Consider the following 552,425-nt stretch of genomic DNA (forward strand, 5'->3'; position numbering starts at 1 on the left):
ATTTCAATTGAAATGCAAATGAGTCATTTCTTCATGGTCAAAGTTTAGATTTTTTTTTAGTGTATATGATGTCACATCATTTAAAAATTTCAAATGACATGGCAATATATTCACTATATGACAATATATACATCATTAAATATATAAAATCTAATATGTATCAAGAAACGGACTCCATTTCCTTTAAAATGGAGAGAAAATCTCTATATATCTCTTTTCTTTTCTAGTTAGTTTTCAATGTGATAATTAAGAAATATGATCATTTCCATTAATTGGTTTTTCTCCATTTTATTTGAAATGAAAAAGATTGTAATCCGGTAATTAAAGGGTGTGGTTTTTCTCATTTACCTTTCCAAAATAAGGAGCCCAACAAGAAACCTCTAAATCACAATTTGCTTCAACAATTGTAATAACCGACAACGCTACATGAAGGTGCTCCATAAAAAAATTGCACCCGAGAAAGAATATATAATTAATACATTTACAGTAGATACTAACAACATTGAATCACGTATCTCTATACTCTGCCGACTGGACACTTCTTACAAGCTCCTTCAAATTAGCCAATAGATGGCGTGGTCCTAAACTCCTTACACCAATGAAATTCAAAAGCTGCTCTAAATTCTACAACCAAAAGGAAAAAGAAAAATGTTAGGGTCATCCTGAGCAGTCAAACAAATCAGTAGCAAAACAATAAATACGATTTATGCAGAAACTAAAACTACAGAGAACAAGGCTAACCAGATGCCAAGAATAGTTTTCCCCTCGTGAGATTTTCTTTTTCCCTACAAGCGAAGATTGAGTCCCATAAACCACTAGCTATCTCTTAATGGAGTAAAAGGCGGTCTACTTTTTCCCCCAATCTTCTTATACATGCTGCAGTAATCAACCACAGCGATCTACATCTTTCTTAAATTATCTATAGTGAGGATCTTATCTAAAGTGGCCGACCAAGCAAATAAAGCCACTGTCAAGGGGACCTTGTTCTGCCAAATACACCTCCAAGGAAAAGGAATAACATGGGGTATTAAAACATTATAAAACAATCTTACATCAAACAACCCTTTCTTAGAATGAACCCAATAAAGCTTATCCTCACTACCCCGTCTCAATCTGACGGAATACAACTGATTGAAGAATGAAGTAAAGAAATCCGTCTTCAAGTCATGCGCTACTCTAACGAAATTAATATTCCTCTAAGGAAAGCCTAATATAACTTAACACAATTCGCCACGGAAGCCTCCCGAATGCAGGCAACACCAAACAACTTCGGAAATGCTACTTCAAGGGGTTGACAACACACCACACATCATGCCAAAATCTAATCTTTAAATAATCACCCACCTAAAATCTAGAAAACCTCGAAAATTCCTCCCAACCCCTCCTAATAAATTTCCAAAGACCAATCCCATGTGACCCACGTACTTCATTAGAATACCACCCGCTCCACTAACTACCCAATTTAAGGTCCACCACCACTCTCTACAAATTCTCTTTCTCAAACGCATAGCGTCATAACCACTTCCTTAGAAGAGCCTAGTTGAACATAAGCAAATTTCGGATCCCTCAACCCCCCTTCAAAAATCGAAGAACAATCTTTGAGCCAACTTACCAAGTGAAATTTGAACTCTTCACCCAAACCTCTCCACAAGAAATCTCACAGTAACTTTTCAATGCGCCTAGCAACTCTAGCTGAGAGGGGGAAAAGAAAAAAGAAATAAGTAGGCAGATTAGACAAGGTACTCTTAATCAAGGTTATCCTACCCCCTTTAGATAGATACCACCGCTTTAACCAACCAAACGACACTCAATCTTCTCAACAATACCATCTCAAATAGATTTGGCCCTAAAAGCACTTGATGGAAGACCTAGGTACTTCATAGGCAAAGATGAAACCCTGCAACCCAAAATGCTTGCCAAACCTTCAACATTATTGACATTACCAATAGGGACCAATTTTGACTTAGCCAAGTTAATTTTCAGCCTTGAAATAGCTTCAAAACATAAAAACAAGCACCGCAGATGATGGAGGTGATCTGGATCCAATCTACAGAGAATCAAAGTATCATCCACGAACAAACGATGAGAGATATCGATCCCATCATCATTCGTATGCCCCACATAAAAGCCATATATAAGAACTCCCATCACTGCAGCCGAGATCATCTTACCTAAAGGCTCCATAACAACAAAAAATCAGTAATGGAGACAAAGGATCCCCCTATCTCAGACCACGAGAACTAGCAAAAACACCAGTAGGAGTGTTGCCTCCCAAAACAGAAAAGCGAACCGAAAAGATACAATGAGCTATACAGAAAATGCCAATTAACGTGACCATAAGCTTTTTCTATATCCAATTTGCATAGCACACCTAGTTCCCTTGATCTGATTATGCTATCAATAATCTTCTGATGAAAGTGTTCTGAGACTTGGAAATAATCTTCTCCAATACTAATCTCAACTTGTTAGCTAGAACTTCAGTGATAATTTTGAAGATACCACCCACTAGACTAATTGGAAGAAAAATCCTTGAGATCTACTACCCCTAAAATCTTCTGAATGAAAGCTATGAAAGTAGCATTTAGACTTCTTTCAACCTTGCTTCTAGCATGGAAGTCATGAAAAACCTTCATAATATTCTCTTTTAAACATCTCAGCAAAATTGGAAGAACGCCATAAAATAACCATCAAGGCTCGGGGCCTTATCTATTCATTGCTTTCACTACCTTCAAGACCTCCCCTTCCTCGAACACTCTCTCCAACCAATTGGCCTCCGTCTCTCCTATGGAGTCAAAAGAAAGGCTGTCCAACTTAGGCTGCCATTTGAAATGTTCAGCATACATATTGTTATAAAACTACATAATGTGTTCACTGATCTCAGCCAGATCGGTAGAAACATTACCATCAACTAATAAAGAATCAATGGAATTATTTCTTCTATTAGAGTTGGCCACTCGGTGGAAGAAAATCTACATTTGTCACCCTCTTTTAACCACAAGGCCCAAGATTTCTGCCTCCAACTCACCTCCTCCAATAGAGTTAACCTCTCCAAGTCACTTATAGCTTTAGCCTTACTCTCATTACATAAGGTCCTTTCTTCCTCAACAATTTCAAGACCTCGTAAGTCTTCCAAAAGAAGCTTCTTTTGCCTATCTACATTGCCAAACACCTCCTCATTTCATACTTTTAAATCCACTTTCAAAACCTTATGCTTGTGAGTCAAAATGAAACTTGGAGAGCCTTGAAAGCAATAAGAGGACCACCACTGTCTAACCCTCTCCATGAAACCCTCAATTTTCAATCACATATTCTCGAATTTGAAATACCTTCTGCCTCCGTGAAAGTCTCCACAATCAAGAAGAATATGGGAGTGGTTCAAGCAAAGTCTAGGCAGCCTTCTTTGAGACACCAAGAAACTGGGTTTTCCAAACACGAGAGACGAGAAATCTGTGTCAAGTACCCACTACAGCCTGAGGAAATGGCTACGATGGTCATGAGTCTCTACAGCCAGCTCTCCATGGCCATGGAAGGCTTTTTTTTCTTAATGTTTTTAAGTCAAGTGCATAATTGTATTTTTCACATATTTAATACGGGGTATAATGGACATTTTACGTTAGGTGCAGGTCACGTGATACATTTTACGTCCAAGTTAATAGAAAATGCTAACAAAAGAAGCAAAGTGAAAGTGTCTAGTAGTTTGAGAGGGTCGATATTGTAACTTTTTAAAGTTTGGCGGACATTGCAAATAGGTTGGTAGCTGGGGGAAGAGGGGAGAGTGTAAATGTAGTTTTCCCATTATAAAATAATAATAATAAATAAATAAAAAGAGATTTTGGGAAAAGTTCCATTCGTTATTACATTGCAAAGTCCAAACAACCTAATTTTACTAAATGTGCTATGAGTAATAGAGCCCAAAGATGACATATTGAAGGAAGCACACCTTATTCAACAAGAATACAGCATAAGCAGCTCTCGTTATGTCTTGACCTTCTAAAAACAGAGGAAACTCCACGTGCTTCATACTTGTTAAAAGCTCTGTACTTGATGATGGATCTGATGATGTGGGCTCTATTGAAGGTGCATAGTCAATAATAAATGAATGAGAATCACCCAAGCGCAAAGGGTAACGCAGCGGAACTTTTAAGTAGGAAGCTATAAGAGAAACAGCCTGCAAGAAAATCAGGATAATAAAGTACATTTCAATATATTGGTTCAGTAACCAGGCTTCAACAAGTTGAGAAAAAGGCTGCTGCCTAAAATGCACTCACATGTTATAACATAATGAAAAAATATTAGTTGCTTTTAGGATAAATTAAAGTGAATTATCAATATACTAAATCCAAACCAAATGGATGCAGAGATTCATCAGATACAGAAGAGTGGATTGTAGATGATCCAATATTGTACTAGGTGATAATGTTAAGTTAATGTCAAGCAAAGAGAAAGAACAGACATGTGCGACATATCCCAGGGCAGTTGCAGATCTCTGAACCTCCCTCTTATCACTGAAAAAACTCATCTTCTTAAAAGGAAGCATAGTCAAGTGCAGACCTAAGATTGTTAAGGATCCTTGATTAACAGGTTTTGATCCAGCAGAACTCCCTGGTAGTACAAACAGAAAAAAAAATTAAGAACGAAACCAGAATCTAGAACAAAAATTCAGAGAGGCAACAAACATTATGACAAAGTTGCAAGGCATAACAGATAAACTAAGTCACCTGTTCACATGACATCCTAAACATGAAATAAATATTGAAGCATACAAATCAGAATGCATATCCAGTCAACTAAAAGTACAGAATTTATAATGGATACACAGGCATTTACAAGATATCACTGCAAAACTATCAAAAGTATAAATGAGAAAGGAATCGACGCCTCTTTGAGGACTGTGAGTCCAATGTGCTTTGTTTAAAATCCTTTTTTTTTTTAATATCTCTCTTGGATTTGGCTGTAATCTATGTTCCTAATTTATCCTCTTCGAAGATTTTAGATATTGTTAACTTTTTAGATTTCAGACACCTTTATGGTAGTTATTTCTCTCATATACTTTTTGTGTACAAGGGCTTTGCCTTTTCTTTTTAATAAATTATTATTCATTAAAAAAAAAAGAAGAAGAAGAAGAAGAAGAAGTATAAATGAGATGTAGAAAAACAAATAATATTTAAGGGGCTGAAAATTCCTAAAGCAGATCAGATAATGAAACGCAAACCAAGCCTTGATGTCCGGGGTTCACTGAGCACTTGGATGAGCCGTACAAACAATCCAAATTATTTCCAGTCAGACCTATATCAATTAAATTCGAAATGAAGTTGGCTTTATCTTGAATAGATAATCATTAATAACGCAAAGCGCAATCAAGTACACAAGGAGTATACAAGAAAGGCATCTAAGAAGAAGAAGAAATAGTTAGTTATACAAGTCCAGTTTTAACCCATTTTGAGGAACTCCTGAAAAAGGATAAACAAACCTTTTTAAAAGAACATATAAGCTTAAAAAAATGAGTTACAGAGCCCACAGAAATGCTAACTTTTCATCGATATAACAACGTACATGTATATTGAGATACAATTATGTAGTCAATATACAATTATAACAAAGTTTTTTATAAGCTTTACATAAAAATTTATCCAAAATTTTTTTTTATCAAAAACAAGCTTTATATTAAAGACTTTAGCCCATGGAAGAAAAACTTATAAGATAAGCTGTTAAAAGTGAGAGCTAAAAATCTAGAATTATCTATATCATCTCCAATAGATCAGGAACGTGAACAAATCCCAGCATGTAACAATTTTGTCGACACGGAATGAGTTGAAGTAATCTTGAGACATTAGTTTCTTTGGCTATCTAAGCTCTTGCTTTCATAAAGTTCATTTCATGCAATGTGAATGAAATACAATTAGTTGCAAGTTTCAAAAACACTAGACCATACCTGATTTATTACTGCTAGGAAACAACTCAAGTTCCTGTTCCTGTGCAGGTCCAACCGAGATCTTTACAGGATAGAGCAATGAAACTTGAGATATCATATATTGTTGCCTCATTCTTAGCCTCTTCTGCAAATTTCTGAGACTAACATAACCCTTCTCTCCAGCAAGTAACCTATTTGATTCCTGCAATATAACCATGATCAGCGTTTCTCGTACACCAATGCAAATTTAAAATACCAGTAACTATTCACCCACAGGGAAAAATACTGATAGCAAAAAAAAAATAGATTTGCAATGATAGTAATCTTTGTAACAGATAAAAGTAAATTAATAATTAAAGAACAAATGTACAAGATTTAGAACAAAAAAAAAATGAATAATCTAATATTGGGGTCATATATTGAATTAAAACCACTTATTTGTTCATGAAAAAAAAAATAATAATAAAAAAAAAAAAAAAACAGATGAAGCAAATTGTGTAGTGCATACCTAGTGCAACCTGAAAAAGATCTAATATATATTTACAAGAGCAGAAATAACAAACAGCAACTTTGGCAATGCAGACATCCCATGCAGAATAAAAACCTAAAAGAAGAGTGCCTAAAAAGATAGCAGTTAAACAATAAAAGGGTATCATATGTAAAACAACAATCATAGTGCACTTTACTAAAAGTACAGCAAATTATCTATTGCATAATACACATGTATTGGAACCAAGCCAGGTCTCTCAGACTGCAAACCTCAAGCTTCAAGAAACCAATATTAATAAGACAAAGAATGGCACTACTAACACATTTTTAACCAAACGGATTTTCAGATGTGAGCCCCACCAGGCCACCACTAACACATTTTTCAAAACAAACTACAAAACTCTTCTCAAAACCCAAAACACTTCTAAAACAATAAAACACAAAACATATTTCAAAAAATAACATAATATTCTACTTTTTAAAGGCTGCAGATTGTCCGTGTGCAATTTTTTTTTTTTTTTTTTTTTTCAGATGTAGGGGTTGCTAATTACACGTATGAAAAATATAGTTTAAAAAAAAAGATCGGGTTGGTGTGTGGCTGCTTGACAATTCTGGTGGGCGCCCATATCACCACCACGGTGGCGGTGCTGCCACCGTTGTGCAACCCTTTTTTATTTTATTTTTACTTTTTAATTATTCTTCTATTTTATAAAAATATTTCTCATTTTTTAATTTATTTTTACAAAACACTCTTCAAAACGTTATCAAACCAACTATCAACTTTTCTCAAATGTGTCCCCACCAAATCACTTCTCAATCTTTACCTTTTTCAAAACCCAAAACACTTCTCAAAACGTTACCAAACAGGCCCTTAATTTCCAATTCTAGTAGTTTCAAAATCATGATATCAGGTGTCCATGCTGTTTTATAACAGGAACCAAGGGTCATTTCAGGAGGTCACTTTACATTTTGGCACAAACTTTGAACGCAGAGAGATGTTTTCCCTCACTATCCCACATGTTAATATTTCTCCGATTTCTTAGCAGATTTAGTCAGCCTATACACATTGTTTACCAAGAATTTATTTCAAGCTCATTTTCAAGACACTGTTGATCAGTAAATACAAAAAACTGCAGTGTTCACTACTTTATGTGACTTAAAACTACAAAATTTCCAGCTCTTCTTCTAATCTAAATGAAAATCCAATTAATATTTAGTATCTTAACAAGTACGAATAAAAATTACCTGTAATCGCTTCCTTGCTACAGAAAGAGCTGTACCAGCTAGCAGTAGCGACCTAACTTCATCGCTAAGCTGCTCCTCTTGCTTTTTAGCATCCTCCTTTGCAAGCTTAGAACACACTGACATGCTTTCCATCACCTTCTTTTTAGCCTCCAATTTCTCACGCATCTCGTCAAGCTCATTCAATCGATTCAATGACTCAGCATTAACCTGCCCATAACGTTGTGGCCCGCTAATCCGCGGGCTAATCAATTAAGGCCCATGAAAACCAAAAAGATTGGATGGATTTAAACCTTTTTCCAATGTTCTGGCCTGCTAATTTGAAGGCTATAAAGTCATAGTTCATGTAAGGTGTCAAATACAAACTTGATGGCTTGTATATTTTCTTTGCTGCAATAAATTACTAAGAAACAGTGGGGGAAAAATACTGAACAACTCATTATATGATCTTCACATATTATTCAGCTCAGTTAAGTCATCTTTCCCACTTCTCTAAAACGAAAGAATAGAAGCAAACAAAGGTGAGGCAAAAGCTATTCCGAAATTTGACAAAGGTTAGTTGTTCAAATTAAGAGACAGAATAACCAAATGGAGCATACAACACGAACCATAATGCTTTGCTCCATTTCCAAGAAAAGGAGGAAAAACAAGATTCAATTAAGATTCTAAATCCAGTGCATGTAAAAATACAGGAAAGGGACCCACGCAAGCAAAGTCTTTGTTTCAAATGAATCTGATTCAACTACCAGTCTCAGTTGAAAAGAGCTTTTCCTCCTTTTTATTTAGGCAGAAAACAAAACAACAGACAAATACAATGATAATTTCTTCAATGTTCTTTTACTACGATGAATCAGCATCCAATTTCAGGGTGCAACAATCTAATGAAGCATATGATTTTTTCTTCCCTGAGCTTCAAAGCAACCAAATGAAGCATGAGATTCAAAACTTCAAAATATACAACCATTTTTTTTTATTGAGGGATCTATGGGATGCAACATGGAAAATGTATTCAAGATCTTCCTCAATAGAAATATTCCTTTAATAAGCACAATTTTTTGTTTAAAATACAAGGTGCGCCAGCCAAGTACACAGGGAGTGCACAATAGAAACTCAGAAACTTTAGAAAATAAGTAATCGAAAATCAGTAAAAGCGAAAAGCGCAATTCAAGTACATATGAAGTATACAATTGAAACACCTAGCTAGAAGGCACGTTAACATAAATTTAAAGATACTCACTCCATTTACCTTTCCCTTCCTCTACTGCATTTTCCCAGCATACCATAATCAAATGCTACCAATTTATAATCTGTGGAACCCTAATAACAAGTTGTCACATTGTTTGAGACTCCGTATATTTCAAACTTTAAAACCACCACTAAATAGACCCTCGTAGAAGTAGTGTGCTGCATATAACGCAATATCTTGAATGTTCAATTACCCCCAAGAAACGAATCAAAACCCCTAATCCCTTTGCATCCACTAAAACCCTACCTGAACAAGGGCCTCGAGCCTTTGCTGGAGACTTTGTTTCTTTTCTTTAGCTCCTGTCAGCGCAGCAGAGAGGCTCCACAACCTCGCAAGCTCTTCCTCGAAGTCTTCCCACTCGATCACCTTCGGGTTCTCCGGATCGCTTTTCTTCGGCTCCGAATGGAGAGCACGGTCTTGTTCCATCAATAATTGGAGAGGAAAAGGTGGTATCAGAGCTCAAGAAGTGGTCAGGGAGGGTCGGCCTCATCGTCCTCAAGTGACCGGTTAGGGTTTTGAGATCAGAGAACCATTGCTTGGCTTTGATTTTATCCGAAAATGTTATTTATTTATTTTCTCGGAAAATTTGTGTGGGATCCTTTGGAGAAAGCGAGGAAGAAGAAACAGATTGACCGTTTGGTGGGTAAACGCTAAAGAGACAATGACAGGTGGTCGTTGGTCTTGAGGGCATTGATGTCATTATCAGCCCTGAAAAGCGGGCTCGTTTAACAAACAGAGCCTGTAAATGTGTTTGGTAAATGGTAAGCAGGTTTCGAAAATTGTTTTGGGAGTCTCGGCTTAAATTATAAATTATTTTTTATAGTATAAAAAATTTATAAATGATTCTTGTGGTAAATTATAATTACAAATCATTTTCTGAATTCATTTTTCGTCCACCAAATTAACAGAGCCCATTAATTTGATAGACGAAAAACAAGTTGACATGTCGATTTTTTATTTGGTATGACATAGCAAACTAACAGATTCTGTTAATTTGGTGGACGGCAAACGCATTTAGGGAGTCATTCGTAATTATAGTTTATCACAAGAATTTTCTATAAATTTTTTGTACCATAGAGAATGCTTCGTAATTTAGGTCAGCTTCAAAGACCATCGGTGCAATTATCCTAATAGTTTATGAAAATTAATAACATGCTCAATTGCCTTCAGATAATTGTTCTAAAAATAGTTTCTATTTATAACAAATAAAATTTGTATATAATATTTTTTTTTCATTAATTGGGTAATTTATAAAATTGACTTAAACACTATTTAGCACAACTCAGGAAGCCAATAAACACATGCATATAATCTCCACGTACGTTTATAACATGCCAATAATAAGTACAATTTTTCTTTTTCTTTTTTGAAGAGAATAATAAGTACAATTACTTAAGTGCAAATTAGGCTCTAAATAAAGTATATTCCAAACCATAAACCACAAGCATAAAAAATTCCAAAAACAAACGTTTAAAAAAGCAGACATAAAAAAAAAAAAAATAAGGATTCAATGCCACCTAAATATACAACTTTTCACCACCTTGCCTATGTGAAAAGGTGGTCCCCCACTATTTTTTGAGTTTTTTTATTTTTTAAAAATAAATTAAAGTGGGGGACCACCTTGCCACATAGACAAGGTGGTGAAAAGTTGTATATTTAGGTGGTAGTGAATCACTACTCTAAAAAAAATGGTGGATATGGGTTTTAAATTAAAATGAATAATTTTTTTTTTAAAATTATTATTTTAATAAAATAGAGAAAAAGTTTAGACTGTTGGAGGCATGAGTTGAAAAGTGATTATCCAAATTAAAGAAAATGAGTTTTGATTATCTATTTTGCATGATATATATAAATCGAGTAATGCTAGATATCATCCTCTTGTCTTTTCTTTATCCTTTTAAAATTGATGTGATTCTTAAAATTACTATTGGATCAAAATTTAATAGTAATTTATTATAAATTTAATGATAATTTTAAGAGCCACATCAATTTTAAAAAAATAAAAAGAGGACAAGGAGATGATACTCATATAAATCATTGTAAAATGCTCTAAAACAAATCTATAGCCGCCACTAAATCGCAACCCTTGGTAGGCTCCCATAATCCAGTTTCCAAACACGCACTTAGGATAGGCGCTTTTAGCTGCCCTGCCTAACAAGGAACGCATACGACTGCCCTGCCCAACAAGGAACCCAAACAAATCGTGTAGGAGGGAGAGAGAGAGAGAGAGAGAGAGAGAGAGAGAGAGAGGTTTTGATAATAAAGGACTTCCAGGCCGTGAGAGATAGAGAGAGAGTGAGAGAGAGGCTATTGGATTGATCAATGGCGGGCGTATCACTCAAGTGCGGGGACTGTGGGGCCCTGCTGAGGTCTGTAGAGGAAGCCCAGGAGCACGCCGAGCTGACCTCCCACGACAAGTTCTCCGAGTCCACCGAGGCTGTCCTCAACCTCGTCTGCTCTACATGCGGCAAACCTTGCCGATCCAAAACAGTACTTTACAGTCCTATTCCTACTCTCGATTGTTGTACCCTGTGGAATTTCAATTATTTTGCCTCTATTCTTGAATTCGATTTCTGGGGTTTTGTTTCGGGGGCTTGGATTTGCAATGCAATTTGAACTTCGCTTTTATTCAGTGGAATCGAAACGTGATCTTGTGATTCCCAGTGCAACCAAGTCTCGGGTTGGCCACTTGGAAAACGAGGGCAGGAGAAAGGAATTGATTTGTTCTGATAGTAAAATCTTTTGATTATTTGGATTTTAGGGAGTGGGTAAAGTGTCGCTTAGCTGATCCGCTTACATTCAAACTGGGACATGATTTGTGTGATTCTGATAGCAAATTTTGAAATTTTTTAAATTCTTCTGAAATTGGTTTTGTTACACAATGCTAGGTTCTGTTGAAGTGGGAAAAAAGTTTAAATTTTTGAAGTGTTGGCTTAATTTGCGATTTGATTGCTGATGGATTCTTAGCTTAATATGCAAAAGAACATTAAAGAATAAGATTTTTACACTTGGTGTGTGTTTCTTTTCCTCGGTTTTCTTGGCTAACAAACAGATCAGTGATATGTTAAGATTTTGGTTTTGTTTGTGTGTGAAGGAAAGTGATTTGCACACGAAAAGAACTGGGCATACTGATTTTGCTGATAAGACTTCGGAGGCTGCAAAACCAATTAGTTTGGAGGCTCCAAAGGCAGTTGCCGAGTCGGAACAGGCTACCGATGCAAGTACTAGCCAACCTGAAGGTACTATTTCAGTTCACTGTTTTTCATATTTTGTCACCGAGTTTGATTCAAATGTGGAGATTAATTTATTTAGGTACTTTATTTGATTTGCTTCGATGTTTACTGGTAAGCATACTACAGGTATGGTGATTGCTTGGGTACTGGTTGGCTATATGTCTTTGTATAGTTATTTTCTGGTTAGATTGTATGGTTGGCTAGTACTTGCATCGGTAGCCTGTTCCGACTCGGCAACTGCCTTTGTGAAATCCTAGGGGGTTGGCTCAAGTGGTAAGGGTCTTGGTCTTTGTAGTAGTCCCATGAGGTCTAAGGTTTGAATCCCCTAAGGTGCAAACAATTCATTGGGGCCAGCTTGCTGGCGAAGCCGGAGTATTACCTGATCCGTATGGAGAAGGCGCTTTACACGGGCCCGAGGTTTACCTGACAAAAATGGGTACACGAAGTGGCCCTGCATTAGAAGGGTTCTTCGTCATAAATAAAAAATAAAATAAAATGTTTGGTGCCTTGGTGGTTCATCATTATTTGTCGATTGAATGATTACCTGATATTTTTTATGTTCTCCTTCTAGAAATGGTTGTTCCAGAAGTTGACAAAAAATTGCTTGAGGAACTTGAAGCAATGGGTTTTCCAGTGGCACGAGCGACCCGTGCGCTGCATTATAGTGGTAGGTCTATTGTAAAATCCGTACAGATACTAACAGTTATATCCTTCTGCTTCAATTATATGTTTTGCTATAACTTTTTATTGATTAATGTTGAGGCTGCTATACGTATATTTGATTTGGCTTGTGGATGTTGTTGTAGGCCAAAAACATTATGGATAATGACGAATTAAAGATTTATCATGTAGATCAGTTTATTTGTCTTTTCTTATATGGAACTAACTATAGGAATTTAATTTGTCTCTTTGGTTGGATATTGTTGGAGGGCTTTTAAAACTAAAAGAATTTTTTTTTTTATTTCGTAAGTAATCGAGATATCATTAAAAGCGTAAGGCATTCCCAGTAAAACTGAAAGCTTTCTAAAAGGATAAAGTGTTGTAATATAGACTACTTCATGATTTATACATTATTTTGCTAGGAAATACTTTTCTGTTCCACCAGTCACCTAGTAAATGGTAACTTGAATTTATTAGTTGGTTATTGGCCCCAAGCCATGAGTACATTGGGTGTTTGGAAGTATCTTTGGGATTGCAATTAGTCCCTACCTATATAATTTAGGTGTCAACTTTTCCTAGAGGTGCTGTTTCACTTAGCCTGGAGATGGAAACTCTTTGGAAATGTTTGCTTCTCTTGTATACTTTTCGTTTATGCGAACTTTTCTTCTTCTTCAATAAATTGTTATTCATAAAATAAATAAATAAATAAATAACTTTTCCTTTCTAATTAGTTTTCTGTTTCCCAAGTTTTTTTTTTTAATCTTTTACCACTGGTAGGCATTTAGATGATTGTGGGTTTGTCTGCCTCTTAATTTGGCCTTTTTATATGGATTCATTCGCAGTTCTCTGGTTATTTGAATCTTTTGGTTTTCTCTTCTTCAGGTAATGCTAGTATCGAGGCTGCCATAAATTGGGTTGTAGAACATGAGAATGACTCAGACATAGATCAAATGCCCTTGGTATCTAGTCTTTTTTCTTTGTTCTTTTTTCTTTTTTTGTCTTTTAGAGACCGATATTACTTAACTTGTCAATGAGAGAAAAGGAAACTTAAAGATTACTTCATGATGATTTAACTGTCTTACTGGCTTATGTGCATCCAGGTACCTATCAATACAAAAGTTGAGGCTCCAAAACCTTCACTTACACCAGAAGAACTGAAAGCCAAACAACAAGAGCTAAGGTATATAGTAGTTTATCCATTATTCACGTTTTTCATATTTCAGAATATCTAGTATCATGTTTCAGAATATTTTTTTTGTTGCTATTGTCAACATATCCTATATATGCAATGCATACATACATATTATGTTTCTATTATAACATCTTTGGTCAGGACTTATGATGCACCTTTGAGAAATGTTAAATACCAACTACTTATTCTAATTTTCAGTAATCATTAATTGGATGCTAATTGTTCTTTTTCAATAAATCTCAAGGGAGAAAGCTCGCAAGAAGAAAGAAGAGGAAGAGAAGAGAATGGAAAGAGAGAGGGAAAAGGTAGTTCTAAATGTTCTCTATTACTTCTCTCTTATCTTATGTTTAGTTGCACTCCAGAAGTAACTATATCCTGCTAGATAGGTACATGCGTTTGTCTGTGTATGGTTATTTCCACTCTCTACCATGTATCTTTTTGTTGAACTTATGATAGTCAATATCCAAAATGATATTTTAACCTGTGCGTGCAAGTTTGCATGCATGTTCATAATGATCCAATCCAATATGGTTTTTCAGTTATGCTGAAAAAAGTCCCATAATACTCTAACTGGAGTATTGGTAATGCGAGCTTTACATTGATAATTTAATAAGTTGAAAGAATATATAATTTTAGGTCATTTTGGTGAGATCTTACTCCATCAGATGGACTTTGTTACTCCTAAGCTAACTGCCATTTTATCTGCAAACTTATTGCTGATGGTTCAAGTTTTGTTGACTTAAATATCTTTTATTTTTCCACTGAGATTTTCTTTCTGTATCGAAGTACACTTCAAGGAAAATAGTAAATGTTTAATGACATAGTCATCTAGATCATTATATGTTGAAACTCTTTTGGTGAGTTAATTTATGTTGTGAAATTTTGACATAGTCGTGTAGATCATAATATGTTGAAACACTTTTGGCGAGTTAATTTATGTTGTGAGATTGTCTAGAAGCCTTCCCTGTAGTGTGGTAGTACTGCTACTGAACTACATGACAGTCTTAAATTTTGACCTCTATGATTCCATCTGCTGTATTCTGGCAACAGTTTTTATCTTTTATATCTTTTTTTTTTTTTTTTGCCAGGAGAGAATTCGAGTGGGCAAGGAACTCTTAGAAGCAAAGAGAATTGAGGAAGACAATGAAAGAAAACGGTTTGTCTTCATCTAGTAATTTTTCTGTCATGTCTTGTATTTGTGCTCCAACGTACAATTGTATGGCAGAAAATGCTCTTTTTCCTCATTAGATTCAATTTCCAATAGAATGAAATATCTGTTATGCTCACGCAGGATATTGGCCTTACGAAAAGCAGAGAAAGATGAGGAGAAAAGAGCTAGGGAAAAAATTCGGCAGAAATTGGAAGAAGACAAAGTATACATATTTCCAGTCACTTTTTTAATATATAAGTTAGTAATCTTATACTGTCTTTTGGCAAGGGATTCATTATCTAATAATTATTCTCATGTACATGTCTAAATGCTCTTATGCATCGCGGCATTTCCTACTTAAGAACTTAGCATTTTGCAACCGGCATGTGAAATTTCCTTTCTTCTCTTGACTGATTGCTTTAGTTAAGTCTTCTTGATGAATGATCTTTGTGAAAACAAATGTATATCCAAAAATGGCAATATGTAAAATTAGGTTCAAATCAATTCATCCCAGGTCCTCTAGGGGTAGGCCCTTAGGGCAATCAAAAATCAAAAAGCTGCTTGTCAATAGGATCAAACCTTTTTCCATTTTATTTAAGTGAGATTTGTCTTCTTTTTTTTTTTTAATGCTTATCATGCATATTTTTTATCCATTTAACCAAAGCAGTGTCAAGTCACACTGAAATAATTTGCTCAATACCTGTATCTGATTTCCAAAGATGAAGTTATTATTCTATCATCATATCCAATCCATATTTATATCTAGATTAGTTGTTAAAGGTGGAGCTTGTTCTGTGGAGTTTATATATATATATATATATATATATATTTCTTTCTCCAGCTGCTAAAGTTCTGTTATGGTTGGCAATTATTGTAAAACAACCAGTCTAAGATTCTAAAATTTATAATTAAAACTTTATATCATTCCCTATTGGTTGACCATAGCAATGTCCAGATTTAATGAGGATTGAGTAAGCACTATTTAATGTGTTTCCAAAATTGATATACCTCACTGGCACCCTCGAGAAGGGGCTACAGTTTCTCTAACCATGAACTGATGTGGGTATAGTAGGTCAAAGATAGCAAGATTATTGTTATGATATAGACAATTATTGTCATCTGTTATATGAATGAAAAAATGAATAAGGTCAAAGATAGCAAGATATTGTTATGTTATGGTGGATGTCCAATGTCATCTTTCATGAATGAAAAATGTGAGGAATATGAACTGTGAATTGGGTGTCCCCAAGTAGGTAGCTGTGGACATTTCATTGGGAGCACAACAGGTTGTTGAGAACAGTGAATGCTTCAGCGTGATAATAGAGCTATGTCTTCAGTCACTTTGTATTCATTTTCCTTATCACTCCTATGTATTAGGATGCTTGGAAGTCTGTAATAGTTTGGTTCCTCGCTGATGGCTTTGTGCATGTCGGTGAAGGGGTGTGAATTTGTAGATCTTGGATTCCTGAAGGACCTTCATTGTCTAAGATGTTGGTGTTTTTGGATCAAAAGAAATATTAAGCCCCTTCTGTCAGGAAATTAATGCTCTCAGGTTATGAATGCAGTGAGTGACTTTGTGGTGTGTGTATGGACTTCACATGGGCGACCACTAAGTGGATTTCTATTGTGTTCGAATTTTACCTTTCATTGAAATGTATTTTCCTTTCTCAAGGCAAAATAAGACCTCTCAGAATGAATCAGTGTCCTTTTCAATAAATTGCTTCTCATTGGTTGTTACATGATTTCTTGCTGTTTTTGAGTAAATTGTTTGTCTTCACAGGCAGAAAGAAGGCGGAAGCTTGGATTGGCACCAGAAGATCCTTCAAGTGTAAAACCTTCTTCACCTGTTGTGGAGGAGAAAAAGGTATCGGCTTGTTTGAATAAAAGTTGGCATTTTGCATGTCATTCAAAATTTGCCAGAGATTTTTGTGAAACTCTTAATTTATATATTGTGCTATTCAATTCCCAGAGCTCGTTGCCGGTTAGGCCTGCCACAAAAACAGAGCAAATGAGAGAGTGTTTGCGCACTCTTAAGCAAATTCACAAGGTAAATACATGTGATTCTTTGACATTGACATTACTTGTTCTATTTTTATGAACCATGTACAGGTCTTCAACTGGACCACAAGCACATCAGGGTCGGTTTGGTAAAATTTTGAAAAGTGTTTTGGACTTTGGGTTTTGAACAAGGTAAAAATTGATAATTGATTTAGTGGAGTCCCACAAACAAAAATTTGTTTGGTAAAATTTTGAAAAATAACAAATTGAAGTGTTTAAAAAAAGTTTTTTTAAAAAAGGTGGTGGCCACCAAAATTTCATGGCGGCAACCGTGGGGCCATCAGAAGTTCATGGTAGCCACCTTGGGGGTGCCGGACGTTCTTGGCGGCCATCATAAAGCTGCCTGACGTTTCTGGTGGTCACCGTGGGGCGGCTGGAAGTTCATGGAGGCCACCGCAAAGCGGTCGGAAGTTCCTAGCGGTCACCGCGAGGCTGTCGGAAGTTAATGGCAGCCATCGCAAGGCCGCTTGACGTTCATGGCAGCCATTGTGGGACCTCCAGACATCTATGGTAATAATTTTTTGAAAAGTGTTTTGTGTTTTATTATTTTAGAAGTATTTTATGAAAAGTGTTTTGTGGTTTGTTTTGAAAAGTGTGTTAGTGGTGGGGTCCACATTTGAAAATCTGTTTGGATAGCTGATATTTGATATTTGAGAAAAAAATTGACCATTTGAGAAGCGTAAACAGTTTTTAAAAAGTTTTTCAAACAGACCCTCGAGTTCTTTCCCGAACTGAGGATTTTGTTATTTCAATTGTGTAATGGTATTCAATGTTTGTTACTTATAGAAAAAAAAAAAATGGTATTCAATGTTTGTTCAAGAATTTATTAGTAGTTTTTAGTATAACTTAGATTTTTTTCCCCAAGCTTCTTAGCCCTTAACTAGGCCATAGTGTAGGTAGAATTGTTTAACTTCTATAAACATAAACTTGGTGCCAAGATTGCTGCTTTGTGTTATCTTCCTGTTTGAGGTGAATAACAATATAGATATTGAAAAGAAAGCAAGTTTTCATCATCTAACTTAATCTGTAGACAGAAACAAGATGAAATAAAGATCCAACTATTCATGGGGATTAGTTATTAACCTTGTGCATCTCTTCTTTCAAGAATCTAAATTGTAACGAATCAACCCTAGGTTCCCAGCTGGATGGAATTCACTGTTTGCGAAAGAGAGAGGATTTATGATATGCCTAAAGATAATTGATTTTTGTGAGCTTACTGATATTGAAGGACGTGGCTGCTCTATCGAATTTACACTATGCACTTCTGCATGACAGCTTGAGATTTTTTTTTTGGTTTCATGATATAACTTGAGCAGCGAATTTGGAGGAACCAACAATTGGTGATGACCTTTTTATAAATATTGCATTTGAAAAGTCACTTATATTCTACTTTCGACTTTAAATATTGGAGTATGGCATGAGTATCATGCCAGAATCTGCATTATGTTTGAACTCGACTTGCTTACTTCACCTAGTTATGAGTATCCATGTGACTTATAATTCGCCTAATCAAGGGGCACGTGTTGATTCTAATCTTTGTGTAGAGACAGAAATTTATTGTCATATGTGTCTCTTTAGTGATGCTTCTTTTTTAATGGTGTGGTACGTATTTATTCAATGTAATGTTGAAAATGAGTATCTTGATTGCATCTCTTGAGAAATAATACAAGAATGCAAAAGGTTGGTACTTCGATATAAACAATTTTGTGTTCCACATTTTTCACCATTTAACTGAAATGAATCAATTGTTTTTCCCATTTTTGTGAACATATTCTGCTCTTGAAATAGTTTATTATAGGTGTCATACCTATTAGGCAGATTGCATCTTATGCGGTTGTCTTAACAAAGCTTGCTTCGTGTGGGAGTAGGATGATGATGCCAAAGTGAAGAGAGCATTCCAGACTCTTCTAACTTTCGCAGGAAATGTTGTCAAGAATCCTGATGAGGAGAAGTACAGAAAAATTAGACTCAGTAACCAATCTTTTCAAGTAAGTAATATTTTGCAGGACAGATCATGTTAAAGCCTCATATTTTATGATACACGGGGTCGAGTCTTATGCCAATTGAACCCTAATTTATTATTGGTTTACACATTTGAGGTTGTTAGTAGGAAATTTCAAAAAATAAAACAAATTTGGCCTATTTAGATATTCTAGATGCAGAATGGCCCATGTGATTCAGAAAAACATTGAATGGTTGGATTATCCCAATCTCCTGGGTACAGTATTCTTCTGTATGACCAGTCAACTTTTATGCACACGTACTTTGATCCTCAAAATGGGTTTTTACATTTGATTACTCGACATAGTGAACCCTCATCCCTCTTTAGTTTGTTTATTTGCTTTTCTCTCCTTGCTATTGTGTCATCATAAATCATTACATTTTTAACAGGAAAGAGTTGGCGCATTGAGAGGGGGCATTGAGTTTCTTGAGCTGTGCGGGTTTGAGAAAATTGAAGGGGGCGAGTTCTTGTTTCTAGCCAGGGACAAGGTTGACATGGCCGTGCTACATTCAGCCGGGGCCGAGCTGGACTCTGCAATAAGAAATCCCTTTTTTGGTGTTCTTTGAGTTGTGATATAGATTCGTCAGTTGTAAACCTATAAGATTGCGGTGGGCATGTAGGAATTAAAATCTGAATGAAATTGTGAACATCTTCACTGATAATTCATGCAAGCCACTTAGAACAATGGCATTGCGGCGGTCAACCCGTGCAGTGGACCATCTTTTCTTTTCTTTTTCTTTTCTTGGAGTGTTCTTAGAAGCATCAAGGATTTTAACTTCAATTATTCTATAAAAGTTCCTCATAAGGAGGATACAAGTTGTCAACTTTTGACAGCCCCGCCTTGGCCGCCAAGACCATCTGATAGTCTTGCCGTGGCAACTATGGTGAATGCTAAGGTTAATCCTGATCAGTGATCAACGTAGCCCATGAGCCCACTTTTTTATTTTGTTATTTCTTGCTTTAGGTTTACGTAGAGCAAATCTTTTCTTTTCAAAGGAAAAAGGGCAGAAGATTCGTACACGTGCCTTGAGCTCCCGAGTAGACAGAACGACAGAACAACTGAACAAGTACAGATACAGGCATCAAGGTGCCCCCAACTTCTGATCTGGAAAATGAATCTTCTGAGCACACGGACCTCAAAAAATCCTGTGGACAAGGACTACAATCCCAAGGTTCTACGGGCCCATGGTGTTTCCACCATGTGGCCAGGACGACTCTGTGGCTTTACATCATTGGAACCACTGTGAGCAATGGGAAATGCTGGTGTTCCCACCAGCATCCCTGAGCAATAACTACCTGATTACTCTTTTTCCATTTAAAGGAAAAAGGATAAGAAGTGACCGTTCTTTATTATTATTATTAATTTATTGAGAATTTCATTTTGGATTCATGGAATAATCGATTAAACTTCGTTTCATATCTTTTCAATTTTAGAGATGGTACACACTTTTTAAGTGCAAACTTTATGACGTGTTAAAATGAATTGCTATTAAATTATAGGCGGATTATTATTGAGTTAATCACGACTTGCATTATCACATTAAGGAATGTGTACTTGAGAGAGTGGAGTGAAAGTATGTAGTATGTCTATTTAAATTTTCAGTTTCCAATCTCACTATACAATTCATTCCATGTTCAAAGCACATCTTGGGGTGTCTTGTCGGTGCAATACCAGATACAAGTGGCTTGTTTGGTAATTTATTTATTTATTTACTTTTTGATTGTGATGTGATATAAATGTGAAAGTTGTTTTGAGTATTTTGTGTGTTGAGTTGTTTGTTAAATACTTCTGTTTTTTTGCTAATAGCAAAAACCTATCCTAAAGAGTGCTACCAAGTGGCCGTTCGACCATCAAATAGCCACCCACCCACTTTTTCCTTTCTTTATTCTTTATTTGTTGTTACGATCCGGATCGTTCATTTCTGTAGATAAGGTCATGAAGGTGGTTCGGCCGCCCTATAGGGCCACCCCCTCGAACTGGATTAAGAGTGGTTTAGCCACCCCAAACCATTTATTACAATATATCAAACAGTAGCCCTAAACTCTCTTTTTCAAAAATAAAAAATAAAAGTTATTGTTACGATATATATATAAAATAATGATAATATAACTAATTTTACCCAATGAATACCATTGTCTCCTTTTGTTTACACCATTAAAACTTTGGTACTCTGACAAATAAATCTAAATATAATATATTTGGGAGTTAGAAAGAGTTGCTTGGACAAACACTTCAATAAGAATTCCCTTTCTTGCAACCGTGGCTTTCTGAGGTAATATGTGACCTCTATGTGATAATGCGACACTCTTAAGTAGTGATTTAACAGTAATTATTAATTTAACTATTTTATGTCTTTTAGGTATTTTAGTTGGGTTTTAATATAAGGTTTTAATTTTATTCAATTGGGGTAGAGTTTGTTTTGCTTTAGCATTATAAAAGGGCTGTAATTCTCACGTTTAATAGAATGACACATTATTGAGACTTGACAGCTTGGAACTTTGTTTTTGGGCTCATACTCTATTGCTCTGTTTCTTTCTTTCTTTCTCATCTTCTACTTCCCCATTTATTTGTTCTTTTCTTTCTCTACTTCTCTTTGCTTGATCTAAGGTTAACATCAAATGAGATTTTAAAACATCTTATAAGCCTATCAAACCCTAATTCTATTTCGAATAATATTATTAAATAGACTGTTGTACAACTGAGATGATATGACTGTGAAAATTAAATGTTAATAAAACTTATAGGAAAAGTCTTAAAAATCAGCCTTTTGGACTAAAAATTATATTTTTTTTTTGTATATATTTATTTTATTATATATAATTGTGTACACGAATGTTGCCTCGCGTAAAAATATATATAGCATAAGAACAAAATTTCCTTTAAATTAAATTGAAAGTTTTTTTTTTTAATATAATTTATTAAATTGATATACATGTTATATGCATTCTAAAATATATCAATTTAGTACATTAAATTAAAAATAATTTTTCCTAACTCAATATTTTTGTCCACACCATTAAATCGGTTAAGTAGGTGACCACTAAATGGGTGAGTCCAACCGCACAGTCGAGTGGGACCCTCGCAGATCAAAGAGGAAATCAAAAGCCACGCCCGCTGACAAGCCCTAGAATCCGCTACCAGATTCTCAGAAATGGTGAAGAAGCGCGTGCCCGAGTGGCTCAACAGCTCGCTCTGGACGTCCGCGCCATCCCCCGACGACGACGACGATCGCCTCCAGCGCAACTCCACCAGACCCACGACCACGACCACCACCATATCCTCTGCCCCCGCCGTGGACCCCGGGCCCCCTCCCTCGTTCGCCGGAGCTGAGCCTCCTAAGCCACCAGAAACCAAAGGCTACCCCACCAACGACAGCGCTAGCAACGATCGCGCTCACAATGGCTCATCCGAAGACGCCGGCCCCTCCGCCGAGGACATCTCTCGCCAGGCCCAGCTCCTCGCCGAGGTTAGCCCTTTTCCCTCACTCTCTGTGAAATATATTCATGTGTTTGTATGTATTAATTGATTTGATTTGAATTATTTCGTTTTTGTTTATGGAAATGTAGATATCGAAGAAAGTGATAAACATGCGGGACCTGCGGAGAATTGCGTCGCAGGGGATACCGGATGGCGCTGGGATTCGTTCCACGGTGTGGAAGGTGTGTATTTCGTGTTTGATCTTTCATTTGCTTTGCCTTTTGGATTTTTATTTTTTATTTTTCTAGTTCTTTGTTTGGCTGCTGAGAAAGCCCGAGAAAAATGAAAATGTTACATCAAGTGAGCTCAGTTGGTGGAATTGGCTCGCTTGGTTGAGTAGTGCAGCGGATTTTCGTTATTTCTGGTCATAAGAAAGGAAAATTAGGATTTGGAGTTTGCACTTGATACTTTAGCAAATAATTGGACCGTGTAAATGCATTGTTTAGGGCACTTGGTTTTAGTAGCTTGAAAGTTGAAAGTATTGAGGTTTTGACTTGAAGGCTTGTTGGTTGTTGCAGCTCTTACTGGGTTATCTGCCGCCGGATCGTGGGCTATGGTCGTCCGAATTGGCTAAGAAGAGGTCACAGTACAAGCAATTTAAAGAGGAGCTTTTGATGAATCCTGTAAGTCATAGTCCAGATTTTGAGTTTTTTTGAGGCCTCTATTTCTAATTTCATGAAGTGTTGCTTTGTTGGGATGACATGGAATAGCTTAACCGTAATAGAAGAATTGAAGAAAATGCAACATGCCCTTTTTTCCGCACTGAAGATGGGCCTTCTGCTTCTTAAGTAATCTTTTTTAAACTCTCCCACAAATTTAGTAGCATTGAGAGCCAAGCGTTACCAGCCATTTTTATGTCCTGTTGTTTGGATCCTTTAATTAGCAAGGCCTTGAAGTCTCTTATATTCCTTCAATTAATTGATGCTTTCTTAGTCATTGGAGTGATTTAGGTGTCTTTATCCCCCTCAACTTTGAAATACTGAACCTTTTTCTCTTCTAGACTATTTCTCAAAAGATTCTTTTTTGATTGCATTGGGGAGTAGGATCTTTGTTCATGTGCTTTTTCTTGCTAGCGACTGCAAATGTGATAAATAAATAAACTTAGTATACTTCTTACTTGTAGAAATAAAATAAAAGAAAAATATTCATATTCTTCCTCTTGATTAAGGTAGCGTTAACAAAAGGCTTACAAACACGGGGCCTTAACAACTTTCCTTTCGTTTCTTCTTTCTAAAACCTAAATGTCAAGTGACCCTATTAATTTTTTACTGCATTTTTTTTTTCTCTCGATGTCTGATATGGCATGTCTTATTGTCAATAGCTTATCCTGCTTGACATATGTTATAATAAGTCGGATGTTAATGAAAAGAAATGGAATAGGAAAAACTTAATGTACTATGATTTTGTGTTGCATCCATTTTGAACTTTTTAGGCTGCGAAAGTTTTGGTTTTCTGAATGTTTTTGTGGCTAGTCAGTCGGAAATCACATGGAGGTTGGATAAATCTAGTAGTTGTGACAAAGACGAATCAAAAAGTGAAAGCAAGGGCTTGCTCTCAAGATCAGAAATAACCCATGGGGAGCATCCTTTGAGTCTTGGGAAGACCAGCATATGGAATCAGTTCTTCCAGGTATCATATCAAGTGAACTCCTTGAATATGGGTCGAAATTCCCATTTCTGAAACCTCAGAATTTTCTATACTATACACACTAAACTTGTGACAATTTGCAAAAAAAAATTTATTGTGCCGTACCTTTGGAAATTAACTATTTTGGTTCCTTTTGGATCTCTCTCTCTCTCTGTTTGTGTGTGTGTGTGTGCCCACACAATCTTTGCTTTGTCAAGGAAGATCTCAAATGTCTGCATACGTTTTTTTGATAAGTGTGTGCATACTTTGCTATGATGCTCAATTTTCCTTGTGAGATCCAATGCACCACCTTTTTTGGAAGGGTCTTGGCATTCGAACAGTTATATTCATCAGACCTCCCATCTGATGAACTTTGAAAATGGGTAAATGGTTTTGGGACCATAACTGGTGATTATGATTTTCTTTCCATATAGTATCTTTGTCATTTTGAGATATTTTTGGTTGACTGCATGGTAAGAGCATGTGTTCACATATTCCAGAATGATCAATGGGCTCTATCTCAAGTGGCATGTCCTCCCTGTAAGAACAGGATGGAGTGTAAAGTACTGGGTTCAATACCCACTCTGTGTAGCCTCCAGTACAAAACAAGCACTCACAATCCAGAATGAATCTTGGCTATTAAAATTGTCACTGCAACACTGTCTTCTTGTTCTCCACAAAATATGCTTTTATTTGCAAATCCCAGCGCCTTGTGCTACTGAGAAGTAATAAAATGGAATTAGTAGTTGTTTGCTGCATTGTTGTAGAATGTGTAATCATAAATATGGATTATATAGGACACAGAGATCATAGAGCAGATTGACCGAGATGTGAAGCGCACCCATCCAGATATGCACTTTTTCTCTGGGGATTCACCATTTGCACAATCTAATCAGGTGTTCCCTTTGTTTTTTTTTGTTTTGAAATTTAATGCATGCACAGGCTTTTGACTTTATTTATCACAAGCCACTTTGCTGACCTATGTGTGCCTCAATGTTTTCAGGAGGCTTTAAGGAACATATTAATTGTTTTTGCAAAGTTAAATCCGGGTATAAGATATGTTCAGGGGATGAATGAACTTTTGGCTCCTCTATTCTATGTATTCAGAAATGACCCTGATGAGGAATATGCGGTAAGTACATGTCAATTTATTTATTTTAATTTTTTTGGGGGACATGTATCTGTTTTTTTTCTTTTCTTTTTAAAGTATCTCATTTGTGTTTGAACTTTAATATCCTTTTTAGCCTGTCAAACTGATTTTAAGTTATGAATTTAGCACTCAGCATTAGTAGCTGGATGCTAGGGTACTGTGGGACTTTTATTGTTTCACTGTTATTTTCTTGGGATTGCAGACCGTACCAGTAGGACCACACTAGGTACTTAATTGCTGAATTCTATTGACCATTTAATAAATGTTTATAATTATTTTGGTTCCTCTAGATATATGCTTTCCTGGTGCATGGTGTCATACTATTGCTCTTTTATTCTGTAGTTCATACATTGTTGCAGTATTCCCTGATTAGGCTAAATATGTTGATTATGATCGTTGCTTTTCAATGAAAAGCATATTCCAAAACAAAATTAGCATTTTTGTAAAAGTTTTGCTTGTTTATGGCTTAGCTACTTTCTGCTATGGTAATAAGATGGGTAATAACCTTCAGTCAGCTATATGAATCTTATTTTGCCTTGTAGGTATATCTAGGCCCATGGTTTTAAACATTGACCAAATCCCTTCCTTGCTCTGTTTCCAGATTTATGTAATTGTCTTAAGTTTTAGGTATTTTGCTCTCTTTGTCAGCTGCTTGTGTACTTGGGCAAATTGGCAATGCTCTTTTGCTCTTTCCGTGGATTTCATTTTAGGTATCGAGGAAAAAAAAAATGCAGTGTCATTGAACATTTCATGGCCTAGAAGAAAATTTCTAGAGAAGATCTTGTTATTTAAACTAAACACCAGTTTGTCTTTCCTTATTATTATTGTTATTATGGTTTTATTTAGTATTGATTGTAAATTTATTCTTTGTTTCTTTTCTCCCATTTTAGCTGTATTAGGTTACAGATTTGGTTATTATTCATTAAAAAAAAAAAAAAGATTTGGTGCTTCTGTTGTAAACGCAATGTACTAGTACACACCCTTTTGGTGCTTCTGTTGTAAACGCAATGTACTAGTGCACACCCTTTTGGTGCTCTTTCAATATATATATATGGTTCAGTAGGGATATAGGTTTTAGAGAAGAAACAGAATCAGTATTTTTTTCTTGTTAGTCCATTGTAAGGGTCATTTTTGGGCCATTGGCTTTAGATGGGGTGAGCATCCCACTATCTCTTAAAACCTCTAGTGAGGGTGGGATTTGGTCAAATCTCTATAGGACGATGGGCAGAGACTTTACCATAAATGTAGGCACCTTTGAAATCAAAGTCAGATTTGTTTGTGTCTCAATGTTGGTTGAAATGCTCGTTGCTGACAAGAAACCATAGTGATGAAGATGGTGCATAACAGTGACGGAAATTTTATAAGTAAAATTTGTTGTCATCCATTGTTATCATGTTTCTTGTATATGCCTTTTGGTTTCATTTTGCTTATTATTTCCTAATCTATAAGTTATGCAGGCCTCTGCTGAAGCAGACACATTCTTTTGTTTTGTTGAGATATTGGGTGGATTCCGTGATCACTTCTGTCAGCAACTTGATAATAGCGTAGTGGGAATCCGTTCCACAATTACAAAGTTGTCACAACTTCTTAAGGAACATGATGAGGAGTTGTGGCGTCATCTTGAGGTCACAACCAAAGTAAGATGTGTTTCTAATATATAAGTGTTCTTGCTTTGCAATTGCTCTTATGTATTTTTATCTCTTGGATAATTGGATGGCTCTTGATTTAGGCATCAGACTCAAAGTTGCTACCTTCTACTTATCAAAAAAAGAAAAAAGAAAAAAAAAAGAGAAAAAGTTGGCTACCTTCTAGCTTAAGCATATCTATTGATCAGATAATGGACTATTCTGACTACAGTGCTATAGTATATTCATATTGGAGAAGAAAAAAAAAAAAACTAAAACTAAAAGTCATTACTGGTGAGATTCTCTTTTGACTTTTTATACATTTTTTTTTTTGTGTGCGCGCGCGCCAATGGTTTGATAGTTTTGCTCAATGCATAGTTGTAAAAGGCTTTTTTGAGGTTTGTTCATCAAGCGTAAAGGGCTTGAAAATAGGCAGCAGTCTAATGCAGCATAATCCCATGAGCCAAAAACATAGTCAAAATGGCACCTTTTATGCCTCAATTCAGTAGGCATGCACCCACCACAACTTAATGTGTGAGTTTCTTAAATGCTTGAATTTATATAAGTGATGACATCAAGTGATTAATTATGTTGCTTTAGTCCCGCCACCCATATTACAATATCAATGTATTATACAATAATGCTCAGATTTTTTTATTTTTTATTTTGTTTAATTATGCATTTTTCCTCCTATAATACACTATAGAACTTAGATATATTTGGTTGTTTAACCTTGCTCATCAACGTGAGCATTCATTGATACTTATAGAAGATTACAAGAGTTTAAGATAAACATAACTTCCTAGGATATGGAGAGAGGATCAACATGGGTAGTAACCAATGTAACAAAGGGATCATATTCGGATCCAAGGCCCTTTAGAAGAAACGAGACACTCTCAAAGTCATTGAGGGGTTGACCGGCGGCTGCAAGTGTGTCACTAAGATTCTTGATTGTTTGGAAATACTTGGTGATAGAATTATTTCCCTTATTGACCGTGGCTAGTTGAAAGTAGATTTGCACAACTCTAGCACGAGCTTGAGAAGCAAACATAGTGATCAAGGTAGTCCATAGAGCCGAAGATGTAGCACAACCAATGGTGTGAACCACATAAGGTACGGTGAGGGTAGAGATGAGGACACTAAGGATCATCTGATCCCTTTGACTCCATGCAAGAAATTCAGGATTGACAATAGTTGCTGGAGCTCCAACAGCAGTAGCAGGATTTGGGATTGTTTGAGCAAGAGGTTGTGACGAGCCATGAAGAAAATCGTATGAGTCTTGGCTTTTGATAAAGGCGAGGATTTGGGTTCTCCAGGCCATGAAATTGCCTGTGGAGAGTTTGATGTTGAGGTTGTGGTTCATGTTGGGTTGAGTAAAGATAACCTTCGGAGGCGGTGGGTTAGGTGGGGGATTTTGAGTAGCAGTGGAAGCAACCGAAGCTGCAGAGGCAGTGGATTTGGAATCAGAATGGGCCATAGATCAAGACGTTTGTCTATGATATGGCTCTGAGACCATGATAGAACTTAGATATATTTGGCTGTTTAACCTTGCTCATTAACGTGTGCTTTCATTGATACTTATAGAAGATTACAAGAGTTTAAGATAAACATAACTTCCTAGGACAAACACGATTGCTTCCTATACAATAGAACTATAACTCTTCTTAACATTATCCTTTATCTTATCTAACATAGAGTTTGAACTCTAAGATAACACAGCCTTATCTACTTAGTGCTAGAACTTTGGATAGGAGTAGGTTTCCCATCATTAGAATCTTGGACGTATTGCACTGCACAAGACTCACGGTTACACTGTGAGTCATGTGCGTTAGGTTCGTTAATAATACATGGCAGAATATTTGCATATGATCTTTAAATGTTCTTTTATTTATTTCCTTCCCACTGCTTTAATTTTCTATTTATAGGTTTCAAGTACAAAGAGTTAAAAAAAAAAATGCAAAAACAAAATCGATTTGCATGGTTTAAGATGCCATGTTTTAACATTTTCACTTGTAAAAACATGGATTTATGCCTTTGGTGTTACCCACTTTTCTTGGTCTCTTTAGTGATGTTCTTTTACTTGTCAAAAGAAAAGGAAGACTAGTAAGCATAACATTTCAGATTCTTTTTAATTTTTAATTTTAATTTTATTTTTGTAAGTAATTGTCCCCAATGAGGGAGGAATGAGAGATTTAAACTAGTGACCTTCGCTTCTTCCTGACCGACTGAGCTACCCCTTGGGGTTAATATTTCAGATTCAAACGCAGACTGTCTCATCAGACTTTTAAAATATATTTTTTCATTGTTTTAAATGAAGAAGAGTTGAGAAATTGGTCCAAGAATAGTTACACTTTGAAGCTGGTGGATTAAGTTGTCACGTTGAAAATTGCAAACTGTGTTTCTTCTATTTGTGATGTGGGAAATATGATTTGTGCTCTTGCGATTCGGGTGTAACTATTGTGATGTGAGCTTTTCTGTTCTTGTCGTGGTCAACCACCCTGATTTTTTTTTTTTTTTTCTTTTTCATTTTTTTTCCTGTTTTTATCTATTTTAACTAATTTATTTGTTTATTCATTCTATGACAAGGAATATCCCTTAAGGCCAAGTCTTGTTATGAGCGCCGTTCTTTCTTTGATTGTCATAATTTGTGAAACGTTTATGAAATAATTGTTAAATTTAGGTTATTAAACAATTTTCTATTAAAATGCCTTAATGTTTTGCATTAAATGGCAGGTCAATCCCCAATTTTACGCATTTAGGTGGATTACTCTCCTCTTGACTCAGGAATTCAATTTTGCCGACAGCCTTCACATTTGGGACACACTTCTAAGCGACCCTGAAGGTCCTCAGGTAGGTTTACATTCATTCTGGCATTATTCTATTTTAGATGTCATTTACTTTGATATTCTTTGGTTGTAATATATGAAAAGCTTTCCTAGCCCAAAAGGAGAGAGAGATGGTTTTAGTTAACCCAATCACGAATCATCCATCTTTTTTTATTTTTTGTAAGTAATAATTTTATTGAAAAGAAAAACCGGCACAACCCTTGTACACAAAATGTATACAAGAGAGAACCACATTAAATGTGTCTAAAATCTAAAAAAGTTTACAAGGTCTAAAAGATTGAAAAGGAGGTAGAAGATTTGTAGACTACAACACAATCTAAGAGGGGTCTCAAAAAAGTGGATTTTAAAGAAAGCATAGGGGTCTCGTAATCCTCAAAGTGGTAACGATTTCTTTTCTCTCCAAATGTTCCACAATAAGAACAAAGGAACAACTCTCCAGATAGCCTCTTTGGAATGCCCACTCCCTTCATTCTTCCAACAATGTAGCAACTCTAGGAAATTTCCAGGCATAGCCCACAAAACTCTGAATAAGCCCGAGAGCCTTGTACCAAAGATCACTGGCAGTGAATGAGTTGGCGATTCATTGCCTCTTCATTCTTTTTGCAAAGGCAATACCAATTAATAAGAATAAAACCCTGCCTTCCTAGATTGTCAACCATGAAGATTCTACCCAAAGCTGCTGTCCATATAAAGAAAGCTATAAAAGGCGAAGCCTTGACCTTTCAAATACTTTTTCCAAGGAAAAGGGCAAGTCTTTCCAGCCTTTAATATTTATAATAGTTCTTCACTTCAAAACCGTGACCACCAGCTGAAGTCCACAACATCCTTTTTGCCTCCCCAGGACGAGTTCTTGAAGAGTATATCTAAAGATTCCAGCTCCCAATCCTGAATTGCCCTCATAAAACTGGGTTTCCAATGGGAAGAATTGCTCGAGGAAACCAAGTAATCCGATACTATGGCATGATGGCATCTTAGTCATAGGCTATCAAAAAAAGATTTGGGAATATAATCTTGAGAGAAGCTTCTCCACACCACACATCATGCCAAAAGCAAAGGTGGGAACCATCCCCAACCCTAAAGGAGACAAAGTTGAAGAAATTTCCCCAACCATTCATGATATTCCTCCAAAGACTCACACCGTAGGGCCCTCGAGTGTCCTCTGAGCACCAACCACCACTTTGGACCCCTTATTTTCCATCAATAACCTTTCTCCAAAGAGAAATCTTCTCTTGCACGTATTGTCAAGCATCTATCTTTCCCTTGATAAAACAGGGGATCAAAGTAGGGCACAATGTAAGAATATTATTTAGCCATATCACAGATGATTTAGCAATCAAACTTTGTGAAGTGCTTGGTGTTGGTATCTTGTGATCCACTTGATAAAAGCCGTTTTTAGCTTTGGGTCCATGTAAGTGCTATTGGATGATGTATCTTACCATTAACTGAGAAACAGTTACGAAAGTATGAAAATGGCATTGGTTAGATGTGGATGGCCATCTAATACTGAAGGCAACAATACTAAAATATAAGTCATTCCATCTATAATATGTATATATTCCAATCATTTTGGATAAGTTTGTAGTCGGACAGTTCCCCCTGCCCCTCTTTCTGTAGTCTGGACTGTTAAATGCTACATTAGATTCCCATTTCATCTGCAAATTATGTTGGAATACAAAATCGTTGTGTACCATGGTTTTGTTTTTTGGGGCTTCTGGGGAGATGTGTTAAGAGGGTATCTGTTTCCTGTTTAAGAAAAGATGGTTAAAGAGTACTTTTAAGATCTCTAAGTTTGAGGAAGGCAGAAAATTTAACAATCACAATGTTTGCAGGAAACCCTTCTTCGAATATGCTGTGCTATGCTGATCCTCGTTCGGAGACGCCTTCTTGCAGGTGATTTCACTTCAAATCTCAAACTGCTCCAAAATTATCCTCCAACAAACATCAGTCATTTGCTCTATGTTGCCAACAAGTTGTGTGTACAATCCTTGGGCTAATTTTGTAAGCCACTCTTTTCCTCCTCTTTTTGGTGTTTCAAAATTTAATGTCTATAAATGACTGGATGTAAATGTTGCTTGTAGTAATAACTGACAGGCAGGGAGAATATCCTTAATTTTATTTTTTTCCTGAAATTTACTGCTACATTGACCTAACAGGCATGTGTAATTTTCCATTTCCCAACACCCCCCCGTTTCTCTTCTCCTTTCCCCAAATTCTGGATAGATGAGGTGATCAACTAAGAAGAGCGAATGTTATGTAATATTTACTCGTGCATATTCTTTTATATGGTGTCAGTAATTGATCGAGGATTTTGTCAGTTGATTTTCTAGTTTGCTTTTCGGTGTAGCATGTCAGAAAACGGTACGGTGTGTTTTTTTCCTTCTACTTTCTTAGGTTTAGGCATCTAATTAAGTCATCCTCCCCTTTTGTATTGGATTCGGCTCCACCTTAGCATTGCTCGAGTCTTCTTCCAAGTAAGAACATGACAATGGACTGGTGATAACTGATATGCTTATCACACCGTAGAGTGTGAACAGGTGGGGCCCAATAGGCGTGTATTATTACCACGTCACATCGTGTTTCACATTGGAACGCGAGTCACATGCGATAAACACGTACATATATGTTAATGAGGATATATGAAAGAGGAATGCTATTTAGTGGACTATTGCCATACAACTAAGATGACGTGACAGCAGAAATTAGCTTTTATTATTCTTGTGCTTTTATTTATTTATTTACTTTATGTTATTTGAGTATGAGAATAGGGATGGTCCACGTTGATCTAATTTAAATTTTCACTGAATTGATAGATTACTCTTATTTTACAAAATTAAATCTAGTTTGAGGTTGAAAGAGGAAATCATTGAGCACTCATTGTGGTTTATCTACATTTCTATTTAAAGTAGGTTACTAAAACTTACTTTTTCTACTTTAGTTAAGCACTTTTTAAAATTTGCATCCAACCACTTATCTAAATTTCTTTTCTATTTTGTTAAAATAATCTTTTTAAAACTTTTTTATTTCGGCATTTTTTTTACCATCGCCAGCCCAATATCATCGAAAAATAGGACGATTTTCTTAATAAGATGAAATCTCCGTCTCAAGTAAGACAGAAAAATCACCAACCTAGCATAACCAATGGCTTTCCACCATCGCCAATGATTTCCTTATCCAACGATTTCGTGGTGGTCCAAAAACAACAAATTGGAATTCCAAAGACATAGGAGTCACAAATTGTAAATCTTTGGTCTATGGGAAAGGCACATGGCAATGGAGAGCTTCATAAGAGAAATCCTCTCCAAATCAATAAAACATAGTAGCAAATACTCGGAAACCACCCTTTATACCACCACTACCACAATCCCGCCAGATTTATCCCCTAGCTTTGGCGGTCCATAAATGGCTCTCCAACGTCCTCAAACTTGCCAATCCCACACGCACCCCAGACCCTATTTCGAATCCAATTGCCCTTACTCTGCCACCTTCTCGCCGGCCTATCAACCACAAGCCCCGCTTTCAGATTGACCCCCCCTTCTTCTCACTCATTTGGAATCCCCATCCCCCTCTCTTGTTGAACCTTCAAGAGCTCAACGCCATTGCAGGACACCAATTTCCTCTTCCTATTGAAAAGCCTAAATGAGTCTACACACTTAAAAAAAAAAATGAGAGAAAGGAGAGAAATAATAAAAAGAAGAGTAATGTTATTTTATAGTATATTTTACAACTGCTATACAACTTACTAATGTGACAGTGAAAATCAGCTATTTGAGAAGCTCTTATAAAAAATAATAAAATAAAATAAGGGCTAATGCTCACTATCACGTTATTACATTTGTATGACAATTATATAGCATTCTACTAAATAGTAGAATGCTTTATAAAAAAAAAAAAAAATATAGCATTCTACTAAATAACATTACTAAAAAAAATTGTGGATTAAGCTAGAGTGTCACACCATATAGCCATTTTGCATGTGGTGTGACATTATAGTTCAATGCATTTTGCATGTGCTTTTACATTAGCTGATGGAGGTGTTATCTATTATTATTATTTTAATTTACTTTTGATTAGCTATTTTGGCTATTAAAATACCAAATGGCTAAGCCAATGGGGATGATGCTCTAAGTTAAAAACTATGCGATTTCTTAAAAGTAAATGATGGAAGTCTTGTGCCGGCTTACTAGCATCAACCTTGCCTATGAATTAGATAATAGATATGATATCAAATACTAGCTCCAAAATAATTTTTGCCAGCTTTCTGGAAAGAATGGCGAGCTTGGGTAGACTTTAAAAGAATGGAAATTAAATACAATAAAAATGGTAAAATAAATGATGTTGTAATAATCCCTCAGGTTGTTAAGGGTAGAAAAGGAAAGTAAATTTTAGCGTTTGTAATTTGAAAATAAAGAAAAAGAGCGTTGTATTTCTGGAAGGGGAAGAGACGAGCCAATTATAATTGTATTGAGCAGTGTCATATGGAGCAATGTAGTAATCAGACTGGGAGCCATTTGAACAAGTAAATTTGGGGCAGAAGAAAGATAAGGTGTGCTGGGTTTTGACAGATAGAGTTGATAATTTTTTATACAACTCGCGAACTCGACATCAAATTAGCCTATTAGAATTTAATAAAATAAAATTCAGATCAATGTGCTTATCCCACGGGTGACTTGCATAACCCATATATATATGTATACCATTAAAAAATTAAAATACTAAAGTCTAAGATAAAAAAAAATAATAATAAATAAATAAATAATAAATAAATAAATAAATAAATACCTTCGGTCTCATCCCTAATTGTAAAGATATAACTTTGATAGTGTAATTTATTTTCATGTTCAATAATTGAGTATTATTCTGCCAATATTTTTTTATAAAATAGCATTTTTATACTCAATAATGCAAATTTTGTTAGTTAGAAGGGTTAAACAGGTAGGGTCGGGTGGTTGACCCAGTACGACCTGTTTAATAAATGGGTTACGTGAGTTAGGTTAGGTCACACTCGCTTATTTAAATGGAGTATGTCAAAAGTGAAAGAATTGGCCTATTTAATTAAATGAGTCGAATTCAAATTAATCTATATAGTCTTATAATCATGCCTGAACAGAACTCGAACGCGAATTACCATCACTTTGTTACGTAGGATAAAAGAAATATAAGATGCGTTGGGTTTGGCTAGCCACGTGAGTCACGTGACAATGAAGAAGAGTTGCTGAATGCGTGTGAATAACCTAAGCATGGGTTGGGCTGGAAGCCCATTTCATTGTATTCATCGACAGGCCGTTAGTTAATAGTTGAAATCCATTTTTGTAATTGAAAGCCCAATAGCCCAACTCAGGAGTTAGTGCTGGTATAATTGAGCAAATAAGCCCTATAATAATGAGAAGAGCATATGAAAGAAGTTGTTAGGAGGTTGTAAACCAAGTCTGGGAGGTGTTTGGCTACTCTGAAATCCGGCAAGAAAATTCTCTTTCTCAATCCTATTCATTGAGTAATGCTATCACTAGGACTCATGCCTCCCTTTATCCCCTAAAGGCGAAGTAGGTTTTAAAATTACCATCAAATCAAAGATTTAATAATGATGTATTCCAAATCTAATTGTAATTTTAATGTCAAACTTATATATTTGTGTCAAAAGTTCATTTCACCTTGGTACCAATATCAGAGCATTCTTCGAAATATAGGTGGAGATTTACAATCTCTAATAAGACCTTTCGAATTGTGGTATGAATTTGGGATTTCAAACACATTGCTTTTGTTATTAATGTACTTTGGCATTAAATTTCTAGTAATAATTTATACTAGAATCTTCACATATATATATATAAAATAAAGAAACAAAATACCCTTTTCCTACCGCAACAGATATCTTGTTAAATTAAGATCCTTGATACACTGTTTTTCCCTTGTGGGCATAAATTAAATATAATTATGCAGGGTAAGTCAGCCAGATATCATACAAATCAGTATAAAATTTTAGTTGGCAAATCAAAACAAAATTTTGACTCACTCGAATTCACATGTGCTCCAGCCAACACAGGAATAGAGAACCTGCCTTGTTTATCCGTATATGTATTACTGTGGATCTAAACCACCAGGAAACATGAACCCCAGCACCAACCACACATCTCTAAGATGATGCCAGCAAGAATAACTGAAAAAACAATCAACTTAAATGATCAGATCAAAGGGACGCCAGCTGAAATTGTAATCATTACCACCTACACTTTTGTTACAGATTGCAAAAGACAGAAATAAGAGTGAAGAAGAAGATGAAGAATCAAGGAAATGAAAAAGAAAAAGCATGGTAAGCTACATCGATACAATTTCTGGGCTGTGAGACTTGTCATGGACTACAAAGAAAAGAAACAAACAAAATGCAAACTAAAAATTAAGCATCAGAACTGAAATAATACAGTACAGAAAACCTGTCAAAACCCTGAAAGCCAAGGTTAAAAAATAAAAAAGTGGTGTGCGCGCAAGAGAGAGAGAGAGAGAGAGAGAGAGAGGGATTATATATGCATCAGGATGCAGAAAGGAGTAAAAAGATGCCAACACCAGAATATGACCATATGTACATGATGTGTTTGATCAACAGTTGATTTAAGGGAAAGAAAAAAAATCAGGTGACAGCAGATAAAAGTGGCACATATAACCATGATGAGAAAATTAACAATTTTGTGTAACTGAAAATATTCCAACAAGGGTAGACTGTACCGATCTTGAGAACAATAAACAAAATAAGTTTTGAGCAACCCGTCAAAAGGAATGATAATAGAAGCAGTCATTCTTCTTAACATGGACAATTTTTTTTTTTAATCTGACCCGATCTGTCCCTCCCAACATTCTCTATATCACATAATTTTAATTTTCTATTTTCCTTTCTCTTCTCTTTTTACTTTTCTCTCTAGTAGGAGTATTGAAATATCTAAACCATGATTAATTGTTTCTTTTTCTTATCAACTTCATAGTTTGCTTTAGAAACCCTTCACATGAAAAAATGAATCTACACTGCATAAATCTATCCCATTGACACTTTGTACAACACCTCTTATGATTGATAAAAGTTTGCAAACTGTATACAAATCTTAAGACATCCTTTTCTTAAAGTTCCTCAATAATCTCTTTTATTTCTCTCTCCCATTCTTAATTCATCTTTTAAGGCCTATAATATCAACAAAAGTTATGAAGCATATTCACAAGTCTGCAAGTTTAGCATTCAAGAACGCTAGCTGAATCACTCTGGAGCTACACAAAAAAGGCATTTCTCAGATATAAAGATTACCGGTGAATATGGTTGAGGAAACCCATTCCTTTTCAATATGGTGAATGGGGGTTCATTTCTGAGTTAGAATAACCAACAGCTAGAAGTGTGAATCAAATTTCTATCTTTCTGCTCCAGATACGGTCAAATTTGATGTGGTCAATGATTTCAAGTCATCGGTCTCTTCGCTCTCTTCGCTCTCTAAGCGGCTGCTCAGAATTTGCAGAACATCATCTGGTGGACATTTGTCAGCAGGATTCTGTGGTGAAGTTTGGCAGAAACATTCAGGCCAAGAATTTGTATAGAAAGACTCTGGTGAGACCCGCTTGTGGGGTCCACCAAAGTTTGTTTTGAGCATGGCTTGCCTAACAGCTTCATCAAAACCTGCTGTCCGCCCATTCTCCCGATCAATGAAGATAGGAGCAAGAGCCTTCCTGTCAGGTCTGATTGTAGTTCGGAAGCCATAGTAAAGACGGTGTCCAAGGAGATTGTTTGCAAAGTTGCTTGGGCCATCATATGTCGGCATAAAAATGTCAGAGAGGAGACAAACCATGTAATCAACAGCAGACCCCAACAGTCCCCTAGTGTTCTCAGCTAGCTCATCTGTATGTTCCACAGAACTATGGTTCTCAAGTTGAGGGAAACGCGTCCGAAATGGTTTCATGAATCGATCCCCACCAAAAAGTTCACCAGCTGCCAGGTATATTCTGGTAGAATTATCAAACCCCATTGCACGTAGAATAAGACCAACCTGTAGTAACAAGAGACATCATAATATTAATACATGGACAGTCATTGGTGTATTATGAAAATTAATTAGGAAAATATCACAAGACACCAAACTGAGGTTATAGTCAGTCCTGGACTAATCAATGTATCAATCTTCTTAACCTTGACGAGCTTTGTACTGGAAGTTTAAGAAAAATTATTTTTCCAGCAACTGATGAGGATAATAACAAGAAAGAAGATCACCTCTTCTGGAGTTAACGGGCATTTCCCAATGGCCCTCCTTTCATCATAATTGAGTACTTTCGGTGCAAAATTGTCCTTCCGATACTTCTTCAATATCATTTTCTCCGCAGGGTTAAATATATCTAGGCACCTACATATGACACCCAATGTTAGAGGTCAAGAGTATTCTCTTGCAAATATTGGTAAAATCCGAATTCATTTACTGCCGAATACAGATTTATTCAAATCCCTAATCCGCAATGGTGAAGCACACCAAAGGAAAATCTTGAAAGAGAGGAGTTTTATCCAGCAAATGTACCAGAGGATAACCATCAAATTATGTATAAAAGGGGGGTCCACCAAACTGTACCCCAGAAAAGTCTTAACAAATAGACACTCCGTTTCAACATTTCTAGAAGGTTCAAGTTCAACATCTTTTTATGGTACGCCTACATCCCCCACTAATCCAGCATTTTATTTTTATCCAAATTCCAACACTTAAAAGGTCCAGAAAGTATTTAATTGCAACCAAAGCTCAAATCACTTAAGTTAAAAGCTTTAGCAAATGATGAAGTAGGACAAGCAGTGAGTCTCTTTGGATTTGCTTGCTATTGCTATATGGATAGACATCACCCACCCCAAATATTAAGAAAGAAAAAGAATACAAAGTAAGACTGTTATAGGAAGATTAAAAAATTATAGTCGGATGTGACAAAAAAAAGTAATAGCAATGACAACCATAAAAAAAAGGTCACATAATTCTTACGGAAATAAGTAATAAAAGACCCACAACAGTATGACTATATCTTTTACATGACACCCCATAATTCTTCAATATCTCTTACTTTAGCTTCCACATATTTACTTTAACCCCCATCAGTAACACTGCAATACAGTTTCAGGTCTCTATCTCAGATCTAGGATGGAAAGTCATTTGCCGAGCCAGGCTCACAGCCAACAAGCCAAGCATGAGGTTCTCAAGTTCAGCTTGTAGGTTTTTTTTTTTTTCCCATATTCAATAAAGGGAAAGGGTTACAAGGGGGGATATTTCAGCTTGTAGCTTGAGAGTAGCTCAAGCTCACTCATTGAGTTGTTGACCAAGCTTTGACCGAACCACTCGTGGACAACTTGGCTCAATTACACCCCTATTTCTCATCAAGATAACATAAAACTATTATACATAGATAGGATAGTTGACATAGCCCCATAAATAAATGATAAATTCTTATACAAATCTTAGTGGTTGAGGAATAGAATGTACCAATTAGTGGTTTTTTCCTCAAAAAAATTATATTTCACCCTTACCATAAAAACTGTTGTCTCCTAAGCAAATAAAATATGCAAACACGGTCCTTACAATAGGCAGTTAAATCAACCATTTATTTTTTATTTTTTATAAGAATTAAATCAATCATTTATCCTTAATAAATGATCCTTAATCATTTGTAGAGTTGTGTGCCTTTGTGTGCTTGGGTGGGTTTGTGGGTCGTTCCTCGGGCTTTCGGTTTTTGCTTGGATTCTTTTGAGGGGTGTTTCTCTTGGGTTTTTCTCGGGTTCTTGGGTTTTTTTTCTTTGGGTTTAGGGGGTCCTATTGGGGGTTTTTGGGGTTGGTTTGGGTGCTTTTTAGGGGCTTTTATTGTATTACAGGGGTTACTAATGGGGGTTTCTATTGTATTGTGGAGGTCACTATTATGCTTGTTAGGGGTTTTCTGGTGGGTTCCTTGTGGGTTTTCTTGGGTTTTTTTTGTGGGGGGTTTCTATTGTATTGTGGAGGTTACTATTATGCTTGTTAGGGGTTTTCTTGTGGGTTCCTTGTGGGTTTTCTTGGGTTTTTTATGTGGGCTAGCTGGGTTGCTTCTGTGTATACTTCATGTGTACTTAGGGGCGTCTTATGCTTTTTTTAATGAAATTCTCTTACTTATATAAAAAAAAAAAAAGTATGTGATCCTAAACCCCTTGCATACGCACAGCCTGACAGTCATATATAAGTCTATCCAAACAACATAGAAAATCAGGATACATACCCAGCAAATGCCAGCATATCCATCTCGAAACGAAGATGTATAGACATGAAGTGACCTTGTGAGCGGAGCTTATCAACTATCGATTGACTTAACTTCATAATATGTGGTTTGAATCTTAGAGCATGATAATTAACTCTACACCTCAATCTTTGGTACTCAGCGTTGTCAATTTCTTCAGCCAAACGGTGTGAAAAGGGAGTGAGATAAATTGCACCATGTTGCTTCATCTTCTCTAGAGCATCTGTGGTATACCAACTGATAGGAGCATCTCTAGGCGGACGAATCTTAGTCAAGTGAAGGAAAAAAATGGGAAAAAATAGTTAACATTTCAAGTATCATTGAAGAATTTCAAATGAATTCTGCTCGTGGATGTGAAGAAAATGCTGAAGTTCTACCTGAAAGGCTTTAATCTTCTTCATTTTCCCATTTTTGCGAATTTCTGGTATACGTTCAACAATCCGTACATCAAACCTCAATGTATTGATAAAATGTTCAACATCGTAGATACCATAGAAACCACTGCATGGATGAAAAATACTATGAGTTATTAAATCTCATGAGATACACCAACTACATCAGAATGAGAAAACACGCTTTGACAAAAGGCTAAATAAGGGATCAAGTACTCGCATGACAGAAGTTCTTTCTAGTTGGCTTGGTACCATCGCAAACAAAAAGAAATACAAGAGCAAATTGCTGTAGATTATACAATGATCTTTATCTGACTGCATTCAAGCAAATGTAGCATTCATGATAAGGGTAAAAATAGATACCTCTCATCGTGCCAAAAGGAGTTTGCGTCCAACTCAGGCAGCACTAAGGTAGCATTCATGATTCGTGCAGCAAGAACTGCATTACAAATCTAAAGCATCCAAAAGAGCATATATCAATTTGCATAAAACACCTCCATCATATAAAGCAGTACCCTAATATTGATGCTGACTTTATTTAGCACAATCAAATGTATTCTTAAAATTCCAGGTAGGTAATAAAAATTGAGCATCCTCATTTATCATGTAAAATCTTTTTGTTCACTTCTTCCTTTCCTTTTTTTTTTTCCCTTGTTGTTTTAAACCATAATAATAGAGCTATTATGGAAGATACATATTTATTTGGCTTCCCCCCACGAGAAAATTTGAAGGATCCAAGAATTAAAAGGTGCAATGAAGAGAAAAGGATGCAAACCGCACTACGTTGCTGGTTCAGACCACCATTACAGCGTACACGCAGATAGCCATTACTCTCACTTGGAGCTGGAGGAGCTGCCACAATGCACAAGAGCAAACCAAAATTTCAAAATCAGAAGTCTCTTAAAACCTAAAGAAGTTTAGCACAAAATTCAGAAGTTTGTCATCATAGGAGAGCATTCTTTGAGAAAATGAAAAGGTACGTACGAGGCCAATCAGATCGTGGAGCAGAGGATGGCTTCCAACCACCAGAATCAGCACTTCTCCAAAGTTCATCTAACTTGATCTGCTTGAAACAGGAATAAATGAATGATCACATTTTTGAATGAGTTATAATAATGATCAACTGCTACAAGAGGAAGAGTGTGAAGAGACATCCAGCATGTGCAAACATGTGTTTATCTATGTGTTCAGAGAAAGTAACATCACAATACCCAAATTCTCATGGACCCACATGCTTGGCATGAAACTCAAGTGATATAACTCTTCCTCATAGAAATGCTCTCCAATGCTACAACCATCTGTCGATGAACCTCAGAGGTGTACAAACCGATACACCAGTCAAAAATTATTAGATTACTAGTGAGTGGTACTCTGAGTTTTGAACCCAAGACTTCACCTCCCATCCTATTCTTACAGAAAAAGAGGAAGTATCATTTGAACTCAAACTAATTAGCCCTAACAACCGTAATCATTTCATGATTGATGTAAGCTTAAGCATTTTTTTTCTTCATATTATAACAAGGATTGTGGATTTTTTGTTTTATCATAAGGCAAAATCAGCTGGTTCTTCGTTCAGTTAGAATCTTTTCAAGTAACACTAAAAAAGAAGAGGAGAAGAACAATTTTCTAACAGAAGTTTTAGAGTAAACTCATACACCGAACTTCTTTTCTTTTTTTTTTCTTTTCTCAGTTTGGTCTAGCTTATTATGCTCAACAAACTTTACTCTTTAGAAAATTCTAGGAAATCAAGCACCAGCAGCTTATCTAGGGAATTTTAAGGAGTTCTTTCAAATGTTAAGAAGATATAGTTGACATAACAAATCTCAGTACCATATATAACCTTTTTTTTATTTCCATTGAAAAAATAAAGGAATGATTTCTTAAAGCAATCGAATTTTATTAAAACCAAATGGTGCACCCAAGTACGCAAGGAACATATACAAGAGAAACACCTAACCGAAAAAAGAAAAAGAATCAAAAACTCACGGAAACTAGAAATATGGAAACTATCATAAGCAGCCATCCAATGGAAAATGGAGTTAAAGAAAAAGGCATTTAACTCTAACACTGTCTTTTCTCTATCTTCAAAGCATCGATCGTTTCTTTCTCTCCAAATGCACCACATCAAGCATTGCGGAGTCATCTTCTAGAGAGCTTCACTCAGCAGGCTACCAAACTGCCCTCTCCAAGATGTGAAAAGATCTCTCACTCGACGAGGTATGACCCAAGCTAAGTCAAACAATCCGAAAATTGAGTTACATAAAGCACTAGCTAACTAGCAATGGAGTAAAAGATGGTCGACGGTTTCTCCACTCTTCTTACACAAACAACACCAATCAATCACAATGATATGTTACTTAAGTTGTCCAAAGTGAAGATCTTACCTAAAGTGGCCGTCCAAGAGAAGAAAGCCACTCTCAATGGGGCCTTACTCTGCCAAATGCACCTCCAAGGGAAATGGGTGCTATCAAGGGGGATTAAGACATTATAGAACAAGCTAACCTCAAACCGCCTTCTCTTGGAGGGGATCCAATAAAGCTTGTCTACACCATTGTCTCAAACTAATGGCGTACAACTTATCAAAGAACGAAGTAAAGAATTCCAACTCCCAATCATGCGTTGATCTAACAAAATTAATGTTTCATTGATGAGAGCCATTAGAGAAATGAAGATTATCTGCCACAAAAGCATCCCTAAGGCAAGCAATGCTAAACAGTTCCAGAAACGCTCCCTTAAGGGGCAACACCCCACACAAAATGTCATGCCAAAATCTAATTTTAGAGTCATCTCCCACCTCAAATTTGGTATGACTAGAAAACTCCCTCCAACTCCTAATATTTTTCCACACTCACCTCTTACGGCCCACGACCCTCATTTGAATACCACCCGCCCCACGAGCTATCATATTTTGAATCCACTACGACTCTCCACAAGGATTTTCTCTCATGCACATAGCGCCAAAGCCATTCCCCAAAAGAGCGTGATCAAATCAAGTTTTGGACCCCCAAACCTCCCTCACCAATCGGAGAGCAAACTTTGGACCAACTTACTAGGTGATTTGAAGCATAATTAAGAACAATTTGGGATGACCAAATGATCTAACCTGATGCTTATAGTAGACATGGTGTTGCATTAAACAAATGGAACGCAAACTCGTGACTGCTAATTTATGAGAAGAACAAAAGAAAGTAGATGAGGATATATAAAGAAGATAAGGATTGGGATTTTGGAGAAAAAATACAAAGATATTAGGAGTAGAGAAGATAGGGGATGAAGAAGAGAGGGGAGAGTCAAAGAAATTAGAAGAACAACCGCCAGCAGGAGAGAGTGAGCACAAGCTTTACCAACAAGAGCATTACAGTAATTTTTAAATACACGTGTAATTTTTCATGAACCCTTATAAGAAAATTGACCAATCATCACCCATAGCACAACACAAATCCTAGGGTCAATTTTAAGAAATCCTGAAGACTTTTTATTGCCACTACTTGTAGTATTAGCGCCTGATTTTTTGAACAGTTCCATAAATGTAATCCCATACTCTATGAACAAATAATTATAAGCCACCGAATTTTGATGTGTCATCCAGATGCACCCTAATGCTTCCACAAGCTACATGTTATTTAAAAAATAAAATCTGACTTCGAATGACAGCAAGAATGGTGGAATTGTTTCTAAAATTTTAGATATTGTAGCCGATTTCACTCTTATCAACCCACTAATTCAGATTAACAACTTCTCAAGCTAATAAACGATAAAGATCCTATCAATCAGTTCACCTTGCAATTATTCAAAAAAAAAAAAAAAAACAACAACAACAACAATGAAAAACCAACCTCAAGCTAACGAAGCCATCAAGTTAGACAATGATTCGTTTCTCAAGGAATTCAAATAACAAGGTATCTGGCATCCAGAATTCCAACTCCGTTCATTTCCCACATTTTCTCCGCAACCAAAGAGCAAAAAAAAAAAAAAAAAAAATCACAACCAAATCCAAAACGCTATAAGACCTCAGCCCAGACGAACCTCTGAGCGATAGCCGGATCCAGTATTTCTGGTGCCCGTGGACGAAAGCATCAGCGAAATGGTACAGATCATGAGAACCGCCACAGCGATCGACAACCTCCCCACCATTCCCTTCAAGCCTCCCGCTCCGCCTAGCTTCGCGTGCTGGCGATGATGCCCTAGCCTGAAACAACGATTTAATCGATTACTAAGCTCTGTTTGTTTCGATGGAAAAAACAAATTCTGGAAATGTATTGGAGAGAGTGAAGAGTAACGAACCTTCTCATTATTGTGAATGGATTTGGAAAGTGGTTTTCAAGATTCAGCTTCCTCTGTCTTCAACTGCTGCTACTTCTATTATTATCAGTGACTGAAGATAGAGAGAGAGAGAGAGAGAGAAGTGACTGGATGAATTTGACGTTCGGATTGGCGGTGGGTCATGGGTCGGACTGGTCCAGCAACCCATTTTTCATATAATTGGATTTGGATCCTTCAGTATTTTAAGAAATATGATACATATTACACCTTTTTATTTATGGTCAATACTATATTATATATATATATGTTGTAATGTTATTTAAATTTTTTAAATGAAATTACATTATTTACACCATTAAATATATATAAATAAACCAAAATCGTAATTATAAAATACTTCCTTCCATTTCAAGTCCTAATCCAAAAAATCCTTGTTTCGAAGCTCTGGTGTTGGTGAGAAGAAAAACGAAGGGAGAGCACAAACCGAAGGATTTGTTTCGCCCGAGGGGAGGGAGGGAGGCTTCACGCCTTCCCTTCTGGGTGCTGGTGTTTCCCTTAGCCTTTAGGGCTAGGGTAGTTTTTTGTTCCCCTTGGTTTGTTTCCGGGGGTGGATGGCCACGCACCACTCTCTCGGCTTCCACTACCACGTCGGATGGCGGTTCTCGGAGGATCGGGTGTTTTCTTGCTGGCAGCTCCTCCCTCCCCTCACCGAATCTCTATTTAGGTGGTGTTTTTTCTGTTGTTTTGTTTTTGGTTTTCTTAGTTGCAGTTTTTCCGGCCACCTTCGTTTGTGGGGGTGTTGTTTTGTCGAATGCTGTGTTCTTTAGTTAAATCTGAAAGCTGCCTGTTAGATGCTTAGATTTTATTGGAGTTTTTTTTCGCTTTATAGCGTAAATTAGCCATCTTTTTTAGTAGTTGTGCTTATTTGGTTAAGGTGGCTTCCAATGTTGGTTCTTGTAATCTTTGGGTGTTTTTTTGGTAGTTTGCTCCCAAATTAGAAATTAGTTCTGATTTTATGTTTAGGAAGTCATGGTATTCCTTAACAATGTAATTGGACCTTTAGGTCTTTGGCTTATTTTAACGAAAGCAGTACTCTTTCTTCAAAAAAAAAAAAAAAAAAAGGAGGTCAAAATCCAAAAAGTACAGACCATTTGAATTAGATATTTTGCTTTAACTTTTTTGAATATTCTAATTTTTATTTTTTGTTCACCTTCGTTAAAAGAAATTGAGAAAAGGACACATACTTTCCTTAAATTACCATCCAATTATGAATACCCTTCATAAAATTATATAAAAACAAAATAAAATAAAATAAAAATTATTTTTAAATAAATAAAAGAAAAAAAATAAAAAGAAACCAAGGTTTGCATTTTTTTTTTTTAGATTTTGTTTTATATAATTTTTAGTTTGGCCACCCCCTTGGATTTTTATTTTTCTCTTTTTTTTTTCAATCTTTAAAAAAATATTGTTTTTTTTTTTAGTTTTAGTTTTAGTTTTTTTTTTTTTTTTTTTCAAATTTATAAGAATATATTTGTCTTATTGAAACTTTGTTGGGGTTATTAACTTTGTTAGGATTATTTTTGTCTTTATATTGGCTTTAGAGAGATATTGACATTTGTTTGTAGTTTAAGGGGAGACATTAACACAATTGGTAATTTGGAGTCATATTGACAATAAAGTAGTAATTTGAGGAGAATATTTGTACTTTTTTTTTTTTTTTAAAAAAAAAAAAATGTTGGTTGCTTAAAACAAAAGAAAGAAGAAGAGGAGGAAGACATCCAGGGGCAGAACCAGGATTTTTGGCGAAGAGGGAAGAATTTTTTTTTTTTATTGGGAAGACAGATTTGCATAAATACAAAAGCATGTAGATATTTAAAATCTTTATATATTTGTGTTTGTGCATATTGATATTAAATAAAAGCATTAAAATCTTACATTTAATCTCATGGCATCACAAACACACGGTGGTATAAACAACTAGTAAAATAGTTTATTTTAAAAAAATAAAAATAAACATAATCTATCTATAGAGTCAAATAAAAACGATACTTATGATCGTGGACTCTTTCTCCTAATAATCCCTTAAAACTCTAAATAACAATGCTATGAGTCGAGCCAAACAATGGTGAAATCATAAATGATTAAACCATTTAACTTGTGATGCCAAAACAAATATCGTGAACCCAAATGACTGCAGAATAACCACTCAAAAAATTGATTGTCAGTTAGAAGTCACTTAGAATAACCACTCAAAGAACCCAAACCATTTAACTTTTTATTTCGCATTTTCAGAGTTCTAAGCCAAATTGAGTTTCTAATTAGAAGCCAACTAGAATATGGAAGGAAATTAAATGAATGAGGTATTTTAGATTTTTTGTGTTAAAAGACGGTGCAAAACTAAAAAAAAAAAAAAAGTTAAAAAGTGGACACAAATATTATTTTGGAGTACAAAATTATTTTTTGTTGGTATTTAAGAGGTATATACGAGTTATGTAATCCTATCTATAAAAGGGGTCGGGGAATAATCCTATTCCAAGTCGAATTGGAGTAGCAATCTTAATTTGAATCCAATAAGAATTATTTGAATAATTTGGTCAACAGTCTAACTCCTAAACCAAATCAAACTCTAAAAACCTAGTTTAAGTGAAAGTAATAAACATACCTTTTTTGCTTATAAATAGCCTATACTCAAAGTATAAACAACAGACAAAAATATTTTAATAGCATATTTTTCTCTCCGGCATTGGAAATTACAGTAAATACAGTAGCCCATGGATGATGCGGCATTGGTGGTATTGAGAGATGTTATGTGCACACTTGTCTGAAGCCTAAGTCTAGAGAGTTCGATGCTGTTCTACGTGGGACAAGTAGAGTTGATATAACTCATCATGGGACACGTGTTGGGATTGCATGGGAACAGCTAGGTGAAGTTAAAGACAGCTGGGTGTTATCTTAATTAGAGTGCACGTGTGTTTCTTTAGTTACTGTTGTTTATGTTGTGTTTGTGTCCCTGTTTCTGTTATTGTGGAGTCTGTTATTTCCCTAAATGGATGCTGCCATTTGTCCTCTTCTCCTAAAGATGTGGATCATGGGTACAGCAGGTATTGTAGTGTTGTTAGTGGAGTTAGTGGGTTAGTATGTGCGCAACAATAGGCAGTGCCGCAGTGGTGGTTAATGCGCAGCAGTTATCTAGGTAGTGGGTGTTTTCAGTTGCGTTCTAGCTTGTATTTATATCTGTTTATCATATTGAATAGATCATCGGAAAATTACCAAGTTAAAGCAGGAGGTGTGACCCCTCGAAGTGTCAATCTATCATTTTCTTTTATCTTTTACTTACCTTGCAAAACAGGCTCATAGCAAGAGAAGCTATTGAGGGTGTGAACAGGGTGAAAGACCGTTTCGAACATGACGGGGCTGTTTACAAGCGCTTCTTGGATCTTATGAACATGGTTCGAGAGGGCCGGAAGGACATGAACCAAGTTTATGAAGAGGTGGCTTTTCTCTTCGCCGATCACCAAGACTTGCTCCACTGGTTCTTTAGTTTTGTAGAGGAGTCTGAAGACGATTCTTCTGCCAAGCCCAACGGTAAAAATATGCCGACTGTTAACCTTTCTTTTCTTTTCTTTTTTTATTTACTGAGATTTCACTCGTAAAATTGTTTAATTTTACAGTCATAGCCGCACATAACCCAAAAGAACCCGAGGACGTTGACCCGTAGATTGCGGATAGAGGCCGAGTATCTTGGGGCCCAAGTTCGACTTTTGCGGAGGATCACTCAGTTTTGGGCTTGAGAGTTGTGATGCCTTTCTGATTATTTATAGAATAATGTAAATGTGGTTTTTTATGTAAATAAAACTTACATATGTTATTTTAGTCTTTAGTTAAGATATATATATATATGTGAAATAAGGTATTTATTTATGGCGGGACATTACACATTGGGTCATATATATACATGGCATGGAAGAATGGAACACTTCTGACTCCCAGTGGCGGAGCCAGGAATCTATTTAGAAGGGGCGAAATTAAAATAATAAAATATGATGATAAATAATTTTTTTTCGTTCTTTTTATATACTATATTTTTATTATTCATGGTTTTTAATTTTAGTTTTGAGTTTGGTTTTCTTAGTTCAATATTAACTTAAATTTGAGGGTAACTTCCAGTTTTTAATGGTGTTGTCGTCACTGGGCTAAGCTGTCTTGAATATATATATATATATATATATATATATATATATATATGTATGAGCAAGTACATGAAAATGAATATTTTGATTTAATTTGTAGGGGCAGAATAGAATTTGAGTTAAAAAATTACATGATTTTTATTTTTTATTTTTTTTTAGACATTTAGGGGGCGGGCTTTATCTCCGCCACTGCATCCAACCAAATCAATATTTGTGGGATTTCTTGAATGAAGGTTCTTTCCTTAACATACATGGTTTTTTTTTTTTTTTAAAAAAAAAAAATTATTTATTTTTGTATAGGTTGCAAATGAGCTTGACGACAGATGGACAAACGACTGGTTTTTACAGAAGACGTCTAAAAGAAGAATATATAGATTGATTTGTGAGATTTGTACCAATATTCTTTGCTATATTAGTTGAAAGGATTTTACAATTTTACTGGATTGATATATTCTTCACAAGTTGAGTAGCATTTTTTTATTTTTTATTTTTCTAGTTAAAAAGGATAGGAGGGGTGATCAACTGTGTAGCTACTTTACGTGGACGTGACCATATAAGCACATATCCGATGAGAACTAATAACAGAAGGAGCCTAAATGATGGGGAGCTTAGACAATAGGAAACCGCATCTGCATTCATTCAAGTTCGCGGTTGAGTCATTGAGTCATAGCCTAATCCAGTAGGACATAAGTGGGATCCAAGGCATTGTGTATCATTTAGTTGTTACATTTATGAGCAAGTTGACTCATTTTAGGGTCAAGATTATATTATGAGAAATGCTTGGTTTAATGGTTATATGTTGTCACATCATTTAAAATTTTTAAATGATATAACATTATGTATACACACTTTTAATGCAACAAGAAAAGATTTTAAATTAGATATTTTACTTTGACTTCACAAAAACTTTCTTTTTTTCTTTTAGATTTAATGGTTTCATGTGCACCAATAGACGATTTTTATTTTTTTTCATTGGGTCTTTTTTTTAAGAGTAATGATTGAATACCACCCAAAAATACAACTTTTCACCACCTTACCTATGTGGCAAGGTGGTCCCCTACCTTAATTTATTTTTAATAGATGACTTGACACTTGTTGGCGTGGCAACTGATCGACAAATTATTAATTTTGATGGTAAAATGACATGATGACCTATTTAAAATCTGAACAAAATCTAAAGCCTTTATTCTTGAAATTGAAACCACTAAATCAAGTTAAATATGATTTTTTCCAAAAATCTTTGCATTGCTTTAAAAATTAAAAAAGAAAAAGAAAAAAGATCATCTGTTTTCCAAGACGCGCAAGTAAAGAAAAAAAAGAAACCGCGTTTTGGGTAGACCCGACTCTATTGGGTCCATTTTGTCAGATCTATAAATAGAAGCCTCGGTCGTCTGCTGTCCTCTACCCTTGTCGGTGAACGTAAACAGTGTCTGTCATGGAAAGAGCAGGGTTGAGCGAAGCCATCCGCTTCATAAACGAGGTGCGCATCCGCTTCCACCATGAGGAAGGTGTCTACAAGTGCTTCTTGGATGTCGTCAATATGCATCGAAAGGGGTTTGTGGACCTGAACTACGTTCGTGTTAAGGTCGGTGCTCTTTTTGAGGACCATCCGGATTTGCTTGATCGGTTCTTGAGCTTTGCGTCGGATTCCAATAATGGGAAGAAGGAGAAGGAGAACAAGTCTCTTGCCTCTATGGTCGAGGTGCTGGAGAAACATGGCTTAAAGGGTGCGTACGACCGAGGGCGGTTCTTGTTCAAGAACATCGCCGGCGTTTTGGGTCGATCTGAATACGTCGAGTTCTTGACCCACTGTCGCCGTTACGGTTCTGGAGAGATTGATAGGGGTGACCTGAACCGTCTGGTTGCCGGTGTTCTTGGCGGCCTACCAGGGCTTTTGGACGAGTTTTATGCTTTCTTGGAAGGTGACAAGTCACTGGGTCTGGGTACAACTACAAAGAAGAGAAAAAGGTCGGAAGATTACTTATCCGACAAGCCAAAGTTCTCAAATTGTCGACGAGGCCGGACACCAAATCTTCAAGATGATTATGAAGATAAAAGATACGAGATTGATATGTTGTTGGCGTCGATGACTTCGGCAACGGAGGCTGCGGAGAAGCTGTTGAATGAGATTAATGGAGCTAATCCAGAGAATCCAATCCGTATTGGAGAGTGTTTGAGTGCTATGAATTTGAGATGCATTGAGAAAATATATGGCGACCGAGGGAGTGAGATTGTTCACGTCCTACGTGAGAGTCCAAGAGATGCCTTGCCTGTAATTGTACCTCGGCTACAGCAAAAGCTAGAGGAAGTGAAGGGGTGGGCAACGTCGTTTTCATTCAAGAACTATATATGCTCAAGAAATTGATCAAGTTGTAGAAATTAATTAGTATTGTATCTTTTTTTTTTATTGTATCTGGCTAGCTAACGGCCATGTTATGTATCTCTTTATATATATATATATATATATATTTTTTATGAATATTGGTTTCTGGTGAGCTGTGACTGTGAATATGATCAATCTGCTTCCTCTTATGTCATGCTATTGCTAACCAATTTAATGTAAAAATCAAAACATCGATCTGCCAAGTCTAAGAAGATAGCTGAAGAACACGGAAAAAAAATATAAGAATCAAATATATGCTATTACAATTTTTTTTTTTTTTTTTTGGGGTAAGTAGCTAGGTTATTACATATTCATGTATGCTAACGGCAAGCTAAGCCTAACAATTAACCATGGTCAAAGACAATCAAGCTGGTAACTGGAGCTTCTCATTGTTCTTCCAGCTGCAAGACATTAAGAAGGGATCACCATTTTATGTTATAAATAGCATATATATATGTTTGAAAAGCTTTAGCAGGATTAAAACATTTACCTCTGAAAGTAATAGTAGAAAAAATCAGCATAGAGCAGTGTCTGGATAAGCCCTGATATCCAAGCTGCAAGAGTTCTCAGAACCAGACAAGAAAAAGAAAGGAAAAGGTCAGAATAGCGTAGAGAAGTTGACAACCAGGTGCAACGAAATTCCCAAAGAATGCATGTGTTCATGCATCGCATACACTAAGGCACACACATGTACTTCCACAAGACATGTACACACACGAAAAGAGAGAGAGAGAGAGAGAGAGACATACTTATCCATTGGACATAGTCATCCTCAGTAATGTAGCGATAAATCCAGTTCAATATGTACAATGCTCGATACGCGCTGCAGTAAGGTAAGCAAACTTGATTAAAACACATTTCAGGTTTCAACCATCGAATGGCAGCAGTTTAGACAAGGGGCAAAAATTTCCTACAAACTGGTTTGTATAATCCACATATAAAATTGACAAGTATCCTTTCCCAAGTGAGAAGCACATGTTGTTTTAATAGCATGAACTTCTCACATGTTTTTTTAATAGTATTAATAAAAATACATGTTTCTCACATATTTAAACGACACATGTTACTCTTATATATGGGTTGTATAAAATTTTATGCAAACCTGTTTGTAGGAAATTTTTGTCCTTCGACAAGAACATATAGAAATATCATGTGATGTCAGCTAAATGGCAATTCAAAAAGGCTTGAGTTACTGCAAGTCATTCCTGCAAGTTTCAGTCATCTTTTCCACACACAGCATGTTTTTTTACCTTTACCGGTTAGTACTTGCTCCTGGGCCCCCGGCCAAGAGGAAGCCCGGAAAGTAGGTAAAAACATGAAAAAACACATCACAGTCCGATTATCTGATTTGAGTCTACACATCATTCCTGGGTACATATCATATTAATGCATATACATGCAAGAAATACAAATACAGTTTTCAATTGATCAGATCACATAAATATCTGTATTTAATTGAATATATTGTCTAAAATCTAAATGACCTTGTCAAACAAGTCAGTATTTCGCTGACCACAGCGGAAAGCTAAAATCCAAGCAGATAGATCCAAGCAATGAGAATAGAAAGGAATCAACAAGGATGAATTTTACAACAGTTATGAGGTATCTGGTTACTCCAATTATCTCCACAAGTTCTGTTAAGCATGAGCTTAGAAGGATAGACATAAAAGTCCAGCTTGTAAAATGATTGCTTCTCTTTTCCTATTTTCAAAGGACCAGATACGTAGTACATATATTGAAATGTTCTATGGGTTGAATTAAGTTTTTAACACATTACAAGGAATATATCACCTACTGATGTATTGGTATCTTAAAATAAAACGTTTTTCTTACACTAATCCAGTGCTAAAACCAATCATTCTTCTCGCCAAATTGGTATAACTTTAAAACAAGAAAGAACATTTGGAAAAGGAAGATTCATAAGAAATAGAAGATCTGGAAGATTGCTACAAATTTACCATAAGGTCTATTATCCATAAATTCAAGGTTTTATTTTTATTTTTACATGCCAGAGCAATATTTTGTAACGAAAACACCTTCCGAAAAATTTCATGCGTCAAGGAATCTTACTTTTACAAGGTAATTTGACTTACCTACCCAATTTGGGCCTTACCAGGAATAGGCTTAGAATAGATATGTTAAGTGTGTATATTGTAGCAGATAATCCTATATGGGAGTTCAACTTAGGGTTGTTAAAAAGGCACCAGATTTTGGAGTTAAAAGAGATTATAAGATAAGTTGCTCAGTTTTCCGCCCACCCCTACTTTATCCTCTTTCTTTCTCACTTAACCCTGACTGTTGGATTGATATCTTCTATCTTCCTCGCTCCTTTTAATCTTATCTTATTTCTCTCTTTAAAGTAGTTCTAGCCTCATTCAGGTTACATCACCCGTCTACCCGCTTTCTTTTGCCATGCTAATCACAAAGCAGTTCATATTCAACTCATAAATACCAGATTTAAGAGCAGCTGTAAAAACATATTTATAATCACTTCAACTGAAGGAACTGAAAAGGAGAAGAAGATCAAAGAAACAGAAAGTCAAAGAAAGTTTTCATACATTGATGGCCTGCTAACAATACTAAAAGTTAAGCAAGAGTAAGGAACAATAGTATATCAAGGTTGAATGCCATTATAAAACTATAAAACTCTAAAATCACTATCCGTCAACAGACTGACAATCCCAGGCACCCAAAACAAGGCCTACTTCCTTTATATATTGTTCCTCACTATGCCCTCCCCTTAAGAATGTACTTAGGGGGTTTGGGCAAACCATAAAACCAGGCTAGCCATAAATAGTATATTAGGTTTCAAATCTTTTGTTTTTGTCAAATTTTATACATTATAGAACTGTTTTGTAATTTCCCACTTCTGTATTTGTAATTATTATATACATGTTGCCATAAAAAAACTAAAACAGAACAAAGAATGGTTTTGACAACTTGGACATTAACAAAAACTAGTTCAAAATCGACTAGTTTTTATTTAGAAAATATATATCAGGTTTTGATCAGTATTATGGTTTGCCACAGAACCCCTTTAAGAATTCCCTATGGTTTCTCCTTTAAAAGTGCCCAATGTCCCTATCCACATGAATAATCTAAACTTACAGATATCTTCAAAAGTGTTTCAAGTATTCCATAAAGTTAACTTTGCATTCTTCATTTAACAAAAAGTTTTTAAATTATACTCAACCCAAAGTAAAGTTTTTAGATTTTCTACTATTACTAGATCTGTGCAAAAAACCACCCGACCTGCACTAGTTAGCATGACCCAAACAGTTTTATGAGTATGGCGGTTTCAATGAGGTTCCAAAATACATATTACCCGATGGGTCAATTTGGTGTTCGGTTCTATAATTCCTAACCAATTTGACACTGACCCAAACCGATAAAGTACATACATATGTACACACACACACACATGAAATTGACGTGGCAATTTTTCAGTGGGCTGGGCAGATTCATAGTTACATATGAACCAGCACACATGTGATATACAACCCAAATAAACCTAGCCACCAGCGTAATTTGATTGGCAAAAATAATGCAAGAAACTATTTTGCAAGACATGATGAACCAAACACAATCACGCACCAAAGAGAAGAAACAAAAGAAAGAGAAAATATATTCAAATGCAATTCCAAAAAAAAAATCTAATTTACTATGAAGCCTATAGACAGAAAAAGCAAGAAAGACCAATGCAAGCATAATATACCATAGACCACACACAAATTTCCAAGTTTTATGGCGACAAGACATCCATGTACAATGATGCAAAGAGAAACAGGTGAAACTAAACAACAATTTAACTATGATGGGAACACAAAACTTAGGATTCCAAGTAACGGTATCCAATTAGTTTCTTGGTAATTGCATAAATCAGTAAAAAAAAAAAAAAAGATTAAGAAAATAATAAATTAATTGAGAATAGCAGATATTCTCCAGTCAAGTAATCAATAACATTTTCTCCTCTGAAACAATAAGATGGAAGTTGAAAATAACATATTACCCAAGGAGGAAAACATATTGTCCAGTCAGGTTGTCAATATTTCTTGTCCTTTGCAACAATACCAGCTGGGGCACTATAGCAACAGCCTCCAAATATAGCGAAAAAGTCCATATTACCTGCTCAATTACATTTATTGTAAGCACATAGGATATCTAAAATATGGTGAAAAGTACCCCTATCATTTTCTCAATCTAGAAGTTAAATAGAAACATCAATATTGTACATAGTTTCTAATGAGATGGGCACAAATATCAGATTCTAGATTCAAGACCTTGTAAACTTTGTAATTGAGATACCTCTTTAAAGGTGAATTTCTCATGTATAAGTAATGCCAAAAGCAAGCAAGGCAACACAAGGAAAACATGCCGAAAAGTGTCTTGGTCCTTATCATAAGATCTGCGTACTATTTTGTGGCGCCTTATATACCAAACAATCGAGAAAGAGCTCCCCAAGAATATTAACTTCATTATGGTATTATACAGCGAGATGAAATGGGTAAATATATCCAAATAGCGAGCAGCAAAAACAAGAGCATAGAGTTCTTGTGTCTTCAAGGAAATGCCTGCAAAAAATGCAGCTTGTCAAAATTCATTCATAGACTACTACCTTTCTAAGAGAAAGTATAACCTGTGATAGACATCAACCGAAGAACACCTAGTAATAACACTAGACGACATATAAATCATAGCATGCACAGCCAAATAAGATTGAAATTGAAGTGAAGACCAGAGGATGTAAGATTCAACTAATTATCTACATATAGACAACTTTACATACACTATTTCTCATAAACACGTATATTGGCGAGCAAATACTATGAAAAATATTGTTCTTTGATGGATGCCATATACCTAAGATGTCAAGACCCCTTAAAAAAACAAATTAAGAAAGTAAACAGGAAAGAAATGAGAAAAAGATTTTAATTAGAAGATGTTGCATGTGATGCATGCACGAGCATTTCGGTAAACATATAAGGCTTAAAAATGTAAGAAAAACTGGAGAAAGAAATCCTAAGTTATGATTTCCTTATTTTGACATGATAGATATCTCAACTAGAGAGTCAAGGTACAAAATCTTCACCTGGAAAATTGACAAATATAAGGAAGGCTTATATTTGTAAGCACATAGCCATTTGTCAGTCACGTTGACCTTCCTCTTACCCATAAAATCCAGCCTGAACTGATTCATTTATATTATCCTTGGTTCTAACATAACCAAAACATCTCATTCATAAAAACAAGAAACAAAAAAAGCAAAAACCAAATAATCTCAACAGACATTCTGCCATCATGTCCTCAAATTTGTGCTACCACCGGCATCAGCAAAACCCCTTAATTTGGTTTGATCATTTGACTGTTCTGCAACTCAGCCAAAGCTTAAAGCACTTCTAATAAGGCAAGGCACCAGTGCACTTAATCCTACCATATAGTAGAAATTTTATTTATTTAAATAATTAACTAATTAATTTGGCATGATCATTTCTAATCTTTCCAATCATCTCCTGTAAAAACCATCCTCTAAGTGTGTTACTTTAGAGTTAATTTAGTCACATGATTGTGGCATTTCCATACCATCAAGTGTTGTTCGCATAATCACTTCATTATTGAATTTTTCCCTCCAATTTATCCCACCAATTTGATATATGTTTATGAATTACATGACAACTCAAAAACACCTCTTGATTTCACCCAATACCTCTTGATTTTGCAACCAACCACCAATTAGATCCCCTTACCCCTTGGCCCATTGCCCTATTGATTAATAATCCAAGATGAAACATTGTAGACCTCATCTGCCTGTCCCAATTCACATAAGCCACCGACTTTTTACCACTCAGTATAAAATAAATTGCATTATTTAAGACACAAAAAAGTACATTTTACTCTGTCTTAATCCTATTCATGCTGAACCTCACTTCTAAAGCTTCTCTGTTAATCATAACGTTGCATTAATATAGTCACGTTTCTTGTTCTAACTTATAAAGTAGCTCTTTTTAGTCCACTCAACTATAGCTATTTTTTCAGGCAAAAACCTTCAACAATGGATACCCTCTTGGATATGCCGAGTGAAATCCATATTTGGTGATTAGAGATAAAGTACTGACCTGTTAACTTAGTCATTTTTTATATCGGACTTGTATCTCTCTAATCCAATTGTTCTCTAAACTAGTAACTACTCCATTGAGCGTGTTTGGTCATGAAAATATATATAGAAGTTTTTACATTGTTCGAAACCACCATTAAACATGCATTCGTGAACACCCATTTCCATCAAATGACAGCATCTACTTCTCATGTACCCGAAAACAAAATCAGTCAAAATTCAGCAAACCCATCAAACAGAATCAACTAACCTACACCACCTCCCCCCCCCCCCCCCCCCCCCCAAAAAAAAAAAAAAAAAGAAAAGAAAAAAAGAAAAAGAAAGAAAGAATCATCTAAGACGCAATAGCTTGTAATGAAACAATTCTAAATCTACAGAATTCCACAGATGACAATATGTTACAGTGCCATAATTTCAATTACCTCCAATCTCCTATCTTATACTTAAAATTGCCATAACAACACAACCTCAAGATCTCTTAGTTGCTGAGAAAATGTGGCAAATCATAGGAAATCAAAACTCATAGTTCAGATATTCGGCCATTCGAACCCGAGGAAACAAGTCAACCCAGCTCAACTGAGCCCAGTCCAACTATTTGGCTCAGTTGAAATGAACAAATTCCTCCCGCAGAGAAACTAAAACAACATAAAATATTTTGCATTCAACTCAAATTTCCCTTCCATTTTCTCCATTTTTTCCTCAGCTACCAAACACCGAACATAACTTAGAAAGCCTAACTCGCGGTTATACATAACACACATATGCATATATACATTTATATACAAATGTAGAGATTAACATCAACCATAATTGGAACAGAAACTGGATATAGAGCGAGAGAGATTAGGAACCAGCGCAGGATTTGATGGTGTGGATCTTGAGGAGCAAAACGACGACGCTGACCAAATGGGTCATGTCCCCAGCTAATCTGAATAAATTCATCTTTCTCTTTTCCCTCCCTCTCTCTTCTTTGCTTTTCCTTTGTTCCTTTTGCTAAATTATATATATGTGTGCGTTTGGATCAAGGGAAAAATGCGCTATCTCGGAAAATTTTGTACGGAACTTTCTCAGATCTCTGATTGATCCAGCAACGTACAGAGAGAAGAGAGACTTTTTTCGCTCGAGTTTATTTTATTTATTTCTTTTCTTTTCTTTTTCGTTTGCTCAGTTTTATGTTCCCAGTAACGTGGGAGAGTTGCGATTGCGTATCCTTCCGCATTATATTGGTCGAGATTTGAAATTTTGAATTATATGACTAATTAATTAATTAATTAATTAATTGTATGATTTAATTAGTTACGTGTACAAACTTTTTCTTCATTTTTTTGTTGAGGTTGAAATTTTCTTTATTTACAAGTTAATTATAATGAAATATTAGGATTGTGATCAAATTATGGAGATTTAATTACCATACTAATTGGCATTTACTCTAAATCTTGTAAATAGAGACCTCTGTATTGTAGACAAATAAGTTAATGAGTACAATGTAGCCATTAAGTCTAATTCGCAGTGGTAGACGTGACTATTTAATACTGAATCACTCGTAAATTCTGTGTGTCTCTTCTCTCTAATGCTTCCTCTATTATTCCGTTTTTTTTTTCTTGCCTTTTAGACTTCTACACAAATCTGAACAGAAAAAAAAATATAAAGAAATTCTTAAAAAAAAAAAAATTAAAATGCTAAATTAGATGTAGATGATTTGGAAAAGTATGCAATTAAAAAAGAAAAATTTTAAAAGTGATTTTTTTAACTAAAATAAAGAATAAATTTGTTGAGCCGGATGTGAATACTCTAATATGTTTGAAAGTGCAGTTAATTTTTGCTTATTAATATATTAGAGTTTCGTTTGTTAATTTTTTTGTTAAAACATTAATCAAAAATCAAAATACTCTTACACAAAAGTAAAATATTTTTTTTATTTATGTCACATCAAAATATTTTTTAAACAAAATAAAAAATAAGAAAACAAAGTCTATAAGTTTTTGTTATTTGACCTGAAACGATCAAACATAGAGGGTGTGAATTATAGACTAATTCAATTGAATTTCACAAAATTATGGTAATTATTGGATACGAAGATTATGGTCGATAACTACACATTTATTAAATAAGGAGTAGTGGGAGTTTTTTTTTTTTTTTTTTTTTTTTTTTTTTTTTTTTTTTTAACATGTCTATACAAGCTGAGAGGGAGGGGGATTCAAATTAATAATTTCTACTTCATGAGTCATAGTCCACAATCGATTGAACTACCTCTTTGAGACAAAGTAGTGAGAATTATTGTGGGAGAAGATTGATAAAATAAGGATATGAATATCATTAGATATATTATATATATGCATGGTTTATTTCATAAAAATAAATGTCATTTGACGATGACATGATGCATGAACCATGATCAATCTTAAAACATGACTGATTTTTGTCAATTTTATATTGGATTTCTTACACCTTTATATATATATATATATAGTTTTCAGATATGCATGCCTGCATGGCCATTGCTTACATAAATGTTTTTTTTGAATAAAATTTCGGACTTCATTGACTTGAAGAAATTGAGTAGAAAACTCTACGTATCCAGAGTATGGGACTCTGACAATACAATATTTTAGATACCCTCAAGATTACAATCTACCCAAACCTGATCCGTCCATTGTTTAACCGCCTCCTTAGCAAGACTGTGTGCCGCATATATAATTAACCTCCTTTTTAGTATGACATACTTGCCAACGACTACAATTAGTAAGTACCCTTTTGCATCCTTGACTATTTGTTCATATATATTCCAATTGGGTTCAACTTTATTTAAAGTATTTACCACCTGCAAATAATCTCCTCCTACTACAATTGGTAAGTACTCGATCCCCACATGCCTATGATTTGTCGACCAGAACAATGGGTTGACAAATGAAAACACAAAACATCGTCAAACTAGAGGAGAGAGGTGCCACAGGCTTCAGCCAACACCTTGCTTGCCTTTGAACACTTCCTCTCCAACCTATATATGCGGTGCTTACGCCGCCACCGTCAACGTCTCCTCTGCCGTTGCCATCACTACCCAGCATCTGGTGAGGTATGATGGTTCTAATGCTTTACCTTGTTGCTTTTTTACCTTCCTTAAGGGATCTTTATGCTTCTTTTGAGTACTTCATTTTGACGCAGCACTAGTATATCATCATGTTACTCATATCAAATTATATTGAGAAACTGATCGGTCAATGATCATGTACCTGATATTATATTGAGAATTGGCCAGTATATGGCCATATCTCCGAAAACACCTCTTATTAAGTAGTCGATCAAACCATAATGAACAACCAAAACAAGACTATGAGCTTCGTAACAAGTTATCAAGTAATTGATTGTCCAATACAAAACGAGTGAGACCATCGCTCACATAAATAAAATCCATTAACATAATTCTCTAAATTCTAATACCCCACTCACGATAGTCAACTTTCATCTAGAGCTACTGAAAAACTCTAACTTCCAAATATATAGTATAAATGCATGCACTTATAACATCATAGGGATAGATTAAATAATTTAAATTAAAACTTGGTACATTTCTTATATCACTTTATGTAGGGCTAGCAATCCGGATTAGCGTCTCGGGTTCAGGTAGATTCACTTGACCCCCCAAATTGTTAAGGGTTAATCCGAACACCACTTGTTTAAAGATAACATGATTATAATGTTAATCCACTTGACCTTTCAACTATAGTTATAGATTTTTCTTCTCTCTTCTCTTCACTCCAAAACAAAAAGGTCTTGGCTAGGATGTCATTATCCTGACATATGTATACTACATGTAATTTTGCAATTTCACCATTAACTCAACAATATATTCACGTGTTAATAAATTATTGGCTTTAACATAACAATCAGCCGACGTGTCATTCTTCACCGTTTAAAACCTAACGGTAGATATATACGAGGGAGTTATTTGATAACGATACACATGTTAAGAAGCGATTTGATCAAATTCAAAAACTCTAAAGAGCAATTTGATACAAGATTAAACCCAAAGACCTCTACATTACTTTTTCCCTATATTTGTTTTGATTTACATTAATCAATGGCATTCATAATTTTAGAATGTCTACTCCCATACTATTAAAAAGCTCAAAAGATATTTATGCATGCATATCCTGAGGGGAGAGGCAAACACTTAATATGAACGAGAATGGAGAAGAAGTGAATACGATTTGAATTATTTTTTCAACCTTTCACATCTCAACTACATATAATAACAAAAATGTCTACATCGTTATAATAATAATCATGATTAACACCAAACGAGGAGTCGAGCGTTAAATGATTAGTGAATCCTTGTCTCTCTTTTGATTTCAATTTTTTTTAACAAAAGATAATTGTTTGGGTGTCGTTTTATTTTTAATTATTTCTTGAGTTTATATTTGGGCAATTGGGCGTCTTTTACACCCAATTCTAATTTTTTCAACCCCCACTCAAAATAAATTACTATTATTATTATTTTTTTTTTATAAAAAAAAAAAAGCAATAAAAAAAAACAGGGTTGGCAAAACAATACAAAAATTAATAAAATTTTGAAATTTTTTTTTTCATTTTTAGTTTTACTTCTTTAAAATAATTCAATTTAAGTTATATTCCCAACCATCTTTTTCCAATTTTGTTTCATATTTTCAATAACTTATAATATAAGGTTTTGATAAATAAAAAAAAAAAAAAATTTGTTTTTTGTCTTTTTAGTTAACAAAGCCAAATCCTTTCAAACGAATTGTAAATGCTCATACTTACAAAAAATAAAAAAATAAAAAAAAATTGTAAATGCTAATAAAATATTTAAAATTACTTTTATTTTTATATCACATAACACTTTTTTAAAAAATAAAAATAAAAAACACATTCTAAATTTAGAGTATTAACATTTTTGAACCACACCACGAACAAGGTTTTATCTATATACTCATGAGTCATGAAGCTGCGCACATAAACCAAAACCATGAAGATTATCGAGATTCAAAAGCGTAAGCGGCCGCCGGTCGCCGGCCATACGCCAGCTGTACCTGCAGCAGTAGCACGCCCTAAAGACACAAGAAAAGAGGCTAACCGGCAGTAACTGCTTCACCGTTACAAAACAAGTCCAACACCTTAGCCAAATCTGCCATAATGCGTGTCACAGTTAACCGAACTTCTCCCCATTCCCTCGTACTTTTCTCCCCCTTCTCTCTCTCTCTCTCTCTCTCTCTCTCTCTCTCGTGCGTGTGTACTGTGTAGTCTGTGTACATATATTGTAATCCTGAAAAACCAATTTGTCATCTCCATTGCCTTTTCTCTTTGTTTTTCTTTTTTTGGCTATGCTCTCGCGCTCCCCCCCCCCCCCCCTCTCTTTCTCCCTCAATCACTGATTTCAAATACCAACCCTAAAAATCATCTCTGGGTTGTTGTTTATGCATGCAGATAGAACCTACAAATGGGTTTGGTCTCAGTCTCTGCAGTTGAACTTCTTTTGCTGTTTTCACTGAGCTTCATATATGTTCATGGCGGTGCTATTCGAACGACACTTGATGGACCCTTCCAGCCCGTCACGGTCCCTCTTGACAAAAGGTTCCGCGGGAACGCCGTAGATTTGCCGGATACAGATCGGCGAGTGCAAAGGATCGTCGAAGGTTTTGAACCTGAGCAAATCTCTGTGTCTCTCTCTGCAACGTATGACTCTGTATGGATATCTTGGATCACAGGTCTCTTTAACATTAGAGTTGTTTAGTACTTTCTTCAGCTTTTACTTAACAATAGCTGTGTGTAGTTATCCCAAAATGGAAAAGTACACATATTTATGGAAACAAAGTAAATATGTAATTTTGTAAGTACAATGTTTTTTGCTTTGTTCATTAATTGTATTTGTAAATTAAGGTCTTCCACTGCTTTTTATTGGCATAAAGTTTATGTTAATATATTTGGACCGAATTTCGCAGGTGAATTCCAAATTGGGGACAACATAACTCCATTAGATCCTGAAACTGTAGAAAGCGTTGTTCAATATGGAATGTATGGATTTCCAATAAGTGATGAAGCAACTGGTTATTCTCTTGTTTACAATCAACTTTATCCTTTTGAAGGCCTTCAAAACTACACTTCTGGAATTATTCACCACGTTTGCCTCACAGGTATAACTAGTCATGTAATTAGTGCATACTTCGGTAGATTCAAGTACTCATCTCAAATGACTGACTCTATCAATATACTCATGAGGCCATGAGGGTTTTGTCTTCTATTCACAATGGATGCTTCCTCTGCTCAGTAGTTTATTCTTATTTTGCATATTTATGAGCTGCAGACATAGCAATGATTGATTAATGTAACCATTATGGATCATTCATAAGATTGCCCTATGAAACAGTTCTTTTAAAATTTCACTAGCTCTAAGTTGCCAGTCTATTAAGGCGAATGTCTAAACAGTCTCAAAGTACTCCTAAAGCATCATGACATAACATGCTGTTGATCATGATTGACAATGGCTAAAATGAAGTTCTTTGACTTTCATCTCGAGTTCTTTGACCATGTAAAACCACTATGTTATTAGTTAGAAAGTAAGAGCTCAAGAGTAGCAATTTTCAACGTTTGACTATTAGTATTCTGAGACTCCTAACAAGTCTGCAATTGAGTTGAGATTGTATTTAAAGTGTGTATAAACTTAGGCTAGTAGGGTCACACTCAAGGCCTTTGTACTCTGCAAATTCCGTATTGGAAGCTCAATTCAGATATCTATGCCTATGAATATATCCCCCAAAGTAACAAAGTGGATTATTTATTGGTTTTAATTTCTTCTTATGTCATGTTTCCTCAACAAAATTAATTCATCAATATCTGCTTGGGGACATGTTATTCACCAGAGACAAGAAGTTATGGAAAAGTTAAAAGCTTCTATCAACGCATCCTTGATTGTTGGTCAGTTTTATCCTATTATTGTTATGGCGTAAATACTATCGCTAATAATGATTTTTCATATTTGTATCCATATAAAGTAAGAAGAGATAGAGATTATTATCTACATAAAGGATATAGATGTAAAGAAGCACCTGCAGCGTTCAAATTTTTTTCTATTGGATTTCAGCTATGGAACCACTGGTGTGACTGATTGATTGGTGCCAAATGTGTAATCTATTTAGAACTTTTTTTTTTTTGTTTACCACATAAGGTCTTGGATATTCACTTAAGATTATAAATGATCTTGTTCAATGTATGGTGCAAGCTTTGGTAGCATGTATTCCAACCGATATGCATAGCAAACAAATACATAAACCATAACCTTAGAACAGTTTTTTACTTCATTTCTTTCTTAAATAACTAGGTTAAGTGTCAAGTATAGCTTAGCAGGATATGGGTGGTCCTCTATAAGAATAAGCAGTTTTAAGTTATTCTTACCTCAATTTTGTTGCCCGCCTTTTTGTTTTTGTGTCTTTGCATCTTTATGACCTTTTGTGAGCTTGAACCTGCCAAATTTTGAATTTCTTTATTAATGTCACAACTCTATTATGTCTTTCCACAGGGTTGGAACCTGACACACTATATCAGTATCAATGCGGAGATCCTTCTATACCAGCAATGAGTGATGTATACTATTTCAGGACTATGCCAGTTTCTGGACCCGAGAGTTACCCTAGCAGAATAGCAGTGGTGGGGGACCTTGGTCTGACATACAATACCACATCAACAGTTGGCCACTTGATGAGTAACCATCCTGATCTTGTTCTGCTGGTTGGGGATGTTAGTTATGCTAACTTGTATCTCACAAATGGAACTGGGTCTGATTGCTACTCTTGTTCATTTTCGGATACTCCAATTCATGAAACTTATCAGCCACGTTGGGATTATTGGGGAAGGTGAAACTCTAACTTCTATTTTTTTTACTGAAAATTATTCTATCATATTTGCTCTTCCAGTTAGGCTATGAAATGGCAAGCACTTATAGAAATGTTTATATAGGAACTGGACTGGCAATAATGCGACTGGCAATAAAACTGGTTGAATCATTAGTGCACTTCTGAAGTCATTGTAGTAACAAAATAGATACTAAGAACTTAGATTCACTAGTATCTGGTCTAGGGTATGGAGGGAAGCTCTGTAATTAGTTTCGGATTGTTAATTAATGCATGATGACCCTCAGGTTACATGTCATGTGAGACATGCCAACATCAACTATCCTCTATATTCTTTTACTAATAAATGTTTGATTAGTTCCTGAATAAAATAGACCACCAAAAAAACAATTATTTCAAGTAAAATGAAGGTTAATTGATCGGGAATTGCTCTCTCTCTCTCTTCCAATCTTTGATTTTGATTGGACCAAACAAAAAAGACCGGCAGTTTTGTTATTTTAGCTCATGGAATTATTATGGGATTTTTGTTGGCAGGTACATGCAGCCTCTTGTGTCTAACGTTCCAATTATGGTGGTAGAAGGGAACCATGAAATTGAACAGCAGGCTGAAAATCAGACTTTTGTTGCTTACAGTTCAAGATTTGCATTCCCATCAGAAGAGAGTGGATCATCATCCACATTCTACTATTCTTTTAATGCAGGTGGGATACATTTTATCATGCTTGGCGCCTACATTTCATATGACAAATCAGGTGAACTCAAGTTTCAATCTCTTTCCCACTCTCATTCGTTTTTGCTAGCAATTTCCCATTTTCATTCTAAACAAAACTAAAGGACTTTCTTTCATTGCCTGACCTTCTCATTTATTGTGTACATGATTAATTTTATGCATTTGGTCATATAACCAGTAACTTTAGAGAGTGATGCTGCCATTTCTTATGTGTGTGTGTGTGTGCGCGTGTGTGTGCGTGTGAGAGAGAGAGAGAGAGAGAGAGAGAGAGAGAGAGAGCATATTCCATGGTTAGAAATTACATGGTGAGTTCTCCAAGTTTTTCAATTTCAGGGGATCAATACGAGTGGTTGGAGAGGGACCTGGCTTTTGTTGACAGAGAAGTGACTCCGTGGTTGATAGCTGCATGGCACCCACCTTGGTACAGCACCTACAAGGCACATTACAGAGAAGCAGAGTGTATGAGGGTAGCGATGGAAGACTTACTGTATAAGTATGGTGTTGACATAGTCTTCAATGGACATGTAAGTATGACTTCCAGAATAATCTCTATTCTGATACCTCATTTTGGTGCCACATAGGTACGTCTCATCAGCACAAAATTCTAAATATGTTAGAAGTTATTCTGTTTCCAAATACTTAAGAGATATTAATATAACCTTCTGTCTTCTTTGAAATTGTGTAAGAAAGAAGTGCTGAGCTGCAGATAAACAGGCTTAGTTTTGATATTTAAGTGTTCAAGATAACAATGTGTTAAATATAATGACTTCAGGGTGAACATAACATAAATACCGTAAAGGCAAAGCTTCTCTTCAAACTGAAGTAGTTCTATACAGAACTTCCTCTTAAATATTTTTTTGATAAGTAATAAGCCAATCGCAAATATAATTACAGCATTGCCAATATCTAAGACCAATGTCCTTGCTATAAGACAAAAGCTTGAAAAAAGAAAAGAAAATGTCATATGGCAAAGGGATGAAGTTCAAATATAATAATAATAATAATAATGTTGTTCATATGAATAACTTGAAGGCAGATTTATAAATGGTTCTCTATTGTGTTTCTGCTTTCCTATACATGCTGCTTTAACAGTCAAGCTGCTTACAGCAAACCTGTGCAATTATTTGAATCCATATAGTCAACCGTATGTATAAGTGCTGTTGTTCATTTGGAAACCATCAACAGGTTCATGCCTATGAGAGGTCAAACCGAGTATATAACTACACTCTGGATCCCTGTGGTGCCGTCTATATCACAGTTGGTGATGGTGGTAATCGGGAGAAGATGGCAATTACACATGCTGATGAAGCTGGCAACTGCCCGGAACCATCTACAACACCAGATGAATTTATGGGTGGGTTCTGTGCTTTCAATTTCACGTCAGGCCCAGCAGCTGGTAAGTTCTGTTGGGACAGGCAGCCAGACTATAGTGCTTATAGAGAAAGTAGCTTCGGCCATGGGATTCTAGAGGTACTCTCTCTCTCTCTCTGGCAAACAGAATTTTGACAACACCCTAGACTTGATCTTTCACAGACTCCAGTTATATTTCGACACGAATGATTCACTAAAAGCCTTGCTTTGACAACTGCACTGGATCTGAAATATGAACAAAATAATGAAAGATTCTTTAAAAATAAATTTCCACATGTGAGTTTTGAGTATACCTGTTACAAATTGTTTTCATGTTTAGTACTTTTCTGGAAAACTATAAGATACAGATTTATTTCAACGACACATTTTGCAAGCTGAGTCAATTCTTATAGTGCCAATTCCAATAATTATTCCACTCCTAAAATCAGTCGTATCTAATAACAACGTGGAAGACAAATGCAAAACCCTTATAAGATTGTTCCGAGGTATCCAAAATCTATGGTCTTGAAAAGAAGCCTTCAGTTGCAATGCTGAACCATATAAAATACCCGGAGGCATTGATTGGTAGACTTCAGAGGGAAAATGCTCATATATATTTATATTTTTGGGTGGAAATCAATTTTGTCAATCTTCTTGAATTCTAGAACCTAATGGTATTTCTATGTGGTTTGCAGGTGAAAAATGAGACTCATGCTTTGTGGACTTGGCACCGCAATCAGGATATGTACAACAATGCTGGAGATGAGATATACATTGTAAGGCAGCCTGATAGGTGCCCAGTTGAATCCGAGGTATGTGATCACTTTGGTGAACATGCACATAGAGCACCTTAATTGGAAATAACATCATCTTGACCTCAACAATCAATTCTATTAAAATATGCACCTTCAATATCAATTAGTTTTAGTCAAAGATCTACTTAGAACCCTAGTGAGACAATAAAGATGACTTCAAAGGGTTTTTTGATATGTTTTTAGCTCAGAAGGTCTTATTTGATAGAAGGTTTGCTCACATTTTCTAAATATATAAATCAAATATGTTCTGAAAGCGATCTTAATGCCAATTTTTGTTAATTATTAAGAAAACGACCAACTAAACACAGGGATTTTATCTTTTCAAGACAACTTCTTCTTCTTCTTCTTCACGGCATCTAAAAGAGCCATCAAAGAAAGCCACTTACAAGACACTCATTGCTCTACTACATTTTATATTTAAAGAGTGGCACGACAAACCTTTTATCCCTTGTCTTTTACCTTTTTTTTTTCCTTCAGGTGTAACTTTTGTTTTTACATCCATCAATCAAATAACTTGACCTGAATGCATTTCTTTTATTCCTTTTCTTCTTCTTCTTCTTCTTCTTCTTCTTCTCTTAAAGATCCCCAAGTGATAAAAGCCCCATACATTAAGCCCCAAAGAAGTACGAAGCATGGAGATAACTTTGGACTACTTGGTGGAACAGAGCAAGGAGCTCCGAAGGTGCATTTGGTTACCAATATTAAATGTACAATAAAAGGAATACAAAAGTATGATAAAATATTTTTTGGTCTACCATTCTTTAAAAGAGAAAGTAATATCATTGAAACATGCAGACCAGTATACATATACAAAAGTTGTTCTAATTTCTTTACGTCTACTTGTCATAATAGTTTTACAAGTTATTTAGAATTTGAATGTGAACTGTAATTAGTGTTTAAGCAATCATTTGCTATGGTACTTAACTGTGATTGGCAAGAGCTCAATAACAATAAGAAAAGATTGCTTGCAAAAACTGCCTGTTTATCTGTTTTCCTACTTAATAAGTAATTCATGATTAAATGATGTTTAGCACCTTAAAAGTACTTGTTTTTGGTTCTTTCTTTCCTCATTTTTATATACTAAAAAAAAAAAAAAAAAAAAAAAAAACAGTAAATGTGGTTCTTATATAGCATTCTCAAGCTTCAAACTAATCTTTAAAGAGAAAGTAAAACATCATTGAAATATACAAACCAGTATTTATAGAAAAGTTCCTTGGAAAAAGAAAAAACATATGCTCTGATTTCCTTAAACCTGTCTTTCTTCATGGTTTTGAAACTAGAACTTTGAATGATGGAACTGTAAATGATGTTTAAGCAATAATTTGCCATGATAACTGTTGGATGTGACTTGAACATCAAGTCAAAGGGGCCCACAAGTTCTCTTTTCCAAGCTGGAGAATGTGTTAACCGACTTGAAGACACTAAAAAAAGGGCATAGTTTGAGGACTTTTTTGGAGAGCTTTTTGCTTTTTTAGCAGAAAAAAAAAAAAAAAAAAAAAAAACTGTATAAGTTGTTTTAACAAATAATTTTAAACACAAAATATTTGAAATAATTTTTATGTCACATCATAATACATTTTCTTAAAAAAAAAAAAAAATGCTCTCTAAAAAATTCTATCAAACGAGTTTTGACCTTTTATTAATAGCTTAGAGAAAGAAATTTAAAAAGAGTTTGGGAGCTGCGTGAAAATGCTTTTTGGAGATAGCGTTTGGATCCTCTCCAATTCAAATGAACCGGAGGGGATCCAACTAGTGTTATTTGAAAGACATAATTGTGCATAAAAATGTGAAATGACAATTTTGCCCCTCAAATAAAACTAATTGAATCCAATGAACTAGAAAGGATCATTGTCCGTAGAGATAAAGGCCACACACGGTGAAACTTGGGTCGTCATTTGTCCCAGCAAAAGATAAATTGTACATCTATAAAGTTCGTTCTGACAATCCGACAAGAGCGCAAGGGCACCATTTTAAACTCATAAAAAAACCAATGATCTTTTCTTTCTGGCCATCTGATATGTTATGAGGATGAGTAGCACAAAGTTTTGATATGATCATACTCTTTCTCAAAATCAGACCAATTAAATTGAAGTATTGAATTGAATTTGTGAGACTTACAAGCTTTGGACCATAATAGATGACTAGCTATAACACTAACTTGGATTCAAATGAGTTTTCTCTTAAGCAGCCAATCTAAAGCTCGTTAACAGCCTTTTCAATGAGTAGAGAAAACAGTTTAAAAGATCAAATGGGTAGTGAACAAACAAGGCCCAACTTCTAACAAAACTGTGTAAGCCTCTTCTCTCCACCCTGAGACCTACATTGGTTGAAAGGCAAGTGTGAGAACAATCAGAAAGGAGAGAGGCAGTAACATTGTGGGGATCATGGACTCTGAAAATGCCTCGGAATTGTCCGGGAATGGCGGGGTCATTCCAGGAATCTGTCCGGCAGTACCGCCATTGCCAATGCCATTGCCATTGCCAATCCCATTGCCATTGCCTGCTGTTGTTGATGTTGTTGGCACATTTGGATTATTTGGAGTTTGTGTTGTTGGTGTTGTAGTCCCTCCAGCCGTGCTGAAATCATTTTAGCAATTAATCCTTATACATTGCAAAAAGTATGTAAGTCATACAGATTCAATAATTGATTTAAAAAAGAGAAATGAAAAGAATATGTATAAGTAATGTAAAAACACGGGAAAAGAAGAGGAAGACATTAGAGTGATTCTTTGGCGTGACAACCCAACAGCATCTTCAAAGGTCTCATCATTAATTAGTATTATTTTTCGTTTTTTTCTTTATTTTTCTCTTCTTCTTACAGAGATGAACATGAACAAGAATGATTAGGAATAATCTAGGATAATGAAAGCATTTTGTACTAACCCCATGTGAATGATTAAATAGTATACCCACAAATAACTCTTGCTTATAAGATTAGATCAACTAAATGTCATTGGGAGGATAAATTAGGCACTATAGCAAGGCAAAAGAGCCCTAACAACAAAATGTTGAACATTACCACACCTACCTCATGTGTCCTCACCCAAATCATGGTCGGTCCGCTTAGACCGGTCAAGATTTTTGGTTGAGAAATGATTCATATCTTCTTCTTGTACTTTTCTCATCCTCTCATTTTTTAAAATTATCATTAGATTTGTGGGGTTCATGCGAGTCCTTCATATGAGTTCTACAGATCTAATAGTAATTTTTAAAAGTGAAAAGATAGAAGTACAAAGGGTCACCCACTCCAAGTTCCCACAAACATCTTTGGAGCATATACTGTTAAAATAATATCACAACAATTTGAACCCGGAAAACACTCTTTGGTAGGAGTAAGTAGAGTTCAAGAAAAGAGGCTCTTCCCCCCTCTTTCCTACTATTTCAAGGTGGCTTTATAAAGTTGGGTGGCATTAGTATTACTCAGGGTTCTGGCCGTTGGATGTAACTGGGACCAGGAGGCCCATCCAACGGTGTAAAACTAAGGTGAAAGTACAATCTCCCGTGAGGTAAAGACCCAGTACAACCAAAGTGAGAAGCCCAAGATTTAGAAAAGAGTGAGAGAGAGAGAGAGAGAGAGAGAGACAGGAGAATCAGAAAAGGGACGTGACAACACTTGACCTGAATTTTCGAATTTTGAAGGGTGCTTTGTCTACATTACCGAAATTACCCCCCCTCCCCCACAAAACCCTTCTTTCACAATTTTAAATTTTTTCTAAATTTAATTCTAAAAATTTAATTTTGTTTGATTTAACTAATCACTAAGAGCATTTATTTAAAATAAAGAAACATTCAGAGACAATAAAAGTTAATTTTCAAAGTTTTTTTTTTTTTTTTTTTTTAAAGAGTTTCCATAACCTAACCCACCCAAGGGCCAACCAAGGCTGTGGGCTTTTGGGGGTATTATCGGGTTATGCACATTTGGTTATGGAGGTTAAATTTGACCAATCAGATTAACGTACAGATAGATGAAATGAAAACCCCCCCATGCATAAAGACAACTGTAAGAGGAAGTGTCCAACTCATATAATCACTTCCCAGCTCCTGGAAATCAAAATCACTCACCAAAAAAGGTGTATCTCTCGCTATCCATACACTATCTTAATACTTATTCTAATCCTTGCCTTTTCTCCCCCCACCCAAAAAAAAAAGAAAAAAAAAAGAATAGAAAAGATGACCCTTTTGCGTGAAGATGAAGAAACGATTTCATAAAAATTTAAAAAAATAAAAAGAAAGAAAAGGAAATGGTTAAGGGCACATACCTTAAGGAAGAAGGATAGACACAAGATCCATAACCTACGTACAGTACCCAAAACACAAGAACCAAAAGGAATAAATAGATTACACATAATAAGCAAAGCAACCGGCCACCAAACAGCTGAGAAAGAAAAAAAACATACTAGGATCAGTTTGGGCAATGGTGGCAGTGCCGGAAAAGTCGCAGCTGCCGGGGGCCATGGCCTTGCGCTGGAAGAAGCTGTTGAAGGCGTAGGAGGCGTGGGCTTGGATGGTGTTGGGGAGGTAGCAGAGGCCATTGGAGAGAATGGGGGTGCAATCTGCGCCCATCCCGCATGCGTAGTCCAGACCCGTTTGCAAGGCTTGGTCGCTCGCGTCACTCCTTACCACGCACCAGTATGCACCTTCCACGCCCACGTTAATACTATTGATCACCAAGATGCTCATCAGCGTCGTGGCCACCGACGACACCCAAGAGACTGCCTTCTGTGCTCCTGCCATGGAAGACTAAGTTATAGGCCAGGCGGTGACTGATTTAGTGAGATGGCCGGCTTACCTTAGTTGGTAAAGCAGAAGAGAGAGAGAGAGAGAGAGAGAGAGCCGTCCAGAGAATATCAGAGGGAGAGGGAGAGAGAGAGAGAGAGAGAGTTCTTTTCCCTTTATTTCTTGTTCGCTTTTTCGTTTCTTTTGCTGTATTTATGTTTTGCCGAGATGAATATTTTGGCGTAGTAATTATGCTAAACGGATCGGGATTGCCACTTTTTCATATTCATTTTTGAGAAATGATAAATTCTTATTTATTTTTTTTTAAAAAAAATTGGTTATAAAAAATGATGTACCACAATCCCATTAGAAGGTGATACATTTTTCAAAATAATAGATCACATGAAATTGTAACACATCATTTGAAAACTAAATTTTGGAAAAACAATTTTGAGATGTGTAGTATTGCTCTTCATTTTTATATTTTGTTAAGTGGCTTTTAAAATTGTATTTAGATTAAAATTTAATAAAAATTTATCTCAAATTTAATAGTAATTTTAAAAGCCACTTAAAAGAGTGTTGAAATTGGTATGAAAAAGTTAAGAGTGTATATAACATTACTCTTTTGACATTTGAGAACATAAAATATATTATTAGTTGCCTCTCCAAGTTATTTTCAAAATGAGAAATTTTATTTTTCTTTCTTCTGTTTAACTCTATCCATATATTTTTTTAAAATCTACCATTGAATCCGCATGACTCATGTGTAATTTAAAAAAGAGTTAGAATAAGAGATGAAAAAAAGTTGGAAGAATAGCAAGTTTCTTTCATAATTGTCAAACGTCTCTCAAACAGGATCTCATTAGCTTCTTTCAAATCTTGAATTTCACCTTAATTTTATGGAAAATAAAAATGTAAAACTAGTATGGTGGTTGCATCCATTAGCAATAAGCTTTTTGGAGAATAAAGTGGTTTTTTTTTTTTTTTTTAAAAAAATAATAATAATTAAAAAGTGTTTTAAAACTCTTTATAATAAGCATAAGTACTCCTCACCTCAAATTTTCATTTGTCATTTTGATAGAAATCACTAAGAATAATCATACTAATCATAGGTGGTTCAGCCACCCAAAATAAAAAGGTCGGGTGGACTCGTGGCCAGAGCCACCCCCACCCCATTGAGTCATTGACTAGTGTGTGCTCTTAATTTTGTGAAAAAATGAAAAATAAATTGACTAGTATAACCTGATATTTCAGCCAATTAGACTTTATATGATATCAACGAAATTCAAATTTTCTTTTACTTTACCATTAACTCTTAGGAATTTTCCAAACAAGAGGGAGCAAATATTAGCAGTCTATTGTTACTCTTTTAGCGAGTAAAGTTTCTAAATGTTTATTTGCGTTATTTATCCATTGCTGCTATTTTGAGCCTGCAGAGTACTTCACTGGTTGGTTGTAGATTTGTAGTCCATCTTTCCTTTGTCACAGCTTGGTGTTTATAGCAAAATAGGCTTGTTTGGGTGTGAATGCTGGTGTAATCCAACCTCAGTGGAGAATGGCGATTGTGTTTTGGATGTGCTCTTTTCAGATTTTGCTGATACAGACGCCATTTGAGGATAATCACATTCTTAAACATTCATCCAAGATCATAGCAGTCAAATCTCTTAAAAAAATAAGCAGGGACAAGAGAGGAAGAGTATGTACATCTTATGATCTTTGGCTGAAGGAATTCTCATCAACCAATAATAGAATAATCTGAATAAGTACTTCAACTGAGCATTCTACAGGAAAACATTGGCAATTCATGCAGCCAATCCCCCACCAAAAGAATGGGACCAAAATTTCTGATGAAATAATGTGACATGTCAAAAAAATGGGTATCAAGATATAAGAAGATCAATTGATGTTGTAAACTCACCTGCTATATCTCTCTCTCTCTCTCTCTCTCTCTCTCCTCATTAGGGGTATTGAAGCTACCCCGAACCGTAATCTGAGAAACGTAATATGTATGGGAAGTAGATCTACCTCAAATCTTTTCATAGAATAAGATGTAGGCCTCGCACTGAAGAACTTCGTCTAGGGAAGCCGAACGGACATAGGCATCACTGACATGATACCATACAGAAACATCACTTTCTTTCTCAGCCTTTCCTTTGCTCTTCTCGCCCCCTCTCACATATGCAACATAGTGGCCCCCTCTCATGGTCCCCGAATGCACTACTACCCCAACTAGGCGGTAATGATACTTCTCCTTGTCTATGCACCTGTAAATGCTCAGGAAAGAACATAGTTGAGTTCTTCATACAGTACAAAACTATTAATAAAGAAAGAACAAAACATGTGAAAAATTTATTCAGGGGCCAAAAGTTTGTCATTTAACAAGTGTATTTGAGATGTAATTACAATCACAATTGCTCAAAACCAATAAGAGTAGCCATTAGGAAGCTGCTCCATTAAAAAAAGAAGCCTAAATTGTGTCCTACAGGAAAAATGAACCCCAACTTCTCTATGACAAATTCAGTATATTTCTGACTTGTAAGTCACAACAAATAAATCCACAAGCAAAGCACTCCTTCATGAATAAAATATCAGCTGCATATTCTGTGTACAACATTTTTGTACTATAAGTGACCACCTAGGCAACTGGCAAGGCTCAGTCACACGTGTTCAACAACTATGATTAGGATGTTCAAACATGTTAAAACGAGTTCAGAAGGAGAAAATGCATGATTTTTTTCATTAAAAAGGGCAATCTGGTGACCATACCAATCTCAAATTATAGCAGAGCGCTTGTTTGACCTAAGAATGACAATTTTTTAGGATCATGATGCCTTCACATATCAATACAAAATGGCCCATGACAATGTATTATCCACAAAGATGTTGCCACTCTTTGCGGTTTTGGTTCCACTAAAAAAGAAACAAAAACAAGCAAAAATAAGAAAGAGGATTCTCAACAGTAAAACCTAATAACATTTTGTGCATTAAGTAGTAAAACAAAAAACCTTCACAATCTAAATCTTAATGTTTAGTGCTGAACACAATTAAGGCATCAAACACCAACAAGAGTGTATACAAATGAGAAGGAAAAAAAAAAGGAATAAAACAAGGGAATAGAATACACATGAACAGCAAAGATGGTGAAAGAAACAGTTTATTACACATCATGTGAATCAAAAACTTACAAAATGCTAATGAGCTAGTAATCACATTACTAGCATACTGCACAACATACTCAACAAATATCCAACTAATTATAAATTATTGTTTAAAACGTCCAACCAAAAAGCTTATGCTACGAGTTACCAATGAATAAGCTCCAAATCATCTTAGTAAGGTTTCATTTGTAAAAGTTTAAGTACATGTAGCATTTTTCTTTGGAAAGGTCTAACTAGCACATCCAACCAATATGAGACTTGTTTCCTTGATACCCACTCTCATGTGCTGGCCCAAGAAAACAGAAGAAATCCTGTAGTACCAAAGAGGCTCGGCCAGCCCAACAGTACCAGAAGAATTCCAAAAAAGAAAAAAAAAAAGCCAACCAGCCAAACAGAACTAGAAACAAATGCAATGAGCCAAGCACGTGGAGCCCAAGAACAAATAAACTGTGATCTAATACCATATTAAAACATCCAATGCAAAAGGTTAAGCTATTTGGTGGAAATGCCAAGTAGCACATAAATTATAACCAACCCTGCACAAAACCAATGTAAGACTTCTTTCTTTAAATCAGGGGAAAAAAAAACCCTTTATTGGTGTACTTGCAGCATGAGATGGCAAGTCCTTCAGATTAAAACTTGAAATTTCCTTTAGGATGACTTTAAGTGGACTCTCACTAATTTTGGGATGCTACTTTCCAAAAAAAAAAAAAATAGCGTTCATGTTATTTGAATTTTTAAACGAGCTAGCTTATTCATCATAAAAATAAAAATAAAAATAAAAATAAAAAAAAAAATCTAAACTAACTAGCTCAATAAAATCAAAATCACAACAATTGTTTGGCGGGATTCAAGCTATAAATACTTTTTTTTTTTTGGGGGGGGGAGGGGGGGGGGGGGTCATAGGTGTTCTTTCTTGATTTCAATAAACGAAGGCTCACGCCAAGCCAAAGAGCAAGCGAAGCAGCAAACGAAGACCCCCAAAAAGTACAGCAAGTTACAGCCCCCTAGGAAGAGTTACGGCCACTCAAATGGAGGCTTGGCTTGAAAGGTTTCTTTCCTCAGAGAAATAAGCGCCACTTATTAATATTATTAGTCAAAGTAAAGGTGCGCAGGTTTGGAACCCGTTTTCAGAGCTGGCGGCAAAGCCCTTACGTCATAGGAGTAGCGGCATACTGTACTACATCCGTAACCTATAGCATCATAAGTAGAGCTAGCAGCAGATTCTTTAGAACTCGTACCTTCGTTATGGATTAACTAGCACGAGTAGTGGCTTTAGTAGCTTATCCAGGGTACCTCCAGTAGTGGAGATGGCAAAGCATCATTGGTAGCATCAGTACCGGCATAGCCTCTTTTTTTTACAATAAAGAAAGCATGGGAACCAATAAAAATTAAAAAAAAAAAAAAAAAAAACTAAGGAACTGAAGCATATCTGGGATAATTCTCTTTTCCTTCAAGAAACATGTGGAAAAGCTATTCCACTTAAGTCATTGTTCAAAGTATGCCATTTTCTAGAACTCTTGAGAGAAGGTACACCTTTTCCTCAACAATGGGTTGTGCTGTTCCAATTGTCTAGCAGTTTCGGTTGATATTTTTAGTACCTACCAAAAATCATTACTTTTCCCTGAAAAACTTTTTTTGTCAAAATTTTTCCTCGAAACATTTTAGATCCAAACAAACATTCTAAAGGTCACTTATTACTCCCTCAAATGGTTCATTATATCTTACAATTTATGTTGTGGATATTACTCAAGATACAACATATTCTGAGCAAGGCTGCTAACTTTTCAATTTTCAAATTTTGCCAGGATAATAATTAGCAATTCTAGCAAATAAGAACCTAACAGGCTAGCTACACGTTTTCATTTCTTTTGTTCAATTATGTTAAATAAAATTTAAAAACCATGAAAAATGCCATTCTCAGCCTTTCAACGTGATGGAAAGTATTAGATTTTGAAGTACATTTCCGTTTGGTGACAGTTTGACCACTTTTGTCTGGCAGGAAAAGTCTTAATTTGGGTTATTGAAAAAGAAAATTGTTTAACTCAACGAAGCTCTGGCCCCTGAAAAAAGTTTAAGTCCACAAAGTCTCATACTGACTTCTAAATTTTGAATGATGTTGAGTACATCATAATTTTTTATTTAATAAGTATTATCAATTGAAAAAAAATGTTATATTCAGCAAAAATAAGATTTTCTATATTAAAATAACTATCTTGTAATAAACATTAAACAAAAGGAAGGATTAAATAAATAGTCAAGACTTAACGAGATGGTAGTCATATCCACCAGAAAAGTTCTACAATGCACAGCAAGGTTGTAATTACAAAGGAAGGACTTGACATGGCATTCTTATCAAAGAAGATAAGCACCAATTATTTGAGATACATTAAACAAAATTACCTATAATTCAAATACAATGAACATGTTGGTACCAAACTTTTGCAGAAAAGATTCTCTGCCAGCCAAATAAAGCCACATATATTTGATGAAGTTACATTATGCCACTAACGTTAACTAACTGGGTCAGACAGGTAATGTTTCAGTTCCCCACATCCCCAAACCTACCCCTTTTCCTGAATAGGGAGTTCATGATCTCAATCTCACAACTCAATGTGAACCATTTATGAAAAGTTCCTTTCACATCTACACGGGTAGAAGTGATGTGACACAAACAATATTATGGAGTATATTAGATTTAAAAACAATAACATGATCCTTCTCACTAGGAAAAGGACTTTGAATGAGGACAAATTTCTTGTTTGCAGATATTCCTGTAACTTTGTGATCCACTGCAATAATTATATGTACACCACAAGCATAAACCGTGTTACCAAGTAACTCTGCCAACTCATCAAGCTACTAAAATCAATATTTTGGTGCTTTAATTGGCGCGCACACACACCATTGCATCCAATATTATATTAAACAATGAAGATATATGCATCAAGAAAATAAAGCATCTAATCCACACGGAAAAGAGAATTAGTGGCAACAACAACAGATCTTGATTGAGATAGTAGTTCTTTTACAAATGCATGATAATGCAGCTTTAGAGAAGAGGCTTTCCGAATCAATAAAAACAAAAGACAATGTGATGTCAAAAGGCAATACAACTATGGAATTTCAATAATTCAAAATGCATTGAATATAGTTTGGAAAGTACCTGGGATCCATATATGACCTAAGATCAATGGTTTCTCTGAAACTGACATGGCCGTTCAATTTGCTTAACCGACCACGAGCATCTTGGCTGAATCTTTTAAGATGGATGGTAAGAATAGGTGGGGCCTTATAAATGAGGACCCTTTTGGTTGCATCCCTTTTCACCTTCACGCTTTTGGAATCTATCTCCTCGTCCTCACTTACCTCTGGTTCAGGGCCTCCGGCAAACAATTGGGAATCATTCTGCTGGACTTTACCAGTGGTGTATTGCATACTACCTAGCTCATGAACACTACAGGAATCAACGGCTTGACAACTGAAGCTTTCTTGTCTGCATGTTTTATAGCAACCCGAAGAATGTGATTGCTCTGGAAGTGCATCTTTTATCTCACCATTTCCTTCTTTCCATTGAGAAACAACTGGATTCAGCTCACCTGTTTGACCATTTTCAATTTTTGGGCAATCCATTTTTCTTTTGTGTGAAACCAAGCTTTCAACAGTAGCATTAGGAGAAGCATCACTTCCAGTATCGCCATTATTCAGGTTTCCAACTTCAGCAGGGGGGGAGAAGTTCTTATCTAAGTGTAGTTGCTCATTTTGGATTTGTCTCTCATCTCCATTCATCAAAATCGCTGAAGCAGTATTCACCGGCTTCTTTGCTCTCAACATCTGGTGTCGTAGAATTTTTGAACAATTCTCACAATGCCAAGCATTTTCATTAGAAAGAATCTCTGGTTTTATGAAATGAGCTAAACAACTCTCAACGGTTACTGGAGAATCAGTATTATCTACTTCATCTGGATCTGACTCACTGCTATTTCCCACCACAACACCAGTTTCTGCAACCTCGTTACCTAAAGAGGGCCTTGTGGTCGGCTCTGCAGCAATCTCAGGCTCATTGAACATGTCACCAAAGCCATCAAAGTCCAATTCATCTTGTCCACATCCCATAACAGATGAGGAGGCCTCAGCCTCTCCTTTTATTATCTCTCCCGCAGTGGAACTTTCGTCTTTATAAGGAAGCAACAGAACTTCATTACCTTGAACCTGTAACGGTTGCTCATCTTCCCAATAATTCACAGACGTATCTGGTTTTGGATTTGGCTCTTCATTGAGTGGAGAAATCAGACTGCTAGACTCAGAGCTTGCCTGTACTGGTACGCCATTCATATATATATCCTTGTTTTCTGGATCTTGAGTCACTGAAATATCATTGCTTTGTGAAGTCCAATCATTTTCATCTGATACAGTCCCCGGTTCAACGTAATCCAACCATGTAAGATTTTCCAATAATGGTGATGTTTGCTCTACATCATTCTCAAAGACTCGCTCATTTTCAAACGCTTGGACAGCTAAGAGATTCTGTGAATCTGAGGCCCCTTCACCAGCCACAGTAATTAGGGAACCTAACGGTGCAGAATCACGTGAAGAAGCCATCACTTTTTCTGCAACAGGCTCAATGGACCGTGTCTGGCAGGAAATATCATTGCTGGCTGATGGGGTTGAAACACTTTGGGCTGTTAACAAATCTGCATCTTTATTAAGTTTCGGCCGAGTTTTTCCACCTTTCTTGGGCGGCAGTTTAGTTTTCTTTGCTCGAGAGACAGGTTGGACCTTTCTGGGTCGAGGATTTTTAGTTGGAACTGGCAGGGAGAGATCTAAAAAAGGTTCATACACTGTTGAAGAGTGCTCACATTCAACACAACAAACAGTACTAGATATTTGGCCCCCAAATACAGCATCCACGAAAGAACCCGAATTTGAAGAAATCCCATCACTCTTTGAAGAATTATTCTCTTTTCTGGTGCCCAACTCTTCAGTAGACAAACCATCAAGTAAGCAACGGAGAAATTCATGACTGTCATGCTGCTGATATCCCCTAAATTGGGGAGCCTTGGAACAGACACAACCAAAAAATGATCTAGGATTTATCACATTTTTAAGTCCTGCCTCCGGCTTGGTTTCAATAAAGAGCTTCTTTAAAGCAACAGTAAGAGGTCCAACAGAAGCATCCAACTTGAAAAAGTAATCCCTCAACCTACCCATCGCTAGAAGATTCTGCATGATTGAATTGAAGAAGCAAGTATTTCCAAGATTAACCAAGCCTCTCACTGCATAACTGCCTCCTCCATCCGAATCAATTAGTACACTGCTTCCTGCTTTAATTTCACTTGTAATACTGCCACTCCCGAACCAAATATCCTCAACATCCACTGAGGACTCTTCTGATGATCGCCCTTTTATCAACTTCACAATATCTGATAAGATGTCTTTATGTTCATCATTCTCGTCCATCTTCTCAACAGGAATGAGTGTATTGCAAGGGAAGCACCAACATAGCTGAGGTTTCTCAATATGAATTACCAAACGGTGACGTGTCTGCCTTACATGCCGAACCGTGTGACTTTGAGCGCCCGTTGGGAGTCCAACCCCTCCACAGGCATAATGCCCACATTCCAAACAAACCCAGATGGCTCTCGAGTCAGATTTCGGATCAACTGCAGCCCCACCTTTCTTCTTCCCATGTTTACCTTTTCCCTTACTCCCCTTCCCTTCCACCCCACAATCTTCACAGGTAATAGGTTCTGAAGACCCGATTTTAGCTGACAAAATACTAAAATCAACACCCTTTTCAAGATGAACACAAGGTTTTCTCTCTTTTACTACTGAAACTACATCACCAACAGTCTCAAGACTTGGGTTGGATTGTAGGGGAACTTTTTTTTGGGAATGGGTTGTAACCCGTTTCTCCTTTGGGGGAGCTCGGCTCTTCTTGACTTTCTTCCCCATTAATTCCTGAAACCAATCCAATACTACCAATAAAACCCACCAGAATAAAACCAACAATCAAAGCAGCAAGCACAAACAATTAACAAAAACCCAAGGAACAAGAATCCAACCTAATATTACCGCTCACACGTACAGGTATGGGCCTAGCAAAGCAAAGAAAAAAGTACCCATCCATATATTGCTCATATCAAAAAAAAAAAAAAAAAATTACACGATTTTTATCATTGGAGCAACCATAAAAGCAAAATCAATAAGAGTCAAACATAAAGAACAAAAACCCAAACCTCACTATCTGCCAAAGCATAAATAGAAAACTAAAAGAACCCATTAACGATACGGATACATAAAGCAAAGCCTAGACGATTATTTGGATTGAAAAGTGTGAATAAGAGCTTCAGAGCAATCGTATTAGGTGAAGCAAAAGCATAAATTTGGGCAAAAATTAAGTACTTGAAATTTCAAAAAAAAAAAAAAAAAAAAAAAAAAAAAAAAAATTAGATATTAGTTTTACCTCAAAATCTGGAGGAAAAGGACCAAATATTGCTTGGAGAGCGTTCCAAGGGAGTCAGCCCTGGGCAGCCTTACATGGGCGAGAAAAGGAAGATTGATTTTTGAAGATTAGGATCCAACAATGTTAGAGTCTTAGACAGACTCAAAGACTGGTGTGCGCACTTAAAGGGGTTTGGCGCACCTTCAGCTACTCGTCCGACACAGACAAATGTGAATATGTGAAAACAGTGGCAACTGGTATCTGATAATAAGGGAGAGTGTGCTCAATCCCTCCCTTGGAACGTTCAGTAATAAGGGAAATGATATTTAATTTGTAAACATTTTTTTATTATTTGTACATACCTTTTATATAGATTAAGATTTTTTATAATTATTTACTCGAATTTAAGAGAATTTGAACAAGTAAGTGTGAGAGATCATTTATAAGACCTATTTGACCAAATAAAAATTGAGCTGCTTAACCACTCATCAGATCAGGTAGGTCCCATAAGTGATCTCTCACCATTTTTTGATTAATTATATATGAGACTCTTTATTATTGATTATTTTAATTCTGTTTTCGAAGTTTTGAAAAAAATTCACTTATGTCTTTTACCTTCTCTTAGAATTTGGATCCTCTCCATTTGAAAATAGAGAGGATTCTCTCGATTTAGGGTAAAAGTGAGGATGTAGTTGTCTTTTCATATTTTATGAAAATGTAAAAAGACAATTATGTCCTCATTGTTGCACTAAACGGATAGAATCTCCTCCTTCTTATGGTTATTACGCCATCAACAAATTGTTCGTTTAATTCAATTTTTTTTCTTCTTAAAATATTAAAAAAAAAACAAAAAAAAAAAATATGAAAAGGCGACCGGAGTGATTATTTTACTTAAGTGTGATTATAATAACACATACCGATTGAGAACCAATAACAGGAGCTAGATGATGAGAAACCGCATGCAATCATAAATCGATGAGGCCCAAAGTGTGGAACCCAATGGTGCAATCATATAGTACAATTTTTTATTTTACATATTCTTATACTATTGATAGATTACAATATGCTACACGAAAATCTTATAAAATAAAAAAAAACAAAAATTACATATATTTTTGACATAAATAATTTAATTAGAATGAATGAGAAAAAATTCCCCCAAGTAGAAAAACTAGCTTGTCCTTTTGGTGGAGCCTAATGAAGTTAAACTTTTCAGTAAAATGACCCGAAACAAATATAAAATGTATAATTAATAACCAATTATAATTGCCCAAAGCGTTGCTGCCCGCCCATAAGATCTATGGCCCATGGGCTGTAAAACAAAACAAAATAAGAAAATTAAAGGAAAAAGAGAGTAATCCACCCGCAACAAGGAAATAAACGCTCTTTCTTTGAGACTAGTACTTCAACGTAAAACCGACTCCGACGCCGACGCCGACGCCGACTCCTGCAGGGATTGCAGGATTTCTTATACCTATTATATATATTCACCTTCGACTGAGTTCAGAGAGCAACTCCAAGCTTTGCATACTACTCTTCCTAAACTGCAGTCTGCGTCATCATCTTCTTTTTCTTCTAGGAAAAAGACAGGGAGTTCCGCCAAAGAAAGACAAAAACGGAGAAAAAAATCAATCTTGCAAAGGATATCTGATTTGACAGATTCTCCAATGAAATCTGATCTCCTCCCACATCGATCAACTTTTCAGGCCCAACGCTCCCAGGTTGAAAAAGCCCTTACCTATCCTTCTCCCACGTGAACTTTACGGCCTCTACGCTCGCGGGGAGACAATTGACAAATCACACGGCAGCTATCCTTCTATCACATGAACTCTACGGCATCAACCCTCGCATGGAGCGAAAGAAATGGCCAAGATAATTCTGAAGATAGCAACGGATCACAGCATAACACACCCGTGAAGAAGCAGTGTTTTTAGGTCCGTTTGGATCTGTGATATTTAAAAAAAATGATTTTTAAAAACACAGATAGTGTTTGACAAAATCGCAGTTTAACCTTTAAAATCGTAAATTAATCTTTAAAATTTTACGCTTTTAAAAAAGCATCATCTTATCAAAAAAACAGAAAACAGATTTTCTGTATTTTCGAATCGTAATTTTTAAAAACATAATTCTCAAACGATTTATATTCTGTAATTTGATTTAAAATCAAACTTATTATCTACGAAATCAGAATTCCAAACACTTCCTCCCAACCTACCTTTTTTTTTTTTTTTCGCATGAGTTCTTCCATCGCCACAATCGTACGGAGAAAAGTATCCCACAAGGCCACAACAATCTCATGAATCAATGACACAAAAGAGCGCCCATGATAGTTCTGAAGGGAGCAACGCATCACAGCACAAAGTCAACCGCGAAGAAGCGGAAGCTCTTTTTCTTTTTCTTTTTCTTTTTGTTTTTGTTTCGATTTTGATATTGTTCTGTTTTGCTCTTCTTTTGCTTCATTTATTTATTTATTTTTATTATTATTTTTTTATGAATCAGAAAATCTTTTGAGTTCGAACGTACTTCCAAAACGACCATCTTTCTAATCGAACCATTCAGTATGTCTGTTAATGGGCCGATTCTGAATCAATTGGGTAGCGACGGAATATCGATCGATCTTTCTACGTACTTTTTTTAGTTTTTCTCTCAACTCTAATATTCTAGTTGTATACTTGTATTTAAGTCTTGACTAAATAATTGGATATTCAGAGTACAAAATAAAAATTAGTGTTTACTTTCACTCGATGATATCTATCTCTTAGCAAGTTAGCATTGTCCCTTTATGTTGATTAATATATTTCTCACCTTGAAAAATTACATTAAGCTTAATAATTTTTTGTTAAAAAAAAAAAAGAAAAGCCCGGTAAGATCGTGTCCATTCAAAGATAAATTTTTTAAAATTACTTTTAGACTACTTATAGGACCCACTTGACCAAATAAAAATTAAGTTGTCCAACCATTTATCCAGTCAGATGAGTCTTATAAGTGACTTCTCACAATCACTTGTCCGAATCCTATCAAATTCGAACAAATAATTATAGATGATTCTTATCTGTATAAATATGTACAAAGTGTGTACAAATAACACATGTTCAGATGTCCAATAAAAAAGGCCCCCCCAAAAAAAATTGTTATAAGTTTTCAAACTTAATCATACATATGATTTTTGTCTAAATATGATTTTGTTCCATTAATTATATATGAGACTCTTGATTATTGATTATTTCAATTCTGTTTTGGAAGTTTTGAAAAAAAATCATTGATGTCTTTTACCTTCTCTTATGGTTATTATGCCATCAACAAATTGTTCACATAATTGGATTTTTTTTCTTAAAATAAAAAAATAATTAAAAAAAAAGTATGAGAGGGCGACCAAAATGATTATTCTATCTGAGCGTGACCATAGTAGCGCCTATCTATTAAAAACCAATAACAAAAGCTAAACGATGAGAAATCGCAAACAATCATAAATCAATGAAGCTCAAAGTGTGGAACCCAATGGTGCGATCATATAATAGTTTTTTTTTTTTTTTTCACATATTCTTATACTATTCACGTATTACAATATGTTACATTAAAATCTTATAAAATAAAATTAAAAAAGAAAAAGGAAATTACATATATTTTTGACATATATAATTTAATTAGAATGAATCAGAAAAAATTCCTCCCGTAGAAAAACTAGCTTGTCCTTTTGGTGGAGTCTAAGTGCATGTCATATGTTTTCACTTTCCCTCACTGTTGTTTCTATTTTTTGGATCCTTCCAACTAATTATATGGTAAATAAATATTGTACCTTCATCTTTTTATTTTTATTTTTATTATTTATAATTCAATAATAATTTTAAAATTCACATAACATATGAGAAGACATAGGAAATACTTTAGTCCTCCTAGCAAGGGCGGAGGTAAAAGGGGATTGGGGGCTGTTTTCTCCAAAAATAAATAAATAAATAAATAAAAATCTAAACTCTTTTTTAGTTGGATATAAATTATAATTGGGTGTTCCTTAGTTTTTTTCTTGCCAAGAAAAAAAAGCGGTAGAATGATTTAAATAAATTTCTTTATTCAAAACGACAGCCTAATTGTCGTGTTGAGAGCTATCCACAGACGGCCAAAAAGAAAAAGAGAGTAATAATTGGACGAGGCGAATAAAAGAAAGAATCCCAAGACTCTCTCTCTCCGCACCCATTGACTCCTCCGACCTCTATTTCTCCATTCCTCTGCTCACCGCCACCATCACCGCCACAACATCCTCTCGAAGCTCAGAGCTGATCTGTCGCCACCATGACTCATATCCTTTTTTCTTTTTTCAGATCTCAACGCTTTTCTACGCTTCTTTTACTTTGTTAATTCTTTGTATGTAATTGTTTGAATACTTTGGGGTTTCTTTGCTTTGTTTTGTTCTGGTTTGGTTTGGTTTGGTTTTCCTTGACTCGGATCTTCACGCGGAAACCAGAGGGAGAAGGATCGCGAGCGCGCTCAGTCTCGCACCGGCAAGGGTTCCAAAACCAAAGAAGACGGCTTGACCCCTGAACAGCGCCGCGAGAGGTCCAAACCTTTTGTTGATTCTCAATTTGTTTGTTCAAATTCTAAGTTTGGTTTTGGTTTGTGTGGGCAGGGATGCGAAGGCTCTGCAAGAGAAGACGGCGAAGAAGGCTGCGCAGGCGTCGGGAGGAGGAGGGAATACCTCCGGTGGAGGTAAAAGCGAAAACAAGAAATAGAATTTAGTGTTTCGATGGGGTTAATTTGTGAGTTTGTGGTGATTGTTCTCTGGGTAAGTGTTTATGTGGATGAATCTTCTGTGGTTTCATGCCTATGAATTGTTATTGATGCTTTGAGAGACATGATTGTTGTGCGTTGTTTAAGGAATTTATTGTTGTTATGTACTTCGATTGGTAATGTGAGAATTACAAATAAGTTTAAATTTGTGTTGATTTTTCCTAGTTATACGTTTGTTTCAATTTTCTTCTTGTCTGGTTGTGTGTAGTGTGTAGAGTTGGTGAATGTATTATTGCATTTGAATTGTAAAGAGCATGGTATACAATTTTTTGGGGGGTTGACCTAATTATTGAGGTTCTTTTTCCCTTTTCTATTAATCTAAACTATTTTTGAAGGGATGCTATTTTTTGAGAAACATTACTTCTTGGGGGTTTTTTAATGTTACTGTTTTAGGTGCCTTATTTCATAGGGGTCTTAGTTACCCTTTTGAGCCAGCCCCAACCTAGAGAAAGAGGGAGAGAGAGAAAGCAGTACTCTTGTGAGGAGGGCGGTTGCATAGCAAGTTCATCAAATGACAATCTGGATTTTAGTCAACTCTTTCTTCATTTTGCCCCATTTGTGTAGACAAAGCTTACCAAATATAACATGATACCCATCCAACCTTTATAACAAACTGAAATCTGGCAAGAAGAGTTAGAAACTTACAAATAATATAGACTATGTATCTTATTGGTTTGAGAAAACTCATTTGTCTAACTGGCATTAAATAGTGTTGCATGTATGAGTCAAACAGTTTTTTTTTAGGAAGCATTAAATTTATTTAAACTTATTTTTTGAAGTGAATTCATATTGAACTTGTTTCAAAGACAGAGCATTGTTTGTTAAAATGGCAAGGGCCCCATCAATCTTTTTTTCTTTTGGATGAATAAGGGGCCCTATCAATCTTGCCGGCTGGCCTCCTCCTATCATAGGCGATCCTTAAAGACGTTTGTTTGGCAAAAACTTTTAGAGGGTGATTTTTGCCTTTTGGTTATGGTGTAACATAACGATTAACGTAGTTTTGAATGTTTTGTGTTTTAAGTTGTTTGATAATGTTTTTGATTTTTTGCCCTAAAAAGCGTTGTCAAGCCGAAAAACTGTTTGGCTAGGCGTCTCAAATCCTGCTTTGAGACCTTATGCTTATGGTGGCAAAAATTGAAGCATGTCTAGCCCTTTTTAGTATAACTGCCAACTGCCCACTACATCATGTCAAAGATGACCTTCGGTTGGTGAGGTTAGAGCTGATCTCCATTTATACAAAGCATAAATACATTAAATGATGTATCAGATGATAGCTTCTTGGTTGCCCTAAGCCTAGTCTATTAACATTTTATCGGTCAATTAAAATACTTGTAAATGCTATGATAACTTGTTTAATACGGAAAATTCTCTTGCTATGGCAGTAACCTAATCTAGGGTGCTCCCCCACCCCCCGAAAAAGAAAAAAGACACGTTCTACGGTGGGGACAACTAAGCCATACTTCAGCCCTAATGTCAATGGGAGTTAACAGTTAACCTAGTGAATTCTGGTTTGCAAATGTTCCTTGGATCCAGGATTTGAGTATCTACCTAGAGAATGCCGGGGTCCCCTACTCATATCACTGTTAGAGTTTTTCAAGAACCCCGTTTTCCTTGGAAACATATTTCCTACAAATGAAACTCTTACAAACGAGTTTTTAAAAGTAATTTGTGTCTTTTAAACTATTAAAAAAGCATGTGAGAAACACATTTAAAAAACTATGTGCTTTTTACATGCTAAGGACATATGTTACTTTCCTTTGTGTTCCTTGCTCCATCTAATTAACAGCTCTCTCTCTCTCTCTCTCTCTCTCTCTCTCTCTTCCCCCTTTAATGCGCCTCTTGTCCTAAATATCTTTAGACTTTGAGTCTTCTCCAAACTCACTCAGCTATGGTACTCTTGCCTCTTCCCATAAATAATTTGTCTAGCATCAGTACAGAATCTAAATTATTTCTGTTTACATTATCATTTTTTACTCATTTTCTCTACGACAGGTAATTTTTTTTTTAATCTTTTGTTGCATAACTTATGGACTTAATAATTCTAATAATATATGTATTTTGCATTTAGTCATGTAGTAAAGGAGTGGTCGTGTGGCCACTGCCTGCCTCTATTCTATTAGGCACAGCCTTCCCTTTGCTTCAGTTTTTTTTTTTTAAAATCACCATTTAAACAGTGCGTTTTTATACATGACAATGACAAATTAGTCACGGAAAAATGACTAAGAGGTATGTGCTAGTCATCTGTAATATTTTCTATACTAACGGCTAATTCTAATACATGGGTTAACTCGAAATATTTTGGTATTTTTTTTAAACAAATACATAGAAGGGAAAGGGAAGAAAAAACTAAATGAGAGAATCTTTCTCACTGTTGATCCCAAGAGAAAAGAAAAAAGAGAGGAATTAGGAATGCTTCCAAATACTAAGTTCGAAACGGTCCACTTGGCAGTGTTGCGTGCACGATAATTGGCCTTCCTAGAAATATTAGATGCAGTCTATTTAGGCATAAAATGCAGAAGATAATGTGTCAACAATAACAGAAGAAAAGTTCCACTCAGTAAAACATTTGGCATTGTTAATAGCCAATATAGAAGTCAAAGAATCCCTTTCCAACATGAGAGAAGAATAGCCCTCCAGTGAAGCAAGTTGAACAGCCAGAAGAGCTGCGGTTGCTTCACCCAAATTCACGATGGTAGTTTGTGGGATAAAGTATTATTGATTAGAAGTAGGGAGACTTTAGGCACAATATAGGCATCAAGAACCAAATAGTGTTGTCCAAGTAGAACTGTTCTTTTGACCAGTGCAACACCACTGTAGGCATTCTGCTACCTCCTTCACTACATTGCCACTAATTAACAGTTACCACATCCACCTCTTGAACAGTTCCATCCTACCACATCTAGCCTTCCAACATATTATTGTCATCTACCGCCACCCACCAATGAAAACTGTGTTAGAACAGTGACAACCGCCAAATGTCTGGTTGAGGAGACCTGCATTGCAAGGAAGGTACGAAAGTTAGAGAGGTACGCCAGTGATGTAAACGGAATCACCTAAGTCAACAAGAAAAAAGTGAAGATGATAAACCGAGTGTAGGCAAAGGGAATAAAAGTGAGTGTACCTACTTGCTGTCTCTGTCTCTTCTAAATATGGTAGATGGACTATGGGCGCCAAGTTGACATCTACCAAAGGCAAGAACCCAGTATGAGAAGTTAGGTATGAAAAGCGTGAAATAATTATGGAATGTAATAAATTGTCAAATGTCCAGCAATTGATTTTCCCCCTTCATAGAATCCCTCAATTATGAGTTTTCCTACAAAATCAACCCTAAGTTGGCAAGATAATAAAGGGCGGATCACATTGCCTTAGAGCACTCTCAATGGATTATCTGTTTGCAATTTTAAGCTAGAATAGATAACAAAAGTGCTAAAAAGAGACTCCATCAGTTTATGTATTCCAACTCTATAATAGATTTTTCTTAATTCCATAAATAGTCCAACTCTACGAGTAGAGTTATACTATTCACTAATCTTTTTTTTTTCTTTTTTTTTTTTTATTATTCTTTTGTATAATAAATAATGCTCCATGTATTGAAATATTGCCACTTTTTGCGGATTTTAGAGACGAGCAACAGCATGACTTATACAATATAAGAGTAGGAAGAAATTGAAAAAAAAAAATCAAGAGGATTAGGCCAGGCTGACATTTGCTGCCAATGACAAGGATCTAATTTTCGGTTGAAACCCTAATGACGTTCAAGATCGAGCAATTAAAAAACTATAGACTTACTCAAGATTAACTCTATTTTAATTAAATATGTCAAACTTAAGTTGTGACATATATTACTTTTCTCTCGATCATCTCTTTCCAAATTTAATTACTATCATATGATCTTTACTTACTTTACCCTAATTCCTACCATGCATGCATCTGACGTAAAATGGTTTTTGGTAAACAATTTGGGATTTGTGTTACCTATCTACTTCCATCATTTGATAATCGGTTTGAACATGCAAATTGGCATTTAATATATGATTAGATAATATATTTTTTAAACTAATAATATATATTCCAATACATCAAACAATCTTATATTAATTGCTTAATCTGTTGCTTTTTTTTTTTTTTTAATCTATTAGCGCAAAAAGACACAAAAAAGAGGGACCTAAACATTATACATAGATGTACATGTACATTATACATGATACACGCTCACACGTATATACATAAACAAATAGAAAGAAAAATGATTAATTTATACAAGTCTTATATTGACTTAATCAAGAAAATATTAGTGGATTTAAAATTAAAGTATTGACTTAGCTACAATATTGTATAATTTCGTTGATTCATTTACAACAATGGGGCGTAAGGTGAGTAATGTTTTAAATTCTTTAAAGGGTCAAGAAACTCAAAGCCACTATTCTTGAACAACTTGGAGTCAAATAATTGTGCCACGTGTACGTACACCACACAATCTAATACTTGACACGTCAATATCTAACATATTAATTAAGTACACTAAACTACAATTTACAATTATATGTTTATGTTAAAAAAAAAAAAGGAAGAAAAAAAATTGGCCATCGATATAGGATTGAGATATTTTTTTGCACAACAATACTAATGTGTCCAGTATTTTTTTTTAAAAAAAATAAATAAATAAAATTGAGAATGCTGAACACATCAGCATTGTTGTGTAGCTAGCATATCTCTATGAGATTATATAGAAATCCTATTTGATTTAGATTTCGAACATGTTTTGATTTATATATGCTTATATACTATATTTAAAGATGTATATAGTTGAGTGTATCTTAAGAAAGAAGAATATGACTTAGATGGAGTAAATTAGTTATTTATTCTAAATTCCTCAATATGATTTGATTTGTATTTATTTATTTTTTTATTTATTTGATTTGGACATTAATAACACTTTACTTATGAATATTAGGATACCAAAGAAATCAATTTTTTTTTTTAATAAAAAAAATATAGATCAAACTTTCATTTAACAAAATTGAGGGAATTAACTAAAGCAAATTGCTATAAGAAAATAAAGCATGTTACTCTAAAGTTACAATGTCACAGATACACAAATGAATTTCTTCTATCTAAACAATACACGTGACTTGATTTTATTGTAGCCTTGGCTAACCCATGCGTAGCAAAATTTGCCTCTCTTTGTATAACCAATCTGCCAAATCCGAAGCCCATTTAAAACACCTTTAGCATCCTCCACAATTTGACCATACCAACTCCAATTTTTTCCATTGTTCTTAATCTCATGTACTATTTGCAATGGATCACCTTCCAAAATAATATTTTGTAGGGTTAAATCATGACTAAACTCTGTTGCACTCAAGACAGCTATCGCTTCTGCTATCATAGGTTCAAATACAAAATAGGCAATATGACTTCTAACAGCAATCGTATAACCCATATGATCTCGAACAATGACACCAATGCCTAGACGAGTGTCGGTGGAATCAATAACCACATCTCAATTTACCCTGTATAGGCATGGCGGCAAGTTTTTCCATAGTAGATGTCCTTTCTCAATACTTTGGTTCGTAGTTGCTATTAATTTAATTTGCATATGCTATTCTATACTCATTCCATTTGATTTTATATATATATATATAAAGATGAATTCCTGACTCCGTCGTTGCTGATGTTTCTTGATTGAGAGCTTCTCTTTCGATAATCAATATATAAAAAGCTGATAGTTATTTATCAAATAAAAAAAAGGGTTAATAGTTGCTTCAAAGATAATGAAACAAGAATTCTTCTAAAAAATAAATAAATAAATATGCATTGGAGTCTAGCAGCTTGCATGACATTATCAATATATTTATGCTGAATTATAGGGAAATAAATCAAGACACTTGAAGAACGTGTAGTTTATTATATATATGTATGTATTATAGGTACTTAATTAGTGTCTTCCTTTGAGAAGTATAACAATTTCTAATTTGTTAAATTTGTTGAGGGAATCGTAACATGTTACAACAGATCGATATGCACAAAGATCATCACATGCATGGGAAATATATGTAGAATTTTTTTTTTTTTTTTTTTTTTTTCTAATTGAATAAGAAAAAAGGTTATAAGGGAGGATCGATCCAAAAAGAATAAGAAGTGGATGATCCTATAAATGAAAAAGATGTGAGTTTCCCAACAACGGACCCAAAACAAATCAAAACAGTACTGAAATAATTACAAAATGTAGAAAATAGGTCAAACATATACACGTATCTGTATACATTTTTTTTTTTTTTTTGACATGTCCACATAAGAGGGGGGAGAGGTTATTCAAACTAGTGACATCCGCTTCATGAAGCGTGGTCCCCAGCCGATTGATTTCAAGGAAGGAAAGAGAGAATAATATTATACAATTCTTGGGAGATAGTGGTCCAAGTGATTCTTCAATTGACGTGCCATCCACGCCTAAATTTTTAGTTTAATAAACACAAACAACCTCATAACCCTCAATATTTCTTTCCCCTTACGCCAACCATTTTTTTGTGCCATGCACTTGCTACCTAGGGTTACTTTTGGCCCTGCCCTAGCTAGCCACATGCAATTTAACCCATAGCGGTTAAAGCCAACAGTTTTTCTAAGAGAATAATAAAACAATTAAATTTATATAACATATCTTGTAAGCTTAAGCATAGTATTAAATCCAGCAGAGGTCTTGAATTGATTCACACTTGTTAAAAAGGAAGTTTGAACCCACACGTTAGGGGCCGAGAGTGGTAAAATATTAATTAAATGATTAAATTCATCATTTCTCATCGGTTTAAGCGTTTAAGATGAGTAATTAATGCTGCATATCACATAAACACTTGTTAATGAGAAGTTTGAGCCCACGCATGAGGAACCAAAAATATTAAAATATTAATTAAATAATTAAATTCATCATTTCTTATAAGTTTCAGCAGTTGAAAATTGATCGAGATGAGTAATTAATACTTCATACCATTTAAACACCCCACAAATATTTTACAAAACATCCCACAAATATCCAGCGTTTGGATATGTATATTTTTTTTTTAACAAGGGCTACTAAACCCTATCATGTCAATTTTGTGAGGTGTTTGTGTGATACGTAGTATTATTATTATTATTATTATTATATAAGCGTTGATTTAATACAAATAATTAAAGATAAAAATAAATAAAAAAACATGGTAGGATGGGGTTGTTAGCTAGCCTGATGTATTGAAAGAAGAGTTTGTCAATGGGGGACATGGTTAAGTAAACTAAATTATGCAGATCGAGACTTTCACGTGGCTAACTGGTAATTAATTAAGGGCAATGCATGAACTTGAGCACATGATCAAACGCCCAAGAACCCACACAAACAAAACCTTACAGCTAATCACAATTGTTTTTGATACAGATGTGCGGTTGAGGCTCATAATTCTTATCATCATCAATAGCAGAAAGAATCCAAAACCACAATCATTTTGACACGTGGAAATTCCACCAAACTTGTGTCTCTTCTAGGGTTCTAGAGAAGAAAAAGTTGGCTATGGTACGTAGATCAGGTACCACTTATTCCAAAGAGATAAATTTATTCATTTTAATTAATACTTTAACACTCTTTCTTACGTGTGAACTCTAACTTTCTTTTATATAGTAGATGATGAGGTTCAACACATTGAATATTTCATTAAAACAGAAGGTGAATGATTAAGACAGGGTTTGAATTCAGAACCTCTGCTCTGATATCGAGTTAAATCACCATTTATCCTAAAATCTTAAGCTCATAGGAATGAATAAATTTAATTATTTAACCAATACTTTAACACTCCATCTTACGTGCGAGCTCTAACTTTCCTTTAGTAGAAGACGAGGCTCAACAGGTAGAATATTTGATTGAAACGGGAGGTGAATGATGGAGACATAGTTTGAATTCAAGACCTCGATCTGCTCTAATACCAAGTTAAATTATCACTTATCTAAAAAATTTAAACTCATAAAAAAGAATAAATTTAATTATTTTAATCAACACTATAACAGATTCGTGCGCCCACAATTTTTCTCCGTCTTTTAAGCTAGCTTGTCTTCTATACCCATGATTAAACTAATCAGTAATCAAATGGTGATGATAAATGTAACAGCATTGACAGTCATGCTTAGTTAAAATAAGCATAAAGTGATCGAAGTCAGGTCTTAATCATTCAAGCATATATATATACGACGAATTGGTGGGGGTCATGATGGTATAGTCGGGAGAAGATAGGCAACTACAGCTTAGTTTCCAGGATAAGGTTTTCTAATCTTTTTCTTCAAAGCTTTGCTGGTTGTCTACGTATCATTTTGAGTATGTTTACAGCCACCCAGCTATATATGGAGGGGAAAAAACAAATACTGAATGATTTTATATATATATATATATATATATATGGTAATATTATTATCTTACAAGGTATCACCATATTATGGCCCAAAAGAAAAAAATTCTAGATTTCCTTGTTTTTAGTTTTATAAAAGACATAAATCAGTGTTTATGTAAAACTATATTACTTTTAAAATGGGTACTGTACAAACAAGAATATATATAATCTACCTTTAATATGTTTCTTGTAATGCTTATACAAACAATGTCAATGGTAGGTGTGAAAATTCATGATTTTATTGAAGTATAGGTATAAGACTATATAGGTTAACCATAATCCGACCCATTTAATTAAACGGGTCAAACCCCTCAACCTTAACTCTTTAATTTTGTATTGGGTTCGTGATGGGTTTACAAGTCATGTCAAAAATTTCTTGTCATTATATCATGTGTCAGGTTTGGGTCGTGTCAAAGTATAAGTATAAGACTATATAAGTTAAGCCTAACCCGACTCATTTAATTAAACATATCAGACTTCTAAACCGTAGCCCTTCAATTTCGTTTCGGGTTCGCGGGTCGTGTCAAAAATTACTAGCCTTAGTCGATGGTGATGATGACGATGTGGGCTTATATATGGATAGGTACAATTACAATTTGAAAAAAAAAAAAAAAAAAAAAAAGATTCTCTTTTTTTGGTAGACAAGTGAGACTAGATCATGCATTGAGCTAGAAAGCAGCTACGGAAGAGTAAGTGGTTTAAAAAAAAGAGAGAATCATTTGTACAAGGAGGATTCCACTTTGCTGCAGTTGTTTTCATCTTTTACACTCTTTCTTTGAGTTTTTCTTATCTAACAACTTTATGCCTTCATCATTTTACTTAGAATATGATGTATGTCTGTGGGCTGTAATGACTGGAACAGAGAGGAAAGACAAAAGGGTTGGCATGAAGGGATGAACTTCCTGTTTAAAAAGGTCTGGAAGCCCTACAAACGTGCATGAATGGGAATAATAAAAGTAAAAGGGAAGGTATTTAGTCAAATGCAGTGGTAGTTGCACCTATTGCTTTGTGTTTTTATCTGTCTGCTAATTAAACTCCTAATTAGTAGTTATTGTTTATACATTGGTATTTGGTGATGCCAATATACTTTAACCAAAAGGCTTTGGGGGTAGTTGTGGAGGTTAGGAAGCGAACATCTTAGAAACTGTTGACAAAAGACAATCCTCTCTTTCACTCTCTCTCATACATCAGACCCCACACACACACACACACATATATATAATATTGATTATAAAAAGATTATTATAAGGGAGACTAGATCTGTTCATTATGCCAGTTGTTTTCATTGTATATATAATTATGAAAATGTTTTTGTCTTCTTATTATTATTCACCTTTAATACGAAATTAACTGTTTTTGAGTTGGCAGCCCTAGCCATGTGAACAGAACGCATAGTTGCAGAGAGACAGAAGAAAGCATAACACAGCTACAAGACAGAGTGATCTTTATCTTATTTCTGGCATCTGAAAAATACTTATCTTAAAGGTTGAGAAAGCGTGGAGTGGGGAAGAGAATTGAAACAAGGCATGTCATAAATGCATCAGAATCATTCAGGGGATCAGAGACTCCATGCATGAATTGTTATGCAGTAATTGGCGAAGTCAGTTCCACATGTCTAATCCATCTTTTTCATGAATAAAGAGTAGTAGTGATGCTTTTAATTCTGTTTTGTTTTATCGTTTGGAGGCCCAAAACACTGGAAGGAATAAAGAACTTTGTTTGATAAGAGGGAAAAGATAGAAAGAAAGAAGAAAGAAAGCAAAAGCAGGATTGAAGAACTTGGCTTCATGTCTCTGCCCTGCATACTAATAATCAGCTAAACATGCATTACACTGGTATAGCCTAGCCAGGGAAGGCCATGTGCCTGGTTTATAAAATAACAATGACTTGCACTACTGGAAGAGCCTCATGCCTTAGAATAATTCTAGCTGCCAAAAAGTGAAATAAAGAGCTCTCGGGAATCTCTCCCCCCCCCTTCTCTCATATAATATTTAGCAGATTGTTATACGACTGACATGCAACTGAAATGAAGTAACATTAAAAATCAACATTTGTTTCAGTAGGGGCTCGTAAAAAAATTCATTGTCACGCTATCTCAGTTGTAGACAATCGTATAGCAGTCTATTAAATAACATTTCTCTTTAGTTTTTCTTCTTCTAGAATGGTTGCTCCAAGTGGCATCGACCAAAAGAGGTAGCTTAAGAAGGCTGCAAACAAGCACCCACCTGGCACCTAGAAGGAAAATTCTAATCATTTGCGGCTCAAAATGGGAGGAGGGAGATGGCCCATAGAAGGTCCCGCTACCTTTTCTTGATTGAATTGATGTGGTGCTCAAGTGTCTCCTAGCCCTTGCCAAAAGAGCAACCAAGAAACGCCAAATAAGCTATACCTTTGTTGGAACCGTGGCCAATTGTTTAATGCAACATCCAGAAAAGACAGCCATGATTTCCTCATACATAAAGGAACATAACAATTTATTAATATTTGATTTTAAGGCCTGTTCATAAATAAGGTTGATTATATCAATAATAAATTAATCTCTGTTTCATTTACAGTAATATGGGTTTTATTCAGGTTCAATCATGAGGCAACCCACCTCAGTTTTGGTGATTATTTTCCTCAAGCAATGACAACGACGCTTAGAGATGACTAAAGTTTAATTTATTAAAGGCTAGCTCTAGTCTTCAATATATATATCAAGTTCAATCAGGAAAGTAAAAAAGAGAGAATATTATAACATGTGGGTGTTTGGGAAAATCACATGATGATCATTAAGAAACAAATTAACCTAGACAAACAATGTCGTGAAATTAAAGTTTTGAGGCTCCTGCAGTCAGCGTCATGGATGAATATTCACCCATCCCATAAGCCCTAGATGAGAGGTAAAGCAAGGGGGGGAGCCTGAGTTGTCAGGTTCTGATTGGTTGACTACAAAACTCGAGAATGGCAAGCACGAACAAGCAGATCTGGCTCAGAGAGATATATAGCTTCACTTTATCAACATCATTAAAGTAGTTTCCTTTAATTTTCTAATGAGAATTAGCAGATTCCCGTCCATGAGGTGTGCATGAGGATAAATATAAGAAGCATAGTGCCTTCACTTTACGTCATTTCTATACATCTCTTTTTCTGTATTTTCTTCTTTCAATTCCATCAGAACTATTTACCTGGAAGATCAGTTCCCTAAGATGAAAAACTTCATGCAAAAAGAGTACTTGCCTTCTTATATTCAAGGAAGGTCAAATCTCTTTGGTGATCCAATCATGTTAGGCGCTCTGGCTCATCAGACTGCTTGTCAAGATCATCCTGGTAGACGTGATATGATCAAATCATCATCAGCAGCAGCAGCATCACCTGATAGGCTGTTTTCCTGTACAGATTCTACTTCTTCCACTACACAGGATGTTATCATCCATAAACACCACCATACACGTCCATTTGCTTCACCATCAGGTGCCAAAGAAAGCTTCATTCCTGTAAATTTTTTGGATACGTTTCCAAAACTAACCAAAGCTCAAGTTTCTGATCAACCCTCTTCTCCATCTTCATTATCAGCCATATCCAAATTCCCAAATTTAACTTTGTTTCTCCAGGAACCTACCATGTTAGATCCATCTACACCAATTGCTGACTCCCCTACAGACAAATGTCAATCCATGGCATCGTCATCATCATCGCCATCATTCTCTTCATTTCCCATATCCCAAATCGGCCAAATTCAGTCCCATAGGGGCAATGATCAATGGCTCAAAATCGATCAAAATATGACAAGCTACTCCTCTAAAGGCCTTATAAATGACTCATGGCTCAGCACCACCAAGACTCAGCCCATGAAGTACACCGCAAGAAGAACGCAAAATCAGGTACAGAAGATGAATAATATTTCATCCGTTTCATCACAAGTAAAGCTTTTCAGAGGGGTGAGGCAAAGGCACTGGGGGAAATGGGTTGCTGAGATAAGGTTACCAAGAAACAGGACAAGAGTTTGGTTAGGGACTTTCGACACGGCGGAACAGGCTGCCATGGCATACGACACGGCGGCTTACATGCTACGTGGGGAATACGCACAACTGAATTTCCCAGATCGAAAGCATCAGCTGAAGGCCAATTCTTTGAACGGGGCCACAGCAGCCCTTCTCGAAGCAAAGTTACGGGCGATATCACATTCGCAGGGCGTTTCCGGTCACAAGAACCCCGCCGAGCCGCCGCCAACATCGCCAAAGAACTGCTTAGCTGATCAGAATAGAAAAAGAAAAGACTGGCAGATTGAGTTGGAGAGCAAAGTCGGATCAGAGGCGATTGAGAACAAGAAAAGCCAGGAGGTATTATCAGATGCGGATGCTGTTCAGTTAAGTAGGATGCCCTCCTTGGACATGGACATGATCTGGGATGCTCTTTTAGTCTCAGAGTCATGACCATCAGCCCCCCATGGTTTCTCTTCATGTGGTATTTATGTTTTTACTCAACCATTTTTCTTTCAGTAGGAAGAGCCATAGTTTCATATTTTCCCGTTACTGGTCATACTACAGGATCCATGCAATCTTTTGCCATGATGATATTTGGTTTGAGGATGTTCTTCATGCGGGTTTTTCATTTTTCTTCTGTAATTTTGTTTCTGGTAGTTTGTTAGTTTCAAGTACTATTTTGTTCTGTTAAGGGAGAAGTTTTGAACTTCGGACTTCGATTGATATTCCAAATGAGAAAAGAACGTGGGAGGGGGATTGATGAGCCCTTTTACAAGGATCAAACGTAAAGGTTGAAGAAAAATGCTACGTGTACTTTTAGTTGCTAATCTTTAATTCAATTGGACAGGTTAATCTATATATCTTGCATTAATTGTGATTTTCACTATCACATCAGGAAATAAGCACTTGAAAGTACATGTAACATTTATCAAAAAAGTAATCGGCTTGCATGCAAATTCTACAATTAGACTCAAATTTGCAATGAACGGTGTAATTTATGCATACAACATTTCAGGATTAAGATCCTCTCCATTTCAAGTATTTACCGTGGATATTTGTTTTATTGTATCTAAAAATAATATGACAACATATTTACTATGCGACAACATATACATTAATAAATTTGTGAAATCTACCTTAATCACAAAATATAATCTCAATTTCACTAATCATGATCATGATAATATGCACTTCTATATATATATAATCAGGACACTGTGCAAAGCGTCCCCTCTACACGGGTCAGATAAAGTTCGAGTTTTCACTCGCGGTTGTAGCTCCAAAGAATTGTTTGCACTCAAAGGAAGGTCAAAACTTAAACCTAATGCGAAGCCAAGTGACTTGTCACTAGATCGATTGTCACTAGATCGAGCCAACCCCTTAGGGTTTGCACTTCTATATTATATGCTATAGCAACCAGAAGTGGTTTGCCAGTTCTAAGATCTGGCCCACTCAATTGACAGGACTTATAAAAAATTAGAATTCATTACATAGTGTATCAATGTCTTGCTTCGCTTAGACAACAAAAGAAAACAAAAATAGAAAAATCGTTTTCGACCACCTCATCTTATTTAACAATATGATAATAATAATAATAATAATAACAAAACCAAAGAAATGTACTAAGATCGGATCTAAACTCATACCGTAAGACTGACATGCTTCTCTAATCGTCAGCACCATGCAGTGAAAAAGAATGCACTATGAATCTTTTATTCACCAATCTTTCAGCAATTTTTTTTATGAATAATGAAGATAAAATGTATTTTTGGTCCATGTAGCTTGAATTTTTGACAAATAGTTCTTCGGGTTTTAAAAAGTGATAAACCAAGTCCCTACGATTAGAAAAAAAAAAATATATAAAATTAGTCTCTACCGTTAAAAAAAAAATTGACAGAAATTCGCTATTTTGCCAAAAAAATATATAATTAACCTTTTCTCTTGGTTGCTCTCAATCACAATCTAGTATATAAGCCAAAGAGATATATAGTTACAGTTTTATCTTATCTTAACTAGCCATATCAATTTTGTTTTCATTGCTGTGGACCCAAGTCTCAGATTCAATGAGTCATGTGTTCTTGATCATGAGGTTACCAAAAGGTAAAATGGTAGATCATTGAAACTTTGAATATTGTCCTCTGCCAACCAAAAAGTAGCACTTGAATCAGAGATGGCAACTGAATTATCAACTATCGATTTTTTATTGTAAATTATTCGTGCCACTATAATTGGTGCCGATGTAACATATTAACAGATTCCGTTAACTTTCTTTTTCTTGCTTACATTAAAGAATGATTAATCACTTTTTAAGATCCAAAGAAAACCAAAAGTGTATTTATCCCTAAATAATAAGCACAATGACTCACCAATCTCAATGTAAAGTCAACCATCCACTCCATAAAAATAAGTACCAAAATGCAGTGGTATATGTCGACAGTTGAATCTAGTTCAATTAGGAAAAAGACTGCCCTGCTAATTTGTAGACTCAGCCTCTCAATCCAGGCAACATTGCAGATATGTCTCACCTAATTCCAGGGCCCTTTCGAGTTACTAACGATCAACACAGTAACCATAATCTAGTTTGGGAACATATCAACACAACCCAAAACATTAACTCAAGAAATGCATCAAAATTTTCATGTTGGCCAAGACCCCTCTATCTGACTATCTCTATCCCAGTGAAACAAGTAATACAATTTGCAACAGCACGCCGAATTAGAAAATTGGTAGGGAAAGAGGCACGAGTAAGAATTAGTAAACCGTATCTAAATGCAACTATGCATAAGAAAATGCTAGAATGGATAGATTCAACCCTACGTTGTGTAGAAAAATGATTTCTTCATACCTAAAGTCACCCCTAATTCGCGTGGAAAGATTTTAATGCTCCTCAGTAGATACTAGTTCTTTCATTGCCCCGGCTATGGTGTCGCCTAAGATATCTTCCGCAATTTTCTCAACCTTGTCATCTCCAACATCATCTTCCATGTGCAACACATTGCTGGACTCAGCACCTACAATTGGTTTATGGAACTTGTTTTTCCTTTTTTTCCTTTCTGGGATGCATCCATATCTGAATCCTTCTCTGCAGTCTTATCATCCTCGATTTTTTTTCTTTTTCTGTCTTCTGGAGATGCATCCATATCTGAATCCTTCTCTGCAGTCTTATCATCTTCGAAATCACTTTTACCAGAACTCTCATTGTCAGGTGTCTGAGGAGAGTCCCCTCCCTCATTTTCTTCAATGTTTGCAACTGCATCCACCAAATTTGCACCTTGTTCAGGAAGCCGCTGTTGTAGTGGCACTGCATCACTGATGACTTGACCAGTCCTTAATCTCTCCCTGTAATCCTCCATCTCTATTTTGTACCTTTCTTTATCTTTAAGAGCTTTCTCCTGATAAACCTGAAACAGCAGATTAATGCATTCTTTAAAATAATACTCTTAGAAGCGGATTTAAAATAAAAGAATGTATGACTAGTTGAAAGTCATTAGAAATGAAGATAAACCATAGTCTTACTGCTCTTTCAGGCTCTTTCAACTTGTTCCACAGCTCACCAATCATTCTACTGATCTCTCTGTCCTTCCCTGGATGCAGGGGTTTCAGTCGTGCATGCTGCTCAGCAAAGAAGAAATTATATCCACTTCTGTTAGGTTTTGGATGAGCTGGATCCCTCTTTTTCATCTCAGATTTCTTCCTGCGGCGGCGACGATGGATACCAGGTACATAAGAGGCATTGACATTTTTGCTGGCAAAGACACTATAGTTCTGTGGCACTTGCTGTACTGCATCCTGTGGAGTCAGATAAAGTACACCTTTTAGCTCCTCTGAACCTATTGTGACAGTAACAAGGTATCCACTTTCGAATTTCCCATCAATGACCCCTACTACATTAACAGGAGACCCTGAATATGATGGTGACCGTACTGCAAACACCAGAGAAAAGGAGCTTTATTATGTTAAAGATGTAATTTCGTCAACCAAAAAAATCTTGGCAATAGAAAAAGCCATCAAAAAATATAATTGAAAATCTTCACACAAAAATAAGCAGTTAATAATATGAATACCCCAATAACCTACTTGTTGAGAACAATCACCAAATATCCCATTTCATTTGTAGATAAGACATGAAACAATAACATAAATGAAGAGAATATCCTAGAAAACAAAGACGACACAAGTTATTCTTATAACAGGCTAGAGGGTAATAGCTGCCATGACACTAGGAGACTCCTTTATATCTTACAATCTCAGCAATAACAGACCATAACTTAATGACAGCAATTAATTCCTTCGGCAGACACTCCAGAAAAGTTTCCTGCAGGGAGGGAAAGGGGAGAAGAAGAAAAGGACAAGCATATCCAATTGTCTAGCTACTTACTTCCAAAGCATTTGAGACATTGCTAAAATAAAAATAAAAATAAAAATAAAAATAAAAATAAAAAGCGCAAAGGTGCAACCCAAATACACAAAATGTATACAAGAGAAATATACCTGACCAGAAAAAGAAAAAAGAACAAGAAAATCGGGAACATTGCTAAAAAAAACTGTTCATTATAAGTTGTGGAACATATATTTCTTCCAGTGACTAGATGTTGACAGAATGATTTTTGGTTTAAACAACCATAAGTATGAAAATTATTCATCGAGGATATGCAACACATGACAGAAAGCAGATGCAACCAAAACAAAAACATTTTTTTCCAGAAGCCACAGTAGATTCAGTTGGAAGAAGAAGAATATTCTGGAACAAGGACAAAAGAATATTGTTTTATTCCACTATGATCCTTGATTCGTTTACATGGGTTTAAATAGAAATAATTACAAACTATTATGGAAAGGTACTTATTGCAGATTACAATTAAAAATAAAATCAGGTAATCAAATCATGGAGAATTAATAATATGGCCTACATCCTGTAAAGAGAATAACTGGAAATCTCCACTTAAGAAAATGGACAGTCCAAATTGAAGAGCAGTTTATTTAGGGCAGATTGCAGATTGAAACTTCCACCTACTGTACGTGCCTCAAAACTTTGTAATCTCTAGCAGTTAAAGAACACTTTTAGCACAGCATATGACTCTCTCTCTGTTTGGTTCATTCTGTTTTATATTTTCTCATCTAGGTATCTTCTACTAGAATTCAAATCTATCAATTTGCATTTTATCAAAGAAAATCAATTTGCTAATATCCTAGATTCTTTCTGGTTCTTGAAGGGTGCTTCAAAATCCCTCTTTTTTTTTTTCTTTTTTTAAATCAATTTCTCATCTTGTTATTCCTCAAAGCTTCATCATATGATTATTGTCATTCAAAGTTGTTCCTTTACATTAATATATCATTGACTTCCTTCAATAAAATGCAAAAGGAAATTTTAGGAAGTGATGCAATATTTAGAGAAAAAAGTTCATCAACGCCAGTTTTGGAGAAGATCCAGATGAAATTTTTTGAAATTGATGAGACTTTTGAGATCGATTTGAGTTCTAGTAGAAGATAGACAGATGAGAAAATCTAATATTTATTCAGAATCTAAAAGTAAAACAAAATAACTCGACCGAGAGAGAGGCAATGGTGTGATGTTAGTGTTCTTTTACTGCCAGAGATTACAAAGTTTTGAGGCATGTACGGTAGGTGGAAGTTTCAATCTGCCTTAAATAAACTGCTCTTCAATATGGACTGTCCATTTTCTTAATGGAGATGTCCAATTATTCTCTTTACAGGATGTAAGCCAGATCTGAGAATTAATACAACATATTGTAGGCTTCTATCTTCAACACTCTCCTTCAAGTGCGAGCCCAAACTCTCTCTTAACAAGTGAGGCCCAACACATACAATATTTAATTGAAATAGGAGATAAATGACGTAAATAAAGTTTGAACTCAGAACTTTCTCTGATACAAGTTGGAAAAAGAAAAGTTTGGGTTTAAATAGAAAAGAATTACAAACTATCATTGAAAGGTAATTATAGCAAATTACAATTAGAATTAAATAGAAAAAAAAAAATCAGACAATAAATCATGGAGAATTAAATTAACACAGAAAATTGTTAAGTTTCCATCTTCAACAGATTCAATAGTTAGAAATTTGTAGCTTATGACTCATTCTTATTCTACAACAATGAAAGCACCTTTTCACTCTGATTCAAGTAGTGTAAACACTATAAATATTTCACCCAAAGCCATAAAGATCTCAGTACCATCTAAAAGATATATATATAAAAAAATAAAAAAGGACAATTCCTGCCAAGAAAGATAAAGCTCTCATTCTCCAGAAAGGAATAGAGAAAAAAAAAAAAAAAAAAGTAAAAAGACACCAGGATTTGGTAATGGCAAAGAATTCATAACTGATACTAAAGAAGCATAGAGAAATTTATCCTCTATTTTTCCTCCCAAAAAACTTTAGGAATTGAAAAGAAGAAAAGGCAGAGACCTCTAGGCAATTCTGCAGTCTTCATCCTTTGTTGCTTGAGCACAGCTGCTTGGGTTTCTAGTGTAGGCTGCAAAGATTCTGTTCTTTGAGCGGGCACTGGAGTTGTGGATGGGCTCATCAAAGAATCTGCCAAAGACTGTCGTATTATAAAACTGAATCCAGTAATGTTTATTCAAATGAGGGCTGATTGTTTTATGCACACACCAGAAGACACGGGGATCCGGGCCTTAAAATAGTATATTTGTTCATAGTGGTGAAGCAATGATACATAGTACTTCCGCAGTACAAAAGAAGCATTTGTAGCTGTGGAAGGGAAGTTGAAAATAGCAGTCACTTCTTTCCATCTTCTCTCCCTAAGAATCTGCAAACTCCATTTTGTCAGTTAAGTAACTATATGTCTAACACATCCCCAGTGAATATTAAGAAAATAATTGTCACTTGTAACTATGTAACAACCTTCATATAGATGATAAATATCTGTATGATACAAAATAACTCCAAGTAATATGACACCCCATTTAATTCCAAAAAGAACAGGGAGAACACAAGAAAAACAATTATGAATAATTACTTATAAACTCTAAACTGCAAATCTCAATTGTTATCTACTAGAGCTAGACTCCAGTAACATTATAGAGCCATAGGGGTTAGATTCGAGAAGTTAAATAATATGACTATTATCAAGTAACAAAAGAGTAGGAAAGCAATTAATCAGCACAACCAAACCCAGCATAAGAGATGAAAATTCTCAAGAATAGCTTCTGACAAGTCTACACGCCAATCGATGGAGACCTCTTTCAGAAACCTAAAAAAAATGTCTTTGCCTTTATAATTACCCAAATATAACTATGTATGACATTACTCACTAGTCATTTATATTGCAATTCCAGCACAACTCTTCACTGTGGCAGTGCTTAGGAGGACACCATTTTACATGGTTAACCAATGCGATGGGAGACTCAATTGTCTGGTTATACTTAGGTTGATACATTTACTAGTCTATGATTTATCTATTGTATGCTGGAAGTTTCTTGAGTTAGATTGCTGGAAGTGTATATATACATATCATACTCAATCTCACATCAACCTCACCCTTTTTAACCATCGTTTAAAAAAATGAAAGGAACAAAAAACATGCAATATAAAGTCCTTGACTTAAGAGAGTGAGGGTAGCTTAAAGTCAAGGAAGAATCAAACACAAATTTTCATTTGCTGAAAAACCATTTTCAGAGGTAGCGTAGTGCAAGAACATATCACAGAAAAGTTCAGGTAAAAAAAACCACCAAAACTCGTTAATCACTTGTGACTGGAAGTGTTCTGACAATGCATCTTTAGACATTTTAATAGTACTAAAATTTCAAACAAACTGTACATGCCCGAATCCAAAATATGCATCACATACAAAATGACATTGGAACTTTCAGACAACCAATTCACCTGTGGAATGGTTCAAATCAAACTAATTGCAAAAGAAACTCAACTACTTAGCCGTCAACACTTTCATATTACCTTTTCAATGCCCCCACGAGAAGTTACCTCCACAAAAAGTCGATGCAAGTCTAGCTCTTTACCTCCAATGATGGGAATCCTACAATAAAAATGTACAAAGAAAACAATAGAATATCAACAGTAGAACAGAAAACCTCATAAAATATAAGCTAGGTCAAAGAGAAGAAAGTGAAGATACATGCTCGTTATAGATAGTATGAAGCATGTGGTAATAGCACAAGACAATAATAACACACAAGATAGCGTTTATATTCAAAACATCCATTGAAGAAACTTTGTAGTTGGTGGTCACATCACGTACACATATAGGGTACAAGAAAGCTAAGTAACAAAAGACAAGCAGCTCCCAGCATTTTGACATGCCAACACCTACAGAAACAGATACGTGTCAGTCTCACCTAACGCAAAGGAAGAGTGGAAGACAAACGCTTCAACCTATTGAAGCAAAAGCTATAGATCATTTTTGAGCCAGTTTAATAACATTTTAAGCTTTTTGTGCAATTCACAACTAATAAAACCCACCACCCATGTTGGGGCAACACACCATGCAAGACTGCTTGCGTCTTTTCTCCCTAAACACAAACCATTACAAAATTATTTTCTTTGAGATTTTCACTTGGAATTAAAAAAACAAACAAACAAACAAACCCACCACCACCAAAACACCAAATTAGTTGCGACATTAACGAGAGAATCACCTAGACATTGACAAAAATGGATTACTTACTGATTGCCATACATTTAAGCAAGCAGAGGAAATGGAGGAATTGGATCACTTAATGCAAAAAAGAAACCATGGGACATTTCAATGAAGCATATTGCAGCTAGATGGTCCTTAAGATGATGTCTGTACAACAGGAATTAATGTCATTAAATGGCATTTTACCAACACCGTTTTGAAAACCAGATTCTTCTAAATGGAAGTCATTAGGTCATAATCAATTCCTGCCAGGAGGGTGGGAGATCTAGGCAGGATCTATAAACTTAATGGTTCATTATGTCTATTATGATACATTTAAGGAAGAGTTTTATGAGCGTAAACACCTAGTACCATAGAATGACTTTAGAAACCCCAAGCCCCTTTGCTTGTCTACAAAGTTTACTATGAAAACTTTTTTTTGATAAGTAAAGTTTACTATGAAAACTTTAGAATCTTCATTTGTTCAGTCAAAGCTTTTGTGATTTATTGTGTACAACAATACATTTAGCCTTTATAGCATGAATCAAGTTCTATCAAAAGCATGCTACACCTAGAAACCACACCAGAAAACAAGATATAATGACACTTGGCAGCAGAGGTCTGAGTTAATTGCACCTAAATAATAATATAAGTGGTTATTAACCATCACATTCTTAAACCAATTCATTTCAAAGAGCAATACCACAGATAAATATGTGTTCCTCTGTGAGTTTGATAAAGTTATTTAATGAGAACTTAAAAAGGACAGTTGTCCACACATTCAAGTTTAGAGAAATGGATGCATGATACCCACTACAGAAAAATGTCCAACTTAGATGAAGTAATGCATAAAACAAGAAAACCAACCAAAGGTCTTCATGCTTTGTTGCAACCCAAATCAACCGCAAAAAGTATTCCATAAACAAATAAAAAATAAAAAAAAAAGGTACACCAACTAACCAAATTAAAAGGAATAAGTATCACTAGATTCGAATGACTACTAAAGTATTAATGCTGGTTTAGTTAACATCAAAAGTAACTTAAGAGAAAACAAAACAATCTCAAAATTAAACTTCATAGAAAATTTAGTTAGGTAAATTTAAGCGGTTTGCAGTCAGCTTGTGACAGCCAACTCCAGGACAATTTGTATCTTTTAGTCACAGCTTAACCCTGTCCCATTTAGGTACCATGAAAGAAAAAACTCCTAAACCATGATGTCCAAGATATGCTAGTAGTTCTATAACTAATTTATGGCAATTAATATCACTAGATAAAAAAATTTAAAATCTCTTTTTTTTTTTCGTTCACTGGCTAGCAAAATCTTTCACAAATTCCCATCAGTCAAATGCCAAAAGATTCTAACTGCTATCTTAAAGGTAAGCAAGAATAAGTTCATGATCAGAAACTCATATTATAAGTATAGCCCTGAAACGAAATAATGAAAACTTGACAAAACATCAAAACATTTGTATTAAAAAAACAATTCCTCTATCTTCCAAGGAATAATTTGCTCAAAAGAAGACGGAGCAAGACCATAAACAACTACTAGCAACGAAAAATACAGGAAATAGACACGAGCAATAGTATATTGCCATACTATTCATAAAAAAAATTTAAAAAAAAAAAAAAAAAAAAATTGCCATACTCAAAAACAATAGTACAGAGCTAAAGAAATAAAAAAACATCGCATAAAAATTTGAGATGATAAAGCCAACTACACTACAATCCTAAAGTTACAAAAATCACTACTTTGGTTCATTGTATTTCTGCTTCTACAATAAATCATGGCTTGATAATATGTTTGTGTCAAGGCATAAGGTTGAGGGAGGGAGGGAGGGGAAGAGAAAGAAAGCTTACATGAACTTAGTCTCCAAAGAAGTGTGGAGCTTCTCCAAAGTAGCCATGAACAGATTAGGACTGTCTACAACATCTTCATATTTTGCAAGAGGTGGAGGGTAAGTATGATAATTAGAGGATGCTTCTTTTATGGGCAATGGACTCTTACTGGCACCAGAAGCTGATGCCATTGGCAATTCGGCCCCACGACCCCAACCTTACTCCGTCCTTCCCTGTTTAACCATCAAACCACTGTACCTCGATCTTCACTGCATAACAAAAACTAATACAGGTGAAGGGAAAAACAGAGAAAAAGATATATATAAAATAAAAAAAATAAATAAAAAGAAGAAGAAGAAGAAGGAAAACTTTCAGGTAGAACTAACAGCATGCAAAAGGCAGAAAAAAAAAATCAGAAGAAACCCATCAAGGATATAGCCAACGCTCTACTTTTCATGCAGAATCTGGCGAAATGAGAAAAGCTAAAAAAAAAAAAAGTGAAAAGAAAAAGACAAGCCCATGAGGATAAGGCAGTGGAAGAATATTATGACAAAAAAAAATAAAAAATAAAAACCATTTAAATCACCATGCAGATTGCAACTGAGAGCTGAAAGTCTGAAACAACAAGGCAGACCATCTTGATGAGAAGCGCAACAACCTCAGCTGATAAAATAACTCCCAGTACCGAGGGAAAGATTCAAAGCCCAAGAAAAGCCAATGGTACAGCATAGCTGTCATAGCCATGAATTCCTCCTGAGTACCAAGGATGTAACAGAAAGAATCCATCACAGCTCAATTGCTGCCTTTATAACCAGAGGCTAAAAAGAAGACACCCTTTTAGGCTATATGCCGCTATGTTAATAAAGACCCAAATATAAAAAAGTCCTTTCTCTGTCTCTCCCTCTCTGAGCCAGAGTTTACAGGCCTATACAGGCTATGACCTTGCCTGACATTCGAAAGATATTACGATATCTAATATGTACTTAACAGTTGTACATATATATATATATATAATTAATTAAATATCAAAGTCCAACACTCTTCTTCCTCTCTCCCTATTATCTGACACTATTTCAGGCTAAAAAGATTCGGAAGATACCCATTACCCATGAGTTGGGGTTTGTGGGTCGCAGTGCCCATCAATCAAAAAGTCCTCCTTCAGCACCCACCTTTTGTCCAAAGGGACCCCCATCCTGAATTTTCAAATCGGCACTGTCTTCCCTCTTTCATGGAAGCCAAAGATTACCCACAAAAGGAATTTATGGAACAATGCACTGTTCTATATTTCATATGTGCAAATGGCATAAAAATATAAGAATATAACAAACAAACCCAGATGAAGAAAATGACAGACAACAACAGTATTTACATTAAAATGAAACACATTAAGGAACTTACCAACAGTGAGAGATTTGAGCATGCAAAATCAAATACATTAAGGAAGAAGCTTAAGGTTAAAACTCTCTATTATAATAAAAGGTTAAGAGTTATTATATATATATATATATATATTATTATGTTTTTTTTTTTTTTTTTTTGGGTGGTAGCAAAAGGAGGAGAAGAAAAAGTAACCCTAATTATACAGAGCTACTTGGGAAAAGACCAGTTTGACCCAACTAAGTTGTGGTACAAGCCTAGATGCTGAAGGATAGTTCTGGACTTTTTGAGTGCCCAAATCAAAGACACCCCATAAAAGGAAACCATAATAATAATTAATATATATTTATGATTACAGGTGTATAGTAATGGAAGTGGGTGAAAAGGTAACGTGTGTATTAGTAAAACGTGCCCAATTGACTTTCCCATCTGAAACGGAAAACAATCTCAATTCTCAAGGACTAACCACAAGGGATAAGAACCAAAAATAACCGAATTTATCTCAGGTGTGGTAAATAAACAAATAATAGGAGATTTTCTAAATCTTTTTTTTTTTTTTTAACTGTTTATAATTTGTTTTTATTAAAATTTTTAAATAAAATCTGAACCATTGAAAAAACTTACCGTTTTAATTTTTTTTTTTTTTTTTACGGCACGTAAAAAATAAGGAGAGCGGGTGGTGAGCTATGGGTGCCGTAACAGTAGCTCCTGGGGAGTTGAATGGAGGCCAATCAACACTTCAAAATTATTCCCACCCTCCCAAACGTTCCTTATTTTAGGATCCCTAATGGCTGATATACACATTTTAGAGTCAATTCTGAATGAATATAAGCAGTATGTGGTCATTTTAGGTTCTATTTGTGGCAACAGACTGCACTTTTTAAGGATTGAACACACACTTTTTAGATATAATTTTGTCATGAGTTTGGAAGGTGGCCCATGTTGTGGGTTATTCGGGTCAATTCAGATTTTATATTTACATTTAATTTTTTTTTCTTTGAAAAAAAAAATGTTAATGATGAAAAAAAAAAAATGTGCCTTTTTGAATTATATTGGTGAGATCTTTGTTCGCCCCATAATAATATTGTGAAATCTTTGAAAGATTTATTGAATAGATTACGACATAGTAATAAAGTAATGAATGCATAGAATACTGAACAAGTTTTCAATAATCGACTACGTGTGAAAACTTTTATTAATGTTGGTTTTTTAGTGACTTGCATTTTAAGGATGTGCTTTTATATGTTATGATAAAACCACTTATTCAAAAAATATTAGGTAATTCTTTTGAGATGATTACAATTTTAGCATCATGTAATAATAAAATTGCAAAGCTTATTTTGGAAAATGCTCAAAAATCGTGAAGTATATACTTTACATACAACCCAAAATGAGATTTTGCATGTTCTTGCAAGTAAGGTTCGAGATAAAATTTGTGAAGATATTAAGGATTCTAAATTTTGTATTATTATTGATTAGGCACGAGATGAGTTGAAGAGAACAAATGGATGTTGTTTTTAGATTTGTTAACAAATATGATTTTATACAATAACGTTTCTTTGATCTTGTCCATTTTAAAGATACATGGGCATTGACTCTAAAAAATGAAATATCTACTATCCTTTTTCATCATTATTTTGATATTCAAAATATTCGTAATCAATGATACGGTGGTACTAGCAAGATGCAAAGTGAATGGAAATAATTGTAGGCGTTATTTCTTAATGGTTATCCTTGTGCACACTATGTTGCTCATTGATCACAATTAACACTGGTTGTTGCATCTAGAGATGTAATTTATATTAATGAATTCTTCTCAATTTTATTTTATTTTTTCATTATCAATGTAGTCGGTGCTTCATGTAAATATCATGATGAATTACAAATTGCTCAAACATCATAAATTGCACATATGCTAACTATTGACAAACTTGAAACTGAAAAATAAGCTAACCAAATTGGCACTTTAAAACAAGCTGGTTGGGGTTCTTATTTTTATTCTATTTGTAGCCTAGTAAAGATGTCTGGCACTACTTGTTTAGTGCTTGCAGGGGCGGAGCCAGCCCCCCCAAGTTGGGGGGGCCAAATTGAAAAAATAAAATTTGGGGGGGCCAAAATTTGAAAAAATAATAAATTTTGGGGTAAAATTTTAATTTTTTTTAAATTTTTTTTTTTTTGGGGGAGAACCTTGAGGCTTGGGGGGGCCTGGGTGCTTGAAAATATTATAAAAGAATGATCCACTTACTCTCAATGCGTGGATGCTAATATTGCTTATAAAATTGTTACATCATTCCAATTCATATTTATTTTAGATATAATGGAAAAAATCACGAGTATTCCTAATGTTACTTGTCAAGCTTTGCAACAAAAATCTCAAGATATCTTAAATGCTATACATTTAATTTCTACTATAAAAGCACTCATCCAAAAGTTGAGAAATAATGGTCAAAATGATTTGCTTGAGAATGTTCTATCTTTTCCAAGCAATTTAAAATTGACATTATAGATTCAAGTGCTTGTTATATTGAATGTCAATGTCATTATCAACATGATCATATTACAATGAAGCTTCATATCATTTTGACTTATTTAATATTAAAAATGTATCACATACTTTTAATTGCAAGAGCTCGATAATATGTTTGGTGATAGTACAATGAAACTTTTGACACTTAACTTTGAATCCAAACAATGACGGATTAATGGGGGAGTTGGTAATAGGCCATGGCCCTCCCTCAATTCCTATAAACCAAGAAAACAAATATATATATAAGGTAAAAAAAATAAAAATTAGCCTACTGACCCCTACTAACAAAACTTTTTGGCCCCTAGCCATAAGAGTTTCTGACTATGTCCTTGGATCTAAATGATGCTTATAAATCATTTAAATTAATGATATATGTAGTCTTGTAAATAAGTATTATCCTCTTGATTCTTTTTAAGAATGGGAAAATTAATTTGAGATTTCAGTTGAAGCATTTTGAACTTGATGTGCTCAATCATCCGAAATTATAAAATTTGTCTTTCATTGCAAAATTATGTCAATGATCGATAGAGACAGAAAAATCAAAGTCATACCATCTTATTGATAGATTGATTAGTTTTGTTAACTCTTCGAATGCCTACAATGACTAAAGAACGAGCATTTTCAGTTATGAAAGTTGTTAAAACAATACTTCACAACAAAATGGAGGACGATTTTCTTGCATATAATTTAATTGTCTATATTGAATTAAAAATTGTTGAGAACTTCAATTTATATTCAATACTTCTGGTTTTCCAAAAGAGCATATGCTACAATTTTAGACACTTTATCTTTGTATTTTTGTTTAATTTTGTATTAGTACCTACATTACGCTATCGATATATCAATCTTAACACATTTATAAAGTTTGAGTATACTTTTTATGATACACATAATGTGGTATAAAATACTTTATTTCTATTTTGTACATAATTTTTATCAATTGGTTATTGTTACTCATTTTATTTGGCTATGTTCACCCCAAAAAAAAGAAAAAGAAACAGCACGTTACAAATTACAATGCCTAGGAAGGGCAAACATAGCAATTGAGTCAAAGCCAAACTCAAATATATCAAACTGCTCAAGTGATCCATTAACTTCATGCACTCTATAAGAACAGGTTTGACAAATCCTACACCAACTTGATCGAAGATTCTCAACAGGAACAAATTCAACCAGGTAATATACGGCTGCCATAAAAATTGATGTATATCAGATTACTCCATATGTTCACCCCCTGGCAGATTCATCCAAGGATGCATATCTTAGTGACAGGAATAAAACAATTACCAACAGAAACTGGTGACGACACTTCATCTTTATTGCAACTATTATCCAAACAGGGAAACCAAAACTCGTGAGAAAGAACAGCTTGTAATAAAGGAAATTACAGTAACCAGAATTCTATTCTGAACTGGCACCTTAAGAGATTAGAAAGTGGTCAAAATTGGGTTACTACACCTACACGAGGGAAAACTTTATATAGATCGTATCCACCTATCACCATGATCCTGTTATCCGTGGAAAATTATCCAGCAGGCAGCTTCATACACGCCTATGATAGAAACAACATCAATTACATGCTTTTTGAAGGGTTTGATCATTAATCTTTGAATAATGATTCAATGCCACCCAAATATACAACTTTTTATCACCTTGCTTATGTGGCAAGGTGGTCCCCCACTACTTTTTGATTATTTTTTATTTTTTAAAAATAAATTAAGGTGGGGGATCACCTTGCCACATAGACAAGGTGGTGAAAAGTTGTATATTTATGTGGTAGTGAATCATTACTCTTAATCTTTTCACAAAAAAGGAACCAACATCACAGTTTAGATAGCTGCAGAATTTTCCGTGTCAAGTGAAATGTATGCAGACAACTAATAAGATGGAGCGCAAGTATCCAAAAACACCAAGGAAGCTATATATATTAAGTTTATTTCTTATTTTTCTGTAGCTTAAGGTTTAGTTAGAGAAAACCTTAATGAACTTTAAGTTATTTCATTTTACCACCTTGAACTCTAGTGTTGTATGGTTAACCCCCTAAAGTTCCAAAAAAACAACACTTTCCCGGGCAAGCAACCGCTAGGAAAATTGATGAAAATAAACTGATATGTAGGCAAAAGGGGTAGAAACGACCTTAACAGAGAAGTCACTAAAATAGTCAATTGAGATGCATACAACTATTTTCATTTGTTTTAAAAGTGGTAAGTTGAGATAGGAGGTAAGCTGCCAGTCTGCCCCTCCTACAGAAGCATATATATATATATATATATATTGATAAGTAAATGCAATTCAATTCAGAGGAGCGCAACCCCTTATATACGGGAAGATATATATATATATATATATATATATATATTTTACATAAGTGACTTAAAAGGCATATTTTATAAACTGAGAGAGAGAGAGAGAGAGTAACGGGGATCTCGGGATCTCTGTAAATATCCCTTCTTCTTTTTTTGGGGGGTGGGGAGGAATGGAGCTTGGGTTTCCAAAATGCAGCTATTCATAACCTGAATATAGGTGTGAGATACCTTACAAAAGTCCTTCAACGTACTCCTAATGATGCACTGCGCCAGCATCTTTTCTTTGACATAACCTGAATACAGATAAGCTTTAGGTATCAGCAGCAATTATTCATGGAGCAATCACTTATTAAATGCTTCTTGTGGAACTCCAGAAATTCTTTAAAGAATAAAAAGTCCAATTGACGACGAAAGGAGTTGCTCTAAGAAATTTAACATCAACAAATGATTTTAAAGAATATGTAAGGAAAGATATGGCATTGAAGTTTAGACAATGGCTGAACCAGAATCTAATGAAGAACAATTTAAAGGAAAATGCGGCATTGTATTCTTGTGGCTGTTAATCCAAGTTATACACACATAAATCTCACAAGGATTGCCCATAGCCACACGAAATCCAAAATTTCACATTCAACTATTGTGCCCTCCCCTGCTGCCGGTGTCCAAAAAAAAAAGTCCCCTCTCGGCATACCGTTTACTGGAGATCGCATAGCAGTCAACACATATTTTGACCTAGAAGAAATCTTAGTCGAAAGTTACCTACTGAAGCTACGGTTAATATGTCAAAATACACCAGTCAACTGAGATCGTCACCAGCTGGCTAATAAGCTGAAACTCTAAGGAGACTTGATGCTGCAATCTCCCGAATGAGCTACAGCTGAGTATTGACCCTAGACGCTGTATATTAATGATTCGAGAAAGTATAAGATCCTAAATCCACCGGCAGAAGAATCTGATGTCAAGGGGATGCATATGTATTGCTGCTTCAAGTATATAATAAGTACGTAACAATTAATTTTTAACACCATACCTTAGAGGATGGAGGAGGCAGAGAGGCCTGACGTACCGCTTTTCCAGGCTCTGTTAACTGTCGAATCTCTTGAAGCTGACTTGCTATATCCTGTAGAAGTTGCAACTGAACTTTTTCCCTTTCATTATTCCCCAAAGAGAAGTTGAGCTTCTCTCTTTCTTCTTGCACAATCCTTAGTCTTTCTTGGAGCCACTCAACTTCGTTATCAATTTTTAACCTTTCATTATCAATTGGAGACATTGAATTTCTACGTAAATCAATTGCAGACATCGACTTTTGCCGCATATCAGAAACCGAAGCTTTGCTGCGTGACGGAACCTTTGGAGGCAGTCCACTATTTATATCTGGCCTGCTTCTGTTGAAGTCTAGCTCAGTCTCTGCCGTGCTTGGGCTTGGATTATCACCTTTTCTACAAAGGTTTAAGGAAGCATTCCTTGAAAGTTGTTCACTCTTCTTTACACTCTCTTCCCTAGAGATACGAGACTCGTCATCAATGACATGGACATCATGAACATAAAGCTCTGTATCACCAAATGACCTATGTGTAACTTTGTCTTCCTGATTTGTATCTCCACACATCTCCACATGATCGAGATTATGTGCAATATCAATCTTATCTTCATCACAAGATTCAATCATCTTTGTTGCCAACCTTTGGGATAGACTCATATTATCACTTTGCTCCTGTCCTCCCCCAACTGGTTTAATGCTTCCCACAAGCAAATTAAATCCTTGCGGAGTACTTGACGGAGTTAATTGTGAGCATGCCTCTATTGTATGCAATTCTCTCTGTTGAGTAACTGGATTCTCATCCATGGATACCATTCCCTTCTCTCGAAACTCATCACAACTTAAAGAATTAGGCTGCTTGTCAAGGCTTGGATGCCTACGAATGTCTCCTTTCTTAGAAAAATTGGCATCTTCATCCAATTCTGGATATGGCAGTTCTTTCCCAAAAGCAAGAATACGGTTCTGCAAATCGAGAGATGGGACCTCAAAGTCTCTAGAACTACTTGTGTTTTCCAACCTTTCCTTCTCGCACAAGGATTTGCTAATCTGCTGCAGCGTTAGCATCGGACCTTCACTTGAATAAAACAAAGAAGAAAATCCCAGTTCCTGTGTGTCTTCCATATCAGCATCTAATTGATCATTTCCAAACATTATTTGCCTGTAAGCTTCAACTTCATTCTCTAAAAAGTGCTTTTCCCTTTCTCTCCTCAGTAAGATCTCTTTGAGAATGTTCATTTCCTCGGCATCATATGCAGATTTTTCTTCTATCATCCTCTGGTATTGCTTAGCTTCCATTTCAATCAATGCCTTCTCCTCTTGTAGTCGCAATATCATAGCCATGGCCTCATCTGCAGCACTAGCAGCAGCACATCTCTCTTTCTCAAGTTCAAGGTACAGAGCAGCACGAGCAGCGTGCTCTTCTTCAAGTGCTTGTTCCAAGACTCTGACTGTATGTGTCTTATTACTATCAAAGCCTAGCTCCCTTTGCGTGTTGTAGCCGGACTCTTCAACATGTAGTGCCTCCTCCACAAATTTATCTTCATCAACAGATTCATTCAATTTGGGGCCACATGAAACTCTCTCCTTCCAAGAAATGTCCGCAGGTGCTTCCCAGCCATCTAAAATCAAATAGTTATCCACATCAGAAGCAGCATCAGCATGCATGGTGTAGAATAAAAGTATACGAATATGCAAGCATGCGCCATGCAGGAGTCTTCTGTTTCAAAACATTACTTTTGAAGTGCTTAAGGCTTATGCCTGGAAAAAGTTAAAATAGGCTCATTGAAAATATCAGCATGCATGGAGTAAAAATAGGCTCATTCAAAATACGCATTGCTAAACCATATGACTATTAGAATCTAGTATTCTTTTCTAAAAGCATAGCCGCATAGGTGACTATCACATGCACTTTTGATTCAAGACACAGCTTTAAAACTAAAACTAAAAGAAAATGAGAAAAATGGAGGTTCAAACTAGGACTGAAACATTGAAGTGCTATAACAAAATGGACTGAAAACTGAGCTCAAAAGAGAAGTAACACTCACAGAAAAGGCCATCACCTCCAGAATTAACAGGAACCGAGCTGCCTTCTTCAGTAATCTCAGTCCCTATCCTACAAACACTGGAAGGAGTCAAACAACCATCTCTTACATCCAAGCATAAAGGATCATATGATGAAACTGTAGAAGACTTCCCATAATCAACAGCCCTCCGTTTGTGACGCTGCCGAAGACCAAGCCTCTTCCTCTGTCCTGCAGCCCTCTTACCCTTAAGATCAAACCATCCTTGTTTCACGGTTGGCGAGTTCGCCATACCGAACTCAGAACCAGCTTCGTAGCTTTCCACCAAACTTGTCCCAACAAAACCCTGTGCCTTCTCCATATACGAGCTACTCGACGCTTCACCTTCCGTCTCAACATGCCTGTTCTTACCATTTTTCTCATCCACCCACCCCAGATTAAATTGGCAATTTGGTTCATCAGCCCATATCAAATCGAAAGGGAACGTGCTCTTCACCGACAAATGAACCGAAGAGGTTTTCCCCCGCGGGCAATCCACTAACGCTCTTTGCAAGCAGTGACTACCTCCGGAGCTCCCAAAAAGTCGCTTGCAAGGACTCGGCAGACACAATCCAAACAAACCCAGAAACTTCGAGGCGAAATAAGCAAGAGTTGATGCACAAAGCAATAGATACGCTATCCCAAGATCAAGAAATGCACCCACTAGCTCGCTAAATGTCCATGAATGGATTGCTACGCACGTCATTTCCTCCGAAAGCAGTGTCATTTTCCCAGAAAAAAGTTTCTCACCGCACGTAATCCATCAAACGAATGCATGAATCCTCCTCTATTCAATCGGGGCAGAAAATATCTGAAAGTCCAAACAAAAACAGAGAAAGCAGTAACATATCAAACTCACCATTTTTATTTTCCATAAAACCAGGACTAGAAAAACAACAACAAATTTGAGCCTTTCTTTTGCTTTCAATATTTTTCTCAGGAACCGAACAAGGATTCGTACAAACGCAAAGAACGGTAATAATAACAACAATAATAACGATTATGATTCATGAGATGAGAAATTAACAGTAAAACCCACTTGGAAATGGAAGTTTTGGAAGATTTGATCCAAACCTGACGATTGTGAGACTGCTTCTGTTAAGCGATGAGAATGTTCAAGCCTCAAGGTGTTGGTTAAGTTCCCGAGGGTGATACGACGCCGTTGGTGGCCCACCGACTTGGTCCAGTCAAGATTCGTGAATCGTGAGACCTTTTTTTTCTCCTTGGCCCATTGTTTATGGATCTTAAAAACGCCAAACATCCTTTAGATTTCATTCCATCGCATCGTCCAAATGATTTACGAAAATTACAAAAAATTCAGGCTCCTGTTTCCTACATTTATATTAAGTATTAAGATTATTATTATTATTATTGTTATTATTTTGGTCTTATTTTTAGTCTTTTCGGCCTTCTTTAGATATTTATAATGCCTATTTTTAACGATTTTAAAATTAATTTAAGCTAATTTTTAGTATTTTAGACTTGTTTTAATTTTTAAAAAATATATTGATTTTATGTTATTAAGAAAATTACAAATATATACATACTAACAGAACTTATCAAGTATAATTTAACGTGATTCTAGCCCGTCCTACCTCTATTGCAGCCGCCTCAATACCCTTCTACCATACTCACACATTGGAGGATCATGCTTAGAGAAAAATATATAGGACTGATCAACCTTCATAAAATCCACAAAAATTCAAATTGGAAAAAAAAAAAATTGAAAATTTAAATCGTACAACTTCTGGTAGTTGTAGGAGTTAGAAATTTAGAATTCTCTTCCTGGCTGTGAAACGACGACGAATGAGACAAGTAAATTTTAAAATCATTTTATTACACGTGCTGGTAAAGAAAAAGGCCAGCGTTTAGAAGTTAGAAGTGTCCAAGCCCACGTTGATTTCGTAAGTTTAGGCCCATGTTGGTTTTCTAATATTTTTTAAATATTGATTTAATTTTTTATTGTAAATAACACGTGTCACAATCTGACTGGTATTCATGTGGCAAATTAACAAACCCTGTCAACTTTTATAATGACTTTCCTCTCCGATGTGGGACAACAACGCACACACGCACACTTTTTTGTTTCTTTTTTCTTTTGATAACAGGGGAAACGGGAAATGGGATGAAGTCACAACACATCGAAAGAATTTTGAAAGGAAAGTAGAGTGAGACGGCCTTATAAGCTCCTTTCTCTCTTTAAGAGATAGACCCTTTTGAAGAGATGTGTTGGATCAAGCCTGTAAGACTGTCTGCGTCTACCTCTTCCTCTTAAAATTCCTCCGATGTATTGTGCCTTAATCTCATTTCCCTTTTTCCCTATTATAAAATTAATTAAAAAAAAAAAACTTTTATAAAGATCGAGACCTTTTGCTTGTTTGTCTTTTTTTTATTATTATTTTTTATTATTTTTGCTTAGCCCAAAGAGTGTTTAATCACTTTTCAAATCTCAATAAACTATTTGTAAAAAAAATAAAATCACAAATAGGGGTGTACAATCGATTGTGCTTGCGGTTATTTTCTCATAACTACAATTGCAACTGGAGTACCTAGTTATTCCCATTTAAATAACTGCAACTGATACTGGGTTGAAAACCGGTTATCGATTATCCAGTTATTAACCAATTTTTTAAAACCTTATAATTGGTAACAGCAATCGGGGTACCTAATTATTCAGTTATCTTATTGCGGTTATTTTCGGTTTTTCGATTACTCGGTTAGCACCCCTTGTCCATAAGGATTAATTTACATTTTTTTTTTTTTAAAAAAAAAAAAGAAAAAAAAAAAAAGAAGAGAAAGATGGGTTTTATACTTTTAGTAGTAGCACAAAATTCTCATTTATACATATGCGTCCGGTAGCAGAGCGTGGTTCCACGCTCTTCGAAGCAGCGTGTAATTTTGCTCCTTCCGTGAACAATTTTGATTAAAGCAGCGTGTAATTCTAGAATCTTTTGGTTCCTGCTTTTTGGCGGTCCGTTTTATACACGGTAAGGGTTGAAAAAAAAATTATGCTTTTTGGCGGTCCGTCCGTTTTATATATGGTAAGAGTTGAAAAATTATGCTTTTTGGCGGTCCGTTTTATATATGGTAAGGGTTGAAAAATTATGCTTTTTGGCGGTCTTTTATATGCGGGAGTTGAAAATTTGAAATAAAATAATAAAATGGCTCTATTAATTAATGCTCTACTGTTGCCCTGACCTTCACAGCCACAGGTAAACCCCATTTATTGCCTTGTTTTATTTCCCACCCTCGTTTTCAAGAAAATGAAACAAAGACCGCTCCAAGTCAATCCATACAAAAAAACACCAAGAAATTTCAAACAGCTTTTGGCACTGTTTGCCTGTTTAATAAATAAGTTAAAAAATAATAATTTCAACTCAGTTTGGGAAGAAAAACTTTGTTTGCATTTGTTTTTATTTCTTTTTTTTTTTAAAAAAATAAAAAAATGCATTTGTTTTTATTTAATGGGTGATAGGTACGTGTCCTGAATTCAATTGACTTGGCATTTTCAAATTTGGTATGGAAAAGGAAAGGGTTAAATTATAGTTGGGCCTAAGACTTGGTTAAATGATAAATACGCTGACTTTTAGTATTTTCTCAATGGGTGGATAAATATTTTATTAGATTCCCCTTTGGATTTTATATGTCTTTCCAACGTTGAACCCACAAGACGATTCAATCCAAGTTGATAACTACTTGTGAGTCTTTAACCACTAGCACTACCCATCCATAATTGAGCTCAAGGAATCAAGGAATCGGATGGTTAAGCGGATATGGATCTCTAACAATTAAGCGGATCTGGATATGAATAAGTGAGATTTATTGAACATTTTGACGACTATTGCAGCAACCATTTGAATTTATAGAAACCGAGTTTTCAATAATAGTGCTAAATGCAGATCAAAATCCAACCGTGATCAATCTCAATTCTAATAATAAGTTTAAAAGCTATGTCAACTTTAAGAGAATAAAAAAATGGCCTCTAACAAAAATGACAAATTAAGAACTAGTTCTATATATATATATATATATAGCCGCACAATTCTCAAAGAAAAACGGGGTGTTTGGTAACAAACGCCTCATTTCTCTCCTTTATTTTCACTTTTATAAAAAACAATCAACTTCAAAATATTTTAATTTTTTTTAAACTTTTTATATCACATCAATAATATTTTTTTTTTTTTTAGTTTTCAAATAAAAAAATTTACTATGATACAAATTTTTTTTTCACTTTTCCATAAAAAAAAAATTATACTTTATATTACATCAATTACTTATTATTACTACTCAAACAAAATTTAACTCAACAACCTCTACTGAACGTCCCCATAAACAAAAAATCTCGAAGAAAAATATTCGGGGAAAGAAAATGGAATCAAAAACTTATCGGGCTTGTTTGGCAAATGGTTGTAATTGTGAAATATTTATTTGAATAGTAATAAAAAGTGATTGATGTGATATGAAGTATAAAAAAATTTGAAATTGTTTTATAAAAAAAGTGAAAAAGTTTTGTTTTATAGTGAATTTTTTTATTCAGATAATAATAAAAAATTATTGATGTGATATAAAAAGTGAAAAAAAGAAAAAAAGAAAAAAAAAAGAGAATGTTTTTTATTTGACTTTTTTGAGAGAATTGAAAAATATAGAGGGGGAGTAGGAATTAAAGTTTGACTTCAGAACAAGAGAGGTACTATTTTATTTTTTTTAATAACATGTAATTTTTTTTTTTTACCAAATTTAATAAACACAATAAAATAAAATAAAAACCTGTCATCCTATATACGGTTGACCCAATTTTGTGGGTTAGTAAACACCCCCAAAAATGCATGACCAACCACCTTTGATTCCCATTGATCTATATATTAATAAATTTTTCTTTAAAAAAAAATGATATAATTAAGAAATTGACGTCCCAACTTGTAATATAGTAGCAACTAGTATATTTAGGTTTGGTACAAGTGCAATTGTTGGGGATATGGTTGGTGTTAAACCAAAAAAAAAAAAAAAAAAGTTGTAAGAAAATGACCTTCTTTTCATCTTTTTGAAACTAAATTTGCATTTCCTTTTCAACGTTTTGGTGGATCCAATCTCTTAGCAGTACAACCACTAGGGGATCTGTCCATTTCTTTTAATTAATTAATTAATTTTACGCGGTATCAAAATAAATTTAGAGGTTATTAAGAGATATATATATGTCAAAAAAATAATAATTTACTTTCTGCTGTCAAATTTCACCCTAAGACTTAACAGATTCAGTTAGCGTGGCACTGACTTAAATGGTACACATATCACAATTTTATTGGCTCTGACATGTCACACTATCGGAATATTTTAAGTCAGTGGCCGGAGGGAATTTTATTGTAGGGATTAAATTGTTTTTTTTTTTTTTTTTTTTTTGGGTATACTTGCAAATTTTTGCTAAAATCTTGGGAGCCTAAAGTCTTCACCTAAAAGGATTAATACAGGCTTGAAATTAAAACAAGTGTTATAGTCGGCCGGATATGATCAGCCTCCAAAACCAACCAGATCATGACTTTCTGACGTTTGGTATTGTTAATCAGGCAGTTGGGACCATTTTATTTTATTTTTTTTCATTTATTTGGTGTTAATATATATTATCATGATCATCATCATCCTCATATTACAAGCTAGCAGACTGAGACTTGGTGATAGTTTAAGGAAAAAACACTGGAATTTATTCATTGAATAGCAGCATAGGAAAGGAATATATGTTAATTAATCTGTATTATATTGATAATGCATGCAGTTGATCACAGCCAAATCTCCCAAAAAAAAAAAAAAATATGCTTAATTGCAACAGAAGTCAAAAGGTAATTTTGGAGACTTGTTAGGAGTGCCGGCAACGGCAAGATACCTCTGATGCTTACCTACACCGAGTACCTCTTCCACTTGCATGGAATAATTAGACAGGTATTAATGTACAGTGATTTTGGTTGGGTGTGGCATTCGGTTAATGTACGTCCTCTAGCGAGGTACGTTTCTTGCTAGGTGTCACTCACTGGTATAATTAATATAGTTTTAATTAGCAGGATATATATATATATTAATGGCACCGATTCTAAATTCCTTGCCTCTTAAAATTGAATGTATTAAGGGCGTTGTCTGATTCCTTATCGGGAATATAAGTATATACAGTTAGGATGAGGACACGATGGTGATCACCTGCAACGTGTCTAGCTTTCTTCATTCTCTGAATGTACAGTTGGGTGGCCGATCTACCCTGCCGTCCACAGGGCTTGACTATCACGTGGAAAGGTTTTGGCTCCGCCCTCCATCACCTTATTATAATAGCTTAAAGGCTAGTCTGTTTGGCAACACAAAAGAATATTGATTCTTTGATACTATTTTTTAAAAATAAATCATATTTTATTTAATGTTTTAAAGTTTATCTCACAAAAATCAAATTTTAAAATTCATGAAGTAAATTAGAATTGAATTCTTACTCAAAAAATCGGAACACCCCCAAACAAAAATCCGACCCAGCTAGCTGCAATCTTTCTTTGGAATAGGGTCTAACTTCTTTATCATTAAGGTCATCTATCTCCATCCATCATCACTTACTAAAAATTCTGTCACACGTGCATTCCCTATCATTACCTTTTTTTGGGGATAATTAATGACGACTAATTTTGATCACGCTAATTAATCACATGAGAATTAAAGTCTGTTAACACACCAACCAAAAAAAAAAAAAAAAAAACTAGGTTAATTAGGGAATTTGAACCTTAATTGATTTAAACTTACTCAAAAGTTGATGTTTTCTCATGTCATGACAACAAGTTTAAGTGAATATATACAAATTAATATGGTCCAACAACCCCCTTGAAGAGACAACACGTACATTACCTTAAAGGATCCACCTTAATTACAAGTAATGACGACAGAAGAAAGAAGATATAGAATGAACAAACTATATCTCATCAAATGGATTATATCATAAGTCAAAGCTAATTAATACAATTAATGGCACTATAGTATTAAGAACCGAGAGTTGGGCCACCAATGTGTAGTGGTAGAACATAACGCTCTTCAGGTAGTGCAAGTTTTGGAAGAAAAAAAAAAAGATCGAAATTTAAGTAAGTATGACTATCTGGTTAAGAGATACCTCCAACAATGGAAGGTCAATCATACCAAGCGTTTCGCTAATAGAGACGTGCACCGTCTTGCGAATGAAGCATTTTTTCTTAAGGAGGAACGGGTTGTTATCGAGGATATTCTCATTTGCATTATTGATGCTATTTATGTTGGCGTTGTACTTAATTTGTTCTAATAATATTAGGGTTCGGCCACTTCTTTTTTTCTTTTTTTTTTTGAAAAAAAAAAGGAAAAAAAAGTAGGGGAGCTAGCTAGTCATGTGATGACTAATTTTCGGATATATATATATATATTAATCGAAAATTTAAATTTCATTTAGATGTCGAAATGTGGCAAGTGTTGCCACAATAAATGGGAGCGTCCATCTTTGCTCCAACCCAAGGATCTTTTCTGAAAACAACAGAAGTAGGCCACCCAACCAAACTGCCATGCACCACATGCATCATTCAATAAAATAAAATTTTCCTTTTTTTGAAAAAAATTTCAACTTTTTCCTTCAATTGTTTATTTCATTTTGTCCCACATTGAGAATTTTTATAACAACTTTTAGCACTTTATAAGGGATTGTCTTTCATTAAGTCGGTTTTTGAGTAGAGAAATGCTCGTGGTGTCACTGGCCATGTGTTATTTTTTTTTATTTTTTGTGAAATTTGATGCAAATTTTTTTTTTTTAACATTAATAAATGTTTTTCCAACAGTTAATAACTGTTGTTTCGGTGGTCAAAAGCTGCTCTTATAATTCTATTTAAAATGATAATTTTAGAAATTCTAATTACTATTTCTCTTTCTCGTTTTTATTCTCTTATGCTATCACACATTTTTGTTCAAGATAATATTTTAAATTTATAATTTGCACACTATATTCTGCCAATATAAGGTAGGAACAAAGAGTAAAACCTAATTTTAATATGAATCAAGCCTAATTTTATTATTTTTTTTTTAAAAAAAAAAAAATCAAAATTAAGAGACCATGACCCTCCCCTACTCCCTACTCCTTATTTGTGTCCGTATTGACAGCTAAGAAGTTATTTTCAGTCCAAATAAAAGGAAAAAGACCAATCTCAATCAAAGGGTCCCATTGTCCGCATCCCAACTGTGCCCTTGACATTTTTCGGCCACGATGCCTGTGGGTTTGGTTAACACCTTCAGATTTGTCATTTAATATAAATATATATACACATATATTTCAATCGCTTTTGATTTGATTGAAATTTTTTTTTTTTTTTTTTTTTTTAATTTTTGATTTGATTGACATTTTAATGAGCCACTAGAGACACATTCGAGTCGATGATCCAATAGGATGGACACCTTTTTGTACAAATTCTTTGCCTTTCACAGTAAGTAATATATATCCCATGTCTCGGTGCACTTATTCAAACTCTCTCTCTATTAAAATGTCCATCACTTTCCAAATCAGCCGCGGGAGTGGCGCTGTTATACTAAAAGAAAGATTCTTTTTTTTTTTTTTTTAAATTAATATAATTTTTAAAATTATTATTAGATGTGTTATATAGATTAACGATAATTTTAAAAGTCACATTAGTTTTAAGATGAATAAAAAAAACACCTGTCCTATATTATACATAGAGCAGGTGCAATGTGGTTTATAAGGATAATCATGAGTGCTAGATCCTACATTACCTAGTTATTATGTGAAACTGGATTTCATAAGAGATTCTAAGAAAGCTCCAAATTGACTAGTCCTTTTGAGGTGATAGCGCAGATGTGGCTAGTGTTTTTCCTTAGATCGTTACAATATGAATTCTCGTTATAGCATTACTCATGCTCTTCATGACGAGTAATGCAAGTTCTCTAAAGTGTCATATCTATGACATACATTCACATGATAAAGTCCAAAGGACAACATTTGTTCTTATTTATTTAAGTGGTGTTTACAATATAACAAGCTCTTATTTGTATTAGAATCAGATACTACAAATAGATTTTAACTACAACTAGGTAATAGTCTTCAATTGTGATTAGGTGATAAATTTCACCCGTAACTATGCCACAGTCTTGAATTGTGACTAGTCTTTTACCATGGTTTGGAGTATTGAACTTTTGATATAATCCATTTGATGACAAATGACAAAGATGTTAATGACTTCCTGTCTTGTAGTCCCACATACATAATGGTTGTTGCCACTCGGCTGCAGCAATCCGACAGGCTAAGATAGTAAGATTCACAAAGGGACAGACTAGACATGGTGGCGAAACCTACATCCGACCTAAAACCGCTCTCTTTTTTGACAATCTCTTCCTAAACTCACGCTACCTCATTAAACGGCACATAATTTTGTCACAACCTAGTCCATATTTTGTTTTCTCCAATTTTTATAAATACTGACCTCACCTCACCAACTCTAATGCTAAATCACTTCATGTTAATTAATGTATTTGTAAACTATAAATTTATTTATACGGAAAACTTAACTTTAAAATGTGGAATTCTAATCTTCTGCTATTTCTTTCGTTTACTCCTTATTATTCAAAGTTTTTATATATAAGAATGACATATATCATTTAAACATGTGAGAAATACTTATTTTTTTTTATTAATGCTATTAAAAAAGCATGTGAGAAGCACATCCTATTAAAACATGTGATTCTCACATGCCAAATGACATATGTTAATATTATATGTGAATTGTATGAAATTTTGTCTATTATTCCCCCCAAAAGTTCATAAAATACATTTATGCGCTTAAATAAAAAAAAAAAAATCAGGAAAAAAAGAAGTTAAAAAAGGTAAAATAATAAGAAAAGAGACAGCCTATGGTCCTGACTCCTGTCGTGGGTTTTTGTTTTGTACTCTCTTGTTTTTATTAAAAAAAAGAAAAGAAAAGATGTTTTAGTCATTTTTGCTTCATCTGTTTGGATTTTTTTATTTATTTTTATTTTTTAATCCTACCAGATGGGGTAAATGAATGAAAGGGGTTGATAAATTAAAAACTCCATATTACAGTTTTTAATTTTTAATTTTTTAAATTAAAAATCATATGAAAGTTCAGGAGTAAATTAATAAAGTTCCCCTTTATTTTCAAAATACCCAACCAAAAGTCTTTCACTAATTTTTGAGTTACAATTTTGAAACACTCACACATACAAAAACGTGCACTAGTTTGAATATAACATACGTCAGAGCATTTTCAACGAGCTCTCTAAATTTTAACTAAAAAATATATTTTTTGTTATTTTATCTGACTACTTTTCACAAGTATTAAATATTAAACTTTTCAAATATTTCTCTAATTTAACTAAATATTATTATTATATATATATATATAGAGAGAGAGAGAGAGAGAGAGAGAGGGGGGGAGACAGAGAGAGAATTAAAAGCGAGCGTGTGTTGGAGGCGCCTAGCCTGCAAGATGAGGCATTCCTGATGTGAAAACAGTAGTGGGAATTGTTTTGTATATATATCTTCTAGAAGCAGAAATGGGATGAAGAATTGTATACAACAGAGACAGAAGAGTTCTCCCCTCCTTATGACATCATAAAAGGAGGCGGGTGTTCTAATCTCGGCGCTCATCATCATATCCCCATGCCATACAATTCAACCTCAAAGCCGCGTTGATAAAAAGCGCATCACATCTTCGGATTATACACGTAAAACATTTGTCCAAACCTTCCTTCCTTCAATCCTTCCATTCATGTCCAGCTCCTAATGCCATCCAACCCATCTTCTACCATGCAGCTCAACCACCTCTGCCTCATTTTACCCACCGACTTCGACGAAATCAAGCAGCCGGCGGATCACGAATTACCCGCGAAGGAGGTCAAGAAACGCCCATATCGTGACTGCAGCAGTCACATTCTTGCTTCCCTCCGTGGCTTGCTATGCAGGGTTTATGACTCCAAGTGGTTAACTTTCTGTCACCATGAGAGGCAGAGGAAGCAACGGTCTGCTGCTGGAGTGTTTCACGACACCGAGGGGATACAGCTTTCCGACAAGGTTGGCGGAGATAATCCGAGGATCTTTGGCTTTGCCGAGCTGTATATTGGGTCTAATGGGTTTAGCGAGGATGAAGTGCTCGGCAGTGGAGGCTTTGGCAAAGTGTATAGAGCGGTTCTGCCGAGTGATGGAACTTTGGTTGCTGTGAAGTGCTTGGCAGAGAGAGGGGAGCGGTTTGAGAAGACTTTTGTGGCGGAGTTGGTGGCGGTGGCTAACCTCCGCCACCGGAACCTTGTCCGGTTGAGAGGTTGGTGCGTTCACGAAGACCAGCTGTTTTTGGTTTATGACTACATGCCCAACCGGAGCCTTGACCGCATACTTTTCAGAAGACCGGAGAACATGGGGTCGGCGCCTCCTCTGAGTTGGGAGCGTCGGAGGAATATTGTCGGAGGTCTGGCAGCTGCTCTTTTCTATCTTCACGAACAGTTGGAAACTCAGATCATTCACCGGGACGTGAAGACAAGCAACGTGATGCTTGACTCCCATTATAACGCCCGGCTCGGTGATTTTGGCTTGGCAAGGTGGTTAGAACATGAACTGGAGTTCCAAACCAGCAGAGCGTCATTCCAAAATCACCAGTTTCGATTGGCGGAGACAACCAGAATTGGTGGCACAATTGGATACTTGCCCCCCGAGAGCTTCCAAAAACGAAGTGTGGCCACCGCAAAATCTGACGTTTTCAGCTTCGGGATTGTTGCTTTGGAGGTGGTGTCGGGTCGGCGGGCAGTCGATCTCACATACCCGGATGATCAGATAATTTTGCTGGACTGGATCCGGAGGCTATCTGATGAAGGAAAGCTTCTTCAAGCAGGGGATAATCGGTTACCGGATGGGTCTTACAGGCTTTCGGATATGGAGCGGCTGATTCAGCTTGGCCTTCTGTGTACACTCCACAGCCCGGAATCACGGCCAAACATGAAATGGGTTGTAGAAGCACTTTCAGGCAGCATTTCCGGCACACTGCCAGCTCTCCCATCATTCCGGTCCCACCCCCTATACATCTCTTTATCCTCCGCAACAAACACGAGCACAAGCAACGCCACGACAGACAGCAGTAGCACAACTGCCACATCAGCCGCGTCGAACTATGTGACAGCCACCGGAGAAACCATATATGCGACTGCTGAATGTGGAAACTCAAACAGCAATCTCAATTCTTCCGACAGCATTCGCCGAGCAGCAACCTTTCACTTGGTGGAAACCCCACGAGAAATATCCTACAAGGAAATCATTTCTGCTACAAACAATTTCTCAGAGTCTCAAAGGGCAGCAGAGCTGGACTTCGGAACCGCCTACCACGGCGTCCTTGACAACCGTCACCATATCCTGGTGAAGCGGCTTGGGATGAAGACATGCCCTGCTCTGCGAGCAAGATTCTCAAATGAACTCCAGAATCTGGGAAGGCTCCGCCACCGGAATTTGGTACAGCTCCGTGGATGGTGCACCGAGCAAGGGGAGATGCTTGTTGTCTACGATTACTCAACAAATCGCCTTCTAAGTAACCAGCTTTTCCATCGTGTTAATAGAACCCACCATTCTGTCTTGCTATGGCGTCACAGATACAACATAATCAGATCGCTTGCGTCAGCCATTCATTATCTTCACGAGGAATGGGATGAACAAGTTATCCACAGAAACATCACCTCTTCTGCGGTTATTCTTGATTCAGACATGAACCCGAGGCTCGGTAGTTTTGCCCTGGCCGAATTTCTGACCCGAAATGAACATGGGCATCATGTTGTCACTAACACAAGCAAATCAGTTCGTGGGATATTTGGTTATATGTCGCCGGAGTACATGGAATCCGGTGAAGCAACCCCCGCGGCTGACATATATAGCTTTGGTGTTGTGGTGCTTGAGGTGGTTAGTGGAGAGATGGCGGTTGACTTCCGCTGGCCACAGGCTATATTGGTGAACAGGGTCCGTGAATTTCTGGCATGGAGAAGACCGTTGGAAGAACTGGCTGATACAAGGTTGAATGGGGAGTACAATCACAAAGAACTGATGAGACTCGTGAAACTAGGAATTGCATGCACAGGCTCCAACCCACTGTTAAGGCCAAGCATGAGGCAAATTGCAAGTATTCTTGATGGGAATGATGAATGCTTTGTGGATGAAGGCCGAACGGAGAGCAGAGAAGAATGGAAAGAAAGAAATGCATCTTCTTTGTCATTGATTAAGAGGATTCAAGCTCTAGGAATACAATGATAGTCACCCCCAATGTAACATTACAGAGCGAGAGATTGTATAAACTGGGTTCTGATGAGCTTGGCTTATAGCCAAGGAAGTCTGTGTTTTTGTATTCCGAAACTTTTCTAGTTAAGCTTTTTGTAGACTGTTTCAGCTAGATTTTGTGTATACCAGAAGAGAAGCATGTCTTCCTATCTTTTATGATAATATAGTGCACTCCAGTCTCCAGGTATATCCAAATGACTGCCCTATCCATTGCCAAGAACCATTTATACAAAAGCTTTTCCAATAAAATTTGGAGAATATGGAAACGAACAGATTCAAACATCATCGTGATACATAAGATGGCTCAGAATTCAAACATTTGAAAAGAAATCATAAATGACAAAAGCTAGAGACAAAGCCTTTACAAATTCAAGATAGTTGGTGTATACAAATGTATCAATGTGAAGTCTTCACATCCTGTTCATTTATACCTGCCCTCTATTTGTTTAAGTTTCTGTCCCAGGTATTTCTTCATCTGTCTCGATCCCAACCCAGTTGATGAAAGCAAAGAGGAACTCCCTGAAACTGACCTTCCCATTCCTGTCCCAGTCCATTTCTTCTGCATTCATTCAAAAATATAATACATCAATAAATAAACCAATATGATATAAAATTGAGAGGAGGAATAAAAAACTTCAGCAAGAAAAGACGTAGCCAGGTCTGATTAGAAATGCTAAAACGAGCGGAGCAAAGGGCTTTAGAGGGAAAAGGGGGGTTGTGGCAAGTTTTAATTTGAAGTAGGGAGTAAAGAAACCAAAACAAAAGCCAGAGTACAGCTAGTGAAGCAAAATTCATACTGAATCGGGTCCTGGTGATGTGAGAAGGGGATTTCTCCCAAGGAGAAGCCTCATTCAATGCCTTGACCACGTCTTTCTTATTCAGCCTTCCATCTCCATTTTTATCCAGAAAAAAGAATACTTCAATTATGGTGTCAAAAGTCGCTTCAAGCTGTGGCGAGCCTAACCTTGATGTCTGAAACAAAATCCAAACCATTTGTATATGTATATATTTGATTAGTCCAATATTCGCTACACATGTTTAACTCTGAGATAAATTGAAGAATTAATAAAAAGTTTATCGTAAATACAGTATGAGAGGAAGAAGGCTCCTTCAGGAGATAGATGAGACAAAGAAGAACAATGAACTCGTTGAATTGTATCCCTTCACTGCCATCAATGTCACATGAATGGAAAAGATCCTCAACCTCCTCCTCTGTCAGATGGAGTTGCAGTTTTTGTAAGCATTTCTTTAGTTCCTCTCGGTCAATGGTTCCATTAGAGTCCTCATCTATGAGTGAGAGAGAGAAATAACCACTTTTAAGTAAACTTTCTTGATAACAAATTCGAATTGGGAAAAGCTTAGGGAAAGGGGAATCAACCCAGTCTAAGACTTACCATATTGTTCAAACACAGCTCTTATCTTTTTCAATCCCTCCTTGAACTGAGGGAACTTCATAATTATGCTGTCAAGTGACTTGAAATTGTGATGTCCCGATGAAACTCTCTTGGCCTCAGCCATTTTCCTTTCAAGCTTAGCATCCAACCTCTTATACTTGTTTGGTGAACCACAAGGGCAAAGCATGCTTCCCACTTTGATGGACAAAGACTTCAGAGAAGGGCAACCGTGAGATGTGCCTTTAAATGAAACACAATGAGGAATCAATTTAAGCTCAAAATATATGATGAAACCCAGAACACGTCTTGTACATCTTACATCTGATCAATTGCTTCACCAGTTACATTTTAAGATAATCATTGCATTATATGACCATATAACATTTAAAAAATACATTCGAGAGAGGACAAGAATCAAAATGCTGACAGGTTATTCAAGCTGCCTTAATTATCTCAGCAGCATAGTATGGCAACACAGGGAAGAATATTTTGACACATTAATGAATTTTCACAATTTGGAAACAAGTTTCTATCTCACCTTATCCATGCACTACTAAACATGCCTTTTGATATTACTTTCTATTTATCTGACCAAATTGCGATTAAAAAAAAAAATCTTTATTTCTAGCATAGGTTTTCTTTTGGATTTCAGAAAGAACATGGGAAAGTAAAGGAAAGTGTAATATTGCATAGGAAAGAGTTTTCTTTCTTATTATTTTAAGGGCAAACAGGAAAGGACATAGGGTGGTGATGTTTTGGCAGCAAAGCTAACAATGTCATAGTGGAGGTGGTGATAGTAAAGCCTTTGGAGCTGGTAATAATTGTGTAGCAGCAGCAGTATTGATTCTGATGCAAGTTGTGACACTAAAGACGTGGTGCTTATGACATACACTGAAGCAACAATCATACTTTAAGAGATACATATGGTTGAGCTGTGGCAATTTTAGTCTTAATGGTAGCAGCAGTCACAATGCACATGATGTGATAGTGGAGTGTACTAGTGCTGGTAGCAAAGAGATGTTTGCTATTGTGCCGATGGTCTTGGTAGAGCCTCAATTGCCAAATTTAACCTCGTGCTGATAGCACTTTGTATACATGAAACTGCCCTAGTTTCAGCTTCCAACACTTGGACTCAAGCGCTTTCAACACTAACTCACTATCCTTCACATTTTGATAGGAACCCAAAGGTTTCTATCGGTTGAAAATAAAATAAATAAATGGAAAAATGAATAAATCAACTGCTTCAAGGGAATCGGACCTCCAATTGATCACTTCGAGGGATCAACCTCTAAATGTTGCGTAAAGCAATTGATGTTTTCTACATATTTTTATAAAGAGGATTGCAGCATATTCTAGGAAAATAATTATTTCAAAATCACCTACTAATTGGCGCGATGATTTAGTAAAGCTCATTGATCCTTAATTCTACAGAAAGTGACATTTGTGGGAGTATACTCTTGCTGAATCTGCTGAAGAAATATGGCTTGATCTTAGGGAGCGTTTCGCCCAAACAAATGCCCAAAATCTATCAACTCAAATGGTCAATCTCATCTTTGAAACAAGGAAGAGTCATCTGTTTCTACCTACTTTACAAAAATGAAGGCACTATGGGATGAATTGAATTCACTTAGTAATAAAGCCTTGCACTTGCGGTCTTGGTAAAGCAAATACCACGCAGCAGCAACAGGATTGCTAATGGAATTCCTCCAAAGGGCTCCATAAACGATATTCAGCCCTTCGTAGTCAGATTTTGCTAATGGATCCTTTTCCGAATGCTACAAAAATTTATGCCTTGGTTCGCCAAGAGGAGAAGCAGCAAGAAATACAGTGTCTCCTTCCATCACTGCAACAGAAGCCACAGCCCTCTCAGTCAATCTAGCTCCTTCTAATACTGTCAACCGTGCTAATATTAGCACCAATAATGATAGGGATTCTCGCTCCAATCTCCAAGCTAAAAGGTCAAACAATAACAACCAACGCAGTAGTGATCGAAGGCCCAACAAACCCTATCACATTCCTACAAACATCGAGAACAAGTTTCTCTATTAGAGGCAGCCCAGAGAAGAGCTTCTGACTTCTCTGCCAATGGCAGCTCTTCAGGATTGTCATAACTTGGAACAGGTTCTGGTATGGATTGGAGATACAGGGGAAGACATAAGCCGTTCGAGCATGTCTTCAGTTAGAGGGATGAAAAAGCTGATGGTTAATGGTAATTTTAGATGGATAGGTTTACTAATCTCATTTAAAAATTACGGTTGATGTGCCAAAAGTTACATGCATAGCATGTGATTAACTCCAATAAGATGTAACAGAAACTATAATTGAAGGATTTATTTGTCACTACCTACTGAACAAATAAATTGTTCAAATTTAAAATGTAAGAACCAAACTGACACTCAAATTTCAGACTAAGCATAATATTTATAAGAATCACAATATCTTTTAGGAAAATATGACAATCAGATTATTCCTTTTCCAAAACTGCTGGTCACACGATGCCAACGAAGAAAGAACCAAAAGTTACAGTAAAAATGGATCAAATTTATAAGGTTTTAGGGAGAAAAAAAAACAATTCAAACTGAATCAGCTTAATAACTAACAAGAACATATTTAGAACCCCCAACTAAAAACTTGAAAGAAATATAATCACACTTCGTCTGACATACTATACAAAAGGAAAACGAAAAGATAAATAAATGAATAAGCTAAATTAACAACTTAAAGAACGTTACAATAACCCTGAACTATATATGCGACCACCTTCACAAACAAAACCCAAAAAACCAAACCCATAAATTTTCTAGCAATGCCCAGTCTAGATCACAAGAAAACAGCTCACAGATTGAAGAGCACAGGATGAAAATTTGGAAAATAATACCCCCAAAAAAAAAAAAAAAAGACTCACCCGGAGAAACCTTCATGGTGTGAAAGAAGAAGCAGCTTGGTGTTGCAAGAGACGAAAAGGGTCGCAAAGAAAGAACAAAATGAGCCAAAAAAGAGAAGTACCCAGGAAGCAAAAGAGAAAAGGGAAAGGTAATTAATCATATAAAGAAGAGAAGCAAAACGGGGGTTCCTATAAAGTAAGTGGAGATGCCATCATTGCTTTGGAGAAGATGCAGCTCCAACCCAAATGTGCCTTCCTTTTCATCTAATATCTACTCCTTTTTAGATTTTTTACCATTCCATTCTTCTAACTTCGACGTGACTTTGATTCCACTGAAAATCATGAGTGTAAACAGGTAAATGGATAAGAGCATAAACACGCATAACAAAAAAATGATTGACAACAATTATTAAACTACGTAAAATTATTTATAATTTATTATTATTATTATTATTATTTCGCAATCATATTTTTCATTTTAAAATAAATTATAACACCGGTTTGTCATATTTGAAAACTTTGCAATGTCGGTTATTTGTTTAAATTTTTTGTTAAATTTTAATTAAAGATGTCAAAATTTTTAAAATAACCTTTTAAAAAGAAAGGAAAAAAAAAAACTTGCCAATCCATTTTTTTTTTAATGGAAAGCATATAATAATATTTTTCATATCATGTTATTGTTTATATGGAAGGAAAAGATGTTAGAGGTCTCAGATTTTTTTTTTTTTTTTGAAGGTCAAGTTTAGAATTTTGTGGAAATTAAAAATTGAGGTTTAAAATGAAAAAAAAAAAAAAAAATCTAAAAAAACACATAGGTCTGGAATATTTTTTCTACTATTTAATCTTGTCCTTTAAAAGTTTTTACTTCATATTTATTAATTTGTGAAATGGGAGGTGGGAATTGAAAGGTACGTTGGAAAGATAATATTTGAATGACATATTTTTCTCTCTTTTTTTTTTTTTTTTTTTTTTTTTTTTTTTTTTTTTGGGGGGGGGGGGGGGGGGGTGGGGTTCAAAATGGAAAATGACTAATTGGTCCGATGGGAAATTGCTTTATTCGGCTTCATAGGCCCGTACCTCATGGCCTGGTTCTTTCTCTCTAGGCTGTTTATCTTCGCTGGGCTTCTAATGCTCTACTTGTCCAACTTGTGTATGTGGATAATGCTATATGCAAAAGAATAATGATTCAATTCCACCCAAATATACAACTTTTCACCACCTTGTCTACGTGGCAAGGTGGTCCCCCACTACTTTTTTAGTTTTTTTATTTTTTAAAAATAAATTAAGGTGGGGGACCACCTTGCCACATAGACAAGGTGGTGAAAAGTTGTATATTTAGGTAGTAGTGAATCATTACTCTATGCAAAAACTCCTATTTTTATCGTATCCTCTCGTATTAACTTGACTTTTAAAATCTTATCCAATAATGATTCAACTCGAAATCTAAAAAACAGTCAATTTTTTTTTTTTTTTTTTAAAAAAAAGCCTGGAATTGGAAAAGGTTGCACAAAGAAATAAACACTAAGAAAAGAGTAATACTAAAAGCTATATTTTTATATCATAAGTATTTCACAATGCTAACGTAGTAATTTCAACTAACTATTAGATCGGTCCTCGTTAAAATTGGGATGACGTGAAAATAAACATCATCACTTGTAAAATAATAATAATAATAAAATATATCGAGAGATGATGTTCATCATGATGCCATCTCAATTGTATAGTAACCTTAGCATCACGCAAAAAAATGAAAAATAAAAAAAAATATAGAAAAATATGGCATATATCATTTCTCCTAGAAAAACAGGTTTCCACAATTGAAAATTCATAGGGGGAGAGCAACACTAGTCAACTTTAAACCACATTCCTTCAAGTTGCTTATAGTTTTCTTTGTAGACAGATTAATTAGATGGTATCAATCCTTTTGTAAAATTTGCTATGTGTCCTGCTAGTCTACTTAGTTGAAGAAAAGATAAAAAAAACACGCACACACAAAAAGGTATTCTGCTTCTCATCACCTTTGTGACACAATCAATGCCGTCAATTGCAAACCAATTTGCTAGTGACGCAGGTGAAAAAGGGTACTTCCCAACTCTAAAATAAAGGCATTTCCCACATTTAAAAGATCTACCTCAAGAATATACAGACCACTGAAGATATAGTTGACTAAAAGGCTGGAACATGTAGATCTACTGGACAAAGAAGAAAAGAAAAAGGTTTCCATTTCAATAAGGAAATGTCCTACAATTCATCCAATATTAGTCATCATCCATTCTATATCCTGCCGCATGTTACCCTCCAAGGGCAATGAGTCTCCATTACCAAACAAGGGCCTTGATCTCTTCTTCAAAGCAGCAGCCTGCAAACCCATTGCCATTGGAGAAACTGGGCTTCCAGTTGATGTCAAGCAGCTTTCCACAGAGCAGTCGCCAATGCGAGTTGGCAGATTTGAAGTGCTATTGTTCTCTAAAGCTGCAGCAATTTCGGGCAAGTAGGGCATTTTCACGGTCTCTAGGGAAGCCAATCCTTGACAGTCATTGGAAACCTTGATTGCCAGTTCAGAGAGCTCTTCCCTAGCAGCTTCAAGCCCAGCAGATTCAGCAGCCTGGTCATTCAGAGCTTTGCAAGCCTTCTCAAGTATTGACTGCAGGTATTTGCCTTGCGCTTCAATCCGAAGTTGTAGATGACGCTGCACCTGCTTTGAAGAAAACCATTAAGTAATACTTTGTTAAAAATATTTAGGCCATGGCCATCAAGGTGAGAGCGCTTAAGTGGAAAAATATGCCACATCATACTATATCATTACGCCAGCCTGTAGGTTTTTCAAGGAGACTGGTTTGGTGGTTCATGGGAAAAAGGTCAATTACTAATAACTGACATGTGACCCCAAAAGCAGTTATGTCAATGGGGACTCCTTATTTGGTCGGTATATCCCCAAGAAGAAATAGTAAACCATAGGATACGTGCCTCTCATTCTTAGAGAATATCATGGACCACTCTGCACGTGTGTAGGCCACAGATGCGGACTTGCCTATAAATACCCTTAGCCTATGCAGAAGGGGTGGTTTTTGCGCCCATTTACATGGGCACTCTCATATGCACACAAGATGGACCTCCACCCTTCTCTCCTTTTCTCACATCTCCACTGACCACACCCCCCTTGTCATCTATGGCATGGCTTTCCCAGATTTTTCATGCACAACCATGCTTCTTAAAAATCCTAATTTAGCAGTCCAACCAACCTGCACATCCCCATTCTTCTTGATTGTGGTGACTTTTAGAGGGCTAGAAGTTATTTTAAATTTGAAAACACGTGGCTGAAACAAATGGTTTCGTGAGGAAGGTGAGGCATTGGTGATCTTCCTATTGTTTTCATGGCTGTCCTAGCTTCATTTTGGCCCAAAAACTAAAAGCTCTTAAAGATGACTTAAAAATGTGGAATGATACGGAGTTTGTTAACGTGAAAAAGAATTAAAGGGCTATTCTTGATGGTTTAAAAGGGCTAGATGGAATTGAAGAACAAAGACTGCTTTCTAGTGAGGAGAAAGTGAGGAAGGATGAGACTAGAGATGAACTGGGGAAGACAATTCTTTTGGAGGAGGTGAGCTAGAAGCAAAAGTCAGGCGTGTTGTGGTTTAGAGAGGGGGATAAAAATACCAAATTCTTCCATTGGGTGGCTAACTCTAATAGAAAATGTAATTCGTTAGAGAATTTGGTTATCAATGGTGACATCCCTTCTAATCCGATTGAGATTAAGAAGCATATAGTCCAATTTTTCACTCTGCTCTTTAATGAGAACGAAATTTGGCGCCAAATTTGGATGGTCTTCCTTTCCACTCTCTTAGTGAGGAGGAGGCTATTTGGGTGAAGTGAGTTTTCGAGGAAGGGGAGGTATTCGAAGGGGTAAAAGAGTTGAATAGGGATAAGGTGCCAGGTCCAAATGGTTTTTTTTTGCGGTTTTCTTCCAATCTTGCAGGGATGCTATCAAAGAAGATGTTATGAAGGTGTTTCTTGGGTTCCATGAACGTGGCAAATTCGTCAAAAGTTTGAATGTGACCCTCATTTCCCTTATTCCTAAGAAAGTGGGAGTTGTTGAGATTAGAGACTTTCAACCTATTAGCTTGGTTAGTGGCATTTATAAGATTATTGCGAAGGTTTTGGCTAATAGATTGAAATTTGTTATGGAGCATATCATTTTGAAGACTCAAAATGCTTTTATCAGAGGTTGTTAGATTTTAGATTATGTTCTTATTGCCAATGAACGCATAGATAATTGTCTCAAATCGGGGGAGCCAGGAGTGTTATGTAAATTGGACTTAGAAAAGGCTTATGACCATGTCAACTGTGATCTTTTGCTCTACATGTTAAGGAGATGTGGATTTGGGGAGAAATAACAGAGTTGAATTGAGCATTGCATTTTCATAGTTCCGTTTTCTATTCTAATTAATAGTACTCCCAGTGGCTTTTTTAGTAGCTCTCATGGTTTGAGACATGGTGCTCCTCTATCCCCTTTACTTTTTGTAATTGTTACGGAAGCTTTAAGTAAAATGATGGCCGTCTTTGTGACTGGGGGTTTTATTTTTGACTTTTCCATGGGGGCTAGGAATGACGATACACTAGTTCTCTCATCTTTTGCAGATGATACCATTATTTTCTATGGGGTTGCTAGGGATAATCTTCGTTATCTGAGATGTGTTCTCCTTTGCTTTATAGTTGTTTCAGGGTTGAAGATTAACTTGGCTAAATCTGAGTTGGTTCCTGTTGGTTGTGTGTCGAATGTGAATGTCTTGACTTGGAATCTGGTTTGTAGGGTTTCATCTATGCCGTTAAAATACTTGGGCCTCCCTTAGGATGCTCCTTTCAAGGCTAGATTTATTTCGGAAACAATTATTGAGAAGATGGAGAGAAGATTAGCAAGGTGGAAAAGACTATCTTTCAAAGGGCGGTCGATTAAGTTGATCAAGAGCACACTTTCCAACTTGCCTACATATTTCATTTCCCTCTTCCCTATCCTGATCAGGATTGATAATAGGATAGAAAAATTGCAAGGGGATTTCTTATGAGGTGGCTTGAGAAACGAGCTCAAGTTCCATCTTGTTAGTTGGAAGTAGGTCTGTACTCCCCTTAGTCTTGGAGGTTTGGTGATTAGGAGCTTAACCACTTTCAATCAAACTCTATTGGGAAAGTGGCTTTGGAGATATGTTGTGGAGAGAAAGATTCTCTGGCGTCAGATCGTAGATAAAAAAATATGGAAGTTTGGGGAGCGAATGGTGCTCTAAAGTTGTTTCTAATCCTTATGGAGTAAATCTTTGGAAACATATTAGGAGGGGCTGAGATACTTTCTCTAGGTTTGTTACTATCCGGGTGGGTGATGGCTCTCGGACCTGGTTTTGGCATGACACTTGGTGTGAGGATTGCCCTCTAAAGGAATCCTTTATGGAGCTTTTTTGCATTGCAAGGGATAGGGATGCTCTGGTGTAGGATCATATGCTTCCTTTCTCAATGCTCTATATTTTGCTAGGAGAAGTCGGGGAGATGAAGACAAATGTTGTTGGGTTCCTTCCAAAAAACAATTTTTTGAGGTTAGAACATTTTACAAAGTTCTCCTCTACAACATTGACTACCCTTTCCCTTGGAAGAGTATCTAGAGACCCAAGGCTCCCTTGAGGGTGGCTTTGTTCACGTGAACAACTTCTTTAGGAAAAAATTTCCCTATGGATAATATCTGCAAGCTGTAACACCCTACTCCCACATTGGGAAGATGAATAGCCCACATAGTGGGTAGATTATAAAGATATTCATCGGTACTAAGTCCCACATTGGTTCCTTATTAGGTGAGATCATGCTTTATAAATGAGTTTAGAGAAGCTCCAAATTAACTAGTTTTTTTGGAGTGATAGTACAAAAGTAACTAGCACTTTCCCTTGATCGTTACAAATGGTATCAGAACAACTTAGTAACGTTATATGATACTTGAATACTGCATGATGTTGCCCTGACGTGGACGTCAAGGATTTAAGGGGAAGAGATTGTAACACTCCAACCTCACATTGGGAAGATGAATAACCCACATAAAGTGAGTACATTATAAAGGTATCCATTAGTGCTGAGTTCCACATTGGTTCCTTACTAGGCAAGACTGGGCATTATAAGCTATTTTAAAGGACTCCAAATTGACTAATCTTTTTGGAGTGAAAGCGTAGATGTGGTTAGCGCTTTCTCTGGGTTGTTACACAAGCAGCACACATTGTGATAAATTGATGTTGTATGTGCCAAAAAAGTGGAGAAACTCTCCATCATCTCCTTTTCTTCATTGTGATATTGTGAGAGACTTGTGGAATTTGGTATTTAGAATGTTTGGAGTATAGTGGGTAATGCCGAGGCAGGTGGTGGAGCTCCTAGCGTGTTGGAAAAGAAGGTTTAGTCAGAATAATCTTAATGTTGTTTGGAATGTAATCCCTTTTTGTTTAATGTTGTGCATTTGGAGAGAAAGGAATGCTCAAAATTTCGAGGATTGCAAGAAGATGATCTCAGATCTACAGCTTTGTTTCCTTAAAAAATCCCTCTTTGAATGGATCTCTGTTAATGCCCTTTTTGACGCCTCTAACTTTGCAGCCTTTTGTGCTCTTTTCCCTTGGTTCATGATCTTGTTGGGTATTCCTTCTTGTATACTTGAGTTGTGCCCCTTGCGTTTTTAATAAATTTGCTTTACTTATTTTTATTTTTTTTTTTAAAAAAAAACAAACAAACTTATAAAAGGAAATCCAAAAACTGTATTTCAGGTTAAGGTTGCATTTAGCTTAGCTTACAATAAGACTTATGCAAATGTCTGCAATTATAGTGTAATTATCCAAGATAAAGTAAAAGCAATTATGTTAAATCCTTGGAGTTTGAGAAAATTCTCAGAAGTGATTTGTTGTTTTTTGACTTCATTACATTTATGGCTCATGCATGTCGGTAGGTAAATTATTGAATGCATGCCCAAACTGGTTTATGCTAACCTAAAAACATAGTAAGCTGCATTTTAGTAGCCAACCAGACACAAGAAAGAAACTAACCTCCAGCTGCTCATGCAGTCTTCGTTGGACTTCCATTTGTAATCGCAATGCCTCAGTAACTTGGTAACCACTGTTTGAAAGATGAAAATGAAGCATGAAGACATGGATTTACAAGTTCTTACCAACAAAAAAATAAAGAAAAGAAAAGAAATGAGGGGGATTAACAAGTTCTCGAAGAGACAAAGGAAAAGATTATTTACTCATTCATATCCTGTGTCATCATTCTTGATGATGGCGACGAAGACGAACCAGTATCCTGACTTTCCGCAATGCAGGAAGCTGCAATCCCAAATGCAGACCATTAATCAATAAAAAACTCAAATGCTGCTACTTGTCACCAATATCATCGGCCATTTCCACCATCTGATGTGGTAAATACTAACTTGCTTCCATATTACAACAAAGCACTATTATAATAGTTGAGCACATCAAATCAGTGAAAAGGCTGACCAATTTACAGTTGAGAAGAACTACTTTTTCAAGAATTTTTCTTGGCACATGCATCCTGTTTTGACCTTAAACACATGCATAATAAAAATTAAAATTAAAAAATTAAGTAACTGAAGAAGACAAATGCCGAAAGAAAAAGAAGTATTCCATAGTTATCTTAAAACTCCTGAAAAGGACCTTTTATTTCTCTGCCAAAAATAAAAATGGAACCTTCTATTTAAAAACCCTAGTCCTGCACCTGCTGAATAGAGTAGTTTCTTCAAACAAAATTAGTGATAAAAACATGCCCAAAAATTATACCCTGGGTGTTCTGAAAGTTTCTTCCATAGGCTCTTTTCGTTGGATGTTCTCATAAAATTTCTGGTATTTTCCTTCTATTATATAAGGATCATGAAGACATTCAAAAATCTCCTTATAACATTGGGAATGGGTAGGGGATGGGTGGCATACTTATAAGAGAACATGCAAAATAATAATAAAATAAAATAAAAAATGTAATGAAGATTTAAGGTAAATACCATCCTTTGAGTTTTCAATTGAGTCCTTGAAAGATTGCTTTCCCAAGCGATATTTCTGCAAGAATAGGGCATCACAGACAGGAAAAGCAATGAATATACCACACCAAATTACCACATGTTATGGGGCAGGAAAAGACCAGGAGTTGATTGCAAACGAGATACAAAATGAGTTTAAAATCATGTGCTCAAACTTTTGGTATCCCCTAAGTCTGTGTGTGTGTGTGTGTCCCCCCTCACTCTCTCTCTCTTTCAGATTATCTTGCCAATAAAAAAGGCATACACAAGTGGACAATCAGGCTCAATTAGAAGAGGGTACAATAACAACAAACCTGAAGATGTGATTTCAAGTGATAAAGGGTGAGCCCTTTTACTCCCATTGTTCTCATAATAGTCTTAGGTGTTGCTTCTGCAATGCACATCAACATGGCACCAGAGAGTTCAAACAACAGTTTATCAAGAATTCCAAAATCTTATAGAAGAAACTAGCTGTCAAATGGCATATAGTTATTGGCCAAACAAAAGCAGATGTGCAGAGCTAGGTGCAATACAAATCAACACGGGTCCAAATTGAGCAACGAAACCATAAGCCTGAAAAAATGTTCATAAACTGAGTTCTATTAGTGATTGACCAGTAGCATTTCTAGGTGATCCTGATTGACGATTGGAGTAGAAGATAATGTCCCACTTCCCAAATTAGGGCATATGGAAGCTTAAATTTTACTTTTCAACATAACACGAGGACAGCCTCAGTCAAGCCGTGTAGCACAACTGATCAACATTTAAAAGGTAACAATAACATACTTCCTGACAGCAACAGTTAGTCATAAATCACTGAGTTACCAATATACTACACTTAGAAGGACACAAGAAACTTGCAGTCAACCAACACATTTCTGTTGAATTTAAAGAGCCAGACTAGAAAACAAACTCAGGAATAGAATTAGGATACTGCCACACATTCTAACTTCCATGATTTGATATGGCTCCATCAATCCTGGAAGCTAGGATATGGTGAAAGTTTCCGGCCACAATCAGGAATAGAGAAAATCTAGCAGTCTGTAAACCCCAGCTAGCTTAAGACCATCCATAGTATCTGAAGTAGTTAACAACCAGTTTACCCATTCAAGTGAAATTAGAAACATATTATGTTCTTGTGGCGCATTCAGCATAAAATATTGCAACCTTGCAGTCTGCATTGAAAGTGGCCGCACCACATCAAACATGTTCACATCTTAGAACCTGGTAATGCTACCTTTATAGTTTTGCATTCTTGCAAAATTTATCCTTTTTTTTCTTCCCACATCCATACTAATGCTCTCCTCTCACCTACAATTTGGCCAGGTTCTTTTGTTGTCCTTTGTTCACGGTTGGGAAACTATGTTAATCTTAGAGTAAATCCTAATTTCTGTTTCTTTTATATGTAGCGGCGTATTAATGTTCTTAATTTATTAATGACAAGAACCAATAACAAAAAATATTATGTAAAAAAATTATGCTGTCATCAAAATTATACAACATAAATCGCATTATCACGTTGCAGTCTCGGGACACTAAGATTTGCACATCAATCTCTGCACTACCATTGACCCACATATTAGTATAGACTTTATAACAATCATAGAATATTCTTTCGAGCACAAAAAAATAAAAAATAAAAAAATACTATTGTTGCTTTAGTTTGTCTTAAAGCTAAACTATGTAGACCATTATTATTGAACTAAATGGTTCCAAAACAGATCGGTTTGACCGTACTTCTTGTTGAAGTATCCGAGAAACTTGCAATGGAGTGCATTAAAACCAAGGATGAAAAGCCGTTGGGGAAAAAAAAAAACCCGAACATGAACTAGGCCAAAACTCATGAAGTACAATCCCTAAACAACCAAACCCATAATGACCAAATCGATAACAAATATAACAATGATGACGGACAATGTAGTCAAACTTGAAAACAAGAGAAAATGGTAGCAATAACATATCTTGCTTGCCAATGAAGAAACTCACACTCCTATAATCACTTAAACTTCAGCACAGCCAAAAACTACATCAATACCATAATAACCAACTACTATACCGTTATCCAAAAGCACAAAATCGAAATAATAAATATATAGAAAAATATCCTAATCCAACAAAAAAATCAAACGCATTTAAGCACCAATATTGTAGAAAGAAGAACGAAACCCAACAACCAAAGCACAATCAAGAACCACAAAACTCAACATTTTAATCTTAGAAACCATGAAAGCCAAAAAATCTGAATAAGAAACAAAACCAACCAAGACTAAGAATAGTAATAGTGTTAGACAAGTAGTAGCAGTATTAGTTTACGCACTGTCAGGGCCACCGAGCTGGGTCACAGCGTCCACGAACCTCTCGTGGAGCTCGGTGGTCCACCGGAGGCGGGGCTTCGGATCCGAGGTGAGGACCAAGCAAGCGTCGCCGGGTAGGTTCGTACCGTCCAGGGCTCCCTGGAACTCGCCGTGCCCGACGTCGAGCGGGAGCGAGTGAATGGCCGAGTACATTCCCGAAGGCCTCACTGGAAAACACCCAGAAGTTTATTTCCCGAGAAAGTGAGGGAAAAAAAAAAAAAAAAAGTGGAGTAAGCAGCAATAAAGAAAGTGGAAAGATCCGGTTGGGGAGAAAACGGGTACCTGGGTTCGGGGCTCGGAGCCCCGAATCAGTTAGAGAAGAAAGGAGGAAGATATAGATAACTGTGTTGTCTGAGAGACAGGGAATATATATTGAGTGAATAAGGCATGCAGAGAGGCTGGACAGCGATGTCCTGTTCTGTCCCTGTCTCTTCTTCTCTCTCTCTCTCTCTCTCTCTCTTTGTCTGAAGGAGTGTGTGTGACTACTGTACCAGAGGCTTTGTAAAAAGAGGGCAATCAATGTAGCACCATGTTATCTGGTTGGCATTTCTTCATTTTGTGTTATTGAAATATTTAGGGCACGTTTGGGACCATTATTTCTTAAAAATATATAGAAGTATTATTAGGAATATAAGAAGAAGTTAAAATGAAATGATTTTTTTTTTTTTAATTTTTTGAAGGTTGTGTTTTTTTGCAAGAATGTTGAGCAATGGCATTGATGATAAAATATGTTAAGGGTAAGTTCTAGATATACTTAAAGGATTCTTAGAACCCCTATATGACCCATACCTGAATTAGGAGTTGAAAGGTGTGTTTGACATTGCGATTTCGTAAATAAAAAATAGAGTTTTAAACTAAATCGTAGAAAATGAGTAATTTGTAATTTATGTTTTTTAAAAAATTGCGTTTTGAAAAACACAGAAAATTTGTTTTTTCAAATTGCATATAAGATTGTATTTTTTTTGAAAACGCACAATTTTAAAGGCTAAACTGCGATTTTTCGTACTTTTTTAAATTGCAAATCCTAACCCAACTTGAACATTTAATTGAGAATACCCTATTTTTTAAGAGTTAATCCTAACCTATTTTAATATGCGGTGCTTCTCACATACTATTTAAATTATATATATATACTTTTAACATATTTAAAAAATACATAACAATTTCATAGACCGAGTAATAAGAAGTTTTTTCAACTCAATTCAAAAGAAAATTTTGTCCTCACTTGTATAATACAAAATTGGTCCCGTGCTTTTGGTGTGTATCAAGAAAAAATAGTCGGTTAACGAAAGTAAACAGAATGATTGATTTTACACTAATCAAAAGCATAATGACTAATTTGATCACTTTTGAAAACCCTAATTTGATACACACCAAAAGCACATAGACTAATTTTATAATCAACCCTAATTTTTTTTTTTCCACCCTAAAAAATGACCCAAGGTAATAATTGGGTGGGTGGGTGGGTGGGGGTGGATGATGCAGACAAAGCCGGTCCAAAGGGAGGAGAAGGCCAACAAGACAAAGGGCGGCCAGTCTGGACCCCTCCACATACTTGTACCAGTGGTTGCCATTCATTGGAAGGGAAACTCATGCAGACACTGGAAAACAAGCTGACAATGAACTTTCAGACAAAAATGTCTTCCAAATTTCCAATTATGGTGATAGCAGGGAGGTTCCTCAGTCTTGTTGACAAGACCACCTCTTTCCACTTTGAATGCCAAAAAAAATAAGAAAAAAAACTCTAACTGTTGCAGAATCACACCAATCAATGGAGCCTTTAGTAAGCTTTTTGCATTTATTGCAGAGAAAAGTAAGAAAAATTTCATGCATCTGACAAAATTAATGTCAAAAGGTCACAGTGAGTTAAATGAAGTTCTAAAGCTAAATGGGGTTGTACCTAAACAGAGATTGTTAACAAATTGTTTTGCCTGTAAATTAGAAAACAAATTTTGGATACTTATTACCTATTTGACTATGTATGTGAGGTACCTTTTCTAGCACAATGAAGGGTTAAGTGGTCCATATCATTAGAATAATCAGGAATAATAAGAAAATAAGTTGTTATTTTTGCTGTGATGACAGACAAGACACGTAATTCAAATGCAGATCATAATTAATTAACAAAACTATTCACTTGAGACATGATTGAGATGATTGAGATGCAAGTAATTGGCCACCTTACCTATCACCATCATCAGCTTGGGTTTGAATAGTCGATTGATTATTTTGTTTCATATTAGACTCCATACATATTTAACACAACTTTTTAATTGAATACATTTCTATCTTCATACATATTTAACAACATATATATATGTTTAATGACCACCTGTACTTGATCTTTGGTCAATTATTGCTATTCCAAACTAGTTGAAAGAAACATTTGGGTTGCTGCAATATGAAACAAAGCTGTCAAAAGTGGATTATGCAGATTAAACAATTTTGGATGAGGTCTCTAGATTGGCATTGTCAATGGGTCAATTAGTAACATCAATCTCCATAAAAATACTACCATATTCAACAATAATTAATCCATTTCAATTATCAACAGTCATTCCATTTGTCCAGCAAAAATATCAAAAATAATAAAATTTCCAAAACATATAAGGGTGAAGGGTCCCCTCCACCTACCGCTGAAAGGAGCTGTGTTGCTCTCAATTAGAATAAGACACTAGTTAATGGAGGTTGCTCTCTCTTCACCTTCAAGAAAAAGCAGTATTAGATGCATGTGAGCTGATAGAGGGAGAGGACCTGTGTTATGGTCAAGTCAACCGATGAAAGGCCATGAATACCTTTGAGCCCACGCCACCACAGTAGACTTCATCCATATCTTTGTCTTCAACCTGGGCCACCCAGAAACTGCCAGCATACCTTTGAGCCAAACTCAACAAAACCATCTTCCACCAATTATTAAACAGACAGTGGGGACAATAGTTGACTTCCGATAATTTGGAGTTGAAAATCCATACTCTTATTTTGCATCTGTTTATTCTCTCTTCTTTCTTTCTTTTCCATCGAAACATTACTTTATGCTACACTGCCCTGGGACCAGACTTGTGTTCCGATTTTTCGTCTCTTTTTTCTTTGATGTTAATGATTGATGGGACTTCTTCCTTTACCTCTTTAAGGCTGCTTCAACATCACTCATCTTTAAATGCATTGATAGATTATATAACATTCTTAGTTAAATCTTTTCTTGTATCAAAGATGTCCATTGGTAAGTAAACAAAGGCAATAGGTAAAAGTGAATTAAGGATCCTAAAATGTAGCTTCCTTCTTTTCATTACGAGGTTACAGCTAGTTGAAGGCAGCATATTGTTGGAGCAAGTTGCTCGTATTATTTTAGGCATAGAGAGTAATACGAGATCCTTGTATAGATGCCAATTGTCGGCTAGAGTTTTGGGGTTTTTCAAAATAAGTCCGTACAAGTAGGGTTTTCTTATAAGTATGTTATGTTGTAACCCTAAATCATATAGTGAAATATAACCACACACTCATGTGGACGTAAGTACATTGCCGAATAACGTAAATCAACGTCTCAATTTTCTCTCTCTTTTTTTGATTCCGTATTATTCATCATTGTTGTGCGCGGTAACAACACATATGATCATCTTCACATATCAATTTGCATCTAAAGGCGTATTGATGCCACGCGACAAAACATTCACCATGCAGCAACATCTATATCGTTAAAATTTATAAAATATAATCTGGGACAATGACAGGATCCTGTGCCTTGAAAGACATGATTTTATGTTCCTTTTAACAAAAGAGAGCCATTTTATGTTAAAAATAACAGCATATAGATGTATCACATGGCGCTGTCCGTGGTTACCACCCTCCATTTGCATGCCAACTGCTCCAAGTGACTAATAAAATGTCAAGATTCTGAAAAAGGGGAAGGAAACAGATACTTTAGTTTAGGCAATAATGGAAGCTAGCTCCAGACATGCTAAATAGCCAAATATAATTAGTATAAATGTATGATGAAATGGACATTTTTGGACAGACTCTTAGCTTGCTTTATTACTATAACCTTCTTCTTTTTCGAATTTCTTCTGGTATATATCACAAGCAAGTAGTATATATCATACACTAGTCATTTACATCACTACCATAATCAATTAGTTTTTAAGTAACGATAACAATGAATACACATGCCAATCTCGGAGAACAGTGAAGCTTCATAGGTTATTTTTGTCCAGGTGCAAATAGTTCGTATTTTCACATTCATATTTGGTTCACTGAGTTTCTCTCCGAGACGGTGCTAAAATTGTTACGCCTTTTGTGCGGGTCGAAACTTACCCGACAAAGAATTTTACTACCATAAGACCGTTAACAAATAAACCTCAATTCCAAGAAATTATGTGATGCAGGACAAAAGAGAATTTGGAGAAAAATAATAGAGAAAAATGGGGGAAAAAAAGAGGGATTAAGTCACACAATCCAAAGATCTAAAAAGAGAAGAAGATAAATTTGACGGAATCACACCTCTACAAATGAGAAAAAGAAGAGTAGTCACACCTCAAACAAAAACTGTTTATTTCTCAAATTATAATTCACCAGCATTTTCTTTCTCACCCAGCAGTGAAGCATGCTATTAGAGCGATCGATAACAGCGATACCCACGATATCCACAGTTTAAATGCTCCACAAACACTCAGAAAACCGAGATAGAAAGAGCTTTAGTTCATTTTCACTCACACACTCAGAAAATCATCACGAATTTTCATTAAAAAAAAAAAAAACTGTATTAATTTTTGGCTATACACTATATATAAATTTGGAAGTATTAGTAGGATTTGTCCACTGAGGTTCAGTTATAGGCTTATAGCAAGTGGATCCTAATTAAATACAACTTAAGAAAATTGTCAAGTTACTAATATCCAAAATTGCAAAAAAAAAAAAAAAAAAAAAAAAAATGATGAACTTTTGGCACCAGTTATACATTTTGTCTCTGTGGACCGAGAAGAAAGGGGACTTAGAGGGAAAATGATTGTAATATGAGAAATGCATGGAGGTCAACATCTTTCAAATATACAACATGGATTTGGGTAACTCAACGTAAGTTTTTATATCTTTCATTGCTCTCCCGCCGTGATCCAATGAGAATGGAGAAGAGGCTCGTGGGATTGGCCTTAATTGTTATTTGAACAAGTAAAAGTAATTATAAGTATTTTGTGTTTTTTGTTGTTTGTTAATATTTTTTATTTTTAAAAAAGAAAACAAAAAGAAGAAGAGGAAAAAATGTTATCAAACAAGTCAACAATTAATATTTTAAGCTGTGATTGGGGAACAAATCCCTCAATTTCTTCTTATTTTTTTTTTAATTTTATTTTTAGATAAATTTCTCAGTTTCAACTATCTATATTTTAGAAAATCTACAACTTATGAAGCAATTTGTTTGTCGCACATGTTTTACACGTGGTAGGTGCACCTTTATTTGACTGGCCGATGTATTGAGCAATCTCACTTAATAGTTTTCCAAATTCATCGACTGAAGCAGGAATAAAAAGATGGGCTTAGCTTTCTTGACAAGCAATGTCATATTGCCATTACATCATTTTCTAATGTCATATTGCTCTCTTTTTTTTTTTACTTTTTTTTTTTTTTTTTTTTTTTTTAATTTTTTTTTTTATAAATAAAATTAAACAAAAGAAATTCCGTATATCTCCCGGTGTGAGTTTCTATTTATGAGTTCTACTATAATATATCTTCTCTACTTTTTTTTTTTTATTAAATAATATATATTTTCTATTGGGGGTCATAATGGTTTTTCAAAATTTTCAAATTCAATCATATGTAATGTAATAATTGAGGCTTTATACATTTTGTGTGTGTGTGTTTTTTAAAGATTTCATTAATTGAACTTTTTTTTTAATAAAAATTAAATTTAACTCTTGACTTAAGATATTGCTTATTAATTCACTTGAAAATCTATTACAATTTTTTATTTTTATAATTAGTATAAATTGATATTTCTCTTTCTCTATTATTGATTCTATCAATTAATTAGTGTAAAATTTCCTAATTTCAACTAGTTCCAAATCTCCATCTCCTTTGAGCGAAAATTAATAGAGAGTAAAGATTATTATTATTATTATTATTATTTTTCTATTTAGTTTATAAATTACTAGCAAAAGGTTCAGAATTGATATTGAGTTCAAAATCTTCCCAATAATAACAATAATAATAATTAAAAAATAACAACAAAAATAGCAAGGAAAAAATTAAAAATAAAAACCCTGGCAAAGGGGTTTAAGCCTTTAAGGCTCGCTTGTCTTCAACAGAACACAGAACCCACCTGATAACAGAGCTCAAGAAATGTTCTCTCGCGCTTTCACCACCAAGAGGCTTCCTCTTCTCTTCTTCACTCCCAAAGGTATACTCTCTTTCTCTCTCTCTCTCTAACATTCATTTCTCTGCAGTGATTCCATCTGAACTTTCACTTCCTCCTCTTTTTGAAGCCCTGTTCTCCACGCACATTGTGGGCGAAAAACCGATCCTCGTAAGCCATTGTCTCTGTTTCTACCATTTTCTCTATCTTTCCATTCATGTTCTGCGAATTCAAATGATGGGTTTCTCGGAAAATTGCTCTTCTATTGGGCAGGTTCGGGATTTCATACATTCTGCGCTTTACGACCCAAAACATGGCTACTTCTCTCAAAGATCGGGGTCAGTTGGCGTGCTCGAGAAAAGCATTAAGTTCAATCAGCTCGAAGGTGCTTCTAGGATTTCTGATTTCACAATTGGATGCATTTTGTTAGAATCTTTTATTTATTTATTTTTTTGTGGTGTGTACATTGTGATCTGGTGTTGTGGAATTCATGCGTAATTCAAGAAAAAATGATTGAATGGATTATCTATAAGCTTTTCTGCGATTGGTTTTATGTAATTAATGCTTAATAACTAATAAACAATGTTGGAATGGATTGATTTTCAATGTAATGGATATTGAAGAGAACCCATTTATAGAATTAGAGTGGAGTTGATTAAATGGAGGAGTCTTTTGGACTGTTTGTAAATGCCAAATGTCTTTTTTTAGTTAATGTTTGAAGGTGTCCGAGAGGGTAATAAAGTTAGTTATGCTGTATGGTAGAGGATGCCTGTAGTTAAGCAATGAGATATTGGAGAATCTAGTGTAGTTGAATTTAGGATCTTGAGGTGGATGTGTGGCAGTATTGTGGAAGTCTAAATGTTTGTGGGAAGCTTAAAAAAGCACAAAAGGACAATATCGGGGAAATTTCTCTACGATCGATACTCTTTTGCTAGGAAGGTCAGAATAGGGGCTACTCAGGAATGGTGCAATTCAAATTGGAGCGTTACAGTCGGGAAAAGTCGAAGGGCAAACAATTTGAATCTTGGTGATGCACCAGTGACAGCTTTGAAGGATTTTGAATTATCTAGCTTCTGCGAGATATTCATAGCTGTAGCCTCTGTGACTCTGCCATATATTACTTATCAGCTGAATGCACTTAAAGTATGCACCTTTTTTTTTTTTTTTTTTTTTTTTTTTTTTTTTTAATGGATTTACAAAATATTTCACGCTTTTACTCAAGATACTCTTCTCCAATCCAATATTGAACAGAAATGCTAGGCTGTTGGCAGTGCTTGAAGTCGACATTGACCTAATACACTGAACATTTTGCATATTTTAGGTAGGAAAGTTTATATGAAATACCTGGATGATATATACAAGCGGAGTGGCATAGCATGGTTTACTCCTGTGGAGCTTTTTAAGGTACTCTCTCTCTCTCTCTCTCTCTCTCTCTCTCTCTCTCTGTGACGGCATAAAGAAATTCAATCCCGTATAAATAAAAAAATTAGGTTCTAAATTTCTTATAATTTTCATTTAGCTAAGGATAATCTTGTTATTTTCTAACACTATTTCTGAGTAATTTTCCAAACAAAAGTTGGTGTCAACCTTTTGCCTATCCCTTCTCTATATTCTTCGACTAGTTAGTTTCTTTGCTGTTCAACAATATTTGTTGTGAGGTGGTAGATTTTTTTTTTTGGATGAATTATAAGGTGGTAGAAAAATACACAGGAAATACCAAAATGGTCATGGTCTAGAACCTAGTAGTCTTGTATTTTTTTTGCTGTTTCTTTGTCCTGTTATAACTATTTGGTCACACCTTTACAATTTTCTGACAGGATCACTAAATGGAAAGTTAGTGCGGTTCTTTATAAAACACTAAATATGAGAGATATTATGTAACGACTTAAGAAAAATGCTAGTCGCATATGCTCTATCACTCCAAAAGTACTAGTCAATTTGAAGCTACATAAAATCACTTATAAAGTTCAATCTCACCTAGTAAGGAATTAATGTGAGACTTAACACCGATGAGTGCCTTTATAATTTACTCATTCTATGTGGGCAATTCATCTTCTTAATGCGGGATTGGGTGTTACAATCTCTCTTCCTTAAATCTCCGACATCCTCGTCAGAGGTACGTCATGCAGTGCTCCAATACCACATGGCATTACTAGGTTGTTCTGTTACCATTTATAACAACCTAGGGAAAATGCTTATCACATCTGTACTATCACTTCAAAAAGACTAGTTAATTTGGAACTCTCTAGAATTACTTATAAAACTCAGTTTTATCTAGTAGGAAACCAATGTGGGACTTAACATCCACGAGTGCCTTTGTAATTTATCCACCTTATGTGGGCTATTTCTCTTCTCAATGTGAAACTGAGGTGCTATATATTAAGTTTTTGGGCCAGTGAGGAGAGTCTAGGAAACGAACATTATTCACCTAGAGACTGATGTCAATAGGGAAAAATGAATGGTGTCTTTACATGTCAATCTAATTAATCATGGTTTTAGAAGTGAGATAGTATTTTCTGCTTATAAAGGATAATGTTGGAGTCTCCAGGAATCTGTTTAGGATCATGCATATGTGCCAGTTGAATAGGAAAAATATTCAAGTCTTACAAATAACACTACATTATTATTTCTAATTAGTTATTTCATGTAAACTCTACAATTTTACTCGATGATTCAGAGGATCTAACTGATTTTGTACGGCATATTGATCCATATTCTTGCTTGTATTCGTTGGAGTTACCTTGCATGATCTGTAATAAATCATGCTTATTGGTGTTAGAATGGCTGTTCTGGCTAAATTTCAAACAAGAAAAACAGAATCAGTATGAAGCCATGATTTAAAAGCTTGGAACTTAGACATGGAATTTTATATTTATATTCTTAAATTTAGAGCGTGTTTGTTTCGGGTAAAATGTTTTTTCCATTTTTTAATTTTTGATGCGGTAAAAAACATTGGTCAACAGAAAATGATTTTCTGGTTAATAGCAAATTTGCCACTGCAGGGAAATATTTTTTGGATCTTGTCTCCCCCCCTCTCCTATACCCTACCCTCCTCTCCTCAAACCGTTGCACCATCCAACCTGTAGAGGAACCCAACAATCCCCTCCCCCTAGCACCAACCCTTTATGCCTCTCACTCGCTATCCTCCCCCCCATCTTGGTGCAATTTCTCTCTGTCTCGTCTGGCATCTCACCTACCTTATCTCAACCCTTCTCTCTATGCTGACCATTAACTTCATAGAGGATTCCAGCCGCCCCATTCCCCTGACATCACTCTCCTCCACCTGTCGTCTAGCATCCCCTACCCATCTACCCACCTACCCATTCCCACCCCTCATGATTGCTCCCTTCCCTCCTGTGTTGCAGCCCTCAACAACTCCTCCCTTCCCCCTCCAAAAAAAAAGAAGAAAAAACTACCTTCCCCTCGTTGCAATCCTCCTTTCCTATCTAGTGGTTTTTGTGAAGTGTGCCTTTTTCTTTTCTTTTTTTTTGTATTGTTAGTGGTGATATTTGGCATTGTTCGACAATTTTGAGTGATTTCTAGTTATGATAGAAATATATTTTTCTTACCAACCAAACAACTGAAAACATTTTCTATATTATTTTTTGGATAATAACCAAACAATAGAAAATCAATGATTATCCCCGAAAATATTTTCGATCAAAAGTAGAAATCATTTTACGTCGAAACAAAATGCAGCCGCAGTGCAATCAGGGGATTAAAGTGGAACATGATTACATGATTGGCATTTTATTTATTTTCTATACTCGTAGTGGTCACTGTTGAATGAAATCTTTCACTGTGCTTTAAATTTGTCAAATCAAGCTCTGTCCATGTGAGTGATTCGGAATTCTTTTTGTTTCATATGCCTTTTAGGTATATATATTTGGTTTCTACTTTTAGTTTTTTATGAAACTTTCTTTTTTGCAGCCTTGGTATGCACATGGAATTGCTGAAGCCATAATGCGAACTACTAATCTTTCAGTTCCATTAAAAGTAAGCTCCCTCCAGTTTTCATAACCTCCTGCCGCATAGATCACCTCAGATCTTGCACATATTGTTACATTATATTCTTATTGCTTATGTATTTAAGTTGATCTGAACTTCCATATCTATTTCAAAATTCATATTTTGAAATCATTCTATGATATTTGGAAGCTTTATTTCTTGATCACGTATTTGTACAATAACATGGATCTGATTATGCCTAACCAAAATCTTAAGAAAAGTGATCAGTGCATGGGTGTTAAATGGTGCCTCCACAGGAAGATATTTTATGTTCTTTAATAAATGCCATGTGTAAATAAACAGCTTGTTTCTACAGGCCAGAAGTTTTCACCTAACTGCAGCACTTGCTCAATATTTTGTCGAATATGGTTCCCCCCATGACGGGCATGCTAGGTGAATCAATGTCTTCACTGCTGCCTAGCAACACTAGCAATAGATGTAAGCTAATATGTTTGCTGCTTAGGGGTTATGTCATAGATGCATAGGTTTAGAGCCTTATATTTAGAAATGAAGCGATCAGTTTTAGTCACTATTTTATACTTTGGTGACAATATCAGATATCAAAAAAAATTTAAAAAGCTTTAAATTGCTAGGACATATATCATCTCGTTTCTCCAAATAATACTTTTTGCATGTTTGTGAACCTATTGCAGTTGGAAGCATGACAAGAGAAAAATTTACTTCAATTTCTGTCGAAGTCTAAGTTTCTTAGAGGGAAATAAAGGCAAAAAAAGCAAACCTTAGAGTCCTTGAAGGAATGAAAAATGCAAATGTTCTATTATTAAAAGTCAATTGTCTTACAATGATGTGATGATCTTCTTTTAACAAGAAGACCAAACCCTAAAACCCTTGGAACAATAAATCATGACCCTTAATTTAGATTAGTCCTAACTGTATATAATCAAAAAAAACCAAAAAGGCTACTTATCAAAAAAAAAAAAAAAAACCAAAAAGGCTCAAATACCTTTAAATAACCTAAAATGCTTCAGACTGCTACCATATTATAAACAGTATTTGTGCTACAGTACTGTGACAATAATCAGCTACAGTATTATGAACATTAATCACGATCCATGTCTTTTATTATTTTTTTAACTTGCCATCCTGCATCTGAACCATTTAGTTATTAGTTACCATAAAAGAAAAATGTGAACCACTTAGTTATTAGTCAATAATGTGTATCCTGTTTAAACTTCTCTCCGTTTCTGTGAATCACGTTTCATACAAGATTTTGGATTTATCTTTATAATCTTTAACTAAAATATTTCTTCAGTTGGAAATTACCATGCCATTAACTGATCCCTCCCATTTTTCTTTGTTTGTGTATTTATCTTCTTGTTTGATACATTAAATCTAAAAGTTGATTTTGCTGTTTTATAATGTGCACTCAGATATATGAAATTGGTGGTGGATCAGGAACTTGTGCGAAGGGTATAATGGATTACATAATGTTGAATGGACCTGCTAGAGTTTACAACAACATGACTTACATGTATGTGCATTGACCATACCTCTATTTACCATAATATAAGTTAGATATTCATATGCTAGCCCCATTTTATTCATGCTACCCTCATGATACATGAATCCACATGGTTTCTCCAAACAATAGTTTCTGTCTCATTATATTTGAGATACTAGTGTATTATGTAATTCAATCTTAGGCCAGATTTAATGCTTAGGTAAACATCTTTTGCATGAATAGGAATTATAACCTTTTTTGAAACCATTTATCAAAAAAGGTTATTGCCTTTTTCTACCAGTCTTTGAACCCCCCCTCCCCAAGTTAAGATCTGAACTTAGGCCTACCATAGCCTCAGCCCACCATTCCCTCAGCCCACCATTCCCTCAGCCCACCATTCATATTTTTTGATAGGTAATCAAAGAAATATATAAATAAAAAAGTGTAAGGCGTTCCTAAGTATACAAGAAGTATACAAAGAAAACCAAATACGAGTAAGCAAAAAGACAAAAGAAAAAACCCGCAAAACCCTACAAACAGCCGAGACACCAAGACCCATAGTCCAAACCCTAAACCCGCCAAAAGCACCCTCGACTACATTACATCAATAGTTCTTGATTTTTCTGATTGATTTTTCTCCAAAATCAAGAGAATTTGGGTGTTTCAAGTCTAAAATATGCACATGTAAGTAATGTACGCTATTTTCTATTCATTTTAAGACCAACATATAATGGATTGGCCAAATTCCATTGAAATGGTAGCTTGAGGAGGCTAATGATAGTTTAGGGTAATCTGGACATTTTAAGTCAAAAAAAAAAAAACACAAGAGGGGTGGTCAAACCACGGGTGGCCATCCCAGGTACTTGGGGGTGGATTGACCACCCTTTAATCACATGGGGTGGCCGAGCCACCACCAAAAGTGTTGGGGTGGCCGGTCCACCCCCTAGGGGTGACTTGGCCACCCCGAATTATTACTTGGGGGTGGCTGAACCACCCATTTTTGCCCCCCCCCTCTCTTTTTGTAACTTGAAGGTTTTTAAAGTAAATTTAGCTCATAAACTGAAGGTATTTTTGTCATTTCACGTTAAAAATTGGAACATGTGTCGTGCTCGTTTTTCCGTCTAATTTAACTAGCTCAGCTAATGGAAAGGATTTTTTGTACCAACGATTGGGAGTTGGCGCGGGTTGATATGATGGTAGTTCATGGGGCAATGTGTAAATGAGTGGTAGTTGAGGGGGGTTAAGTGTAGTTAACCCCCCCACCCGCACCCCCCCCCCCCCCCCCCCCCCCCCCCGCCCCCCCCACCCCCTTCTTTTTTTTTAATATATTGGTCCTTATCATTCTTGAGTGTTTTGAATTCACCTAAATAAGCCAGTGGTAAACCTGCCTCCATAAATTTCTATTTATGTTTGTCTTGTACTCTTGTTCTAAGATCTATAATCAGTAGTGACTGCAATCACATATGTAACTGCAGCTCAGTGGAAATCAGTCCTTCATTGGCTGAGATACAAAGAGAAACTGTTGGAGAAGTTCGTAGTCACTTGTCAAAGTTTAGAGTAGAATGCCGTGATGCTGCTGACAGGAGTGGATGGGGTAAGTTGTCTTTACATGTTCTTCCTTACTTCAGATGCTTCTGATAGGACTGAGTTTGCGCAATTTGTATACTTAAAACTTCACAGAAGTGATAAGCATTCTTCTATCATTATCAAAATAAGTAGTACATTTGCCTTAAACTTTTCTATTTCTCACATTAACATCTGTGTTAGATTACATATATATTTTAAGCTTGGTCACTCCACCTCAAAGACTGTCATAGATTGTCTTATTACTTATCCTACTTGAAATGTTTCTATAATTTTTATTTCAATAGAGCAGATTAACTGCTGTGAGTCATTGTGCTCCTTGTAGATTTGTGCACTTATGGATGCACTTCTCAAATATTCTGTCAAAAAAACAATCAGAATACAACAGTTCAAGATGCACACACATCCAGAGGGTTCCAAAGGCATACAGCCACACCTCTTAGCAGCAGAGACATGAACAAACTAGACAGAAGCACACTGCTGCCTAAGCAAACAAGTAACAAAATCATCAACCAAACACAATCCCCCTCTCTGAGCAGTTTACTGCTCCAATTGCACAATTAGCAGTTATTCTATATGCTTCGCATGCATACTTTTCTTCAAAATGTGCATCTCTCACATATCTATCATAAAGTTAGAAATTAAAGCTAGTTTCTGTTTATTAACAGGAGATGTGGAGCAACAACCATGTTGGGTAATAATGCTTGAGGTATGTTTGATCTTTGATTTGTTTCAGTTTCATCTTAGTGACAAAATGTTGCTACTGGAGTTAATAGATTAAATTTTGCAAAGTATCCAAAGTTGAATGAAATTCATTGGTTGCTGCCAATTATTGTTGTTTACTCACATGTTTCATGTTTCTGACGTATTGATGCATGTGAAACATGTGATTGCTTTTAAAGAGTTGAAGCAATATCATGAGGGACATTTGAACACTTGAGTTTTCTTCACATACTTGACATTGGTAATGGAGCTATAGAGTAAATTGGCCAAGAATTTAATGTTGACCAACACACTGCACCTACTAAATATTAGTTTTTTACGAATATTTTGCATGTTTCAACTATAACAATCTCAACTTCAATATTGCCAAGCCAATAACCTGTGACCCATCCTCTTTGCCACGTGCCAACAATCCACCATAATATGTGAGAGACCTCTTGCGTAAGTTCCCATGCAAGAACAGCACCACACACTCTACCTCGAGACCTTGTTGAAACAACCATCTCTAATTGTCACTAAAGAGATCATGCTCAACCACGATTTCCGTTTCGTAGATCCAAAACTGCAAATTATTTATTTTGGATCCCAATTAAGAATGACAATTTACTAGTAATAGTCACTCTATTTTCACATGCTTTTCAGTTATATTTTGTAGAACCATGTGCTTTACCATGGTTGGGCATATTTAAGAAAACATGAGAAAATATATTGGAAAGCACAGGCCAATAGTCTAACATGTAGAAATTAGGTTCGTTGCTGCCCTTTGCTAATTTCATTTGGATTTATTACGTATAAATTTCAAGAATTTTAAATAGCCTACGTAGGAATTGTAGACCAGCAACCCCTACAAGTTGCACAACCCTCTGTCATATGAGCTAGTAGGCCAAGTAAATCACTATCTGATTTTTTAAGCTTTTTTATTCTATCTTATGAACATTTATTTTGGAAATAAATGGCACCCACTCGCCTTTTTTGGTGCTTATGGAAGGAAAGAAATAACCGGAGCTTTGAGGATGTAAAGAAGACATTTGAGGAGCTTTTATCCTCATTTTATCACACTTTGTATCTTTGGATTACGACTTATGTGTTCCCTTTATCTTTTAGCTGTCTTGATTTTCTTACTCGTTTCTCTAGCTAGGCGTTTCCTTTTGTATACTCCCAATGTACTAAGGGCCGCCTCACTCTTTTAATGGGATTGGCTTTTACTTATCAAAAGAATTTATTTTGGAAATAATTAAACATTGTAATTCAAAAAAATGTGCACTTTACTTCAATGAAGCTTTGCACCTAAGAACTATGAGGCCTTCACGCTTAAGTGCACTTTGAGCTTTTAACAACATTGAGATGAACATCTTTACTATCCCACAGCAAGGTGTTTAGTTTTTTATTTTTTTCTAAGCAAGATGTTTAGTTGGTTGAAGAAAAGTTGAATTAGTGTCATTAAGGACATCTAAACTAAACACCTAATTTTCTTGATGTTACTTTATTGCCTCATTCTTGAAATTGTTTGTCATAAGAGTCTGTGTGTATATATGCATGTGCAAACATGGACATGCAGATGCACAAGGGGGGTGGATAGGGGTTCCGGCGTGCGGCTTATCCTGCTTTTTGCATATTATATGGGTGGACATTGTAGATCAGATTTGTCCCAAAAGGCAAATTTATTAATTTATTTTTTACAGGTGCTTGATAATCTTCCACATGATCTTCTCTATTCAGAAAATCAAGTTTCTCCTTGGATGGAAGTATGGGTTGAGAAGCAACGTGATAGGTACAAAGTATGCAGGCACCCAGAGATATCTCTAAATTCTTTCTTGCAACTTGTATATTTGTGTTTCACACATAATGAAATGGTATTGAATTGCTTCATTATCTTTCAAGCTGAAACTCAGCATAGAAAGAGGTTGAGTGGGATTTCTCAATTGAGGATTCATGGTGAAATAGTTTTCTAGTCTTAACGTAACTCCTTAATGTAATATGTGCATACAAATGCACGAACTATTGTCAGTCTTACCCTCTTGTACATTTTTAATAAGATATCGGCCTTTATCCTTTTATATAGACTCACGATGCTATTACCATCAGATAGAAAAGGAGGGTCCTTTCATTGAACATCTTACTTTCTGATAATTTCATTTTTCCATTCTGACTCGCAAGATACTCTCTCTTCAAAAGCTAAGCACATCTTTTGTGGCAATTCATGGAGGTATCACATTTTTATAAGCATTTTACATATTTAAATACTTTCGATGATTGTGAATATTTAATTTTACAATAGTTGGAAGCTGGTTAAGATTTTGAGGGTTTGTAACTCCACCGCAGCCTTCTAGTTTATTAATGACAGCTAATGAAGGGTTTCGAACTTCAGTGATAAAATCTCTGTGCAACTATGACCACAAAGGTCAAGAGCATGGTGCGTTGTGGCTTGCCATGTCATCTATTCAACTACTAGGGAAATTACAATTGTTTTGTTGACTCAACTTATCTTTTCATCCACAAAAGCAAGGATTAGGATCGGTATAAATTGTTTCTGCTTATGTTTTATTCTGGAAGGGGCATTTGAGAATTATGTTTGCCTTATGCCTGGAAGTTCTGCATGTCTTCATGTTTCGCCAGCTGTGGGATACCCTGAGTTAAATCCACACTGATCCAAGTTTCTTCTTTTAATAGGGAAACACTCTCTGAGTTGTATAAGCCATTACAAGACTCCCTAATTAAGCGGTGCGTTGAGATTATTGACTTGGACAAAAATCATAGCAGTCAAAGTAGTGCAATAAAAATGGCAAGAAGCATTTGGTCTAAAGTTTCTCCCAAACCTCGAAGGTGTTGGCTACCAACCGGTTGCTTGGTAAGAAAAATGTTTGGTAGGTCTCTTTTTCTTCAATATTTTCTACTTCTAACAGAAATACTACTTCCATAATTGCAGAAACTGCTAGAGGTATTGCATGAGGTGCTACCGAAGATGTCTTTGATTGCTTCAGACTTTAGTTACCTACCTGATGTGAGGATACCGGGCGAAAGAGCTCCATTGGTTTCAACCAAGGCATGTTCTTTTTCTTATTGGAATTATTATCGAGGCCCATGCCAAATTAATGCGGCTCATTTTGAAACATAATTGGGTTTCACAGAATCTGTTTAGATATGCAGCAAATTGAAGGCTTTGCGTATTTTATCTGCCCAAATTACATATGTCAACGTGTAACTTACCCATATTGCTCTTCCATATTTAAAGAAAGAAGAGAGAGGGTTTTTTTTTTTTTTTTTTCTTGGGGTTGAGGGGGTGAGAAAAAAGGTTCTCTATTCATATCAGCACTTACAACCATAATTGTTATTAAGTGAGTGTTCAAAAATAGGAGTCCCTATTTGTATCGATGAAAAAGGATACTCAGTAAGCTTCCTTTCCTCGTTCTTGAACTTATCACTTCTACTGTAAACCTTGTGGCAAACAACTACTTCATTCCACATCTTCAAACCACAAGCTGCATAATTTTGTTAACTGAAACGACTTGACTAACATTTATACATGGTGACTACATTGTTAAGTAATCAAGGATAATCCATTGATCAAAAAAACGAATAGTAATGAAGGATAATTGAGCAACTACTGAGTCATTCTTCTTTCCAAAAAATATTTTCCATAGTTCAACTGGTTTGTGGGACATCCAAATTAAGAACTAAGAAGTCTGTTGGAGTTATCATTACCTGATCCTAAAGAGTAGAAAAGTAACTGTTGGAAATTCCAAATTTTATATTCTTGTTGTCATCATAGGTTATTTATTTTAGTTTTTCGAAGATGCAAGACACAATAGCATACCAAATACATGAATACCAGCCAACAATTTTAGTTTGACCTGGTTTACCTCCCGATCTGCAGAAAGATGGAAGAAGCTTGGACTATTGCAGTTATCTGGATGCAAAGGTGTGGTAAATCTTTTTTCTTTTTTCTTTTTTTCATTATTTTTATAATTATGTATTATCATATGAAATGCCATTGATTACCTCAAATAAACTGCCAATGATGAGTGCCTATTTTTTTCCTTTAACTAAGTGAACTTCTGTAATTATGAATGAGAAGTCAGAGAAGCTATATGTGAAAAGTTGAACTACCAGCTTGACCTTGAGGGGGGGGAGGTGTGAGCACATCCTACTGAGCAATCTTACCAATTAAACACTTTTCACACGCAGTTCAATAAAAATTCCTAAGTGCCAATTGCCTAACTACAATATGCGAAAATATCCAAGATCAGTTATAACACGTGTGAGTAATATGCACGACAAATAAATGATAAACTATTGCAAGAGTAATATGTCAACACTATAATATGGCTTACTATAATCAACATGTATTGAAAATATTCATCACGCATGGCACAAGAGAAGTTTTTTATGAGAAAAACCCAAAACCATGGAAAATGATATCACTATTTGGGGAAAAACGTGTACAAGACTTACTGAACTTGCATATAGACTTATTCAGTGACTCAAACTCCACAAGACTCACGTTGTACTATTCACACTTGTTCACTGACCAAAATTCCATGATCCTCTTTCTTCATTCATTGATATCACGGGTTAACCCTTCTATACGTTCTCCATGTATGCCGACTCCTTAGCATCCTTGACAGAATCCTTCTATCATTACTTGTCATAGTGTAGAAGCGGTCTCCACATGTGGTTTTAGGTACTAAGATGATTTCTAGAGACGCACCACTCAAGAGAAAGAACTTAAATCTCTAACTCTAAGCACACTGGTTTTGCATCCTCTCTCTCTCTCTCTCTCTCAAGCTTTCTTAATATTTTTCAACAAATACTGAGTTTCTCTTTTTTCTCTCAAGAAGACTCATAATTTTCTCTCTAATATGCTCTTCATTACTCTCTTGATGTTAGAGTAACTACCTAGCTCGCAAGGAGAAGAAGGTATTTATAGAGCCTTAAGAAAAATTCCTAAAAATTGCATGGAATATTTTAGAAAAGCTGTGTGGCATTCGATGGAACATGATGAGTTCGAATGGCATAGTTATAAAACAGGATTTATAGATTTGGCATTCAAACAATTACGGAACGTGTTTCGAACATAACAAATTTGATATTTGTTTTAATTTCTAGCTCGAACAGGCTTCGAACACGATTTGAATGGTATTAAATTATCAATTATCCCAAAAACTTTAGCTTACGGAAAATAGTGAATTTAATTATTTTTAGTTAATATTCTAACTAGTATAATCTGTTTGACAAAATTTTAGCACCAGAGAGCGAGTCGAGTAAAAAAGGCATGATCTCGAGGCAAGAGGAAGTGGAAGCACGGGGAAAATTTAATTATTTATAGTTAATATTCTAACAAATGGTATAATCTGTTTGACAAAATTTTAGCACCATGTTCAAACTTGATTCTGTCCAATCTGTTCGGGCTCGCACGATCTTTCCCTCTTTCAGGATTCCATAGAATCTTTTGATTCGTATTTTTTCATGAATCAAATGATCTATCAAACATTTTTCAAATGATACTCTCGTGTTGTGAGTTTTTTATATCTACATTATAATAGGATTTGACTGCATTTCTAGTGAGGCATTCTGTTTCTCAGCTTGAGGCCACCATTTAAGTGATAATGTTACTGTTCAAAATCCAACGAACAGTTTGTGAAAATTTAAGCCTAATTGTTTCAAAACTTTAACCATTCATTATTCAACTCACGTCACTTTAAAGTTAAAGCTCTAGGTTTCTAAGTTACTTATGATCCTAAATAATTTTTTGATGAATACTGACCATCCTAAATAATTGAGATCAATTTGTAAGCTCATGACGGTGTCTTCATGAGGAAATGCGATAATTCTTCAATTCATGTATGACACAAGTCACTGGACTTAGACTTAGACAACACAGTTCCTGATGTGATAATTCTTCAATTCAATGGAATATGCCAACACAACTTATAGACATGACAACGTGGATAATATTGCCACTTAATAATTAATGTGCAAATAAAGCTGGAGAACTATAATCATTTGAACATCGACTAATGTTGCTTTTATGGTTAAGGGTCCAGTGCTTACAAACGTAATTATAAACTGCTTAATAAAAATACAAGCTGCTAATTAGTGAGTTTTCTGCTTCTTCTTCTTATTCTTTTGAGGTCACTCCTGCTAAATTATCTGCTATCTTTCTTATTACCCTCATTTCGAATTTTAAGAAAATCCAATTAATTAGGATTATGAGTAAAATCTTCCTGTGATACTAATATCAAATGTCCATATTGATCTGGACTGCCACAGGATGGTCCACCAAGGATCACCCACTATAGTCAAGGGTTGGGGTCGGAGGATCTGAATACCCACCACCTGCATAGCCCTTTTCTGATTCCCATCACTTCTCAAATTTCTTCCTACCAAATTAGTACCATCATTGTAAACCTACACGAAAGAGAGAACTTCGCATCCTATAGTTGAAAATCTACACCTAACATCATACATCCAAAGCTCCATAAAGATTCCTTGAACTGAAAATCTTGGCTTCATCAAATGGTTTACCATTAGAAAAATGGTAATCTGATGGTCCATTTCATGCGTGTGGTCGTTTCTATTGCAGGGTGATGCTGACATATTTTTCCCCACCGACTTTTGGCTTTTGGAATGTATGGACCATTACTGTTCTGGATGGTTGAAATTGCACAAAGATCAATCATCCAAGCAAGGGAGGAAGAGGCGTACTATTACAGTAAGTTGGTTCTCTTAAATTCCAGCGTTTCTATTTCTCACATCCATAAGATAAAAACTCAGGACTCGGTAGCACTAAATTTTGTTCTGTTTGGCTTGCTTGTGTTCATGAATACATGGAAAACAATGCCCTTTTCTCAACATTGGAAAGTTCATATGGTGCTATGATTGGCATTGTTTAGGAATTCTGGCAGTCACTGATGCCTAGAATACCAATCTTCCTAGAAAAAAGTTGCATCCATATCTATCTTTTTGTTTGTTTGTTTCTTTCTTTTTTTGCTAAATGTATTAGGAGTTCAGTTACTGTTTATTTTGATTGAAAATGAAATCATGGGGAATGGAATTTCTTAGCCCTAATTGGAGAGGGTCTGTATAATGTGTAATGTTGGGTGCCAATATCGATTAAAAATATATGGCATAATATGAGATGAAAGATTTGTGCGTTGACCAATATGTTTAGGGAGACATCCCTGAAATGGGGTTAATGATGTCAACCACTTCATTTTACTTTTCAAGTTATCCCATAATTGTTAGCAAATATATATTAGTCTAACCAAACTGCAGAAAGGAAACAGTTGCATTTATTTTCTGGAAATTTCCTTCTAGATCTGCTCTTATGATAAAATCAGCCTCAGTGCTTATCTAGCTGACAGTTTTCTTCAGTATCTGCTCCTGTATATGTAATAAGTTTTAAAATTTCAGTTAATTTCATTATTTTGCCCAATTATTTTTTCAATTGGTGTAGCTTGATACGTCTTCATTCATGGAAGAGTTTGGCGTGCCATCAAAGACAAGAACGAAGGGTGGATACAACCCACTTCTCGATGACTTTAAGAATACAAAGTTTTATCTTAGCGTCCCAACACATAACACTAAATAGACGGCTGGCATGCGTCATAACAAATTCCTGATATCTGGCAACCGCACCGCTATTTCCATGGATGCTTTCTGGTTGAGAATATCTGGCCGTGCTTAGGCTTTGAAGAGAGGGATGAGAGTTCTGTTGGCATCCAAGAATTGATTTGATGGAGTACTCTTTGAAGAGAAGGGCACTTGCGATGCATGCACTAGATGAGAAGCAAGATATGCAGAGGTGGGCTTGCGCATAAAATGGAGGGCTCTGATGGCTATACCCTTTCAAACTATGCTATCAAGGCTACCAACATTTTCAGCATTTCAACATTTCTTCAACCTTGTCAATTCATAAAAAGCATACTTTCTCAACAGGTGTTTCATGGCAATTTATGCAATCTATGCAATTATATGTTACATGCTACAGAAATATGAGTTAAGGCGCACAAATTATGGCCGTCCATTACTCAAAATACACTAATAAACACGTTACGTTAGTCAGTTTGAAATGAATGATAAATGATTAAATGTATGGAATTTATCATTACTTTCTCTCTCTTCTTTCTTTTTTTATTTTTTATTATGATGAGAAACCCCTCCAAGGCAGGACCAATTCGTGTATCCACCTCTGTCAAGTAAACCTTGGACACGTGGCTAGCTCCTATTCTACACAGATCAAGTAATACTTCGGACGAGCTAGTTCCAAGTAATTGTTTGCATTTAAGGGGATTCGAACCTTAGACTTCATGGAACTATCACAAAGATCAAAACCCTTACCACTTGAGCCAACCCGTTTGGAGTTAAAATAGTAGAGCATTTCTCATTCGCAAATCATCAAATACGTACATTTGGCAACTTGTATATTTGCTAAAGTTTTTCCTGACAACCATTCGGAAGGGAGAAGGAAAACAATCTTTATGGGTAACATGGTATAAACTGAATCACTTCCATTAATTATAGATTATGTATCAACAATTTCTCAGCAATTCGGACCTGTGTTTGACATAATTGAAACAGTCGTGCTAAAAAATAAGCATTCACAAATTAATACATGGAACCATGAAAAAGAAGAGGAAATCGCAACAAAAACTGTGGGCACAAATGTAAGCAAAATCAATTTAAAAGGGCCGGTCATTAAGCCATCCTTCATTGTCAACGTAACTAATGCTTGTAAACTGATTCAAATCAGCTTGGCTCAGCTTATTCGACCAACCCACGCGTTGGGAAGCGTCCTCCTCCCCCGGTCCGTAGCAGCCATCCTCCGCATACGTTAATTGTTGCCTGAACGTAAAGCATACAACTCGATCAGTTTGTAAGAAATTTACGTCCCATGCTAATAGAGTAGAGAGTAAGTTAGGGTTGAGAGATGGTTCTTACTCCAAGCCAACAAAGTTCCAGGCATCCCATCCCTTAGGGTTTACAATGTGTGAAAAATTAGAGTTGTAGAATATGACCCTGGAATAGCCTCTCCATGGCCTTCCCAAGTAGGTCGAACCAGAACCATGCACAGTGCAGCCTTTGAACACAAACCCGTTTGAATCATATGGACCGACTCTTCCCTGAGCTGTGATGTAACCCAAGAGACCTGGCTCTAAAGCTTTTCCAAAATATGCTATGGAACAGTTCTGCATATAAAAAGAACTCACTATCATTTTTATTTAATGGATAACATACAAACAAATTTAGAGCATAATTAACCCAAAATCCTATTTTAAATTGCTTTCAAATGTTGTATAATTAAACATATATAAGAGTAATGCTACATTTCACACTCGTTTATCACATTCATGTCATACCGACTGGCGTAATGGACGTGTTTTAAGTGTCTTACACTTTTGTATTTTTAAGTAGTTGACATTGTAAGCCACTTAAAACATATCACGTTAGCCGCTATAAAATGAATGTGATTGAAAAATGAGCGCGAAGAATAACATTACTCTAAACATAATGCACATGATGTGAAAAAAAAAAAAAAAAATTTCACCTGCCAAGAAATTAATAACAAAGTTATGCATGCTCATGATCATAATTTACATGTTAATAAATAAATACACAAAATTAAAATAAATGATATTTATATATATATATATATATATACCTCAAAAATGGACTGTCCAGCGCCGAAGATAAAATCAATAGCACCCTGCATGGTGCATTTGTTGTAGTAATGTCGCCCTTGAACATCCCACAAAGTGTCTTGCAACCCATAAAACCCACATCGATAGAATGCAGATTTATCGCCGCTAATCATGGCTGCCACCGCCGGTGCTCGGGGGTTATTATTAATTGGATTGTTGTATGTATTCTGTTTAATTAGGTTAATTATGATACAAGGAAAAGTAACAATGTCATTTTTGTAATAAAAGGAAAAGTAATGGCACGTATTAGCATATGATTGGCAATTTGTGATACGACTCGCAAAGTACGTACTTAATACAAACCCAATATGAAATTAGCGGGTTAGGGTTTGTTTGTCAGTTTAAGGCTGACTTATTTAGTTTTATACATATGTTTCAACATAACCTGAACCTGATACGCGACATTTAGGGCTAGTAATTTTTTATACGACCCATGTTCGACTCCTCCTCCCGTAACCAATCCATATTCTTTAGAAATTTAACATTTGTTTTTTGTAAATCTTTATTTTATCTTTTATTATTCGATCATAAAATCGACATAAACACAACACAAACATAACGAGTTAGGTTTTTAAGGGTATAACCCATTTAAATTTTAATTAAATTGGTCGAAATATAGTCTTATATCTTTAAACGACTCAAACTCAACACGCGAACATGTACGAATTGACACCCCTACACGAGCACAAAGTTCTTTTATTGTGTAAGGTAACAGGAAAAACATAATTTGAAAATGAGCTAATTGTGAAGACTTGGACCTCCATAATTAGCTAGGTTTACATGTATATATACATGATATAAAAACATTAATTAAATATCTTACACATGTTTGCATGCATATATCGATCTCATCCCCATGTAAAGGTACATGTTTGCATGCATATATCGATCTCATCCCCATGTAAAGGTACATGTTTGTGAAAAAGAAAAAAGAAAAATCGTTTTTTTCAATATTGTAAACAAACCTTAATTATATTAATTAAGACTGAAAAGGATTAATAATTTCTTACCCTAAAGCTTATGCTTTTGGCAACGAAATTATCTGCTTGAGAGGCGAAAGTAGGGCTCTGTGCAACGTTGTCATGATCATCCCATTCAATCCATGTCTTTTTCTTTCCCTCTCCTTTTAGGATGATATATTGCTTATCATAAGGGATCATCACCTTTTCTCTACATCCACAACATAATCTTTTTCAGCAGAAAAAAAAAATAAAATACAACTTACAATATTTTTGTTTAATTATATATATATATATAAAGCACATATTATTTAGGTTGTGATATAAGAGATTGAGAGTGTGTTTGGTATTGTGATTTTGTAGACTAAAAGTAGGATTTTAAATAAATAAATCACATAGAAGGTATTATTTGGGAGTGCTTTTTTTTAAAAAAGAATACAATTTGAAAACATAAAAAAAAAAAAAAAAAACTGCGTTTTCAAATTATAGGCAATGTGGTGCGTTTTAAAAAATGCACAATTTTAAAAGTTAAACTACGATTTTAAAAGCCGAATAACGCTTTTACCAAACGCTTAACTGCATTTTTAAAAATCATATTTTTAAATGGCATGTTTTAAAATCATAAACCCAAACGGAGCCTTAAACATGAACAGCTAGCAACAGAAAAGTGAAACAAAAATAATACCTATAGGTGCCGGCCTTGACCCTAATACAAATCCAATACTTGTTGTTGGAAGGAACGGCATTTATAGCCGATTGAACGGTGGAGAAATTGCCATGGCCAGACTGATCGACGGTGAACGTTTGATAAGGTAACTTCTTACTGCCGACTTGTCTGTAATATTGACCATTTACTAGGCCTAACTCAAAACCCACCATGAGACTAATACATGCACACAAATGGTAGTACCATCGCAGAGACGCCATTTTTTTTTTTTTTATCTGCAGTAGTACTGTACGTAGAAACAACTGTGGAAGGTAAAAGATGTTTGATTTTTTATATGATGGAGAAAGAAAACAAACCCTAAAAGGATGAGATCACTAGTATGGAAGGTTTTTAAGATCCTGGCATGGCTAGCTGAATTCTCTACTTAAAGGGAGGAAGATGGCCGGATTTTAGAGGGAAAGTCAGATGTCTGAATATGGAATAGTGTTCAATAAGAGTTAAATAAACGATTCTGGACAAGATTTTCTTCCTTTTTTTTTTTTTTCTTTAATTTCTCTTTTTGGGTACGTAGGTTAATTTCTATTCTATTATTGTTTTATTTTTCAAGTTTCAGATTCTCTTCCTTGACTCCCTCTCGATCTTTCTAAGCCCACAAAATTCCAAAAAGGAATGTTCTCTTCATTGCTCTAACATATTCTTTCCATCTTATGCAAATTATATTTACTGTTCTCCATAAGAGAGTAAGGGCTCGTTTGGGTGCGTGATTTTTTTTTTTTTTTTTTTTTAATTCAAAATTACGAATACCGAGAAAACTTGTTTTTTGAAATTATGTTTGGATTGTTTAGAGAACCTGAAACAAAATTAGAAAAAGTTTAATAAAATCTCAGTAGAATTTAAATTCTAAAAAATAACTGGCCCAAACATGTTTTTAAAAAATAATAAAATATAATAAAAAAAAATTGTTACCCAAACATGCTCTAATAATTTCCTGGTGAAATTGTTTTTGAGAAAGGTAAAAAAAGAAAAAAGAAAACGTAAGTGTTTTAAGCTAAAGGAATTAAAGGTAGTAATTTTCAGAAAATCATTTAAGGAAAGTGTCACAGAGATGGATTATAACAAGCTGTCGAAGTTGATGAGTCTTAAGCATTGAAGAATTTAGAAGATTGTCGATTATGTTAAGGTTAATTCATGTGAGATTCAGCTGGGTCTTACGTGGGATTCACATATTTATGCTCTAGGGTTGTTATAATTAAGATCCATAATTTAGTTGCAAATTAAGTGATTTAAATGCCTGGGTAGATCTCTTAATCAAATTGTAAAATTGGTTGTAAAATTCAGTTTGTCAATGATTTTGTAATAAAAATTATAGTATTTCAAGCATTTTTCTGTCAATTATGTGATGCATTTCATTAGGCTTGAGAGTACGTCCCATCTCGATTTGATCATAACTTCAAGTATCCTCTACTTTCCATTCTAGTGCAGAGATTCCGATCGAGCGTTCTGACAAAACTAGTTCTTTAAAATATATGCATTCGAGAGTAATGTTGAAAAATTACATTTTTATCCTACAATGTTAACTTTATAGTCCTACCCAACACAGCCTTGGATAAGTAATTGTTAAATAAAAAATAAAAATTAAAGATTAATCGAGACCGATACGTCAACATTATGAAATAATTATATTATAAAAATATCGTTTCCTAGCCTTACACGTACATAGCGTCAATAGAAATATTCTATTGCCGGCATGCATGTACGTATAGTTGACTAATTTATGAGTTTTTTCATTAGAGTTGACTATCAATATATAACGTTGCATGGAAACTGACCCTTCGAAACAATGATAAAATGGACTCCTTGCTGAAGTTTAAGAACTATTTTTTTTTTCTTTGTAATATATGTTGTTGGATCGGACCTTCGACTATCTTATCTGAAAATTCATTGGTGTCTAGTGAGAGAAGCCAAAGCCTTTCATGGTATTCGAAACCGCACATAGTAAAGTATATTTGAAGAGCCGTCCACGTGAGCAGAGCGGCACTGTTACATCCCAACAATTCCTCCCTCAACATGGTAGTATGATACTCCCGCGACTCGAATTCATGACCCTGACTCCGATACTATTTGTTGGATCAGTTATTTGACCATCTCATCTGAAAACCATTTGGTATGTAGTAAGGGAAGCCAAAAAATTTTATAACATTCAAAATTGCACCCCACTAAAATATTGGTAGAGCCATCTACATGAGCAAAGCCGTACGGTTGCATCCCAATTTATGTTTCATGGTACAAATCAAAGGCATTTGAAGGATGTTTCATGGTACAAATCGGATATTATTAAATTTGCTTTTGCTCCGGCGTTCCATGGCCTGCAGCGAAGAATCAAAGCTAAGAGTTGACCCAAAAAAAACAAGTGAGGATTATAGTAATTATGTGCATACGGTTTGAGTCACTTTTATTTTATTTCGGTTGAATTATATAAAGGTTAGGAAAATATTCCTGTATAATGTTCGAAACAAACGTAAATTGATTTTCGTCGTAAAATATTTTTGGTAAAATTATTTTCAGAATTTTTTCTTAAAATATTTTTCGGCGTTTGGTTTGCACAAAAAAATTAAGAAATGTGAAAATCATAGTCTGGCAACTGCAGTCGGAATCCGACAACGTCTAGTCGCTATTGCCGGATTCCGGCGAGCAGGTTTGGCCGAATCCGGTCAAAATTGCCGAATTCCGGTCGAACTCCTCCGGATCCCTGCCATTTTGGCCAGATCCAGCCGAATCTGGCCAGAGCCGACCGAATTTCAGCCATGTTGGCAAGATCCGGCCGGATAAATGGCCGGATCCTGGCCATTTTGGCCAGATCCAGCTGGCTTCTGACTATGGCTGGAATCTGGTCTGTCGGCTCTGGCAACAGTGACCAGATGTCGTTGGATTCGGGCATCAGCAGGATTCCGGTGGCTGGATGTTGCCGGATTCCAGCGCCGGCTGGATTCTGACGAAAGACTATTATCGAATTCTAATAATTGGATATCAAACGTGCATGCAAGGGCGAATAGTTTAATTTCGGAAAACGATTTATAAAAATTAAAGAAACTTTTACAGTCAAATTGAAAATGATTTTTGTTGACCATTATTTTTGCCCCTGTCAAATACCGTAAAATGCCGAAATTATTTTAAGCCGAAACAAACAAATTATAAGTATAACCACACCATTTCTGTGCTATTTTCTTGTATAATCACTTCGCCGTGTGTTGGCTTAAAAATAATAAAATAAAAAATAAATAAAATGTGCTTCTAAAATATCTAATTCTATGACAGTTTTAACGGAATATAAAAATAATAAGTTTGTAGAGATAAGTTCTCCCATAAGATAACATTTTTAAAGAAGACTAGTTTTTTATTAAAGCAAACCTTTTTAATTAAATTGTAATATTCTATGTTTCTTGCATGCTAATCTCATTTTTCCAGCTAGTTAATAAGATTGTAATATTCTGTTTCTCGTATGCGAATCTCATTCTTCAATATAGTTAATAAGATTGTGATATTCTATGTCGTCTAATGAGGGTGAAGAGATAATACTTCTGTAGAGATCTTGTGTCAATTACTAATAACATTTTCTGTTGACACTTTATAAGTTATTCCCTTTTTTGAAATTTTCTTTTAAATTTAGAGAAAATTTTAAAAAAGTCATAAAAAGTTGCCTACAACAGATATTCTATATTTTCTTTAAACCTTAAAAATGCTACATTGCAACCCAAATCCCAATACTTATTAAAAAAAAAAAAAAAAACTATACACCATCATCCTTCTTCTTCACGCAATGTCAGCAAAACTTGTTCCTCTTCTACACAACGTTTACGAGAGAGAGAGAGGAGACTGAAGAGAGAGAAAGAATGACATTGAAAGAGAATAAAGAGCATTTTGTTCAAGCCGAGCGAGAGAGACTGAAGCATGGTGGTTGAGCCACCGTTGTCGTGCAGTTGGTAGCGGCTGGAGTAGCAAATCTCGGCCCTCTGCCGGTGTGAATCTCGGCCCTCTTCCAGTGTGCTCTACTCGTGCGTTTGGTTAGTTTCTCGGTGTCCAAAATTGCTCTTTTATACCGGTTCTGAAGCAAAAGAATTTTTGGAGAAAAACAAATGGACTACAAGGAAAGGAAGAAGAAATACCTTGATTTGTTGTTTTAGTTTGGTTCTGCAACCAACACAAACCGATTGAAGGTGGGAAATGAAGAAGTTCACGAGAGAGAATCAAAGGAAAGAGAGAGAATGCGTCCTTGAAGAGAGAGAGAGAGAGAGAGCAATGTTTAATAAATTAAATAAACAAAATAAAATAAAGAAAAAGTAAAAAATAAATGGTATAAATATATATATTTTTTAAAAAACTATTGTTAAGTGTACTAAGATATAAAAGCAAAAAAATAATTTGGTTTTATAAATTTAGAAAAATTCATTAGATAGCGGCCGATAATACTCTAACAAAGACAAATTGTATGGCAAATCAAGATTTTCTCTCATATGACTCATACCTTCAAACAAATCATAAATTTTTTGATTTGAAATGCACTTCCCATATGATACATTAAAATTTCGGATTCTCTTTGATTCTTTAGTATCATTTGCTTTGTCAAACAAAATATTTAACTTTGTGCCCAATAGTCTATTTCTTCTACACATGCAATGACTACTAAAGAATAAACCATTTTCTCTTAGAAGAATTTTTCGTCATGTGGCTTTTATGTACCGATCTGATAAGTAATTTTTCTCCATCTATATTTACCCTATTTAATGATAAAAACGGTAATAGAAGGTCATTGAAAAAACCAAAATCATGTTACAAGCTTCAAATCATGGCATCCAGGCATCACTCAAAAGAAGAGATAATTGATAACACAAAAACATAGCTAATTTCGAAATCCCAATTTCCATGCCAATGTATCCCATGACATCTACTTGAAAGGCTAATGGAAAAGTAATTTAAAAGCAATCCAACTCTCAGATTCTTCATTTAAAAAAACTTGTCTCAACGGATCAATATTTGATGGGGGCAATAATCTCTAGCTGTGGGCCAAGCTTCTCCTCAGCAGCTTTCTCAGCTTTGACCCTCAGTTTTGTCAATTGCTTCTTTCTCTCGTAAGCAACCTGAGCCCTCTCCTTTCTCTTCCTCTCAAGCTCCTGCAGAGGTAAATGGGGTGAAAATGTTAGCAAAGCATTCACAAGCAAAAATAGTTGATCACAGGACAACAATAGCATTAATAATGAAATCCTGAAAATGATACTAAGCAACTGACTTCTTGATTTTCAGGTAACAGAGTTTCAGATAGAGTAAATTATTTAATGAAATATGAAAAGGCCACTGCAAGCCACATTAAGATAAAAACAAAATTTAACTTGACTGAATTATATCTGCATATGATATGGCTTTTATTTTGTTAAATATGATATCTGCATTATCAAAAATATAATTCCAATACTAGAGAGATCAGATTTATACCGAAAGCAACCAGATTTTAAGTTAACAGGAAGAACAATTGTTTATCTGATTGCCGCATGATATCACAAAGATTACTAGTCAAAACACCTACCATGGAAGTGTATTCTCAATAGAAGGTGATAGCAACTAGGTAACAGAACCAAGAGATGGAATTTCAGCAAATACCTCTGTATCAGTAGCTAAACAATTCTTCCATTTTTCACCATTTAATGGTACTATACATATTGAAAATGTACATGCCATAAGGGGACTTGTAACTATCAAGGTTGAGCCGTGAGTTAAAAAAAATGAGAACTTGGCTTTGAAAAACAAATGTAAACTTATAATTTTCAAGGTGGAGTATGAGGCCTAAGAAAGATAAGTTGGAATTTGGAGGCAGAAGTATTATGGTTCCACCGCTAAATGCTTAGACTATACAGAAACACCAGCTGAGGCAGGTCAAAATTCAAGCAAGTACAAGACAAGACTAACATTATACAGATATTTCTATGAATAATAATTTTATTCAAATAAATGGGTAAAGCCCTCATACACGAAAGTATTCAAGAGAGACATACCCTAAAGGCGTCTACAATCTATACAATCTAAAAAATTTACAAGATCTCAAATATTCGGAGCTGAGGAACATAAACTACAGCCCAATCCAAGAGCTGAAACATTATACACATTCCCCTAGTATCTAGAGAAAACCAACAAAAATTACGTAAAGAGAGAATGACACAAAGTAGCTCGCGAATTGTCACCTTGATAGTTTCATAGTGGTTCCACCCGACCTCTGATGAAAGCTTGCCCAACAAGCAGTACTTGTGTCCTGCTTGAAGCCTCAAAACCCTGAATTTCCCAAAACCCAGAAACAGCAATCATATATATTTGAAAACAATTAACTAACTAATAAAGTTTAAAACAAAACACAAAACTCAAAACTCAAGTGAAAAAGAAAAAGAAAACTCACTTGAGAGCATCAGGAATGACCATGCGCTTAATCTTGTCGTAGGGAGGTGGAACCCCCTCATACGCCTTGAATCGAGCAAGTGCTGCGGCCCCACGCTTAGTCTTGTGCGGAATCATCCTACAAACATCAAACAAAGTTTACATTTATCACACGTACACCAAAAGGAAAGTGTAAAAGACCCAGTTTTCCTAAACCGCAAATCTCTTACAAAAGCACCAAATGGGTTTCAGAGTTAGGTTATGTATAACCAATGAAACAATTAACCAAAACCCAGATCAAAAAATATCTTATAAATGTAACAAATGGGTTTCAGAATTTGGTAACAAACGAAACAACCAACAAAAACCTAAGATCAAAACTTTCAACAAAACACGAGCACAAAAATAAACCCAATATACAGAGAGCAACGCACCCACGAATGGTTCGCCAGAGGATCTTTGAAGGGGCGCGGAAGTGGATGGGGCCATGGGAGGGCTTGGTGTTCATGCGCTTGCGAAGGAACCTCATGTACTTCATCTTCTGGCGGACCAAACCGCCGGAGATGGCGATCTCCTCGCACCGCACCACCACCACCTTCTGCCCGTTCAGCAGCTCCTTCGCAATGATCGACGCCAAGCGACCCAGCATGTGGTGCCGCGCGTCCACCACCACGCGCTTCGCGCAGATCCCTGATCCCGACACCATCTCTGTCTTTCTCTCTTTCTCTGTGAAGCGGCCGGCTGGGGAAATTGGGTGTGGGAAATGAGGGTTCGAGACAGAGGCGCTAGGGTTTTGAGGACTTATATATGTTGGCTGAGGGTATGATTGGGTGGTTTTGGGTATATGTGTTTGTGTGGTTGGATGAGACTTAGGGAAAATCGGACGGCTGGAATGGTAGAATGGTTTGGATAATTAATAAAGACGGGGGCAGAAGAATTGGAGGTTTATTGGGCCAATATTAGGTCATGCCTTTTTGGCGGTGGAACCATTGTCCCAACAGACTTTTTATAATGGACCTTAATGGCCCAAGCCCATATTGAGTAAGCTCACAATATCGTAAGGGGTAAGGGCTAAGCCTAATTTAAAAGACTAATTTTATTTAATAAACGGCTATACGACTATTATACAATTTGATGATGTGACAGTAAAATATTAATTCTTGAATAACTCAATTTAAATATCATTTTAGGGATCAAACTAGGACTTCCTAATTGAAAGATATCACCCTTGACCAAATAGTTTTATTATATTCCATTCTTTAATTAGGAACAAATTAAGAGAAGAATTTGTGTTACATGCATTTATATTTGGATTTGGGGATATTAAATTTCAATTGGGGTAAACTAATTCAACAAATAAAGTCAATTTATTGTCATTCTACAAAAGATTTAAGATTAAATCTCACCTGCATCAAAGAAGGGAGGTGTATAATTATCATAAATTAATCAAGTTTTGATACACAAAAAAATTACATAATTTTTCTTTCTCTCTTGTTCCTTAAATCTCCCAGGTGACTGGATTCTCTTGTTGACACTACCATCTATGTAATTATATAATATAGTCATCAGCTCTTTGGATACAAATTAAAGTAAGAATCAAACATGTCCAGGTTGAAGTAAACCATCTCAATTGAGTACATGATTAACTATCTTATGATTTATACCAGTACCCCAAACGTTGAAAAAAGATAATTGCAGTATTTTTGGACATATATACCAAAACGGTACTTTGATGTAGAGCAACTTGTGAATAACTTTATGGAGAAACTTGAGAGGGAAATTTCAGTCGATTGAAAGGATATAACATGCAGCTAAGTACTAATTTTTGAGAGCTTCGATCAAAGTGATGAGGTCTTTTAGTACATATTCTCGTTTGATCGAGAATGCAATGTTTTCTTTGATCGATCGAAATTAATGTTTCATAAGTCAAACTTGCGGTAAGAGCAGTTCTGCACTCTTCTTTTTGTTAGGGTTGTGACCCTACTCCTATTTAAGCTCAATAAGGATGGTTTGGCCGACCATACTTTGTATTATTCATTTTTCTCAATAAGAAAAAATTAGGGAGTATTTTTTTTTTTTTTTTTCTGTTTTTTTGCAATTACTTTTTTTTTTTTACTTTTTTTTTAGTATTTGTGGAAGGATTATGAGTTATTGTGTTTGTAGATTCAGTTTCTCAGTACATCACGCTACATCATACTAAATCTCAGGGTCCAATAGGGTTCACCTTCGATGTCCAGCTTCTTTCCACCTAAAACTTCTTAAATATTGCAAGACGCACAAAAATATAATCTAGCTTATTATAGACACGATAGCCTGTTAGAGCACTAGCAGCAGATTCCCAACAATTTTTTCTAATTTAGGAAAAATTTAGGGAATCAAACCATCTTTTTTTTCCCTATACAAAAATACTCCACAACAGCTTCCCTTTACCTTTCCCTATATCATTAAAATAATATTTTTGGCCTTTTACTTTTTTTTTTACTTTATTCCTTAAGCTGCCGCATCTTTTTACCTCTTCTTCTTTGAAGCCATTGATGCCATTTCTTTTCTTTTTCTTCCGGTTCTCTCACCTCTGTCTTCTTCTCCCTCTCATCTGTCTCTCTCTTTTCTTTTCTTTTTCCATAAAATCTCTTCTTCTCTCTCTCTCTCTCTCTCTCTCTCTCCATCTTCTTTCTCGCTCTTGTCTGCATCTTCTTTTTTACTCAATCGCTCTCCTGTTCTTTGTTTCTTCGTTTTTTCTTTTGTTCACTCATCTGTTTTTGATTGAGAATGAGAGAGGACAGAGAACAAGAGAGAGACAAAGGCGTGAAGGGAAGAGCGTCGTTGTCCATCTCTGTCCATCTCCACCGACGGCATCAGAAGCTTCAAGGAGGAGGAAGGGGATTTTGTGGGAGTTGAGGTGGGTGGCGGCGGCAAGACCCGCAAGGAGAGAGGTTGAAGATGACTGAATGAGTGAGGAGAGAGAGAGCTGTTTTTTTTTAGGTTGAGAATGCGTAGAGAGAGGAGAGAGACAAACGTTTTTTGCCATTAAAATAAGCTGTTGGGAAGCTACAGTGCTTCCCAAGGATGACCCTCTAAAATAGGGTAATTGCTGTGACTTGATTTTTTGTATTTTTTTTTCAAATTTTTCCTATTTTAGGGAATAGAATTACTTATAGGACATCTGCTACTAGTACTCTTATTGTCAAGGTTTATATATTGAAAAGTACTACACAGTTTCACTCTCACACTCTTAAGTGCACATGCACTCTTTAACGTGGCACTCAAAATCACCATTAGATCCAGTATTCAATTGTGAATCTGTGATCCATTTAAAATCTGATGGTGATTTTTAATTCTACGTTAGAGAGTATTCACTTAAGAATGTGAAAATGAAGGTACGTGTATATCATATACTAGAGGTAACTTAATGGAGGCTATGTCACGTCTTGAGCAAACTGAAAGGCAAGTTAAATTTGGTCGGGAGGAGGGCAAGCCCCCTCCCCCTTCCGGTCTTGAAATTTTTTCTTAAAATATTTATATAAGCTTAAATTGATAAATAAAGAAATATTAAATTTTAAAAAATTAATCATTAGTCTAAAAAAACTAGGTAAACTTTGTTTAAATAAATGCAGCCTATTTTAGTTTACCTGTAACATGGAACCTGCTTAATTATGAGCATGCTCTACATTTGCAAAAGAATGGTGTCAGCTTGTAAACGCAAGGACGCTCCCATATATGTGGGTGAAAAACCATTACCGATTTCAATAAAAGAACCAATATATATATATATATATATATATATATATATATATATATATATATATACATCTTACTTTACACTGAATTTTAACCAAGATTATGTTATAAGTTAAGAAAACACTAGCTTTAATTATTGGAATAATATTGTAGATCATGTCAAAATATATCAACTAAATTAACCACAAATCGATTATTCTGTCCCCAAGGGATAGCTCAATCAGCTGGGGACTACGCTTCATGAAGCGGAAGTCACTAGCAAGTTCGAATTCTCCCTCCCCCCTCTTATATGGACATGTCAAAAAAAAAAAAAATGATTTTTCTGAGTTTATAACTATTCAATTTGGACATGCAACCACTTCTGACTTCTGAAAGTATTTTGCATGTTCTCTCATTTCAAATTAATTAAGCAATTACTATAGAACTTAAAAACGATTGAATATAATTGTCTATCAGCCTTGTTGGGTTGTCTCTAAAAAGGAAACATATACCTGTTCAGATCGATAGGTGGGATGCAATTCGAGTTAGATTACTAGCTACAAGTAAATTGGTGGAATCTAATTTGGTATCCTATATATATATATATATATATATATATATATATATATATATATATATGGTTGTTCCTAATTAAGTATGCATTAATTTGTGATGTGGTTAATTGGTTATGAAAGAAAGTTTAACAAGAGGGGAGAGACTTTTGAAATGGGGTTTTAAAGGGGATGTAATGTGTCACACCCCTCACCTTAGGGAGTGGGCCTAGTTTGTATATGGGTTCTTAGTGTTGGGCTTTGTTGTGTGGGCCGATGATTTTAGGCCTAGTTAGCTTAAATAAAAATTGGATCGAAGCCTTAAAAGAATACCACAATGACTAATGACATTTCCTAATTTTAGTGTTTTAGTCTATGGCATATTTTAAACCCTAGTGACATGCATAATTTAATGGTTTGATATATGGCATATAGGATAATATGACTTAAAATCCTATGATTTTCACTCAACATAGAGACATGTTACATGCACATCACTTGTACATTTTTTGTACATTACTTTTTTAAATCAACCATTGAATCTGTATGACTCACATGTGAATCCTTGTAGGTCCTACAAATCCAATGATTGATTTAGAAAAGTGATGTACAAAGGATGTGCAAAAATCATTTCTCTTTTTTAAGTATTAGACTTCAAGATAAAACTTACTATCAACCACCTAGAATTGAGAAAAAGAAACTTTGCATTGTTTTAACCCTTAGTTTATGAAACTTTACATGCTATTGACCACCTAGATTTTGTAAAAATAACTTTACACTATATTATCTCTTAGATTTCAAGACAAGCTTATACCAACCTTTAACCATTGGATTTCAAAGTATGGAACAACCCCATAACCCTTTAGTTTGAAACGCAAGTCTATGGATTGATGACATAGCTACTTTTATGGGGTTGATCTTACACCCCATTTTTTTTTATTTGTCACCCCTCCCCAATCGCACACGGCAGCCCCCATTCTCCCCCTCATTCTCCCATTTTTTTTCATCTCCTCTCAACTCCCTTCAAGTCCTCACTCAACCAATCCAAGTACCCATGCCTCCATGAACTCAAAACACTTGTTACCACCTACTATTCCATAATATACCACACTACTTGGTATGTGGAGAGCTTCGTCAAGTCCACATCTTCTACAAAATCACATCATTGTAAGCAACCCATCATTTCTTTCTTTCAAAATCTTCATTATATGATATGCTTAAAATGTTTTATAGAAGTTATTTAGATGATGCAAAACTCATTTGAACACATGAGAGAATGATTTTGTTGTTGTTACTAAATAGGAAAATAATTTCATGTAGCATTAAACCCATGGATATTCATGAGATTATGTATTAATTACCTATTCCATGGAAAACATGTATATTATGCTTAAACCTATATGTGGTTTTTTTTACAAAGTATTGAAATAAATCCATGTGAGCCATAAAAGTATGACTTTGATGCTTTTATTAAATGACCATATGTTTTGTTAGGTTGCCAAAAGCAAGTGTTTAGAAACCCAACCATTTTCTTATAAAAACTTGTGAAATCATTTAGTAACCAAAATGCATGATTTTGTAAGATGAGAGTTTATAACCAAAAGAAAAAAAAAGAAAAAGAAAAAAAGAAATCTCTTAAGTGTATGTTTGCAAAATATGCTTATATCTTTGTAGAAAATACATTTTTCTTAAAAAGTGAAAACTCCGCAATGACCATTTAATAATGTTATTCATGGAAATGACCTAGGATCTCATACCATAAGTCCATAGTTGTATATTGATGTGAAAAATGATTTTAAAAATGAGCAAAGAGTATGGATTTTAGTAAACTTCTATTACAAAATAAAAAGAAAAATCTTATAGTATAGTTCTTTTGAATGATAAAATATTTATAAACATTAACACTTAAAGTGATGTTAAAACTATTTTATGAAAATACGTTATTTCTCATATATGGCTTCAAGAAAGGCTTTGAGTTAAATCTGAAAAAAAAAATTTAATGATATGTTTAAGTGGGTGTTTGATCCAAAATTTATTAAGTGAGTAGTCTTATATGTGTTTTGGGCCAATGGGCCAAGTGACTAAGTGTAAAACTCTAGTTAGGCCTATTTAATGAGTTATGGGTCTTAGTTGGTTAACCTATTTAGAAGAAGGTCCAAATGAGCCATTTCTGATCCATACCCCCCATTAAAACAATTTTGAGACTTTTGGAGAATAACTAAATCATTTTTTTAAAAAAAATAAAAAATAAAAATGATATTGCAATATTAACTCTATTTTGGTTTCTTTATTCAAAAGTATGAAAATATTAACAAAATAAGTTAGAATAGAATATGATACTTTTCAAAAAAATAAAGAAAAATGAGGGAAGAAATTATCGGATTTATTCCTTACCTTATTTCTTAGAAGAAAACCTTTTTAATAATGGGGTAAATATCAGAAATGTCAGGTAAATTAGGATTTAGGACCGACTTCTAGTATGGATTTGTGTGCCTAGCATAGGGCTAACTTAGGTGAACCTTATTGTTCAGATTTTAGCAATTGTCGCGTACCTTTTAGTGCAGTATCGAGGTAAGTGGTACTCCTTACTCCTTCCAAATGCATTTCAATTCCAAAGATTATCAATTTCGTATTATACATGTTAGGATGGATTACTTTTGAAAGTTTAATTAACCTGCAAAGTAATGTTTCATTTTTACCTTAATATTTTAATGACATGTGCTCATTATGACATTTATCTTAATTTGTCAGTGCTTTATCTTCCTTTTTTAAATGTCATCATATGATTTAAAAGTCTATTTCATCAGAATGATTTATAACTAAGTTATCACTTAAGAGTAGGTAAAAATGCTTAGTATCAAAATAATGATTTCAAATGAGGAAAGCTTATATTTTAGTAATTTTTCCCAAATGAATAAAATTTTCCAATAAGTTAATCAAATGACCAGGGTACCCCCAGCTATAGGTGTTACCAGATCCTCGAAGGTTGGATCGCACAATCCCATGCGTACAGAGTGTAATAGTATGCGAGGTCATAAATGACAAGTGAAAAGATAAGTTTTTACTCGTTCAAGAATCATGTATTTACATCAAGCTTGATGAAAGAATTTGATTTATGAACTAAACATATGTTTTGTTTAGTAAAACTAAGAAAAATGTTTTAAGAGCAAAAAATGGAGTTTAATTAACTCGAATAATTATTTTATGTTATATGCTTAAGTATCAACTTCATATTTTAATGTTACTTTATTTCATAAGGTCACAACCTCAACCATTTTAACTCGGTTGGAAATATTACTTACTGAGCCTTTCGCTCGCCCTTACTTTATTTGCATTTTCAGGTCTCATGACGATTGTTATAGGTAGGGGTGTAAACGAGCCGATCCTGAGCAGGTATTGCCTGTCCGGGATCAGCTCGTTTAAGTAACTGTAAAGCTCGAGCACGACACGAGCTGAAAAATCCTGTGCGAGACCGGCTCGCATAGGAAAATATATTGTTCGAGCTCAAGCTCGAGCTCGGCCCATTTCACAATTCAAAATTATTGACTTCAGCATAAAAAAATAATAATTAAATCACGAAAGTTCAAATAATGTGCAAATTGCACGTGTTAGGATAAAAAAAATAAATTTAAGGAAAAACAACTTTTGTTTGTAATTTAATTTTTATTTATATATTAGTGATTGATAACAATTTTATAAAAATGACGTCGTATGGAGAATAGGAAAACTGAAATTCATAAAATAAAAATTCTATTATTCTGAAAATATTGACGAATTATAAAAGAAGATAATTAATATATATATATATATATATATATATATATATATATATATATATATATATATATATATATATATATGAAAAATTCAAACTAGACAATACCACTAATGAATTATGAATATATATCTATTATCTAATATGTTGTGAAAGTATGCATTTGGCACAGATGGCAAAAGCTTGTGAAGCAATAAAAATAACAAGCTCAATTGATCTTGACTCTTGAGGGTAGGTGCTACCATGGTATGTTGGTAACGCCCATAATGGCGGAGCCGGGAATTCATGCTTGAGGAGATTGAAATGAAACATAAATTTTTCAAGATCTTTTATAAATTATAATTATAAGATTACAATACTTATATGTGATGTGGATTTAGTCAATACTTACATACTTAATAAATAAATATAGATAGATATAAATCATATTAATTATAATGATGTTTTCATATAATCTAAGCACTATCATATGATCTCGATTAAAAAAGTATTATCATTCAATTTTTGGCATTTAAAAAAATAAATTAATAGTCAATATAAAAATTAACTTATATTAAGTTGAAACATTAACAATGTTTTACAATGATAATTATTATATTATCATATGGTCATATATATATATATATATATATATAATACTTTTTTTTTTTAAAGTCGATTGATAATACTAATTAGATCATATTTAACGGTTACATAACACAATGTTAAATCATATGATCTAAATTATACTGATAATTCATAACTTGTGAATTGTGATTATAATTAATATGTAAGTAATTCCAATTCTAATAACTTAATTTGGGATTTTATGAATCACATTATTATTATATATGAATAATATGATTAAGTTTCATAAGTGTCATTATATCATATTAATAATGTGAATTCATACTTACCGTAATTTACATATGTAATCTATATACATAGTCATTGCATCTAAATATTACTAATAATTATTAAATACTTAAAATCATAAATCATATTCATTAAGTGTATGAGTGTATCTAACTAAGTATCTAAATACGAAACCATTAAATTAGTATAAATTTGCATACTACATCATATATGACACTATTTAGCTATAATTATATATGTTACTAATATGTATATATATATATTTATGATTATGAATTATGAATCATATCATATCACTTGATTTATGAAATTATCTATGAATCTATAATAAATAATTAAGTATGATCATTATAAATTTATGAGTCATAAATCATAATTATAAAATTTATCATAATTCATAACTACCTACTAATAATATTAATATTATATGATTATATGATCTAAGTATTATCATATGATTCATATGATAGTATATTTAAAATATTAACATGATATAACAATCCGTATGTAATGATTATTAAATATTTAATGATAATACTCATAACATATAATAAAGTGATTGCATATTTTATATTTACATGTCATATGGTAGTATGGTACAATGTTATATTATTATATGATCATATAGTCCTATAAATTATAATCCTATTATATTACATGAATAATTTGATTAAGTATCTAGATTGTCATTATATCATATGACTAACAATTAATTATTGATATTATTCACTTTTACTATTTTATATACATATGACCAATTAATAAATATTGACTAATAACTTTTATTATTTGTTACTTAATTTATGCTTACATAATACACATAGTATATTATTCATTAATATATATATATATATATATACACGAGTCAAGCCTTAAATAACGAGTCGATCCTTATATGAGCGGGTTCACGAACTTTAGTCGAGTCGAGCCGAGTTTACACGAGTTTGTATCGTTTAATAATCGAGTTTGATTTTTGTGTTCACGAGTAGCTCATTTAATAATCAATTCGAGTACGAATCGAGTTTATTTAAGCCGATCTTGAGTAAGCTTACGAGTAGCTCAGCTCGTTTACACTCCTAGTTATAAGTGGCTGGGATGCTTAGGTTTTCTGGGGGGATTAATTAACTCAAGTAATTATTTTATGTTATATGCTTAAGTATCAAGTTCATATTTTAATGTTACTTTATTTCATAAGGTCACAACCTCAACCGTTTTAACTCGGTTGTGAATATTACTTATTGAGCCTTTTGCTCGCCCCTGACTTTATTTGCATTTTCAAGTCTCATGACGATTGTTATAGGTGGTTGGGATGCTTAGGTTTTTTGGGGGGATTATGACATTCATTTAAGTTACTTTTGTTGCATCGATGTGATATTGTCAAAGTGTGTCTCAGGCACATTTAAAAAAAGAAAAAGAAAAGAAGGATGTATGTATTGTTTTCTCAAGGTATGCATTATAGTGGTCACAAGTGCTCTAGATTCTAAATAGGTAATCTTTACACCTCTGAGGGCCGGGCTTGAAGTTAACAAACCGGGTCCCTCAGGCCTGGGTCGTTACATAATGTGTTTATTTTATAGAAGTTGCATTGAAGGTACATAGCACGTAGAATATGGAAGGAAGTGCTTAATAGTAGATCCTTATGCGGAATGTGATGATATTATCAATCGCCAATCGGGGATTAAAAGCTTTGAAGAGTACTAAGAAGTTGAGGGTTGTTTGTGTAAACTCAATTGGAGTGCGACAGTGTACCATAGTTGGAGGCAGAAAAATGAATTAAAACATGGGAATTGAACGAGCTCAAAACAGAAGAGAAAATTCTGCAATATATTATTTGGAAAGTTAGAGCTTGAGTTATGGTTAAAGGTGTATTTAAAAAGACACAAGGAAATTTAGATCTCTGATTGAGTTGGACTGTTGGAGGCTGCCAATGAATCTGCTTTGTTGCAGTACTAGAAATGCTGCTGCATTAATATAGATATTGCGTAGGGATATGCTTGGTGCTTTGTAGAGTTTGATTGTTAATTGATGAATTGGCTTTCTGGTATACATGATGGTGGTAGTTGCTTTGGTTGCTAGCTATTGCATGTGTTAGTTGTTGATCTAGTGAAATTGCTGAAGTATGTTGTAAGTGTTTGTTTTTTAATAAAATACCCATTCATCCAAAAAAAAAAAAAAAAAATCTTTAACACACTCAATATACAAATCAAACAAAAGAATGTTGAACTCTAATGCTTTTCAAATGAAATTCATTCCACGTTTAGCAAGTAATTTTTTTGTTTTTTTTTTAATTGCCCTTGCATATACGTCAATGTCAGCAAAATTATCATCAATTAATGTCCCTTTTGTAACAAATATACTAGCTATTTCAAAAGCACTTGATGTGGACTGTTCATGCAAGCTATTTGACCAATGGTAAGAAGAGTGAGACCATTTTCATTTTTGAGTTTGACGCTGCAAGAGCAAGCAGCTGGTTTTCTCTGGCTCTGAGAAACCCAAATCCCTCCCACATGGGTCAGCCCCCGACATGAACGAGGTCAACTAGGCAAGCACGATTGAACACGTACAGAAGAGAGAATGCCTAGCTAGGGGACCCTTTGAAGCATGGCATCATCTGATTGCATGCAGCCTAATACTACAAAATTTGTCATTTCTGACAAGTCAACGACCCATGGTGGGCAAGATGCAGGTACAAGGCCTCGTTGACCTTCCACATATACATTCAAATCATTTAATTCACACAAACACCATGCCAGAAATTGTCTGCACAGCTCCTTCACTGGAACCCTTCCCCACAAATTAATATCACACACAAACCAAGAGAGATTGAGATAGAGGGTGCATGTGGGATCGAAGTTACATCTAAACTATAGAAAAAAGGACAACACCAAAGCCTTATCATTGAAGTAAATCAATATCTCTTCTCAAGAAGCTTAAATGTTAAGAATGGGGATATTGGGTTGAATCTTTATACCTAATTCATGCATATATGGTTGCATATATATAATATTGGCTCAGAATCCACATGTAGATTCACATGCGATAGATTATTATATATATGTCTCCTTTGATGACTTAAATTAAATACTGAGAAGAACCGATTTGTGATCAAGATCTATTGAGTACGTATTAATTCCTTCAAGGAGAAGGAAAAAAAGGGCAATCCATAAAAGAAAACATTATACATGCATGAGTCGTGATTGGTGCACAATAAGGTGACCCACCACATGGGTCCCACCCTATGTGTTTTATGTTGTGCAAAAATCTTTTCCCATAAATGCATAGAGATATCCTTGAGTATATATATATACTTTATCATGACATATCTTTATGTCGTGGAGAATGTGTGATAGTAAACAAAGTTTATAAAAATCATGGACTTACATTATCTTAAAAAAAAAATATTGTCTATGAAACTCAAGATTATTAATTATTTACCAAAATATTTGATAATATTCTAAGGAATAGATCGAGAGAGAGAGATCTGAGTAATTAATTAATATTCATCACCAAGACTAGAGGAGTACAAATTAATTTTGTTTTTAGAGTAAAAATAGAGAATATTCTAAAAGAAAGAGGCCACTGAATCACTGATCATCAAATCCATATAGCTATATACAGTTAACCACGTGTATGAGGGTCATACGCGTTGCTAATTGCTGGCCACGTGCAGTTAGCCGCGTGGGTCTCACGTGGTTAATCTGGATGTTACTAAATGTGCAGTTAGTAAAGTGTATTTTATACACATGGCTAAATGTATTTTTCTTTTCTTTTCTTTTCTTTTTTTAAAAAAAAATGGAATTTTTTTTTTTTTTTTTTGCTACGTATTCTTAACACACGTCGCCAAAATCAGTATTTTTGCTTAAAAAAAAAGTTTTTTTGTTTTTGTTTTTGTTTTTTTCCTTCCTAATATTGTATACGATATACGTATATGTACGTATATCTCACTGGATCCGGAGAAAGGACCGGTGTATCCAGCGAGATCCGCTCTGGATCTTCGTCCAACTCGTCGTCGACGATGTCGTCGAGATCCAGCGAGAAAACCCACGCCACCGATCGACGAAAATACCCACTCCAAAAATACCCAGTTGGCCAAGAATGAGCAAAAAACACCAACAGACACCAACTACTCCGGCGACTAACAAAAGGACCCAAAAAAAAAGTAACAAAAATACCAAAAATCACCATCAAAAGGACCCATAAATGACCGGCCTCTTCTCCATCATCGACGACTTTTCTTCTTCTCCGGGTGTTGGCGATCGAGTCGTGTGTCTGGGTGGGGGTGAGTCGTCGTCTGCTGAGAAAAAAATACAAACAAAGTGAGAAATTTTTTTGATGAAAAATGGGGAGAGACGAGAGAGCTGGGAAAAAGAAGAAAATCGGGAGAGTTGAAAAAAAAAAAAAGAAGGAAAAGAGGAGAGATGAGAGAGAGAGAGAGATTTCTAAAAAAAAAAGAAAAAAAAAATTGAGAAGCCAGGCAATCGCCTTGGCTTTTAAAAAGAAATGAAAAAAATAATTAAAAAATTAAAATCAAAGATAAACTTAAAACAGAGGCGCGACCCTTCCCCCCAAAACATGCAAATGGCAACGTGGTCATAAAGCATGTTACTAAAATTTGAAATTTTAAAAATATTTTAATTCCTAAAAAAAATTAAAAAATATGAATATTTTAGCCACGTGTCTTACTATACACGTGGCTAATTGGCAATGTGGAAATTATACACGTTGCTAAATGGCCACGTGGATTTGTACACGTGGCTGTATGGGTACGTGTAGAAATCCACGTGGTCATTTGGCCACGTGTACACGTGCCTATTTGGACACGTGTATTAATTACACGCGGCCATTTGGCCACCTGTAATTAATACACGTGGCTAAATGTTTTCTCACTGCATTTAGCCACGTGTTCGTTATGACACATGGCTATTTGGCCACGTGGCTACAGTAACGGCTACTGTAGACACGTGGCGAATACCACATTTTTTTGTAGTGTAGCTTGCTAGGCATGCATTGAAGATAGAAAGGAGCTCATCCTTCTTTAGCTAGATTACATCACATGGCGCTGTTTGAGGGATAAAACTGAATATCAGTTGAACCGAGCTCGCGATATCTTCAGCTGTGAACCTCGATTCACTAGCAACCTGCGCGCATGTACGCCATGCATTTATATAGCACAATTAAAGTTTAACCAAAAAATATTGTAGTTTTTGACATAAAATTGCTCTATAAAAGTTATATACCTTGACATTGAACGAATAGAGAACAGTTTGTACGATGGTGGTGATGTTGGTGTGAAGGATTTTAAGCTACAAATCTTCAAGCGCTGCGATGGTTTTGATGAGCTGGCCTGGTCTTCTTCTAGAAAGAATTTTGATCATGGCGTCAAACCCTAGAAGCTTCACCTCCACATCAGCCAAACAAGACTTGTTCTCAGCTATCTCCTCTTGGAGTTCGATCTCAAAGTCCACAAGCATGAACTGATCATTTGGAATAGGTATAGGAGGAAAGCATGGTGGCTGTGGCTGAGACGCCTGAGGCTATTGGATTGCAAGAGACGAATCAGCCTGTCTTGGACCTTCTCCAAAGATTCTTCTCCGCTTCTGTGATTCTAAGCATTGCAGAAGTTGCTCCAATTCCCTCACAAACTCAATGGCTCCCCCAATAATAGAAGCTTGATCCCCCTGAGAAAGAAAAATAGTATTTCTTTCATAATCTTTCTCATGATTAGAATATAAATACAATGATTCATTTCTAGCTATCAGTTTAAACTTTTGAGATAAGTGACAATTAAATATATACTCTTTGCACGTATGAACCGGGCATGAGGGATCTCAAGACACGAAGATGTTCATTCATTTGCTTCCTTCTGTTCCTTTCAACCGCAATCAGGGGCGGAGGGGGGGGGGGGGGGGGTCGAGAGGGGGCCAATTCCCCCCTTCAACGCCCAATATTTTTTTTAATCCCCGGTAAAAGTTCTCCAGATGTCTTGTTTGCCCACCCTCAGCCACTTCATCAAGGGCATCGACATTATGAGCAAATTTTTTTCCAGAGGAAGACGACGCCGTCATGCGAGAGTCTCTGTATTTTTCTTGTTTTACAGTTACTGAGTTTCAGACATTTAGGTTAAAAGAAGAAGGAAGACGACAACGACTTCTTCTCAAGTCTTTTAGATTTTTTACTAAAACGTTGCGTTTAGATTTAATGCCAACATCACGTAAATAATCCAAAACGCGTCATGTAAGTGGAAACAGCGCTTCCGCATAGGAAAATAGGAATGATTTAGACCGTGTTTCTAAAACTGGGATTTGGTATTATTGTGAGCCTCATCAAAATTACTAACTATAAGCCCATTCACATTTCACGCCAATGTTTTTTTTTAGATACATGAGAACCAATTACAACAGGAAATAAAAAACAGAGCAGGGCCTGGGCAACCCAAAAATAAAACTAAGAATGAAAGTACGCGGGGGCAATGCTTCCAAAGATGCAAGTCCATTAGCTCGAGGCAGGGATGCCACAAAGCTAGGGTCACCAATAAAGATGATTTGGCAAGTGTATTGATTCACTAGAACCCAAACACAAAAACAGGGGTACACAAGGGGAGAGGAGCAAAACAACAAAGCCCAGAAATACATAAAAAGAAAACACAAACAACAGCTTCTGAAGAAAGGTGGGAGTCGTTCCTGGAGATGCGTGAGAACCACGCGCCACCCAAGGGCGGCCTCTCAACAACAAGGGGAGCCAGAATCTTTTGGAGCTGCCGGGGGCTAAAGCAGAAGGTGGAGGAGGAGGCAGGCAAAAGCTCCACGCGCCGGATGTTAAGAGGAGCGTTCGGGCGCGTGGGAAGCACGCGCCGACCTCCAGGCGACGATGGAGGTGGAGAAGACCACCGGCGGACTCCTGAGACTCTGGTGAACCTGTTGCCGAGGAGCATGTCTTGAAAAAGAGGATGGAGGTGAGAAGATCCAAGTCCAAAAAACCAAACGCACAAAACCTTAAAACATGGTGGGAGATGGGGGATAGGTCGAATAAACACTGCTGGTTAGAGGAAAGCAAGTAGAAAACTGGAAAAGGAGAAGATAAAACCGGTGCAAAGCGGGCACGGGAATAGATCAACCGGGGCATAGCCGGTTTGGGTTGCTGAGAGAAAACTCTCGGATTTATTAGTTTATGGGGAAGAAGGGCGAGTGGGTGGATGGGGAGAAGGTGATGATGGTGAAGGGGCGGGGAGGGAAGCTTCCCTCCCATGGAGAAAACAACTGCACAAGGGAAGTCAGTCGTGCGAAATATCGCCTTAGAGAGAAGTGAGAGCTTCTCTCTCTAAAAATCGCTCCTTTATCTTTTTTTCATCTTCTATTCACGCCAATGTTGTTTTTATCATCAACTGAACCAATTTTTTTTATTTTTTTTATTTTTTATTTTTTATTTTTTTTTCTGATTTTTGACCAATAACAAAAGCAAAAGAATTGGTGTTGAACCGTCGGTGTCAAATAACAAAGGCTCTCCCAAAGAAAAGCTATAGGAGTAAAACGGTATCAGTTGTTAATGGTGCTTAGGTATTAACAACAATAAATCGTAAGTTACATTTATATATTTTAAACAATAATTATTTTTTTTTTGAATTATTTATTTATTTTGATAGCCACAATTTTTAATTTTTTTAATTAATTTTGTTCAATTTTTTGTTTTTTTTTTTTTAAAAAAAAAAAAAAAAAAAATTTGCCCCCTCTAAACCAAAATCCTGGCTCCGCCACTGACCGCAATGTGAGTCATCCGTTGGCTCTCCACTTCCTCGCTTGTCTTAATACTTGATAAATGGGCTAGTTATAAAAGCTGTAATTCCATCCCTACTTGTCATCACTGTGACATTAGTGGTCATATCCGCCCTAGCTAATTGCTTCCAGATTCGTTCTCAAAGACCTTGGGATAGATCGCATGTACCTAGGGAAGGTGAACTAGGTTTTGAGAACCAAGTCAAGAACTTAAGTGATTAAGTTAAGCTTATTAGTGAGAAGCTAGAAAACTTCACTCCTAATGAAAAAAGATCTGTCTTGGCTAATAATAAGAAGAAAACTTCCAAACAAGTCTGGGTTAAGAAGGAGGATAATCTGTGTCTGGTTGCTCATATTGCCTCAAAAATTCTTGATACTTGTTTGTGGTATTTGGATAGTGACTGCTCTAAACACATGACATGTGATAAGACTCTACTAAAAGAAGTTCAGATGGGTAAAGGAGGAAGAATCACCTATGGAGATAGAAATCAATCCAAGGTTATTGGAAAAGGGATTATCGATATTTCATGACTTGGAGCATCTCAGGAAGCTTTGTATGTGGAATGGCTCAAAGCAAATCTTCTTAGCATCAGCCAATTCTGTGACAATGATTTGGTGGTTCAATTCTCCAAAAAGGAATGTAATATCTTTGACAGCAGTGGCGAGTGGCTTATGGAGGGAGATAGAACTACTGACAACTGTTATGGTCTTCCTAGTCTTACTTCTGATCCTCAAATTATTTGCAATAAGCCAACCATAGATGTTAGTGAACTGTGGCATCAAAGATTGGGGTATTTGAATTTCACAGATATGTTGAAGATTGCTAGCAAAGACATTGTCAAAGATCTGTCTAAAATGAAGAAGAATGGAGAAAGAGTTTGTGGTCCTTGCCGCTAGGGAAGTAAACTCGAGCAGCCCATAAGAAGACCTCAGGTATTCTTACTTCCAGAAATTTAGAATTGCTGCATATGGATCTTATGGGCCCCACTAGAACTGCTAGTCTAGGTGGGAGAAAGTATATATTAGTGGTAGTCGATGATTTTTCTCGATATACTTGGGCTATTCCTCTTCAGGAAAAATATGATGCTTTTGATGCAGCCCAACATTTATTCAAGAAAATTCAAATTGAGCAAAACTGCCAAATTATGAGGATCTGCAGCGATCATGGAAGGGAATTTGAGAATGTCAAATTTGAAGAATTATGCCTTTCATATGGAATTAAGCAGGAATTTTCTTCTCCTACAATCCCTCAGCAGAATTGAGTTGTAGAAAGAAAGAACATGGTGATTCAAGAGGTGGCTCGTGTAATGATCCATTCAAAAAAACTGGCTCAACATTTTTGGGGTGAAGCTGTCAATACTGCCTGCCATATTATCAACAGAGTCTACCTGAGGGTTGAAACAAACAAGACTCCCTATGAAATTTAGTGAGGTAAGAAGCCAACAGTTAAGTACTTCAAAACTTTTGGAAGTAGATGTTATATTCTTCGTGGTAGGGAGAACCTTGGAAAATTTGATCCCAAAAGTAATGAAGGCATATTCTTGGGGTACTCCACAAATAGTCGTGCTTACAGAGTTTTCAATAAAAGAACAGAGACTGTAATGGAATCAATTAATGTTATAATTGAGGAAGAACAAGTTGAGGCACTGAGCGAGGGGGAGGAAAATCAACCCATTTCTGCTAAACTGCCTATTCCTTCAACTGACGTTATTAAGACTTCTCCAGATATGTCTCCAGCTGAATCTCTTCTTATTTCTGAAGCTTCTGATATTGCTGCCGGTGCTTCTGAAGATGAGGATAATCCCACAAATCTTCCTAAGCGGTCATGGGTGAAGCTCAATCATCCCCCCAGCAGCTCATTAGGTCTATTGAAGAAGGGCGTCAGCTAAGAAACAGAGTTATCCAGCCGTCAAATGAAGTAGCTAATTAAGTTTCCTACAGCTGCTACCTTGCACAGACAGAGCCCAAGAAAATTGATGAAGCCCTGCATCTCGGCCATGCATGATGAGCTCCATCAGTTTACCAGAAATGATGTATCGACTCTGGTTCCACGACCTGTTGATCATAATATCATTGGGACCAAGTGAATTTTCAAGAATAAATCAGATGAGCACGGTACATTGGTCAAGAATAAAGCACGACTTGTTGCCCATGGGTACACTCAAATTGAGGGAATAGACTTTGATGAAACCTTTGCTCCGGTTGCTAGGTTAGAATCCATTAGAATTCTTATCTCCATCCCTTGCCATCTTGGATTCAAGCTTTATCAGATGGATGTAAAGAGTGCATTTTTGAACGGCATCCTACAAGAAGAAGTTTATGTAGAACAACCGAAAGGATTTCAAGATCCTCATCATCCCCATTATGTCTACAAGATAAAGAAAGCCCTTTATGGGCTTAAGCAGGCTCCTCGTGCTTGGTATGAGCGTCTCACTACATACCTTTTGGCCAAGGGGTTTACAAGGGGACAGGCTGATCAGACCTTGTTCATCAGAAATCAAAGTACACACAAGCTCATTGCTCAAATCTATGTTGATGACATTATATTTGAAACTACTCTAGATTCCCTAGCCCATGAATTTTCTGAGGAGATGAAGCAGGAATTTGAGATGAGCATGATTGGTGAGTTGAACTACTTTCTTGATCCTCAAGTCAAACAAACTTCTGTAGTCATTTTCATCTCTCAATCCAAGTATGCTAAGGATCTGGTTAAACGTTTCGATCTAGATGAGAAGAGTCATGCTCGGTGTAATGCCCCAGATTTTTATTAGACACAATATTTTTTTTATAATAATAATAATAATAATAAAATAACTTATTAAGTAAGTTAAGTAACTAAAGCAACAAGTTGGAAAAAAAAAAAAAAAAAAAAAAAAACTTATAACTTGCACAGCAAGTTATTTTCTTCTTTTATTATTTTCTTCTTCTCTCTCTTTTCTTCGTCTTCTTCCTTCTTCGTTTCTTTTCCTTTCTTCTTTTTCCCGAGAGACACAGGGAGAGACGAGAGAGTGAGGGATCGAGGGAAAGAGAGAGAGATCGATAGATAGAGAGCAAAGATTGAGAGGGAGACAGAGAGAGGAGGCCGAGAGATCGAGAGAGAGGTGGAGAAGAAGGGATCCGGTGGATCCGTGAGCTGGAGGACACGATTTTTGGCGAGGCAGAGTGATTTCTGGCGGAACCCAGACTCAATTTCCGGCAAAAAATCTGTGCGTTGAAACCCATCAAACCCATGAGACCCGTGACCCATGAGCTGAACCCGACGATTCCTGGTGAAACCGTGACTGTGAGACCCGAGAACCCGTTGAACCCGATCCTCCATTTACGAACTCCGGCGAACCAGAGACGACTCGGCGGCCTGTGATGTGATTTCCGGTCGAGCCAGTGGCGTTTTTCAGTGGGTCGTCGGAGGGAACAGATTCCGGTGGACCCAGAGCTAACTTCCGGTAGCTTTTTCGGCCAGTTGAGCTAGGAGATGTTTATGGTGATTGAGGGCGGTTTTTCGGCGGTTTTTGGGGTGACTTTTTCCGATGAATTTTTGTGGAAATCCTTGTGGTGAGTGAATCTTATATTAAAGTTTAATTTAATTGATTATTGATTTGGGTTAGGTTTTTGATGAATTCGGTTTTGTAGAGTGATTTTCTGGGTGTCCGGCTGGGTTGTGTGATGGTGGTTACGGTTGCTGTGATAGGGTGTTTTGGATGGGTGCTTTGATTGGCCAGTTGCTGTGATGTTGTAGTTTGGGTCCTTGTTAATTGATCATGTATGTGTGTGATTTTGGGTAGAACCCGTGTTCCCCTATTGGCTGAATACTGCCTTGATGTTGCAGGTGATTTTGGGAATGGTCTTGTGGTGGATTTTTAATGAGTTCGGTTTAATATTAGTTGGTTTGAGTTATGGAATTTTGGACTATGGATTTGATGATTTAAGAAAGTTCATTTTTGGGGATTTCTGTGAATAAGCCAAATGATTTCTTGCTTCTTTTATGTTGAAATTACTAACTATTGAGGATTTAGTTCACTAAGGTAGTGGTGTTGGTTAGATTACTCTGAATTTCAAGTGGGTGATGATGTTGGTTTATATTTTATTATTAGAGATTGAATTTAATTGTGTTGGATTGTTGTTTGGGTTTGTGTGGTAGAGGTTAATGCTAATTGAAACTGGTAGAATGGTTTGGTTAGTCTCTTGTAGTGACCATGTATGGAGAGAGTGGTTTTAATGGGTGTTCTTGATGGGATTCAAATCTGGATTTTGGATTGATAATTGTTGATGTTGGATTTTTGATTAAGTCCCCGTAGTGTTATTTTAATGACATTGGAGTTGGTTTTAGGCCTTTGATGCTTATGGGTGCCTAGGCCCTTGATTGGAGTTGATTCGGAGAATCCCTTCTATATGATAGCCAAATGGAGTTTATGTGGTGTTGTTGAGATTTTGATTAGGCTCTATGGAGGTTGGATCGAATGGGTATCCGGTTAGAGGATTTTGGTGGTTTTTGGATTTGTAAATTTGGAGATATTATGACAGTGTTGAATTATCGGAATGTTTACCTAACTAGAAATGAAGTTAGGGAATGGGTAAATAAAGTAAATGAAAGCATATAGGAAATGGATGGAATACATAAAAATTATAATATGTTAAATAAGGTTAAAGTCCTAAAGCTAAACTCCTTGAATGGTTAGTAAATGATAAAGATTAAGTATTAAATATAATGGTTAAATGTGAATGCCTTAGATTGGTAAATTGTTCAAATAACCTTAAGACAAGAAAAATAAAATAGTGGTATTATGGGTATACCTAAATAGACTCTAAAGTCAAATAGTATTGGAACTTTACAATTTATGTGCCTATATGCGTATTGTGAAATATATAAGTGTGTTATGAGATTAGGTTTAGCTTAATAAACATTCTATACATAGATGTCTATACATATATATGTACATGGGCCAAATACACTTAGTTAGCTTAAATGAATAAACAACTATAAGACTTATAGTTAATAACAATAACAAATAAACTAATGAATATGGTAAATACATCTTGGTATTAATAATCAAAGATATCATTAGAACCCAAACCTAAATGATAACCTAATAATGGTTTAGGATACTTAACTAGACTTAGAAGCGGCTAATGAGACGTGTGAGCATGTGGGTAGTCTATGGGTCATAGAGTATAGAGTTCCATAGTGTTGTCTAACGTTATAAGTATTTGCAGGGTCGCGTCATAATTGGAGACTTAAATGGGTTCTTCAACGTAGAGTTGGAGTCGTGAGTCCAATGCAGCCAGGTGATATTTTACTCACTGAGAAACTGTTATTTTTATATATTATAGGATTGCAAAATATATATGTTGTTTTATAAATCTGAACAAACTGTATGTTGAATATATCTATTTTGCTTGATTTGAGTACTTTGGAGTATGTTCAAATATATCAATGATAGTTTCAGAATCTAGTATTGTGTGTTGCATGATTTGGATGAAGTATTGAATTGTTTAGCAAAATATGATTTATCAGCATGATACAGTAATGCAATATTTATTGGTCAAGCACAAAGCATAGAGCATAAAGTATACAGTAACCCAGTAGTAACCCAGCAGCAGCCCAGTAACAGCTCAGTTCAGCAGTTTAACAGCAGCACATCAGCATGCGTAGCATATATAGCATGATTTAAATTGTGTGATGTTTTCATGATATAGAATATTGTAGTTCTTATACTAGACGTATTAATATGCCTAAGAGTTTCAATGGCAAAGAACTTATGTATACTTCTATTGTCTAGCTGCATAATTTAAGAACATTGAGCTTTGAGGTGCAAGGGTATTGTCATTATTCAGTATGAGTAATACAGTGTCCTGAAAGTAGGTAGATGGATTGTCGTGGCACATCAGTAAGAAGTGCTTGGATATCAGAGTTTTGTTTTAGTAATCGTATGGACAACTATGTGCCATAGACATGAAGTTGTAATGCTCTAGGATTCGATGTTAACCATATTCAAAACATGATAGTAAGCTCGTACTAAAAAGCGAGATGGCATGTTTTAAGTTTGGTGTACTTGGATGTGACGCTATTGGTTGCAATATCAGTGTAACTTGGGAGTAGGTAGGTGGATTGTCGTGGTACATCAGTAAGAAGTGCTTGGATATCAAAGTTTTAAAATAGTAACCGCATGGACAACTGTGTGCCATAGACATGAAGTTGTAATGCCCTGAGGCACGGTGATATCACAGTTAATAACGTTAGTTCTCTGTGCATTTGAGCTACCAACATAAAAGTATTATTGTAGATGGGTGCGTACGTAGTTGCTTTCAAGCCAATGGAACTTCTACGTATGGGTTCAACTACATAGTATGTTTTAAATGTATTTTGATAGTCGGTGTTTGCTATATCAGCTATGGGGGTTTTCAAACAAAATTTTATAAATTGATAGCTGTTATAGTGTACGCGTGACTAAAAAGAAAAGTTGGTTCATTGCGAAAACTCGGTTAGCTCAATATCACTGAGGTCTCGGTATTATGTACTGAGACGGTGAACTCACTCTTTCACCTATACGGATGTGGCAAACCCCCACAACAGTATAGATGATGTTCCCCTGGCTGCAGGTACTCCGGTCGTAGTGATGGTTTTATAGTTGTGCATGTGGGATATTATGGTCAAAGCTCGCCACGACGGTCGTAATTAAGGGACCATGGGCGTCCTCTATTTTATAAGTTTTGCTGATGGCTTGTGACGCCTGTGTCACTTGTTATTGTATAAAGCCATTTCTGTTATGTATTTATATTGATGAAAGACTTAAACGCATAGATGTTAAATGGCTCTTGTTGTTATTGATTTATGATAGATGTTTAAGATGTGATTTCCGCTATTAGGTTTATGTTTTCCGTTGCATATAGGGGTGTAAAATGAGCTCGGCCGCTCGTGAACTCAGTTCGGCTAAACTCAATTCGGTCTCGGTTTGAATAATAAATTAGCCGTTCGTGAACACAATAATATGTTCGAATATTAAACGAGACATATTCGTATAAACTCGGCTCGACTCGGATAAGCTTGTATAAACTCGTATAACTTCATTTTTATGATTTTTTCTTAGTATTATTTTAATTTTGTAATAAGAACATCTTAAGTAAAAATGTATCATCTTCCTAATATGATAGATATAGCTTGAATTATTGTTATGAGTTTAATTTTATAGATTTGTGTGTACATAAGTGTGTTTGTGAGTATGTGTGGTTATATGTGTTTGTGTGCACACATGTAATTTGTGTATGTGCATAATAAATTTATATACATACATATAAACTCGAGATTATATTATTTAAGATTCAAGTTAATTTATTTAATGAACTCAGATAATAAAATTTTAACAAGACTTAATTAATTAATTATTAGTATGGATTTATGAAAATATAAACAATCATGATATATACTTTATATAAGAAATGAATAAGTTAATTGAGCAGCTCGTGATAAGATCGAATTCGACTCGTGTTCGAAATAAAATTAAACGAGCCAAGCTTGAACACAATATTTTGTTCGATGATAAGTTCAAGCTCGACTCGTGTTCGAAATAAAATTAAATGAGCCGAGCTTGAACATTCAATACTCGATTCGACTCGGCTCGAATACAGCCCTAGCTGCATAGTAGGTAGATGTTGTACTCTGATTTACCAAGTACATATTATGAGGTATGTACCCTATGTTGGCATTGCGACACATCTTCATGCCACTGTGAGGATCCATTTGCATTTTAAGAGATTAATGTTTATGAGATGTTTTGTATTAAAAAAAAAAAAAATGGGTCGTCACAATTGTTGAAGGATACTTTGATGCAGACTGTGCTGGAAATGCCGATGATAGGAAAAGCACCTCGGGAGGATGCTTCTATGTGGGAAACAATCTTGTAGCTTGGATGAGTAGGAAACAAGCCTCGATTTCTCTCTCCATTGCTGAGGTTGAGCATATTGCTGCGGGAAGCTGTTGTACCCAATTGTTGTGGATGAAGAAGCTGTTATGTGACTATGGATTCACTCAGGATACCATGATTATCAACTGTGATAATACTAGTGCTATAAATATTTCCAAGAATCCTGTTCAACACTCTCGGACCAAACACATTGACATCAGACATCACTTCCTGCGTGATCTTGTGGAATCCAAGATAGTTTATCTCTCTTTCATTCCCACTGATAACCAATTGGCTGACATTCTTACCAAACCTCTAGATGGTAGCAGGTTTGAGTCCCTTTGAAAAGCCATTGGTGTGTGTGACATGTCATAGACATGTTTTTCCATGCTAGGATTAGGCTTCCTTGTGTTTCTTAAGTCTTATCCTCTGATAGCATGATGTTGATAGTAATAATAATAATAAAAATAAAATAAAGATTGGGGAGTTCTGTAGCAGAGTGGTTCTTTTTAAAGTTTGTCAACTATCTAATGTATCTTACTCTATTTTATTGGTTCATTGTGCTTTGATGTATTATACTTACATGTGGTTGAGAACATAAGTCTGACATATGTAAAGTTTTCCTGCTCATTTTCTTTATGATTGATAGTTGCTTTTCTCATGTGATGATATTGTGCATTATCCAAGGCTTCTCTAAGGTGCATTCTTTCTTCTCTGACTTCTTGGTTCTGGAAATTCTAATGAGAGAGATGTTTTTGACAAAATGGTTAAAATGACCAATATGCTAGTTGAACCTAGAGCCTAAAAATTCTAGCATTCTTTTTAGGCTGCAGCACCAACAAAAACCAAGCAGTTATTCTTCTGAATTATGTGTTATATGCGTATATTCACTGCTTCTATGCTGAATTAGCTTTATATCTTGTCTTTCATGGTGCAAGTAAAAATTTTACCTTGTCCTTCATGGTACAAGTAAAAACATTTAGGTGCTGCATCTTAGAGGAAGTGTATCAGATGAGGAGGGTTAGGCCCTAGTAAATAATGAGGTTTGACTTTTGACTGACCTTTCATTGATTTTCTCTATTGTCTAGAAAATCTGGTTCCTTTAAGCTATATGAGTGAATTTCAAAACCTTTTTGAGAAAGTCTTCACACACTCACACGCATTACATGAGTTAAGCAAGATATTTTAATTATTATGTTTATAGGAAAAAAAATTTGCCTATCCAATGCTTGTATATCGACTCTATGTCTGTGTAATTATGATTTGCAGTTTGGCAGATTTCTCAGAATTGGATACATGCGTGTGATGCTCTACTTGTGAAGGAACTAACCTTGTAGCTTTTCTCTCTCTTTTGAGCAAGATGTTTTCATGTTTAACGGGTTCTTTGGTCTTTAGAACTATTGTTGGATATTTTATTACTCTGTTTACCCTTGTCCTTCTATGACATCTAGGGGGAGTAATTGTTGCGTGGCATTTCTTATTACTCTGTTTTACCCTTTGTCCTTTTGTGACAAAAAGGGGAAGTAATTTTTTATTTGGACCGAGATTGTATTTTTAACCAGTCAAGTGATTTTTGTCCCAGAATGGCCAAAGGGGAAGTTTGTTAGTTTGTGATTTGCTACATTATGTTGGACAAAAGCACTTCTATATAATGATGCTTTTTATACAGGGATGTTGTTTTATTCGGAGTCTACACTTCAGTTTTGTTCTTCAAAGAAGACTATGTGCGGAATTCAAGGCAGTTAGTATAGTTCCCTTGCAACCGTCCGGACGCTTATATGTCCAAGCATCATCCATCTAGACGACAAGAACTTTCCGTCCGGACCTTCCTTTGTGTCGAGAAGCTTTGAACTGCTCCAGCCTGCATCCGTTCGGATGACTCAACAACACGTCTGGACGCTGTCCAGTGTTCGATCAACTATGTAATTTCTTTTCAAAATACAGATATGGGAAGATAGCTGCAACCGTCCGGATGATGTGTGTTCCCGTCCGGACGCGCTCATTCATAAGGCAAGTTGTGCATTCAAAATCCAGATGTCTAGACGTTAGTCTTCATGGTCCGACGCTCAAGCTTCATATATGAAAATTGCGTGCATCAGATCAACCATCCGGACGACAGATGTTATGGTTCGGGTGCGCCAAGCCTTGATATGGAAATTGCTTGCAGCTAAAGTGTGACTGTCCGGACGTTAGAAAAACACCGTCCGGACGCGGCTTAATTCAAGAAAGAATTTCAGTGAAATTTAGAAAGTCGATTGCACAGTTGTCCATCTGGACGCCTTATGTCTATCGTTCGGACGGCACCTAGGTATTTCAAGTCAGACCCTCATTTGAACCTGTAGCCTATAAATAGAGACCTCTAGGCTTGAGAATTGTAAGAATTCGGTATTGAATTCCATAGAGCTTAGAGAGTTTATTGTGAGGATTATTGTGCTAAAGTGTTATCTCTGAAGCTGTTGCCAAGTGTTGTTGTTGTGCTGAACTAAAGTCTATCTTAGGGGTTGACCCTAAGATAAAGGATTCCATTAAAGACTCCTTCAAGTAGGAGACTTGGTTGGCAAGCGTTTGTGTTGGGTTACACGTCAGAGTTTAAGGTACTTCCATTGCATAAGAGTATGTGAGTGCTACTGCTTTGTAACTAGCTTTGTCTTCTGAATAGTGAATTTCCTAGGTTTGGCTGCCCCGGAGTGATTTTTCTCTTAATTGAGTTTTCACTTCGTTAACAAAATATCTGTCTCTTTATTTTCCGCATTGTGATATTTTGTTGCACACTTTTGCACATACTTGTTAAAATTAGAAATCCTTTAATTTTCAACATCCACGAGAGTCTCACAATTAGTAGGAAAAACACCTGAATAGGGGGTCCAAGACATTTATCCAGTGGTCGCAGTATCTTTGAACATAATGTCTAATAAACGAAGGTTCTCTAAACCTTTTTCCCAGAATTTTGAAGCATCGGGACTTCTTTCTGGTTGTAGGGATAACGATAGAGACTTACACAAGTAGGTATACCTTCAAGGGATTTATGCATAAAGAAAATTGAACATCCTACACAAGTAAATAAATAACTCAAGTTAATGATGATTGTAGAGTAAATTCCCTCTTCGTCTTTTGGTATATATAATTGAAGAGTCTATTTGTTATTTTGGTAATGTGAAATGGAAGCTTAATTAAGCTCAAAAATCATAAAACTGATTATGGATAAACTGGAAATGGAAGGTGCAAGGGATTTACGCATAAAGAAAATGAATATATTTAATCGAGAGAGGAATTATTTACTTCCATAGAACATTTAACTAGCAGAGAAATTCTACATGATAATAAACTTCCCAAGAAATGAGTAAAATACAAAAATGGGCTCCAAAGCACTTTCCCTGAGATTGAACTGACAAACAAATATCAAAATGCTACTTTCTCCATCGCTTCCACCAACAGATTAAGGCCCTCAAGCTCTGGTGTATTATTATTCCTGGCACAAATATGGACCAGCATGACTTAAAAAATATTAAGCCAAGGAAATAATTAAACAAAAAATTGTACTCAAATCAGTCAAAATTTTACACGATATCACCTCAAGAAGAACAAAGCTTCCCACACAAATGGTCGTCGCAAACGAATCAGACATACGAAGAAGCAGAACCCGCATGCTCCTTCTCTCCTCTATGTCATACCAAAAGAGACACTCGTCATACTGCTCCATCAGAACCTTCTTTCCATCTTTGGAGCACACCAAAGGCTTACAGTACTCAAGAGGCCAAGACACTGCATCTAGAATAATGGTGTAAAGCCGAGTCCAAGTGTTGTCTACCCCGTACTCCTTGATCACCCAAACATCTTTCAGTGTAACATAGACATTCGTACAAATACATATACATCCTCTCAAGACCACAAAACCGACCACTGAATCTTCATCCAATTGAACTAGGATCGTATACTCCCTGAACTTCTTGGTGGCTAGATCGAAAGCCAAAAGGGCGGATGAGGTGATCGGGAGCCCACTCAGAGTAACCAACCAATGGAAAGCACCGTTTAAGGAAGCCGAGCTCGAATAAGGACGGGACTCTTTAGGCCATTCCTCTTCAACCCTCGTCCAAGAATGCGTACTCAGACTATATACCTTGACTTCAAAGGCCCTTATCTCATCAAAATTTCTATAGAACTGCACAACCCTAATCACTTTGTAGTAGTCATTAATTAGGTCGTACCTGAAGGCCATAGCAGCCAAGAAAGGCATAGAGTTGATGAAACCAGCAGAGTTTTCCATCAGCAAAGACGACAACTTCTTGTACCATCTGATTAATGGGTTCCAAATTACAATACTGATAATAGCTTAAAAGTGCATATTTTATCTATTAAAATAAGCATTATCATACTATGTTTTATCATAATTCTTGCATTTTATATTTAATTGGGGAATATTGTTTAATTATTAAAGTTGAGCTTAAATTGGTATTAATGCAATGAATTGTTATTTTGTAGAAGACTAAAAGAAGAAAAACGCGTGGAGGACCAAGGAAATAAAGAATAAATTCGTGAGGTCCACGTAGAAGAAAACAAGACATGGAAAATAAGAAAAGAATCTCTTTCCATAACAAGGCAATTGATTTTCTTTCCTTACCCGGCAGATTTATGGGGACCTAACTCACACATATTTCTTACCATGAAAGAATCAGCACCTAATCAGCTCTTTCCATGCATAACTCGCCAACACATGTATGGAGACAATGGAAAAGTCATGCGCTGCATTAATTGTCGAGATACGTGATTTGTTTTCTATGAAGAGCCAAACTTGCAATAATTCTTAAACAAGGAAAGAATCAAGAAAGCATGTGTGTGGCATCGAAAGACTTAGCAAATTAGTCTCTATATATCATGCTTTGCTTGTGCTAAAATGGGGGAGAAGCCGAGGAGAAGCCAGAGGAGAAACAGAGAAGGGGGCAGTTATGGAGGCTCTCGACCGGTTTTGTTGTTTGTTATTTTTTATTTTTATAAACATAAGTGGTTAAATCTCTAGCTAAGGCTAGGGGTGAAGCCTAGTATTTTTATTATGTATTCTTGAGACTATATTATTTGTTCTTCATAGATTAATGATTAAATTTGGGGATGATTTTTATTTGATAGTAATTTAATGAAACAAGTTTATTTTGATCTATTATGATTTTTGTTTATATCAAATGCTTACTTTGTTTGATTTGATATGATTCGAAAATATATTGAATGCTTAATTTATTGTGTCATGTTTATGAAATCAAATTTTCAATCAACCCATGTTTGATCTATTTTATATTATGTCTCAAGGATATGTAATAAATTGCTAGGTGGATCCCTGAAGCCTTAGTGTTTTCTTTTAATTTTTCTTTTTATTAATTTAGTTTAGTTTATTTTATTTTAGTTTATCATCTATCAATTGCTCCACTTTTTAGTGGAAAAATCCATTCAATTTACTTTTTTGCACAATTATAGGAATTTTACTTGGTATCTACCATTCCCTGTGGATCGACCTCGTACTTACCGAGAATTTATTACTTGCGAAAACCTACACTTGGGTTTGCACCCTTTGTGGTCCAACAAGTTTTTGGCGCCGTTGCCGGGGAATGTGTTTCAGAAACTAAGTTTAATTTCTGTTATTATTTTTTATTTTTTATTTTTTATTTTTCTTTTAGTTTTGAAATGCAAGATTGGTGGAGCAATCCTTTTTCAGGTGTGTACCCAAGATCATTGTGCAATCCATACTCACAAACGTATAATCACAATTGGCAAAATCACCCAAATTTCAGTTGAAATAATCATTCATTTTTCAATGAGCCCCAAGGATTTCATTATCATCATCCTTTTGTGCCACCACATCAAAATACATTGGAGGATACATTCCAAAATTTTCTTCAAGTCAACAACCAAATCCTTCAAACCAATATCAAGGATGATGCATTGCAAACCAATAACTTGGAGGAAACATTACAAGCCTTCATGAAAGAGCAAGCCCAAATCAACCAAGACAACAAGCGAGATCTTCAGGAGTTGAAAAACTCACTCAATAGAATTGAGTCTTATTTGAAGAATGAGATTGAGAATGAAATTTTTTTTGACTCAATGACTCAATATGGGGACAATGAAATTGAAAATCCTCAAATGGACGATGATGATATGTTGGGTGATGTTGAGGAAGATGCAAATGTCCATGAACTGAAGTTGGTTGAAACGCTTGAGCAAGATCATTTTGATATATCTTGTCTTTATGAGCCTTTAGAATCTTGCTTGACTAACTCTTGTGATTTGAATTTTTGATAGGATTGTACACTTGGATTGGAGGTGAACACCTGGAAGCCGTTTGAACTGCCACCTCATGAGTTCAACCCATTGCCATCAAATGATATTGTGCAAAAAGATAACTTAGAATCCTTGCCAGCAGCACGCAAGTATGCGCATTTAAAATTCAAGGATGACTTTCCCCTGGTAAGTTCATCCAAACTTGATGCTTTGCAAGGAGGTAAGTCATTTAATGTTTTGAATGATTATAAAAGCATGATGGGTTGGAACATTGCTGATAAGAAAAAAATGAAATAGAGAATCATATTTTTTATTTTTATTTTTTCAATTTATGTTTGTGTCGTAGTTTGGGTTTTCTTTGTTTTTGTTTTGTTTTTCTAATTTTTGCAGGTATAAGTTTAATTTGTTTCATCACTTCAAGGTACTCTTCTTAATCTATACTTCTGTGCTTTATTTTGTTACATTTGAGACAATGTAAGTTTTAGGTTGGGGGGAGGAGTTTGATGCTTGATGTTTGTCGTTGTTTTGTTTACTATATATATATATATAAAAAAAAAAAAAAAAACAAAAAAAAAATGATATTTTCAAAACAAAAAAAAAAGGTTTTTTTTTTTTGGTGTCTTGTGTGTTTTATTTTATTTTATTTTTTGTGTCTCAATTTTGTTTAGTAAAAAAAAAAAAAAAAAGTTGTGCTATGATGTTGATTGAGCATGACTACATCATAACTGTGGTTTGTATGTCATTGGTTTGTTTAACATGTTGAACACTGCATGTCATTAAAAATCTGAATCTTTGTACTCACATGTTGGATTAGAGAGACTTCACTTGTTTGAATTATTTATCACAAGCACATTAGCATTGGTTCTGTGAGGTATAAGATTTGAATTGAGGAATGTGTATCTTAAGATTTGTAGGATGAATTGTTGATGAAACCTTGGCTTAAATTCAAAAAAAAATAAAAAAAATAAGAATATCATCAGTTTGAGTCTCATTGAGTAACCAGATCTCTTGCCTCACTAAGCATTGAGTATTCGCATAAAAAGATGAGAAATTCATGTTGATTGATTGTATGGCTAGTTTGACTTCGTAGCTTTTTTTACTTGAGTAATTAAGCCCTCAGGGATGTTTCTACATCTAGTACCCTAAAACCATCTGGTTTGGGAGTCACTGGCCCAACACTCGTTACATAAGTCAATTAGAAAGCTTAAGGGGGTCAACCATTGCACAGCTGACAAAAAAAAAAAAAAAAAAAAAAAAAAAAAAAAAGATTTAAGCCTTGTTTGTTTTTATCGGATATAATTCCTACAAATTTTGGGATACAGAAACTTTGAGAAAAATTGAAACCTCATGAGTCTATGTTAATTTCACTTTGCACTTAGTAAAGCATGTGTTGTCTCAATTTTTCAGCTGTGAGTTGAATGATTTTTGATGACCTGATGATGTGATTGTGATGTTCACCTTATTAAACTTACTCATGATGTCTAAACCATGTGTTTGTACGGAAGTCTTTGTTTGTCAACAACATAGTGCTTTAAAATGTTTGTAGGTATCATTCCTGACAAACCCTTACGAGACTGCACTCGTCCACTAGGGAGTCCTAAGGGTTTAAAAAGCTTGTTCCATACGCTAAATGCAATCGTACATCCCACGAAAGAAGGATTTATCTTGTTATTTTTTTATTTTGTTTTTCATTGCTAAGGGACTAGAATTAAGCCGGTTGGGGGGGGGGGGTGTGATAATAGCTTAAAAGTGCATATTTTATCTATTAAAATAAGCATTATCATACTATGTTTTATCATAATTCTTGCATTTTATATTTAATTGGGGAATATTGTTTAATTATTAAAGTTGAGCTTAAATTGGTATTAATGCAATGAATTGTTATTTTGTAGAAGACTAAAAGAAGAAAAACGCGTGGAGGACCAAGGAAATAAAGAATAAATTCGTGAGGTCCACGTAGAAGAAAACAAGACATGGAAAATAAGAAAAACATCTCTTTCCATAACAAGGCAATTGATTTTCTTTCCTTACCCGGCAGATTTATGGGGACCTAACTCACACATATTTCTTACCATGAAAGAATCAGCACCTAATCAGCTCTTTCCATGCATAACTCGCCAACACATGTATGGAGACAATGGAAAAGTCATGCGTTGCATTAATTGTCGAGATACGTGATTTGTTTTCTATGAAGAGCCAAACTTGCAATAATTCTTAAACAAGGAAAGAATCAAGAAAGCATGTGTGTGGCATCGAAAGACTTAGCAAATTAGTCTATATATATCATGCTTTGCTTGTGCTAAAAGGGGGGAGAAGCCGAGGAGAAGCCAGAGGAGCCAGAGGAGAAACAGAGAAGGGGGCAGTTATGGAGGCTCTCGACCGGTTTTGTTATTTGTTATTTTTTATTTTTATAAACATAAGTGGTTAAATCTCTAGCTAAGGCTAAGGGTGAAGCCTAGTATTTTTATTATGTATTCTTGAGACTATATTATTTGTTCTTCATAGATTAATGATTAAATTTGGGGATGATTTTTATTTGATAGTAATTTAATGAAACAAGTTTATTTTGATTTATTATGATTTTTGTTTATATCAAATGCTTACTTTGTTTGATTTGATATGATTCGAAAATATATTGAATGCTTAATTTATTGTGTCATGTTTATGAAATTAAATTCTCAATCAACCCATGTTTGATCTATTTTATATTATGTCTCAAGGATATGTAATAAATTGCTAGGTGGATCCCTGAAGCCTTAGTGTTTTCTTTTAATTTTTCTTTTTATTAATTTAGTTTAGTTTATTTTATTTTAGTTTATCATCTATCAATTGCTCCACTTTTTAGTGGAAAAATCCATTCAATTTACTTTTTTGCACAATTATAAGAATTTTACTTGGTATCTACCATTCCCTGTGGATCGACCTCGTACTTACCGAGAATTTATTACTTGCGAAAACTTACGCTTGGGTTTGCACCCTTTGTGGTCCAACAAATACCTCTCCCATAGTTGTGGTGGCAAACAAGTCGTTGCAGTAGTCCAAGATAATGTTGTACTTTTTTCGATAGCTCAGTGGCTGGTGGATATTCACGAGGGTTCCGTCAAATCAGTCGTCATTGTTAAATCGCACTATGAAGCAATCCAGCGATGGATCTACGTCGCACTCCTTGAAGATGAGGATGCGTTCTCTGTTGGCTGCGATGGAGAGTTGGAGATGCATGAATGTTGGCAAAATGAGTAGTTTCGTCATTTTGACTGATTTGAAAAGTGTCTTATTTGGTTGTTGTTTGTATCAAATATCAAATGTTTTTGTTAATATGATGAGTGATGCTATATTAACATTCATTTTGTCTTATATGAAACATTTTAGAGATCAAAAGTTACATATGGTGCATGTGACTATTTGTTGAAACCTCTTTGAATTGAAAAGCTCAAAAACATATGTCAACATGTAATCTGCCAAAGAAATTTGACTCCAATGGGCAAAGTGTTTGAATATGAGTGTTGGCAAGAATATAAAAATAAAAAATAATGAGAAATAATATTTTTTTAAAAAAAAAAAAGTAGAGAAGAAAATATAGTATATGCTCAAGTTTGTATTGAAAAAGTAGTAGATAAAGCAAGAATTGCACTAAGAGCAGATTGAATTTAGGAAACCTTAATATTTGACATGCTCTTAGCAAGTTGAAATTTTGATAAACCTTGTTTCTCATTAAGCCACAAAGGTGGAAATGCCCTCTTGGTTTCCTCCAATATCTTTCCATTTTTCTCATTTATGCTTTCAAATTTTGTAAACATCAAAGCATTAAGTAATAAAAAAGTATCGAGTCCTTTTAATGTCAAGTCGATCACACTTCGCTTATGCAATGAGACTCCAATGTTCACTTAATTAGCATGATAACATTTTGTATGGACTATGAGGGTGAAAAAAAAAAAAAAAAAAAGCATGCTAACATGCTTTTTGATAACATTTTGTATGAAGGTCATATAATAATTATGACTAACACATCATGCAAATGATATGAAGGGGAGATCGAAGTTAAAAAAGGAAAAGTGAGAATGAAGAAATTATCAATTTTTGGAACATATCTTGTAACACTCCGGTCTCATTTTGAGAAGATGAGTAGCCTACATAGATTGAGTGATTTATAAAAAAACTTATGAGTGCTAAGTCTTACATTGCTTAGTTATTAAATGAAACTGGGGTTTATAATGAATTATATGAAAACTCCAAACTGACTAGTTATTTTGAAGTAATAGCACAGATATGACTAGCATTTTTCTCTAGGTCGTTACAAATAGTATTAGAGTCACCTAAAAACGCCATGACATGCGGTATTGGAACGTTGCATGATGTGGCTTTGACGAGGACATCAGGAGTTTAAGAGGGGGAGTTTGTAATACCCCGGTCCCATATTGGGAAGATGAGTAGCCCACATAGAGTGTGTGGTTTCTAAAGATAGTCATGAGTGTTAAGTCTCACATTGTCTAGTTACTAGGTAAAACTGTGCTTTATAAGAAATTCTAGGGAAACTCCACATTGATTAGTCCTTTTAGGGTGATAGCGCAGATGTGGCTAGCATTTTTTCCTAGGTCGTTAGATATCTAGTATTAAGGAAATGCTAAAGAAAGAAATTCTGACTTCTTGCGCTTGTTTATCTCCCAAAATTTTTGTAAGACAAAGATGCTTCGTCTTTAGCTCTTCACCAAACGAAAATGCATCACTTCATCTGATGATTCTCTATATCAACTAATTAAACCACAAATCAATTTGGAATAATATTGTAGATCATGTCAAAATATGTCAACTAATTAAACCACAAATCAATTTTCCTGAGTTTATAACTATTCAATTTGGACACCCACTTCTGACTTCTGAAAGTATTTTGCATGTTCTCTCATTTCAAATTAATTAAGCAACTATAGATCTTAAAAACAATTTAATATAATTGTCTATCAGCCTTGTTGGGTTGTCTCTAAAAATGAAACATATATATACCTGTTCAGACAGGTGGGATGCAATTCGAGTTAGATTACTACAAGCAAATTGGTGGAATCTAATTTGGTATCCTATGGCTGTTCCTAATTAAGTATGCATTAATTTGTGATGTGGTTAATTGGTTATGAAAGAAAGTTTAACAAGATCAGGGGAGAGACTTTTGAAATGGGGTTTTAAAGGGGATGTAATGTGTTTATTTTGTAGAAGTTGCATTGAAGGTATAAAGCACTTAGAATATGGAAATAAGTGCTTAATAGTAGATCCTTAATTATGCGGAATGTGATGATATTATCAATCGCCAATAGCGGATTAAAAGCTTTGAAGAGTGTTAAATGTATCTCACATCGCCAAAAGATATGGACTTTTGCAAAGAGTACTAAGAAGTTGAAGGTTGGTTGTGTCAACTCAATTGGAGTGCGACAGTAGTGTACCATATTTGGAGGCAAAAAAATGAATTAAAACATGGGAATTGAACCAGCTCAAAACAAAAGAGAAAATCTTGCAAAATATTATTTGGAAAGTTAGAGCTCGAGTTATGGTTAAATTAATTAAGGTGGATTTAAAAAGACACAAGGAAATTTAGATCTCTGATTGAGTTGGAGGCTACCAATGAATCTGCTTTGTTGCAGTAGAAATGCTGCTGCATTAATATAGATGCTTGTGTAGGGATATGCTTGGTGCTTTGTAGAGTTTGATTTTTAATTGATGAATGACTTTCTGGTATATATGGTGATGCTAGTTATTTTGGTTGCAAGCTTATTAATTGCATGTGTTAGTTTTTTTTTTTTTTTTTTTTTTTTTTTTGATGAATATCTAGCGAAATTGCTGAAGTATATATATATGTTGTGAGTGTTTGTTTTTTTATAAAATACCCATTCATCTAAACAAAAAAAAATCTTTAACATACTCAATATACAAATAAAACAAAACTCTAATGCTTTTCAAATGAAATTCATTCCACGTTTAGAAAGTTTTTTTTATTTTTTTGAATTGCCCGTGCATATATGTCAGCAAGGAAAAATTATCATCAAATATCGTCGCTTTTGTAACAAATATACTATTTCAAAAGCACTTGATGTGGACTGTTCATGCAAGCTATTTGACCAATGGTAAGAAGAGTCAGATCGACCATTTTCAATTTTGAGTTTGATGCTGAAAGAGCAAGCAGGTTTTCTCTGGCTCTGAGAAACCCAAATCCCTCCCCCATGGGCCAGCCCCCGACGTGAACTAGGTCAACTAGGCAAGCTAGCATGATTGAACACGAACAGAAGAGAGAATGGCAGGGTTTGTAAATTTGTAATTTAGTAATGAATGAACACTGGCCTTCTCAAATCCAAATGACTAGCTAGGGGACCCTTTGAAGCATGGCATCATCTGATTTCAGGCAGCCTAATACTACCAAATTTGTCATTCCTGACAAGTCAACGACCCGCGGTGGGCAAGATGAAGGTACAAGGCCTCGTTGACCTTCCACATATACCTTCAAATCATTTAATTCACACAAACACCATGCCAGAAATTGTCTCCACAGCTCCTTCACTGGAACCCTTCCCCACAAAATATCACACACAAACCAAGAGAGATTGAGATAGAGGGTGCATGTGGGATCGAAGTTACATCTAAACTATTGAAAAAACGACAACACCCAGTGACGAAACTAGGAATCTGTCTTAGTAGGGGCGGACTTAAAATAATAAAATATAATGATAAATAATTTTTTTTTATTCTTTTTATATACTATATTTTTATAATATATAAAAGTATGGTAATTACAATTCAAAATATAAATTATAAATAATATATGTATTACAAAAAATGTATATCAAACTTCATAAATATATGTCAAATTGATATATCAGTTAACATGTAGACACTAATACAAAAAATAAAAATAAAAAACAAAATACAAAATTAACTTTAAAAAAAAAAAGGAAAAAAACATGTGGTTGTGGCCACGTTGACAAGTCACGTTGCAACTTGCAATGACTAAAATTCTGAAAAGTATCTATAAAAAAAAGAAAAAAAAAAGTAGAAGGCTTACGGTGCAAGAGATTGTCCAGAAAGAAGCGGAGATGCTGGAGGCCAAATAACAAGATTTGTGTTTTTTTAAAAGATTTGTGTTCTTAGCTTCCGATGGTTGGTTTTTCTATGTAGGAGTTCTAAAGTTTTTTCAAGATTGAGAGATAAATGTAATTTTTTTTTTTTTTTTTTTTGTGTTTTTTCACAAAATTATTCCGTTCCTCTTTTTAAGCATTTAGTGTTTGTTTTTTTTTTTTTTTTGATAAACTCTTTTTTGACGGTTGGTTTTTCCATGTAATTTTTTTTTTCTTCTATTATGAGCAGGGGCAGGCATCAGCATCAGCATTTTTTTTTTCTTCTTTTTAATGTAATTTTTTTTTTCTTTTTACAGATATCTAAAAAAAAAAAAAAAAAAAAAAAAAAACCTTTAGACATTTAGGGGGGGCGAGAGCCCCTGCTCGCCCCCCTTTGTCTCCGCCGTTGACAACACCTAAGCCTTATCATTGAAGTAAATCAATATCTCTTCTCAAGAAGCTTAAATGTTAAGAATGGGGATATTGGGTTGAATCTTTATATCTAATTCATGCATATATGGTTGCATATATATAATATTGGTTCAAAATCCACATGTAAATTCACATGCTATAAATTATTATCTATGTCTCCTTTGATGACTTAAATTAAATACCGAGAAGAACCGATTTGTGATCAAGATCTATTGAGTACGGATTAATTCCTTCGAGGAGAAGGAAAAAACGACAATTCATAAAAGAAAACATTATACATGTATGAGTTGTAATTGGTGCACAACAAGGTGATCCACCACATGGGCCTCATCACATATGTCTTGTGTTGTGCAAAAATCTTTTCTCATACATGCATAGAGATACACTTGAGTATATATACTTTATCATGACATAACTTTATGTCGTGGAGAATGTGTGATAGTAAACAAAGTTTATAAAAATCATGCACTTATATTATCTTAAAAAAAAAAAAAAAAAAAAAAAAAAAAAATTGTCTATGAAACTAATGATTATTAATTATTTAGCAAAATATTTGTTAATATTCCAAGGCATAGATCGAGAGAGAGAGATCTGAGTAATTAATATTCATCACCAAGACTAGAGGAGTACAAATTAATTTTGTTTTTAGAGTAAAAATAGAGAATATTCCAAAAGAAAGAGGCCACTGATCATCAAATCCATATAGCTAGCTAGGCATGCATTGAAGATAGAAAGGAGCTAGCTCATCTTTCTTTAGCTAGATTACGTCACATGGCGCTGTTTGATGGATAAAACTGAATATCTGTTGAACCGAGCTCGCGATATCTTCAGCTGTGAACCTCGATTCACTAGCAACCTGCGCGCAAGTATGCCATGCATAGATATATCACAAAGTTTAACCAAAAAATATCGTAATTTTTTACATAAAATTGCTCTATAAAAGTTATATACCTTGACATTGAACGAATAGAGAACAGTTTGTTCAATGGTGGTGATGTTGGTGTGAAGGATATTAAGCTGCAAATCTTCAAGCGCTGCGATGGTTTTGACGAGCTGGCCTGGTCTTCTTCTAGAAAGAATTTTGATCATGGCGTCAAACCCTAGAAGCTTCACCTCCACATCAGCCAAGCAGGACTTGTTCTCAGCTGTCTCCTCTCGGAGTCCGATCTCAAAGTCCACAAGCTTGAACTGATCATTTGGAAGAGGTATAGGAGGAAAGCATGGTGGCTGTGGCTGAGGCGCCTGAGGCTGTTGGATTGCAAGAGATGAATCAGCCTGTCTTGGACCTTCTCCAAAGATTCTTCGCCGCTTCTGTGATTCTAAGCATTGCAGAAGTTGCTCCAATTCCCTCACAAACTCAATGGCTCCCCCAATAATAGAAGCTTGATCCCCCTGAGAAAGAAAAATAGTATTTCTTTCATAATCTTTCTCACTGTTAGACTATAAATACAATGATTTGTTTCTAGCTATCAGTTTAAATTTTTGAGATAAGTGGCAATTAAATATATACCCTTTGCACGTATGAACCGGGCATGAGGGATCTCAAGACGCGAAGATGTTCATTCATTTGCTTCCTTCTGTTCCTTTCAACCGCAATGTGAGTCATCCGCTGGCTCTCCACTTCCTCGCTCGTCTTAATACTTCTTGGTCTTTTTCTCTTGGTTTTGGCTTCGGGTGTAGGGTTCTTGTGGAGATGATCTTCACCCAGAAATCTAAGTTGCACCGAAGTATCATCAGAAATGTCCCGGGCAGCTTCCTCATCCTCTCTAAACCCACTTTCTTCTCCCAATAATCTTGCTTCATCTTCCACACCCACCACCCCTTTGAACCTGATATCTTCATCACATGCTCCATGCTGTGGGACCATCAGAGACGTATGATCCTCCAACTTGTCATTCAAGACCGGGAACTTAAGAAAGTAAACCGGGTCAATCCCAGATTCTTCTTCCGAAATCTTGGATTGGTTCAGTGCCAATTTGGGCCCAAAGTCGGCAAACTGCATCACATCAGCGAAGCTCAATTTATCAAAAGAACCCGAACCGCAAAATCCGGAAGCTATTTGCTGTTGTTGCTGTTGCTGTTGATGACTCAACAAGTAATCGACCATCCCGTTGTTGTTGTTGTTGTTATCTCCTGAAGTTTCACCAATCCGTGGCTTCATGAATTGTTGATGATCTGGAGGGTAATCCAGGCCAGAAAAACTTGGCGGCAGTAAAGGTGCCTGCAAGAATCCGGTCTTAGAGCAAAACAACATGGTCGGTCGATCTTGTAATAAAAAGATTTATCAACAAAGACAAACAACCAGTGGTAGTACCGAGTAGTTTTCTTCTTTCTCCATTGTTATGTGTTTGTATATACATATATATGATAACTTGAATCGGAAACTGTAATTAAGCGAGGTCAATGCATGCAAGGACAAAAACCCTAGTGAATTCCGACAGCTCGGGTCCCTCCACCTGCAAAAGTGAGTGATGGAAGTTGATGAATTTACAGCCAGTAATTTACATTAATTAACAGGAAATAGTTTTTTGAAATAAAAAAGGATCGATGGCAAAAACATCAGCTAGCTCTAACAACGTTCTAGGGTTACAACAAGTACAATTTAGAAATTGCTCCACCGACCTGAGTGGAGAGAGACTAAGCTAGCAATATATTACACAAATTAAACAGTGAAAATGAAATTTGAAGAATCGATCGATATATATATAATGTGGTGAATTATGTGCATGTTTATCTATATGTAAGGTGCATGGGCCAGCAGGTTAGCCCGTGAGAGAGAGAGAGAGATAGAGAGAGAGAGAGGGAGAGAGAGAGGAGCCTGCGGATTAAATCTCGCCTCACAGTTTCACCTCGCTGTCACCTCTTCTTTAATTTATGTGTGTCACAGGCGTCCAACAACGCTCGTCGATCCGCCACTCACATGACCCTTATTATTAATAAGGGGTGAAGCCGTGTAGATTTGATTATTTGAACTTTCAACTTTTGATCATCTTGTGCATGATTTAATGATTTATATCCCTTTTCTCTTTCCCCCCCTTTTTTTTTTTTTTTTTTTTTTTTTTTTTTTTGGTTCCTTTTGCAAGTCAAATAAAGGAACATTCATTGATCTTTTACTGTTGGTCTTGTCCATGAGGGTTTATTATTGGATTTTTTTTTTGGTTTAGAATATTTTCAGAGATGATAAAATAAAGGTATAGATAAATGTTTTAGAATAATGTTAGAAAATGATAGGGATTAATAGTATCTACCATTCCTTGTGGATCGACTTCGTACTTTCAAAAAATTTATTAGGAGTGATGGTTCTTAGGCTCCATTTCGAAAAACTTTTTATTTTGAGAATTGGGCCTTTGGGCCTATGGGACCTAATTGGGATCTTGAGAGTGGGCTTGGGTGGTTAAGTTCGAGTTAGAAAAATAGATCTTTGAAAAATTGAAAATTGGGCTTAAAAAGGGTATTTTCTCAATTTTGGGTTAAAAATATAATTTCCTAACTTTATGGAAATAATTTTTGAAATTTAAAAAATTAAAAATGAGCTCCTAGAAACTAGGGGTGTACAAACGGTTATAACCGGCGGTTATTGGCTAAAACCTCTAACCGCCTAGGCGGAGACGGTTATTTTTATAACCGACGGTTAGCGGTTGTTAAGTAAATAACCAGCAGTTATATAACCGCTTTTCAATTTGGGTTTTGGACCAAATTTGGGCCGGTTTTAGTGCAGGTTTTAAATCTAAAATCCAAAATAGTAATAAATCCAAATCCAATACAAATACAAATCTAAAACATAACAAATCCAAAACCCAAACATTACAAATCTAAATATATATATCCAAAACATTAAAAATTCAAAATTATATTTTAATATATATATAAGCGGTTAGCGGTTATTAATTGCTTTTCCCAAACCCTATAACCTCTAACCGCCTCCGCCTAAACGGTTAGCGGTTATGCGGTTATACAGTTAGCGGTTATAATAAGTGGTTAGCAGTTTTAAAGCGATTATAACCTCTCTGTTTGTACACTCCTACTAAAAACTGTTAGTTTTTGGACCGGGAATTTTTTTTAACTGGTCAAGTGATTTTTGTCCTAGAATGGCCAAATGGGAAGTTTGTTAGTTTTTTATTGGCTGCATTCTGTTGATAAAATCACTATTATGTAATGTTGCTGCTTTCACAAGAGATGCCGTATATTTCAGAGTTTTCAGCTATTCAGAGTTTATTTCTCTGATATGGAAAGAGCCTTATTATGATAAGTTCCAGTGTCACAAGCTGCAAGAAGGCTATATCAGTGTTCAAAGAAGACTCTGTGCAGAATTCAAGACAGAGAAGTTGAATCCCTTGCATCCATCTAGACGTCCCTGTCAACTATCCGGACGCTCTTCAGTCAAGCAACACACGTCCGAACGACATGGTTATTCCATCCGGACCCCCATCAGTGTCTAGAAGTTTTGAACTATTCAAAGGTTGCATCCGTCCAGACGTAATGGCAAATTGTCTGGCGGCTCTTCAAGGTTCCAGAAGAATCCTATGTTCAAGTGCATCCGTCCGAACGAAATGGCAATACCATCTGGACGCCAGTCAGTGTTCAACAAGTAAAAAGATTTTTTTCGTAGACACATATATGGAAAGACAACTGCAACCGTCCGGATGATGTAGTGTTCTCGTCCGAACGCTATCCTTGATAAGGCATGTAGTGCAAAAGACTTTCAACTGTCCGGACGTCAAACTCCACTGTCCGGACTCTCAGGCTTTAATATGAAAATTGCGTGCAACAGAAGTGCAACCGTCTAGACGCTAGGGCAACACCGTCCAAACACTGTCTTATTCAGGAAAGAATATCAGCGTTTTTTGGAAAGCCAGTTGCACAGCTAACTGTCCAGACGGCCTCAGCTTACGTCCAAATGCCACCTAGCGAAAATCGAATCAGAGTCGATTTAGGTCTTCTGTAGCCTTTAAATAAAGGCTTCTAGGCACGTATTATTGATAGAATTCGGTATTGAATTCTCTATAGCTTAGAGAGGGTGTTTAGGGAGATATTTAAGATCTGCTAACACTCTTGCTGTTGCCAGTGTGTGATTTGATCAACTATGAAATTTATCTTAGGGAGGAGCCCTAAGGTAAAGGATTCCATTGAAGACCCCTTGAGGTAGGAGACCTGGTTGGGAAGCGTTCGTGTTGGGTTACACGTCAGAGTTTAAGGTACGACCACTACATCAAGGGTATATGAGTGTTACTGCTTTGTAATTAGCTTTGTCCTTTGAATAGTGGATATCCTGGGTTTAGCTGCCCCGGAGTGGTTTTTCTCTTAATTGAGTTTTCACTTCGTCAACAAAATATTTATCTCTTTTAAATTCCGCATTTAATATTTTGTTGCACACCATTCACAAACACACAGTTAATTAAAATTCATTTTATTTTTTAGAAACCTTAGTCAAATTGATGCAGCGTGGTGCACTAGGTCACAAAATTAACACACACAAATTCACAACTCCACCCAAAACCAATAACACAATCAAGGGTTTAAGAGAAAATAGATATAAAACTACCCTCAAGAGTGTTTCTCATTGAAAACTGAAATTTATATATATAAGCTAACATAAATTGGGGCTAATTAAGGCAGTTCTTATTGAGTTTAATAGAAAAACAACTGCCGAATCGGGTTCAAATGGATAAAAGTGTCATTCAAATGGAACCTTGCAATGAAAGTCCCAGTTTGATAGAGCTTCAACCGACTAGCGACCAAACGTCTCGGGTTGTTGTAAGATGCAACACTTGTTCGACCGGGTATCGACTGTCTTTTGATTGAAACTCGTTTTGACCCAATAAACGTTAGAATTGAAAAGTCTTCATGGAATATGAATTTGTAACTCTTTGAATAAGCTTTAGTTTCTAACACCAAAAAGATTGTCTTGATCCGATATTGGAATATCAAGATATGGCTAATTTAATAGGACTGGCCTGCTCGTAAATAATATATTTCTTCAACATGTGCAATGACTAAGAATAAACCATTCTTTCTGAATTCTTCTTCTTCTTTTCTTTGTTGTTCTTTTTTTTTTTTTTTTCCTAATTGAATAAGAGAAAGGGTTACAAAGGAGGATCTGTCCCACTTCTGATCCGAACGGAAGAGAAAGTGGTTAATCCAAATAATGAAAAAGGAGTGGGCTCCCCAACATTAGACCCAAACCAAACTAAAACAGCGTGGAGATAAGAACAAAAAGTAGAAAATGAGACAAATAAATGACTCGGTCCTTTCAAGGGGCCGCTCAAGGCGGTTATAAAAGTGAAAGGAAAACAGATCAAAACAAGCCCAACTGCATCCCCACTTGAGACTTGCAAAAACCTCCAAAAAATGACTAGAACAATAACAACACTGTTAAAGTCTAGAAATAGGATTGCAGTAAAGAGAGTAATCAACACACATTCAAATACAGTACTTCCCATAAAAAGAAACAAAAACCCAAATAACATTAAAAAATAATAATAATAATAATAATAAAATAACATATATTACTATTTATATGTTATAAGTAGATATCATTTAATCAAGTTCTTAAAAGTTATCCATTGATGATCAAGGAGCTAGCTAGTAAGAATCGTGCAGTAAAAGTTTCTCTAATAAACGTATGATATTAGGTCAAAGACATGACTAAGACTATTTAATATCAAGTTGAAAGAAGTGGTAAAAGTTCACATGATACAAGTGATCGATCTTTCGCCTACAATTTTGGAGATGGGGTTAGGGAGATTTACATGTTAATTATCTTCTAATCATGCATGAACGAGATGCAAATACTAAGCGAAGAAAGTGAACATTATGTGCGTGTTAGACAGGGATCGTGTCGAGATATGAATATAAAATTATATAGGTCAATTTTATTTCGATTCATTTAATTAAACAGTTTAAACCTTTCAATTTTGACCCGTTAATTTTGTATTGAGTTTCAAAATTAAAAACGACCGACATAAAGGCTATGCGAGTCTGATAAGAAATGTTGCATTCATGGTATTAATCACTATTACAAATACCCTAGCCATGACGTTTTCTATTAGTGCTGTCTTTATCCACACTCATGCCATCTCTATTTGATAAGTATTTCTATCGATCTCGGGATTGTTTTCTCGAGCAGGCCTTCTAGCCCATTTTGGCGGCCGTCGGAACAAATTAAAGATGGTGGCATTTGTCACGGGTACATATATTGTGTCAAAATTCTCAATAAATATATATTAGACACCCCTCAGATAGGATTTAAACGAATGGGTGAAATTGAAAAGAAATATATATATATAATAAAAATAAAAATAAAATTGAAAAATGAATACACTAAATTGAAAGCTTTTGAAGTTTAAGAGAGTAATTGCAAATGTGATAAAAGTCTAGGGGGTGATTGAGAGTTTTTTAATGTCTCTTAAATGATTTGGCAATTTTTAAGGAGTAATGCATATACCATACTAATATCTCACTTTTATCTTATTATATTAGCGTTGCAATATAGTGCATTAACCTTTTGATCAATTATTGTTAATAAAAAAATAAAAACTTCATTTGCAAAATGATATTTCATTACTTTTGCAATCGTACTCTCAAACTTTACAAAGTTGCAATGTCGGGACGTCGCTATCTTTGAAAACTTTGCAATGCCATTCCTACTTTAGGGATTATGGTTAAATCAGATAGTATGCAAGTGAAATGTTCATTATACCCCTCTAAAACTAATAAAAATACAAAACTACCATGAATTAAAAAATAAAATAAAAAATCCATGGTTGGCCTCAGTCGTGGGTTTGGTGGCCTTGGCTGTTGTTCATGGGTGACCGACTCCAAGAACAGAAGATTGTATTAATTGGCTATAAGAGATGTGAATCCGCCTATCAAACAAATTACTTAAGTGTTCGAGTTTATTTATGGCATGAAACACTCGAAGCATGGGCTTAGTTTATTGATCCCTTTCACAAATCCCACCTTAATTAATACATTTTATTTTTCTTTACCGACAAAAATCCCCCTGATCGAAAAAAAAATAAAAAATAAAATCTAATAAATTTTTCGAGCATGAATTTTTCTGGTCAAAGTGTATTTTGTTTTTACTATGAATTATTTTCCCGATAAAGACATTTTCTGTGGCGATGAAAGGTTTATAAACATATGTTGTAAGAATAGCAGTACTATGGGCTTAGTCTAACTATATGTTGAAACCACAAGGGTACTTATCATGATAAATATAGCTAATGTGAACTATTTTTCTTCAACAAATTAGGTTTAGAATATGCAAATTGCATTTTGTGCTACAATAAATAACAATAGCACACTAGATGAATAAGCTTCTTCTTCAACGTAACACCCTCCCCTCCTTCTTCAATGCATTTTGTTGATATCGCTGGCAATTGTCCGACTGCCATTTATGTTGTTTCTCATACCTATGCGATTGATGATTCTGCTCCAACGATGGTACAGTACACTGAGAAGCCCCACTTTTGTTAGTCTTGCTGATACATTTTGTCTTCTGGGTTTGGTGGGAAAGACTCGGAAAATTGAGTCCCAACATTCAAAATTGAAACTTTGCTCTTTGAACTCTGTTTTGTTGCTCTGTTTCTCATTAGGTCTCTTCGAAGTTGTTGATTCAAAATGACATGGGCCAAGATAAGTTTTCAAGTTCTGGCCGTAAATGGCAACCCAATTTGCCTTTAAAGTGTTGGACATCCTGCTTTAGTATATATATATAAATTAAAAAAATATAAAATATTTTTTAAAACCATATATATGTGGGCCTTCATATATGTTGGACACATGGTAATACTTGTACCATATTGTGTAATTATCTTGAATTCGGTCTCGACTAATTGTCGACATGTAGATTCCATTTATTTTGATTTAAAATGTTTTCAACTAAAGATGTTTTTTGAATTTTTTTCCAGATTTTTCAATGTCTAGTTATTACTTTGAAAATATTCACTTGAAAACATTTTTCTTTGAAAATAATTGGAGCAGTACAATTTTCGGTGTGTGTCATTATTGGTCCACGCGAGACATTATAGAACCAGAACCAAAACAAGGACAATCTTGCTGAGATGAAACTTTTTGGACCTCCAACATCCGACCCAAAACAAAAGAGAGTAAAAAAAATGAAATATCATGTTTACCCTCTCCTTGGCATTTCCACGCTTCTCCAAATGTAGGACTTGCCTTAAGCCAACAAAACTTGAGTCCAACTTTCCCATTTCTTTCACTGCCGAAGCTCCGATCAGATGGAGCAACAATCTTGGTGCCTATTGCAGCGGTACTGTGGAGACTGTCGCAAGCTCCTAGAGTTCCTCTTGTCCTCTGGTTTGATCACCGAGCTCCGAACCCTAGCGGCCCCATCGACGCTCTCTCCGACATCGAATTGGATAAACTCAGCGTTGATTACGTCCTCCACTGCAAAAAATACAGTCAATGCTGGAATTCAATCTTCTGCTCTTTTTTTATATTTTTTTAAAAAAACTTTGGTACTCGATCCGGATAATACGGTACCACCCAGTTACCAGAGCCAGTTGCTAATTCCTAATAACTGGGGACACTAGATCCAATTCTCGGTTTTAACCAATAACTGAGAACCGGCTCCGGGTTTACACCCTTAATAATATACCAAAGAAATTTGACTCCAATGAGCATAACGTTTGAATATGAGTGTTGAAAAGAATATTATAATTAAAAAATAATAATAATAATATTTAATAAAAAATAGAGAAGAAAATATAAAATATGCTAAAGTTTGTATTGAAAAAGTAGTAGATAAAGTAGAATTGCAATAAGAGCATATTGAAATTTAGACAATCCTTAATGTTTGACATGCTCTTAGCAAGTTGAAATTTAGATAAACCTTGATATTGTTTCTCATTAAGCCACATAGGTGGAAATGCCCTCTTGGTTTCCTCCAATATCTTATTATTTTTCTCATTTATGCTTTCAAATTTTGTAAACATCAAAGCATTTAGTAATAAAAAAGTATCGATTCCTTTTAATATAAGTCCATCACACTCAGCTTGTGCAATGAGACTCCAATGTTCACTTAATTAGCATGATAACATTTTGCATGAACTATGAAGGTTTAAAAGAAAAAAAGTATGTTAACATGCTTTTTGATAACATTGTGTGTGAAGGGCACACAATAATTATGACTGACACATCCTGCAAATGACATGAAGGGAAGAAGTTAAAAAAAGGAAAAGTGAGAATGAAGAAATTATCAATTTTTGTAACATACCTGGTAACATTCCGATCTCATATTAAGAAAATGAATAGTCTACATAAAATTAGTGGTTTACAAAGTGCTAAGTCTTACAATGTTTAGTTACTAAATGAAACTGGGATTTATAATGGATTCTAGCAAAGCTCCAAATTGACTAGTCCTTTTGAAGTGATAGCACAGAAGTGGCTAGTGTTTTTCTTTAGGTCATTATAAATTGTATTAAAGCCACATAGTAACACCAAGCCATGTGATACTGGAGCGTTGCATGATGTAGCCATGACAAGGACATCAGAAGTTTAAAAGGAGGAGTTTGTAATACCCTGGTCCCATATTGAGAAGATGGGTAGCTCACATAGAATGTGTGGTTTATAAAGATAGTCATGAATCGTTACATATCTAATATTAAGGAAATGCTAAAGAAAGAAATTCTGACTTCTTGCGCTTGTTTATCACCCGAAATTTTTGTAAGATGAAGATGCTTCGTCTTTAGCTTTTCACCAAATGAAAATGCATCACTTCATCTGATGATTCTCTTCGTCTTCGTGAGGATGAACCATTTTCGTTAGATGAAGGTGAAGATTTCTGTGTCTCTAGCCATTTCCAAATATTGTGATTTACTTCGACTCTAACTTTTCAAAGGTGGCAGCGACTTAAAAATCACCTATATCATAGGTGATGTTACTGGTTTTTTCGACTATTTTGACTCTTGACAAGGTGATCGAAAGCCAGAAATGGCCTTTCCGACTTTGCCTGAGTCGGTGCACAGCCCTATCGTGATCGCATTGGTGTTGTCGTGTTGACATATGTGGGGTTCTTTTATGTGACGCCCACAAAATTATTCAACTAAAGGATAATTCATGCTCTGTTTGTTTCGATGTAGAATGATTTTCGTCGTGAAATGGTTTCAGGAAAGTTATTTTTCTGAAAAATATTTTTCTCCGAAAGCATTTTTCGGTGTTTGGTGCGTACAGAAAATCACAAATATTTTTTATATTTTTATTCAATCATATTAACCTATAAAAATCAATTTTTATTCAAAACATATCAATATTAATGTAAAATAATATAAAAATTACCGGTGACGAGATTCCATCACTGACCGATAGGATTTTAGCCACTTTTATCGGATTCCAGCTACTATAGCCAAAATCCGAGATAAAGGCCGGAATTCGGACAGTTTCGTCGGAATCTGGGTTTGCCGGATTCCAGCGAAAGTGGCCGGATTCAAGAAAAAATGATCAGTATCTGGCCAAAACTGCCGAAATCCGGCACAGAACCGCTGGACTCCGGCCAGTCGGTAGGGATCCAGCCGTTCTGGCCAGATCCGTTCGGTCAACCAAACGGAATCCGGCCTGGATATTCTGGCAAGATTCAGCCAGCCGGCCGGGATCCGGCCTTTCTAGCCAGATCCGGCCAGCCGACCGGAATCCAGCCATTCTGGCCGGAATATGACTAGTTTGGTTGCCGGATTCCGGTGACATTGACAGGATGTTGACGAATTTCGGTACCGGCAAGATTTCAGTGATGGTCGACTACTTGAACGTGAAGGTCAACTGTGTCGTTTAAAAGGGGTTGAATGCATCTAGCGTCTTCGGAAAATGATTTACGCTTTTAAAAAGCGTAAATAATTTTCCGGTTGACTATTATTTTCGCCCCTACCAAATACCGGAAAATGCCGAAATCATTTTTCAGAAATCATTTTACGCCGAAACAAACAGAGCATTAGTGTATTACTACTATACCTTATTGTAAATTAAGCAAAACAAATTTAGATACATTTAAAAAAAGAGTTAGAGACATATTTGGTACATGTGATTTAAAAACTTTCTTTTTTGGTACCTTAGTTTTATTTCGCTTCACATATGATACCTAAGTTTTGAAAAAATACTGACTTAGTACCTCCATCTATTTTTCCATCCAAATTTTAACGGACTGCCACATGTCAACCAATGAGGGTCGACACATGGTACAATATAAAAATAAATAAAAAGTAAAATATTTAAAAATCAATTAAAATATAAAACTTAAAAAAATAAAAATATTAAAAACTTTTTAAAAATTTATATATATATAAAATGTATAAAAACAATATATTTGCTGAAATTACTGTCGAAAACTAAATGCCTATAGACTATCACATAAAATGATAAACTAAATCTAACATAAGTATGATGATGTTATTTATTATCAGATCGAAAAACTTATTTGCTCCGCATATCTAACAATACAAATTTTTTTTTAATTTTGAACACTATAAATAAGATAATTCTTCATGCCTGAATCGCCTGATCACCAAGACATCTAATCTAATAATGGCAAATTCAACAAACTATTACCGTAATAGAGAATTATTGAGTACTAAAACTTTTATTAATTACACCACATTGACCCTGACAATATATATATATATATATATATATATGGATGAAAGACATCCAAGAAGCCCAAAAAAAAAAACACACATTGGAGGAAAAGGATGGGAGGACAAGCACAGGTTCCATTTACTGCTATCCAAGTTGCAACAACAACATGAAAAAGAGAAGACAAATTGGCGTTGTTTAATTGCAGGGCAAACTAAGTACAAATTGTCAACACAATCCAAAGCTTTTTTTATGCTGATTTGGTGTAAAAGCGGATGCCAACAGCCAAACCCAAGATTGCTAGGGGAACAAGAAACTGGAGGAGCTTGACGATGAATTCAGATGTCTTGTCCTGATTGTAGTGAGGCTGCTTTGGAGCCTTGTATGTGCTCTTCTTGGGGATCGTTGAGCTATCAATTTCTCCAACATAGAACTGGTCCATCATTTCTCTGGCACTATCACTATGACCCACGTCCTCAAAATCATCAGTTGCATCCTTCCCTAAAAAAATAATTCATATGATAAATACAAGAAGCAATTAGAGAGTCTTGTTGAGAAAAGAGATCAGCTGAAGTTCTACCCGTTCCTGACAGCAAAACCTCATCACCACCAGGATGGTCTTCCAAGAATTTGGTCACATCATACACCTATTACCAAGAAAGTAAGAAGTCAAAGATGAAGTAAAATGAGATGGAAGTTGAGCTACTAAATTAAGGGATAAATTTTCATCTGTTTTCCTATGGGAAGTTGGAAAATATGGCCTGCAATACCTGAAAGTTTTATTAGTCATACTTCCATAAATTCCCATGTTTGGTAAAGGCATCAGAACAAGTACTGAAAATCTTGGAACTGTTCATGCTTCCACTACAAAATCCTTTTCCTGATAAGGACGCATTTCTAAACAAAAGATTGAAAAAGAGAATAACTTCTATAGGACCTGACATAAACCAAATCTTTTGTGCCCTCCAATAGGGAGTCAACTCCACTGCCGAAGCCTCATTGAAGAAAATCACAAAAAAATAATAAATAAATAATGGGGGCAGGAACTAAGCATCCGGAACAAACAGTGTGGTAGAACTTCCATTTAATTTTGGCGTTCTAAGCTGATGTGGCTTACTACAATTGGAGGGCACAAAGGATCTGGTTTATACCAGGTCCCTATAGAAGTTATTCTCATTGAAAAATGCAAGACAGTAGCAAGGAGATTAAGGTTGTCTTATCTGCAGCAACTTTGTTTCATAACGTATGTTCAATGAGCACTAGCTGGAAGTTTCTACAGTCAAGTAGGAAGCAAAATAGCCAAGATCTTTTGGTTTGCAAACATAGCTGAACAAAGGATCCAGGCAACTAGTATATAAAATAAATCAACTAAAACACAGAAAAAATCAATGGTCAAATCTCTATTAGGTAGGCAGACAATTATAATTAACAAAACTCATCTACATCTTCATACCACTCATGATGTGTGCACGTGTGGGTGTTTTGGTTCTCTTGACTAGAAACAGTAATTTAATGCTTAATTTTGTGACTTTATTTTTTAACTATTCATTAGAACATTCTTTTAATAATAAAGTGAACCGAGGACATCATGAGCCCAATTGAAGTTGCATATGTTAATCACATGTCTCCAGTCTTACTTTGTTCTTCAGAAACTATGGGTTCTTTTGACAACTTTTTTGGGGGCGCTTTTTACTTTTGGGTAGTTGTGACGTGACATAAAAGTAAAAATAGTTTTGAAGCTTTATATTTTGAATTGGTTGTTAATGCTTTTGCTTTTTTGCTAAAAATTAAAAGCTACCTATAATGCGTTGCCAAACAAGCCCTATAAATTTTCGCAGGGCCAATATATTCACAATAACTTTCTTTATCAATGGTATTAAGAGCTTTCCTTGACTCGCTTTTTCTTCTTCTTCTTCTTCTTCTTCTTCTTTTTCTTCTTCTTTTGTTTGGACAAGGAGGCGTTCAAAAGTGCCAAAGAGCTCTATAAAACTGCATATATTTGTAACTAGACCCAATGATAATTAGGTCACACCATAGGTGACTCATTAGTAGATCAAAAAAAGCTAAGCCATTTCATCTACGGGTGGCAATTTGTATTCACATGTCAGGTTTGGATTGTGTCGAGCTATGGGTATAAGACTATATATGTCAACCTTAACCCGACCCATTTAATTAAACGGGTCAGACCCATCAATCCTAATCCACTAATTTTGTATTGGGAATGTCTCGCGTTCACAGTTCGTGTCAAAATTGTTAGTCTTTATGTCGCAAGTCAGGTTGAGACATGGGTATCAGATTATATAGGCAATCCTAATCCAGCCCATTTAATTAAGCAGATGAGACCCCTCAACCCTAACCCACTAATTTTGTATTCGGCTCATGCCGAGTTAGAAGGTAGTGTCAAAAATTAACCCTAATTTCATCTACCACTTAATATAGACAAACAAAAAACTTGTTGAAAGAAAATGGAGAAAATATTGAATCTTATTGTCTAGAAATCATATTAATGTGGTGACATTCTCACTTAATAAATTCCTTAGAATGGGTCTTATGCAGGACGAAAGCTTTGACACTAAGTCTAACGTAGAGAGCAGAACAGGAATGGTTTTACAGAACTTTGGACAGTACCTAAATAATGTAGCACTGTGAACAATATTGTGATTAGCAGCAGTATGAACAGTGTTTTGATTGTTAGTGAGCATTTGCAAGCCTTCTAATGGATGCTTGGTTAGGGTTTTAAAAGTTGGGTCTATATGGAAAAAATATACTTTGGATATGAAACAGCTAGAAAATTCAAAGAAAAATAAATTGGAGCAAGGGGAGTCAAACTTAAGCATCGCACTTGGGGTTCCTTCCTTACCATCACACCTTACACAATCCTCAAGAGCAATGGTTCTGAAATTCTCATTAATGTCTTCTTTCAATAAAAACCATTACATCCAAATCCAATATATATGCCTCGTGTATCAAACACAAATAGGACTTATAACTTCTAATAAGACACTCTATGAGCTTTAACTACTAGGGACCAACCAAATAACTAATAGAACTTCCAAATAAAATCCCAAAAACAAAATAAAGCCAAAAATAAGGTTTAATGGACCAAAGGTACAACCCATGTCCAAAAAGAATAAATATTACAGAAATACCACTAACTCCTAAAATTAAATAAAACTAAATTAAAAGAAAACCTCTCCTTGTTGCCTAAGACACTCCCTTAGTTGGAGTTATACTTGTCCTCAGGACCTCAAGTTTTGAAATGCATTATAACTTAAGCATCGCACTTAGGATTCCTCAGCATCACTCAAGAGCAATTGTTGCTCAAAATTATCATAACACCCATGCCATCCACATTTTTTTTTATAATTAATCGAAATATCAGTAAAAGCGTAAAGCGCCCAATGTACACAAGAAGTATACAAGAAAACCACCTAGGTAGAAGGGGCAAAAAGAACAAAAAAATCAAGATAATTCATCACTAAAGGAGAAACATAAGCAGCTGTCCAAATATACAATGCGTTTAAAAAAAAAAATTAGATTCCAACTCATCTAAAGTCCTCTTGTGGTCCTCAAAACACTTACCATTCATTTCTCTCCAAAGACACCACAAAAAACACAAAGGCACATCTTCCAAACGGAAGCACTCCAAGGGCTATTGGCGGTCCACCAACAAGCAAACATTACATCCACATTTATAGGCATCAAATGCCTAACCTTAATATGATTTCGACTCCTAATAAAACTTAGACTCTATGGGCTTTGATTAAATAACTCTAAAATGATCAACTCTCATAAAAAAGTGCCTTATTACCGCCAACTGTTTAGAGGTCAGCTTCAAACAAAATATATGCTTGGACGCAAATTAAATATCTAATCCAGAAGCTACGAACCGTGTACCATACCCGAAAAACAAACAAAATCCAAGCACCAAACTGCCACACACACACACACACACAGAGAACCGCAGGTACAACCGTACAACATTACAAGCTAACAACCCATGGAGAAAGTTAATCAAATATTGACAAAAATGTAAGCAATTGAAAATCATAGCAGTGGAAACAGAGCCAATCAGATCTGAAGATCGTAAAGAGCAAATCAACACGAATATATATATATAATAAACAAAAATAATAATAATAATTTGATGATACCCATCTGATAAACCAAAAGATTGAACCAAAATTGCAAATTTGACAGTACCCATCAGTTCAAAACATGCAAAACAAGTGCGATTTCAAGATAGACAAAACCCTCGGTAAACATATCAGGTAAAGAAGCTTACTTTGCCATTGATAATAAGCCAACAGTCCTCGCGCGTGTTGTGTTCAGAGACTTGAGACAAATTGAAGACTTTCTTATCATCACCCATTTGCTTTTGTCAATCCTTGCTTTAGACTGAAGCTCGAGGAAGAGAGTGACGGGGAAATCCAACGATCGATGTGCTTAATATCTGTGGGCTTCCGACCTGGGAAGCTGTGCAAAGTCAAACAATTAAGAGCCGAAGAGGTTACGGCGTGCCATGGTGGGTGGGCAATTGATTATAATTGGTAGTAGGTAGGTGTGTGACAGGTGGTGCCTTTTGTGGGCTGTGGGGGGGCCGTGGGCTACATTCAAGGCTGCGAGAATTGGGTGGTGAATTGTTGAGGAGTAATGCATGCCACGTTAGTTTTTCTTTTTAGTATTATTTATGAAAGAAAATTCGGTTATTGTTATTGGGTATTTATTTAAATCGGTGATCATAATCGGAGTAATCGGTTTTTTTCTTTTTTTTTTTTTCTTCTTTTTTTTAATTTTATTTTTTTATATAGTGCTACATGTCAACCTTAGCGGTTGACAAGTGACGAGCCGTTAAAATTTGGACAAAAAATCTAATAGAGGTATCAAATAAATTTTTAACCCTAATTTTAAGTTATGCTAGCTCAATTATTGATCGACGGTCCACATGAGAATATTATACATTTTTGGGAGGTAGTTTAGTTACACGGTGAAAAAATAAACAATCAATGATTGTCAGATCCAGTGCAGAAGTTGAATTTAGAGTCATGGCCCATTGGGCATGTGAAATATTATGGTTGAAGATACTATTAAAATAGCTTGGGTTTGATCCCAATAATTCTATGAGACTATATGATGACAATAAAGCAGCAATTAATGTTGCTCACAATCAGTCCAACGTGATAAAACCAAGCATGTTGAAATTGATTGAAACTTTATTAAAGAAAAACTCATAGCATGTATCGTTTGCCCATCGTATGTGAAGACACGAGAACAACTTGTAGATATCTTGACAAAAAGAGCATCTAGTACTAGTAGTGTTGAAATGGCAACTCACTGTGGATAAATCTTCTCACTTTTATCTTCCACGATCAGGTTTCTCTCTCCTTCTTATCCCCGTTTTTCTACTTCCATTGCCGCACAACTCACTCTCGATCCCTCCCTCTCTTGTCATGACACAACATGGGGGACAGCTTCTGTTGAAACAAAGAAGCTCTCTCTCTCTCTCTCTCTCGGTTTTGTGTTGAAGAAGGGGTGTCTCCTCCCTTTAATAAAAAGATTGTCTAAATTTTTGGGGTTAAATATTTTTTTAGCACTTGTGGTTTAACATGAAATCAAATAGGCTCATTGGTTTCAAAAAATATTGCAGATGGTATGTGTGGACATGTGATAAACATAGTTGATACTTTTGTTCAATAATTTAATGATGTGTCATGTCAAGTCCATTAACAATATGACCAGTGTCCTGTTTATTTTTTTAATAAGAAAAAAAAATATGGGGTAGTTGAGCCACCCTCTATGGCCGACAGGGGTGGCTCAACCATCCTCAAATTGCCAATTAGGGGTGGTCGAAACAATATGTACAATGCATATGAAATGAGAGTGTGGAGTCTCCTTGGTGAAGTCCTTGATTGGACTTTAAAAAACCATAGGTATTGTTGGGAATTGGGCCGGTCACTAAGGCCCAACTCGTTATTTCTATGATCGATCAAAGCCCACTATTGGATTTTGCATTCAAGAGCCAATCGGGCTCACATTTCACTCTGATCGCAGAAGTCTTGATCGCCCAGTAATTAATGTCAACGCAATATTTGGGGTGCTATCAGTGGCTTGCAGTAGGGGTGTACACACGGAGTGGTTATAACTGCTTTTAAACCGCTAACCGCTTTCCCATATATATCTATATATATTCAAATATATTAAAAAAAACTGGGAGAGGCTGGCATCATTTTGGTATTTTAAATACCAAAATGACATTGTTTGGTCATAAAAGAAGATGTTTAATAAACATATGAAGTTTCTAGGGTTTCATACTTAAGTTTAATTTCTCATTCAAAAATTATTAAAGTCTCCAAATTTGAGGGGTACATGGATCTGCTCTCAAGTGCCTCATTCAATACCTCGATAAGCGCAAGTGTCTATATAAACCACATTCAGCTAAGGTAAGAGAACTTTTGGCACAATTCTCTAAGTTTGGTCATTTTTCTCTTGTTCTCATCATTATTCGTCTTTGAGCGATAACTGATTTAAGCATCGGAGTTATCCCCCACCCGCATATCCTAACAAGCTCTTTTGCCTAACCTTTTTCTATTTTGCTAGAGCAACTACGTCACCAACTGAAAAACTATTAGAACAAATACAATGAAGGATGAAAAAAGATAACACATACATACATTAATTGGTTAATCCAATAAACCCAATTAACATTAAAGCCTACAAATGATGAAGGTCCATTCCGACTACAGAAAGCTTTATTCATATCAAGCTTGAAAACAATGAGACCATTATTGCCCCTTTTTTCTTCACCACATGAAACAATTCAGGAGTCATTCTTGTATAGTGCAACTAATGAAGAATGTTGATTATATATATATATATATATATATATAAGTGGAGAACAGAGCTTAACTGGCAATATTTTGGGGAGAATAATGCTACTCTTCACAATATTAAAGTTTTACATTAGCTTCAAATCAATTGACGTGTATTGTTTTAAATGGTTGACACTTTTTTTTTTTTTTTTTTAAATGAATGATATAAAAAACACTTAAAATACGGCGCAACAATTAGTATAAAGATGTTGAAAAACAATATAACACATAGAGTAATATTATTATTTTGGAGAACGTGTTGGTACACGTGAATTGGGTTTCAAAATAACAAAAATAAGCTCATCCGAAAAATACCATAAAAACAAAAGAAAAGAAAAATAAGCTCTCAAATTCTGAATATACCAGTCTTGCAAGGTTCGTCCACAGATGGTGAGTTAGGGCCTAAGATCAGGCCCAAAGGCGTAGTCAATGGACAATATGTAAATATTCTTGTATTGCCCCTTGTTGGTCCCGAGGGAAGTAGGAGGCTAGGTTAGCCGAAAGATGGTTATCGGTTCAACTCCAGGGATGAATCGAAAAATAAATATTTATTAAGTGCTCCATTTGTTTGGGCGTAAAATATTTTTTTTTTTTGTATTTTTCTGTGTTTGGTGCAACTGAAAATAATGGTTAACGGAAATCATTTTTAGTTTGACCCAAAAAACGTATGTAATTTTTAGAAAACAATTTACGGTTAATTTTCTGAATTTAAACTCTTTATTCTTACACGCATGTTTGTGGGAATCCGTCATCGCTGGGCATTAGAGTTTTTTGGTAGCCTAATTCTGTTGTCGAAGGTCCTCGGATTTTGGGATTTGGTTGCCAGAATCCTGTAGCACTAGCTGGATTTTGGCGAAAATTGGCCGAAATCTGACAATTGTCGTCGGATTCCTTCCAAATTTGTCAAAAATCGGCAATATTGTGCCAGATTTGGGCAAAAATGACAAAAATTTGACCAGTTGGTGCCGAAATTCGGCAGCCCAAATTATGGGGAATCTTGTCGGAATCCGGCTGGACGATGACATAATCTGACAAGTGCTGCAGAATTATAGCTACTATCGTCGAAATCTCATCACTAGTGATTTTTTGCCTCTGATAATTTTTTTTACGAGTTAAATACCAAAAAAATATTTCCCAAAAGTTTATAGTTTCGTTGAAAACATTTTACCAAATATATATATATATATATATATATATATATATATATATATATATATATATATATATATATATATATATATATTTTCAAAACATTTATTCGTTGAAACTATTTTACGGTTGAAAACATTTTAACAAGCATAAATGACAACTTGTTGGGTAAGCAATGACCAAAATGTAGCAAAAAGTATAAAACTCGATACATAAAGCAACCTGGTTATTCCCTTCTCTCTCATTACACAAACTCAGACCCTCACATACTCTCGATCCACTGCGAGCGGTTAGGGTTTGGGATCCATCTTTTTCTCCAAGATATATTCTAAGCGATTGCGTTACGGCGATTATGGCGGCAACAATGGTGAGTTCGGCGGGTGGGCTACTGGCGATGCTGAACGAGACGCATCCCTCGCTCAAGCTCCACGCGCTCTCCAACCTCAACAATCTGGTCGACAACTTTTGGCCCGAGATCTCCACCAGCGTTCCCGTGATGTACTTTCTCTCTCTCGCTCTCTGAAAAGTTTCTGCTATTGCTTGATTTTTCTTTGATTAGGGTTTCGGTTCTGGCTGCTCTTGATCTGTTTGTTTCTTGAGATACCCAGAGAGAAACATATATGCAGTGATGCCCTAATTTGATTGAATTTTGTGTTTTTAATGTCGTTCTGATTTCTCATTGCGGAAGAGAAAAAAGAAAAGCACAAGTTTAAATCTATTTCTAAGAAATCATTAGCTTTTTTAGCAGCCCAACCCTTGCTTTAATTCTTGTTTACTGGTTCGCTGTAAATGAGGATATTTTTCTTCTTCTAGCTGTAAAACTAGGGTTTTTTTTTTTTTTTTACTAAGGGAAATAATTGTTTCTTAGTGATGTAAGGGACATTTCTGGTTTTTGTTGTAATAGGTTGTCTAATGGGGGATTAGGGAATAGGAGGAGACTCTCTTCTGAACATCAATGTAAGGGATATTCTAATGGTTGGAGCTAAATGGGAAAGGGCATTCCTGGCTATATCATGCTACATGTGCAGTAACTAGTTTGCTACTTTACTGGCCAATGTATAGCGATTGTTTAGGTATGTAGCCACAAATAACTTTTTCAGTTAATAGTAATTGAAGCAGTGATGCCTAAATGTTTCAGGTTTGATTGGATGTTTATGTCGATCTCACAAAGTTTTAAGGTTCCAATTAGGTAAATAGTATCACTCTGAGATGTTAAAAAGATAAATTTATGGTTCTGTGATAGTTGTTAACTTCAAAGCAGTTGCAGTAGCTACAGTATGCCAGTTCCCTGATGAGAAAGTTGTGTTAGGTGTTTCCTCTAATACTCCTCTCAATGATAAGCATGGGTTCTTATTCTTATTAAGCATTTTGAAGCATCGATATTTCACACTACCTGCCAAGCTTGAGCTGCCTTATTCGTCGTGTCCAAATGCAAATTAGAATTATTTGCACTAGTGGGCTAAGAGAAGAAGAAATGAAGAAAAGAAATACAAACAATTGATCAATTTGTGTACTCTGGTTCCAGTAGTAATAACAATGGTCCTCTGCTCTGTAATATCCCTTTATTCTAATTCCTCTGAAATTATTTTGGAGTATAAGACAGCATCTTTAAATTAAATCAGTAACTTAATTGCATTGATGAATGCCATATAAAGTTCTAGTGAAATAATATTAATGGACAAAAAGTACAAATATCTTCATATTTTGGGGACAATGCAATTAAATGCTTGGATCATGATCTTGATCATTCCACTTGTTTGATGGATATAATCTTATGGATATTCTTTTAAGCAATTACACTGTCCATCCTTCTCCTCAGGCTTGTGGTATGTTTGGTTGAAGTTTTAACAAGTGATTACTGGTTCATGAGTTTTCATTTTGATATTGATGAATTCTTTTGATTTCATATTGGGAATATTGTGGTATGTTTGGTTGAAGTTTTAACAAGTGATTACTGGTTCATGAGTTTTCATTTTGATATTGATGAATTCTTTTGATTTCATATTGGGAATATTGTGGTATGTTTGGTTGAAGTTTTAACAAGTGATTACTGGTTCATGAGTTTTCATTTTGATATTGATGAATTCTTTTGATTTCATATTGGGAATATTGTTACTTCTAGAGCTTGGCGGTTTTTGTTATCATTGGTTGTCCAATGGGGTATTAGAGCATAGGATGAGTCTTTTTAGGAACTGTAATGTCCCAAAATGGACTAGGAAATTGCTGGTGTTATGGTACATGTGCAACAATTGACATGTGCTAATCTTTCCACCCATGTGTATTGCTGGGTAACAAACTTTGTCAATCAATGGTAGTGGAAGCAGTTATACTTTAACTCTTTCAGGTTTGATTAGTTTTTTCCATCAATCTCACAAAGTTGAGGGTCTGATTTAGTTTGTAATATCACTCCCGGATGTTAAAAAGATGAATGTATGGTTCTGTATTAGTTGTTAAACTTGAAGGCAGTTGTAGTGTCAGTTTTGCTACTATATGCCGATTGAGTTGTGATTGGTCATCGGATATAATTTATCATTTCCCTAACAACAAGTTGTAGTAGGTATCTCCTGTAAAGACTCATTGTATCTAAAAGCATGAGTCTGAAATATGATAAAGCATCTTGAAGCTTGGATTATGCGCTGGCTGCCAATCTTATGTAGCCTTATTCCTCTGCTATGTACACTTTTTTTTTTTTTTGGATAAGTCCTTATTCCTCTGCCATGTACACTAATGGAGCGAAGAAAGAAGTTACAAAAAAAGAAGAAGAAGAAGTTGAGATGGGCTGGGATTTATCAGTATGCGAAGTGTGGCTGCAATGGATAACAATGTGCTCTCCTCTGTAATGCACTTCATTTTAATTCTCCCCGAAACTATTTTGGATTCTAACTCAGCATCATTAAATGAAATCAGTAATTTAAACTGCATTGAAGTGTTTAGATAAATTGCCTGCAATAAGTGAAATGTTAGTAATGGACAAAAAGTCCACGTGATCAAATCCTTAAACTTTTGATAGATATTATCTTTCTGCTATTCTTTTAAGCAATTACAGTGTTACCCCTTCCCCTTGGTTTGTGGTGTGACTTATTCGACCGTTTAACAAGTGTAACAAGCTCATAAAGCTTTCATTTTGATATTACTTGGCAACTTCTGATTTGATACTGGGCATCAGATTTTATAGCTTGATGGTTGTATTGATTTTCTTCTGAAATGATAGTTTATGGTACATTGTAATGCAGAGAAAGTTTATATGAAGATGAAGAGTTTGATCAACATCAGAGACAACTTGCTGCGCTGCTTGTGTCAAAGGTGGAAAACTTCTTTTGGTCATACCTTCCACCCCCCACCCCCCCCCCCCCCCCCCCCCCCACTGGTGTTGCTCTCTTTGCTTCAAACCAGCTGATGTTGTTGCTTTTGCAAAATCTATTTGTTCTTCTAAAATGATATCCTTTGAGTCCAAATATATTGGGTTGGAAAAAGTAGAAAGGAACATTGCAAATGTGTAGAGTGTTTCAAACTCTGGCTGTATTTTTTTTTTTGACTTACTAGTTGCTAATCAGAACATTATTAATTTTGCTATTAGGCTAATCTAATAGATAGATTTTGGACGTTTCTCATGTTATCTATTGAACATCTACATTTCTTTTTTCTGCTTTTACTGCTTGAATATCTAACTTTTACTATTGTACATGGATTTTTTTTTCCCTCAGGTCTTTTATTATTTGAGTGAGCTTAACGATGCACTATCGTATGCACTTGGGGCCGGTTCTTTATTTGATGTGTCAGAAGATTCTGATTACGTTCATACCCTTCTTGGTAAGAGAGTGACCATTGGAAACTAAAAATATCAATTTAGTTTAATTGTTGATAGTAACATTCAATGTCATTTGCCTTCAATATCTTGAGAGGTGGAAGCAATATTATGTAAGTTTGAGGTATTTAATAAACATAATATGCTTATATGTAATATTTATTTTTGCTCCTATTGACAGCTAAAGCTATAGATGAATATGCCAGTCTTAAGACCAAGGCAGCAGAATCAAATGATGAAGCAGTAAAGGTGGACCCTAGATTGGAGGCGATTGTGGAGAGAATGCTGGATAAGTATGTAAACCTCTACCTTTTTCCCCTTTTAATTAAAGTAGATCCCCAGGTCTTTGAGTGATTTACAATTTTCTTATTTAGGTGTATTGCTGATGGAAAATACGCACAAGCTATGGGTATTGCAATTGAATGCCGAAGATTGGATAAACTTGAGGAAGCAATCACAAGGAGTGATAATGTTCATGGGACTTTATCTTATTGCATTAATGTCTCTCATTCCTTTGTTAATCTTAGAGAATATCGGCGTGAGGTAAGTAGATTATTGTGTTAGCTCACTGGATATTTATAGCTGGTATTTCTGCACTAGCTGTTGAACCTCCCTATTAGATCTCAGCTCAAGGGGATGAGTGACATACATCAATCCTTGTTTGGTGATTCCTACAGGTACTTCGTCTCCTCGTTCAAGTGTATCAGAAGCTGCCTTCCCCTGATTATTTAAGTATTTGCCAATGCCTCATGTTCTTGGACGAGCCTGAAGCCGTTGCCAGTATATTGGAAAAGCTTTTACGCTCTGAAAACAAGGATGAAGCTCTTTTGGCATTTCAAATAGCCTTTGATCTAATAGAAAATGAGCACCAAGCATTTCTCTTAAACGTGAGAGATCGCCTTTCAACTCCCAAGACTCAACCCTCAGGACAAGTGCCATCCGTCGAACCGGATTCTGCTCAAAATGAAAATTCTACGGCTCCAGAGGATGTTCAAATGACAGACGGGAGTTCTGCTTCTGATGTGAATGTGCGTGAAACCGATCCGAGTGAAGTAATATATGCTGAGAGGTTGACCAAAATCAAGGGAATTTTGTCAGGAGAGACATCAATACAGTTGACTCTACAATTCTTGTATAGTCATAATAAGTAAGGCAGTTGCTTTCTGTCTTTTAATTTTTCTTAGTTTGTAAATATCGTTTCTGTCTCTTAGAAAGATATAGTGATTAGGTCCTTACTCAGATGACTTCTGTTTGGATACACAGATCGGATCTTCTTATCCTTAAGACAATAAAGCAGTCTGTTGAGATGAGAAATAGTGTCTGTCATAGTGCAACGATTTATTCTAATGCAATTATGCATGCGGGAACAACCGTGGATACGTTCCTCAGGGAGAATCTAGTGAGTCAAATTTATCTTTTTGTCTTGCAATTTTAGTTCTGTGATGCTATTTATATATATATATATATATATATATATATATATATATATATATATATATATATTTATTTATTTTATGTAGACGTATGCTCACGGTCTTTTGAAATTGTCAGGACTGGTTGAGCAGAGCCACGAATTGGGCAAAGTTTAGTGCAACTGCAGGTCTTGGTGTTATTCACAGGGGCCACTTACAACAGGGGAGGTCACTGATGGCACCTTACTTGCCTCAGGGTGGGGCTGGTGGTGGCGGCAGTCCATACTCAGAAGGTGGAGCTCTCTATGCTCTGGGTCTTATTCATGCCAACCATGGCGAGGGCATCAAACAATTCCTTCGTGATAGCCTGCGTAGCACTAATGTGGAGGTGCTTATTTTAAAACAGTGGTATCATTTTCTCAGAGGATTTTTTAATTGTCAAAAGAGGTTTATATTGGGATATTTGGGTGCAGGTTATCCAGCATGGTGCATGCTTAGGTCTGGGTTTGTCAGCTCTAGGAACTGCTGATGAGGAGATTTATGATGACATTAAAAATGTCCTCTACACTGACAGTGCTGTTGCTGGTGAAGCTGCCGGCATCAGTATGGGTTTACTCATGGTTGGAACTGCAAGTGAGAAGGCAAGTGAGATGCTTGCTTATGCACACGAGACACAACATGAGAAGATCATAAGGTAATGTTTGATTTGGTGATCTGGTCGTAGGACTTAGGCTTATCTGTGCATGTTTTCACTTATGTTTATATGGTTATCGTATGTTGCAGGGGGTTGGCATTGGGAATAGCCCTTACAGTGTATGGAAGAGAAGAAGAAGCGGACACACTTATTGAGCAGATGACTCGTGATCAGGATCCTATACTACGTTATGGTGGTATGTATGCATTGGCGCTGGCCTATAGGGGAACAGCAAACAACAAAGCCATTCGACAGCTGCTCCACTTTGCTGTATCAGATGTGAGTGATGATGTTAGGAGGACTGCTGTTCTTGCACTTGGGTTTGTTCTCTACTCTGAGCCGGAGCAGGTTGGTGCTCTTTCTTCCATTTCTATGCTGCCTGATCTTTAATTTACTTTTGCCACTCCCAATGCAACATGATGCATGGTTCTTCCTCTTCTTCTTTGCAAAGCTCTCCTAACCTTTTTTTTTTTTGGTTTCATTTTCTTGTTTTTAGTTTTACATTTTTCATGGGTTATTATTTAGTGTATAAGTTCTCTTGATCAATTGCTATGGATCTCACTACACTGTTTTAACTGCAGACTCCTCGAATTGTCTCTCTGCTGTCCGAGTCTTATAACCCTCATGTACGATACGGTGCGGCTCTTGCAGTGGGCATTTCCTGTGCTGGTACTGGACTGAGTGAGGCCATATCTTTGCTAGAGCCTTTGACATCAGATGTTGTTGATTTTGTTCGTCAAGGCGCCCTCATTGCAATGGCTATGGTTATGGTCCAGATTAGTGAAGCAAGTGATTCTCGTGTTGGAACATTCAGGTATTCCATTATCATTTTTTGTGGTTTTCTCAAACTTTTAGTTCATTGTTATGTTTCTCATGTTTCTTTAATTCTAGGCGACAATTGGAGAAAATAATTCTTGATAAGCATGAAGATACCATGAGCAAGATGGGTGCAATCTTAGCCTCTGGAATTCTTGATGCTGGTGGAAGGAATGTGACCATTAGATTGCTTTCTAAGACAAAACATGATAAAATCACTGCAGTAGTTGGTTTGGCAGTTTTCAGCCAGTTTTGGTATTGGTATCCCCTCATTTACTTTATAAGCTTAGCGTTTTCGCCCACTGCATTTATTGGACTGAACTATGACTTGAAAGTTCCGAGGTTTGAGTTTGTATCACACGCAAAACCATCACTTTTCGAATATCCTAAGCCAACTACTGTGCCAACAACTACCTCGACTGTAAAACTTCCAACTGCGGTTCTATCAACCTCAGCAAAGGCCAAAGCTAGGGCTAAGAAAGAAGCCGATCAGAAAGCTAATGCTGAAAAGTTAGCTGGAGCAGAGTCTTCATCTGTTGGTCCAAATGGTGGGAAGGGAAAATCATCTAGCGAGAAGGATAGGGACTCTATGCAGGTAATTAACCCACTGCTTCATGACAACTATTTTTTTACCAATTATTGTGTTTACTTGAGAGATTGTCGAAATACGAATTGTCTGATGAACTGAAAGCTTTGGTCTTAGAAGTGAAAACCTTCCTTGGACCTTTTCTATACAATGTTTAGTTTTGTGACATATGGGCCATTGGTGGTTATTGATGTTCCATGATTAATGCCAAGTTTGTCGTTATACGTGGGTTAAAATTGTTTCATTTTGATTCCAGAAAGTTAAAAAATTTTAAATTAATAAATTTCATTCCGATGCACTCTATAGTTGCTTGAGATGAAGAGATCAATTGATCCTAGTGCAAAAACAGAAGCAAATGATATTTGGCTCTATTCAATTACTTGCAAAAATCAGTTAGTTTTTGGCATCTCATAGTTGTTTTTACGCACCTTCTTCCATATGGCAGGTTGATAGCCAACCAGAGAAGAAATCAGAGCCTGAGCCTTCCTTTGAAATTCTGATAAACCCTGCCAGGGTGGTTCCTGCTCAGGAGAAATTTATCAAGTTTCTGGAAGATAGCAGATACGTGCCAGTGAAGTTGGCACCATCTGGTTTTGTTCTTCTAAGAGACTTAAAGCCTACTGAGCCGGAGGTACTCTCCCTCACTGACACGCCGGCAACTGCAGCATCACCCGCCGGTGGAGCACCAACAGGACAGCAGGGTTCTTCTGCATCAGCCATGGCAGTTGATGAGGAACCTCAGCCTCCTCAGCCTTTTGAATACACCTCATGATTCAGGTTTTGATTATTGCTTCATGTGAGGGTGTTTGAGTTTTATTTCATGGTGGTCCTTGAGAAAGCTCTGGTGTATTATTAACAAGAAATAGAATCTTTTCAGTTTGCCTTTTTTCGTAATTAGCATTTCTTATATTCACAGTTTAAACCAAATCTGTATGATTTAGCGTTCACTATGTTGAATGAAGAACTCTCTTAGTTTTTGTTTCAAGTCAACAAGTCATTGATACCTTGACTCTTTTGTTCAAGCATGAATTTTATGACAAGTACCAATGATGAGCTTTAGCTCAAATGGCATTTTCTCCCTTTGTAGCAATGATGAGCTTTTTAGCCCACATGTTGGGCACATGTATAATTCACAAGAACCCAAATGATTTTAGATTACGCCTTGGTTATGTACACCATAATGAATTTGGACACTACGAGACCTCATTATTTGCAAAAGACGAAAGGTTGTTGAGATTTTAATTACCGAGTCTTTGATTTTATAGTCATCAAAGACTTTAAATCTTACTATCAGTCCTTTTTCGTTATGTAATTTGGGAGGTCAAAGTTTTAAAGTTTTTCTCCATCAAATATGTGGTTTTTTTTAAAAGAATATTGATGAGGGGAAAAGGCTGTACGGAAGGGTTCTTATCATTCTTGATCCGAATAGGAGACGAGTTAGAAATGCTTTTAAATATGAGGTGAGAAGCGGTCGATCTAGCTTAATTATGGACGGAAAAATTTCAGTCAACAAACTGATGCAGTTTTTGAATGACCAGAATCACATTAAAAGCATCCCCTTCTAAGGTAAGAGAACAAACACCACAAGAGGTTGCAGATTGAATGGCCAAAAGGGCAGCATGAGCTTCACCGATGGCGACAATCCAAACTGAAATTAAATGTCCTTCGCACTGGAAAAATCAGTAATTGAAGGCCAAGGTAAAAGCTTCTGCATAAATTTTTTGCAAAAGAAGACCACCAAAATAGGAGCAAGAGTTTCTTGAGGCCCTTTGCAAAAAGGGCATGGGCCGCATGGCTAGGCACATGGGTCATGTTGTTAATTTTTTTTTTTTTTTTTTTTTTTGACATGTCCACACAAGAGGGAGGGAGGGGGGATTCGAACTAGTGACCTCCGCTTTACGAGACGTGGTCCCAACCGATTGAGCTACCTCCTTAGGGACGGGTCATGTTGTTAATACTAATAAGACTAAGTCACTAAAATATCTGGCCACGAAGACAATCTTGTCGCTATTAATGACTATTAGCGACGAGGAAATAAGTCGTCTCTAAAAGTTTATGGCGGGAATTCTTCTTACATGTTTGCTCGTGTATCTAGCGTGTTCCATGATTTTTGTCTTCTTTGCTTTTGAATTTATGGGATTTTTTTTTTTTTTTTTTTGAGGTTGTTTGATTTGGGGAACATATATATTGCTGGGACATGGTTTTAGTATGAAAGAGTGGTTTACACATTAAAGAATCAATTAGCTTCTAGTTTTTTTATGTTCAATTGCACATTGGTTTCTATTGCATAGGATGTTTGCCATCAAGATGTTTGTACTCGACTCATTGTGTTTTATTTATGAAAGCCCATCAAGGATTTAGTTTGCTTTTTCATTATGAATTCTTTTTTTTTTTTTTTTAGGATGAGTCAATGCCTTTATAAACCAAACACAACAGAATACGTCACTCCAATAAACACTGGATACACCTTACAAACAAGAGAACAAACTCTCTATACATCAAACTAGCGACCAAACAAAATACTGCACAGCCAAAACCCACAGAACAACTAAAACCAAAACCAAAACAACATTTTTACAAACACCACTGCTGTGATAGGCTACCCGAGAGATTCTTCAGCTTCCTACTAGACAAGACCCGAGTTCTAACATCCCCATTACAAAAGAATTACATTATGAATTCTTTTGTAATGGCCCAACCCGTTAGGGCTAAGTTTGTCAACTTGTTTTCACAAAAACACAAAGCATTATACGGTTTACTAGAGCAATTGACTAAATGCTGAATTAAACGCATGTTAAGAAAGAAGTGTCAAATTATAATTTTAGTAAATACGAAAACATGTGGTCTAAACTAACTAGTCGCTAGAGATGATACATAAAAGATAAGTTATGTGCAAGCCTACTAATTTAAAATAAACATGCATTTCATGAGTTGGTCTTTAATGCTCCTTTTTTTTTTTTACATGTCCACAAAAGAGGGGGGAAGGGGATTCGAACTAGTGACCTCCGCTTCATGAGGCGTGGTCTCCAGTCGATTGAACTACCCCTTAGAAACACGGTTGAGCTACCCATTGCATTTCATGTGGTCTCTAATGCTCTCTTACGTCTCCATCCCGGGCTCCTAATCCATGATGCTCAAAGCCTGAAAATAAAATATAGTAAAGGTAAACGAGAAAGGCTTAGTAAGAAAATCTCCAACTGTAAAATCGGTTGAGTTAAATTCATTTTTATTAAAAAAAACACTTTATTCTTTAAAATCGCATGAACTCATAAATACTACTTAGATGATTTTCCGTACAACCTAAACGCCGGAAAATATTTTACTTATGCATCAAATAAATGAAATGACCATTTTAATATTTTTAGCAATTAGAATGACCAGGCACATGTTGGCTGTGTGTGTTGATAGTGTTGCTAGCTAATAGCTGAGGGCAGGGGTGAGACTTCCTTATAGTCCATGGATAGTTTCAAGCCTTCAAATTCGAGGAAGAATCATTTCTAAGTCAAGAAACTTCAAAAACATTGTGTGTGTGTAAGAAGCATGCATGGTTGAATGAACACCATGCCTTTGCAGATCGAGAGGGAACTGACTTCATCATAATCTATAGAACTTCATTGAACATAAGCTTTGGACATCAAGCGAAAAGAGAAATACCAAAACCATTTCTCTTACCTTTCTTATTTTGGCCGAAGCTCAATGCCATGGACCACAAGGCCAGACTTACAGGGATCACATGCAGTATCCATCAAGCACATCTCCACCACGCTATCAACTTGGTCAGTGAAGAATTCTCCAATCTCAATCTCCATCCACATGTCCTCTCTCATGCTTGGAAGCCGTCCATCATATCCTTCTGGTGTATCTGGTAGCAAATGAGCATTGGTAGCATTCCTTTCATTCTCATATCTAATGGACAACTTAACTGGGTGGTGAAGATTATAGTTACGATCTGCAATAGCGTATGTAAAGTAGGCTCCATATTTTGTGTTTGGGGACAAGATTTGAGTCTCAATTCTACCTCGTATTCGAAGCCAATGCCCTAATCCAAGACGAGCCACCTCCGAGAATCTGCACGTTTCATACAACCAAGAATATTACTGCTCTGTACAAAAAGGATAGACAAGCTAGCATGCACAAACACGCAAACAGAGCAGTAGATAGAGAGACCTGGACTGGGCTAAAACTGGCATCTCAGCTGAAGAAATCCACTCCCAGAATGACGTGATTCTCCGTCCAATATTGATTATAGATAACTCCCTCGCTCCCAGCATGTAACACTTTTTCCCACTCAATTTATCAATTGCGAAGCTCTGTTCAATCACCATTCCAATTATTCAACAAACCAACAAAAAAAGGAGAGTAGGGATAGGAAAAGAGAGAATAGCTGACAAAAAAAAGTCACAAGTACATCACAAACACTCTCGGTTCAATAAAATTGAGACAATTTTAATAAAAATCAAACACATGAAGAACCATATTTCTTTTTGAGTGAGTGGCTATAAGAGAAGAGAAATTGCGAAAGATTCAAACCAATGACCACAGGTTCATGAGACATGACCCCAACCACATGCCCTGCCATTGGATTTCATACGAACAACATTCAAGCATTTATTAAACTAGTGAGTTGTTGACTTTTGCTCACCCTGTTACCGTTGCCGATGAGGATGGGAGTATCGCATAGATGGAAATAAAGATCTTTCTTGGATAAGATATTCAAGGATGCTGATGACGATGGTCCCGGAGAAACCGATTCAGAAATGATCTGCTGATAATCCTGTGGCAGAAGCCTCTCCCACACGAGATCCGAACCTGCGGCTGATCTGAAGATCGGGGAGACTAGTGAAGCCCTGCAAGCATCGCGAGGGGATGTGAAGGAAATTATGGTGGCGATGCACTCTTCCGGCAGTACAGCACCGGTAGTAACATCCATTTCTTTTCCTCTTTTTTTTCTTCCTGTTTGTGTATGAAAGATTGTGCTGGGTTTCCGTCGGTCAATGCACTTTTCATTTTATGTATATATATATATATATATATATATATATATATATATTTAACTAATTACTGAATTTATTTCCCTACATGTAAATCCTTTGTATCTAATAGTTGATTTTAAAAAAAAGATCGTTAAAGTTGTATCAGAGTTATGCATAAGTTGTAAACGTATCATATCTCGTCCGAAAACTTTTCATATTTCCAGCCGTGTGCTCGGTTTTTTTATGCTTTTTTTTCTTCCTAATTAAAGTGGGAAAAAATGTTGTGATTTGGTTAGGTGCTGTAAAAAAATTACAGTATACATGTTGGTTTTATCAATGATCCAAAATTAAATTTGAACCATCGAGTGAAATTACAGGACACATCTTATAATTTTTTAAAATCTAAGGTTCTTTTCCACTTTTGATCCGAATAGAAAAGAGAGTAGGACACCTCAAAAAAAGAATGGGTTTCCAACAATAATAGATCCAAAGCAAAAATTACAGTGCAAAAAATGAAACCAAATAATAAGAAATTGACTAAAAAAGGAGTTTTCCCCCTTTTTGACCCCGTCCCGCACCCTTGCGGATTCACAATTTCACACCCATAACCTGCTGAAAATCACTGGTATCTGTGCGGTGCGGTACGGGGCGGATTGTGCGGGTATCCCCGCACATTGCAACTCATCATCCCTTTCTCTCCCAGTAGGGCTGTATTCGAGCCGAGTCGAATCGAGTATTGAATGTTCAAGCTCGGCTCATTTAATTTTATTTCGAACACGAGTCGAATTCGAATTTATCATCGAACGAAATATTCTGTTCAAGCTTGGCTCGTTTAATTTTATTTCGAATACGAGTCGAGCTCGATCTTATCACGAGCTGCTCAATTAACTTATTCATTTCTTATATAAAGTAAATATCATGATTGTTTATATTTTCATAAATCCATATTAATCATTAATTAATCAAGTCTTATTAAAATTTTATCATCTGAGTTCATTAAATAAATTAACTTGAATCTTAAATAATATAATCTCGAGTTTATATGTATGTATATAAATTTATTATGCACATACACAAATTACATGTGTGCACACAAACACATATAACCACACATACTCACAAACACACTTATGTACACACAAATCTATAAAATTAAACTCACAACAATAATTCAAGCTATATCTATCATATTTGGATGATGATTCATTTTTACTTAAGATGTTCTTATTACAAAATTAAAATAATACTAAGAAAAAATTGTAAAAATGAAATTATACGAGTTTATACAAGCTTATCCGAGTCTATCCGAATCGAGCCGAGTTTATACGAGTATGTCTCGTTTAATATTCGAATATATTATTGTGTTCACGAACGGCTCATTTATTATTCAAGCCGAGACCGAATCGAGTTTAACCGAACCGAATCGAGCCGAGCTGACGAGTGGCCGAGCTCATCTTACACCCCTATCTCCCAGCATTGATTACGCCAAAGCTCAATGTTTCAGAAATTCAACAAAGAAAAATTGTATAAACTACAAGTACACAAACAAAAAACCAGCCGAAAAAATAAAACCAAAACCTCATAATACCCACTCGGTGAAAGTGGAAAAATCAAATAGAAAACCAACCCAATATTATATTCCCCTTAACCCACTTTCAATTCGGCCAGATAGAGAAACCCAAACAAACCAAAACAATCCATATATACAAAAACTCATACCCAATCAGATAGCAACCTCAAAGAACTCTAAAACATCAACCCAATAACGCAGAGGTTTTGTGCGTGCAAGTTTAGCTCTTCCACATATAAAGTTTTAACCGTCGTATCTCGGTTGGGTGCGGCTGAATGGCTAGGTGTTTGGGTTTTCAATTTCAATGAAGAGTGAAGAGTGAAGAGGAATGAAGAATCTGGAAGATTTGGGGAGGGAGAAGAGTGAAGAGAAAATTTTAGAGTGCGGCGAATGGGTTAAATGTAGGGTTTTTTAATGTTTGTGTTTTATTTCAGCGGGGAAGGGCGGGTACCCGGAGTTTTTGAAAACTCCAACCCGCAACTGGCCCCGCCCCGCCATGCACGGATATATTATTTTTGGACATGTATCTGCATACAATCAACTAAAAATTGGGATTTTAGGGGCGGGACGGTGCTGGTGGGCGGGTTTTTGCTCACCTCTACTCTTGCTTATGTCGTACGTCTTTGGTATGTCTTCGGATGCTCACCTCAACTAAAAACCGGGATTTTAGGGACGGGGCAGTGCGGGTGGGAGGGTTTTTGCTCACCTCTACTCTTGGTTATGTCGTATGTCTTCGGTAAGCCTTCTCAAATCACCTTAACTAGCCGCCATTTTTCTTGATTTTCGTGCCAAAAATCTATAGGGCAGTGTCTTCATTTGATGCATTCCCTTTTAATTTCTATTAACCCCAATTGATATGGTTGTTTTGGGGTTTATTGTTGTTGGGTTGCTCAACCTTTTTGTTATTGATCTTGCCTGTAGTTAGTTAGGTTTTTTTTTTTTTTTTTTTTTTTTTTTTTTTTTTTTTTTTTTTTTTTTTTCTATGTGTTTACATATATATAATTTTTTTAAAAAAAAGACAGAGCTAACACAGTAATAATTATAACTTGGTGCTTTTGTCCCATATGGGAGAAATGCGAAAGACTAGTGTAAGATGATAGATATAAACCACCCAACCATTTAGAAAGCAAATCACGCAGCCATGCAGTGAGCACAGAGCGAACTATTCTTTCGCCTTTTACTAAAGAATACCGTGTGCTCGCCGCAAATAGTGGCATACGCCAATTTTTGGAGGGGTCTCTTCTGAAGTGGAAGCCCCTGAAATTAAATGTTGAATTATTTATGACTATTTGTGGGGTTTTAAATACCCTCAATGCAAAGTTGGTTGGGAAGACTAGAGGCAATAGTGCGAATGAAATGCAGTGGATTGAAGTTCTTCTATCCACACATTAAGGTGTATATGAAGGAGCAAATCTTGAGAAACGCAATCTTCTTTTAGTCCCCAAAGAATTGTTGGCTATCAAGAATCATGCACACTAAAAAGTTCATGCATGAATGAATAGTGAGAGAACGGTTGAAGAGAGTTAATGTCCATTTATGATGAAAATCATGGATCCAAAAGAGATTGTCTTTCATTATGAAACTGTACCAAAAAGTGAAAGACTAATATCATGAATAGAAGTAACACGTGCTCTATAAACTTCAAGAAGACTATAAACATCAGCATTTATATGAAAGGACATGTCTATTTATGCATAGGAGCGAGCGCTTGGGAGTCTGGGACCAGGCGTTGTCCCACACTGCTTGAAATGTGAATAGTAGCGGACAGAGCTGCTACTACAAATACGGAATTTCAGTGGGTTACGGAGCCGTGCGGTGAGGACATGCCGTGTGCTCGCCGCAAACAGCCGCATATATACGCCTATTTTTGGAGGGGTATCTCCCCCCTAAATGGGAGTTTTCATATCGAAAAGATTTTAACTAATTAAGAGTTTGCCAAAGGGTTCAAAGTAATTAAAAATAACGTGAATGTTAGAAAGTGCAGCAGGTTGGTTTTGTATGGGGATTGAGGTGGGAGACTGCAACACAGAAACTCAAGAGATTGCCCTCTTAGATTTTGATACTTAAATATTTCCACCAACTTTGGCAGTCTGATCGATCGGTGGCAGTGCCACCAGATGGGACATGAGTAGGATACGAGAAGCTTTTCTGATGTCCATTTATGTCACTAATACAAGTTCCTAAGCCAAAAAAAAAAAAAGAGTGTTAATTAATGGCTTGATCGAGGTCACAGCCCACGAAGGATAAATGCCCTTTTCCTTGCCACTTTTTCTTAGAGCGAGCAATGCTCAACCTTGTTGTGGGGAAAAAGCGAAGAGATCGAGCAAGTTTGGCACGTTAAGTCATCACTTGTCCTAACAATTTAAGTTATCGACACGTAGAATATTTAACTGAAATAAAGGTGAATTGTGCCGTCAGGGTTCATTGATCCTAAAAGTTTAAGCTAATAGAAATATATAAATTTAATAAATACTTTTAACAAAGTGTCCGAAAGCAATGAAGGAGAAAGTTCGGGCAATGCTTCCCTCATCTAACCATTACTTCCTACCTCTAGCAATTAATTCTATGGTAAGAACAGTTGAAAGAATATGCCCCACTGTCCACCCAACATTAGAGCAAACTTTGAAATCAATTATTTACCTGTAGCTGTTCTTGTAAGTGAAGTTGAAAGGACAGGATATGATGGCTCTGAAGAGAAATTGATGACCGAGACTCTAGCGGTAGATTCCAATATTAATTGAAGAAGACAAAGGTACATGCTTCACAGCTATTACCATTATACTTAACCACATCAAATTTTACTTTCAGTCAGCTTTAGTATAGAGCATTTTTACCTTCTACACGAAATTTAAATGGACATGAAGCAGCCACCAATTATATAAATATAGTTTCTTATTTGTTTCTCAAATGCAGTCCTTGATGATAATTTCTTGTACCCCGCATAATTCAAATGAACTAGAATTAAAACCAAAATCTGTTCTAAAGATATTAAAGCTGCACCAAATTCAAATAAACTAAAATCAAAACCAAATTAATCCCATCCTAAAAATGACAGCCAAAATGAAAACGCCTACATGGAGAAGGGGGAAAAATGACTCTAGACCATAATATTGGTAGCCTCACTATGCTTCTTCTTCTTCTTCTGGATAATAGTACCTATTATGCAACCAAAGATTATCAGCAACAACTGCATTGTTATCCTGGTTACGGTGCCAAGTATAGTAGGCATGAGTCCGATTTTTAATCTCGAGAATCGCATGCCCGAAGCTTGCTTCCCGAAATACAGAATAACTTGGTGGTGGCTCAGTAAAACTGCAGAAAACAAAAGTGATGCAGTAATGAGTAGGAAGACATTGGTACTACCCAATTTTAGTTTAGTGGGTGATAGAAATTATTTAAGGTAAAATCAATGAGTCACCTCTTAGCAAGGCCTTCAATGTTACCACCATCACCAATAGTAATGTATACTGGTGCAGAAGGGTCCTTCACTGGAGCGCTCAGTCCATCTGTTATGTTGTATTTAATGTTCGATATTCTCTCCTGTAAAAATTGAAAACGATTTAGGAAAATTAAGTTAATGATTTATTAGAATTTTAACAAAATGTTGTAAGCTAGAGTGAATGAGAACAAAAAGCTTACTGTTCGTTCATAGGCATGAACATGACCAGCAAAAACAACATCCACTTTGTTTTTAACAAACCAGGATTCAAACTGCACTCTCATGCTTTCTCCTTCCATGTAGTGGTAGTTGTTACTGTTATACCATGGTGAGTGAACAAGAACAATAAGCCACGGCGTCTCAGCTCGGTTAACCTTGGAGAACTCATTTTCGAGCCATGCGTATTGAGGAGTGTATGTACCTATATAGAACAGGAAACACCAAACTATCGTCAGGCCCGCTCTGTTTCTAACATTATTTACTCCTTAGTATGAGATGTTGAAAGGAAATTTTCATACCATATGCTGAGTAAGAAGACAACACAATGATGTATGCAGATGCACGCTTAATGGAATACCAGAGTGGGGATGTACTCTGTGATGCCTTGTAGGGTACGTGGTACCTATTCAAATATGGCTTGAAAGGAACATCTTCTTCCTGAAATTACACGAAAATCATGAACATGTTAATGCCATCAAGGAAGTCAAGGTAATCTAAATGACAATATCATTGTGACAACTAATTATTTATTCCAAAAGGAAGAACAAATGTGGGAGATTTCTTATTAATTACAATCTCTGGAGCAAAATCAATTTCATGATTGCCAGCAGTCCAAACCCATGATTGATATGCAGCACTCTTCTCAATGAAGCGGCCAAATGTATCCCATCTCACATTGTCATGGTACGGATGATCATCTGCATAAGAAAGATCACCCACATACAACACAGCCTGCCCTTTCGGGTTAGACACATAATGCTGAAGCGTCTGATAAGAATCATGTGTTTGTCCCAAATCACCTGAAGATCGGAGTCATATTGCATCATATATTTTGCTTGGTTCCAAAATTATATATATATAGCACTTCAATATTTAAACAATTTAGTGTATACCATTAGAAACAATATATATATAGACTAAAAAATTAAAGTGTCCCCACCTTCTACTGTCCAAGATCCTGGAGACCATTAGGACCACATAATATCAAAATATGATATTAATTTGTTTGTTATTTTTTAGTAGTGTGGGGATTAATCAACAATAACTGATCTGTTGGTCCCGTATATGCATATATTTATAAATCAATACTTTAGTTCTGATGCAAATTGTTGGTACAGACCTATAATGCCAAATGTGTATGGAACGTTTGGCCCTACTTTGGGAGGAGTTGTGAAGGAAAATCGCCGGGTTACATTGCCAGTCCCAAGCTCATAAAAGTACTGAGTGTCAAACTACAAACAAAAAACAATCATGTTGATCAGTTTGGTTCAAGGATTTGATATATGCTTCAATAATATATATATATATATATATATATATATATATATATATCCCATGCTTAATTAACCTTAAGATTTTTAATGGTGGCATGATGTAGGTTGCCAGAACAATAATTATAGAATTTATAAGTTGTGATCGAGGAATGAGCCTTGCGCTTCTTTTTGTGTTTGGATTCTGCCGCCCAATAAACCACATAGTCAGGGTGTCGTAGTAACGGTGTAACCCACGAAACAATAACGGCTCGACCAACAAGATCCCCTTGTGTTATATGAACCTGCACATACGTATATATATAGCAAATATTAACAAACAAGTGGCACAATGGCAAATATTTAACATGAAACCCCATATCCTTAAGGCTTATCCTCTAGTATATGACTTTTTGCTTGGTGCCATTATAAATATTTATGGGTCTTAAATTGAAAAGATTGTAAGATCCCAAGTGCAAATCAATAATATTTTGCAGGCCAAGTAGAAGCTTTTCCCTACCCAGTTTGTCGATTCAATTCAAATTGGACTCCGCAGTAAAATAGTAAAGAGAAATGCTAGAATTCCCAAAAAAAAAAATTTAAAAATTTTGTTTCCAAATAATGTGTCACAATCTCATGAAATTGTGACGTATTTCTCAAAATGATAGATCACATGAGATTGTGACACATCATTTGGGAATCAAATTTTGAAAAAATTTTTTGAGATGTGTAGCATTTCCCAATAGTAAAACCCAGTGGAAATTAAGTAAGAAACATTACATAACAAACAAATTCTAATGAATCTCAATTTGCTTTCAAATGACTGTAAGTGTACCAACATTGCTTACTCATATAAAATTTTTTAAAATATATATATATATATATATATATATATATATATATTAACAGACAGCAAAAATAAAAACCAAACAGTATATAAAGCATGCATATTGAGATTAACACAAGAAGTTTATGGGAAGGGTTTAAACCTGTTCGGGTGCATTGTATCCTGGTGGAGGAGGAAAAGCTTCTAACGGCATATCTACAGATGCATAAGGTTTTCTTACATAACTACTTGTAATACCTCCATTGCAGACGCCAATGATGTTGATCAGCAAAGCAAACAAGACTGGTACCAAGAATAATTCCATGGCAGACAGCAATTAATATTGTAGAAACTGTGGTTTGTGCAGTGGAGGAGTATGCAGATACTGTACAAATATAATAAGCTGAGTTTAGTACTCGAGTTTAAACCTCTGGATGGGGTGGAGAATTCATGTCCAATTAAATTTGAATTTCAAAAGTCAGTTTTTAATTTAAATTAGATTTTTAGAATAACTTAGTTAAGATCGACCATTTAGATTTTTTTTAGATAATCCTCTCAGATTCGTATTTAATAATTTTAATTTGAAACCACAAGCGCAACAGCAGCATAAGCTTAATTATTGGAATTTGAATTAATTTCACGTAAATAATGCAGAATTCATGTATTGTTTGTCAAAAGAGATTATCACGTTTTGCATAAGTAGATTATCACTAATTATCACGTTTTGAAGATGAATAAAACGTGCATGATAAATGAATTGTTTAAATTATATTTTATGACCTTAATTATTCATAAATTTACCTATTCAAATCTTGAATTGAATAAATTTTTTTTAGGATAAATGAATAGTTTAAATTATATTCACTGGTGCAATATTATAGGAACTTATATGAGTCAGCAACGGAGGTTAAAATTTAGACCAAACCTTGATCTTGTTTCTTAAGCCACAAATTGGGTTCCTCCAATATCTTAATTACCATTTTTCTCATTTTTCTGCTTTCAGATTTTCTAAACATATATATATAAAGCATATATTATGTAATAAAACAACATGTTGAGTCCTTTTAATATCAATTTAATTACATGTCAAAATATATATATATATCAATTTAATTAGTCACTTCACTGGTGCAATGAGACTTCAACGTTCACTTAATTAACGTGTTAACATGCTTTTTGATAACATTTTGTATAAAGGTCACATAATAATTATATTCAGGGGCGGAGTTAGGATTTGAGATTTGGTGGGGTCAAATTGAAAAATAAATAAAAAAAAAAAAAAATACTCACTAGGTGACTCCGCCCTGATTACATTGAACTTGAACCTATCACCAAACCAGGTTACATGTTCAAGCTTGGTTCATTATTTTTCGAACAAATTTGAGTATATTTACAAATTACTTGATTAACTTTTATTCTTTTCTCATATATGATAAATATATTATTATGCGTTGTCTTAAATCCATGCTAATTATTAATTACGCAATTATAATTCAGATTATATCGTCCGAACTAATGAGATAAACTAATTTTGTCTATACATGCACTTGTGACATTTAATTTCATCTATATTGTATTTGTTACAAATCACATATAAATTTTTATGACCAAATGAATAGTTTAAATTATATTTTATGACCTTATTTATATATTTACCTATTTAAATCTTGAATTGATCAAAGTACATTTTCTAGTTTATATATATATATACACACCAAAAGTATATTAAAAAATCATAGTCATAATGATTCATTATAACTATTGCATTAAGAAGATAATTCTCTCTCGTCTTTTTAAATGCTTAAAATGTTATCATTACAAACTAAAGCTAATATTATAAAAATAACAATAAAAATGAAGGTATACAATATTATAGGAACTTATACGAGTCTAACTCATTTAATAAACAAGCCTAAATTTATGTTCAAAATTTATTATTTAACAAATTGACTACTGTAACAACATATAATGCCATGGCGTTTACAAAATTAACCAAAATGGAGAAAATAGTAAATATTAGAGGAAATCCTTAAATATAAAATTTTGGTAAGGAAAAGGTTATCTAACTTCCTCAACCCCCGGCTCAAGAAGTTTTCTTCATGTTTCTATTGACCACCTCAAAAACTTTCACCGTCTTACAAATAATCTTAGCATATTAGTTCTTTGAGTGACGATATTCTTCACATGCACCCATTTATTACAACAATTTCACACCGACTGATGTGGGCCGGGTATGATGCAATACAAAAGCATTGCAGCGGCACCTTCCATCTTGCCCGGCCTCATAAGAAATCCCAAAGGTATGATGCAATACAAAGTGTGAAATTATCTTTTGAGTATACAGACCGTATATGTTTTTTTTCCACCAGACACTTCACTAGGATATATATCCCAAAGACAAAATTGAGAGAAATGATACTATACATCTTGAGACCATTTTTTGGCCTTGTCATACTATTTTGTTTGTTTGTCTCTCTAGAAATAGAAAAAGCATCATATAATTGTCATCAATCATCATCAAGGGACTGCAAAATGTAATATCTAGGACCACCCATGCACCTGAATAGCAGCAATAAAGCAGACGTAATGTTTACTGATAATATATACACTACTGTTGTGACTGCCAGGCCTTACCCAATGCTTCCTTCTGCTTGAGATGCTTAAAAGGCGCCCCCCCAAGAGACAGTGGCTGCTTTTAGGACCTCTACAGATGTGGACACAAATGTCCACATGATGACACTCATCCAACCTCTCTCTCACAACGGTTAAGCCTGCAAAATCATGGGCGGAAAGGGGGTGGACCAATGCCACCGACTACCTACCACCACAAGTATTTTACTTGAGAAAGGACAATAATTAAAACAAGATTTTTATTTTTATTTTTTTTTACCCTCAATTGGATTGGATGAATATTAGAAGCTCCATTTACCCAGATGTGAAGCCGTGGTTTTTTACGAGCAGTAATATTACAGCATGTGAGAGTGGGAGTGGGAGTGGGAGTGGGAGACAGTTTCTTTGTTGGAGTCCAACATTGGTGAGCAAACAATGAAAGCCCCCTTTGAAAATCCGATAGATTTGAAAAACTAGAAAGCTTTTATTGGAAATTGAAGATTCCCTCAGTTTCATCCAATCCCATTTAAGCAACACCCACCACCACTACAACTCCCATCATTTTCCCATCACAACACAAAGACATTGGCTACGAACTAGATTGCCTCAAGACTACACAAAAAGAGAATCATTAACTACCATTAGTTCAACAAGATTACACCAAATCAGCACTACTAGCTCTGAATTTTTTTTTTTTCTTTTTTCCTTCTATAATCTCTAAGAAAACCTTTATTTTCTTCACAATCTCCACCTTTCTCTTACCAGCTATACCCATCCAACATTTTAACCCGCACAAACTTGCAAGTATCCATAACAGAGGAAAGTTGCAGAAAAATTATGATGGTGCACTACGGACAATGATATATATATATATATATATATATAGAGAGAGAGAGAGAGAGAGAGAGAGAGAGAGAGAAGATTCTTCCAATACGTCACTACCAATAATGCTTATCCCACTACTACTACTACTAGCATCACCACCCACCAAGGCAGCAAGCCACCAACCATTCTCACGAGAGGTTAAAGAAACCAACAAGAATTTTACCGATGTTGCTTCAGAGAAAAGTGGGGGAAAGTATGACACAAAGCTGATGAAAGACGTGCGTTGCCTCACGTGTAGACAAAGAGCCCAAAGATTAACCGTGCAGAGCATAGTAGAGAGAGAGAGAGAGAGAGAGAGGGGGGGGGGGGGGGGGAGAAAGCAACGAGACAAAACATGAAGAGAGGGAAACGGGTCATGTTTATTCCACAGTTTTTCAAAGTTCCATCAGTACAAGTATTGACAAAGAAGGTGGGGGGAGGAAAATACAGTACCAAAAAAGAAAAAGAAAACCTAAGTAAATTTCTGTACCACATAGACTGACCTAGTTGGATGAACTACCCTACTTCCTACAAGTACAACCCTCTTTCCCTCCCCCTCTTCAGATGATCTGTTAGACAAAGGACTTTGATATGTATTTGTTGTGTAACTCGCTCGTCATAACCTCTGTTATGTTACAGACCATTAGTCTACACACGACTTGACAGTCCTACTTCTTTCTTTACAAGTGAATTAAGGGTGATGGAAAACAGAAATAATACCATCACCATTCCAACTAAAGCTAAGTCCTGCTACTTCAAAATTCCTAAGCTCAAGATCAACCGAGAATGTGCAGGAATATAAGTCCAGATGGAACAGTAAGATCTAAGGATCCAATTTCTCCCATTCATAGCGCCCTGGGAGCGGCTTGTCATTCACAGGATCAAAGTTGTACCTGCCGATAAACCCGAATCAGCAAAATTATATCAGCTTTGTGGGATGTTAATACATCTTTCAACTGGAATTTTACAAGCAACAGCAACATAGAATTGTTTAAAACCAAGGAAGGGAAACCATATATCATACTTCTCAATGAATTGTCTTTGCTGATCTTCTTCAGCAGCAGCAAAGAACTCATCCATTTCCTGTGCTGTTGGTATATGCCTACGCATTGTGTTCTGCGTTCTGCGGTTAGTCTCAGTTGAGCAGGTAGGCCTGGTAGAAGAACCGGGGGTTCTTATGGTGTCTGGATCCCTAATCAAACTACACGGTGTGGATTCGCGGGTGCTCCTGTCAAAACAGAAAATTTCTATTAGAAACATAATAAGGCTACCACCAACATACACCTTGCAAAATTAGGACGGCAGAACAATATAATAAGCTATGCAAGTTTTGTATCATAAATTTTGGCCCCAATAGCTGATCTTGACAATATTAGGTTTATGCAGAAAAAATCAATATGACCAGAATATACCGTGAAGAACAGGATATGCAGATAAGCTATTATTGTAAAGACTTGCAATTGTAAATCTTTTTTTATCTTCCACTGCACCATTTATGAAAGATATAGCCCACATGCTTTTCCCCAACTTTAACAAGACCCCACCAATCATATAGCAACAGAAAGCACTGAAGCAAACATCAAGACCAGAAACTTTTTTCTTTTTCCATCATGACATGATGCAATCACCAAAACTCCAGCAAAAAGGCTCTGAAACTTTGCGGAGGAATCTATGGCAGCTAAATTCTTTTCATTTATTATTATTATTTTTTTTGAGCTTTTATCCCATGATAATTATAAATAGGTCTTTCCCCTGGAATTTAAAAAAATAAAGGGTTTTAATTTCCAAAGGAATATGACTTGTTTTTCTCCAAAGGAGAATGAACAACATAAATTCTTCATCTAATTTTTTCTTCATTTATTGTCTCTCTTCTTTGCCAAGCAGTTCCAGACAGGATTCAAATTCTAATTCACACATGTCAAGCAGAAAAAGACCACACATACTAAAAAAAAATATATATATTTTTCCCTCACCCTCCAGCAAATTTTTCTTCAAAGAAGACAACTGCACACAATAATGGCAGTGTTATATTAGTGCAGAGGCATCTACTGAGGGAAAAGCAACAAGAAGCTTTTGTTTCTACCCATTAAAATAATGCAATGGGATCAATCTCTTGTGAACATCAAAATGACGAAACAGTGTATAGGACATACTTCATTTTGAAGCCCATGTGTCAGTACCATCCAAGTTCTAGAAACAAGTAAAAACATTAATGAAAAGCACAATACAGCCTATAAACAATCAAATAAGAACAGACAAAACAGTCGCACTGATTCTTCTCCAACCCGAATAAAAGTTAAGAAATGGATTTGTTGAGTGCGTTTTTCAAGTCCAATAACCCTAAAGCAAATGTGATTCTTACAGGTGAAAGGTAGAAGAGAAGAAATAAACGGCAAAGCCGCTCATTACAAGTTCCGCCAGAAAGAAAACATGAAACAAGGAGGAAAGAAAAATTCCCAATAGGTGAAAGTGCATCTAGCCTGGATTACTGGATTAACAAAATAGTTCAGGTTTTCTTGGTTTCCTAACAGTCTCAATTTCTTTCCTTTCTAACAACCAAGGAGGATGAAAGAAAACAAAAAAGGAAACTGCGGTGACAAAGACATTTACATATAATTTTTTTTCTTTTCCTTTATTTTCTTTCTAATCAAACAAACAGGCCATGAAAGAAAACGCAAGGAGGGGGGGGGGGGGTCCGGGTTTAAGCAAAAGATTGAACCATCGAAACCGATTTTGTATACACCTAGAAATTTCCTATGTTTGGAGGCTAAGAAACCTAGGGAATCAAAGTAACACGAAAATTCAAATTTTGCATCTTCAGAGTAAAAAGATTGAACCATCGAAACCAATTTTGTATACACCTAGAAATTTCCTATGTTTGGAGGCTAAGAAACCTAGGGAATCAAAGTAACACGAAAATTCAAATTTTGCATCTTCTATTACTCTGATTCCCCCCCCCCCCCCCCCCCCAAAATGAAAATTATGCACACAATGGCTGCAGCCAAGTCAACAGCAATTCCCTTCTCTTCAAAACAAAACATTCAAAACTCCAAAATTTCAAGTCCCAATAACTTCAACTCCATTTTCCAAGCAACCAAACTTGGGTTTTCAAAATCCCAATTTGCATGTTTTGAAAATTCGCATATTCAAATTTCTTCCGTTTTCCCTCATTTTCTCATCAACCAAGCAGAGGTGAAAAAGTAAAAACCCCTCAAAATAAGTGTTTTCAAACCAAATTCATAATTTGAAACAAGAAAATGAGCGAAACCCAGAAAACCCCTCTCCACTCGAGACCATAAGAGTAAAAAGAAAAAGAAAAGAAAACCCCATGATACTAAATCCCAATTTCTTCCATTTTCCCTCCTTTTTCTCAGCAACCTTAAACTAAAAACCAAAAAGCCCCAAAATAAGAGGTTCCAAGTGAAAATTAAAAAGAATCCCCCCAAAAACGGAAAAGCACAAAAAAAAAAAAAAAACCCACCTCTCTCTACCTTCAAACTCCAAAACATTCTCTCCAAACGAAGCTTCCTCAACCGCTAAATCGTTGTTGCCACTCTTTTCCTTCTCTTTAAGGTCCTCCTCTTTCTCAACCTCTTCGGCCTCCTGGTCGACGACCTTGGGCCCATGGGAGCCCACTCGCAGGCTCGACCCCGCCCTAGGGTTGGAACCGGCCTGCTTATGGCGCTTGGCCCCGGAGTCCTGGCTCGAAAGAGCGACCGGGGGCTTCTCAAGCCGGCGGCTCCGAAGCTGCAGGTAGGAGCCGGAGGCGGCTGCCGGAGAAGAAGGGGCCGGAGACTTCTGGAGGGCTAGGGTTCGCGCGCGCGTGCGGACCCCGAGGGACGACTGGGACACCTCCATGACGGCGAGCTCGCCTGTCGCTTTGGCCTTGCGAATGTACTTCCCCATCTCTCTCTCTCTCTCTTTTTTGTGCCTGCTTCGAACCCCAAAGCGGGTGGAGCTAAAGCTCAACAATAAGCTCAGCTTTCATAGAGAAATAAAGAGAGAAAGAAATGGGGGGAGGGGGGTATTTGTAGTGCCTGCCTCAACAAGGCAAACAATTAAGGTAGGGTTGGGGGTGGGGGAAGTAAGGGCCACTGTACTTTCAATTTCTCATGCTATTTTTCTTTTCTTTTCTTTTTTTTCTTCCCCCCCCACTTTTTCTTTTTTTTTTCTTTTTTTTTTTTTTTTAATTTATTTGTCCGTTTGTTTGACAATTGACATTTGATACTACTGCTTCACTTCGATTTCTATTTCTCGTTGTCATCTCGATATTTTCCTCTTTTTTTTTTTTTTCTTTTTTTGGGTTCTTCAAACCATTTATTTATTTTATCCCCTTCAGCAATTAAAAAAAAAATGATTCCTCTCCTATTAAATTAATCTAGATTCTTCGCTTTTTTGTAATCAAGATTCGTTTTAAATTGTCCAAGCCAAGACAATCTGCGGCAGTGCGAGTAAGGTTATGGTTTGAAGGTATCACAATTCTCTCGATCTATTTATTCAAACTTTTATAAATTTGACCCGCTAATTAAGATAGATCACTTATAAAATTTATTTGATCAAATAAAAATTAAACTGTCCAACTACTTATCTGATTAAGTAGTTCTCATAAGTAGTTTCTCAATTACTTGTTCGAATTCTCTCAAATCCGAACATATAATTTAAGAGGGTTCTGATTCAGTTTGAAGTCCTTTTTATATAATTTTTTTTTGTCTTTTTAAAATTAATGTGGTTTTAAAGTCATTATTAGATCTATATTATTAGATTATGAATGCTACAATTCTATCCGATGTGTAATGAACTAAAAGAGCTTTCTTATCCATTATTTTAATATAAAATAATTTTCCTTTAATCTCTCAACTTTTTGCCTTTTATTAAGGATTGTGTTGAAATTTTGTGAAAAAATGTAAGTGTAGGTACAAATTTATATTTGTGAATAAAGAATATTTAATTAATATAAAGAAAGATAATAGAAGTTATTGTGAAGTGTATTTGGATAGGGAAACAAAAATTAGATTTGTTTCCTAAACTTAAAGAAAATCAAAAGAAAACTGTTGTGAATGTTCTTAAGTAGCAGTTTAAGAGACGAGGTTGCAAGACTCACGTTCTCCGAACAAGTAAGTTTCACATCCTAAGTAGATCGGGGCAAGTGAGTTTCACAACCCCTCTCTTAAATTGTCTGAAGTTCTACAAAATTCGAACAGACTAATGACAATGAATCTTCATCCAATAATAAAACCCCTTCAATAAAGGTATCAAACACTAAAAAAGAATTGATTTATGATTATCTATCTGAGTCTAAATCAATTCTTGTGTTTCTGAGTCTAACATTTTTCTTGTGTTTTTACCTATGGTTTGAAAAGATTGTGGAAGCAATTAGTTTAGCACTTAGGCATAGTATTAAGGGCTATTCAATACTCTGGATTTAATCCAAAAAAAAAAAAAAAAAAAAAAAAACTCTTTCGGATAACTTTAAAGTGAGGCATATTTAATGGTTTTTTTTTTTTTTTTAAATGTTAAAAAATAAGAAAGAGAGACAAACTATAAAGGATTTTGAATCGTTTGTGGGACACATAACGAATTAAGTCCTTAATTTTTTTTTTTTTTTCACACGTAAGAATTTATATAAACTTCCATTACTTTACTACCTGTACCAACAAGGAATAAGTTGTCTCAATTTCAAATAATATGAAAATCAGTTATTTTATAATCAAAATTTAATAATGTTATATTTAACAATATTGATAATGACATCTGATTGATGGACAATGATTCTCTCCATTTCAAATTAAATGCACGGTATCAATTTTATAGTCACAATTTAAAGTCAATGCGTCTAATCAGTGTATGTAAAGTTAATATTGGCACAAATTTAAATCTTGATCATAAATTAAATATTATCCATTTCAAAAAAGAAAAAAAAAAAAAGAAAAGAAAATATGAGTCATTTTATGTTATAACCAATTGTTATATGTTATACTCTTCACACCGGCTCACATTACATGTTTTAAGTGGCTTTCTTAAAAATAAAATAAGTTTCACTTAAAACATTTCACATCAAACGATGTAAAATGTGTGTAAAAAAATGGCACTACTTAAAATTTAAATAATATGACATTATTTACACTGTTAGATACGACAACATTAAATTTTGATTATAAAATGATTCATGTCGAGGATTATCATCCTACCAATAATGTTAGTGTAGATTTTTTTTTTTTTTTCCAATTAAAAAGGCGGGAATGGGCTACCAGTGTAATTACTTCTTTTGAGCGTGACCATCAAGATTCTCATATTCTGTGGAATGTTCGATTTGAGTCATAGTTACTACCTTAGAAGGCAAGTCCATCACCACAGCCCTACTAAAGTACAAGTTGGTAAAGCTACTTCTTAGTTGCATCTAGTTCGCGGACAAGCGGGTTTGAACCCGAAGAAAGTAAGTTTAGATTTGACTTTAATTGAATGAAGATATAGAGATCATTTGTGATTCGAAATTAATGGAAAGGGTTGCCGGAGCATATAGCATTTGTTAATTAGGTTTAGAAATTAATGACTCAATGGGCGGTGAGATTGTAAAGTCTCCATCGCCTCTATATGAGATAACCCTTTCCTACTTAAAAAATCATTATTGAAGGGCAAGAAAAGAAGGGTAAAAAAAATACACATGATGGAATAATGAATTTCAAATTTATTAGCACTTAGCTAAGCAAATGCTTAAAAGAAAATGTTCCATTGGCTTTAACTATGTATGGTTATGTAGGTTGACAATATCATACGGCAGAGTTTAAAGCAAATTTGAGATTGATTGCCAAGGCATTAGCAAATAGACGGGAGAAAATATTGCCTATAGTATTATTTTCAAGAATTAAAGTACTTTTATCCCGTGGATATTGATTACATATAATATCAAGATTGGCTTTCCAAAGTGGTGGGTGAAATTAATCATGGCTTGTGTCATATTAGTCAATTATTGTGTACTCATCAATGGCCAACCTTAGGGAAAAATTACTCCATTAAGAAGACTCATGCAAAGTGACCCTTTATCCCCTGCCTATTTATTTTGTGTACGGAAGGTTTGAGCTTACTCATTCGAAAGTCAAAGGAAAATAGATAGATCATAGGAGTCCCAATCACGAGAGGTGGAACCAAACTGAGTCACCTATTTTTTGTGGATGATAGCTTATTGTTCTGTAAAGCAAGTGCATTGGAATGAAATATGATTCAGGAGTTGTCGAAAAGTGTACGAAAAAAGCGTTGGGACAAAAGCTTAATATGGAGAAGACGTCTATTTTTTTAGAGTGGGAACACCATAAGGGAGGTTAGGGACTACATTCTTTCTTTGGCAGCAATACAGTCAACTACGAGTTATGAAAAATATTTGAGGCTGCTGGTTGTGGTTAGAAAATCCAAAACCTAAACTTTTAAGAGCATAAAGGAATGGATTTGGAGTTGTATTAATGAGTGGAAAGAGAAATTGTTATCACAAGCGGGAAAATAAATCATTTTCAAAGCGGTAATCCAAGTTATTCTAACATATAGTATGAGTATGTTCCATATGCCAAAAGTTGTGTAAATAAATTAATTTGACGATGCTCCGATTATGGTGGGAACATATGGATAATGAGTCAAAATTTGTTTGGATGAGCTGGGCTAAATTGGGACGTTCCAAATTTAATGGTGGTTTGGGGTTCAGATAATTGAAATGTTTTAATAAAAGTCTCATCACATAACAAGGGTGACAATTGTTCCAAAAGCCAAATACATTGGTGGCATAGATTTTTAAGGAGAAATATTTCCCATGTGAGAATTTTTTGGAGTCTCAATTGGAACACAGGCCATCCTTAGCATCCTATGCCCGGAGAAATATATGGAATGCTAAAGACCTCTTAAAGGCAGGGCTTGTATGGAGAGTGGGGAATGGATTTAGCATTAAAATTTGGAATGACAAATGGCTCATAAATCCGTGCAATCCCCAATTAGGAGGTTGGACAGGGATACAAGAGTTAAGGATTTAATTGACGATGATACTAGGTGGTGGAACGTGCCTCTTGTAAAGGAAATTTTTAAGGAAGATGAGGCTGAAAGGATATGTAGTATGTCAATCAACTCCAGTAGAAAGATTGATCAATCAATTTGGATTAATACGTCAATGGGGGATTTTCGGTGAAAAGCACATACCATACGAAAAAAAACATATTCATGCAGGCATCAGGTGAAAGTTTAATTGCCTCCTTGTATAGCAATGTGTGGAAGAGATTCTAGAATCTAAATGTCCCGATGGTAGTGAAAGTGTTTCTTTGGAAGGCAGGCAATAACTTGTTGCCAACAAAAGAAGAGAAGTGCTTCACTTGCTAATTTTTTTTTTCCTCAAAAGTTAATTCTCAAATAATGTGTCAATCATTGATGAAATCTACTATTTTGAAAGTTGTGTCATTATCTCATAAGATGGTGACAAATCATTTTGGAACTACTTTTGAGAATAAAAAAATTGAAAAGTAGAGCATTTTCCACCAAAGAAATTTATTCAAAACAATAATTACTATAGGTCCTTTGTGCCTAATTTGTGGGGTGGAGGTTGAGAATACATGTCATATTTTGTGGCAATGCCCATCATCAAATGATGTGTGGGTGAATTGTACAAGAAAAATTCAAAAAGGTTCCAGCATAGGGGATAATTTTTTACAAATAGCGAGTTATTGGAAAAGCTTGAGAATGAAGAGTTTGAATTAATGGCTACAATAGCCAGAAGAATTTGGCTTTACAGAAGTATAGTGGTTTTTGGAGGAGATCTAACCTACCCCACCCAAATTATAAGAAGTGTGAAGGAATCAGTGGAGGAATTTTATAAAGCGAAACAAAATGCCAAAAATATTGTGGAGTATAACCTAGACCCATTAGTACCAAAATGAATGGTTCTTCCTCGTAGAGTGATCGAAATTAATTGGAATGCATCGATTGAGAAAACAAGAAAGAAGATGGGTGTGGGCGTAATTGCTAGAGGCAATGAAGGAAAGGTCTTGGCAACTATGTACTCATCCAAACTATATATAATTGACGTCATTGTAGATGATGCTTTTTCGGCATGGAAGGATGTGGAGGTTTGATAGAGATTTGGGAATACAAAATATTATACTAGAGGTTAATGTACTGAAGATAGTACATGTAATACAAAAGGAAGACCAATCTTGAAGTCGGTATGAAAATCTATTGACGATTCGAAGACGATGTTGCATAGTCTCCAATCATGGTATGTCAAGCACGTCAAAAGGAAAGCGAATATGGTAGCCCATCACTTGTTAAAGGCGGTGCTCCAACAATCTTCATAACAACTATGATTGGAATAATACCTTATTTTTATTCATTTATTCGTGATATTATAATTTCAGAGAGTATTACAGTTTGATGAATTTAATGAAATCCTGAAATTTCTACTAATAATAATAATAAAAAAAAAATACAAATGGAGATATTATAATATGTGAGATATAATTAGATATGTAGCCCAATTAACCTCTCTCTTTTTTTTCTTTTTCTTTTTTTTCTTTTTCTTTTTTTCCTTCTAATCAAAGTAAGAAAGGGGAAGCCCAATCAACCATTATTGCAAAGCATGTACGACTCTTCCTTTTTATAATATTGTGAGGGCTAAGGGGCTCTGCGCATCTGCCAGAGACCTCCACACGTAAATTCCTCTACTAAAAATATGGTGCTTTTTCTAACAAATGCGGCGCAAGTACAATTAGTTGAAATCATCTTAATGAGCTTAATTCTCATACCTTTAACATTAACTTGGAACTTCTTAGGATTTTTAGGCTAACAAACAATCGTTTAGTTTGGCTTTAAAACTTCATCATATCTTGTCTTCAAGCGACAAAATTTGATAAAAAACTGTTAAATTGATATAATGTTTTTAAAACCCGTGATTTTCACTTATATTTTTAAAATGTATGTGAGAATATTTATACGTAATTTGTTAATTATACATAGGCGATAATGATAATGATAGTATATTGTACCTGAATCGGTGACTATTTTTTCTAAGTATTACTTTAAGCTTTAAGTTTTGTGACTTAATCTCCCTCTAAAAGTTATTTTTGATATAATTAATACAAAAATCCTAATTGTCAAAACTCTTGTGCCACGGTTATTGGCAATATCATGAGATTATCGCCACAATTACTGCTTTGTTATTTTAGGTCTTGCTTGGTAAAATTATTCTTAGGATGCTCCGCTTTTAAAAAAGCAAAAAATATTGGCTTGTGATTCCGTAAATCAAAGGCGCTTCAACTTGTTTGACTCATTTTCAACTTGTTGTAATTATTTTTCGTACTGTTTTCAATTTGTATTTGTATTTGTATTTTTTTTTTTTTTTTTTTTAAGGAAAGTAAACACTTTCATTAATCATGAAGAAGGGGGTACATAATAACCACCAAATATGCGTACATAAGACACCACCATAAAAGGTGTACATAAGACACCACCAAAAAAGGTGTGCACCCAACATGAGCTAAAACAAGACTCAGACTAATACAGACAAATTGTTACAAATAAAACCTAACCAACCAAAATGATGTCTCTGCGTTGGCATAAAAACTTTACTTGATCTGGGAGTAGGTCACATATTTTGGGCTAAAAGCAATGACCAAATTAATAACCACAAAACAACCTGCCAACTGGAAAAAAAAAAAAAAAGAAAAAAAAAAAGAGAAGATAACCCACACAGAACTACCCTCTAGAGAAAACTGCCACCAATGGCGGCACGTGTGGCTCATGCGCTGCCCCAAAAGAGCCCCACAGCAGACATTCACCAACATCCCCCAATTGCCACCAGCCACAGCAAAAAGAAACGGAGCATGGTCATCACGCACAGCCCCAGGTGAAAAACACGTTAGCGCCGAGCACAGGACCTCAGCACCACCGTAACAAGCGACTCTTGAATTAGAAGACGGAGGCGAAAAAGGCTGGAGGGTGCATGTCAAGCAGAAGACGGTGGAAAAACACAAGTCTGGCCTAAAAAATTGTGAAAAATGAAGACTTGGCCAAATCCACCGTCAAGACGGCCACTCCCCTTCAACACCTCACGGGCAAGCTTTCTTGTCAGAAAAACAAAAAACTAAAACCTCCATAACCCAAAAGGACTAGGAGGAACACACCCAGAACCAGATTTACACTAGAGGGACAAAAACTTCACAACCCTAAAGAATGAGAGACTCAAACCTCCACAAGGAAAGCCCTAGGGAGGAACAAACGCCCCCTTAGCCCAAAGAGACTAAGGGGAGAAAGCAGAGGTTGCTTCATTTTTTGTTTTTAGAATCACCTGCTCTTTCTTTTCGAATAAGAAAAAAAAAAAAAAAAAAAAAAAATAAGCTCTTCAACTTTTCATTAATTTCGTGAAGCAACTTGTGTTGCTTTTGAAAAGTAGACCAAGGATTGCTTGTTTAAACGACTGAGTTTCTCATAATATTTAGGTTAGAAGTTGCAACTCTCCCAAACTAGCCCTATATTCCTAAGTTACATTTTAAAGGGATTTATGTGAAAACATGTATGTTTTGAAAAATTATGGGAATAAAAATGAAAAGTTTTGAATTATGTGACTGGATAGAGATTTGTTAGAGCCCATTTAAGAAAATGGTGAAATCAATTATAAAATAGATTATCACGACCAATAGTTTCATTTGTATCATTGAACACACATATATAGATAATCAGCACCTATAGTTGATATGTAAAATGGACAAATTTTTCTTCTAAATTAGATTAGAGAAAATTATTTTAACCTAATTTTAGAACATATGATTCTCACACGCTATAAAAACACGTGTGTCACTTTAATAGATTGGAGTAAAACTTTCTCCTACATAATTTATCACAACATCTGAATTTATTTAAACTATTCATGACATATAATAAAATTTGATTAAATTATATACTAGAGCCATCAATTATAAATGAATTTTGCATATTTGAATGACTAAATAAGACCTGTCATGTTAGAAGAGATGCAAACTCTGTTGTCCATGGACTAACCATAATAGCAGTTAAATAAGTCATTAATAAGATTTGGATATCTATAACGGAGTACTCTATGAACTATTTTTTTTGTTATCTTTTTATCCTCTAAATTTAATGTCGCTTTTAAAATTACTATTGGATCAAAATTTAATGGTGATCCAACCCAAAGCCACACTAACTTTAAAAAAAAAAAAAAAAAGACTAAAAAATGGTTCATAGCATTACTCGTAACTTAGTGCAACATGTTCGATCTTTATGATCTTGAATGAACAACTATTTTATCGGATAAAAAAAAGGCCTGTTAAATTTATCTGGGATGAAAAACTAACAAACCCTTATTACAAATTATTCATAAATCTAATAAAGTTTGATAAATTACATATCAAAATCGTTATTTTTAAATATAAAAAAATTTCACATATTTGATCTACTGAAACAGGACCTATTTAGTAGAAAGATTCGACCAATGATTTACATATTATCATAATAATAAAATAAAAAAAAAATCTAGAAAACCTAAATTAAAGAGATTTACTTAAATCTTACCCCTTTCTTCAAATTAATTGCGATTGATTAATTAAACATTTTAAATTCTGCAAGTACAGAATACCACGAAAAAGAAAACAAATCAGAAAAACCTTTATCTGGCGATATGAATAGAAGCCCGAGATTTTTACGAGTTGATTAAGACGGCCAAGTCATTGGATACCTTCTTTCAGTGGCCAGGTGGAAAGCGCATTTCAATTTCTTTTCCATTTCCAATTTCTTTTGTTGGTTAAGATAAGGCCTGGTCATCCCTACTGCCGTTCTCTGGGAACTGATCCCACGCGCCTAATGCATTTCGCACATCGCCCTTATTTTTGGCAAATACATGGGAAATGATCGAAAATAGTGTGTTTGGTAATAAGGTTGAATCATGATTTTTTTTTATTCTTTTTTACATTTTTCAAAAATAAATTATATTTTTTTTAATTTTTTTAATTTTTTTTAAAAAATTTTATCTCACAAAGTTAAACCTTGAAATTCGCATAATGAGTTAAAATTAAATTTAGATTTCAGAAAGTTCAATTTCCAAACAGACTGGGATTCCGATATCTGCAGTTGCTTGTTCGAATTGCTTGACAAAGAAGTCAAGTGCAGGTTCGTTTATTTTGATAGGCCTCGCGTCTAACTTCTTTTTATGAGACTGTTTAAATTATCATTTATAATTCGAGTAATTAATTACGAGAGATCTCTAATCCACCTTTAAGGAGGTTCAAAGGCACTAAAAAAACTAATCATAAAATGATGTTTAGAGCACTGGCAATAGTTTTTTTTATAATCTATTTTCTTTTTTAAATGCGAAGAAAATTTAAAATAATTCACAAAAGGTCACATGCAGCAGCTTTCTTATATATTATTTTAACACAAAATATTTCTTTTATTTATTTCTTGTTGCTTTTCATTAGGGATCGTTTGAATCTTGTAAAAAAGATGTGAAGGTAGGTAAGGAATTTGTATTTTGTAAAGAAATAATATTTTAATGGTATAGAAAAATATAAGAGAAATTACTGTAAAGTGTATTTAAATAGGAAAGTAAAAAATAATTTTATTTCTTAAATTTAAAAAGAAAAACAAATTGTTGTGCTCACCTAGGCTTTCTGCCATCTTGCATGTTTGGTAAAATAAAAGCATGTAGAAATTGTTAGACCTTTTACCTTTTATGGTCAGAATTTAAAGCGGATACATCTAATGGTGTAGATGATTTTAGATTACATAAACTTTTAAAAGACATATCGATGTTGACTTAATATAGCCGTTAGATGTACAAACTTTAAATCTTGACTTTTCATTTAAAACCATTAGATGCACTAATTTTAAATCTACACCTTTCATTTAAAATTGGTAAGGTCCGATTCTATTCCTATTTGGAGAGTGTAACGTGCTTTCTTTCAAAAAGGAGCGTGGGGTTTCCTTTCTCTTTGTGTGACTTGAAATACCATGCATGGTGGCCGTCCATCAAATTGGAAAGTCATTGAATTTGGGTGGATCGGATCAGATCAGATCAGATCAGATCAGATCGAAGAACCCCATCAGCATCTGATCAAAGACATGGCCGCCGGCCAGCCAGTCTTAAATTGGGTAAAACCTCTCGAGCGTGAAAAGTGAAAACAAAGGCAGAGACCTTCAAACGGGTTGGTCACTGGTCTCACTAATTTCTAGCCTTTTTCCTTTCCTTTTTATTTTTTTTTTTAAAAAAAAACTTTACAGAAGGCATTTTTTTTTTTCTTTTCTTTTTCTTTGTGTAAAAGAGATATCACAAAAAATTTCTCTTTATCCTAAACGGACTAACTTTTTATTGTTTATTTAAAGAAATATTTGTCCTCTACTAAAAGGACTACTTTTTATTAAAAAAAAAAAAAAAGGACTACGTTTTATCTTAGAGTGGGAGGCTGTGTTTGGTTAGCTAGGTTAAAAAGACAAAAGAAAGCAGTAAATTCCCCTATAAAAGAGAAGTCTATAGACTATAGCAAATTATCCCAAACCACTAGCTAAGAATTTAACAAGTTTTAACGCCTAACAACAAATTATAGTACTAAATTCACATTATCACATAGCTTTTGGCTCAATAAAGGAGTTACTAGCCGAAAACGACAGGGTTTTGATCTCAAAAGTCAAAATTTAAAAAGTATGTCGATTGTTTTAATTATAAGTTACTTCTAACACCACTTTAAATTCTAGTGAGGTAAGTATCCACAGGAGATATGATGGACACAATAAATTAAATTAAATTATTTATAAAAATAAATAAATAAACTGAGTTATCGAATGTCATGTCTCAACCTGTGGAGATGGTAAGAACTAAGATGGTGTAATGGGATGATGTCGTTGGCAGTTTGCACTTGTCTGAGCAACCCATGAAGAACACACAGAGATATCTTCAGCCCATGCATTTGGATGGACTCACAAAAGTCAAGTGTGTCGTTTAATTCGTACAATTTACGTCTAATCACTTAAGTTGATAGAAAATATAACATTTTCATTTACGTGTGGGTTCAAACTTATCCTTAATATGTAAAGTTTAAACACATAAAATATTTAATTCAAATAGGATGTGAATAACATAGATTTGATTCGAATTTATGACATTTAACTTTGATATCATGTTAAATCATCACCTATTTCAAAAGCTTAACCTGATAGAAGATGATGAATTTAATCATTTAATCTATATTCTAACAATTTACACAATAATACTTGGCTCAAGTGTTAGGAGTTCCTATTTTAATCCAAATGCTGCCAAAGAAAAATCGATATATGTTCTCTTTATATTTTTAATTCAGATTATATATAATTATACAGATTTATAAGTATATATAGTGAATATGTTTTCGCGTCATTTAAAAATGTTAAATATCGCGACTTGATTTACATTATTAGATAAAACAAAATAAAATTTTGACAATGAAATAAATTCTTTTCATTTTACTTGAAATGGAAGATAAAAAATGATACCTTATTATAATAGACTCATTCTTTTAAATATTTTTAGTACTTTTTTTAGCTTGCCTAAAAAAAAACTTATTAGGTAAACTACATAAACCTCCTTTAACTATCAATGATATATTTGAAGGACATTATAAAAATTGAAACATTATAAGACACATTACAAAAAAGAATAGTAATTGAAACTTAAAAGAGGGTAAATATAATGTAGTTTTTTCACAATACTTTGTTGAAAAATAAAAAATAAAGAATAAAATTGGCAAATGCAAACTGACAAGTGGGATTTTTTTATTTTTATTTTTTTCTGGACAGCTGACAAGTGGAAGTTAGTGGGTTTTGGGGGGTGAAAAGTTGAAGATGGACATTGAGAATACAATTGATCAGGGCTTTGTCTGATTGAACAATTTGTCACAGGAATTTTACCTTCTTAAGTACTGTATCCAGCTTTTCCCAAGAAAGCCTTCTAATTGCTGCCTGCATTTTAGGGTTACAGTACGTATCATTCTTAATTTTAATAATATTGCCCTGTTTCATCATTCAGAAATCCAAGGACCAGATTTTAAAGGGTCTGTCTTTCTTTTATGGTTTTAAAATAATTTTTTTTTCCTATTTTTAAACTCATAAACATATCAGATAGTACAAAAACAATTTTTAAGATTATATTTTATTTATTATTATTATTATTATTATTTTAAAAAAAAGACTTGAATCTTTATTAGTGATATATAAATAATTGCCCCAGCAGAAAACAAATCAAATCACTCTCAACATTTTCACCACATACAAACTATACACCCACGTTGCTGCCAGTAAATCACACCTTCAAGGCTACTATACTAGACAACGAGCATCTCCTATAAAAAGGCCTCACTATTTTCGAGGTTCAAGGATCGCAATCTCTTTTCTTTAAACCTTTTGCTTAGGTTTTTTTTTTAATTAACTTTTACCAATTTAAACATCGAAAAATATCCGATCTTTTTTGTAACTATTTTTTCTATTTTGCAGGTAAATTTACTTCAACATTTATAATTGTAAACCTTAATAATTCTTTAAAATTGTAGAGGACCTCAATCTTATCCTCTCTTATTGTTTGTGAGGCAAATGAGCCGCTCTTTGTCTATTTAGCTTTTCCCAATGACTCATATCTATGTTTTTGTTAAAATGAGATAAATTGACACCGTTTGATAAACAATTCTACTCTACTCTACTCTCCTCTCTTTTTTTTCTTTCACTTTTTATATCACATCAATCATTTTTTTTATTACTATTCAAATAAAAAAAGACGTTACAAAACAAAACATTTTTATTTTTTCATACAAAAAATTACAAATTTATTTCACTTTAAATCACATCATTCAGATTTTATTATAACTATTCACAAAAAGTACGTTACTCCTAATTAAAAAGATGTTTACCAAATTAACCTAGCCATCATTGTTAAGAAATCTTGACAAATCTTGTACAGTTATCTGAATATCTGAATGAGGATTTTCCCACCAACCCCGTTTGCAGACTGAGCTCTCATTTTCTTGGTAATTCTGTACACCATGGCCCTTCCCGTAATGCCTTTTCGACCATAAGAAAGTTCTCTACCCAGCATTCGCAGATTGGGAGAGAGAGAGAGAGAGAGAGAGAGAGAGAGAAGGAGATTGGGGCAGAGTCAACTCAAATATCCAGTCAAATAAATTCACTTTAGTTTTATGTGTTAGCTGTTTAATTAGATGCAAAAACAGATTTATTTTGACGAGTATGTTAGCCAAATTCTCTCAAGAGTTTGCAAACTTCTTAAGTTTTAAACCAGTTTAGGTATTAAAAATAACATTTTGCATAATGAGTAATGCTACACACACTCTCACTTTTTTACACTCACTTCCACACTCTTTTACATGACTTTTAAAACTACAATTAGAATAGGGATAGATCTTTATTGAAATTTAATTCAAATATAATTTTAAAAACTACTTAAAAGAGTTTGAAAATGAGTGTGAAAAAATAAAAGTGTGTGTAGCATTACTCACTTTATACAATAGTCAAAATCTTGACGCTGCAAAATACAAGTACCATAGTTAATAATACGTACATATGTGATCGATATATGTACTATGTAGCATGTCAATTTTATAAAATAAAGATTGAAAAACTAGCTAGGTGTGTTTAATAACCTAATTTTAGAAAGTGTTTTTTGTGTTTTAGTTGAAAATGTGTTTTAATGAAACATAAAGGGGAAAAACGTTATGAATATTTTGCGAGTGTTTTAAAAGTCGGTCTGTGTACTAAGAGGTAAGTAATATCCCTTACCCCTTCTATGTTTATGTTTTATTATATGCTTTTATGTTATAATTTACTCATGTTATAATGTTTAAGATTATCACGTGTGATGTTTAATACCATCCAAATTTTATGAAAGATAAATGTTATGATGTCCTCATGAACGTACACGTGGTACTTGTATGATTTCAAAGAAAGAAAAATTTATTTCAAGGAAGAGAGAACCTCTCTAGTGTTGCCATCATATTTTAAGAAAAAGAGTTAAAAGAAAATTAAGAAAAAACTGATGTGAACCCCGTCAAGAATAACGAGACCCAACAATGAAAGGGAGCCCAAGATCGTTCTATGGACAGATTTGAATGGAAGACCTCGACCCGTTGTTTATGACAAACAAGAACCTCAGTATAAGGAAGACGCCACAAACGGTGGTGGAAACTCCGTTTGATAAGTCGAAATGAACGCCACGGGAAATCCCAATAAATTCGCGTAGTTTTTCAAAGAACCAAAGAGAATAAACCTCACAAGTTTTATGAATAATCAATGTCTGCATTTTCCATTGCTTATGCACCTATTTAAAGGGCTGAACATTACAAGAGAAAAAAACCCTAACATAGAAAGCCTAATTAAAGCCGAAAAATAGGTAAAGAAAGAAATCCTTACCTTCCTAAAACACACAAGACATGTAAGGCAATAAAGGCTGGACGCCCACCCTCCTAATCAAAGTTAAAATAAATCCCTACTTGCCTAAAAAAAAGAGTTGGAATAGGAAAGAAGAGCTGGACGCCTAGAGTCATATAGAAGGAAACAAAAGACAACATAAAAGGAAAGAAAGTGGCGCCTAAAATAGCCATGCAATCCGATCCTTCTAAAATAGACCCAAAATATTTCTTGTCAATTCTTAGCCTTGACCGGATCCTTCTAGAACTTGAATCAAGGTGACGATTCTTTGTTGCCCACGTGGATCATGCTCAATGGGCCTCCACGAATTTGCTTGAGCCCATAACTCTTGGATGAGTCCGTTGAGTACATCCTTGAACTTCTTTGCTCGTGCTCTCGTAACCAGCCCAATTGGTACTTAAACGAGATCCTTTGAAGCGGTGCCTTGATCTCCATCATTCCCCTCCTCTTAAAAAGGATTTGCCCTCAAATCATCACCTACATCAAAATGACTCAAATTAGTAACATTAAAAGTGGCACTTACATTGTACTCACAAGATAAATCTAGCTTGTATGCGTTGTCATTGATACGCTCGAGGACTTGGAAAGGACCATCTCCTCTTGGGAGCAATTTGGAACGTCTTTTCGCTGAGAATCTTTCTTTTCTCATATGCAGCCAAACCCAATCTCTGAGTTCAAAAACCAGGTTGCGACGCCCCTTGTTGGCTTGTGTGGCATATTGTTCCGTTCTTCGCTCAATGTTGAGTCTTGCTTTCTCATGAATCTGCTTCACAAAGTCAGCTTTCTTTTTGCCATCTAAATTAACGTGCTCCGTCAAAGGTAAATGAGATAAATCCAATGGAGTTAAAGGATTAAACCCATACACAATTTCAAATGGCGAAAATTTGGTAGCAAAATGAACAGCTCTATTATATGCAAACTCAACATGTGGTAAACATTCTTCCCATGTTTTGATGTTCTTTCTAATGATTGCCCTCAATAGAGTAGACAAAGTCCTATTTACTACTTCAGTTTGACCATCAGTTTGTGGATAACAAGTAGTGGAAAACAATAGCTTAGTACCTAGCTTACACCACAAAGTCTTCCAAAAATAGCTCAAGAACTTAGCATCTCTATCCGAAACAATTGTCCTAGGCATGCCATGTAATCTCACAATCTCTCTAAAGAACAAATCAGCAACATGCGAAGCGCCATCCGTTTTGTGACATGAAATAAAATGTGCCATTTTAGAAAATCTATCCACGACCACAAAAATTGAATTTCTTCCACGTTTAGTCCTAGGCAATCCTAACACAAAATCCATTGAAATATCAACCAAAGGCTCACTAGGGATTGGTAAAGGAGTATACAAACCGTTGGGCATGGCACATCTACCACAAATCCGTTCGACATCTCATTTCATGTGAGGCCAATAGAAGTGTTCCTGCAAAAGAGCTAAAGTCTTTGCAACTCCAAAATGTCCCATTAATCCCCCACCATGTGATTCTTGCACTAATAACTCCCTCATAGAACAGTTAGGCACGCATAGCTTATTTTCTCGAAATAAGAATCCATACCAGAGGCGATTTCCTCACAAGCTCTATATTCCTCACAAAATTCGTGGTCTTCAGCATATAATTCTTTAATGTGTTCAAAACCAAGCAATTTTGCATAAAGTGTGGAGAGTAAGGCATACCTGCTAGAAAGTGCATCGGCGACTACATTCTCCTTACCTTGCTTGTACCGAATGACAGAATGACGTATGGAAACGTCTCTATGAACTCCACCCATCGTGCATGCCTTTTGTTTAGCTTGTGTTGGCCCTTCAAGTGTTTCAAGGACTCATGATCGGTGTGAATCACAAACTCCTTAGGCCATAGATAGTGCTGCCACGTCTCTAAAGCCCGAACCAATGCATCCAACTCCTTGTCATAAGTTGGGTAGTTTAAGGCTGCCCCGCTGAGTTTCTCGCTGAAGTAAGTAATTGGTCGTCCTTCTTGCATAAGAATAGTGCCTATACCAATACCTGAAGCATCACATTCAATTTCAAACATTTTAGAAAAGTTAGGTAAAGACAACAAAGGTGCGTTAGTCAGTTTTTCTTTGATTAATTGAAATGCTTTCTTTTGTTCTTCTCCCCATTGAAATCCAACGTTCTTCTTGATCACTTCGGTAAGCGGTGCGGCTAAGCTACTGAAGTCCTTCACGAACCGCCGGTAGAAACTAGCAAGTCCATGAAAACTACGAACATTACCTACACTTGTGGGGCTCGGCCAATCTTGGATTGCACGTGCCTTCTCTTCATCAACCTGTATACCTTGTGCACTAACAACAAATTTCAAAAATACAAGCTTATCGGTGTAAAAAGTGCACTTCTTTAAATTAGCAAACAACCTTTCTTTCCTTAGCACATCTTAAACGAATTTCAAATGTACTACATGATCGTCTATGTTTTTGCTATAAATGAGTATATCATCAAAATAGACAACAACAAATCTGCCTATAAATGCACGCAAAACATGTTAATAAGTCTCATAAAGGTGCTCGGAGCATTAGTCAAACCAAAATGCATAACTAACCATTCATACAAACCATATTTTGTTTTAAAGGCAGTTTTCCATTCATCTCCTTCTTTTATCCTAATTTGATGATAACCACTTTTTAAATCAATCTCAGAAAATATGCAAGAACCATGCAGCTCATCTAACATATCATCTAAGCGTGGGATAGGATGACGATACTTTACTGTTATGTTGTTGATGGCTCGGCAATCAACGCACATTCTCCACGTCCCATCCTTCTTAGGTACAAGTAAGACCGGAACCGCACATGGGCTCATGCTCTCCCTCACGTGCCATTTCTCCAACAATTCACTTACCTGCCGTTGAAGCTCCTTTGTCTCATCAGGATTGCTCCTATAAGCTGGTCGGTTTGGGATGGTTGCACCGGGAACAAAATCAATTTGATGTTCAATCCCTCGGATTGGAGGTAACCCATATGGTGTTTCCTCGGGGAAGACATCATCGTACTCCTGCAAAAGACAAACAATAGAACTATGCAAAGCAACGTCAAGTTCGTTAGTGTGTAAAAGTGCCTCTTTGTATAAAAGTACAATCATCGGCTGTTTTGAAAACATTGCTTGCTTGATCTCACTCACTTTTGCATAGAAATTCTTTTGTTTTCTCTCTGATTTTCTCTCAAGGGCCAAACTTTGATTTTCTTTTTCTCTCTCATTTTTCTCGGCCTCTCTCTGATTTTCACTCTTTTTCTTTTGCTCACTCTCTTTCTTTTGATCATTCTCCTTTTGTAATCTCACTTGATCCTCGTATACTTGCTGCGATATCAATGGTACAAGAGTGATTGATCGTTGATTAAGTACAAAAGAGTACTTGTTCGTAAAGCCATCATGCTTCACTTGCCTATCGAACGGCCATGGATGCCCTAGCAATAAGTGTTCCACCTGCATCGGTACTACATCACACAACACTTCATCTTCGTATTTACCGATTCGAAATGAAACTAAGACTTGCTTGTTCACCCTTATCTCACCACTATCATTTAGCCATTGTAACTTGTATGGTCTAGGGTGCTTTACCATTGGCAATCCCAATTTCTCCACCATAATTGTGCTTGCAACATTAGTACAACTTCCACCATCAATAATCACACTACATACCTTGTCTTTAACGTAGCACCTAGTGTGATAGATGTTCTCCTGCTGTACTTCATCAACTCCTTTTGCTTGCAAGCTCAATGCTCTCTTCGCCACCAATGTCAATGCGTCAGGGACTAAATACTCCTCCTCGGAAACATCCTCCAATGGCGGCATGTCGTCGGTGTCGAAATCTTCATCATCGGTCATAATTTCACCATTGGCTTGCAACACCATGACTTGCTTGTTTGAGCATTGACTTGTTATGTGGCCCTTGTCTTGACATCTAAAACATTTAATATCACAATTCCTAGAGGTAGAGGCTTCGGTTTTACCTTGAGGAACGTGGCTGGTGGTCGCGGACTTGGGCTCGGGTTTGGGTGTTTGTGACTTGTCCAGCGGCTTGGCATGACTCGATTTCCAAGAGGTAGAACTAGAGTTATGGCCTGCACGTGTCCCACTCTCTCTCTTGAGTTGTTGTTAAACTTTGATAGCCATATGCACCATATCTTCCAATTCCACATAATGATGCATCTCTACCTTATCATGGATCTCCCGGTTTAAGCCAAGTAAAAATCTAGCCATTGTAGCCTCTCGATTCTCCTTTACATTAGCGCGGATCATAACAATCTCCATCTCCTTGTAGTAATCCTCTACGCGTTGACTCCCTTGTCTAAGACCTTGTAGCTTTTTGTACAACTCTCGCTAGTAGTAACTTGGAACGAACCGCTTTATCATCACTACTTTCATCTCCTCCCATGTGTCTATTGGGCGTTCTCTATTCCGCCTCCTGTTTATCACAAGTTGATCCCACCAAGTAATAGCATATTCAAAAAATTCAATCACGGCTAATTTTACCTTCTTTGTCACAGAGTAGTTGTGGCAATCAAACACGAACTCCATCTTCTTCTCCCACTCAAGATATGCCTCAGGATCAGATCTACCTTGAAAGGACAAAATCTTCATCTTAATACCACCCAAGTTGTTATCTTCGCGATTCCTAGCTTCTCTAAATCTTCCTCAAGGTCTCCTATTGTTAACAATGGAATCCCAATCTTCTTCTTCATCAAAACGAGACCCATAACGCTCTTCATCCTCCTCCCTTGGTGGAACTCTTTCCCTTCTACGCAAATTATGACTGTTTTGTGGTTGCTCCTCATGTCTATTCTCTATCTGATCTATCCGTTCGTGAACCTGCTCCATCTCCATCTTCATCACACGCCTCATCTCACTCATCATGGCCTCCATAAACACTTTCGGATCAGCCAATTTTGTATCATCTTCGGCAATGCTCTTACCACTATCGTGAGACATGATTGCTGCAAAACAAAGGTTAGAAAAAAAAAAGAACCTCACGAATCACTCCCTTGCGTGTTTACACTCAAGAATGTGGATCACTCTCCACTCGTGTTTCACTCAAAAGAATATGGCTTTTACCCTCTGATGTTCTCACCACTTTTGCTTTTTTCCACTCGATAATTCTCTTTCAGTTCTTTTGAAACTAAACAAACAACTCAAAATTTCCAGCAACAATTTACCCAGAACTAATCAAGGAATCTCAGATTTGAACACAAGGAATATGGAAATTTTCAAATTAGAATTAGAAGGAATAAGGCAGTTTGGAATTTTGGAAGCACAGAATAGTGAATTTTTTATTTTTATTTTTTTTTCGGACTCCTTTCTGTCTTCTTCTTCGAGTCTCTCTCTCTCTCTCTCTCTCTCTCTCTCTCTCTCTCTTTTGATGATCAGCAACTAGCTTTTGAGAATAATGAAATAAAATTTCGAAATAACTAAGAGATGTGAGACCAGACCAATAGTTTAGACATCTCTCTCTCTCTCTTTTTTGATGATCAGCAACTAGCTTTTGAGAATAATGAAATAAAATTTCGAAATAACTAAGAGATGTGAGACCAGACCAATAGTTTAGACATCAACAAGATAAACAAAGATTGAACAAATAGGGTAAAGGAAATTCGGCTAAGAAGAGATAAATGATGTGGACGGCTAAAGAAGAAACACAAGAATGAAAGATGTTAAATGATAGGCAAACCTGAACTAGAAACCGTGCTCTGATACCAAATGATGTGAACCCCGTCAAGAATAACGAGACCCAACAACGAAAGGGAACCCAAGATCGTTCTATTGACAGATTCGAATGGAAGACCTCGACCCGTTTTTTATGACAAACAAGAACCTCGGTATAAGGAAGACGCCACAAACGGTGGTGGAAACTCCGTTTGATAAGTCGAGATGAACGCCACGAGAAATCCCGATAAGTTCGCGTAGTTCTTCAAAGAACTAAAGAGAATAAACCTTACAAGTTTTATGAATAATCAATGTCTGCGTTTTCCATTGCTTATGCACCTATTTAAAGGGCTGAACATTACAAGAGGAAAAAACCCTAATATAGAAAACCTAATTAAAGCCGAAAAATGGGTAAGGAAAGAAATCTTTACCTTCCTAAAACACACAAGACATATAAGGCAATAAAGGCTGGACGCCCACCCTCCTAATCAAAGCTAAAATAAATCCCTACTTGCCTAAAAAAAAGAGCTGGAATAGGAAAGAAGAGTTGGACGCCTAGAGTCATATAGAAGGAAACAAAAGACAACATAAAAGGAAAGAAAATGGCGCCTAGAATAGCCATGCAATCCGATCCTTCTAGAATAGACCCAAAATATTTATTGCCAATTCTTAGCCTTGACCGGATCCTTCTATAACTTGAATCAAGGTGACGATTCTTTGTTGCCCACGTGGATAGGGAAACAAATCCTCTTGTTTGTTCTCCTGGTGGGGTTCAGATCCTCGTGTTGTCCATGCGCCTAGGGAAACAAATGGTGCAACTCATGCTCTTGCAAAACAGACAGTTTTCATAAGGTGAAATCAAGTTTGGGTAGAGGATATTCCTACTTTTATTCTTCCTATTGTTCTTAGGGAGCAAGTTCTCCCTATACCCTAATTTGGGTCAGTTTCTATCAATGAAGATGGTGTCCTGATTTGTTCAAAAAAGAGAGAAAAAGAATACAATACCCATCCTTAATTGGCAAAAAAAAGTTTGCTAGACGCGGATATGGCATGCACCGAAGGTAAGAGATTAATATAGGAAGTTGACTTACATACGGAGGACATGAAATTAATATGGAAAGTAGTATACCCTTAATAAATTACTTTTCCTTGGTAGAGTGTCCCAACGATACCTTTCTTTGCTAAATTTAGATCGGCAAAATAGTAAAAGATGGATCACATTGCCTTATATAGTCACAAGAAATATGATACACGTGTTTACAACTTGTATATAATTTTTGTATAATTCTAACAATTTTTTTTTCAAACTAATCATTTGATCTCTTTTCCTACATATGGGTCTTATATATTCAATGGTTTATTTTTTTTTTTTAATTTTTTTTTTTTGAAATTATACAAGAGTTGTATAGAAGTTGTAAACGTATCGTATCTCATAATCACAATAGTTTGGCTATATGCATGGAAATGAAGGAATTTGGTGTGCCGCACTTATATAGTGTTCTATGAGACCCTCTCGGTTTTGAGACGTCGGGGAAGCAAATCTGTGGGCTTTCTCTCTAGCCTTTGCGGCCCGGCGAGTTACAACGAAGTGGCCTTTGAATGGTGAGATTCCATGGGCCATTGGTGAGGCCCAAATGGGTCCTCAGCATATTGGACACTCTAATTAGAATTACGATAATGCTAATATAGTATGCATCAAATAGTGGGAATGTGCTTGAGAGGAGAAAGAAAAAAAAAAAAATCCTTAGCCATTTGAAGTTCTCCCGCTAAAGCTTTGCGCCTCTCGAGCCACGAGCCATCATAGCACGTCAGCTTCGTTGAAAGACCAGAATATTTTGCACTTGATCACAATGAACCAGTGGGTCCTCTAAATTTGGTCACACCGTAATTCTAGACGGAATCTAATAGGCCTCTACAAAACCTATAGACTGAGCTATTGAAAACCTACCACTTCATTGTCACAATTAAATTAAGAGCACTATGACTTAAAAAGTAATTAGTATCCTCTTAAATTATTAATTCGAATTTGAGAGACTTCAAATAGATAATTAAAAATGACTATTTATAAGATCTATTTAACCGTATAACTAATTAAATAACTTAATTTTAATTTATTTGGCCGGATAAACTCCCTGAATAATATCTCACAATCATATAATCGATTTTTTTCAAACACATACAATAATTTGAGTACAATTGTAATAATGGCGATGACAAAGAAAGAGGTGGGGGAGAAGGCACAAAGTGACGCAAGGGAGTGGATAATCCATCCATGAGAGGAGGATATTTTGGAAGTATATATATCCAAGTTCCCCCGCCCGCATTTATAACCTCGTTTTCACCGCTAAGATATACGGCCGTACAAAATCAAATTGATCGTTTTGGGTTTGTTTTTTTTTCTGAAAAGATCCTGCAACCTGTCCCTACAATTCAACATTTTCTCGAGTTGAGACCCCAAAACAGGAGCGTGGCTGTTACTGCAGTCGTTGGAAGCCAAAATTATATATGTAATGAAGTGGACTATGATTATGATTAATTAAGACACTTTTTGACTGTTATTATAAAACCAAAAAAACTCTGTAATTATTGCCCTTTTGTAATCACTATTACTTTCATCACACTCATCGCTATTTTATATATATATATATATATATATATATATATATATATATATATATATATATATATATATATATTTTTTTTTTTAAAATTATAATCTTTTAATGGTTCCTTGTTTCGGAAGCTACTAAATTCAACTCAATTTTATTTATTTTATTTGAATTCTTGTTTGGGTAAACCCAAAAAATTTCAATTATTTTTTCTCAACTTAATTCAATTTACTTTAGCTAAATTTGTGTTTAAAAATGAATTGACGCGCGAAAAACCTAGGAGAAGAAAATTCATGTATTATATTCAATTTAACTCACATTCTCAATTTTGTTTTTGTTCTTTTAAAGCATTTTAAACATAATTTTAAAACTTTTTTTTTTTATTTCTTTATGTATTCACAATTTTGAAAAAAATAAAAAAGAATACAAAAAAATTACATATTCAAACGAGCTAAAGCATCAAACTCTTCTTCTAAATTGGATTGATTAGTTAGTTTTTATCATTGTTAAATAAAGGATAAAATTTTAAACCATTAGGTCTAAAATTTAAATTAAGTTGTAATATTTTAAAAATTATTCTTGTGGAAATAGGTGGTTATGTAGAATTAATAGGTGTAACTTTTCTGGCGATTATTTAATTTGAATAGAAACAAATAGTGGGGCAGGGCGTACGCACACGTGATGTGTTTGTTTGTATAGCCTCGCTAATCCCAATTATTTCAACGAGATGCGTAATGACATATGTCATCAACCGTGCAATGATGCCTATGAAAACAACTTTGGTTTTGGTGCGTCAAAAAACAGCCAAAAACCGTCGAGAGAAACATGTGCTTTTTCCCTTCATATAAGTTTCGTAACTTTCGGTGCAGCTCAACTCAATATTTTATATTTTATATAGAAAAATGTGTATGGGATTATTATTATTATTATTAAAATAATAATTCTTTGATTTATTAAAAAATTAAAATCTCTCTTTTTTTTTTTGTTAAAAAAAAAAAAAAAAAAAAAGGAAAACCCCTTGCCACCGTGAAAACACGTTGGAGGAATACAAAGATCCAAGAAAATACATTGAAAATTCAAAAGCAACAAAATGAAGTCTCCCACAGTCGCCCCAGGTTGACCGGTATACCAAAGGGTTGGAAATGAGGCAAAGCCCGACCCATCCAAAATACTGTCGCTTACGGGCCAAAAAGAGGGCCACCGTGACAGGTGGTTTTGCTGCGAAAGCCTAGTAGATGGCAATTTCGTCAACAGGGTGGCATTGGTGAAGGAGGCATGTGGGAAAGAAAGAAACAGATCTGAGCTTTTAAATATTAATAATAAAAAAGATTCAGAGAGGAGAGGAGGAGGAGAAACTTGTCCTCTTTTTTCAAATTCAGCATACTTTTTACGATCAAGATTTTTGGCAGCCAAATCACCAATGGAAAATTACATTCCCTTTATTACATAAAGAAACGTAACTAATGAAACTGAAACTCAAAAAGAGGGGAAAAAAAAAAAAAAAAAAGTGTGGATTTTTCTTTGCTTTTCTTTCCTTTCCAATTCAGACTTATTTCCAAATCTTAACAGATTTGTCATGACTGGCAGAAGCAACCATCCCTGATACTGGTGACTGTGCCAAAGCTGATATCACACACTCATGAGCGGGAATTGTCATACACTTATTCACCGCCATGTTCCAAAGCTCCAAAGACTGCAAGCAATTAAACTTTGATAACATTAGCAACATTTGATGGAAATCAACTCCGTCTAGGTTGTTTGACAATTTTAGCTTCATAGAATTGCCAGCTTTCCCATGTACAATAGCTTTTAGATATGCCAAGTTAGCAAAGATGGTTTGGTTGTCTTGTATTATATGGCACACAGGCATAAAACCATCACACAGTCACCAAGGAAAATGCATCTATTGTGATGCTAGCCCTAGGTGTTCTTTTTTGGCGAGTGAAGTGCCACGTCAATTTATCAAGGAAAATCCAATCAATGTCCTTCGAGGATCACCAAAAGAAATCTAAAAAGAAGAACAGCAGAAAGTTGTAGAATGTTTGGTTACATTTAGGTTGCATTTTGGATATCCCTTGAAGAAGAAACCATTCAATTGTGATTTATGTACATTTGGAACAACATAATTTATATTTTGCGTTTCAAAGGGAAGATTTCCAGGGTACGGAGTGGTTTGCTTCTTTTCAATTTTTTATTTATTTTTTCTTCCTAGAACTTGGGGAAAAAGCAAGAAAAAATCAAAAGTAGATAATACTGAGACATGACAATAACAAAGCAAATGTCACCTGGTAGCCTCCAATGACCAAGAGAGAGGAGTAGCTTGGATGGAAAACACAAGAATGGAAGGTGTTTCCACTGGAACTGAGCTCGTGAGTACACTCTCCGGTGGCTACTGACCACACTCTGACAGACTCTTGACTGACAGATGCCAAATAATCTCCACTCGTGTCCCAACAAACAGAGTGCACTTGTGATGAGTGCCCCTGAAGTTCAAAAAGACCACAGTTTATTTGTAACTGCAGATTAGAATGTGGTGTAATAAAATTCAAAAGTGATTTAATTAATCAGGTGAAAGAAGATTTCTAATGGATTCCTTCAACTTTTTCTGCATTTGACAATAGTATCATACCAGTAATGAGAGTGTCTGCCTATCAGTCTCAACATCAAAGATGGACACAATATTCTCTGCTGCTGCAGCCAAAAGTAATCCAATTCTGGGCTGAAATCTCACCTGTGCTGAACCTCCCTGGTCATTACAGAACTGAGGTTCAGAAGACCAACAAACCAAATCCAACAAAGCTTGAAAAATTTAAACAAAAGAACAAATAAAAAGAAAGTTCCAAACACTAGCCTTGGAAACACGGGTGCAAGAATACTGATTAATACTCCAGTAACGAATCTCACTGTTAGCATCACAAGAGCAGAAAACTTCATTCTTCTTAGGGTGGAAATCGAGGGAAATTACATTTGAGGTGTGCCCTGTATATGTTTGTAAGCTGTTATAGCTTGGCTGCAAGAACAAACTATATTAAGTGCCCATGATATGTATACCAACATTGACATTGACACTTAAATGCCACAAGGTAAAATAGGCAGATATTAATTCACATCATAGGGTCAATTAATTTATTCCAACTGTGTTGAGGTTTCTAGCACACAAGAAATGGTGCAATGGTCTTGAAATGAGTTTACCATAAAATACGTGGCAAATAGAGGCTCTAAACATAAAGTCAACCATCTTGTGAAATGAATATGCAAAAAAATCACCCTCAAAAACTAAAGACAGAACGAAAAATTTCAAGGATACGTGAATTCATTCCCTCACTGTATAATGTGCTCAGTCCAAACTAAGTTAAGTGGGGAAGAGAAAAAATACAATTTCCCTTTGTACACCACCGATTACTTAATATCCTCCGACACATGTACGGGCAAAAGATGCAAAATCTGAGAACATCAGAAACCAGTGCTTGATCATAAGCTCAGTTGATCTATGTACTTTACAATGCAAAAGTCTAAAAGACTAAAACTATCATTACTATAAATAGCATTTGCTACAATTGAAGTTATTTACTTATGAGGACAATGAAAATGCATGTCATGAACAAGATTTATCATGGGCAAAAGATACAAAATCTGAGAACGTCAGAAACCAGTGCTTGATCATAAGAAGCTCAGTTGATCTATGTACTTTACAATGCAAAATTCTAAAAGACTAAAACTATCATTACTATAAGTAGCATTTGCTACAATTGAATTTATTTACTTATGAGGACAATAAAAATGCATGTCCTGAACAAGATTTATCATTAAATAAATGAATATAAGCAAAATGATGTTTTATTTTTGTAAAATTCAATTTCCATGAGGTAGCAACAAATCGTAAAAGATAATAGTAGAAACAATGGGGCAGTCGGTTGTTTTTTATTTTCTTTGATTAAGTAATTATTCATAAGAGACTGAAAAAAATGGGTGCAACCCCGGCACACGGGGACATATACAAGAGAAACACTAAGAAGACAAAAAATAAAACCTAGCATTTGAAATTTAGTACATGTAACAACTTAATCAAAGAAGAAAAAAGTGCAGCAACCAGTTGCAGGCATCATACTTAATATTATTATGATGATAAGATTTGGAGAGGCAACCAAAATTTTGTCTTGGGAACTACTAACTGATTTTGACATTCTCAAACAAGCGTTACATAAGAAAGTATTGGGCTGTAGAATTTACTTTTGCAGCATCCCAGATTCGCACAGATGTATCAAATGAAGATGTTGCCAGCTGAGTTGAATTTGGTCTGAAGCGAACATCAGTAATTATCAGAGTGTGCTCCTCCGGTGTGCTCTCAGTATGTAGAGTCTCCATGTTCCAAAGAACAACCTACTAACATGAAAAATGATAAGCATTCGCATCTGTCTGGGGGAGGGGAGGACTGTAACCATATAAAATCTTATAGTTGCTTTTGCACATTAAAATGAAAGATATCTTGCGTGCTCAAAACAATTACAAAAGCCAGTGACAAGCTAAAAACTAACAAACAAATATACGTGCCCATAGGCCAAAAAAAATAATAAAATATTAGTTAATAAATTTCGGAGGTGGTCACTAAAACCTAAAAAGCAAGATAACAGGGTGATTATGTCAAATCAAATGATATCCAGTCAGAACTTCACAAAAGTAATACTTGTAAAATTATTGAAAGACTACAAGTTCTGGAAAAAGAGGCTTCTGCTTCAGGAACATCTCTCAACGGCTTCTACCATCAGTAGAGATGTTTTCAGATACAAAATAAAATTTCATTTTGGTTAACTTCTATAATACAAGGTAGATGCAGGTTGTTGAGATTAATATATAAGAAAAAAAAAGAAAAAGGTTTTAATCAACTTCACGCCAGGTCTCAAGGCACATCAAAACAAACACTTGGTATTGCACCCTATCTTACCAGGATGATGCAGGCGTGGCCTCAAATATTCTAATTAATAATAATACTATTTAGCTTTTCATATATCAATCTTTCTGGGCACCTTTACAAGTGTCTTTACCTTCAAGAGTAAAACTCATCCATACAAAACAAAACTCTGAATCATATCCAATTTACACAGAAATTGCTTATTCACTTTCTAGTGTGCACTGGTTGGCGTATAAATACATGTAACCATGATGAAAAAGGGAGAGAAAATCTTAAATCGTATAAAAATCCTTATAAACAACTTATCATGTCTCCGACAGCAAATTGCAAATGAGAGAAAATTGCAAAACATTTGTTTAATTAAATTAAAAAGCATGAAGACAAAAAAAGGGTAATAGATGACTCAGTCTTTCCTTTCCAGTTTTACCAATTTAAGATTTTTTTCATAGGGTAAAATATTTTGATTATCTTGTGAATCATTTTTTTCTTTTCTCTAACAGTTTATTCCGGATTTTTTTTTTCTTTATAAAAACACTAAGAGGTTATACTATTAGTTGACTTCAAATTTTGGTTTCAAAGATGTGAACAAAGAAATTTTGTTTATTGATACATTTTCTTTGTAGTTCATGAGAATTTCAATTATGGGGTAAAGTATATTAATTTGTAAGGGGAATGTTGAGCTGCATTATTTTGACTTCAGCATGAACTTTCTTTGGCAATGTTCAGCAATGTGGTTTGCACAAGCATAACATATTCCCAAATGCTAGGACTCTATAAAACCAAAGCATGACCTAAAGAAAACAAATATATTCCAAAAAGGGAATGGGATTCATAGAATCATATGGTTCTTTTCCTTTTTTGGGTTAACATTAAGCAACATATGTGCAACACGGCTAGTATTATGAAAAACAGAAGTAGGATAAAAACTAACTTGGAAATTATTGAATATTAAGCTGGACTACCTTCAACAAAAGATGCAATTCGCAATAAAATAATCTCATTATATTTCAGATAGTTCAAATTGTTTTAAGAAAACAAAAACAAAAACATACTATTTATGAAAACAAAAACATTTTAGTGTGAGGTCAAATTTATTCTGCTGCCTATGGAAGGAGTTCATGTAGGTGGGATAAGGATTGGTCTTACGGGCAGTCGTTAGCAATCAAAAACGAAAAGAAACGGACTGACATACTTCCAGTTTACTTCTATCAGTTTCGGTGATTGCTCAATTTATTTCACCAACGCCTTTAACATGAAGGACTAGTGACATGTAAATGTTTGAGAGAATCACCTAGGGAGTCCACCAAGAATAGTCAATATACATATTTGGACACCACTCTATCCCAAAAACTTAAGCTAATGGGCTTGGGTCCATTTAGGTAATTAACTACTCACTTTCTTTAAATTTTCTTAATGTGGGACACAACATTGACACGTGCACTCTCAACAGTAAAACATGAAATACAAAAAAAAATAAAAATCTATTGATGTAACCTTGGAGATAAATATGTAAACATGGCACTGTAACTCAGAAGATAACATTTTTGGCAAATAAATTAATGTTGTCAAGGCAACTATGTAAGTAAGAACAGGACACAAGCCTAGCCTCAACTTATAAGCTAAAAGGCACTTTACAAGGGCTCTTTCCCAGGCCAGATGATATGGAGTAAACCGATCTTTTGGGGTTGTTCGACTTAGAAAGTCAAATTTTAGCAAAAGAAGAAAAAAAAGGGGCATGTAAAGATACAACTAACTCTTCCGAGTACATCCACATCCAATGTGAGCTGATTACCAATATAATCATTCCAGCTTCAAACAAAAGGTCCAAAAACCAATAACTCATGTAGAGACAGCATCATGAAATGGTCCAAAATTGATAAACACTGCTGCAAGAGGAACTTATTATCTAATGGGTCATGTTTAATATATAGCTGTACAAAATTGAGTTTTGAATCAACAATTTCCCTTTATACATCTGATAAAATGCAGGTTTTGCTGTTTGGGTTCCAGTCTTTGATGCGTGCCTTCAACATTTTGCTTTTAAATGCTCTTCACTTATATGGTATTAGAAATAAATCTCTTGCATCAAGACGTGGAATGTAATAAGCATAAATTGGACGCAACGAGCATTTCCAAAAATTATTGTGTTAGTACAAGTTGCATCTTCCATATAGCAGCCAGCTACTTCAACCAGGGAAGTTGACTAGAGCCACTGACACAAGAGAGAGAACTGTGATAAAGTTGACTAGAGCCTGTAATCTGATAGGACAGGAACTGCAAACTCTAAACTACTTACCAAAGCGTGGGAAGGGGTGTTTGCATTTCACCTTTTGCTAGATGTGTTACACAATATTCATAACTCAAGATATTAGAAAGAGATGACAACAAGGTTTCACTGAGTCAAAAGACCAACCAAAATTCACAATGGGGTCTTCCTCCTAAACCCATAAATTTCTCATGAACTAAAGTACAACAATGAGAACTAGGATTAAAAGTGTTCCCCAAAACATATCACAATAAAATCTTATCATGCCTTGTGAACATAGATATATGTAGGATGATTGCATCACCAAGTACGTCTGAGGAAGCCAGTTATGATAAGCTAAGGTGAGAAAAGACAGTGACGAACACAAGGGGCTAGAAAAATTCTTTTGCTAAGTCGACATTAAATCAGAACACTGGACAAAAGCCCTTTAAAATTTCATTGGTAGCATAGATGTTTCAATTGATCTGCAAGTACTAAAGTAAAAGCTTGTAATAAAAACGCCAGCATTTATATAAACAATGATTAATATAGTACGTTTAAAACATAGCCTAGCCTGCTACAATGCATTATACCTTCTTGTCATGCCCAGCACTGGCCAATAACTTGCCATCTGAAGAGAAATGACAAGAGACAACTTTGCTATTGCTTTTACGAATGGAACTAACTTCACTGAAGGAAAAACCTGACATGGAGAGTACACAATGTTGGTTGCTTTCAATCTGAACAATCATCACTTCCAAAACCATGAGATCATCGATTACCTTTTGAAGTTTCTGCAGCATGTTCAGAAGGATTCCGTTTCAATGCACCAAACAAATCCCTTCCATCTCCATCATCATTTGACAGAAAAGATTCAACATTATCTTCTAAAGAGCCAACATCTCCAAAATGTTCCATGTCTTCCTGCAATTAGAGATGAAGTCATGAAGCAGGCCTTTAAAGAGTGACTTATCAAGCATTATTTTTAGCTGAACTCAGACAGGATACTTCACAACATAATATAACTAAATGACTGCAACGTATACCCATGCAAGCCTAGAACCTTAAGCAAGGATCTTCAACCATCCTTGTCAGACACATGATTGATGTGAGCAACATGTATAGTGGTTATATTGGACACACTGGCTATGCAGTGCATTCTGGAAGCTAAATTTTCCTTTTTGGAACGAAGTATTCCACACTCTAAAATGTGCAATACAAACCATAGATCCTAAAAGAATTAAAGGCTTATTAATAGTATATGAAACACTTAAACAGGGTGCAAGATCCCACCACAATATTGGCCCATCAAAATCAAATAATTTGAACCATCATAATTGGGGAATATCACTGGCATCTATCATTCATACACAATCTTCAACTAGCCAACACATTATGTAAATTTAGATGGTTAAATTATCCACCCAATCTAGAAATTGATATCTAAGATCCCTAAAGGGTAGCTCAATCAGATGGGGACCACGCCTCATGAAGCGGAGGTTATTTGTTCGAATCTCTCCCCCCCCCCTTGGAGACAAAATTACTTAAAAAAGAAATGATATCTAAGGTGGAACAGATTAGTTTAACTTGCAAGAAACATGCAGACATACAGGTTTTTGTGGAAGTCTAAGTAAGAAGATTTCAAACTTCCCATCAGGTTTGTAGGTTATGCAGGTTACAATTTCTAAAAAGTTCATATACCAGCTGGTTTGTGGATGATGCAAGACCACCTGCTCCATCTGTACCATACATCATTAAACCTTTTGAGATGCTCCCAACATTCTGCAGATTACTTGCCATAGCAAGTCCATCACCAGGAGTATGAGTAGAAGGAGTTGATGGCTGAGAGTTTGGTGAAGGACCAATGGTATTTCCTGTGCCAGTACTGTTAGCAGCTCCAGAAGATGAAGGCCCTTTCCTTTTTCGATTATTCTATTACATAATAAACAACAAATCACCAACTTGCAAGAAATGACTGAAGAAATCATCAAGAACTGATTGCACCACTAGTTCATATAAATTTTTGAAGATAACAACAGTTAGAGGTAGCAGCAAAACATGTAACTTCCTTAGTCAAGTAATGGATTCCATAAAAATTTTAGTTTTATTGGTGAGAGGAATATATAACTCTTCATAGCATTATGTCAAACGAAGTGAGCACAACCTGTTGCACTTGCTGTGGATGCAGAGGATCCTGTTGTTGTTGAGAAGAACATTGTTGCATCTGCATGTTTATCTGCTTAGAACATGCCAAAGGCTCAGAGAAATGTCACTAGAGAGCTCATTGAGTACTCTTAAACAACAATAAAACAGTGGAAAATTAATAAACATTTGGGAAATGCAATTGATGGATATCCTCAAATAGGCCAATCCTAACAGTCAAAACAGAGAGATGAAAACAAATACATACCAAGGATACCCTAAGCAATTTCCGCAAACTAGGAATCTTAGCCATTTGAACACTTATATAGGCAGCAAGAAGCCAGTTTTATTTAATTTAGTCTTAACTTTAGAAGTCAAGGGTATTTTTTTATAGTTTTTATATTTCTAAATGAATTCCACCTTTCGTCTATTAGGTTTTATTATGTTTTTAGGACTTTATCTGTTGGTTCTATTAATTATTTAGATTGGACTTAGTTATATATGTCCATAGAATCTAAGTCTTATTAGGAGTCCAAGTTTTTTTAGGGTTAGGTTAGTTTTTATATAAACAATGATGTAATGTTTTTAATTGAATGGAGAACCAGTTTTATGAAAATTTTGCAGCAAATACTCTTAAGGTTTGTGTGATGCAATATTTTTCTGAGGAATCATACTGAACAAACCGTAAGAGAGATGCTTAGGAAAACTAGGTGTGATTCCAACAAACCCATATCTGAATTGTGTTATTAACTTTCCTTAAAATCCTATTCGTAAAAACCCAAAATCACCCATACCTTAAAAAGATGGCAAACGATCACAAACAGCCAGACTGCTGTTCGTGACTGTTCACTGGGCAATAAAACCGCTCCTGTCACTTTCTACATCAGATTTAGCGTACAATATTTTGTCTTACATCAATATTAGTATCATAGCCCTTTGTCATGCATCAACGCTTCACATCCATGTCAGGCACAGCTCTCATAGGAATTAAAAATTAAAATACTATGATTCTTTTATGTATTTCTCTATCCTTCTCGTTGGCGAGGGCAATGAGAGAGAGAGACTTAAACAACACATCCAGTTTTTTACACAGAGATAAAGATTAATAATTCTTCAAGCTAATGCATTTGGGTCAAATGGCACTTCCATCGTCAAAAGAATGGGGTAGGAAAGGTCATGAGTTAAAAGTCCCATGAAGGGTGTGACTTACTAGTAAAAGAAAAATAATGGAACCTTATTGTAGGCTGTTTTATATTCAGTGCTACAAGACAAATGAACTAGAGAAAAAATTTAGTATTGACATGGGAAGAATTCAGTATGACACGGAGCTCAAAGAACCATAGAAGAGCAAAATCAAAGGAGTTCTCAGAAAACTGGTCTAATTTCAAGGCCGGGGCATATTTACCAACCTCAAGCCTTGATTTGGTGGGATGATTATTATACAGGTCCTATGTGAGAGTTAAATTATAACATTTACCTGCTGAAAATTACAGGTCGCTAAAATTGTTGTGAGCACAGTTCACAAGAGTGGTGAAATTCTTATTCTTATTTACATGTGGGGTCCAATTACTGAAGGTTTGGGTTCTTTATTTATCTTCGATATAGTAATAATATGTGGTCCAGATTATTTTATTACAAGGGTCAAATTGAGTGTTAAAATGATCAAGTCATCGAGAAGCAAATGTAAGTTTTGTAATGACCTCTATATCCTTAATAAGATGTTCAGAATTCTGAAGCTGGCTTTGGGTTTTCTCTGAAACCCTAGAAACTGCGATGCTTTCTTTCACAAGGACTAATTCCTAGGAACGGACTTGTGAGATGCTAGTACTCTGCTTTTCAGCATACTTTCTAATGCTCTGTGATTTCCAGCAAATGCGCCAGATCTGAAAACCCTAATTTGCCTAACCAAATTCACCTTTTCCTAATTTTCTTGGAAACCCTAACCCTGGTTTTCCTCAAACCTAGATTTTCCCCTTGACCCTAGTGAAAGACCAATGATTGATATGGAATGACCAATTTCACAAACAGCAATGACTATTTCAGCAGACAGTGAAAGACCAATGCTTGTCCAACTGAGCCCAATACAAAACACACCCAGTCCTTTTTTAATTAACAAGGTCCAAGTCACTCCAATGATGAGTAAGAATCTCCATATATCTCAAGAACTGTTCAACATCAGATTGAGATAAATTAGATTGGAACAAAGCAAGAACTCTTAATCATCCGAGAAAGGATATGCAGACATCTAGCATTTCTACATCATGTGTCATGAAGACTAATATACTCTGACAAGTGTTGGAAAGAAAAACTTACCTTCAAAGAAGTTGATTGCATTGGAGAACCTATGGATCCATCATTTGCAATTGGTTGACCATCTTTTGCATTCAAAGTGCCCCTAGATAATCCTCTAAATCTTTGAGGATCTGTTTCTCCATACATAGGTGAACTACCAAGATTGCCTTGTGCTTGCACCTGTGCTAAGAGTTGTTGCTGAGGCAAAAGTTGAAACTGATTTGCATTCTGAAGGAAGGGCTTTTGAGCTTGTGCACCTAAACCTGGTCGAATTTGGTCAATGCCCTGAAGATTTTGGCAAATGCCTCAGTAAGAACTTGGTACCATTAAGATATTTTATATGAATCTCTTGGAGACGCAGTAGAGGGTACAACTTACTGTTAAGGGCCACCCCTTCAATGGAAGACCACCAACTCCAGGGTTCAATCCTTGTAAAAGAAAAGATAGCAAAAAATTAAAAAAAAAAAATAGAAAAATCACGACTTACGTAAGATGGAGCCATAATTGTTCAGATATCATTTCTCATGGTAATCCAATTTGATAAATACAGAACCACATTTGTCTACAAGCAGAGTTATCCATCCAGCAGGTAAGCACACAGTTTCTAAGGGTGCAAACCGGCCAAGGTAACCCAACTTCTAGCTACTCCAGCTCACCTTGCTGAGATATTACTGTTAGTGAACCATCCATTCCAAAAGCTTAAGCTGTTGGGAAGTGGGATAACAATGCATATCATGCACACACTAACACTAACACTTTTCATCAATTGCCCAGAATTGGACGTGAACCCCAAAACACAAATGGAGCCAGAGATAACACCAAAACTGAAACTGAAATAAATGGGTTCCAGATTTGAACACAAGATCTGTTAGACAAACCTGGCTTTGATACCATGTTGGTGAACCATCCATCCCAAAAGACTTTTGCAGTTAGGAAGTGGGCCAACAATGCATATCATTCACACAATAACACTAACAATTACTAACTTATAAAAAGGAAAAGGAAAAGGAAAATAATAATCATAAAAAAAAAAAATAAAAAAAAAAAATCAACTAAAACTTCCAAGCATAGCAAGGCTGATGATGCGGGACAATGAACAGAAATTTAGAATAGATGAGAAAGAGAAGAAAAGTAGAAGAGAGAAGAAGCTGAGGAAAAGAAGCGGGAGAAGGAAGAAAATTCAGGAGGAAGAAGACAACAAAACGGTCAATCAAAATATTCTTTTTTGATAAGTAAAACAGTCAATCAAAATATTATTCATCAAAAGCATTAATTACCACAGTACGAAGTTATGCTTAAATAGCCTAGGAATTAAACCCTAACCCTAGTGATACCTGGGCAATAGCCCATTTAATAACATAAAGCCCAAAATCAGAAAAATAACATAACTAGTCTGAAAAATAAATGACAACAAATAAAAGGCAAAAAATAACAAAAGCACCTATAATAATATCTCTATGCTCTCAAGGTCAGGCCATCCTCCGATATCAAGGTCCAAACACATGTAATTAATGGCCTCTATTTGATGTCCCCATCAATTGAGCTTCATTGAAGCTTCATTATCAAGGCTTAAACTTCTCATGAAGGCATTTGATAAAACTCAAGAGTAGCTTGAGCTTGCCAAACTTATTCAAGCTCCTGGCTCATAGTTAGAAGTATTTTTAACTTTCTATTGTTTTAGTATAAGAACAGATTACAAGCCCACGTGTTGGGCAAACCCAATAAGGGCAACTAAAGGTGTGTATCAAACTTGGAGGGCTGGGCAGAAACTATTCTAAATGTGTAGTGCTCCTTTTCCCTCACTGACCTTTCAGCATGGTGTCTTGTAATAGAGATCATTGTTTCTATCTTCTTTATTTGGGGAAAATACATTTCATTCTAAGCAATACACCGGGATAGGGTTCAAAAAATGGGGGATCTTTGCCACTATTTATACGAATTGAACCAAAAAAAAGAAGAAGGAAGATTTGTGGGAATGCTTCCAAAGGATTTGTGGGAAGTGGCCCATTTGGCGACTAGATGTCCACGATGATTTGCTTTTCTGCCAACTTTCCATGCTTCCTAGCGTGAGAAAGCCTTAAGAGAAAGATTGATATCTCTGATTATCGAAGCAATGTGACACTTGGAGCCCTCTAACTACCATCCCGTTACAAATAACACCCTCTGTTAGTATTTGGTGTTAAAATGGATGGAAAATCTCTCAGGTGCGCAACATGCGACTCTTTTTGCATTTAACTTCCCAAAATACCCTTAAAATTATTTTTTTTTAAAAAAACTTAAAAAATAAAAAATAAAAATAAAGGGTGGCCAAACCACCCCCATAGCCTATGAGGGTGATTCGGCCACCCCCTTTTGTGTTTTAAGGGTGGTCAAACCACACCCACTGCCAAGGGGGCGGCTACCGCTTTTGCATTTTGGGTTGGCCGAACCACTCCTCATGGTTGCCACCCCTTGTTTTTGTTGAAATATTTTTAAGGGCATTTTGGGAAGTACAATTAAAAAATAGTCATGTGTGGTGCACATGAGGGACTTTCTATCTATTTTAATGCCAATCCTTAATGAAGGATCTATTTGTAATGGGATGGTAGTTGGAAGGGGTCAAATGTCATTTTTTAAAGTTTGGTGGTCTAAGTGCCAAATGGGTGGTGATCTTTGCGGATAAAGTGTATTTTCCCATTTTTATTTTATTTTTTTTTGACTTGAGGCGAAATCAACAAACGGATTTAAATAAAACAACATGACAACCAAGAAAACATATGGCACAAGAGAAAATATGAGCAGAAATTGAAAAGCTTAATGTAAACCATCTGAAAAGTCTTCTTCAAACTTTTATTTGCATAAAAGCCTATAATTTGTGTAATAGATATGAATTACAAGAGGAGAAAAACGCAGGAAATGGAAAATAGGAAACCAATCACAAGAATAGGAGAAGGGAGGGGTAAGGAAAGAAGTAGGTTGTATGGTTTTGAGGCACTAGAGGAGAGAGACGAAAGAAGACATTGCAGAAGAAGAAATTAAAGAATAGAGTCAAGCACAAAAGCTATGGATTGGAACAATTCAATTTGCCAAAAAAGCAAGGTTTGTAGAACAAAGTCAAGCACACCGGCAAGAAATTGAAGGCATTGAGGAGCAAAGTAGATCAAATGTTAAACTTCTTTGATGGGCTTAGGATTTTTTTTTTTTTTTTTTTTATTATTATATTGTTATGAAGAATTTAGAAGGTTAATGAATGATTTATCAGGATTGGTAAAAGTCCAAAAGAGGTTTATAATAAAGACGAATCAGAATTTGCACAAGTACACAACAATTCCACTACATTAGGAATATGAACAGCCCACATAGAGTGGGGCTATTATAAAGGTATTCAGGGGTGGTAAGTCCCACATTTGTTCTTTACTATGTGAGACTGAACTTTATAAATGATTCTAAGAAACTCCAATTACAACTTGACTAGTTCTTTTAGAGTGATAGCGTAGATGTTACTAGTGCTTTCCCTAGGTCATTACATTTGAAATGAATATGAAAGTAGTGATGCAACATGAAATGGAAAAATGAACCTAAGGATAGCAAACTTAAGGCCTTCCCCTCCTCCCCCAACCCCTCCTTTCTTTTTTTCTTTCTTTTTGGTAGAACAATCTTGAATGTTTATTCCCTCATACAGAGATAATCATACCTGCATTTCCCATTCCAGGTTTTGACTGCATGATTCCCTGCGCATACATTGGAGAAGGATCCATGGGCAAGGATCTCTGGTTAGCAGACATGTTAACTTCGCCTTTGATATCCTAAAGCCACCAAAAGAATCAATAAGTCAACCAAATTACATAAGCAAAAGAAATGAGTAAAACAGAGCAGAAAATGTAGCATCATGTTGTCCAAGTAATTACAGTGGTCTGTTGAGTCCGTGCCTGGATTTGCTGCAACGCTGCAGACACACTTCCAGAGTTTCCTTGGACCAACTGACTGTCTCAGAAAGATAACCAATAGATATGAAACTAGCCACACATAAAATATTAGATGGAACCAGTTAAATAAAATATACAGGTAAATCTACCCAGGATGATTAGCTGTTGATTTCAGAAGGGCCATCCTAGCATCAAGAAGTGGTTGGGATGTTTCTGAATCCATTGAATTACTACGCTTCATGCGTTCCTCGTACATTTTGGCTGCCAATGCACTAGCAGTAGACTGCCCGAGCATGCCTTCAGAATTGACGGAATTCACGGGACCACCAACAGAAGGATGATTAGGATCCCTTCGTTGCAACTGAGCTTGACGGATTAGTTGAAACTGCTGCATTTGCAGTTGCTGTTGCTCTTTTGCTTTATTATGCTGTGCCTGCACATCATTACCATACGAGGGAGCAGGAAAAAAAAACATCAAGGAGATCAGCATCAGATTCAGAACCAAGCTAGTGGTTAGACATGGGCATTAAATTTAAAAAGCCACCTCAATGTAAGCTGCAGCTGTCTCAGAATGTTTCTCGTTTGTCCTAGCAATAAAAATGTCCCAGAAAACAGACCACCATTCAAAAAGAAACCCCCCAGGAGCATCAATTGCTGCATATTCAAGCCAAAATTCATATAAACTGCTAATCCAAAATTGAAATTTTAGTAAAACAATTTTGAACTCAACCCAAATGAGGATCATGAAATTGAATTTTTTTCCGAATTCATTCAGGTCAAATCTAACTTAAAGAAACTGAATTTTGTACTTTAGAATTATAATACACGAAACATAAAAGGATATACTAATACTTCATCAACTGTCTATTACCTACAGGGTCCGCTGCAACCTTCCCTTCAGTCATGAAGGATTTTGCCGTGGCATGCAATTTTTTCTTCACCAAGTAATCATATATATAAACATCAAGCCTAGCAATATTAAGCCAAAATGAAAAAGTTAAAAGAACCCATTAAAAGTTATAAGAAAAGTTATACCATCAACATAAACAACAAGTAACAGAGCAGTAAGCAATTGATCATACATTTTATCCGCTTCCCAATTGCTCTGCGACATTGTTTCCGGTCCAAAACAAGCCTAAACTGCCCAGAACCAAAAGATCCCAATTCAATGCCGCAATTCTCAGACCAACAATAAAAATTCCACTAAAATTATGCATGTTGAAAAGCCAAACAAAGAGAAAAGTTAGATTGAGAGTGAATTGACGTGTACCAACCTCAAAGTTAACGGAGAAATAGATCAAAGCCTACATTACCAATCTTGGGCTTCGTGCAGTGACGATCACCATTGATCAAAGACTCATATCCGAATTTCGACAAAAATCAACGAAAAAGTTCAACTAATTACTTATAATTCTCGAAGAAAATTTTGAAAATTAACAAAATTGAAATAACTGAATTGTGTGGCTGTGTTTCTAAAATTGGTAATTCATGAATAAAAATAAATGAACTGAAAGATATGAAACACTAGGGTTGGTGATCAGAGCAGAGGGCTGTGGAGTTTGAACTTGGAATAGTTCAAAGTTTAACAGAGGAAAGAGAGTCTCAACGGAGTATGAAGCTGAGGTTCGGGGGTAGTACAGGAAGAGACTGGAGAGGGATTTTATATTGTGGTGATTGGACTTTGAAGGCCTCATGGGGACGTGCATGGTATGATGGACGGCAGAGAAGGAGTGGGGTCCAATGACTGGCTCCGATTTTGCCACATCAGATAGGGCCTACAATACTGCTGGGCCAATCATGTGGTTATGTTGTATCTAGTATTTGAGCTCGGTTGCTCTTTTAAGCCTCTTTAGGTGTTTGTGGTCTTGATCGTGGGTTGGACCGCCCGCCCGGTTCGGAAAAGGCCGTGGTGATTTACATGGGCTTGGGCTTGCATTTTGACGCGAGATTGATCGTGAAGGAAACTAATGATTATAAAATAAATAAACAAATCACCTTAGAAAATCTAACTTCGTATACCATATAAGTTTTTTTTTTGTTCTTTTATTCAAATATGGGGAACGGAAAAGGCAAAATTACAACAATTAAAGAAAAAACAGAAAATAAGTGGATAACCCAGTTACCCAAACAACAACCCGAAACAAATAGAAATTAATGCTAAAAACAAGTAACAAAGTAATTAACCGGCGAGAATGAGACAAATAAATGACCTAGCCTATTAAGAGAACAAGAGCGGCCACAAAGGGTTATTAGCAAAGTCAAAGCAAAGGTTGTGAGACCACACTCGATAACCCTGAAACCACAATGACCAACACCAGGGCCAGCTAGCTCGATATATTTTGGTGCTTAAGGCGAGAATTTTAAACGATGCCTTTTTTCGTGGGCCTCACTCTTAGTGATGGTTGTTTTTGTAGAGTTATGACTTGTATTTCAACAAGTCTTTTTCTGTGGGCCCCACTTTTTTCATTGGCTTCCTTGTAGTCTACATCCTTTTAGTTGAGTCTCCTAATGCACTATTTTTTTGTTGGTATTAATTATTGTGTTCTTAGGCCTCTAACTATTTATTTTTCTATTGAAGTTAAAGAGTTTCCAAAGAAGAGATCATGTTTCTTTTATTTTTTAAAAATCATTTCATATTATGATTGTGCCTTTTTGTTTTCTTTTCAAACTAATCTATCTTTGGGGGCCTTATTTCATTAAGAAAAAACCGTTTCAGCATATGATTAAGCCTTTTTTTTTTTTTCTTTTTTCAAACAAATCCATTTTTGGGGCCTTATTCCATTGAGAAAAAACCATTTCAACTTATGATTAAGCCTTTTTTCTTTTTCCTTTTTCAAACAAACTTGTCTTTGGGGCCTTATTCCATTGGAAAAAACCATTACAAATTATGATTAAGCTTTTCTGAGCCTTAAATTAAAAAAATTAAAAAAAAAAAAAAAAAAAAAAATTGGGCCCAATTTTTTTTTTTTTTCTCGGGAACCTTATTAGATCGAGGGCCCTAGGCGAGTGCCCAACTCGCCTAGCCATGGAGCCGGGCCTGACCAACATAAACCCTTGTAAGGAGCACATCAAACGAACTAGCACCGAAGGAGTTTGGATCAGAGTCGAAAGACAGTCTCTACCAAACAAAACATCATCACAAGAGCTGGGGACTACAACAAAATTAAAGCCCAAACAAGACAAACCAAAACAAGAATATAGAGAAAAAAACACAAAACAACAAAAAGTCCCAAAACAAAGTGAGACTAAGGATGGCACCGCAGAGGCGAACCTATATGGGGGGCCAGGGGGGGCCCTGCCCCCCCAACCCCCAAAATTTTCCCAAAAAAAAAAAATTCTAAAATTAAATTAAATTTTACCCTTAATTTTGTTTTTTTTTTTAGTTTTGCCCCCCAAATTTTTTCTTTCTTACAATTTGGCCCCCCATATTTAGGGTGCGTTTGGGATTGCGATTTCGTAGACAAAAAGTGCGATTTTAAATCAAATCGCAGAACATAGATTGTTTGGGAACTGCGTTTTTAAAAATTGCGATTTGAAAACGCAGAAAATCTGCTTTTTCAAATCGCAGATAAGATGGTGCTTTTTTGAAAACGCAGAATTTTAAAGGTAAATTCGCGATTTTAAAGGTCAAACTGCGATTTTGTCAAACGCTTAACTGCATTTTTAAAAATCACTTTTTTCAAATCACACATTTTAAAATCGTTATTTTAAATCGCACTTTTTGAAATCGCAAACTTAAACGGACCCTTACAAGGCCAGGTCCGCCACTGTTGGACGGCATGTGAGATTCGTGCACGAGCGTGTGGGCATGTGGACGTCACATGGAGGAGCGACGGCTAACGACATGGAAGAGCGACAGCTGACGACAAGAAGCTAGAAAGACATTAAAGACAATGGACGAACGGGTGGTGGGCCAGAGCTAACAGATGAGAATACGTAGATCGAGCTTTGAAAAAAAAAAAAACTGATATAAGAACCAAGCCAGTTCCTACGAGTACTACGGTGGAGGAGGTGAGCGGTGAGGTGGCTAAGGCAGCTAGCCCGACGAAGAAGGCAAGACGCTGCAGCAGAGGGTGGAGGAGCAACCAAAAAAGGAAAAAAAGTAAAGCAAAGAACCAAAAGAAAGGAAGAATAGGGAAGGCAGAGCAGCCGCACAAGGCAGCAAATAAAGTACCTCACTATGGAGGGAAAAAAATACTCAAACCCTAATTAAGGTTGAGAGCTTCGTACACCATACAACTTGATTTGAAGTCGAGTTTGTGTATAATTTAGTCTTCATATCATTGCCATTCTCACATCTTTTCTTCAAGCATTTGGGAAAAGTTTTCATATTTTCCTGAAAACGAAATAAAAAAAATTAAGAAGAAATGGCTAAAATTTCACAATATGTTCATGATATGTGATGTACCTGAGTAGGTGAAAGAGAAAAAAAAAAAAAATATATATATATATATATATAAGTTGCTATGTGGTGTACCTGAGCAGAATTTGTTCTGATCCACAACGTCCCAGCATTATTGGCGCCTCTCTTTTTCTTTTCTTTTTTTCCAATGAATTTTTACTTATTCAATTATGGATGGATGAAAGAAATAAATACACATAGAAGGTGGTTTACTTAACCTGCGCATGTGAAATTTGAATATTTTGATAAATTCGGTACATCTCTATTACATTTTTTTTTTTCAAATTGACCATTAATAAATGAGCTTTATAGATTTAATGATTAATTTAAGAAGAACAAAATATGTACAGAAATGTACAGAAACTATAAAAATACCATTTCTAAATTTCAAAAGGTGTGAATAGTTTCAGCGCGCCCAACTGAAAAATTAAGAAAATATATATATATATATATAATTGTCTTATCCTAGAAAAAGAAGAAGTTATTAAGTGCATAAGCACATGCATAAGATCAAGTAACGTTTGCATGCACAAATTAGAACGATTATCTTGTTTTTACGTACGCTTCCTTGCTATCAAACTTCGGTGTTTCTCCAACTCTCCATCTGCTTGTTCATTTATAATAGCCACATGCAGAAATTGTTAGGGTGTTCAAGCCAAAAAGAAAAGTGTTTGGAAACTGTTTGGACAAATGGATAATACAGAGAGACATGAATTTTTATAAGGTGTCGCCGGCGGCACATTATATTGTCTGATTGATAGCTGCATTAATGGTATCAGAGAGCCCCATTAATGAGATCGCAATAGTTTGGAAATTTTCCACAGTTTTCAGCTTATCTCCGGTATTCGCCAATCTGCAACAGGTTTGACTCATTTTAATTTTTAAAAAAACTGAAAAGATGAAGCTGGAAAGCTCAACAAAGGACCCTCACTAGTCAAAACAGTTCCTTCATTCCTGAGCGTGTTGGAGAAGAGGGCAGTTGGAAAAATAAATAACCCGCCCAGTGACAGATGAGTCTCATTTACTCATCCGTGCGTGACAGTTGGGCGATTGTAAGCGTCTTTTGTTAGCGTAATAATTAACTTCTTATAACGCTATATGTATATATATATATTATATACGACACTCATTCGTTGCACCCCTTCACAGTGAGCTAGAACTGCTTTCTTTGAACTAACAATGAGGGCTGTTTCATGTTGTCTTGTGGTTGCTTTTTTGTACGCTTTTCTTGTTAGTGGTTTGGTGCTGGCTGATGTCGGAGGGGTTGAGGATGACAAACATTTCTTTCACCCCCCGCATTTGTATAAGGGGGGAGGACCGGGAGGTCTTGGTCATGGGATTTATAATAAGGGGTTTGGACATGGAAGGTTCGGTGGAGGCGGTGGGCTTGGTGGTGGGGGTGGTCTAGGTGGAGGTGCAGGAGGTGGCTTAGGTGGCGGTGGTGGCCTAGGTGGAGGTGCAGGAGGTGGCTTAGGTGGCGGTGGTGGCCTAGGTGGAGGTGCAGGAGGTGGCTTAGGTGGCGGTGGTGGCCTAGGTGGAGGTGCAGGAGGTGGCTTAGGTGGCGGTGGTGGCCTTGGTGGTGGTGCTGGTGGAGGCATTGGTGGAGGAGCTGGTGGTGGTGGGGGTCTAGGTGGCGGAGGTGGACTCGGTGGTGGTGGTGGAGCTGGAGCAGGTGGTGGGTTTGGTGCTGGTGGTGGTGCTGGTGGAGGCATTGGTGGAGGCGCTGGTGGTGGTGGGGGTCTAGGTGGCGGAGGTGGACTCGGTGGTGCTGGTGGTGCTGGTGGAGGCATTGGTGGAGGCGCTGGTGGTGGTGGGGGTCTAGGTGGCGGAGGTGGACTCGGTGGTGGTGGTGGAGCTGGAGCAGGTGGTGGGTTTGGTGCTGGTGGTGGTGCTGGTGGAGGTGGCGGCCTTGGTGGTGGAGCTGGTGGAGGAGGTGGGCTTGGTGGAGGGGGCGGAGGAGGCTTAGGTGGCGGAGCTGGTGGTGGTGCAGGTGCCGGTGGAGGCCTTGGTGGAGGTGCTGGCGGTGGAGGTGGCTTCGGCGGTGGGGGAGGTGCTGGCGGTGGTGCAGGAGGAGGATTTGGAGCAGGTGGAGGTGTTGGTGGTGGACTTGGTGCTGGTGGAGGTGGAGGCGGTGGATTTGGTGGAGGTGGTGGCTTTGGTGCTGGCGGTGGAGCTGGATTTGGTGGTGGGCACTAGAGTGGTTGGACGAGATTCTGCAGAAACTACAGATATTCAAGATATATATATGTTGTTCTTTGTTTATGTGCTACAGCCAACAGCCTAGCTACAAGCCTACAAGGCTACAACTAATATGTTTGTTCATAAATAGGTGTTGGCCATGCATTCTTTCGTCTATTTTGGTTTTTAGTGAAAGTAAGCAATATATGTTAGATCAAAACGTTGGATATTAAGTTGCTTATAGTCATAGATATAGCTAGTTGGTTCATGTGGCAAGCATATATATAAAATATCTGTAATGGCTCTCTAGTCTCTACCGGCCATCATGAATAAAATCATTCCACGTCTGGTTTTCTTGTGTCAACTGCTCATGGTTCTGTTTTCTTTTTCTACTAAAATAATTTTGTAATATTTGTAATCTCATTAATGCGAATGGCTTCTAAAACTAATAGTAATGATATAAGTCCCCTTTTTTCTTTTTGCGAGTAAATGTTATGCACGTACTAAACTACTGTCTACTGATATAGTAAATCACGAGAAACTTTACCGTCTCCCATCCTCATTTTTTTGTTTTAAAAAATAAAAAATAAAATATAGATGACACTTTTTTTTCTTTTTTCTTTTTTGATTTTATGTTAAAAGAGAGAGATCGGGGAACGGTTTCTCGCCCCATGTTTCAGCTCCCGTAAACCACTTTACCTAGCATCTAATTTTATCATCCAAAAACAAGAAAAAAGTGAAAAAAAATAAACCTACGTACAACAGCAGGGGAAAACATTAAATTGAAAAATTAAAAGCTGGCGAACCAACCAGTGCACATGCTGCCATGCTGGAAAGTCAGCGAAGTACTTCGTTTTAGTAAAAGCTGGTTCCACCGTACCAGTGAGTGAATAACTCTCACATTTATTACACGTGTTTTGAGTAAGTTCTTGCGTTGACTACTAAATAGCTAAGTCGGTTTCAACAGTACATTTCTGGTTTAACGTTGGTTCAATTCTAGCTAGTTCAAGTCTATCTGCCGGTAGTGGGTTTCAAATCCTTTGGTGTTACCCCAGTTAAGTGTACGTGGATTGAAAGAAACGAAAGGGTTTTCCGGAAAATGTTGGTCTTGTTAATGTTAGCACATATAAACCGAGCAAGGCATCAGATTACACAAATTATGCAATCCCTAATTCTTTGCAATCAATCTCCACCAATCAGGCAGCAACTCATATGGCAAGACACGTACAGCTGTGCCACAACGGTAACATAGTCGTGTTCTTCAAGTAAATTGTGTGCCTCAAGACTCTACTTGTATAGAACAATCTCACGCATCATGGGATTGCATATATGTATGTCTGTAACTTTCCTTTTATGTTGTTAGTTGTCTTGTACTCAAAGTGTATATAAGGACACATGTATGGCAATATGTATTATTGAATACAATAAGCATTTCATTCTCAAATTGTTTTATGGTATCAAAACTTGTTGGATCACTCCTTTGATCTTAACCTGTTTTCCATGGCATCCTCTTCCAACACCTCCACTACCAACACCTCACCCACTGCCAATACCTTTGTTTTACCTAGCCTCACCCCACAGATTTCTAAACTAGAAGGCCCAAATTATCTAAGTTGGGTACAGCAATTCCTACCATTTTTGAAGAGTCATGATCTCTTGGGCATTGTTGATGGCACTGAGCCATGCCCTGCTGAGTTCCTAATCGATGACACAGGGAAGCCAACAACAATGGTGAACCGTCAATACTCTGTTTGGCAAAAGAAGGACCAATACCTTCTTAGTTGGTTCAACACCACTATGTCTGAAAGCGTGTTGTCCTCTGTTTATGGACTAAACACTGCAAGACAAGTTTGGACCTCTCTCTCTACTCGATTTGCTTCTCAATCCAGATCTTGAGTAGCTTATTTGAAGAGACAATTGTAGTCTCTCAACCAAGGAACACGTTCCTGTTCTGAGTTCCTTAGCCAGGCCAAGTCCTGGGTTGATCAACTCACAGCTGCTGGAAAACCTATTGAAGAAGATGACCTTATCTCTTACATATTGGGTGGACTCAATTTTGCTTTCACGCCATTCATCACCTCATTCAATCTCTCAACCCGTGACACCACCATGTCATTTGAAGACTTCCAAGCAGAACTACTCAACTATGAAGTTCTACTTGGAAATCATCAACAGGCACCACCATCATCTGAATCAGGAAACTTTGCTCTTTACACTCAAAAACCAAAGCCAACACACTCCAACTATCACAAGGGAAAATTTGGAGGGCATCAAAAATTTCATTCTCAGCCTAATTAGAGGCGCACAAATGGTAATTTTTCTTCCAAACAGTTCTTCAATAGTGTTGCAAATTATGTTTCTCACAATAGGGCCCCAGGCCAAACCTGTATAAAATCTAGAGATTAAGCACTGGATTGCTTTCACAGAATAAATTCCTCATACCAAGGGAGACATCCACCTTCACACTTGACAGCGATGGCAGCTAGAGCACAACTCCCTGACGTTGAATAGTCCAATGAACATCCTTGGTATGCTGACAGTGGAGCAAACAATCATGTTACTGCTGCTCTAGAAAATCTGCAACTACAAGAACCCTTTAAAGGTGAACAAGAGGTTGCCATAGGCAATGGTTAAGGTTTGCCAATACCCCATACAAGCTCTTATCTTCTCTATAACTCTCAATTTCCTTTTAAATTGAAACATATTCTGCATTGCCCCACAGCAACAGCCAACATGTTATCTATACAAAAATTTTGTGTGGATAACAAATGCTGGTTTATACTCACTGACTCCCATTATTTTGTGAAGGACAACCTCACAAGGCAGACTCTTTTGCAAGGGCCCAATAGGGATGGACTATATCCAATCTACCTTTCCAAGTCAGTTAATAAAACTAGAAAAGTTGTCGCCTTCCTTGGAGTCATAGCAACTTCTGTCATTTGGCATCGTCGATTAGGTCATCTAGCACCTCATATTCTCAATAAGCTCAGGCAGTCAGCACAACTCCCCATTACTGGCTCTCTTGCACATGATTCCCTCTGTGAACCGTGTCAAGTAGCCAAGTCTAAATGTCTTCCTTTTTTTGAATCAAATAATATAACTGCTGCCCATTTAGAAATAATACATTTTGACTTGTGGAGTTCACATGTTGTTTCTAATAATGGATACCGATATTATGTTCTCTTTATTAACAATTTTTCACGATTCTCTTGGATTTATCCACTGCACCATAAATTTGAAACCTTTGCATGTTTTGTTAAGTTCAAATGCCTAGTTGAAAATCTCCTCTCTAAAAAGATTAAGGCATTCCAATTCGATGGGAGAGGAGAATTCACTTCCAACCAATTCAAGGAATTCCTAAGCACCAATGACATTATTCATCGCATCTCCTGTCCCTACACAACCTAACAAAATGGATTGGCCGAACGAAAACACCGGTACATAGTTGAGACTGGACTTACTTTGCTAGCTCAATCCAAGCTCTCTCTCAGGCACTGGGTTGATGCCTTAACACTGCAATATACCTTTTCAATAGGCTGCCTACTCTAGTATTGAAACATCAATCTCCCTATGTCAAACTCCTACAGAAAAATTCAGACTACTCCTTGCTTAAAATCTTTAGATGTACTTGTTATCCTCTTTTTCGACCATACAGCAACCATAAATTAATGTACAGCTCCAAAAAGTGTCTCTTTTTAGGCTATTGCTCGTATTATCAAGAATATCAATGTTATGACCCTATCTCCAAGAAAACCATCATCAGTCATCATGTCATCTTTGATGAAAATACATTTTCCAGGTGAAGATTGGATTTCCTCCTTATCCAGGTCTGTTGCAAGTGATTCTGCTCATCCTAAGGTAAGTTCTTCTCCTGCTCTTGCATCCAGTTTAGTTCCTTTGTCTACTGATCCCTCATCTGATTCCATTCAAACTAGCCAAGCTCCTACCACACCCCTGCCTTCTCAGGATGTTCCTACTGCACTTGAACAGCTTGCTCCTATTCCCACTACTGATCTGCTGCATAACACTCCACTGGCCGACCAAAATTCCTGTCCTCCTAGCTCCCATTCAGCTCTCGAGCAGCCCCTCACCAATTCTGATGTGCCTCTCTTGGATCCTGCCTCTACTGCTTACATCTCATCCTTACAACCTACTGTGTCTTCACCCGTGTCAAGTGAGACTGAACCTTTGTCACCTTCCACTAACCACTCCACTCATCCTATAATCACTCGCTCACAAGATGGTACCAGGCAACCTAAGACTTTCTCTCCCAACAAGCTTTTCTCTTTCACTAAACACCCTTTCATGGCTCTTCACTCTCATCTCAGTTTCACCACACTACCTCTATCTCCCTCACGGTTCTCTAAAAGCAGTAACTTCTCCTCACTGGCAGCAAGCAATGCAAGAAGAATTCACTGCTCTCCAAGCCAACTAGACCTAGTCCCTTTGCCTGCGCCCTATTCACAAAAATGTTATCACCAATAAATGGGTTTTTAAAGCGAAACAAAAGGATGATGGTTCTCTTGATAAATTCAAAGCTCGCTTGGTGGCACGGGGTTTTCAACAACAATATGTGATTGATTATAGTGACACTTTCAGTTCGGTAGTAAAATCTTCTACCATACGAGCCATTCTCGCTCTTGCTATCCATTTTCAGTGGCCTACAAGACAACTAGATGTCTCTAATGCTTTCCTTCATGGCACATTAGAAGAAGAGGTCTTTATGGAGCAACCTCAAGGCTTCGTTGATAGCAAATTTCCTCAGTATGTTTGCAGGCTCCATAAATCCATATATGGTCTCAAACAAGCCCCAAGAGCCTAGTTTCACAAGCTGGCTAGTACACTCCTGAGCCTTCGCTTCATTGAGTCCAAAGTCGACTATTCTCTATTTATTTTTCATGACTCCAATGTTCATATTTTTCTCCTGGTTTATGTGGATGATATTATAGTAACTAGCAATTATCTCCCTGCTATTACTAATCTCATTACTCGGTTGCAGCAGTCTTTTGCTATGAAAGACCTTGGACCCTTGCATTACTTTCTTGGTATTCATTTGCAGCACCTACCTCATGGTATTCACTTGTCTCAATCCAAGTACATCTCGAATGTGCTTGCTTGTGCTAAGATGTCTAATGCCAAGCCTGCCAAGACACCTCGATCTTCCAGCCGGCTCTAAATTGTCTCAACATGATGGAGATCCTCTTGTCAATGCCTCTTAATATAGACACTTGGTTGACGCTTTATAGTACTGCACTTTGACTTGACCTGACATTTCCTTTGCTGTGAATCAGTTATGTCAATTCATGCACTCTCCAACTACTACCCATTGGACAGCAGCCAAACGGGTTCTCAGATATCTCAAGGGCTCCATCAACCATGGCCTCTCTTTTGGTAGGGGATCCATTCACTTGCATGCCTATAGTAACTTTGATTGGGCGGGCAATCCAGATGACTGGCGCAGCACAACCGGTTATGCTATTTTTCTTGGTCCCTATTTGATTAGCTGTAGTGCCAAGAAGCAGTCCATTGTTTCCAAATCCAGCACCGAGGCTGAGTATAGGTCTTTAGCACTGGCCACTGTTGAATTATTTTGGCTCCACATGCTCTTTCAAGAGCTTCATCTTTATCTTCCTCATCCTCCGACCCTTTGGTGTGATAATTTGGGTGCCTTATCTTTGGCTTATAATCCGGTGTACCACGCTCGCACTAAGCACATTGAAGTGGACTATCACTTCATTCGGGAGAAAGTGGTTAACAAGGATATCAGCACTCGGTACATCTCCACTCTTGATCAGATTGCGAACCTCTTCACTAAAGGGCTTACCACTTCTCGGTTTTTGTTTCTACGTGACAAGCTACACTTGTGTTCCCCACCCGTTAGCTTGCGGGAGGATGTTGGCACATATGAACCGAGCAAGGCATCAGATTGCATAGATTCTGCAATCCTTGATTCTTTGCAATCAATCTCCACCAATTAGGCAGCAACTCAAATGGCAAGACACAGCTGTGCCACAACGGTAACATAGTTGTGCTCCCCAAGTAAATCGTGTGCCTCAAGACTCTACTTGTATAGAACAATCCCACGCAACATGGGATTGCATATCTGCAACTTTCCTTTTATGTTGTTAGTTGTCTTGTACTCAAAGTGTATATAAGAACACCTGTACGGCAGTATGTATTATCGAATACAATAAGCATTTCATTCTCAAATTGTTTTAGTTAAGCAGTAGTGGAAAAAATTGAGGCTGTCTGTTTCAAGTTTTATAAGCTGGCTATTCTCTCGCAAGTGGCTAGAGCTTTTTTAAGGAAATAGAATATATTGTTTTCAGTTAGGAGCATGTGTTTATCACTTATGGCAGCAAAGGAATGCTTTATTGCACAACAGCAATTCGAAAACTAAGCGGCAAATGTCAAGCAGATTAAATGAGAAGTGCGATCTTAGATTCTTGCTATGGATTCTTTTAAAAGCCTTGAGAAATATTTAGTGCTTGTAATTCCATGGAACTTGCATAAGTTGTTGTAAAAGGTGTTGTAGTTACTATTTTTGTTGCAGTAGTGTACGTGTTAGGGGGAGTTTTTTCTGCTTCTTGTGTTGCAGTTGTATTTTTTGTTGTTCCCTTTTGAGATGAATTTGAGTTAGTTTTCACCGACGAGTGTAGATTGTTGTTGACCTTTTATAAAGTTTTTTGATTCATCTAAAAAACTAATTTTGAATGCAAATACAAAATTAGTGAGTTAGGTTGAAGAGTATAATTCGTTTAATAAAATTAGTAAAATTAGAATTAATGTAAATAATTTTAGGGATAATTACACTTAACCCCCCTGATTTATCTACGGTGTGGCGATTTACCATCCAATGTACCAAAATTGGTACATAACCCCCCCGAACTTACCAACGTGTGGCAAAATCAACCTTCCGTCCAATCGACCGTTCGTTTGGATGGACAATCGGTCACGTGTAAGTCACGTGACCGTTTAAGACAGAGACCCTCCCCAAGTCATGTGACTTGCACGTGACTGACTTTGCGTCCAAACGAACGGTCGATTGGACGGAAGGTTGATTTTGCCACACGTTGGCAATTTCGGGGGGGTCATGTACCAATTTTGGTACATTGGGGGGTAAATCGCCACACCGTGGATAAATCAGGGGGGTTAAGTGTAATTATCCCATAATTTTATATATATTTATGTCTCGACATGACATGAATATAACACGCAAACATGAATTTACACCCCCAAATACAATGAATGTCCACCACAATTTCTTTAAATTCCATTATGAAGAATGAAGATCGAAGATGGCCACCATTAGTTTCTTCACTCTCTAGTCTCGAAGATTGAATCCCAAACTATACGTTCTTGATTAAAGGGACACTAATTGAGGTAGGTTCTCTTTTAATTAATTTGTGTCCTTACTTTTATGCCCTCCTTATTGCCATGACCCTCCTTGTATAAATTATAGCAGACTCTGTCGAGTCGTGACCTTTTCGGCCCGTCTTTTGGATTAATGCATGACTCATTACCTTCCATGTTTCTCACTGATGAGGTGTCATGGCCTATCAAGGCTCAACCACAAGTGCAAATGCCAATTATTTTTACAATCGAATTGTCATAACGAAATGCGTGCAATGCTAACAAACTTTAGTTTCAGGAAGACCATAATATTGATCCATACGTTTGTGATCAAAACTGATAACAAACTTTAGGTTCAGGAAGACCATATCTGATCCATATGTTTGGGATCAAAATTGACAAAAAGGTAATGCATCGGCATATATATGTTGCTAAGCCCAAAAGCAGAGATTCATCATATATACAAAAAAATAGCAAGCAAAAGTACGATCAGCATTCAGCAGTACTACCACTAGATGGTTCACTTTATTGCTTGTGAGAAGACTTCTGATGCAATAAAAGTGATACAATTGTATGTATTTTCGTGAGGTCTAATGTCTTCATGGATTGCCGGCCAATGTCCATAGTTTCTGATCAGGACATTTGGTTCCTTTTCCATTTTTTGAGATACTTGTGAATATTGTCCAACACCAAACTTGACTTTAGTAGTGCCTATCATGCATGCATACTCAAACCTGATGGGAAAATGGAGGGGTGGTGATCAATTGATCTTTGAGAGGTTTGCTTAAATTGCTTAGGACTTAGAAGTTTGGTGGGTGATCATTTCAAGTCAAGTCATGAGATTAGAAGCTCTTTCAAACTGAGTTCGTCTGCAACCAATCTACAAATCAAAGCACCAGTTTTAGTCCATTCTTTATTAATGTTTATAGAACTAATCCTTGTGCACCATTGAATTTAGCACATGCTCCTTATTTGAAGAGGTGAATGCTAAGGCTAATTAAAGATCTTATTACTCAGATTGAGAAAGTTTATAAATAAGGTTATATATTGTTGAGAACTTGCAAGATTATGTGGCCAAATACAAGGCAATTGTTGACAAAAAGCTGAGTTCTACGGATTTTGAAGAAGCTAGGAAATTTTGTGTAGGTTGGATTGACTAAGGATCGGTTTCCTATGAGGGAGTATAGTAAGCTTCCTGCAAGGAAGATTGGTCTAATGGATAGTGTTGAGAAGATTAATCCTAATACATATAATTAAGTTGAAGCTTCAATTCCAAGACATTTTGATATATCTGAAACAAAATGTGAGGAAATATATATTCTGTATGTGATAATCATTACTGGTCACGGCAATAGCCTTATATACAAGTATATACAGTGTACACTAACATAGAAAATAAACACAGAATGCTTGACTTGATTTTCCTTTCCTTCTTTACGTAAGTGCTTGGCTGGCTAATGTTGGATATTCTGCAGCATGACTATTGGAGAGAAATCAACAATATTTCCTTATCAGAGTGGATCACATCTTGCTCATCATGTCTTGCCCTTTATGCGCATATATCACCAATCTGGCATTATGCTCTTGTTATGGCAATAGCATGATTTGTGGAGATTTGTGGAAATTTGTCTCTATTTGAATTTGGGCTACACTCTATAGCAGGGGCAGGAGAGTCATCTCGGGTGGGATCCTTACCAGATGGAATGTGTATTCTAACAACATCATGGGTTTACTGGATCATATCGGAAAACTAAACAAACACAAGATTCAAAACTCTTCTCAAAACCAAGAAGAACTAAGAAATTCAGGGAAAATAAGAAAAACTCAACCCTAGTTATATATATATATATATATTAAAGTTGATGAAAATACAACATAAATTGCGGCCTAAGGTGTCCTTATTTAGTTTATATAGAAAAATAAGTCGTAACTCGATCTACTGAAAGACAAAAGAAAACCGATTTGCCGAAATTAATCTTAATCGAACAAGGCTATGACCTCCTCAGTCGAATTAACGGGATTCGACTGAGACATCGTCTGACCGCCTCGAATTTTTGTATGTTGCAACATCTCGTTCGAACGAGACATATGTATAGTATTCGGTTGAACGTTGCCAATCATCTGACTCTCCGACCAAGGCTCTCGAAAATCCTTCCTAAAGCTCACCTAAACATGCTCATTCGAATGAGTTTGGGATCTTGTTTGAACGGGAATGTCTACCTTCATTTTTATTTTTATTTCAAATATTCGAATGTAACTTGGTCTAGGTCACGCTTGGTCAATACTAACTTTTGAATATAAAAAATGAACTTGCTACTTGATGGAAAAGTCACAATGGTGCTGCCTAAAATTTATGTTTCTCCCACTTCAACTAAAATCACTTTGACTCAACAGATGCATGCTTGGAATTGGCAAAAACACTAATTATGTAACAACTAACAATCAGACGAGATTATCATCTTAGCCATCTTATATGAATTGACACAAATGCTAGCTTCAACGATAACAGGCGAAAACGGTTATGATTATCAAATCATATCTCGTGACTTTTTTGGGTGTCAGATTTCTTGGGCTACGTGCTGTACAACACATGCAGAAAGCCATGGCCTACTAAAATTTTACTGAAGAATGAACCAAAGTTGGTCATGTTTTGTACCAGAATCACAGATCTAACAGCTAGCATGCGCAACCATCCGTACTAGTTGGGCATGCATCTTTAAGCACCTTCCCCTCAAACTTTACCTCAAAGTACTAGATTCCACTCAAAAAAATAAAATTAGCTAGCCTTAATTAAAAGGAAGACACTACTGGGATTACTCCCTTGCATCAGCCAACAGAAGAAAAGGAGCTAGCTAGCTAGCTAGCTAGCTAGTTAGGTAAGGTTGCTTCCTTTTCAGGGATTTTCGAACAGAGCCTTCGGATAGGCTACTATTTATGTACATGGCAAGCTTTCAATCATCATTAAAGACAACGAAGAAGATTTCGCAACCCGACAAATATATCATATACTCATTTCTGCATATATGCTAAATTATTATTTTATACCGGCCGGAAACCCTTGAAAGGCATGCAATTTCTATACAGATCGATCTCTGTCAGGTAGATTGTAGACTAGAAATTCATGCCTTGCACCCTTCTCATGCAGCATGGGTCAGTTGAATCTCGGGCTTTATCCGAGACACTTGCTCCAAAAGATAGTTTATACTCAATGAGTTTCGAACCTCAGACCAGGAGGAACACTCAAAGTCTTATATGTTTCTACAAACTGAGACAATCCCATAGAGTTTATGCTAATTATTTTGATAGAGGTCTTTCATATCACATGCATTAATAATTAGCACCATGTCATCTAGCTAGCTAGGCATGTAACATCCGATCCATTGCTAAGATGCCAAAAGAAACAAGAAAATAGCTCAGAAAAGAAAAAGAAAATCAGAGTATGCTTACTGTACATTATTCCAGATTGAAGAAGGAAAAGATGAGATGAAAAGGAAAAACACATTTTGATTCCACGGAATGATATGTAGGTGACCATGGTGCATGCATGGTGATGCCGATTGCTTTCTATGACGGTTTGTTTTTCTGATCGGTTCATGCATCTTGCTTACTTGTTCGATATGGGATTGGGACCACTAGGAACTTCATGAGCGGCAGCTTCATATTGTCGATTCCTAGAACTATTACTTCGTTCTGGATGCAATTCCATGGCGGATTGTTGTGTTGAAGGAGGATATTGCAGAAGCAGTCGTCTGGCCGAGGAGGAGTAGTCATGAGCTTTGGATATCTTTGAAAGGTCTGTGTAAGGACGGAGATCAAAGAGAGTAACAAGCAAGAGAAGCACAATAAATAGGAATAGAACTAATGATTTTGTTGAGCCTTCACAAAGTGCCTTGCTAGCTGTTGCCATTGATCTAGGACCAGTAACCACCCCCCAATAAGCCACAGGAAATCAATATCCATGAAACAGTTGCAGCACCAAGTATAAGAAGGAAAGAAGATCTAACAAAGAGTTAAAAAGTTATATGTATTATAGTGGATGGAAATGAAGAAATTTGAAGTTAAAGCCACACTTTGTATGGAGCACGCTATCAACTTATATAATAGAGGAGATTGGATCAAAATATCGTTATTGCCCCTCTTCTTCTTAGTAAAATTTCACCCATGATCCTTATGTAACACTTGCTATATATTCCGTTGAATTTGGGAATCGATCTACAATAACTCTTACGTACAATGCTCTAAATGTATTCGGTTGTAAAGCGTACAAATTTTGTCTAGACGTCCAAATGTCCAAATTAGGGGTATCAATTTGTGTTAGGTTTAGATCACGTTAAGGTATGTGTAAAAAATTATATAGAGCAACTTTAATCCGACCAATTTAATTAAATAAGTTAGATCTTTCAACCTTATAAACTTACTAATTTAGTGTTGGATTTGTATCCAATTTACAAGTCATGTAAAAAATTAACAGCCCTTATGTCACAGTGAGTCGAGTTCAGGTTGTATTGAGGCATATGTATAAGATTATATAGGTCAACTCTAGCCCAACCCATTTAATTGAACGGGTCAGACCCCTTAACCATAACTCATTAATTTCGTATTGAGTTCGTGTAAAAAATTATCAGTTCTAGTCCAAAATAAGTTTTCTTTCAACGACGTGCAGAAAATTCAAGAATGTGATCTACTAGTGATGACAAAAAATACTTTATTTAATTGCTTAATTAGATAAAACCTGAAAGGTACAATCTTCATATATATCCAAACCAAATCTACCAACATAAAACTTATACATATCAAAGAATTACATATAGTCAAACGACATGACTAGCATTCATTTAATTGATTATAAAGATTTACGACATAATGGGTCAAGCTAGTTTGGAGATTTTTTTTTTTTTTTTTTTTTTTTTCAATCCAACTAGGAGAATTTATTTATTTATGGGGTAATTACATTTTTCCCCTATGAACTACCAAAAAATGCGCAATGCCCCCATGAACTACCAACTCGACCAAAATAGAGCATTCAACTACCAAAGACAACCATTTTTCCCCATTCCGTCAGTCAAAGAGGTTAAAACAAACGGTCAACGGGTCATGTGCCGTTTTATATGGGGGCATGTTGGAAGATGATGGTAGTTCATGGGGGAAAAGAGGAAGATGGTAGTAGTTCATAGGGGGGAAAAGAGGAAGAAAATAAGGGTAAAACGGCGTGTGACTGACGGAAGGGGGGAAAATGGTTATCTTTGGTAGTTGAATGCTCTATTTTGGTCGAGTTGGTAGTTCATGGGGGCATCGCGCATTTTTTGGTAGTTCATGGGGAAAAAGGTAATTACCCCTTTATTTATTATCCTTTAATTTTGAAGTTTTCCACCCCAAAGCATGGATTGTGCATTAATTGCCCAGCACTAACTAAAGTTGAGCTCAAAGTAATAAGGTTAGTATGGTCATATATATTGTTAAAGGCAAAACAACCATTCAACATGGGTTGCCTGGTCATGTAGGGTATAGGAATCCAGAAAATGTAAAGCGCGCAGCTAGTGGTTGAATGATATAAGGAGAAGGCCACTTTTTTCTTGCTTGGCTGCTTGCGCAAGAAATTTCCCTTTTTTTGACTTGAAGAGGCCTTGAAAATTACAGTTGGCGCGGTGTCTGCAAAGCCTTTAATTTTATCAAAATTAAATTAAAGAACACAGAGAAAGCGAAGCATCATGTTCCCAATCACTGCTCTCCGTGCTTGTGAAAATCTAGGGCTTTGTCTCCATGATCTTGTGCAATGGGTCCCCACATACTTTAAAACCTGCTCTACATGCATGACACTGTAAGAGATTTTTAATTTTTGGTAACAAAAGAACTATTATGTTTCTTTACTCCTTTCTTTTTTCTTTTTTCTTTTTTTTTTTTGCCTAATATGTATTCTGTATATGTATGCTTCTCATGTCAAATTTTTTATGAAGAAAAGCTCAATCTCACTCCTTGTTAGAATATTATATATAAATCAAATGATTAAATTCATTATTTTCTATTCGTTTAAATTTTTTAAATAAGTATAAATTTAACATGTTATCATAACAAAGATCCTTAATTCGAATTTTGTCTCCACATTCACCTTCAATTTCAATCAAATATTTAACATGTTAGGACTTACTTTTTGAGGAAGAGTTTAAACTCACGTACTCATGATGCAGAGTGTTAGAATATAAATTAAATGACTAAATTCACAAATTTTTATCAACTTAAGCTCTTGCAATTAATTAGTTGAGGTATCTTCACCAAGCCTGTGCATTTTTGCAGAAATTTAACTGTAAAGTGTCTTTAACTAGATCTCCCTTGATTCTTAAGTGAAATGCTTCAATAGAAAATCATTATATAAACAATAGCGATGCGATGGTTTTTTTTTAAAAATTATTACAATCAATATATATTACATTCCAAAAAGATAGTTTCACATTAGATGGGTAGATTGCCCAATATTAAACAGGTAGATCATAAAGACACTCGCTCGATCGCGCGAGTGTTAAATCCAAACATTTGTTCCTTTGAAAGTTAGTTAATTTCTACAATGGACGAGTGGTTGCTCAAATTAAGTAGGTGGATTAATCTAAGGTATTAATAAATGCTAAGTTTCACGTTGATTCATTGTGACATTACACACACACACACACACACACACACACACACATATATATATATATATATATGATCATCAATTAAAGTTGTTAAAGCTGGTGTAACATTCTGTATTAACTTATTAGGAGTTAACTTAAATTACAATACTTAATATATATTTTGTTGGTTAAAACTCATTACGGATAAAAACCTAAAATCATCACTACCTAATAAAAATGGGTAGAGATTTTCAACAATTTTGTTGCTCGAATTGCTAGTAATTCGAACAATATGGGGCCTACCTGTTTAAATAAATTTTGGACTACTCATCCACTTGTTTGAGCATGCATGTGAGCCTCATACTGATTCTCTTATTTACTGTTCAAATTGTTAATAATCCAAACAACTAAATAATTACTCTCGAGATTCGGATCCAATAAAAACATGAATTACAACTACTAGATTCTCCTTTAAGTAGTAGCTTTAACTTTGATGGTAAGTTATGCCTCTTTTTTAACTAAAGTTAGTTTATAATTGACTCCAGCAAAAGTTTATGTTGGTGCAAACCTTTTTTTTTTTTGAGTTTTTAAGTGTCAAATGACTTGGCTCTACCTAAAATCACAAGAATGTTTGAGCAAAAAACAAATATTAAAAAAATCACGAAAACGAGATCTCCTAATTAACTAGTCTTTTCCATGATGTTCCTCATAATTTGGTTTCTTAATAATTGATTGGGCAGCATCCTAGAATGCCTAACATCCATGCATGCTTGGTATATATATATTGAAGAATAATTGATCCAAGAAATGCTTACGGGAAGTTGTCTTGTACTTGTGCGCAACATGCTTAATTATAAGAATAGTACTAAGCCCTATTAACGTACAAGATGGACTTGATGCTCTCTTGCAAACGTTTCTTTGTTGTTCGACAAAAAGCTAGCAGAGATGAATTTTGCGGAAAGAAGAAGTTGAAAAGATATATATATATATATATATTTATGTTCAAATTCCGCTTTCAAATCCCATCTTATATATTTTTATGCAACTGATATCATCAGAATTACTTTCCAGAAAAAAGACACAGAATTACATGCAATTATATACACCCCAATATTATTGTGAACATTTTTACATTTTTTTTTTCCATTCAGTTGCAATTGACTTGCTTGTTTCAGATCAGTATCCTGGGTCGCTGGGAGCTATGGTGAATGGAGGAAAAAAGATCTGAGATTGTTTTTTTAAACTGGCTACCTCGTGATATTAATCAATTCGTTGTTCTCTTTTCCTTCTTTCCTCCGTCATCTCCGCATGCAGTCAAGCAGGTTCAATTAATATATGTAGATCGAGATCGAGCTGTTGTTTAGCAGATCTATCATTGAATTAAAGAACAAAGAAGTAATATATATTGTGCTTAATTGTTGCTCACAATTCCATAACATATCTTTTCTACTCCCCACGCGCCACAGTTAAGCGTCATTAAAGGTGAGTGTGATATTTGCGGTCGATCGATGCCTTCTGATAATTGCTTCTGTGGTTGATAATAACCTAATGAATAAACCTTGTCAAATATTATATAAATTAAATATTTCATGCTTTTTTGTTTGTGGGCGAGAGTGACGTGCCAGGGTGACCCTTTTTGAAATAGAAAAAGGATGAATGTGTGCATGAGAAAAAGCATTTCCACCCACGTAAAGCTTTCACAGTCTTTTTGTCTTCTCTTCTTCCAGTTCCAGTTCCCATTTGGAGGTGTCAGGGTGAAGCTAAAGGACCCCTTCTTTCTTTTTTTTCTTTCTTTTTTTTTTTGTAATTATTATTATTATTATTATTTTATTTTTAATTTCCTCCTCTTAGGGCTAACAATTTTTGGCAATTTTTGTGTGACATTAAGGTTAGCTTCCGTGTGATCGGGCTTGCCTTGAAGGCTGGCTCTTGTCCGCGGTCTCAATCTGTTCTAGCTTTCTTTCAATGCAAGTTGAGTAATCTGAAATCGATGTTCTTATAATTAGCTGCCCGTGGAAGATTTTTATAAGTGGGTTCGAACCAATGTTTGGCTTTAGTAAGATTATCAATCACAAGAGAATTTGATTACAATTATCATAATATGAAAATAATTATAACAATTTTTAACACAATCCATAAACTCGACATGAATTAATTAATTAGTAGATTACGGTTGAGGGGTTTCATCCGTTTAATTATGACTGACCTATATAGTTAGTCTAGCTTATACCCATGCCTCAACATAACTTGGACCTGACACGTACGCGCGATATTAATGATTGACAATTTTTAACATGACCCGCAAACCCAACACGAACTCGGCACCAGATTAGCAGGTTAAAGTTGATAAGTTTGGTCCATTTAATTAAATAGTCAAGTTAAAATTAATATGTATAATCTTACACTCATACCTCAACACAACTTAAACGCAACACGTCCGCGAACATAAATTGTACAGAATGTGAAAACAACATTTCTTATAAAAGCTTCAACTTCTTGAAAACAAAGGGAATGACAGTTGATGGCAGGTCATGATCGATCAATTAAGTAGCACATATATATATACTAGTCCCCAGAACCTATGTATTGTCATTGTTAAGCCACATAATGACAAAGTACTATGATTTCTTGAAGTTAACCCATAATTATTTTTCGTGTAACTATATTATTTAGCCAAGATTAAATAAGGTTTAGTCACGTACGTGTTGTCTGGGCCACTACATAAAAGTCAATTAGGGATAAGTGGATAAAAAGATGCAAGGAATATCATAAATGTTTGGCTGCTTTTTGCATAATTTGCCTTACTATAGCTAGCTAGTAGCTACCTCTAATGTCCTTTAGGCTAAATCTACAATATTCTAGCACGCAGGACTTTGATCAGTCAATGTGTAAAAGCAAGGAGAAAAAGGAAGAAGAAAACAAACCCCCTCGAAAGGCAAAGGCAAACAAGTCATTTCATGCAGATCGCATGCATAATTCATGGCTCACATTATTGGTGAAATATATCTCACACGCTTACATTTAATCTTATGTAACAGATCTATATGCTAGAAATTAAATGCTTGTCAGTACTTCTCAGCCTGCTTACGTCTGTAATGCATAAGACATGCATCATAGTGGTTGCTAACATTTACATGCGGTGACTGGATGGGTTGGGTGCAAAAAGGACGCAAAATGTCCAATTCAAACATCGATTAACCGTGATTGACACACCTGAAGAAATATTAATCCTTGCTTAATGATGATAATTCCTTGTCGCCCATCAACTATTGAATTGTTATGTAGCTGGTAATTCTAAATGCAATTTAGACTAATAATATTGGATTTAATTATTCAATAGAATTAGGAAAATATACACACAACGTACTCTCCAAATTTATACACTTTTTTGATATTTATATCTCTAAATTTTAAAAATATGATACTCAACCTTTCTAACTACGGCTCCTTCAATATTTTCCGTCAAAATTAAACTTGAAGAAAAGTTAAAGGGGTAGCCAAAAATGGAAAGGGGTGGCCGAACCACCCTCTCATGTGTGGAGGATGACGGATGGTTCGGCCACACCCTTCAATTTTTATTTTTTTTTGAATGCTTAGGAGCATTTTGGAGAATTTAAGTAAAAAAATCACATTTAGCGCATGCATGTGACGCATTTTTCATTCAATTTGATGAAAAATGTTAACGGAGGGTGTTAAATATATGTAACTGAGTAATAAAAGGGGATCGAGTGTTATATTTTAAAGTTTGAAGATATAAACACTAAATATGTGTAAATTTGAGGGACTAATTAAGTACATTTTATAATGTTTCCCATTATTAATTAATGCTCCGTTTATTTCAGCGTAAAATGATTTCGGCATTTTACGGTGTTTGGTAGGAGCGAAAATAATTGTCAACGAAAATCGTTTTCAGTTTGACCGTAAAAGCTTATTTAATTTTCGGAAAACGATTTACGATTTTTAAAACCGTAAATCGTTTTCTGAAATTAAACTTTTCGTTCTTACACGCACGTTTGATATCCGATCGTCAAAATTTAGCAATTGTCGATCGTCGGAATCCAATCGGCGCCAGAGTCCGACAACATCCGATTGTCGGCCACCAGATTCCGGCCAGAATATTGCCGGATTCCAGCAAAGCCAGTCGGGTCTGGCCAAAATGGCAGGAATCCGGCCGGATCTGGCCAAAACAGTTGGGATCTAGCCAGATTTGGACGGATCCGGCCACTGATCAGGTCGAATCTGGCCAAAACGGCCGGGATCCGGCCGGATATGACCGGATCCTGCCATTGATCGGGCCGGATCTGGCCAAAACGGCCGGGATCTAATCGGATATGACCTGATCCGGAAGATTCCGGCCGTTTTGGCCAATCTTTGATTTTTGTATTTTGTAATTTTTTCGTGCGAGCTAAATACCAAAAAATATTTTCAAGAAAATCATTTTTTCTGAAAATGATTTCGTCGAAATTATTTTACGACGAAAATAATTTTACGTCGAAACAAACGGAGCATTAGTCTAAATCATACTCACCAAGCCAATTTGGGTTCCTTAGCTAGCTAGTACTGCACCATATTCTAGCTAAAACCACTTGAATATTAATTGGGCAGCTCATGTAGTAGAGACCATTACAAGAAAGTTTTGGAATTGGAATATATATAGATATAGACAGACTCGCTGAGGTAAGAAGAAGTTAATTTCTCGTTGAAAGGACATAAATTATATGCAAACACGGCAGGGCAAAAAGATAGACACAGTGGATTTTCACAAGTTTATTTTTGCTTTTCCGATCTTTCAAGTATTATCGTTAACTTTTAATTGGATAATGCTTGTCAATTAATACGACTAATTTGCTGCATGTCTTTTTTTTTTTATTTCTTTTCTTTCTTTTTTCTTTTTTATTTTTTTTATGTTTTTGAGGATGACGCGTATGCTATCTATGCATGATTTCATTTTGTCTAACTAATGTTATAAGTCACTATTTTGTTACTTTTGTGTCATTCTAAAAATGATATGACTTTTAAAATTACCATTGATCTTGTGATTGATCACTCTGAATTTTGATCAAGTAGTGATTTTGAAAATTACATCATTTTTATAGGAACTTATAGAATTACTCTTTTTCTTAGGGATATTTTCTTTGTGGTTATTAGAGTTAGCCTAAAATTTGCGAAAAATCATGCATTAATTTGAGAAAAGAGTCATTTTATCAAATTAATAAAGGCAGGTTTGGTTTTTCTCTTGAATTTGATCAATTGCTTCCTTTTTTATTTGGTACAGCATACTAACAAATTTATATTTTCAAATGAATGAAAATAAAATTGAGAAAAGTTTGAGCCATCATTATAAATAAATAATATGCAGCTATTGTTAGGGAATACATGAAATACCATCTTTAAAACTTAAAGATATTATATGTAGTATACTTGTACATTTTCCTTTCTTGGTCTAGGATAGTCACCGTTACCAAAGAGATATAATACATTTACAACTTTTATACAATTTCAACAACTTTTTTTAAAAACATCAATTGGATATGTATGACCCACATGTAGAAAAACAGATCTAATAGTTAATTTTTTAAAAAATATATTGTTAGGGTTGTATCGAGAGTTGTATAACAATTATTTATCCGTTACCAAATTGCCCCCTGTGATTAGATCCTCTACAACTTCATAATTATTAAACTTATAACACGTATTTTTTTTTTTTGAGTAAAAATCATCAAACTTTCAATAAAAATCAAGAAAGTGTGTAGCTTGTTCTTTAATGACTATATATTTTTTGAATAATCTATCCACACTTGCTCATGAGATTGATGGATAATATTGTCGTCGCTTTAATTTGCTAAATAGTGAGCTGCTTTGTTAGTCTCTCTTTTCGCATTTCCCATATAAAATAGCCGAAAATTGTTCATAATAGTTTTTCTTTCTCCATCAGTTGCCACTTGCCCGTATCTACTCCAACATCTTCATTCCCGTAGTTGAAATCATGTTATACCACTCAAAAAGATGATAACAAAAATCTTGCTTTAATTGAAGGCATAAGTTTTTACACGAGAAGTATGTGACATAATATCATAATCAATTAATCATTGGTATCCAAAATCTTTTAATTGAACGCTCGAAATTGATCAATTTTTTCATGGATTTTGTTAAAGAACCTAAAAGATTCTCATCACCTAGTGGTGAATGCTTACATAATACACTAGTATTATTATTGTTACTAAGGTTATAATCGAGATAAGCTCATCAGCTGAATATTAAAAGTTTAAACTTAATTCATTTAATCTTGAGTTCGTCATTATTGTATTAAATTACATATTCAAGTTTGGTTTATTTAGTTTACTTTTAATAAAATTTGAACTTGTTCATAAGCTGCTTTAGTAATTTATTTATTCATCATAAAAAAATTATTATCACTGTTAATACATTTTTGTAACCTCATGCTAATTATTGTTTACCGTCAATTATTATGCTTTGGTTCAATGGACTAGCTACAGTATCACAAACACCAACCCATTCGAATTTCGTTAATCGTTACACAACCAAGGAGGCCCAAATTCAATGGGCTGAAAATCGAGTTTTTGGATACCCACTGCCCACTCTATTAATTTCAATACCCAAAAACAAAAAAGAAAAGCTAAAACAAACGACGTCGATTCGTATGTAAACGACATCGCTTGCTCGCCCCAGGCCGTAACGAAACTTCCTCCTCTTCGTCCCTTCCAGAACCACCAGAACATACTCTTGAGTCTCTCTCTCTCTCTCTCTCTGCAATGGATTTTCACACTCGCGTCATTTTCTACCTGTTTTTCCTCTCCTCTCTTCTCTGCTTGCAAGTTAGGGTTTGTAGTCTCTCTCTCTCTCTCTCTCTAATATACACATAAATATATGTATGTATATTTACAAGGTATGGCTGTGGATCTGATAATTCTATGGTTCTCTATGGTGGTTTTGATCCAGGCTGAAGATGCTGGTTCTGTTTTCTTCATCGACAGCTCAACTCGTCAATTTCTTCGCACTAGATCATCTAACGATGTCGTTGCGGTAATTCCTTGTTATTAATTTTTTAATCTCTTTATTCTCCCCTAATTCGTTGATTGGTTCATGTGGACCAATATTTGTTGTTGTTTTTGGACATTGTGTTGAAATTTTAGTTTTATCAATTGCTCCTTGTTCGGTTGCTGAGATGCTGTAGAAATTGGTAATAAGAAATGTCAATTTGAATCTTACTTTCAAGAATTTGAACTGCTAGTGTATCGCAGGCTCTGGAAGTTTATTAAGTGTTAATTTTGGTATATCTCGGGGTTTAGGTACCAGTGAAAAGAATTAGACATGGAATTTAGAATCAAACTGGGATAGTCAAATTTGAACTTAGTTTTATTTGAGCAGTGTCCATGGGATAATATTTAGGCATCAATGTCGTTCCAGTTAACTTGTGGTGATAGATTCATTATTTATAATTGTTTTGCTATTGAGAAACAATTTTATTTGCAAGCACAGTTGAATACAGTAATTTTTTACTTTAATCTGAAAAGACTCTGGGTTTTTGGCAGGGATACAACTTAAAGATATGAAAAATTATCGATTAAGTTTTGAATTGCAAGAAAAAGTAGTCTGTCACCTTGTTGCTAATAAAATATACTTTTCATAATAATAATTGAATTCTATGGATGCTGGAAAATATCGTGTTCTTATTATATGAATTAGTCACACTCAGTAGGTAGAATGCGTAGTTGGGGAAGATTTAGACAAGGGCTGTTTATGCTCCTACGGTCCTACATTTAAACATGTCGAGGCCCCTCTATATGATCTTCTCACCATCTATGCCCATTTTTCACTTTCACAGCCTGACTCAATGTTGCTCTCGGAAGTCGGAGCTGCCGTATCGGTCTTGCTTGGTCTTGCACCACCTCCAACACTTTCAGCCTCTGGTTCATCTAAGGTTATTGAATAACATTTAGCTGATGCAAGATAGAATTCTTGAGTTCCTCCGTGTCTTTGGTCTTGGACGGTTCAGCTCATATCAGTGTTTGTCTTTTGCAGTTAAATGAGGTCCTCATGCCTAATCCATTTGATAGGCCTCGTGCTGTTTTTATGCTAGAAGTCCGAGGAACAGGTCTCTGCACTTGATTTCGAAATGCATTTTGGACAACTGTAACTCTCAGTTTATTATTATGTTATTATAATTTTGTTTGCCTAGTTTTTAGATGAATGTTTTTATATGTGCAGACCCTAAGCTTGTGGTCAACTCAGATAACGCCATGTTCAGCACTGCTTTTAAGAGAAAGGTTACTTTTGGCTCAGAGAAAGCTGCCAACATTCAACTTCCAGGTACCTGAACTTTTGTGGACATTTATGATTGGCGAAGTTATTGTAAGAATATGACAATTTTTTGTATTTGTATCATTTTTTTCATAAGCTGATCACATATCAATTCTATGAGTTGACACAGATGAAAATGAAGTCTCCGTGTTTTCTCTGGATGAACCCTTCACAGATTATACCAACAAAGAAATTGGTGTATTTGTGAGTCATGACTGATCTTATCTTCTTTCTATATTCCATTTTATGCTGTTCATCTCTTTCATTCTGCTGTTTCATTTGGTTTCATATCTGAAAACTTAGGTTTCTCTTTTACTTTCTGTTTAGGCTTCTTGGATGGGTGGATCTTACGTTGCTAATTCCCTGGAGCCATTAGATGGAGAGTTAACCATCCCGTTGGCAGATGGTTCCATTGTGAATCTTCATATGTCAAAGGTTCACTCAGGATTTTATAATTTTTGTTCTGTTCTTTTTTGCATGTGCAGTAATTTTATGATTGATAGATGTGTATAGGAAGCAATTTTCTTTAATAACTAAATTTCTGCTAATTATTGGGAAAAATAAATTCCATTTGTTTTCAGAAAGCAGACAGGGAGTTTACTGCAAATCTTCTCTCTCTCATTCACAATTTTAGAAGGGCAGTAGAGTTGCATGAAGATTTGGTGCAAAGTACTCCAGCTGAGTTGATAACAGGCTGTTTTGATGGCATTAAGGTGGCATATCCTACACCCCCTCTCCAACCCCTCTTTTTGTTTTAAATGTTAAATAGATGTTATGTTATGCCATCTAAATTTCTGCCGATAAAGTGTTCTTTTATTCTATATATTAGTTGTTATATGAATTCGAGTAACAAGAACACAACATAAATATAATTGTCAACATGGATATAAGTTTGGAGACTTGGACACAGGTGTGAGAGGCCTATCATTTCAGTGCTTGAGAAGCATCTTTTAAGCGTGATGATATCTCATAGAAAAATATGTTTCATGTACTCATTTGTCAAAAAAAAAAAAGAATGCTGACAACGCTTTAGAATATATTTAGACACAGAATATGTATGTATCCTTTATACTTACATATTCATGTTTCTCTCTTTCTTGCAAAGGGGGGCAATTTGGGTTCATGGGTTGGTTCGTATCGTGTTGAGCCACAGGTATACGGCTATATAGGTCAACCCGAAGTCGACACATTTAATAAAATGGGTCAAACCCCTCAACCTTGACAAAACCTATTTAAATAAACGATTGACACGACACGACCTGCATAACCCGTTTAATAAATAGATCGTGTTGGGTTGACTTGAATGCGACCAATTTCAATCCATTTCAAGCTGTTTAATATAAATGGGTTAAATTGACCCAAATACTTGGTATGACTTGATTAACATAGTTTCATATCTTATAAGCATAAATTATATCAATTATACACCTTCATTACTGAATTTATGACAATCAATTAATAATCGATATCTAATTATCCATAATAATAATTAGATAATAATAATAATTAATAATTAGATAATTAATAAATTATCCATAACCGTAATTAATAAACATAACCCACCTTCTCAGCACGATATTCATTTAAAATAATATTATAGTCCAATAAAGTTCATCTACATAAACAATCACATAGCAACAAAGAAAATAATGTTACATTCCAACAAATAACATGATAAAACCTCATCACTAAGCATCAACGTTTACTAACAGAATAGGAAGTAGATGGAGTTGAAGTGTAATTTAAATTTATATGGGTTATGTGGGTCAATTGCTAGTTAAGCGGGTTGACCCAAAATTAACCCTTTATTAATCATGTCGACCTAGTTTGACCCGAATTTTATTGCACTAAACACTAACCCGCTAATTTCATGTTGTGTTTATGTCGGGTTCGCGGGTTGTCTTAAAAATTGCCAGCTAGTTTTGCTATTATTAATTGGTTTTAGATTCGTTATTTTTTTTATTTCACTTCTGAACAGGCTTTGGAAGAGCGATATGGATCTGATGGTTTTCCTAAGCACGGAATGGGTCTATTACTTGCTACATTGTCCAAGATGTTTGATTCATTCCAAGAAGCATACAAAGGTCAATTATCTTGGTTATTTGAAATTATTAGTTAATCTTAAACTTTAGCTTTCTGACCTTCCCATGCCAAGATGATTTATTAGTTAATTGTGGTGGTGCCAATTTAATTTATTAAGACTCCCAATTCACCTGATATGCTTCACATACTGTGACAGTGCTAGGCTTTCTTGTTCTGTTTTTACTATAACCTTGGTGTTTTATTGATATGGATGAGTGGGGTTGGAAACTAACATGTGTATGCAAACACAAATTTCATATAAGCTAATCTCTTTTGAAGTAACTATTCCTGTTTCTTTGGAAGATTGTAGCCAATATTTTCTGGGAAACTATCTGCAATCTTTTAGGTTTTGATTAGTGATATCCTCTTTGTAATTCAAATTGGTTGATTTTTTTATTTTTATTTTTTTCCGTTTATCATTTACATCAGTGGCACTAAATAACATGGCAGGTCAAATGGTTGGAGTTGTCTTCTTTTATGGTTCACCCCCCGCACAGTCAGGAAAAGTGTTGAATACAATTTTTACTTCTCAGCCATCAGCGCGCTGGTTGGTGGAAAAAGAAGCCTCCTACAATGTGACTGTTCTACAAGTGGTGTTGGTTAGACGGACGATTGCCTGGCTCACCGGAATTATTCTTCTCATTTCAACTCTCTTGGGGGTAAGAATTGATATTAGTAACGGCCCAGCATCATGTTTTATGGAAGTTAATTTGAAAATCAATGCTGGTTAAAACTTAAAAGCACTCTGCGTGTATGCATGCACATGCATGTGCATGGACATATATTTCTAGAAACCCAGATGTCTTAATCTTTATATATCTTCTGGTTTTTGGTTAAGTTATTCTTTATGTTTCTAATTTTGAGGGAACGAGAAAAAAAAAAAAAAAACCTGTTTACTAATGAAATTGTTAGTTTCATTTTAAATGAACATCTTATTGATCATCTGGTTGTAAAGAAAGCCAGTCTTGCATTTGAAAATTAGCTTATCAAATTTAATATTAATTGACACAATGCTACAAAGTAGACTGTAGAGTCTGCAGTATACATTGTATCAATGCCTGATTTGCTCACAGCACGTTCTCTATGAAATTGGTAAGAAGATATGACTAGCAATTGGGTTTCCAAATGCAGCAGGACCTTGATTAAGATTTTCTATTCTTCAGGAGGATCAATGCTTTGTTTCTGTTTGATTCAGATTTTCTGTTTGAAATTTCAATTAGCTGAAATCAACCAAACACATTTTAACTTGGCTATAGAAGTAACTTAATACAATTTCAAGTCCAGAATCTCATGAAAGCAGACTTTAACAAGCATTTACCTAACAAAAATAAAGCTCCTTTCATTAATTTCAATTCTAACGGTAGAACAAACTATTAAAATAAAACCTCTAGTGATTTATTTGGTGTCACTTTTCCTTTTCTCTTTCAACCATCCATGTTGTTTTTGCTTCTTTAGATTTCAAATCCCATGCAGTTTCTCTTTTGTTTATTTATACCCGTGATCTTGTGTTCTTTTAAGGCAAACCATTTGAACAAGGTGAGTTTTACACAATTAGTTCACAGTAGTTTGAATTATACTACCTGTAGTGTTAGCCATCACTTTTGTCTAGGAAATGGGCAAACTTGTGGATAAAGGGAATCAATATAGAAATTTTACTTGAAACATTTTAGACATTGACAACTATGAAAGCTTTTGGTGAGATTTGAGACTTAAAAAACTTAGGTTGTGTTTGTTTCGATGTAAAATGTTTCCTGTCAGAAAATATATTTAGTAGAAAACTTTCTCTTTTTCTAAAAAACAACACTAATTTTTTCGTTGTTTGGTTGAAACCGTGAAGATGGCCCTGAATTTTCTTTTACTGTTTGGTTCACACCGAATATCATTACCTATTACTGAATGTAAAACAACCGCTGCATCCCGCTATCAAAAACTCCTAAAAGATATTATAGTTTTTACCCACTGCCACATCCCTTGACCAAAAAATTCTACAAAACACTACAATTTCCAGAAACTCAATTACGATATCCAACAAATCCAACTCAAATCACCAAATTTATCTAATTCAAGCCAATAACACTTGTTGAACCTGACCAGCAACCCAAACAGCGAAAGCGAGTGCAAGGGCTAGCAAGTCTTGGTCCTTGCAAACAATGTGGCATGGTGGGGGCATTGTGTAGGCATTGGATATATTGTTATTGCTCTTGGCCAAAGTGTATTGCACAACCCTCGGCTGTAGCATTTCATTTGCGGCAACACAAGCTTCGTGTAGACCTCAGCCGGAGAATTTAGGCCATGGTTTGGTGGTGTGATGCTCGTGGAGGTGGGGCAACCATGGGCGGCTGTGGTGCTGTTTGTGTGGGGAAAATGTTTTATGTGGAAGCAAACACAGCCTTGTAGTAAGATTCAAAAGAAATTCATGATCATCAAAAAGATTCAAAAGAAATTCATGGGTAGATTCTAGATGATTATCTATTGGTTGCTAATCTAGTATGGTTTGATAACTTTTATGGTTCATGTGAAATTTGTTTTTAACTTCAATGCTGGAATAGGAGTATTATAGTAGATAGTTAGACAATACGACGGATTACATGTTTTAAACTCGAATGGTGTTAAGTAGATGGCATTTATAATTGATTGACAAGATCATCATTTCATCTTTTCTTGTTTTGTCTTTGTTGTCTGCAGGTACACTTCCTTGTCAACATGCCCCTCACAAGGGACACCCTTCTGTATTCTAATGTCAAGCTCGACTGAGCCTGAAAAGGAGCTTCTTAGTTGACATTTGAACTGCCAGGTTAGACCAGTTCTCCATTGAACCTATCTTACATGGGCATTTTGTGGATGCTTCATTATCTCTGCCCATGGGCCATGTAGTTTATGCATACAGTTCCTTAGTTGTTCTGTGGTATTGAACAGGTTGCTCTAGCTAATAAGATGTTCTCTTTGTTTAAGCATCAGTGGCTAGATCCATGAGAATTCGGTTTGTAGAAATTCTATTGTTTAATGGACAGCGGGTTCTTTTATGTAAAGCATGGTGCAGGCACCATATGGTGGGAGGAAGACTGCTGAGAATTTTAAGGTGATTCCGTGATGATATGCATTTGGTATATACGAGGATGCAGCGTTGATATTTACTTTTGGCGGGTTAACTTCGGGACCATACTGTGTTATTTTCTGAAATTCTGAATACTTATAGTGCAAGTTTGATTCTTATTTCTCCTTAATGATAAGTGTTATCTTCCTTACATGCTCGCATGTGTATGTTGTGCATATATGCTTGTGCAAGCGTATAAACCTCTTTTAGAAAGTTATGGCCTCCCATCTGATTAACTTCTAATTTAATCACTTTTCGAATTTGGCTGCCAAATGTAGGGGTTGATAGGAAGGCTTTTTTTTCTTTCTTTCTGCTTTTTTTTATTTTTTTATTTTTTTATTTTATTTTATTTTTTTTAAGTAATTCGACACCCATATTTTATGGACAACACTAAACGTTTTCTCTAGTAATGTTTTTTATTTTATTTTTGGTGAACGTTTCAATAATTATGTTACAATAGAAAGCGATCAATCTCTCTCTTTCTCAACTACGGCCCTCTGCAGCTTAAGATCACACAATCCACATTTTGAAGGAGAAGAATTACCACTTGATAACTAGTTAAAAGTTATCTTGGACTGGGGGTGGAACTACGCTGTGGTTTTTCCTCTCTTTTTTTATTTTCCTTAGTTTTAACCACCAAACCTAAAATTTTATTTCTGCCAGACTTAGATTATGTTATAAATGAGAGATAATTAGTAAAAGCTGCTTCTTCTTTCTTTCTTTCTTTCTTTCTTCTTCTTCTTCTTCTTCTTCTTGCATATGATATAATTAATCAAGCTTTGGCCTGAAAAGCTCAAAAACTTGCATGACCACACAACATAAGCAAGAAGAGTAGTGATTCACTACCACCTAAATATATAACTTTTCACCACCTTGTCTATGTGGCAAGGTGGTCCCCCACTTTAATTTATTTTAAAAAAATAAAAAAACTCAAAAAGTTGTGGGGGACCACCTTGCCACATAGGCAAGGTGGTGAAAAGTTGTATATTTAGGTGGCATTGAATCATTATTCTAAGCAAGAATGGATCAACCTCATTGAACAGGGCGAAATCGGGATTGCTTATTTGAGGATAAAAGTATGAATAAAGGGTCATGCCTAGTTTTTAAACCTAATATATGTATAAATTTTTTTAACTGCTCCGTTTGTTTCGGCGTAAAATGATTTTTGAAAAATGATTTTGGCATTTTTCGGTGTTTGGTTTAGGGTTAGGGTTTTATGCTTAATAAATTTCGGAAAACGATTTACGCTTTTTAAAAGCGTAAATCGTTTTCCGAAGACGCCAGACGCGGTCGATCTATTTTAAACGACACAGTCGACCTTCACGTTCAAGCAGCCGACCACCATCGAAATATTGTCGGTATCGGAATCTGGCCACCTTCGCCGGAATCCGGTCAGTTCGGATTCCGGCGACCAATCTGGCCAAACCGGCCGGATCTGGCCAGACAGGCCGGCCAGAGAGCCGGAATCTGGCCACTTTCACTAGAATACGGCTATCACAGATTCCGACGAAACTGTCCGCATTCCGCCCTTTATCTCGAATTCTGGCTATATTAGCCGGAATCAGGTAAAAATGGTCAGAATCTTGTCGGTCAGTGACTGAATCTCGTCATCGATGATTTTTATATTATTTTATATTAATATTTTATATGCTTTGAATAAAAATTAATTTTTATAGGTTAAAATGATTGAATGAAAATAAGAAAAATATTTGTGATTTTCTGTACGCGCCAAATGTTGGACCACAAAGGGTGCAAACCCAAGTGTAGGTTTTCGCAAGTAATAAATCACGGTAAGTCCGAGGTCGATCCACAAGGAATGATTAGACACGAGAGAATAATTCTTACTATTTTGCAGAAAAGAAAAATAAATAATAAAAAAAAAATAGGAATTTTTGCTTTTGGTTTCCACTAGAAAGTGGAGCAGAGGAATATAATTTAAATTAAAAAGTAAACTATAAAACTAAAATAAATAAATTTGATTTTGAAAATAATATTGGAAAAGATTAGGGTTTCAAGGATCCACCTAGTATTTTATTATATATTCATGAGACATAAAAAAAAAATATAAAATAGATTAAACATGGGTTAATTGAGAATTTGATTTCAAAAACATGAAACAATAAATTAAGTATTTCATATATTTTCGAATCATATCAAATCAAACAACGTAAGCATTTGATATAAACAAAAATCATAAGGAATCAAAATAAACTTGTCCCATTAAATTACTCTCAAATAAAAATCATCCCCAAGATTTAATCATTCATCTATGAAGAACAAACAACATGGTCTCAAGAACACATAATAAAAATACTAGGCTTCACCTCTAACCCTAGCTAGAGGTTTAGCCACTCATGTTTATGAAAATAAATTCCATAATCAAAGTACTAAACATAAATTAAAAACAAAGAAAATAAAAATTCAAACTCTGCGCCGCTATGCTCTTCTGTGCTCCTTTGCTCTTCTCTTCTTTCTCTTTCTTTTGCTAGAGCAAAACATGGTATTTATAGAGCTTGCTAGGTTTTTTTTCGGTGCTTCTAATCTAGAAAGAATTTGAATTTCTTGCGTTAATTGCACCGCAACCTAAGTGTGGAAAGGAAATAATATCTTTGATACTGCATTCTCTTTTGGAAAGAAATCCATCTTCTATTCGGTTCTCCAAGTATGGAAGGAGATGCGCGCCATTTAAAAAAATAAAAATATGCATGTGTCTCTTGTTATGGAATGAATAGGTGCTGCCAAGTATGACATTCATTCTTTCTTTCCATCTTTTATTTCTTTGATTTCCTTTCTTCTTTTCCTTCTTTTATTTATCGTCTTTTCTTTTGGTCTTCTACAAAATAACAATTCATTGCATTAATACCAATTTAAGCTCAACTTTAATAATTAAACAATATTCCACAATAATGCTTATTTTAATAGAAAAAATATGTACTTTTAAGCAATTATCACACCCCCCAATCAGCTTATTGCTAGTCTCTAGCAATTCAAGCAAGTTCACACGCATTACAAGCAGAGACTCAAGAAAAGAGATTTTTTTTTTTCAATTAACACAAAAAAAAAAAAAAACAGTCCAAATTCATAATACTGACAACGATCAAAGAATTTTCAGATGCTTTCATAACTCAATGTGAGTGGAATTTTCAGCCAACATAAACACACTCTCAATTTCAGATTTGCATGACCTTGAAATTCTATCAAAATAATTATGTTTTGATTCAAGCCTTACCGGTGTTAACACTCAACAATTGAAATCACTCTGAATTAGGTGTAACACTCTCAAATATATGTGAGTGGAATAAGGTAAGCAAAAATCAAATATCTCACATATAGATCATATGAAAACCGCTTAATCAAGAAAGAACAAGTAGTCTCATGAAAGGCTGCTGAAAATAATTTATACCACACTCATTGGTTAGTCATGAAAATTTCTGAACCATGCATTCCTTGAGATCAAATAAAGACTTTCATTAGGACGTAATGTAGGGTTAAGAGAAGGGAAATAACTAACAAAAAGGTAATGGTAAAAGTGAGAAATGTTTTCAAGAATAATTGGAACTTCATCATCTTCTAACATTTCAATCAATTTCTTTTTCCATATTTTCCTCCAATAAGCACTATTCCTTCTTCGAAATATACCTTCTATCCTTGAACATCAACCCCAATTTTTTTTTCTTTTTTCTTTTTCTTTTTTTTTTTATCCTTTTTTTTTTTTTTTTGAATCACACGCCACCTCATTAGAATAAGTTAATTGACCACATTCTTGGAACATTTTGGAAAGGGGTTTAAGAAAGAAAGGCTAATCATAAGGCTCAATGGGGTAACTAGCGACAATATATCAAGAAAAGAAATTTTAGGCTCAAAATATAAAAAGATGGCCTAATCTCATCTCTCAAGGATTTGCATAATTCTTCAATATTCATGAGTTCTCAAATTCAAGTGTAACATAAAAAATCAATTTTTAGCATTCAGCCAAGAGAGAGAACAATGAGACTAACTACGGAATAATATTTGCGCATCCAAAAGAAATAAGATTCCATGAAAATTTACCCTCTCCACAAAATGATTGGCCCAAAACTCACAAGGGTTAAAAATCTCCACATTTTTTATCCTCAAGAATTTCTAAGTCACTTCTATCCTTAACTAAGAGACGTGTTTATGGGGCTGAGTGCATGTGCAATGAATTGAGCATGAAAACAATGAAATTCTTTAGCAGGAGTAGCATAATGAAACTTGAACAAAAATTTATGCTGAAGACACAAGATTTTTTTTTTTTTTAAACAAAATTGAGACTAAAAAGAAAACTCGCAAGACACCAAACAGAAAAACACAACTTTTTTTTTTTTTTTTTTTTTGAGAAAATATATAAAAAAAAAAAAAATTGGTCTTTTTTTTTTGAAATATAAAAAAATATAAAATAAACAAAACAACACAAGAACAACGACAATAATCAAGCATCAAGCTCCTCCCCCCAACCTAAAACTTACATTGTCTCTAATGTAACAAATTAAAATAAAGAAGTAGAGATTAGGAAGAGTACCTTGAAGTGATGAAAATAAACCAAACTTATTGCCTGCAAAAATTAGAAAAACAAAACACACAAAACAAAACAAAGACAACCTAAACTACGACACAGACATTTCGATTATAATGACAAAATTGAGTTCATGTGTTTAGTAGATCTCGATAAACAAGATCCTCAAAATCACTAGACTCATCTATCGGCTCCAAATCTTCATAAAATGGTTTCAAATATTTTTCTTTAGAAACATTACCATTTTTTAAGTTTTCAATTTTGGGTGCTTTGACACTTGATGGATGAGTTTTAATGGGTGCATGCAAGTCCTCAAAACATGAGTTACATCCATTAGTGTCCATCACTAGATCAACATCTAGAATAACATGAGCTTTTTCCAATTCTATATCATCACTCATGGGATTTAGTAAACATGCCTCTATAGGATCAGAAAACATTGAGTGAGAAAACTTATCTTCTACCAAGGTTTGGATCATGTCCACCTCATGAATCTCCTCGTCATCATCAATGACAGGTTGCTTACAATTGTTGAAGATGTTCAACTCAACGGTCATATTTCCAAATGTAAGCTTCATGATTCCATTCCTGCAATTAATCAAAGCGTTAGAAGTAGCCAGAAATGGTCGTCCCAAGATGATAGGAACGTCAATGCTAGAATGTGAAATAGGCTTTGTATCTAAAACAATAAAATCTACAGGAAAGTAAAATTTATCCACTTGCACCAAAACATCCTCTACTACCCCTCTTGGTATAACAACAGATCGGTCGGCAAGTTGAAGAACAACTTTGGTCGGTTTTAACTCCCCAAGGCCCAACTGCTCATAAACTGTGTAGGGTAGTAGATTTACACCTGCTCCTAAATCCATTAATGCTTTATCAATCTTAGAATTGCCAATGATGCATGGGATAGTTGGTGATCCAGGATCTTTCTGCTTCAAAGGAATTTTCTGCTGAATTATAGCACTTACCTGCTCTGTTAAAAATGCTTTCTTGTGAACAAAAAGCTTTCGCTTAACCGTGCAAAGATCTTTCAAAAATTTTGCATATGAAGGAATTTGTTTGATGGCATCCAACAAAGGAATGTTTATTTTCACTTGCTTGAACACTTCCAAAATATCTTGATTTTCTGTTCCCTTTTTAGGTGCAAGCAACCTTTGAGGAAATGGGGCAACAGGCTCATACACTTTCTCCATAACATCTCCACCCTCACTAGGCTTGTCATCTTCCTTGGTTTCTAAATCTCCCTTAGGTGGTGAAACTTTTGTTGGGACCTCTTTATTAACCACCTTTCCACTCCTAAGGATAGTGACAGACTTGGCATGTTCCACTTGAGTATTGCTGACTTCATTTACCCCAGCTCGAGTCCTTGGGTTAGGTTCAGGTTGGGCTGGAAACTTTCCTTTCTCTCTCACATTCAACTGAGACTCAATTCTGCCAACTGCGTTTTTCAACTCTTGAATATCTTGCCTGGTATCTTGGTTGATCTGAGATTGGCTTTGTATAAAGGCTTGCAATGTTTCCTCCAAGGTCTGCTTATGTGGTAGCACATAAGGAACATGAGAAGAAGATCCTTGAAATTCATTTGCAGATTGACCATTTCTCCAACTAAAATTCGGGTGATTCCGCCAGTTAGGATTATATGTCTCAGAATAGGGTGAACTGAATGGTCTTTGATATGCATTGGCCGCATTGGCCTGTTCATGCAACACCTCTTTGAAAGCAGGTATTGTGGGACAATCCTTGGTCAAATGCACATTAGCCTCACAAATCTCGCAACTAATCTCAATTGGTTTGTGACTCTTAGTCACACCCACCTTGCTTAGCTCTATAGCCTCCACCTTCCTTGTCAATGTAGCAATACGAGCACTCATATCCTCATCTGCTTTAACGTGGTATAAACCTCCCCTAGAATTGGGTTCAGGTGTTACCTTATCACTCCCTTCTGTGGTGTCCCAGACTTGAGCATTTTCGGCCAAGAGATCAAAATAATCCCAAGCTTCATCGGGTGCTTTGTTCATAAACTCATCATTACACATCATCTCCACAAATTGCCTCATGTTGGAAGTCAAACCATCATAAAAAAAACTTATCACCCGCCATGTTTCGTACCCATGATGTGGGCATGAGAGTAAAAGTTCTTTAAACCGTTCCCAGCATTGAAAAAATGTTTCATTTTCTTTCATGATAAAATTCATGATGCTCCTTCCCAAGGTATTGGTCTTATGAGTTGGGAAAAACTTTTTCAAAAATTCCCTGGTCATCTCTTGCCATGTCCCTATTGTTCTGGGCCTTAGGGTGTGTAGCCAATACCTGGCTTTTTCTGTCAAAGAAAATGGAAACAATGTCAGTTTAACAACATCATCAAGATTACTAAGATGCATAGCACAAACCATATCAAATTCCTTGAGATGCATGTAAGGATTTTCAGAATCAAGCCCACAAAACTTAGGCAGCAATTGGACAACCCCAGGTTTAATGTCAAAATTTCTTGTATTGGCGGGGACTGCCACGCAGGAAGGGGTACTTGACCTAGTGGGTTGCAAATAGTCTCTAAGGCTTCTAACAGGTTGGTCAGCTTGGTTTTCAAATTCATCTTCATGGTTACTCCCTTCATCATCAGCCATATCTATAGAGTCGTTAATAAACTCTTGCTCATAATTATGCAACTCTATAGGGAAAATATCAATTTCTACCTTACTAAGCCTTTTTGTGTAATCGCGTTGCCAAACGCTCATACACAGAAAATTAATTCAATACGCTACAAAGTAGAACAATATCACCTGGAGAATTTATGATGACTTCGCACTTTTCCAAAAATAAATTTCCCTTGAATTTCTCAGTTGTAATGATTAGAAAGTTGGTACCTATAAAAAAAAAAAAAAAAAAAAAAAAAAAAAAAAAATAAAATTAAAAATAATAATAATTAAACTCAGTGTCTTAAATGCACTCCCCGACAACGGCGCCAAAAACTTGTTGGATCACAAAGGGTGCAAACCCAAGTGTAGGTTTTCGCAAGTAATAAATCACGGTAAGTCCGAGGTCGATCCACAAGGAATGATTAGACACGAGAGAATAATTCTTACTATTTTGCAGAAAAGAAAAATAAATAATAATAAAAAAATAGGAATTTTTGCTTTTGGTTTCTACTAGAAAGTGGAGCAAAGGAATATAATTTAAATTAAAAAGTAAACTATAAAACTAAAATAAATAAATTTGATTTTGAAAATAATATTGGAAAAGACTAGGGTTTCAAGGATCCACCTAGTATTTTATTATATATTCATGAGACATAAAAAAAAAAAAAAAAAAATACATTAAACATGGGTTAATTGAGAATTTGATTTCAAAAACATGAAACAATAAATTAAGTATTTCATATATTTTCGAATCATATCAAATCAAACAACGTAAGCATTTGATATAAACAAAAATCATAAGGAATCAAAATAAACTTGTCCCATTAAATTACTCTCAAATAAAAATCATCCCCAAGATTTAATCATTCATCTATGAAGAACAAACAACATGGTCTCAAGAACACATAATAAAAATACTAGGCTTCACCTCTAACCCTAGCTAGAGGTTTAGCCACTCATGTTTATGAAAATAAATTCCATAATCAAAGTACTAAACATAAATTAAAAACAAAGAAAATAAAAATTCAAACTCTGCGCCGCTATGCTCTTCTGTGCTCCTTTGCTCTTCTCTTCTTTCTCTTTCTTTTGCTAGAGCAAAACATGGTATTTATAGAGCTTGCTAGGTTTTTTTTCGGTGCTTCTAATCTAGAAAGAATTTGAATTTCTTGCGTTAATTGCACCGCAACCTAAGTGTGGAAAGGAAATAATATCTTTGATACTGCATTCTCTTTTGGAAAGAAATCCATCTTCTATTCGGTTCTCCAAGTATGGAAGGAGATGCGCGCCATTTAAAAAAATAAAAATATGCATGTGTCTCTTGTTATGGAATGAATAGGTGCTGTCAAGTATGACATTCATTCTTTCTTTCCATCTTTTATTTCTTTGATTTCCTTTCTTCTTTTCCTTCTTTTATTTATCGTCTTTTCTTTTGGTCTTCTACAAAATAACAATTCATTGCATTAATACCAATTTAAGCTCAACTTTAATAATTAAACAATATTCCACAATTAAATGTAAAATGCAAGAATTAGAATAAAACATAATATGATAATGCTTATTTTAATAGAAAAAATATGTACTTTTAAGCAATTATCACCAAACACCGAAAAATGCTTTCGGCGAAAAATATTTTCCAGAAAAATGACTTTCCTGAAACCATTTTACGTCGAAACAAACGGAGCATTAATAAAAAAATAAAGACAAAATTTGAAAACCGGGGGCCATGGCCCCCTAGCCAACACTAACATTAAATCGAAAATATCCCAAGAGTTAAATAAAAATTTAACAACATTTGATTCATCATTTTTCATTGTAAAATGAGTTGGACCTACTTTAGACTTTTCAACCTCAATTTATCCAATTCACAAAGATAGGTTTTCTTAAGTGTAATTCTAAATTCTCATCCTATCTTCGTCTCACTGATGTGGCAGTGTTCATGAGTTCTTAATTATTAATTTTTTTTTTTTAATAAAAACTGATCCAAAGAGTGATAGACACTGTTACATCAACCTGGTGAAATGAGATGTGATGAGAGTTGAGTACCTTGAGTATATATTATATAGCATTATTCTTTTTTATTTTTTAAAAAGTAGAGGAATGGGCTTTTTAATCCGACCCCGACCCGACCCCACCCGATTTGCCAGGTCGTTGTCTTCAGATTAGGTTCCCGCGAACTGGTACCAAACGTGTGGTTCAAACCCCAATCAAAATACACAATAGAGTAAATGCTATCGTCTTCTCTTCTCACTAGTCATTACCGCTACTACTCCTACTTGTAGTTATTCTTCACACTCTCTCTCGCTCTCTCCCATTTCCATGTCTTCCTCTCTCCCTCTCCCTCCGAACCTCCCTCTTCACGGCAAACCCTACTCTCTTCCGCACTACTCTCTCTTATTCCCAATTTCCAAAATATCCCCACGCTCCCTCTTCAAATCCCACATTTGCCACTCCACGAGCCCCTCCAATTCCGACCGCGAAGAGGTCCGATGGCTCCGCGAGGAACAGCGCTGGCTCCGTGAAGAGCAGCGCTGGCTCCGCGAAGAGCAGCGCTGGGCCCGCGAGCGCGACGCCCTCCTCCGCGAAATCTCCGACCTCAATCTCAGACTTCAAGCCATAGAGCACCAGAACTCGATACAAGGGGCTTCGGTGTCCGAAACCATCGCGAATATCGCCAGATTGCTGCAGGTGCTGAAGGAGAGGGGTCTGATTGCGGAGAGCGGGTCGAGTGCGAGCCCGTTGGTGTTATTAGAGAAGGAGAAGGAGAAGGAGAAGAAGAAGGAGAAGGAGGTGGTGGTGGTGGAGGAGAAGGTGATTAGGGTTTCGGAGGAGGGAGAGAAGAAGAGGAGAAAGACGCTGAGGAAGGGATCGGAAGGAGACGAGGTTCGAGCGATGCAGGTCTGCTCGCAATCACTACTACTATGAAATTACAAGGCGAGTTCTTGTGTTTTGTGTTATGTTTTGGTATATAAAATATGTTTATGCTATTTGGTTGTTTGATTTCGATTCAATTGTGTTATGGCGACAAATCTTGAGGAATGCTACACACGCTCCCATACTCTCCCGTGAAAAACACCATTGGATTCAAAATTCAATAGTGAATCATCCAAAATCTAATGCTGTTTTTCACAGCCACATCAAGAAGTGAGCACTTTGGAGTGTAGGAGTGGGAGCGTGTATATTATTTCACACAAATCTTTACTAGGAAGCTTCGAGAAAATAACATATCTATAAGTATTATTTACATGGTGAATAATTTGTGTTCGATTGTGCCGTTGAATATATAACACTTCATTGTCTGCAATGTAATGTACAACTAAATGGTCTTATTAAGTATACTATAATTTGTACGTATATGAGAAGGGTTATTAACTTGATGGTCAGAATACAAAAATTGTTGAATTTGTTTGGATATTACATTGTTTTTGTTTTCTAGGCAAGTCTGGTTTACCACCTAAGCCAAGGCCTTGGTTTGTACAGAATTGGCACATAGGAAAATATTCTTTTGGACATATCGATATGCTAGGCATCTTTAATTAAAGTGTTGTTCCGCGTTGACGCGTTGTTATTGTTCTTGTTGACAAATACCAGAACATTGTGAGCTAATGGAAGGTACCAGTGATGTGTAATATGCTTGTGTGGAAAGATGGGAGTATCCTAAAATGAGGAACCTTGGGTACTTGGTGTACTAACTGGCGGCAGATATATACAGTTGATGCTACTACAGTAGTTTCTTTTGGAACTAGAAAATAAGATCCAATATATTGTTAAGAAAAATGCCAAAATAAGAAATGGATAAATCGTGGAGCAATCCCTTTTTAGGTGTTCAATTGCACTTCCAAATTATACAATCTGCTTAATGTTAGGAATGAAGATGAAATGGGTGAATGCAATGTATGTGACATCCACAGCTATAATCCCAAGAAGAGAAGTGCTTTCAAGGGCCTAAAAAAGTAAGCTGGACCTCATATAGATGTTTAACGAAAACAATTTGGTTTATATTAAAAAATGATTATTCCTCAAATGAATTCTAAAGATGTTGCCTTTTTCTAAAATTTAGAGAACTAGGAATTAGGGGTTGTTTTAGTAATACTGTAGATGTAATAAATAATGTAATGTATCAACATCCAGCTATACTGGTTCTGATGATAAGAACTAGGTCTCTAGTGAGGAAGGAAATACAGAAAGCAGGAAATGTACTGAAATGCTTAGAAGATATCGTTGTGTGTCAAAAAAAAAGAAAAAAGAAAGAAGAAGATATCGTTGTGAAACCCTTGAACGGGAACATTTACTAATGTGGAATTTTCGTGACTCTTGAAGCCTAAAATTTGCTGAGAATCTTGGCATTGACACAAGATGAAATTGAGGATCATCAACAATTCCATGGAATTAATTTAGGGCTTTTTCTTGTAGATGAAATAATGTATGTTACTTATCACTTCTGAAAAAATCTGGAATGTTTGATGTATAATGATAAAACTTGATGGTTAGGGTTAGTTTAAACATCAACCTTCTTAGGTTAGTTTAAACATCAACCTTCTTATCACGACATATATATTAATTTTTTATTTACTCAAAGCTTTTGTTTGATACGGTTCTTTTGCATTAAAAAATCCTTCATATTTCTCAAGCATCTTATCTTAGCAGTATACCCATGTGCAGTACATTCTTCAATATTTCTGTATAAATGTGTGTTTCAAATCTGTGGGTGTACAGTCCATGAAAAGTCCAACTTTCTTACAGGGTTTTATGCAGTTCTTCTAGCTCTGTGTTTGCCCCCATGCTATCACAACTCAAAAGTGTGTTACTAACGTAGGAGGAGCATATCTTGTATTTTGACTTGTTCTAACATATGAGTACGACAGGAAGCATTGCAAAAATTGGGGTTTTACTCAGGTGAGGAAGACATGGAATATTCCAGTTTCACAAGTGGGACTGAGCGTGCCGTGAGGACCTGGCAAGTAAGTTGCAAGATTTACTTATATGTTTTGATAAATAGTAAATCAATCTCATTGAAAGCGTAAAGCGCCCCCTAAGTAGAAAGAAAAAAAAACAATCAAGAAAGACATCAAAGCTACAAATTTTACTTAATGTAATTCAGGTAGATGAAACGTTTGTAGAATCATCAAGGATAAAATAATCTTCGCCTAATAGAATGTCCGATATGTAATGATCCAAGGGACGAGGCACAAACACACACTGGAATCAATCTTGCCTACTCATCCACTGGTCACCGCCGAGCCGCTCAGGCAGGCTTTGCGCCAAATGTCTCAGCCTCTTGTTTCGCGCAACGCCAACAGATCTCGATCAGTGAATCCAGCACCGCCTTCCCCTTCAATCATCTCCATCAGCCCACACCGCCGCCACACCAACTCACCTGTACCTCTGCTGATCTCTGTAGCGCCATCAACCCCATCGGGAACCACCTCCTCTTCGCGTCGTTGCTGTTGTCGTCAATCATCAAGAACTGTAGCTCAACCCCACGTTAGTAGTTGACACCCTTTGCGTGAACTTCGAGTTCCTCAGAGTGCTAGAGAGCTCGCACAACCTTTGTTGAGTTCACGTTGCCTAGATACCCACGCTACCGTTTGCCTCCTTGCCCCTTTTTACTGCTTCCTTTGGCCTTTGTCCACATGGATGCCACTAGTTTCTTACGTGAGTGGATATAGGGACAGCAATGCACTGCTTGTCAGTTATTCTCCTAGCTGCATTGTTTGAATAGAAAAGAGGCTAGTTAGACCTTTTTCAAGACTTGAGAGGTTGGGCTTGGACCCAAAATTTTCTGAGCATATATTTTCAACATTTCAGCATTTCAAAACTCGAGGCCGAGGTTTCTCTAACAAGGGGAGAATGATGCAAGGGAGAGACTCAAATTTTATTTTAATTTAGTCTTATCTAATTTTAGAGATCAATTCCTTTTTATTTTTTATTTTTTTCTTTTGGTAATACTGGTCCATGTTGTTTTATTTAGTTCGTATTAGTTAATTAGGTTATTAGTATTTAGTTTTGTATTTTATTTAATTTTCAAGAATCAAGGGTGTTTATGTAATTCAATAAACAGGCTTTGCCCAAAGGTAATTAGATTAGGGTCTTGTTGTTAGTTTCTCCAATGGAAACAAACATTAATGGAATAAAAAATATGTGAAATTGATTCTCGTTTCTCTCTTTCTCTCCACTTAGCTTATTCTTACTTTCTCCCCCCCCCCCCCTCCTCTCTTTCCCTACTTTCACAGTGTGATTTTTTTTTTTTTAATTATTTTATTATTATTATTGTTGGTTCCACATCATGTAAACAATTTAATGTTTCCTTTCGTATGTTTTCCTTCAACTCCAGCTCATAGTTTTGATAGAACGTGATATTGCTTCACAGGCTGCACAAGGCGCCCCTGAAGATGGGATAATGACTGCAGAGCTGCTTGAAATATTATATATGGAGCATCAAATTGTTGGTGCTGGTTCAAACGTAGATGCCGATCAGAAGGGTAGTACCGCGACTGTTTCACCAAAGGTATGTTGACATCTCTATTTGCTGCAATATTTTTAATTTTATCATTGTGCTTATGTTAAGGAATTACGTCAGCTGAATTCTCACTAGATTTCTGCATTTGGCCCTAATGCCTTTCAGAAAATTACATAGCTATTCTAGTGGCCACATACTGGCACATGGATGATATTCTAACACCAATAAAAGAATGCATATTTGAACTGTTTGGATGATTCTAGCAGCACGCTGGTGGAAACAAAATCTACAATTTTTTGAGATTTCAAAAGGTGATTGACATTGAAGATGGCATCAGACTGCAACTGCCTTACAACTACCTTTAAATTTGTGTCTCTGCTGGCGATTGATATAAAGAATTGTTGCTTCTCGGTTTTTAGCATTGGATGGCTTAATAATGATCAATGATTGAAACCAAACGGAAGGGCATATTGCTCTGAATTTGGCATAAGGGCCCAGAATGAGTAAAAATAAATGCCCGACCTTGAAGTGGAGTCTTCCTGATCACCCCTCCCCACACAAAAAAAGAAACGAAAAAAAAAACCAGAAAAATGTCTTTTGTGTGACTCATCATGCATATAGAAAACCTGATAATTAAATCGAAGCTTAAGGAGCACGCTCCATGTGACCATGTCCATGTGCTTTTTATCCTAGCTTTATGCAGGAATGATTTGATTGGTAGTTTTGCAATGTTGATCACATGTGCTTCCCCAAAAGCACAAATTATAGCCTAACATATAACAGACATGCATAACTCCGCAGTTGTGGCCAATTATGACTTCATGGAGTGTTAGGACTACACTTTTATAGTTCAGATTTATCAGTTCTCTTTTCTTTTTTTTATATTTTTTGGATATTTTTATGGTGATTGTAGTATGTTGAGCAGATTAGTGACAGGGAGGGTTACATCTTTTGTTTATTAACCCAATCAACTCTCTTATTGCCTAATAAATTATCAATTTTTTTTTTTCTTTTAAACTACATCACTTAAACTTATCTTGTGTTCAAAGACCTGATTAATATTGTATCAATAGGGAATCAAAGTATATATTGTGAATCTTTGAATTCTGTTTGTAGTTAAGGACTGTTGTTTTCTAGGAAGGTGCAAATGGAGCTGCAGTTGCTTCTATAAAAGAAATTTCAGAGGTTCAGCAGAAAGTTGTTAAAGAAGGTGTTTCAAAAGTAGAGGTGTACCAACACCGAGTTTTTCTCCTAGGAGAGAACCGGTGGGAAGAACCCTCTAGAGTTGGAAATAGCAAGGCAAAAGATGCTACAACAAAGTGCCTTACCTGTCGTGGAGAGGGCCGCTTAATGTGTGCAGGTACATGATTATCATGCCCAGTTTAAGCTCAATATTTAATAGAATAATCTTAGTCTTTTGAGAAAAATATATTTTTGATAGTGGAAAATTCTCCGAGGGTGCTCCTTGACCAACCATAGATGCCAAATTAATAGCAGAGTTCTAGTGTTTATTGGTTTTACCTAGTGCAGTTTATTTTGGTCAAATATGATACTTTACAACTACTATAATGAGCACTAGTGGATCACTTACGCTGATTATATGTTAGACTAAGGGGCAATTTTGTAATCTGAATGTTTGAAATGATCAAAGGTCGTCAGATAGTCTTCAAATTTTAGAGACACTGATCTAGGGATTCAAATCATCTCCACATTTATGTGTGGTTGATTGAATTAGTATCTTCAAAGGCCAGTATTCTGTGGTCTGTGTGACAAGTTTTATTTGGGTAAGGACAGAAGTATCTGGAAGACCGAAACCAGTGTCTATGATGGGATGGAGATTAGTACCCAACCATACTCCTCACTATGCCAGGACAAGATTGAAATTGGAGTTATTACCTTGGATTTGTTATTTACTTACGGATTCATGTCGCTTCATTAGACATGTTTAAAATAAGGGAATTAGATGGTGCTTGTTCCAGCTGTTCACAGATCATATTAAATTAAACAGTGACGAGGTCTTAGAAGCAAGAAATCCAGTGTATACATTTACTTTGTATCATGCATGCATGGATCAAAAACATAACTAAAAACCTAAGAACTACATATGAGGCAATAAGAAAAATTTGAAAATATTGGAAGCAGTTGTTATATTTTTCCCAAACCTTTCTAGGGGCTGAAGTTCACAGCCAAATTGGCTTCTTTTAAAAAAAAAACCTTTTTTATGTACTAAGAGACATATATATCAATCATGAAGGAATATGATTTTTGTCACCAATGGGATGCGTATGGAATCACGGTTTTGGAGCTGTGGCTTGTCTTCTATGAGAATTTTTGCAACTGGGATTTAAGATTTTATGACTTTGACGAAATGGACGGACTTATAGGTCGGTACACTGTTAATCATATGTATAGCATAAACTGTCGATTAACCATCTGGATCATGCTTTTTCTATTTCCTGGAATTCTTATGAAAAATGTTTTTCTATTTCCTGGAATGACTTCTTATGAAAAATGTGGATTGATGTGATGACTCAATCGTAATATAATGAGGTTTGAGAGGTCTGAAACGACCAGAGTACATGTCAAACTTACTTGAAGAGAACAATCTGAAAGTACATATAAATGTCATTAGAGCTATTTGCGAAGTGTGCCCCTCCTCACATGACTAGAGTTTCAAATTTTAACTCCCAAGGTTATAATGACCAGCTTCCATTTATCTCCACCATTGGCTGACTTAGATTTGTCTGTTGCAGAATGTGATGGAACAGGCGAGCCAAACATCGAGGAACAGGTAAGAGGATTGTTGATATCCTTAATATGTTTTTCCCCTTTTTTCTTCAGTTTGATATTTTCTAGCATGATTGAAGATCTAAATCTTATGATCAAACTCCGTGATGCAGTTTTTGGAATGGGTAGATGAGGGAGCGAATTGCCCATATTGCGAGGGCCTTGGTTATACAATTTGCGATGTATGTGAGGGGAAACAATGATCTAGTCTGGTCTACACATTTCCTCTTCTGTTTTTGTATGTTATAGAGCATGTATCATAACATCATGATTTTTTAAATACGATATGACTTGCCATATCTTTTCTTCTGATAAATACCATAGAACTTGCGAGATTGAAATGGAGGAGGATCGTGTAATAAGTACTTAACATCAGTCATGAGATTCTGTTTACACATACTACTTCAAGTGGCAAACTATGATGACTAACCATCATATATGGGCATGTGAATCAACTTTTATTGGATGTTGGCTAGAACAGGGAAGAGGTTCGGGGGGGTGTCGGTCTTGTTAAGGTGTTGTGCACAGGAAAAGGAGGGGGGGAGTAATTAATGGGGGCAACCGAGAGGAATATTGGGGTAGTGATGAGAGAATGGAGTAACTGTAGACATGTTGAAGGTGGAAACCTAGAGAGGCAGCAGAGAGGAGATGTTGAGAATGTGGAGAAGCCAAACCCAGGGCACAAAACCTCCTTCATCCATTCTTTGGCCTCCCCGGCTAGGTGATTCAACTGCCTTTTTTTTTTCTTTACTTGTTCCAGAATGGCCAAACGAGAGAGAGAAGATCAAGGTAGCTCGCACCTTCGTAGTAAACGTGTTAGTATTAGGTTATAATAAACCTCCCCTTACTCGTCCGCTTATCACAAAGGTTAAAAATTATCTTTGCAATAATTTCATAGGACTTTTGGTAGTATGCCATTTCTTTTTCTTTGAATTTCCTAGTGGTTCCGTACACTTATTTTTTTAAAAAAAAAAAATAAAAAAAAAAAAAACGTGAAAAAAGAAAATGACAAATCAACCAAGAAACAGTAAACCACCAAGAATCCGAAAAGAATGATATTATCATCCCTAGTTGGCATATCTATAAAAAGTACGGCCTCAAACCAACGGCCTGAGGAAATAGTATCTCATCCATATCAGAAGATATAGGGTTGTCGATCCCAATTTAATTATGACAATCTAAGAACATATATTATCGTTTTCTGCACCAACTATCTGAATTAACAGCACCATATTCTGCAAGCAAAAATGCACTGCCATATCATGACATTCGATGAACCTTTTTTTTTTTGCTGGGGGAGGGGGGGAGACAGAAAACTGAACGTACCCTTCTCAAACATCTGATAACGAATTCTGTGGTTTTGGTGAAATATGAAACCATTACCTACTACGATGAAAATTCCTCTTTTAACTGCATATTATCACTCCTTTTCCTTTCTCCCCGATCTTCGTATCTTTACAGATTAGTCTTCTTTGGTTTGCTAGCACCAGCAATACGCCTAGACACTGACCGCATTGTAACAAATTCCTCTGCCGCAGAAGGATGTATTCCCACCTGTAGGAAAAAAGTCAAAACCTTTTTTGAAATTGTGAAGAGAAGGAAAAAACAAAAGGTCCTTCTAGATGAAGTTATGGAAATAAACTCTCAGGTGAGTAGGACACAAGGAAACACAATTTTCATGATTTTCAAAGAGGAGAAGAAAAAAAATTATTAGAAAAGTCGACCATAAAGTGAAAAGATAAGATTCATTCTGGTCTAAACACTAACTGATTACAAACTGGAGTGCAGTTTGTTCGTCCCAATTATTTTTTGTGAGTAGTTTGGTCATCCCAATTATCACTTGTCTTACATAAGACAAAAGATCCTCACAAATATCTTCTCTTTCTCATATCTACCAATAACTTCTAACACAACAGATTCAACGTGTAGAAGGGAAATAAGAGCAATCAGGCTTCTTTGCTAGAAAATTGGCAAATCACACTTGACTGAGAATTCTGCCATGGTTTAGGGTAATAGATAGGAGAGCCATGATGAAGCACCCCCATAGAGCTATTTCATGCTCTCATTAGGATCTACTTGTGAAACCTACATCTTTGCCTCATCCCATGATATATTACACAAACAGCTCACACATCCTTTGCCAGCATGCGCACATATTAGCTGGTACAGGTCAAACCACCTTATGGCTTGTGGCCTTTTAAGTGGTTTGTTGAGAGGCACACAATGTCTATATTATTCCCTTGTTATCAGTTGAAGTCCGACCAGTATCCTCTGGCCGGGAAAAAAGAAAAAAAGAAAAGGCCAGCTCAAATGCTGATTTCCAAAGCTGTTGAGAGAAACGGTAAAATACTGGAGCACACAAGTTGTGTAATAAGCTCATCAAGCTTTGAAATGAGAAAAATGGGGACTGGGGGTTCAGCTTACCGTGCTGTCAAATTGTGCCTTGGTTGCACCACACTTCACTGCAACAGCAATGCCCTGCAAAGGACATCCCAAAACAATATCAGGAATTAAATGCAGAAATAAACAAAAGAAATAGAAGAGGAAATAAGAGGAAAAGGGTGAACTCTATAGGCAACTTGAGCACTGTGAGCTCAAGATAAACAAGATCTCAACTAAACATCTGAATATTAACTCTATTCTTGAGGAAGTGACACCCCTTTTTCTCAGGGCTAAAACATGCAAGTTAACTCACTGTGTCCCAAAAATGGAGCTCATTATTAAGTTAAACCTACATCTCTGTATATAATCTTCTCCTTTTAATGAATTTATTACTTCAAAAAAAATATATAGAAGGCCCTCTACAATCTCCATCCATATAACAGATCCCCTTCCCTACTCTCTTCATTTGCAACGTAAAAAGTAAATGTCACTGATCAAGACAATCTCTTGTACGTATAAAGCACATTTGGCCAGAGCTGTTTGCTATTAATGGTTTTTAAGGATTTAAAGGACCAAGTAAAGATTCATATAGCTGTCTGAACATAAATTGGAGGTGTGAAGAGATGATCGATGGAAGCTTCGTTTTCATGTTCTGATATTAACTACCATGTAAGACAGAATCCAAACTGCAGATAAACTTCAATAGTTTCTAAAAACATGGTGTTATTTACAAAGTAAAATATTTAAAGAAACTAAAATTATTTTGGATAATTGGGGGACTAGACATTTCTAGAAATTTCCAGGTGTGAAAAAATAATAGTTAGCTTCATCTATCATTTATCCATTTTGTAGCCTTGTACAAATTCTAGAATAATACTATTTCACACAAGGGTGAAAAAGCAAGACCAGAACTGTATCTAGCGTATTTGACCGCAACTGCAGGTTCATAAACATCTTAAGATTTCAAGAAACAATATTCTCTATGGCTACCATTGTTGATGATGATTCTAGTTTTATGGACAACTTTAACTCCATTCGGTACAGCAACAAGTGCCTTGAGTGCTAGGTGAATCCAATTGGCCGGATTTAATTTCCAGGGTATTCACAGATATTCCCTTGTGGTTTAATGTGTTACAAAAAATCGTGTAGAAAGACCAATAACAGGAATGGTCACTCCATGTCAATGCATGTACCTAGTAAATAAACAAATAAATTTGAAAGTGCAGTAGAATTTCATATCTAAACTATCAATGAAACTGAGTAGCAAACACAGCATACCTGCATAATCTCAGGTGAATCTGGCCCGCACATGGATGCTCCAAGAACTTTATCTGTCTCAGCATCAACAACAAGCTTCATAATCGTCTTTTCTTGTCGTCTATAACATCAAAAAGAAGAAAACTACCAGGTAAAATTTCCCAGGAGATGAATCCTTTAAACATCAAACACCATAAGCGATACAAGTTTTCCAAATGAGAAATGCTAGATACTATAATTCTATCAAATATTCATTGAACAATGCTGACTTGCACTCCCAACTAACCATTAGATCTTTTTATTATTATTATTTAACAAGGATTGATCCAAGGGTTAGTTGGAAGTGCCACATCAGGATTGTTGGATGAATGTTGGATAGTATTATGGTATCTAGCATTACTCTTTCCAAATATTACATGTTACCCAAACAATCACCAGCCCAAGCTAAAAATTAATTGAAAAACCTCCATGGTCCAGATTAACTAGAACACAGTATCCAATCAAGATGCTGTATGATGTATATAGATATATGCACAACAGTTAACGACCGGCAATTACTTATCCAAAATTCTATAAGTAAATACAAACTATATGTCTTCTATTATAAATATGAGGATGACTCTATCATGGCTCATGAATATACCTCAACCGGCCCTTTATCACATATGGCATCTCCTTTTATGAAATTAGTATAATCCTCATACCGAGGGAAATTGATCTAATTTATTTAGCTCCAGCAGAAGAATTTAATGAGTTATGTAGAGAGGCAAGATGATAAGATAACAAAGTGCTCTAATCTTAATTATTTCTATTTTAGGGGCAAGCAGATGATTTAAACTCATAATATAATTGGGCAATTATAGCACAAACTCAACAAATTAAAAGGGCTTGCCCTGGAAAAAAATATATATATAATATATTATACTATATAATATTAAAAGTGCTTGGCCCCAGCATATACTTCCACTCAAGAAGGTTCTTAATCTCTAATTCTATCGCATATTGAGATTCTCATCAGTTCCACAGAGGAAAGGGCAATCTGCTTCTTCATTAGATTGTAAATTTATGCAGTAAAAAACCTCAAATCATACCCAGAGATAGTGTTCTTCATTGGGTTGAAGGTTGATGTGAATACCAAAATATCACCATTTGCTTGCTCAATTGCCTGCTCTTCACTAAGGCCCACTACAGAAAGAGATGGTATGCTGCATATTGGGAAGACAAGTGCAAATTTAACATTCACAAAAAAAATCCAAATGGTAGATAAGATATTCTACTTCTGTTGCACAACTAAAATACAAGTGTAAACATCATATGGTAAAAGTTATACGATAATAATTAACGACAATGAGACTTGGATTACATGTTAGGTATGGTATACAACACAGACAAACTCTGGACAACTGCATTGCAACATAATAATGAGTGTCCATATTAGTTCAAACAGTAAAAAACAACTCTTTCTTAACCACTTCTTCCTAACGGCCTTCTGACACTTTAAACAAAGTCTAAACAGGATGTGGCTTTAAAAAGAAAAGAAAAAAAGTAATAAACATGCTGTGGCTTTAAAAAAAAAAAAAAAAAAACCTGCAGATGGAGATTGAGTTAATGATATAGAATGAGGAACTAATTTAACGTCAAATAAACGGAAATTATGAATACAAAAATGTGGAATAGAGATTAAAACTTGGCTAGTGCTGAAGCAGAGAGATTGAATCCAACCTACTAAAGCCAGGTTCCACTCTAACCCATCCCAACTTTCTTCATCTATAAAATATTACGGTGCCACTACAAGCAAAATTTCTTCAAAGTGCAATTTTTAACAAGTAACATGTGCCAGATAATTCAAGTGATTGTAAGGCGAGAGGAAAAGAAAAACTAAATAAACCGAAACATCCAAGGTTAGCCCATGATTTCAATCTAAAGGAGAAAAACTCGGATTTTTCTCTAATGGAACAAGTCACTCTGATAAAAGCCCCATGGAGTAAACTCATTTGGGAAAGAACACAACCGCCAAGGATGACAACTTACGAACCTACGAATAACAATTTCTTTCTAATACGAACCGAACTTATTAATAATAATAACCAATTTTAAGCATATTTAACAAGTTCCAGAAGATTCATGGCACCTGAACACAGCACAGGGTACATCTTTGTGGTCTGGTTTGCTAGGTTGCCCACCAAAAACAGTTTTCTGCAGATGGTACAAAATCATGAGTACAAGAGCAGCACTGATGTCACTTACTAGAATTACAAAAACATAGCAAACTTAACAAGGTAAATGAAAAAGGTCTAAACAAAATACATACTGCAAAACATGTTCCCTCCATTAAGGCCACAGGGGTAAGATTCATTCGGTTCGTAACATCACCCACAGCCCATATGCTAGGTATATTGGTGCGGGAGTACTCATCTACCTGCAAGAGAAATGGAGGCAGGGACCTCAGAGGCATGAGCACATCTCATGGTGATTACAATCTTTTTATATGAATGCTGTGTAATTTTGTCATTCCATCAATAGAGTGCATTTTAATATAGCAATAGATCAACAAAGAAAAGGATCAATGAGGCTAGATAACATCCCTATAAGTAACAAACCCAACTTTATATCTTTTTATATGCAAAAATACTTTTCTTTTCTTTTTTAACCAAAAAATAGATGAGCATAGGAGCCCAAAAGCCCATCTGCTGGCTGGATACCACCACAACTGGTGCCAGTTTTGGCCCCCAAAGAGTTTGCAGCTTCCATCAAAGGATTTTATCAGTGCCAATTCATAACATACCCCTTCTACGTATATGCCAAATACCAAATACAATATAAACCATCCAATCTTTATGTATGGATTTAATATCGTGCAGAAATCTTTACCCTTTACATAATCAAAGAGGGTGTCAACATAATCAAAGCGGGTGTCAGATGCCTTTGCACATATAAATAAAGCTATCATCACATAGATACGTATATAGATTAAGAAATCCAGTTGGCATAACTAATGCTAAAAATCAATCCCCAGTCAGAAGTAGAAACATGTTACAAAGTTTTCAATGATAACAAGCAAGAGAAGCAAATGGGAAAGGTAGTGACCTTAACAGCTCCTGTCTGATCAAGTTCCACACCCACAGCTTCCAAATTCAATCTCTTTGTATTAGGAGCCCGACCTGTAACCAATGAGCAGTCACTAAGAAGGCAATCTTTGTAAGTATAAAAAAAAAATACAAGAAAAAAAATTTAAAAGGAAACTGTTACATAATGTAGCCACGTAGTAATTTTATGTAACTTTGAAAGCTAATGACATTTAAACCTCTGCAAGTTTCTAACCACGTATAAGATAATAAAGTCAACCCAAACAACCAGTAATCTTTTTTAAAAGATATGTATTTCTAAAACCTCCTATTTTATTTTGATGGAGTCTAGAACTCGTGTCGCTTTACTTCCAACCCTTGTATACACATTTGTGCCTAGCCACCTGTAGGAAGGCGCAGAATCTTGTAGAATCAGGAAGGTTTCACCCCAGCGGATTTGGAGACAGTAGCACCAACCACTCTTTCGGCAACCAAAGTCTAAATTCAATTTGAAAAAATCCAAGAAAAAGTAATTTTGATAATCATGTTCATCAAAAGGATTTTAATGCAAGTAAATACAATCAACAAAGAATAACGATTCTCATAATACATTGAGACTTTCTTACTCTATGCTCCATAACAAACCATAAACTTGCACTTGAACTTTGTACAACATTGCATACAACTTGCACATTTGCCCCAATGGTTAATCATAGTTAATAAGCCAAATCTTGCTTCAGACGACAAAAGACAGTCTATGCCCCAGAATACCAGCAAAGGAATTTTTCAATTAGGAGAAACAATGGCAATTTAGAAATTAAAACTCAATGCAAGCAACATGACATTAATCTTTTGTGCAAAATAAAAAACAGAGCGAAGATATCTGAACTCATTAATTTGAAGTTCCTTATAAACTAAACAGGGTTTGTAATTACCAGTGGCAAACATTACAACATCTGCAATCAACTCTTCGCCATGATCTGTGATAACTTTTATGCCATCCCCTGTTTTAATTATCTAGAATTACAGAAATTATTATTAGCACAAGGTTGAATGTGAATCAAAAAAATACATCTATAATCCACCAATGGTGGATCCACGTGATCCTTATAGCAGTTATATTACCTCTGATAAACTTGTCCTTGGGTGCAAATTAACTCCCCTGCCTTCGAGATTTCTTGCAACCACTGCCCTCATTTCATCATCAAAACCTCTGCCAAAGAATTTAGACACAGTTGCATTAGAAACAGAGCAGCAGTAAAGAGTAGAAAGTGATGGTGATAGAAAATTCCTGGACAAGGCTCCTACTTAGCGATAAGTGATGAAATGGAAAAGGCTAATAGAAACTCACTATTCATCAAATAAAACAGCTAACTGATGTAAAATGCCTAACTATTGTAAAGAGGCAAGGTAAAAATGACGAATTTAGACCTATTTATCTTTTCAGGTCAGGGGGTATATCAGGAAGCAATTGACAGGAAAGCCAAGCGGAAGGCTTCCTTTGCCAAAACCAAAACCTCATACTGCGATCAAAAGCTAAAGAACGACTTGAGAATCCCCACAATCAGACAAAATGGATATTTTTACTACGTATACTCCTATTATAGGCTAGAGCCTGCCTATCCACCTTCAGAAAATTATGCCTACCTCTTTGGCTGCATTAGTAAAAGGTCTGGACAGAGTTTTATGTACCTAAGTGACTATAATTACTGGTCGAAAAACATTAAAATTTTTTGGAAAAGCAATAACAGTTTTTTTATAAACTTTTACTATATCTAAAGATTTATTCCAAGAAGACTTGACCGGACATTAATTGGGATGATAAGATTTTATGATTTTGCAACCCATCACATGTATTCAAGCGGAAGATTACTATACATCAGAAAAACCATGATGTTTGAAATCATTCCATAATTTGCCTCTAAAGTTATTATGGTTTTCATAAGAAAGAACGACATAAATTAACAGCCTTGGCTCTCAAAGTTGAACAGAGTAAAATTGTTACAACCTTAAAGGAAGTTCCTTCCTGAAACATAGATCCACAGCCACACCCATCCCATTCCATATTGAAGCGAATTCAACAGCTATGTACCTGATAGCATAAGAGGATCATCATTTGATAATATTGATCATGCTATGGTGCTGAAAAGTAATAAAGAAAACAGATTAAGAGATAGAGGCACACCCTCCCCCAAGTATCACAACACGCTTAGGTAACTCCTCCAAACTCAATGCCTCATCAGAGGTTATAGCCAACTCCTGCAATATAAAAAGGAAAAGAAAGGGGGGGAAGGCAAAACAAAAAGCACGTGAACAACAATAATATTAGACCTCACGAAGAATATTAAATACTGAATTTCAAGTAGTTTATCCATCAAGTTTAAAGCAAAAGTTGCGAATGAAGGATGACCAAACATTTCATAGATCAACCCCATAAATCCAACTAGGAAAACTAAGGTACAAGACTCAGGAAGTCCAGGAAAAGGTAAATAAACAACACAGTGCAGTTAAAAGGGTAAATTGCATGATAAAACAATAAAACTAGAGCTTCAAGGAAAAGTAAAGTTGGATAGAAGGTTGAAAATATCAGTTCAAGAGAACCTTTTGCACCTTCTCCGAACTGATCACAATTAAGCCCCTATTATTTCATAATAGTTTCCATGTCATCCAGACTAGAGCCGGCTCGATAGATTTTGAGGCCTAAGGCGACAAATTTAGGTGGGCCCTTTTTATATTGAAATATTTAATTATAAAATTTTAATTTTAAATTATTCTTCTAGCTTTTTCCCTTAATTTTTTTCAAACCAAATGCAGAATTCATCTCTGCTACAAGACATTTAATTTCAACATATGACATATTTTGTGTTGAGCTACATATAGTTCTTTTTATGTAAAATATAATTTGCACAAAACTAAATTTACTTTATTCTAAAAATTATTTTAATAAACGAACTTAGACGACATGTTGCTTTTAAGTTCAGATGAAATTATGAGTTTAGTTACTGCTTTCGGGGTACCATTAATGTGACTTTCCATTTTTCTCTTTATTTTCCCCTAAAGTTTCAATATCTTGGGATTCAATTCTTTGTAATTATTTTTATCATAATGTGGACCTTAATTAAAGAGCATTAACTTACTTTCTTATCATAATTGAGGCTTTAAAAGTTTTTTTTGAAACTTCACAAAACTCACATGAACTTCCACCCCTTTTGAAACTACCTCCCTAAAGTTTAAAAACTCTAAATTTCAACCCTCAAACTTTGAATTTGTTGCAATGTCCCTCCTCTGTTAGGATTTTCTGTTAAATCCTAACAGATGCCTGGAAAATGAAAAAAATACCCTTATTAGTTATTTTGTGTTTTTTTTTTATTATTATTTAATTAAAAAATAGATAAAATTAGGCTGACCCATGGGTCACCAAACCCACGGTGGGTCATAGCGTGACCTGACCCAGTGGCCCGCATTGGGTCACAATGTGACCCACAGCAGAGTCTAGTGGTAGCCCAAGTTGGGCCACCAAGTGACTCAATCGTGGGTCTCATTTTTTTTTTTTTAATTTTTATTTTGAAATAAAGGGTAAATTGGAAATTTTATAAAAGTTCTAGGGACATAAAGGTCATTTCACCCTTTAGTCGTTTGATTTAAAGCCAAACCCTAACGGAGAGGGGACATTGCATCGAATTCAAAGTTTGAGGGTTGAAATTGAGAGTTTTTGAACTTTAGGGGGGTAGTTTCAAAACGAGTGGAAGTTCATGGGGGTTTTGTGAAGTTTCCCCAGTTTTTTTTTATAGAAAGAAACTTAATTACACTATTATTATTTGGGGCCTTAAGCGATTGCCTAATTCACCTAGGCAGTCAGCCGGCCCTAGTTCAAACCAATTAAAAACTGCTCCTAACAATTTTGTACACGTGTTCGACACATGATTAGTAAAAATGTTTGCAATTTGGAAGCTACCCAATCTGCCGAAAACCATACATTTAGGGGTATTATACTTGAACTTCATAGTTAGACAAAACTAAATGGGTGCTACCCTGCAGTAATTTGCTAATTCAAAATAGATCAGATAACCAGTTTTTAAAATAATTCCTTTTGTTAAAAATTTGTAAAATATGGAACTGGTTCTTAGTTTGTTGTTTTTACATTCTAAATAGGGTAGATATATAACCATAAAAGCTAAAACGTGATTACTGTGTAGTTCATACAAAATTATTATAAACCAAAACCAGTTAAAAATTGAACTAGTTCTCATTATAGATTGGTTCAGAAACAACTGAACCAGTCCAAGGTTTGCCAAACACCCAAAAGGCCTTCTACATATTGAAAAATGGGCAAACAAATTCATTTCAGTTGCAATAATTTGTAATGACATCATAAAGCAAGTTTCAAATTCCTGAGTTAGATAACGGGGTAACTGGTTCAGCCATCGATACGATATGACATTAACAGAAGTTAAATAGATTGAATGGGAAAGTATTATGCTTCTTAGAGGCAGATGCATCCAACCACAAACTCCACTCCATATGTAGCATATCTCAATTCACAGTCAACAGAGACAAAATCTTCCATAACATTTCAAATAGACTAATATACAGAACATGTAAAAGCATACTAAACTTATAAGTCTCGCTGCATTGTGTCACAAAGTACCAATTATGTTTACGACATCAAATCAATTTGAAACCATTATAGAACAAAACCAGAAAATCTACCTGGCCAGGGATATCGGGACGTTGAGCCCTGCTGCCAGTTGCAATCAATATGTGTTTAGCAGTATAGCTCAATTTAGTGCCATCTAGTTGCGTCACCTCAACTTCATTGGGACCAACAATCTTTCCCTCTCCTTCATAACTTTTAACCCCAGCATTCGTCAATAACCGCTTGTAAATTCCATTTAATCTGACTATTTCTTCTGTCTGCAAGTGTAAAAGAGAAGAAAAACATATAATAAAAATAGCATGGGTATAAACAATTAAATGCTACCATATTTCAAACTTCAACATGACTTAATCTAAAAATTGAGGCTCCATTTGTTTCAACGTAAAATGTTTTCAGGGAAACCATTTTTCAAGAAAATGTTTTCCGCTTTTTCCACCGTTTTGCACGTACGAAAAATTACAAATATTTTTTTATATTTTCATTCAATCATATCAACCTATAAAAACCATTTTTTATTCGCAACATAAAAATAATAATATAAAATAAATTATCCTATAAATTTTAGCTCCAATTGTGGTCCAACAATTTGAGAATGAGAAGCTCAAATCAGAAAATTATTTACGGTTTTAAAAAAATGAAAACATTTACGAAAATTAAATAAGCTTTTTCAGTCAAACCGAAAAATATTTTCGGTTTGACTATTATTTTTTGTTGCACTAAACACCGGAAACTACGAAAAATATTTTCCAGAAATCATTTTACACCAAAACAAACAGAGCCTGAACCATAGGAAAGAATATCAAATAAGGTAAACAGAAAATGTGTCTAGATGCCCAAGAAGAAAACAAATTTCATCCGAGTAAATTCTTCCTTTTTTTTTTCTTTTTTTTTTTTAATCGAAATATCATTAAAAAGCGAAAAGCACAACTCGGGTACACAGGGAGTATACAAGAAAAACACCTAACTAGAATAAGAAAAAACATGAAAATTCTGAAAACTAAGCACCAAGGGAGCTACAAGCGTAGTTGTCCAAGTAGAAAGAGTAAAAATGAAAAATGATTCAAGTTCCGCCAAAGTCCTTGCCCGATCCTCAAAACTTTTGTCATTTCTTTCCTTCTAAAGACACTAGAAGAGGCAAGAGGGCAGTATCTTCCACACAACAGCACTCAGAGTTCTACCACCAGTCCACCAACAAGTAATGGTCTGTTTGGTTTGAATTTTATTCAATATTCTAATCGGGTTTTATTCAAAAACCCGAAAACCCACATCCAACCCAAATAAAAATCCGGATTTAAATATTCAAATATTCAAATGCCATGATTATTTGTCATTAATTTATTAAAAATAAATAAACTTAATTTTTAAAAAAAAAAATCACAAAAAAAAAACATAAAAGGGAAGGGGTGGTGTACAGCCACCCCTAGCCTCTGGGGAGGCTTTGGCCACCCCCAGAGGTGGCAGGGGGTGGCCAGACCCAGCTACCTTTTCCTTTTTTGTTTTTTTTTTTTTTTTTTTTTTTGAATTTTAAAACAAATAAGTTTATTTATTTATTTTTTTAATAAATTTAACACCAATCAATACACAACTTTTCATACAATCCAATCACTTCCTATCATTAAAAAACATTTTTTTTCCAATCTCAAAAATTCAACACCCAAACACAAATTCAAAAAGAATCTGAATTCTATTCAACATCCAAACACGTTTTCATTGCCTCGAAATCCGCAAACAGATTATGAATATTATTCTTATTCAAAAAATTCAACACCCAAATGGACCATAAACAAGTCGGCTACTCTACTAGGCATCAACCAAGACATCCCAAAACGACTAAAAAATGCATTCCATAAGAAGCAAGCGACCTCACAATGGACCTTGCACATACAACATTTATCGACCACAATGACATGTCGCTTCTTTAGATTGTCCATAGTAAGAATCTTCCCTAGGGCCGCCGACCAAGTAAAAGATGCCGCTCTCAAAGGAACCATAATCCGCCAAATACTCTTCCAAGTTCTAAGGGAAAGGAGTGCCATCGTTACAAGCAAAGGACACTATAGAAGGAGCTAACAACGAAGTAAATTATTCCTATTAAAGGATATGTATCCTTTAACGACTCTTTGTTTTCTATAAGTAAAAATTTACTAAGTATACCAGGGGATACCTACATACACAGGCTATGTACTTGGTAAACCCTAAAGCAAATTGTATCTACTTTTTTTATATCTTATTAGAAAGTGCAAAGGAGCGCAAAAAATAAGTCTCCCACTTAGGGGGTAGAAAAAGAACACAAATCTCAAAATTCTAGAAAATTAGAAAGCAAATTGTATTTACAGCACACCTCTATAACTGATTGGAGAAGTTCTTGATTTATAGCTCCTTTTATATCATTAAATCTCCATGTGCATTCAGCATTTAAGAAGTTCCACAAAACAGATCTAATTAAATAAAATATTTTCTAGGGCAAAGCTTATTCTCACTCCCCATGAGGTTCAGACTTCAGATCAAATATTTAAACCTGAAAGAAACATTATACTTCAACAAAACACTAGACTACTCCCTTAAAATCAATCAACAGAATATTTGGTTCGCCATCTATAGTCAGATATCCCTCAAGAAATAACTCTTACATATTTGCCAATATTGGGTTAAATTAAGGAAGAGGAAAAAGAGAAGTCAAAGCAAAGGGAATCAATCAAAGCGAATGGCATGGATCAATACAAATTATATTTTTCCCTTCTACATTGAGACTACAATAACATGGATCAATACAAATTATATTTTTCCCTTCTACATTGAGACTACAATAACAGCACGTCTAAATAATCAAGGTTCAAGCTGGTGAATTGAGAAGGTTAAGATCTCAACAAAAGTTTAAAAAGAAAATATTGCAGCTTGAGTTTGTATCAAGCAATCAGGCAAAAGCGTAGTTTAAATTGTATAATCAAAGAAGTAGGCCACTTAGCAGTCTTTCATACATCGATGCTGGTCCATCAACTGGCTGAATCTGACATTTTTGTACACTAATTAGTTCTAAAACTACTTGTCGTAGGAAGCTTACCCAATTCAATTTCTTCGATTTTTTTGATAATAAGGTTATAATACCACATCAAAATTTCATGCTCTAGCAATTACCTTTGCTCACTGTAACTACTTTTTTGATGGATGCAGTTACCGTTAGTTTTATTAGGTTTTTCTCTCAAATTTGTCTCTAAAGGTAACATGAGAAACATGAAAACTGCAATAACCATGGATTCATTTAAATGTGAATGAAATCATATCACAAGATAAAAAGTAAAAATATACCTTCTTATGCAAAAGTTTCTTCCAGTTGAAGTCAATTTTCTCATTCAGTTCCCACCCATAATTCCTCGCGTCCTACAAAACAAAACATTACATTAATCAAACCATTTAAAGTTGAATTATAAATTAAATAAAATTGTGAATAACAATATACTAAAACAGAAAAACTCAGTATGTCACCCTAAACATGGGACAATTTTTTTTTTTTAAGTTCTAAAACACAAGAAACAACAATGTGCCAAACATACTGCATTTTAGAAAAGCCTCAAGTTGTTCTATTTCTCCATTAGTTCAATAACATTGAATTTTCCATTACATCACAGATCACCATAGGAACATCAGATATTCGAAAACTGATTCTGGCGGTCAAATGTTTGCATGTTTTATAATGACCAGTGATAATAAAACGAATTTCAAGAAAAAGGTTGAACCTGAGCCATGTCGACGGCAAAAGTGATAAATCAATTGTCTAGATGCAGTAAGATGATGGCAAAGAAGACTCATAGAAGAACACATGATTTCAACAGTCTTTACTACTACATTCTTGAAATATATCCCATACCAATGATATAAGATCATATTCTCACCTCAAGTTCACCTCGAAAAGATGCTCCATACACCAAAATCTTTTTGGGAACACAACCACGAATGACGCACCTAGAAAACCAAAAGATGAGAGGCATCATGTCTGTAAACATTTTTGCTTCAGAAGTGTCATTTTTAGCAAGAACCTTGCTAATCTAATATAAAAGGAAAGAAGAAAGTCCAGAAGTAACTATTTTTATATTTATACGCTACCTCATAACCAGAAGCAGTATTATGACTTTCAGCGAAAGGTCTAATCATTCAATTCTAACAAAATTATTCAAACTTCACTGTATTTATGTTGATGTGCTAGAAACAATCAGCAGAAACTAAGTAGTCTATCAAGGGTTTTCTCAACATAAATCATCACTCTAAGCAAAAGTTATTCCTAAATCAAAAAACCAATGATTCGTAAGTCATTTGAACAATATGAATCAAGAATTGAAACTCGGTACTCTGAACTGCAAAACATCAACCTTTTTGGTAAGATATCTGCAACTTCCATACATTACTCTAATTGTTTTTCCCTAAATATAAGTACCACCTTTACAATCAAAATGAACATCCAAATCAACCATTCCACCATCAAATAGATGCAGTGTAGAAAAGCTGATTTCTCATTTAGCTCAACTCAAATCAATCACTAGTACAAGGAAGAAGATTAACAAACAGCTCAGCCTTTCAAATAAAATATTGATTTTTATTATTTAGAAATATGGAAATAAAAAGCACATGCAGCCACTAATACTTGCAATATGTTGACCGTAAAAAATAACCAAGAAACATCATCTCATGACCTGGTAAACCTCTCAGCATACAGTGAAGGCTGAGGAAGCAAACAAAAATTGTTCCAACATCAATTGTAGCCAGCAACATCTTATAGATCATGATGCTAGTAAATTATAAATTAGAGTAACATTTTATCAAGCCCACCTCCTCAATCTTTTTAACCAACTTCATGGAGAAAATAAAAGCTAAATAACCACAACGGTGCAAACATCTCACTAATCCAGCATCCCTCTTACTAAAATACCTAGAATCAATGAAAAGTTCGTTATGATGTTTCCCATGGGAGCAGCAGATAAGTTGCTTCCCCAAAATCCAACTGATGCTATATTCCAATGTCATGTACCATGCTATGTTTTAATAGCTCAGCCATTGAAGACAAAAGTTAAACAATATAGTCAAATAAAATATATTATAAAATTAATGACAAAGCAGTTTAAGCAAGGCCAATATCACAACTAAAATGGGAAAAATAAAAACTCAGGAACTGTGATATGTAGGTTATGACAAGTCAAGCTGGAAAAATGGCTAGAGCAACCAATGAAAAGGGCACCAAATTAAGACTTTCTATTAACTCACGTTCCACCAATTCCTCCAATAACTTCTGAGCTGATTGGATGAAATGGAAGCTCACAAATCCCAACCTGGCAACAGGATTAACAAAAGTAATTAGTCGTCATTTAGTGATCAAACGCCTCCATCAGAAAAGGGGATAAATGTGACAATCAAGGGGAAAGCAAGCAAAAATTCAGATACAGCTAAAAGTCAATATCACAAGAATTCAAAATAATCAGATACATTAGCAACACCTAAGTAAGTATCAAAAGACAAACAAATCTTTGAAAACCAAATTAGCACTGGTACTTTTAGATCTCACAAAATAAACCAATCAACTAATGTAACAACAAACATTTGAATCTATCCCTAACCATTTATCAAATTATGCAGTAAAATCAATGAAAAAAACGCTTCCTGAAAAACCATATAATAAGATATATTAGTAAAAATTATCAAAAGCCCATGAAAAACAATAATCTCTGTATCACCTCTATTTCAACATTCTGGGGCTATACCTTGGCTCCATAATTAGCAGAAAATCTTGAAGCACGAACACCGCCGCTTCCAGCTCCAATGACAAACAAGTCAAAATCATAGTGGCCTTCCTCCGCATTAGGCTGGCTCAGCTCCCCATCAATAAGCATCTTTCTCGCCATCTTTATGTAAAAATCCTAACTGAATCTACAGCAATCACAAAACCAATGTTTATTTAGCACATAAAAGAAAAGGGCATAACACTCTGTTTGGCTGCCGGGAAATTCAATAGAGGGGAAAACAGAAGAGACTTTGAATCTGACGCGTTTTGTCGTTTTGGTTCACAAAAATCAGAAAGCACCTCAACTAAAGCAAAAATCAGTTGAGCGAAATTAAATTTAGTTTTTCTTTCCGGGATCAAAGTAATCAAAAAAGTGAAAGATTAAAATCCTCCAATTTTTTGTCCTACCGACCAAACGGATCATTTCCAGAAAAAAAATAAAAAATAAAAAATAAAATAAAGACATAGAGAAAGAGCAGATAATCTGCATAAAACTACTAATGAAATCAGCATTCCACTGCAAACTAAATTAAACAACTAAACTTCATGCGTGATCAAATTTACTCTGTTTGGTTGCCAAGAAGGAAAATCAAATCAAATCACATAGAAAATGGCAACTCCGCCATATAAAACTCTCTTCTGCTTCCCCAAAACGAAAACGAAAAGCACCTCAACCGAGCGAAAGAAAAGCATGTAGACCTCCAAAATTTACCTGTACGTGAAGATGGAGTTGGCGAAGCAATAGAAGCAGCTCTTAGGGTTTTAAACAAACAAGATGTCTATAATATCTATATATGATAAGGAAAGAGGCTCGTCCAAAGAATATAAAAACAATTGCTATCAGATCACGGAAAGAGGAGAGAAGAGAAGAGAAGAGAAGGGTTTGAACGGAGGATGAGGATGCGAAGTTTGAGCTTTGCTTGTAATTTTCTAAGCAGTGGTAAATTCAAAGATCGAATATCACGACGTTTAGTTAGAGGCTGACACTGGTGGGACTGACGCACAGTTATTGGCTTCTGGTTTTCAATTTTATTTTTTAGTCCTTCGTTTTTTTTTTTAAGAAATAGCTCAAGTGCATCTGATGTTAGTTATATAACTTATATTGTCCTTCTTTCGTATATCGTATTTTTGCTTTTTGGTCCTTTGTGTTCGGAAGAATTGCAACAGTTGGCGCTTGGCACTTGGCAGTTGCTAAAAGATGACCAAGGAGCCGCTGGTCTTTACAAGGATGGGAAGTCAACGACATGGACCGAATCAAGGATTGGGGTGCAGCACGTCCACGTGTACCCTCAAGTCCGCGCAATTTGTTTTGTACTTTTTTTTTTTCCTAATTAATTTGTTTTGTATTTTTTTTTTTATATAGATAATTTATTTTTAAGATTTGATTCTTGCACTACACCATCACAATAATGCTCCGTTTGTTTCGGCGTAAAATGATTTCTGGAAAATGATTTCGGTATTTTCCGGTGTTTGGTAGGGGCGAAAATAATAGTCAACCGGAAAATGATTTCTGTTTGACAAAAAATGCTTAGTAAATTTCGGAAAATGATTTACGCTTTTTAAAAGCGTAAATCATTTTCCGAAGACGTCTGACGCGGTCGATTTATTTTAAACAACGCAGTCGACCTTCACGTTTAAGCAACCGACCACCATCGAAATCTTGCCGATATCGGATTCCGACAACATCTGGTTAATGTCGTCGGAATCCGGCGACGGAATCCGGCCACCTTCCCCGGAATCCGGTTAGCCCAGATTCCGGCAACCAATCTAGCCGGAATCCGGCCAGATTGGCCGGATTCCGGCGATCTGGCCGGATCCCAGCCGGCTCTGGCCAGTTCTCGGCCGGATCTGGCCAGATCCGACGGGATGGCCGGAATTCGGCCGTTTGTGCCGGAATCCAGCCACTTCGCCGGAATCCGGCCATCCCAGATTCCGACGAAACTGTCCGGATTCCGACCATTATCTTGAATTCTGACTGTATTAACCGAAATCAAGTAAAAATGGTCAGAATCTTGTCGGTCAGTGACGAAATCTCGTCATCGATGATTTTTATATTATTTTATATTTATATTTATTTGTTTTGAATAAAAATTAATTTTTATAGGTTAATATGTTTGAATGAAAATATAAAAAATATTTGTAATTTTCTGTACGCGCCAAACACCGAAAAATGCTTTCGACGAAAAATATTTTCCAGAAAAATGACTTCCCTGAAACCATTTTACGACGGAAACCATTTTACGTCGAAACAAACGGAGCATAAGTGCACAATAACTCCTCACATGAGGTGAGCCCCAATATGTGGAGTCTACCTTCATATGAGGGGTTGTTGTGCACTTGTTGTGTTGGTGTTGTAAATCTAACATTTTTCTTTGTGTTGTACTGAATCTTTGCTATTCTTCTACGTGTTTTTTTGTCTTGTTTTTGTTTTCATTTTTCGATTATTTTCTTTTTATCTTCTCCTTTGTGAAAAATGGGTTCCATTTTTATTTTATTTTTTTACCAATACTAACTTTCTTTCCATGATTCATTACAGTAATTTTAAATAAGGCAAAATTAAAGTTCCCTAAGAATTTTCTTAATATTATTAACCATTCTCTTCTTGCTATGTATTAAAAGTGGTAGCGTGAATAAGACAGATATTATGTAGAAGCTTTCATTATCATGGACAATATCAAAAGTTCATGAATATTTTGTCTTTTTGTTTTTGAGATATATAGTAGCCACAAACATCCTAAAATCAGAACCATTGCTCTTTTTTATATTTATTTTTATCATTTTAAGTGACTGTTGAATTTTTGTTGTTCTCAAAATATTTTTTTCTAAATGAACCAATTAAAAGAAAAATATTGTTTATAATACTTATATTTTGGGTCAATATTTCAAGATTAATTAGAATCCCTTTACAATTGGGAATTCCTGGAATTCTTTATGCCCCTACGGCAAAAAAGTTCAATGGTCAAATAGAGAGAGCCAGAAAAAACACTTTTTTAGTGTTGAAACGCCGTATGTTATATCATAGTTTTTCAAACACGTCACTATTTTTAAGTGAATGGTCAAAAATTAAATAGTAGTGGAATGATAGCTAGGGCAATAGGAAAGCATAAAACCTCCTCCTCCTCCTTCTTCTTCTTCTTCTTCTTCAAGGAATAATCTTTCATTAGTAGAAAGAATGGTACATAACATCACTACCATATAGGTGTTCTGTACACCACCATCAACGGGAGCGGAGCCAGGATTTGTGATTTGGAGGGGTCAAATTGAAAAAATAAAATTTGGGGACCAAAACTAGATAAATAAATAAAAAATTAGGGGTAAAATTTGTAATTTTTTTTTTTCAAGAATTTTTTTTTTTTTGGGAAACCCCTCCCAAGGCCAAGGGTAGCTCCGCCCCTGACCATCAAGGTGTGTACCCCACCTGAGCCTAAAATTAATACTCAGAACATAACAAACATGATGTTACAAATAAAACCTAGCCAAACAGAATGATATCTCTGTATTGACATAAAACTTTCCTTGAACAGGGAGTCTGTCACACATTTTAGCTAAAAGCAATGACTAGGTTAATAAGCACAAAGCAAACTGTCAAACAACACAGGAAAACTCAATACAAAAACTGTATTTCAGGAGATTCGCCACCCGAGGGGGCGCGTGTGCCAGAAGACTCCCTACAGCCGCCGTTCACCATAATCCTTCGATGGCCACCAGACACAGCCAACAAACGGTTCGTGGCCATCATGTGCTGCCCAAAACATAAAACCACCCAGGCACGCACAGAGTCTCTGCACGGCCGTGAGAAGCGATTGCCGCACCAGAAAACGACGGCGAACAAGGTTGGAGGACGCATGTCCAACAGAAGACGACGGAAAAACAGATCTGGCCTCCAAGAAAACAACGGTTGAAGCTCGGCCAAGAACTCCGCCGTCGACACGTACAGGACAGCAACTCCCCTCCGGCACCTTCTCCAACGAGCTTACCTGTCAAAATAAACTAATTAAAAAATAGAAAAATAAGCCTCCATAGTCCAAAAGGACTAAGAGGAGAACACCCACAACCGGATTTACACTCGGGGGACAAAAACTCCACAACCGTAGTGGTTGGGAGACTAACCTTCACTAAAAAATCCAGGAAGGACCAAAAAACACTTTAGCCTAAAAAGGCTAAGGGGAATGATGAAGCTAGGGAGGGGGAGGCACCCCCGGCAGAACAGATACCTTGAAAGAAAGCCCTAGAGGGATTTTAGGATTCAAGAAAGCATAAAACTAGCTTCTTTTATTATTATTTTTTAAAAAAGAAAAAAAGATGTGTTTGGTCTTGTTGCATTTTTTATGCATCTCTTACGCATCTTTTTTGAAAATCATTAGTCTCTCATAGGGTGCTTTGAAAGTCTATAACTTACGAATTAACTGTTTAAATTGAAATCAAGTAGTCCGAATTAATGGTAAATTTTCAAAAATTCATAAATTTTTTAAAAAAGATGTGTAATCAAATTTTTACATCGAGTGCAATTGAATTCAGTACTGGAAACAAACTCCTATAGAATAGTGCTAGCTAGAGATACAATAATCATGAAGATGGTGATTTTGGTGGGGTACGTTTCATATACGCATGAGTTTGACTTGAATATTTTGGAGAGTGCGAGCGGGGGAAAACAAGCCTGTGTCGGTGGTTGTAACAAGTTATTGGACTCTTTTTTTTTTTTTTTTTTTTTTTTTTTAAACTAGCTATACGTCATGGGAAGTTGTAAGAATCAATTAAGTGGTGAATAATATAAGGAGAAGATGACGGTCAGAGAAATTTAAAGGTACGGTAGAGAAAAGACCGATAGGTGGGTAGAGACGTCACAAAATATGAAATTCATTACATGGATCGATCACTTTAATTATTAATTAGCAACAAATGGTTAATTAGATCTTAATTAACAGAGACCAAGAAGCTAGAAAACCCCACGATGATAATTCTTGTTTCGATTAGACTTTATGATCTTGGAGATCTGAGTAAGCCCCAATAGAATCTTAACCCCTAAATATTCTATAAATCGGCCATAAGTTTGGACTGCTTCATTTCAATTTAAACAGTTAATTTGTAAGCTATAGACTTTGAAAGCGTCCTCTAATGATTTTCAAAAAAAAGATGTGTAAGAGATGCATAAAAGATTTTGAGAAACCAAACTTTTTTCTTTTTCTGTTTTATTTTTTAATATATATATATATATATTTGCGAAAGTTGAGGTGGCAATTGAATTTGAGTCTAATATTACAAGTTGACCATATAACAACAAAACTTACTTTTAATAAACTACAATGGTCATTGTCATGGATTCTGATTCTAGTAATTTGTTTTCTGAATTATAAATTTCTAAAGATTCTAATCTTTTTACCAATTGGTATAGGCGATTTGAAGAGAGGAATTATGGATGAAAAAATATTTTGCCTAAAAAGACAAATAATTTTACGAGAGAGAGAGAGATGTTTATGATCGACTAAAAATGGTTTTGGTTCACCAAATTTTCTTGAAACAAATGGAGCCCTGGTTACTATTCTATGGAAAATAAAGAAGTGTTTGGTGTCATTGTATTACATATTTTTTTTTTATAAATGTATTATTAAATCTATTGAATCTACGTGTAATTTCATATATTTAATAGTAAATTTACACATTTTTTTATATAAATATGAATACAAAATACAAAAAAATGAAATTAAACATTTCTCTATTTTATATTAATTATGATTATCATCCAATACAAAATACGTGTCAAATATCTCCTCAATTTCTTAACTTGGGCTTTGGGTGACATATAACATACGTGTCAAATTTTATGTCCTAGCAAGGTGTTTCTTTGTTTGCTTGTCGTGTACAAATTGTTATCCTTTTCATTCTTTCGTTTTCTTGATCAGCTCCTCACGAAATTTTATAATATAATTCTTCAAATTGCATTGTAAAATTGTTTGAGCACGTGATTCTATAAATATATTTTTATATTTATTGTTGGAATTATTAACAATAAAAAAATTAAAAATTAAAAATTAAAAATTAAAAATTAAAAATAAAAAATTATTAAGATGTGATCCCTCAGCCTAAAACAAAGTCACACACTTCCCTCCCGGTCCATCTCACTTATACTTTATGTTTGAAATTTTGGATTCAATGATTCCACATTTTTAATGCAAACCAAACAAAATAACGAAATTCTTTTCAAGGATGTAAATCAAACATTATATATATATATATATATATATATTCAGCTAGAAACGTTTTAAACCAAAAACTATAATTCAAGTTAAAACAAAGGAATTTCTTCTTGTTTTTTAGTTTCTTAATGTTTTAGTCTTTGTTTCTGTTGTACTTAAAAAATAAAAAAATAAAAAAAAATGTTATAGGAATGCATTTAACTTATTTTCCGTCCAAATTCACTAATGTACGAAGACTATATAGAGTATCATGTACAACACATCCTAGAAGGAATAAAAGAAATGACCAAAAGTGAACAAATATCTGTGCCGCGCTGTCGCCTATACAGCTATACTTTTAACTTTCCACTGTTATATTCGATCATATGAGATATGACCAGATATTATTACGTCACGAACTAACTTTAATTTTAAGATGAAAGATGCATATGCTGAAAAAGGTTATATTCCTCTATGTTTTATACTTCTAATTGTTTAGAAAGAGTTTTGTCTTTTATGTGGAGCCGAAGCTTTATGTTAATATATTTTTGACACAAAAATGTATTGAATTCAAACTTAAAATTTATCTTTCATTTTAATTAAAATATTTCACATATTGTATGACCTCACACAATTTCAATTAACTAACCATTTATATAACCTCACATATTAATTATATAGGACAATCTCAAGTATAGCAATTAAAAATATCAGATTTTTTTGCTTACGAACATGCTATAACATACAACATTTTCTTTCTAATATGTCACATGTATCGTGCAAAAGATTATCCTATATACTTGGTATATAAACGTGAAAAATGAATGGAGGGTTGTGAAGTTGATCTTTCTCTCTATCTCTGCAAAAATATCTCCCCTCTCAGATTTCAGTAAGCTCTTCCCTGCTCTCCTCATCAAAACCCTCATGTTTTTTCTCTTCATCACTCACTTTCTCTCTTTTCTTTTCTTTTTTTTTTTTTTTTTTTTTTCCTTCTTCCCATTTAGTTTTTCTAATCTTTTGTTTAGGTTATCAGAGGTTAGATTTTGAAAACCCATAACTTTCACTACTCGCGCGCAGGGGCGGAGCTAGGGGGGCGAGTGCCCCCCCCCTCAACCTACAAAAAATTTTCACTGCAGACTTTTTTGTTTCAGTTTCAGAGTTATAAGAAATAACACTCCTCATGAAGAAGAAGACTCAAACGGTGCGTTTAAGCTTTAGTATTTTAGTGGTTCTTAAACGCGCAGTTTCATTAATACTAACTCGTGAAGAGAAAAATGACACACTTTGTTTTTAAAAAGTCAATCACACTCTGTCTCTTCACTGGCTTGTGGGTCCGCTCAATTTAAAATGTTCAAAGTTTTTTTTGCCCGAGACATTTTTTACTTTTCTTTTTTTGTCTTATGCGTTTTTTTTTTTAATTTTTTTTTTTTATTTGTATTAAGGTTTGAAGTTTCAACAAGTTATTCAACTTTAACTCTATTGGAGTTAACTCAAAAAAAAAAAAAAAAAAAAAAAAAAAGCTTATTGGAGTAAAATTAACAAATTTTTGAAAAGGTAATAATTATGGTAATTAATATATATAAATAGTTTTTTTCTTAAAAAAAAAAAAAAATACATGATTTGAGAACTAATTAATATTTTTATTATGCTTATAGCTTATTCGTGAAAATATAAATTACATTTAAACAATAATTAATTAAATTATTTATAAATTTTGTTAGTTATATTTTTTAATATTTGAAATTTTTTTTTTTTTTAAAAAAACTCCTTTAATCTTGCCCCCTGAGTTGATATTCTAGCTCTGCCACTACTAGTCGCGCGCACCTCGTCCTCCATTGCCGATTGCCGCTCAACCATCCATTGGCCAGTCTGGCCCCCTTCCTCAAGTGTGTATCCCATGCGCCCTTGTTGCACGCGTGGTGTCTTTTCCACCACTTTACAACTACCTTTGAATATTTCTAACTCCCTCGTAAGCTAGTTAAGAGTTAACTTAAGACGGAATAACGGATTTCTTTTGTTGATACTTACAAGGTCCACCATAGGCTACACAACCAGCTTCGTTGATAGCTGTTAGATTATGTTAGAACATATTATATTATGTGTACAAATGTATTGTACCACATGGATTATTGACGTGTATCTTTGTGATTACTAGCCTATATATATAGGCCCCTCATGTACAATATAATATGCGATTCAATAGATAACTTTTCTCTCAACATAGTACTAGAGCATAGGTTTTGAATCACCTTTATTTTTATTTTTATTTTTTTTCGGCCTCTTCCCAGCAATTTTCTGGCGCCGCCTTTGCTTCAGCCATACCTCATCACTCTGTCTTCCTCGATTATTCTTCTTCCAGTCATTGTTTCGAGCTGGTGCATATACCTCTCAAAACCTTGGGAGACGACCGTGGAGCCACCGAGAACAGACCGATTGGAGTCTTTATGCTCCCCCACGAGCCATCTGAAGATTTTGCCGCCTGACACTTCGATCGTCCTGCCACCAGCCACTACAACCGTTCGATCGCTCTGATTGCTGTCCAGATTGATAAATCAGCCGCATATCTGCTCAAAGCCACCAAGAACGTCCCAATCCAATGGCGGACACGCCTCCATGCACCGGTAGAAGCTTTCTGCCTCCTGGTTCACGCGTTGCCTCTAGCCACGCATGTATCACACGCACCATTCTCCTTCTGCTATGCCACGTCAGCCTTAGTGCCACGTCAGCACCTGTTGATCGTTGACTTTGACCACTGTATTAGTTGACTAGGTGTTTCCTACTTATTTTTTCGTTCTGATTTCATTTTTCTGGTCTATTTCTGCATTTGACATCTCCAAATGGCACAAAACGAGATTCTTACTCATATTCATGCTATATTGGATGGCACCAACCATACTGTTTGGTCTCAATCTATGCAGAGTTTTCTCAAAGGCCGCAAGCTCTGTTTTTATGTGACTGGGGATATCCCAAGCTAACTAAAGTTACTGTCGAAACTGATGACGCTTTCTGCACTTGTCTTATTGATTGGGACAACAAACATCATCAGATTCTTACATGGTTTCGTAACACCATCATTCTTTCTATTGCGGCATTACTTGGCAGTTTTGATGATGCTCAGGGTGCTTGGGATATGCTTGCTTCTCGCTACTCCTCTATATATTGATGGTTCTCGGGAGTACCAGCTTATTCTTGATCTTTGTCGCCTGAAACAAGAACCAAATCAAACTATTACTGACTTTTTTACTCGCATGCAATTCATGTGTGACAATACATACGCACACATAATATAATATATTCTAACATAATCTAACAATAGCATTTCTGATTATCTTCTGTGTCTTTAAGGATCTCATTTGAAACTGTGATTTGATCACTGTCAAGATATGATTTTCTTTTTGATATTTGTATTTTGGATTCCGTAACTATCTGTTGTTGTACTTATTCTTACTCATTTATAGAATAAAATAGAGAAAAAAAAGATAGATGGTTGTGGATACTCACATACGTGAAATTAACGAGAATCATATATATTTTGACGGACTTTTGGACAGCCCAGAAAATAGAAATGATTAATTATTTCCTTATCATTGCTAGTTATCAGGCCCAATTTCGTTGGCATTTCGCAGAAAAGAGAAGCGCAAGGAGAAAAGGCCGAAAAGGGAAAGTGAGAAAATGGCCGGCCATAGAATAATCCCTTTCTCTCACGACTCTTTTTCTCTTCGTTTATTTTCTGTTTCTTTCATCATCAACTTTAGTTGTTGTAATTCAACGTCGATTGCTCCACTGGACCTGTTACTTGGAAAATGAAATAAAGATAATGTCCAAAAATAGTGTGGGATGGTGAGGACCACCTTAAAAAATCGACAGATCATCAATAAAATGTAAAAGAAAAAAGAAAAGAGAAGGTACGATCACGATAGTCTATAATTATTTATTTAAATTTTTAAAAATCTGAACAAATGATTGTAAAATATTATTTATAATATTATGAGACTTATCTACTGGATAAAATAATTATTTATTTAAAATATTTTAATTTCGAACAAATAATTTAAAACTATTCTAATCCACGTTGAAGTACGGAAAAAGCGAGAGATGGCCTTGAGGCCCTTCAGGCTCAAAGCTGCACTAAAAGCACTAAGACAAGACCTACCCCAAACCCACCCCAGCATCTACCACTGGCACCAGACCTATGGGCTAGAAAAATATTTCTTTCTAAATATTCCACATATATTTTTTATGTCTACGTACTAAGAAACCACAAATGGAAAGACATGATACTTTCAAGAATAGGCCCCGTAAAGATACCCACGTGGCTGCGAAGGGATAGGTGCACCAGAGAAGCACAATATGTTGGAAATATAAAGACGTGGAATTATAGAAAATTGAAGAAAGTAAAAAAAAATAAAAAATTGTATAGAAACAATACTGGACAATAAGGTGAATATAAATCTGTCTCTTAGATAAATATTGCATCCTATTTAAATAATAAGTTTTGCAAAAGGGAATACAATAATTTTGTTCTCGGGATACAATACTGCCCAAATGTAGTATGCAGATCGCAATATCTGAACACTACTCTGAATTCAAAAATTCTGTAACAGTAGAAAAGATGAAAAAGAATAGAAGAAAAAAGATTTTGAAACTATGCTGGAGAATATAGTTTTTATCTAAAACTCAGAATCAGTTTACTGTAGTTTTAATATAGTTTCTAACTGTTGTAAACAAAGTTACTGGCTGTTGAAAAAACAGTTAGAAAATATAGTTTCTGACAGTTTAGAAAAACAGTTAAATATTCAAAAATATTACTGTTAGAAAAATAGTTGTACACATAAAAAAAAAATACATACGTAATTAATAATCTCGTATGTGATGATGCGAACGTGCTAAGTGCGTCTAAAGCATCAAAACGACACGTGATGTGAATTTTAATTGTACTCGCAAGTGCACGAATCGTTTACAATAAAAGGTTTTGCAAGTGCGAGGTCGATCCCACAGGGAATTGTGTTTTTGAAGAACAATTTTGTTTCTAAACTAATTGAATCTTAACCTAGTTCCAAAAAAAGTTTGATTTTAATAAATAAAAGAAAGAAAAAACATAAATAAAATAAAACAAAAGAAAAGATACTAAGGTTTTGGAATCCACACCCACCAAATCATAGCAACATATTATCATGTTCATCAATACACATCCGAAGTTCTCACCATACAAATCTTATGTATGCTTTACTATGCTTCAAAAAATCATTAAATCATTCAATGAATCCGTTCTTTGCACAAATCACAAAAGATATCCGGTTTTAACCAAATCATCAAATGTATCCGTAGAACGAAACACAATGAATATCCAATGTTTTGATAAATAAAAACCCAAGCAATCAATTATGTGAAATTATCTCAAATCATCAAATGTATCCTTGAATCACAAAAGATATCCAAGAATCATTCCACACATTGAAAAGAAGTAAAACATAGGAAAAATTAAACCAAATAAAATCGGACAGTATAAACTTACATGAAAATATTGTTGCTCTTCAATAGTGAGGCTTCATCCTCAACCTTAGTTGAAAAACTAGCTACACATGACTATTGAAAATAAAACCTAAACTAAAGAAAAGCTAAACTAAAAAGAAAAGAATATTTTGGTCCCTAGCTTCTCTCCTTTTTTCTTGAGCCTTAGAGGTCTATTTATAGGGAGAAAACAAATCCTAGAAGCCCTAGAATTCCTAGAAAAATCGGAGGTTAGTCTCTTAGTTTGAGTAGGAAACTCAAAACTTAATCCAAGAAGGAAAAGGACTCTAAATCCGTCCAGATTTGCGGCCTTTTATTGCGGGACACTTTTGGCATAGCAGACGTCCGAATTAGGAAAATCATATTTCACAATTATTTGTATAAAATTGAGTTAGCTTTCCAACGCCACTTGATTCACCTTAATCGGATATTTGAGTTGAAAGTTATGGTCAAAATATTATGACGTGCAGAATCTGAATTCTAATCCGATTTTGACTCCGATTAGAGAAATTCCGATTTAGTCATTTCCTTGATTTGGTTGAACATACCCACATCCTCTAGGTCTTCTCAAAGTGTGATTTCTTTCACCTTAAAGCTATTGTTTTCTCTCAATGACCTGCAAAATACTAAAATACCAAAACTAACAAAAAACATTAGAAAATAACAAAACTAAAGGTTTAGTAAATGCAAATTAAGGGGTCTACATATGCAATATTTGACACTCATCAACACGCGTGCGTGCGACGACCAGTGCAAAACGCAACTAGCACAACTAGCACATGTATACTCAAAATCTTCTCTAATATAAGAGCTTAATAAATGCTTATAAAGCACAAAAAATCTCGTGTGTGACAATGCGAACGTGCTAAGTGCTAAATGTGTCTAAAACGTCAAAGCGACACGAGTGCGACGACCAGTGTGAAACGCAACTAGCATATGTATACTCAAAATCTTCTCTAATATAATAGCTTGATAAATGCTTATAAAGCACAAAAAATACTCATAAACTTTTCAATGTGGGACAAAGAGTAACAAAAAGAAATAGAGGCGGAAAATTTAAAAATTCAATTTCCATATATTTAAATTAGAGATAATTTTCATGAAATAATTTTCAACACCATATCAGCTCCCATACTTGAGTCAAACTCCAAATCCAACTCTATCGAGGGATTTCAAGAAGAACCATGTTGAAACTGGAGAGAGGGTGCCATACTCCGCCAAGCACAGTAACACGTGGCATTTAATATCACCTGAGCCATGCCCGTCATCCAAAAGGAGTACTAGGAGCATGCCTTACCAGAACTGGTGGCCAAATCAAATGTTATGGGCAAGTCACGTACGACTCAATCAGAAGATGACACCTGGCAAGGCCATGCAGAGAAAAGGGGAGCTCCAGATCAATATATCTCTTGGTGGAAAATGCTAAAATTACAACAATTAAGTGCACTACAAGTATACAACTCCAAGGCACATTGGTGTAGGACTCACACATATGAACCCCCTCAATGTGCATTGAAGTTGTGCACTTGTAGTGCATGTATCATTGCCCATCTCTTAATAATAGATAAATCATTCTTTCTAATTCTAGAGTTCCTTGCCTATTGTGTGGGCTCACTCGACTGACTTAGGCTTCGGAGGCATCCTCCTGGCGAGCCTTCGTGCTAACTCTTCTCTTATTGCAGGAATTTCACGTGTTCTTCGTCTTGGACTTCGCAGGCGGGCAGATTTCAGCATCACCAACTTTGAAACTCCCAAGTCTTAACTAAGTTCAACTACACTCCAGACAACTTGCCCATCTTAAGTCTTAACCATCTCAATCTACCATTATGCAATTCAGCTTTTGTTGTAAACTCTTAGAGCATGACCATCAGCTTGTGTAAAATTTTATTTAAAATAACTAATGAAAACTCACTTTTGTTATTTAGCTAACCACTTTTCAACACCTTCCTCCACCGGCTTATCTAAACTTCTCCTCTACTTTATTAAAATAATCGATTTTAATTTTAATCAAATCTTTACCAAAAACACCAAATAAAACCGATCACCCTGCCAAAAACAACACACTGCACCTAGAAACTTCTACTTGAAGAATCTGTTCAAAGCCACAAATAGGGGTGGGCAAATTATCCGCCTACCGCCTACCGACCGCTTACCGAACCGAACCGAACCGACATCGACCGCCTACTGACTTTAACCGACTAATTTCGGTTCGGTAGTCGGTATAAAATTTTATTCCGAAAGCTGGATCGGCAGCCGAACCGAACCGAACCGCCTTTTAAGCGGCAACCAAACCGAACCGAACCGAATTCTATTCCGACCGATTAACCGAACCGACATAAAACGAAACGACGTCGTTTTAGTAAGAATGAAACGTATGATCATTTTTTTTCCTTTAAAAAAATCAAAACGACGTCGTTTCATTACCCATTTTAATCGAATGTTAACCGATTTAACCGACTTAACCGACCGCCTATTAACCGCCTTACCGACTTAACCGACCGCCTATTAACCGCTTAACCGACTTAACCGAAATAAATTCACCAACTACATTCCGACAAAAGTCGGTTAACCGACCGAATTAACCGACTTAACCGCCTACCGAACCGACACCCACCCCTAGCCACAAAATTCACTGAACAGGACCAGGACCCAGAACATTCGAGCCCCGAACCAAAACCACACCAACCGGAACAACATTTGAGCTGCCACCAATCCGAGCTGTCAAACCAGAATCGCACCAACCGGAACCAGAACCACCCCACAGAGTCGCCGAACCGGACCCACCGAAACAGAACCCAGAGTATGCCGACAGCCCAGGACCACCGAACAGCACCGAGATCAACCGAACCAGAACCACCGAACAAGTCTCTCCGCCGGTACTGGGCTGAGAAAATCAAAACCCCAACCCCAAACCCATCCTCTACCTTGCCCAGATATAGGTTCCCAGTGAAAGCAACGCTATATGAGAGAGAGAAAGACACGGAGAAGGAAAAGGAAAAAAAAGAAGAAGGAGAAAAGTATGAGAGAGAGAGAGAGAGAGAGAGAGAGAGAGAGAGAGAGAGAGAGAGAGAGAGAGAGAGAGAGAGACGCGGAGAAAGAAAGAACAATAAAATAAGCTTTAGATCCGTGAGCAGTGCAACACCACGTTCACAAATGAATGGCAACTCCATTCTAGCGTTGGTTTAGAGAAGCCGATGGAGTGTGTTTTTTCTGTTTTGCTTATCTAAATTAGCCAAAAGTGAGAAATACATGATCCGATGTGAGTGCTCTTACCATACACAGTTTTCTGTTAGTTTTGTATATTGACTACAGTGATTACAAAATAAAACAATATCAAAACCATTATGACTAGTAGATCACATGTAAAAAGCCTCCTATGATCTTAAAGCCAACTAGTTCTACATTGCTCCGCCGTTTCTCTCCCACCATGAGTACATAACCAAAATAAACAAACGGAACTTTGGATGATTACTGGATCCATCCATCAACAAGTATCACAAACAGTCTATGCAAGTGTGGTCTGTAAAACAAATCAAAGGGAAAACTCGAATTGTTTACATATCAAATAATAATCAGCAGAGAAAAAAGATAAAAGAAAAGGCTTATAATATTATGCTATTATGTTAATATACATGTAAAAACAAAATTGTTTGATTTCCTAAAATGGGATTATTCCCTTTTCTTTTTTTGTCAATGAAAAGGTTAATTAGAAGCAACGGGCCAAACAACACTAGTACTTGGCAGGGGACAAAAACACTCAGTTCTTTCACTCATGGGCGAATCAGAGGAGGAAACTGAACTCCATCAGTAGTGTTACTGATGCTGAAGGTCGGGTCTGGAGGAGGAGAAAGGAGGTAAGTAAAATATTTGTTGATTTCTATTCTCACTTATTTTCCTCCCAATGCCCTGTTGGAATTGAAGAATGCCTTAACTATCTAGAATGTCGAGTTTCTGATGATATGAATCAGATTCTCCTTCGGCCCTTTACAGGGGATGAGGTTAAGAATGCTCTTTTTCAAATGCACCCCCTTAAATCCCCGGGTTCGGATGGCTTTTCAGCCGGTTTCTTTCAAAATTCTTGGGGATTGGTTGGCCCGGATATCACTAGGGCAGTTCTGGAGGTTCTTAATGGGAGGCTGGTTGAAACCGAGATAAATGCAACTTATATTTGTCTTATCCCTAAGGTGAACTCTCCTTCAAGGGTGAATGAGTTCAGGCCGATTAGTTTATGTAACGTGTTATACAAAATTATCTCTAAAATGTTGGCGAACCGTCTTAAGCAGGTGCTACCTCATATCATCTCCCCGGAAGAAAGTGCTTTTATTTCTAGGAGACTTATCACAGACAATATTCTAGTGGCTTTCGAAACTCTTCACACCATGGACACTTGGTTAAAGGGTAAGGAAGGTTTTATGGCTATGAAACTCGATATGAGTAAAGCCTACGACAGGATTGAATGGGATTTTGTGGAGGGTGTGCTTCGTAAGATTGGATTTGCGAACCGGTGGATCTCCCTCCTCATGTCTTGCATCCGGACTGTTACTTACTCAATTCTTATAAATGGGCAGCCACATGGCCTTATAACTCCCTCTCGAGGCCTTCGCCAAGGAGATCCTCTCTCTCCCTACCTCTTTATTCTATGTGCGGAAGTTCTAAGCTCATTGCTGCAGCACTCTTCTAAGGAAGGTCTCATTTCAGGTGTCCCTCTTTCCCGTGGGGGAACCAGAATTCATCACCTCTTCTTTGCCGATGATAGCCTTCTCTTCTCTTGGGCAAACCTTAAGGAGTGGTCTCATATCCAAACCATTCTTGGTATATACGAGGCAGCCTCGGGGCAGCAGGTCAACAGGGAGAAAACTGCTATCTTTTTTAGTCGAAATACCCGAGAGGTTGACCGACAATCGATCCTTCAAGGCATGGATGTTTGTCCTACTACTCAATATGAGAAATATCTTGGTCTTCCAGCCCCTATTGGAAGATCCAGAATTTCTACTTTTAATGGTATAAAGGAGAGGATATGGAAGCGCATTAATGGTTGGAAGGAGAAGTTCCTGTCTCATGCCGGAAAGGAAATTCTGCTCAAATCCGTCATTCAGGCTATTCCTACATACACCATGAGTATTTTTCGGCTCCCCAAAAAGCTGTGTCGGGATATAAACACAATGATGGGGAAATTCTGGTGGGGGCACCAAGGGAATGATTCGAAAATAGCCTGGATGTCTTGGAGTGGTTTAGGGAGAAACAAACTGAGTGGGGGTCTAGGTTATCGGGACCTAACAAGCTTCAATAATGCTCTTCTCGCGAAGCAGGGGTGGAGACTAACCAAGTTCCCTGGATCCTTAGTTGAAAAAAATTTTCAGGAAAAATATTATCCTTCTGGGGATTTTTTGGGCTCTCTCCTGGGTTCTAGGCCTTCTTATGCTTGGAGAAGTATTTGGGAAGCAAAACCGTTATTAAAAGAAGGCCTTTTGTGGAAGATTGGGGATGGTTCAAATATTAAAATCAGAGAAGACAAATGGATTCCTTCAACTCAAACCCACATGATCCAAGTAAATATTCAGAATATTAGTCCAGAAGCGAGAGTAAGTGATTTGATCAATTTTGAGACCAACTGGTGGAACATACCTCTGCTGGAGCAAATCTTCCCTGCAGAAACGGTGGAGCAGATTTGCAATATCCTGATCAGTCCCTGGCTGATGAAGGACAGGTTGGTTTGGGCAGGAACAAAGAACGGGTTGTTCTCGGTCCGGAGCGCATACAATCTTGATCTGGAGCTTTTGGATCGGCAGAAGGGCTGTACCTCGGTCACTCCCAGCACCAGGTCAAGCTGGAAGCTGATTTGGCAATTGAAGATCCCTAGGACTGTTCAATTGTTTCTCTGGCGGGCTTGCAATGACATTCTTCCCACTAAAGGAAAACTTTGGAAGAGAAAAATTGTCGAGAACCCTATCTGTCCGCTGTGTGGCATTGAGTTTGAATCCAGCACCCATGCTATTTGGCTCTGTGAAGCGGCTAAAGCGGTGTGGTCTGTTTGTTCGGCCCGTATCCAAAAATGTGCCACGGGAGACTCTGATTTTTTTACTTTGTTCGGGCTTTTATACGCTAGACTGTCTCTTGAGGATCTGGAATTTTTTGCTATGGTTGCTCAGCGGGTCTGGTTTAGGCGGAACAGGTATGTTTTTGACGGAGTTTTCACTCCCCACGGGTGCTTGATAAAAGGGGCTTCAGAGGCCCTTTCGGATTTTAGGGAAGCTTCTGGCCTTCTGTCGATGAACACTCAATTTCAGCCTCCCTCTCTACCTATCCAGCGGAGAAAACCTCCTCAAGGTTTTTCCAAGTTGAATTGGGATGCTGCTCTGGACAAGAAACAGAGATTGATAGGGGTGGGAGTTGTGGCCCGAGACTTTGAAGGGAAGGTTATCGCAGCTATGTGTTCCTCCCAACGGTATATTTCGGACTCTTCTATGGCGGAGGCCTTTGGTGCTCGTCTTTGTACTGAATTTGGCTTGTTTCTGGGGCTTCGGTCTGTGATTCTAGAGGGAGACGCGTTGGAGGTCGTCTAAGAGCTTAATCGGGTTAATGAAGATGCAGGTCACCTCGGCAATTTGATAGGCAAAATTCGTGTCCTCTTAAGAAGATTTGATTGCTGGTCTTTTATTCATGTTAAACGTGAAGGGAACAAGGTTGCCCACACCTTAGCCAAATATGCGATTTCTCTCCCTCAAAACCGTGTGTGGTTAGACTCTTTCCCCACCTGTGTGTCGGGGTTTGTTTCGTCTGAGTCTGATGTGTATTCTTCTTCTGCTTAATACAAGCCAGCTTAAAAAAAGAAAAAAGAAAAAGCGTATAGCATAAGTTACTTAAAAAAAAAAAAAAAAAAAAAAAAAAAAAAGAACTCTCCGTACGCCTACGTTTTGAGGCCGTCTCTGTGTAGGCAAAAAGGTAGATCCCTAGGCTTGGGCTTGTGCTTGCGGGCTTTGAATGGCTTTTATAACAGGAATTCTACACGCCGCTGAATTTGTATAGAAGTTGAACGTCTTACGAGCTCTCGGTGATGATAATTAATGATTTCTTCGAAGACCTCGTGACCATGGTCGCTTCCATGCCCATCTCCCTCTTCCGACAGTCACAACTTCGGAATTATTCACGCAGCTGGTGGTGAACCTAGAAATTTATCTTTGGGAGAGTCGGGTTTTTTTTTTTTTTGTTATCTTTATGTTCTATATTTTTACTATACACAAAAAATATAATAAACACAATCTAAAATAAAAATGAAATATTTTATAACATAATACGAATTAAAACAACTACAAAGGAATTAAGAATAACTAAATACTACTAAAAATGTTACCTAGTATTCCCTCTATGTGAAGCTCCATCAAAATCAAAAAAAAAAAGATGAACTAAAGAGTAACATGTGCAGAGACGACCATCAGACCTTCAATCATATTTTAATTTTTCAATTTTTTTACAAAACATATATTCAAATCGGACAAACTAGCTAGTTTATGGTGCAACAATTTAATAACTCAAATAATTTTAAAACAAAAAGAAACAACTATAATAATAATAAATCTTATAATATAACTAATAGAAGAACCTATACATAAAAAATTAAGACAACTACAATTTGGAAGTCACTAAAAAAAATAAAAAAAAAAATTCATGAGAAAAAACTTTAATAATAATAATAATAAATAAACAAATAAATAAATAAGGATGCAATTTGAAAGAGGTTCATACTTTTCAATTTGGAACCTTTTTTTTTTTTTTTTTTTTTTTTTTTTTCAATTTGTAATCTATTATAACCTACAATACTTTTTATTCTAAAAAGAGCCTGACACTACAAGTCTACATACCTACCTTACGTGGTTAATAAAAAAAATCCAATAAGGAACCACTTGTGGAGGCATGGATAAATTATTGAACAAATTTTCTTATAAAATAATTTTTCTAAAAACCAATTATAGGGGCCACGACCCCTGCTGACCTTAACGTGGCTCTGCCATTGCATACGTCCCCTGCACATCGCCATACAACAAAGTTTCAAATCCATCATTGAATTTGTAGGACTCAATGTGGGTCCCATAAATCCAATGGTGGATTTGAAAATGAGATGTGTAAGATATATATTTATATCATTTCTCATTTTGTTGAGATCTCAATTTTGAGGAGCTCTTGTTGAGATGTCAGTGGGGCGTGGATAAATTACTTAACAAATTTTCTTATATTTTTTTTTTTTTTTTAAAAAAAACCAATCCCAAGGGCCACGGCCTTTGCTGGCCTTAACGTGGCTCCGCCACTGCACGCAGCAATGGCTCTCTACCTTAACGCGTGGCTTATTATTGGGCAAAATACAATTAGCACCATAAATTAAGTAAAAACTCGCGTTTAACTCTTAACTATCATTTGCCATACTTGATCTGATCTCTTCCACCAACTTCCTCAAGTAGGCAACAATTTAATTTCTTTTAGCATATTCCTTATTCCACAATTCATTTGTCTTTCACTTCCATTCAAAATACCCAACCTCCTCCAAAATCCTTCTGCCCAGTATCTCTTATTAATTCCAACATGACCTTTGTTAGGAATAATTCCACTTGGTTCGGCCCACGTTGGGAGCTATGAGCCTTTCAGCCCACATTACCTCATGTAGAAATATGGGCCCGAGGTCCACCAGATATGAGCCAACAAGGATGCATCCAGGAGTCCAGGGAAGATATTGTCTCGGGACTAACACAACTGACCAGGAATTTGTTTATGCGATTTCGAATATTTCGAAATCGCGCTCCGTGCCTAAAAATATGGGATTGGCATTAATCCCGGATTTGTCTCCGTGAATCTCGCATTGAGACCATTAAGGGAAGAGTCTCGGTTTGGAAGGTGGGCAATTCCAAGTTGAGATCAGATTCTGGCGGCGCTCCTAGGTCAAGGGAGAAGAAAGAGACAAAACCCTAAGGCGATGAAGGTACTTGTCACTCATCCTATAAATAGGCTGAAACCTCAGTGATGTGGTCTTTTGTTTACCAAAATATATCAATAATAAATAACCACTCGCAATAGGACGAATCCTTGTAGGATAAGGCTATAGAGAGAGTGTCGAACCTCAAGGACTACAGGGGTATTGCTATCAAGTTTATGAAGATTAAAAATAACTAATGAAAAGATTGTTGAATTTGTAATTAACTAAAGTGCATAAAATAAACGTAAAAGAGAATTGAAATATAAGAGAGAGAAAAAGAGTAGAGTATTGACTTCACCGCTATCCGCACATCAATGGTTAATCATATTTAATTAGAAAAATTCATTCTATGCATGCTATAAATAAACAAGAAATTACCATATTAAAGCATAAGTATAATCCATCTTCGGTTGGCACGGACCGTCCACCTAACCACTAAGATGCGGTACGACCCGTCTTCCCTAGGCATGGATTAGCTACGTCTTTAATAGGATACATACAATCAATGAAAAAGTATAACCCATCTTCGGTTGGCACGAATCGTCTACCTAAATTACACTAAACTAGGGTGTAGTACGATTCGTCTTCCCTAGGCATGGCCTATCTAATCCTCTTGATCATATGTCAATTAAACCCGTTGTATAATCATCATTCTCATAATCACAAAAAATAAGAATGATTTGAGTTCAATAAAGGTAAAAAGCTTTCTAAGACAAGAGAAGAATTCTACCAATATTGATTATGAATTGAAGAACAATTGCATTAAAAGATGAAGAACAATATCAAATTGTAGCAATTCTCATAATTATACAACCAACATGCATAAACTAAAATTCTCTAAATTAAAATACAATCAAACCATTGTGCTTGGATAGGGCTGCATCAATACCCTACAAAGGTTTTTAGCCGCTCATGAAGTTGCTGCAATGGCCTCTTGCCATGATTACTTCTCTTCAACTCTTCAAGCCTTCAATAAGTTTTTCTCTGAATTTTCTCTAGGTAGCAGTGTGTCTTTTCTCAATGTTTTGAGGCCTAGAAGCTCTTGTTATTCCAGAAAAATCGTCTCTTGAGTCTTCTTGTCCAAGTAGGAGATTGAAACTTCAATCCAAGTAGAAAAAGGATTCCAAATTCGGCCAGAATTGTGGTCCTTTATTTCGAGGCGATTTTGATATAGTAAACGTCCGAATTTGGGAAATCCTATTTCTAACATATTTGTTGAATTTTTTATTAGCTTTCCAACGCCACCAATTTTATTACAATCCGATATCTGACGCAAAAGTTATGATTCAAACACTGAGACATATGCAGAATCCAAATTTGAATCCAATCCGATTTTTGACTCTTAGTAGAGAAATTCCGATTTAATCTTTCACTTGATTTGATTAAACTTAACCACATCATATAGGTATCCTATATGATTGGTTAAGCTTAAACATATCTTCTAGGTCTTCTCAAAGTGTACTTTAAACCCAAAATTAATGGAATTAATTGCATCTTTATTTAAAACCTGAAAACAATAAAACAACACAAAATCAAACAAATAACAATGCTAAGGAATTAACATATATAAGTTAAGGGCTTGAATGTGTAACATTCAACGCTTATCACTCAGGTATGAAAACAAGACTGATATTATTATATTTGTGCATACTTTATACTCAGACATTGACTTAACCATCGGAGGGATGAACTCCGGCCAACCCCAGGCATATTCTCTTGACTTTGCAGGTGTTGTAGTGATCAGAAGACGAAATCACCGACAAAGAGCGAGTTGTCACAGCCATACTGGAAACTATGCCAACAACCTTCATATTGAAACTTTTCTCAAATGCCTTAAACATTATGGGTTTAGGGTTCCTTAAAACTGAAAACTTCCTTGTACCTTCTCACGAAATCTCCAACATCTTCCAAAAGTTCACAGATATAAACATAGTCTATGAATGCAACTCTAAGGTCATAAAATATGATTCAAAGATCTTTGCGAAATGTACACCAGCACATAGCCTTCAGTAAAGCAAAATATAAAATACAATCAGACTCAAATAGTAATTCATATGAATCATATATACAAGATGCCAAAACATACAAGAAGAAATTTTGAATTTAAGAGAGTTGAAACAGATTCATCTTTAAATAGGCAGGAACCCATTTGAGCAACTTAGCTAAAAATGGTCACATGTAAGTACTTAAGAGACAATACATTAATTCCATCAAAAAAAAAAAAAAAACGATACTTTAATCTTCTCTCAAAATTCTTACACCTTGATTTTCATAGAAACAGGAAAGTACTTGTTGCAATAAGGAGCTTTAACATGGGCAAATGAGAGTATAATCGGCGGAATTCCCCACAAAGAATCACTGCATATAAGGCCGGATGCCACGGCAAATACCAAGTCATCAGCTGATTGCTTGTTCTTCATCCGCCATACGATAAGAATCAAGCTCCCAACGCACATGTCAATCGTGAAAAATCCACCAAGATAAAACGAAATAGTCAAGTACATTGCTCTTGGAACAAACCTATAGATCCTATGCTTTGTTTCATAAGACTTCAACAGCTCCTTGAGTATATTTATGACGATGGCAGCACAAAAAAATATTAAAGCAAGTTTGAGGCAATTTTTGGGAAGGGAATTGATACCCTCACCTCCAAGAAATGCAATCCCGTGGTATAGGAAGGTGTCAGGCGCAGGATAGGAACCATCCGGGTCGCCAACAGAGTACGTTGTGTAGAACAACCAAAATATTAAAGGCAACACGACACAACCCATTGTTGTACCAACAATTTGATTAACATACATAGACAAAGTAAATGTCAAAGTTAAATATCCGGTCTTAAAGTCCTGCATGATATCAGAAGCCTTAGAAAAAATGTTCATCTTGACACCACAAGAAGCAAGACCAGCAATAACTCCTCCATTTTCAAGGCCAATCCAACAATTGAATATTAGGATAGCAACTTTGCCATAATTGGAGGCAAGAGACCAATCGCTAAGACCACACACATAGGCATTGCAAAAAAGCCAAAATTGGTGCAATGCAATAAGCCAAAATTGGTACCATTTCAGTTGGGGAAAGATGAAGGGGACTCAAATAGTGGATATGAGTGCGAGGAGAAATTAACCAAGCAAAACTATACAAAGGGGAATTTGGCCACTGATAGTAACTGTAGGAGTTTAATGCATTTGTTTGAAGCTCCTGTGTAATTAAACAGCATGAATGCTAATGTTGGTCCCATAGTCAGTAGGGAGCAAGAGTTGTTTTCTTTTTCTTCTTAGGGGGAATTGTTTCTTAGCTAGTGATTTTTTTGTTTTTTTTTTTCAATTGTTGTGTGAGAAAGGGGCTATGTGGAGCATCCCTTAATGGGATCAAGATTGATGTCTATTTTTGGTGCATGGGCTTGCTAGCAAGTAAGATGTACGAGACTGCAAAAGAAATTGTGACTAATCTTATTCACTTGATAGAAAAATATGGTCATGTTCTTAATGGTGCAAGGGCGTATTACACTAACAAAATGTAACTTTTATTTTATTTTCTATTTCTGTTGTTTTATTGTATTTTATGTCCTGCTGTATTTCACATTGTTGATTCCTAATTATCTTCCTCATTCTGAAAATATGGCATTTTTTGACTTAAATTAAATATTGTGGTAATTGTCATTGGCTTGTGCTCTTTTACATAATTTAAGTATCATTTCCCTTTTTGCTTTCCAGTTTCCTTGTTATATGTTCTTATGGAGTAAAATATGTTAAGCGAAAATAAAAATTATTTCTTTGTAGTTCAATTTCTTAATAGGCAACAAGCTTGATGCATGTTGAGTTTCATTTCACATAGGCTTTATTAGGTAAATAGTGGTGCAATCAGATTGTTAATAATGAGGACTTGATGTCTAAAAGCTTACAACGCCATATATATGTTGCAGGCTATAAGGTCATAAGCCTTATAAATTTTTGCAGGCCATTAATATAAAGTCAAAATCTTAAATTTAAACTGTTTTTGCTATCTGTTCATGATATATAAAACGAATAGTCTACATCTTGTCTTGAATTGAAAGATACGAGGATGCATATACATTTTCATTCTTTTAAATTGGGCATTAAAGCTTTCAGCATGTGTATAACACTTTATGGCTTAATCACCTGATTCTCAAGTTTTCTTTTTTGTTTTTCTCCCTCAACAATTTTGTTTTATAAATCTCACTTATGTAAATATCTTTCATCTCCTTGGCTTGCTACAATAGGAGCCATCCCTAGTAGATAGCTTGTAGTGCCACCTAATAATTATATGGCAAATATTTATGCATTTACAAAAGATTTATATAGTTTCATTCATTAAAAAAAAAAAAAAGATTTATATAGTTAGTTTTGAAACTATTAAAAAGTTATAATAATCCAAAAAAAATCAAGACTTGGTTCATAAAATTCCGAAGATATGTTCAAGATGCAACAGAGAAAACAATAACACCCTAGCTAACCAAAATTGTCCTACCACACCAACTAGGATATTTTTCAACCATATTATTCCAATCAGGTCAGGTATTTCACTATATAAACTTTTTCTTTTTAAACTCAGTCTCAGACCAAAGCCCCATTGAAGAGACGCTACCTCCCCGTCGTCTCCAAAAGTCCTGTGTTTTAAGTTTTGTATTGAAAAAGACCGTGCATGTATTTTGTTTTGTAAATGGGCTTAAGCGTATTTATGGGCTCAATTTGTTAGTTGTGAAAACAACCCACCAAACACACAATTAAGATGGAGAACGAAGGTCCAAAGCTCCTTGACAGGACACTCCCTATAAGGCCTGTTAAAACTTGGTGCTTTCTGAGCCCATCCTATATTCATATTATGTTAATGCTTTTTTTTTTTTTTTTTTTTTTTTTTTTTTTTTTTTTTTTTTTTTTTTAACAAGAGTATTACAAGAATTGGCTTAATCTGATATTTCCCTCTATATGCTCGAAGATCCTAGACTGTGTTATCAACAATTTGATTGTAGCTCCTTGCCCTCGCCGAGATTGTGGGTTTGCTGACATTCTAGGGCGACGAACTATGGGGTTTTATTCAGAAAAATACAAGGATAGTAGAAAGGGCGGCAGTTGCGGAGGTCTTGTCAGTCATGGAAAGAGTTTTGTCGATGCTTTAAAGAAGAATCCAAAATAGTATAATTAATTTGGTGCTAACCATTTCTCATTAATTTTGACGAGCTCTTGTTGTGATCTCAGTGGAGCATGGATCAATTACTTAACAAATTTTCTTATAAAATAATTTTTTTAAAAACCAATTGCAGGGGCCACGGCTCCTGCTGGCCTTAACGTGGCTTCGCCATAGTGAAAAAACAATAAGAACGAAATGGAAATTTTTTGTGTGGGACAATAATAGAACATTTAAAGGATTTGGAGGAGGAATTAGAAAGGTCTTCAGTAGCCTCGTGCACTAGCTGCGATCAATGCACAATGCTGAAGCATTCTGTGGGGACCTCATAATTAATGTATTTATTAGAATGCCAGACTTTGCGGTATCATTCACTGCTCACCCAATTATTATGAAGAACGACAATTTCAACAAAGGTATAAAGAGTGACATTGTTCATTTCAGGTACATGGTGGCGAAGTTGATAAACGACCATCTGAAGAAAAGTGGGTTTGAGACTGGGTTTATTGAACTACCAATCGATTTTAATCTATTTTTTTCCCCTAATTTTTTTTTCTCTGCTTGTTAAAGATGGTAGTTTCTTGCAGATCTTTCATCTCACCTTTTTTAATGGAGAAGATCGAATGAAATTTATTAACTCGGTTACAGAATATTAGGGGTGGGCAAATTATCCGCCTACCGCCTACCGACCGCTTACCGAACCGTACCGAACCGAACCAAACCGCCATCGACCACCTACAGACTTTTCCAACTAATTTTCGGTTCGGTAGTCGGTATAAAATTTTGTTTCGAAAGTCGGTTTGGTGACAGAACCGAACCGAACCGCCTTTTAAGAGGTAACCAAACCGAACCAAACCACATTTTAAGCAGTAACCGAATCGAACTGAACCGCCTTTTATTCCGACCGACATAAAACAAAACGACGTCGTTTTAGTAAGAATGAAACGTTTGATCTTTTTTTTCTTTTTTTTTTTTTTTCCTTTAAAAAAATCAAAACGACGTCGTTTCATTACCCATGTTAACCAACTTAACTGACCGCCTATTAACCGCATTACTGACTTAACCGACCGCTTATTAACCGCTTTACCAACCGCATAGTAACCGTTTATCTGACTTAACCGAAATAAATTTACCGACTGCATTCTGACAAAAGTCGGTTAACCGACCGAATTAATTGACTTAACCGCCTACCGAACCGATGCCCACCCCTACAGACAACGGCGGAGACAAAGGGGGGCGAGCAGGGCTCTCGCCCCCCCTAAATGTCTAAAGTTTTTTTTATTTTTTTTTTATTTTTTTATTTTTTTTATAGATATCTGAAAAAAGAAAAAAAAAATTACATTAAAAAGAAGAAAAAAAAAATACTGATGCTGATGCCCGCCCCTGCTCATAATAGAAGAAAAAAAAAATTACATGGAAAAACCAACCGTCAAAAAAGAATTTATCAAAAAAAAAAAAACCACTAAATGCTCAAAAAGAGGAACGGAACAATTTTGTGAAAAAACACAAAAAAATAAAAAAAAAATAAAAAAAATAAAAAAATAATTACATTTATCTCTCCATCTTGAAAAAACTTTAAAACTCCTACATAGAAAAACCAACCATCGGAAGCTAAGAACACAAATCTTTTAAAAAAAACACAAATCTTGTTATTTGGCCTCTAGCATCTCCGCTTCTTTCTGGACAATCTCTCGCACCGAAAGCCTTCCACTTTTTCTTTTTCTTTTTTTCTATTACTGAGCTAAGAGTGTGATTGTGTGAGACAATGGTTGTTGAGTTGTTCTCTTTCTTCTTTTACTTTTCAGTTTTCAGGATAATAATGAAACCGTTGCTTTTCAGAATTCTCTTCTTCTTTTTTTTCTTTTTTTTTATAGATACTTTTCAAAATTTTAGTCATTGCAAGTTGCAACGTGACTTGTCAACGTGACCACAACCACATGTTTTTTTCCTTTTTTTTATAAAGTTAATTTTGTATTTTGTTTTTTATTTTTATTTTTTGTATTAGTGTCTACATGTTAACTGATATATCAATTTGACATATATTTATGAAGTTTGATAGATACATTTTTTGTGATACATATATTATTTATAATTTATATTTTGAATTGTAATTACCATACTTTTATATATTATAAAAATATAGTATATAAAAAGAATAAAAAAAAAATATTTATCATTATATTTTATTATTTTAATTCCGCCCCTACTAAAACAGATTCCTAGCTCCGCTACTGCCTACAGAATATCGAAAGATTAATATAACGTACTTGGATCACGAACTGGACCTTGGCAATACAACACATGAGCTAGACAACATAAAAAATTGGACCAAGAAGATTCGAAGTGGCACTTTACGTGACATACTAAAAAAGTCCCCGAGGTTTGATCGGACTACGGAAGGAAACAAATATTACAATGAGATACCAAATTATATAAGGAATGCATATGCACATTGTAAAGACCACGACAAGGTATGTAATTTTAACCTTTTCAATTGATATAATTCAACAAAATAGGTTAATACAGTTTTTTTTTTCCTTTTCTATTTATTAACAAAACCATTTACAAGAGTATTTCAAGAATTTGCTTAATATGATATTTCCTTCTAGGATCCTAGACTGTGTTATCAACAATTTGATTGTAGCTCATCGCCCTCATCGAGATTGTGGGTTTGCTAACATTCTAGAGCGACAAAGTGTGGGTAAAAATTCAGAAAAATACAAGGATAGTAGCAAGGGCATAATTGCAGAGCTCTTGTCAGCCATGGAAAGAGTTTTGCCGATGCTTTGAAGAAGAATCCAAAATAGTATAATTAACTTGGTGCTTATCATCTCGCATTAATTTTGATGAGCTCTTATTGAGATCTCAGTGTGGGCGTGAATCAATTAGTTAATAAATTTTTTTATAAAAATAATTTTTTGAAAATCAATTGCAGGGGCCATGGCATCTGCTGGCCTTAACGTGGCTCCGCCATTGTGATGAAACAACAAGAACAAAATGATTTTATTTTATTTTATTTATTTATTTATTTTTTGTGTGTGGGATAGTAATAGGACATTTAAAGGATTTGGAGAAGGAACCAGAAAGGTCTTCCGTAGCCTTGCGCACTAGCTGCGATCAATGCATAATGCTGAAGCATTATGTGGGGACCACATAATTAGGGTCTTTATTAGAATACCAAACTTGGCGGTATCATTCACTGCTCACCCAATTATTATGAAGAACGACAAAGTCAACAAAGGTAGAAAGAGTGACATGGTTCATTCTAAGTACATGATGGCGAAGTTAATAAACAACCATCTGAAGAAAAGTGGGTCTGAGACTGAGTTTCTTGAACTACCAATCGATTTTAATCTCTTTCTTTTTGCCCTAGTTTTTTTTTCTCTGCCCATTAAAGATGGTAGTTTCCTGCAGTTCTTTCATCCCATCTTTTTTAATGGAGAAGACCGAATGAAATTTATTAACTTGGTTACAAAATATCGAAAGATTAATATAACGTACTTTGATCACAAACTGGACTTTGGCAATACAACACATGAGCTAGACGACATAAAAAATTGGACCAAGAAGATCCCAAGTGGCTCTTTACGTGACATACTAAAAAAGTCCCGAGGTTTGATCGGACTAGGGAAGGAAACAAATATTACAATGAGATACCAAATTACATGTATATACACATTGCAAAGACCATGACAAATTATGTAATTTTAACCTTTTCAATTGATATAATTCAACAAATTATGTTAATGCAGTTTTTTTTTTTCTTCTATTTATTAACAAGATTTACAAGAGTATTACGAGAATTGGCTTAATTGGTATTTCCCTCTATATGCTCGAGGATCCTAGGCTGTGTTATCAACAATTTGATTGTAGATCCTCGCCCTCGTTCTCGCCAAGATTGAGGGTTTGTTGACATTCTAGAGCGACAAACTGTGTGTTTTTATCCAAAAAAAATACAAAAATAGTAGAAATGGCGGTAGTTGCGAAGCTCTTGTCAGCCATGGAAAGAGTTTTATCGATGCTTTGAAGAAGAATCCAAAATAGTATAATTAACTTTGTGCTTATCATCTCTTATTAATTTTGACGAGCTCTTGTTGAGATCTCAATGGGGGAGTGGATAAATTACTTAACAAATTTTCTTATAAAGTAATTTTTTTTTTTAAAAAAAAAAATTGGCGGCATCATTCACTGCTCACCCAATTATTATGAAGAACGACAATGTCAACAAAGGCAGAAAGAGTGACATGGTTCATTCCAAGTACATGATGGCAAAGTTAATAAATAACCATCTGAAGAAAAGTGGGTCTGAGACTGAGTTTATTGAACTACCAATCGATTTTAATCTCTTTCTTTTTTTCCCTAGTTTTTTTTTCTCTGCCCATTAAAGATGGTAGTTCCTGCAGTTCTTTCATCCCATCTTTTTTAATGGAGAAGACCGAATGAAATTTATTAACTTGGTTACGGAATATCGAAAGATTAATATAACGTACTTTGATCACGAACTGGACTTTGGCAATACAACACATGAACTAGACGACATAAAAAATTGGACCAAGAAGATCCCAAGTGGCTTTTTACGTGACATACTAAAAAAGTCCTCGAGGTTTGATCGGACTAGGGAAGGAAACAAATATTACAATGAGATACCAAATTACATGTATATACACATTGCAAAGACCATGGCAAATTATGTAATTTTAACCTTTTCAATTGATATAATTCAACAAATTATGTTAATGCAGTTTTTTTTCTTCTTCTATTTATTAACAAGATTTACCAGAGTATTACGAGAATTGGCTTAATCTGGTATTTCCCTCTATATGCTCGAGGATCCTAGGCTGTGTTATCAACAATGTGATTGTAGCTCCTCGCCCTCGTTCTCGCCAAGATTGAGGGTTTGTTGACATTCTAGAGTGACAAATTGTGTGTTTTTATCTAAAAAAATACAAAAATAGTAGAAATGGCGGTAGTTGCGAAGCTCTTGTCAGCCATGGAAAGAGTTTTATCGATGCTTTGAAGAAGAATCCAAAATAGTATAATTAACTTTGTGCTTATCATCTCTTATTAATTTTGACGAGCTCTTGTTGAGATCTCAATGGGGGAGTGGATAAATTACTTAACAAATTTTCTTATAAAGTAATTTTTTTTTTTTAAAAAAAAAAAACCTGGCCCCTGCTGACCTTAATGTGGCTCTACCATTGTTTCCAATTCCAGATCATGAGTTATTATATGCAATCAATGAGATTATGATCTAAAGTCAACATGTGAAGAACTTGCATGCATGAAGTAAAAACTAGTTTGAAAAACATACTGTTAAATGCTACTCCAGCTGACGCAACAAGACATGTTTGGATGATAATGTTCTCTTGCCTAGTAAAAGACTGCTTCAACAAACCATACCTATACAGTATTGCTGTATAGCCCTTCAGAACACCAAATCCCAATAAAGCTCCCAAAATGTTTATGGACATTGAGGGTAGCAGCTCAGGAGTTAGGCTAAGCTTGCACACAATAAAATTAAATAAAATGCTCAAAACAAAGCTAGTCACCAAAGACCTTATGGTTAAATGTTTCTTCCATGGCAGTACCTCTGTATCCTTAAACAGGCTATCCAACGTGACTTTATCGTCAATATCGCTCTCTTCCCTAGAGTTTCGCCCTCTACATCATTAACGTCTCCCTTGTTTATTTCTATTATCTGATCACCAACGTGACCAACGTCTCCTTCTAGTTCTTCTATCTCACCGAGTCACCAACGTGACCAACATCTCTTTCTTCTACTTCTACTATCTCACCAATGTCACCAACGTCTCCTTCTTCTACTTCTACTTCTACTTCTACTATCTCACTACCATCTCCATCGTTTATTTCTACGATGTCTTCACTAGAGTTGTTCTTTGCTTCATTATCATCCTCGCTAACCCGATCTTCTCTCACACTTCGCCGGCTGCTACTTCATCAACAACCTGATCTCCTCTCACTTCGCCAGCTACTTCATGATCATCAACCAGATATCCTCTCTCTTTAGTACTAGCTACTTCAACGTCTCATCTCTCTTCACTACTACCTCAACGTCTCCTCTCTCTTCAATAGCTATTTCATGATCATCAACTTCAACGTCTCATCTTTCTTCACTAGCTACTTCTACGTCTTCTCTCTCTTAACTAGATACTTCATGATCATCAACTTCAACGTCTCCTCTATCTTCACTAGCTACCTCAACGTCTCATCTCTCTTCACTAGCTACCTCAACGTCTCATTTCTTTTCACTAGCTATTTCAACGTCTCCTCTCTCTTCACTAGCTACTTCATGATCATCAACTTCAACATCTCATTCTTCTACTTCTACTATCTCACCACCGTCTCCATTGTTTATTTCTACGATGTCTTCACTATAGTTGCTCTTTGCTTCATTATCATCCTTGTCAGCCTGATCGTTTCTCACTTCGTCGGCTGTACTTCATCAACAACCTAATCTCCTCTCACTTTGATGGTTGCTACTTCATCAACAACCTGATCTCCTCTCACTTCGCCAGTTACTTCATGATCATCAACCGAATCTCCTCTCTTTTCAGTACTAGCTACTTCAACATCTCATCACTCTTCACTAGCTACCTCAACGTCTCCTCTCTCTTCAATAGCTACTTAATGATCATCAACTTCAACGTCTTTCCTCTCTTCACTAGCTACCTTGAAGTCTCCTCTTTCTTCACTAGCTACTTCATGATCATCAACTTCAACGTCTCCTTCTTCTACTTTTACTGTCTCACCACCGTCTCCGTTGTTTATTTCTACGATGTCTTCACTAGAGTTGCTCTCTACTTCATTAACGTCTTTGTCAACCTAATCTTCTCTCACTTCACCGGTTGCTATTTCATAAACAACCTGATCTCCTCTCTCACTTCGCTAACTACTTCATGATCATCAACGAGATCTCATATCTCTTTAGTACTAGCTACTTCAACGTCTCATCTCTCTTCGCTAGCTACCTCAACGTCTCCTCTCTCTTTAATAGCTACTTAATGATTATCAACTTCAATGTCTCCTCTCTCTTCACTACCTACTTCATGATCATCAACTTCAACGTCTCCTCTATCTTCACTAGCTACCCCAACGTCTCCTCTCTCTTCACTAGCTACTTCATGATCATCAACTTCAACCTCTCATCTCTCTTCACTAGCTACCTCAACGTCTCCTCTCTCTTCACTAGCTACTTCAACGTCTCCTTCTTTTACTTCTACTATCTCACCACCGTCTCCATCGCTTATTTCTACGATGACTTCACTAGAGTTGCTCTTTGCTTCATTATCATCCTCGCCAACCTGATATTCTCTCACTTTGCCAGCTGCTACTTCATCAACAATTTGATCTCCTCTCACTTCGCTGGTTGCTACTTCATCAACAACCTGATCTCTTCTCACCTCGCTAGCTACTTCATGATCATCAACCAGATCTCCTCTCTCTTCAGTATTAGCTACTTCAACGTCTCCTCTCTCTTCACTAGACACCTCAACATCTCCTCTCTCTTAAATAGCAACTTCATGATCATCAACTTCAACGTCTCCTCTTTCTTCACTAGTCACTTCAATGTGTTCTTACTCTTCACTAGCTACTTCATGATCAACTTCAATGTCTCCTTTCTTTTCACTAGCTACCTCAACGTCTCCGCTCTCTTCACTAGCTACTTTATGATCATCAACTTCAACCTCTCACCTCTCTTCACTAGCTACCTCAACGTCTCCTCTCTCTTCACAAGCTACTTCAACGTCTCCTTTCTCTTCACTAACTAGCTCAATGTTTCTTCTCTCTTCACTAGCTATCTCAACGTCTCGTCTCTCTTCACTAGCTACTTCATGATCATCAACACCCTCACTTATTTGACTCTCTTCACTAGAGCTTCTATCTCCTTCATATCTTTCTTCATCAACGTTTCCTCTCTCTTCACTAGAGTTTCTCTCAACCTTATCAACAACCTCCCTTATTTCTCTCTCTCTATGCTACTCTCCATTTCTCTTTGTGGTTTTCTGGCCAAGTAGGAATAAATAGTTCCCTCGAACAGAGTATATATAAGGGCATAAAAAATTTATGGTTTTAAGACTCGTTGCTTCGTGGGCTGGGCTAGCTTTCAGCCGAATTCCACCACCTATGCCCCATCTTTTGCAATTGTTCCGATCTGGTGCACTCTGCGACTGCTGATGGGTTCGGGTTTCGGACACCGCGTCAGTTTACTGGCCTCTTCTGTATGCTAGGCCACTCTCGTTATGGAAGACCTTTCGCATTTTGGGCCTTATTACTGGGTCCAATCTTCTTAACACTGATATATTGAGTTGACCTTTTTCTGGGCTGTTGGCCCAAATTGACTACTCCTAGTTCAGGTCACCCCGGGCAGGTCCCAAATTGATTTGCCTTATAGCTGATCAAATCCTAGTTGGATTTTATTTGTTCTAGCTTTTGTCTATTCTATGCCTTGGCGTTTTGCTTTCTTGCTGTGTTGTGACGACCAAAAAAAAAAAAAAAAAAAGAAGGAAAAAGAAAAAAGAAAAGAGCCTTATACTGTTCTGAAACAATAACTATTTTGGTACTTATTTAAATCCTATGCGATCTTTGATTTTGTTGAGCACGGATATATTATTATAAGGTTATGGTATGTTTTGTGATTGATATAAAGATTGAAATTTTATGATGTCATTGACTCATTATAAAGTAGTAACTATCAAAATGACTTAGAAATGACCATAGTATTCCAAGTCATGATGATGATCACATTAAAAAAAAAAAAAGGAGTATAAAACTTTGTAAAATATTTTGGCAAATATATGGTAATTAGATGTTATTGAAATTGTGAATATCAAAGTGACATAGGAGTAGCCACATGCCCACAACATCCCAAGCCATGCTGATATTTACGTAGAGAAATATTTATTAAACTTTATAAAGAATTTTAGCATCGATATGATAATTAAATGTTATTGAAGTTGTGGCTTTCATAATATTTTTAGGAGCAGCCACAACATTCTAATTTTATAATGGAAATCATATAAAAATTATTTACATTAATATCATAAAAATAATTAATAAATATGTTGTAGTTAATTCATAAATTTAATGAATTGGCCCCACAAGGAGGTTATTATTATTATTATTATTTTTTAATACTCACTTGACCTGTCCAATTGCTGCCTATGCTTGTAGATCACCAGTCGAAATTTGGGTTTGTGTTATTAACCGTTGTGGAATGAGGATTTTCTCTCGGGACTCGTAAATTCTTACTTAATTTAAATCAAATTAATAATAACTTAATCAACATTAATTTTTTTTTTTAATAAAATATTAATTCAAAAATATATTTTCTAAAATGACAACATAATCTGAAGTTTCTCAAAATCAGGATTTTCCCAAGGATATCCCACTTGGGGCCTGTTTCTATCTGAAGTTTCACAACAGTTCGTTTTTCTAATCTTTAATTTCCTGTTTCGACACGCAAGGAGAGTCACTTTTTAAGACGACTCTGATTTATTGACAACATTATTTTATGGAAGCCTGATGGAATCAGAATTTCTCAACCTTTTATATGCACCGCAGGTGTCCACGACCCAAATCCCACCCCTTCAATTAAGAGTTTTTTTTTTGCCACGCTTTGGAACCAACATTTGACCATTTACAAATCTGCTGGAGGAGCCCGCAAAATAAATAAATTCATTTTTTGTCATCTTAATTAACGTGCTATAAAAGTCGAACTCTACAATTTATCATCATTTCAATTAAAATATTCTAGTGGTAATTTGACAAAGACTTATGCATTTTGAATATGAAAAAGGAAAAAAAAAAAAAAAAAAAAATCTGAAACTTACAAGTACAAACCGTTTGTTAACCCCTTTTAAGAGGATCTGTGCGTGTTTGGTAACCATCATTTTCTTTTATTTTTTTATTTTTACTTTTTTTAAAAAATCAACTTTAAAACATTATAATTTTTTTTTTATCTTTGTATCACATCAACAATTTTTATTATTATTCAAATAAAAATAAACGGATTACAATACAATTTTATTTTTTATTTATTTATTTTTTTTTTTTATAAAAATTCTTTCTATTTTGTATCTCATCGTCACTTTTGACTACTACTAAAAAAAAAAAAAAAAAAAAAAAATTTCAACTCCAAAATATTTACCGAACACAACCCCGACATCATCACATTTTTTTACTTCAAAAAAATAAGAAGATCGAAGAAGACGTAGACAGTATCGGAACATTTTCCTTTATTTGACTTTGCCGGGCACGTCCGTTTCTTGGCCTACAAGTAGAAGAATAAGACAAATTTGGGGTGTTTCCTTGATGTGATTTCTAACTAAAATGTGTACGTCCATTCGTCCAATACCTTTTTACACTGAATTGTCATGAAAGTTACTAAATTAATGAAGAGTTGAAATTCAATTTCCAGGCTCTATCTTGAAAATTGATAGTGAAATCTATTTTTTGGACTTGACACTTGAGTGTATATTTATTTCCTTTATCAATTGACTATCGGCTTTATCCGGAGAGTAAGTTGCAAAGGGAAGAAGCAAACGTGTACAAAGATGAACAATTCTCAGTGCCAGATTCTTTCTTATCCTCTAACCAACTAAAAATGATAATAAATATTTGAGAAACCTTTAAACAGTGTATGCTTACAGTATGCTCTTCCAGAAGCTCTTCCCTGATCAGTTGATACATTCAACGTTTAAGCTTTTGTAAACTATTTAATTGAAACAGGAGAAATGATTAATGATAGAAGATGGGTTTATTTGTAGTGGGAGGAAAGGCCGGAGGAGGAAAAAATTCCAAATAAATCACGCTTAGACTAGCGGGGCGGGGCGAGGCAGTAGCCTTCGGCTGATTTCAATGGTGACGTTCGGCGGAGGAGAGGCAGGCGTAGGTGGCTCTATGGTTTCCGTTGAGACTTGAGAGGGATTTATGGTGTTGAATGAGCAAGACAAACCGTGTGAGTTTAATTTGTTTCATGTCTATTGTATTTTGTGGTTTTTGATGACTTATCCGCTTATAATTGGTTCTGATATTATGTTAAATCATTACATATCAAAAAAGTTTAAGAAATTAAAAAAATATTAATTTAATTTATATTCTAATAACATCGTATAATATCCCTCATTAAATATAATATTTTACATATATTCACACTGCGCTCTACATTCCTAAATAAATCAGTGAAAATACCATATATGTATATATATATTGACTTGGTTTGATTTTGAACCGGTAGTTTTTATTTTTAATTTCGAACCACTAGTTTAATTACAAGACACGTGACATATTTGGAACCATATATTAAAACAAATAGAACAAAATTTAATTGAAAGCGAGCCGCCAGAAATGTATGCACGGATGCACCGTATGTTTGGGATGGGTGGCTGTTAAGCAAGAGGCGACCAAGTGGTCCTTTTAATGCCCCTACAGCAGTTATTAGTAAGGAAAATGATAGAATTATAATAATTGCATTACAAGTTCGCAACTTCAAAGTATATTGGGATGGGTCTACATGTGTGAACTCCAACCCTATGTGCTATAGAGTTGTGCACTTGTAATGCATATATTATTTCCCTATCAGTAAACAGCGGCTGAATTCAAGCCACAACCATAACACAAACCATCCTCCACCTTCAAATACCGTACAGTTTGAGGTAAACATCTCAATTTTTGACACGATACGCAAATTTGATATGAACTAAATATAAAATTAAAGGGTTAGGGTTGATAAGTTTAACCTGTTTAATTAAATGGGTTGGATTAGAGTTAAACCTATATAGTCTTATACCTATGTTTCGACACGATCCGAACCAACACGCGACATAATAACTGGCAATTTTTGACATAACCCGCCAACCTGACATGAATCTAATACAAAAGAGAGTTAAGGTCGAAGAATTTGATCCATTTAATTAAATGAGTTAGATTATAATTAATTTATATAATCTTATATTCATACCTCAATACTACTAATGTCGACACCCTAACACAAATGGTGGGCAATGAATTTGTAAAATGATCATGAGTCAAAATGTAAGACGTTGTTGTTTGTTTATATCCTAGTGTCGATTCCCTTTGATACTAAACGACGAAGCTTCTGCCACTGAAATTTTGATGTCAAAAGCTGATTGTCTTGCACTGTGTTAGAAACTACGCGCGTGGTGCCAAAATACAATTGGATGATCAATGGGAACACACATTCTCGTGGCAGGAATGTCATTCGTGGGTTGCGTACTCTAATGCTTTTTGTACACTTCGAAGCATCCTACAAAACGAAGTGTTGCCATTTCTGAATTAATTTCATAATTTGTTGACTCCAACCAAATATATTATTTTGCAAAATGATGCTTACATGAATTATAATATTAATAAGGTTTATCTTTCTTTTTCTTTTTCTTTTTAATTATATTATTGCAGTTTATTGCCATCAACGGGCAAGATGTGATCAAGATATGCATTATTATTATTTATATCCAACTCAGTGAAGACGGAAGAGGAGAGGACATTTTCGATATCATATTTTTATTACTGGAAGTAGATCAGAAATGTCATTTATCATTGCTTGCCCCAAATAACGTCTAATTATTAAATCTAAAGAACATTGAAGAGTCAAGATTCCTGTTAGACGAAACGCGGAATGGGTTGAGGACGTATGTATGGCTGCAGCTCTTGGAGGTTGGACTTCAAACTTGAAAATTGCAATGGCTTGAGAATTTCGGAGGGCGTGAAAGAATGGCGGAGGGTCCAGTGAGCTTTCTGCTTGAAAAGATTGCTAGCTTTGTTGAAAATGAGATGATGCTCCTGTGGGGCGTTCGGGAAGAAGTTCTGTACCTGAGAGGAGAACTAGAGCGCATGAGGGCCTTCCTGAAGATAGCGGATGCAATGGAAGAAAGCGACGAGGAGATCAAAGTGTGGGTGAAGCAAGTGCGAGAGATTGCTCATGAAACTGAAGACGCTCTTGATGAATTCACAATTCTTCAAGCACATGATCATGCGGACGGACTCTACGGCTCTCTCCACAGATTTTCTTGTTGTATTAAGAACATAAAATCTCGTTGTCGTATTGTCTCCGAGCTACAAGGCATCAACTCCAGAATCAAAAACATTCTCGGGGTTCACAAGACGCTGCTTCACAAACTTAGCGGAGCTCAACAAGGCTTGGGCTCCAAGAATGCAGGAAACACGTGGCAGGACGCGCTTCTTTTTGAAAAGACTGATTTGGTGGGGATCGATGAGCCCAAGCAGCAGCAGGTGGGGTGGCTGGTGAAGGGCGGTTCTGGGCGCGAAGTAGTTTCTGTCGCTGCAATGGGAGGAATGGGGAAAACCACCTTGGCAAAGCAAGTGTACGATGATCCAGAAGTGAAGAAACATTTCAAAATACGCGCGTGGGTCACCGTCTCTCAATCTTTCAAGATAGAAGAACTCCTCAAAGACATGATTCGGCAAATCTTCGGCGTAGTCAGCAGACCAGTTCCGGAAGGATTGGACAGCATGAACAACGACAGGCTGAGAAGAGTAATCAAGGACTTGCTTCAGAAAAGGAGGTACTTGATTGTTTTGGATGATGTTTGGCACTTGCGTGTATGGGATGCTGTCAAATACGCCTTGCCTAACAATCGTTGCGGCAGCAGAGTGATGCTCACTACACGCAACGCCGACGTAGCCTCCACCTCCGGTGTGGAATCCATCGGTAGGGTCTATAAATTGAATCCCCTGCCTCCGGAGGAGTCTTGGGATCTTTTCTGCCGGAAGACTTTTCAAGGGGATGCATGCCCTGCTTATTTGGAGGAAATATGCAGAAATATTTTGAGAAAATGTGAGGGACTTCCCCTGGCGATTGTGGCAATCAGCGGTGTTTTGGCGACAAAAGACAAGCGTAGGATTGACGAGTGGGATAAGGTTTGCCGCAGTCTTGGTGCGGAAATCGACGGCAACGACAAACTCAAGGATTTGAAGAAAGTACTTTTGCTCAGTTTCAACGATTTGCCGTACTACCTGAAATCTTGTTTCTTGTACCTCAGCATCTTTCCAGAAGATTATCAGATTGAGCAAATGAGAGTGATTCGATTACTGATAGCGGGGAGGTTTGTTGAAGATAAAGAAGGGGAAACGCCGGAAGAAGTTGCGAAGGACTACCTCGACGAACTCCTGAACAGGGGCCTACTGCAAGTGGCGGCCACAACGAGCGATGGAAGGGTGAAGATGTACCACATCCATGACCTGCTGCGAGAGATTATCGTGACAAAGTCAAGAGAGCAGAACTTCACTACAATCGCTAAAGATCAGAACGGGGTGTGGCCCGACAAGGTCCGACACCTGTCGATACATAACACAACGCGAAATGTTCAGCAAAACAGGTGTGTTTCTCAACTTCGCTCTCTGTTCTTGTTTGGGGTGGTAGAAAAGCTACACATTGGAAAATTGTTTTCTGGCGCTTTTAGGCTGCTACATGTGTTCGATTTGCAGAACTCACGTATACACAGGTTCCCAGTTGATATTGTGAACCTGTACCATCTGAAATATCTAAGCTTTAGGGGAACCAAAATTAGACGCATTCCAAGCTTTATAGGGAAGCTTCAGAATCTAGAAACTTTGGATCTTAAACATACCCGTGTCACTGAACTGCCTGTTGAGATCTTGAAGCTCACACGACTGCGCCATCTTCTTGTATATCATTACAAGCTTGAATCCTACGAATATTTTCACTCGAGATATGGTTTTAAGATCCAAGGAAATATAGGAAGTTTGCAATCCCTGCAAAAGCTCTGTTTCATAGAGGCGAACCAAGGCGGCGGGACTATAATGACAGAGCTTGGGAAACTGTTTCAACTAAGGAGGTTAGGCATTGTGAAGCTGAGAAAAGAAGACGGCAAGTCTCTGTGTTTATCCCTCAAAAAGCTGACCAACCTTCGTGCTATGTCGTTGACATCAATAGAGGAGGAAGAGATACTTGATTTGGAACACCTTTCTTCTCCACCTCCATTGCTTCAGCGGCTGTACTTGAGAGGGCGTTTCGAGAAGTTGCCTCACTGGATTCCATCACTCCATGGCCTTGTCAGATTGTATTTGAAGTGGAGTAGATTAAAGGAAGACCCACTTGTGCTCCTCCAAAATCTGCCCAATCTTGTGCATCTTGAATTGCTTCAGGTTTTTCAGGGAGACACGCTGTATTTCAGGACCGGGGGGTTTCAGAAGCTGAAGGTTTTAGGCCTCGATGAATTCAGTGAGCTTACATGCGTGCAAGTGGAAAAGGGAGCAATGCCCTGTGTTGAAAAGCTGATTATCCAGCGGTGTAACTTGCTTAAGAAGGTGCCATTTGGGATTGAACATCTATCCAAGTTGAAAGTGCTAGAATTTTTCGACATGCCCGAAGAATTAATCAAGACGCTTCGTCCCGAGGAAAAAGGGTGCGACTATGGGAAAGTTGCTCACATCCCAGAAGTCTATTCTACCTACTGGAGAGAGGGATGGGAGGTCAATTCTCTGGAGAGTCTCAATGAGGGAGAGAATTCCCCCAGGCGCAGTACTATCATTTTGAAGAGTCATGATCTTCAAACGCGTTGGAAATGATATATTCAGAGATATGGGGCATGCTTGTACAAAGCAGTGATGATGATGATGATGATGATGGTGTTGGAGTTCTGTAGTGCTTGAAGCTGGCTCGTGTGTTGGAGGGTGTAAATATGCAAGTGACTGTAACAGTTCTTATAGTTGGAAGAAAGATTTATCTGGACTTCAAGCGGCTTATTAATGCTTGGGGCTTCAGAGGTAACTTGTGGTTCACAATGTGTATGATGCTCAGAGCATCCAGGTTGTGAATATGTGGAGGATGAAAGATTGTAAATACTGTAAATGATTGTAAAAAAGAAAACACATTGTAATTAAATAAGCACGGGGTATAGTCCTCACTCCGGTAAAGATGTAAATTACTGTCAATACTCCAACAGTTGTGGTGAACCACAAATTGTAAACATGTAAAGATTGTAAATACTCATTATCAGTGTACAGGGATAACCTCTAGTTGTCTATATAATTGGGGCATTCTTGTACAAAGTCAGGTTGCTCTGTGGAATTAATATTTAATATTTGTTCACTTGTTCATGTATGCTATTGAATGTGGATCGTATTTGGCTATTGCTTGATATGCATTTATATATATATATATATATAGGGATGTAATCGAGCCGAGTCGAGTCGAGTTTGAAGATTTCAAGACTGGCTCGTTTATGAGTCGAGCCTAAATAGTCGAGCTCGAATTCGAGCCGAGCTATAAATTACATGTTTAAGCTCGGCTCATTTAAAACTCGGGCGAGTTCGAGCTCAAGCTCGAGTTCGTTGAAAATGACATTCGAGCCGAGCCGGGTTACTGGACAAGCTCGGCTCAACTATTAAATTTTTCAATGAGTGATCAAAGCAAAATTCAAGCCCAAGTTTATGAATAACCTCTATGCATTTATTAATAACATAAATATATAATATGTAAGTATATAAAGCATATTATAAAATATATTACATAACTATAGTTTATAAGTAACAAAGTAATAATATGTTATTATATATAACTACAGAGTATAAACAATGGTATATGTATAATGTGAACAAATAGTAAGTCTAACATATTCTATATACCTAAGTAACTATAATATAAGTATAATATATAACTATTGTTAACCATGTGTGATGTGATATATGTGTTTATATATATATGCTAACTATTTAATATTGTTATATTGTTATATACTAACTATTAATAACTTAATATGTTAATTTAACATACTAAATATTGTTATCAAAGTATTATAATTAATATGTAATACTATATATATTATACTATATTTACTATTTACTAATATATATGTAAGATATGAACGAGCTAACGAGTCGAACTAACGAGTCGGGCGAGCGATCCGGTCGAGCTTTAAACGAGTTGAGCTCGCAAGCCCCTATCGAGTTTTGTCGAGCGAGTCGGGTATGTATCACTTACTAATCGAGCGGGTTTCAACAGTAACGATCGAGTTTCTACAGTATCGAGCTCGAGTTCGGATCGGGTTAAACCGAGCGGGTATCCAGCGGGCTATCGAACGGACTGACTTATTTACATCCCTATATATATATATATATATATATTTTGGCTACCAAGCTGACTAGAAAAGCAGGTAAAGACAAGAGAGTACTGCACCAATTAATTTAATCTACCCAAATGTTTTGAATAACACTGGATAATCACTCAGCTTACTAAACTTGAATGATACTGATCTCCACAAGACTACAATCATAAACACACGACTCAATTGTAAATGTTTTGTAGACACTGCTTAATAACTATCAATTTGAGTGTTAAAACCATAAATATATTATCTAATCACACTGACAACTGTACAGAGGAGCCCTAAAGAAGATAATGATGAACAAAATGACAATCAATTTCGATATGTTTGGTCCGTCCATGAAAGACATCACGTATTCCATAATAACTATCGCAGCCAAAGAGAGCCGAGAGAATATTGTCCCTAAGGGCTAACTCAATCGGTTGGGGACCACACCTCATGAAGCGGAGATCACTAGTTCGAATCCTTCATTCCCTCTTGTGTGGACATGTCAAAAAAAAAAATTGTGTACATGTTATGGGTCTGCCATGCTTACCTCTAGCCATGGACAGGGAGTGGTTGGAAAGGTTGAAAGGTCAGGGAATGTGAGTCAGCTGATGACTTAGCGTATGGACTATTCTCAAACGTTCTAGAAGAATAATTAGTTATTTGTTCATTTACTCTTTTATCCCTAGATTCCATTTTCTATTTTAGAAGGTTGTTAGAAGAGAGAGAGAATGGATGACACCTTGCTGGATTGATTCCAGCAGGAGCATCTATAAATAGAGTGCTACTGTAAGAGGAAAGAGCAGACTTGAATTGAGAAGTGTAATCGCAAGTGTACCTTGAGAGCCAGGGCCTCTCTTAAGAGCCCGTCAGTAAAATTCCTCTGTTTATTTCCAATTTTCCTTGCATTTCTACCAGTTATTATTCCTTCCGATAAAAACCCACCACAGTACATGTACGCCTGCTCATTTTTCCATATGATTCAATGCCCTCAACTAACAGATCCACAAAATGGTAGCTGAAGGGGGTAAAATGCCACAAAATGATAGTTTAGGAAAGTAAATGTGAAAGAGGTGCCAGCTTATGGAGGATAAGGCTATATTTCCCAAACAAAAGAGAAAACAAATACCAAAACGGGTGATAGGAAACATTGTATGATTGGCTAGCACTACAAGCCTACAACTCTGCGACCTTATATACTCCGAGTATATCGAGTAACTTTTCCTTGTCAACAATCATGCGGCCGGAGCACCCCAAGTCAATCATATAATCAACAGTTTAAGGATCTGGCATTGCTACTATTGTTTTCTCTAACTCCACTACGATGGCACCACTTGCAATATGCTAGGTGAAGAAAGGATCATTAAAGAGATTAACAGATAAATTTGCATTTCACAAACCATTCACATAACATTTGCAGATGCTGAAAGCACGCAATCCTTTTTCTTTCTTTATTTTTTTTTTCAGTAAATCTAACTACATTTTCAGCAGCACCGTCTAATTTTCTACATTTTGGGTCATGTTCTTTGTCAAAAAATGGATTTCGGACTCCCTAAAACTGGCTTTGTTCTCTGTATATCTTTCCGGAGACTTCACAAGTCCAAGAACTTGGAATGATATTAAGGACATCTTACTCTCCAGAGGGCGCATAATATGTGGCCACATTGTTTAAACCATAAGATTGGATTAACTTGATATACATTTAGTACAGTTCCAAACATCTGTAAACAACACGTTACTGTAGAAATAAAATGAAAATGTGTAAAGAATAATCTCTTAAAATCACTTGAATGACTAGAGGAGCTTTGGGAAGATCACTTGAGCTGCCAAAGAAATGTGGATCAGCCAAAAAGCCATTGCCATCCCTTCCTAAGAAGCCATATAATTATAATGTATTAGTTGCTGACAAGATATCAAAAAATTTTGTTGCCCGCAGCCACAGTGCCCCCCATTACATGGTTAATTATCAAACACAAAGCTTTAGATTGTTCGGAATGTAAACAGGCTTGTAATGAACATTGTTAGGGAAATATTTGTCCCCACCTTGGAGTGGGGCCTGGTTTGCCCCACAAGGGGGATTTCGGACCCCGGAAAGGATTAGTCCCTGGAAGTGAACCTTGGTCGCAGGAAGCCTTCAATATTTATGAGACCAGTCAAATCAAGTCAGAGAAGATATCAGACGTCCCCATTGGGCCTTGTGCTTGACAGGGGCAAAATGGACATATAGCATGCAGGGATATAAAAGGGAGTAAAAAAATTATTTGGGCAGAATCTATTATTATTCTCTCTCTCTTTCACTCCTCTTCATACAAACACTTGACTGACTTGATCGTCGGAGGAGGCTCCGCCGGCCAACCCCCGGCGGGTCTTTCTTGTTTTGCAGGCCAAGGCGCGGGCGAAGGGGACGTCTCTGATGGTGCCACGCCACCTAACCAAAAAGATCATCAACAATTGGCGCCGTCTGTGGGAACGACGTGGTCGCTCCTACCAAAACAAAAATCCAGAACGGTGACTGGTAACCGGAAACACCCTTCGTCAAGAAAGGGAGAGCTGATGGAGTAGATTTGGGGTTTATGTCTGACAGATCTGGACGCAAATGTTATGGACCCGAACCTACAAGCAACAGATTTGATGATATTAACGATGCTTCTGAAGGAACTCATCCCAGTATGGCTTTCTGTTGGCAGTCGTATCTGTGTGTGGACAAGATAAGTTCTCTGCTCTTCTTCCACGGTCTGAATTAGTCACAACTCTGTATCTTCGTTCTAGAAATTTTCAAATTCAAAATGATATTTTGATAATCTTGATGGAAGAAGATAATTTCTTGATAGTCAATCTCGGATCACAAAGGGTGAATGAGGATTCCCATAATTTGCAGAAAGCTTACTAAATGCAATTTGTGTTTTTACACGTGTGAAAGGGACAACTTTTAACATTTAGCATATTTGTAAAAAGCAAAAGGCTAAGGATGGGCCACGTTTCAGATCAAGAGAAGGTCTTAAGGAGCATAAGCCTTTGCTTTATTGATTATTGTGTAAAGTCATGCTTCTCTGACAATACCATTAATTGTGCTTGGAAACTAATGAGGATGAAATTCTTGTATTACCCTTGCTGTCACTTGATTTCATGGGTTCTCTCTTCAGTATTACTGAGGTTATACTCAAATCTTTATGGACTCAGAAAGTCCCCTCGGAAGGTTTATGCTTTTGCGCAGGACTATGTGTCACGTAACTCAGGATGAGCTCATCGCCTTGTCGGCCAATGTCTTCGCAAGCATGCAATTATATGGATCTGTGATAGTCGTCCCATATATTTATAAATTTTGGAGAAAGGAGGAAATTTCTTGTGAAAGAGATGAATAGTGCTTTTTTTAATCTGCTTGAGCCATACACCCAATGGAGTTGAAGATCAGTTTTACGCGTGCCAGCGTAGAAGAAAGATTATGGAGAAGAATAGGTCTTGTTTTATTGGTTTTTGTGGGAAATGATGTCTTTCTGGCAACATCATTTGTTAAAACTGAAAGGAGATGGGCTACGAAGCAATGTTTCTCCCCGGACATGATTCTGTAGCTAGTTGCTAACTTGTAAAGGTTTGAGTTTTTTTTTTTAAAAAAAGGTTTTTAAAAAAAGAAGAAGGGAAAGAGGTCCCGAAACAGTACTACCAGATCAATGCTATTGGTTGAACTTTGAGGATGGAAGGAAATCAAAGTTGGCGGGGACACCATCACACGTGTGCGCAAGTCATGTCAGAGCGACGGTAGTTCCTGGATACGAAGAGGAAAAGAATACTGATAAGTCTTGAATTGTTTGATTCAAGACCCCTTTATTTGCATTTGTTAGAGCTAGTTCGTATTGTATATATAACGTTTTGTCGTAGTTTTTGTGTTTTATCTTATTTTCAGGTCTTAGTTGAAATCTAATTCAAAACACTTGAATTAGACCTGAAAATACATCAAGATTACTTTAAGTCATTTTCCTGCAAGTTGAAGAATTGTCCAAGGCAATTCGATCGATCTACTATTTGTACAGCCAATAATTCGATCGATCGACTTTTCGATCGATCGACATATTTTAGATCGATCGACTTCGCATCTTCCAGAAAATCAGATATTTCCAGATCTTTGCATTCTTTATGCAATTCAAATCATAAGTTGGATTTTGTGGACAGAAATGGACGCCGACCAGCTCTGTTTGTGCGGCTAGGATTAATCCTTGATGGTCTTTTGTGAATCCAATTCTCTATATATATGAGATTAGGGTTTTAGGTTAGAACATGCATCTTTTGGGGTTTATTCGGATTTGCTCAGGTGTATCACTTCAATTTCTTGTATTTTCATTCACTTAGATGCTACTCTCTGGACCGAAATCCAGAGAGTTTGTTTCCTTGTTGTTTTTCCTTTGTTCTTCATATTCTAGTTAGTTTTCTTCTTCCTCTTTTGTAATCCGAATTTCTTTAAGTTTAATATAGTTGATTTCAATTCATTTCTCCTTTTTTCCTTTACTGTTTTCATTCATTTCCATGCCTAGATTAGTTTAAATTCATGTCTAGCTAATTTAGTTCTTAGGGTTTGATCCAAGTCCTATCCAAAACCATGTAGTGTTCTTGATGTTCTTGGGATTTTCTTTAGATGTTTGATGATTGCTAAGGGCTAGAGAATATCAAAACTCATGCTAAAAGGTTTTGATATCAATATTCCAATCCAATTATTCATGAAAAATAGATTAACTTGTCTATGAGTTTTTCTTGAAGTCTTGAGTAAAACCAACATTCTTGGAAACAAGAATGATGTCTTTTGCAATGAAGCTATTTGACATGATGTATGATTTCTCATTAGAGTCACCTTATAGGGTATGCTAGGGAACACCAATCATTTCATCCCTTTGGTAGTCTAATGGTTTTTCAATTGTAGTTTAACTTTATGTGGAATGATTTGGTGTGAAACTAGATATCTTATCATTGTGGCCTAATTAGGGTTTTCATGTATTGTGTATACTCATTAGGATGTGTTATAGAGTAGTAAGTTAGGGAACATTAGTCACTCCACACCTTTGGTAGAGTAGTTGTTTTTCAATTCTAGTTTAGTCTTTATGTGGAGTAGATTAATGTAAATCTAGGTGCTTTATGATTACGTCTTAACTAAGGTATTTTCGTGTTGAGGTCGTCGTAATGGTTGACGCCCATTACGCGCTCATATCAAGCATGTTGGGAAGGTCCATATAGACTTTAAGCATCGCATTGGTGGAGGATTGGATAGGATCAACACCCTAAGTTTTCTCTTAAATTAATTTCATTTCCGTTTTCATTTCTTTCACCTTGTCGTTGTAGCTTCAATTCTACAACCCTTTACTTTTATTTTTGTTTTTAAGTTAAGTTAAATATGCTCCTTAGATATTCCATTATGCAAAACAACCAATAATCATTGTGGTTCGATCACCCTTACTATAGTACAATCGATACGTACTATTGCGAGTGGTAAAACATATATAAATTTAAAATCCACGTGTAGCCGGTTAGTCCCGAGCTATACCAATTTTTTGGCGCCGTTGCCAGGGATTAACGGTTGTTTATGGGATATTTAGGATTGTATTTAGTTTGATTTAGTACATAGTGTTAATTCTGTCCATAAGCTGTTTTTGGTTCTGTATAAAAACTGTTTTTAGTGTTTTTTGGGTTTTACTTCGGTTCTGTCTGTTTGCTGCAGAATTCTGTTTCTGCAGAAATATAGATCGATCGACTTTTTGGACCTGTAATTTCGATCGATCGACTTTCGATCGATCGACATAAAATTAGATCGATCGAATTTTCCTGCAGTAGCACTCCAGCTGCTACTGCACTGCCTCACTGCAGACCGGTTAGTTTTTCTTCCTTTTTCATTTCATTTCTTTTCTGTACCTTGTATATATAGATTAAATTTTGTTGGTGCATGTTTGGTCGTCGTTCATGGTCATTGCCTATTTTTCCATACGACCCAAACTTAGAGCGGATTTCTAGACGAAGTAGATCCAAACGGAACTCACGTCTAAGAGCCCATTCTAATTCACCAATGTCTGAAGAACCAAAGCCTGTGCTGTTGAGGGACCACTATGTTCCCTCAACATACACACCTACTTCAAGCCTTCAGTTGCCGGACATTACAGCAGCTCATTTTGAAATTAAGTCCGGATTCATTCAAATGCTTCCTTTATTTTACGGACTTAGTACTGAGGATCCTTATAAGCATTTAGATGACTTTATTGAAATCTGCTCCACCATTAGGTTGCAGAATTTTACAGAGGATGCTTTAAGGATGCGTTTATTTCCGTTCTCCCTTAAGGATAAAGCTAAGTATTGGTTAAATTCCCTAGAGACTAATTCCATTACTTCTTGGGCTCAGATGCAACTCGAGTTCCTTAAGAAGTACTTTACCATAGGGAAGACCAACCAAATACGAAAAGCCATAGCTGGTTTTTCTCAAGTAGAGGGAGAACCTTTTCATGAAACTTGGGAGAGGATGAAGGACCTTTTACGAAAGTGTCCACATCATGCTGTTCCCAAGTGGCAGCTTGTACAGTGCTTCTATGATGGCTTAACTGAGCCACATAGACAGATGGTAGATGCCTCATGTGGGGGTACTTTTATGTTGAAGAGTGAGGATGATGCATGGACACTTTTTGAAAACTTGTCTGAAAATTCTTTACACCATTCATCATCCGGTCGTAGGACAAACACTAAGAGCCAAACTCTTTATGAGGTGTCCTAACCTTTGGACTTGAATGCCAAAGTGGATGCCTTATCTAGAAAGTTAGATCAATTGTTAGCATCTGGTTTTGTTCCTGCGACTGCATCTCATATACACACACCACATGATGCAAAGAGAGAGAGAGCACTATACGGTTGTCCGATGGAGGTAAATGAGACTCAGCGAATATCATTCTGATCACCCCTGCTTTGTTTTCGTTGTATTCCGATGAGCGCTCCGGCAGAGTCCATGTCTGAGGACACTCGAGAGGCACGCGTCAAGAAGTATGGCTGAAGTCCCCAAACTCGTGGAGGTGTCTACAGACCCCGGTGAGTGGACTACCCGTAAAAAAAAAAAAAAAAAAACTTTTGTGGAAGGTGGCCCATGCAGAGGAGAGTTGGATTTGAAGATGCAAAAGGTGCGTCAACAAAGTACGACCGGAGGTCCGACTTAACTCACAGAGGATGCCGAGCTCATTGACTCCGTCCTCGACGTCGTCCGCAAGGAGGCCGAGAATTGTGACTGCATGCAGGGTTTCCGGGTCGGCCACTCCCTGGGCGGTAGCACTGGCTATGGGATGGGGACCCTTCTCATTTCCGAGATCAGGTCCGAGAACATTGCCGAGGACCTGTTTGAGATGTGTTACGCAGCTTCGACTAGTTGATGAGTGCCCGGACTTCCGATCTAGTCGCTCCTCAACAGTCGAGGTGGGGACAAATTACGAAGGAAGTCCTCGGAAGTTCTTATTGCTATGTGCTTCTTCTGAAAAACGGGGATGATTATGGGGCCACAGGTCACCTCGGACACATTCTGTAGCGGGGGGGTGACCTACCAAAGTTCGGGCTTAAAGATCCAAATGGATGAGGGGCTATGTACGCTCTCCAGAGGCCGGAAGAGCTGAGATGAGTCCATTTCTCTCTTTTTATTCCATTTTATTAAATTCTGGATATTAAATACTGATGGCAGGGATACATGAATATATATATAAGTTTCGGAGTGTCAGACCTGGGAAGGTCTCTCCGACGGAAGACAAAGACTAATAATTAATTAACTATTTTGCCCCTAGGAGGCGTAATTTATGAGATCTTTGATAATCTCACGATTTCAAGAGTAAATGCTAGATATACACGTTTGTATTTGCTGACTCTTGACAAGTATTGGAGCTCATAATACAGAGACGGGAATTGATCCCATCTTGATAGTCTCCCATTGGATTTATTGATCTTTTTCCGTAGCATTGTAGCATTTTTGCAGGAGCTTTGTTTTTATTGCACAAACAAATAAAGCGAAAAGGAAAGCTCTCGAAGTTACATTCCGAGAGCACTGTTTGGGAGCGAGAACTGGATCAATTTCCGATGATATTTCTGAATTAGTTAACAGGCGAGGAGTAATAACCTCGGTAAAAAATCAGGAGAGGAGTAATAACCTCGGTAAAAAATCAGGAGATGAGTAATAACTTCGGTAAAAAATCATGAGAGGAGTAATAACCCCGGTAAAAAATCAGGCGAGGAGTAATAACCTCGGTAAAAAATCAGGAGAGGAGTGATAACCTCGTTAAAAAATCAGGAACCCGCCCTTAACAGGGGATAACCGGGGGAATCAAGGTGGTGACCTCGTTAAAAAACAAGGGATCCGAGGATAGGACCTCGTAAAAAACAAAGGCTGAGGACGTGACCTCGTTAAAAAACAAGGGATCCGAGGATAGGACCTCGTAAAAAACAATGGCCGAGGACGTGACCTCGTTAAAAAACAAGGGATCCGAGGATAGGACCTCGTAAAAAACAATGGCCGAGGACGTGACCTCGTTAAAAAACAAGGGATCCGAGGATAGGACCTCGTAAAAAACAACGGCCGAGGACGTGACCTCATTAAAAAACAAGGAAGAAGACGAGGATAAGGCCTCGTGAGAATCAAGACACCGGACAAGGACACCCTTCCTGGATGAGGACAGGGGGGTAATGTAGGACTCGAGGCCCTAGCAACATCGGCATTTGGCCTTTTAGATGCTTAGCAGTTCTCCTCCGTCCAGGCCATTGATTCATTTTCAGGGGCTCACGTTGCTATGTGACTTGGTCAGCTCTGTATTCCCAGAACAAATCACTCAAGTCAGTTCTACTCGGACCAAAGTGATTTTGGGGGGGGGGGGGGGGGTAGGAGACTGGAGGATTGATTATTGAATATTGGCTGGGTACACTTCCGGGGTAAATCACGACAGAGCTGAAAAGGAAATCGTGACAGATAGAAATTTTCTTTTTCATTGAATTTGCAATGAGATTACATTACGGGGAGTAAACCCCTACAACAAATCAAGATGAGGAGTATAACCTCAATAAAAAACAAGGAGAGGAGATAACCCAATAAAATAAAAAGTCCGATTCCGGACAGGGACCCCTCCCCTTGGATTTGGACAGGGGAGTGGGAAGGAAACCTTAAGAGAAAAAGTCTGATTTTGGACAGGGACCCCTCCCTTTGGATTTATACAGGGAGGTGGAAAGGGGACCTGTATGGGAAATGTCTGACCTCGGACAAAGACACCCCTCCTGCTTGAGGACAGGGGGGTGATAACGAGCTCGGATGCTTAGCAATTCTCCCCCATCCGAGCTGTTGATCTATTTGATTATTGAATATTTGCTGGGTACATTCTCGGGGGAACAGAATTATCTTCCGGGGTTGACCGTCGTCCCCCGTCCATGCAGAACTGAGAAAGAAATTGTGACCGATGACGACCTGGGTTGCCAGGTCTATATTCATATATGCATAAAAGAAGGAATGCCTCCCGAGGACCAACTTCTTTAAGTTAGGGAGAATACTCGTAGAGTTCTTTCTTGAATAGAAGACTCTTCTTTCGGATAAGGAGACGAGAAAAACGTTGACGTCTGGCATATCGCCTATATAAAGTTGAAAAGGGAGCAGTCCGAGACTGTCTTCCTCTGGAGAATGGAGGGTAGTGTCGGGTCGGGATAGTGAATCCCTCTTGAATAAAAAGGTAATCCCGGACACCACCTCCCTGCCTAACAATATGAATCCCATCCACGAACTGTGAAGAAACCTTTTATTGGATAAGGCCGAAATGCCTACATCCCGGCCACGGATAACATTGAAATGATTGCTAGGAACGCCAGAGAAGCTGATCTACTGAGTGCCGTAGATTAGCAATAACGGATTCGGCTTGGGAAGTTACAATCCCCCATCTTCAAGATCATTTGTTGCTTGAGAACCCTTGAGAACGGGGAGTGAACCCCTCTAACAAATCGGGCTAGGGGAATGTCCCCCCGTAGCGGACTTTGCTCCCAGGATACTATTGGCATTCGGACTTCCATTGTAGGATAACGTAAAAAATGAATGGGATGTTTCATGGACTGTTCCTCCCTAGATAAGGGGATCCTTCTCGGATAAGGAAACTGAAAAATTCTTCCCGGATAAAACAGCCCCTGTTGAATAAGGGAATGAGTCGAGCATCGGCTCTTTGTAGATTGGATCCATAAAGTTGGAGAGGAAGTAGCGAGTAAAGCTCATCTTGGGATAGAGTGGAGACTTACCTCAGATGAGGAGACCGATGTAGCCCCTGGAAAGCGTGTGATGAGATAGAGGTAGCCATGATGGCTGACCTCCTTCAAGCAAAGGACTATGCCTATGGATCTGGATGATTACCCCCTCTCTTGGAGGGAAGGGTAACCCTGATAATTATCTTCTCTTTGGATGGAGAGGGGGTAGCTCAAAGACAACCTCGGACGCCACTCCCCTCCGGATATGGGGTTAAAAGGAAAATCTGCATGAACTTTGCTAGTTTGAGCAGGCGGGCTCCCAATTATGAATCGATGCACCCTTTTTGGGTTCAGGGTCACTGACATAGAGGTCATAACTTGAAAAGACAACTGACCGAAGCCTACACAATTGATTAGACCCACCGGAAGAATTATCCAGTGGTAGAAAAATCCGACAGGACAACATTGGGGCCCGGCTGTGTTGATATGCTTGCAAGCTTGTGGCATAAATTTGAGAAAAATGGAGAAACCAAGCCGAGAATGATAAAAATGCTTGTAGCATCTATAAGGCCAAGGAGGGCTGTAATAATGATTGAGGAACGATTATTAAAACATAAGTCCGACGACAGGGATTGAGGGATCAAGCCCCGGCTGGTGAATGTGAACAAGGAAGCACCCCCTAAGGGAAGTCATTCCCGGAATCTCGACCTTTACTGTGCTGCTATTTCTCGTCACAGTGCCAAGCAAATGCTTGAAAGTTGGGGGGTGCTACGATCCCGGAACCACCATCTACATTCGAAACACTTCTTGGACAAGTAGAAGGGTTGATGGGCTGAGCCTGTAATTTAGGTAAGGGACCCCTGCACCGCGCTCCAGACCAACGATAGCATTCCAACTCTCCAATGGCAGGCTACGGTCAATCTACACCATCATGGTCGGGGACAATTCCGCTTGATTACGCGGATTGTCCGGCATCAGCCTAAAATTAATTTTCCAGAAGCTATCTGCGCTCGAGGCTATGTCAAGTACAGGAAATTTTCGGTGTAACAACCTAGAAGTCGAGTAGAGAAATCGGGACGGGTACCTCTTCTTTGAAGGGATGGAAAGGACCATTGTGCCCCCAATAGTCCCCAGACTTCAGGCCTATCGGTTAACAGGCATCTATCAACCATAGGAAATTGACGGTCCGGCAGTAAGTTCCCTACTATTGAAAGCAAGGAGTATGTTAAGATGCCATCGGACTCATTGTCCGGGGAAGCATAATACTAATGCTTGGCATGATGTTGTGCGGGCTTAATTTTATGATTTATGAAACATCTGTTTCGGTGGTAATCCGAGGAGATTACCAGAGATTAATTTAAGATTCACGTCGTAAAGGCATAACTTTCGTCAAAGGAGAAGATTTTATTAGATTTACTCAAAGTACACACGTACATGAAAACGAAGAGAACAGGCAACCCCGAAAGAATGCTATGGAGGGTATTCACTTGATTATAAATAATCCTAACACTGCGAGGAGGAATTGCCTGAAAATCTTGAAGGGATCATCCGCGCAAACTCCAAGCACGGCTTGAACAGTTGGGCTCCCACGAGCTGTTGGGGCAAAATTTAGATGCTGCACAGTTCCTGTGGGCTGGACAAGAATAGCTTGGCGTAAAGCCGGGGGTCGCACACCCTTGTGTGTCTAAAGCCGGAGATCACACATCCAATAGAACCGCCGCGAGGAGCGAATACTCCAGGGCCATCCATGATGAATTTGTGAATATGCTCGGTCGTGAGGACCATGCCGGGAATGAGGAATATCGCGAGAAGATCTGGAGAATTCAAAAAGAATGACAGGGAAAATCTGATCTCCGTGAAAGAAATAAAAAGAAAGGAAGATCTACTCAAATGGGCAATCTGAAGGCCAATGACATTCCAGCGAAGGAAAGTGCGAATATATAGAAAAACAATAATGATCACTGCATGCACGATTTACGGGGTGTTAGGTGCACCTAACCGATGGTGAATTTATGATGGAAATAAATTCCTGATTGCTTGCCATAAATGGCTTGGAGCCGCATGGAACGGCGGTCAAAGAAATACTAAAGTTTCCACGGAGTCCGAAGAGGGCGTTACGCAGAATGGATGAAGAATGATCGGCAGAATCAATTGAATTCTAGAGGTTCCGATAGGTAAATTCTCCTTACCTTTATGATAAAGATAGGAGAATTGGGGTGTAATTGTTAGGGAAATATTTGTCCCCACCTTGGAGTGGGGCCTGGTTTGCCCCACAAGGGGGATTTCAGACCCCGGAAAGGATTAGTCCCTGGAAGTGAACCTTGGTCGCAGGAAGCCTTCAATATTTATGAGACCAGTCAAATCAAGTCAGAGAAGATATCAGACGTCCCCATTGGGCCTTGTGCTTGATAGTGGCAAAATGGACATATAGCATGCAGGGATATAAAAGGGAGTACAAAAATTATTTGGGCAGAATCTATTATTATTCTCTCTCTCTTTCTCTCCTCTTCATACAAACACTTGACTGACTTGATTGTCGGAGGAGGCTCCGCCGGCCAACCCCCGGCGGGTCTTTCTTGTTTTGCAGGCCAAGGCGCGAGCGAAGGGGACGTCTCTGATGGTGCCACGCCACCGAACCAAAAAGATCATCAACAAACATGATATTTGTGGAAGAGCAGTGTGACCTAGAACGCACGATAGTCATGGGCAGGATGCTAGCCGCCGCCCCGATACACTCGAGTCAGAGAGCAGAAAACCGAATGTACCTCCAAATGTTACTACTTTTATCTTCACTGATAACTCTGCCTTCAACATCCGAATTTACATACCTAAATTTCAGTATTCACTATTCTGACTATAACAACAAAAACAGATACTGGCTCTTGAAAAGAATAGTAACAGAATTTTTTTCAAAATACCAAAGGAACACTTACCTATTCACTTTATAATATATATATATATATTAAAAAAAAAAAAGATTAAAAAAGATGAAAAGGAAGACCTATGCATATCATCTAAGTGGGTTGGCTACAGACTAGTACCGAGTTACCCACCCAGCCTTTATTGCCATTTTCTAAAAGGAATACTCCCCCAAAACTCACCGAGTGTTTTCACTTGTCAAATGGTTTCGAGGAAGCAAAGAAATTAATTAAAGAATAGTTTTTTACAATGATGATGGAACTTACGTGCCATAATCAGCAAGTACAGTTAAACACAGAATTCCCAAGGCACTTTGCTTTCTTTGCAATCTTTCCGACGCCTGTTTCATTGTGAGATGATCTCGCACTACCAGGAGAAATATGGATTTTGTCCATTATATTGATCTTAGGGGCCTCAGGAATCGCCTTTAGCAATGATAGTACATACTGCATACCCCAAATTGAGAGTGGCCTCATATAAATAAGATATCGGAAGTGCCCATCAATCGTCCATCCCTCTGGAGTCTGAAACCAATATCTGTACTTGGTTGAAAAGGAAGATGTCAAAATTAAAGTAACGCACAACAAACAATATTGTAAATGTTACACCCTGTTTAATAAAACATAGTTCTTGCCTTTCCTTTTCAGTAAGCGACCATAGTTATAGTAGATCACATCATCATACTAACAATGACCAATGAAAATGTTTGTATGTTTAAACAGGGTTTTAAACAAGTCATCAATTCATATTACAAATGGTGAATGCATCATGGAACTTACGCATATTCTTCTTCCGACCAGCCCGCAGTAAAAATTCCTTCCGCAGTTGTAAACGCATGCTCCTCCATTCCAGATAGGATCATTGTAGCTGCCACGGCATAGGTGACACCACTACATATTTCACGTGACTGCACGCAAGACTCATCCACCTTACCACTGGGATGCATCCCATTTACAGCACCCATTCTGCCTCCTTTAACTTTCATTACATTGAAACCATAGATTTTCTGGAGAGAACTTCTAATTTTGGAATCATCAAAAAGTGAAGGCAAGCCTGCGGATGCTGTATACCATTGCCCAGCCAGTTGATTTGCTTGTATGGATTTACTATTGCTACTTGACCCACTGTCAAAGTTAAAATAAGAGCCATTCCATAATTTTGCCTCAAATGACGGTTTGGCCTTCAAAACTTTGCTTTTGCACCTTTCAGCAAAACTTTGGTCCCCAAGTTCAAGGGACATTGCAACTGCAGCTTGGAGTGCGGCAACCCACAAGCATCCGCAGTAAGCACTCACACCATGAACCGTCCAAGCATCATATGTTTGATCTGGGAACCCATCATATATTCTCATTGAGACCATCATTGTCCCTATCAAATTGATCCATGTATTCCATGGCAGCACGAACAGCAGGCCAAACATTAACTCCAAATGACATATCTCTTGTCGCAGCAAAGTCTCTATACACCTGAAGGACAAACTCTGGATTCAGATCTTTCCATTTGCTTGTATCATGAATATTATATGCATTCATTTCATTCCATGGGTCATGTGTTCCAAGATCCTGAGGAGCAGCTCCTCTAACCTTCCAAATTCCCGAATTTCCCTCTGCCAGAAACTTTACTTTTCTTCCATCCTCAGATAAGACAGCCTTCGCAAAATCATGTTGAATATTGAGTTCAATCTTAGGAAACAGCTCAAGAAGTGCAAATGAAGCATAGAAGTGCACATCATATGTGCACCACATGATGTATTCCACTCCTTCCAAGTAAAGAAACCTTCCAACATCATCATTTTCATTTTCTGGGTCCGGCAATGTGAGGAGATGCAAAGAGCGGTTGGAGTGCCCCTTCTTCAGAGGTACCATGGGTTCATCTTTGCAAGAACAATTTGTAAGCACTGCTTCATCTTTGTCTTTTAATCCAGCACTGTTTGTGGTATGCTTGAAAACTGAGTCTTGTCTGCCATCTAGCTTGGCTTCAGTTACTTTGACATCTGTATTTTCCACTTCTACTAATTGATTCTGATCATTTCTCATGTCTGAAGTTGACGACGGAGAATCTGCACAAAAAGATCAAAGCAGTCTTAATGTTATTTCTGACCTTAATGACTAAAGTGTAGCGACAAGCAAATGATATTGCCGGTATTATCCTTCTTAGGAAACCAATTTTTGCTTGTAAAATATCACGATGTTAAAGAATAAAATATGTTAGTTTGTTGGCTATATTTTGTTGACAAAATCACTATCATATTAGGGTACTGCTGAAACAGGAACGCTGTAATTATTCAGAGTCTTCAAAATATTTAGAGATTATTTTCCCAACATGGAAAGCCTTAATATGATAAGTTTCAGTGTCATCAGCTTCAGAAAGGCAATTTTCAAGTTGTCCAGAAGATTTTGCGCGTGGTATAGCTCAGCAAAGGCAGTTTCCTTTGTGACCGTCCGAACGGCCAGAGGAAGCGTCCGGACATCCACCAGTGTTCAAAGATAGGGCTAGCAATTTTGACACGACTCGATAATCCGACCCGTTTAAATTAGATAAACGGGTCGGTGGCGGGTCACCCGCAGATGACCCGCCAGACACGATTAAGTCCCTTTTTTTTTTTTTTTCTTAAATAAAATTAAAAAAAGGGGAGAAATATAGAAATTGGGAAATGGGATTCAGGGAATCAGGGATTGGGAATTACCGAATTGAAAAGTAAAGTGAAAAAAAACACAAGTTTACACAATATTTCAAACTTCAAAAATCAAAACTGAAAGTCTGAAAAGTGAAAACCTAACTTTTTTCCCCAAAATTTCCCTTTTTCCTTCAGCTGCCACCTCCCGCCCTTCTCTTCTTCTTCAGCTCCCCGCCGCGCTGCCGCCAACCGTCGTCCCTTCTTCTTCCTCCCGCATCTCCCGCTAGAGTCGGCTGGAGTCTGGACCGCTGGACGCCTTGACCCACTCGAGTGCCGACTGCCGAAGTGCCGACTGCCGACTGCCAAGGCTCTCCACTCTCCAGCCTCTCCCCGACTCCCCGTCACTCTGCCGCTCTCTCTGTCTCAGTCTCTCCAACGCTCTCCACAGTCCACTCTCCAGCCTCTCCCCGTCTCTCGACTCTCTCTGCTGCTCTCCACTCTCCAGCCAGGACCAGCCTCTCCCCGTCTCTCTGCCGCTCTCTCTCTCTCTCGGTGTCTCCTTCTTCCGCCGAATTGCCATGTAGCATCCGGTATGTTAAGAGTAAATAGTTGATTAACTTGATTTCCATTTTTAATTTTTTTACAGCATTTTGACATGAAATGATGAAATGGTTTGATTATTTGATTATTTGTAAATATTAATCTCTCTTGTATTTTACTGATTTTATGAGCCCAAGATTGCATGAACTGCCATGAAAGGTACTCTACCAGTGGAAACAACTCCATTACAATATACGGGTCAAACGGGTCGTGTTGACCCGATTCGACCCATTATGCTAAACGGGTTTCACGGGTCGTGTCAGGTGACCCGTGAAATTGTCGTGTCGTGTCTGGAGCCCCGACCCGTTAACGTAAACGGGTCGTGTTCGTGTCTAGGCTAAACGGGTCGCGGGTCGTGTCGGGTGACCCGTTTTGCCAGCCCTATTCAAAGAAGTGTCCGAACACTTCAGCAAACACCAATCATAGAGAACACATGTTCGCACATATGTCCGGACAGCCTAGCGGACATCAACTCCACAAAGCACCTGTTTGCACAGGTGTCCGAACAACAAACTGAAGGCTGTGAACAGTGAAGACGGCATGCAACAGTTCGGATGCTAGGGCTATGCCGTTCAGATACAATGACTGAAGATTAATGAAGAAACGCGTGAGATCGTGTGAAAAGAAGTCGGTTGCTACTTGCCATCCGGACGTCCATCGTCTTGGTCCGGACGCCGCCCAGAGAATTCCAAATCAGAATTGTATTATGTCTTCTACAGCCAATATATAGGGGTCCTGTAATAACCCATTTTTTTTTAAAAAAAAAAAATACAAATGAGTTATTACAGTGGCACGACAATTTGTCGCTCAGCCAACATATGGTACACGTTCTATAACATGTACCTGATATTTAGAGTCACATCTAAGTAGCAGATAACACAATATAATATCAACGGAAAACACATCTATAAACATAACTATGAATTATACAAAAAGAGCCATTAGCATGTCTATCTGTTTAAGGCTTCTACATAGCTACTAAATACATACCAAAAGACTGACTCATAATTACAAGTGTCACAGGCAACACGGGCCATGAACAAAGACTACAAAAGATGGACAACCAATGGTCCAACCGTTACAACTGTCGCGTCGAGCTTCAGTCGCAATATCCCAAGTACTGTGCTATGGGGTCATCATCTACATCTGCTGAACCTGTAGCCAAAGCATTAATGTCTGCACAGTTGTGGGGTTAACCACATCCGCATAGGTGAAATTATAAGTTCATCACCTCAATACAAAATACCGAGGCCTCAGTGGTATAGGACTCACTAAGTTTTAACAAAAAACCAGCATTTTTACTTAGTCTCTCTTGTATACTTCCCATGTATAAGGGTTGTGCCCCTTAGTGCTTTTCAATAAATTGCTATTACTTATCAAAAAAAAATTTACTTAGTCTCTTGTTTACAATAACAGTTACTATTTTAGTCATGAAAACCTATCCTTTGAAATCACATCGTAGCAGATCGAATAAACACAGGCATAACATAACAATATTAATCTTATTCCAACATACTCTTATACAAATTCACACATCAACTCAAATCACATCATACATCGCCACACAACGCATGCTTTTATTCTGTTTCCTTTTAATCTGTATTTTACTTCTGAATCTAAGAGTATCAACTCACTGGTGCCAGGAGCATCAACTCTGGACTTAAAGTTTCTATAGCTAAGAGCGTCTACTCTAGTCTTACACCCTTTTCCACCCATAGGACATCCATCCGCCGAGATCGTTATACTAGTGCTAGGAGCATCAACTCTGGACTTATTGTTTTGTAGCTAGAAGCATCAACCCTAGACTTACACATAGAATGCAGGAACGTCAACTCACTATGCCAGATACATCAACATTGGACTTACTATTTCTGTAGCTAGGAGCATCAACTCTAGACTTACACATATTCCACCCGTAAAGCATCAACCCCAGGGATCGTTTCCCACGCCAAGAGCATCAACCCTATGACCCTACAACTCACTGTGCCAGATGCATCAACACTGGACTTATTGTTTCTGTAGCTAGGAGCATCAACTCTAGACTTACACATGTTCGACCCGTAAAGCATCAACCCACAAGGATCGTTTCGCACGCCAAGAGCATCGACCCTATGGTTATACTGACTTTACCCGTAAGGCATCCACCCGCAGGGCTCACTACTCAACTAAGAGCATCCACCCTAAGGTTATACTGTTTCTAAAGCCAGTAGTATCAACTCTGGACTTACATATTTCCCACCCATAGGACATCCATCCATCGGGTTCGTCTACCGTTCGTGTTCTCATTATGCTAGTGCATCCATACAATGTACATGTTATCATACATGCAGAATTTCATGTTCAAACAACATCATGTTCTTTCTAAAATATCATAAAACCCAACTCAATACAATGTTCTTCAAAACATTACCCAATCATCACTTCATAATCATATCTCATCCAACAACACATATTATATCTCAATCAACAAATTCATAACTATATCACAATCAACAGTTCTTGATCTTATTATTCTCACATTTCATATTCGTGCTCATTCACTGTCTCATATTCACTTTACAAGTCACATATCCATCTCACAACTCAATCATTTCATTTCATCATTCCTTCACAATCAACATATCATATTCGCATCACAATCATCATCATATGCGAATCAACAGAAATAACAATAGCTCAATTGTAGATTCATTATATAAAACTCCTTAAGTTTTCAGTGAGTAAAATATTCATCTTGGCTGCGCGGATATTAGGCTCAACTTATGAATTCCTAGACAATGCATTGCAATGTATCTCTGAAATCAACACATCGTACACATTTAAGCATCTTCTAACACTAGACTCACATTTAACTCTTAAATTGCTAAAGAGCTAGACTCATGGAAAACCCATATAATTTCTAGGGTTTACTTTTATTATCCATTAATTAATTAGACCAATACATAGAATGCTCATAGATTTTTAATTAAAAACCTCTATTTTATACAACTCCTTAACATTAGGACATAACCCCATAATACCCATTTTCTATGGAACCCATAGATAACCTAGGATTAATTAACACTTTAAATGCAATTAATCCACTAATTAGTAATCTAGGGCTCAAACACTTAAAAGCCCAAAATTTAACACAACCCAACAAATTTAGGGGTTATGCCTATACTTGAACAATTAACACAATTGAAGTTTTAATCCTTTAATCCAAAAACCCATGGCTTAAATAGTGTATAGGAATTCACTATACACAAAAGCCTCAAGCTAATTTTAACAATTTAGTCTAACACCCAAAATGACAAACCTAAGTGAAATCCTACCCAAACAATCTGATTTATATGCTATTTTAACAATGAGTTCATGAAAACACAAAGGAAATGCTAGAAATTTACCATGCAAACACCTATGGCCGGATTCCCCTCTTTTTCTTCTCTTCCTCTTTCATTTTTTTTTTCTTCTTCTTCTTCTTCTTCTCTTCTCTTTTTCTTCCTTTCCTCGGCAGCTCTCTCCCTTGCTTTCCAGCTCTCTCTCTCTCTCTCTCTCTCTCTCTCTCTCTCTCTCTCTCTCTCTCTCTCTCTCTCTCTCTCTCTCTCTCTGTGAGTTGGTGACAAAAAGAAGGAAAGAAGAAAGAAAGAAAAGGAAAGGTATCACATGTGTTATAGGGAAAAGGAGAAAGGGATAAGGAAACGGAAAAGAAAGATAGAAAAGAAAAGGGAGAAGGTTGGGGTGTCGTGAGGTGGGGGAGAAAATGGGAAAAGGGGGAGAAAATGGGGTTGACCGGTTTGCCCCAATATTTTATTTTATTTTATTTTTTATTTTCATTTGTTTGCTTTTTTCTTTTATCCATCAAATAATAAAATAAAAATAAGGGATAATATATACCCTTGATCAATCCTAACCCGCCATGTGGCATTGGTTAAGTTTACATTTTATTTTAAACCTCACACTATTCTAATTTTCATTTGTCAATTGTTATTTAACCCACTATTAATACTTATTTCTTAATTGGATTACTTTACCTTAAATCCATTTATATTTCGATGATATAAATATTATCACTTAGAATCTATTATTAGTCCAATCTTATTTAATAAAAATAATTTATTAATGCTAAACTTTCTATTTATTTTCTTGGCTTTTAGACTCTAGGCATGTATTCTAAAGGAATTCAGTGTAGAATTCTGAATGTGCTAAGAGATGGTGTTTAGGCAAAGATTGTGAGATTAGCTAGCTCTCTTAGAGTTTTATTTGTGTGATTTGATTAACCCATTGGAGTCTAGTTTAGGGAGGAGTCATAAGCTAAAGGAGTCCATTGAAGACCCCTTCAAATAGGAGGTCTGGTTGGGAAACGTTCACGTATAGGTACGTGTCAGAGTTAGAGGTACGACTACTGCATTAGGGAATGTGAGTATAATTGCCTTGTAACTAGCTTTGTCTTCTACATAGTTGATATACTGAATTTGGCTGCTCCATAGTGGTTTTTCTCTTTATAAGAGTTTCCACTTTGTCAACAAAATATTTGTCTTCTTTAAATTAAGATTCGCTTTATATTTTTCAACATAGAAGAGTACCAATCCAAACTATTCCGCCAGCAACCAAGAAGTACAGCTCATTAAATAATGTAAACTTGTACCTGAAAATATTGGACGTAGAATTATGTATCTACCGTGAATTACTCGAAAAGAAATCCATTTGCAAAATGATACTTTAAAATTGTATAAAAGGCTATTATACAATATATATATATATATATATATATATATATATAAAATAAAGGAATCACTCAGAGCAATGCGTAACATTAAGACAAGTGGCGTCTTAAAATGCTTACAAGTGTTCATTTTAAGTTAAACGATGGGTTTAAGTTTCTCTTAAGTTAAAACAGTGCGATCAGTTATTTTTTCCTACATAAATAACTAAAACGTTTAAAAGCAAAGGCTATAACATATCCTTTACAAAATCACTCTATGTACAATGACAGTTTCATCTCAAAAAACTGTTTTCTGCCCCTTTGCATCTTCGCATCTGATCTACCAAAAGGTACTCTATCTCTCCCCAAATGACAACATTTTAATGTCGTTTTGTCTGATTGAACGTTCACCTTGAAATAGAATATTTGCTTTTTGTATTGTTTGAAGTCTAATGTAAGAAAACTTTGAAATGTTACGTGTGTTTTGCATTATTTGAATTCTGACCCAATGAAGAAAAAAAATAGGCAATAGGTAGAAGAAGAACCGAATTGTTATGAATTCGCTAAAAATTTTGTTTCGGTAACAAAGATAATAAAAACAAAACATCATTTGCAAGAACACAGCAAAACACAAATTAAGAAAAATATACCTATGATCCCCACAATCTACAGACAGAGAGGACAACGATAAATGATTCTCACTTGCTTAGCGAAATTGAGGGACCATGAGAGGAGAAATAGGATGGCCATCTCTCTGCTTTTGAGATACAACCATTGCTCTCTCTTTCTTCTTCCCGTCTTCAGATCTTCTTTTCCTTTCTCTTCCTATTCTTTCTCTCGCACGTTCTATTTTTATCTTTGTCTTTGCTTTTGTATTTTTTATTTTTTTTATTTAGTTTGACTTCCTGTCAAAAGAATAATCTAGATGATCTATAAAAGAGGCTATTAAAGAGCCCATTAAGTCTATGGTGTTAATTAAAAAAGATTAAGAGGATAAGTAAAATTTCCCATAAAATATTGGCGTGGGACCAACCTTTCTAGAATGTAATGTGCGTTAATTTTGGGTTACTCCTGTTAAGTAATAAATAATATTATGTTTTCCATGGCTATGTTTTGTCGTACTCTTGTGAGTAAAGGTAATATTGGGGAATATAAAAGTTAAAATCGTGGGAAGATGGATATATCATATATATATATAGTAAAAATATCTCATCTTTAAGAGTACATTTTCTAGATTATTCTTCTACTTGAACATGCTATTGGTAGTCGTCACATTTTTAAATTTCGTTTAGCTTCTATTTCCTCCCTCTCCTGTACTTAATTTTTGGTCAAATCACCATATTATGTATAATGACTTTTGAATTAATATTTAAAAGTACTAAATATAGGTGATCTCTCCAATTTTCTCTCAAAATAGTTTGCAAGATACGTTAAGCTCATCCTATTATCCCTCTTCAAATTCAAGTAAGTTCCCTCAATTTGTTTTGTAGCATTACTTTGACTTACTTTGTAAATAAATTGCAATACACAAGGAGGTATGTTCCCAATATATATTTATTGCTACATCAATATTGTAATTCATAAATTGACTTGCTCTTAAGTACTAAATAATATTATATGTTCTACTTGAGTTTTATGAAGTAAATGATATTCTGTAAAAAAAAATGTGACTTAATTTTTTTCCCTACAAAATTTCACAATAGGGATAAAATGGAAAACACAAGACTCGCATGACATAAAAGACAGATGCTTTTGCACGAAAAAAGAAAACGGGGACGTATGAATAATTACAATAGCATTTAAACAGTAGATTCAACTTGTGAAAGTACGAGAGAGGATGGAACCATCAATAGCTCAAAAAATGAAGATATTCTAAGTAAATTACTTAACTATAATTATTTATTAAAAGAATATTAAAAAACTATTCATAAAACTAAACTAAACTAATTAAAAAACTACTTTCTTCTTTTCCCTATTTCATACAGGAAAATTAACTGAACCTTGGAATTTCGGCCCACCTTCGTACGTATGCAAATATTGTGGTGCAATAGTATGGTATGAAGAGAGAACAATTAAATCTAGAAGGCCTGCTAATCCTAAATTTAGCCTATGCTGTATGGATGGCGAAGTGCAGTTGCATTTGCTTAATAAACCACTTGCTACTCTTCAAGAATTGCTAAATCCAACTGGCGACCAGCGTTCAAAAAATTTTTAAGGCACAAATTAGAAGTTATAATGCCATGTTTGCTATGACATCAATGGGTGGAAAATGGATCATAGAATTAATGATGGAAGAGGTCCTTATATTTTCAAACTTAATGGTCAAAACCAGCATAGAATTGGAACACTACTCCCAACCGATGGTCTAAGTCCCAATTTTGCACAATTATTCTTCTATGATACTGAAAATGAAGTTTCAAATAGAATTAATGTCTTGAACCAATCGAACAATAGCCATGATTCATCTATTGTTGATGCACTGGTCAGAATGCTAGATGAATCAAATCTATTGATCAAGAACTTTTGTATGGCTAGAGATCGTTTTAGTGGAGGTAATACCCACCACTTAAGATTACGTCTTATTGGCTCACGATCAACTGATGGAAGAGTGCAAAATCTACCTACATGTTTCGAAATAGCTGCAATTGTCGTTGGTGATATTGGTCTTGATAATACACATCGTGATGTCATTGTGGATTATAAAGAATGTGGATTACAAAGGATAAATGAACTGCATCCATCATACATGGCATTGCAGTATCCTTTTTTATTTCCATATGGTGAGGATGGATATAGGCTTGGTATTTTACGTAGAAGTGTTGATGGTACTAGATCTAATACAAACAATTGTGTTACAATGAAGGAATATTACACATATCGATTGCAAACAAGACAAGATGAGGGACATGCATTAATATATAGCGGCCGCTTATTTTAACAATTTGTTGTTGACTCATACACATGTATTGAAGCGATTCGACTTATGTGGCTAAGACGTAACCAAAGTGCATTGAGGATTGAATTGTATTCTAGATTGAGGGATGCAATTATGAGGGGAGACACAACCCCTGAATCAGTTGGAAAAAGAATTGTTCAGCCTTCGAGATTCACTGGAAGTCTAAGATATATGATTGAGAATTATCAAGACGCAATGGCGATTTGTCAATTAGCAGGTTATCCTGATTTATTTATTACTTTCACATGTAATGCGAAATGGCCAGAAATTGAAATCTTCCTCTCAATGAATCATGATCAAAGACTTGAAGATTGGCTAGATATACTTGGAAGAGTTTTCAAGATCAAACTTGATCAACTATTACATAACCTTAAACATGACCAACACTTTGGAAGAACAGTTGTTGGTATTCTAAACTAGTTACTTTTTTTATTTATCTTTCACATATTAATTTTTATACACAATATAATTAAGTTTCTATTCTATTTATAGTTCTTCACACAATTGAATACCAAAAGAGAGGATTGCCTCATGTTCATATATTGCTTTTCTTACATCCTGAGAACAAACATCCAACACCAGCAGAAATCAATAGGATAATCTTAGCAGAAATTCCAGATTTGCAAAAAGATCCTTAAGCTTATGATGTTGTCAAACAATTTATGGTTCATGGTCCTTGTGGTTCAATAAATCAAAAATCAAGTTGTATGATCGGCAACAAATGCATCAAGCATTTTCCAAAGAGATTTTGCTCTGAAACTACAATTGATGATGATCGCTTTCCAGTATATAAAAGAAGGAAAAACGGAAGATTCATTGAAAAGAATGGTGTCAAAGTAGACTTATAGTTCCTCACAATATTGACTTATTGGTGAAGCATTAATCACATATAAATGTAGAGTGGTGCAATCGTTCAAGGTCTATCAAGTATTTATTTAAATATATAAATAAAGGACCTGATCGTGCAACGTTGATGCTTGAAGAGAATTTACATGTCGAGGGTTCTTCTAGAATACAACATGTGATAGATACTGATGAAATAAAAACATATTTAGATTGCAGATATATGTCGACGATAGAAGCATGTTGGAGGATCTTCTAATTTGAAATTAATTATCGAGAACCTCCAATTGAGAGACTTAATTTCCATCTTGAAAATGAGCAACCTGTCATGTTTGATTATTCTGATAATTTAGACAACGTTTTGAATCAGCCAAATATTAGAAAAACTAAATTTACAAAATGGAAAAAGCGAATGCTTTGTATGAAGAAGCAAGAGAATTGACTAATTCTGATTTCCCTTCCAAATGGGTTTGGCATAATTAAGAGAATGAATGGAAATTGAGGAAGAAAATAAGATGTGTAGGGAGAATTTTTTATGCTTATCCTGGAAGTGGCGAACGATTTTATTTGTGAATGTTACTAAATATTGTCAAAGGTCCTCGATCTTTTGAGGAAATAAGAACTACAAGTGGTATATTGTACTCAACTTTCAAGTCAGCATGCTACGCTCTTGGTTTGCTTGATGATGACAAAGAATGGCATAAGTGTTTAAACCAAGCATCGCATTGGGCTTCAGGGAAGCAACTCCGTGAACTTTTTGTCACAATGTTGATTTTTTGTGAGGTTGCTGATTCTATTAAATTATGGATGTTGAATTGGAATTTGTTTTCTGAATATATATTGCATCGAGAACAAAGAATTCTACAATATGAGGACCTACATCTCACAGAATCGCAATTACAAAACTATGCACTATGTGACATTGAAAGATTACTGAACAAAAATGGAAGGTCACTTAGAGAATTTGAGACAATGCCATATCAAGACATGTTACTATTCAGAGAAGGTAACAATAGACTACTGCAAGAAGAATCCGACTATAATAGGATTTTTTTGGCAGAGAAGCAGATAAAACTTAGGGGTAATTACATTTTCCCCCCATTAACTACCAGTCATTGTCAACATGCCCCCATGAACTGACACCTCGACCAAAAGAGAGCATCCAACTACTAACTTTACACACTTTGCCCCCTTCCGTCAAGGAATTCCGTTAACTTGGATGGAATATTCCATTTTTGGGCGTTAATTTTGGTTTAAAGACCAAAATGCCCTCCAACAGTAATTAATAAAAAAAAATATTAAAATTAATATGTTTAAAAAAGTTGAGGGCATTTATGTCTTTTTACGAATTAAACTGACGGAAGGGGGAAAAGTGTATAAAGTTGGTAGTTGGATGCTCTCTTTTGGTCGATGTGTCAGTTCATGGGGGCATGTTGACAATGGCTGGTAGTTGATGGGGGAAAAAGGTAATTACCCCTAAAACTTATTAGTGGTCTAAATTGTGAACAAATAAATATATATGATGCAATAATTAGATCTGTTGCAGAAAATAAATGTGGTTTTTTCTTCGTTTATGGACATGGTAGAACTGGAAAGACTTATCCATGAAGAATCTTGATATGTCAATTGCGGTCCGAAGGAAAGATAATCATTGCAGTTGCATCGTCTGGAATTGCAGCACTTTTGTTACTTGGCGAAAGACCTGCTCATTCAAGATTTCAGATACCAATTAATGTAATAGACAACTCAACTTGCAGGATCAAGCAAGGTTCACATCTTGCAGAACTGGTGACAAGAACAAGTCTTATAATTTGGGATGAAGCTCCTATGGCTCATCGAAATTGCTTTGAAGCTTTAGATCGTTCACTAAGAGATATTTTATGCTTCAGCGATCCACAAAGTGGAGAAAAATCCTTTGGAGGAAAGACAGTAGTCCTTGGTGGTGATTTTCGACAAATACTACCAGTTGTAGCTAAAGGAAGAAAAGAATAAATAGTTGATGCATCAATTAACATATCTTTGTTATGGAAGAAATGTACAATTTTTACTTTGACAAAGAATATGAGGCTTCAGCAAAATCAAGGTGGTAGTGCTACAAAAGAATTTGCACAGTAAATTTTGAAAATAGGTGATGGAGAATTAAACGATAATGAAAGTGAATCGTTCATTGATATACCATTTGATTTGATAATTCAACATAAGACTCATCCTGTTAATGACATCGTGAATGATATCTACCCTGAGTTGCAATCTAAATACACTGATGCTAAGTATTTAGAAGACAGAGCGATTTTAGCTCCAACAAATGATGATGTACAAGAGATAAATGACTACATAATTGATCTTATTAACGTTGATGAAGAAACGTATCTCGGTGCAGATTCAATATGTAAAGCTGCGAGCAACAACCAGGACCAAGATATTATGTACCCAATAGAATTTTTGAATTCATTGAAGTTCACAGGTATTCCTAACCACAACCTCAGATTCAAAGTTGGAATCCCTATAATGCTACTTCAAAATTTAAATCAAAGTGCTGGACTTTGCAATGGTACAAGACTTTTAGTCACTCAATTGTCAAAATGATTCTTAGAAGGAAAAATCATCTCAGGAACTCATGTTGGAGATAAAGTATTCATTCCACGAATAATACTATCTCCTTCCAATTCCAAATTGCCTTTTGTTCTAAAAAGAAGACAATTTCCAGTATATGTTTACTTTGCTATGACAATAAATAAAAGTCAAGGACAGTCGTTGCAACGTGTAGGCCTTTTCCTATCTAAACCTGTCTTCAGCCATTGCCAATTGTATGTACCTATCTCCAGAGTTACAAGTAGAAATGGCCTTAGAATATTCATTGTAGATACACATGATGGTGATAAATTCAAAACCAAAAATATAGTATGTAAGGAAATCTTCAACAACTTACCTAGAGGTAATATTTAGCATACACATTAATGTTTTTAAAGAATATATTATGATACTTACAAATAGAATTAAATCCTACTAATTTCTATTGTTTTTTCAGGTGTTATTGAATCATAACAAGATAAATTACACATCTCTTGGTCAAATTTCACCCGACAATGACACATGGAGCATAAAAGTTAAAATTATAAGGATGTGGGATGCAGTAAACATAACACAAGGCAATGACTTGATCAGTCTAGATATGATCATGGCCGATGAAAATGTAAGTTCACATTAATTTTAGAGTTACTTTATTTAGCATATAACTTGATTAGATGACCATGTAAATCATCAATTGGATATGTAGTTCTAAATTTTGGCATTTCCCTTTTTATAGGGAACGGTAATATATTCAAGTATTAGGAATAAATTTGCACGACGTTTTAGGCCTTTTTTCAACGAAGGATGCATTTATTAGAGAAAGAATTTTATAGTGGAAGAATACAGAGCACAATACTGTCTAGTGCATCACCAATTTAAAAAAAAATTATGTTAACGACTTCAGTCTCTAAAATCCATGAAATAAACCATTCCATATCTCAATATGGGTTTGAACTTGCTGACTACAAGACGATAACGAGCCGTAGCAATGACTATACTTATTTGACAGGTATCAATCCTTACTTTACATTTATTACCAAATTTAGTTTAAAAATTTCGCCGTAACTAATACAAAACGAAAAATCAATACTATCTTCATTGATATCTCTTTCATTGATATGCAGATGTGATTGGTAGATTGGAATCGGTTGGAGTAATTCACGAAGTAAAGTCAAAAGGACGTCCAACCAAAATACGCACAATCCATCTTCTATTGGAAGAGTAAGAAAATACTTGAATTCCAAGTTAAAGACAATGAGCTACTGAACCCATAAAACAAAACTTTATATCACATAAAAATAAAATAAGGTGAAAGTATAGAAAATTATTTCTAACTTAGTTATGTACTATGTCAGAAACAAAGTCTTGCAGATAACTTTGTGGGGGTCTAAAGCACATCAAATAGATGAGGATTTTAATAAGAATACTACAAGACCAGCTATTTCAATTGTAACTTCGACTGTTGTGAGAACTTACAGAGGTAACTATTTATCTTAGTATGTTTAATAAAAATAAAATGTCTTTCCACTAATAATGTTAATGAATTTCTCTTTAAACATTTTGTAGGTTAGTACAGCTTATCATCAACAAGTGTAACAAGAATGTACATCAATCTTGATATTCCAGAAGTTGATACAGTTCTTGACAAGTAAGAACACTCCATTATATATATATTTTTAAAAATTTCCATTTTTAATAAAAACCAACATTTATTAATGAATAGGTTGAACAACATCACGATAATAGAAGTGAATCAGATGAAGATTGAACAATCACCAATAATACCAAATAGAGAACTTGCCTTGCATAACAGGAAGACAGTTGTAGAGATAAAACAAATGGAAGGGAACTCAGAAGCGAAGGTATAATAAATTATAACTATTAATGCATTTATAAAATATCATGAATACAATATCAATTGTTTAATTTTTTATTAAAAAAAAATTACAAGAAATATTATACACATGTTTATGCAAAGTTGAAAGAATAAACAACAAGTATGACTGGTATTATATTGGTTGTATAACATGCAAGACGAAGGTTAAGTTTAAAGAAGAAAATTTTTTGTGTGAACGTTGTCAAGCGGAACCGAAATTCAGCATACCAAGGTAAAACAACAAATGATATTTAATTCACACACATATATGTATAAATATATAAAAATTTCTCTTCCTAACAATTTTGGAAATGAAAGGAGGTTTAGGATACAAATTGAAGTATCAGATACAACAGATTCAACAAGATTCATTATCTAGGCAAAACTGCAAAGGAACTTGTAAATTTACAAGATGAGGTAACAAATCTGGAATTTTTTAGAGTACTATAACAAAATAAAGTCAACAATTCAATAAAAAAAATATATCATATTCTAATCTCTTTTAATAATATGCTATGTTTATGCAGAATTTGAAAGACAAAATCGTGCCAAGAGAAATGAAAACAATCGTTTCCAGAGAATTTGTCTTCCAATTGAAACTTAATGAATATAATTTGAAAAAAGGCTAGGAAAAATATATTGTTTCTGGAATCTTTGAAGCGCAAGTTACAGAAGAAGCTAACATCCAAAAGGTAACAATGCATTATATGTTGAATCCTGGAAATCTACACAATATTTACCTACATAATTATATGCAACTTCTAATGAAACTCGATCTCTTATTATAGGAAACTCCAACTGTAAAGCTTAGAGGGTCTAGCTCCAAACAAGAAAATGAATACGACGTTGTTAGCCAAACAACAGAAAACAAACAAGTGTTCAGTCAAGATTCTTCATCGCATTCTTCCCTACCTACAAAAGACAGAGTCGGATGATGATGACATACCTCTCAAGGTTCTTTACAAACAATTGAAAGCTACAAAAAAGAAGACATTGAGGAATACAAAGCCTCACAAACAAATTATCATTGATTGATTTGGTCCAACAATGTTTTAAAATGAACTCATGATTATCTTTTTATTTGTAATTTGTAATCTACAATATTTATAATATTGACAATATAATATTTGGCTTCATGTTTGGTAGTTTATAAATTGTTAATTATTCATTATTTTATAATGGTGAGTATGTGATTTTCAGACTTTCATTCTTATTAGTTATGATAATGTGTCAGTAAAAATTAGTTCTTTTTTTTTTTTTTTTAAATGTTGATCCAATAGCTAATATTTATTACCACATCATTTGGATTGTATAATATTATATATCAGTTTATTAAATAGTATTATTCGTTAACAATTTAATGGCATTAAGACAGGTGGGCACACACATGGATCATCTTGCGTGGTAGATATGTGGAACTAGCTTTTATTCAAGTAAGTTTGTCCTTTATTGGTTTATTATTATTATTATTATTATTTGAATAATAATAGGATTCGAATATCTCAAGCTTTTATTAGTTACTTTTTTCTTTCTTCCATGATGAGGATAATTCTTTTGTTCACTTTTTATTAACTTCATACTTTCTTTTTTCAAATTGACGAAGGGAAGGGGTTAAGAGAGGGGAGAACTCAATAATTCCTGTTGAATAAGTCTTTTGTTTCCTCTTTTATATGCTCAATTTGAATAATATTGAAATGGAGTGGTGATCAGCGGATGGATTATGTACGTTATAATGGGAAGAGTCAAAAACATCAATGTGAACTAATTATAATGGGAAAAAGATCGATAGAATAGCCCATTAAGACACTCTTTTAGTCTTTTTCTTCTACTTACCTTTTTCCATGCTTTTTTCCCAAGGACCCATAATTCCAATTTGGCCGGACAAGCCTCATGATGTAAGACGTTATTGTTTAATTTGTTTATATCTTAGTGTCCCCTTAGATTACCTTAAGGACGAAGCTTCTGCCATTGAAATTCTGATGTCGAAAGCTGATTGTCTTGCTCCGTGATAGAAACCACGCGCGTGGTGCCAAAATACAATTGGTTGATCAATGGGAACACATTCTCGTTGCAGGAATATCATTCATGAATTATAATATTAATATGGTTTCTCTTTCTTTTTCTTTTTCTTTTTTACTTAGATTATTGCGGTTTATTGCCAGCAACGGGCATGATGTCAAGACATTATTGTTAGTTAATTTATCATTGCTTGCCCCAAATAAAGTCTAATTATTAAATCTAAAGAACATTGAAGAGTCAAGATTCCTCTTTGACGAAACGCGGATTGGGTTGGGGACGTATGTATAGCCGCAGCTCTTGGAGACTTTCGAAGGGCGTGAAAGAATGGCGGAGGGTGCAGTGAGGTTTCTGCTTGAAAAGATTGCTCGCTTTGTTGAAAATGAGATGATGCTCCTGAGGGGCGATCGGGAAGAAGTTCTCTACCTGAGAGGAGAGCTAGAGCGCATGAAGGCCTTCCTGAAGATAGCGGATGCAATGGAAGAAAGCGACGAGGAGATCAAAGTGTGGGTGAAGCAAGTGCGAGAGATTGCTCATGAAACTGAAGACGCTCTTGACGAATTCACAATTCTTCAAGCACATGATCATGCGGACGGACTCTACAGCTCTCTCCACAGAGTTTCTTGTTGTATTAAGAACGTAAAATCTCGTTTTCGTATTGTTTCCGAGCTACAAGGCATCAACTCCAGAATCAAAAACATTCGCGGGGATCACAAGAGGCTGCTTCACAAACTTAGCGGAGCTCAACAAGGCTCGGGCTCCAAGAATGCAGGAAACACGTGGCAGGACGCGCTTCTTTTTGAAAAGACTGATTTAGTGGGGATCGATGAGCCCACGCAGCAGCTGGTGGGGTGGCTGGTGAAGGGCGGTTCTGGGCGCGAAGTAGTTTCTGTCGCTGCAATGGGAGGAATGGGGAAAACCACCTTGGCAAAGCAAGTGTACGATGATCCAGAAGTGAAGAAACATTTCAAAATACGCGCTTGGGTCACTGTCTCTCAATCTTTCAAGATAGAAGAACTCCTCAAAGACATGATTCGGCAAATCTTCGGCGTAGTCAGCAGACCAGTTCCGGAAGGATTGGACAGCATGAACAACGACCGGCTGAGAAGAGTAATCAAGGACTTGCTTCAGAAAAGGAGGTACTTGATTGTTTTGGATGATGTTTGGCACTTGCGTGTATGGGGTGCTGTCAAATACGCCTTGCCTAACAATCGTTGCGGCAGCAGAGTGATGCTCACTACACGCAATGCCGACGTAGCCTCCACCTCCGGCGTGGAACCCATTGGTAAGGTCTATAACTTGAATCCCCTGCCTCTGGAAGAGTCTTGGGATCTTTTCTGCCGGAAGACTTTTCAAGGGGATGCATGCCCTGCTTATTTGGAGGAAATATGCAGAAATATTTTGAGAAAATGCGAGGGACTTCCCCTTGCGATTGTGGCAATCAGCGGTGTTTTGGCGACAAAAGACAAGCGTAGGATTGACGAGTGGGAAAAGGTTTGCCGCAGTCTTGGTGCGGAAATCGACGGCAACGACAAACTCAAGGATTTGAAGAAAGTACTTTCGCTCAGTTTCAACGATTTGCCGTTCTACCTGAAATCTTGTCTCTTGTACCTCAGCATCTTTCCAGAAGATTATCAGATTGAGCAAATGAGAGTGATTCGATTACTGATAGCGGAGGGGTTTGTTGAAGCCAAAGAAGGGGAAACGCTGGAAGAAGTTGCGAAGGACTACCTCGACGAACTCCTGAACAGAGGCCTACTGCAAGTGGCGGCCACAACGAGCGATGGAAGGGTGAAGATGTACCACGTCCATGACCTGCTGCGAGAGATTATCGTGACAAAGTCAAGAGAGCAGAACTTCACTACAATCGCTAAAGATCAGAACGGGGTGTGGCCCGACAAGGTCCGACGCCTGTCGATACATAACACAACGCAAAATGTTCGGCAAAACAGGTGTGTTTCTCAACTACGCTCTCTGTTCTTGTTTGGGGTGGTAGAAAAGCTACACATTGGAAAATTGTTTTTTGGCGCTTTTAGGCTGCTACATGTGTTCGATTTGCAGTACTCACGTATACACAGGTTCCCAGTTGATATTGTGAACCTGTACTATCTGAAATATCTAAGCTTTAGGGGAACCAAAATTAGAAGCATTCCAAGCTTTATAGGGAAGCTTCAGAATCTAGAAACTTTGGATCTTAAACATACCCGTGTCACTGAACTGCCTGTGGAGATCTTGAAGCTCACACGACTGCGCCATCTTCTTGTATATCATTACAAACTTGAATCCTACGAATATTTTCACTCGAGATATGGTTTTAAGATCCAAGGAAATATAGGAAGTTTGCAATCCCTGCAAAAGCTCTGTTTCATAGAGGCGAACCAAGGCGGCGGGACTATAATGACAGAGCTGGGGAAACTGTTTCAACTAAGGAGGTTAGGCATTGTGAAGCTGAGAAAAGAAGACGGCAAGTCTCTGTGTTTATCCCTCGAAAAGCTGACCAACCTTCGTGCTATGTCATTGACATCAATAGAGGAGGAAGAGATACTTGATTTGGAACACCTTTCTTCTCCCCCTCCATTGCTTCAGCGGCTGTACTTGAGAGGGCGTTTCGAGAAGTTACCTCACTGGATTTCATCACTCCATGGCCTTGCCAGATTGTATTTGAAGTGGAGTAGATTAAAGGAAGACCCACTTGTGCTCCTCCAAAATCTGCCCAATCTTGTGCATCTTGAATTGCTCCAGGTTTTTCAGGGAGACACGCTGTATTTCAGGACCGGGGGGTTTCAGAAGCTGAAGGTTTTAGGCCTCGATGAATTCAGTGAGCTTACATGCGTGCAAGTGGAAAAGGGAGCAATGACCTGTGTTGAAAAGCTGATTATCCAGCGGTGTAACTTGCTGAAGAAGGTGCCATTTGGGATTGAACATCTATCCAAGTTGAAAGTGCTAGAATTTTTCGACATGCCCGAAGAATTAATCAAGACGCTTTGTCCTGACGAAAAAGGGTGCGACTATTGGAAAGTTGCTCACATCCCAGAAGTCTATTCTACCTACTGGAAAGAGGGATGGGAGGTCAATTCTCTGGAGAGTCTCAATGAGGGAGAGAATTCCTCCAGGCGCAGTACTATCATTTTGAAGAGTCATGATCTTCAAACGCGTTGGAAATGATACATTCAGAGATATGGGGCATGCCTGTACAAAGCAGTGATGATGATGATGATGGTGTTGGGAGTTCTGTAGTGATTGAAGCTGGCTCGTGTGTTGGAGGGCGTAAATATGCAAGTGACCGTAACAGTTCTTATAGTTGGATGAAAGATTTAACTGGACTTCAAGCGGCTTATTAATGCTTGGGGCTTCAGAGGTAACTTGTGGTTCACAATGTGTATGATGCTCAAAGCATCCAGGTTGTGAATATGTGTGGAGGATGAGAGATTGTAAATACTGTAAATGATTGTAAAAAAGAAAACACATTGTAATTAAATAAGCATGGGGATACTCCTCACTCCTGTAAATATGTAAATTACTGTTAATACTCCAACAGTTGTGGTGAACCACAAATTGTAAACATGTAAAGATTGTAAATACTCATTATCAGTGTGCAAGGATAACCTTTGGTTGTCTATATAATTGGGGCATTCTTGTACAAAGTCAGGTTGCTCTGTGGAATAAATATTTAATATTTGTTTCTTCTTCATGTGTGCTATTGAATGTGGAATTTGGCTATTGCTTGATATATATATATATATATATATATATATATATATATATATACCAAGCTGACTATAAAAGAGGTAAAGACGAGAGTACTGCACCAATTAATTTAATCTATCCCACGGTTTTGAATAACACTGGATAATCAATCAACTTATTAAACTGAATGAGACTAATCTCTACAAGACTACAATCATAAACACGCGACTCAATTGTAAATGCTTTGTAGACACTGCCTAATAACTATCAATTTGAGTGTTGAAACCATGAATATATTATCTAATCACACTGACAACTCTACAGAGGAGCCCTAAAGAAGATAATGATGAAAGAAATGGCAATCAATTTCGATATGTTTGGTCTGTCCATGAAAGATATCACGTATTTTGTAATAACTATCACAGCCAAAGAGAACCAAGAGATGGTGTTAGCAAGAGCACAATATTTGTTGTCTTAATTCAAGACATTTTCATCATTTCACATAAAAAAAATTATGTACGTGCATGTCTGCTCATTTTTCCATATGATTTAATGCCCTCAACTAACAGATCCACAAAATGATAGTGTAGGAAAGTAAATGTGAAAGAGGTGCCCGCTTATGGAGGATTAGGCTATATTTCCTAAACAAAAGAAAAAACAAATACCAAAACGGGTGATAGGCAACAGTGTATGATTGGCTAGCACTACAAGTCTACCACTCTGCGACCTTAATTATATACTCCGAGTATATCGAGTAACTTTTCCTTGTCAACAATCATGCGGCCGGAGCACCCCGTGTCAACTGTCAATCATATAATCAACAATTTAAGGATCCGGCACAAACCATTAAACAGACTAACAAATAAATTTGCATTTCACAAACCATTCACATAACGTTTACAGATGCTGAAAGCACGCAATCCTTTTTCTTTCTTTATTTTTCAGTAAATCTAACTACATTTTCAGCAGCACCGTCTAATTTTCTACATTTTGGGTCATGTTCTTTGTCAAAAAATGGATTTCGTACTCCCTAAAACTGGCTTTGTTCTCTGTATATCTTTCCGGAGACTTCACAAGTCCAAGAACTTGGAATGATATTAAGGACCGCATAATATGTGGCCACATTGTTTAAACCATAAGATTGGATTAACTTGATATACATTTAGTACAGTTCCAAACATCTGTAAACAACACGTTACTGTAGAAATAAAATGAAAATGTGTAAAGAATAATCTCTTAAAATCACTTGAATGACTAGAGGAGCTTTGGGAAGATCACTTGAGCTGCCAAAGAAATGTGGATCAGCCAAAAAGCCATTGCCATCCCTTCCTAAGAAGCCACATAATTATAATGTATCAGTTGCTGACAAGATATCAAAAAATTTTGTTGCCCGCAGCCACAGTGCCCCCCATTACATGGTTAATTATCAGACACAAAGCTTTAGATTGTTCGGAATGTAAACAGGCTTGTAATGAACATGATATTTGTGGAAGAGCAGTGTGACCTAGAACGCATGTTAGTCATGGGAAGGATGCTAGCCGCCGCCCCGATACACTCGAGTCAGAGAGCAGAAAACTGAATGTACCTCCAAATGTTACTACTTTTATCGTCACTGATAACTCTGCCTTCAACATCCGAATTTACATACCTAAATTTCAGTATTCACTATTCTGACTATAACAACAAAAACAGATACTGGCTCTTGAAAAGAATAGTAACAGAATTTTTTTCAAAATACCAAAGGAACACTTACCTATTCACTTTATAAAAAAAAAATATATATATATATATATATATATATTAAAAAAAATATTAAAAAAGATGAAAAGGAAGACCTATGCATATCATCTAAGTGGGTTGGCTACCGAGTTACCCACCCAGCCTTTATTGCCATTTTCTAAAAGGAATACTCCCCCAAAACTCACCGAGTGTTTTCACTTGTCAAATGGTTTCGAGGAAGCAAAGAAATTAATTAAAGAACAGTTTTTTACAATGATGATGGAACTTACGTGCCATAATCAGCAAGTACAGTTAAACACAGAATTCCCAAGGCACTTTGCTTTCTTTGCAATCTTTCTAACGCCTGTTTCATTGTGAGATGATCTCGCACTACCAGGAGAAATATGGATTCTGTCCATTATATTGATCTTTGGGGCCTCAAGAATCGCCTTTGGCAGTGATAGTGCATACTGCATACCCCAAATTGAGAGTGGCCTCATATAAATAAGAGATCGGAAGTGCCCATCAATCGTCCATCCCTCTGGAGTCTGAAACCAGTATCTGTACTTGGTAGAAAAGGAAGATGTCAAAATTAAAGTAACGCACAACAAACAATATTGTAAATGTTACACCCTGTTTAATAAAACATAGTTATTGCCTTTCCTTTTCAGTAAGCGACCATAGTTATAGTAGATCACATCATCATACTAACAATGACCAATGAAAATGTTTCTATGTTTAATCAGGGTTTTAAACAAGTCATCAATTCACATTACAAATGGTGAATACATCGTGGAACTTACCCATATCCTTCTTCCGACCAGCCCGCAGTAAAAATTCCTTCCGCAGTTGTAAACGCCTGCTCCTCCATTCCAGCTAGGATCATTGTAGCTGCCACAGCATAGGTGACACCACTCCATATTTCACGTGACTGCATGCAAGTCTCATCCACCTTACCACTGGGATGCATCCCATTTACAGCACCCATTCTGCCTCCTTTAACTTTCATTACATTGAAATCATAGATTTTCTGGAGAGAACTTCTGATTTTGGAATCATCAAAAAGTGAAGGCAAGCCTGCGGATGCTGTATACCATTGCCCAGCCAGTTGATCTGCTTGTATGGATTTACTATTGCTACTTGACCCACTGTCATAGTTAAAATAAGAGCCATTCCATAATTTTGCCTCAAATGACGGTTTGGCCTTCAAAAATTTGCTTTTGCACCTTTCAGCGAAACTCTGGTCCCCAAGTTCAAGGGCCATTGCAGCTGCAGCTTGGAGTGCGGCAACCCACAAGCATCCACAGTAAGCACTCACACCATGAACCGTCCAAGTATCATATGTTTGATCTGGGAACCCATCATTCTCAATGAGACCATCATTGTCACTATCAAATTGTTCCATGTATTCCATGGCAGCACGAACAGCAGGCCAAACATCAACTCCAAATGACATATCTCTTGTCGCAGCAAAGTCTCTATACACTTGAAGTACGAACTTTGGATTCAGATCTTTCCATTTGCTTGTATCATGAATATTATATGCATTCATTTCATTCCATGGGTCATGTGTTCCCAGATCATGAGGAACAGCTCCTCTAACCTTCCGAATTCCCGAATTTCCCTCTGCCAGAAACTTTACTTTTCTTCCATCCTCAGATAAGACAGCCTTCGCAAAATCACGCTGAATATTGAGTTCAATCTTAGGAAACAGCTCAAGAAGTGCAAATGAAGCATAGAAGTGCACATCATATGTGCACCACATGATGTATTCCACTCCTTCCAAGTAAAGAAACCTTCCAACATCATCATTTTCATTTTCTGGGTCCGGCAATGTGAGGGGATGCAAAGAGCGGTTGGAGTGCCCCTTCTTCAGAGGTACCATGGGTTCATCTTTGCAAGAAAAATTTGTAAACACTGCTTCATCTTTTTCTTTTAATCCAGCACTGGTTGTGGTATGCTTGAAAACTGAGTCTTGTCTGCCATCATCCACCTTGGCTTCAGTTACATTGACATCTGTATTTTCCACTTCTACTAATTGATTCTGATCATTTCTCATGTCTGAAGTCGACGATGGAGAATCTGCACAAAAAGATCAAGCAGTCTTAATGTTATTTCTGACCTTAATGATATTGCCCGTATTATCCTTCTTAGGAAACCAATTTTTGCTTGTAAAATATCAAGATGTTAAAGAATAACATAGAAGAGTACCAATCCAAACTGTTCCGCCAGCAACCAAGAAGTACAGCTCATTAAATAATGTGAACTTGTACCTGCAAATATTGGACGTAGAATTACGTATCTACCATGAATGACTCGAAAAGAATCCAGAACAAATAGCATTTGTGCCAAAGGCACCAATAGTTACTCTAGCAAATCATTAAGTTATAAGATTAAGTAAGCCATGAAAGCGCGCAATGGTACTGATGTGTTTTTAGACCAATATCTGGTATGTGAACAGATGTGGAGTGTTTATTGAGGACAAGCTTGACATCAAGGGTGCTATAGAGCTCGTCTGTGCCATTAAGGGGTTCCTCATCGGTTTTGGAATATACTTAAAAATTTAAGGCATAAAACTCATACATAAGGCCAGCCTTTCAGTATGTACAGTCTACATATGAACTCCGCAAAATTTTGAAAGGGCTTCTCTGGAATAGTTTTTCTAAGCCCTTTCACAAATTTAAGACACCAAGTGAAATGTTTGATACAAATAATATCAGTTTGACGAAGTGTTACCATTCTGGTAGCCTTTCATCTTTCAGGATAGGCCCTTGCCAATTCTCTATTTCATCTTCCCACCGCTTATAATCTGTTCAAGATTTCAAAATAATAACTGTTATAACATGCAGAGCACAGTAATTTGGAACTTCTAATTTTCTAAAGCATACAGCCCTAGTGAAGCTTATAACAAAAACAGAGAGTACAAACTACAAAATTCCAGAAGCTTAGAATTAAAAAAATACAGCACATAATGGCCTAATAAATGGGACACCGGCCTCTATAGAACATAAAACAGATCTAAACCAAAAGAAACATACTAGTTAGTGCATCATGCACCAAGTCCAGGGAGGCACTTTCAGATGTGCCATAAAATTTTGTGTACCTCCTGCAACCAAAAGAAAAATAAATAAATAAATAAAACAGAAGAAGATGAAGCTTAAGAAACAATCGTCATGACCTATATTGTCACATAATAGGCAATGACACAATTTCCAATCACTACACAAAGTGTGAGGTAGTAAAGAAATCGCAATCTATCAAGAATTTGCAACATGCTTGTAAATTTTATATTCTGAAGCCAAAACTGAAAGCATCTATTCCAAAACCTTTTTGTTCAAAATATTCCAAAAATTCGAAAAGCAACTTCTCAAGCTACTGAAAAAAATATTGCAACATAGTCAAGTATGCAAATTTAGATTTTAGCGAAGGGTTTCAAGTGTAACTTACTAAACTCTCAAACATGCACACTTGGACAAGGAAAAGGAAAGCATAAATCTACCTATTATATAAGCTGCCCTTCGAAAATTTTACTTTTGGAGATGACCATGCAAGGGCAAATGCAACGGTGCACTTCCCATGAGGTTCCACCCATGTGGAGGCTGAAACAGCAGCACAAACTGTCTCTCCAGGTGATGAGGGGATGCTTCGTCCGGAACTGAAGTTCTCTCGGTCAAACTGCCCATCCTAGAGACACAGACAAGAGTTAAGAGTCCAAAGCCACATTGTCAATACTTGATTTGCGATAAAGCTGTGACTTATTCAAACTCAGAAGCTCTATTGCATAAAATTCACAATTAATTGAATATGGCCACACATCCGGTTCAATGCTCTATACAGCCCAAGTGACTAAACTATAGGTGACCACCTATGCAAAAGAAGGCACAAAACCGGTAGCAACCTAGGAAAAAAAATACAAGGAATAATTACCTCGACCATTCTACCCCACATATCCTTTGCTGTAACACAGCTTCCTTCAGACAGCCCAAAACATGGAAGAACAGTCACATTTACATTCTGAGTTTCACATGCAGCTATTGCGAAAGTAACAGGAGGATTCCCTTTTGCAGTCCTGCAAGATTGGCATAATCCCAAGAAACAATTAAAATCTTGTCATGGAGTTAAGAACTTCATTTAACGGGAAAAGAAAAGGAGAGACTAGTTGGTTGTGAATGACGGGAAAGAAACTAATTTCCAAATCTCCCACCTGATAATAAGGTTTCTCTTCAGGTTTACCGCATAAGCAGAAAGAAATTTTAAAAAATAAACATTAAGAAATTATGTCTACAGACATTATACAAAATGCAATGTTTGTTCAGTAAGAACTTCAGCAAATAAAGAGAAACTAAGATCATTAAGAATATGCAAAAAAGTATTATTAAAGAAAAACAAAAACAAACAAAACAAAAGAACAACCTACTTGTGCCATTCCCAACTAAAAAAGGGTAGGAAATTGCCAGAGAAATTGTCAAAAATCCTTTTTACATTTACATCACAGTCAACAATACTGAGAACCAGATTTAAGGCATGTTTTAGTTTCACCTTGCTTTTTCCACTTTTTTTTTTTTTTTTTCTTTACTCTCTTCTAATTGGAACTTACAGCTCACGGCCCAAAAATTATATATCTTGCTTTGCAGTTTTGTTTGTCCCAAAATTAGCCAAAGCATTTTAATTCTTTTAACTTTCAACTTTCTTACATAACCAGAAGTTTAAGCGGTCAATGCATTAGTTGCTTTTCCTGTGCATAGTTGAAGGACACTTTACAGAATGTAGTATAGTAGTAAGTAGAAGTCATACAAATAAATAGAGATTTAAACTGTATTACATGAAACATTGCTGGAGGCTTACACCTTCCAACATGTTGATTGGCAACAATGATATGTAAAATAAAATAATAATTTACAAGAATCCATATTTTATCCAGGCAGCCAGTATTATAAAAATAGCCAAATGTGTCAAAAAAAAAAATGCATGTTCAAAGTGCCTTAACCAGCTTGAGAAATAAGGTTTAGATGGTAAAAATTAGTGTCAAAGGTAGTTAAATGAAGAGATATGCCTTGAATTCATAATCACTTAAAAGATGCAAACAGAATTTTAGGTTTCAACCATTTTGTGACTTGCTTCAAAGCGAGTATCTAGAACACCAAAGTGGCATAATACATTAAGCCACAATCTCATCAGGTGTGTACCATGAATAAAGCATAATAAAGGGAAGATGCCCAGTGGTATTCCTATAGAGGCCTTTATATTATCTAATTACGCTACCACATTCTATTCTTACTGATTTCAGTATTTTTTTTCCCTGATATTTCAAATATAAAGACCATGGCTGCAAACCTCATTTTATTTTTGTGTTAAGCAAATAAATCATTTTTCTCTTCATTGGGTGTTGGTAAATTAGGGGCAGTATGAACTCTAAGTTCTTGCTTAGAAGAAGAAAAAAAAAAGCTACGTTCTTCTGACAAACTTGTATATGAATATTCAGGCAGGATCCAGTAAGTACTCCAACTTTAACATGCTGGGCCTTCATTGTAACATATCAGAGGAAGGCATCAAAACCTTTTTAGCATCTTGTCAGTGAGTTACATAAATGATCTTTATCCTAATTTAAGTGGGGCCCTAAACTGCTCTAAGGTCTCAATGTTTACATATTGTCTTTCTTACCTTCAGGTTTTTTTTTTTTTTTTTTTTAGGGTCTTTTAAATACCTTGGCTTCACTTTTATCTATTAAAACACTAAAATGACCAAGAGAAATCTGCAAACCAACCGTCATATATAGCAATTAAGGTTTTATGACTTGCTTGTGATGAAGAAGTACACCAGAGACTCCATCTTCGCCTCTATCAAAGGAAAGAAAAGAAAGTTAAAACATATAGATAAATATGGAGGGCCACAAATAGGAAACACTGAAAATGTATTAGATGTACTTACAAAAATGGTTCATTCACATGATCTCCTGACAAATGCGAGAATCCACCAATTGAATTCTGCAAAAAAGGAAACAAAAATGACTGAATATCCAAGAACCCATGTTTCAATTGCTTGGAATAAGGGTAATACAAATCCGATGGCAAGATGTCATCTTACCGCCCATGTAAAGAGAAGGCTGACTTTAGCTCTTTCCCGACCAGTGTTAACCAACTACAAAGAAAAAAGCAACATTCTCAAAAACCAGTTAACCAAAAATCATTTAAGACTTACTTATTAGAAAATATATAATTGAAATATCCCTCAAAAAATAAGAAATAAAGGTCATCAGACTACAGAACGTTGTTGGCTTTTATCCATTGTTTGCCAAGTGACAGGATTAAATTACAACTCTTATGATAAGAGCTCTAATGCCCACAGCATACAACTTTCTTTATCAGTCAGTTACACATGCACCAAATACGTCTGGAACCAATTACTTCACCTTCCCTCTTGTTCTTATTGGGTTGAAGACACGTTTGAGCTAGAGATCATCAGTGTACATATAGCAACATGCTGAACTCTAAAAAGCAACTTCGAGTTTAAAATATTGACACACACATTGAGTTTTCGTACTTGAGAACATAAAGAACCAGGCTTGAATTAGGGGTTCTATGGTTGAGGCAGTATGAACCATTTCAAATGAGATTCAACCCTGGAAAAACACATCTAATAAAAGTGCATTTCCACATAATCAACCACATTATAACATGGATACTGTTTTCAAGTCAACGAATGAAAATAAATAATCAAATGGATTCATCCATAAGATTTCAATTGAAATGGATCGGCTCTAAGGATATGGATGATCAAATTAATTAAGGAAAATAAATCCTATATAGTTGGTAGTAAAATTTCTTTATCAGCAGAGCATACTAGTTGACAATGCTAAATATTGTTTTGATGTGACAAATGGCAGTACTGAATTTTAAACAAGTGACAAAGTTCATATGAGATACATCTCTTGCTAGATGTCAATAAGCATGCTTTCTGATGCATGAACACACATCAGTTAAACTATCAAACCTCCAACCACCTACACAATTAAATGCTAGAAGTTAGTAATTGATGTCTCTTTCTGACATTGGTCTTCAGAGAGCTAGGATCCATGTCACTCAACTCTATCTGACATGAAAAGTTGAACATACCGTGTAAACAAAAACTGCAGTAGGAAGACTGCTATCTCTGTAATTATGTGGAATGAATGGTGATATTTGTCGACAAGATATTTTCAGTTCTGGGTCCGGTTCACCTAAAAGAATAGAAGTATGTTAACTAAAACAAGAATCCACGATTAGAAGATGTGTATATAGAGCAAACAGAAACAATAAAGTGGAATGATACCATCATATATGGTCCATGCCCTAGGAAACAGAGCATGGTATGTAGAATGCTGACCATTCAGATTCCATCCCCATGATGATATACCCTGATCACCAGCTTTCCTGCCAGAGCATGAAACCAAAGTTACGGTAACAATCTGTACCATATCTACTTCCTACTTTTAAACCTCAAACTCAGAAAACACTACTGAATGGATTCATCTATTCTTCCCTCCGTTTTTCCCCACTGACTAATCCAATAAATAACCACAAAACAGTCATCCTCAGTCATAAACTAGAAGAAAGAATCTTCCAGAATTGTTCTAGTAGAGGTATAAACTCTTAATGGCATCAACATTAGAATGCAAGGACCATATTACTGAGCATCGAAATCAACTGATGCCCACTTAACATATATCTCTGTGGAAAAACCATCAAAAATATATTTCACTCTCCTGGTCAAGACAGGGTACCAAGACTGCCCTTTAATGCCAAAAAGAGCACCCGGATTCCCTATTTGACATTATAATTAGAAGGGAAGATTCTAACTTTCTGTTTTCGGCAAGAATTATATGTCACATTATCTCCAACCCATGACTCCAGAATCAAATTTCCTTAGGAATGGACACAATCACCCACAAACCAAGCACAGGAATTCAACCCAAGGGAGTCAAACCTCAGACATTCAATTTACAAGCATGATTTTAAAGTATAGTTTCAGGTGTCGTAGAAGCATGTAAAATTACAGATAATATTTACATAAATTATGACCAAAAAAGTTGCAATAACATCTAAATACCTTGTTGAAGACAAAGATGATAAGAACACATAATTTCTTTCATAAAGTGTTTAAACTTTAAAACATTGTTTCTTACCCCAGCCCTTCATGTTGGCCTGGAGCCAAAACTGTTGAAATTTTTTTGTTTCCACCATCTCTTGATATAAAAATCTGCAATTCCTCAAGAACAAAGAAGGATTCAAAAGTAAATCCATGGTTACAAATTCATGTGTTTCCAGTTTATACAATAGGACAGTAACCTTTTGCTTCTTAAGATAACATGTAAATAGTAATTAACACCCAGATATTCTCCATAAGTTATGCAGAACAACTCAATGAGAGAGGGGGAAAAAAAAAAAGCTTCTCCTCTTTATGTAGCTGCGTGCATTGTTGTAGATGTAACACGAATGGTGCAACAATCAACAAAATTAATCAAATGGAGTAACACAGCCCTAGCATAAGAGAGGAAACAGATGACAGACAAAGCAAGAAATCAGCTGACACTTGGGGCTTATCAAGTGTGTTTAGAGCTCTTCCACTTCTTTTTTCCAACAGAGGTCCATCTTCAGAACATTAACATTACAGAGGGTGTGAGTTGGGAAATCTTTTAGAACTTCTGATGGGTATACAAGGGTCAGAAGATTGGTATTTCTTATTCAGCAACTATCTTGATTACCTATTTCCAAATTCATTGCTGTTTCATACAATTAAAAGGCATCCCCAAAATTCTTAAAATGTCACCACTTCCAGCAATCAGAGAAGTTATAGTCTCTTTTGTATATTTCTTGTCTACAAGGGTTGCGCCCCTTCTACGCTTTTAATGAAATGCATTACTTCTTAAAAAAAAAACAGTCAAACAACGTTTTTTTTTGGCGCACACTTAGTATCTTCTTGTCACATGTAAACTCAAAAACTTGTTTCTCAATTCCTCATATCATCTACCTCTACATTATATCTTAATATTTCAAATTTGTTAAGTAAAACTCTTTAGTTTCACATTCAGTCAAGTCCAATGCTAACGATTAATTCTTGGATTTCAAGCAACAATAAAACTTCCCAAACCCTCCAACTATTAATTTTTAACATTTTTCACATTGATTTGTATGTTTCTGAAAAATATTCAACCAACTTTGATATATTTATAATATTTTGGAAACATCTTTGAGGAAGGTTAACTTCCAATAACTTCTAATTGCCATCACTACTACTTTCTATAAACCAAATTCAGAATGCCATATTTGAGGAATCAAATTAATACTTATTACCTTTTTATTATCTGAATTAAAGACTTTCTTTCAACCTCTAAACTTACCCCAGTAAATCCGGACAAAAAGAAACTTAGCACCCATATTTTTACAAAATCACTTAAATTAATAATATGCTTGGTATTACAATAGCTAAACAACATCAATTAACTACCTATTTTCAGTTATATACTCATCTGGAGAGTTTACGGCACAATTTTTCTCTTAGATTGCATACCAAACTCTCCCATAAAACCATGGTTTATAACAATAGGCAAGTTGCAAGACACAAGAATTTCGAAAGAGGAAAGAGCACATATATGTCTTGAAAACAGAAAGCACATAGCAAATAGAAGATAAGGTTTAGGGCAGAGCTTTACAGAGAACTGATTGGCCATGACAGGTGAAGCTTCACATATACCAGGAATAATTTGCCATTGCCGAAATTCACCTCTAAAACCTCTAGATATGCTGCCGCTTCTGTAATACGTATAGAGGTAGATCCTCTCAGATTGATAAAAAGTATTACAAACAAGGAAATGAAGCATTTTACTTGATACACTACATACCCCATTCCTCCAAGTGGAACCCCTTGAGATGCTGATGGCTTGCAACTTTCTCGAGTGAACGGATCAATAGGTGCTTTCTGCACAGATAATGTCAAATGCTATTCAGGTTCATGGAGCTAAGTTCCAATGTTAATTAATGTAAAAACAGGTCTTAATAAGTTCATCAAACTTTCAAATATTAAGAAGGTCAAATAAACACCACCTGTGAGAGAACGTAAAATTATGACCTCTACATTAAGGAAACCAAAAAACTTACCCTTCCTTGAGAAGCCTCTTCCCTAACATATGACCACAACCGTATACCAAGTCGAACCTTGAAAGTCAAAAATCAAAAACCAGTCAGCAGGAGGTAAGTAGGACATGAAATTGAAAAAAGAATAAACAACTAAATAAACCAACAAAAGCTAAATAAATAAAGAAGAAGCTATATACAAGATGATATATGGCACTCATCTGTTTTCTCAATAAATCATCTAATGTGAAAGAGAACAATCTCTTACCATCTTTATTGCTTCCACAAACGTGACACTAAACTCTTTGAGAAGATTAGCATGGCTGCTTAATTTCCTTCTCCAGGCTTGTTCTGGAGGGCCAGCACTATCAAAATCAAACTACAGAGAGTATCAAGGAAAACAAAAACTAGTTAGCGTAGAATATTAAAACTGGGTATCCTAACCAAAACAATCAACTTTTATGTAAATGCCAATGTACAAGCTATGAAGTGCATCGCTACCATTCACAGTGACTAGCAATTCTTTATAGTGGATATTTGTTACTTATCCAGCAAGCAGAATTGTGGTACAAACCTGAATTGTATTTTTTTTTCCCTTTTTTATTTTTGTTATATTTGAATTACCAAATATAGTTTTCAAAGTTTTGTGAATTTTTTGTTTCATTTCTTACATTTTCACGGAAATCAAACAGAGTCCAATGAATATTACAATATATATTAAAAAAGAAATAGACAAGCAAAATAGAAGCTTACCAACTGCAGAGTGTTCCTGCTGATATACTCCTCGGGCGGCCATGAATTCTTTCTACAGTGGAACAAATTCCCGCTGACCATGTCGGCTAATCCTCTATTACACACACACTACACAACACAAAAATCTACACAAATCCAAACCAAAAAATATAAACGTCAAAGCATCACACAAAATCCACCCAACATTTCCCAAAACTCGTCCAAAAATCCCTCCCCAAACCACAACACTAAATACCGAAAATTCCTTCAGCTCCAAATAACCACCACCAAAGCGTGCAAGGAAAAACCACGCAACCTTGCTCAGCCTCTCAATATCAAAGATCTTAAATTCGAATCCTTCACTCAATTACGCGATCCGAAACTCCAATTTGATCCGATCCGAAAACACCGAATTTGATTCCACCGAAACGCTAAAATAGGACTGGATTTCTCGGATTTTGGGACACAATTAAAGAACGTTGATATTAGCAGCTATTTAGAGAGTGTGTGACTGACTTTGAATTGATTGGTGCGACAGCGTGATATACAAAACCGCTGGCGTGGCGTGGCAAACACAGGATCCGCCGCCTGTACCTTTAAGCGTCTGCAACTCCGCCTCTGAGATCGCCAGGTGGCGCCACTCACTCTCTCCCTCTCTAAAAGAATAGCTTTCTCTGTCTAAATATTTTGCCGTGTTTGTTTCTTGCTTTTCAGAGAAAGAGAGAGAGAGAGAGAGAGAGAGAGAGAGAGAGAGAGTGGATGAAAAGGTTGGAGTTGTATACTAGCCGGTAGTCTATATCAGATGGGTTAACCTTTCGTGAGGTTTGATTTTGAACGATGCGTGCAGATTAACTGTTGGTGTTGTATACGTGATGAGGAGACTTTGTTTCTTCAAGTTATGATTTCTTAATCATGTAGGCCGGTGGCGTTCTGTGCGTTCCGGGGACCTCTTTTTTTTTTTTTTTTTTTTTTGTGAATTGGGGGACCTCTTAATTTAAGCCGAAGGATTTGCTTTTGTTTTTCTTTCGAATTTTTACCCTGTCGTTGCATTTTAGTTGAAACTAAATTATGTGTGGTGTCTGAATTATGTTGAAAGATTTTATTGAGTGTCTGAATTTTGGATAAGTCGTTAAAAAGATAAGGGACCTCTATTTATTGATGGTCATGACGAAATTGGAAATATTTGGGCTGGTTATTTATTAGGAAAAAAATTCAATAACCACGTTAGCAATAGGAAAAATTATTGGATTAGGTATAAAAATAAATAAATTTATATTGAGTAGCTTAAATTACAAATAATTCATTGCGGTATAAAAAATAATTTAGACGTATTCGGAATAGGCCAAAATAACAATTTAATCCATACAGTCAAATTCCGTCAAAACACTTGACAATTCCGTTAATATGCCACGTCAACTCCAATAGAAAGATGGCACGTGTCATTCTTAATAAAAAATAAATAAATATATAAAACCTAAAATTAAAAAATGATTTTTTTGAAAAAAAAAAAAAAAAAAAGAAAAGAAAAGAAAAGAAAAGAGTGTCATTTTGGGAGGGGGTAATTTTGCATTTAAATTTTTAATGAGAAAGAAAGAGAGTGAAATTAAATCTTCACCGTTGAAAATATTAAATGAAATCTTATCTAATTTTTTTACAGCACCTAAGCTAAATTCAAAATCATTAAACTTATATATGGAGCATGGGTTTGTATGAAACCAGTCCTTCTACAAAAATTGTTCTAAAGTTCTATCCAATTTCTTTTATTTTTTATGAAATTATTATAAAATTATATTGTTAGCCTTAAATAATAATAATAATAATAATAACTCTACCAAATTTTTAGAGTAATGCTATATACTACAATTATCCTATAATGCTGACGTATAGTCTCAACTAATCTTTGAATTTTTTGTTAATAATGGCTGATCTAAAAATTGGATGAGATGATCACAGTCAACATTATAAGATAATTATAGAATAAAAATATGATATATAAAATTACTCAATTTTTTTTTTTTTAAATAAAAAGCATCCTCCATTTGTGAGGGGAGGCCTCCCCTTCCCAAGGGGTGGCAGCTACCCCTCATATTTGGCGAGGGGCAGTCCTTTTTTTATTTTAAAATTTGGGGTAAAATTATAATTTTGCAAGAGTTTCATTAAGAAAAATATACAGATTTGGACAGGATGATTAATTTGATTGAAAAACAAAAAACTTATCACAAGGAGCTAGCTTTGAGAGAATTTGTGTATCCTAAAGATATATTTGATACAAGCCTAAACCCCAACTATCAGTTCAGTAAATTTTGGGAATTTTTGTGGTAAATCAATAAAATAGTTTAAAAACCTTGCCGGATTGGTATTATCTTAAGATAATTAGTATATGACTTTTTTAAGTCAAGGAAAATAATGTTTAATTCAAACCAAAAGAATATATGAAATAATTATACAATTTCAAGAGACGTCAATAATTAATTATAAGGCACCGGTTGGACTGTGACTGTTCGTATGCGGTGTGCTTTGGGTGGGGAGGTGTATAAATGGAACCCAACGACCCTAAACCCTTGCCTGCATGTTGTGGTCCATGCCTTTAACGGCCACTTTGTTTGACCAGTTTGAACTTTTTTTTCTTCGAGTTGAAAAATCTCCCCAAAATCTTGGCATGACGAGGGCTCTTTTGATTTTCTATTTTCGGGTGTTTCTTACGACTGAAATTTTTGGTTAAATCAAAAATATTTTTAGTTGTTCAAGAAAATCTCCTTTTAAATCGAGTAAAATGATTTTTTTTTTTTTAATCTATTTTTGTAAACTATTTTCTGAATTTAAGTTTATCCTTCTTGATCCGTCACCGTAGCATCTCACGTAAGTAATTTCTATTGATGAATTTAACAAAAATGAGATAGCGGACAATGTAGTATAGATTTTCAACGTCTTTCCTTGTGTCGGACCGATGAAAGTCTTTTTTATTTAAATCGTTGGTAAATAAGATGAAATTTATTGTCGCGCTAAAATAATAATCACAAAATATTCAGTTAAATACTCACAAACGTTTTCTTTTTCAACTATTAACTTAATTAAACCAAAAAAAGAAAAAAGATGATACAATAAAAATGATTCCCATTTTAAATTTAAGAAAAACTTCATTTAATACTTTTAAACTTCCATTACTTTTTTAATTTCTCTCCAAAAATTCAAAAACTTTTAATTTAGTAAATCGAACTTTTAATTTTTTGCAATCTCACATTTCTCGTTAAGATTTGAGGTTAAATCATGTGGTCAAAGGGTAAAATAACCCTTATACCTTTGTAAACTTTATAAAATTATCTTTAAATTATAATTAATTTTATTTTTTTTATTTAAAAAAAAATTCCATCCATCCCTTTTAGAATTGAACGAAAAATTCTAACAGAAAAATGAGATTGTAATTTTTTAAAAATTTGATATACTAAATTAAAATATTTTTAATTTTAAAGATAAATTATAAAAGTGATAAAAATTTAAGAGTTTAAATAAAGTTTTCTCTTGAATTTATAATAGGTTTTTCATGTCTATACCTCGAGGTGTTTCCTTTTCATTTTCGTAGAAAGTTGATGTGCTTATTCATTTCTAGAATTTAGGAGCGGCCTAGGAGACACCTGATCTCAACCATGCACGTGGGATCCAAATTCAAGGTTGATGATTTAAAGGTGGAAATAATTTTGATGCGAATAGTAGTGGTGCTGAGGACTGTACCAATTTACCGACCAAAAACAATTGTGGGCGGTTGTGGGGCATAAAGGCTTTATGCCGTATGCAGTACGTACAGTGAATAGGCTATTTTCTTTAATAAATTAATCCGCACATGGCTCCAACTCGACGGCGCTTGGGGCTATTCCACGGCCATCCAGCTTGGACCCCATTAGGGATCGCCACCGACTCATGGAGCAATGACAGCCAATGAGCCAATTAGCACGAGCCGTTGACTACAGAACAAACCAGTACTTGATACCCGCTCCACCTTGGAGCTATATTTTTCATCACAAAAGTTCTGATTTTGCATATATTTTTTCAAACATCTCTCTACTTATAAAATTTCAAAGAATAAAAAATGGTATTATTATTATTATTGAAATGACATATATTTAACATCAGAATCCCCTATCACATTATAGTGAAATGGAGATGATTCTTTAAGCCCGTTTGGCAATTCTTCTCTTTCTCTTTTTCTTTATTTCACTTTTTTTTAAAAAATATCAAATTTAAAATATTCTTAATTGTTTTCACTCTTTATATTATATCAATAATTTTTTATTACTATTTAAATAAAAAAAACTCACTATAATATAATTTTCTTTCTATTTTTTCATATAAATTCTTTATACTCTATATCACATCAATAATTTTTTACAACTACTAAAACAAAAAAAATTATCCCCCCTACTTTAGGGAGGGAGTTACCAAACGGGGCTAGTTCCCTTTAATTGTGCATTATATTGGAGGATATTAAATATTCGGCACCCCTATAAAATTCCTCATTTCTAATACTGAAAATGCTTTGTAAATCACTTCTAGTTTGTAATACGGGTTTCTAGCTAGTTTTAATGGTAGCTCTTTTTTTCTTTTTTCTTTTATCTTTTTTTAAAGGAAAGTTAAACTTACATCAGTAAAACCAACATTACAACATCAAACACCATAAAGGTGAACATATTCAATCACCCTAAAGGTGTACATTCAATACGAGTCTAAATGACTCATACAAATACAGACAATTGCCACTAAAAAACCCAATCAATAGAATAGTATCTTTGCGTTGACATACATCTTTACTTTAATAGGGAGTCGGTCACACGTTCTGGGCGAAAGCCAATAACTAGATTAATACACGCACAAAGCAAACTGTCAAAGAAAAACACAAACAAAAACAAAAACAACACAGGAAAGTCTCAAAAGAGAAGCTGCCTTCCGGGAGAGCTGCCGCTAGAAGATGCCCTTCATCACTCAAACACCAAAAGCCTCCGATCACCGCCAAACACAGCAAAACAACCAGTTTGTAGCCATCACGCACAGCCCAACACAGAAAAACCACCCAAGCGCGTGATGACCACGCACCGACCACCGAAAGACCGCACGGCCTTGAAAAGCAACTGAAGCACCAGAGACTGACGGCAAATAAGACTGAAGGGTGCGTGTCCAACAGAAGACGACAGAAACTCATAGATCTAGCCTCCAAAAATATGACAATGAAAAAACTCAGCTACGATCTCTGCCGTCAACACGCCATGAACAACCACTCCCCTTCGGCACCTTCACCAGTTAACTCACCTACCACCACAAACTAAAAATAAGAAATATAAAACAACCTCCACCGGATCCACATCGGAGAGACAAAATTTCCACGACCCTAGTGGTTAGCAGACTCTAACCTTCACAAAAAACCATCTTAACTTAAAAAACTAAGAGGAACAACAACAAAACCCCCCCGCACCATTTACTCTCTCACTCTATGGAAAAAGGAGTAGCTGTTTTAATAGCTTCTTTTTTTCATCTTCTTTTTTTTTTTTTTTGAAATGTCCACATAAGAGAGGGAGGGGGGATTCGAACTAGTAGCCTCCGCTTCATGAGACGTGGTCCCCAGTCGATTGAGCTACCCCTTAGAGACGTTGTTTTAATAGCTTCTTAAACGTGGATGGTTACTTACATAATAATAATAATAATAATAATAATAATAATAAATAATGTGAATAGTTAAACAGTTAATTTCTTTTTGTTAATACTTATATGTGTATAGGCCGGTCCTTGTATTGGAGACAGGATTTACTAACAATGAGCAACAATTGGCTTAGTATATACTATATTTTTATTTCATTTCATTTTGTTAATGTAATAATGTTAATCAACTTTTGAATTATTTTTCTTTTAATGATAATTGATTGAAGGTCGAAGATGAAACAATGATTAGATAAAAATGTAATTTTTAACATTTTTCTTTGTGATTGGCTTGGTTAATAAGTTCTTATTACACATGATATAACCTTTCAACAATGCTACATTGTTTATCAATTTTCTATTAGTTCAATATTTGTTAAGTTTACCATTGGATTACATGACCTTCAAGTGCTGATGATGCTCGTCAAATAATATGATAATCAGAGTAAGAATTGTCTCATTGGAAAAAATTAAAAATTAAAAAAAAAAAAAAAATTACTTTAGATTGGATAGAAAATAACATCCGAATCATATCATCATGTATACACATGTACATATAATGGCTTCAAAAGCTTACTTTGCTGGACCTAGAGAGAGAACTAAAAAAAAAAAAATACTCTCTTTGCTCCGTCTATTTTTTCCTCTTTGAGAAAAGACTTTTTTGAGTGTGAAAATGGAGGAGGGAAGCATTTCTGCTTCCCTCCTCCCCAATAGGCTGCGGTAGTTTTTGTTTATAAATAATCTTCCTTCTCTCCTTAGGGGTCGTCGGCAACTAAAGAGGTGAATGGTTGTTTTTTTGTCTCGTCCTGGTCAGTGATGGAGATGTGGTTTTTTCATTTGGTAGGGTGTAAAGGCGGATGTTTTCTCTCGATTCGTGGTGCATGGGTGTTTGATTTCTAAGAGGAGTTCGTGATAAACCGTTGCTGTTTTGAATTGCCACGCTAGTGACGAAATCGCACTGGTCCAAATTTTTGGTTTCTTCTATGGATATTCCGACCTGACGATGTTGATTTCGAATAGGAGGCTTCGTTCTGTCACTGCTGGTTTGGATGGCCACGCTGGAGATGAAATCTCTCGATCCGATTTTTTCATGGTTGTTTGCAGAAGTGCCGGTCTTAGGATTTTCACTAGAAGGATGGTTTAAGGCAAAAGGGGATCGACAGTTTTGGTGTTTTTGATTCTCCGTTTTCGGCGATGTTGTAACGATGATTCGGGCGTTTTTTTTTCGGGTGTGGTTTTAGGGGTAATCAGGGCGATCTTCTATGAGCGGTTTTCGGATCTTCTGGAGTCTGCAAACTGTCGAGCAAATTGGGGAAGTGGGGGAAATGGTTCGGCTTGTGCATTTGTAGTTTTTTTTCTTTTTCTTTGTTTGTGTTTGGTTGTTGTTAATGCAGCTGCTATTATGTTTGTTTAAGATCAAAACCTGGTCTGCAAAAGCCCTCTCCTAGATCTTGCAGAGGTTTATGTTAACATAGAGGTTTCTTTCTGTTTGTCTAGGTTTTTGAGCAGCTGTATTTTATAATAGCCTTCGTCTATTTGGCCTGGGTGGAGTAGGCTTGGCAATTCGGGTTGTAGTGTCAACCCATCAGGTTGGCGTGTCAATCCATTTATCTAATTTGGTAAAAAAATATGTCATTAACGCGTTATAAATATGTCATAAATGTGTCATAAACAGGTTGACGGGTCATAAACGAGTCATTAACGGGTTATAGCCTAAACTCAAACCCTATATATTCGTGTCGTGTTCGTGTCAGATTCGTAGGTCGTGTCAAAATTGCCAAGCCTAGGGTGGAGGAAACTCTCACAGTAGTGTCTCTAACTTGGTGTATTAAGGATTCATTATAACCCTGCACATTTGACCTGTTGGTCTCTTTCAATATATTGAAAGAAATTTCTAAAAAAATAAAAAAGCTTACTTTGCTTTATTCTTTAATTTGTATGATATAGATTCCAGTTTTAACTTTTATGCATATTGGCCATTTAAATTTTTTTACAAGAAAACATCAACCAAATTATTATCTAGATTCTAAGACTGTAATTTAATTTTTAATCATCCACGAATTTTCAATATCTCTCAGCCATGACCAAAAATATTGGTTTGGTAGTTACTTGTGTGCTTCTAATAAAACATGAGCATAAATTCCTTCCAAGTGGTTTGCAAAAATTTATACAACTCAACCTTTAAAGAGTGATATATTTTTTTAAACATGTCATTAAAAGATCATACATATTAGGAACACGTCATTTTTTAATTATAAGAAATATATATCTACAACTCAATTTATAAGAAATTTTTGTTGCACGAAAAACAATTAATTATATTTTATTTTATTTTTAATTTTTGAAACAAAATATCAAATTGATTTTTTATTTATTTATTTTTAACGTGTTTCTTGATTAGCAACATTTTTTTCAATCACTCGTTCCGCAATTCTCTCGATGAAACTCACGCGCCGTCACGGCTGCTGGCTCCCACTGCTCCTCCTCCTACCGGACTTCTGCTGTTACTGTTTGTGTTTTTATTTTGTTGTTTTGGGCTTATTTGTTGTATCCCTCCCCTCCGGTTTACCCCTGTAATTGTGTTTGGGTCCTTGTGACTCAATACACTTATGATATCACCTTTACTGGTGACCCCGGCTTTGTGGCATCAGTGCCTCGAGCCAATGAGCCCGCATCTTCGGAAGCATTGCCCCCGCGTACTTTCATTCTTAGTTTTCAATTTGGGTTGCCCAAGCCCTCTTGTTTTTGTTTTTGTTGTTTTAAGTTTTAATTGTAATAGTTTCTGATGTACTTAAAAAAAAAAAAAAAAAAAAAAAAACTCTATAGTCTCAATTGATAAATTATAAAGTATAAACCCAAAGACAAAAGACAAAAGACAAAAGAAAAAAGAAAAACAAATAACAACGACAACAAAATATTGGCAATCATTACAAAAGGGGAACAAAGAATCTAAACCTACGATGTGACAAACCGATTGTGAATTTTAGGACTCTGATTATCTAAACTTGATCTCGTCAATAACCTCATGAATGTTCATCATCTTCATCTTCATCTTCTTCTTCTTCTTTTCCTTTATTTATTTATTTTTTTTTTCAACTTCGTTATTACTCTAATTCAGTATAATTACCTAATCCATTTTATGAAGTGACATGGCAGACGAATAGACGGCCCATGGCAGAGCCAACCTTCCAACTTTGGTGGGCAGGATTGAAAAAAAAAATTTAGAAGGGCAAATCTGAAAAAAGAAAAAAATTTAGAGATAAAACTTTAATTTTTTTATTATTATTATTATTTTGAGAAAACTTTGAACCTTGGGGCCTGTACGTGGCTCCGCCACTGTAGACTGCTAATTCATATGGAGCAAGTTTTGACAAGTGGCTATCAGCCTATCATATAGGCTTCAACAGTGTGCTCCTACAGTCCTATGAGCTGGAAGAGACTATTTTTTGACAAGCAATTTGTTCACATCGCCCACGTCAGATAATTAATAAAATTATCATAGAAAACATATATTTTAAAAATAAATCTTTGCAGCAAAAATCATCTTCATCAGTTCATGTTGTACACCTGGCCTCTACTATTAATTTTATTTAATGGGTTTATTCTTTTATTCTAAAAGAATCTTTTACCGAAGTATCACATACCTGCTATGATTTTTTTATTTTTTATTTTTAAAAAAAGTATGAACTAAAATAAAATTCTAAATTGTATTGTAAATAATATATATGGTTATGAAGAATCTTTGGTGAATGCACATGTTTAATATGATTTATGTTTTGGAAACCTTCTATTTTGTCACTCAAACTATATGTGTTTTATATCTATAAAAAAATAGTTTATATCTATAAAAAAATAGTTTATATCTAAGAGAAGCTTTTTTCCTTATTTCAAATAAGATTTTTTTTTAACAAAAAAAGGAAAGAAAAACCCCTTTCACATCGCGCTAAGATGATGGAATAAAAGTAAGATTAAAAAAAAGTTAATGGCATGTATAAGGATAAGATATGTAACTCTTTGGCCTAAAAGAATGAGAGTACAATATGGTACCAAACTTAAAATTCAGCCCATCATATTGAAATGTGTTAATTAGCTAGCCATAACATGTATGTGGCATGAAGGTTGCTAGATCTTTAAAAGTTGGATTGGGCAATCCCACACGTATGCCGTACAAGGCGTAATAATATGAAAATGCCATGTATGGTATAAGATGGAGCTAAATGAAGTTATAAATGAATGTTTTAATGTAAATAAGGAAACATTTTAACCCAATTATTTTAACTAGCTTGGTCGAGAACATTGTTTACTAGCCTTTTGGCTCATCATTCTTTATTTTTTTTCATTTTTCCAGGTTATGAAGAAGGGAATTAGGAGGCTAGGATATGCTAGTTAGTGAGGAAACAATAATTTTTCCAATTTTTTTTTTTTTTTAAAGGATATCACGCTTTAATTACGTACGTGTAGTAGTTGCTCTAGGCTTCCTATATGTACTTGTACTTGTACGCCTCTGAGGATTTAAGTTAACAAATTAACCCTAACATGCCGGAATGTTAGGGTTAAATTTGTATATGATATACACACACAATTCCAACCGCCCTTTTAACCTTTATGTATATGATATTTGTGATGGAAACTGATCCTCTGTGGCGTTTTCGACCTCTATCTGTTATACTTTTTTCTTTTTTTTCTTTTTTTTAAAAAAAAAAAAAAATGAAGATTAATGATACTTGTTGTTTACTTGCTTTATTATTTGCCTAAGGAGAGAAGAAAGAGGTTAATTAGGAATGAAAAAACTCCATCATTATCAATCATATCCTTCCATTTTACTCGATCTACTCAATTACTTTGCTCATTTTTTAACTAATCTATTATTTTTATCCACTGATCTTCTTATTTATCAATGCAATCAATGGTAAGTTTTTATTTTATGTCGGTTTTTTTTTTTTTTTTGGGTATTATATATGTTGGTGTTTATTCAATGATGGTTACAGCTCGTAAAATTCTTTATCTTATGCTCATGAGAAATGAGAATGTATTCCACTTTCGTGTTGAGAGTATAAAGGACGTTTTATAGAAATAAAAGTAAAAATGCATAAAGAAAAAGAAAAGTAGAATTGGAAATAGTCGAAGGGTATATATATAAACAGTCTATGATACATCATGCATGCATCAATTAATTAAGTTTTGCCTGTTGTACCGTCGGTGAAATATAATCATTAATCAAGCATTAATAAATCATATTAAATCATATGAATCGACTGGGTTTTCTTATAGCTATTGGACACGTACAATTACTGTTATTAGGTATTTGGACACAATTATTACTACCATTAAGTCTTTGAAAAAGAGATTGATATGTACAAGCGATGGTGAGAGGCCATCACCTGACAAAGATGAAAATGGTTCCAATATTTCTTCCTTGTCCTTTATTTCCTGATATGATTGACATACCAACGCCTCCTTATCTTTGTGAATCCCATTTATCTTTGAGTGCTATGTCACAAAACAAGTGGAAAGCAAAGTGCTATATATATATATATATATATATACCATTTCTCTATGCTAATAGGCCAGAAACTTCTCTCAAACTTTCTTTTTATCTGTTTTTTTAATAGTATTAATTAAAAAATATGAACCCGCGGTTTAAAATATTTTTCTAAGGGACCAATACTTTACGGGTCTACCTGTAAATTATTGCGTAGTTATGGACCAATACTTTATAGTTTATACTGATAAATATGTAGTTTCAAGTTCACGTACCATATATTTGTTGAATCATGTTAATTTTGAAAATAAAATTAAATCAAGAAAAATTATAGAACATAAGCTAAAGATATAGTTGTTACGTACATGCACAGAGATTATACTTCAATTATGAGGAGCAACAGAAAAATAGACTATGGATAAAAAAATAAATTAAAAAAGCATGTAATTAAATTGCATATTTGATAAGGAGGGCCCCTCTCCCCCACTGACCATTAGTCTTTTGGGGCCATGCATGTCAAAAAAACAAGTGGAAAGCAAAGCGTTAAACATAAATCTCGCCAAAACTGTTCCTTTTTCTTGATGGGAAAAGTTCGATACGTCTCATGGTTGCAACTGTGGATCTAAAGACAGTGGACAAAAGTATCAACCTGCAGGAAAAGGTAGTGTCAAAATTCAGTATAATTTTGCCACCTCTCTACTCTCTAGCATTTGTTGGTTGTTTTTAAATTTTCCTTTTGTTTTGGCTCGAGGCTTTCTTCTTTTCAATGTCTTTGTCATGCAGAGGATAGAAGTGAAAGCAAGGTTCGTGCCTTTCCTTGTCATCGAATAGAAGAAGACAAATGGACTTTCTCTTAACCATTCCCTTCTAGCTGGATGATGGGTATATAGTTTCCTTGGGGGTTCGGTTTGTTTTTCTTTTTTTCTTTTTTCTTTTTTCTTTTTTTTTTAAATGTGAAAATACTATTATACTAAAAAAAGTTGTTGGCGAGTTTTGACTCCTCGCATTCTAGAATGCCTTCAAACAAGACTACAATTCTACCCTATAAATTTGGAACATCTTCGATAAGATAGATAAATGATTTATAATAGTTAAATTTGATTATTATAAGTTATTTTTCGTCTCCAATAGAATAGGTAAAAATCTTTCCTGTGTGAATAGTAAATAAGTTGACAATTTTTTATTTTTTATTTTTTATTTTTCCTTATCTTTCTCCCTTCCTATTTCTTTAACATTTTTTCTCACACAAAATAATATTTAAACGCAAGTAGATAAATAGTAGAATAAAGAATTTATTGGAGAAAATATAGAAAAAACATTAGCTAAAATAGAGAGTTGTACTTTTTCAATAGCCGCTTAACTTTAGGTATTATTGCTGGAGATGCTCTAATTGTTAAATCATCCCTTATTTTAAAAGCTTAAGTTTATAAGAAATAATTGATTTAATTATTTAATTAATATTCTAATACTTTTCCCTCATATAAGTGAGACCCATTTCATTATAAATATTTTGACCGAAATGAAAGGTGAATGACATAGACAAGTTTGAAACCTTGTCTTTATAATTCACTTCTCATTTTTCATTAGTGAAAAAAATAAAAAAAGTAGTGTGGAAATGTAAATTAAAAAATTAAATTTATCATTTCTCATGGACTAAGCTTTTAAAATGAATAATGATTTATCCGGAGCTTCCATTTTCGTTCACACGAAGAGACAAATAATCTTCTTGAATACCGCTTGAAGCGTCCACGTCCAACCCTCGTATCCAAGCTTTGAATAATAAGGATACATAGTAGCTAGTCAGAAGTTGCTTGCTAATTTGAAAAAATAAAAATAAATAAATAAAAGGGTAGAAGAAGCTAGAACTTGGTGGAAAGATGCCTACCACCTCTTAAGAAAGAGGGGGTCCTTGTCACTTACAATAGGAATTGAAGGTAAAGGAGAAGCATAAGTGGAAATGCTACCAGAAAAGGATTTGATTACGGCTCAATGTGCTACATAATGGATTAATGGGTAAAGAAATTTGCACTTCTTAAAATTTTTGTAGCTTTCCAAGAGGAAGAGGCCGAGATGAATCCAAATGTTTTCAAAATGAGGGATGAAATTCTCCAATCGTGAGAAACATTTGGATGTCGAAGAGTAGAGATGACAACTAGTGAATCACCTTCCAGAATAAAGTGATTAAGATGTAAATAAGTTGTCAAAGAGACTGCTAACTTGGCTGCAAGGGCTTCTTCATAATTTGGATTGCATGGTGAAGAGATTTAAGAAGTCATACGGAGAATGCGACCTTCTGAATTTCTACATACTACAGCTTGAGCTGAGAAGGAATCCTTAATAGTTGTGTCGAAATTAATAGTCACCCAGGGTGGTGTACGAGGAATCCATGTCTTAGTTACAACAGAATGAGAGGGAAGCCAGGCATTATAGTGTTCCATAGTAACAGTATTGATATGCTTTGTGATAAGGCGGATGTCAATAGTAATTCCTTCGTCATAAAATTTATTTCTATAAAATCATAAAAGATCACATGTTACAGCTACAAAAATCTGACGCTTACTTTGAAAGAAAGAAAAATCAACCTAAAAACAAAACCGACTCTTGTGCTTGTAGAAGTAGCTAGTGAGATAGCATTTGGTAATTATGTATTGCTTGTTAATAGTCGTTCAAGGTCGTTCCCGTGTAAAAATACATTTAGCTGGTTGACAATGGAAATTGATTTTGGAGCATTTAGGGCATTGTCAGCAAATTTTTTTTTTTTAACTTTTTTTCAATTTAAGGAATTAAACCACTTGTTGCTTCCCTAGTTAAATACGTTCATTTCACAATAGTTTATCTTATCCTTTCTCTATGATATTTATATATTCTTTAAATTAAATGCTAGTGGAAAGAGATCGAAATAAGAGATAAATCATTTAAATATTATTTCAAATAAATGTTAGAAGAATGAGAGATATGATGAAAGATTAAGTTTTTAATATTAAAATAATGTTAAGAAAACCACTTTTACTTTCCTAAATCTATGGTACAACTTTTGATTCCGTTGGTATTTTTTTAGTTTAAGAAACAAGGAAATCTGATTCAGCGGAATTTTTAGGAATTTTTCCTACATCTAGGGAAATGAATGAGATTTTGGAAAGCTGCGCCTAGTGCTACGGCATTCTTAGTAGCCTCACCAAAATAGCTTTTTGATGATCAAATTTGATGAAAACATTAAAATACCACCCCCAACAGCCTCACTACTTTAACCAAAAAGTTTTGGTGAGTGAAAATACTCACCAATTTTGATGAGTAATATTCACTCACCAACTATCTCACCAATTTTGTTTCTTCTTTCTCTCTCACATGATCAACACACTTTTTTTTTTTTTCCTTTTTTCTCCCATTTTCTTCTCCCATCTTCAATCTCTCTCACATAATAATGTCCTTATTTCCTGGACATGAAGGTTTCTGTGTCCTTAACATAAACTTTGTGGTTCTTTCATTTATCTTTTATTTATTTATTTATTGAATTTGGTTGAGAAGCAAATAAAAACTTCCGTGAATTTCTTAGCAATGATCTCATCTCAAAATGAAAGTGTATAGTAGCTTGTTATATAAAAAGATTAAATAGAGAAATAATAAATAAATCTGAAAAAAAAATATTATTTAAATGGAGTAGTGATAATAAATAGTTAAAATGGTGAGGCTGCTGGGAGAATTTTAAAAAAGTGGCTTACCAAAATAGAGAAAAGTAATTTTTAGCTACTTTGGTGAGTAAAATTTGATGAGATTACTAAGAATGCTCAAGGGCAGTATCCTGCTGGCTGCCATAATTTAAAAATTGGTAAGTTGTTACAAAATTTGGTAAGCATTATGGCTCACCAAACGTTTTGAAAAGAAATAATATTTAAATATAACAATAAAAGTGAATAACTAAGATAAGGAGTGAATACTAAATACATTAGAAAAGTTGGTAACCAATTTTTTAACTAAAAAAAAAATAAAATTGTTGAGCCAAATGAAAATGCTACTGAGGTGTAGTCTGTTCCATCCTCCCCTTGTTCCCCATCTTATTACAAAAGCTTTTGATGGTAGTTTTCAATGTTCACAGTGAATGAGTCTCCTCAATTTTACTTCCTTTTTGGGCCTTCAGTGGAAATTCCAGATATGAGCAATCCGCAAAAGAGGGTTTCTAAGGGTCGGCCTAGCCCCGGGGGTTTGATCATATAATAGGCCCAAGTTAGGTGTGAAGCAGACCCAATGGGTTTTCTTGGGTCGAGGAAAACAAATTAGGCCTTATACTTTGGGAACAAAATTATCCCCACGTGGATGCTCCAATGGGAGTGACAATTCCATTTCCAATTTGAGACATGAAATTTTATAATAAACATGAAACATCTCATCCGATGTGTAGGTTTAAATTCTTGTAATACATAAAATATTTAAATAAAATAGGAGGCAAACTATAAATATATAAAATTAATATTCTAAAACTTCATACCCTAATTTTAGAATTTGGTTGGACTAAGAGCACCTTACATCCAAGGATGGATTGGAGGGGGTGCGGTGCAAGCAATGACCCTCCTTAATTTCAAAAATTAAAAATTAAAAAATTAAAAAAAAAGGTAAAAAGTAAAAATTTAGTCCACCGACTCCTACCAATAATTTTTTTAGCCCTTAGTCTCTACCCATAAGAGCTTCTGACTCCGTCTTTGCTTGCATCTGTCCCTGAGCCTGATTAGAGTCTAAAAACACTCGAACCATTTGGTCCAATTTCTTTAAATAGCAGTAATTTTTTTACATTTCTAAAGATCACCCAAAAAGTTCTTTAAATGGTTATTATAAATCAAGAAACAAAAGAAAATTAAACAAAAGACTAATATGTTGAGAGTTTTAAGGAAAATTTGCTAAAAACAAAGTAAAGACTTCACGTTAATTGTTAGCTTTTTTGATAGGCGTTGATGCACGAAATAGCTGTTTAAAAAATTAGGTATCTACAAGGAAACCAAAAAGATCTCGATCCTTTGTTAATAACAATAGTCAGGGATCAACGGCTGGGACTGAAGATGAGTCTGTGTCCGATTTGAAAATTTTGCAGCATTTTCTGTATGCCATGAAGAGGAAGAGAAAGATTAGGAGAGTGAAGATGATGATGAACACGACCCATTCGGTGGGTATGTGTGGCTTCTTGTCATCACCTGAAAATCTCAAGTCCCTTCCAGACTCGATCAGTATCCATACAATAAAGCCAGCACCAAGCACGAGTGCGCAGGATAAGAATGCAAGTCCTATAACAACATTTTTATCCTTTTCCATCTGATCACAAGAAAGGGTACACAAACCTCCAATAATCTGAATGAATTCTTCAATCATTCCTCGATTTTGTGTGTTATAAAGGATACAAAGACGATGGGCAGCACAATCCGCGATCCAGCGAGTCATCTGAATTGATGCTTTGTATCTTTAGCATTGATATTGTAATCTATACAGTGCATGCGTATGAATATCATGCAACGGTTTAATTTTTTTATTATTATTATATTTGTTTAAAAAACAAGAAAACAAGGATTTGACATTTAAGAGAATTATTGACATTAAATGATGCAAATGATATAAAAGTACTTCCTTTGGTTGAGAAAAAATGTCTTCAGAGAAATGAACAACTTCAAGGGGCTCAAATCCTTTATATGAAATCGGAAATATAGGAACAACTTGAGATTATCAGTACCTCACGAGTCATCTCCAGTGACAAGAATATCAGTTACATATATAAGGATATGGAGACAAACCTGTCAATGCTGTCATGGAGACAAACATAAGGACATGGATAGAACCTGTCATGGAGAATTTATTGAGTAAGACGGACAATAACTTGGAAAACCAATTTCTTGAAACCCATTTCAAGCCATATAGAGATATCTTAATCTCTAAAAACCTATTACCTTTAATCCAAACCCTAAAGAGAGAAACTGTTTTGTACAACGTTTCCACGTGCTAGATCTTACTCATTAGAAAATAGTATGGATCCAGAAGTAAATAGTATAAAATTATGATTTCATGTGACTAAAAACATATGACAAATGATGGAATAGACTCCTATAATTGTAATTATTATGAGCATTGGACTTTTGGTAATGGTGCATGACACTTGGTAAGGGCTTAGTTAAAAACCCCTAACCAACACCCTCGAATCACACACTACCTGTAGAAACTATCTGCAGGTAAAAAGCATGCAACATATTTAACTTGTAGTACCCTAACTAATAACTAAATCAGCATTAAATGTTAAAATCAAGTAATAATGATAATCTTAATAATTGATTTTAAATTTAAGCCTTTGAGCAATTAAAGATGGTTAATCTTTCTGACAATTTGTTAGATCTTTGGGTGCATGACAGCTAACTATAAAGTCTGGGTAAGTAGTGACTTTCAATTTTTCTCTCAAATTAATTTCTAAAATTCAGTATGTAAGTTTCATGATTCATCCATCAAATGCCTTAATTTTTTGGTTTTTATTTATTTTATTTATTTTTCATTTTTGGTTTTAAACTTGTCGATCATTTCTTTTGCTTAAGAAATAGGCATGATGAGTAAAACACTCGCAAACGAGAGAGACAGAGACAGAAACAGAGACGGATGTGGAATAAACTAAATAAACATTCTCTAGTAGCATCATTACATATTGGTGAGTTACTCATTCAATGCCACTCTATTCCTCCTAATGTGGTAGAGCCCACCCCTTCCCACACTTCATTAACGCCTACTTCTTCATTGTCAACACCTTCCATGTTGCAGTCCCACCAGCCACTACCATTTGCATCTGCTAGCAGAAAATATTAGCATATCTTATAAAGGATTGAGGAGAAGACAATTAAAGAATTTTACAAGAAAAAGAAAAGGCTTCATATGATCTCATGAAAGCAAAGCTCTACTTTTTCCCCAACTCAATTAGAAATTTATTTAACAAAAGATTTGAAAAGGCAACATGTAGCATACTAACAGTGATTGTAAAGAGGGCTCCGCTTCTTCTTGCTAATAAATCTTTCTTGCCTTCCCTTTTGCTTTGGTTTTGGATCACCTCCAAGAACTAACAAATGTTTTTGAGCAGTTTGTTTCTCATCCTCACCTAATAATTCACATAAAAGGAAAGTCATGCTCTGAACCCACAAACACAATTTTATTGAATGAGAAAGATGAAAGTGGGAAAACTGAAGACTATTTACAGCCTAATTTAATTGGACGCCTATCATGATCCTACAATTCCACATGAACATTTGTAGAAAATACAGGACGGATGATGCCTTGACCTCATTAATTTATTTTATTTTTTAATATATTTTCCCCACACGATTCTTTAAATTACAATTCATCATAATCGGTTTATGCATTCTGTTGAAGGCAAATACACTGCAGCAATCTGTGAAACAATAATGAATTCCTTCTGATTGCCTCATATACATTTTGTAGGCAAAAACCCAGCTCAACTTAGTTTCCTAACTTAAGAATCTTAAACTCGTTTCAGGTCTGGTAATGTCCAGATTCTATATGCAAACTGCAACAAAACACCAGATACCGATAGATGCAGGGGTCCTAAACTCTAGTCCCCTGCTACTGGAAAAGGAATTCCAAACTTATATTTTAGTTTCTGCTGACCTTTTTCTTTAACTTAAAGGGAACCACTACTTTTTGGGACAAGTAGTGATTTAACATTATATCAAAACACGTCTTAAATTCAAACCTGACTCTACAATTTACCTTCATTTCAGTTAAATTACACGTGACATGCTTTACTTATTGAGGGAAAGTATTATAATATTAATTTAAATGATTATGTTCACATTTTCTTATCAATTTAGACTTTTAAGACAAGTAATGATTTAACACATACACACTAATATTCACAAGGACTGCATCTCGTGAGTTTGGACTCAAACTTGAGAGCTCACAGTTCCTAAGCCATGTATCTCAACATTCAAACCAACTTTCTGCAAACTTATTTCGACTAGGTTGCACAACTATATTCATATAACCTATTAAAGCAACAAAGTGAGAGGCCAAATAAAGGCATTTTCGTAGGCCTGGTTGGCTTGTAGATTACTTGAGCGACCTAAGCATGAAAAATCTAAACAAGGTTTTAAACTTTAGAAAAGAATCAGTTATTTGGGGCCTCTTTCCCAGCACTGATATGCTTCCATGAACTTGTGTAGTAATAGCTGATCATTTGACTGTGAATGCCATCCTACAGAAAGTCAAAGCAGGTAAAATCTTACAAAACCTCAGTAAGCAGATACAGGGAATTGTGGCCCCAGCACCTGCAATTTTTCCGTATCACCTAAACTTCGAATTAAAAAACAGGGGGCGATCGGTGAGGACTTGTTCAGAAACAGTAAAAGAAAGAAAATTTGCCACATAGACAAGTCAACTCTGACATCAAAATTTAAACTAATCCCAGATAGATTCTTAGAGTTATCTTCATATACATTGTTGGCTCATTTTGCTACAACTTAACTTGTGTAGCTGATGGTTATTAACTTTAATTCTATAAATATCTCAAGCAAAACAAAATGAACTACTAAACTCTTTGCTTCAAATTGGACAATACACGATGAAACTAATGCTCCATTTTCTAGCAGAAAAATATGCTATAAAGTAAAAAGTATACCATCTGGGTTTTTCAGATTTCAGTACCCAAAAAACTACACTCTCCACTTGCCTAAGTATATAACAACCATTTGACTTATTTGATGTGAGTTTTTCTTTTCTTTTTGTAAAAGTTATAACAAATGGAATATGAGAAAGAACAGTGGAATGAGAGAGAAATAGAAGTTTGGAATTAAATGAAATATGTGAAAGAAGAGCGGAAACAAAGAGAGAAGGAGATACAATATTATCAGAGTGCTTTGACCTTAGAGACTTACGTCCACCATTGAAAAGTGTTCTATAGAATCTATAGAATCATAAGGTTGTGTTACATGCTCTATTTATAGAAAATGTGGTAGCCCGTAAGGAAGGCTAGACAAGGTAATCAAATCTTAAATTTGTTTACAGAGCTATAAGGGAAATGAGTAATGCTATATGCAAGACTCATATCTCTCTCTTATCCCTCCAAAGTTGATTTGCCTTTTAAAATCACCATTTAATTTGAGAGAAAAAATTATTGAATTTTGATCCAATGATGATTTTAAAAACTAAAACACCTTTGGGGGGATATGAGTTTATAACATAGCATTACTTAAGGAAACTATATCAAGGCTTAACATGGAATTATCCAGATTTCAAAAAAAAAAAAAAAAAAAAGGAATTATCCTAAATATTCTAACAATTTTTTTCCTTTTTTTTTTTGCACCCAAAAGGAAACCAGAACCAAATAAAACATAGTATACAGTTGCTAGTTTTCTATTTGTATACTCTAGTTTTATTGGAAACCAACTAAAGACTTAAATCACGAACATAGAGAAGTAACTCATAGCATATTGATCCTGAATCATATGAACAAATTGCTTTAAGTAATTAAGATAAGATGACAAACCTTGAAATGGGTTTCTCCTTTTTCTTGATTCTTGTACCTCATCTATTTTATGACTTTCCACTTCACCAACACTACAGGAACCTTCACAATCTCCTTTCTCTTCACCAGTATGCTTGAACTGTTCAAAAAACACTTTACCAATGACAAAGTTTGGCTTTGCTTCCCCACCTTTCTTTGCCTCACTGCACCCATCAATGGTGCCGATTGATTCTATTGGAGCCAGCGGCGATGAAAATGGCCTTGATTTTCCCTGTCACAAATTATAACCTTAGATTTCAAGTTTCAAATTCCAAAATGGAAAAAAAAATTGCAAAATTTGAAAATAAAAATATAGATAATAATACTCTGTTCAATTTCTCAGAAAAAAATTGTTATTCAAAAGAAACTAAAAGCGTCAAATTTCAGAAGATTTTTGGATTCTAGTTAAATTCTACATACTCAATGCCCTATTGCTCATATAACACACACACACACAAACATTGCAGATAAAAAAAATAAACAACAACTACTAAGTTTTTGAATTGCTATTTATGAATTACGACTAGAGATATCTAAATCCTTAACTAAACTTCGCCTAATACAACTATGCTGTTCGTTTACTTGGCTTATCCAAATCTCATCAGAGCTCCTCACATTTAATTTAGAGAGAGAGAGAGGGAGAGAGAGCAGCCAGAATCTCATTTTCGTTTCTTTTCCCCTCCATTTTCTCAGAGCAACCAAACGGGCCAAAATACCTCAACTGTTCTGGGTAGCACAGAAGTAGTGAGCAGCTTCCGGTCGAGGAAGTCTGCGAACGACACGCCTGAGCCCTTCTTCGAAGCTTCGCTCTGAATATCTTCTTTAGAATCACTCGATCTAATCCATTCAACAAAAGTGGACACCCCACATTAAATTATAATCAATCAATTAACCGATTAAGAACTAATTTAATAAAAAAATAAATTAGGGTTTTGTTTTGGTACGATTTAGAAGAGCAAGAAAGGAATGACGAAGCGATAGAGCGCTGCCCCAAAGCCCTAATTGAAGTGTGTCCAGAATTCATTTCTCTGTGCCTTCGAAAGTTCAAAAAATAATTTCTTCGCTTTTTGTTTGTGAAGCTCGGACGTAGTGTTTATTTCGTCCCATTTCTCTTATTTAGAGTTTTGGGCGCCAAAAGTTTGAAAATTTTGCGAATTTCCATGAACATGTAACACTTTCGCGGTTAACACTTTAGAGTTTCCATTATGAATGAATTTTTCCACAAATTGAGTTGAATAATTTATTCAACTCAATTTATTATAATCTAATAATATTATTTAGTAGATTTTTATATGACTATTATACAATTGTGAAAATATGATAGGATTAGGATCGTCTACAAATTACAATTATTTGTCCGAATTTAAAATAATTTGATATGTGATTGTGAAATACTATTTATGGGACCCACTTGACCGGATAAGTGATTAGGCTGTCCAATTTTTATTTGGTCAAATGCTTCTCACAAGTGGTCTCTTACAATTACCTGTTTCAAATTCGGACAGATAATTATAGACGATTCTATTCCATATAAAAATAGCCCATTTTCATTGTCACTTCATCCCAATTGTATGTCAGTTGTATAGCAATTTATAAAGGAAAATATCATTACTCTTATATATGTCTCTTATTAATAAGGCTATAAATTATATTTTTCTCCTATAATACTGGCGTGACAGTCCCAACTAATCATTAGATTAATCCTCGTTAAAAAAAAAAATCGATTGTTGGATGTCACTATTGTGTCAGCATTATGGGATAAAATTGTGGTATATAATATTTCTCTTCTTTCTTTCTTTTCTAATGGCATGTGAGATATATAATTTTTTAATAAAATTTCTCCCAACTATTATTAAAAAAAAAAAAAAAAAATAGTTATTTTTCACATACTTAATGAATATATGTCAATTTTATAAACTGGAATTGAGGAAATACCCTTAGTCCTTAGAGCACTCCTAATAGCTTATGTATTTTTCAATCTATAATTGCTAATCAAAATTCATTTTATCTAGTTTAACTAATGAGTTTTAAAATGCACTATACATCCGATTATGTATTCTTAACTCTATATTATTTTTTTATTATTTTTCATTAATTTTTTTCATTATAGTATTTTTTTTCCACGTGAGTCCTGCTTGATAACTCCACTACTTTACATACTTTCCCTTAGATCTCCACTAGAAAGGAAAAAAAAAAAAAAAAAAAAGGAAGAACGTCGAGTGGTGGCGGGAAAAAGGAGAAAAACAAAGCGGAAAAGGTGGAGATAAAGAATAAAAAAAAAAAAAAAAAAAAAAGGTGAATAGTATAACTCTAATCGTAGAGTTGCACTATTTATGGAATTAAAAAAAAAAAATCTATTATAGAATTGGAATACATAAGCCGATGAAGTCTTATTTTAGCACTTTTGTTATCTATTATAGCTTAAAGTTATAAATAGATAATCCATTAGGAGTACTCTTAGACACTAAAATATGTACGAGTTACACTTAATAGAAATAATAATGTAGCATTTTTTTTTTTTTACTAATATTACAATCGAAACCCACTTGGCATATGAGAAATAATGAAATATGTTTGCTGGAAAATATGTGTTACGGCATTTAAGTTTGGAAAAATATACATACCATCATTTTTAAACTAACACTCAATTTGTAATGTTTTCTTAAACTAAAGATTACATTAATCATCTTTCAAACTATCAAAAATTTACAATATGCCCTTCTTGTCCCGCAAAAAGACAAAATTATCCTAAAAAAATTATTAATACAAAAATACCCTTATATATTTGAGAAAAATAAAACTTAAGAAAATTATAAATCCACCCATCTTCTAGCCTCTTTTTAAAATTTGTAGTTTATAGTTTTTTTTTTTTTTGTTTTAAATATGGGTATATTTTGTTATTTGAGGTACATTGCAACTTTTTTGTAATTTTGGAAGACATTTATGCAATGTTTAGTTTGGGAGGGACATGGCAAATTGAGTATTAGTTTGAGGGAGCATGTGTACTTTTTCCTTTTAACTTTTAAAGAAAAACTTTACTTACCCTACGTTGTTTCGGTACTTTTGCAATCGTACCGTCAAAGTTTAAAAAGTTACAATGTCATATCGTCATGTTTAAAAACTTTGCAATGTCACCCCTATATTAAGATATTTAATAAATTTCAACGGAAGACACCAAAATATACCTATTTTTTTTTTTTTTTTTTTAAAAAAAAAAAAAAAAAAAACTTGTTGACTGACCCACGGCGTGGATGTGGAGTGGGTCACTAAACCTCCACATCCACGACCATGGCTTGGGTAGCATGTTCAATAATTATTTTTTTCCCTGTTTTACATTTTTATGTTTTGTTTTTTTTAAAAAAATAAAAATAAATTATTAATTAAGGGTAATTTTATCTTTTTATAAAGCTTACAAGGGTATAAAGGTCATTCACCTATATACTGTTTGATTTGACCCTAAATTTTGTATTAAAGCAATTTTTTCAAGCACGGTCACGTTTATAAAATTATAAAATTATAAAAAGAAAACAAAAATAATTACTTCAAATTATTTTTTTTAAAAAAAAATCTAAAATTAAAACAATTTTTTTATTAAAAAAAAACCGGGTTTTTCCATTTTTTTTTAAATAATTTTCGGTTATTTTTTCCTTTTTAAAAAAAAATTATTTAGTTTTAGTTAATTTTTTTTCCCAAGTTTTTTAATGACATTTTTGTTTTTTTTTTTTTTTTGTTAGTTTTGGAAAATATTGACATTTTTTTTTTTTTTTTTTTGTAGTAGTTTTAAAAAATCATTAATACAATTAATAGTTTGTAAAATATTGACAATTTGATGTTAGTTCCAGGGAATATATTTACTTTTCCCTAAAAAGTATCTTGGTTTTGTAAATTTAAGAAAAAGATTTAAGGATATGCTCTTAATTCCAAAGTGAAAACGAATTCTCAAAAAAAAAATGGTTAAATACAATTCACCTCCTTGAAGTTGTCGGCCATTTTCAATTTGACTACTAAAATTCAAAAAATTGCAATGTACCTCCTCAAAGTTGCAAAAAATTTTAATTTAGGCACTCCGTTTGGTTTGATTGTCAAACCAGACGGAATTTTGACCACTCCAAAACGACATTGTTTTGCCCTTTTAGGGGGTGAATTAAAATTTTTAGAAACTTTGTGGGGTAAATTATAATTTTTAACAGTAATTGTTTACATTTTTTTTTTAAAAAAAAAAAAAAAAAACCTTCAGCCACCCCAAGGTGCCAGGGGTGGCCGCGGGCCACCCCTATAACTCATCGCAGCCACCCCTAAATTCCTTTTAGGGCTAGCCAAAGACCACCTCCAGCCACTGTGAGTGGCACGTGGCCACTACCAGTGGCTAGGGGTGGCCAGGCTACTCCAAAGGGGTGGCTGCCGGTTGGGCAACCACCCCTTAGTATTTTCCTTCTTTTTTTTTTTAAGTAAATATCTTTATTTTATTTATTTTTATTATATTTTATAATTTTTTATTTTTAATGGATACGTGTTAGCTTTTTATTAGGTGTCCCCAAAATGGCAAAACGACGTCATTTTAAAGTGGTCAAAATTCCATCCGGCTTGACAGTCAAACCAGACGAAGTGTTTGAATAGAAATTTTTTGAAACTTTGAGAGAGTACATTGTAATTTTTTAAACTTTGATTGCCAAATTAAAAATGACCAGCACCTCCCGGGAGTGAATTGTGTTTAACCCTGAAATAAAATATGGAATGACTTGCGTCCAAGTCCAATAAGTTGACGCAAAGCATAAAAAATTCAAAGATGTTTACTTATAAACAGATAATGTGGGGGTATGTGTTAAGTGAGGTCTAAACTCTAAACAGATACTGTGGGCCCGTGGGGTATGTGTCTTTTTTTTTAGCATAAAAAATCCAAAGATGTTTACCGATGCGGGGTAGGGTAATGCCTGAGTGAAGCAAAATTTTTAAAATTCATCTGAAAATTTTGCTTCTTCGTAGCGTTGCTACATAGTGTATGAGTGTGTGGGGTCTAAACAGATCCTATGGGGTATGTGTCTTTTCATTCCTCGTACTAAGGCATCAAGTTCCTTCGCTAGCAAGTTAAGAGCTTATTTGGCAAAGAAAATGTTAAATTTATAATACCAATACAATGACTGTACAACAATCCCTCACATGAGGGTGGGTCCCACATACTGGGGCCCACCCTCATGTGAGAGGTTATTGTACAGTTGTTGTATTGGTGTTGTACAAGAATCAAATCCCTTTGACAAATAATTCTAATTATGAAATATTTGTTTAAAGTAGAAGGTGATTGACGTGATATAAAGTATAAAAAATTTTAAATTATTTTATAAAAGGATAAAAAAATTTTGTTTTATAATAATTTTTTTTATTTAGATAATAATAAAAAATTATTAATGTAATATAAAAAATCTAAAAAAATACATATATTATATTTAACTTTATTTAAAAAAGGAAAAAAAAAAAAAAAAAAAAAAAAAAAAAGAGAATGAAAGTTAACTTTTGCCAAAAAAGTTGTGTTTAAAACTTTTGCTGTGCTCTTTGTGGGGTCCATATATAGATAGCGTTGCAGCTGCTTCAAGATGGTTCATAATGAAGGCAAAATTCGTTTGCCAAAAAATGCCGGCCAGTACTGTCTCTCTTCCTCTAACTCTCATTTGCAGTCCTTTCTCTGAATCGCTGTGAGTTTTCACAAACAGAAGAAAAAAAGAGGACAGGAAATGGACGTTACTACCGTCGACGTAATGCCGGAAGAGTGCATCGCCACCATAATTTCCTTCACATCCCCTCGCGAAGCTTGCAGGGATTCGCTAGTCTCCCGGATCTTCGCGTCAGCCGCAGGTTCGGATCTCGTGTGGGAGAGGTTTCTGCCACCGGATTATCAGCAGATCATTTCTGAATCGGTTTCTTCGGGATCATCGGCATCATCATCCTTGAATAACTTATCCAAGAAGGATCTTTATTTCCATCTTTGCGACAATCCCATCCTCCTTGGCAACGGTAACAGGGTGAGCAAAAGTCACACTGACTCAGTAGCTGGTTATATATACGTGTAATAAGTTTTTGCAACCTTTCCGTCAAGGAAAGGATATATATATTGATTTTGCATGCTTCGAGAAATACTCTATACCGTTTCACAACAAGTTAAGCTGAATAGATCCCGAGATTGATCGGTAATTCTTTTGAAACTGAATTGATTGTTTTGGAACATATGCTCCGAATACCTATTAATATAGCTAACTGCTAAGACCAAATTATTAATTAATAGGCCGGTGTTTTCAGACAGAGTTGAATGATTTTTATAATGCTTGGATAGGGTTACATATTGTCATTACCGAACGTGATGATTTTGGCTTACTATTTTCCAGAAAGTTGATTTCCTAATGATTTTCTTTAAATCACTATCCTTGCTGCCTTGCTGGCTTGATCTTACGTGCTTTGGGATTCCTGTAGAGAGAATCATAGTTTATATGAAATACATACATTTGATTTGAGATCTTCTTAGTGCCTTGTTTTAAAATGTTTTTTGTTATTAAAATTTAAACCTAAGAGGTACTGCAAAGAGTTTAGTGGTTTCAAAACGTGCGGTTTGAAAAAATAACAATTTCAAAATGCAATTAATAAATACGTTGTGTTTAAAAATGCAGTTAGCACACTGCACATCCAGTTGGGGTCATGTCTCATGAACATGTGGTCACTGGCCGGTTTGAATCTTTCACCATTTCTCTTCTCTTATAGTCACTCACTAATAAAAAAAAAAGGTGTGGTTCATATGTTTGATTTTATTAAATTTGTCTCAATATTATTGAACTGAGAGTCTGTGATGTACTCATCTATTCTCTCTTTTCCTATCCCTACTATCCTTTTGTTGGTTTGTATAATAATTGGAATGGCGATTGAACAGAGCTTCGCAATAGATAAATTGAGTGGGAAAAAGTGTTACATGCTGGGAGCGAGGGAGTTATCTATAGTATGGGGAGACAATCCGCAATACTGGAGGTGGATTTCTTCAGCTGAGTTGCCAGTTTTAGCCCAGTCCAGGTCTCTCTCTACCGCTCTGTTTGCGTGTTTGTGCGTGCATATGCATGCTTGTTTATCCTTTTTGTACATAGCAACTGTGGGGGTAATATTCTTGGTGTATGAAATGTGCAGATTCTCGGAGGTGGCTCTTCTTCTAGATGTGTGTTGGCTTGAAATAAGAGGTAGAATTGAGACTAAAATCTTGTCCCCAAACACAAAATATGGCGCATACTTCATATACGCTATTGCAGATCATAACTATAAGCTTCACCACGCGGTGAAGGTGTCCATTAGCTATGAGAATGAAGGTAATGCTACCAATGCTTATTTGCTACCAGATACACCAGGAGGACATGATGGACGACTTCCACGCAAGAGAGAGGACAAGTGGTTTGAGATTGAGTTTGGGGAATTCTTTAGTGGCCAAGTTGGTAGCCTGGTGGAAATGCACTTGCTGGGGACTGCCGGTAACTGGAAGTCTGGCCTTGTGGTCCATGGCATTGAGCTCCGGCCAAAATAAGAAAGGTAAGAGAAATGGTTTTGCAATTTATGGATTGGTAGGGTAGTTTATACTTGATAAGATGTGTGTTGTACCGCTTGGTGTCCAAAGCTTATGGTCAATGAAGTTCTATAGATTATGATGAAGTCAGTTCCCTCTCTGCAAAGGTTAATCTGACCATGCTTCTTACACACACACACACAATGTTTTTGAAGTTTCATGATTTAGAAATGATTCTTCCTTAAAAGTGTAAGGCTTGAAACTATCCATAGACTATAAGGAAGTCTCACCCCTGCCCTCAGCTATTAACTAGCAATGCTATAAAGACACACAGCCAAGGCTGAAGGAGTTGCAAGCCAACATGCCAACAGTTCCTTGCTTTTCCGAACTGTTGCTGGGCTTTCTTTACGAAAACACACAATGAGTCGACTGCAAGAGCATATTATCATCTGTAGGGCCTAGTGTTCAATCGCACTTAGTGGCACTAAAGTGCAATTTGTCAGAGCAACAGATTTTGGATAAGAACACTTGGTTATGTATCAAGCATGTTCTATATAAGTCTATACAATATACGAATTGAACTAAACAATTTAAATTTTTCTGCAGGAAAATTCTGTATTCAGTGCATGGCCAAGATCTGTTGTATCTGCTTAAAGGTATTGTAGGTTTATAAGAGGACAGCAGCTCTAAAAAGATCAAGTAGTTTTTTTGACAAATAGAGTGCAATTATTATAATTATGAAGTTTTACATTTGTATCGTGCTATAGATGTGAGACCTTTATTATTTGTGTTCTTATGAATCCTAACTAGTTAAGATCCATGGCTTCTTTTCTAATTTATCGAGGGACCAACAACAAAGAAATCAATCCCACATTCCAATCTCTAATGCAGTGTCTTGGGTAAAACTTGCAATCTTAATACTCTTAGAAGTTACGTTTAGTATGTGGAATGACTATTCTATTAGAAAAAATGAATATCTTTTATTAAGAATAAAATAACATTGGTGTATGATAATGATAGAATTCTTATCATATACTTTAACCATTTCTCTCAATTTATAATATGTATTCTAAAACTATTCAATTTCACATTCTTCTATTCTCGATAAAACCTATTCATTTTTCATAGAATAGTCATTATGCGTATCAAACGTATTCTTAATGCCATTAACATCTACAAGCGTCCATGCTGTCCATCTTCTCATGCTTTCAACTTAAGTAAAAGAATGTTTATCATTGGCATGATGTCATCGAATTGGCATGATGTCATCTGAAAATCTCAAAATAATCTTCACTTGTTTCAAGCACGCTCGCATCCAAATTTAGTAAGAAACAAATTTGTGTTACCTATGCGTCGGTACACCATCATAACGTTTTTTACCACAGCCGCATAGCCAAGCATTTCTCGACATGACTAGGAACATATTGATAGAAAACATCATATGCAATAGAAATTACTGTGCAATTGAAAAAAAAAAAAAAAACTACGAAGCTGATTGAATCTTTAAGAGGTAAACCACTCTTTCATAATAAAACCATGTCCCGTCAACAAATATGTATGCCGGCCGAATCAAAACAAAACTAACAAACACAAACCATCATTTGTATAAAAAACCAAGAGAGATATGTTTCATGTACATCTATTTTTTAAATCAATTATTGAATGTGAGTCTTACAGATGCAATGGTTAGTTTAAAAATAAGTTACACGAGAGATGTACAAAAATATATATATAAAAAAAAATCATTCCTCAAACTTAGAAGCCCAAAAGCAAAGAAGACAATTAAGTCATCAAAAACATCACATGCACAAGCAAACATGTGAAACGACAAAATTTGGATTGGGCTTTTTTTTAGTGCGATGGGATGCATGCTCATTTCATTTAGCCCAACAAACTTGCCATTTAGAGCAGTCCTGTTTTTCACCTACCCATTACGTCGCACCCTGCCCAAAGGAAGGGATGGTGTCGCAAGATACCTTTTTTTTCTTTTTCTTTTTTCTTTTTAAATAAATAAAATTAAAGCTTTTATTTTTATTTTTTAAGTTTTTATTATTTTTATTTTTATTTATTATTTTTTAATTAGGCATAGGACGCATGTAGGGGTGGGCGCGGGCCGGATTTGCATGTTTTTCATAACCCGCCCCGCAGTGAACGGGTTTGAAAATCGAGATCCGCAACCCGCATAGTGAATGGTCAACCTGATGGGCCTTGGGTAGTGCGGATCGGGACGGGTTCATGCGAGTTTGGGTATTCCTCTTCTTTTTTTTTTTTTTTTGCCCAAAACCAAAAAAATAATTTCAAATCTTGCTAACCCAGTTCAAAATTTGAAAATCCCAATTGAATCAACCTCACTAGCAAATAAGAAAAAGAAGAAAGAACCAAAATTACCAACAAACCCAACTGTTTTTTTTATTCTTTTTTGTGATTGTAGATTGAATGGGTATGCGTATGTGAAAATGTAGAGATTGAAGTGTATATGAGAATGGAATAAGAATAGAGATGAAATGGATAGTGCAAAACTGTATTGAATGAAATCAAAGGTACACAACCTGGGCAATTCGTGACTCTAGTAGTGACTTTTATAATTTTTTTGGAGAAAATTTGATGAAATCAAATGCACATCCCTATTCGTGACTCTTATAATTTTTTGGAGAAAATTTAATGAAATCAAAGGCACACCCCTTGTCATGACTCTTATAATTTTTTTGGAGAAAATTTGATGGTACGAGTATAAAGGGATTGCGGGGCGGGGCGGGTGGGAAAAAATTTAATACCACAACCCACCCCATAAATCACGGGTTGGCATATTTAGGATCCGCATTTTTTTAGAAATGTCTTATATCCGTTATTGACAGGGCGGGTTGGTGCGAGTTCGCGGGTACGGGCGGGTTTTGCACACCCCTATACGCATGCATGTCAACTTCTTATAGGTATTGACGTGAATTTCTGTCAATTTTTGGATAAAAGTTTGGACGAAAGTACCATTAAATGACGAAGCCGGCCATTGTTATGGGGAGGGGCCAATTTTTATTTATTTATTTATTTTTATTTTTTATCCTTCTATTAAAATGCTAAAATAGAGAGATCAAAGTATAAATGAAAAATATATTACATTTAAATATTAAACATTAAATTTTATATGTATATTTGTTCTCATAGGTTGAGGCTTTCTGTTTCTACTCACTTAACATATAATGAAGAAAAAATCAAAACTCAAATACTTTTCAAGTAGATAGAAACTTCTTAGTTGTGTTGTTTTTGTTTAATCACGCATTTATTTAATATTTTAACACTCATTTTATGTAAAATATTTAATTAAAATAAGAATTTTAGAACGATAGTTTGAATTTATGACATATGCTCTGATTTCATATTAAGTTATTAGTTATTCAAAAAGCTTAAAAGAAAAAAAATAATAATAATTTAATTAATGTTTGAATAGTTTTAGCAATGACATAATATGTATACTCAAATATTTGTTTGGCAAATGAAAGTGAAAATACTAAAATCCTTTCTCACATGCATGCCTAATTGATTGGGAAAATAAAGACACATGAGTCATGAAAATGTATATGGTTCACTCTGATGCAAACTTCTCTCTATTTTCAAGAGATTTGTCGTACTGCGCATATTTATTCTTTGTTCAGCAAAATAATGATGAAATGGAAAGAAAGAGCAAACCAGAAAACAATAGTAATTGAGAGAGAAGACGGAGAGGCCCACAATGATTTTTTTTTGAAGCCCTTCTAGTCGGCACTGTATCATTTAATTGTCTATTTATAACTTTAAAAAACGAACTGTATTTTTCAAATTTAAAAAACGATATGTTTTGAGCTTTATTAAAACTATGCATTTTGACAAAAAAAAATTTAAAATAATCATTTTCTTCCTTCTTCTACCTTTCTTTTGACCTACTCCTTAGTCTTAAACACATAAACAGAAATTGACGGCTGGAAGGAGAAAAAAAAATTGGGAGGTGAGGATGTGTAGGGCCCAAAAAAAAATTAAATCGGAACTTCCATGCCTTGAAAGGTCACTTTAATTTAACTTTGAAGTGATATCTTCATAAAAATTATCGATCATTTGGCGATCATTTGGACGCGGAGTCAACCTTTTTTTCTTGACGAAGTCGGAGTCAACGATTGCTCCGCTGCATTCGAAACTTCCCAACACCGTATTCGAAACTTCCCATTCGCCTCCTTAAGAGTAGAGCCGTAGAGGCATTGTAAAACCAACACAATTCATTTCCAACACAAACCCAGCACAATTCATTCCCAAACAGAAGATCGAAGAGAAGTGGAAAGGAAATGGATAATACGATCGACGCCGTACTGCCGGAAGAGTGCATCGCTGCCATAATTTCCTTAACATCCCCTCCCGATGCGTGCAGGTATTCGCTACTGTTGGGGATAAATCCCACTCAACCCGATCCAAAGAGAAGATTCAAAAGTCAAATAGGTCCAAACAGATAAGAATAATGATCATATCAGAGGTTTAAGAAGATATCAGATCAGAAGTCTAAGAAGATACTCAATTAGAAGTCTAGTAAAGGATTGAAGTCCAATTAGAACTCGGACAGCAGTTCTAAATCAACAAGGAGCAGGAGTCCTAATCCAGGTTTGACTCCACCTCTATGCCTATAAATAGGCTCATACCCCAGGTATAAACTAAGACTCAATTTTATGCACAAAACATTATTTTCTCACAGAAGCTAACTTAGGCATCGGAGCGGGACCCCCGGAAGGGTCCCTAGGTTTTGTTGTTTTGCAGAGTTATTGAGAAGCGTGAAGAACATCAAAGAAACGTGCAGATTCACACCATACCGGAAACTGTACCAACAGTTTGGCGCCGTCTGTGGGAACGATTATTCGTTCCTCATAAAAAAAAAGAAGATCCAGCATGGTGATGAACACACGTTCCGGAAGCCAGACCAATCGACAGCCCGTGGCCCCACAGGAACCGGCTATTCAGAATAATTTGCAGCCTCCACCGAACCCTCCCCCGGGGGGTGGAGATCAAGATCGCATAGCAGCGTTGGAAGCCCAGATTGAAGACTTAAATGCAGAATTGTTACGCATGAGGACGAGACAGCCCAATCCCGAGATGAACAGGGATGAGCGTGAGGAAGAAAATCACAATAGCAACATTAATCCTCGGAGGGAGGATGACCGTCAAGGAGATCTGAGCAGAATTATTGCCGAGCTGGAGAGAAGGTGCACGGACATGGAGATGGAAAGAAAGGACAAAGGCAGATCCGTAATGGTGGACAAGCTCCTAATGGGTACAGACTCACCCTTCACCAGACGGGTGGCAGACTATCAGCTTCCCGATAAGTTTAAGGTACCCCAAATTCTAAGTTATGCAGGAGACAGAGATCCCTTGGATCACCTAGAGAATTTCAAAGCTCATCTAGACCTTCACGGGACACCCGATGAAGTAGCATGTCGGGCCTTCCCTCTTACTCTTTCGGGGAATGCCCGAGACTGGTTCAGGAAGCTGCCCCCGAATTCCGTTGATCAGTTCAAGGAATTGTCCAAGATATTCCTAACGGAGTTCTTGGCTTTCCGGACAAGGAAGAAGCCTTCGGGATATTTGCTATCATTGCACCAGCAAGGCAATGAGAGTCTTAAGGAGTTTATGGCTCGGTTCAACCGAGAGAAGGCTACGGTCGAAGATCCGACCGAGGATATGATTTTTGCTGCCATTTATCAGGGAATTTCACCCGAGGAGCCTTTGATGAAGAAGTTGATCCGGAAGCAACCGAGTACCTTGCAGGGCCTCATGGATAAGGTAGAAGAATTCATCAATCAGGAAGAGACGCTGAAGTCTATGGCCAGTTCTAGACTACCCCGAGAGACAGCCCCAGAAAAGAAAAGGAAAGAACTCAAGAAAGCTGATTGGGAAGAGCAGAGGCAGGTAAAGAAGTTCAAAGATTACAACTTTACACCTCTCAATGCCGAGATATCAGAAGTCCTCATGGAGATCAAGAGAGATCTGGCGTTTCGGGAACCACAAAAGATACCAGGTGATCCTCCTTATAAGAATGCAGGGAAGTATTGTGATTTCCATAAACAAGCAGGTCATTACACCGAGGGGTGCGTAACCCTAAGGTTGTTAATAGAAGAATTCATAAAGAATGGCAAGCTAGTTCGGTTCTTGGGAGAGCGACGGAACCATCAAGGAAATAACAGGCCTCGGAATCATCAGGACTATCAGCCCCGAGATCAACAGCCACGGGATTATTATCCCCGAGACCGTGCTCAGCTAGACGAAAGGCATCAAGAGAATGCTCCCCGAGATGACATAGAAAGAAGAGAGGACCGAAGAAGCAGAAGCCCACAGCATAGAGAGCCGAGGCAACAGCAGTATCTGCCCGTGATCCCATAAAAAGGACTCTCGGGAATTTCAGGCTTGCTTTTATTTTTTAGTATTTATATTTGCAAAGAACTAGAATTTTATTTTTAATTCAGACTAGACAGAAAATTCCCCAGATTTTGGGAATAAGTATTTTCAGAATAAATGAATAAAGCTGACTTAAGCATCGGAGTGTTCCCGGTCTAGGGACCAGGAACCCGTTGATGTTGTTTCTTTTGCAGGCAAAAACTTCTCGGATCAGTCCTTGCTGAGAAGGAGCCTCTCGGATCAGTCCTAGCCGAGAGCAAGAACAACTTCTCGGATCAGTCCTTGCCGAGAAGGAGCCTCTCGGATCAGTCCTAGCCGAGAGCAAGAACAACTTCTCGGATCAGTCATTGCCGAGAAGGAGCCTCTCGGATCAGTCCTAGCCGAGAGCAAGAAAAACTTCTCGGATCAGTCCTAGCCGAGAGCAAGAACAACTTCTCGGATCAGTCCTTGCCGAGAAGGAGCCTCTCGGATCAGTCCTAGCCGAGAGCAAGAACAACTTCTCGGATCAGTCCTTGCCGAGAAGGAGCCTCTCGGATCAGTCCTAGCCGAGAGCAAGAAAAACTTCTCGGATCAGTCCTTGCCGAGAAGGAGCCTCTCGGATCAGTCCTAGCCGAGAGCAAGAAAAACTTCTCGGATCAGTCCTTGCCGAGAAGGAGCCTCTCGGATCAGTCCTAGCCGAGAGCAAGAACAACTTCTCGGATCAGTCCTTGCCGAGAAGGAGCCTCTCGGATCAGTCCTAGCCGAGAGCAAGAACAACTTCTCGGATCAGTCCTTGCCGAGAAGGAGCCTCTCGGATCAGTCCTAGCCGAGAGCAAGAACAACTTCTCGGATCAGTCCTTGCCGAGAAGGAGCCTCTCGGATCAGTCCTAGCCGAGAGCAAGAACAACTTCTCGGATCAGTCCTTGCCGAGAAGGAGCCTCTCGGATCAGTCCTAGCCGAGAGCAAAAACAACTTCTCGGATCAGTCCTTGCCGAGAAGGAGCCTCTCGGATCAATCCTAGCCGAGAGCAAGAAGAAACTTCTCGGGGGGTCGGATTTAACCCTCGGGTTTTGCAGGTTTTTCAAGATACAGGGAGAAAACCCTAAGGAAAAACAAGAAGGTAATTGGGGGGTAAGATTTAACCCTCGGGTTTTGCAGGTTAGCAGGTTTTCAGAAGGAGACAAAGATCGGGTTTCCTTAGACATGGAATTCCCATTATTCAAGCAAGCTTCGGATAAGGGAATTGGGGGGTAACTGTTGGGGATAAATCCCACTCAACCCGATCCAAAGAGAAGATTCAAAAGTCAAATAGGTCCAAACAGATAAGAATAATGATCATATCAGAGGTTTAAGAAGATATCATATCAGAAGTCTAAGAAGATACTCAATTAGAAGTCTAGTAAAGGATTGAAGTCCAATTAGAACTCGGACAGCAGTTCTAAATCAACAAGGAGCAGGAGTCCTAATCCAGGTTTGACTCCACCTCTATGCCTATAAATAGGCTCATACCCCAGGTATAAACTAAGACTCAATTTTATGCACAAAACATTATTTTCTCATAGAAGCTAACTTAGGCATCGGAGCGGGACCCCCGGAAGGGTCCCTAGGTTTTGTTGTTTTGCAGAGTTATTGAGAAGCGTGAAGAACATCAAAGGAACGTGCAGATTCACACCATACCGGAAACTGTACCAACAGCTACTCTCCCGGATCTTCAGATCGGCTGCAGCTTGGGATCTCGTGTGGGAGGGGTTTCTGCCACCAGATTATCAGCAGATCATTTCTCAATCGGAGTCGTCCGTGTCATCGCTTTTGAATGTCCTGCCCAAGAAGGATCTTTATTTCCATCTCTGCCGTAATCCCATCCTGATCGGCAACGGTAACATGGTGAGCAAGAGGCACTAGCTACTCATGTTTACTAGTTATAAGTTTTTCGCAAGTCGCAACCGTTGCGTCAAGAAAAAGATGCTTTTCTATATTGATATTGCTTTGAGGAATACTCTTGTCATAATCACGACAAGTTAAGCGGTAAAATTCTTTTGAAACTCGGGATTTGGCTTTTAGCTAGGTGGTTTGAAAAGAAAAAAACAAAAAAACTGCAGCACATCTTCTATGTTATGTCGTTTTTTTAACGGTCCAAATCTAAATTGTCTTTTTCTCATAAGATCAATTTATTAACGGTACAAATCTAAATTTGTTTTGGTTTTTGGTGGGTGTTTCGGCTTAGCTTTGGTTTCTCCTATGTACTTCCTGTACACTTTTTTTCTCAATAAAACTTAATTACTTATCAAAAAATAAATAAATAGACCAATGTCTTAAGACAGAGTTGATGATATTTAATGCTTGGATAGAGTTACCTAGTGTCATACCGAGCGTGATGATTTTTGGCTTACTATTTTCCGGAAAGTTTATTTCCTAATGATTTTCTTTAATTCACTATCCTTGCTGGCTTGATCTTGTTTTAAAATGCAATTAATGGGAACTTGATTTTTAGAAATACAATTAGCATTTGGGAAAATCGTGGTTCGATCTTTAAAATCATGCATCTTTTTAAAAAAAACACTATCTCCCACATATTCAAACCGCCATTTGCAAACTCACTTCCAAACAGGACATTTTTCACGATTTGTTTAAAAATGCACTTTAAGATTTTCAAATTCGAATCTTTCACTGGTTTGAATCTTTCACCATTTCTCTTAATCTTGTAGTCACTCACTCAAAAAGAAGTGTGGTTCATATGTTTGATTTTATTGAACTGAGAGTCTTTGTGATTTACTCATCTATTCGATCTCTCTTTTCCTATCCCTACTTGGAATGGTGATTGAACAGAGCTTCTCAATTGATAAATCGAGTGGGAAAAAGTGTTACATGCTGGGAGCGAGGCAGTTATTTGTAATATGGGGAGACAATACGCTTTACTGGAAGTGGGTTTCTTCAGCTGAGTCGCCAGTTTTAGCCCAGTCCAGGTCTCTCTCTACCGCTCTGTACGCGTGCGTGCATATGCATGCTTGTTTATCCTTTTTGTACATAGCAATTGTGGGGGTAACATTCTTGGTGTATGAAATGTGCAGATTCTCAGAGGTGGCTCATCTTATACAAGTGTGTTGGTTTCACATGGGAGGTAGATTTGAGACTAAAATCTTGTCCCCAAACACAAAATATGGCGCCTACTTCGTTTACACTTTAGTGGAAGATCATTTCTCTGGGCTTGACTACCCAGTGAAGGTGTCCATTGAATTTGAAAATGAGAATGAAGGTAATGCTACCAATGAAGCTTATTTGTTACCAGATACACCAGAAGGACTGAATGCACAAGTTCCACGCTGGAGAGAGGACATGTGGTTGGAGGTTGAGATTGGGGAATTCTTCAATGGCCAAGTTGATAGGGTGGTGAAGATGCAATTGAGGGAGACTGAAGTCCTTAACTGGAAGTCCGGCCTTGTTGTCCACGGCATCGAGCTACGGCCAAAAGAGTAAACATAGCAAGGGAAATGGTTTTGTTATTGATTATTGGAATTTCCTTTTAGGAAAAATTTAAAATCAGTTCATATCGTTTTATTGGGCGGGTTGTTTATTTTGGTTAAGATGTTGTGTGTTGTATGTATCACTTGATGCCCAAAACTTACATTAGTTATATATGTTCAATGAAGTTCTATAGATTATGATCATATGAACATTGCAATTTTCCTTTTAGAAAAAATGCAAATTACTTCATATCGTTTCATTGGGTGGGTTGTTTATTTTGGTTAAGATGTTACTTGTTTGTTGTACTTGTATGTATCACTTGATGCCCAAAACTTATATATGTTCAATAAAGTTCTATAGATTATGATCAAGTCAATTCCCTCTCTGCCAAGGGTATGGTGATAATAGTTTTTTTTTAGAAGTTGAAGGCTTGAAACTTAGTCTCACCCGAGTCACCCCTACCCTTGGCTATTAGCCAGCAATACTGTCAATGTACAGCCAAGGCTGAAGGAGTTGCACCCCAACATGCCAAGTCCAGTTCCTTGCTTTTCCGAGCGAGTAAATTTGTTTATAATCATAGCACAATGAGAACTTTGAAAACAAATGGATCGACTTCTTTGCTGGCGTGGCAAAGGTAGTTGGAGCTCTCTGTGGCAATTAGTTTCCTTGACAGTTTGGGTTTCTTGCGTTACGGGTTTTGGCGCGTGAGTGCGTGTGATGGTGGTCGGAAGGTTTTTCTGGTTATTGGAATAGTTCTCAGGTGACGGTGGTTTGGCTCTACGGGCAAAAGGCCAGTTCGGAAACCTGGGGGCGGAAAGTTGGGGTGGTGGAATGCACTCAGGTTTTACCTGTTTCCTCTGATCCAATTCCCGATGATCCTCCTGGTGAAGATTGTATTTTGGTTGATGGAAAGGTTCTGAATTCTCCTGCTGATGTTGGAATTCCAGTGGAATCCTTGGCTTGTTCGGAGAATGGAATGGTGGGGTTATTATCTCCTGTTCATTCCCTGGTTGTTGAGAATAGCAACTCTCCTGTTTGTAATAATTCTGTGAAGAGAACAGTATCACGTTTGGAGACTGGAAGTCGTATTCAGAATTTGGTTGATGATAATCGGAAATCTTCTGTTCGGGAGAAAGAGGAGAAGTCTTCTGTTCCAATAGGTCAAGATTGGAAGCAGCTTTTCAAGTCTGTTCAGTCATTTGGTTCTCTTAGTTATCATGAACCAGTTCGACAGAATGGCAGAGTTGTGGTTCAGCCACCAAGAGAAGCTGTGGAAGAGGGGATTTTGAAGTGGTCTTCATCTCTGGTTGGTCAGTTTCTTGATCATCCATTTGCCGTTCTTTGCTGTTAAACGAGCGGTGGATAATGTGTGGGCAACTTATGGGAAAGTGGAGGTGTTTTTGCTAGAGAATGGATTGTATCTTTTCCGGTTTGCTGATGGAAAGACTAGAGACTCTGTTTTTGGAGGAAAAGCTTTGGCATATTGCCAATAAACCTCTTATCTTGCGAGAATGGAATCCAGGTATGCAGTTATTGAAGCTTTCTTTATCCACTGTTCCTGTTTGGATTAAAATGCACAATCTCCCTATGGAGTATTGGAGCTCTTCTTGCTTGAGCCACATAGTAAGTGGGGTGGGAAAAACCCTCTGTGCTGATTCTATTTCTGAGGACCAACTTAGGTTGGATTTTGCTCATGTTTTGGTTGAAGTAAATTTGGATTCTGATTTTCCAAAGGAAATTGAGATTTTAGATCTTAATGGTGTTGTGATAAAGGTTGGCATTGAATATCCCTGGCTTCCTATTAAATGTAGGAAATGTAATTCTTTGGGTCATACTTCTCACACATGTTCTAAAATTGAGAAGAGGATCTGGATTCCACGTAAGAGGGACAAATTACAGCAGGTGAATGGTCCAACAAAACCCATTGTTTTGAAGGAAAAAACTGGTGGGATTACCAATTCGGGTCCTTCTAATAAAGACCAATGGACTATGGTTAATAGGTCCAACAAAACTCCTAAATCTAGGATGTCAATTGTTGATAATAGCCAGCATTGGACAAACTCTTTCCAATTGCTAGCTATGGTGGATGGTTTTAAGCATGATGATAGTGAAATTCGGAAATCAAATGAAGCTTTGTTGAGGATGTTGGATGATAATAGCTTAAAAGTGCTTATTTTTCCTATTAAAATAAGTATTATCATACTTTATTATAATTTAATTATTGCATTTTATATTTAATTGTGGAATATTGATCAAATATTAATATTAAGATTAAATGATATATTAATGCAAGAAATTATGTTATGTAGGAATTACAAAAGAAATCAAAGAGTAAAAGCCAAGATGTGGGTCAAAAGAAGAAGTCTATCCTATGCCCAAGATATAGTCCAATGTGTAAAACAAGAAGAGGTGAAACCAAACTGCTAGACTCACGAATTGGATAAACATTCTAATACTATTACATGACAAAACCAAGAAGAAAAATGTGTCTTTGGCTCTTATAAAAAGAAGCAGAGTTTTATTTCAAGCGTAAGAGAGAGACATGAAACAAATAGAAGACTTGGATTCTTATACTTGTACAAATTCCAAAAGAAGAATGACTCATATCTCTATAAGAGAAGCAACACGACAACAAACAAAGAAGGCAAAAAAATTATAGAAAAAACGACGCACGACACAAGAGAAGAATTTTCGGCAGCCTTTCTTTCTATTTATTTTCTATTTATGATTTTTAGTACTTAAATCTCTAGCTAAGGTTAGGGGTGAAACTTAGTATTTTTATTATGTGTTCTTGAGACTATTTTATTTGTTCTTCATAGATTAATGATTAAATGTTGGGGATGATTTCTATTTGAAAGTAATTTAATGAGACAAGTTTATTTTGATTCATTATGATTTTTGTTTATATCAAATACTTACTTTGTTTGATTTGTTATGATTCGAAAATATATTGAATGCTTAATTTATTGTAACATGTTTTTGAAATCAAATTCTCAATCAATCCATGTTTAATTTATTTTATATTTACTTTGTGCTTAATTATTTTATTTTTCGATTAGGAGAGTTGATTATTTATCAAGTTGAATTAAAAATATATGTCTCAAGAATACATAATATAATACTAGGTGGATCTCTGAACCTTAGTGTTTTCATTAATTTTCTCCTATTTACTTTTTATTAATTTAGTTTAGTTGATTTAATTTTAGTTTATAATCTCGTCTTTGCTCCACTTTTTAGTGGAAAAACGACTCAATTTACTTTTCTGTACAATAATAGGAATTTTACTAAGTATTTACCATTCCCTGTGGATCGACCTCATACTTATAACTTATCTAAAATTTATTACTTCGCGACAACCTGCACTTGGGTTTACACATTTAAGTTGTCAACAAGTTTTTGGCGCCGTTGCCGGGGATTGTGTCTAAGATACTAAGTTTAATTGTTATTATAATTTTAAAAAAAAAAATGTCGTTTTTCTTTTTATTTTAATTTCTATTATTTTTTTTATTTTATTTTCTTTATTTTATTACTAATTTTCTTATGAAATGCAAGATTTGTGGAGCAATCCTCTGTCAGATGTGTATCAAAAACCATTTTGTTCATCGTACTCTGAAGCCTATAATTATTCCAACTTTAGATGGAACAATCATCCATATGTCAATGAGCCTCAAGAATTTTATTCCAATGTTTATTTTGTGTCACCACGCCATAATACTTTGGAGGACACATTGGAAGCCGTCATGAGAAGGCAAGCCCAAATCAACCAAAATACCTTTGCAAAATCTTCAAGAGTTGAAAAACTCACTCGATAGAATTGTGTCCCATTTGAAGAATGAGAGTGAGAATGAAAAGTTTTTTGATCCAATCACTCAATATAGGGACAATGAAATCAAAGACCCTCAAATGGACAATGATGATGTTGAGGAAGATAGAGATGTACATGAACTAAATGTGGTTGAGACACTTGAGCAGGATCACTTTAATATGTCTTGTTTTGATAATCCTGTAGAATATGGCTTGACTAACTTTTGTGATTTTATTTTTTGTGAGGATTCTACATTTGGATCGAAGGTGAATGCATGGAACCCTATATTCGAGTTACTACCTCAAGAGCCCAAAATGTTGCCACCTAATGAGAACGTGCCAAAGGTGAAGTTAAAATCATTGCCAGTAGCACGCAGGTACGCACATTTAAGATCCAAAGATGACTTTTTTGTGGGAAGCCCATCTAAACTAGATGCTTTACAAAGAGGTAAATCACTTGAACTTTTGAATGATTATAAAAGCATATGGGTTGGAACATTGCTGATAAGAAAAAAATGAAGTAAAGAATCATGATTGTTGAATTCATGTTAGTGTTCGCGTCATAGTTAGGTTTTTTTTTTTTTTTTTTTTTTTTTTTTTTTTTTTCTAATTTTTGCAGGTAATAAGTTTCATTTAGTTTTCATCACATCAAGGTACTTTTCTTAACCCATACTTATTTGCTTCATTTTATTACACTGAGGACAATGTAAGTTTTAGGTTGGGGAGGAGTTGATATTTTGTTTAAAAAAAAAAATCAAAAAATTAAAAATTAAAAAAATTTGCAATGATGTCTTGACTTCTTCAATGGTTATGTTGAACTCAAATACTTGAATAAGTCATTTTTGAGAGTGTTGTGGAGCCTTAATTTTGATTCGAAGTTCATTGGCAAGTTTAAATTCACAAATTCATGATTACAAGACTAGGAAATCTGAATTTTACTGCTTATTTTTAGCTACTGAATATTTCACTCGTTTCACTTTGAACTTAGTACAAGCACACTAGCATATAGTCGTGGGGTATGAAATGTGAAACCAAATATGCATTTTCTTTTATATCTTAAGTTTATTTGGTTGATTTATTGGATGAGAGACGACCTTGGCATGAAATTAATATTATATTATATTATATTTTATATATATATATAGAAAAAAAAAAGAGTTATTGACCACTTTGAATTTTTTGCTGAGTAACCGGGCCTCTTGCCTCAGTAAGCAGAGAGTGTTCGCGTCAAAACATGAGAAGTTTGGAGTGGTTGATGTCATGTTGTGGCTAGTTTAGCTTCGTAGTCTTTTTGACTTGAGTTAGTAAACCCGTAGGGGTGTTTCTACACCTAATGCCCTAAAGCCCTCAGGCTTGGGAATCATTGGTCTAAAGCTCGATACATAGGTCAATTAGAAAACTTAAAGGAGCTAAGCATTGCACAGTCCACACATGGTAAAAAAAAAAGAAAAAAAAGAGAGAAATAGAAAAACGTAGCTTAATTTCTGCTTTGGTTGTTTCTTCTAATGGAGATTCCAATGAATTTTGGGGTATTGAATCATGTATATAGGAATTACTTTAAAGCCCCATGATTGTGTGATAGTTCACTCTACACCAAAAGAGGACTCGTGGCGTTTTAGTAGCCAATTATAGGTGATGTGACCTATTTTGGATGTCCTAAACTTGTGAAAATGAAATTTGTGCTTCTAAGCTTGTTAATGAATAAGAACTATATTTTGTGCTACTCTACTCTCATAGATAACATAGTTTGGCATCTATTTAATTTGAAGTCAAGACTGAACAGGTGGTTGGAAATAATATAGCGTTTGTGGGTATCGCTTCTGGTAAGTCCTCACGAGACTATAACTTGTCCACTAGGGACACCTAGGGGTTTAAAGGCTTGTTACATTCGCTAAATGCAATCGAGAATGCCAGCGAAAGTGGTGTAGTTAGAACTTTTATTTTAATTTTTTTTTTCTCTACATTTAAAAAAACAAAAGAAGAAAAAATTTATTATTTTCTTGAGTCTGTTTTAGTTTGTGTTTTAAGTCGCTTGAATTGCTAGGGACTAGCAATAGGCTGGTTGGGGAGTGTGATAATAGCTTAAAAGTGCTTATTTTTCCTATTAAAATAAGTATTATCATACTTTATTATAATTTAATTATTGCATTTTATATTTAATTGTGGAATATTGATCAATTATTTAATATTAAGATTAAATGATATATTAATGCAAGAAATTATGTTATGTAGGAATTACAAAAGAAATCAAAGAGTAAAAGCCAAGATGTGGGTCAAAAGAAGAAGTCTATCTTATGCCCAAGATAGAGTCCAATGTGTAAAACAAGAAGAGGTGAAACCAAACTGCTGGACTCACGAATTGGATAAACATTCTAATACTACTACATGACAAAACTAAGAAGAAAAAGGTGTCTTTAGCTCTTATAAAAAGAAGCAGAGTTTTATTTCAAGTGTAAGAGAGAGACATGGAACAAATAGAAGACTTGGATTCTTATACTTGTACAAATTCCAAAAGAAGAATGACTCATATCTCTATAAGAGAAGCAACACGACAACAAACAAAGAAGGCAAAAAAATTATAGAAAAAACGACGCACGACACAAGAGAAGAATTTTCGGCAGCCTTTCTTTCTATTTATTTTCTATTTATGATTTTTAGTACTTAAATCTCTAGCTAAGGTTAGGGGTGAAACTTAGTATTTTTATTATGTGTTCTTGAGACTATTTTATTTGTTCTTCATAGATTAATGATTAAATGTTGGGGATGATTTTTATTTGAAAGTAATTTAATGAGACAAGTTTATTTTGATTCATTATGATTTTTGTTTATATCAAATACTTACTTTGTTTGATTTGTTATGATTCGAAAATATATTGAATGCTTAATTTATTGTAACTTGTTTTTGAAATCAAATTCTCAATCAATCCATGTTTAATTTATTTTATATTTACTTTGTGCTTAATTATTTTATTTTTCGATTAGGAGAGTTGATTATTTATCAAGTTGAATTAAAAATATATGTCTCAAGAATACATAATATAATACTAGGTGGATCTCTGAACCTTAGTGTTTTCATTAATTTTCTCCTATTTACTTTTTATTAATTTAGTTTAGTTGATTTAATTTTAGTTTATAATCTCGTCTTTGCTCCACTTTTTATTGGAAAAACGACTCAATTTACTTTTCTGTATAATAATAGAAATTTTACTAAGTATTTACCATTCCCTGTGGATCGACCTCGTACTTATCTAAAATTTATTACTTCGCGACAACTTGCACTTGGGTTTACACATTTAAGTTGTCAACATTGGATGAGGGGGAGGGGGAGGATCCTGGCCCTTCTTGTGCTCTAGATAAGGGAAAGGGTCAGTTGGTGGATGAGGTGGAGGATGTTTTGAGGCGTTTTTCACCCCATTCATGATCCTTATTTGGAATGTGAGGGGTTTGAACCTTCCCTCTAAGCCAAAGGAGGTTCAAAGTATTATAAGGGCTAAGAAGATTTCTCTTGCTTGCCTTATTGAGGCTCGAGTAAAGGAGCCTAAAGCTGCCTCTATTTTTTCCTCTACGTTGCCGGATTGGGACTGTTGTTTCAATTATGAGGAGCATTTTCTAGGCCGTATTTAGGTTTGTTGGAATAGAGCTGAGGTGAAGGTTTCTGTTCTTGATAAAAGTGCTCAATGTATTAACTGTCATATTCACTCTATAAAGGAGAATTCTGATTGGTTCCAAAGTTTTATCTATGGTGCTGATAAACCTGTTGAGAGGCGTCTTTTGTGGCAGAATCTTTTTTCCATGAAGATGATGGTTTCCTCTAAACCTTGGATTCTTGGTGGGGATTTCAATGTGGTGAGGTTTTTGTCTGAAAATGGGGTGCTGAGAGCCTTAATGCTTATGAAGTTGAATTTGGTGATTGTCTTAGTAATTTGGAAATCACTGATCTCAATTTTAGTGGCTGTTTCTATACTTGGAATAACAAGAGTGAAGGTTCAAGTTTTGTGGCTAGGAAGCTTGATAGGGTTCTTGTAAATGAAGCTTGGATTTGCAAATATGGTAGAACTTGTGTGGATTTTCCTCTTGGTGGTCTTTCTGACCATTCTCCTGCTGTTATTTCAGTATGGAATTTGTAGAGTTTTGGGCCTAAGCCCTTCAAATTCTTCAATTTTTGGTTGGAGAATAAGGACTACTTCTCTTGGGTTACTGATTGCTGGAATCAGGATATGCAGGGTGTTCCTCTGTGCAGGGTGTTCCTGTGTATAGGCTTTGTATGAAGTTGAAAGCTCTAAAGGTGGTGCTTAAAGAAAAAAACCGTAGTTGTTGTGGTGATATTAAAACTAAGGTTTTGCAAGCCCAGTCTAAGTTGGAAATAGCTCAGTGTGCTGTTTTAGATTCTCATGGCAGTACTAATAGCTTTCTTTGTAATTGTTTTTGGAGAGGGTACCATTAATAAAATTTTAATTTCAATTAATATGTGTGTGTGTGTTTTTTTTTTAAAAAAAATAAAATCTAAAATAAAATAATCCTATTCGAGCCGAGCTCGAGCCTAATACTCGAGTTTGAGCTCAGCCAAAAATGCTGGGGTTCGAGCTTGAGCTTGCACATGGTTCACACCCTGGCGAGCCAAGCTCGAACACGAAGTGGAGGCTCGTGTCGAGCTCGAGCCATGCAAAAAAAAACTCAAGCCGAGCTCGAACAGGAGATATTCGCTCAAGACCAGCTCGTTTATACTCCTACGTCACACAGACTTGCCTGAACTTCCATGCCTTGAGAGGTCACTTTAATTTAACTTTTAAGTGATATCTTCATAAATTGGGGTTTTTACACATGTCAAATTCTCATTTGGGTATCAATTGGAGTCGGAGTCAACGTTTACTCCGCTGCAATCTGCATGCAGCATGCAGCATACCTGCATTCATTAGAAACGTCCCAACACTATTCTAACACGCCTCCTTAAGAGTAGAGGCATTGTAAAGTCTCCCAATGTCAACCAACACAAGCCCAGCACAATTCATTCCCAAACAGAAGAAGAGAAGTTGAAAGGAAATGGATATTACGATCGAAGCCGTACTGCCGGAAGAGTGCATCTCCGCCATAATTTCCTCAACATCCCCTCCCGATGCGTGCAGGTGTTCGCTACTCTCCCGGATCTTCAGATCGGCTGCAGGTTCGGATCTCGTGTGGGAGAGGTTTTTGCCACCGGATTATCAGCAGATCATTTCTCAATCGGAGTCGTCCGTGTCATCGCTTTTGAATGTCCTGCCCAAGAAGGATATTTATTTCCATCTCTGCCGTAATCCCATCCTGATCGGCAACGGTAACACGGTGAGAAAGAGTCACTAGCTGCGTACTCATGTTTATTAGCTCGTTATAAGTTTTTCGCAACCGTTGCGTCAAGGAAAAGATGCTTTTCTATATTGATATTGCTTTGAGGAATACTCTTGTCATAATCACAAGAAGTTAAGCAGTATGGATCCTGAGATTGATGACTAAAAAATTCTTTTGAGACTGGGGATTTGGCTTTTAGGTGGTTTGAAAAAAAAAAAAAAAAAAACTCCAGCAGATCTTCTATGTTATGTGATTTTTTCAACTTTACAAATCGAAACTCTCTTTTTCTCATAAGATCAATTTAGTAAATAATAGACCAATGTTTTAAGACACAGTTGATGATATTTAATGCTTGGATAGAGTTACCTAGTGTCATACCGAACGTGATGATTTGGCTTACTATTTTCCGGAAAGTTTATTTCCTAATGATTTTCTTTAATTCACTATCCTTGCTGGCTTGATCTTGGTTTGGGATTCCTTCAGAGAGAATCATATTATACATGAAAGACATGCATTTGAGATCTTATTATTGCTTTGCTTTAAAATATTTCTTTTTATTAAAATTTAGGGATAAATGCATTTTAGTTCTTAGTTTAAGGATATGACAAATAAATCTTTAGGTTTTGAAAAGTGATTAATCACTCTCTAGGTAAGCCAAAAAAATAAAAATTGGTCTCTACCGTTAGAAAAATTGACAGAAATTACATTAGCACCAATCATATATTGTGTGACATGTGTCATTTACAATGGTCAACTTTAACGGATTATGTCAACTTTTCTAACGGTATGAATCAATTTTTTTTTTTTTTTTTCTTACACTAGGGAGTGATTAATCACTTTTTGAAACTTAGAGAGTTGTTTGTCAAAACCTCAAATCATAGGGACCGAAAAAGCATTTATCCCTAAAATTTAAACTTAAGAGGAATTGCAATTCCAAGATATTTTTTAAGGATAATTCCGAATGCTATTTTTCTTCTGGAAGTTCCAAATATACAGTTTGTCACTGTTAATTTTTCACTTACATCTGTTTGGTTTAGCGTTTCAAAACTTGTAATTTCAAAAAATAGCTATTTCAAAATGCAATTAATGAGAACTTGATTTTTAGAAATACAATTAGCGTTTGGAAAAATTGTGATTCGATCTTTAAAATCATGTATTATTATTTTTTTTTTTTAAAAGGTGTCTCCCACATATTCAAACCGCCATTTGCAAACTCACTTCCAAACAGGACATTTTTCACAATTTGTTTCAAAATGCACTTTAAACTTTTGAATTCGCAAAGCCAAACACGCTCTTAGTTTAATAATTGCTTGAATGTTGTTGGTATGAAATCCAATGGTAGCACATCCGGTTGGGGTCATGTCTCATGTTTGAATCTTTCACCATTTCTCTTATCTTGTAGTCACTCACTCGATCAAAAAGAAGTGTGGTTCATATGTTTGATTATATCGAACTGAGAGTCTTTGTGATGTACTTCTGACTTTGTTTTTGTCATCTATTCTCCATTTCCCTATCCCTACTCTCCTTTTGTTGGTTTGTTGAATAATTGGAATGGTGATTGAACAGAGCTTCGCAATTGATAAATGGAGTGGGAAAAAGTGTTACATGCTGGGAGCGAGGGAGTTATGTGTAATATGGGGACACGATGCGCGTTACTGGAAGTGGGTTTCTTCAGCTGAGTCGCCTGTTTTTGCCCAGTCCAGGTCTCTGTCTAACGCTCTGTTTGCGTGTGCGTGCGTGCATAGGCATGCTTGTTTATCCTTTTTGTACATAGCAACTGTGGGGATAATATTCTTGTTGTATGAAATGTGCAGATTCTCGGAGGTGGCTCATCTTCTACATGTGTGTTGGCTTCTCATAGGACGTAGAATTGAGACTAATATCTTGTCCCCAAACACAAGATATGGCGCCTACTTCGTTTACACTTTAGTGGGAGATCATTTCAATGGGTTTGACCGCCCAGTGAAGGTGTCCATTAAATTTGAAAATGAGAACGAAGGCAATGCTACCAATGACGCTTATTTGTTACCGGATACACCAGGAGGACAGAATGGACAAGTTCCACGCCGGAGAGAGGACATGTGGTTGGAGGTTGAGATTGGGGACTTCTTCAATGGCCAAGTTGATAGGGTGGTGGATATGCAATTGGGGGAGACTAGAGTCCTTAACGGGAAGTCCGGCCTTGTTGTCCATGGCATCGAGCTTCGTCCAAAAGAGTAAACATAGCAAGGGAAATAGTTTTGTTATTGATTATTGGAATTTTCTTTTGGGAAAAATTCAAAATCAGTTCATATCGTTTCATTGGGTGGGTTGTTTATTTTGGTTAAGATGTACGTTGTGTGTTGTATGTACGTATCACTTGATGCCCAAAACTTATATATTTTCAATAAAGTTCTATATATAGATTATGATCATATGAACATTGGAATTTTCTTTTTATAAAAAATGCAAAATTACTTCGTATCGTTTCATTGGGTGGGTTGTTTATTTTGGTTAAGATGTACGTTTGTTGTATGTACGTATCAGTACTTGATGCCCAAAACCTATGTTCAATGAAGTTCTATAGATTATGATCAAGCCAGTTCCCTCTCTGCCAAAGGTATGGTTGATAATCTAACCATGCCACTCTCACACAGTTAATTTTTGAAGTTTCGTGATTTTAAAATGATTCTTCCTTACAAGTTGAAGGGTTTTTATTATTATTATTATTATTTTTTATTTTATGAAGTTGAAGGCTTGAAACTTAGTCTCACCCCTACCCTTGGCTATTAGCCAGGCAATACTGTCAATGCACAGCCAAGGCTGAAGGAGTTGCACCCCAACATGCCAATTTGCCAAGTCCAGTTCCTTGCTTTTCCGAACGAGTAAATTTGTCTATAATCATAGCACAATGAGAACTTCGAAAACAAATAATGTATGGTAATGTTTTCATATTTCAAAGACAAAAATATACTTTTCTCAAAACTATTAATAAACAACTCACATAAAACTTTTCACACTTAATAAGAATATTTGACAAGACGGGTGCTTAATTTTTGTAGGTGTAGGACTAACTTATTACTTCTTCTTTTTTCTTTTTTTCTTTTTTTTTTTAAAAAAATAATAATAAAGTAGGGCGGCCACATGACCACCGTAACATGTCAAGGATGGTTATGCAGACACCTCTCTTGTCCACAGAAAAATCCGTGAAATCTCCTTAATTCATCAATAGCAACTATTCTACATGCCCGCATCAGGTATATATCTTATGGGAATAACTTCTGTCCAGTCGTGGCACAAAGGAAGGGTATTTTGCCAACCAATAAGAAATCGACAAGTCAGCTAAAACTCAAAAAATGAAATGCTGCTGCCCAACCGGAAGAGCACCATCACCACCCCAAATCCGCAGCCCCAGGCCGAAAAGCCGCCGCCACCGGGCCGCGCGGCCACCCCCGGGGTCTGGGGGTGGCTTTCGGGCCACCCCTAGATGGATCTAGGGTATGCCCGAAGGCCACCCTAGGCCCTGGGGGGTGGCCGCGCGGCTACCCCTGGTCCATGGGGCGGTCGCGCGGCCATCCCCGGGGTCTGGGGGTGGCCTTCGGGCCAACCGATCTAGGGTTGGCCCGATGGCCACCCCCGGCTACTGGGGGGTGGCCCCATGGGGCCGCCGCGCGGCCACCCCTGGGGTCTGGGGTTGGCCCGAACCGGGGGTGGCCTTCGGGCCACCCCTTCTGTCCGGGCGTCACTCACCGTCGGGTTTGGCCTGGCTGTGACGGCGTCTTCCGACCATGACAATGGCGGTTTTCGACCTGGACGGTGTGGTCCGACACGGGCGTTGGTGGCGTTTTCCGACTTGGACGTTGCCGGAAGCGTCCAGACCCACGTCGGAGGAGTTGGGGTTGGCCTGGCTGTGGCGGCGTGTTCCGACCCGGGCGGTGGCAGCGTGGTCCAGTACGGGCGTTGGCGGCGTGGTCTGGCCTGGGTGGTGCCGGCGGCGTTCGGCCTGGCTGTGGTGGTGCAGATTTGGGCAGGGGCGTTCTCAGCGTGGTCCAGATCCGGTGTTTCAACAACACTTTAGTTTTTTGAGTTTTTTTGTTTTGAGATGATGTGTCAATATATTATTGGTGGGCAAAAAACCCTTGGTTTTTGCCATAACCTGATAGAATGGGCTCTCTATTCTTATTCTAGTTCTCTTTTCTGTATCTCCATCTTTTCTTTTTCTTTTTCTTTGTCTCTCAAGAAAAATTGGGTTACACCCAACATTGCAAAAAAGTTTGCTTGAAGTATATTAGACTATAATATATATCTCATTCTTTTTTTTCTCGTTTGAGGGGAGGCGTGAACTATATCAATCTTGATATATATGTCTTTCTAGTCTTTTTAATAATTGTTGAGAATTTCATTTTCTGTACGTTAAGTGTAACGCCCCCAAACCGTTAAAAGTTAGGTTCGTCCATTTTCTTACACAAAACCGCAAACATTCATAAGGTCTGCCAGATAACCTATCTAATATGCTAAATTAAATAAATTTCTAGAAAATAATTTTTTTAACTCAGAGCTTCAATAAATGCGGAAACGAGTATTTCAAAAAGAGCAATTATATATGTTTGATTCAATAACTGAAAATCTATAGAAAAACTAAATTTATCGTGCAAGTGCACTTATTAATGTCACTGAAATGCAATGTCCTAATGCTAGCCTAAATCCCATCCCGGCCACCTAAGTTTCTCTACTCATAACCTGAAAATAAAAACAAAATAAGGGGTGAGTGAGAAATGCTCGGTAAGGTAATCCTCAACCATAAAACGGCTGAGTTAAATTCATTTTCTTCAAAACAATTATTAAAACACACTTGAAATCTAAATTTCCAGAATACAAATATACGTTCGGTATTTTGCTTAAAGCATAAAATTACTGGTTGATAAGTAAAACTTCTCATATTTAAGGCTCATGTATACTATTACGCCCTGTGTACTTAGGGTTGCGTGGTTTTTGCTGTGACCGTGGCAGGTAACTGTGGCCGCAGGCCTGCCTCGTCAGCTAATTAATTAAAGTGTACTTAGCATGACCTAGAGACGGATTACCGCATTCTCAACGTCCTTCAGCAGGTGCGCTTCCATCTCAAGTAACGGTACTGAGCTTAATCCTCTGTGAATCTCTGTGAATATCTCTGGGACCAAAATAATAGTTTCCTCCACACACGTGCCTCTTTTATAAAAAAATTTCTCCTTCTCATAAATTATTCTTATTCCTTTCACAATGCTTGGTAACTCTTGAGGCAACGTGTGTGAGGGTTTTTACACTCCTCTTTTATTTAATTTCAAAAAGTAGTAACTTCCTGTCTCGGGAACTAAATAAGCAATTGACTATAATTGGAAAGTCCTTTATAACTAAAGCTTTTCTTAAAGCCATTGATTTCAAGAATATCATTTCTACCGACAACTTTCATCTCAAGAATATTTTAAAACAATCCTCCATGCATCAACATAAATTTGAAATACATAACGAGAACAATTATTCGTAAATATGCTAGAATCAATGGATAAAATAATTTTAGAAGTGGTAGATGATCCCTTACATCTCTGAACGCAGTACGTCGTTGGAATATCTCGACACCTTACTAGTCACCTGGTACATGTTTAAATAAATTAATACCTCGTGCAGTCGTGCTAGTCACTAGACTACACACTGACACCACTAAGATTCGTCTTGCTAACCTACTGAGAATGGATTCCTTAAGCATACTAATAACTCGAATAACACATAAATCATTAAATAAACAATAATACATTTTCTTTTATTGATATTAGAAATACAACTCAATAAAGACAATTGCCATAAGAAATATTCTCCATTAAAGTCATATAATTTGATAAATTCATGTATAACCAAACTTTACATCTTTCAAAATAATTTATTAAAAAGACTCCGTGATTTTTAAGCAATTAACAATGACTTTTAAAACACTTGAATTAAAACTGTCTTTATTTCTCTGCGGAACATAATTAAAATAACTAAAATCTAATATATTTTTGCCAATGAAGATTTGTTATGAGGTTATTAGGACATAGGAGTAGAGGGAAAATAATAATAAAATAAAATAAAAACAGAAGTAGTTTAGGACTTATACCAAAAATAAAAGAATAGAAAAGAAAGTAAACAAATAAATAATTTATATATATATATATATATATTATTCTTCTTCTTCTTATTTTTTGTCTGGAATAGTGTTCGGCTGCTACTGCATATACGCGACCAGTAGAAAAAAAGAGAATAAACAGGCTATGAACGCTTCAAACAAGGGCTGCTTTTTAAATGGATTAAAGTAAATAAAAAAAAAAAAAATGAAAGGTTAGGTGTACAGAATAATATTTTCTGTGGATGACAAGAGATGGAAGATAAGGACAAAGGTGCTACAGTACAAGGCTAGAAAAGAGAAGGAAGAAAAATATAAATGTTGGGGATAAATCCCACTCAACCCGATCCAAAGAGAAGATTCAAAAGTCAAATAGGTCCAAACAGATAAGAATAATGATAAAGATAAGAATAATGATCATATCAGAGGTCTAAGAAGATATCAGATCAGAAGTCTAAGAAGATATCAGATTGGAAGTCTAAGAAGATATCCAATTAGAAGTCTAGTAAAGGATTGAAGTCCAATTAGAACTCGGACAGCAGTTCTAGATCAACAAGGAGCAGGAGTCCTAATCCAGGTTTGACTCCACCTCTATGCCTATAAATAGGCTCATACCCCAGGTATAAACTAAGACTCAATTTTATGCATAGAGCATTATTTTCTCACAGAAGCTAACTTAGGCATCGGAGCGGGACCCCCGGAAGGGTCCCTAGTTTTTGTTGTTTTGCAGAATTATCAAGAAGCGTGAAGAACATCAAAGGAACGTGCAGATTCACATCATACCGGAAACTGTACCAACAGTTTGGCGCCGTCTGTGGGAAACGATTATTCGTTCCTCATAAAAGAAAAATAAGATCCAGCATGGTGATGAACACACGTTCCGGAAGCCAGACCAATCGACAGCCCGTGGCCCCACAGGAACCGGCTATTCAGAATAATTTGCAGCCTCCACCGAACCCTCCCCAGGGGGGTGGAGATCAAGATCGCACAGCAGCGTTGGAAGCCCAGATTGAAGACTTAAATGCAGAATTGTTACGCATGAGGACGAGACAGCCCAATCCCGAGATGAATAGGGATGAGCGTGAGGAAGAAGATCACAATAGCAACATTAATCCTCGGAGGGAGGATGACCGCCAAGGAGATCTGAGCAGAATTATTGCCAAGCTGGAGAGAAGGTGCACGTACATGGAGATGGAAAGAAAGGACAAAGGCAGATCCGTAATGGTGGACAAGCTCCTAAAGGGTACAGACTCACCCTTCACCAGACGGGTGGCAGACTATCAGCTTCCCGATAAGTTTAAGGTACCCCAAATTCTAAGTTATGCAGGAGACAGAGATCCCTTGGATCACCTAGAGAATTTCAAAGCTCATCTAGACCTTCACGGGACACCCGATGAAGTAGCATGTCGGGCCTTCCCTCTTACTCTTTCGGGGAATGCCCGAGACTGGTTCAGGAAGCTGCCCCCGAATTCCGTTGATCAGTTCAAGGAATTGTCCAAGATATTCCTAACGGAGTTCTTGGCTTTCCGGACAAGGAAGAAGCCTTCGGGATATTTGCTATCATTGCACCAGCAAGGCAATGAGAGTCTTAAGGAGTTTATGGCTCGGTTCAACCGAGAGAAGGCTACGGTCGAAGATCCGACCGAGGATATGATTTTTGCTGCCATTTATCAGGGAATTTCACCCGAGGAGCCTTTGATGAAGAAGTTGATCCGGAAGCAACCGAGTACCTTGCAGGGCCTCATGGATAAGGTAGAAGAATTCATCAATCAGGAAGAGACGCTGAAGTCTATGGCCAGTTCTAGACTACCCCGAGAGACAGCCCCAGAAAAGAAAAGGAAAGAACTCAAGAAAGCTGATTGGGAAGAGCAGAGGCAGGTAAAGAAGTTCAAAGATTACAACTTTACACCTCTCAATGCCGAGATATCAGAAGTCCTCATGGAGATCAAGAGAGATCCGGCGTTTCGGGAACCACAAAAGATACCAGGTGATCCTCCTTATAAGAATGCAGGGAAGTATTGTGATTTCCATAAACAAGCAGGTCATTACACCGAGGGGTGCGTAACCCTAAGGTTGTTAATAGAAGAATTCATAAAGAATGGCAAGCTAGTTCGGTTCTTGGGAGAGCGACGGAACCATCCAGGAAATAACAGGCCTCGGAATCATCAGGACTATCAGCCCCGAGATCAACAGCCACGGGATTATTATCCCCGAGACCGTCCTCAGCTAGACGAAAGGCATCAAGAGAATGCTCCCCGAGATGACATAGAAAAAAGAAAGGACCGAAGAAGCAGAAGCCCACAGCATAGAGAGCCGAGGCAACAGCAGTATCTGCCCGTGATCCCATAAAAAGGACTCTCAGGAATTTCAGGCTTGCTTTTATTTTTTAGCATTTATATTTGCAAAGAACTAGACTTTTATTTTTAATTCAGACTAGACAGAAAATTCCCCAGATTTTGGGAATAAGTATTTTCAGAATAAATGAATAAAGCTGACTTAAGCATCGGAGTGTTCCCGGTCTAGGGACCAGGAACCCGTTGATGTTGTTTCTTTTGCAGGCAAAAACTCTCGGATCAGTCCTAGCCGAGAGTCTCGGATCAGTCCTAGCCGAGATCAAGAAGAAAGGGGGGTCGTCTCGGATCAGTCCTAGCCGAGAGCAAGAACAACTTCTCGGATCAGTCCTAGCCGAGAAGGAGCCTCTCGGATCAGTCCTAGCCGAGAGCAAGAACAACTTCTCGGATCAGTCCTAGCCGAGAAGGAGCCTCTCGGATCAGTCCTAGCCGAGAGCAAGAACAACTTCTCGGATCAGTCCTTGCCGAGAAGGAGCCTCTCGGATCAGTCCTAGCCGAGAGCAAGAACAACTTCTCTGATCAGTCCTTGCCGAGAAGGAGCCTCTCGGATCAGTCCTAGCCGAGAGCAAGAAAAACTTCTCGGATCAGTCCTTGCCGAGAAGGAGCCTCTCGGATCAGTCCTAGCCGAGAGCAAGAACAACTTCTCGGATCAGTCCTTGCCGAGAAGGAGCCTCTCGGATCAGTCCTAGCCGAGAGCAAGAACAACTTCTCGGATCAGTCCTTGCCGAGAAGGAGCCTCTCGGATCAGTCCTAGCCGAGAGCAAGAAGAAACTTCTTGGGGGGTAAGATTTAACCCTCGGGTTTTGCAGGTTAGCAGGTTTTCAGAAGGAGACAAAAATCGGGTTTCCTTAGACATGGAATTCCCATTATTCAAGCAAGCTTCAGATAAGGGAATTGGGGGGTAACTGTTGGGGATAAATCCACTCAACCCGATCCAAAGAGAAGATTCAAAAGTCAAATAGGTCCAAACAGATAAGAATAATGATAAAGATAAGAATAATGATCATATCAGAGGTCTAAGAAGATATCAGATCAGAAGTCTAAGAAGATATCAGATTGGAAGTCTAAGAAGATATCCAATTAGAAGTCTAGTAAAGGATTGAAGTCCAATTAGAACTCGGACAGCAGTTCTAGATCAACAAGGAGCAGGAGTCCTAATCCAGGTTTGACTCCACCTCTATGCCTATAAATAGGCTCATACCCCAGGTATAAACTAAGACTCAATTTTATGCATAGAGCATTATTTTCTCACAGAAGCTAACTTAGGCATCGGAGCGGGACCCCCGGAAGGGTCCCTAGTTTTTGTTGTTTTGCAGAATTATCAAGAAGCGTGAAGAACATCAAAGGAACGTGCAGATTCACATCATACCGGAAACTGTACCAACAATAAACAACAAGAACGAATCAGGCGTGGAGACCATGCTGTCTGAAAAGAAGGAAATAAAATAAAAATGATAAAGGCTATACCTCCTTCGTTCTAGTATTTTACTGCTAGGAAAGAAAAAGAGAACTAAGAGCACTCCCAATGGCTTATGTATTTTTAACTTTAAGCTAGAATAGATAATAAAAGTGTTAAAAATGTACTCCATCGGATTATGTATTCCTACTCTAAAATACATTTCCCTTAATTCCGTAAATAGTGGGCGCTGCTTGCAGCGTTGCACGACTTAACGCTACAGTTTCCTTTTCCTCCACTTTTTCCTTTCCCTCCAACTTTCCATTTCCCTCATCTTCTCTCCCGCTTCTTTTCTCCTCTCTGCGTCTCTCTGTCTCCATCTGATTCATCTGAAGTTTTGAGCTCATTTTCATTCCCCATCTTCTCTCTGTCTCTGAAGGTCTTCTCTCTCTCTCTCTCTCTCTCTCTCTCTCTCTCTCTCTCTCTCTCTCGCTTGTTACTGATTTCTCACGCTCTATGGGCTCTCTTCTCTGTTTTGATGCAGGAATCTTGGTGTTTGGTGCTTTGGAAGATTGGATGATGGGTAGTTGAAGCATAAGACCTCAACGTCTGGGCTATCGGGCGTAAACGTGAGTTATTCTCTTTTTCCCGATTAATGTTTGATTAAATTATTGTAATTACAAGAGCCACGTCCATAGGAAAGAAAAGAGGAGGAAATAATAATAAAAAATTAGAAGGAATAAAGACTACCCACGTTTGGTGATAAACTGATAATGGACTAAAAGTCAAGGTTCATGATTGTTCTACAAACATGAATGACCATAGAACCAGAAAATATTAAAGTAAATATTTGAAGGACAACAAGATAAAATAAACTAAATAAATTAGCATGTCAGTGTATGAAGGCTACGGTTCTACAGAAAGAGAAAAACTAAAAAAAAAAAGAGAAATAAGAGACAAGATGTTATTTTGTTTAATAACGCTATCAACAGATTTTTAATCATTTTTTTTAATTTAAAAAAAATTTAGAAAGTTAAATCATTTTTTTTTTGTTGTACAAAAACACTCCATAACAGCTTCATTTTATCTTTTCCTATATTATTAAAATAATATTTTTAACCTTTTTATTTTTTTTATTTTTACTTTATTATGGAAGCTTCTGCATCTTTTTACCTCTTCTTCTTTGAAGCCGTTGATGCCATTTATTTTATTTTTCTTCCAGTTCTCTCACCTCTGTCTTCTTCTCCCTCTCGTCTGTCTCTTTTTTTTTCTTTTTTTTCTTTTTTTTTTTCTTTTTTTTTTTTTCTTTCCATAAAATCTCTTCTTCTTCTCTCTCTCTCTCTCTCTCCATCTACTTTCTCGCTCTTGTCTGCATCTTCTATTTTACTCAATCGCTCTCTTGTTCTTTGTTTCTTCGTTTTTTCTTTTGTTCACTCATCTGTTGTTGATTAAGAATGAGAGAGACAGAGGCGTGAAGGGAAAAGCGTCGTTGTCCATCTCTATCCATCTCCGCCGACGGCATCAGAAACTTCAAGGAGGAGGAAGGGGATTTTGTGGGAGTTGAGGTGGGTGGCAGGGGCAAGACCCGCAAGGAGAGAGGTTGAAGATGACTGAATGAGAGAGGAGAGAGAGAGCTGTTTTTTTTTTTTTTTTACGTTGAGGATGCGTTGAGAGAGGAGAGAGACAAACGTTTTTTTTTATTAAAATAAGCTGTTGGGAAGCTACAATTGGGAAGCACTCTAGCTTCCCAACGATGACCCTCTAAAATAGAGTAACTGTTGTGGCTTATTTTTTGTGACTTTTTTCAAATTTTCCCTATTTTAGGGAACAGAATTACTTAGAGCACTCCCATCAAGTTCCTTAAAGTGGTTCCCTTCGCTATATTTAGGGAAAATATCACAAAAAACACAAAAATCGCACCTCCAGCAGCTACCCTAATTTTGGGTTTTTTGGTTGGGAAGCAACAGTGCTTCCCAACCCATTATTTTAATAAAAAAAAAACTGGCTCTCTCCTCTCTGTCCTCTCTCCTTTCCCCTTCCCGCATCCAAAGATGACCGAGAAACAACTTCTTGCTGATTTTCCTTCACTTTCTCACCAAACAAACAAATAACCACCTTAATCACCACACAAAATCCACAAAATCCAACTACGAGAATAATCGGAAACCAAAAAAAAAAAACCCCAAATCCATGTCTCCCAAACAAAGCAATCAGATTATTCATTGGAGAGAATCGGAAAATCGGCTCTCTGTCAACTCACCAGAATTCGGCCCCTGTTTCTTGTCTCTTCCGTCAACTCACTGGAAATTCGGCCCTTATTTCGCCGGCGACGACCCAACGGAGATCCACCGGAGACGACGCCGTATTGTGGTTCTGCACCCCCGAATCGTGATTGGTCTCCAACACCATCGACGACGAATCCACATCCATTGCTTCAATCCATGATTCGAGCCCTACCTTAGAGATCGGAACTAAAATTTTTGCAAAATCGCATTCCTAGAATTTCTGGAAGAGATTTATGAGTTGGTTTTGAGAGAGAGGACGGAAAAGATGAGAGATGAAGGTGATGGGTTTTGAGAGAGAGAGAGGATAGAGAAGATGAGAGGAAGTTTATGGAGAAGACGAGAGAGAGGAGGAAAGAAAAAAGAAATAAAATAAGAAAGAGAAAAAATAATAAAATAAGATAAGGAAATAGTATTTAATTGATATGGAGAAAATTTAGGGAATCTATTGTGAAATTTTTTTTATAGGGAAGTAAAAAATAGTTTTATTCCCTAAATATAGGGAAACTGATGGGAGTGCTCTTAGGGAACAAAACTACTTTTAGGGAAAATGGTTGGGCTCTTAGGGCCCTATAAGTAGTTCTATTCTTTAAGAGCACTAGTAGCAGATGCCCTATAAGTAGTTCTATTCCTTAAAATAGAGAAAATTTGAAAAAAAATGTGCAAAATACGAGCCACAACAGCTTCCTCATTTTAGATAAGGATCCTTGGGAAGCTACAGTACTTCTCGATACATTGGGAAGCACTGTAGCTTCCCAACAGATTATTTTAATAAAAAAAATGTTTCTCTCTCCTCTCTCCTCTACGCATCGTCATTCTTCAACCTCAAAAAACAGCTCTCTCTCTCCTCTCTCATTCAGTCGTCCTCATTCCTCAACCTCAAAGAAGATGCAGACAAGAGAGAGAAAGAAGATGGAGAGAGAGAGAGAGAGAGAAAAGAGTTTATGGAAGAAAGAAAAAAAATAGATAGAAAAAATAGGAAGAAGATGGAGACGAGAGAGAGAGAGGGAGAGAAAGATAAAAAAAAAAAAAAAAAAAAAAAAAAGAAGAAGAAGAAAGAAAGAAAGAAGAGAGACAGACGAGAAGGAGAAGAAGACGAAAAAAAATAAAAAAAAATAAAGAAAGGAAGAAGAGAGACAGATAAGAGGGAGAAGAAGACTGAAAAAATAAAAAAATCTGAGAGAGAACCGAAAGGTGGGTTGTGCGTGGGGGAGAGAGTTTAAGTGGAGAAGAGAGGGGGTGAGTTGGGGGATCATTAAAATGAGAAAATTTGAGAGAGAAAAAAAAAAAAAAAAAAAAGTCTCAAAGAGAAAATGAAAGAAGAAGAAGAAGAGGAGGAGGAAAGTTTGCAATGAAATTAAAAAGAAAAAAAAAAGTTAAAGATAAAAGAAATATTATTTTAATATATAGGGAAAGATAAAGGGAAGCTGTTGTGCGGTGTTTTTATATAGGAAAAAAAAATGGTTTGGTTCTTTAAATTTTTCCTAAAATAGGAAAAATGGTTGGGAATCTGCTGCTAGTTATAGGGCACCTGCTATAGCAGCAGTTTCGGGATTCCCAACCATTTTACCTAAATATAGGGAATAAAACTACTTTTTACTTCTTTATAAAAAAATATCTCACAATAGGTTCCCTTACATTTTCCTATATCAATTAAATATTGTTTTTTTACTCTTATTTTATTATTTTTCTCTCTTTTCTACTTTTTCTCTCTTCCCTATATCAATTAATTATACTTCTTTTATATTAAAATAATACATAGGGAATGAATAGTAAACATGTATACATAGGGAATTACTATTCATTCCCAACCCTCTCATCTAAATATAGGACATCTGCTGTGGGAGGTTTTTTGATGTTTTTCATGAAATTTTCCCTAAATATAGAGAAGGGAACCAATATAAGGTAACTGCTACTAATCCTCTAAGGAGCTGAAAGCTGGACAAATGAAAAGCGTGTGTGGCTAGAAAACAGTGAGGGGGGAAAATGAGGTGTCTACTAGTTTATTTATATAAGTAGAGTTTGTTCTTTTTGAAAGGAAGAACGGCTACTAGGATTTGACAATTAAGGTTTTAAAAAATATTAACTAAAAAGGTAAAATTTAAATTTTAAATTGATATAAAATTTTATTAAATTTAAAGAAATCAGATATTAAAAAAAATAGTAACCGTTATTTAAATAAAGCACAAAATATTATAAATATACAAGGTCAGCTTTTTTTTTTATTATTTTATTTTATTAAATGCTCAGTCATCCATTCTCATAAGTAGTAAAAGACCACTTTACCCTCGAAAGGAGTCGAGGTTATTACATTAAGCGTAAAGATTTAGAATTTAATTTTTATTTGAAGGTAAATTCATAATTTTCTAAGGACCCTGTCAAAGAAATTGTTGAAATTTGTACGGAATAATCATTTAGTTATAGAGACTTGCCACGTAAATTTACAAGTTCATTTGTTACAAGATCAAACTACATGCACCAATTTAACAGCTTTTTTTTTTTCTCCTTTTTTTGACCTCTTGTTTAATTGATATGATTAAAAAACACACATTACACTTACAAGAAAAGGTTAAAGAAAAAAAGATTATTGATAGATATACTTTGACCCTGCTCTTTTTCACCGTTCAAACTTATATCCATGCAAATGATTTTTTTTTTTTTAAAAAAAAAAAAAATTATGCATGATGCATATGAAAAGCTAGCTAGGGACCAAATTCACGAGATAGAAAAGTTAGGGGCTAAATTGACAGTTGGGCAAATTCGGAGGGACCAAACGATAATTCGATATAAATAAGAAGACCACAAACCAAACCGAAAGAGAGACAGAGAGAGGCCAAGCTTGAAATGAGGGAGGGACATTCGCTGCAGTAAAGCTAAAAATAGAAGCAACTTCCACACCATTGAACTCCTCAAACTAATTTGGCTCCTTCCTTCCTTCCTTCAACCGGCCGTTGGACACAAAACTCCACTATTTTCCATGATTTCTCATTTCTATTCCATTTTTTTCACCTAGCCTTTCTGTGTACATGAAAATTTATGATATCAGGATTTTAAGATGACGGATTTAAAAAAACAATGAAGAGCATCAATTTTTCATGAAAGTTTATGGTTTTTCTGGGGAAGAATCACATAGAAGACATTAATTAAGATAGATATACAGATGGAAACTTCATCAGCCTCACCAAAGAAATCACTATCGTCATCGTCGGCAGGCCGGCCACCCCATCAGGCGGTGAAATTTGCACGACGCACATCGAGCGGCCGCATTGTGAGCTTGTCCCGGGACGATGACTTGGACATGTCAGGCGAGTTTCCAGGCCCAAATGACTACATCAATTACACGGTGATGATGCCACCTACACCGGACAACCAGCCCGGTGCAGCGCCAGATTCCAAGGCAGAAGGTCCTCAGCGGAGGCGGGTGGGGGACGAGGAAGGAGGGTATGGAGGGACCGGCGGGGGTCGTCACGGAGGGGCAACAAAGATAGAGAGGAGGATGTCAGTGATGAAGTCTTCCAACAATAATACATCAATGCTGTTGAGGAGCCAAACAGGTGACTTCGATCACAACCGCTGGTTGTTCGAAACAAAGGGCAAGTACGGCATCGGCAATGCGTTTTGGTCCGAGGAGGGGGAAGACTACGGACCGGAAAGCGGGATGAGCATGTCGGATTTTATGGACAAGCCGTGGAAGCCGCTCACTAGGAAGCTGAAGGTTCAAGCCGGTGTTCTTAGCCCTTACAGGTGCACGTACACACTAAATGTATGACATTATTATTATTATTATTATTATTTTTCTGTTTAGATGAACAAGTACGTAGATGACAATATTCTGGTTAAAACATACACTAGAGACCCCCTAACAAACGGAAGTAAGTTTTAGAATGTGATATATTTGTTAGACGGAGTTTTGCGTAAGACTTGCGAACAAACCTGAGCTTTAAGCTAAACGTACTTAAAAAGTTGGCAGAGAGTTGGTTGAGCATGAGGGTTGATTCAAAGAAGAGAAATGCTACACTTTTTAATTTTATTTTATTTTATTTTAAAATTTGGTTTCTAAATGATTTGTCACAATCTCGTGCGATCAATTATTTTGAAAAATGTGTCACTATCTTATAAGATCGTGACACATCATTTGTGAACTAAATTTTGGAAGAAAAAATCGGATACTCTATAGACCCCAAATGCACAAAACTCTTGCTTTGCTCAAATTCGACTTTTCTTACCCACTTGAATTGAGCAGCACTACCGGAGCAGAATTCGTGTTAAAAGAAATTTCAAAATCAAATTTTATATATATATATATATATGGTTTGTGAATATTTTATATGGAACGTTTTAAATAGTCTTGAAAGAAGAGAGTTCCACATGAAAAAAAGAAAAAGAAAAAAAGGAAGTCAAATTGGCATTTATAAGGCTCAACTCACACCAAATTATTGCTTTATAGCAAACAATACATAGGTGTATAAGCTTGATCAAACGGTTAAGATTAAGTAATCAATCTGACGGTCCAAACTACGGTAACACACCTTAGGAACATTTCTTTTTTCTGTTTTTTTATTTCAGTTTTTACAAATATTCTTTCTCTATCACTGGCTTTCTATTAGCTCTCCCTATTTTGTAGTCAACTCTTAGCAAGTAGTTCTAGGACAAGATTGATGGATACTTTTGCAGTTCAACCACAAAAATCTCAATCAAATTACATTTGGATTTTATCAATTATCATGAGCTCAAAGCGTATCATTGAAATGTAATTTTCTGATTATATAGCATATATGCATGCATGAGTCCTGGTGAAGCATTTACAGAAGATCTTTCTCATCGAACATTGCAGGTTGCTGGTGGTGATCCGTATGATAGTTCTAGGTTTTTTCCTCGCATGGCGTATCCGAAACCCCAACCGGGACGCAATGTGGCTATGGGGCATGTCCATTGTCTGCGAGGTTTGGTTCGCCTTCTCATGGCTTCTAGACATTCTCCCCAAGCTCAACCCCATCAACCGAGCCACTGACCTCGCCGCCCTCCACGACAAGTTCGATCAGCCCTCCCCGTCCAACCCAAGTGGGCGGTCTGACCTACCCGGGGTTGATGTATTTGTCTCCACTGCCGACCCTGAAAAGGAACCTCCTCTAGTCACAGCCAATACCATTCTCTCCATCCTCGCAGCCGATTACCCGATCGAGAAGCTCTCATGCTACATTTCCGATGATGGTGGTGCCATACTCACCTTCGAGGCCATGGCCGAGGCCGTTCACTTTGCTGAGGTTTTCTTACTATATATCTTTCACCCTCGAATTAATTTCTTGCAAAGTTCAAATTTAACATTATGAAAATATGCCACTGTTATATATGCAGGATTGGGTGCCCTTTTGCCGCAAACACAACATTGAGCCTAGGAATCCAGACAGTTACTTCAACAGCAAAACTGACCCAACGAAGAACAAGAAGCGCACAGATTTTGTCAAGGACCGCCGTTGGATCAAGAGAGAGTACGATGAGTTTAAAGTCAGGATCAACGGTCTCCCTGAAGCTATACGTAAGAGGAGTGAAATGTATAACTCCAGGGAGGAAACGAAGGAGAAGAAGCTTGCCCGTGAGAAGAACGGTGGAGTGCTGCCACCGGACCCGATCAAGTTCACCAAAGCCACGTGGATGGCCGATGGAACTCACTGGCCTGGGACATGGCTTGACCCCACTGTTGACCATGCAAAGGGAGACCATGCCGGAATTTTGCAGGTGATCATAGTCAAACTGCTCCATTAACTCTCTTTTTTTCTTTCCTAATAAGATTTTAGTAAAAAGAAAAAGAAATTAATCTATAATTTTCAAATTTATTCAATTATCAACAACCATTTTGCATTATTTTACTATTCTTAGCAACATAGCAATGCATGGTTTTCTCGATCACTCACATTTCATTTTCTTTAGAATTCTCTGAGCATTTCCAGTATTTTTTTTTTAGTTAACTCTTGAAAATTATTCATACAGGTAATGAGTAAGGTGCCGGAAAATGACCCAGTGATGGGTCATCCGGACGAGAAAAAATTGGACTTCACCGGGGTTGACATTCGGCTGCCAATGTTCGCCTATGTCTCTCGAGAGAAGCGGCAGGGGTTTGACCACAACAAGAAAGCTGGAGCAATGAACGCCATGGTTCGAGCTTCAGCAATATTGTCCAACGGGCCGTTCGTACTCAATTTGGACTGTGACCATTACATCTACAATTCTCAAGCTGTAAGGGAAGGAATGTGCTTCATGATGGACCGTGGCGGTGACAGGTTATGCTACATACAGTTTCCACAGAGATTTGAAGGGATTGATCCGTCTGACAGATATGCTAATCATAATACTGTCTTCTTTGACGGTAATGTTTGCAATTTTCTTTCAAATGGGGAAAACCCACCATAAACATGCTTTATGTGATAGAAACTCAGCAGTAAAAGTAGCTACCAAAACTTATTTGTGAAGTTTTTCATGCATGGGAAGTTTTATTTTTCTCATAAACTTTAATTTTCTCATTTGGCCTAATAGGAAATATGCGAGCTCTAGATGGTCTTCAGGGTCCGGTGTATGTTGGAACCGGCTGCATGTTCCGACGACATGCAATCTATGGGTTCCATCCACCAAGGGCAAACGAGTACTCCGGTGTGTTTGGGCAACTAAAATCCCCAGCTCCGAATATTGCAGTGCAGTCACAATCGCAGACTGAGGAATTAGACGACTCAGAAACACAGCCTCTGGCATCACACCCTGACTTGAACCTGCCAAAGAAGTTTGGCAATTCTTCTATGTTCACGGAAACCATAGCCATTGCCGAGTACCAAGGCCGGCCACTTGCTGATCACATTTCTGTAAAGCATGGACGGCCTCCAGGGGCACTGCTCCTGCCTCGTCCACCACTTGATGCGCCCACTGTTGCTGAGGCAGTTGCTGTCATCTCATGCTGGTAACTGCTTACATATTTCAAATTCTTATCCGCAATTGTTTCGCGAACATTTTGTTCTTGGGCTAAACATACATGAAAGCAAGATTCACTCCTTATCTACTTAAGATTCTGGCTTTGAGAAGCAACAGTGTTTGACAAAAGAAGCTATGTACATGCGCGTTTTGTTACTGAGAATATCATATATTTCCATTCCCATTTTCTACAAATATAGGAAACTTCTTTTAGAACGCATTTGGTTCAGTAAAATTTTTTGAACGAAAATAAGATAAATGTGTTCTAAAAGAAGAGAAGTTTCCAAATGGTAGAGATCATTGCAAAAGACTCATCAAATCCAAATGATAGTAACTATATTTGGCGTGAAGCGCAGGTACGAGGACAAGACAGAATGGGGGGAGCGTATAGGATGGATTTATGGATCGGTGACGGAGGATGTGCTGACAGGTTACCGAATGCACAACCGTGGGTGGCGGTCGGTGTACTGCATTACAAAGCGTGATGCTTTCCGAGGTACTGCACCTATCAACCTCACCGACCGCCTGCACCAAGTCCTCCGATGGGCCACTGGTTCAGTGGAAATCTTCTTCTCTCGGAACAATGCACTTCTTGGAAGCAAGCGCATCAAGTTCCTACAACGCGTTGCATACCTCAATGTCGGCATCTATCCCTTTACCTCCTTCTTCTTGGTTATCTACTGCTTCCTCCCTGCATTGTCCCTCTTCACGGGACACTTCATTGTTCAAAGCCTAAATATTGCGTTCCTCTCCTATCTCCTTATCATCACTATTTGTCTCACTCTCATCTCCCTTCTGGAAGTCAAGTGGTCCGGCATTGGGCTCGAGGAATGGTGGCGAAACGAACAGTTTTGGGTGATTGGTGGCACAAGTGCACACCTTGTTGCCGTGATCCAGGGACTTCTAAAAGTAGTAGCTGGGATCGAAATTTCTTTCAAGTTGACCTCCAAGTCCGGTGGTGAAGACGTAGATGACATATACGCTGATCTTTACATGGTCAAGTGGACAAGTCTCTTCATAATGCCACTAACAATCATAGTAGTCAACATTGTTGCTGTTGTTATTGGGTTCTCCAGGACCTTATACAGTGTGATACCAGAATGGAGTAAGCTAATGGGGGGAACATTCTTTAGCTTCTGGGTGTTGGCTCACATGTATCCCTTTGCCAAAGGCTTGATGGGGAGGAGAGGAAGGGTGCCCACCATTGTATACGTCTGGTCAGGCCTGGTTTCAATTACAGTGTCCTTGCTTTGGATATCAATTAGCCCCCCAACTGATAGCACCAATGTCACTGATGGAGGTGTTCAGGTATAATGACTCGTATAAAATGATTAGCAGCGGATATGAAAATACCTTAGCTCTCTCTCTCTCTCTCTCTCTCTCTCTCTCTCTCTCTCTCTCTCTTCTGTTTACCTGTTTGTTTTTCACTGTAAGCAGACTCCGTATTTTTGATCTCTCTTGGGTTGCAATCGAGTTCCATTTTTATTTTATTTTTTTCCCTTCTACGTGTCTGTTGGTAGAGTTATAAAATGCAGGTTTGTGTAGTGTTAGGCAAGCTTTTGATCTGTTGTCTTCCAAACCTGTAAATTTTTCAGAGGTTATATTAAAGAAATTTTTGTTTTTGGCAAACGTGTCAAGGGATCTGTTGTCTTCGAAACCTGTAAATCTCATTTTCCTAGATCATACTATCTTCAAATTATTAGAATGCATAAAACCTAAAATTCAGGTTTTGTCTTTAGAAATTTTTTCTGCTCTTTCACCTTTCTGGGAAGAAGTGGCTGACATGGCCACGGTTGGCAAGGTGAAGTTTTGATTGATGGCAAAGTGAGTGCTTACTATGCATAATGAATGGCAATGCTAGTGACTCAGGAAAAGAAATGGAATGGTTACACCACTTAAGTGTACTAGTTAAGGTGATTCTATTCCCGTTTGTTGGCAAACTGAAATATGTAAACAGTTGGGCTGAGGATGAGATGCTCAAACCCACATCACATTACTAAATATAGGTGTCCACATCAGCCAAAAAAAAAATTATAGGAAGGTTATGTTTGTGGACTAAACTTTTAGAACTTGATCCATATACTCGCAGTGAATTTATCTGAAAATAGTGCAGATGGTAAAGCAGTATCTCATTAATAGAAGAAAAGATATTATTGTATATTAAATTGGGTAATGGACAATTATAGAATTTTTTTGAAAAGTTTAGTCAAAGAAAAGAAATATATATTATAAATGAATAGAAGAATAATTTTATATCGCTTACAAGAACCGAGGTTCTTCACTGAAGAAAGTCACGAATTCGAACAGGCCTTTTAACAGCATTTGTAAAACCCTGCACAAACATAAGAAATAACGATTTAACCGGGAGCATCCGCTTCAGTTTCTTCATTACTTATTTGCAAACTGTGACCAAAAAAGCTACAGAAATCAAGACTTCTTTCAAAGGCAGTCACTTGTAGCATCTCCTAACATGTTAAGTCAACAGTACTAGAAAAACAAGTACTAGCTAGCGTAAGGGACAACATCGTGTGTGCTTGCTTTTCATAGTTTTGGCTGCAAAGCAGCTTGAGAAGATATTGTTTTGCGGAGAAAATGGTAGTTAAATAATATCCTCAACTATAAAATTTAGTAAGGAGATGAATTCATACCTATATTCTACATTCTCAGTACCAATTTTTACACTTCCATTTGCAATGAAAACTGCCTACATTCCACACTCCTAATCTTATCACTCACTAGCCAGTAGCCACGACCACATTCAACTCCCTCACCACTGCATTCAATCCCCCGTTAATTCCTTCAATCAAGCACAGCTTCACCACCAATTAATTTTCGAAATCCACATCACATCTGAACACCATTTATATCCTTTCCCTTACAACTCCACCGAGCCCCATATTTACCTCCAAAATCATTTAGAATCTCAAAACTCCACCAATTAATACATTTTTATTAATTTATTTATATTTTATGCAAATTGGGTTTGATCTAAAATTCTGATAAAAAAAAAAAATCACACTTAAAGAAGGATAAAGAGGGTCCTTTGTTTGAGCAAAGGAATAAACCTGACTTCTTATCCATTTGTTAACAAAAATAAAAGCTGAAGAAGTTGATGAAAATTCTTTAATTAGAGGGGGAAAAAAGTGTAACATGCAGCTAGAAGTGATAAAATAAAAAATCAACACAATTGTAGAGCAATGGAGTAATTAACGCGATTCCTTGCTCTACGTCTACATGTAAATACCCTTGATTCTCTTATGATGGAAACCATGACTCCTTTTTAGTGTAACCACTGCTCGTCTAGTTCTAGTGCAACATATGTGACACAAACTCACCGCCAGGTATTTCTACAGTAAGCATATATGAGAGTATGACATTATGTTCATATTTGCATTTGAAAAATAGAGGAACTCAAGTACTAACATTAATCATGTACCTCATTAAATTTAAATAGCAGCGGATGCATATCTCTCAAGGTTGCTTCTTTCTTCACAGCAATATCAGTACTCTGAGAACCTTTACTACTCAACTTCTTAAACCTGGTTTAAAAATGAACAGGATATGTTACAGATAAAGCACAACCTTTTTCTGATTCCCATCCATTATTGCATGCTAACCAGCCATTGATCTTTTTCCAATGCTAGATACAATAGAGCTATTATTTTTCATGAAAGAATGCATTACTCTACAGATACTATAAAAACTATAGTAAAAGAAGAATGCAATTTCACAAAGCATTTGAAAACAACACACAAGCTTGCACTAGAATAACAACCAAAGACTTGTGTCTACATTTGATTTAAAGATTTAAACAGCTAAAGGAACGTACCAAGATAAACATTAAAAACAAGCTGCCTACAAAATTTTAAGCGATGTGGCAAGGGCTCAACAAAGGCTGTCTTGAAAGGAAATTAGGAAACTCAGACTAACCAAAAACTCATTTTTTGTTATCTGGATTAAATGAGGTTGTGCTAAATTTGAACAAACCAGTCCCATGACTAACAACAAAGAGATCATAAATATTAATAAAGAGATAATTTATGTCATAAGATGAATATTGTAGACAAGGATCAATATCCAACCATATATGTGAATGCCATGAAAAGAGATGTTGAAACCTTTAAGGAGGATGCAAGAAGCTATGTTTTCATTAGCAAAAAATGGTATTTGCCTCATTAATCATGGTCGCGAAGGTAGCTACCACCATCAGCTTTATACGGCTGAAAAAGCTGTTGTTTAAAGTTGAGAGGGATGGCACAGATTAGAGGGTGTATTTCTTTTAACCATCTAAATCAGGTTTTTCAATTTCGAATTTCTCACTAAATTTTAGTAGTGGTGATGATAATAGCTAAGTAAAATAACACATACAATTAAAAAAATGGAAAAATAGAAAAAGTATTAACTTATATTAGTGGTGAAGATAAAGCAACAGAATAACAAATAGAATTAAAAATTAAAAGTACAGGTTACCTGTCAAAGAAATTTGAGGAACCACTAAAAGAATTTTTCGTATGTCCATGGGATTTTAATTTCACACTAGCTGTCGTACTTTTGCTGGAACCCAAGTTTGACAAAATTTTGGTGGTACTTGGATTACATTGTGATATATTTAACATATTCTTTTCATTTTTCATGCTTTTCCCAACACATGCAGGTGCATGATCAGTTTTTGTAGATTGAGCTCTGCTAGCTTCCACCTCTACAAAATCTCGCCTTTCCTTGGTGCATCCATCTGTTGAGTGCATGGATCTTCCAATGCTTACTTGTAAGATCTTTTGCTTTTCAACCTGAAATACAAAATTTTTATTATATGGGATTACATTTAGTTTGCAAATGGCTAGAAGTGCATTAAATTTCAGTTTGGTTTATTGCAAAAGGCAACACCTTTAGAGAGGTGAACTTTTTGTGTTTCAAATAGTTGACCAATTCTTCCAGAGCTTAGAGAACAACTACTAAAAACTCTTAAGGACATCAGATTTGTTTCAAGTCTAATAAAGCCCCAGACTTGTTATTGGAGTTTCAAAAGAATTCCATGCCTCAAGGTACACCTTAGATAGGCCTCACATAAGATGCACCTAGATACAGCCATAAAAGCTCAAACTCCTTGGTGTATAACTCAAACAGTTCCCCAGCCTTAGAACTAATGCCTTCGGTGAGTACATCACTGAAAAAAGACACTGACAGAGTGTGCCACCCGCGTGGGAGGAGAAAATTCTTGTACATACTCCTCAACACAAGAACGGGCATAGGAATTTCCACACCCTTTATGAAGAAGGCTATCTTAAATATGATGGAAGCTATCTCAAATTTTATGGTCCTTCAATTGCTGGGCACAGATCTATATAATCAAAGTACAATGATTTCTATGCTTAAATCTTAAGGACCATAATAGTTCCCTTGTTGTCCAAGCCAAGGGAGATTCAACTTATTGTAATTAAGCAATTGAATGAAGCCATTAAGCACAACAAAGATTACATAAATATTAATGAGCAGTCAACTAACTTTCAAGAATATGCATGCCTTGTTCAATTCAAAAAAAGAAGAATATGCATAACTCACCTCGTGCAACAACACCTGCTTCATAGCTAAAGCAAGTACACAGTGACCAGAACTATAGTCCTGTTTAATTGTTAGAAAAAGATATTCAGACCAGAATTATGAAAAATTAAGAAACAGATAACATGCAATGAATTGTAAACTTTTTTTGGGTAAGCAACCCAAACCTTGAAGTTAATAAAGTCGTTAATTGGAGGATTGAAAGAAAGTGATGAGGTATCTGACACAGCTTCATGTCTTGGGTTATTGGGCAGAAGATCAGATTTAACACTCTTATATGTTATAGAGTAGGATACCATTGTGCTAACCAGCTGAGTCAGATCATTCTTCTCTCTTTCTGACAGTAATTGTAATGCCACCTGAGAGGGACATCAGACCATATGAGAAACCTTAGTGATATGCAGCAGCACAATTCTCCATAATTCTTAAAATAGTGAAAGATAATAAGATATATAAGACACAGATGCACTCATGCAGAAAAATAGATGCTTATCAAGTAAATACAAAGTAACAATTATGAAAGAATAATTCAACAGTTTATCATGCCTTTTTGTAAGAGAAAACAGACACCGATAACGTGAATTAGCGCAAGCTTGACAGAAGTATGGGCAATGCAAGGAAAATAATGTACAACACATTTGCTTCAAAAATTCTGTCACCATCCCACTTTACCACAAAAAATTTAGCAAGGCAATTATTACACTATCAAAGTGTCAAGAACATAAAAAACTAACATCAAAAGGGAAAAGTGGAGAGAGAGAGAGAGAGAGAGAGAGAGAGAGAGAGAGAGAGAGAGAGAGAGAGAGAGAGAGAGAGAGTCATATCTGTCTAACTACAATTAGGAATGAGGTTGAAAGCCTATTTCTTATAAGGTGAACAAATGTTCAATCATCATCCAAGTTACATGAAGAAATTATTGGTGGCCATTATGTTCAGAGGAACTTAACTACAATGCCCCCCCCCCCCCCCCCCCCCCCCCCAGGTCCTCCACCTCTCTCTCTCTCTTTCTACATGTCTGTGAGTGTGTGCACATCTGCCTTTTGGACAATAAGCTTCAAGCAGAAGCAACTACTCATTTTGGCAATTGACATATACGCTTGTCAGCATTTTCATAATGAAACATAATCGTGACCCATAATTAAACTGTTTAAGAATAAGTAGATAACAAAAAATGGTCCTCCAATTCATATCTATTACAAAAAGGAAAAAATCTTAAAAGGGAAGACCGATAGGAACAAGGAAATAAAGGGGAAAAGAAAAACATGGAAGATGAAAAAGAGAGCAGGAGCAAGACATACATGTTATATTGACCAAGAAGAGTATAATCTAGGTTACCTCTCAGGCTCTCCCTGCTCTCAGCCCAAGTCCCACTTTGTAAAGACTAAAACACAAAAGAATATGCGAAAAGATGCATAGTACAACAAAACCATATATTTCATAACACCGTTATGATAAAACAACTCTGCGGTGTAATCAACTGTAATCAATAGTAAGAAATTATCACAGAAGAAGATAAAAGTGTATCATATGATTGAAAAGACAATCCATGAACATGTTTACACTCAATTGGGAAAATGAATCAAATAAACTATATGCAAGTATAAGGACCTTCAGATATCGGTTTGCTTCCTTTGTGCACTACTTTTTTTCCACAACAATGAAGTAAAGATTTTTTTCAAAAGATGGAGTGCATTTTGCAAAGAGGAACAAGTCCCACATCAGTTGGAAACAAGAAGAGAGGGAGCTTTGGCCATCTATAAGGCTACTGTCTTCACCCCTTCAAAGGAAAGCAGCCAACACTGTGTGGTTTACAGAAGGCTACACCTAATATGATTCTCACATGTAGTATAATTTACAAAAAGTAAGGTACCGTCTGTCCTTGATGTAGAAAACCATTTATAACTTTCATGGATGGCTGTTCACCTCAGGTGCCCACAATAAATCAGGGTACAGAGAGTTCCAAGAGGCTACTTTTGATTTGTAGAGGGGTCAGTCAAAGGGATTACCCTCTTCAAAACACACCATTGTCATTCCAACATGGATGTGGCACCGTGGGAAGGTGCATGCCTTCCAGATGTCTGCATCTAATAGAATACATCACATCATGGTCAAGTCAAAATGCTGTTGTTTTTCCACTACACCTTTCTCTGCACTAAAAGCTAACTAGGTTTGAAAATAATTGAATCTTAATCATAAATCTTCAACTCAAAGTGCATGCCAGGCATTAAAAACAAATGTAATATTAAGCGCAAACAGAAAAGGCTAAATATATAGAACTTTCACAAAAAACTCAATACATAAGTTTTGTTCAAGTGAATCATACTGTGCTAATTCCTATCAGAACAACCGTCATGGTTGTAAAAAATTACTGAACCAAGAGATAATAATAAGTAGTGGAGCATTTATCTGTTTTCTAGTGGATGCAATTGATAACTAATTGCAAACGTTATATAAGGACAGGATAAGAAAAAAGGAAAAGATGTGGGTATGTTACCGGCCGTAGAGTTGGTGGTGACAGAATGTGCAATAATGGAGAAATCAAGTCTTCTACAAAGGACTTAGTTGAGAGATGCCTTGAAATATATGGTGGAATTTTGTAGTGCCAAGACTTTAAAGTCTCCATCTTTTCCAGCCACATTGTTCGGGACCTGAAGGTTTGTAGAGATGCAATAGTAAGAAATGGTAAAGGCTTAACATCTCAAATCAGGTTGTAGAATAGACAGAGAGACCTTTGATACGACTTAGGCCATTCAATGTTTGGTCTTTGAACTTGGGCTACTAGATGATGTACAGTGATTGCACTAGGAGGCAAATAAACTGCAGCAAAGAGAGAATGGGGTAACAAATGTATAATTGAAATTATCATAGTGGAAGCAACAAATGATAGATACTGCATATCTTTACCAAGAAGAGACATCTTCTGTGTACGCAAGATATATTGGTGCATCAGATCAGAAACACCAAGGCTATTTAAGCACTTGACCTTCACATAACATCAGTACAAAAAGTCATATTTCTTGTTGTAAAAACAGATTCAGTAAAAGCTGACTATTCAATACAGACATATCAAGTAACCATCTATAATTAGTAAGTAAGGCTTACAGTCTTTTGCATCACTGGATCATGATAACGGAGATGCAAAATGTTTTCATGGATCCCATCCAATATCAAATCATAGTCACCACTGCATATCCATAGACCACTTAAGCAAGATGGTTTACGTTTTAACTCATAATATAAAAAATAAGGTTGACAGGAACTTGCTACGTACCGGTTAGATATGAGGGAGTGCAAAATGTCAAACTCATTGGGCATACTGCTGGAATTATTGTCAGATTTTATTTCCCGCTTCTTTTTTCTCCTTTGGAAAATCTAAAGATAGTAGCATCCTCAAATTAAAAAATAAAATAAAAAATAAAAAAAAAAAAGTTGGAATGAATGATAAGTAGCTACAAAACATGTTATGAATTTACTTCTCTGACTTACCTCCTTCCATATATCAAAAGCACTTTTTGACATGTCCTTTCGACCAACTACTTGAGAACTGATTTCCAACTGGAAGACAGTGAAACATGCTGGTAAATCGAAACAGTACAAGCAATTTATATCTACAATCAGCACAACCATCCCAAAAGAGAACCTAAATTTTAGGATTTCTTTTAAGGGGAAACTACACTTTACGCCTCCCCCCCCTCCCCCCCAAACTACCATTCAATTTGCAACGTACTTTGCTTAACTACGAAAGGCGTTGCAATGTCCCCCTTTTGCACCCCAAATGACAAAAAAACCCTGTATAAGATAAAATTTTAAAAAAAAATTAAATTAAAAAAAGGGAAGAAAGGCGAATTTTTTTTTTAAAGTCACCCACAACTGGCCATGGATTTGCCGTGGGTCATGGCATTTTTTGGCTTTTGTTTTCTTTGGAATTTTTTTTTTCTTCCTGAATTTTTTCTTTTCTTTTTCCCTAAATTTTGTCCCCCTTTTCATTTTCTGAATTTTTTCCTTTTTTTTTTGCCTTTTTTTTCTGAAATTTTTGGAATTTTTTTTATCTTATGCAAGGCATATTTGTCATTTTGGGTCGCAAAGGGGGACACTGCAACCCCTTTGGTAATTAAGCATGGTACATTACAAAAATTGAAAGTTTAGGGAGACATTAAAAATTGAATGGTAGTTTGAGGGAGGTAAGTATAGTTTCCCCTTTTATGAACGAGGCAAAGTCTAGCCAAACCCTCTATTACCATGGCAGACTAGTTTTAGAGGAGCAAGACCATATTAAGTTCTTACCACACTGAGGGTTTCATTCCTTTTGTTGAGGAACTGAAGAGTATTCAAGCATGAGCGTATATCACATTCTGTTAGATGAAAACAAGAATGCTGGAAATGTTAGGGATAGAACTTCGGACTCAAACCGGGGAAAGACAAATAATACACCAAGCATATCTGACATCAAAAAGTTGTTTTTTAGTTTTGGCACTATGAATATCTTGATTGATCAAATAGGATAATTTGGGCTCTCAAAAGGAAAAAGAAAAAAGAAAAAAAAGGAGATATGACTCACCCGTGTATTCTGCAAGTGCAGTAAGTGCAATGGAACTCGTTTTCATTCCCTCCTTGTTACATATATATTTGAGCCTATAATATCCATATTAGAAAATATTCATAAATCTCAGAAGAAAAAGACATGACACTTATCAAAAGAATAATTAGAGATGTTTTGGTGCTAACTGGTTCTAATATGGAAAAATAAAGTTTTAAATGCAATATGAAAGAAATCTCTCAAATTAGTGGTCACATGAAGTAACATGATTCATATAATAGTGAAAAATATGTGGTTAATAGTGAAAAATATATACCTAGCAAAACTAAACATAAGTCTAATTATTTTTATCTAAAGAAGGTAACCCGCACTCTTCAGTAAACTAAACATAGAATCCAAAAAAGTTAAGGCACAAAATCATTAGAGGTGTCATAAGATCACTAGACTCTAACATATAAAATATTAGGCAATTAAGAAACATAATCATAAAGTGAGTATAGTTGAACTAGAGATGTTAAGATAAATGAGTGTAAGAGCAAGGAAGATTGTAACACTCTAGTCCCATATTGAGAAGAATATGACAAGATGAGTAACCCACATAGAGAGTGAGTAGTTTATAAGAGATGGTTATGGGTGCTAAATCTCACATTTGCTAGGTAAAACTGGGCTTTATAAGTGATTCTAGGGAAGTTCCAAATTGATTAGTCTTTTTGAGGTGATAGCGCAGATGTGACTAGTAATTTTCCTTGAGTAATTACAAAAATGGTATCAGAACCACCTAGTAATGCCATGTGGTACTGTTAACACCGTATGACGTAGCCCTGATGAGGATGTCAAGGGTTTAAGGGGGAGAGTTTGTACCACCCTGGTTCTATATTGAGAAGAATACAGGAAGATGAGTAACCCATATAGAGAGTGAGTGGTTTATAAGAAATACTCATGGGTGCTAAGTCCCATGTTACTTACTTACTAGGTGAAACTTGGTTTTATAAGTAATTCTAAGGAAGCTCTAAATTGACTAGTCATTTTGTAGTGATAGTGATAGCGCAAATGTGGCTAGCGCTTTTCCCTGAGTCATTCCAAAGATAGTTGTACAAAAGTTAAGGTAGCACAAATTAGAGATAAGATGAGGGAAAGCCATTGAAGGTGATTTAGAGGGTGTTTGGCAAACATTTCCAACTCCCTCTCTATTTTTTTCACTTCTCCCAAAAAAGTTAAATCCAAAACATTCTCTCTTTTTCACTTTTTATATCACATCAATAATTTTTTATTACTATTCAAATAAAAAAAACCCACTACAAAACAAAACTTTTTCATTTTTCTATAAAACAATTCCAAACTTTTTTATACTTTATATCACGTCAATCACTTTTTACTACTATTCAAACAAAAATTCCACAATCACAAATGTTTGCCAAACATGCTCTTAGTCATGTGCAACCAATACAAATGCATCGATGTGAAAGAGTGATTTGGTTCAAATTTAAGGAATAAAAAGGACTAAGGGAGATAAAAATAACACAAATAGAAGTGATGAGAAGGAACGTGACATGAGCATCAAAACAGATAAATGGCCTTAGATAGTGTTAAATGGCAAAACATGATTCATGTAGCCAATTCCTAATTGGTTAGGTTTAAGCCTACTTAAGGGTGCTAAATATAAAGTAAGAAAGCCATAAAGTATACAGGTGATATTACAATACCACAACAAACAATGATTTAGGTAGATCATCACCTGCTTGCTACACGACTAACTGTTGGTTGAACAAATACATGAACCCTGTAAGAAAGCAAGTATACATCATCAACAAAATAATCTTAAACACTTAAAAACTCCAAATATATGACTTTTTTATTGAAGTCCCATTATGGGATTATGTATAAAGTGGAACAATATAATTTTAGTATCATTTGCAAATGGAACAACAAAAGTCCAAGAAAAGCACAACAAATATGCACAGCAATAAGCACAAGTATTAAAACCAAATCACGACATCATTTAGAACTAGTTGATATTGATACTATTCCTATGAGAATTAGAGAGAGAGAGAGAGAGAGAGAGAGAGAGAGTGTGTGTGTGTCCTAGAATGAATTGATTAGGTAAGATATCAAGCTTAAATATTTGTACCAACAAAAACATCATCTATGTTTTAAATAGATTATCAATCAACTAAAACCATATTCAAATCTCGAAATTTTTTACCAAACCCTTATGAAAAACTAGGAATGTAATGGAACACTTTGAACCTTGCCTAGCCCTAATCAGAAACTAGAACTGCAAAAGGAACCTACAACTTAGAGCTTTCCTTACATCTATCACTATAGTTCACCAAAATAGTTCCACACAATATACAACCTAGAGCATTAAATATTCAAAAGAAATATCAAATCAGCTTACAAGCAAGTGAAGGGATTTGTAATAGGAGGCAATGCCAAATTGATCGCATAAACACTCAAGGAAGCTTTTGTGAATAACTGTAGATATAGTCAAATAAATTTAACAGTTTCAATAGAGCTGGTTAACAGCCTTAGGCCGCAACTCATATAAAGATCACTGGGTATAAAAGTAAGTATGGTTTTTCTATTTAACTTTAATTGCTATAAGGCCCTTAATGTGGGATATTCTACAAAATCGATGCAATTAGGGCAAAAATACTCAATCAAGATGACCCAACCTCTCATCAACTCTCTCTTCCTTCTCTTCTTAAATCCCGTGTGTTTATGATAAAACCCAAGATTTTATCTACATTGTTCATACCTTTAGATCTTAAACATCTACCTATAAATGATGCTACAAAAGACAGAGCAACTTGCATGTTCTATTTGAGAATTTGATTAATGTACTAGACCAAAGAAAGCAAATGTTTGCAAACAATCCCGTGTAACTTTTTTTTGATAAGTAATTGACAATATCATTAAAAGCATAAGGCACCCCTAAGTACACAGGGAGTATACAAAAAGAAACACTTAACTACAAGAAGCAAAAAGAATAAGGAAAACACCATAACCAATCGACAAAGGAGTTATATAAGTAACTGTCCACAGATACAAGTTCTAAAGAAACTTTGTTGTGCATAACATTCTAATTAATAGCAACAGAAACTTACTTTGCTACTTGACGCAATGTTCTCAGGGCAGGTGCATATAGGTCATTACATATGCAAATCACCTACAAAGAAAACCCAATATGACTATGGTTGTGACAAATATTTAGCAAACGATGTATGACCCTCTCAAACTCACAGGTCTTGACAGTGAAGCAGTTTTACGCCCCTTCTTTGAGGATTTCTTTCCTGATTGTTCTTCTTTAGCAATGTTTTCCTTCGCCACATCAGACTTCTTTTCAGCAGACACCTACAAGAACAATATGTAATTTAGATTGGAGAATAAAAAAATAATGCAAGACAAGTAAATGAACCAGCATGGTCTAATTTGTAAGGTGCTCAGTCCAATGATAAGAGAGAGCCCCAGTTGAAAAGACCAAGTTAAAAGGAAAATAATCTCTAAATGTATCATCTACAACTGTGATGCAGTTACAGATCCTAAATTCAACCCTTGATTTTAACAAGCTGAGGTCCTAACACTCATGAAATTGAAAGGAAGAAAAAAAATTTTTAGGGGTAATTACCTTTTCCCCCCATAAACTACCGGCCATTATCAACATACCACTACGAACTGAGACCTCAACCAAAAGAGAGTATGCAACTACCATTTTTTTACCTTTACCCCCCTTTCGTCAGTCAAATTTATGAAAAGACTCAAATACCCTAACTCAAGTTTCAAATTTACATATAATACCTTAAAATTAAACAATTAAAAAAAAAAAGGGAGGAAAAGGAAAAGTGGCAGCCACTCCCTCTATTTTTCCTTTTTTTTTTTTAAATAAAAAAAAAATATTTTTTTTTTTATTAAATTACTGTTTGAGGGTATTTCTGTCTTAAACAAAATTTAACGTCTAAAAATCGAATATTCCGTCCAATTTAACGAGATTCTCTAACGGAACGGGGGTAAATGTACAAAAATGGTAGTTGCATGCTCTTTTTTGGTCGAGGTGTTAGTTCATGGTGGCATATTGACAATGGCCGGTAGTTCATGAGGGGAAAAGGTAATTACCCCGAAATTTTAAAAAGGAACTTGAATCAAAATGGATAAACAGGACTTAGTTGCTAAACTCATTGAATCCTGCATCCAAGTCTTGAAAACCTAGGTTAAGAGTATAAGCTAATAAGATAAATTAAGATTTTCTTAACTTATAGTTTTACATAGTTAGAACAGTTTTTAGGTATGTTGCATAACGGTACAATTTGTTCATGTCTGACTTTGTTTGCACCATACAATGTTGTAATGGTGCTCAAGCAGTACAAAAACAAGTTTTCCTTTTGTTCTTAGATATGTTGGTAATGGTGAACATTATTTAGAAATGACCAAGCAAATTAATACATAGTCCTAGTACAAATTTCCCAAAAGAAAAGGGCTCTAATGATAGGAAACCATATAAAGTACCATCTTTAAAAGAACTTCCACAGCACCCTTGCCATCACCAAGAGCTCCATCTATTTCATCAATCACCTATAGAAAACAAAGTCAAATTTATCATCAGAAGCCATAGTGACAGAATCAAGTATAGAAACATTGGAAAATAAAAACCAACCAAACACTTAGGCCTTGAGTCGGCCATGACAGAATTCATCTGGACCACATCAAGAATTTTAGCTTCGATTGTTGATGATGACCGGTCATCACTAGCATTAACCTACACAGCAACAAAATCTTATAGAACATTAAAAAGAAGAGAGAGAGAGAGAGAGAGTGAAACTCCAAATACAAGATCCTAGAACAAATTTAAAATGTAAAAATAATAAATTGAAAGAAAAATGAGAAACTACACTTACTCCTCAAACTTCCATGCAATTTGCAATGTCACCCCTAAACTTACAATTTTTGCAGCGTACCCTGCTTAACTACCGAAGGGGTTGCAATGTCTCTCATTCGTTAAGATTTTTTGTTAAATCCTAGCAGAGGGGTATAATGGACATTTTGCACTCCAAAATGATAAAAATACCATCCATATTTAAAAATAAAATAAAATTGAAAGAAGTACTTTTGAAAAAAAAGAGAGGCAAAAAAACAAAAACTTCGGAAAAAAAAAAGGACGTAAAATCATTTATATATATATAATAAAAAAGGGTAAAAAAAGGAAAATAAAAAATAAAAAAAAGGGGGAAAAATTTCAGGGAAAAAAAAAACGAAAAAAAAAAAAGAAGCAAAATATTCAGAAAAAACTAAAGGACCAAAAAGAACCCACAGTCAACCGTGGGTCGCGCCAAACCCACGGCTGCCGAAGGATTTTCGTTTTAAATTTTTTTTTTTTTTTGTGTGCTTTTTTAGAAGCAAGGGTATAGTTGTATTTTTTAAAAAATTTGATGGCAGTATAATGGTTAGTTAGGGTCAAAAAATGGTATGTGGAATGCACGTTATGGGCTTCCGTTAGAAGGACAATATAAATTGCATGGAAGTTTGAAGGAAATAAATTGCATGGTAGTTAAGTAGGTACATATGTAGTTACCTTAAAGAAAAAGTACGAGGGAAATAAATTTTTAAACCTATATTTGATTCCATCTCACACAACAATGTTGATAGATGTAATCTGAAATGCTTAAAACAATGAAGTCTAACATGCCCATTTAGGAAAGATATCAACAGTAAAATCCTAGTATTTTTGTTAAAACAATTACAAGTAACCACAAATGTAACATAGCAAAAGATCTTAAATTCACAATGGCAGGCAGATGATGTCACTTATCTCAATAAATATAGACAAAGAATAATGTGGCTAAAGTACTCGTAATTGCATAGGTGTGCATGAGTAGAAGGTAAGAACTAAACCTCCACCACATGATATCCACAATGCTTAGCAGCTATATGTGCAAGTGTAGTCTTTCCAAGCCCCGGGGGACCACAAAGTAAAAGGAGCTGCAATGGTCATAAAAGTCAGTTGCTATCGGGTTCTCAGCATGTAAAGTTGACAACAGTTAGTATATTCAAAAAATTCTTAAACTACTATTTACATGCGAACACATGAGAATAATGGAAATCATGACATTCAATAAATGCAAGCACAAAACAAACATCTTGTACACGAACTGTTATAAGCTACTAATCAGCTAGCAACTTTTACCAATCTGCGGAAATAGAAAGTTCCAACAGAAAACCCAAACCAATTTATTGTGATAGTTCAAAAATGAGACATTTATGGCACTAAATTAAAATTGAAATTAACAAAATAATCCATGGGAGCATCTAAACCTGTCATAGAAAAGATTAGAGATCGAACAACTACCAACCAAACAGCAAAGTTACTATTATGAATAAACTGGTCAATGGCTAAAGAATCCAGAGAAAGCAAATGGACATTCAAACTTATAGCAGAAATAAAGAGTACAGAGGCCATATCAACCAAGATAACTAAAGTGCAGAGCTGAGTGTTGGGTTGAGATGTGTCCAACATGCCCTCTGTCAAACAAATCTGCCATGCGTGTCAAACAAAGGACCAGTGAGAACCTATCCCCTATTCACACTCAATTATACTATTTTTTTTCTTTTTCTTTTGCTTGTTGAATAGATGTTACAAACAAGTATGATGGGCATTCTCTGGTGCAAATTAAATTCAATATACCATAAAGAATGGAGTAAGAACATTAAAGACTAAGTAATAACATTATTTTTCCATTTAAAGAGATTAGATGAATCTGTGACATAACCACACCACCTGACACTTGTGCCGCAATCCATATTAAAAAAGGCAGTTTGCATAGAATTTGAGAAAAGCAGCAATCCCTATCATCACTCTCAAGCCACTTAGTAACTTGTCAACAAAATCTCGAAAATAGTGACAACTAAAATCTATTATGAACCTACTCTCTACATCTTTAAGCTACCTCACTGAAGAATCTTGAAGAACAGAGTACTAATGAAGCATTGCCAATTCAGAAAACAAAAAGCTGCACTTAAATTGCATTTTTACAGCAATAAGCAAGTACTCTTGCATCAACACTTGCAGATATAGTTCATAGTAAAGGCGTCCCGGAAAAAAAGAGGATTCTAGTCATGCCATGATCAAGCCAGAATCTGATGGTTGCCTTTTAATGCTTCAAAAGCAGCCGCAAGAGAACTCCTCTTTTTATTTAATAATATCACCCAAAGACTGCAATCTTACACTCTGATAGTCTCACTAGACACCAATGACCAGACCAACTAAATGACAAATGCGATAAAATATTCCAGAAACTACGCTTCCACTTTCCAAACCAACAAAGTATTAAAATATTAATTAAATAATTAAATTCACCATTTCCTATCAATTTAAGCTTTTTAAATAAGTAGTGATTTAACATGGTATTAGAGCAGAAGTCGTGAGTTTGAACCCTAACTCCCACAGTTACCCCATCATTTCAGTTAAAATACTCCATGTGTTATCTTGTCCCATACATGAGGGAGAGTATCAAAATATTAATTAAATAATTAAATTCACCTCTTATTGTCAGCTTAAGCTTTGGGATAAATGGTAATTTAACACAAAGCAATTTATAAAAGAAAAATCACCATTATTTACAAAATAATACTTAAAAATGCTTCTAATTTAAGAGAACTCTCTCCTAGTCGACCATCTTGTAAAGCCTTCCAAATTTCCACTCCAAATAAAAGTAGTTTTTCATCTCTTTGTAAATCCTTTTGTTCCAATACCCTAATCTCATTTCACATTCGTTTATACCAAAACCCAATAGGAAGTAGTTTGAAAATTGTACAAACAACAACATCAATGTTAAGTTATTGTGGGGAGAGATCCCTCTACAACATAATTTCACTACCGAGACTTGGCATGTAACGACCTCGGAAAAAAAGTTAGCCATATCTGTCCTATTACCCCAAAATTACTAGACAATTTGGAGTTTTCCTAGAATCACTTATAAAGCCCAGTTTCACCTAGTAAGTAAGTAATGTGGGACTTAGCAAACATGAACATTTTTTATAAACCACTTATCCTCTATATGGGCTGCTTATCTTCTCAATATGGGACTGGGTGTTACAAACTTCCCCCCATAAACCCCTAATGTCCTCTTCAGAGCCTCGTCATGTGGTGTTGACAGTACCACATAGCATTATTAGGCAGATCTAATACCATTTAAAATGACCCAAGGAAAAGCACTAGCCACATCTACGCTATCACTCCAAAATGTCTAGTCAATTTGGAGCTTCTCTAAAATCATTTATGAAGCCCAAATTCACATAGTAAACAAGCAATGTGAGATTTAACAACCATGAGCATCTCTTATAAACCACTCACTTTTTATGTGAGCAGCTCATCTTCCCAATATGGAACCGGGGTATTACATGACACTTTAACACCTTCACCCCAAGTTGTCTCAACTCTTGAAACATTTGAATACTGGTATTCACATATCTCAATTAAAAATGGACAGTGTGAAATAGCAACCACTAGTCATTGGCAAAATGAAGATGCAAAAGGATTCAGCTTCTTTGCCTAAAGAAACCATTTGGCACACCAAGAAGTCATTAACTAGGACTACTCCACCATGATACTTGTTAAAGTATTAGATTCACAATTTCCTATAAGTTTTAACTTTTGGGATAACTGGTGATTTAACATGGTATCAAAGCAAAAGTCATAGGTTCGAACCTTGTCTCCGTCATTCACCTCTCATTTCAATTAATATTACATGTATTGGGCCTCATTTATTAAGGGGGTTTTGAGCCCACACGAGGAAAATTATTAAGGTGTTAACTAAAAAATTAAATTCATCATTTCCTATAAAGTTAAGCTTCTGGAATAACTAGTGATTTAACAATACTCAAAGAAATAAAGATATCCAAGAGAGAGAGAGAGAGAACGAGAGACCAACGTAATGGAAGATTTAGAAATCAAAGACTCCAAAACCTAAGATTTTTTTTTTTTTTTGTTAAGTAAAACCTAAGATATTTTCTTAAGAATAAGTTATCATACATATATCCCTAAGCTTCTAACAATGATTTAAGAATGGTGGACAAAAAAATCTTAAATCGAAGTTATCAAAACTAAAATAAATTAGTAGTAGCTCTTTAATTCATGGCAAAAAATATCAGAAATATAGTAAAACTCATTATCTCTCACATACCCTACCATGAACAGTGACTCATACTAAGGCCAACAAATGAGTGGTCCAAAGACTCGCATTAGATGGCTACATATATGATATTTCAATAATTAATCTTCACTGGAAAAGGTCTTTTGTTAGAAGAGGTAGAGATGGTAAACCAATATCAGAGTTCTATTCAAATGCAGATTGAACAGACAATTAATGTTCTTCTCTACCGCACATTTGTTGGTAAAACCCCCTTTTTCGTTTTATAAATACATGAGGTAAAGTTCTTTTGTGAAGTAATCTCTCGTAAAGAGCATACATGAGAACTTCAATTCCCCAATAAAAGGACCAGCTATACCACGAAGCCATTGACCTCAACAGTTTAACCATTGCCAAATTGACAGCATAAGAAAGAAACAGGTATTTATAGGATTCCGTGCAATTTTGTAGAGAAACGGAAAAAAAAATGGAATATATCAGCCGAACAAAACACTTCAGACCATTTTATTACTACCTTCTGTTCTGGCGGGCCAGTGAGCCTTGACTTCTTATTCCACAAGTCCTGAATGCCTTTCGAATTACTATTTTCATGATCCAAATTGTTTGAATTTTCAAATCTTTCATTACGCCATCTGGGTCCTCTGTTCTTCCTCAAAAAATTTGAATCAGAATTTTTTTGATGTTGAGCAATAGAAGAATGTCGTCTCAAAGCAGACAAAACCTCATCAGATGTATTCCTAATTTCAGATCCAAAGACACAGGAATCCCATTGTTTCAACCATAAGAGAACCTGCAGCAAGAAAACTATACAGAGTTAAGTGCTGGGGACAAATGTCAAAAGAAACAGCAGCCTAAAATAAATAAATCTCTTTCTGGAACATTTTACTTATAAGAAGCTCTCAGAAAAATTACACATGATATCTTTACCTCACGATTTGTCTGTTCGTCACTGAGAAGCTCAGGAAACGAACTTGGAGCATATTTATCAACCCAAAGTTGCTCATGCACCACTGGTGTTTCAGGAAGGGTTATGTCACTCTGGCCTTCAGAACTTGCTTGTAAGGCCTTCAGCACCACGAAAATGAGTTACAAGAAACATTCCAACGCATAGGGTAAGTTCAAGTAAAATATTCTAATTCCTGTTATTAACAATTAACCTTTACCATCTCATGCCATAAGGAATTAATAATTCATTCTGAGTTTCACATAGTTAGGAGTGTCTTTGAGAGGAATTTAGTTGCTTGTAGAGCAGTTCGGGCAGGTCAGAGATAAATTCACAGAAGAATTTCCCCTTAAGGATCAGCGTCTCCAAAACCATTTGGTTCTCAAAGACCCTAACTGACCAGCACAGTGCTATCAAGCCACTAGGATGTAGCAAACTTGCTCTGCTGGGCCCTCATAGGTAAGATGATATGCATCACACACTCTTAGATGATTAGGTGGTGTGTCATCCCTATTGACAATGCTGGACCATTTCTAACATGAATTTGTGCCGTGATGATATAGATTGAAGCATATCTGGAAACTTATTAAAGCGTGACAATGATCCATCACCATGATAACTTTGTAGCCCCTCTAAGTATGGCCATGACTTTCAAGAGATTTTAAACACTTGACATTGACCTGAACCAAATTCTTTCTTTCATATGCAATCCAGTTTTACATTCTCTTAGCAAAGAAAAGATAGGGAAGGAAAGAGAACTGACATTTGATAAGTTTTGTTACAATTCGTTCAAAAAAGGTTCACAGGGATGGTACAGAAAATATCTATCAAGTTTGTAATTACTTGACAATATGCTTAAGGTAGGAGGGAAATAGAGAGGCTTTAGATCGACAGTTGAGAATTCATGTGTCACCATTGACCAAATGGACTATAATTCTTCAAAACGATTGGCATTGCCTTGGCACCTCAACTGAGAATAAATTATATATTATGATGTTTACCTTAGTAAAAGCTTCTTGCTCAACTTTTTGCAATAGAATACTGACAGGTTCCAAAATAAGACCTGAAAGTTGGATAGATGTCCAACCATTAACTGCTATGAAACAAATGCATATGCACAATGACATTACAACAGACGTAAATTTTCAAAATGTATATATTGCAGGTTCTCTAAAGATATGCAAGAGTAATGGATGTCCTATACATGCCAACATGCGAGAATATGCTGACAATCTGTCAGATTAATATTGAAAGATAGGTCCCACGCAAGCACAATCGCATCCCATTAGAGCTTTTACATGACTATAGATGGAGCTAACATTAGAGTTATCATTACCTACTGGGGTAGCCACCAACAACCCGCATAGTCACGTTGAATACTTAATTTTCCAAACCATCAACTTTAATACCAGTTTGTTCTAATAGACACCATGCTCTAGTACCATTTTTTGGATTTTGAGACTAGGAGAAACACCACACAAAAAAAAAAAAAAAATCATCCACGCTGGAAACAAGATTTCAATGTGTTTCAGCCAACTCCATGCCTACTCCAACCAAAGTCATCTTTGATAGATTACAAACACTCTCACAAACCTTCACAACTCTAACAACCCAAATCCCACCCAACTTAAAACCCTCAATAAATCCTATAAGCATAAAAACCTCTCACCTAATGACCATTACCACACCATCTATATGTTTCAACACACATCTTTCAATCTCAAAATCTATCAAACTAGCTCTTCAAAGAAACCCACTTCACATTCATCTAAGAATTTTCTTCTAACCACATAACTCCCCTTATGTAATGACCACCTTAAGCCAAATTCCCACTTGAGCCCAAGCCGCCAAACCTTTAATAGCCGTGCCTATCTTTAAGCTTTAACTACAACTAACTACTTTTTTCTTACCAATGTGGGGACACCGCCTATTGCATCTCCTAACTTCCCAATGTGCACAAATTAGAACTTTAGGCAATTCAAACAGTTAGAAGCTTGTTGACCAACCCATTAGAATTACACAAAGCAAACCTAAAAAAGAAGGCCATAAAGTATAAGCCACAGAGGCTGAAGAACTTGAATAATAGAATTCCTATGTGACATGCCTCAATTCAGGGGGCTCTAGAATTGAAAATACAATCTATTTTTCTAATAATTCATTAAATTCAAATTAGCACTTAGTATAATAAGATATATGACTGTTAGTGTTACTTAACACTTATAAAAAATAATAAGATCAATGACAGTCACTACATTTTCAGCATGTGTGAATGATCAAAAACATTTTCTTGCCACATACATTCACAGAATCACATTGCAATTTTCTTTTTCTGTCCATTCGGATTAATTATGATAGTTATTTTCCTGACTTCACATATGTTCACTATGATAGTTCAATTCATTCTGTTCTCTTTTGATAGAACAAACATACAGAAATTAAATTGTCAGTCCACTGAAAATTTACTAATATTCAAAATTCTACTTTCAACTCTTTCTCCAGCATTTTCTCCGAAACCAAACAGACTAATTACAAAATGACGATCAAAGTAAAAGTAGCCCTACCACCCGACTGCGCTTTCACGTCCAATTTCTTCAACCGCTCCTCCCTTTCCACCCTGCATATCTTTGCGTAAACCCTATCGCCGCTCGGCGCAGTCACCGGAATACAATCGCCGTCGATCTGCGACGCGTACCTCGACACGATCTTTTCCTCCACAGCACGCTCCCGTCCCTCCACTACAGGATTGCTCTCCCGTGGAGGTGGCGAGTAGCGGAGCCACTCCTCGTCAGTATTCGGGTCCACGTCGCCAAATTTGGAACGTTTCTCGTCCGACGGGCACACATTTTCGGGGGCCGATGCGTCGGGACCGTCCGATCGCGAACGCTTGTGGCCGTTGGTATGGGTTTCGGATATTAGGGGTGGATCTATAGAAGGCGTTGGTTGGTGGTCTTCTTCTTGTTCTTCCTCTGGGTAGGGTTCCGGTGGTTCGAGGTCCAGGTAGTCGTCGTAGAGTTGAAAGTTGGATTCGAGCAACTCGAGCTCTTCTGGGAGAGGCATGTCCATGTCCATGTCCATTGGTGGATTGAGGTGTGTTGAGTGACAGTAGGTGAGACAAGCGTCCAGAGAGAGATAGAGAGATCAGGGATGGCAATGGCCAATGGGGGTAAGAAGGTTTTGGCGGGAAAGTGAAGGGAAAGTGGCGGCCAATATTTCTTTAAAGCCCTTAATTGCTCCCTTCCAGTAATTCTAGATGTTATATATCCTATTTTTCTTATGATGTTTTTGTGTCTTCTTAAATTTGAAGTAATTTATCTAAAAAAAAAAAAAATGACGTAATTTTAAAAATTATCGTTAGATTAAAATTTAATAATTATTTATTACATATTTAAAGATAATTATAAAAAATATACCATTTTTTTTTTAAAAAAAAAAAAGTAACATATAACATTTTTTTTTTTTTGTACTGAACATATAACATTAGTCCTTGCAAATTGTCCTCCAATTTCTTTAAAGTGTAGGAGTATTTCAGAAGACTATACAGATAGAGGATATTATCTATTCTATTGCCAATTGTCCTCTAATGTCTTTACCTTCTAGAAAGGTCAAGTAAATGACCTGAAAATATATTCTAGAAACTTATGTACTTCCAATATATAGACTAGTATGATAGTGCTAAATACTGCTAATTACGAAAAAGAGGAAGTCTATGAACAACTACATTTTCAGGAAATATTTTATTTGATAATACTTTTTTTTTTTTTAACAAAAGAATATTATACTTACAAAATATTTAAAATTATTTAATTTCTCTGTCACATCGTAACATTTTTTTTAAATAAAAAAATACTATCTAAAAAACATTAATAAACAGAGCCTACTATGATTTATTTGCAGTTTCTCATAGAAGAGTCCAAATTATGTGATACACAATTCCTACTTTGTGAATTTATTTGGTGTTGAAATTAGGTTATGTAATATTATTCCTGTAGACATTATTCTGGTTCTAATTTTGCGGAAGCTTGTTTCTCGATTAGAATAATAACATCTGTATTCAATTCTAGGTTTAATGAGTGAGTAATATGAGAACTAATATATGATATAATGGTTCAACTTCTTGTTGATCTTATATCACTCAATATTTTTAATCAAATTATTATTTCGACAATCTTATTGATAGATAATATATTTGTCATTTATTATTAAAAGAAGAAATTTTAGTTGATACGGAGAGGATCCTACTCAAAAGATTAAATGGAGAACATATAATTTGATGGTAAGTTTATCAAAATAGCTATCAATTAATAGTTTTTAAGAGGAGCAATAACAACAAAGTGCTATACGAAGTGTAACTTAATATACTAGAACTTAATTAGAACTTAAGGATCATAAAATACATG

At 35.9% G+C, this 552,425-nt stretch overlaps 42 protein-coding genes, 2 non-coding genes and 3 pseudogenes across 67 annotated transcripts; 19 read left to right on the plus strand and 28 right to left on the minus strand.

Annotated features, from left to right (window-relative positions):
• Positions 1-318: 318 nt before the first annotated feature.
• Positions 319-9,534, minus strand: LOC133872196 (vacuolar protein sorting 38). Of its 4 annotated transcripts, none has more exons than XM_062309643.1 (7): positions 9,135-9,534; positions 7,646-7,852; positions 5,932-6,113; positions 5,213-5,253; positions 4,454-4,602; positions 3,941-4,168; positions 319-624 (listed from the first exon to the last, which is right to left on the minus strand). In XM_062309643.1, the coding sequence occupies exons 1-7, from the start codon at positions 9,312-9,314 to the stop codon at positions 508-510; spliced, it is 1,104 nt and encodes a 367-aa protein (XP_062165627.1). In that variant the 5' UTR covers positions 9,315-9,534; the 3' UTR covers positions 319-507. The 4 variants fall into 4 exon arrangements, with proteins under 4 accessions (XP_062165627.1, XP_062165642.1, XP_062165649.1 ...); XM_062309658.1 differs by having other exon boundaries at positions 7,646-7,874; positions 9,135-9,276; XM_062309665.1 differs by having other exon boundaries at positions 7,646-7,886; positions 9,135-9,251.
• Positions 9,535-11,048: 1,514 nt separating this feature from the next.
• On the plus strand, positions 11,049-20,007 carry LOC133872187 (stress response protein NST1). Its single transcript, XM_062309631.1, has 12 exons — positions 11,049-11,378; positions 11,983-12,127; positions 12,693-12,788; positions 13,664-13,740; positions 13,882-13,961; positions 14,218-14,278; positions 15,062-15,129; positions 15,265-15,346; positions 16,904-16,987; positions 17,093-17,170; positions 19,050-19,169; positions 19,573-20,007. Exons 1-12 carry the CDS (start codon positions 11,211-11,213, stop codon positions 19,747-19,749), a joined length of 1,236 nt encoding a protein of 411 aa, XP_062165615.1. The 5' UTR covers positions 11,049-11,210; the 3' UTR covers positions 19,750-20,007.
• Positions 20,008-22,258: 2,251 nt separating this feature from the next.
• On the plus strand, positions 22,259-32,222 carry LOC133872224 (uncharacterized). Its single transcript, XM_062309675.1, has 9 exons — positions 22,259-22,650; positions 22,751-22,843; positions 23,180-23,284; positions 24,138-24,290; positions 25,085-25,183; positions 25,291-25,419; positions 26,895-27,074; positions 29,796-29,912; positions 31,738-32,222. Exons 1-9 carry the CDS (start codon positions 22,336-22,338, stop codon positions 31,900-31,902), a joined length of 1,356 nt encoding a protein of 451 aa, XP_062165659.1. The 5' UTR covers positions 22,259-22,335; the 3' UTR covers positions 31,903-32,222.
• Positions 32,223-35,738: 3,516 nt separating this feature from the next.
• Positions 35,739-44,961, minus strand: LOC133872233 (O-fucosyltransferase 1). The gene is made up of 10 exons (XM_062309687.1): positions 44,842-44,961; positions 44,584-44,746; positions 41,542-41,620; positions 41,333-41,409; positions 40,921-41,009; positions 40,543-40,666; positions 40,148-40,431; positions 38,145-38,274; positions 37,194-37,923; positions 35,739-36,062 (listed from the first exon to the last, which is right to left on the minus strand). The coding sequence occupies exons 1-9, from the start codon at positions 44,847-44,849 to the stop codon at positions 37,294-37,296; spliced, it is 1,584 nt and encodes a 527-aa protein (XP_062165671.1). The 5' UTR covers positions 44,850-44,961; the 3' UTR covers positions 35,739-36,062; positions 37,194-37,293.
• A 6,576-nt stretch (positions 44,962-51,537) lies between these two features.
• On the minus strand, positions 51,538-58,677 carry LOC133872240 (ER lumen protein-retaining receptor-like). The gene is made up of 6 exons (XM_062309700.1): positions 58,357-58,677; positions 55,699-55,964; positions 55,403-55,518; positions 52,143-52,216; positions 51,884-51,947; positions 51,538-51,794 (listed from the first exon to the last, which is right to left on the minus strand). The coding sequence occupies exons 1-6, from the start codon at positions 58,445-58,447 to the stop codon at positions 51,758-51,760; spliced, it is 648 nt and encodes a 215-aa protein (XP_062165684.1). The 5' UTR covers positions 58,448-58,677; the 3' UTR covers positions 51,538-51,757.
• A 3,796-nt stretch (positions 58,678-62,473) lies between these two features.
• LOC133872248 (purple acid phosphatase 15) lies at positions 62,474-69,095 on the plus strand. Of its 2 annotated transcripts, none has more exons than XM_062309714.1 (9): positions 62,474-62,695; positions 62,948-63,228; positions 63,463-63,654; positions 65,037-65,370; positions 65,902-66,119; positions 66,431-66,621; positions 67,283-67,567; positions 68,143-68,259; positions 68,844-69,095. In XM_062309714.1, the coding sequence occupies exons 2-9, from the start codon at positions 62,961-62,963 to the stop codon at positions 68,853-68,855; spliced, it is 1,617 nt and encodes a 538-aa protein (XP_062165698.1). In that variant the 5' UTR covers positions 62,474-62,695; positions 62,948-62,960; the 3' UTR covers positions 68,856-69,095. The 2 variants fall into 2 exon arrangements, with proteins under 2 accessions (XP_062165698.1, XP_062165707.1); XM_062309723.1 differs by having other exon boundaries at positions 62,474-62,668.
• Positions 69,096-70,324: 1,229 nt separating this feature from the next.
• Positions 70,325-73,164, minus strand: LOC133872258 (PLASMODESMATA CALLOSE-BINDING PROTEIN 3). Its single transcript, XM_062309735.1, has 3 exons — positions 72,659-73,164; positions 72,521-72,554; positions 70,325-70,838 (listed from the first exon to the last, which is right to left on the minus strand). Exons 1-3 carry the CDS (start codon positions 72,993-72,995, stop codon positions 70,580-70,582), a joined length of 630 nt encoding a protein of 209 aa, XP_062165719.1. The 5' UTR covers positions 72,996-73,164; the 3' UTR covers positions 70,325-70,579.
• A 1,512-nt stretch (positions 73,165-74,676) lies between these two features.
• Positions 74,677-82,823, minus strand: LOC133872267 (ubiquitin carboxyl-terminal hydrolase 2-like). The gene is made up of 3 exons (XM_062309747.1): positions 82,602-82,823; positions 79,302-82,096; positions 74,677-75,241 (listed from the first exon to the last, which is right to left on the minus strand). Exons 2-3 carry the CDS (start codon positions 82,088-82,090, stop codon positions 75,004-75,006), a joined length of 3,027 nt encoding a protein of 1,008 aa, XP_062165731.1. The 5' UTR covers positions 82,091-82,096; positions 82,602-82,823; the 3' UTR covers positions 74,677-75,003.
• Positions 82,824-86,714: 3,891 nt separating this feature from the next.
• LOC133872276 (uncharacterized) lies at positions 86,715-87,509 on the plus strand. Its single transcript, XM_062309757.1, has 3 exons — positions 86,715-86,873; positions 87,028-87,131; positions 87,202-87,509. Exons 1-3 carry the CDS (start codon positions 86,868-86,870, stop codon positions 87,302-87,304), a joined length of 213 nt encoding a protein of 70 aa, XP_062165741.1. The 5' UTR covers positions 86,715-86,867; the 3' UTR covers positions 87,305-87,509.
• Positions 87,510-98,797: 11,288 nt separating this feature from the next.
• On the plus strand, positions 98,798-100,588 carry LOC133872286 (ethylene-responsive transcription factor ERF062). The gene has a single exon (XM_062309767.1). The coding sequence runs from the start codon at positions 98,956-98,958 to the stop codon at positions 100,180-100,182; it is 1,227 nt and encodes a 408-aa protein (XP_062165751.1). The 5' UTR covers positions 98,798-98,955; the 3' UTR covers positions 100,183-100,588.
• Positions 100,589-102,103: 1,515 nt separating this feature from the next.
• LOC133858519 (high mobility group B protein 15) lies at positions 102,104-111,132 on the minus strand. Of its 2 annotated transcripts, XM_062293996.1 has the most exons (8): positions 110,766-111,132; positions 110,566-110,661; positions 110,201-110,448; positions 107,665-107,743; positions 106,360-106,516; positions 106,156-106,281; positions 103,249-103,655; positions 102,104-103,133 (listed from the first exon to the last, which is right to left on the minus strand). In XM_062293996.1, exons 3-8 carry the CDS (start codon positions 110,368-110,370, stop codon positions 102,744-102,746), a joined length of 1,329 nt encoding a protein of 442 aa, XP_062149980.1. In that variant the 5' UTR covers positions 110,371-110,448; positions 110,566-110,661; positions 110,766-111,132; the 3' UTR covers positions 102,104-102,743. The 2 variants fall into 2 exon arrangements, with proteins under 2 accessions (XP_062149980.1, XP_062149979.1); XM_062293995.1 differs by lacking the exon at positions 110,566-110,661.
• A 4,114-nt stretch (positions 111,133-115,246) lies between these two features.
• Positions 115,247-120,654, minus strand: LOC133872297 (uncharacterized). Of its 6 annotated transcripts, none has more exons than XM_062309815.1 (4): positions 119,474-120,438; positions 117,420-119,047; positions 116,618-116,682; positions 115,247-115,317 (listed from the first exon to the last, which is right to left on the minus strand). In XM_062309815.1, the coding sequence occupies exons 1-3, from the start codon at positions 120,213-120,215 to the stop codon at positions 116,632-116,634; spliced, it is 2,421 nt and encodes an 806-aa protein (XP_062165799.1). In that variant the 5' UTR covers positions 120,216-120,438; the 3' UTR covers positions 115,247-115,317; positions 116,618-116,631. The 6 variants fall into 6 exon arrangements, with proteins under 6 accessions (XP_062165799.1, XP_062165792.1, XP_062165784.1 ...); XM_062309808.1 differs by lacking the exon at positions 115,247-115,317 and adding an exon at positions 115,324-115,635; XM_062309785.1 differs by lacking the exons at positions 115,247-115,317; positions 116,618-116,682 and adding exons at positions 116,949-117,286; positions 120,563-120,654 and having other exon boundaries at positions 119,474-120,299.
• Positions 120,655-130,038: 9,384 nt separating this feature from the next.
• Positions 130,039-132,977, plus strand: LOC133872334 (receptor like protein kinase S.2). The gene has a single exon (XM_062309826.1). The coding sequence runs from the start codon at positions 130,272-130,274 to the stop codon at positions 132,765-132,767; it is 2,496 nt and encodes an 831-aa protein (XP_062165810.1). The 5' UTR covers positions 130,039-130,271; the 3' UTR covers positions 132,768-132,977.
• An 89-nt stretch (positions 132,978-133,066) lies between these two features.
• Positions 133,067-137,386, minus strand: LOC133872344 (probable calcium-binding protein CML22). The gene is made up of 5 exons (XM_062309837.1): positions 137,094-137,386; positions 134,189-134,428; positions 133,882-134,081; positions 133,592-133,766; positions 133,067-133,353 (listed from the first exon to the last, which is right to left on the minus strand). The coding sequence occupies exons 1-5, from the start codon at positions 137,107-137,109 to the stop codon at positions 133,241-133,243; spliced, it is 744 nt and encodes a 247-aa protein (XP_062165821.1). The 5' UTR covers positions 137,110-137,386; the 3' UTR covers positions 133,067-133,240.
• Positions 137,387-139,142: 1,756 nt separating this feature from the next.
• Positions 139,143-147,947, minus strand: LOC133872356 (protein PHR1-LIKE 2). The gene is made up of 7 exons (XM_062309849.1): positions 147,750-147,947; positions 147,431-147,634; positions 145,428-145,504; positions 145,099-145,153; positions 144,331-144,409; positions 144,131-144,200; positions 139,143-139,767 (listed from the first exon to the last, which is right to left on the minus strand). The coding sequence occupies exons 2-7, from the start codon at positions 147,618-147,620 to the stop codon at positions 139,321-139,323; spliced, it is 918 nt and encodes a 305-aa protein (XP_062165833.1). The 5' UTR covers positions 147,621-147,634; positions 147,750-147,947; the 3' UTR covers positions 139,143-139,320.
• A 5,793-nt stretch (positions 147,948-153,740) lies between these two features.
• Positions 153,741-169,656, plus strand: LOC133858521 (uncharacterized). The gene is made up of 14 exons (XM_062293998.1): positions 153,741-153,852; positions 153,938-153,978; positions 154,081-154,192; positions 155,129-155,211; positions 157,738-157,803; positions 159,207-159,307; positions 160,753-160,871; positions 161,530-161,570; positions 163,267-163,355; positions 164,255-164,432; positions 164,511-164,631; positions 165,463-165,503; positions 168,168-168,296; positions 169,041-169,656. The coding sequence occupies exons 1-14, from the start codon at positions 153,795-153,797 to the stop codon at positions 169,173-169,175; spliced, it is 1,314 nt and encodes a 437-aa protein (XP_062149982.1). The 5' UTR covers positions 153,741-153,794; the 3' UTR covers positions 169,176-169,656.
• A 442-nt stretch (positions 169,657-170,098) lies between these two features.
• On the minus strand, positions 170,099-173,411 carry LOC133858749 (probable pectinesterase 29). Its single transcript, XM_062294216.1, has 5 exons — positions 172,930-173,411; positions 172,296-172,455; positions 171,246-171,452; positions 170,525-170,772; positions 170,099-170,428 (listed from the first exon to the last, which is right to left on the minus strand). The coding sequence occupies exons 1-5, from the start codon at positions 173,169-173,171 to the stop codon at positions 170,266-170,268; spliced, it is 1,020 nt and encodes a 339-aa protein (XP_062150200.1). The 5' UTR covers positions 173,172-173,411; the 3' UTR covers positions 170,099-170,265.
• Positions 173,412-177,718: 4,307 nt separating this feature from the next.
• LOC133872361 (large ribosomal subunit protein uL13w-like) lies at positions 177,719-180,117 on the minus strand. The gene is made up of 4 exons (XM_062309861.1): positions 179,763-180,117; positions 179,351-179,467; positions 179,142-179,229; positions 177,719-178,079 (listed from the first exon to the last, which is right to left on the minus strand). Exons 1-4 carry the CDS (start codon positions 180,032-180,034, stop codon positions 177,936-177,938), a joined length of 621 nt encoding a protein of 206 aa, XP_062165845.1. The 5' UTR covers positions 180,035-180,117; the 3' UTR covers positions 177,719-177,935.
• A 13,141-nt stretch (positions 180,118-193,258) lies between these two features.
• Positions 193,259-196,160, minus strand: LOC133868609 (transcription factor FAMA-like; annotated as a pseudogene).
• An 11,132-nt stretch (positions 196,161-207,292) lies between these two features.
• On the minus strand, positions 207,293-208,157 carry LOC133868685 (F-box protein CPR1-like). The gene is made up of 2 exons (XM_062305692.1): positions 207,457-208,157; positions 207,293-207,362 (listed from the first exon to the last, which is right to left on the minus strand). The coding sequence occupies exons 1-2, from the start codon at positions 208,155-208,157 to the stop codon at positions 207,293-207,295; spliced, it is 771 nt and encodes a 256-aa protein (XP_062161676.1).
• A 10,104-nt stretch (positions 208,158-218,261) lies between these two features.
• LOC133858576 (transcription factor FAMA-like) lies at positions 218,262-220,378 on the minus strand. Of its 2 annotated transcripts, XM_062294056.1 has the most exons (5): positions 220,306-220,378; positions 219,998-220,139; positions 219,194-219,904; positions 218,635-219,075; positions 218,262-218,539 (listed from the first exon to the last, which is right to left on the minus strand). In XM_062294056.1, the coding sequence occupies exons 2-5, from the start codon at positions 220,019-220,021 to the stop codon at positions 218,441-218,443; spliced, it is 1,275 nt and encodes a 424-aa protein (XP_062150040.1). In that variant the 5' UTR covers positions 220,022-220,139; positions 220,306-220,378; the 3' UTR covers positions 218,262-218,440. The 2 variants fall into 2 exon arrangements, with proteins under 2 accessions (XP_062150040.1, XP_062150039.1); XM_062294055.1 differs by lacking the exons at positions 219,998-220,139; positions 220,306-220,378 and having other exon boundaries at positions 219,194-219,937.
• A 10,007-nt stretch (positions 220,379-230,385) lies between these two features.
• On the minus strand, positions 230,386-234,816 carry LOC133872370 (cytochrome b5). Its single transcript, XM_062309872.1, has 3 exons — positions 234,554-234,816; positions 230,849-230,915; positions 230,386-230,769 (listed from the first exon to the last, which is right to left on the minus strand). The coding sequence occupies exons 1-3, from the start codon at positions 234,638-234,640 to the stop codon at positions 230,519-230,521; spliced, it is 405 nt and encodes a 134-aa protein (XP_062165856.1). The 5' UTR covers positions 234,641-234,816; the 3' UTR covers positions 230,386-230,518.
• A 3,673-nt stretch (positions 234,817-238,489) lies between these two features.
• On the plus strand, positions 238,490-246,584 carry LOC133872380 (26S proteasome non-ATPase regulatory subunit 1 homolog A). The gene is made up of 13 exons (XM_062309882.1): positions 238,490-238,784; positions 241,520-241,589; positions 241,991-242,096; positions 242,273-242,384; positions 242,466-242,634; positions 242,769-243,238; positions 243,355-243,490; positions 243,643-243,891; positions 243,977-244,197; positions 244,287-244,545; positions 244,779-245,011; positions 245,089-245,608; positions 246,045-246,584. The coding sequence occupies exons 1-13, from the start codon at positions 238,639-238,641 to the stop codon at positions 246,369-246,371; spliced, it is 3,018 nt and encodes a 1,005-aa protein (XP_062165866.1). The 5' UTR covers positions 238,490-238,638; the 3' UTR covers positions 246,372-246,584.
• Positions 246,585-248,393: 1,809 nt separating this feature from the next.
• LOC133872391 (F-box protein VBF-like) lies at positions 248,394-250,598 on the minus strand. Of its 3 annotated transcripts, none has more exons than XM_062309909.1 (5): positions 250,242-250,598; positions 249,767-249,909; positions 249,618-249,667; positions 249,272-249,461; positions 248,394-248,740 (listed from the first exon to the last, which is right to left on the minus strand). In XM_062309909.1, exons 1-4 carry the CDS (start codon positions 250,527-250,529, stop codon positions 249,277-249,279), a joined length of 666 nt encoding a protein of 221 aa, XP_062165893.1. In that variant the 5' UTR covers positions 250,530-250,598; the 3' UTR covers positions 248,394-248,740; positions 249,272-249,276. The 3 variants fall into 3 exon arrangements, with proteins under 3 accessions (XP_062165893.1, XP_062165885.1, XP_062165876.1); XM_062309901.1 differs by having other exon boundaries at positions 249,272-249,521; XM_062309892.1 differs by having other exon boundaries at positions 249,272-249,667.
• Positions 250,599-253,279: 2,681 nt separating this feature from the next.
• On the plus strand, positions 253,280-253,392 carry LOC133858972 (U5 spliceosomal RNA). Its single transcript, XR_009898642.1, has one exon. It is a non-coding gene; the product is annotated as a U5 spliceosomal RNA (small nuclear RNA).
• A 1,872-nt stretch (positions 253,393-255,264) lies between these two features.
• On the minus strand, positions 255,265-258,105 carry LOC133872408 (purple acid phosphatase 25-like). Its single transcript, XM_062309918.1, has 8 exons — positions 258,040-258,105; positions 257,149-257,355; positions 256,921-257,032; positions 256,374-256,600; positions 256,100-256,238; positions 255,782-256,002; positions 255,561-255,682; positions 255,265-255,454 (listed from the first exon to the last, which is right to left on the minus strand). The coding sequence occupies exons 1-8, from the start codon at positions 258,088-258,090 to the stop codon at positions 255,265-255,267; spliced, it is 1,269 nt and encodes a 422-aa protein (XP_062165902.1). The 5' UTR covers positions 258,091-258,105.
• A 3,601-nt stretch (positions 258,106-261,706) lies between these two features.
• On the minus strand, positions 261,707-265,394 carry LOC133872421 (cyclin-dependent kinase inhibitor 5-like). Its single transcript, XM_062309927.1, has 3 exons — positions 264,832-265,394; positions 262,375-262,578; positions 261,707-262,243 (listed from the first exon to the last, which is right to left on the minus strand). Exons 1-3 carry the CDS (start codon positions 265,254-265,256, stop codon positions 262,174-262,176), a joined length of 699 nt encoding a protein of 232 aa, XP_062165911.1. The 5' UTR covers positions 265,257-265,394; the 3' UTR covers positions 261,707-262,173.
• Positions 265,395-289,331: 23,937 nt separating this feature from the next.
• LOC133872431 (transcriptional corepressor LEUNIG_HOMOLOG) lies at positions 289,332-305,196 on the minus strand. Of its 3 annotated transcripts, none has more exons than XM_062309942.1 (18): positions 304,821-305,196; positions 304,629-304,681; positions 304,418-304,515; positions 304,091-304,200; positions 303,696-303,979; positions 303,529-303,604; positions 303,315-303,426; positions 300,020-300,069; positions 299,663-299,926; positions 297,372-297,443; positions 296,909-297,139; positions 295,990-296,131; positions 295,801-295,910; positions 292,284-292,433; positions 290,905-291,063; positions 290,683-290,799; positions 290,339-290,536; positions 289,332-289,746 (listed from the first exon to the last, which is right to left on the minus strand). In XM_062309942.1, exons 2-18 carry the CDS (start codon positions 304,658-304,660, stop codon positions 289,603-289,605), a joined length of 2,349 nt encoding a protein of 782 aa, XP_062165926.1. In that variant the 5' UTR covers positions 304,661-304,681; positions 304,821-305,196; the 3' UTR covers positions 289,332-289,602. The 3 variants fall into 3 exon arrangements, with proteins under 3 accessions (XP_062165926.1, XP_062165933.1, XP_062165919.1); XM_062309949.1 differs by having other exon boundaries at positions 303,550-303,604; positions 304,629-304,686; XM_062309935.1 differs by having other exon boundaries at positions 304,629-304,686.
• Positions 305,197-309,097: 3,901 nt separating this feature from the next.
• LOC133858784 (glycine-rich cell wall structural protein-like) lies at positions 309,098-310,490 on the plus strand. The gene has a single exon (XM_062294246.1). The coding sequence runs from the start codon at positions 309,128-309,130 to the stop codon at positions 310,142-310,144; it is 1,017 nt and encodes a 338-aa protein (XP_062150230.1). The 5' UTR covers positions 309,098-309,127; the 3' UTR covers positions 310,145-310,490.
• A 10,593-nt stretch (positions 310,491-321,083) lies between these two features.
• Positions 321,084-321,386, minus strand: LOC133868852 (CLAVATA3/ESR (CLE)-related protein 44-like). Its single transcript, XM_062305888.1, has one exon. The coding sequence runs from the start codon at positions 321,384-321,386 to the stop codon at positions 321,084-321,086; it is 303 nt and encodes a 100-aa protein (XP_062161872.1).
• Positions 321,387-330,745: 9,359 nt separating this feature from the next.
• Positions 330,746-337,733, plus strand: LOC133872450 (uncharacterized). 5 transcript variants are annotated; one of them, XM_062309983.1, is made up of 12 exons: positions 330,746-330,920; positions 331,045-331,128; positions 331,931-332,026; positions 332,128-332,200; positions 332,314-332,415; positions 332,537-332,610; positions 332,734-332,841; positions 332,988-333,119; positions 334,385-334,490; positions 334,939-335,147; positions 337,174-337,282; positions 337,405-337,733. In XM_062309983.1, the coding sequence occupies exons 1-11, from the start codon at positions 330,858-330,860 to the stop codon at positions 337,240-337,242; spliced, it is 1,116 nt and encodes a 371-aa protein (XP_062165967.1). In that variant the 5' UTR covers positions 330,746-330,857; the 3' UTR covers positions 337,243-337,282; positions 337,405-337,733. The 5 variants fall into 5 exon arrangements, with proteins under 5 accessions (XP_062165967.1, XP_062165942.1, XP_062165949.1 ...); XM_062309958.1 differs by having other exon boundaries at positions 330,747-330,926; XM_062309965.1 differs by having other exon boundaries at positions 330,747-330,926; positions 337,447-337,733.
• A 4,514-nt stretch (positions 337,734-342,247) lies between these two features.
• LOC133868938 (uncharacterized) lies at positions 342,248-344,743 on the minus strand. The gene is made up of 2 exons (XM_062305954.1): positions 342,445-344,743; positions 342,248-342,315 (listed from the first exon to the last, which is right to left on the minus strand). The coding sequence occupies exons 1-2, from the start codon at positions 344,741-344,743 to the stop codon at positions 342,248-342,250; spliced, it is 2,367 nt and encodes a 788-aa protein (XP_062161938.1).
• A 2,242-nt stretch (positions 344,744-346,985) lies between these two features.
• Positions 346,986-354,374, plus strand: LOC133872497 (protein disulfide isomerase pTAC5, chloroplastic). Its single transcript, XM_062310015.1, has 6 exons — positions 346,986-347,650; positions 349,618-349,713; positions 351,123-351,260; positions 352,350-352,572; positions 353,966-354,003; positions 354,113-354,374. The coding sequence occupies exons 1-6, from the start codon at positions 347,072-347,074 to the stop codon at positions 354,200-354,202; spliced, it is 1,164 nt and encodes a 387-aa protein (XP_062165999.1). The 5' UTR covers positions 346,986-347,071; the 3' UTR covers positions 354,203-354,374.
• A 665-nt stretch (positions 354,375-355,039) lies between these two features.
• Positions 355,040-372,094, minus strand: LOC133872491 (glutathione reductase, chloroplastic). The gene is made up of 17 exons (XM_062310005.1): positions 371,840-372,094; positions 371,108-371,273; positions 370,614-370,678; positions 369,251-369,320; positions 368,667-368,738; positions 365,414-365,617; positions 362,889-362,962; positions 362,712-362,795; positions 361,829-361,916; positions 361,639-361,720; positions 360,726-360,799; positions 359,950-360,057; positions 359,770-359,834; positions 358,730-358,843; positions 357,660-357,759; positions 356,424-356,477; positions 355,040-355,553 (listed from the first exon to the last, which is right to left on the minus strand). The coding sequence occupies exons 2-17, from the start codon at positions 371,246-371,248 to the stop codon at positions 355,455-355,457; spliced, it is 1,494 nt and encodes a 497-aa protein (XP_062165989.1). The 5' UTR covers positions 371,249-371,273; positions 371,840-372,094; the 3' UTR covers positions 355,040-355,454.
• A 21,934-nt stretch (positions 372,095-394,028) lies between these two features.
• Positions 394,029-404,926, minus strand: LOC133869064 (probable metal-nicotianamine transporter YSL12; annotated as a pseudogene).
• A 4,486-nt stretch (positions 404,927-409,412) lies between these two features.
• LOC133872506 (disease resistance protein RPM1-like) lies at positions 409,413-413,032 on the plus strand. Its single transcript, XM_062310027.1, has one exon. It carries the CDS (start codon positions 409,672-409,674, stop codon positions 412,507-412,509), a length of 2,838 nt encoding a protein of 945 aa, XP_062166011.1. The 5' UTR covers positions 409,413-409,671; the 3' UTR covers positions 412,510-413,032.
• A 7,422-nt stretch (positions 413,033-420,454) lies between these two features.
• LOC133858988 (small nucleolar RNA R71) lies at positions 420,455-420,560 on the minus strand. The gene has a single exon (XR_009898657.1). It is a non-coding gene; the product is annotated as a small nucleolar RNA R71 (small nucleolar RNA).
• Positions 420,561-427,273: 6,713 nt separating this feature from the next.
• LOC133872514 (uncharacterized) lies at positions 427,274-434,993 on the minus strand (annotated as a pseudogene).
• Positions 434,994-445,570: 10,577 nt separating this feature from the next.
• On the plus strand, positions 445,571-449,002 carry LOC133872519 (disease resistance protein RPM1-like). Its single transcript, XM_062310048.1, has one exon. The coding sequence runs from the start codon at positions 445,645-445,647 to the stop codon at positions 448,480-448,482; it is 2,838 nt and encodes a 945-aa protein (XP_062166032.1). The 5' UTR covers positions 445,571-445,644; the 3' UTR covers positions 448,483-449,002.
• A 1,094-nt stretch (positions 449,003-450,096) lies between these two features.
• LOC133872528 (uncharacterized) lies at positions 450,097-462,452 on the minus strand. Of its 3 annotated transcripts, none has more exons than XM_062310058.1 (19): positions 461,586-462,452; positions 461,101-461,211; positions 460,857-460,913; positions 460,601-460,677; positions 460,412-460,511; positions 458,885-458,958; positions 458,032-458,132; positions 457,836-457,939; positions 456,808-456,861; positions 456,652-456,707; positions 456,522-456,560; positions 454,651-454,792; positions 454,223-454,407; positions 453,762-453,829; positions 453,460-453,532; positions 452,935-452,996; positions 451,527-452,805; positions 451,014-451,284; positions 450,097-450,333 (listed from the first exon to the last, which is right to left on the minus strand). In XM_062310058.1, exons 1-18 carry the CDS (start codon positions 461,664-461,666, stop codon positions 451,023-451,025), a joined length of 2,925 nt encoding a protein of 974 aa, XP_062166042.1. In that variant the 5' UTR covers positions 461,667-462,452; the 3' UTR covers positions 450,097-450,333; positions 451,014-451,022. The 3 variants fall into 3 exon arrangements, with proteins under 3 accessions (XP_062166042.1, XP_062166050.1, XP_062166061.1); XM_062310066.1 differs by lacking the exon at positions 450,097-450,333 and adding an exon at positions 450,374-450,629; XM_062310077.1 differs by lacking the exon at positions 450,097-450,333 and having other exon boundaries at positions 450,847-451,284; positions 461,586-461,710; positions 461,821-462,452.
• Positions 462,453-479,327: 16,875 nt separating this feature from the next.
• LOC133861443 (uncharacterized) lies at positions 479,328-483,327 on the minus strand. The gene is made up of 5 exons (XM_062297239.1): positions 483,202-483,327; positions 482,974-483,094; positions 482,240-482,489; positions 479,711-479,836; positions 479,328-479,530 (listed from the first exon to the last, which is right to left on the minus strand). Exons 1-5 carry the CDS (start codon positions 483,279-483,281, stop codon positions 479,409-479,411), a joined length of 699 nt encoding a protein of 232 aa, XP_062153223.1. The 5' UTR covers positions 483,282-483,327; the 3' UTR covers positions 479,328-479,408.
• Positions 483,328-487,844: 4,517 nt separating this feature from the next.
• On the plus strand, positions 487,845-490,602 carry LOC133858524 (F-box protein PP2-B1-like). Of its 2 annotated transcripts, XM_062294001.1 has the most exons (5): positions 487,845-488,271; positions 489,168-489,304; positions 489,416-489,465; positions 489,622-489,808; positions 490,389-490,602. In XM_062294001.1, the coding sequence occupies exons 1-4, from the start codon at positions 487,984-487,986 to the stop codon at positions 489,801-489,803; spliced, it is 657 nt and encodes a 218-aa protein (XP_062149985.1). In that variant the 5' UTR covers positions 487,845-487,983; the 3' UTR covers positions 489,804-489,808; positions 490,389-490,602. The 2 variants fall into 2 exon arrangements, with proteins under 2 accessions (XP_062149985.1, XP_062149984.1); XM_062294000.1 differs by having other exon boundaries at positions 487,848-488,271; positions 489,416-489,808.
• A 3,276-nt stretch (positions 490,603-493,878) lies between these two features.
• Positions 493,879-499,996, plus strand: LOC133872540 (putative F-box protein PP2-B12). 2 transcript variants are annotated; one of them, XM_062310099.1, is made up of 4 exons: positions 493,879-494,178; positions 497,858-498,047; positions 498,990-499,126; positions 499,232-499,996. In XM_062310099.1, the coding sequence occupies exons 1-4, from the start codon at positions 494,090-494,092 to the stop codon at positions 499,635-499,637; spliced, it is 822 nt and encodes a 273-aa protein (XP_062166083.1). In that variant the 5' UTR covers positions 493,879-494,089; the 3' UTR covers positions 499,638-499,996. The 2 variants fall into 2 exon arrangements, with proteins under 2 accessions (XP_062166083.1, XP_062166074.1); XM_062310090.1 differs by having other exon boundaries at positions 498,990-499,996.
• Positions 499,997-501,035: 1,039 nt separating this feature from the next.
• Positions 501,036-507,873, plus strand: LOC133869136 (uncharacterized). Its single transcript, XM_062306117.1, has 4 exons — positions 501,036-501,791; positions 503,457-503,806; positions 507,349-507,541; positions 507,670-507,873. Exons 1-4 carry the CDS (start codon positions 501,036-501,038, stop codon positions 507,871-507,873), a joined length of 1,503 nt encoding a protein of 500 aa, XP_062162101.1.
• Positions 507,874-508,379: 506 nt separating this feature from the next.
• LOC133858572 (putative F-box protein PP2-B12) lies at positions 508,380-511,167 on the plus strand. The gene is made up of 3 exons (XM_062294050.1): positions 508,380-508,748; positions 510,318-510,454; positions 510,566-511,167. The coding sequence occupies exons 1-3, from the start codon at positions 508,470-508,472 to the stop codon at positions 510,969-510,971; spliced, it is 822 nt and encodes a 273-aa protein (XP_062150034.1). The 5' UTR covers positions 508,380-508,469; the 3' UTR covers positions 510,972-511,167.
• Positions 511,168-523,999: 12,832 nt separating this feature from the next.
• Positions 524,000-529,321, plus strand: LOC133858525 (cellulose synthase-like protein D1). Its single transcript, XM_062294003.1, has 6 exons — positions 524,000-524,639; positions 525,730-526,159; positions 526,251-526,631; positions 526,884-527,259; positions 527,427-527,841; positions 528,209-529,321. Exons 1-6 carry the CDS (start codon positions 524,056-524,058, stop codon positions 529,164-529,166), a joined length of 3,144 nt encoding a protein of 1,047 aa, XP_062149987.1. The 5' UTR covers positions 524,000-524,055; the 3' UTR covers positions 529,167-529,321.
• Positions 529,322-529,945: 624 nt separating this feature from the next.
• On the minus strand, positions 529,946-551,277 carry LOC133858526 (uncharacterized). Its single transcript, XM_062294004.1, has 23 exons — positions 550,590-551,277; positions 549,030-549,091; positions 548,013-548,150; positions 547,600-547,875; positions 543,832-543,918; positions 542,597-542,698; positions 542,449-542,514; positions 541,189-541,299; positions 541,053-541,114; positions 539,681-539,725; positions 537,967-538,040; positions 537,693-537,760; positions 536,895-536,963; positions 536,680-536,780; positions 536,511-536,592; positions 536,313-536,391; positions 536,138-536,225; positions 535,903-536,056; positions 533,576-533,767; positions 533,412-533,471; positions 532,323-532,639; positions 531,289-531,391; positions 529,946-530,184 (listed from the first exon to the last, which is right to left on the minus strand). Exons 1-23 carry the CDS (start codon positions 551,101-551,103, stop codon positions 530,131-530,133), a joined length of 2,904 nt encoding a protein of 967 aa, XP_062149988.1. The 5' UTR covers positions 551,104-551,277; the 3' UTR covers positions 529,946-530,130.
• Between the last annotated feature and the right edge of the window lie 1,148 nt (positions 551,278-552,425).

This window comes from Alnus glutinosa, chromosome 1 (assembly GCF_958979055.1).
Source record: "Alnus glutinosa chromosome 1, dhAlnGlut1.1, whole genome shotgun sequence".
NCBI lineage: Eukaryota > Viridiplantae > Streptophyta > Magnoliopsida > Fagales > Betulaceae > Alnus > Alnus glutinosa.

Excerpts from the sequence above, each read along its gene's own strand:
- LOC133872356 (XM_062309849.1), bottom strand. The coding sequence starts at position 147,620 with ATGTACTCGGCCATTCACTCGCTCCCGCTCGACGTCGGGCACGGCGAG. Across the intron at positions 144,201-144,330 it reads ATGACACAGGATATGAATGA|TGGTTACCAAGTTACTGAGG; the intron begins GTAAATAATCTT and ends TCTTTCAAACAG. Across the intron at positions 139,768-144,130 it reads GACTGCATGAGCAGCTGGAG|GTGCAGCGTCATCTACAACT; the intron begins GTTAGTTTCTTT and ends TCTTCAAAGCAG.
- LOC133869136 (XM_062306117.1), top strand. The coding sequence starts at position 501,036 with ATGGATTGTATCTTTTCCGGTTTGCTGATGGAAAGACTAGAGACTCTG. Across the intron at positions 501,792-503,456 it reads TGGATGATAATAGCTTAAAA|AATGAGAGTGAGAATGAAAA; the intron begins GTGCTTATTTTT and ends TCCCATTTGAAG. Across the intron at positions 507,542-507,669 it reads ATTCTCCTGCTGTTATTTCA|GGTGTTCCTGTGTATAGGCT; the intron begins GTATGGAATTTG and ends TCCTCTGTGCAG.
- LOC133858524 (XM_062294000.1), top strand. The coding sequence starts at position 487,984 with ATGGACGTTACTACCGTCGACGTAATGCCGGAAGAGTGCATCGCCACC. Across the intron at positions 488,272-489,167 it reads TCCTTGGCAACGGTAACAGG|AGCTTCGCAATAGATAAATT; the intron begins GTGAGCAAAAGT and ends GCGATTGAACAG. Across the intron at positions 489,305-489,415 it reads CCAGTTTTAGCCCAGTCCAG|ATTCTCGGAGGTGGCTCTTC; the intron begins GTCTCTCTCTAC and ends TGAAATGTGCAG.
- LOC133872344 (XM_062309837.1), bottom strand. Across the intron at positions 133,767-133,881 it reads AGCCTTCTTCCTCTCATACT|ACATCAAGGTTAGGCTCGCC; the intron begins GTATTTACGATA and ends ATTTTGTTTCAG. Across the intron at positions 133,354-133,591 it reads CATCACCAGGACCCGATTCA|AAGAAATGGACTGGGACAGG; the intron begins GTATGAATTTTG and ends GAATGAATGCAG.
- LOC133872491 (XM_062310005.1), bottom strand. The coding sequence starts at position 371,248 with ATGGCGAGAAAGATGCTTATTGATGGGGAGCTGAGCCAGCCTAATGCG. Across the intron at positions 365,618-368,666 it reads AGAAACTTTTGCATAAGAAG|ACAGAAGAAATAGTCAGATT; the intron begins GTATATTTTTAC and ends TTACACTTGCAG. Across the intron at positions 362,963-365,413 it reads GTCCCGATATCCCTGGCCAG|GAGTTGGCTATAACCTCTGA; the intron begins GTAGATTTTCTG and ends TTTATATTGCAG.
- LOC133872361 (XM_062309861.1), bottom strand. The coding sequence starts at position 180,034 with ATGGTGTCGGGATCAGGGATCTGCGCGAAGCGCGTGGTGGTGGACGCG. Across the intron at positions 179,468-179,762 it reads CTCTGGCGAACCATTCGTGG|GATGATTCCGCACAAGACTA; the intron begins GTGCGTTGCTCT and ends TGATGTTTGTAG. Across the intron at positions 178,080-179,141 it reads ACCACTATGAAACTATCAAG|GAGCTTGAGAGGAAGAGAAA; the intron begins GTGACAATTCGC and ends TTACCTCTGCAG.
- LOC133872224 (XM_062309675.1), top strand. The coding sequence starts at position 22,336 with ATGGTGAAGAAGCGCGTGCCCGAGTGGCTCAACAGCTCGCTCTGGACG. Across the intron at positions 25,184-25,290 it reads CATTTGCACAATCTAATCAG|GAGGCTTTAAGGAACATATT; the intron begins GTGTTCCCTTTG and ends CAATGTTTTCAG. Across the intron at positions 29,913-31,737 it reads GCGACCCTGAAGGTCCTCAG|GAAACCCTTCTTCGAATATG; the intron begins GTAGGTTTACAT and ends CAATGTTTGCAG.
- LOC133858519 (XM_062293995.1), bottom strand. The coding sequence starts at position 110,370 with ATGGCATCAGCTTCTGGTGCCAGTAAGAGTCCATTGCCCATAAAAGAA. Across the intron at positions 103,656-106,155 it reads GACTGCAGAATTGCCTAGAG|TACGGTCACCATCATATTCA; the intron begins GTCTCTGCCTTT and ends TGGTGTTTGCAG. Across the intron at positions 103,134-103,248 it reads TGAAAGAGCCTGAAAGAGCA|GTTTATCAGGAGAAAGCTCT; the intron begins GTAAGACTATGG and ends CTGCTGTTTCAG.
- LOC133872540 (XM_062310090.1), top strand. The coding sequence starts at position 494,090 with ATGGATAATACGATCGACGCCGTACTGCCGGAAGAGTGCATCGCTGCC. Across the intron at positions 494,179-497,857 it reads CCCGATGCGTGCAGGTATTC|GCTACTCTCCCGGATCTTCA; the intron begins GCTACTGTTGGG and ends ACTGTACCAACA. Across the intron at positions 498,048-498,989 it reads TGATCGGCAACGGTAACATG|AGCTTCTCAATTGATAAATC; the intron begins GTGAGCAAGAGG and ends GTGATTGAACAG.
- LOC133872187 (XM_062309631.1), top strand. The coding sequence starts at position 11,211 with ATGGCGGGCGTATCACTCAAGTGCGGGGACTGTGGGGCCCTGCTGAGG. Across the intron at positions 12,128-12,692 it reads AAGTACTAGCCAACCTGAAG|AAATGGTTGTTCCAGAAGTT; the intron begins GTACTATTTCAG and ends TTCTCCTTCTAG. Across the intron at positions 12,789-13,663 it reads CCGTGCGCTGCATTATAGTG|GTAATGCTAGTATCGAGGCT; the intron begins GTAGGTCTATTG and ends TCTCTTCTTCAG.
- LOC133868938 (XM_062305954.1), bottom strand. The coding sequence starts at position 344,743 with ATGGCTGATGATGAAGGGAGTAACCATGAAGATGAATTTGAAAACCAA. Across the intron at positions 342,316-342,444 it reads AGTGATGGACACTAATGGAT|ATTTGGAGCCGATAGATGAG; the intron begins GTAACTCATGTT and ends CATTTTATGAAG.
- LOC133868852 (XM_062305888.1), bottom strand. The coding sequence starts at position 321,386 with ATGGCAACAGCTAGCAAGGCACTTTGTGAAGGCTCAACAAAATCATTA.
- LOC133858525 (XM_062294003.1), top strand. The coding sequence starts at position 524,056 with ATGGAAACTTCATCAGCCTCACCAAAGAAATCACTATCGTCATCGTCG. Across the intron at positions 526,632-526,883 it reads ACCATGCCGGAATTTTGCAG|GTAATGAGTAAGGTGCCGGA; the intron begins GTGATCATAGTC and ends TTATTCATACAG. Across the intron at positions 527,260-527,426 it reads TAATACTGTCTTCTTTGACG|GAAATATGCGAGCTCTAGAT; the intron begins GTAATGTTTGCA and ends TTGGCCTAATAG.
- LOC133872196 (XM_062309643.1), bottom strand. The coding sequence starts at position 9,314 with ATGGAACAAGACCGTGCTCTCCATTCGGAGCCGAAGAAAAGCGATCCG. Across the intron at positions 5,254-5,931 it reads CCTAGCAGTAATAAATCAGG|GCTCATCCAAGTGCTCAGTG; the intron begins TATGGTCTAGTG and ends ATTGTTTGTACG. Across the intron at positions 625-3,940 it reads CTGTATTCTTGTTGAATAAG|AATTTAGAGCAGCTTTTGAA; the intron begins GTGTGCTTCCTT and ends TTTTGGTTGTAG.
- LOC133872408 (XM_062309918.1), bottom strand. The coding sequence starts at position 258,090 with ATGCCGTTAGAAGCTTTTCCTCCTCCACCAGGATACAATGCACCCGAA. Across the intron at positions 257,356-258,039 it reads GATACAATGCACCCGAACAG|GTTCATATAACACAAGGGGA; the intron begins GTTTAAACCCTT and ends ACGTATGTGCAG. Across the intron at positions 255,455-255,560 it reads ATTGAAGGCCTTGCTAAGAG|TTTTACTGAGCCACCACCAA; the intron begins GTGACTCATTGA and ends TGTTTTCTGCAG.
- LOC133872391 (XM_062309892.1), bottom strand. The coding sequence starts at position 250,529 with ATGGATGTTACTACCGGTGCTGTACTGCCGGAAGAGTGCATCGCCACC. Across the intron at positions 249,910-250,241 it reads TCATCGGCAACGGTAACAGG|AGCTTCGCAATTGATAAATT; the intron begins GTGAGCAAAAGT and ends GTGATTGAACAG. Across the intron at positions 249,668-249,766 it reads CCAGTTTTAGCCCAGTCCAG|ATTCTCGGAGGTGGCTCGTC; the intron begins GTCTCTCTATCT and ends TGAAACGTGCAG.
- LOC133872276 (XM_062309757.1), top strand. Across the intron at positions 87,132-87,201 it reads CCTGAACAGCGCCGCGAGAG|GGATGCGAAGGCTCTGCAAG; the intron begins GTCCAAACCTTT and ends TTGTGTGGGCAG.
- LOC133872380 (XM_062309882.1), top strand. The coding sequence starts at position 238,639 with ATGGCGGCAACAATGGTGAGTTCGGCGGGTGGGCTACTGGCGATGCTG. Across the intron at positions 243,239-243,354 it reads TTCTTGTATAGTCATAATAA|ATCGGATCTTCTTATCCTTA; the intron begins GTAAGGCAGTTG and ends TTGGATACACAG. Across the intron at positions 245,609-246,044 it reads AGGATAGGGACTCTATGCAG|GTTGATAGCCAACCAGAGAA; the intron begins GTAATTAACCCA and ends TCCATATGGCAG.
- LOC133872506 (XM_062310027.1), top strand. The coding sequence starts at position 409,672 with ATGGCGGAGGGTCCAGTGAGCTTTCTGCTTGAAAAGATTGCTAGCTTT.
- LOC133868685 (XM_062305692.1), bottom strand. The coding sequence starts at position 208,157 with ATGGAAAACTCTGCTGGTTTCATCAACTCTATGCCTTTCTTGGCTGCT. Across the intron at positions 207,363-207,456 it reads GTTCTTCTTGAGGTGATATC|GAATAATAATACACCAGAGC; the intron begins GTGTAAAATTTT and ends TATTTGTGCCAG.
- LOC133872370 (XM_062309872.1), bottom strand. The coding sequence starts at position 234,640 with ATGGGTGATGATAAGAAAGTCTTCAATTTGTCTCAAGTCTCTGAACAC. Across the intron at positions 230,916-234,553 it reads GGCTTATTATCAATGGCAAA|GTGTATGATGTGACCAAATT; the intron begins GTAAGCTTCTTT and ends TCTTGGTAATAG. Across the intron at positions 230,770-230,848 it reads GGTTTTGCTGTCAGGAACGG|GGAAGGATGCAACTGATGAT; the intron begins GTAGAACTTCAG and ends TTATTTTTTTAG.
- LOC133872519 (XM_062310048.1), top strand. The coding sequence starts at position 445,645 with ATGGCGGAGGGTGCAGTGAGGTTTCTGCTTGAAAAGATTGCTCGCTTT.
- LOC133858572 (XM_062294050.1), top strand. The coding sequence starts at position 508,470 with ATGGATATTACGATCGAAGCCGTACTGCCGGAAGAGTGCATCTCCGCC. Across the intron at positions 508,749-510,317 it reads TGATCGGCAACGGTAACACG|AGCTTCGCAATTGATAAATG; the intron begins GTGAGAAAGAGT and ends GTGATTGAACAG. Across the intron at positions 510,455-510,565 it reads CCTGTTTTTGCCCAGTCCAG|ATTCTCGGAGGTGGCTCATC; the intron begins GTCTCTGTCTAA and ends TGAAATGTGCAG.
- LOC133872248 (XM_062309714.1), top strand. The coding sequence starts at position 62,961 with ATGGGTTTGGTCTCAGTCTCTGCAGTTGAACTTCTTTTGCTGTTTTCA. Across the intron at positions 65,371-65,901 it reads CGTTGGGATTATTGGGGAAG|GTACATGCAGCCTCTTGTGT; the intron begins GTGAAACTCTAA and ends TTTTGTTGGCAG. Across the intron at positions 66,120-66,430 it reads CATTTCATATGACAAATCAG|GGGATCAATACGAGTGGTTG; the intron begins GTGAACTCAAGT and ends TTTCAATTTCAG.
- LOC133858576 (XM_062294055.1), bottom strand. The coding sequence starts at position 219,937 with ATGTTGTTTTGCTCTAAGACCGGATTCTTGCAGGCACCTTTACTGCCG. Across the intron at positions 219,076-219,193 it reads CCGGTTCATACGTGCAAAGG|GGGGATCAAGCTTCTATTAT; the intron begins GTATATATTTAA and ends TTTCTTTCTCAG. Across the intron at positions 218,540-218,634 it reads TCTATTCGTTCAATGTCAAG|GTTGCTAGTGAATCGAGGTT; the intron begins GTATATAACTTT and ends ACTTGCGCGCAG.
- LOC133872233 (XM_062309687.1), bottom strand. Across the intron at positions 41,621-44,583 it reads GATCCGGCTATCGCTCAGAG|ATCAAGTTAGATGAACTTTG; the intron begins GTTCGTCTGGGC and ends TGTTTCAAGCAG. Across the intron at positions 41,010-41,332 it reads TGAACCAGCAACGTAGTGCG|ATTTGTAATGCAGTTCTTGC; the intron begins GTTTGCATCCTT and ends TGGATGCTTTAG.
- LOC133872528 (XM_062310058.1), bottom strand. The coding sequence starts at position 461,666 with ATGGTCAGCGGGAATTTGTTCCACTGTAGAAAGAATTCATGGCCGCCC. Across the intron at positions 460,512-460,600 it reads GTTCCACTTGGAGGAATGGG|AAGCGGCAGCATATCTAGAG; the intron begins GTATGTAGTGTA and ends TACGTATTACAG. Across the intron at positions 456,862-457,835 it reads CTGCAGTTTTTGTTTACACG|TTGGTTAACACTGGTCGGGA; the intron begins GTATGTTCAACT and ends TTTTCTTTGTAG.
- LOC133861443 (XM_062297239.1), bottom strand. The coding sequence starts at position 483,281 with ATGAATTCTGGACACACTTCAATTAGGGCTTTGGGGCAGCGCTCTATC. Across the intron at positions 482,490-482,973 it reads TGCTACCCAGAACAGTTGAG|GGAAAATCAAGGCCATTTTC; the intron begins GTATTTTGGCCC and ends AATTTGTGACAG. Across the intron at positions 479,837-482,239 it reads AAGGAGAAACCCATTTCAAG|GTGAGGATGAGAAACAAACT; the intron begins GTTTGTCATCTT and ends GTGAATTATTAG.
- LOC133872334 (XM_062309826.1), top strand. The coding sequence starts at position 130,272 with ATGCCATCCAACCCATCTTCTACCATGCAGCTCAACCACCTCTGCCTC.
- LOC133872286 (XM_062309767.1), top strand. The coding sequence starts at position 98,956 with ATGAAAAACTTCATGCAAAAAGAGTACTTGCCTTCTTATATTCAAGGA.
- LOC133858749 (XM_062294216.1), bottom strand. The coding sequence starts at position 173,171 with ATGGCGTCTCTGCGATGGTACTACCATTTGTGTGCATGTATTAGTCTC. Across the intron at positions 171,453-172,295 it reads CCAAAAGCATAAGCTTTAGG|AATACATACAACAATCCAAT; the intron begins GTAAGAAATTAT and ends CTAATTAAACAG. Across the intron at positions 170,429-170,524 it reads TGGAACTTTGTTGGCTTGGA|GCAACAATTAACGTATGCGG; the intron begins GTAAGAACCATC and ends CTTTACGTTCAG.
- LOC133872497 (XM_062310015.1), top strand. The coding sequence starts at position 347,072 with ATGTCTTCCTCTCTCCCTCTCCCTCCGAACCTCCCTCTTCACGGCAAA. Across the intron at positions 347,651-349,617 it reads ACGAGGTTCGAGCGATGCAG|GAAGCATTGCAAAAATTGGG; the intron begins GTCTGCTCGCAA and ends TGAGTACGACAG. Across the intron at positions 349,714-351,122 it reads GTGCCGTGAGGACCTGGCAA|GCTGCACAAGGCGCCCCTGA; the intron begins GTAAGTTGCAAG and ends ATTGCTTCACAG.
- LOC133872421 (XM_062309927.1), bottom strand. The coding sequence starts at position 265,256 with ATGGGGAAGTACATTCGCAAGGCCAAAGCGACAGGCGAGCTCGCCGTC. Across the intron at positions 262,579-264,831 it reads GAGTTTGAAGGTAGAGAGAG|GAGCACCCGCGAATCCACAC; the intron begins GTGGGTTTTTTT and ends CTGTTTTGACAG. Across the intron at positions 262,244-262,374 it reads CAAAGACAATTCATTGAGAA|GTACAACTTTGATCCTGTGA; the intron begins GTATGATATATG and ends GTTTATCGGCAG.
- LOC133872297 (XM_062309785.1), bottom strand. The coding sequence starts at position 120,215 with ATGACACTGCTTTCGGAGGAAATGACGTGCGTAGCAATCCATTCATGG. Across the intron at positions 119,048-119,473 it reads TGGAGGTGATGGCCTTTTCT|ATGGCTGGGAAGCACCTGCG; the intron begins GTGAGTGTTACT and ends ATTTGATTTTAG. Across the intron at positions 117,287-117,419 it reads TGCCTCCTCCATCCTCTAAG|CGTCTAGGGTCAATACTCAG; the intron begins GTATGGTGTTAA and ends ATTAATATACAG.
- LOC133872258 (XM_062309735.1), bottom strand. The coding sequence starts at position 72,995 with ATGGCAGGAGCACAGAAGGCAGTCTCTTGGGTGTCGTCGGTGGCCACG. Across the intron at positions 72,555-72,658 it reads CATTGCCCAAACTGATCCTA|GTTATGGATCTTGTGTCTAT; the intron begins GTATGTTTTTTT and ends TACTGTACGTAG. Across the intron at positions 70,839-72,520 it reads GTCTATCCTTCTTCCTTAAG|CACGGCTGGAGGGACTACAA; the intron begins GTATGTGCCCTT and ends AAATGATTTCAG.
- LOC133872450 (XM_062309958.1), top strand. The coding sequence starts at position 330,858 with ATGGATTTTCACACTCGCGTCATTTTCTACCTGTTTTTCCTCTCCTCT. Across the intron at positions 330,927-331,044 it reads TTCTCTGCTTGCAAGTTAGG|GCTGAAGATGCTGGTTCTGT; the intron begins GTTTGTAGTCTC and ends GTTTTGATCCAG. Across the intron at positions 331,129-331,930 it reads CATCTAACGATGTCGTTGCG|CCTGACTCAATGTTGCTCTC; the intron begins GTAATTCCTTGT and ends TCACTTTCACAG.
- LOC133872267 (XM_062309747.1), bottom strand. The coding sequence starts at position 82,090 with ATGGGGAAGAAAGTCAAGAAGAGCCGAGCTCCCCCAAAGGAGAAACGG. Across the intron at positions 75,242-79,301 it reads AGGTCATATATGGATCCCAG|GTGCATAGACAAGGAGAAGT; the intron begins GTACTTTCCAAA and ends GAGCATTTACAG.
- LOC133872431 (XM_062309942.1), bottom strand. The coding sequence starts at position 304,660 with ATGTCGCAGAGCAATTGGGAAGCGGATAAAAT. Across the intron at positions 304,516-304,628 it reads AATTGGGAAGCGGATAAAAT|GCTTGATGTTTATATATATG; the intron begins GTATGATCAATT and ends TAATATTGCTAG. Across the intron at positions 296,132-296,908 it reads CATCATCCACAAACCAGCTG|GAAGACATGGAACATTTTGG; the intron begins GTATATGAACTT and ends CTCTAATTGCAG.
- LOC133858526 (XM_062294004.1), bottom strand. The coding sequence starts at position 551,103 with ATGGACATGGACATGGACATGCCTCTCCCAGAAGAGCTCGAGTTGCTC. Across the intron at positions 541,115-541,188 it reads CTGCTTCACTGTCAAGACCT|GTGATTTGCATATGTAATGA; the intron begins GTGAGTTTGAGA and ends TTTTCTTTGTAG. Across the intron at positions 536,781-536,894 it reads CTTTTGATATATGGAAGGAG|ATTTTCCAAAGGAGAAAAAA; the intron begins GTAAGTCAGAGA and ends TACTATCTTTAG.
- LOC133858784 (XM_062294246.1), top strand. The coding sequence starts at position 309,128 with ATGAGGGCTGTTTCATGTTGTCTTGTGGTTGCTTTTTTGTACGCTTTT.
- LOC133858521 (XM_062293998.1), top strand. The coding sequence starts at position 153,795 with ATGTTCTCTCGCGCTTTCACCACCAAGAGGCTTCCTCTTCTCTTCTTC. Across the intron at positions 153,853-153,937 it reads TCTCTTCTTCACTCCCAAAG|CCCTGTTCTCCACGCACATT; the intron begins GTATACTCTCTT and ends CTCTTTTTGAAG. Across the intron at positions 155,212-157,737 it reads CTCCTGTGGAGCTTTTTAAG|CCTTGGTATGCACATGGAAT; the intron begins GTACTCTCTCTC and ends TCTTTTTTGCAG.
- LOC133872240 (XM_062309700.1), bottom strand. The coding sequence starts at position 58,447 with ATGAATTTATTCAGATTAGCTGGGGACATGACCCATTTGGTCAGCGTC. Across the intron at positions 55,519-55,698 it reads AGAAATTCACCTTTAAAGAG|GTAATATGGACTTTTTCGCT; the intron begins GTATCTCAATTA and ends GTAATTGAGCAG. Across the intron at positions 52,217-55,402 it reads CAATATGTTTTCCTCCTTGG|CGCGTATCGAGCATTGTACA; the intron begins GTAATATGTTAT and ends ACCTTACTGCAG.